The sequence below is a fragment of the Plodia interpunctella genome, chromosome 10, assembly GCF_027563975.2.
Source record: "Plodia interpunctella isolate USDA-ARS_2022_Savannah chromosome 10, ilPloInte3.2, whole genome shotgun sequence".
In the NCBI taxonomy this organism is placed as follows: domain Eukaryota; kingdom Metazoa; phylum Arthropoda; class Insecta; order Lepidoptera; family Pyralidae; genus Plodia; species Plodia interpunctella.
This window is the reverse complement of record NC_071303.1, coordinates 2431974-2908788: the sequence shown is the minus strand read 5'-3', so window position 1 is coordinate 2908788 and position 476815 is coordinate 2431974. Positions and strand designations below refer to the sequence as shown.

The window sequence follows — 476815 nt, the reverse complement described above, 5'->3', positions numbered from 1 at the left end:
TGAGACGGTGCCTGTGAAGCTCGTATATGACATAATATTATGCAAAGCTCAGCGCAGATGGCGCTACTGGTAATACTAAGGTACACAAACATTGCTAATGGATGCAAAAAGCGCCTATTTTCAATATTGTTGCAGATTTACGACCAACCTATGCAAATTCTATGCAATTGTGGTGCGAGTTTAAAGTAAAAAGGAAGGATTTAGTGGATTATCCTGAAAATAATAACACTATTTTCGGTTATATTCTGCATTATTTGGTCAACTGTGGTCATAAACTTATATAAATTTGATTTTGACTGAAGATCTTACCTGTATGAAGTCCATATTTTAATAAGTCTTCACGTGTGAAGTGTTCCGAGCTTTTTTTCGACCGTTTACTGGCTCGAAAATTTTGCAGCGTGAGGCGTATCCCATAGTTTTCGAAGTTTTTTATCTTATGAAAAACCCATGATTTTTCCCAATATTTCGGCACCCGAATATGCTACATTGTTGTATATTTTCACAAACGAATGCTTGCTACATAATGAAAGGATTAATAGTGCTCAACATAAACGTTTTAATCGACATAGCAAAAGGCGGCAAAGCTTTTGTGTACCTACCTAACATACAGTGCTGTACTCTGGCGGGATAAATGTGCAGTAACACTCCCTGTTTCTACGGCGACTATTGCTATATTTTATTTTTAAGCGGTAAATATTATAGATTTAAATGGGCTCCGCGAAATACCCATAAACACGCGAACTTTTTTATCTAGTAGCGTCAGTCACGCTGCGTGCCTTTTTGGCAAACCTGAGACGCTCGTTGTTATCCAGCGCTTCCCTAACGGTTCCTTAATGCTTCTATGTCCACTCACTCTCTCCTGACGTCCAGGGGTCCGAACTGGGGTTGAACTTTTTCTTTTCTACTAGTATTCGGCGTCTTTAGTAGTCAGACCATTGGCACGCATATCCTTGACAAAATCAAGCCATAAAGGAAAAATAACAAAATAGATATGAAATCTAAGACAGGAAATATAACTACTTTGAATTTTAAATAAAAACTAGTAACTTGAGTTAAACATCATATATTTGAACTGTTATTTCTTTGGTACACTAGGAAATGTAAGCATGTTTTAAAACTAAATCTAGTACTTTTATACATTGGCATTTCAAGAAATGTATATAAATAATTTTTAACAATTTTGGGGTGGGTTTCAAACATTCTTTGGCAAAATAAAGATACAAATAAAAATAAGGATTCGTAAATCCATCTTTGCGGGCGCTGCACTGTTTTTTTTAAGGCTTTTTCACTACAAGTTTAGTTCTTTTTTAAATATCAAAATAAATTTGTATGGAACTTGTATGCTGGAATTACTATTTCAGAGTCAAAATCAATCTTAATATAATTCAATGAGAACTTAAAATAGTAAAATCAAGTAATATAACTGATCAATTAAAGTGATATAAAATTATGGTGTGAAATGGCCTATTATAAATAAAATGTACTTTGGGATGCAGACTGTAAATTATACATTAACATCAGTGCACGCAAATTTGAACTAAAATCTATACTTAAAATAAATCAACAACTTAATTACTGTATTTTTAAACATGTGAAAGGAGATTTTATAAAGGGTCGTTTAATTTTTTAAAATATAATATAAATGAAGCACCATTCACATAAAGAAAATTGAAATAAAAATATTATTCAGTGTACATTGAGATTAACTCGTGACATTTACATAGAATACAACAAACCACATGTGGTTATTATTATTGCTAACATTTAATTTCACCCTAAACATCAAGACTACCCAATTTCACCTTTATGACACAGGTATTAGGGCCGATAATGCATTGATGTGCTATTATAAATACCTAACCTAGTTACTAGACTATATAATAAATAATAATTATGTTACTTATCAAATAATTCCCGAACCAGTCACACAATAATAAAAATACAACTTTGACCACATATTCGAAACTCAACAAATGGCACACAACATACAAATTTTATTTTACAAAAGAAGAATCTGTCCAAAATATGGGCAAATAATCATGTTTATCTAGATAAAATGGACACAAAGTGTTTGGATTAAATTAAAATTTAAGTGTTTCTAAAATTCTTGCGAAACTTATTAAAAATTCAACCTATGATAAAGTCACTGGTTGTAATAATATAATCAATCGTAACAAATTCAAAACAATAGCTTAATACATACATAACAAAACAATCAAATGGCATGGCACAATCATTCTGAAATTAATTATTCGGAATGCAACCTTATTTTACGCTTAATCTAAAATGTATAAATATGTGTCAAAATGCAAAAATATATGAATCGCAATCTTTGGACTAATCACTTCTGTAATGGCAAGCTTTTGGTTATACATTACCAAATTCACAATCACTATTTATTTCACAAACATTCAGACTGACTCAATAATGAAGTACCTACGACTGAAGCATTCTAGTAATAAGATACACAAGCCTAGAATATTTGACATCTATTAAAATGAAATGTATATGAAAAGACAAAGTTATACGCAATCACATTAGCGTGGTTGTTATAGACCGTATTCCGACATCAGCGAGCTAACTTCCACATCTTTCGACTATGAAGCATTTAGTTTGCATTAAACTTGAGAAATCTTGAAAGCTGAAGAATAGTTGATCAAAATCAACTTTCTATGTTGAGGGGAAATGATAATGACCTAGGACAATTATCCCTGTCGTTTATATCAAAATATAGTGTTATGTGAATAATACATATAGTTAGTTATATGACGAAGCATAGATAACTATCAGGCCATTGTCCATTTTCCCATCTGAATTAGAAACAGAGTATATCCTAATTAATGGTAGTTTGTGATGAATTCGTGTATTATCATATGAGGTTAAACATTTCCAAAATGTACATACATAAATAGCGACTATCCACATCAAATTAATTGTAATTACTAGCATTAAGTTAATTGTATATTATGACTGTGAGACCGCATTATAAACTACAGAGCACACGCCACAAAGACAATTTTGGTTTATATTTAATTATACAGATCATATGCAATAATATGTATGACACAGCTACTTTCTTTTTGTAGCTCTCAAATGGTATAAAACATAATATTATGATGTCATTTGTATGAATATTATTAACAAATCTAAATTATTTTGTTTTGTAAGACCAGCGATTTTTAAATGACTTTAGGTAGGCTATGCTAAAAGACAATGTGATAAAAGATTAGGAAAATAAATATAATTTGTTAAATTAAATAGCAAATTCTTGTGACGTGTGCTTTTTTATTCTGCTGATATTAATTATTACACTCTACTCCAAGATATGTCTCATACGAAAATATTAATTGTGAAAATTCACACGATATTGATATAAGCTAAACATTTATAAAAAACTTTGAATTTGTTTTAGTAAATATATTTTGTTTCGTCAAATATTGTAAAGTGAGATTGGGACAAAATATTGTAACCAAAATATGTTTGAACTTTTTTGTGAATAAGAGGGTAAAGTATATTTTATATAATTTAAAATAAATAGGCGTACTGCAAGTAACGTTCGTAGACTCGTTGAAGAAATATATTTTCTTTGTTCTCCGCACAAAGTACCTCGTAATTTTTTGGCTTTGTAGAACTTTCTGGAAAAAGATAAATAAACATTAAAAATGCCAGCTAAAGATAATTTTCGATTGCTTAATTAAAATCACAAAGAATAGTTTAAATTGGATTTTTTAAAATATATTATAAGGATGTAAAAAAATGAATGATTTTTTTATTGCATTGCACTAGTAAGTATTTATATAAAAATCAATACATATTAGTATATTAGTAATATTATGGTATGTTATGTTAGACATTTCGGACACGCAACAGATAATAAACGTTTGCCAAATTAGATTAAGTACCTACCTATATTTCTGAATAAATGATTTGATTTTGATTTTATAAAAAAATATTAAAAAGAAAATAACAGAGGCGTGGACCAGTATGACCACTCCGTATCCTCGCATGGATGTCGTACGAGGCGACTAAGGGACGCATACCCTTGGCAGCTGAAGGCTACAATAGCAATCCCAAGGAGGATTCACAACCAGTAAAATCACAATCGAATATTGAACAATGTTTTTTTTACGCTGACTGATAAATCAGAAAGTTTGTGTGTATTTGTGTATGTATGTTTGTTACTCTTTCACGCAAAATCTACTGGACTGATTGTTATGAAATTTGGTACACGGGTAGAATATTACCTGGAATAACACATAGGGTACTTTTAATTCCCAAATCCCCACGGGGCGCGGCTAGTGTATTATATAGCACACAAACAATACCTATATTTACTTAAATAGGTATTGATAGAGTATCGACGGATCCACAGTCGACCTCGGCGCTCGCGATGTCGGCGACACAAGGAAACCGACGTCGATTTACATAAAAGGACGACTGATGAAGCATATCATTATTATGTAATGCTCAGTTAGTTAACTCATCACATTTAAGTTTCTTTATTTTATTCGCGGTAATTTTTTATCCACTGCACATTTCACAATTATTTACTCAGTCCATGGAATTTAACAACTTCTAAAATAAATGAACAGCAAAAGAACAAAAAATGACAACTTTCCATACTAAATCATGTCCTGACCTGTGGTCCGACCAAAAAAAATGTCATTTTTTGACATCGACTTCTTTGAATAGGTACGGACTCAGTTTCATCGTGTGGCGTGTTGTTCCGCCCTAGAATAGGACCACTCAATGTCCCTCAGTCTATGTCGTACGAGGCGACTAAGGCACAAAGCCTGGGCAGCTGATAGGCAACAATATGGGGGTTGGCGTCAGGCAGGCGGCCGGTTGTAAAATCTTCGCGGCTTCACAGCCTCGAACGCAACCGGGAACATGCAGAGATGAAAGACTGACTCAGTTTCATCATCATCCGTGACTTCTCAAAAAATCTGTGCCTGTGTTATGGACACAAACACAGAAAAGGGCACAACACACTTAGAACCGCAGACATATCTTAAGTACAAATTGCCCGAGCTAGAACCCAGGACCACCAAACCCAGGTTTGGTGCTACGCCGCCATCATCAAGCGGATAGGTAGTTAATAAAAAGTTATTCTTCACCTGTATTAGCAAAAGTTAATAGTATTTCTTCAATAGCTTCTTATCATCAGTTAGCAACTCCAATAATTCTTCTGTACTCTTGTTTTCACTGCGGAATTTCTCCATCTGTTCCTTGGGCACGGTCCCGTTGAGGAGCATGTCAATGTTGACCTTCAGTCGCTTCAGAGGCGCCAGGGATTTGTCCTTACAGGGTTCCTGACCCATGGCCTCCAGGGAGTCACTTAGAAGTTCGTCTATCAGACGCTTGTTGAAACCTGCCGTGACAAATGTTAATTAAAAAACATACAAGCAATTAGTTTTTAATTTGTGCATATTTATTTACATAGGAAGGAATGTATTTGAGATTTAACCAAATGCCAGATTTAAAAACTTACAATATATTTATCTGCCATGGGAAACATGCGTAATTATACATGTATGTGTTTATATATTTATGCAACAAATTACTAACGTATCTTAAAATGTCAAAGTTGATTACTGAAATAAGATTAAGTCTTGCATGCGTATTGTACTGCATAACAAGAATAAGTTTTATCTTTCAAAATTAAAATTATTATAAGCGAAAAGTCTTTTCACATTTTGAATGCGTTTTTATATTTAAAAGGTCTACTGACCGCACAAAACCTATATGAATTATCGACACGCAATCTGGCATTCGGTTTGTGTATTTTTGTACATCTATTTACATAATGCAAAAACAAAATACTTTTTTTTTTACATTCGCCCTTTTAAAGCCCCTCTTCCACGAACGACTTGCGATACATAAAACTAAAATTAGCCAGCACCTTGACACCTTTTTCATACCAATGTAGACCTTATCGCCCTTAACCTAGGAACCTTTCTCCTTTATCCCCCACCGCCCGACACCGTAGATTAACAACAAAATGGGACATGAACTCACTCAAACATTACCCTCGATTTCGCCGCACTTCGCCGCTGACCTGACATATGTTTGCTAGAAATAAAATCAATGTTGAAGCATGTACTCCTCCTCCGAAGCACAGATTATAGTCGAAGTTATTGTCCTATGTGGGCCAGAAAGTTCACCAAGCGAAACACACAACAGCTATTAAGATTTATTATTCTTTAACCCGTCGATCGCGGAGAACCGAGACACAATAGATAAACAATTGTTTGATCGGCGCATTTGCACCGGTTTGTAAGGTAAACGTCTGTGAAAAATGTACTGTAAAGGAATATAACCTATGAATTGGTTCTATACCTCTTCCCGTTGATGTCGTATGAGGTAACTAAGGGTCATATTGCCTTGAAGGCGGCGTATAATAAAATCAAAGCCGAATCTCAAAATTTTTTTGGTTTATTTTCACGGTGACGCTTTTCAGCATCTCAGCTCAGAATTTAAAATGTGAGGATGAGACAGACAAAACAGCGAGCGCTGTTCGTCTTGTGGTTGACGTTTGACCTGTGAACTGAATGGTCTCGGGTTGGATTCCTATTCGTGTCACATGAGTTTGTATACCAATCAGACACGTGTAATATAGTTTTCGTTGACCAACACTCGCGTCCGTGAATGAAAACATCTTGAGAAAACCTGCAATGTATTGATGATTTATGAATGTGTGAAAACCACACCAATATTATCCAGGAAAACATTGTGTTCCAACATGCCATGAGGAATCCGGCACGAGTAGGTATACTGTTTGTATTATCATTTCAATGGCAGATACTATAAATTTTTTGGGAAAAAACTAGATAATGTACATATTAAATATGTTCATGTAATTTCGTTTTCTGTACCTAAATCCATAAAAATGTGGTAGTCCAATTCCAGATTCTGGAATGTAAGTACTCGTATAAGACGTAAAAAAAATAAGCATCATGAATACAACTCTTTCCCAAAATTCCCACATTAAATGCCGAGAACGGGGCGAATAACGTAGGTATGATATATGTTACGAATCGCGTACATGAGTTATCACAACTTATTATGACACCTAAAACTTTATAAGAAGTCCACTAGTCCTATTACTAAAGTATTAAAAGCTAACCACACTAATGACGCAAAAACATCAAACAAAAAGCCAATTGCAAAATCGAACACCACACGTCCTCTACATGTAATTGTAACTTATGTTTGCATAATAAGTATGTGGGGCATATTGTTCACACTCATTAAATGACAGTGCATAATTGGTTATATACCTATCACTCCACCTTGTGAAAATGAATGACACTCATGTACAATGAGTGTTGAATAGGACCCGTTGATGTCTTATGTAGGTGAAAAATGCTATTAATAAAAACATTAAAAAATGGCGTTTTTTCATCTTTACTCAATGTCATTTTAACCATGACGTGTTTGTCTGATAATGGCCCGCTGTTATAGCGCACACACATAAGCGATGTACTTCACACAATCGAAAACAGTGCAGATATGTTTCTGTGTCTTATTTAAGAGAAAAATTACGCACCTAAGTATTTGAGCTTGTCTTCCGAAGCTATCATGGTCAGTAGGAGGGCCAGGAGGTACCTCATGCGAGAGAGGGTCATGCTGGAGTCCACCCCTTCCAATTCCTCCGAAGAATCTTTCTCCTCGACACTGAGCTGCCCCAATTCACTGACGCAACCCTTTTCATGGCTCTCCAACTGGACCTTCAACTTAAAAAACTGTCCACACTTTGAACATTTGTATGCATTTGCTTTACCGTGAATATTACGCATGTGAGCTTTCATGTGGGGCAACTGGGAAAAGTACGTAGGACACATGGCACAAGGGAACGGCTTCTCCCCTGTGTGCCTCCTGATATGTAGCATCAGAGCATTCGAGTGTGAGAAGCGACGGTTGCAGATCCTACACGGATATGGTCTGTCACCTGTGTGAGCTCTACGGTGAACATTGAGCTGAGTGGACTGTGTGAAGCGTTGCCCGCACTCCGGACACTCATGCGGACGTCTCTTCTCATGAACCCGCATATGTTCAGACAAGTGGCCTTTCAGTTTTTTATTACAAATAGGGCACTGCACTCGGCGACCACCATGACTCACTTGGACATGCCTACGCATCGAACTGAGCTCCTTATATTCTTTACCACAATATTGGCAGATAAAACCTTTGAGCTTCAAATGCTCTTTGATATGCTGTGCAAGCTGCAGCTGAGTTTTAAAGTGTTCATCGCAGATGTGACAATCTAAAGGAGTTGAACTTAGATGCTTAGTCTTCTTGTGGAATACCAACTGTTCTTGGTCGCTAAAGCTCTCCGTGCAATACAAACATTTGAAACTGCCATATTTATGTATGTGAACATCGAGATGGGAACTCAAGCTTTCTTTCAATCGGAATACCTTGTCACAGATCTGACATACATAACTCTTTGGTATGTACAACTCGGGGTGACGTCTCCTAATATGCAGTTGGTGATTGACTTTGTGACTGAACTGTCTCAAACATTTAACACATTCATAACGTTTGATTTTCATGTGGACGTATATATGGCGTCTCATTGATGTCTTGGTGGTAAATGTTTTGCCACAGTAGTGGCATTCGAAGACTGGCAATGTTAATAGCGACCCAGTGCTTAGTATTATTTGTTTAGTATCATCCGCAGGCTTGTTTTTCGGTACAGAGTTAATTTGTTTCTCTTTCTTTTTTTTTGAATTTTTCTTATTAGAATTTATTACTGCAGTTTGTATTGCACTTGTTTCAGTTTCATTTTGGTTAGATATACCAATTTCGTTGTTGTTGACAGTAGGAGGGGCTTCATTTTTCTTCTGTTTGCTGTCTTGGATCATCAGCTCGCTTTTTAATATGTTGTCAAAAAGTTTGAGGTGATCTTTACTTTTCCTTTTAATCCTGCCGCTTTTTGTCAACAAACTGTCTTTACTTATGCTGAAATGGTCATTTCTGCCACTCTTTCTAGTTTTACCAGTAGACTCATCTAGGTCAACATTTACTACCTGTGGCACTTTATCAACAGTGGATTGCCTGTGTTTAGATTTTTTCACGTCTTTGGCATCGTCACCTGTTGATTTATCTACATTTTTACCACAACCTTTCTTAGTAGATGCACTTTTTGGTGCCTTTGGTCTACTTTTTACATTAGCCATGTTACAGTGAATACTAAAAGCTTAGTTACCTCACCGCATTTCAAAGCGATAGACCCACCACCAATGAGAAGAAATGTTAGTCGCTACGGTTGAAGTTGGACTGCGTACTTACATGCAGCGTGTCGTTAGCATTCCTATAATCACCTCACTATCGTAGATAACAACTTATTCAAACAATGATGCTCCGCCACTAATGTGTGAAGGACTACCTTTTGTCTCAGAACATCTTCGTTTACCTTGAACGATATTTCACACACAATACAACTGTTACTTCTATTACACGATTTTACACTTAATTATTATTGATATTACGAGTTAACAAAGCTCGTTTATTGAAACTATTGGAAAATATTGTGGAAATCAACAAGACTTCGCTCGCAGCGTAAAAATGATACAATCAATGAATGAATGAAATGCACTGAGCTCATAACATGAAGGAGCGAGAAGGAGCATCCAGTTGGAAACTGTCATAAAAAAGGAAATGTGCATACTAACGACATCTAGTGACGAGTAATGTGTAGCTTGTATTTTTCTGTTATTTATTTCCGCAAAATATTAGTTTTAATTAAAATAAATTATCAAGCGATAATGAATACAATGCAAATAAGTTACTATATCCACAATAACCAAGGATTTATATGTTTAAATTGTAGTAAAAGTATAGATGTTAGCGCCATCTGTTATTATTTTTATTAAAATGGGACATAAGGCCGAGTGCATACACCATCATAGATATACAACATAAACAGGTAACGGGCCTGCGTAGAAGCGACCCTCCGTGGGAGGTCTACGAGGATCACGCTGATCAATACAATCATTAGTGCGCTACGAGTCATGCGTTTAATTATTTACAGTACGCAATACAAGGCTAGGTCGAGGAAGATCAATACTAGCTTTAAAATTCTTGAGATATTAGTACCTAGTTTAGACATTTTACTTCTTAACAAGAAAACCTGATAGATATTTTTATAAGTAATATTTATTTATTGTTATTTAAATAGTTACATACATAAATTATTTATTTCTTAGGCTTTTATTCACAAAAATACGAGGATTTAACGCCAAGTGAAGTAGGTATGGTATGGTAGGTGTGCCATATATCATTCTTCGAGATAAATAGCTTATCGTCAGATTAACGCGTGTCACAACACATTCACAAATTCAATCACACTATTGTAGAATTTTAGAAACAAGTGAAATCATTTAACATTGCAAATAGGTATATATATTTCCATTTAGCTTTTACATAGGTAATTACATATACCTATGAGTCATTTATTTACATAAAGTGATTATTTATACGCAAAATAAAATACATAACACAAAGGACATAGTGAGACGTAAGTATAACGTAATTTCCAAATACTTTTGCCCGCGAGTACGCCGCGTGTAATATCCAAGGGAACAGTACTATATTCCCGGATACAATGTAACCATAGAATGTCCTTTTCCGTACTTCTAACCTGGTGGTTGAATATAAAGCGTGAAAAGGTAACAACTCACTTTCGGATTTATACCAATTTAAATACTATTAGTTGGGACATTGGATATTAGGTTGCTCGCACTTATGATACCTACCGAAGATAAAGCTTAGGTAAGACCTGAGCTGGATGGATCCCTCTTACCTACGTATCGTAAGTTTTACGTAAGTACTCTGTAAGAAAATTAAGTTTTACGCGGAAAAATATCCATGAGTAAAATACCTAGGTACCTAATGCCAGCACCACACTGTCGCCGAACTCAGGCACATGTCGTCGCGAATGCGTGGACATTGCGTAGATAGTATGAGCGCTTTTATTTACCGCAATGAGAAATTAATATTAAATTAAAAACGAATATGCCAAAATTTGGCAAACTGGCGACGACAGTGTGGAGCCGGCATAACTAATATGGACAAATTGTAAATTTCGGTAACATTGAAATGTGACCAAGTACTTCTGGACCATAGAACTTTATCGTGAAAAATAGACAATATAGGCCTAGGTATATTATTATGCATTTTTTAACTTACATGTTAAGTAACATTTAAAAAAATCGAAGCAAATCAAACAAAGACCAGCGTTGATGTCTTTTCTTTTATAATCTTAGAGTATTATGAGACTGTTTAAAAGACATCAACGTCTTATGATTTTTCGTATTGATTTTTAATATTCTGTCAGAAAGCAATGGAGTATTTTAAATGTACAAATGCTCTAGTTTAATTAGGCTCATTTTGTAAAGTTTGAATGGTAGGTACCTCACTTCGATTCTTAATCTACGCACAGAGGTAGGTTAAGTACCTAACCTGGACTCTGTACGAAAATTTAGGAACATTTAAAAGATTTTTTGATTTAGAAATCAAATTATTAAAATGGTTACTTGGATAGATCTATAGGTATATGGCGTAGATACTTATAGATATGTAGAATTACGCGCTATTGGACAATGTAATATAATTGGACTGCAAGCGTGCGTGACACATGTTGGGAATAATAGAAAAACACATTGAAGTTTTCCTGTATCTATTGTTGGGCCAGGAAGCCTGTCTTTTGTCTCATAAATATGAGTAGGCCGCATGCTGAACTTACATTTATGTTTCACGACGTTACAATACTGTATATTTATGTATTTGCGTAGATGTAGCCGATAGAGCATTAAATATATATGTACTTTTCCGTCAGATATAAAAATAACGTTCTACAAAACCCGTGACTTGAACGGTAATGTCAATTAGCTTTTGCAGTCTGCTTCACTCAGATTAAATAGTTAACTGTGTACATAATAAGTACTTGTCTTTTTAATGTAATGTCATGACTCGCAATCTTCGAGTCCTTTATAAAGTACATAATGTATGTAACGATTTTCACATAAATTAAGGGCGAAATTATGTCATCTGTTTATCAACGTTCGAAAATTCTTATCACACTGATTTCATAAATGTAACTAAGTATACTTATTTATCTCCTAGGTTAGTGGCCCCAATGGCACCCTCGCCTATATAGCGCCTGGACGCGACTTTCCCCATTGTTCAGTCACAATGGTGGCCGGCTTGCAGCACAGACCGCCGACAATTGCACAATGTACAATGATGACATTGTTATGACCGCCGCACTGAGATTATCTTCAGGATGCTGTGGGGTTGATGATTCGTCTTGTTTTACCGATTTTAGTACCACTGGATCAATCTATGGGGCACCAACTTAAATCGGGGAAAACGGGACGAAGCATGAACTGTTTCGGTATAAACAATGTCGAAACTTGCCTAGTGCGTCAGTTATAATTATATAAAACAAAAAATTCGTATTTTTTAAGGCGTACCGCGTTACACCTATTTGTTGCGTATGGGCATCCATACGCAGCAAATACAAACATATTTTTGCCATTTCTTTCGTAGGAACACCCGACTGCTCACAATCTACTACCTTTTCATACTGGTGGATTTAAATAGCCTACTGTCATTAACTAAAGGTGATTTATTGTTTTCCCCTAGTGAAGTAAAGGAAATGGAAACCATAACAAGCCTCTTAATGGCACAGCCCCTCTTCGATTTATACCTAAATACCTATGGGGTTAATGGGGTGACGGTGTTATACATCTAGTCTACCTACACAAAAAGGGTAGGTAGGTACCTAATTCACGCATGTACAAATATGGTTACCACTGAGATATAAGGACTGAATCAGCTTATTAAAATTTTATTAGAGATCTTATCTTATTATACGAAGATTTCAGTTATCAATGAGTTTCAAATAATGCAATCAAAATAGTAATTTAATTATGGTTTCAGAAGTAATTTATGTTTTTTTTTATTGCGCAAATATATCCAAGTCTACATGCCAGTTTCTCACAAGTAAAGCTTCGTGAGACTTGATTTTTATCAAATATTTTTTTTACATGTGAGCACTCATTTACATAAACGAATTAATGGATACGCTTGCGTCAAATGTTCTATTTCACGGAAATTTCATAAGAAAAATGTAATTTGAAACAATGGCGCGGCCCTGATTGCACACACTTTTTTTGGGACATTTCGGGGACAATAGGCGGAACGAATGTGTTGTCTACTGAATTCTCAAAACACAACAGTATCACCTTTCGAGCCCCTTCCAAGGATTCCTACTGGGCCTATGCATCGCGGTCAGTCGTGGCATGGCTCATATTGAGGCAATCGTGACCGGAGTCTTACTTAGGTATATCTACTCTTAGCTTTGTCTACCTCGTAAGGTAGACAAAGAGAGGTAAATAAAGACGTGGTAATGTATTGTAATAAATAGGTATGCCACCGGACAATGTTCAGTATAGGTATTTATGTGTATAAGAACCGAAATATAAGATTACCTACGAACGTAGTAAGTAAAACTTATTTTCATAAAATAAGTTTTTTACATAAATGACATATTTTTTTGCAGAGAGATCTTATTGCATTCAATGTGTGATAAATCATGTCCGTGCAGTAAACCATTGAGATGTTCTCACGTCTGGGGCCGTTCTTGGGTGCACCATCAGGTCATGCTATTATTAGTATAATAAATAAATATATTAGGACAAATCACACAGATTGAGCTAGCCCCAAAGTAAGTAAATAATGCATTGTCATTGTCATCGAAACTAAACATGTATAAGTAAGTATACAAAATATCAGCTCAAATGGTTGAAGATGCCTATCTGCTTTAAAATTGAGTATCTAGTAAGATTCCTCCCAGACATACGGACATAGGTATATAGTTACATTGAATGTTAAGTAAAAAAATTAAGCATACTCAACTTAGGATTAAACCATATACAATTTGCCAAGGCCTAGGATACCTGAATAGGCTACCTAGAGCCTAGAAGGCGTACCAAGCGCCATGCAAAGGGTTCATTCAACCCATGGATCTGTACCGGAAAATAATTTGAGTGTCAACCTAATTTCTATTTATAATTGCGTCACAGTCTACTTAAATGCGGAGGCATGCCTGATGTCGTTCTAAGATAAAATGGTAGCTTGATGACATTGCAACAACAATTAATGTGTCCATGGATCTTCTGGCTGCATAGGATAGAATTATAATATGGTTTCTGGACCTACAACCCCAAAATTAAAGTTTAAAAGAAATTATAAATAGTAGGTACATTTGTGTGTTGTCTCTCAAAACAAACAGTATGAGGAAGTACCTATAATGGGGCATTTAAACACATAATTTGCCCTAAAGGGCAACCTTGTTTGAATGTATTGTGTTTATTATTATCTACTTTTATTACCAACATAATTATATAAAGAAGCGATCATAGAAGCTCTATGGTGTTCGTTTCTGCCCTACTTCATCTTTGTCACCTAACAGAACATCTACTTTACTCATTTCTGTTGAATTAGTTCTAATCAAAGTGTTATTTATGACGGAGACATCTTCATTTGCGCTCTAATAAATCGTCCTCTCGCCAATGCACAAGTACTTCGCTCCATCTGCAGTGCACCTGCCATAAATCCGTCTAGAAGCATATCTACAATAAAGATCGTCTTATTGGGACAAGCGGGGGTTATTTTCCAAAGACTGCACTTGCTACAATCTTAGAACATTCATTTTATTTCGCGTTTCGTTCCCGCGGTGATCGGAAGTCGTCGCGTTTCGCGCCAACTTTTGACAGTTATCTTTTTCTTTTGCGACAAGAGGTTCGTCTTACCAGCCAGCGCTGACGTTTTCATGTTCAGGTTTTGTGGTGAAAATGGTGAAATTCTGGTGGATGTTCGTATTATTCGCTAAAACAGCTTGTGCTAGCGACAACGCTTTACCAGGAACTGAGGAAGGAAAAGGTGATTAATTTAAAATAACAGTGGTCTTTTTTAAATTTAACTACCGTTTAGGTACATTGGATTCGAAAAGTTTAGTAGGTATAAAGTGAAATAACAAAACAGGAAACTTTAACTAAAGGAACGTTTAACTTTTTAATGGAAAGGAGAAATGAACAGGAGAATAAAATTAGATATTAGGTACTTAGGTGCCAACCTAATATAAGGTCAAAATAATTTTTAAGTGAGCATTAAAATGATGATGATGATATAAATGCAGTAAGTTAAGATAAAAGGCGATAGATCACAAAAAAATATTGACGGAATAAACAACAATGGAACACAGAAAGGAAAACTATAACATTATGAATTCAAAATTACACGGTTCACTTTGAAAATACTCGGTCAGATTTAATTTGGCTCCCACGCTTTCCCTGTTATTATGTTGAGGTTGAGAGTATTTACAACACTGTGAAAATAAGTTAGGTACGTTGTATTATTTGTATAAGTACTTTATTCTAGTAACTAACATTAGAAAGATGTTAAATAAAGGGATATTTTTTATTAAATTAAATGACTACTTGTAGTCTTCAATACCTACTTACCTACATACGTAGTTTTGTTGTTAAAAATTTAATTGCAGGTAAGGGTTTGTCATTTAGCCATAATTAAAGTCATAAAACGTAAAATCTTGAATAGGACTGCAGCAACTATTTCACGGTACTGAACATGAGACAATAGAGAGAAAACAAACCCAGGATAGACGTAGAATATAATCGTACGTTCTATAACTTTCAATTGTATCTTGATATAAGTACCTAGTGCTAAATACGTTCTTTTGTGTTTTGCATACGGTTAATTGTTGAATGATTAAAATTATCCGGTTTGAAGGACCATCGCTCTCGGTTCCATACATTACTATATACGACCTATAGGTAGTTTTACAGTAAAAGTCATGTAAACAAAGATGTTTTATTTAATTTAGTACCTATTCAACTATCATTTTTCACGACTCGATAAATTCATGTTAATATTTAGTTAGAATCAAACAAATCAAATCAACTTCTGCCGTAGGATTGAAAGGAATCCATCATTTTTCCAGAGTCCCGTTTGCTGCCACTGTTCGAGGGTAAAAGGTACGACCGCCCTAGCGGGCCAGGGGTTGGGCCCGTGGGGCTCCCGCCTCTGACCAGTGTACCCATTGCTGGTGAGAGGTGCTCCGCCCGCCTGGAATCCGCCTTAGACCAGTTGAAGAGACGGAAACGGAACCAGCCGAAGAACCTTGACCCACCTTTGGTAAGAATCCTTTTGCTATGCTTCTACACTACCTAATTAAACGCGTGGTTCCGCCCTAAAATAGGACCACTCCATATTTTAAGCACAAATTCATTAGGCAAAGTTATGCAGAACTGTGTCCTGTATTTTTAAGTTTATATAGTCCCCGACGTAAACAGAGAGAGGGTGAAAAACATCAATTTTATTAACTCTCTTTACGCCTGTGTATTGAATGTGACAATACGGCTCACAATTGTATAAAACAATTCTTATAAGGTACCTAGTTTTTTTTCTTTTTGTTGCTTTTTGTTAGCCAATGCCAGACATGATTCAATGTCGATTTTAAATATTAATTTACATTTTTTGTTACAGAGTCAGAGCATAGATCTCAATGGCTACAGTTTATACCAACAAATGAGATCAGCCCCAGTGGACATGTATGTAACCAGAATGCGCGTACGACTGCCACAAAACAGCAACTGGGTGCGAGTTGAGAAGTGCTATTTCGACCCGAGAAACATCTCTTTGGATACAATGTTGCTATTCCACGACTTGACAATCAGTGGAAATGTAGATCTTTACGACGCTAATGAACTAGACAGAGGTATACCACCAAGCAGAAGGTTGCGACGGAACTATGCAGACACGCGCCCTTACGACGCACCACCATACCCCGATGACTCATACACTCGAGGCAGAGGTGGCTGTAACATGATCCTAAGACTCCGCAAAGCTGGCATCGGCTTCCACACGAGACCCCTCAACCAACAACCAGGAAAGTTCAACGTGAAAACCGACTCAGAGTTCGTCGAGCCTGGATTCATCAGCGTCTACGCGTACGGATGCGAGAAATATATAAACAGGAATTCTATTAGGAATAAGGATAATTTGCCCTTACGACGCCGAAGAAGATCTGACGAATTTTCCTTTGAGCCTCATCTTGATATTCCTTATAAGAATTTCGACAGTCGATCAGCTGATAATAATTGGGATATTGTGTATGAACCGCGGAGTAGAGTCAACTACGAGAGGAGCAAGTTGTTCCGGCCTGAGGATGATTTGGACGAAGTCGAAGATATATCGCGCGAGATGGAAGACATATTCACGAAGGGCATTCGTACACTACTCACTACTTATATGAAGAAAGAGCTCCAACCAGCTATAAAAGACACACTTATGAGAAATATGGGTTATGTGATATCATATGGATAGAGTTAGTCATAAAAATAGTACTTACCTATAATATGTATAGTAATCTAGTTAAATATATTGTATGTATATTTATTTATGGTTTAGGTTGGGGTGTATGCAATTGGTAAAGTCAAAATTATACAAACATGATTTTTATAATTTTCTATTAATAAATGTATGTTGGTAAGGATTATAATTTTATTAATAAATAACTAATTCTATGAAATAAATATATTAATTACAATCTACTGCTAGTATCACAGGGATATGGATAAGATTCTAATTTCAAATTACTGATTGCTACTTAAACAACAACTTATGAAAAATAATAACAACATGATAGAATTAAAAAGACAACTCAACAGATAAGCTACCTATATAAGATAAGTACCTAAGTACTACATTTTATTTATACACTATAAAACCACACTTTTTTACAAACAGTAGCTGTATGCAAAAACCATTCAGATTGTAATGTATATTGGCAAAAAAATCACAAACATTTTCAAATACTTGTGATAACTCAAACTAAGCTAACCCCACTTTTTATATTATTTTTTTGCCAGATAAAGCAATGACCATTATATACTAATAAAAATAAGTAAGTTATAATATAAACAGAAACATAAAAAAATTAAGGTTGTTAATATGCTATGATTTCAGATTTCTTTTCTGTCTCAGAAGAAAAGATAAACTTATTGGTAATAGGAACAAATCAAACAAAACAAACTGAAAAACTAATTCATATACCAAATAAACTATTCATAAATAAGATAAAATAAATTAGGTAAATAAACTAGCTACCACCCTTGTATCCTTAACAGAAGGCTCTTTATTTCATCATAAGCCGCAAAATGGAGTGCGGATGTCAAAACAGCCTTCAACATACTCGGCCAATAACCTTTGTACAATGCCAGCATTCCTTCTTCTGTCACAGTCAGCCGCACACAATGAAAAACCCCTCTGCAATACATTTGCCGTCCAAAGCCACTCCTATGTTTTTGAAAACCTTGAATTTGCAATCTTTTCTTCACTAAATCAAATGGATATATAACAGTTTTAGCCACGGAGCCAGCTATGGAACCTGCCAAAAGATTCCCCAATAGGGATGTCTCAATTGTTGAAAAAACATTAATTTCTTTCCGTTGGAAGTACTGGACCTTGTTCAATATACTATTAGTAAAGAATTTATAGACAGCGAATTGTATGCCAGCATTGGGTGCTATCTGTCCTAGTGTTGGAATGATGCCTTTGAATAGAGATCTGAAGCCCTCATGTCTAATCATCATTGCAGATGCATCAACAAATCCTTTATAAGCCTTGTTTTTTTTCTGCTCGGCTATTAACCTCGTGCGGACCGTGTCAAACGGATACGATGCTACCGTAGCGACCGCCGCGGCAACCGCCCCATTCACAAAGTTGATCCAATGCTTATGAACAGTGTAATACTGTGGATCAGTTCTCTGGAAAAGGTGTGTCAATTTCTCAAAAGTCGAAAACTGTAGAATGCCAAATGTAATGGAGAGGTACTGTGCTGGTATGTGACCACTCCATAAAGCGAAAATTCCTTCTTCTTTGACGATGGATGTAGTAGCTTGTAATATTGAACTGTATTTTGATCCTTTTTGTATAGGTTCAAGTTGTAACTGAAACCTTATTTTTAGGACATCAAGAGGTTGAGCTACGGCCCTCGTAACAGCTCCAGCAGCGCCGCCGGCTATTGCTGTATGGTATATAGTTAAGTTGGATTTTATATCTTTTATTAAGTGTACCATTTTGAAAATGTTGTTTGAAAGATAAAGTTAAAAATATACTAGTAGAAACATCCTTTCAATATTCATCATATTTGTTCATTCATTTTAAACAGTTTTCACTTTCACAAAAACAAAAATAAACATAACCTCAAATTCAAAAGACAAAACTCAAAAACTCTGTGACTTTACTTGACGTTAGTGCCCTTGACTTGACAAATGTGATATGTCAATAAGGCATATTACGCAAAGCTCAGCGCAGATGGCGCCAACATTGCCAATGGAGGCAAAAAGCGTCAGTTTTCAATATTGTTGCAGATTTACGACCAAAAATACCTTCTACGCAATCGTGGTTCGAGTTTAAAGGAAAAAGGAAGGATTTAGTGGATTATCCTGAAAATAATAACATTATTTTAGGTTCTGGGTTATTTGGTCAACTGTGATCATAAACTGATATAAACTTTATTTTGACTGAAGATCTTACCTGCATGAAGTCCATATTTTAATAAGTATTCACGTGTGAAGTGTTCCGAGCTTTTTTCGACCGTTTACTGTCTCGAAAACTAATAAAGTACTCTAAAATAGACGTTTTAATCGACATAGCAAAAGTCGGCAAAGCTTTTGTGTCCCAACCTACCTAACATACAGTGCTGTACTCTGGCGGGATAAATGTGCAGTAATACTTCCTATTCACAGAAAAACATTACAAAACACAAATACTTTATAACACAAAATATTGTACTGTCATTGTCAAAACTATCACTGTCTGTAAAAACTGTAAAAACCAAAAACAAGGTTGAGATGTCAGTCAGTGAAGTGACAACTGTCCTTAGAGAATAGAACGGTCAGAAAGACACGGAGCACAGCCAAACTGCCAAAGCAAGGCAAAAACCAAAAACAAGGGTTTGATAATTTCTAGTGAATTTCTAAACCTTATAAAATAATAATTGCTACAGTTATTAAAGAAATAATATTACTGTTCTCTTAAATAATAGAGAAAAATGTCTTCGCCATTGGAAAATCTCGAGACGCAACTTGAAATGTTTATTGAAAATGTCAGGCAAATTCGCATCATCGTTAGTGATTTTCAACCACAGGGTCAAAGCGTTTTGAACCAAAAAATGTAAGTACATTACACTGAGTATCTTCTTACTCAGTATTTGTACTATGGTCAGGGTTATTAAAGCCTAAATAGATAAATTAGCTAAACATATTGAAAAGAAAGTACAATAAGTACTACATCGTGACTTTTACCTACAACATAGTGGTTTATGGCTTTACATACTCGTAATATGTCGTACGTAATTATTTCTTACAGACAGTCTCTCGTAACTGGTCTTCAGGAGGTGGACAAGCTGAAGTCTCAAGTACATGACATTCATGTTCCGACAGAGGTCTTTGAGTAAGTCTACTATCTTTCATACATATTTACATATTAATAAATTGTATTTTGCATGTACTGTGGGCTCAAATTATTCTTTGCACTATTTTTTTTCTTTATTTTTCTATTTCCTATTTAACTAACTAAATTGAGTGTGATCAATAGGTTAAACTGGGCTGGTGCATAAAGTCTTCCTTTCACAACTGTCTATACCATACATACATGATTCAAGTGAATTATACCAGTGAATTTGTTATTGTTGTTTCATGAGTAAATTTTTTTACCCTTTTGTGACAGTATACTTTATTTGTATTATTTTATGCAATTTTTTGAAATAACTCTTGCATGTGGTAAAAATATAATTGTAATTCAAGCTGTTTTTTTTCTTTCAGTTATATAGATCAGGGCCGTAATCCCCAACTCTACACAAAAGACTGTATCGACAAGGCTTTAGCTAAGAACGAGGAAGTAAAAGGCAAAATTGATTCCTACAAGAGGTTCAAGAGCCATCTCCTGTCCGAGTTGTCAAAGACCTTCCCCAATGAGATCAATAAATATAAGGCTATTAGGGGTGGTGAATAAGATGATACTGACTTTTGTATAAACTATTTTTAGGTATAATGAAAACTTAGGATTAGGGGATTATTATTGCTTAGCATTAAGAATATCTAAGTTATTAAAGTCTGAAATTGCTGTATTGTGATTTTTTTTACTTCATTTTTTAATAGCCATCCCTAGTTTACAATATGCCAGATTTTATTTTTTTCATGATGTATTAAGTCCTAGGGATGTCCCATGTCAAAATCACTGTATTTACTTACTAGTTGTTCATTAAATTTCTTATTTAGGATTATTTTCTTATTTATTTACCTATTTAAGATTGTAAGATTGGATTTTGTAGAATTTTTCCTTTACCATTGTAGATTGAGTATAGTATTTTTAGTTGTAATTAATACATTAAATATAACAACATATTTAAAAATATGTTGAATTTGTAACAAATACAATTTTTGGAGCACACAAACAATTTTTGGATTTAAATTAATTTAATCAAGTAACAAACAAATTTATTCTTACATTGTTGCATTATTAAATAATAAAATAGAAAAAGAAATTATACAAAGCTGACCATAAAAATAAAGGTTTTAAAATAGTAAATAAGAAATCTAAAAGAAAGTTCATAATTGAAAATAGAATTACATTCAAAAAGGAATAAAACACGAAGAAACACTTTTCTTCAAAAAAAGTGATTCAATTTATAAAAAATAAATTACATTGGATTGGAGAGATTGTAGTAAATTAGAAAAACAAAATAAGCACAGGCAAAGGCCAGCCTCGCCCTGCAACACGTTGTTACATTTTGTTAAAATTATTTCATGGTCTGATAAAAATTACATTATTTCCATGGTAAAAGGAGTCTATGAATAAAATTAATAATTTATAAATACATTTTGACGCAATATTTACATGTTTGAATTATAAAACATTTGTGAATCTGAAAACTGAGGGGTTTTTAATTGAGTCGAATACCGCTTAGCCTGAAGTTATGGGTTAAAAACCTTGTGAACAATGTTTTTTGAAACTTTGTATATAGGCGTCCTATTTTAAAAGCGTGCAGCCCCTTACACAGAAAGTTATAAAATTAGACTAAACACAGTTCAGGCGTAGTCTGTGATTCTCTTAGAATGATTACATCATTGTTGTCTTCATCATCCTTAAATCCGTCCGGAGCGTCACTAGTTCCAGAGTCGCTAGTAATGGAATAGGCGTCGAGATTTGCCATATCGCTTGTGAAGTCGTTCCACATCTGGTAGAAGCTCTGTCTGACAGGTTCCACCAGTTGTCTCTTGCTGGTGATGTAGACGTAGTTCCAGTGGTCTGAAGAACGGTCGTTGCCCCAATTCAGTGTGCCTGTCATCAGGATCTCATCATCTACCAAGCAAAACTTGTGCTGCATCCTGTGTACGCGTTCGTTCGCTTTGCATTTGATTTCAGCGCCTGAAATTTACGTTGGTGCATTGCTTTTAAATTTATATATAGTACGTCGATTTTACTAATGACAAGTCAAAATAGTTGTATATTGTACAATGTGTTTGTCAGTATAACACATGAAATAGAAGTTATTGTTATTTTCTGGTTGGAAACGCTAGCGCAACCAGTGAAACCGGAGAACCAGACGGGTGATCGGTGCTCCCATTTATTCATGGGACATTTCATTATGTTCCCTGCGTGTAACTTATATACTATTTAAAAACTATTGAGATACAATTTTGACTTAACATTAGTAGAATCGACGCCAATTAAACAAAACTAGCTTATTTTGAACTGGTTTAATAAAATGCCTAGAGGAAAGTACCTGCATCTAAGAGTTCTTTTAGGAAGAAATCAGTAGACTCGTTATATGCAGTTCGATCTATGATTATACGGACGGCAATTTTCTTGGTCTTCAATACTTCAAGCAGCCTGCCCTGTATGGCTTGATTGTGAATGCCGGGCATGCATACATTGATGCTCCGCTTAGCTGCTTCAATGTAACTTATTAATTTATCGAAACAATTGTACGCATTGAACTGTAATTTGCAAAATACCATCACTTCATTGATCTCTTTGCTTCGACTCTTAAAATAGTAGGCAGCTGCAGACACAACACAAGTTATTGCAATAGCCGCTGCCGAGGACAATATGCGTGGATGTAATCGCATTTTAAGTGATTTCGAACATAAAGAGCACTATTTGGCTCGCACTTAGACCGGTCTTATAATTTTATACTTTAGATAAAATTAAGAGGTCAATTTGTGGAACAACCACATTGCTTTAAAAAAATGGAACTACGTACAAAAACAAAACTACCCGCAATCGTATTTGTGACGGTTCAATGCCATGGCGTTTGTACTTGGTTAAATGTTATTAGTAGTTTCGACAACTATTGGAATATTCTTCGTAATAAATAGGTAGGTACTTTGAAAATTCTTTGACCATATTGTAGGAAAAAAAATATTAAACTGACATTGACAAAAGAAGCAAGTTGACAGATTTTTTGACAGATGACAGAAAAAAATGGCGAGCGCGGCGAGCGGGAGCGGAGCGGGAAAAATGACATCTTTGTCGTGTTGTGCTGTTCAATTCAATCAATGTTTATTTAGTTTTTATCACAATGAAGACCCTATTTACTCACCAATAATGCATTTTTGGATGCAAAACTATGTTTCAATCCTATGTTAAGTTTAGCTTACAGTAATTGAGATTAAATATAAACGTTTCAATCATGGGTATTACTGGGTTGATCCCTTTTTTAGAAAAAGCCTCAAAGAAGGCTAATATTGGTGAATTTAGTGGTTGTACTGTCGCAATAGATTCTTACTGTTGGCTGCATAAAGGGGCATTCGCTTGTGCGGATAAGTTAGTCCGAGGAGAAGATACTGACATGTAAGTAGCACAAATATCTACTCAAACTTCGTTCAGTGAACTATCCACATAATGTAATTTGTTTCTCACGTATTTATTGCTCAAATATGAACCATATTGGTACGTACTGGTAGCTGTAGCTGGTACGTATTGTAGCTGGTACAAATTTAGGTTCTTTTTCAATTATAACCTGGATTATTGATATACTTAGGTACTTATTCAGTTATCCAAGATCTATTAAACTCACATTTAATATTTCGAAATCACTATTTACCATTAAATTATATAAAATAAAACTAAAAACTACCTATCTTAAAAATAACTTGTATCACATTGTTATAAATTTTAACTAACTGCTTTTCTTTCCAGACACATAAGATACTGTTTAAAATATGTGACAATGCTCTTGTCCAAGAATGTTAAGCCCATTCTTGTGTTTGATGGACGGCATCTCCCTGCAAAGGCTATGACTGAATCTAAGAGAAGAGAGTGAGTATCACAGATAACATAGTACTATAAAGCTGAGGAGTATTGATTAAAACTTTAAATCTTCGGTAATAATATTTATTATTTGGTTTTTTCAGGTCTAGGGCAACATCAAAGAAGAGGGCAGCTGAATTATTAAGTTTAGGAAAGGTAACATAGAGTATCCATACTAATTAATATTATAAATGTGAAATCTATCTTATTTGTTTCACTGCAAAATTTCTGAACCGATTTTGATGAAATTTGGTATGGCAGATAGTTAAGGACCCATATTCAAACTAATGCTACTTTATTTTCCAATATTAAACCCTCAAATGACTGTAATGGGGGGTGAAAATTTGGATGAAAATAATCTGTTCCCCTTCTGCAGAGTAATTCATGCAAGCGAAGCCGCGGGCAAAGTACAGAATACATTTAACCCTTTTAGAAAGGACAGAAACTAGACAAAATTGTACTGGACACAACTGACCTTTCATGTGGATAACTACTTCCACATTAAAGCCACAAATACACTAGAACATTTGACATGTAACATATCACTATCTAACAAATTACCACTGACTAGAGTGAAATAGCTCATAGTCAATCTTACTCATACAAATTGTAAGGGAAAGGAACGAACGATGCGCGTAATATGCGTGTCAAATGTTCCCTAGTGCAACTGGCTTAAAGATCAGTATGAATGTTAATTGATAAAGGTATTTATTACAATTTTGAACTTTTATCAACAGATAGAAGAAGCTAGATCATACATGCGGCGCAGCGTTGACATCACACACGCGATGGCTCTAAAACTCATCAAGGAGTGTAGGAAGAGAAATGTAGACTGTATCGTGGCTCCTTACGAAGCCGATGCCCAATTGGCATATTTGAACATCAAGAATATAGCACATTTGGTCATCACTGAAGATTCAGATTTGATTTTGTTTGGGTGCACTAAGGTAATAAATTCATGCTAATATACTCCTGTGAATACCACTGTCCAAATATTATTACGATTTTTTCAAAACTCAACCTTCAAAATAATATAATGGGGGGAGAAAGTTTGTATGAAAATCATTTCAAAAAAACCCCGATTGGCACACAAATACAAAAATAATTGTTCTAGAAATTAGTAATCAGGCAATCGGGTAAACACATTACTCACAAAAATATAATTATACTGTCAGAAGTAACTAATAAGCATGATCAAAAAGTTGCATAGACGACTTTGAAGCCCTGTGTAACTGTGTCGTGTGTGTGTCCAAAAGATATTAACACTGTCCCATTTCTTTTTACTTTTATGAATATTGCGTATAAAATTACTAGCTTTTGCCCGTGGCTTCGCCTGTGTGAATTTCCCACGGGAACAGTTATTTTTCCAGAATGAAAGGTATCCTATATCAAACTATATGTATGCAAAATTTGAAGAAGAAAGAAAGGTTAAGTATATAAAGCGTGAAGAGGTAACAAGAAGAGGCTTTCTCTGTCCACGGTGATCAGGTTCTGTTCAAAATGGACCTGGCGGGCGCGGGCACGCTGGTGGAGGCGACGCAGCTGGCGCGCGCGGTGTGGCGCGGGGCGGGCGCGGGGGCTGGGGCGGGGGCGGGGGCGCGGGAGGGGGCGCTGTGCGCGCTGCGGCGAGCGTGCGTGCTGGCGGGCTGCGACTACCTGCCCTCGCTGCCCGGCATCGGGCTAGCGAAGGCCCGCCAGTTCGTCACCGCCACTCGGGACCCCAATTTCGCAAATGTGAGTAGTGTAGTTGGCTCTAAGAAACATCTCCGAGCGTTTTAAACGATGCGCTCGCGCTGTCATTACAATTATTCGAATAAAACAAACAAACAAAGAAAACAATTAGTTTTATTGTCTAACTTTGAAATAATTTATTCTTTGCTTTAACAATGTCAATTTTATAAATGACTAGATGTTGCCTGGGGCTTTGCTCCCATGTGAATTTTGAGATAAAATATAGCTTATATATATACGAATGGTGAAAATTTTTGAAATTGGTTCAGTAGTTTCGGAGATTATCCGCCTCAAACATACAAACTCACAAACACTTCGCAACTCAACTCACAAAATTTCGAAAATTGACGGATCGTAATGACAGCGCGGCCGAACCACCTATTTGCTGTATTTGTTGTAGGTGTTTATCGTATATTCGTTATGCTAGCTCCACATATGTCGCGGAATTCGGACACATGCCGACGCGAATGCGTGAACATTGCGTAGGTTGTATGAATGCTTTAATTTACCACAATGAAAAACCAGCAATGTATACCGAACTCGTTGAAGTTTAGCAAACTGTGTGGAGCCGGAATTACATTTTAGTTGCGTTTATAAAACACTAGCTGCGCCTCGGGGCTCGCTGCGCTTCGTGACAAAAAGTACCCTATGTGTTATTCCATGTTATATTCTACCCGTGCGCCAAATTTCATAATAATCAATCCAGTAGATTTTGTGTGAAAGTAACAAACATCTCAAACTTTCGCATTTATAGTATTAGTAAGAATTCTTGTTGCATTTCTTGTTGGTAGCCTATATTTCATTAATTAATGACATTACGGAATAAATATATATATTTCGAATTTCATCAAAATCGACCCTTAGCGATGTAGGTGTGACAGACAGACAGCATTTCCAATAATAATATCGATTGATATTGCTTTGAAAATGTACCATAAACCCAGCCTTTAGAGTATTAAATATATTTTTATCTCCACAACTTGTAAACGTAACAAATTAAACCTGATTTATCTTTCAGGCTCTGAAAAAGTTGCCGAGTTTCTTCAACAAGTCGTCGCTGATAGTGACAGATGAATATAGAGAGAGCTTCCTGAAGGCGGAGGCGACATTCAAACATCAGTACGTGTACGACCCTCTGCGCAGGCGCATGCTGCGCTTGACCGAGCCTGAGGATGAAGGTACATAGATATAGAGAGTTTAGATATACTTAGTTTAAGTAAATTACGACTATTACATAAAATGTATTTATGTATTACATAATAAAGACTATTTTATGTAATACATAAATACATTTTAAGTAAAAAAAGAACTTAGTAAGTCATTATTTAGTATTAAGTAAATTGAGAAGTGATTCTCACGCAATCGTAGTTTCACTTCGTCAATTTTCTCAATTTTTTTTGAAAGATTTTTCGTGAAAGAATAACAAACATACACAAATACACACATACATCTTAAAAAACTTTTCGCATTTCTAATACTAGTTGTTCGCCACGAACTTAGACCTCGCGAAAACAATAAATTTTGATGAGTTTTTACAAAATTGTGAATATTTCAAAAACGGTTTAACCGATTTTGTTGCCCCACGAACTTAAAAATTCTATTGCCAGATCCTTTAAAATTTCATCACATACAAAAAATTAAATTTTGCCCCAAGTAGAATTGTAGACCTCCCTCGCTTCGCTCGCTCGGTCAATTAATAGGTTTTTCCCAATTTCTATAGTGACAAAGTCTCAAATACAATAAATATTTCATCTATCTCATGTAATTCCCAGAAATAGAGCAAGCATTATGTGTGAATGCTGGTGAGCTGTTGGACCCCGACATTGCCTTCCAACTGGCCCTGGGGAATTTGGACCCATTCACTTTGAAGAAAATGGATGACTGGCACCCCGACCACCATTATTCTGTGAGCATGCATAGATAATTATTTTGGAAATTCAATCTGGACGTGGAATCATTTATTTTTAAAATTTATCGCAATAGAGAAGCTGTGGTAAGGTAATGGTTAAGATGAGATGCTATGATCGATAGATAGGTTTCGTATCCTATTCGTGCCACATGAGTTTGTATACCAATCTGACTCATGTATAGTTTTCATTGACCACCACTTGCTTGAAGGAAAACATCGTGAAAAACCCTGCACACTTTGCAGAGAGATAGAGAGAGAATCATAGCACTGTTACGGCGAAAATTGAACTAAGCTTAGAATTGAACTTAGCATTTCATTGTTAAGCCCAGTGACGCAGTCATTTTCTATTTAGCTAGAAAAAAAAAGTACATCATAACACAAAAGGAAATATATTATAAAAAAAAATTCTTCCAAAGTTTAAATCAGTACATCCATACATTATAAATGCGAAAGTATATCTTCCTGTCTGTCTGTGACGCTTTCGTGGCTAAACTGCTTGGCTGATTTTGATTAAATATGTAGATATAGCTATACATGTTTCTGAGGGCTGAGCTGCAGGTAACAGCTCGTAGTTTTTATTACTATACATATTATAAAAAGAAAAGTCCTCAGCCGCGTTTGTCCGTCTGTCTGTTCGCGAGCAACTCAAAAACTACTGCACGGATTTTCATGCGGTTTTCACCAATAGATAGTGTGATTCCTAAGGAAAGTTTAGTTGTATAATTTATTACGTTTTTACGAGCTTAGTAGCGTAGCTACTATATAAAATTACTTTACAGAATGGACAAGTTAAAACGGACAGTTGGAAAGAGAAAGGTGTCGCGAATCATCCCAGCATATGGGGCGGGAGTTTCGAACAATATCTACAAGAGACGACTCCCTGGGCGAAGAAGGTGAAGAAACTGGAACCCATTATCGCAGCACCGCACACGCGGCCGCTGAAGAAGATTGTGAATCTTGTTGCCAGACACGTTCCCGAGACGCAGGACGAGAGGTAATTTATCTATAATAATATTATAAAGAGGAAAGATTTGTATTTTTGTTTGTACAACTCAAAAACTGGCCCAGTAGTTTTTGAATTTCGATGAAATTTGGCACAGAGATAGGCGAAACCTTCAGGAGTTACATAGGCTACTTTTTATTATGGTTTTACCCGAGCGAAGACGAGGCGATACCCTGTTACACATAAAACAAAGTTGAGTGTTATGTGTATCACTTGTGATCGAGAGGTCCCAGGTTCTAACTTTACTTTTTATTAATCTGACTGACTGACTCATGTATAATATTTTTTTAAATGATAGTCTGATAACTGAAGGTTTCACGGATTCATCGTCAGCCGTTGAGCGTTGGAAGGTCGGGGTCAGCTTTCCTACTTTTTCGTCTTCACTTTGAACGGTCGTCGATATCCCTAATTGTCAGAGCATTGTTTATTTTTTATGGAATATATATTTGTAAAACTAACACAAATAATTATAATGCTCATAAGAATATAAAGTTTCTACATACTCTTACATACAAAATCTTTTCATTATTTGTAAATAAAATATGCTTAATGTTTGTTTCAGCATAACAATAGAATCTCTAAGCAACATGTACTGTTCTGAACCATTGGCCAAAAAACGGAAATTTGATATTAAAAATGACAGTGAAACTTTCACACAATACGACACTCAAGGAAGCCACAACATAGCACTATGCGATGATGAAATTGTGTCCCATTTGACCACGGATAAAGAAAAATCCCCGATACTAGAAAACAAGGAACGATCATTTAAAAAATGCTTAAGAAAAAACGGTGACAACATTTTAAAAAGACTGAGTAAATTCCCTCGAACTACTTTAGACGATAACATTGTAGAAAGTAAATTCTTTAGTTCAGTACAATGTCATTCCGAACTTAATGTATCAATTACGTCTAACCAATCAACATCCGAGCTGAACATATCAAAAGAAAGTATAGTTATAGAAGAATCTCCAGAAAAAATCAGTCGGAATCCGTTTAAAGTGAAAACTGTGGGCTCTATTAATAAAGAAATAGAGTTGAACATCGAAACAGAATTGCAGACGAGTAGTTCACAGAAGGAAAATTCGCCTCAGAATAGTCCAAGGAAGTGTATTAGTCCAATATTGGAGACTCCATGCAATAGAATGATAAAAGAGGATCCAGTATTTGATCTATGTACGGAAGATTCTGTGATAGAAAATACTTATCCGTATGAGACTTTGATCACTCCTGTGGATTCACAGGTTCGTATACCGTTTATTATTACTTGGAATATGTTTAATAACGGAAAAAAACTATATTTTGTGGAACCAGCAGCTATTTTCGTTGTTCATTCGAGTACAGCTAAAGATATGGTCTATGGTCTATGGATCTATGGTCAGGGGTAGATAACATAGACAAGTTTTTTTTTATTTCAGTCGTCGTTCGGCTCACCGCCGACGCTGAAGCAAACCTGGAGCGGGAGCCAGTCGCAGTCAGTGCTGAGTCAGTCCAACAAAGGGCGAAACAAAGTAAAACAAACTGCCCTGAAACGAACCACATCGCTGCCTGGCAACCAGCCCACCTTATTGAGTAAATTCGGATTCCAGAAAAAGTACGTGCTTATTAACGAGGTTTTGACCATACGTGTGGTCAAGTAGTTAAATTAGAAAAATATTTTGTTACTAACCACATATGAGACAATATATAAATAAAATAATGTTTTGCAAATAAGAGAAGATCTTTACATAAAGAAATATTAGAAATCCACGCCGCAAATTAATGTTTAGTAATTAATATGACGACCTCGGTGGCGCAGTGGTAAAGTTCTTGCCACTAAACCGAGAGGTCCTGGGTTCGATCCCCGGTCGGGTCATGATGGAAAATGATCTTTTTCTGATTGATCCGGGTCTTGGATGTTTATCTATATATGTATTTGTTATAAAATATAGTATCGTTGAGTTAGTATCCCATAACACAAGTCTCGAACTTACTTTGGGGCTAGCTCAATCCGTGTGATTTGTCCTAATATATTTATTTAAATATTTTCGTATTTATAAATAAGAGTCACAGATATCTTCACTTATTTTCCAATTTTTCTCATGGCAATAGTTCTACTGCCTCTCCCATGTCTGTTGCTTTCCTAAAAATCTTGAAATTTCGATTACCCACGGCTGCGGTTTTAGACGAGGTGAAAGACTCATACTCATACATCTCAAGTTTTTAATCCTGAAGAAATAAAATGTTTCGAATCTTGTGCTTAAATATTTTTTTCTTACAGGCCAGTACTGAGGAGGTGAACTCTGACCAGCCAGTTTGTTATGCATTTAAAATTACATTTTCTTTGTTACTTTACATCACTTAGTTTAATATATCGTGTTAATTTTAATTATAATTTGCGAAATGTGATAATATGTTTTTGTTAAGTACAATTATGATAATACCACAGAAATGTGGGCAAAATAAATCATTGAATATAATTTACGTTATTTCATTTACAAATAAATTAAATTAATATTTTTGTTATTAGTAATGACATGTTTCTATGGTGCTGTAAATATTAGCGGCCCGTCCCACCTTCGCTCGGGTAAAAACATAAATTTTACATGTAAACCTTTCTCAGCAACAACACTATCTATTGGTGAAAACCGCATGAGAATCCATGCAGTAGTTTTCGAGTTCTCCTGACTTATGTTCCGGTAATTTTCTGCAAGATTACATGTAAGTCATATCATGGAACTAAACACGTAATTCGCTGCTACACAAAATACTGGACCTGTATAACAATCTCACATCTACAAACTAATTCATGCAAATAATCCTACGCGTGATCGCACACAGTAAAGGTGGTCGGCTAATCAGATAAAAATGTTATAATACCCTTAAACGAGGGTCGTTCATTTTTATACTAACTTTGCTGCCGTGTTCGGTTGTTCGTAAATATGTTTTTGATAGGAAAAAATGTTGTATTTCTACGTGTGAAAGTTTCGATTCAAATTAATTAGGTACATAAGTTCAAAACCATGCCAAACTAAATAGTACTAATATTCTTAAATCTGTTTAGTTGGATAGGATAGGTACCTATATAAAGTTCCTGCATCCGTTGCAATCGTTTTGATCACAAAAATATTTGTATTGGTTACATGTATAGGTAGGTACCTATACATCCTTTTTTAATAATTCTGATATGTACTTACTTAAATAGAAAAAGAAGTAAAATTAATGTAACAAACTTAGACTCGACGTGAAAAAATATAATCGAGAAAAGGATGGTACAGCCGTGCCGCTTTTTTTGCTCGAATTGGCGTGCGAGGGCACTGCCGTGTCCCCAGATTTGACAGAGTATTTCATATTTTCAACTTGATATCTTAAGTATTCTTAAGAAAAATGTTCTTTACAGACAGAAATACTTGAAAATCATGAACAAATCCAGAACAAAACGCTACTGGTTATAATAAAAATGGCGGCGTATGTCCCTTACTCAAAAAAACGATCGTGCGATAACGACACCTAATTATGATTCCTTCGTAACAAGGTACCTCCGAGACTCGGCTACCGCAGACTTACGCCTCATGTGGACTTTTATCTCTGAGCATTTTTTGAGACAATTAGGCCCATGTGTATACAGATAATAATTAGTCGTTTATCTATGTTATGGTTCTGTATGAAATTTAAATTATTCAAGACAAATCTATAAACAAAATCAGCGGACATAAGAGTTACTTACCTGCTTGTTATATTTATAGACCCTATGATTCCAAATTTTATTCCACCCTGAAACATGTTCAAGATTGGACGGTAACGAAGCCGGTGTCCCAGCAGCGGGGACATTAAACATGGCCACGATGAATTCCGCCCATTTCGCTTGATAACATTTTTAATTACTGGGTCATGGGCAAGAGAATATAACATCCACGCATACGCTCAAAAACATATTGTATTAAAACACAATAAAGTATTTTAGTACCTACGTATGTAGGCATATTTATCTGTGCGGATTAAACCATACGACCCGAACGCCCGAAATTAAATTGGTTTCGAATTGATGTTGCTATTGTTTAGTCCAGAGTACTTCATTTGAATATTTTCCACTTAGCGTATAATTAAAATTTCTCCCGCCATAACGAATTTCGATGGAAGCCGATATTGGTGTCGGAATTAGAAAAGGGCTCCATTGAGCATGAGATTGATTACTTTTAATTTTAAAACAAGACATTTAATTGTTATTACGGATAAGTATATTTAAATTACCTATCTAGTACATAAGTATGTAACGTACAGGCAGAGTCATGTACGTCACATGAGAAATAATACTAGGTTTTGGTTTTATAAATTAACAATCGTATGTAGGTACATACCTACCATGGGCATACATGTCAAAATCATTCCCTATTTTTCTATGCGGGTTAATTTTTGTCCAACAGTACAGCTATTTGAATATGTAAATGCTAAAATAACATCGACTTTACTTTAAAATTAGTATTTTTAATATAGTTAGACAAATTATTGTATTCTGACTTAGGTACTTACTTTACTAAGTAAGGTACCTATAATAAATTTCTTGATTTAGTACCTAAATTTGCTGACCAATTAAAAATTCAATACCTAATTACTTAATTCAATATGCTAGGTAGGTATAGGTATTTATAAACCTAAAAAATAAATGTGACAAACAAAGCGCCCCAGATGTTTTTTTAAAGGATTTTTGTCTTGTTGTGATGGAGAAATGTGCCATAAACAATATTGCGCCTGAAAAAACATGTCCGTGTTTTTAAAGGGTGCTTTGAGTTAAAAAATAAGCCTCAGCATTAATATGAAGGGTGTTGTGTGCGATAACGCCTGCGACTCACCTCTATCTGGAATTTAGATAATCCTTATCCTTTACATAGTATATACAACAAAGCTCTCTGCCACGTCTGTCTGTCTGTCTGTCTGTTGCGATAAACTCTTCTTCACGGAATTTTTAATCAATAAGATTTTTCGGTAGAAAACGAAAATGTTTGCAGTTTTCGAAGGGAATTAAAGTTTCTACGGCCTAATTCTTAACGAGTAGGTACATTATATTCTTTCCTTTCAAAACTCAGAAAATCCTGCAACATGTCAAAAAAACGCGGCAATATTTCACCAACAGGCGCCAATCAAAAGAAAAAGTTGCCAGGATATAATAAATCACAATCAGTTGAAGTTGGCAAGTGACTTATTTCTTAATTTTGCCGATACTGCCTACGGCGTAATAATTGATAAATGGCAGTTAAAATAAGTTGTTTCTGGGGTGATAAAGGGATTTTTTATTAGAATATAGGGTAGCTTTTAAAACAGACAATTTTCCACAATATATTAGGTACATGCAACAAAACAACTGCTAAAGAAAGATGAAACGTTAAAAGTACACTTAATGAAAATGACTTTCAAAATTCAAATTTGTGAAAATACATAGCACGGAATAAAACTAATAAATGGTTAGGATTTAACTATTAAACTACAGTCATCATGAAAATTCTAAAAAAAACAATGGCATACTTCCTTCTAAAATGTCGCCTTATGAAATGAGTAAGAATTTAAAACGGACCACTTACACAATACAAGAATTTTTGTCTTATTTTTAACAGAATAGAAGCCGACGGTAATATTCATTACTTTAGCAAAATTAAGTCTTATTTCGCGTGACATCGTTTGCCTTTCTCATTTTAGAATTAGGCGGAATGCCCTCTATAATTTGACCTGACAAATTGCATATTTTTTTCTTTTTTTTTGTTATGCTAATAGAAGCAAGTTTTCGTTCATTTCAGTTCATTTTCAGGTCCCATAATGTGTGTATTTTTTTTTCATACTTGGTAAGTAGTAGTTATGCATGTCTTTAAGCATGTACTATTTCTAACCGACTTCCAAAAAAGGAGATTATGTGTTGTAGTGTATATTTTTACTTTCTTCAAAACAATGAGTTACCTACTTCTTTTAAAAAATTAAGTTAAATTATATTAAACATACTTAGCCTATTTTATGCGTTCAGTCATCAACTCTGAACACAAGATGTATCTAACTCTATGTAATATAAATTAAAAAATCGCAAAAACCTGTTTATAATATTCTATTGTACCCCGTACCAATTTCAACAAAAACTGTAAGTAGGTGTCTGTAGAATTTTTGAAGAGTAACAAACATCGAAAACAAGTAAAAGCGAAAGTTTGTGAGAATGTATTTACATTCTCACAAACTTTCGCTTTTACAATATATAAATAGATAGAACATTATACAGGGTTTTAAAAAACATAAAATAATAAAATTCCGTGGGAATTTTGAGATAAAAGCAATCTTGGATAATGTAACTTTTATGGTGAAAGAATTTTTGAAATCGGTTCGGTAGTTTCGGAGATTACCCGCCTCAAACATCACAAACGCTTACCTCTTTATAATAATGTTATAGTGATAAAAGTCTTGTCAAGACAATAGAAAATAAAGAATTGGTAGTTAACAACTAGCTTAACACTTACAGTCTGTCAAGAATTAATATGAAGAAAACGGATTTTTGACCAATTATTTTTTGCCATAGCTATACCAAATAGAGTGGTTATGATTGGTTGATAAACATCAAGTGTTGCCAGCCAACAGGAGACAGCGCCCTCGTTTAATTTCTTCACTTTCTTGAGAGACTGTACATACATATGTAATATTATTATATATTTATCTATAGGTCTAGTTTAAGCCGGTGTAGATAGTTACAATCAAGATAGCGGTTTGGCAGAATTCCAAATTAGGCACAACATGTGTCAAGACAAGCCAAATTAATGAATTACACTATACTACTTAAGCTCTTAAACTCTGTTATTTTGGAATTTATGAGTAGCCTAATGCCTGCGGATTCCCTCGTGTGTGTTTCGTTTTCCGAGCTTAAAACTGGAGTTTTAGATTTTGAAGTTGTGTTTACCCGCACACTAGCGCCGCCATTTCTATAAATGTATTTATTTTATCAGCGGAAACTAAATAAATATCAGTAGATTTACGTACTGGTTGAGTTGATCACAGTTAGAAGTCACATCCTACCGCTCCAACTGAAATCGAACGATAAGGTCACTCAAATAACAACCTTATTGCCGCTACATACGATCCGATTATACAAATAGAAGCATAAGATTTTAAATCTAAAACAATATGATTCTCGTGCTTTCTCACGCTGTGATTGGACGAAATACCTATGTATATGATTGGCTGAAATAAAATCGAACGATGCCATTTTTTTGCATATCGGTTCAGTTGTATTGTAATATACTTAGTTCGACTTAGTTCGTATAATAAGGTATATAGGTCATGTATAATAAATAGGAAAAGGAAGGGTCCTTGCCCTAGATGTAAAGTTACAACGCGTGTCCTTCGTAGTTGCGTGCCACTATCTATTATAGATTTACGATTTATCATATACGTGAAATCCATAACTATGCACGATAACGTGCGTATCATAGACAAAAGTTTCATCTAAACATGGAAGAACTAAACACAAAATAGCATTTTTATTCTTATCGAGTTTATAGGTAAAGTACTTTTAGGTAGGTAATAATTCAGGGTGGTAGGTATAATGTCTGATGTTTAACTTGACAGTAGTTTGTAGCTTGTGAGAAATAACTATAAATATAAAGATTGACGAGAAAAAGTGCCTGTGAAGGTCTAATTTCGGAATAAATGATTTGAATTTGAATTTTGAATTTTTGAATTTGAATTAACATCGCTAAAATGTGTAGTTAATGCCAGCTCCACACTGTCGCCGAACTCAGAAGCAAATACGTGAAGTTAGTATGAGTGCTTTTATTTACCACAATAAAAAACCACTTATACTGAATCCGTCAAAGTTTGGCAAACTGTTCGACGACCGTATGGACCCGGAATAACATTGCGACAAATAGGGGGTTGCACCAGTTCAACTTCGACATTAACTTAAACCTGAGCAGAAATACGCAAAGTACGTAATTCAAAGTTAAAGTTAACGTCAAAGTTGACTGGTGGAACTAACCCTATGATTACAAATCATTTGGTGTAGCTAACTTTATTGGCAAACCATTCACGTATCGAAATTCAAAATTAACTCGACAACAACCAATACAAAGGTAACATTCTCCGAACATTACATGAGATAACATCACCTGCCACAACAGGCTCAAAGTAGCTCATTGTGAGTTAAATTAATTTCGATCTATACGTCTGTATTGAGAGCCCTTTTGCCTTAGGGTTGCCAGATTGTCGAAGCAGATAAAGCGCAAAAAAAAATTGATTTCCCACGCCGTAAATGTATTTATAGTTAGGTATTATGAAAGTTGGAAGAATCTTTTTAACTTATGTAGTTAACAATATAAATAAAATATATTATGAATAACGCAGCGCTTCGAAAAGATAAAGATTCGTCCTATTTTTGTTTAGTTGCTTTATGTATTTTAGTTTTTAACGAAGAAACTCAAATACTATTGAACTGAAGATGTGATGTTAGGTATATCTACTTCTTGATTAAATAATAATTTGGTTAAGTAAATTAAAAAAAAGAAAAAGTGATAATAAATTAGCCATTAACATGCACAAATAAAATAAAATAAAATTTCAATTTTCTTCAGTGAATAAAACATCGCCATCACTACAAACAACTCTCTATTTTAAAATGATTTAATAATAACTTTGTCTAAAAAACTAAGATAATTAATGAACATTGAAAACAACAAGTACACAAAATTACGTTGTGTACCCAAGTACTTGTTATTTTAAATTTTGATGAATTTAGAATATCTGTCGGCAACCCTGTGGAATAGAAAGGAATATTTCAACTCGTTTGAAACACTCGCCAACCTCGCGTGCATATCGCCAAATAGAGTGGAATCCGATTCTTTTTGTCATATCATTATCTTACTAACTGCGCCTCTGGGTTCCGCATTTATATCCGGAAATTTACAGGGTTGCCGCATTGCTTCCTAATTCTAATAACTAATATTATAAATGCGAAAGTAAGTTTGTTTGTTACCTCTTCAAGCTCTATTTACACAATCATTACTCTTGAAATTTTGCATACATGTAGTTTGAAGTATGGAGAAGTACAGGGTTTCATCCCGGAAAATAAACGCGGGCGAAGCTCGGGCAAAAGCTAAACTTCTGTACTATATACTTCCATATAGTATATACTTTATATGTCTATACTTCCGTAAATCTGTGTAACCTAAATATGTCTATCATAGTTAGTTTTATGATTTTTTCAGTTTCAGGAATTTAATTCCCGATAATAGTGCCAGACGAACGAACCTTTTTAAAAAATGAACACCACAACACGGAACAAGTATTTACCATTCAAAAGGGGAATTTAAACACAGTTACGGAACTCCTTTCAACCGTTCTTTTAACCCACCGAGTGGCAGTCAGTTATTTATGGCGGGATTATATCGCGGCGGTCGGCGCGGCCCAATATGGCATCCTTTCCTGACTAAGCCGATGATTTAAACATAAAGCCCATCGATTTAGTTACAGTAATTAATCATATTTAACCGCTTTTTAGCGAATACTGTTTACGGGGCACGAGATAAGTGTAATAATTTCGGATTTAGTTAAATTAGTGCGCTTTAAAATCGGTTCATCCAGTAATATCTTTGTACTTAGTTTATTATTTGTAAATTATATATTTACACTTTTATATTGTGTACAGAAATCTATACTATTATTATAAAGAGGTAAGCGTTTGTGAGTTTGCGTGTTTGAGGTGGGTAATCTCTGAAACTACCAAACCGATTTCAATAATTCTTTCACCATTAGAAAGGTACATTATCCAAGTTTGCTATAGGCTACATTTTATCTCAAAATTTCCACGGGATCGAAGTCCCAGGCAACATCTAGTAAATAAATAAACAAAATTGCTTGTATCCCGAAACAACTTTTATTTTCGTGCACAGTCAACCATTAATATATATTTATCTCTAATTCTCTACCTCAGTGCTTCTCAAATTTATTTGAACTACGACTCATCTAATACAAGTTTGTAAACTTGGGACCCACCTCTAGTCTGTCTTAGACAAGAGGCATAAAATTCTCAAATCTCAGATAATCTGCGACGTGTTTCGAGACTATTAAAAAACAAAAAGCAAAAATAAATTGAAATTAAACCGTTATCAATGTGAATAAAGGATTTACCTGAGTACTTTACTAAGTTTTGTTCGTGGCCCACTGAATATTCGCTCGCGGCCCACCAGTGGGTCGCGACTCATAGTTTGGGAAACTCTGTTCTACCTTAAATAACCTTGCGCTATTAGCCGACAAACAAGAAACCGAGTTAATACAAAAACGCGGTAAACCTTTTATGAAGCCGGTTAAAAATTACGGTCGTTTAGTGAAAGCCTCGCCTTTGTAAACGCCGGTGATATTATGAAATAGCTGTTGCCCGCGGCATCACTTGCGGTGAAAAGTATATAACTTAGTACCGTATTTTCGTATGTGTGATATAATGCTTAATAGCTGAGGCTTAACAGCGTCACAGCGCCGAATGCAATCGGGAATACGCGAAGATGAGTGAGGGAAAGAGAGAGTTAATTCAATCGATTTTAAATTTTACTAACGGAACCTATCTATCGTGAACGACTTACAATCTACCTTACTTTGCTTAATATACTTAATCTATTCGTATGGTGTGGTGTAGGAGTGGCGTCTACTCAAATTGTTTTGACTACCTACGTGTTGAACGTTGGTTGGAAATCACGTGGCACTATCTCGACATAATTTTTCTCAAAATCTATTTTTGTAATTTCACGTGCAGGAAATACAAGTGTTTACAAAACAAGAATGTTATGAAGGAAGACAATGGGCAATTGCCCAAGGTGATGAAAATTTATATTATAATCATATAAACCATGTTTAATTTGGAACAGAAATAGCTTTTTGTTTATCACTGAGTACAAGGGTCGTCTGCATGGGTACTTCACTCTCTTCTATTTCTGCCACAGTATTGCTTGCGTTGTTGTGTTTTGCTTGAAGAGTGAGAGAGACAGTGTAATTATAGGACTTTGATATGTTTTTCAACTCATTTGCTTGAAAAATTACGGAATCAGTATTTTAATCGACGTTCAACGATCAATCATACTCATCATAATCTGCTTTATTATCGCGCTCCGCTTCGCATCGCATTTAAACGCCTCGTATGCATACATGCCCTCTCGCAACTTATAACGCAGTTCACATAGTTATTTTGAAAGAGTATTAATTTTCTTCACTTTCTTGAACTGTAAATAAAATCAATCTCGTACCATGGATCAACTTTGAAAATATCTGTCACTTTTATTCAAATGCCGGTTGAAGGAAGTTCTCACAAACAAAACTAACGCCTTGACTTGTTAGTGTTGAAGTTCTGTTCAGGACAGTTATCTTGTTTGATGGGTACAATTACAAGTTGTCAATAACGGTAAAAACAAAATACAGTTGAAACTGTTTCCAACTGTGTACAAGTTGATACAATGGGCGCTACTCTGTTATTAGCAGCCGATTTTGATGTAATCTGGCACAGAGACAGAAACCTTCAGGAGTAACTAAGGCTAATTTTTAAATTATGGTTTCATCCGTGCGAATCCGGGACAGGCCGCTAGATCTTAATAAAGTAAGTACCTACTTTTTTAAAATTAGAAATAAAAATTATTCTAGATTACCTAGTCAGCCGTCAGGGTTATTTGCTCAAAATTTGGTGAAAGTTAATGATGAGGAGAGAAGATGAATATTTACTTAAGGCATTGATTATGAAAGTGGATGAGGGAGACAGGGAGGCCTAGAAAGAGATGGATGGATTATGTCCGGGAAGATATGAGGATATTGATGGCGGATTTAAATACAATTAGAAATAGGGAATTGAAAGAACACACACAAATAATGGGCTAAAGGTAAACTATAAATCCACAGTAACAAGTAATTACGACTATATCTTCGTTAGCCATTGTGGGTTTAACTCCAGTCTGCCCTGAATCCGGCCTTTGAAGACAGGTATGTATAACGTTCAGATTGCATAAGTCGCTCGATTCCGAATATGAATCGTCATTCAGTTGGTGTTACGCTTGCATACCAATGGCGCATTGTAATTTAATGGAAGCTGGATCTCGACTGCGGAATACATATCCATATAGATCCACGCTTAATTTGTTTTAATTCAGTGTTTATTTATTAGTTGGAAATGAAAGGGCTACACTGCCAGCGAGCGAGCGAACTAAGCTATGGGCTAAGCGAAGCATAGGTAGAAACTAGGGCCGCATTCAGAATCAAGATCTGCAGCTAAAGTCAATCGTGACCAATTGTGTGAGACCCTTGTGTGTGAATTTGTTGTTTGTTCGTGAGGTTCGTGCGTACGTGGATGTCGTACGAGACAATCAAGGGATGGTCTTGACAGTTAGGCAGCAATAGCATTACCAAAGAGAGTTGACGTCAGGCCGGTCGTAACAGTTAAAAAAAAAAAGGTTTATTTTTGACACATACACTGGGCTTTAAGGTTACTTTACTGTGGGCTTATACTAATTTCAAGTTATACTTACTTGAACAGTAATATAGAAAGTATCTTTATTGCTTGCCATAATGTGTAGCTGTCATCAAACCTCGCAGCTCAGACCAGAATGGACGAGGGAGGACAGGATATATTATAATTAAGGACGCTGTATTTATTCATTGAGGCTATTTACTTGGCACGAAGCATAGTACGTGTGCCCTTTGCTATAATAGAAATGACTACTAATTACTTTTCAGTAACAATGTCGGTATTTTTATTTATTTGTATAAGAGAAATGTTCATGATCGAGATCTATTGAAACAAATAAATTAGGGGCAAAAATAATTTTCAATAAAAAAAAAACTTTAGTACATAATTTAGGTATTTAAACCAGAGCAATAAGAAATATTGCAAATATATAGACCCGTCTGTAGCGGTAAAACCATAATAAAAAGAAATGCCTATTTTACTCCTGAAGGTTTCGTCTATGTTGACCTAGAACTTTTATTATAGTTTATTCTTTACAAACAAAATAAATATCTTTTCTCTTTATAATATTAGTATTGCTATACTAAACTAAATAATATTAAGCTATTGCTTAACCGTAAGTATTCATTATTCTGCTAGTTCTATCGTCGCAGTAGTGGGTTCTAGGATCTACGATTCTAGCGTAGGCCTTGCTATGAGTTTCTACGAATTTTAATCACACCGTGAAAAGTTAGCATGAGTAATTTATTTACAACATACACTTACAAAAATAAACGTCCCCTTGGATTAGAAAGTGCATGAATCATATCTGTGCCCATTTGTAAGGTTTTATAAGAAGACAAAATGGATTCTCGAATTAAAAACAACATTATGGTCTCACATAAATTTATTTCTTCATATACATATGTATAATTCTGCGAATCCGCTGTGTCCCGAGACGCGGCGCGGGTATTTTACAAAATAATGTCTACAAACCTCTAAGAATACATTCACCCCTTTCCTTTGCTTCCGCCATTTTCAATTGCACTAAAATAATTGTTTACAATTTAAAGCTAGGACGTCTTTCATGTGCAGTCACGTCCATCTTAGCAAGGGAAATGCTATGCGCGGAATGGCGAGAGGATACAATACGGAATTGGTTCACTGGACAGAATAACTGTGTTTAGGCTAGATAGCTTTATAGATTGATTGTTTAGCTGCGGTTCTGTATTTATTATATAGTAAAGATATCACATTGGGTATATTCCATTTACTAGCAACATTGAAAAAAATATTCGTTATTGTGCTCAAAAAAAATGTTTGAATTTACACGAGGTTAATTTAATTTAATGAAAAACAATCAAATATAAACTATCTAACCTGAACAAAAGTTATACAAATACATAATTAAAATTAATTGTATAGAAACTCCCATAATAATAAGTAATACGTAAGTACTTACAATAACATAAAATAATAATTAATCACAAAACATTTTTCACAAACGAAACGAAAATTACACAAATTCAGTCTTTAAGAACGCAATATTAATTAATTTGTTCACATGTACAGTCGGAATCATTAAAAACACATTAACAATAGATCTTAAAAATGGATTATTGTGCTACACAAAAATGCACTGGCAAAAACGATGTTTGTACTAAAATGAAACAGCACCGTGATATGGCATAACAAGTAGCTTCTAATGCAATTATGGCTATTATAAAAAATATACAAGGACAGAATTAAAAACACAACGCTATGTTACAAAAATGCTTATGTGCGTAATCGGTTATGGATACATAACGTGTGTGGATAATGGAAGATATTATAATAACCTAAAAACATGGAATGAATTATAATAAAGCTGTTTAGCTGACAAAAGAGAAAATGAAAAGCCTATATTCAAAGTTTTTACGTATTCCTCGGATTACATCAAAGTAATGTTCGATTTATACGATATAAGTTTTATATTTTCTTTACTTGGTGGTTCACAGAGCGTTTCGACCGCTGCGGCCGTGGCCCGCGCTGTCATTACGATCCGTCAATTTACTTAGACGGATGGAATCATTTCCGAAATCAATCATTCATAAAAATGACATTACCTAAGAAGAATAATAAGAAAAAAAAGTGAACCAAAATAATGTAAAATACAAAAAAGTTCATTGACCGTTGATTATACACGTACGCTGCATTATTAACAGGAATTTACACAAAATTATTATTTATCACATCCGCATAGAATAAAGTGATAAAAATTCATTTACCTGCACAAAAACTGATGCTGTTAAACAATTTACGTTATGTTATGCATATGAGTTGACGCTCTGTTAATTTTCCAATCTGCTAGATCTGAATAGTCATTAGGCCTATAACTCGGAATATGGAAAGTACAGAAGTCATTTACAATACAACAAACTCAGAATGCCTACCATATTATTACCATTAATAAAATTCTTTGTCAGGATAAATCAACATACATTTTCAAAAACTGAAATCAATCAACTGGTGTCCTTTTACCTACAGTACAGGTTAATTATTTTAAAGTCAGCAGCAGGCCTACCATCAACTTTTAGGAAAACTAATCTATATTATAATTTGAAAAATTGTAATGACAGCGCAGCGATCGTACCGCTTTGAGAATCAAACTCTATTCTTTTGTGGTTTTTAGTTTGTAGTTGACTTTAATGAAAATAAATACTTATTAGCTGCCATAAAAAATCTAGCTCTCCATTCCTCAAGCGCGTACGTCTCGTATCCCGCCAACATGATTCAACGAGTATTAAATTTCACTAGGCATAACCTCAATTTAACAATTACCTCATTAATTCTACGTACTCGTATATTATTGTTTAATTTACTTTAATTATAACTAAGTGAAACGATTGGCAGTTCTAACGATCGGTCACAAAAAGCGACCAAATCGAGACGTAATATTAGTAATGGTTTATCATTCAATAGAAAGGAGTTATTTTTGAATTGTTCAAAATGTAACTACGCGCAGTTGACTTTATCCCCTAAATTACATACAAGCTCAAATTTAACTTATAGGTAGATAAATCGATACAAGTAGGTATATTGTATAAAACGAGTGAAAAACCTAAAAATCTTATACTAGGCAAGGGGATTACTGTAAAAGATTAAACAACGTACTATACTTAAAGATAGCTTAAAATAGTGAAGTCGCGAGTTACGATCATACGGGGTCCTTACTTACGCGTTTTGAAAAAAACAGTAACAAAATAGCGAATGAAAATGCATGGAACTGTTCGTTTTTAATTCTAAAATGTATGCGCTTTACGAATCCAATAAGTTTCTTTAATCCACATTTTTAGCTTAAGATCGACCGTCCTTCATACCAGGTCCAAACAATAACACACTGACAATAACATTTTCTACCTACATACAGATATGTCATTATTAATCACGATCATTACTAAAAGCAAGCTGCGATTTTATTAAAAGCATAATTCTAAAAAAACAATCGAGAATCATCGATTCGTTATCAGTTATCTAAAGTTGGCTGATAGGCAAGAATAAAATAAAATTACACAGTCGAAAATATAGCTATTTACATAAATATCTACGCACAGGACATACATATAACTCCACATGACACAGCCGATTCGTCTAAAAAGAGTTCAATAATTGTATTGCAAGAATCGAGTTACCACAATATACACTACTTAACATATTTTAACACCCGATATGAAAAATAAACTTCTAATTACAGCTGCAATAACTATTTATACATTATACAATATGTTTGCATATATGTGACGATCAGAATTGGATATATGTAAAAGTTATTTAATTCTCTAAGCGCACTGTTTCAATCACTAACTTACCTTTTAGCAAATTATAATTTCCAACGCGTTACACCGATCGTTAAATAGTTTTGCGAACTCTGTAGTTATATTCTTAATACATCTTTTAAATACATCTAAGTATACTTTAACTGTTCATATGGACTTCATTCTGTTCCATACAGTTAAAAATAGCGAGAACAGGCATATCATAAGTAGTAGGATAATTAATAATATATTTATTACCCTTTAGACTCACAATCAAGTTTTAAGTGGTCACTTTCGTAAATTTACATCATAAGTTGCGTTCCTAGGCACTCATACATGTTAGCCTCATAAGTATATAAGTGAAAATGATGTTAACTAACGGTCAGTCTGTGGAGACAACTACTTAACAGCAAGCGTCGCAAGTCATCCAAGAAAAACAATAAAATACTTCTAGCTAAGTTATAATATGTCGTACAATATTGTTGTTTTTCGTGGATGACGTTTTAGGGAAGCCTTTCGAGAAATGTGTTCAAGATATTTCGGACTCCAACTCACAAATACAAATGCTCTTGTCCATTTTACGAATTCACAAGTAACAGTATATTTCTTGTTAAGGAATCGAAAATATTTAAGTACTTAGTATACGTTTAATCGTGGGTAAAAACAATGTTTTTAAGTCCGCACTTCAATAGTTTAATAGTGGAATTGGTAGTGGTTGTTACAGAAGTTACCTAATTCATTTCATTAATTTACAGTCAAAGCTGTCAATGTAGCCAATAGAGCGGTTACTGACCATTTTATTAGTCGGAATGAAAACAATAAACAAGATCAAGGGAGCCCTGATTTTGATCACATTTTTCGTAAAACCAGCGAACCTACACGGGCGATTAAGTACGTAAGCGACAAGTCCGTTAGACGAGCATGTCTCAGCGTCAGTTAGCGTAGTGGTCGAAGGAGCCCAGGTACTCCAGCGCAGCACGGTAGCAGAAGTCGTACTGGTCCTGATATGAATAAAGAAGTATTTTAATCAAAATTATTAAAGAGAAATACGTCACTCACGTGTGATAGTCGACGGAAAAGTTGGACTATAGTTTCAGTACTTTCAGTACAGTAGTCGACTTTTTTCAAGACGAGTGCAAATGGGGCCGCGTGCACTTTAGTTTTAATCAAATAAAGAGTTGAAATAGCAGACAAATTATATTATTTTAGACCAGTAAGTTGTTACAACAATTGCCGTATAATTGGCCTCATTAAGGTCTTTTATGGAGCTATATTTAAATACATTTACAGTCTCTCTCATCTGAACGTATTCTCCACGGTATTCTCCATCTCCCTACACCAGCCCGGAGTCTGCTTAGAAACCTCCAGACAGTGGAAGCCTCTCAGCTAGTAAATGAGGTAGTAAATGAACATTATGTGATTGTGTAATAATTAAATACTGATGCATTTTTTATTATAATATTGATTATATCTAAAGATGTTACCTCGGTCTGCACCATGGCGGGGCGCTGCGTGCGCAGCGTGCGGACCGTCTGGAACACGTCCACTACGCCCTCGTATTGCATGCGCTCAAGTACCGTTGAGAGGGTAATGAACACCCCCGTGCGACCCACCCCCGCGCTGGAAGGAAAATTATGTTGAAATCGCTGAAGAGGGCAAATCTACAAAATGTTGTCAGAAAGATTTGCGGACCCACTATTTCTCAACAATTGGTTACCAGCTGGTTGGTGGTACTCATATTGAGGATATGTTGGGTCTTAAACCTGATTGTTGGGTTAGAAAAGAATGTTGCAGAAAACTAGTTCATTTACTGTTTTCAAAAATAAAGCTTTATTCTAGGTTACTATAAAATAGCCTGCCATTGAAATGAATCAATACGTTGTTCAATATCTTTAAGTACACTTACCTGCAATGCACAGTGATAGGTCCGTCTTGTCCGAACTGTTCTTTGGTCTTGTGAACCTGTCCAAGGAAGTCGATGAAGCCTTCGCCACTCTTCGGAACTCCCTGTTCGGGCCAGTCCGTGAACTGGAACTGGCGGACCGTCCTCGAAGCCCCATCGCGTGCGTCTGTCACCTATGAAAACATCATAAATAATTCGTGATAGAAGTTCAAAGATTCGCTTTATAATTTGACTCAAAAGTTGTAAAAGATGTGTGTTACCTTGAATTCCCTCAAGATATACTGAGGCATATTGTATTCAGCGATGGGGTCTACTACGAAGCATTGATAGCGTACGGATCGGTCTGAAGGCCAGTATTGATGGCATTTTTCCTAAAAAACAATTTTTTATTTAATCTGACGTCAAAATACACAAAAATAATAAAAAGCTTCATTAGCAGTGTTACTTACCCTGCCCATTTCTTTTAGCTTGGTGAGCATAACAATGATTGTAGAATTGTGCTCCCATAGCATCCGCCAGAAATCGTCTGTTGTGTCAGGAAGTGGTCCCTGAGTTGCGATGTATGCTGATCGGTATCTGTATCCGTCCACAAACGAAGCATTGATGTAATCAGAGCCATCGCGAGGAGTCAAGCAAACGCGACTCGACTCGTACGGCAAGATGTGTACCAGTCTGTTCTTGTGCTTGTTGCAGGGCAAGCTAGCAGAAACGAAACGGCTCGAGTCAGCTTTCATATTAGCCAGTTTCTTAAATTCCAATTCCATACCAGTGATATTTTCAATAGAATCGACACGCATTAGCTTCTGAATATGAGCGTGCAAGTTACGAGCGGGGACTTCAGTATCACCACACACAACAGCCTCGAGTAGCGCGTCATGAATGAAGATGTATTGGTCCTCAGTTTGCACCATGTAGTTTCGCTGAGCTCTCAGACAAGTAACATGGCCATATATATCGACAGTGCGTTCATGTCTAGCCCTTTCGAGCATGGAGTCGATTACGATGAAGCATCCAGTCCTGCCAACGCCAGCCGAACAATGAACAACGAGAGGGCCAGCATCAGGAGGATTCAATGCTCGTACGCGACGCAAGAATTGCAGGAAGGGAGCAGGATGGTCTGGAACACCATGATCGGGCCAGGCGGTGAACTGAAGCTGTTTAATCTCCCTACGCTCAGCTCCACCATTCCTCGTAACTTGGAAAGTACGGATGCAATAGGTCGCTAGTTCTTGAACTTCGGCGATGGTCACCGTCATCATGCCATACGTCTCGCTACCCCGGCTGGGCCAGTACTGGTCACACTTAATCCTCGTTCGCTCCTCCAGCTTAGTCATCATGACTATTGTAGATGTTCGGAGTTCCCAGCACATTCGCCAGAAATCAGTAAAGGTTTCTTGAAGAGGACCCTGGGTAGCAACGTAAGCATTATGTTTACGGTAGCCATCACAATAGTTAGCATTAATATAGTCACTTCCAAGTATTCCATCGATGGGCTGGAGAATGACGCGACTGTGGTCGTATGCAATCACATTAGCGTAACGGTTTTTAGGCTTATTTACTTCCATATTTGAATGATCCCATGTGAATTGTTGACCAGGTTCAATGCTTTCATATTCTTGAGAAAACTTGAGATTGTCATTAGTTTTCAATCTCTCGATATGGTCAGCAAGTTCAGATATAGGGATTGGTGGATGAGAGATCATAGCAGGGGTTTGGAAATTTAGGCGTCTCATTTCTACTGGATCTGATGGAGCCCCAAATCCAACATCAGCTGACATCAATGGCCGAGTTACTGCTGCCTGATCTGGTGTTTTACAAGGTTGTCTTCGTCTCTTCAATATGAATAACAGAACAAAACAAAGCGACAGCATTAGGGCAGCTATAATCGGACCAATGACCCAAACCATGCCAGCCTCTTTCTTGTTTTCTTCAATTCGAATTTCTGGATCTCCATTGATATCTTTAGGATCAGGTCTGCTCGGTTCCTCACCAGGTGGCGCTTCACGCATATCTAGAGATAAATATTCAGAAAACGGACTGGACGTGTAAAGATGTTTCTGAGGCGTATCTACTACAGCACGCACGAATACCCGATATTTTTTACTTGGATTCAATTTTCTGTTTAGGAAACCTTCATACATTTCGTCATTTCCGAGGTGGAAAGTATATAAAATATTTCGTTGTAAGAATTTGGCAGCTATATAAGGAGCATTTTCATCGTCAGTTCTGACATTATTCTTAATTAAATCGTCGGTTAGGAACTGATCCGGATTCTTATGATTATGTGCTTTATCATCAGGTACTACAACTAGATAATAATGAGAAATGGGCCCGTACTCTTCGGAAGCTTGAGGTAGAATAACAAGAATTTCATTTTCAATGACGCCATAGAAATCTGGTTTTACCATAGGTTTCGGTGCCGCCATTTGAGTGGTAACAGTGATCTTGGTTGGTGGTCTATATGAGTCATCGTTAGGTATCGCACTTACGTTAACGTTGTACGTGGTAAATGGTGACAAATCATTGATGGAATACGACGTTCTATCATGCTTAACTATAATCTCTCTTTTCGGTATCTCTTGAGTTTGAGTCATACCTAGCGAATCGACGAACTCTTTGATAGCGTTGTAAGAAATCTTATAGCTAACGGGATTTAATCGTAATGGAGATGTCCAAGATAACGTCATGGAATGCGTGGACACATCTTGAGCCCTCAAGTTTAAAGGCACTTCTTCTGGTTTAACTTTAACAGTAACCTTTTCTGATAATCTACCCAGACCATCTGCTGTTCTGGCAGCCACTGCGACGGCATATTCCGCAAATTTTTCTAAGTTTTCCAGGTCTGCTGAATGCGTTACATGAACACTTTTCTGTTTCCACTCATCTAGATCTTCTACTGGCGTCATGGTATAAAATATAACATAGCCAATAATTTTCTTTCTCGATCGAAACGTTTCCCACCAGACTTCAACACTGGATTCTGAAGTTGCGACAGCTTTTAATGACATAGGCGCTCTACCAATATCTCTTTCTGTGTGGGCAGTTATTTCTTTGCTGTAAGGCCCAACTCCTTGTATAGTGTAAGCTCTAACCTTAAAAACATAGTGAGCGTCTTCTTCTAAACCAGTAAAAACTGCTTTATTTCCTTCAGTTTTCTTTTCAATCGCCGAAGCCTGGTCACCTTTCTTATAGAATTGGACATCATATTTCTTAATTTGGCCACTTCGGTCTGCCCTGATTGGAGGTTCCCATGTTATGCTTATAATATCTGGTGTTTGGAAATGGTAGCTGACATTAGTGGGTGGGCCCTTTGGTGCACCTTCAGGTGTTAGCCAATATTTAATTGTTTCCTGTCCAATACCGATATGATTTTTACCGGCTACCCTAAACTCGTATTGTACTCCTCTTTCTAAATCATTAATTTTATGTGACGTGACCTTCGTTCCGAAATTCTCTTCATCAAGTAGTTGGTCTTTGATGCCATATCTCAATCGGTATCCTAACAAATCTCCATAAGTCTGGGTCGGTCTAGCCCATTCTATTTCAATCGAGACAATCGGCTCTCGCTCTAAGACCCTGGAAAAGGATTATAATATTAGAAATAATATCTTCTGTGGTTATTATATTCTAGAAAGTTGGTTATCTACATACTTGAGGTTAACGGTAGGCCTGTTTGGCACACCGCCGGGGGTCTTAATAGACACCGGCGCACTGCGGTCTCCGTCGCCCTTCCTCGTCAGAGCAGCCACCTGGACGCTGTACTTGGTATCCGGCTGTAGGCCAGAGACGTTCAGCTCCAATGTGGTCTCGTCCATCACGTTGAATCTCATAGGGTCGTTTAGAAGACTCTTGCCCTATGGAGTTAAAGATCATAGTAAGAAATCATATCATACTAATATTATAAATGCGAAAGTTTGCGACGATAGATGTATGTTTGTAATTAAGTACTATTTAAAAAAAGATTACTGGTTGGATTTTAATAAAATTTGGTGCACGGTTTGAATAAAACCAGAATAGCACATTGGAATAATACAACCAATATTCATACGGGAGCCGCAGCACAATAGACATTTATTTTAAATTAAAGGTTATCTTTTGTAAACAGTTGAATGTCATGTAAATTAGAATAAACTTTTGCTTCATTATAATTCTATTTACCTCTTCTCTGATTTCTTGCACATGAACATGGTAGCCTCGGATGATGCCATTCTTCTCTTTTTCATGTGGTTGCTTCCACGTGACATGGATGGATGTGGAGTTGATTGCGTTCACCTTCACGTCTTGAGGTTCCCCGGGCACTGTGACACACAAACCGAATGTGAGATATCTTTCTCAGACCTGTTTGAAATCTGACCTAAATGCCCTATCAGCATCTACGGGAGCGTGCTAGAGAAAAACTACCTAAAGCGACTCAAGGGTCTAAATCTGGTTTTTAAGCGTCATAGGCTTCATATTACTGCAAATTTAATACATTGATGGTTGAAGTGCGGTCGGTAAACGCCGTCGCGTTGCTGATAGAGCATCCAGGTCCGGCGAATGTCTAACAATCGCCGCTCAGCATCTCGATCGGGCATTTGAATACCAACACACACTGAGATTATCATTACGCCCTTTCACATCACCATAACCAATTAAAATCCATTACCTTCCAATCCACATCGTTTAGTACAACTAAAATTGTCAAGCGTTTACATAGAGAGAACATTTAGTAAGTATTATCTATTAGTAGTCCAAAGCAGCATAAAACTATAACTATAATCTTATTACACACACTGCAAGGGATCATGCTTCGGGAAATCAGACTTGGGGACGATCACTGCAGTAAAAGTCACGCCAAATCTTTCAAACACCAGAAGTCATGCTCAATAGGTAACCGCTTGCAGTTTGTTATAAATCGTCAGATCAAGTTGCTAGGAAGAATTAACTACATTAAAGCTTAGGCACAAGCACAAACGCACATAAAAACAAGCACTATAGTAATTTGTACTCACTCCTGATGGCTGTACGGGTTACCAGCGGCCCATACAAAGTCAGTGACGAGAGAAAAAAGAGAAAAACGCATTCAAATACATTTAAGACAAATTGTGCGAACATTGCAGGGCGAACGGAACTACTAAGTGAGAGATTACGAGTAGAACGCTTGTAGAATTGGGGGTACTCTTATTTTACTTCCTCGTGTATTTTGAGCTCTTTAGGAGCACATTCGGGGTAAGCCACTTGGGACCCCAGCGGAGTTATATGTTCGCCTGCATTGCCTTTTTCTTTTCCTAAAGCGTACATTAAAACATCATCAAACAATTTCGGAAAATTAAAGACCTCGCCTATTCAAGAACTGTCTTTGAAAAAGAGTTAGTCGTAATAATCTAGGATGTAATGGGGAAAAGAAATTGGCAAGCATATCGTAGTTTCTTGTCCCTCAGCTCAGAGAAGACACTCACACGCACATGTATTGATTACGCGACGGCGCCAGTCTTTATGTGTGTGCTTCATGTGTAGGTCAGGTCTTGTCTATGTGCGCCGATCTTCTGTGTGTGTGAGCTTCGTACCTTGTGTTTGTAGTCTTCAGTGATGTTTGTGACAGTGTCGTAGTGTCTTTGTTCTTGACTGTGGTCTTCGAAACTGTTCAGTATAATATCAGGAGTTACCAGGAATATCTCGTAGCGTTCTTTTTGAGTCCCGTCCGTTCTTTGTTAACGGCAATAGCGAACGTTAGGCATAAATAGTATTTGTATGTCACAATATCTAGTGTGCATGCACGACGAAAAGTTGATAGAGTATACAGAAGAGAGAAGAAAGGCAAGAGAGAAATCGCTACTGGCAAGAAGTTGTAGCTTAGAGCAAGTTAGATAGACAGAGATAGAGTAAAGATAGAGGTAGCGCGTAGTCTAGAACCGAGCAGACGGAGTAAATACAGGCGAAGAGCGTCGCTCATGTAATCCGTTGGATCCTAAGGCCAATTGCTGGAAATGAAATTTTGACGGATCCTCGGGACTTCGACAGCCTTCCCGCTAATAGAAAGTAGTAAGATAGTACAGTGAGTGGAGAAGTAGTTGTGAGTATAGAGTATAGTATAGCATGCGCGCGTGTCGTGTGGGGACGGTATTGGTATTCAAATGCGGCGCTCGTGCCTGGTGAGTGTCGAGCGCGAAACCGACTGATCTAGCTTCCCGCTTCTCCAAATAGAAGTAGCCCCTATTATGTTAGAAATACAGTTCTAAATAGAGAAGCAGGTATTGGCAGATCAGCGGTTATCGCCTGTGAGTGTCACGCACTCGCTCTCTCACCTCGTGTCGTCGCTAAGTAGTGCTGAGTGCTTCCTAAAAGTGCAGTCTGCCTCACGCAACCAAACAGATAACTAGCAAGGTTGTGTGTGTCAGACGTGGACCTATATAAGGGTCTTATTTCTAAGTTACGTGCCCCGTCGTATGAAGATATGAGTCCGTGTTACAATGACAACCGAAATCAGGCACAATGAAAAGACGACGCAAGGCTCAATTTAGCTTGAAATCGTAAATGGAAATATCTTACATAAGATACCGGCCGTAACTTACAAATAAGGCACCAGGTGCCTAGTGAAATTAACTGAACGAAAAATGGTGCTGTGTCGTAAAGAAAACATGCAAAATTGTGTCCATCTCTAAATACTTAACAACTGTGCGCCAAAATTATAATACAGGTGCCGTCGACACTATGTCAGGTGCAATATAAAGTTTGCATTTCAGTGAGTGCCATCATCAGCCCAAACGGCTGGCCACCAAAAGAAAATCATTACATGTGACAGTGAGTGGGAACCACACCGCCGACAGCGGCGATGCAATGATAAATTAGTGACATGATATAACATAGTACATGTTCATCAGCAAGCATAGTAAAATTTCGTTACAAGAATTAACCTCCTCGATTAGAATCCTGCTATATGCTCATAAAAAGGGAACAAAAGAAAAAAATGACATTAGTAATTTTGATAGTAACAGCGCTTACGGTTCGAGGTTGCGATGATTATAATAATATTTGTAGACGAATATAATATAATCAAAAATCAGACCCACCACCAATGTGTTAGCAAATATTTGACAGTCATTAGATTGGAATACAGACAAAATTGAAACTATTTGTTTAATTGTAGATACATTATAAATCGTGTAAACTCATTAATGGTACAATGTGTTTCAATTTTGACTGGCATCCAATGCAAAGGTAAAATCGTTCATGAATTATGCTGAACGAAGTAGTGAAGGTTATTTTAATGACATGACATTGAATGAAGTCATGAAGGATTTTCCTTATTACCCAAACATATGTATTAATCCAGAAACCTTAGCACCAGTACATAAAGATTATTAAAAGTTAATGTTGTTATTCTTGATATGCTTTATGTAAATGTAATATTAGAGGGTGTTGCTTCTTAGTACTCTCAAGATGCCCTCGGGGGGTTCCAGGAAGAGAGGGCTAAATGTTATATTACTTTAGAGGCCTCTGATATTACATCGCCAAAGAACTTCGTTAATTTAATTTGAGATAATTGAAATATTGATTGGTTAGATTTAATTCCTTTGGCTGTGTAGTCTCCATTTTATGATAAAATTGTTAAAATGTATGTAAACGTTTATAATTTAAATAACCATCTAATAAATACCATAGGCTGCGATGAACACTTCCGGGGGACCGATTGTTTGTTCGCTTGCTCAATAGTATTACAAAAAATACGACGAATACACTTTTATATAATCTTTAGAAGATGCAAGCATTTTCATAAATTGGAGACTACAGACTAAAAAGGTGTTATTAAAGTTGCCAATGAGTTGTCATGACACGTACCGTCTTCATGAGTGCGGACGGTGACGGGGTACGAGGCGGGGCCGTCCCCCACGCTAGTCCCGGCGAGGACCCAGATTCGGTACTGGGTCCAGCGCCGCAGCTCGTCCAGGATAAACGACGTTTGGTTCAGTTTCACCACCGTCGCCTCAGAGTCGCCACGCTCCGACTCCACACACAGCAGCTTGTAATAAGCGATCCGCCCGTTCGCTCGCTCAGCGGGCGGCGGTTGCCAAGACACCCGAATCGAAGTGGGAGAAATCGCCGCGGCAGTTACATTCATCGGGGGCGCTCCAGGAACTAAACAAGCTCAATAATAAGGAAAACAATCCTCGGATCTGCAACTGAAACTGGGCGCTCGGCGCTCGCGAGCCGCGCGCCCCGTTAGACCCACAACCGACCTAACCGATGCAATCACTGAATGCGATTGGAAAACAAAAAGATAAATGTGCCCAAAACAAAAAGAAATGACGGCTCAGCCGTCAAAATAAAGTCGAGCATGCACATGTGTGTGTGTGTGTGTGAGTGTATGATCCGCTCGCCCATACATCTCTTGTCTCATCCGTCACACTTTCTCCTGTTGGAAGAAAATTGTGATGATTATGTCCGAGCTGGCGACTGACGAAATTTATATACTAGCAAACTCGTAAACATGATGGATCAATTAATTGCTTCGTCAGACGCGTCGCTCTCTGTATTAAAAAATAAAATAAAAACAGGTCACTCGAGGCGTTAACCTCAGATTAAAACTGACCTACGAACAACATAAAGCTACTACTAAAGCCCTTGATCCATTAGTTAATAAGACCGCCGAGTTGCGAGCCCGCTTATGGAGCAATAACATAACTTCAGTTTTAAAAATGGCGACTCAGCTCGCGGGGTGAGCGGGTGAGATCGAGCTTCTTAAAACTGCAATTATGTAGCTGATCCGAGGCGAGGCGACGTTAGCCTTACGGCCGCGGCTTCACCAGCCGATGGATCCAGGGCTCCAGGTACTGTGTACGCATTTGATTGGAAAGCGGCGTATTTTCTTGCGTACACTTTACCCGTCGACAATGTACGATTACGAACACATATCGTGATATATAAAACTTGTGCTAGTGCTGTATTACTGGCGGCGTGCCGGGCAGGTGCTTTTATGTGAATACTTATTACGGGAGGAGTTACCTGGACCACCATAGAATCACACTTTCACACATTTTCACAAAACGCTGGCTGGAAAGGCACTCGTTATTCATAAAGTTTAAATGCAAATCCATCTTTGCCGTGAAAAGAAGACATAAACTAGAAAACATAAAAAAATTCGCTGTTTCTTCTTTGCCAATTACGCTGGATTAATAAAGCGTTGGAACAAATATCAAAATATTTATTTTTTCACGGAGATAACAGTAGAAGCGGGCTTACAACGGAGGTTTATTACAACGCCATGAAAAATATGAAAACTCCGAGACAGGAAAACCGAGAAAAATAAAATTTTACGTTAAAATGATAATTAGTATTCTTTCTAGACTGTTTCTGAAAGGTTATGTTCATTTTGTGGTAATAATTAGTAGATGAAAGAAGCCATAGTTTAAAAGGCTATTTATTTTTAAACGAAGATTTCTTTGGCGGCCAGTTTTATTTTTAGTGTTAAAATTAAGATTTTTCGAATGAATATTCTCGTGTTAAACACACAGATTCATATTTCTTTTTTTTTAATATATAGTGCCAGTCGTCAAGTGCCTTCCCAGCCAGTCTACCACTCTCACGTCACTCCAACAGGCCCTGGTGTGGACATACCATATTGTTTTGTTCGGACCGCGATGGGGGGTGTCGTGGCCCCCTCCCCCTGTTGTGACCTCGCTGCCAGCCAGATGTAGTACAACGTGTTGGGGTACAACCCGTTCAGAGTGTATGTCTCCGCTATGGGGATCCGCCTAGATTTGGAAAATAGAGGTTATTGATATGTCAACACTTATTGATAACATTGGAAACATGCTACACCCACAATATAATGTACATTTAGAACCAAATATATTTCATACAATAATTACACCATTTATGTAAATTAAATTATACAAATATATCGTTTAGAGAATTTACGAATTTAAATAAATGAATGGGCATTGGGATGAATGATTTTTTTATCTGTAAAATCTGTATTTGTACAAATCAATGTATGTGTGTGATATAAAATTGGAAAGTTATGTTACATTATGTTGTAAAGGAGTTACTAGATCACCAAAGAAAAAAAGGTGCCAGAACACATTCTTAAATTAAACCACTAGACTTACTTCCGGTGGTGCTCCTTGGCGTAGGTGTCATTCCAGTACAGCTCGTAGGAGACAATGTTGTCACCAGCGTGTGCGGGGCGTCGCCACGATAACGTCACGGACGTCTCGCCTGCCTCCACTGCGACTAGGTTCGAAGGCTGAGATGGCACGCCTGATACAATAAATGATGTATAAAATAATGTTACTTGTATGTTGGGATATCTTTGCTCAAAAAAAAAAAACTATGTGGTGACGTGAAATGTGTCTAATAAAAAAAAAGAATCTATTTATTGAACGTCATCATGGTTTCATTTTTAATTATTCAAACCAGCCAGCTAAAAATATGAACGGAATTATTTTTAGAAAACAGTTGAATTTTGCTGGTTTTTTAAATATTCTAGGTTCTCTCGTTCCTAGAAAGTTACATTATTGTTGTGATTCTTACCTTGCTGTGTCTTGACTTGTACCGGAGCCGATATAGGTCCAGGTCCAACCGAGGTGAAGGCTTGGACTCGTATCGTGTACACTGTGTGAGGAGTCAGTTCGCTGATCGTCGTCAGGTGGGAGTTGTCCATCTGACAAAGCCAAGGCAATGACAGATTAAACATTTAAATTAAAAATCCTTATTGCATTTCATTCATTCAGAGCACGTTAATAATATGAAATAGGAAGTCTGTCTATTTGTTTGATACGTTTTCATAGCTATTTTACTGAATCCATTTTGATGAAATTTAGGGTCAACAAACATCTTATACTAAAGTCCAGTGGTACTATTTATTATTCTGCGCTCCAACTTCAACTTACCATCTGAGAGTGCCAAGATTGTAGTTGTTGCGATGGGTCTGTTGTGTAGTAAATCTTGTAACCCTGCAAACAAAAGACAATAATTATGAATGGTGAAATGCTATGGTGATATGCTCCTGAGGTAGGAGGTTGTCGTCAAGGGTATTATGCGTGCATGTGGTTTGACAACTAGGGATGGAGACGACCATGCGAACTGGAACGAAAATGTAGGAAAGCGGATCCTGGGCTCGACGTTCAATTGCTGAGAAAACTGCCGGGTAAACGCTGAGAATATTGCAATTGCTATTATTTCCTACAAAATAGTTTTTGTTTATTAAGTTTACTTCCCCTCCAATTTGCAACAGAACAAACTGGCCAACAGTATAGCTAATTGATTCACTTCTTGACACGGCGCGACCGCGCCGCAAATTTGTCTAAACAAAGATTCAACCGCATCATTCTGTAAATTGAAATGTCTTGTGAGTTCTATGAGAACTTACTGTGACTTGTCCGTTTGGTGTCTCTGGCTCGTCCCACTGTATGACCATGGTGCTGGAGCTTAGTGGACGCACTTGGACATTCCTCGGGGCGGATCCAGGCTCTGAAATAATACACTATATTATACATTGTTCTAAAATTATCCTACTTCTTATTTATTTCAATGATGAAATTAATAAAATTATTCTCATAGACGTAACTATGTCAATTTATTATGCCGTAAGAAAGTATTTGAATAATAGACAGTAAGTGTTGTGTGTACTGTTTAATATTTATTATTTTTATTTAAATCTGTGTTTGCACAGTCATTACTGTGATTATGATTTTGCAAGAAAGATTATTTAGTGATAATGTGAATTAATTAAGTTTTTAAAATAGATGTGTATCTCTCTTTCTCAGCCGCAAAGCGTCGGAGCCCAGAGCTATCAGAGCTGTGATTAATTTTCATTTATGGTAAAATATAGATATATACTTATATAGTAAGATCAAGAAGGAAATAGAACACATACATTCTATTTTACAAAATACTAAAATCTAACGTAAATTACTACGGCTACACACATACATCATTAACAAAACATTGAAAACAATACAATGGAGAAGACGAACATTACTTCTATTATTTTAACATAAGCAAATTATTTACCACTACTGCGTTATTCTATATTCGTTAAACAATGGTTATAATATACATAAAATAAAGCTTAAAATTGTATAACAGATTTCTCAATCATAATTACTGGCGTTTAGCTTAGGTTTTGCCATCTACACGCAAAAGAGCCACTACATAACCAATTTCAAGGCGCATTTTGAATTAAAACGAGAATCCCCATTGAATGATAGTTAAAATGTAAAATATCAACCGTCTTACTTCTAACAGATTAAACAATACCTAAAGTTAAACTTGCTAAATATATTATCCGTCCAGAATGAAAAGATACTGACATGGAAAGTGACATCTAAAAATGGAAGGTTAATGAGTTTAGAAGTGTTTTAACTTTAGATATAATTTATAATCTTCTTGTAATAAGATGGTGTATACTATCATCCCACTAACTCGCACCGTCTACCCTAAGCATAAGCCATGCTCGAACATCCAAACTCCATTACTCGAAAAAAAACCACAAAGTTTAAAAGAAATAAATTTCAAAACAACGCTTGTATCCGAAGGTTAAAGGCATTTTCCATAAAACCGTAATAATTCAAATCCTATTACCATAAAAGTAATAATAAGAGAACAACGCAATATCAAATTAAGGAGCGACTCGACTCATCTCAATTATGTTCAAAATGGAAATAAAAATGTGACAATAAGCGCCCAGGGCACAATAGAGACTTAATAGGATTTGTAATCGTAGCCTCCGACACAAAAAGGGGCGTGACTCAATGAAAAATCTCTTTTCTGTTTATAATTCTCGGAAAGGACGAAACAATAAAAGTTTTTCGGGGTTGAGCAATATTAAAACGCCATAATCCCATTTGGAAGCGGAGGCGACGGAGCAAACTTTCTGTTATTAGAAACGTAAAGAAGATAAAAAGATCTGGCAACAATTTTGATACAGAAGCGTTTCATTACCAACTCATCTGAGTTGTATTTTTGTCTGTGCCGTGACACGGGACATTTCAACCGAGTTTCACAAGTCAAATTTAATATTCATGGTGAATTAGACGAGAAAGCTTGTCGTGTTACAAAAGAAATGTATTAAATTGTTAAAAGATATCCTTGTTGAACAAAATAACAAATAGTTGCAGACAAACACAGCGCGATTTATTACTGCGGAAATTAATATAGTTATCATCACTGCACCAACTAAAAATGTAGTAAAAATCATGCTTTTTAGACACCGCTGAAATCCCAAGTTAGGAATTTTGATACTTACTGGTACCTCCATACAAGGAATCCACTGGAAGCCGCAAGACAAACACATCATTAGTTATCAGGGCATTTAATTACAATCAAAGAACACACAAACTGTGCACAAAGGGAAAAAGAGGTGATAAAATTTTATTTTTTTTCACATATCTCATTTATTAATCGAGTTTAACGGAATGGTGCATGAAAAACTGTATAAAAAATAATACGCACTACGGCTAAAATCTATAGAAACGAAAATAATTGTGCAAATCAAACTGAAGATAAAGAATTTAATCACGGTACAAGAGATTACGTTCGCAGGCACATAAGTCATTATATACCTGATGAAGATGATATTCTAGTTTTAATTAACATTTTCGTAACTTTTTGACATTTTTTTGGTGAATTTTAGTATTATTAAGTAAACATTTTGAAAAAGACAATTTAAAATTTAACGTTAATTAAACTTTAACAGTAACAATAATAAAACAACACAATGACATCTTCACATAATCATAAATAGGGCCGAATCGGCCACGCCTCTAGTCACTGTACCATGATTTCAATAAAAAAAGTTAAAAGCGTAAACTTACATGAAGCGACGGCGTTGAATGTCGCAAACGCGTAGGCATGGAAAGACGTTGAAACAAATCTTAAAACTCATAACAGCGCACAAAATCAAAACTATTTACTTAATAATGAAACAAATGAACGTAATGATGTCAAGTAGAAAGCGAGATGAAAACTAAATTTGAATAAGCAAATGGGCAAATGCGTTGTAAGACGTTTTTAGGATAAGATTAGAAATAACAATTGTAACAAGTTGAAAACTGCAGATGTTTTTTGGAGTTCAAAGTTCTTTAATTCTATATATTTATACGAATTTCGAAGTTAGAGTAAGTGACTACATAGTTTTATAGGAGATTATAATAGGTAATAAATTAGACATTATGATATAAGAGCATATTTTTAATTAGTTGTTGTTGATGATGACTCTGTAGTTGACGTAGAAATAGTAATTTCTGTCCATAAGGACATTACTATGCGGTTCTTGGTAGTGAAAAACACTTTTTAATTTTAGCAAAAGTTTCTTAAGAATTCGTGAATTGCATTGTTTATGGTATGTAATTTGCTGATACAGAATGGTAATTGATATCATTTTTCAAATAGGTAATTATGTCACTGATGTTACATATTTTATTGATCACAGATTGAGAGTCAAAATCTACATGTCTCCTGAAAAATCTTATGTATTTTTCGGAAGACGTGTCATTTTTGACTTATAAAGAAAGATAAAAAAAACGCTGAGATATAATAAGAACAAGGTGATCTAAGCTGCAATTTTTTGTACACGTTTGGTTTGGGTGACAATGCATTATTATAATAAGCACGACGAGGTTTGCGTGTACCCATGATCAGCTTCCAACGAGATTCTTCAAGGATTTTCTGCGCTGGCACAAAGATCAACAAATAGAAATACACTGGCATTTTTATCACACGTAAAATGCAATAAGGCGACGATAAAATTACATGTGCGTAAAATATTTTTATGTCTGATCTTGAAACTTGTATAGAACAGATAATAGTGTGGAACAACAGACCTTTTAAACGTACGTGCTTTTACAAATTATCTTTTGTGTATCTCCTACCTGTCTCGCCAGTCGTGATGACAGCCGGAGCAGAAGGTGGGCCTCGGCCGATGTTATTGACAGCAATGACGTACATCTCATACTCAGTGTACGGAGACAGGTTCGTCACAGAGTAGTACTGGGTTATAACACCGGAGATCTCGCTGAAGGCCTGTTGGGAGATTGTGATACGTGAGGGATTTTAAATAAAATTCTATTTCAGACATAAATCCACATACAGTTTATCTCAACTTTATTTATGTAGAGGTCAGTATGTCTTCTATACACCTCCTATATCTATCTTCTATATGAGCTTCAGGACTCTGATGGAGCTCTCTTTCATCGTCGTCACGTCGAACATTACTTTAGGATATGGCTTAATAATATTGGGGACAAACAATTTTCCTTAAAGTTTAATATCATGAAGTACCTGGTTGGCATATTTGGGCTTGTACTGGATGACATAGTATTGAGGCTCCTCTGGGCCGGAGTATGTCCATGCAAGTCGTACGGTTGTGGCCGTAATTTCTGACGCTCGTACTTCAGTCGGTGGGCCAGGCAATGCTGAGGACAAAGTAATCGTTAAGGCTGAAATGTTACACGCGGAAAGGTTGAAAAGGCTGATTCACCGTGAATTCCGTGATTCGGAAGGAAAGTTTATATCCAAGATCCTGGTCGTCACAAATTCGACAAAAACCACACCTAGGACCGGTTCTATTTGGCCGCATTAAGAATCGAAACCAGAACCTCCAGATAGCGGACGGGCGTGGTGACCGTTATGCCATGGGGGTTTATAACGTACCCGATAAAAAGAAGCAGATGGTTAGAAAAGAAATTCAGCCAATTGTGTAATGAAAAATACATTTTTGTTTCTAGAGACATGGGACCATCCTATCGGTCAAATAGGATTTCAGGGCTTACCGAGGACATTCGCCTAAATTTAATGAACACTTTTGAGATAGGTCTTTCATCCTAGCGAGCATTTGTCTCTTTTATCCGGATTATTCTGTCTGTTAATTATTTTATTTCTTGATTTTGGTTATAACGTACCTACAAATGAAATTGTACTAGAAGAGTCACTTTATTCAATTACTGAAAGGCTTATTGGATTTGAGAAAGATTTTACCAAGAACTTGGGCTCAATGGAAAGGACCGGCCGTGGACATTGGCATGGTCAGTCATTATAAGATGCTACACAATATGGGACTGGATACTGGATATTTCGAACAACAATAGAAATTATACATACTTACCATGATAATTTCTGAAATCAGGGAAGTATAAATGAATCTTAATCCTTCTATCCTATTTTTGTTAACAAATTCAAGTCTGAACTGTCTCGCAAAGTCGAGTGACTGAATCAAATTACACTCATAATTTCTTCTGATAAATGTTGCAAATTTATGCTAACAGCTCCTCGAGGTGGGAAGGATTTGTGAAAATCAATTTGATAAATTTGGCAAGTCCGGACATCCATTATGAATTAGTACTATAATTCATAATTGAAAGGGTTTGAAAGTTGCTGCCCAGGAGACAAACGAATGTCGCCTTCATCAATGATTAATTATTGTTACTTCGCGTCCCGTTTTCTCATTCTAACAGGATTAAGTTCCTAGTTCTATTCAATATTGATAGGGCCATTTGTAATTTTGAACATTAATAAAGATTAGCTGGTAAATTGGAGATAGGAAGCGAAACAATCAGTAAGGCGCACTTAGTCATTAGAATTGGTGACTGACCCAAATATTGTAAGATGGTTTTAGCTTTATACCTTGACATGGAAATTGACGTGACTAAAAGTAATAAGTCATTATTGAAGGGCAGAAGGATGGGAATGGACCCATAAATAGCTCTCTCTGTGCAGATGGAAACTCATTATAACATAAGGACAAACCCCAGTTATTTTTTTATGTTAAATGTGTGAAATTATAATATCGTTCTACTTTAATCTGGGAAATAAATTAAAAAAGAATCCTCGAGGTGTCAGTAAGTGTGAGCATGACAGGAAACAGATACTTAAAAAAAGACAAGGCATGTTGTGAAAACCTTATAATTATTATACGATATGATGGAATATGAGGATCATCATTGATCATCATCAATGATGATTCCATCATCATAATCAATATCATCATATTATCACGTTCATCCATTTTCACTACGGCGGCGATCTCGTATTAACAATTGAACGAAATATTAACAGATCTACTGATATGAATAAGTATATATCTTACTCTGTACTTTGACTTCAGAAACAAATTCGATGACACCCAGAACGCTGGCAGCTTCACAAGTGTAGTTGGCAGATTCCCTGATGTCTTCCAGTTTGAGGGTGTTAAGGCCTAGTGGGGGGTTGTCTTCCGGTGTAAGCCATTTTGTTAATCCTGGGAAATAGATTACTTCTCAATGAACGCTGCACTAATAAAAAAAAATCAAGGTAAATGTTCTCATGGTCTGTTTAATTCCGTGTATTGGTAGATTGAATATTTATTTATTGGCTTTGGAAAGTGTGTTAATCCTTGTGATTCATGGTTTATCGTTTCATAAAGCTCAGTGGTCGAATCCTATAGAGGACACTCATGTTGCATGTGAATTTACTCCAAATGAATAGTCAAATTCCGCTTTTCATAGTCCTAATCCTCGTGGCTCCACAACACCCTGGCTAATATTAATGGATGGTTCGTTCTTGCCTTTTCTATTTCAGAATCTAGCTGATAAATCATCAACTGGAATGCAATGTTACGATGATTTCTTTCACCGGAAGCAAGTGATATTCATTAAAACTACTGACATATATGTCAGATTGGTATACGAAATCATGTGACACGAGTAGGATTCCACATAATGATATAAGGTCAAGACGCTCGTTGCGCCTTTATCTTGCAATTATACTTATATAATTGCAAGATAACGGCGATATTCGAGCTTCAAAATTGCACTTTTACTTACCCTTTCTCCACTTGACGGTGGGCATCGGCGAGCCGAACGCGACGCACTTGAGGGTGAGGTTCCCGCCCAGCATCACCTCTGTGCGCGGCGGCGGCGGGATCGAGAACTGCGGCGACACTCGTCTCACTATTAACAACATAGATATATGAATTATTTATTGCATCATTCACATAATAGTTCAGAACATAATTCACTTTGGGCGCAATCAAATAATTTCTAAATACTAAATAGTTTTTAATATCTCACTAGTCTTTAAAAAATATAAAGTACTAACAAACAAATGGGCCTTTTGTTACATTATTTATATATATGTTACGGCCAAAACCAGAAGTGCCAGTTTAAATGTTTGGCCGAAGATAACTACGATACACCTATGTGTAAACAACGAAGACCGAAGACCTCCCGATCAGAAAGTCTAAGTAGCAAAGAGAAACAGCAACAAAGTGAAACATCTAATGAGCAATCTGCTTAGCTACCTAATCGTCCATGTAGCACAACGTCTAACTACCTATCAAACGTCTATTTAGGAAATCGACAGGTTTTTAAGGTCGCCGATCTCATGCATTCTATGCACCTTTATCCTTGACTTATGATCGTTATAACTCATACAAGACCACAAAGTCGGGTTAGTTAGTTTGGGGAACCAATGTACATCGGGGCTAATCAGGTCGGATTGCACACCAGTGCAGCGTCGAACAGGGCAGGTCGCCTGTGGTTCAAGATTACTCAATTGGGATTTGTTGACCAACTAGAGTGCAGACCTGTCTAAAAGATTCTTTATGGGATTACTGGCATGTTGTGTTTACCATTAAGTGGATGTGGTTAGAACAAATTAATTTTTAATCTGTGGTTTTAGGGATGAGCCCGCACGGGAGGATGTGAAGGACGTCGTTTCTTCAAAAAGTTTTAAATAAATTCAACTTTGAATTCGATTAGGACATTTAGAGTACATATTTTTAGTGTTCTCGTCTTCTATTTAGGAAACGATAGTTTAAAAGTGAAACAATAGTTTTCAAAAGTATTTTTAATGCAGAGCATTATAACAATTTTATTTATTTATTCAAATTGTGTTTACCAAGATGGCACGAAGGGGTAAAAAAAACTGTTTATAACTTAAAATTTCCGCAGAAATCCTCAAAACCTTCACAGACAGACATGCAAAATGCATTAAAATCCCTGGTGTTTTAACATTTCACGTTAAGATTGCCTCGTTGATAGTTTAAGTAATAACAAGAACAAGTAAGGGGTGTGACATGATACAGGAGAGCGACCGACAAAAACATCGACTTTTTGGAACGAGTTTCGGTGCAATAACTTTTATTAAGACGCCTTCTACTATACTTGTTACAATACAAGTGGCTTCTACACAATGTTGGTAAACAGACACATGTCGAATGAACGGACTATCGTAGTTATGTTAGTTAGCTTGAAATGTAGGTTGTTATCATGGCAAATTGACGAAGTAACTGTAAATGCCGGCTCCACACTGTCGTCGAACAGTAGTTTGCCAAACTTTGGCGGCTTCGGTATACATTGCTTGTTTTTTATGCGGTAAACAAAAGCGCCTTGTATTAACAACACAACGTTCACGCATTCGTGTCGGCATGTGTCCGAGTTCCGCAACAGTGTGCAACTGGCATAAGACATAAAAATGCGGTTGACATAAAGTAAAGATGTTTGGTGTCAAAGTTCAGAAATAAGACCTTCACAGGCACATTTTCACATCACATAATTCTCATAGATAGTGATTTATACAAGGCTGAAACTGGTCCACTTGAAAACAGTCTAGACTTTAATAGCTATTGCCTGGGTGTGACAGCCAATCTCGTTAAGGTGGCATACAGACCGGCCACTTTGTTTACTACAAAGGGTGATAAAAGTTCAAAGAATAGGCAGCTGTCATTAGACTTTGAATGAATATGTGAATGTGGTAAAAATGTTAAATTTGTCCAAGTCGATAAACGAGCCTTAATATTGCAATTTTAGTACATAAGCACGTAATTTTTTTTAGTATTATGCAATTGTGACATGCCGTTGTTATTACATTGTGAGAAGACCAATGGGGTGTCACCACTGTGGGGCCAACACTTGGTTGATATTGGTACATAATATTGATAATAATATTAATGATAATATTTATTAATTTATTTAATATTTATTAATTTATTTAATATTTATTTTAATATGGGTACATGATGCCATAGAGCCCCTGTGGAATAATAGAATAATATGTCTTTATTTGTGAAGTGACATCGTATATAGCAATCTGTGGCGTTACCTTGGAATACGAACGTGATTGCGCTGAGTTGACAAAATATTAATACGATTATAATTTCTATTTCCTTATACCGTATCACGTTCGGTTAATAGGGCTGTCCCAAAAGGGTCGTCACAAAATCATGTTTTTAATGTAAAGTATTTATTTCATTACCAAAAATAATACAAACAAATCCACATGCTTCATAAATTTTAATTTTTTTTGTTGTCTTTAATTTCATTCTTCATGGTCTGGGAGGCGACTGAAGAGGGAACCAATTCGAACATCATTCTGGTATCAATTATTTTAGACGTAAAAATGAGGACGTGATAGGAGGTAGGTAACTTACAGGGTTACTAGTATCAAATGCAGTAGTCTTTAGGAGGTTTTCCTCCTAAAGACTACTTGGGTACATCAAAACAAGCAACTTTTGTCTAAACGTAATAAATATAAAAAAAAATATTTATTTAGTTTTAATGACGTTTCTACAAAACGTTAAACGTTAACGTTATGTTCGATTTCGCTACATAACGCTATTGTTGTGTAACGCTTGTGTTGCTTGGCTATTACATAGAGTTAAGATGTGTAGAATCGCAAATTAGATAGTATTTTTATATGAAAAAAAAAACTACGTATTACGAAACGTCATATAATAAAAGTTGCTTGTTTTGATGTACTCAAGTCATCTTTAGGAGGTTTTGCGTTTGATACCAGTAACGCGGTATATGAAAAATACTCGGTTATAAATTAAATTTCTTTAACGAAGCGTAAAATTATTTTAGGGTTTGCCCCGAAACAACATTTCCACCGTATTTTTTTAACTGAAAATTAATTTATTGCGATCATTCAAGGGACCCTTTTCATTAAGGTGGCGTGAGGAGAAATGCCATCTGGAATTTAAACGTTTTGCTAAGACGTTTGTCTTAACTCCAAAAAATACATAAATAGGTATAATATATAAATAGGTAGGCAGTCAAACAAAATTTCCGCGGTGTGTGATAAATATTTATTTTTATCTCACTTGAAAACTATCCCAGGGATAAGTTGTATATTTAAAATTGTATTAATATGCAACTCGGACCATGACGGGACGAGTACATACTTACTTAATATAGACGTGGCTTATATGGGACCAAATCAAAGTTATATTTTTTAAACTTTGACTCGTATATACTATTTAAAAAAAGTTATACGGATGTTTTGTCACTATTGCACTTTATAATATTTCAAATTGACAGAAAGAGACATAAGATACTATAGCAAAACTATGGTGTACATTTTTCACGAATAAGAGTGCAGACTATTTGTGGTACTAAAAGTTAAAATTGTTTTATAAACTTAGAATTTGAAGTGAAAAGTGGAGGTAAATTTTTTGAACAAATGCTTTGACTTTGCATTAAGACTAGACGTGTCGCGGGCTACAATGTCCGAGCGGTAATTAAAGAGCTGGAAAGAATTCCCGCCTTTTTAATCAACATCCTTTAACGAAAAGATTATAAAAAGCTACCCACTTAATTTGTAACGCTTACTTTGTTAATTTATTGCATTTTATTACTAGGTAATTTGTAGGTGGAGTGGAATTAAAAGCAGTCTTGAAGAAAAGTATATTCTAAAGTACACAGTTTTTTTAACATTACTATTAGACTATAAATGTGAAAGACTAAAGCACTGGTATATTAGCCATGTTATAGAAGAATATCTTTGTATTATTTTGTAGTATATTATTACGATTCAGTGGACTCTGGGCTCCGACGCTCAATTGCGGAGGAAGTGACCAGGAAAACATTCAGTAATTTTGCTCCAATACGTTCAGAAATATTGTCAATATAAATTGAATTTTTCTCTGGAGAATCCACACTAACAATTACTTAATTTATAATATCACATAAGTGATATTATAAATGCGAAAGTGTTCGTTTGTCTTTTTTTAATGTCAAAAATTATGACGAGATTTTTTTGTGTGCAGATCGATAGATGGAGAGTAACATACACTACTTTTTGCCGCGGGCAAAGTCGCAGGCGGCTAACAGTATAATCAAATCAATCAATATAGCTATCTGCCGCACCACCAGTAGTATTATTAACCTTTCCAACTACAAAGTGACCCCCTAGCTCCCGAACTAACATACAAAGCTTATCGCTGAAATTGTATGTCTTCGATAAAACAAACGACGTCTCGTCAATGATTGATGTTTCCACAGTAATGACTGAAACTATTGTAATTAGCATAGTTACATCGTTTGAACAATTATGTCAGACGAAAATAAAAAAAAACAGAATTGACAGTTTGTGCAGTGTTGCTATGTAAAATAACGCGTAAAAATTAAATTTCATGCCAGTTCTGACCAACAAAAAAAAAATAATTTCTTGACAAATTTGTAACTTTAATTAAAAAGTCTTCATGCCAGACACATGAAGACGCGAATGCGTGAACATTGCGAAGTTAGTATCAATGCTTTTTTTTACCGCAATGAGAAACCAACAATGTATACCGAATCCACCAATGTTTGGCAAACTGTTTGAATACGGTGGGGAGCCGGCATTACATGCGATTTGTCCCCGGTTCAATGAAGACTTCGTAAAGTAAGATAAAACAGAAGTAGGGAAGGGACATTATTGAATTAATGTTTGAATGGTTGAAATTAATGTTTTAATATTTAATGCGTAAATTTTTACAGAGCCCGTTGATTAGGCAGTTTGGGGTAAGCAGTGACGTTTTGATGGTCACAGAAAATTAATGATCTTTATAACTGGCAGGCGACACGCACCGCTCGGGGAAAATTAAAAATAGTTCTATGGAATCGTTTGATAGGTATTATAATAATAAAAATGGAAGGTTGTTTTAAAATCGGTTGGGAAAATTCGTAAATGGAATTCTTGATTCACTCCTCGTTTTCTAAGAAATGATCGGAATAATTTAGTTTGTAGCTCTGGGGCGTGTGGCTCCGCCCTAGAATAACACCCTATCCTAACGTGGATGTCGTATGTGGCGACTAAGGGATACATAGCCCTCACAGTTGATAGGCAACAATAGCATTCCCAAGACGGGTTCACATCAGACAGGCGGCCGGTCCTAAAGTCACAGTCGAATATTTAAATATTTAAGGTTATTTTTTACGCTGAAACCGGGCTTCGCGGCATCACAGTCCCGAACAAAACCATGAATTAATTAGTGATTTAGTTTGTAGCTCTACGGTACGATTCGTAGCATTCGCTATTTCGTAGCAAGCGCGGTCCGAGCTACGAAAAACATTTTAACCAAGTAATAAATTTAGTTTAATTATTCAAAGAAATCCTTTATATATTTTACACACAATATTGATTCACAACATCGGTAATAAATACAAAGCACATACATAGAAAATATCGTATTTAGAGTTCAAAATGTTGTGAGTTAATAAAACATACACAAATAAAACTTCGTAAATGTGAAATTCGACGATTTGAAGAGAAAATCGGCAGTCCCTTCGTAACTTGGAAACTAATTCAATAAAGATCTGTTGCCATCACAAGTTTTCTTATTTCGTCTTTTTCTACTCAAGAAACACAAACAAGCGACATTTTGTTTACCCTTTCTCTTTTTATGCCTTCGGTAATAAAAAAGACAGATGTTCTTGATTGTACTTATGTTTTTATATAAATTTCCAAGATTCATCATTGATTAAATTGGGTTTTATATAAAAAAATATTTTTTTCATAATGTCATAAAGCCAGTCGACCACGGATGCGCTGGAGTGACGAACTGAATATGTTCAACAAAGGATGGCACGATATAGCAAAGGACCGAGCGTCGAGGAAGAAAGAGAGAGACATTTTGCCTACACTAGAACATAAACGGCTATTACATAATTTAATACATATTTTTTTCATAATATAAAGAAACTATATTAAACAGCATACAGTCGCATACTAATAAATTCCTGAGGTAATATCAACAAAATCATTCACACTATATCTGGCGAAAGTAATGGCGGCGTTGGACACTATCTGTGGAAATATATTGTGAATATTACACGTTACCATAGATTCATATCATGCTAGATACTGCACGCCGTGCCCTCGAGTGTGGCCTATTTGTACACCTAACGCGTTGATTTTTACTGATATTTTAACGCAATAATAGTGTCGAAGAAATTTAAAAAGGGAAAAACATAGTGTTATTGGAAATTCATGTGAAAATCGTATTCGAGTCTTTGCAATTTAACACAAGATTTAAATACAAGAAGGGCATTATTATTTCATCCCGGCTATGAATAATAAGAAACAAACAAATTTTTACAAAAATATTGTGATTGGCTGTTTAAATATTTACATGTAAGTACAAAGTTTGTACATTTTATTTATTTATTAGTCTTTTCTTTAGAATTTTCGTGTTTATTTATTCATTCATTTATTCATTCATAAGCTTAAATCTATCTTTACAGTTATCATTAAAGCGATGTCAAGAATCCCATTTCAATTATTATTATAACGTATTATAAAGCCATTCTTATGAATTCGCTCAGAGAACATGAAAACAGACCTATTCTTTAGGCAATTTGGCCTATGTTGTATCTAGCCTGATATAAATCTATGTACGGAACCTAGTTTCCACCGCTCATATAATGTGGTTGAGTTACTTGAGGCTATTTCATAATGACGACAGGGAATTTGTTTAGTAGAGCAAATATGTAAATTTTGTTTATAGACATTATAAATCATCTTATTTTCATGCAGAAGTCCGTCTTTCTTTATGTCATTATATAAAAAAAACTACAATTTCCCAACCGCTTTCTTTTATCTTCGAACGAACCTAGTCGCATTCGGTGCCGTGACGTCGCGAAGCCTGGTCAGTGGAACCTTAATAAATTTTAAAGATTCGCCTGTAATTTTGCCAACGGCCTCTTGAAGTCAACGGTCCTTGGGATTGCTATATCAGGCCAGTGAAGGCCAGTGCTTCAGTAGTGTGGAGTTAAAATGTCTGATGAACTTTATTTGATGGTCTGGGAATGAAAGAAAAAATAACGTGCCAGCTGCTTATTTTACCGCGTACATCGTAAAAGTCAATCAAGGGAAAAGGCTATAAGATTAGTTATTGCATACGAAGCAATCTCGATTTCGGTCGTGACTCCAGAAATGTCCAGGAAATGATAAGCGTGGTACTGGCCACCAACTGCATATAATAAAAAAAAAAACTTACAAGTTCTCTTGAAACGTTCCATTTAAGCAGATTTTTTTTCATCAGTCGGACCTAAATGTTCTCGGCAACTAATTAAAAGTAGCTGGGCGTTTTTTACATTTCTCGCGTTATTTTTACATTCTTTTTTCAAAGTTCGCTAGGAGATCCTTATTAAATTAAAGAATCAGGAATAGTTTGAAACTCAATAGAATTTTACCTATTGCATGAATATGAAGTATGTTTTAAAGCATACTTGACTAACTTAAAAAAAACATAATTGAGGTTTAAGATTAAATAGGATTATAACAATTTTATGCCTGATATCCATACTTCTATACCCACTTACTTGATATGATATTATAATTGTGAAAGTCTGTTTGTCTGTCGCTTTTCCATGGCAAATTTTTTATAAACATAATTTTTAATGTTATTTGTTTGATATGTTACATATCAGGCTAATTCTATCAGATGTATATCAGTAAGCAATGTAAAAGGCTTTTAGAGACGCAATAATTTAAAAAAAATAATAGTTTATACATACCTTTTACATACAAGGACGTAGGTTTTGAGAAATCAGTTCCTATTGAGTTTTCAGCCACGCACTCGTACTTTCCCTGATCGTCCTCTTCACTCTTCACTATTTGCAGTGTACCTGGAAAGAGACAAAACATTTCAGTCATCAGATTATTATAGGAAAAATGGGCACTTTCCAAACGTATACCTTATTTGTTTACTTACGCATTAAAATTAAAACAATTTCAATATTTTATTATTATTATTTTATTATTTTATTTACAGTTACACTTAAAATACATAACTTTGCGTATTAAAAGAAATATTTTGTAAATTCTAAAATACATATTTAAATTGTAATGTGTTTGGAGTTAAATAAATAAAAAGATATGTCAAGATTGTGTTGCCTACTTTTAGGCGTTTCATCCCTTAGTCGCCTCGCACGACATCGACGAAGGGGTGAAGTGTAGGCCTATTTAAGGTCGGGGATTATAAGTAGTACCTCATTCTTGTCATATATACATAACTAGCTTTCGCCCGCGCGAGTAATTCTGCGAAAGCGGAACACAAACTTTCAACCTTATAGTCAATAGGGGTATGATTTTTGAAAAAAAAGTACCCTATTTATGAAGCCTTTAACTATATACATACCAAATTTCATCAAAATCGGTCCAGTGGTTTAGCCGTAAAATCGGAACCGACAGACAGATAAATGCGAAAGTAAGTTTGTTTTTAACCTTTTCACGCTAGAGCGTGAAGTTTGGTAGTGAAGAAAATTTGGTGCTCGACCAATCTTCTTGAAATTTTGCGTACATACAGTTTGAAGTATGGTGAAGGACATAGGGCATCCTATACCTATCATCTCGGATAAATAACGGCAAAAGCTAGTTTCAAAATAGATGATTTGACTTTTCGGTGACAACTTAATGATTCTAACGATAGTACACATGCCGAGGCTTTATGTTTACGAGGATTATAACTCGGATAAATATAAGATACAACAGTAAATCCTAGTTTGCATTATAAACAGTACAGTCTATATTCAAGACGCTGTGCTATCCTGTTCAGCGACTTAATATATAAAGATTTATTGGCTAATAAAGGCGCAGTTAGTGGGCACCATTAGCCTGCGCCGCGCCTCGGTCAATAAAGTGAGGTTAGAATTGGCCAGATCCAAAAATGTATTCTAATATTAAATAAATAAATTTAATTGAAGGGCTCTGGGCTCTGACGGTCAATGTGGGGGAAGCAAAAGGGAGCACTATGAGAGATTTAAAAAAGACATATGAATTTATATGTCTTGGTAATATTTACGGCTGTGATGCCTCGAAGCCTAGGGCATGCGTAAAAATATATTAATTTAATTTTATAGATTCATCTGTGATCGGATGATAACCCTCTATGGGTGTGTAGTTGTTGACTGTTAGCTGCCGAGGGTGTTCCTATCCCATAGTCACTTCATATGACATTCATGGGAGGATATGGAGTGGTCCTATTCTAGGACGGAAACCTGACGCCACAAGTGTATGTATGAAAAAATATAATATACCTATATATAATACATAAGTAATACTAGATCAAAGTTCATCACATAATGTGAAACTTATTCGCAAAGCACTGAAAAATCTTCATCCATCATTTAGTTCTACAAAATCTTAGGGATATTTTTTACATGACCCAGGGCTTAGCGGCGTCACAGAATGATGATGCCGGGACACGTAATGAAGCCGGGACATGTAGAAATAAGAGAGAGAGAGAGAGAGAGATAATGTACCTAATTCTACACGTGAGCATTCTGCAACTTCCTTAGTTTCAGGCTAGTGGCTTAGTGTTCATACGTTACAGCCTTGAATCTCGGCCACCTGCGCGGTTGTTAAAACTGAAAGTGGCCCATTTTGTGGTAAACTGCTAAAGAAAAAGCTGTTACGAACACTGTTTCCATTAATGTGGAGCGTTTAAGAAAATCAATGTGAAAAAAAGTATAGCAATGATTGTACTACGCGTTATATTATATTGCTTTAATAAGTGTACTGAGTTAAATTTTGAAATTTTTGACATTCGTGTGTTCCTGGTTGCATTGAGAGCTGTGACTCCCAAAAGCGTTAGCGTAAAATTTGCCATTAAATTTGGAAGATTTGACTAAGATTTTACAACCAGCCGTTCGCCTAAAGTTAACCCTCCTTGGGAATGCCATCGTTGTCTATCAGTTCTTAGGATTTTGTGTCGCTTAGTGGCCGCGTACATAAACTCTGTTACTCATATAAAAATATAGAGTTGAAAATTACGAAGCAAATATGGCGGTCGGCAGGTCACAAAGGAAATGCAATTACGTCATAATGCGGCGGCCGCCGAGAATAATAGTTTATAATGAAAAAATACAATAAAACAACGCGGAATACACTTATCTTTAAATACCAAAATGCAATTGAAGTTTTAACGGCCGGGAGGCCATTTTTTTCATTGGAACGTGTGAAATTTGAATTGTATTCTAATTTTGAAATAAACAACGAACGAGTCTTACATTAGAACATCTGACGATCATTGCTAAGCGTTACGGGCTTCTTTACTACATTTCGTTTAATTTATTTTATTTTTTGTTGATTTATGTTTTTGTTTAGATTTTTTTTGTATGAATATTTCAGACAGAGATCAACAAAATAATGATATTTATAAGTTTTCAGCACGATTAATTACATTTATTTTTGTTAAAATATATAGTAAGGGCCAGAATTCACATGGCAGTAGGTTGAGCACTTGCATGCCAGTTACTTGTCCGTTTTACTTGCGTGTGTATCTACGCTATAATTTAATACGGGGCGATTCACAATCGACTCATACAATTCATAAATACTAATGCGAATCATTTCAAAATTTACTTTAACTGATTGTCAAATCAATCTGCATGGAAAAAGAACATACATAATTCCATCGTTACGTACATACTAATGGTGAGTTGCACCAGTCAACTTTGACGTTGACTTTAACCTGCGCGGCAACGATGTTCCGACAAAAAATAATTTAAAAAATGACATAATTTGCTATAGATATCTGTGTTTGTCACCTGATCTTCCTGAGAAAAGGTCAGTATTAAAAAGCACGTATAATTTTAAGATTGTATATAAATCGACAATAAGTACTTCTCCTGTTGCGATGAGTTACATCAAGATAAGCTAGTTACACTAGTCTATTTGAAATGACGAGACAATCTGCAGATTACACATGTTTATTCACAACGGTAAATAACTTGCTTGTGTGCGAGACGTAATATCTGAATTATACTGCGAGTGAGAGGGACGACATGTGCGAGCGTATCGCGTATTTGCTAACAAGGATTAAAGCAAACTAATCTACAACATTTAACCAAGCAGTGTATTACGGATTTATACTGGTATCTGTTATCTTGAGGTATCTCGATTTATAGTGTGTGAATACTAACGTGAGAGTGTCATATTACGTGCAAACATCTCTCTCTCTCTTTCTCTCTCATGGTCGCGTATTCCAGGTTTCATTCTCCCGATGCCCAATGTTCGCCTATTTTTTTTAACTGGAACTTTATGATAAAAAGCCAGCCCGGGCGGCAGCAACTTTATTTGAGAACGAACATGTAAATGCATTTCGATTGGGTTATTTGGCATTAAATTTATTGACATTTTGTCATTAAAAATGTTTTATTGTGGAAAATTAAAAGCCAATGCACGAAACACACAATTTCGTGGCAAATTTAATGTCAGTATAAATACGAAACGTCACAAAGGCAAAGTAGAAGTAAGTAACTTTCATACGATTACAGATTTTCGTTGCATTTGCAAAATAAATCCGAATGTAAAAAACGAAGGCTTAATTCCACGAACACAATAAATACAAGGGTAAACTCGTCAGAATATGACAAGAACAACTTTTAATACAGAAAGCGGCGAAGACGAACAAAGAGCGGATCTTATCGCGAAAAATGAAAATCATAATCGGCCGCTTGTCAGTCCCACGTTGGGCGCCAAATCGCGATTGTCTCTAGAGCCCGGTGGGCCCTGTTGTAATCAAATGAAACTAGCGGGCCCTACGTGGCTGGGTCTGTAGGGCCCCGTGACAGCCCACGATAGCCACGCTGACGAAGGTAGCTGAATATGACCAATGTCCTTTGTGCGCAGGTATTTTGTGCGAGTGAAAAATGTCTCTTCCGCTGTGCTCTGCATACTTGAAAACAAAAATGGTTGTGAATACCATATATTTATACAGTTACAGTATAACGTTTTTATACTTTAAGGGCTAGATAGCGCCAAGGGTTGCGAAACTCGAAGGCCATGTTTAGTTATTGGTGGAATTCTGAATCTGAGATAGTAGCTCGAACCGTGGCCTATGAGAAGAAATTCTTCCCTACCTACTTACCTAACTAATTCTTATAGGTATTCCTTAGATTCTTGTAACATGATAAAATAAAAACACTTATACTAAAACAAGACATTTACAAGTTCTTTTGTTAAACACATAAAAGATTTTTTGAATGAGCTAATCTCTGATCAATTTTTCTAATAATATTTCTGTGTAAGATACAGTTTCATTGAAAAGGAAAGCTATTTGGTCAGAATTTCAATATATCGACGGAAGCGAAGCTGCGGATACAGGTAGTAATATGTTTCGTGTATTTCAGAGAGAAAAACATATTTCACTTCTTAAGCTGGTGAACAATATAGAACTTAAAGTATATATCAATAGGGTTGGCATAATTTCTAGTTAGCAATACGGGACAATTGTTTAAAGGCTCGAGTCTTTTCAATTATTTTTTTAGGTCACAGTCATACATAAACAAGACCAGATAACCGGGCCGAGTCGGTTGATTTTTGCGAATGAGCTATTTTTTAGGTCGCGATCCTATTGTCGGAATACGGGACAAATTGGGACGCGTTGTAATACGGGACGGGATGATCTAATTCGGTGACAGTCTACTATTATTCGATATAAATATACGATTATCATAGGTTTGCGTATTCCGTATACATGCGACTTATAGCAATCCTTTATTTATAACGACTACGATACTAGTGTCCAAGTGAAAATATGGAAACGTGATTTTAGCCCAAATCGTACTTTAAGCTCCGGCCTTGAATAGTCATATTTTCGTGTATCCAATACATAATCAACGTACGGCAACCCTATATGATATAACGAGTAATAGTATGATCATTTCCCGGAGAGCGATACTGTTTATGAGATAGAAATCAAATCCGGCCGAGTGTTGAATCAAAAGCAATGGAATAAAAAAGATCGCGCGTTCGCCCGCCTTGATCCCTAGGCTTTCCGCTTTATAACTTGGACTGTGGACTAGTCCATACGCTGAGGCGAGCAATGGTTTCTTAAAGTCAGTGTTTTCTTACGAGTCCTAATACGTAAACAATCTTCACAGTTCATTTTGTTGAATTAACCAAGGAAACGTGATGTTAGTAAACTGAACATTATATTCATTTTTTTTTACAAAGGAAACACCATTTTATCATATTGTCACCTTGCAGACCTATTTAGTGATGCACATAAAAAAAACTAGTTTTGGCTGGGTTATTTGCGAGAATAAATTCGATTATTCGAACTGTATAAAAAAGAAAGATAGAAAACTAAAACTAAGTCACGAATAAAATTAAAAAGTTTAGAACTTGGGGCACCAATCAGGCTGTCTTGCGGGCTCAAAGGAATTCGCAACGAACGCTGAAAATTTGGCGCTTCCCCCTCCACTCTTTGATATCCTAGTAACCGGTTTAAACTGGGTTCTCATGTTTCAATTTGCATGTGGGTAAAACGACCTCCACGCGATTCCATATTTGAATTGGACCTTTAAAAATATTTTTCTTTGTTTTCCCTCATTTTATGAGAAAAAAAAAAGAAAATGAGAAGGATTTATACTGGCACACTGTATGCTTTATATAAAATATACTTGTATTATTTCATTTGTAAGTGTACTTCCTTTGTTAAAGCTATTTTATTCAAGTAGCCTAAAGATATCTGATATGAGTATAATTATAAGTACTGTGTATTATACATTTGACATCGATTGTGATATGGTTTAGGTTCCTTGAACGTAAATTTTACATATTACTAGCGATAAATTTCCTCTGACATACGCCTCTTGTGATGAAAAAGCAAAATTAATTAATTTAATATGTATATAGATTTAGGAAAGTAATATCCCACAAAAAATATATCTTCTTTCTCTCACTGATGGTTTTCCCGGTTCCTTCCGCAGTCGTTGAGCGTTGGAGTCCAGGGTTCACTTTTCTACCTTTTCATCTCCACTTTGGACGGTTGTCGGCATCCTTAGTTGTCAGACCATTGGCATTAAATGTTTGTTACTCACAAAAAATATACTAGACAGGTTTCAATAAAATTAGGTTGAATGGGATATAATCTGAAATAGCACATAGCCTTTTAACCCGAAATTGCTACGGGAACGAAGTCTATTAATAACTATTTATGTACCAGTCCTAGTTGCATTCAGAGCTGTGATACCGTGAAGCCCGAATTCAGAAAAAAATATAGAACGTGATTTATTTATTTATTTCACCAAACTTAACCTACCATCACAGAAAACATATTCTAATACGGCAGGTTAACCTTTCACATTATTTATGTATAACATATGATATTTAAAGACGTTATTGTGAATTCATTCAGAGAACAGGAGAAACAATAGCCGATTTAACAACCGATGTTCATTCTCCTTGAAAATTTTAATTCCAGCGGTTGTTGTCTATCAGTTGCCTAGGCTATGTGTCCCTTAGTCGCCTCGTACGACATCCATGGGAGGATATAGCGTAGTCCTATTCTAAGGCGGAACCATACGCCACAGTAATAACAATTTATATATACCTACATTATAAACTAGTACCATGATTTCTTGTCATCCAAATAGGAAGGATATGGCGTCGTATGTTAATAATCGATTTAATATATTATTACAATATAATAGGATATGTGTTAATCGTATTCTCGACACATGTGCCGTTAATTCAAGGACATAATTTGATTAGCGAATTCGCTATTCCATACAGCCAGTTGCGTAATTAAAAAAATAACATTGGCTTTTGTATTTTACACCAGTGGTCTAAAATACTTACGTATTTTTGACAAATTAAAAAACAATGTAATAACTATAATTTATAATGTAATAACTGTGTTATAGTCACTAATACATTTCTCGTATTATTAAATGCAAAATATAATGTGATTTAGTGAAGACATTGAGCAAACTTTGTAAATCAATATCGCAAAATCTACTATTGACGGATATCGATAAAACTCGGGTTGAATATGAATATAACCTGTGTTAAGAAATGTGAACTCTTACCGGAGAGTCAAAAAATTAAGTGCCAGTATTTATATGTTCTTATAACAAGGGTTTTTGACACACACTTAATGAATGTAAATGAATAAAGAGTAAAATATTAATTTCTGAATTATTGCGCTACTGAGCTCCACCTCCACAAAAGATAAATATTACAAGTATATTTTGTATCCAATATTAAGTCTGGTGTTACAACAATATCAAGCCTTTTGGAATTAGCCAGCGTTTGCAATTAAAACGTATAATAAATTGTCTAATATATAAGTGGGATTTGGGCCCACTTGGAATTCTATAGAGCACGCGCTAACGACCCGTTTCACCCTTTTCATAGATTTGATATAGCGTCTAGACGCAAACTTTATGGTAGGTACATGACTTGGTTACCTGATAGCTTTGTGTACTTGTTAAATAATGAAATTAATGAACAATGCTCAACGGACTATGGCGTGTAGCTGTTTGAGGGTCCAATGGACACACAAAATATTTGCAAGTTCTAATGCCTGTGATGGGAGTCAAATCCAGGCCTTCACAGAGATTCAAATTTGGAATTTTTAAGATGCAGGTCTCACACAGTGGTTCAAAATACTATATTATCTACTAAGCCAATCGTTTACTAAGTCAAAGCGGAGATAAATACTCTGCCTGTGCATCATTTCATCAAAATCTGTTCAGTCGATTTTGCGTGATTGAATAAAAAAAAAACCTCACTCACTCACTACTAGGTAATTCTGGAAGAAGTATGATTCGTTATTACCTTTTTATAACCAAAAAAAGTGTGACAAAGACGAAATTAGAACATACGAGTAATATTTCTATAGAATATATAGAACGAATAGCATATCTTGCGTCACTCAGAAAACATAAGTTCTCACAAAAGCTTAAAATATTATTTTTACAAGCAATATTTTCTATTTTAGGCCCACGAATTGTATTATACATAAAACCTGTAAAAACATAATAATTCTATGTTTCGTCGGTTCAATATAACAGATGCAAACAGACAAGCGTAGGTACATAACATTATGTATTGAATACAAGAACAATATTTGCTCTGCCTACGGAACATGTTGCGATCAAACATTCGAATTGTTCATGGAAATACGTTGAAGCTAGAACATTATTCTTCAAATGTATACATTACGTTCAGCTGTACAATTATTGTGAACTAGCTGCACCCCGGAGCTTCTCACCCGTGGGAATTTTGGGATAAAAAGTACCCTATGTGTTATTCCAGGTTATATTCTAGCCGTGTACCAAATATCTTAACAATCCGTCCATTAGATTTTTCATGAAAGAATAACAAATATGCATACAAACATACATCCTCACAAACATCCTTACATATTATAAAACAAGTCCTCTACCGCGTCTCTCTATCTGTTCGCGATAAATTAAAAAACTACAGCACGGATTTTCATGCGGTTTTCACCAATAGAGATGTGGTTCCTGAGGAAGGTTTTGGTGTATAATTTATTAGGTTTTTACCCGAGCGATTAGTTAGTTTTCAATTAGGTATATAATATAGGTATATAATATTAGTATATTATATACCTAATTGAGAACGCAATAAGTATTACTATCACACGTTGCGAAATAGATGTTATAAATTATCATCAGCATCCTCATAAGCAGCCCTCCGTGACCCACTGCTGGGAATAGGCCTCATTCCGTCTCCGCCAACCATCTCCGTCCTGGGCCATCCCTATCCATGTTACCAGCAATTTCCTTTACATCGTCGACCCATCTAGCTGCCGGATGTCCTACGCTCCATTTTCCATTTCTGGAGTACCACTCAGCTACATTTTTACTCCACCTTCCATAGTTGTTTCTAGTCATATGCCCCGCCCAATATTGTTATTAATACCTAAAAGCTATATCTATATCCCTAACATTTTGTGATTTCTGTTTTCTGTTCTCATAAGATGACCGCAGCAACACAAATGTCGTATAATACTTAATAATTAAACGATATTGCACGCTATAAATCTCCGCCCACAATAATTCTTTATAAGACAGTCATTACGCACTAGACGTCGTATAAGCGTCGTGTAAGATCACCTTATACCACTTTATCAAACTCAGATGGACGTAAAGTAAACCAACCTCTTGGCATAAAATAAAACGAGTAGAGATTTGACTTTGAACACCATCAAAGAATGTATTACTGGAGTTAACACACTACCGTAGTGTCAAACTCCTTTCCTAAACTGGTGTATCGCACGAAAGTGATGTCGAACTTTAATGGTAGATATTAATTAATTAAACAAATAAATCGTTTATAACTAAACTTAAGAAAGTTTATAACTAAACTTAGGGTCTCGTTCCATTAAATGGAGAATATAATAGTTATAGTTTGCCAAATATAGTTTGATCTCTGTGACAGCAGGATGCAGCGATAATTTCGAAATGAGAGCGATAAAGACAGACGTAATATTTTTATTTGACATCTGTCACTGGTATCTAGCTATATTTTACAAACTATAACAACTTATCACGAGAACAGTCGCCTAGTCTATACTCTAAATATTTTGAGCTACTATCCTCGCCGTAAGAGCTAGATTAAACGGGGCTCGGTGATAAAGCTCCTGACACCAGAATACCTTGAGCCGTTGACAACTGCAGGTCTTTACCGTCAGGTCAGTCTTAATAAAGACAGGGGGCGGAAGGGGAGGTCAAGCACGCTGGCACCAATATAATGCCACAACGACCCCGCTATCCCGCTGGACGTTTATGAATAGCGCTTATTTTTCTTTTAATTACGCCCCCGGCCGCCTGTTGACGCGTTTTGTTCTTAAACATAGAAATTCGCTGTTTACTTTGATACTGGCTGGAAACTAGGCTAGGCAAAGATGTAGGTAATAAAAAATAAACGAAAATATGCTGTTTCAAATTTCAAACACGGCACGCCACTTTGGTGTATGTAACGTTCCGAATTTGAATTCATGAATTTCGAAGGCAATATATTCCCTTATTCTGACACACTCATATGGCTTTCCTAACAGCGTATATTTTCAACGAATAATGAAAATCATACTTCTATGAAAACATAAAACTCAAAAGGCAACACCGTTTGATTCTGAAGCCTAAAAAAAGATGATTAAAATGTGAAATTTTAGATGTAGGCATTATAAATAGGGTTGGTAAATAAACTACATTCAACCACTATCAATAACTAGCCATGGTTGGGCTTTCTTTTCGAGTGTATAAAATATAAATAAAACTGGTATGTCAGATTTTAAGTTGCTTGATGGTAACTGTAATGACTTTAGGTCTACCTACCGCCATCTAGTTATTTTTAATAAAAGCCTATTTGCAGTTGGTCGACCCTTACTGCTTAACCGGAGGAAATATGGCGATAGTCGCAAGGACCGTACAGCCGAAATAGTAACAGCGCAAAGGGCTCCCAGGTGGGAACGAACCTCAGCTTACGGTATATTGCCTGTGCCGCCATCTAGCGGTAAGTGCAACTGTTATTTTGAATCTAAATTCCAGAACAAACTTCTAATATTATGATAAAACATACGCTTTATTGTAAAACAATTCATGACGGCTGTCCGGGGAAACTTCACACAATAAACTAGATTTGAACAGTGCATCGGACGCGGGCAAAGTTTGAGGAAAAACTATCGCAGAAGTTCCACAGCAGTTTTATATTGTGGGTACGTAAACGGATTATTCACTATATGACCACAAGAGGGTGACTATATGTGGTCAAATAATTGAATGCACATTGCAGACCGCACATTGCGTTCACTGTTTGGCCACACAATTGGTTATTAACACATTAACCGACTAATATAAATTTGAAGTTTCATGAAAAATATTTTTAAATGATATATGAAATATTATGTACGTGACTTTACTTTTTAAACAATAATTCTTTTTAAACAATTACGTTATAAACAATGTGGCTTAATGGTGATTGCCTACAACAATTTTTCGTGTTTCACCATTTGACCACACGCGTTCAGCTTCGTGCGGTCCCGTAGTGAATAACCCCGTAACGTATGAACATTACTGTCAGGGGTTGAAATATAGGAGTCGGCGAGTGCATTAAAATTTGAAGACCGAAATTTGAGTGCCACCAGTACACACGGGGAAATATTGGTAAATACAGTTTTAATATTTGAATGTCAGTGGCCAGTATTGCATTATATTTTTTAAAATTATTAATGGATAAGTGGTTTGAATTGAGAATACAAATACACTGGAAGAGATATATAAAAATAAGTTAGGTGTAGTTATGTGTAGGTAGGTGTAGTTATGTGGTAAATACAGTTTTAATATTTGAATGTCAGTGGCCAGTATTGCAGTATATTTTTTAAAGTTATTAATGGATAAGTGGTTTGAATTGAGAATACAAATACACTGGAAGAGATATATAAAAATAAGTTAGGATATTATGTCCTTAAACTCTTACCTGAGTAGATGATAAGAGTTTATACGTATCACTTTTTTTTTGTTTAGCTTCAATTTATAAATGAAATACGGAACAGAATCAAATATAACTTGCAATATAACTGTTAAGTTTAATATTCAAAACCTGTTTCATATGATATGTAAGTAAAAATCCATTTCAAAAACACTAAAGTTTCATAAACTGTTGTAAATGTAGGTTTGTTTGTTATCTCGTCACCGCAAACTTTGCGCCAACGTGAACAAGCACTTATTGTTGATCGAATTAAGCCCTCTTTTTGCTAGAACAACAGGCGACGTCCATTCAAACTTGTGGGTCCGCATTTGTATGTAAATGAATCGTAATCTGCCGGCTGTGGGTCACAATCACTGCGCGTATCAAGGTTCGTAGGGTAATGATTGCGGGAGCTGTGTACCTGGCCACATCGTTTGTTCTGTTTTCGAAAAGTTTGTGTTTGATATAGGAACAGTTTTATTTCTTTTTTTCGAGGCCCTGTCCGCCACACATCAAAACACAGCACGACTTCCTCAAGTACACATTGTATCAAAACAGGGCACAACCCGTAAAATATAACTACACCAATTTTCAATGACCTTAAATATAGTGTTTATTAAACTTTCGCGCTTTGAACACATAAGTACATATATAATTACGGAATTTAGTATGAATCTGTTCAAGCCTATTTTCAATTTATTTTTCTCGAGAAAGTTCGTGCTAAGTTGCTAAGTATATATATGTATTTATAAGCAAGGTTTATATAAAGAATATCCTAATATTTGAAGACAGATGGGTGTGTTGATCACTACACCACGATGTCAAATCACTATGTAATTTTATCGATTAACTAACTAGTCATGGACGTGGTTATTCATATTTTATGACTCGAGTTTGAAATTAATAGGCTTAGGCATATTTGAATGTGTATAGTTACAACATGAGAACCAATATTTAAACCACAGTACATATATTATTTAACAGTTAACATGGGATTGGTGGCTCTGAGATTAGTAAAATATATATTATTTTCCAGCAAAAGTAAAATGAAGGAAAATAAAGTATATATATAACATCATTAATCATCATTAAAATAACATTATTTTATTTCTTATACACCACAGCGGCCCATTCCGGTTTGGCTTCGGTAAAATTATATTATTTTAATTTTTTAGGAAGGTTTATACCTTCCTCAGGAATCACTCTGTCTAATGGTGAAAACCGCATGAAAATTCATGCAGTAGTTTTAAGTTTATCGCGATCAGACAGACATACAGACATAAATAAATCTAAGGACACCAACAGATATAAACTGCAGATGGAAAAGTTTCACAACTAACACTTAACTAAGCTCATTTAAAGTTAGCATTAAAATGTACAGCACATTTGTTACAAATGCGATTATCGGATAATGACATTGACGCTTCTAAATGATTAATGATAATGTTTTTAGCATTAGTGGTATTAGTGTGTTACGGTATACAATAAGGATTACGATCTGCTATACCATGTTTTACAATAAATTACTATTTATATTATTGCCTGTTGTAAAACAAAGAAAGACTTTTAAAGAATGTAAACATGTGAGTAACATTTAAAAACTTCTTCACTAATATTATTAAATGAGAAAGTATTTTTGTTTGTTACCTCTTCACGCTCTATCTACTCAACCAACCTTCATGAAATTTTGCATACATGTAGTTTGAAGCATAGAGGACATGGGATACTTATCATCCCGAAAAATTAACACGGGCGAAGCCGCCGGCAAAAGCTAGCATTCAAGTAAAACTGGTACTAAATGAATGAAAACAGTACAAATTCTAATCCTAATTAATATATAAATGCGATACTAATTTTGTTTATTAAATATCTTCTTAAAATTTTACATAATGTATAAAGTATAGATCACAGACGGTACATTCAATCCCAGAAAAATAACTATCCCCGTGGAAAATTAATGCGGGCGGAACCGCAAGCTAAAGCTAGTATCAATTAAAGTAAAGGTGAGAGTGAAAGAGAGATGGAAAACTCGCACGGGGTCAATCTCTACTAATAAGAATACGATTTAAAAAAGTAGATCTAAAAATATTTAGACAGGGACAGTTTACAAGAGAGAAAACTTGTAGCCGTAACCGAAGACCTTATATTATGACGTGTTAAATACAGCGCAATGTAAAATTTATTCACACAACATAGAGCTATAAAATATAGGACGCGACGAAGAAGAAATAATCTACTGGAATAAATTAAAATTAATGAGATTAAAAGAGCCCACGGCAAGTCGCCCACGGTGTTGCCCTAACTGAATATAAATTACTTTCGCACCTCTTCTCAAGTGCATAATGGTATTAAAATTGAAATTATTAACATTTGGTGAGTCTAGGGGTTTATTCCAATTCATTTATATATATCGTTTAAAATGTAATAATTAACCGCTGTTCAGTTTACGTTTTAGCGGGAGAGAAAGAGAAACAACAAACATTCCATGTTAATTAATTTTCTAAATATTAATTAACATGGAATGTCACATATTGATATTCCGTACATTTTATCTGGTGAAATTCGTAGATGAAAATATTTGAGTTGTAATGATTGTGTTTAGTTTGTTTTAATTAGTTACTTATGTTTGGTACAAAATATGCTTTTCAAGCCGTTAATATGAGTTAGTTAAATTTGTCGCTTATCGCAAGTTTTAATAGCTACGTAAGTACTAGTGCAATGTAGTAAAAATAGGTCATCAAATAGCAAATTAACTTTCAATAAACTTATAAATACGTCGCAAATTTACATAGACCTTAAAACAACGACGACTTGCCGACACAAGAGCGAAGAACAAGCCATAAACAATGAAGAAAGAAGAGGTGCATCATAATTACACTGCGTCACTGTAGCATCTACTTATTTACCTCGCGAAATTAAGAGCGAGTTCTTAGACAAGTTCGTTTTTGGTGTTCAGTAAAATGTTGACATAATTAACATCTTGTTGCTTCACATTGTTCTTTTTTTAATACTAAGAGTGAGACGAGTAGGGACGTTAAATATACAAAACCTGGTGTCAGTTTCAAAACAGTTTTATATAGGCTGTACAATGTACATACATGTACAGTCAACTGAATTTCAACTCTACACGGCCCTCTATGATTTGTAATGCGAATTTGTAATGAGTTTGGATAAGCTAATGTGTGTGCTAATCATATAACATTGTAGGTATTTTTTATAATACAATCTTATCCATATCTTTTTTTATCAAACCTTAACATAAATATTTTCGACATTTCGATGGTGATATTACGGCCAGGCAGGCGGTTGCCTATCAAATGTCAAGGCGTACGACATCCGCGAGAGGATATGTAGTGCTTCGGTAACCAAAACGCCAATAAAACACTATAGTAGTTGCTATAATCAAGTGGGCCATGTAGTCGTTGCACTACAGTGTAGCATTATGATTGAATAGCTGCGTCTCACTTGATAGCAAGATGCGTGTTGCAAACCCACACTTCGACCTCAGCACTCGCCATTTGAGTTTAGACTCGTCTTTTACACTAGTCCAATATGAAAGTTGTAATCTTGCCGCCAAGTTGGCCGCCTCTAAGTTTTATTAAGACGCGTAAATTAAGACTCCAAGATGTTTTTTAATTTCCTCATCTCTCAAATTAAATTTGTGGCATGAGGGGTCATATTTTTATGTGAAATAAATTTGACTAATGAATTGGTGGATAAATTGGTTTAATAGGCAAAAATTATGAAGTAAAATGAAGATATTTTTATACTTTTTCCAAATGCCCACAACCACATAGCACAACTCCTTCCAAGCCAGTATGCACTTCTAAGTAGTATGTTTGTTTATTAACCTGTTTATACATATAGTATAGTTATATAAAGCTACGATTTAACACATTGTAGTGTAGTAATGTAATGTTCTAAGTTTCGGGTGGAGCAAAAACTTGTCAACGTAGAGATAAGACTGCTAGAAACGATCTAGATATAGTTCTGGATTTGTGATTAGGATAATCAAAATTAATTAGGTTGGTGATAAAAAAACTACTGATTTAATTAAACAGCAGAGTAATCCATACTAATATTGTAAATGCTAATTTGTCTATCTGTCGCTTTCACTGCGAAACGGCTTCACCGATTTTGATGACATTTTTGATGTATACGTGTAGTTAAAGACCAAACATAGGCTACTTTTTTCAAAAATCAACCCCCAAATTACTATAATCGTGGGTGAAAATACATGCGGGCAAAGCCGCGGGAAAAAGCTAGTAAATAAAGATGGCCTAGAATTTTACAAAAAAAACTGTTCAAAAAGACTATGCCATGACTATGCCAAAAATTCCATTCTTTTTTTGACCACAGCACAGACGAAATCACTGACAGACACGGAATCAAATAGGTTAGCAGTTTGTGTGGAATTCCAAAAATAACAGAGGCATGGAGCAATTGTCGATAGTCGGATTTATCGGCGTTTTGCAATGTCAGATATTCTGTGGTATTGATATTCTGTCTATGTATGTGGTTGGTTTTCCGCGTACCTATTCTGAATTTAATTGCAAAAAATCGAAGGTGGGGTTGAATCAGAATTTCGAAATTCGCATGTGACGCTCTATGGTTGAGATAGGTAAATGATATAATAAAAATACAGCATTACTTTTTTATCCTTCACGGGGTAGACAGAGAAAGTCAAGAGTTGGTAAATTATATATCAGTTTATCAAACCTATAGACTATCTCCGTTATTCATAAAAAAGTTAAAGCATACTTTAAGCTAAAGTATGTTTGTTACTATTGCACTTTACAAAACTTGTCATTGATAGAACGAGACAAAACATATTTCAGCTGAAAATGTGCTTTAACACTTTATTATTAATATTTGATTCTTATTTCAAATGTAATGATAATCAGACACCAGTGTTAGACACCATCTAAGCTTGTTGCTTAGATTAGCCACACTCTTAATAGCAGGACTACTTGCCCCTACCAATAACTTTAGATCTTCGTGCGGACTTAACCCGAGTTGTTAGTAGGATCAGTTGTATCGATAGCTAAGCTCGCTAAGATCGTAATTACGGGGTGCAATCGACCGAGGAGATTTTTATCAGGTGTACAAATGTTATCCCTCGTGTACAATCACATAATTAGTTGGGGTGTTGATGTAATAGAAATGTTATTTATCTGAATGTAATCATGCGAATTATTTCTTAACAATACGATTTTTTACCTTTGGCAGACACTAGACAAAAAGAAGTTTTAGGGTGAGTTCTCCCTAAAACTTCTTTTTGTATAATAATTGTTAAGAAATAAATGCACTAGTTTTTAACTTTGACGTTGACTTTAACACACTTTATTTTTTTTTGTTAAAATAAACTTTTCCCCGTTCTAAATATATTTATCTATAACTAAGAGTTTCAGATTGAACCTACGTCAATCCAATATAAACGGGATACGTAGAAACGTAGACTATTAAAGTATTAAGTGGTCATTATTTAGCCGACGGTTATTGCTTTGACAGTTATATGGCTCGCGGGACTTTAATGAGGTTGAACTAATCCTTCACACTGCATTATGTCGTCCAATAGAACGTACTTTTCAATATATAGAGATATAAATGTTTTTATATTTTAGTTACAGTTATTTATTGTTATAAATAGTATTGGCGGAAAAATAAAGAAATATATGACAAAAAATTACTATATATCAAATTTGACGTAAAAAATTGCCTGTGAAGATTTAAATTCTGATTAAATGAATTGATATGAAACTGGCCCCTCACAAAACGAAAATGAAAAAATACATACGATATGTTCAAGAACAATATTAGTGACATAAAAAAACTAACCACTCACAAAAATGAAAAATATATATTTTTTAAAACTATAAGTACCTAATTTAATTATTAATTAAAATTGATGCTTAATGATAATCAGCTTGAAATATTATTTGAGATAATATTTTTATCTAACGTTTTTTCACTCAACTTACCATGCATCTTGTCATTGAGCAGCGCGTATCTGGGATTGGAGGCGACATCTAGTGGCAGAGAGTTGAACAACCACTTGACTTTCGGCGTGGGGTTGCCAGTGGCCTGGCACGGAAGGGTCGCAGTGTGGCCAACTTCTACCACCATCGTAGTAGGGGGTGGCGCGATGTTGGGGAATCCTGGAGGAACCTTGTCCGCTGCAAAGGAAAGGAAAGGTTAGTAAAGATAAAGCAGATGATTATTATTCTTTATAATATAAATGCGAAAGTAAGTTTATTTATTTTTTACTCCTTCAGGCATTATGTACTCAAACATTTTTTAAAATTTAGGATATACTTATGTCTATTTCCTACACATAGGGTACATATTTTCGCGGAAAAATAACTGTTCCCGTGGGAAACCCGCAGGAGGAGATTTGGGCCAAATTAATTTTTAAATTGTTTGTTGCTCCTCCTCCTCCTCCTGAAAGGGACAAATATTACTGAAATAACAAACTTGTTTGCATCAAAACTTACTATGGATAAATCTGTAAAAAAGGTAAAAAATATAATCGTTTTAACATTGGAGCTATTTTCATTCGACAATTCACTTTACTACGTTTTATGTTTTCATATACCTAGGTACTGCTAAACAATGACTGGCTTTGCCACAGGTAAATAATACGTCATAATCCCCAAGGCATTGCTCAACCCGCGCCCAGGTTGGGATATCCAAATTAATGATCTTCCAAGGACTAATTCCAAGTCAAATCCCTACGAAGTGTCCCGTTGGAAATCTTAAAACGCCCGTAAAATTTCAAATAGTGAAACGTTAATTTGCTAAATGAAATTCTCCCCCGCTAGTCGGCGAAACTGAACAAAATTTGATTAAGTTAAATCGGACATTATTTCATGCAGATTCGTATTCTTGGGAGTTTGGCGGGGACCTTATTGTAGGGTTACCTGTATATGTTTATCTATACATGTATTTGTTATAAAATATAGTATCGTTAGTATCCCATAACACAAGTCGCGAACTTACTTTGGGGCTAGCTCAATCTGTGTGATTTGTCCTAATAATATATTTATACTAATCTTAGCCGTGTAATCCATTAATGGGTTCAAAGAGCTCTCATTTAACATGAAAAAATTCGCAAACATCACTAAATTAATTAAACAAATGCTTGTAATATCTACATTTCGATAAAAGCCTTGGCAATAGGATTAGATTATTGCATTATTAGCTCTTTATTTAATTATTTTAAAACTGTACAGATTTCCACTATACATTTCACATACCTTTTACATACTTTCTATGTGGCGTCTGCCCCTTAACAAGTAGGTAAAGATGGGAAGATTGCTTTGAGAAGTTTTGGATGTTTCGAAATTCATTGCGTTGTAAAAGTCCTTGTTAATTGAATAAACGGGTTGGTCTGCTTGAAAATTAGCCAATTACGCGATTTCCCGTTTTATTACTTACTGCATTCGCAATAAAGTCTGAATTCCTATGGCAAAATATGAGTTTTTGAGTGATTAAGAGTAATTAAATTAATATATAATGGAATAATAGAGTAAGTATTTGAATAAATTTGCAATTTTCAAGGACGATTTCAAGATTTAATTAGCGCAAAGTTGGAGTATAAATATGGTTTTATTTATATGATTGCTGTGCAGTTTGTGATGCGGTGGTGATGTAATGGTTACCCTCGCCTGTGGATCGAAAGGTCCCAGGTTCGAATCCTACTCGTGCCGAATTAATTTGTATACCAATCTGAATCATGTGTTGTTAGAATCCATCGACCACCATTTGTTTTCGGTGAAGGAAAACACCGTGAGGAAAGCTGCACACTGGTTGATTATTAACTTATGTGTGAAATGGAGAAGGCAATGGCAAACCACTCCATTAATAGTGCCAAGAAAATTGTTGTGTTTCATTTCACGTAATGACCACGACCCTCAGTCGTGGGGAATATGACTATGAAGCGAGTGCAATTTTGGTCTAAAGTCAGAGACTTTTGTTATAAAAGTTTAATGCCGAAAACATTTCGGGCTATCATAATAAAAAATCTAAACGAGAATGCTCAAAACAAGGGGTAAATTATTACAAAATATAGGCGCGTGTGCATGGTTTGAGGTCCCACCTTTTGAATTTATCTGAACACAAGATTAGGATTTATTGAACACTGCTTCCCTCAGCTTCGCTTGCGGCAAAACGTATCGGGTGCTTTTGGGAAAAGACGTTTGAAAAACCTATATAGTTTAGCCTATATTTGAATTCGGCTCTTTAACTCTTCTAGTCTTCATCAAAAACGGTTCAGCGGAGCGGAAAGCGTGACAGAAAGACTATCGCATTTGTAATATTCGTACAGATTACAAAACATTTGCGATGATAGGAATTAAACTTTGCCAGCTATGTTTTTTAAGTTCTTAACAGTTCATATCAGTTCTAATATAGAGACTTATTAAAGTCATTTAAGAAAATATTTTCCTTAGTACAAAAGTAAACAATTTTAACAATTAGTTAATTTTTTCTATTTGTAGACATAATTTCTAACAATTTCTGGTTCCAAATGTGCGTTCAAATATATTTTCCGTGTCGTATATTGATGTTACGAAATATTTAGGCGGAAGTAATGGCCGCTAACAAGGTAATTGGGTAACAGCACAACTCAAGGGCTTGTTACACATATTTTAAGATTCCCTTTGGGCTCGACATTAAAAATAATTACATCGGCCTACATTGACCCGGCCGTGTCTAATACTATTTGTATATATGTGAACGAGGAAAGCGCGATAATATAGAATACATGTATATTTTAAAATTCTACATTCTTCTAAGTGCGTTATTTGCAGCTAGACTTAGTGGGTTGCACCAATCAACTTTGACGTTAACTTTAACCTGCGCGCAGTTGACGTTCAAATCAAGAAATCAATCAATAAGTAATAAGAAAAAACAAACGAATACTTTAATAATATATTTTAGCTTAATATGTAAATGTGTTTAGTCGACTAAAGATTTCCTTTCTTTTTTTCTAATAAATAAAAATTAATGTGAGAAGAAAATAATTAAGTAAGAAAAATATAACCTTTCTTTGCAAAGTGGTAAGATTTCTTGATGGATTTCAATACTGAATCTCCATAGCAACCGATCCGCCAATGCACATAACCAATTTTATCGTACACAATCCGATTATCGTAGATTGTTTCTGGTACAGGATGTCGTAGGTCCTCCAGTTATAGGCTACATTGGGCCCAAGTTGTGGGCGACATGCGATATATATATATTTTATTGAATTTCTATGTTCAAGCGATACTTTAGAGAAATTTTTTAGTTTCACAAAACTGATATGTCAGTAATACTAAAAAGCGCGTTTACCAGATTTTTACATTTTACGATCTTGCCATTCTACTACTCTGACCTTTTGCGATCCTAAAATTTCCATACTTTAACATTAAACCATTAAACGCGCGGTACGTACACAAAATTATACATTTATAAGTTAAAATTAACGTTAAATTTGTCAATTAAACCCATCCTTAACGTAAAAAATATTCAGATCGTTTAACGGTATTTGACATTATTTTTACTCCCGCCATCTATAGTTGTAGTAGACACTCTAGTAAACTTGACTATTTGTCATTTCAAATTGTGTCTGATTTTCAATATCGATTTCCTTGTAAAGTAGTGTAAATTACTAACTCATATTGTAAAGGCGAGCACAGTAACTCCATGGGAATTAAAAAATAATTCTTTATGTTTTAGAAAAAATACTTATCGCGTTTGGCGCAAAGCCCGGAACAAAATGGCCGTTAATGCCCAAACATGAAAATATAGTTATATGAAAAAAAAAATCTCTATTCGTTTATGACATGTTCCACAAGTGGTATAACTCGATTACACCACAAGTTTCGAGTCTATGTCGCGTTGATGTGATATGACGGGTCGTTCATTCTGACATTACTGATATTCGCTGCACAATTGGAAACACGGAGAAATATTCAGAACGCATCAGAAAAAGATATAATGTAAATGATATGTTGTGATACTGTGCCAAATAACACAAACTCCTCAAAACATAGTAAAATGTTTTTATTTTTTACTGTGCGTATAAAAAATATTTGGTCCTGACGTGTAACAAAAATAGCTATCTAGCTAACTAGTATCCGACTCAAAGACCAACATTCTTTATTCAATTTAGGATGATATACATCATGATGATGATATAAATTCAAAATTCTTTATTCAATTTAGGATGATATACGAGTACATCACTTATTGACGTCAAAAATTACTTAAATTAAGTCTACTGCCGGCTTCCAAAGCGCAGGTGAAGAAGAAGCGGCGCAACAAACTTCACCGCAGCCTTTTCTCCAAGGACGTCAATTAACAAATATAGGTCTTATACATATATTAAAAATTAGGAGGACGAATTTACATCATTATTAAAAATGTCAAAATTTCAATAAATAAATAAAATATATGTATTTCCAATAAAATTATTGAAAATTGTCACACATAATATATATAAAAATAAAAAGCTAAATGTACAAAACGTACGTAATAATGTCATAAATCAGTTACATATGTTATGAGGATACTGCACCATGCTTGGGCTTTACATGCCATGCTTTGGCAATACAGGCTTAATATTAATCAATAAATGTAATGCAATGAAAATAAAAGGCATAAATTTATATATTGTAATTGTAGAAAATTACAGGATACTAAACTTGTAAATATCCACATATTAGAAGAATTTCCACTTTTTAATATACAATATTCACATGAAAAATTATAATTGTGAAAAAGATTATAATTTTTAATTAACTCTTAAATTTAAATAAAATTAATAGAAAAGAAAGATAAATGGAAAATACTTCCGGCGGCCTTATCGCAAAATGTTTTAATCAATTTTCTAGGATGCAGTCTGTTTAGTTCAGAAAATATAACAAAATTATATTCACTATTGCCACCTCGAAACCTCAAAGTCTACAGCAAAATTCTTTCACTTTTGCATTTGAAACTTTTAAAAGCATTCCCTGATGATTTTAAAATTATATCTTACGAGGTAAGGAATACGGTTTAATATGGTTTGAAAGTTGCGCCGCAGTGGGGGCGTACCTTCATAAATTTATAGCAAACTTGATATTAATTACGAGCGGGCCGAGTGCCGCAAAATTGTAATATATTGTAATATTCTTTATGCTTCCCGCCATTGCCATCCGATGCGGCTCCTTGCCTGCTGGGATTTTGGCTAGAATACTATGTTATCGCTACACTTGTGAAATGCATCCTCGAGGAAGAAATGCAGGGTTTTTGACATAAGCCAATTTTTTGTAGAATATTAGAATGGCGGCATATCTATAGTAAAAAAGACAAAATTTTTTGACTCTTCCATACAATTGGCAGATTAGCTGATCGGACTTTGTATGAACACAAGAAATTTCTGTGCGTACAGTCGACGCTGTATGCTGCTGGGTGTGTACCGGTCAATGTCATGGTGCTCATTGGACTCGCGATACAAGCTGTGTGATCATTTATTAATTTTGGGCTTTTACTCACAACACCGATTTTAACCAACTATTAGACCTAATAGTTGTCTAGCTACAATACCATCGTCTAAAAGTACAAACAAACCGAAATAAAGTTATCTCCCGATACGAGGTCCATTTGAACAAATCGTATTGTAACTTTTTACGTCCCTCGCGTAATTGCGTTACGAATCCTGGAATTATATTACCCAACGATATTGATTTATTGGACGTCGTCTCATGTACCGTGGACAGCACATCAACCTGCTTAAGTTTATTGCAAATACTCCGCTTTTACGTGTAGCACAGAGCGTAGGGTATGTTGTCTTGCATGCAGTTGACTTCACGTTAGAGCCTAAACATAAATATTAATATTGCATTTCCTGCATTAATCGTCAATCAAAACAAATACCATTAGAGCCATATTGTAAACAATTAAGGCACAAATTGACATAGGTAATTACATCCAGCATGTGCGATGCAACACGCGATGATATACGAGTACAATATTTGGTTATTTACAATGCTGGGTTAACTGGGTTACTTTTTACATTTATAGGAGGATTTGGGTGTATTATTTTTAGGCACAAAAGTGTATGTGCGTGTGGTCTGAGGGCCAATTTCGAACGAAGATTGTGTAATATAGGACAGTGTTTTACGATAATATGTTGTTTTCACAAATTTTGTTATGCGATCAATGTTAGCATGTATAGTTTTTGGGATACCGGTGGGCCCTCAGATCACACTATGAGGACTGAGGGTCTTTCGTAAAACATCGTAACTCGCTTATTCGGCTTTCACAAAATCCAATTCCAACTTTCACAATTCTTTTGGAATGTTCACTAAATCCCAAGCATAATTTCTTAGAATTTCAAGGGCCCTCAGACCACACGCACATCAAAAGTGTATGTACTCTTTTTTTATCTCGAAAAACAAAACGCAATTCTAGCTCGAACGTGTTGTTTTCCAAAATGCTTGTGTTGTTCTGTCCCGATTTTTGTCTGTCATTTCACTTACTTCTACATGTTATACAGAGTGGAAATTTTCCAGGTCTCTTCCATCATCTATGACAGTGCACTATTATGATAAGCATGACCTGATGGTGCATCCAGGATCGACTCGTCGGGACGAAAAACCCCCTCGACGTTTTAAGGCGTGGCATTTTTATCGACAATATAAAAGCTTGTGGCAAGAATTACTATATTGTTACTTGATTTCAATAAGTTATATGGGTTTAAGTATATCTTTTTGCGTTTCAACATTTAGGTGTTCACATTAACTTAACACCTCTGACGACCTCGGTGGCGCAGTGGTAAGGTTCTTGCCACTGAACCGAGAGGTCCCGGGTTCGATCCCCGGTCGGGTCATGATGGAAAATGATCATTTTCTGATTGGCCCGGGTCTTGGATGTTTATCTATATATGTATTTGTTATAAAATACAGTATTGTTGAGTTAGTATCCCATAACACAAGTCTCGAATTTACTTTTACGTCCTAATATATTTATTTATTTAACAATTATATTTCTAAATGACCTGCATTTAAAACTAGTTTCAGTATCATCAAGTTAACTAAATCCACAAGAGAGAGAAATAATTTTAAATAATTTATTTCGTGAATACGGGTACAACCTAAGCTAGAAGTAGTTTACCTATATAGTAACAATTAATGCTTCTATGGTACAAGAGTAGATGATACTATTCTTATAAAGAGGTAAGCGTTTGTGAGTTTGTGACACTTTGAGTTTGTATATTTGAAGCGGGTAATCTCCGAAACTACTGAACCGATTTCGAAAAATCTTTCACCATTAGAAAGGTAAATTATCTAGGATTGCTATAGGCTATATTTTAACTCACAATTCCCACGGGAGCGAAGGCGAAGCTCCGGGAAACATCTAGTATGTAATAAACATCCAGATTTCCCTACGCCTTGCTTGCCTATTTAATAATGCAAGCAACCGTACAAAAATAAGAAATCCCTTCCTACATCGGATCAAAGGGTTCCTTCATATCAGTCGTAATTGCTTTCCATGTAAAAGCGGGGTTATATCATTAATTAATATTTCTAAAGTATTTTCAGAAAAGGTCATAGGCATATATATATATATATATATATTATACAGTCAACACTACGTATACTTTTTATTGAAAATTAACAACTGGCAACATAATATTCGTTTTTTAAAAATATAAATAATATTTAATGAAATCTATCAACTAGGATCTATTGTCATCTATTGTCAATATGAAACGATTAAGCACTAACAAGTTATGCATTATTATATTTTACACACTAACATAGTTTGTGCAGAAGCAAGTGTGGTGTGAGTGAGATAAGGCGCCATTTCATTCTGCGCAATAACCGCAGTGCGTGTTCTCAAACGCACTGAGGAAACGAGCATTCTTGAAATTGAATTCTTGCCAAGCAGCAACTGTAAGGTGAATGTTAGGGGGGGACAGGGAGTGGCCGTATTACAGTACTCTTTATTATACTGTGTTGTCTTTATTTTATTGGGGATGCCACTTATATTGTTTACTGCATGGACATGGTTGAGTGCAAAAAGATTTTATGGGCTTGTGGCAAAAAAATTGTTGTAAAATGTTACAAAACTAATTTTAACTATATCGATGCCGACGCGAATGCACGTAAATTAGCGTTATATGCAGGTATGAGCGCTTTTATTTACCACAATGAAAGATCGCCAATTAAAGACATAATACGCCAAAGTTCGGCGAACTCTTGGCCGAAAGTGTGGAGCTGGATTATATTTCTTACAATTAAAACCTTAATCTAATTAAACATCTGACGTTGTGAAAGGCCTTTTAGCCCTTTCGTTGAACCTTAAACTGTTAACAATACCTCAATTATTTATGTACAAACACGCCTCCAATTTATCGACTGAAATTAACTGTTAATGGGGCATAGTTGTTTTTGTTTGACTGTTAACTCTTATTACAGAATGTCCAGTTTTTGTTTACATTTAGTATTGAGGTAATAAAAATGCCTAACACTGTATGGTGGCTTCGTAAACTTAGAGTACACGTGAAAATTACACTAGAAATTTTTCGTTGAAATAATTTTTACATTTGATATAAAATGATTGACACAAAAAGCTCTAGCTGTCGATTTCTTGACCTGACAATATCGGCAAACAATTCGCCGATCTTGGCGGTTTTGACGAACATGTCTTTCTTTGGGGCAATGAAACGCTCACATAAAACTACGTAATTTATTTACTTCCATTCGCATCGGCAGTTTAGTTTGGAGACGTGTAGGTGCCATTATAATTTCATTACAGTAAGATATAATATTTCAATCAAAACTTTATCCTTCAATAGTCAACTGACCCCCAAGGATCACCATGTTGCGTAATAATCATTTATAAGAAGTGCAATTGAAAACTCTAAAACAAACGACATTCTTCAAAGACGAAATTTATCACGAAAAATATTTCATCAACACCTCTCAACTCGGTCGGGTTACGTCAATAAGCATACTTCTCAAATATCCCGGGTAACACGAGCGGCAATCCCTTACGAAGAATTACCGGGTTGCCTTGATCAAGTAAGCCGACGCCTTTTGATATCCGAAGCGAGTAATACCTAAGTTTTAGTACATGCTTGAATGTTTGATTGCTTCTTGAGTGATCAATCATGATATCAGTTCAAGTACCCACGTACGTAGGTACTTGAACATCCTGAGAACAGCACGCCAAATTGTAAAAACTCATTGCAAATTCGTCGTTATTACCGACGCGTAAAGGTTCATTGTGTTACGTCATCTGGTGAGAACGAACGTCGAGATAAGATAATTCTTGAGTATTTTTTTAAAATAAGTATCATTGATATCTTATCTATTAAAGGATGTATAGTAGACTCATACATAAACTAACAAGCTGATAAATTTATCAATTAGCGCCTATATCTTACTAATCCTAACTTACTAATATTATAAATGATAAAGTTTGTGAGAATGTATGTATGTTTGTTACTCTTTCACGCAAAATTTACTGGAAGAATTGTTATTTTTATCCCGAAATTCGAAAGCGCAGCTAGTACTTCATAAATTGGAAATTGAACGATTGAACAATTATAACGGAGTGAATAAGTGGAAAACATACGCATAATATGTATGTAAACACAAATGTAATGATAGTTATTATTATACAGAACTTGACTTGAATAAATAAGCATAAATACGCAGATGATTTACAAAAAACAGTGTCCAATCTTCAGAACTACCAACCGATGTCCAAAATTCTCGAAGCTACATTATTTCTGAGTGACCTAGGGTGCTTTTATCCCCATATCCCCGCAAGCAGGCAGTAAATTATAATTGTAGTGTAATAACACTGGCAACCAACGTTATAAATATTCGCAGAGAAAAAAGTAAAAAACACAATATAAACACGTGTGTGAAACTACAATACATCTCTCGCAGTGGACAACTTAACATGTGGACAAAAAGACGCTTGAAATGTAGGAGAGGACGTTAAAAAGTGTCCGCACGTGGAACGAAATCCTCTATTCTGTATTCTCACCTGCCGAGGAGCGTTTGCACTCACTTTACTGTTTAGATTCACTTGATACATAAAAAAGATTTCTGTAATCTAAAAAAGGTTTACATAAAAAGATTTTCTTTTTTTTCTCCCTTAACATAGCATATTTTATTGACACGTAAGAAATTACATAAACGAAAACTAGACTTAAACTAATTAAAAATCAATATTTATTTGATATTTTTAGTAACGGCCTGTTCCGGCTTTGCTCAGGTAATACCATAAAAAAGTAGCCTATGTTACTCCTGAACGTTTCGCCTATTTCTGTGCCAAATTTCATCAAATCGGTTTTTGACTTTATTCGTTACAAATATAAATACAAAATATTACATATTTTCTCATAATAATATTAGTATACATATAATCTTTAATATTTCAAACTTGGGACGGACCAAATCGCAAATTTATTCTAACGTTTTTCCAAAAAAATAACGTTTGAGGATATTCGACGATTCGCAAAATAAGTTGTATTATTATAATGTTATTATAAATGTTAGATTAACTAAGAAGATACATTTGATGATACTGTAGTTTATTACTTTAAGTCTCCAATGATTACTCAATGTTATCTGTAATATTGTTTTACGTTTTGGTATAATAAGATGGCTATGTACGTTACTGATCAGTTACTTGCCGAATGTAAACGCTCCTCGGGGTCAACAGTCACAATAGGCGGGGTAAATCTCAACAATAAAGGACCAAGAGCAATTTTTGGGCTCTTGTCAACTTAAGATTACACGGTGAAGGATGTGTGAGCTCAGTGAAGACGACATTTCAGAGAAAACGTGTTTTACATTGTACCTCATTTCACATAATGTAGCTTGGATTAAGTTTCCGCCGAGATATATTTGTGAGGCATGTCACTGTAAGACTTCTTGCAGTCATTTTATGTGTAAAATTCCTTATAAAAACGAATGTTCAAAATTGACTGAAACTAATGTGTAAAATTATGTAGTAAATTAAATTGTTGCGTACTAACTACATTTTAATTTACTACATAATTTTTACACATAAAAAATATGTTCAGTAGGAACGCAACATTTTAACTTTAAAGCTGTCCTACATTATGTACTTTGACATATTATTAGAAAACAAAAAAATATAAGGAACAATAATGTTAAGCCCTTCTGGCATGATAGGGACCAACACTGTTCAAATGAGTTTCTTTCGGCATTTCTTCCCAGCAGTGGTTGTTCCGAATGCCAGTAGTTTGTAGCTTGTGAGAAAATTGACGTGAAAAAGTGCCTGTGAAGGTCTAATTTTTGAATGAATTTGAATCAGATGTCTTTACCCGATTGATCTGAAATATTGAATACACGTTTAGTTTAGATGATAATACATTATTAAGATAAGAATTACTGATGATGCACGTAGGATCGGCTCCCGACGACGAGAGAATGCCATGCCGTCAACTATACAGTACGGTGATTTGATTAAAAAGGTTAGCTGTCAAAAAGGCGGCAAAATTCCAAATTCTTTATTTAATTTGGATGATATACATCACTTATTGACGTGCGGAGCGAGTCTACTACTAGACTAAAACCGTATTTCTCAAGTGAAAACATCTTTAGCGGCGTTGTGCACTTTTTGTGATGTGATGTGATGTGACTTGATCGATTGAAAATTCGTAAGACGACATTGATGATCAACTAATATTCAAGTTTTCACTTCTGCCGACACTCCCGGAGTGCAACACGTTTTTTTTCCATTACATACATAGTACGGTCATGAAATTCACCTGGCTTAGTTCCAATTACAATGTATTATGAGTATTATAATGAGCAACACCTGATAAAGGTTACTAAAAACTCAATCCTTTATTGAAAATTATGTTTGCCATCAATTAGAGTTGATTAAAATATAAAATATAAATATATTAGGACAAATCACACAGATTGAGCTAGCCCCAAAGTAAGTTCGAGACTTGTGTTATGGGATACTAACTCAACGATACTATATTTTATAACAAATAGATAAACATCCAAGACCCGGGCCAATCAGATCATTTTCCATCATGACCCGACCGGGGTCGGACCCGGGACCTCTCGGTTCAGAGGCAAGCACTTTACCACTGGGCCACCGAGGTCGTCAAAAATTTAAAATACAACTTTTGTATACATAAATACAATTTGTAAGCCATCCCTTGATAGATACACGTGAGAGGTGAAGTGGGCGCGTGAAATCACATAAAATGTTTATGAGATGTTAAGACTCGGCACTCCCAACTTAAGGACCCTCACTGTCGCTATAAAAAGCGCAGAACAAACGTCTTACGTAAATATCCATTACATTTATACACAGAGTGCCACAAACTGTGTTTGAAACAGAATGTTCACTTTTTGCACAGAGGTATAATTGCCCGAAATATCGAATAAAAAAAAAAAGAATTAAATCAAAATTAGGGCCCTAAGACTTGACGTTGCATTTCGACCCCATATACATCTAAAGAATCTCCACAGAGTAATTTTAGGTACTTCCCTTACAACCGTTTTTTATCGACCACTATTTTCTGCCAAAAATTTGCATACTAATTGCCTATTGAGTTTCATATAATACGCTCCCCCTAGATGGCAATGCGCAATACCTGTAAAAGCTGACTAAGTTATAAGCACTAATTGTAATTACTTTAAGATCACTGTAACACTTGGTTGGCGAATAAATAATATGAATATGGCAGTAGTCGCTAAATAATATTAGGCGTTAGGTAACTTGTAAAAAGGGCTTAATTGTGTATGGTTACAGATCGGCAATGATATTTGAGGGTGAAGTATGGGATTGAAACCACAACTCACTGTCGAGTCGATTTGTAGTCGATTCACTAACTACATCACCGTGTGGTTGAGATCGCGTCACAATGGCACACTGTGATTGGTTAGCTGCGTCATACTGCGAATCAACACTTCGTCCTCTGACCCGGTGAATTAGATGCTTCTGTCGACGAGAATGATAAGAAAAAAACCATTTCAAAAATGACTTAAAAAGTTAGTAATTTGATATTTTTGTTGTCAACTCAAATTGGACCGAAAAACAAAAATCTAACTACAAAAAACGTTTAATACCGATTCTGAAAGACTTTCAACGTTCGTCTCGCATTGTTCGAAGCGGGCTTACTGTCTGATACTTTGTGCTAATCCTATGAATTATTTATTGTAACACAGATAAGTATCATTGGTCGGGACGTGATAAGGAGTTTTGAAGTAATTCGCTTAATGTTATTGCGTTTTGTGTCTCTTCATATTTGAAAATATTGTTTATTTATTCTTTATTTAGGCGACATTAAAACATAACGTGGAAAATTAAAAAATATATACGCAATACAACACAATTTATAATTTTGTCTCGTCTCTCTGTATAGTTATTTGTAAATAAACATTTTGATGAATTCTTGGAATAAATCTATTTTCAATCAGATGTGTGGCACACGCACACGGCAAAAAAATGTATTCGATCTCATATAAAAATATATGAAATTGCATGTTCTAAAATTACGTCAAATATTCTTGACGACTCAGTTAATTAATTCGAAATAGGTCTTGTCACATAGTCCTAGCTTAATATTTAATAATTGATTTGTAAGTATTTTCATTATATATTATATAGGTTGGGTATCAGATAGTCTCGACCGCTGCGGCCGCGCTGTCATTACGATCCATTAATTTTCTTGAGGAAGGAATCATTTCCAAAAACAATAATTCATAAAATTGACATTACCACAGTAAAGATAAAACTAGATCTTGTCTTTGTTAAAATTTGAAAAATTGTAATGACACCGCGGCCGCAGTGGTTAATCGAAACGCTCAGAGAAACACCCATATAACAAATATTATTTTACAAATTCCCTCTAACAAGTAAACAAAGCAAAGAGACTTTTAATTAAAAATATCCACCGAATTACTTTGTACACATTCATAACTTCGGCAATCTCCGCCGCCGGAGACAGAACCAGGCTTATTTCCACACGCAAAATGCATAATTAACTTTATATTAACATAGAACGTATGAGCCTTCCAGTGGCGTAGTTAGACAACTGCAGACCATGATACAAAATGATCTGGGGCCCCCACTTTAACAAGCTTAAGCACCTTAGCATAAGAAATGATGGGTGATAACAATACAATGCAAAATCTTAAAAAAACAAAAGCTTATATAATTCTAATTAAGTGTATAAAAATATGTTTTTTAACACTGTGAGCAATTTCTTCCTTCCAAATATATGGAAAATTACCAGAAAAGCATAAGTGTTATATACTAACTATATGTATTGGTGCCTTTACTAGCAAAGTCACAAAATAACATTTGGGATGTGCTTTAAAATCTCATCTCAAGATATTTGTATTTGCCTATTGTTTTGTACCTTTCGTATTTATAATTCATTGGATCAAGTCCACGCGAACGACGTCGCGGACATCAGCTAGTCGAAAATAATACTGAACTAAGTATCGGAAATACTTGAATATGCAGTGCAGAATCCGAGATGCCCCTGAAATTGAGGGCCCAGTGCACCTCACCGTCTAGTCTTTCGATAGCTACGCCACTGCCCTTCGCACACAAGACAAGATGCGACGAGATTAAATGGGTTCAAGCAATGGTTTTTGGTGACATTACCTCTTTATGCGAAGCGTAAACATAATGCGTCCCAGTCTTACCTTAGATTTTGTATGAGATTACCGAAGCAAGCCTCAGTTATGACGTGTACAGTAGGTATGTGGTTTATTTTTCATATTATTATTAAACCCGTGGGAAGTGTAGAGATTTCTATGTTCCGGTTTTATTGAAAATCCTACTGATGCTACTAATATCATAAAATCCGAAAGTTTGTGAGGATTTATGTGCGTATGTTTTTCACTTTCACGCAAAACCTACTGGACGAATTGTTATGGGATTTGGTACACGTGTAGAATATTACCTGGAAAAACACATAGGATACTTTTTATAACGAAATTTCCACGAAAGCGAAGCTCCAGGGCATATCTAGTGTAAAATATATTTTATTTTGAATTTGGAAAACATACAAATGTAGTTGCCAGTGACATAAATTATTTTTTTTTAATCATAAAGGAGACGTTACTTAATTTATTTGGCCAGATACAAATTTGTCCCTATATTTTTATTTGACATTCGCTCTGGTTGGTTCCTACTTCAAAGGATATTTATCTATGGCTGTTCAGAGGAAAGTCAGAACCTTTCAACCGGGTATTGTCAAGGACTATTTGACTAAATTGAGATTATTATTTTATTAAATTCCCTGTCACAAAACAAGACTTGTAATATCTTGTTATAAAAATGAAGAAAATTATGTACTTATATGAACATAAATACTTTGAAATAATTATTTAGAGTGGTTCGTGGAAGTAAAACAGAGAGAAATAGTATTTTTCTTTTATAAATCTGTGTTATATATTTTTATTTGCCACTAAAAACGTACAATGAATTTCTTTTTTATCACAGTTAAAATTGTTTTAATTTTTTTAAATTATTTGGTATGTTTCTATTGCATTTCAAGATTAGTAATAAATTTAATTTATTTATTTTGTAGCGAAAACATGTTCACCGGGGCAACAAGGATTTGATCCGGTGATCAAAATTGAAAATTTTCAAATCAAAATTTCTTTATTTTCGTGACAAATAATCGAAAACTTAATCGACAGCAGCGATATCCTAATCAATCTTTATATGACAGTAACGCACAAGCAAACATAAAAATTCGGTAATAATATCAGAAGGATAAATGTGAAATAGAGCAACGGTACATTACATACTGTCATAGCACAAGATTGAATTACCACAGGCTCATATAACATCTGTTACAGCGACCCTCAGTATCCGCAATCCTAACAGCATTTGGAGATAGCCGAAAAAAATATACTCACAGTGGTATAACGTATAAAAGAGTACTATTTACGTCATGTTTTCGTAAGGGACATGGCTCATAACTCAATTCGGTGTGTAGGCATCAATAAACCAACTCATTGCTTTTGTATCTGGCAGAATAAATTGGATAATGTAACGTCTCTCTTATATGATAAAAAAAAACTATGTTACTGGCAACCGAATATTCTGTTTCTGTTTTCGGAATTCGAAAAAAGCTTAATTTCGTAATATTTCGAATTGCAACTTGTGAGAATATTATCTTTTTTTAAATCTGTATTGTACTGTATTTCCGATATTTAGATTATTTCATTTAGTATTATTTTCAACTAGCTAAAGTCCGTCATCAGACTGAATGACTTTTGTTAAGGCGTCATTTCTATATGCTATTTCCATTGTGTAACTGGTCTGTTTGTATTCCACATCAGATGTTCCAGATCTAAAATTTTTATACCGCAATAGAAAATGCTTATCAGTCTGAACCACTTTTGCTAAGGCGTCTTTTCGATATCTTTTATAGGTTAGTTTTCCGTTCGAGTATAAGCTATTCCAGTTTTCAAAATAGTATACCCATACGTTTCACCTTTTTCGCTATACAACAAAAAAGTTTCATTCATATCAGTACAGTAGTTCCAAAGTAGTTGCGTGTACAAACAGACAGACATATATTTTTAATTCTTACTCTATTATTGTTTGTAATTATACTTCTATTTCGACGAATAAGAATTGTAATTATGAAGTCATGGGAATCGAGTGTGTCATGCTCACTCAAATGGTCAATCTGGTGGTGGCGTCGTGGGCCGGGTCGTGAGGTTCCCTCTATTATGGTTGAGCTACGCGATGGCTGTCCCATGCGTCAACTCGTGAACGGGTGCTGCCAGAGGGAACTGGTCATCTCGTTTCTCATATATTTTCATGTAAGTTAATTGTGTTTCACATCGATATATATATATATTATATCAGCACTCGGATCACAATCATAACCTGTTTTGATATACCTTTTGACTATGTACATTATGTACTTTTATATATTATTAGAAAGAAAAAAAAACATTGTAAGAAACAATAATGGTAAGCCGATCTGGCATGATAGGGACCAACACTGTTCAAATGAGTTTCTTTCGGCATTTCTTCTCAGCAGTGGTCGTTCCGAAATGCCAGTAGTTTCTAGCTTGTGAGAAATAACTATAAATTTAAAGATTGACGAGAAAAAGTGCCTGTGAAGGTCTAATTTCTGAATAAATGATTTGATTTGATTTGTTTCTTTTACTAGCGGCTCGCGCCGGCTTCGCTCGGGTAAAACCATAATAAAAAGTAGCCTACGTCACTACTGAAGGTTTGTGCCTATCTCTGTGCCAAATTTCATGAAATCGACCCAGTAGTTTTTGAGTTTATTCATTACAAACAAGAAAACAAAAACACAATCCCCTTTATAATATTAATTGATGTAAGTACAAACTTTTTTTTTACTATTTTATTACATGTATTGTTGATATCAACATTTGTAAAATAAAATGTAATTTTATCATTTAAACATGTAATGAGAAAAGCGGTCACCAAATGCATACGCCTTAAAAAAATGTGATCAAAATAAACCTATTTTAGTTTTTTCATCTGTTTACTGGTTTTGACGTAGGAAAATGCCAGTGGCACTGTTTTTATATGATTACGAGATAAGAAAGGATTTGAAGGCATCGCAGAGTGGCTCCAACCGCTCCTGAAAGCGGAGGTGTGTACGTAAACAGGCTTAGCATTACGTACATTTGCGAGGAAAAATGTTTGGAAATTACTTTACAAATCAAATATACTTCTTTTAATGTAGGGGAGAGTATGCGTGACGTGCAATTTTTGTTCAATATTATGATGTATTTTTTTATGTGAATGTTAAGAAAATTTACATTCTATATAGATTATATATTATAAAATCTGTCAAATAACATGCAATAGACTTGGATGACTATTGTTTTAGGAAATTTAAATGAAACCGTTTTGTTCATAATAATCTTTAGGCACTAGATTTGTAGACTAGGCGATAATCGAATTCTGTGATAATTTTCAAGAATTTTTTTGTGTGTAAAATTACGATGAAGAAACACGCGTACACGACAACTTATCTGTCTTAATTCATATTTAATACATATTAAATACGACTTTGTATTAACACTGATTGAAAAATAATTTACTAAAATTGTTCTAAGGTTATGTAAAAATAGAAATAGGATTTTTTATTTTAATTTTGAAAACGCGCACGTACACTGCTAAGATTTCCCAACCGTATATTTTTCTTAAAAAACTAAAGACGGAAGGTAACACAAGCTTTTCTCTTGCAAGAGGACACTTCTTTTCATTACCCCCGAGACACTTTGGCACTGCACTAGATAGGTACAGTCGCGCACACAAGTCTTGAATCAAAAGTTCGTTTGCTTCCTTTTTACTTGAATACGTTCACTCTACGGTCTTCAGGGAAATAATGCTGCATATTTTTTATAACTTCCTGTTCTAAGTTTTACTTTGAAATTTTGCCCCGCTTTGAAATAGTTTAGATATAATTATGACATGTTTCAACTTCGAAGTTGGATTTTTGCCAAAGTACTGTAATTTTCATTTAAATCGTTCTGGAATTGTAGTGCTCTTATAAAGTTAAATATGCATAATTAAATAACATTATCATACTGTTAAATCTTTCATATTCTAATTTAACGAAAATAATAAAAATAATGATAATGTATTTAAAATGAAATGTATTGAAAATGTAAAGAAATGATTGCCAAAAATGTCATGACTGATTTCTATTTTTATTACTAAACAATCATCAAATTTTCCGTATTTCATTAGTAAAAGTAAAAGCCACTGGCCACGACTGTACCGAGCCGTCTGCATTGTGAGATAGTGTTAACTAACGCGCCGTCTGAAGACAACAAAAACTCGATTGCTCGCTGCTCGCGGCTGTACTCGCTACAGATAAAAGCAAATTTATTTTAAATGTTTTATTGAATTTACTTTTAGTTAGTCAGGCTTTAGCTACTAATAGGTTATGTCATTAAAACGCCACTCATTCGCTCCATTTGTTTTTCAACATGAATTTATAATTACTGAAGTTTATAGATATAGAATATATATAGCGGTGGTAAACTTATTACAGTAATTATTTATTTATTTTAATCGTCAATAATGTGCCGACCACGAGCTCAGTGGGTTCCATGATAATTAATTTTCACTAGTACCAGAAAAAGTTCTGAGCATTATTTTTTAATGATATATTAACACATATATAACTATACCAAAAGCCAAGAAAAAGCATCTAGAGACTTTCAAATTTACATCTAAAAGAAAATGAAATGTTTTCCACGCAGCATCTTCATACAGATTTTTTAAAAAGAAATAAAAGAAAAGACGTCTTCTAAAAAAGAAAGCGACAAAAAGTGCGAAGATTGCACTTGACTGTACCGCTGTGGAGATGGACGCGAATTAATTTAAAATGTTTTTCGTTTTCAATCTTTGTTCTCTAATTTCAAAATGACTGATGTTTTTTCTGTTTTAAAAAATATTTTTTTACGCCAAAAAATACGAAGAAGTTACATTAAACATGATTTTTCCGATTAAAAAAATAATATTGTTTTTGACTTTGAAAACGTCATCTAGAAATTGGAAGAAAAACGTTATGTAATTTCTTTTATTAGGTTAAATTTATGTTTTTTACGACGACGCTACAATGACGGGAAAAAGGTGAGTGAAAGGCAAACTTGGAAGCATTTTTGTATCAATAATAACAAATTATTTTCGAAACTTCGTGATGAGGGTAAATGTATTCCCAAGTTCCCCCTAATTATGTCCATTGACGAAAGGAAATCGTTTTCGAGGGCCCATTGAATTCTAGTGGACACTCGATATGAAATTACATTTATTTATTTATTACGAAAGAAACATTCAAATTTTTAACCAATTTGAAAAAATATAAGGTCCTTTTTTATGTTTATTGACTGACAATCATTAACTGAAAACATTTTTTTATTCATATTATTTCTTCGCCAACTAAGACATTTTTTTTAACTATAGTGGAGGGCAAAAAGTTGGAAAGCAAGACTCTAGGCTCCGATATTCTATGGCGGCGAAAGAAACCTGTCAAATCAGATAGATAGAAGAAGTATATACACACAAAATTAGAAAAAAAAATAAAGCATAAAATACAATTAATTTCCATTGCGCGCGACATAATTACATGCAAAAAAATGGGGCCGAAAAAGAAATCGAGATTCAGTAAATCCCCATTTAACTTCCGAGCAAACTGAATCGGATCTCATAAACAAACTTATTTCAGACAATTTCTACGGAGAAATATAAAAATGGCGCGAACTAATTAAGAGTCAAAGTTTGAAAGTCATAATTATAAGTGTCGCTACAGTCGCTGTGTGTCCTAGTGTTTTTAACTTCTTGCAGACGAGAGCCGAGGACCCTTCAGAGGGCAAACGAGGTGGGCTCGAGTTAAGGGCGCTCTAAGTCAGATCAATCCTTGATTCTTTAATGAATCCGCGGGAAATTTATTCAGCGATGCGTTCTAGCTTTTGAGTTTTGACTCGCTCTAATTATGTTGTGGGAAATAGGCTGTTTTGTTTACAATGTTATGATTACACTAGTTCAATTACAAAGAGATGTATATTTTTAGTTTCACTATACTTATAGTGAAATAGAAACTTGAGGTTTATTTATACTATTTTAAAGAACTGTCGTGCCAGAGTCATGTCGAGTCGCAGTCAGTCTTCTTGTCGAATCGGAATTGCTATTATACATATAATGTTTAAGTAATATGTGTTTAGGTCGTTAACTAAATAGATAAACTTAAAAAAATAATATAAAAAGAATAAAAAATAACATAGAATCTTACAATATTGTAAGTAAATAACATAGAATCTTACAATATTGTAAGTAAATAACATAGAATCTTACAATATTGTAAGTAAATAACATAGAACCTTACAATATTGTAAGTAAATAACATAGAATCTTACAATATTGTAAGTAAATAACATAGAATCTTACAATATTGTAAGTAAATAACATAGAACCTTACAATATTGTAAGTAAATAACATAGAATCTTACAATATTGTAAGTAAATAATATAGAATCTTAAAAGTATATAATAATTCTAGTAGACGATTGCTATTTAAGTTAAAAAAGAGATCGACTTGCTTTATTTACAGTTGTAGGAACCGCTCATAACCAAGCTCAAAAATAAAAGTAAGTTGAGAACTATTGCGCAGAAGGTTTGCTTGTTTTTGATAAAGTTTTAAGCCTTGGTTTGCTGCTTTTCAGTTATTGAGCGTGTTCCGTGGCCTAGAAAATTTAATTGTTATTTATTTTATTTTATCACTAGATGTTGCCTGGGGCTTCGATCCCGTGGGAATTTTGAGATAAAATATAGCCTATAGCAATCTTGGATAATGTACCTTTCTAATGATGAAAGAATTTTTGAAATCGAATCAGTAGTTTCGGAGTTTACTCGCCTCAAACATTCAAATTCACAAAGTCACAAACTCACAAATGCTTACCTCTTTATAATAATAGTATAGATTAAGTGAATTTACATATATATTTCATTGTGTTGCTTTTTGTGCCGCACGAAAATTGGCTGCTTGACTAGGTAAATATCCAGATAACCAAACACAATAATCAAATGTCACTTTTATTTATTGTTTTTTTTAATTAAAATTAGTAATTTACTATTAGTGCACCACTTCTCATTTATGATAGCAAATTACTATTTTATAAAGGAAATTTAATAATCACCAAAGATATCGGGAATTGTGAGTTCATTTTAAAATAGGGCGCGCTTCGAAAGATAATAATTAAGTTAATCCCTTAAAAGTCTTGTGGGCTCGGCTTTCATGGAACTGACTAGATATTTATCTAGGTTTCTAGTATAATGAAAATTTTACATTACAATATTGCATTACTTAGTTCTTATTTTAAACAAAACAACGAATCAAACAAATGAAAACTCAAAGCGCTTCGACTTTTATTTTTCGTTTGAAAATCGAACGCATTCCGTTTCGAAATAAAAGCCAGTGAGCTAATACACCGAAGAAAATTACCGTACACCGCATGAAATTCCATGACGGAATTTTTGAAATATCAATCCACATCAGCTTGGAATGGAACGCAAATAAAATGGCGATGCGAGGCTCTCGTCGATAGAATTTTCAAATATTGCAAATCAGATTGTTGAGTCAAGTGGAACTTGACAATGGTTTGTTTACGAACTATTTTCTCGACTATTCTGTGAGGAGTGACTGCCAAAGGCTGCTTTATACGCGTCGACTGAATGGCATTAGTGAAATTTTACTTGAACTAAAGGCGGAACCTCGTAATTTTATCAATGAAATATAAGAAAAACAGAAACTTTGAACAAATTTCCATAAGGCATCATAAAAAAAATGTCTACTGAGCTTCAATGTAGGCTTTAATCCACTAGCGGCTATTAATCGCCATAGTGGTTATTTTGCAGCTGTCAGAATACATAGCTGTCAAAGCTGTCAAAAATAAGAATTCCTGATTCCCAAAGAGTTGCTAATCGGTGTACTATTTTCTGTCTCACTTTTACTTACAACGGCGGTAAGACTAAGTCGTAAAACTGGTGGCATATATTGTGAATGACATTATTATATGCATTTGCATCATTCAAATTTAAATAGGATAACAAAAGCTATGGATGACGCCATTAGTCAGGGTCGTATTCAGTTGCAAGTGTCAAGTGTGACGTTGACGCATGCGTCCTCTGAGACACGTGCGAGGGACGAGACGCGAGGGACACGCTCTGAGACCAAATGAATTAATAGCTCTCAGATTGATTACCACTCAATGATGTTGACAGATTTAGATGGCTATGCGATGCGTAAATCACGTGCCTATGCGAGTGTGTAAAATATGTGTCGGAAATTATAGTTAAAGACAAAATTTTAAGAAAGTAGATTTAAATTTTATTCCAAATTCTAAACGCGCGATTTTGCTCGCTATGCAGAAACTCAAGAAGTATTATTTTCAACTTTACATATTGAGATTTTATAGAACGCTGCGATTTCTTTTATTTCTTGCGGTTTTTGACATCAGAAAAAACTATTATGCGATTTGAGTATTTACTCAAATCGCATAATACTTTTATCTGAAAAAACATGCATATTATCATATACTGTCAAAGAGCAAACGTCATTTTGACGTTTGCTCTTTGACAGTAGTAAGACTTACATTAAAATCATTTGTCAAGACATCACTATCTAGACAAATGATTTCGGAGTTCAAAGTTCAAACAGATCGGCACAAAGATAGCACCGACAGTTAAGTCGGCACTGATAGCGGCAAAATTACACCAAGTGTCGAGTCAAACGGTAATCACAAACAATTTCAACGCGAAGAAGATTGTTGCCTTTCGCAATATTGTAAAGATTGCGGTCTAGAAGATGAGCGGAGCGATACGCTACTGCTTGTGAAATAACCCAACGAGTGCAGCACGCCAATAATTACTAATAAGTAGAATAAGATACAGACTTCAGGTTAAGTTTTTAGATAACTTGAATAAAACTTGACATCGGTGTTAGAATTGCCATTCAGTTTATTTTTTCTTTATGGCAATAGCACACTTGATATAAACAAAGATGTAAAAAGCATTTTTTGACAAGATATTCAAAGTATGAACAAGTACATGTTAATAATATTTTGACAAAGGGGTGGTCGAAAATGTTAAATTTATTACATATAGAAACTTTTCTATCATCTAACGATTTTCCAGTTATTTCCACAGCCATTGAGAGTCGTAGCCCAAGCTCTGCTGTCCTATTATTTCGTCCTCACTTCGCAAGGTCGTCGGCATCTCTAGTTGCCAAGCATTTTAATTATACTTCATACTTTTTTGACGACCTCGGTGGCGCAGTGGTAAGATTCTTGCCACTGAACCGAGAGGTTCCGGGTTCGATCCCCGGTCGGGTCATGATGGAAAATGATCTTTTTCTGATTGGCCCGGGTCTTGGATATTTATCTATATATGTATTTATTATAAAATATAGTATCGTTGAGTTAGTATCCCATAACACAAGTCTCGAACTTACTTTGGGGCTAGCTCAATCTGTGTGATTTGTCCTAATATATTTATTTTATATTTATTTATTTATTTATACTGATTCTATTAATATTATAAATGCGAAAGTTTGTGAGGATGTACGTGTGTCTGTTACTTTTTCACGCAAAATCTACTAGACTGATTGTTATGAAATTTGGTACACGGGTAGAATATAACCTGGAACAACTCATAGGGTACTTCTTATCCCGAAATTCCCACGGGAGCAAAGTCCCGGATCGCAGCTAGTACATATATTAATACACCTACATATATAATGGTTTGTGCTGTCTTCGTCGAGCTTCGAGCAATATTACCTATCAATGTAAATTGTAACTATATATTGACGGTATTGAATCACGACCAAAACTACGGATACATACACGTCCAGTCTCGGCAGTACAGTCACATCAACCTACCCAAATTCATTTCGAACTCGTCACTATTACCGCGCCATACAGGTACGTGCAGGTTAACTTGATGTGCTGTTGACTGTACATCCCGACATTTCACTGTAATGTATTACGGGTAACCCCCATCAATCTACTTAATTAACTTATCGCTCTGTCCTTTCAGTTTGGGAGATCAGTAACTCTTTATTATGAGAGTCGCTTATTTAATGTACCTAACAAACAAGTAAAAACAACATTCTGATCAATATTTATATTAGGTCCTTACATATGAAATTGGCGTTTTGTTGTACTGGTCACTTTAATCACAAATTTCTCCTCTTTGGTTAGTAATTCCAAATTCAAATTTATATAGCTATTTATACAGTTATTTACACATGTATTTGTTTCGTTAATTTATTAGGTTTTTTTTATTGTTTATTATTAGGGATCAATGAACTATCTATGAGATGGCAAAAGTGCAAAGATAATAATGGTTCTTACTTTGATTAAATAAATATATTATATTAAAAAATATTCGACATTTTGTTCCTTCTATACCAAACGCCAATTTCATATGTAAGGACCTAATAGCATTAATTTATAAAAAACAACAGCGTACACATTTCAGGAACAAAGACATTCTTATATTTTGTATCTACTAAGTATTTGGTAAAATAAAATAATTCATATCGCTTATCATTGCTCACATTGCATTCCTTTACTCTCTTATTTGTTTTTAATATATAAAAAGATATCAACCGTCGCCAAACTAGCTAGCCATGGCATAACGTCATCTTTATTTGATTAAAAAAAATTGGTCTTTAAATACCACAAAACTCGTATGACAAGAGCACAAGGTCCTTCGTACATTAATTTAGCGGCAAACGACGTACCTCGGCTTATACTACTACAAAGTCAAACATGGACTCTGTACACACCGCTTTATGCGAACAGCGACGGTTTTGTGCGGTAATTATGTACGTTTTGCAAACGAGACTACACACACGACGAAACGCTGTTGCGACGACAGAGCGCGACCCCATTACTCAGTCGTGCTGCGACGACAACGCAAAAATTGTGTGGAGATTCGACGTAGGTAAACGCACGATATCAAAACTTATAGAAAACAACGGAGCACAACGCAGCTGCAAGTCGCTACGGCGGTGCAACCAACCAATACGGCAATCAAAAGCACGGCTGAAAAACAGCTAACTCTACCTCTGAAGACAAGGAAGGGATTCCGCTCGATTCCAGATTTTTTTCATTTTTTATCTCATTAGTTTTACGTGTCGTACCTAAGTCTGACCGTAACAACCAAACGGCTGAATAGAGCTTTGATCTAGTTTTTTTTAACTTGAAAGGAAATTTAATCGAGATCGAGATTTAAGCTATATTTGCACAATGTGTATTCAGCTGTTTGCAAACTGTCAGCTCTTTTCTAGCAGCCGAGAAGATACCGGCAACTTCGGAGTCTGGAGTTTCTATAATTTTTATTTGGACTTATTATTTGGAGTGATGGATAAGGTGAACACACTGAAAATGAACTTGTAAAAATCTTTGTCAAAGCAGAATCTGTGAAATGTTGATGATTTTTTACGCTTCCCTCGGGCTTTGCAGCCCCGAATGCAACCCGGAAAACGTTATTTAATTATTACCATAAAAAGTTATTTTAATATCGGTGTAAAATATCACAAGTGGAATTTAATCATTGTCTACACAGAAACACATTCAAGGAAGCCGTATTATTTCAGAATGTACACTGTTACATTATACACAGATTTTTTCAAAATTCCTACTTCATTCAGTATTACTTACATTGTACTCGGTAAATTATACCTGTCTGGTATAATTTACCGAGTACAACCATAGTACCAAGTTGTATGCCCCCAAAGATACATGGGAAGCTAAAAAGGCTCCAATGCAAGAGAATCTAGATCTAGATACAACCTGTACTGCAGAAAAACCTGTTTTAAACTAGCAGGTAAACAGACCCTAGGGACTGGTAAAACACACGCTATCGGAAAATACTTGGAAACTTCTGGTCTTCGTCGAATGCGGAGAAGCTTGTTGAACACTGAACAACTTTGCTAACAAAATTGTGTTTTTGAAATAATTAAAAAATTCCGCAGTTTGAGTTTTGTTTCTTTTTATCTCACTTTTTAAAGATATATTAGGAGATTTATTTGAAATTATATTTGCAAATATTTTTTCAATATATAATCTACATCAGTCTTAGTATGGAGATGTACATATACATTTCCATATTCTATATAATTATTATAAAGAGAAAAGACGTGTATTTTAGTTTTTTACGGAATAAACTCAAAAATTACTGGACCCTATTTGATGAAATTTCATGACAGACGGAACCTTCATAGGCTACTTTGTAGTATTAGTATTTAAATAAACAAGGAAAAAGTCATAAATTCTCTAACAGATCCTGAAGAATAGCTATTAAATACTTTGTATCCCGAAATTCCTACAGGAGCAACTAGTACCTATACCATTCCTATAGGAGGAGCTAGTAATACCACACCTAAAAAGAGTACCCTCAATGCATAAATGCTAATTACGATATGAAATCCTATCCCAACCATAAATCCGATAGTTCCATAGAGTCACGTGCGTGTAATAGACCCGACCACCTGGACTTAGTCTGAATATAAATTATCCATAATTAAAGAGGACTCGGACATTGGCAGCATAAATGTGACCGCTTGAAATAAACTCTAGGGGCGCATGTCACGAAAATAGAGCGGTTTTGTCTTATTATATTTTTACTGTGTTTCGATTCTGTAGGAGACGTCAAAAAACTCACGTCGGATTCCGCGCGGATATGGCTAATTTGCATTATGTAAAACTCACTAAACGAACACTAGCGCTACACTAGTGCGTCGGCGACTTGAACTAAACTCACTCCGGAATTTTGACAAATATGTATGAGATGACGTGCAAATTTGCATTCTTTAAGAGAAACGTCAAAAAACTCTTTTTTTGAGTTTTTTGAAAGATGCACTAGCGCTAGCCAAGTGATTGCGGGGCGAGGTGGAACTCCCTTGACAATGTCTAAACTACTTTAAGACAGTAGTCTTAAAGTAGTTTCGACATTGTCAAGTAAGTGAAGGAAAACATCGTGAGGAAACTTGCACACTGGTTGATTTTGGTATGGTCTTGAATAAAATCTGACACCAGTGATAGCAATGAATACACTCGAAACGAAGAATAGTGAATATATTGTTTTCACTTTTCTTTACTAGAACCAAATCGTATAGGGATTCGAGGCAAATCTATTTCAGAAATATTGTTGTAATCTTATCCTAATTCTTAAAATAGTTAAAGCTTGCTTTAGGCTAAAGTAAATTTTGTCTCGTTTTGTAAATGTCAAATATTGTAAAAATTGCGATAATGTCAAAACATACTTTAGCTTGAAGTAAGATTTAACTTCTTCATGAATTAAGAGGGATAAATTACAATATTATTGTGCAATGCTAATCTCTCATAACTTCTCCCAACTATCACAATCGCTGTATCCCGTGACTCACGCCACTGCTACCCACCAAGCCCATGTAAACGTTCAAACGACACCATATTTTTTCTGAAATCCTTTGCGGTTCCGTACTAAATTTGGTGTTACGTGTCGCATTAGACCAGTTTTGCGAATAATTTCAAAGGTTCTATCTAAATGCAATGTGAGACACACAAACATCTATTACTAGCTGCGCCCCAGGGCTTTGCTTTCGTGGGAATTTCGGGATAAAAACCCTACATGTTATTCCAGGTTATATTCTATCCGTGTACCAAATTTCACAACAATCTTACCTGTAACTTTTGCGTGAAAGAGTAACAAACTTACCCACATACACACAAGTACATCCTCACATTATAATATTAGTAGTATTTGTAGCCTAATAGCAGATACTGAGGGGCTATACCGTGACATTAATGTAAATGAAGGATTTTAAGTAGACTTAAATGAATGCTTTCTTATTTATTTATCATCAACGACTTCCAAGCAGGTCTGGGAGCGAAATACAAATAAAGGTAACTGTACCTTCCGCGCAGATTCTAAAAGTCAATCAAAGGAAAGGACTTTATGTGGAGTATCTTCTTATATAAATTAGAATCAGAATTAAGTTCGCCATCTGTTTATAGGTAAGTTTTTACTTGGAACATTAAAGTTTAATAAATAAATAACTTTACATTTCAATCAGATTGGTGTTAGATTTCAAACCGCACTGCGCAGATTACTGAATAATGTAGTAATGGGCCCGAAATTAACCAAGATATCTCTTGGCATCCCGGAAATTCCAGATATTAATAGATCTGAGGCAATGTTACACTCCAGTGTCGAGACGACAACAAGACGCCGGCCGAGTCAAACCTTATGACTTGAATTTGTTTAATACACTCCATATTTATATTATAGATGAGATATTTTTGGTTTCTGACTTTGCAACCGATAATCTGAGGTTAAACCTTCTTGGAAATGTTATTGTTGCCTGTCAGCTGCCAAGATTACCTTGACACGTTAGTTTCCTTTAGTCGCCTTATACAATACCCAACGAAGGATATGGAATGATCCTAAACTAAAGCGGAAACGATATAAATTTTTCTTTTAATAATAATCAATTTGACATAAAAGACATCAAAATTTCGCGAGTGTAAAATCGGCATAACATACTTTCTACTAAAGACAAACTGCAGAATCGATTATCGTTATCTCAATTTATTGGCAATCAACTTTACATATCCCATAAACTAATGTTGAGCCGCGGTGTCGCCTGCTCTCTGCGATTTCGGTTAAGCGTGATTTACAATATTAGGCCCGCTTTAATCTCATAGTTAAATCATTGATAGAGCAGAAATTAAACTGATATAATAATGAAATTCAAGTCATACGATTGGATAATTTTACGGACCTATCAAAATTAAAAAATAATTTGTTATTGATTTGATGATTACTTTTATATCCAAAGGCGAAAGAGAGAAAAAATTTAGATCTTTTTTGTGTGACAACGAAGACGACGTATTTTTTTTTCTAAACGATGTATTTCGGACCAAAATTGAATTTGCAACTTTGCAAGAAAAAAATCTAATTGTGTACATAGATATTTAAATTGATGTTAAATAGGCAAACAAAATAAAAAGTTGATTTCGTATTTTATTGTGTCTTCTTTCAACATAATTCTTTATTTGAAAAATTTTGTTGTTAGTTCTGAACATATCCTGAACCAAAAATGGAATGTATGAAATTTTTATAAAGCTAACTTTATCTCTGTAACATTTTGTGTTACGTTGAAATACTATTTATTGCTATAAACCTTATCAGTTCGGCACAAGCAATATTAACGAGTCACGAGTAAGAGATATTTTGAGATGCAGTATTGAATTAATATTTTTGCGAATAGTCCGTGTTTTTAGGAATAATTTTAGTATTACAATGACTGAATCTTGGAGATATTCCATTTAGAGCACCATTAGGCATCGCGTCAATTCAAGTTTTTTTGGTATAGTCGATTCCAAATCGAAATACCAGGGCGGATGACAGTTTAGGTACACCTACTACTTGCTTAATTTAATTGTAAAAGTCATGTCAGATGCCTTTAGGCGACTTGATTAGTATCTGATACCGATGAGAGAAGACGAGACGACGATAAAAGAAGAACAGGAATAAGTAGGTTTTTTTTTAATTTAATTTTTTTGACACTCAACCACTGTCCAATGCTAAGTTAACCACTGTCTATGTGAAAATGCCTTAAATTTGAATTCTCCGCGCCTTTATTACCCTTCTAACAATTTTAAATACCTCATTACCATTTTTACAGCGGCTCACGAAAAAACTTAAGATAGCAGCAACAAGTGTCCCCCGTTAACCGAATCTAAACGTTTTTATTCTTATTTAGATATCAACTTTATTCAAAGGTAATAGAGTTGTGTTTACAATGATGGTAACAACTGCCAATCATAAGATATCTATTGAAATGATACAATTACTAAAGAACAATCGAAATTAAAATTGTGGACAATGAGACTTGATTGTTAAAATTACAATAAAGTACTATTAAAAAGAAAATCACAAAAATCTTTGGTGTTTATCTAAATGTTTATTTGTTAGTATCCCATAAAACAAGTCTAGAACATACTTTGGGGCTGACTCAATCAGTGTGATTTATCTATATTTTATTTATTTATCTTTCCTTCTGCAATATATCTAAAAGGTCTGTTGTATCTGTATCATATGAAACTAAAAAAAAAACAGCTAAAATTACGCCCAAGTTATGAAGCGGCATCTAACCTGATACTCTGATAACTTCAGAGCACATATACGGAATCCGTGTTGCTGAGATCAGTTCGCAACTACACTTATTTGTGTAGCTGTTCGTAATAAGAGTGGGTGTTGCCAGTATTAATTTCTTTTGCTGGGAAGTTGTTTGGGATTCTTGAAACTTAATGTGTTAAAACATGAAAAAGTTAAAGTAGATATTTAAAGGGAACTTAAAAGTGAAAGTTTTAATTTATATATATATATATATATTTTTCATTAGTACAATGATTCAGTATAACTATACTAGGATGCAAAATATATTTGAAGACTGAAAATAGAAATGTAGAAATAATATAAAATCACCTCAAGTCTAAAGACTGGTGATTTTATATTATTTCTTGACTTGAGGTGATTTTTTTAAGTTAACTGATAAATGTAATTATACCTTATGATTTCTTTAATGATAGACTAAGATAGTTCTTTATTTTTTTTATTATTTATTTATTTATATACGCAACATAACAATGTAAATGTAAAACTAGAAATAGGAAACTAATTACAAAGGCAATACTTATTTCTATAAAAATTTCTTCCAGTACACCCGCGAAAGAAAAATTGGAATTTATGTTAGTGTTTGTTATTTTGAGGTGGTAGATAGCATGCTACTTATTTATTTATTTTTATTTGCTTACCCACATTTGGTAAAACATGTAGGTTTAACTTCACCCCAATTTGTATTTACTCATGTTTTTAAAAAAATAATGATTTCATGATTACTCTACTTCTATGAAATGAAATTATTTATTTCGCATTGAATGAGTAGATTCGTTGTTAAAACATAATATATCCTTTACATTCAGCCCAGATCGGTATTGATCGATATTGATACTGTAATATCCAGTCAAGTGTAAAGCAATAGGTACATACTCGTAATTTACTAAAACGTCATTATTATTACTATTGAGTCATTAATTATTATGTCATGATTAAAAAATGTTATTCTAAAATTCCTGAATACTATAGAAACATTTGTCTAAAATCATTTCCTTTACTTTCTATGCCTAAAGATAAGAAGAATACAGTATTCCATTCACGTCAGAAGGTGCAATACAAGTTCTGATAGGGCGTGATCTCGTCAGTCTCTAATCCGATTATCGACTAAGTTATAATGACAATCGCCAGGGTATGCTAATCGAGTGAAACTTGGCACGCAAGCCGCTATATAGCGTAAGTCGAGATATAACCTATCTTCGGATACAGGTCAATGACTCCATTGCTGTTATAATTAGGAACAATGTTTCAAAATTTGCTTCTTGTCAAAACGTTCATTCAAATATAGACTATCAAAGCACTTTTTGGCTTATTTTTTTTATAATAATGTAATTTATATTTTTCTGTTCCGACGTTTGTCCGTCTGTAATCAAATCTTGCAAGCTAAATTTTATACTTTGTCCAAATTTACCACATTGTTTCAGTATTATGATAAGCATGACCTGATGTTGCGCCCAGGATCGGCTCCCAATGAGGGAACTCCTCAACGGTTAACAGCACTGACATGGCTTTTTGGTCAGGCGTGTGCTACAAGATCTCTGACGTCAATAAAAGCTTGTGGCAACAATGTCATTTTTGTAAACTTGTTTAATTTGAATTTATAAATTTTACTGTTAACTACCTCTATCCGGCTGTAATAAGGTAGAATTTGCAATGATTTTCAGAAGGTTGAATGTACAATAAACAAATCATTTGAGTAAAACTGAAAAAGGTATCGTTTCCGAGCTCGTCGAAATTAATGAATGAATGAAATGAATGGAAAAACCTTCGATACCATCCGATGAGTAATGAGACATGTTGAATGAAAACCATTTCGATACATAAAGGGTATCGTTTGTGTACAGCTTTTGTGTTTTTCAGGGAAATATTTGATGATTGTGAGCGATATTGGAAACCAAATATCATATATCAGTGGTTCTTAAACTTTATTAAATGCTAGTATGTGTGTAGCTGCTTCGACCGCTTTGAGAGACGCTGCCATATTCTAACCTTTCGTGTAATATTTTGTACCAGCTTTTGTCCGTGGCTTCGCCCGTATATATGTCGTAAGATGCGATTAAGGGCAGCGTCAGGCAGACAGCCGGTTGTAAAAGGATAGTCATCTTAATGGTTGATTTTTTTCTAACTTTCGAAAATAATGTACGTATGTAATATACTATGTATCTGCTGTGGCTATTCAAATAAAGCCTTTGTGTACACAAAAGCCATCACTGTTTCACTTAAACACTCCCCTAATTAAATATTTAGCTGATAATTACACGGTGGTAATTAGTCGTTTGATTTTCAATTTAATTTAATCATTTTCGTAAGGGAAAATCTGTCATGAGCTGGGTAAATCTACTATTAATATTCTTTAAAAAAACATTAATTGTTTCTGTGGGGTCGTCACAGTATGTTAACTCCTTCCATTTAACTCTGTCACTTGTCAGTGTTCTCGTCTTATTCATTCATACATTCTTTGCATCAAAGAACGTATGATGTAAGAAATTCATCCGCCTCTTCTCGGGTGTTCCTCTAATCCTAATACCTTCAACTTCTACATCCCACTAATATTATAAATGCAAAAGTTTTTGTGTATGTATGTTCGTTACTATTTCACGCAAAATCTTCTGGACGGATTGTTATGAAATTTGATACACGGAATATAATCTGGAATAACACATAGGATACGTTTCATGCCGAAATTACCATAGGAGCGAAGCCCCGGGGCGCGGTTAGTATCAAATAATTTTAAACACTCTTCGTCTGACATGACATACCAGAAGGGCTTAGCATTATTGTCGTACAGTGTTGAAAATGAGTTTTTTTAATTATTTCTTCCAGCGGTGGTCGTTTCGAAATGCCAGTACTTAGTCTAATTTAAATTTTACATGAAAAATTGCTTGTGAGGGTCTAATTTCTGAATAAATTTGTCTTAGCTTTGTAAAATCTTTGACTCAGTACTCTTCTCACCTATTTTTATAACACAAACACATAGTAGTGTGTACTCTCACTATTTTGTTGTCCCTACGGTACACACTAGCGGAGGTTTAATCCAACACCGTGTTTACACAACAACTTTGCCGCCTACTTTCTGTTTGTTCGTGCGTTTGTTTGTATGTACTTATTAAAAACGTTATTTCCCTTTATTTAACTGAAGTGGATTAGTTTGTTGAATTTTCAACTTAAAGTAATTTTGTAACTATATTTGTTGTACTAAAATTACAGGCAGGTCTAATGTTCGTGTATTTTAATGAAACTAAAGGCCAAATAAATAGGCAGTTACACAATAATTTATGGAGATATATTCAGCGATTGATTGCCAGATAAACAGACAAACCATATTTACATAATAGAATACATAGTAATTGCTCTCAGGTATCAGATAGGAGCATCAATATAATTAATACTCGGTAATTTGTTTGATTTGCTTTGAGTATGGAATAATCTGCGCATGTCATTTGACATTAATACGTGTAGTACGGCTGGAACACGACTAAATGCTGCGCTTTGCTAACCGACGTTAAATTTTCGACGATATTCTACTGGTTGCCGACTTCCAAAGCACAGGTGAAGAAGCGACAGCGTAACAAAATTCATACATGACCTTTATATTTTTCAGAAAAGTAAATTAAAAACTATGTGTGATGTACCTAAGCTATTTCACGTATAGAAATATCTTCTTTACATTTTAAATTACTTGTTACTTTTGGGTTACATTTCATAACAAAAATTAATTAATTATACCTTCGTACAAAACAGAACTTCCTAAAATCACTTTCTTGTTAGCAAATATTAAGAACACGGGCATGTCGCAAAGGAGTATCGGAAAACTTAGCATATTTAATTAGCGTTCAATTTTACAGCGAAAATTCAAGAGTAATAACCTAAAATTAATGTTGAATTTAACGGGTATGTAATAAAAATCTTTTGGCTCGGCGCCCGCGGCTCTTGTAATGGTTCTTTGGAAAATTCTGGAAACTTCAAAATGGCTGTGTGATAGAATAATTTAATACACATTTTGAGGTACATAATAGCACAGCTGTATTGTTAACTAATTTATTTGTCGATAATAATATTTAGACAACAATCTCTCTCTCTCATCCTCTCGTGTGTGGTGACATTCGTAGCTGTGACGCCTCGAAGCCTTGTGGACTTATTGAAGTGAAAACTTCTTTAGCGGCGTTCTGAACTTTTTGTGATGGATCGAAAATTCGTAAGACGTCAAAAATGCACAACGTTAATATTCAAGTTTTCACTTCTGCCGGCACTCCCGTTTTTTTATTAGTGCAATTGGGATTCATAGTGCGAAAAAATGACAATTTGTTGTGAGAAGTTTTTATGAGTTATGAGAAGAATTATCAAGTTTCCGTTTAATGATTTTTACAATTTGCGCTATAAGATTAGTATGTTATAGCGCAAATTGTAAAATCATTTTCTTTACTTCCAGATCGGCAAGGAAGCATTTTAGTCCAAGTTATTTTACTAAAATCCCGAATCTGTATTTTATTATTTTTTATATCAGTATTTCCCAGAATCTTCCGAAAAGGAGCAGGTAGAAATAATTAGGTGATATTGCTATGAAAAATTAATTACTCGAAATTCGAATTCAATTGTATGCAAAAGTAACAAGAAATATCCAGGGCTGTATTCAGTTGCTGAAACCTAACAAGACACGGTCTAATTACTCGATATACACGCAAGGAGCTAAATGGGTATCAGAACTATGAGACAGCAGAAATATGACGTAATTATCGCGATTTAGTTGTCAATTACTGCGCAAGTAATTTCTGAACTTCGGGACACGATAGCTAGCTGTATAGTTAAGTAAAATTATCTAGTTAATACTCAGGCTGGAAACACAATGAAGGATTATTAAAGAAGTTATGAACTATTTAATATTATATTTTTATACTGGCTTTTGTCCGCGGCTTCGCCCGCGTACATTTTCCAGGGGAACAGTTATTTTTCCGGGATGAAAAGTAACCTATACGTCCTTCTCCATACTTTTAGCCAGCAAAATTCAGCATAATTTCAAGAAGATTGGTTAAATAAATACAGCGTGAAGAGCTAACAAACAAACTTAACTTTCGCATTTATAACATTACTTAGGATTATTTGGATATACATATTATATAACACAATTTATGTTATATAAACTATATAGAGAAGCAAAATAAACTTGAAAATCGTAACTATATTATATAGTTTTAGATCATCAAACGAAAACAGCGCATCATGCGCTGAGGAGTAATCGGCACACGATTGCTAAATAAAAAAAAAACTTGTGCCAATTTAAATAAATATAAAAACAAAATTAACCGAAGACCGAAACTACGTTAAAGTAACCAAAGAAAATATAATAAGAACCACGGACCTTCTATAAACTAGGTCCGGTGACAGAATGATCCTGGCTGGAAATAACTTGGGAAGTCGCTCTTTCAATAAATAAGAATTAAACCACAGACGCCGATAACGGCGTTCTAAATTGCTCGTGCGAACCGCGACAATTTCTGGAGCCCAATGACTCCGTCCCTGTCTTTTTCCTAATAAACACCTATGTGAGAAAGAGACCAACTTATTTTTCAGGTTTAGTAAAAATCTGTAGTTACTCTTTAAAAGATTTAACAATGGACGACTCTCTTTATTCGCTAATGAAAGAGGTTAGGGAGAGAACTATTGTGAAATATAATGATGAAGTTTTAATCGTTGTCAAATGTTTAATGATCGTTAACAGTTATTACTGATTACGGCAAATAAATAAATTAAAATCGGGATCCGCCTGAAAAGAAATCAGATTTCAAGATTTTATCTCCCTCAGTCCGACCTTGTACGACGTGAGCTACATAAACAAATCAGAAGAAAAGCTATCTATTTGAATTTGAACAATTAATGAATCTACTAGGAACAATGAATAATCAGACAATAATTTACATAACTTTGATGTTACATAATCGTTCACGAAATTATTTAATTGCAGTATTTACATTTCTATACGTTCTAATTAGACACGAGGTTTACCTAAAAGTTATAACACCATTGCTTTGTCTCCACTCAATTTACGACAATTTCCTCCAGTCCGGCACGGTGGTTATCACTGAAATCTATGGCGTGCCAGAAATCCCTTGACTTTACGGCACCCCAACTGTCGGGTTAAGGGGTCACCGTTAATTATCCCTCTGCCCCATGAATTGGACGTTTTATATAACCTATCTGAATAATTACTGGCTGCCGCTTGAGGTTGCAATTATAGGAAAAACTATTATCTTTCATATCTATCATATTATAACAGGATCAGTTGAGGAACCACTTTGTGTTTTGGCAAAACAAACTTGACATTATAGTCACGCTCCGTCATTTTCACGTCCGTCGACAGACTTTTTACGCAGAACAACGAAGAAATTATATGAAGTTTCGATGTACAGTCAACAGCACATCAAGTTACTCCGCATGAACCTCTATGGCGCGGTAATAGCGGCGAGTTTGCAATGAATTAGGGTAGTAGCTGTTGACTGTACATTGAAACTTCATATGTAAAATGTCTGTCGATGGACAGAACTTTATCTCGATTAACTTCTGTGGTCAAAAGCGATAGAAAACAATGCAGCATAATGTAGCTACAACGCGGGTCGACGCAACGCAGCACGACCGAGCAATGGGGCGTGGCACTTACATAATAAAATACTAAAACTATTAAACGAAATATAATACGTCCTGTTAGACGAATAGAGTATTTTGCAAGGCTGTCTCATAGATGTCGCCCGAGTTCTTGCTAGCTGTAATTGCTTCTTAGCGTTCTCGGGACATAATTGAGTTTCCTACTACGACTGCACTGAAGTGCAGTGCGAATTGTGAAATTTTCATTAATAACGACCGAGTAATTACTCTTGTAAGCGTTGTTAATAATATTCTATTCCTTTGAAGAAGACAATTCATAGTTTTCACGACTGCAATTTATAGAAATTTTAGTGTAAATAAATGCATAAAATATATAGAAAAAATCTCTGCTTCTAGTGCTGTTTAAGGAGTAGAAAATTATATCGGTGGTTACCATATAGGTATAAAAAACGTTAAGATAATCAAGAAGGTATGGAAATAAGTATAATTATGGTAAACTCCAGTAGATGCTACAGACAGTCACTGACAAAACAACGAGTTAGTTTTATATATTGCCGATCATAGTTTAATTTATTTTTTGGTTGATTAATTAGTTTTATATATTTCCGATACAATCTAGAACGTTTGCTAGAGTATTTGGATTTGTTGTTTCATTTATGGTTTACTAGATATTGTTACGTAAAAATTCACTTACTTTCAAAGACAGTGAGCGTAGCCACAGCAGTCACGGCGTCCCCTACTCCGTTCTCGGCCACACATTCGTACGTAGCATCGTCGCGCAACGCTCGCACTGGTTCGATACGAAGTACCGCGCCGTTCGCCGCCGGGCCCGCAGCTGCGTCCATGCCGGACACTTGATAGCGGGACTGCATATCTGTGAAAGAAAATAAGTGCTTTTACAAAAATATTATTTTTGTGAAATATCATTTTTATTGACGACCTCCGTGGCGCAGTGGTAAAGTTCTAGCCAGTGAACCGAGAGGGTACCTGGGTTCGATTCCCTGTCGGGTCATGATGGAAAATGGTTTTTTTCTGATTGATCCGGGTCTTGGATGTTTATCTATATATGTATTTGTTATAAAATATAGTATCGTTGAGTTAGTATCCCATAACACAAGTTTCGAACTTACTTTGGGGCTACGAGTAGCTCAATCTGTGTGATTTGTCCTAATATATTTATCATTTTTATTGAAGCTAAATCAGTGGTAGACGTATAACATGGCTGAGAAACTTAAAGGAGTGGACAGGAATCAACAGACGAATAGCTCTTTCGCTTGGTAATGGACAGAGAATGTACGAAGTACTTATTAAATCCATGAGCCAACCTCTAGTAATGAATGATCACGCACTTCAAGGAAACAATGTCTGTCATGCCAATAAATGCTGGTATCAAAAAATATTTTTTAACAACAGCATTTATTGTCAAGGCTGTCGGGTAGAAAAGTACAATTTGAAATTCATAAATCCCTAACTGCCACTGTATTCGTTTATATAAGAACCAGCTATCGCTCGCGGCTTCGCTCGCGTGAATTTCCCACGGGAACAGTTCTTTTTCCGGGGGATACTTAATGTATTGTTGCTTCAAAATCAGGAGCATTTCAATGAAACCGACAATATTTATAACAGTAATTGTATCGTTTACAACAAAAACAATTTCATAGAACAACATTTAACAGGTTTTTACGGACGAAATCGCTAAGCATTACAAATGTACAGCATTTATACCTCGTCCGTTGAGAGGATCCGGATATTATTTCACAGTAAAAAAAAAAAAACTTAAAACTACAATATTAATGCCTGTTCTTTTGTTAAGCATCCTTGCACTTTGCATTTTTCCCGCCCAAGATTGTCGTGGCGGCGAAACTTGCTGCGTTTACTAACTGGGTAACTCTTGTCTTGTGGGAGTTAAGTTTAAATTGCCTCGCATCAGCGGCGGTTACGAGTTGTGAAAGTTGGTGGAATGTGGGGCGACAGAGCTAAATCGCTACTCGTGGTAAGTGCCAAGAAAATGTATTTCACAACAAGGGAGAAAAATCGTTGTCTTGCTGTTCTGCTTTGAAGGAGGTAATGGCTGGTTGGATCGCGGTAATGATAACGTCGTCGTGGACAACAAGGTATGCCATTTGTAATAGCCACAAATGTAATGTCAGAAAAAAAAGTACTTATAGAAAAATTTTCGAGATAGGTATTAAAAAATCTTAAGTCAAGAAACCAGTTTTCATTGTTTATCATGTTCTATCTGCAATCATTTGATGACATATGAGGACTAATTGCATGACAATGATTTACTACTCTTACTGTACGTAAAAAAAGTAATACATAATAATATTTGAATAACGTTTACCACCAGCGTATATAATAACAATATATTATAACAAAAATATTAAATATAAACTAGCGGCTTGTCCCGATTTCGCTCTAAGCCTTCCTCTTACTAGTAACTCCTACTCAGCGTTCTAGCTCAGCTACAAATACGATAAGGCAGCACAACGTGGCGCGACAACATCAAACGCTTAAGGCGCACCCTATATCGTCGCTTGAGATCGTCTTAAACTTTTATATACGCATAAAAATCGCACAGGTTTTCATTCAGTGAGGACACCGGGCCATAAACCTATCTTATCTAAGCAAAAGCGGAAACACGAATCGATAAAACGTAAAAAAAAACAGACAAAATATTGACGAGATTCCATAAAATCAAAAGAGTGTTTTTGACAAATCGCGGTATCCATTTCAACTCGATTTTTATTCACATTTATTTTCAACTCGGACATAATTTATCACACATACAGCAAAAACAATAAAGGTATTAAGATAGCTACACGGGGATTATACATCGCCCTTAAATTTCAGCGGATTAGATTCCCAGCTTAAAATAAATAATTTATTACCATCAGATTTCAAATGGCCATTGTTACGTGGTCGATTGGACCGAGAAAGGATTTTGGATACTTTAATATTCATACTTGAAAATATTATTTTGTACTATGTATAACCTGTTTCTAAGGTTAAAAGCAATTTATGTTATATAAATTATATTACTCTGTGGATATAATATGGATTTTTAATTACTCGCTCAATATTTTTTTCTTGGAGGAATGATAAAAATTCATAGGACACAAATATTGCATTATTTACATATTTAATTAATGTTATTAAGTAGTGATAGTAGTTAAACAACATACTGAGTAGCTAAAGGCCACATATTACCTAAAGGCAGAAGAAAATTAAATAGGTCATGAGATTCATATTTTATTGACAGGGACTAAATTTTCACTGAAATAACGAGAAGGAAAAAATGATCTCAATAACGAAAGCCATTTTTTTCGCTTGTGTGAGAAACATGGGAGAAATTTATAAATTGGTAAGTATATCTAGTTTTAGCAAGCAAAATAAAAGGCGCCATTTCCCACCAATCGCACAATAAAAGCGACAAGTCGCGTCGTCGCTGATTGACAGTCGCTTCGCCGCCATGATGGATGATGCTGACTCTGTGTTACATAATCTGTGACTCCGCGAGATCTTACACGTGTCCTACGTCAGCGAGAAATGCGGTAAGGCAGTCGACGTATTCATTACTCAAAAAATTAGGAGAGCCGATCCTACCTAATGTAGAAAAAGGACAAAGATAAAAAAGTGTTTACTTATCTAGTGTCTACCTATGATACAACATAGGTTATAAGCAAACACTTTTTTTACAATAACTCATGGCTGCAGCGTTACTACGTTCACCTAGGACCGGGTTACGTAATGCGTTGCCGTATTGGGAAAATATTGTCTTGAAAATGTAAGTTCTAAGTGTGAACTTTTGTTACTTATTTTTTGACGACAAAAAAGGTTTATTTTTATCACCATATTGCAAATAATGTTTATGTCTTTGAGCTATGTTTTCTAAAGATCCGTTAATCATTAGGCGTCTTGTTAGCATTATCTGTGCCTCTGTCGTTTATCGATTACCGGGAAAGTCACAAGAAAGTCACACTCATCAACATTTAAAATAAACTTTTGTGAAACAAAAACATTGTCTCTCGCGATTGCCAGTGAATTTACTTCAGGATGCGTGAACTGTGATGCCGTGTGTGAGATACGTGACGTCACTACCAAGCTGGAATCCGATTCTCATGCAATCGAAATTCTATACATTCATTTTCTCCATTTTTTATAAGTTCTAAGCAAACTCACAAATGAATCGACGCGTTCGATCGAACTTTTTCGATGGTGGAATGGAAAATCCATTAGATTATTTTTTTATGTGAATGTGAAATGTGTAAATGTGAACCTTCGGAAAAAATGCTATAGGTAATTAGGTTAAAGTTTTACGATTAGATCTCATTAAGATTAGGTAGACAAATAGACTAGATCGGAGTCTCACAGACTCAAATCTCATAAAATTTGCGTAATTAAAAATATATATTATAAGTGTTCATACTAAAACAATGTTATAAGTATAGGAATATATAGAATATTACATACGAGAATATAAATAAATAAACAAGTTAGTATAATGTCTGTGTACTTATAGATTGTGGAGAAAAGTAAAGAATGTTTGAATTGAACTTTGAAAACAATTCACGAGATGAACTTCGATTGTGTGAGAATCAGCCCCTTGGTCTGTAAATATCGAGTGTGTTTGTAAACTGAAGCACTCAGCGGGTACATTACGCATTCCGAAGATGCAAAGCGGAAACACACATTTCCCAAACTTAACCGCTCACCCCGCGTGTTTCATTTTCAATCACGGCTATGACACCCTGAAGCCAGTTTAGTTCCGATTACGGTACTGTGATTTCACGACAGTCTGCTACAAGTGTTTAGGAATGCTGTTTTTGCCACTCAACTGTCAAGGCTTTTTGTCTTACTGTCTGTCTGTCGCATCGTACGATATCCCCGAAAGGAAATGGGATGATCTTAATCTGACCACATGCCGAATTTAGATTTTCAAAGTCAACGTAATTATTAATATTGTGATGAATATGGTAATTGGATAAAGTTGGGAAAAATATGTAAAAAACAATGGTAAGTCGGGCTTTTCTTCTCAGCAGTGGTCGTTCCGATATATCAGTATTTTGAAATATTTTGAAAAAATATTTATAATATAAAATTTGTCGTAAAAAAGTTCATGTGAAGGTCTAAATTCTGAAAAAAATATTTAAAATTTGAATTTGGAAGGACGTATAATAAAACCGAGTTACTTTGACCGCCCGTTGATAACTTCAAAGAAAAGACTGGAGTTTTTTATAACTTCAAAGACAAGATAGCCGTGCAAACCTTAGGTTGAAAAACTTTTTTTTTCAATATTGGCATCACATTTTCTGTCGATTCAATAGTCTCCTGAAGGCAGTTTCGCGTGCGTGGCCGATACATTTTTTCGGTCCATTGCCCCGGGGTTATAGTCGTCGTTACCGGCCCCGATATTTATGGGGCAAGAACCCGGGTTTTACATTTCAATCGCGAATAAAAATAGTGGAAGTAATGCCGCAGTTACTCATAGTTCGGCGCTCTTTTAAATCACGTATTTTTTTCACTTTTATTAGGTCACTAGATGTTGCCCGGGGCTACGCTCCCGTGGGAATTTTGAGATAAAATATTGCCTATAGCAATCTTGGATAATGTACCTCTCTAATGGTTAAATAATTTTTGAAATCGGTACAGTAGTTTCTGAGATTACCCGCCTAAAACATAAAAACTCACAAATTCACAAACTCACAAACGCTTACTTCTTTATAATAATATATATAATATAATATATAATAGTATAAATTACGGTTATAAATCTATTGTTATACTTGCTCCTGTTCTGGGTCTCATGCTTTTGAGAATTTTTGGGAAAATAGGTAACTGTGTGTTTACCATAATCTATTTTATCCATATTCCACATTTCATCGAAATTCACACAGCCCTTTTGGCGTGTTTTAATACAAAAAAAAACTTTCATATTTTCAGGGTCCATTGAAATTTCGGGATAAAAAGTATACATCTAAACCTTCCTCAGGAATCATACTAATAATATCTGTAGGTGCAACCAAATGTAAATTCGTACTAGTGGTTTTTGAGTTTATCGCAAACAGACAGACAGACGCGGCAGAGGACCTTGTTTTATAATATTTCAGGATAAGGATTAATATTAAGTAAAAGAAAAAACTCTTCACATATGAAATAGAACAAATTGGACATTTTCAGGAGCAGCTCCTAAATACGTCGGACGATAAAGTGAATGAGTCTTTATATAAAAAAATACAGGGACATGTCGCGTTTACTCCACAAATCCCAAGAAAACCGCACAATATTTATCCCACAAGTCCACCAACTCGTAGCTGATAAACTCCTCCAAAAGTGAACTTTCTCGCAAAACATTTTTCCGACATTCTGAATTATTGTTATTGGATTGTCACTGTTTTGCCGATAGTTTGACACACGGTGCGTGACTCCCGATCATACAGCTCACGGCGATTTATGGCTTTTGTTATTTCGGCTATGTTACACTATTAGAGCTATGGATCTCTTAAGGCGCGTACTAATGCCTCTTTAAACCTCGACTACAGAAGGAGAGAATAAGTTTAATGTGTCTGTGTCTCTCCGTGGCATCGTAACAGCTCATCGGCCCAACCATTTTTGAATATTTTTTTTTTATTCACTTGAAAGAGTTGGTGAAAACCACAACTGAATCCGTGCAGTAGCTTTTGAGTTTATCGCGAACGGACAGACAGACGCGGCAGCGAACTTTGTTTTATAATACGTAAGGAAGGACAATGAAAATGTTCAAACTTCAATGTTTACATTGTGATGAATTTTGAATTAGTTTCGTTGTGATAACAATTTTATGTTAATGAATCTAAAACGCTTATTGTGTCCCTCAGACAATACAACACAATGATGAATTCACGTTTAGCACAATTATCGATAAATTCTACAGAATATTATTTCCAGTACGTTTATCGACGGCTATCTGCGCCCCGGGGCTTCGCTCCCGTGAAATTTTGGGATTAAAATTACTCTGTGTGTACTGTGTGTGTTGTCTCATATTTGCGTGTTTTCAGTTTTCATCGGCTAAACCGATTTTGATCAAACATATCTAAGAACCACCGCAAAAAATCCGCATCCAAATCGGTTCACCTGTTGATGAGCTACAGTGTTACGAACAGACAGACACACCTAGAGGTCAAACTTATAACACCCCTCTTTATGACTAAACTATTTTAAGATTCGGCTGTAATAACCGATCGCCTGCTTGACGTCAATCGTCAATCAACTCTGAGATTGCTATTGTTTCCAAGACTATGCAGTCCTTAACCGCCTCGTTCAACATCCACCGGAGGTTAGTTAGCGGTCTTATTTTAGGGCGGAACCCCACGCCATTAAATCTAGCCTTCGTAACTATACTGAAATGCACATATAACAAGAAACATGTCGGCAATACGTCGCGCTACAAAAAGATTTACTTAGCAAAAAGCCATTGTTCTTTCCATCGCGCGCTTTTTCCGCCGGTGATGGATGACGCCGACAGACGGACAGATAACAGAGACTTACATATAAATTGTAAAGTTGCTCTGTCTTGTAGAAATGCTATGTTGACATACGAAGTCTGTCTCTCTCTCTCTCTCTTTCTCATCTGAGCTTTCAGTTAGAGGCAAGGTTCCATTTTCTCACTTTGTAAGGTCTTCGGTATCTTTAGCTGTTTAATCGTCGTGATATCCTTGACGACATAAAGCCAGCACGTGTTTTTCATTAATCCCAGCAATATTATAAAGGGGAATGTTTATGAGTTGACGTTACTTCTTCACGCTCAAACGGTGGGCCTATTTTTATGAAATGTGGTACTCAGGTTTATCACGAAAGTACGCGATTTCCATAGGTTTTGGTCTCATAGTGAATGGCACTTATAAAGTACATGGCGCTACTGTGCATAAAATTAAAGTATTATCTGAAAATATTAACAATGTTTATATCATTACGACGAATGATGAACCGCGGTTAACAGAGATTGCAAATAGTCTATTTTTGACGTTAGTATTAATCAAATTAAGTAAGTTTGTTTGTTACCTTCACGCTCTGTCTACTCGACCAATCTTCTTGAAATTTTGCATATACATATAGTTTGAAGTATGGAGTAGAACATACGATACGTTTCATCCCGGAAAATAACTGCTCGCGTGGAAAATTGACGCGGACGGAACCGTGGGCCAAAGCTAGTCCCAACTAACATTATAAATGCGAAAGTAAGTTTGTTTGTTACCTCTTCACGCTCTATCTACGTAACCAATCTTCTTGAAATTTTGCATAAAAATTCAAATTCAAATTCAAATCATTTATTCAGAAATTAGACCTTCACAGGCACTTTTTCTCGTCAATCTTTAAATTTATAGTTATTTCTCACAAGCTAGAAACTACTGGCATTTCGGAACGACCACTGCTGAGAAGAAATGCCGAAAGAAACTCATTTGAACAGTGTTGGTCCCTATCATGCCAGATCGGCTTACCATTATTGTTTCTTACAAAAAATTTTTTTTTTTTCTTTTCTTTCTAATAATATATAAAAGTACATAATGTACATAGTCAAAAGGTATATCAAAACAGGTTATGATCGTGATCCGAGTGCTGATATATATATATATATATATATATATATATACATATATCGATGTGAAACACAATTAACTTACATGAAAATATATGAGAAACGAGATGATCAGTTCCCTCTGGCAGCACCCGTTCACGAGTTGACGCATGGGACAGCCATCGCGTAGCTCAACCATAATAGAGGGAACCTCACGACCCGGCCCACGACGCCACCACCAGATTGACCATTTGAGTGAGCATGACACACTCGATTCCCATGACTTCATAATTACAATTCTTATTCGTCGAAATAGAAGTATAATTCAGACACTTGAAGATCACAAATCACGTACATGTTTTACAAATAAAATTTAAATGCCATACGAATTATTATAACAAAATTCAAAATTGTGAATAAAATAATAAAAAACAGTAAAATAAAAATTAGGAGATCATGTGTGGAGTGGCAAAGTTGTCGGGAGGATCCAAGCGTTTTTATCAGTCAAATAGGCGTTAATTGTGTAATACGCTTTATCCATTAAATTTTTCTTAACATAAATTTTAAAATTTTTCATTGGCAGATTAATAGCCTCTGCAGGGAGTTTATTGAATAATTTTACACTTTGACCCACGAAAGACCGCCGAACCTTTTTAAGCCTGAATCTATTCATACAAAGTTTGTGCTTATTTCTAGTGTTTACACTATTTACTTCGTTTAATTTTTTATATAAATGTAAATTTGATTTGACAAAAATAAGCACATCAAAGATATACTGACATACAACAGTGAGGATGTTAATTGATTTGAAGAGTTCTTGAAGAGAATCTCGAGGTTTTAACCCATAAATAAAACGGATAGCTCTTTTCTGTAATACAAAAATTTTTCCTATGTCAGCTGCATTACCCCAAACTAATAGTCCGTAGGACATAATGCTATGAAAGTAGCTGAAATACACAAGTCTAGCTGTATCTATGTTCGTACACTGTCTGATCCTTCTCACTGCAAAAGCTGCCGTACTAAGTTTTTTGGCCGTGATTTCAATATGTTTATCCCACTTTAATTTGTCTACATATAGTTTGCATACATATAGTTTGAAGTATAGGAGTAGGACATTGGGTAACCTTTCATCCCGGAAAAATAACTGTTGCATGTAATAAAGTTAAATTAGACTTACTAGCAGTGGTGGTGTAATGGTTAAGTCAAGCCTGTGGATCGAAAGATCCCAGGTTCGAATCCTACTCGTGCCACATGAGTTTGTATACCAATCTGACTCATGTATTGTAGTTTTCATCGACGACCACTTGCTTCCGGTGAAGGAAAACATCGTGAGGCAAACACATGGCACACTGGTTGATTATATTAACTTGTGTGTGAAATGGAGAAGGCAATGGCAAACCACTCCATTAATAGTGCCAAGAAAGTTGTTGTGTGTGTTTAATTCCACGTAATGACCACGACCCTCAGCCATGAGGAACACGACTATGATGATGAGACTTACTAGACACACGTTTCCCGTTCTTCCGCCACTGTATGTTGGGTATGGGGTCTCCTCGCGCGGCGCAGTAGAATGCGGCGATGCCGTTGGCGCGCACTTGAAGGTTGCGAGGCCGGATCGTTATCTCAGGCGGATCTGGACACACAGAGAAAAATAACAATTAGTATTGAAATAAAATGTGCATAGCATAAAGTAAAAAAAAACCGGGTTGCACTCCGGGAGCGCCGCCGGCAGAAGTGAAAACTCGAATATTAATCAGGGTCTAATTATCTAAAGAATTATTGATCAGGGTCACGTGTCCTGGCGCGAGTTTAACATTTTTTACCCATCACAAAAACTGCACAACCCCGCTAAAGAAGTTTTCACTTTTAAAAAAATTAAAGTAAATAAAACAATGGATAAACAATGGACTAATAATTCGGTATATTATTTGAGTTGATTGAAAAAGGTATAATAATATAGTTCATAAACTTGTTCCTAAAAATGTTGGAAACATTGGATGTAAATCCAATCCAAAATGTTTAAACTTTATTTTTATATAAGTAGAATAGTGGGCAAACGAATGCAGGACGCTTGATGGACACCGGCAATACGGGTGTACCGGTACCGGTAATACCCAATACGGGTCACCGGTGCGTTGCCGACTTTTGAGAAAGCGATCGACTCTGTTTTTGAAAGCCCCAATGTAAAAACTATTAGGGAACACCGCTGAATAATATTTTATTTAAATTTTATTTATTATATTATTACACGGCTTCAAACTTAATGCCATAAGCAATTATATGGCTGTCAAACCGTCGAATCTTATATATAATGGCAAAAGGGAGAAATATATAAAAATTACTTTAAAAAAAAGAAAAAAATTACCTACCATATATCATGATAAAATAAGCAAAAAAAATATTACATTTTTATAAAATCCAATATTTCATTGCCCGAAAATCATTCTCAAACTTTTCGTATCTTGTCACTTCCATCTGATAATACACCACAATACCATCGCAAATTAATCCAAAAATGACAAAGTTAAGCAATAACCATAACATAGTGGGGGTAAATTCCATCCAGTCATACATATTCATACAGTAAGTTCGTCCGACGATTATTTACAACATGCTAAGGGACACATTTGCATTTCGCACTGACGATGTAAAGTTTTTTATTAGATTAACATGAGTTTTAAGTGGACCTTATTATTCATAGTCTTTAGTGGTAACTATTCAAAATTGGTTGATTCGAACAGTGATATTTTTACATCTACTGTAACTTTGAATAAATTACTTATGCAAAAATATATATTTCGTCGTTCCAATATATATTTAATACTCCTATACTAATTTTTACTAATTTATTTTTCATTCGTGAACGTGAAACGTATCAAAATGGTATAAGATATAACTGACGTCATTCATTCAACATCATTTTCTGCAATGCCTCAATGTTCGGTAATTACCATTATTCACAAGAAATTCACCGAACATCGGAAACAAACTCTGAAGAACCCACAACATACATAAATCCAGAAGTTGTAATTACAGACACACATATAGTTTACAGCACAATAAACCAGAATTTCACTCCAAACGACTCAGCCAAGTTCCGACATGAATGCGGGAATTCCTACGAATTACTACGTACATTTTCATTACACGAATGAGATTAACGACGTCATCTCGGCGAAAAATACGCCCTCAGCCGGCGTCCTGGGTTGGCGACGCAACGCTATACGACACTGTGCGGTAAGTGATCACGGCGATAACTTGGGACATGTACGTCCTTTTAATTGATGTTAACCCATCGCTGCGTCGTCTTAACGCATTCGTCGCTCACCTAGGGCAGTGAGCCAGACTGGAAGTGAACATCAGAAACTTCTTAAACGTCCTTATCAATAGTAATGCTTTTATCTCGTGTGTATCTTATATACGAAGATCTCAAGGGACATATACTTTACCTCTTTGTTTAAGCCAAGTACCCACTTAAAACATTTTCATATATAAATAACTGATATAATCGGTCCTTCGAGCCGGATAAAACTTAGATTTCAAAAACATACTATAATGTTTTTAAAATCTAATACAAAATATATTTTGCATTTTGTTATTTTTAATCTATAGAAGGCTGACTGAATTAGAAAAAAATAAAATAAACACTTGTTTGCTTCATTTTAAATACAGTATAATTGGATAATTACAGTTTTCGATGACGACAGCAATAATTATTCAGCAAAGTGTGAAATTGAAAACTTAATAGCAAATCAAGTAATTAAATGTTGCTTTTGCTGTTTGTTTTACCATTTTATTTTGTCATGTCATTCAGTTTTATATTGTTAGGTAATTTTTAACTCATAGAAAATTAACATAGTTTTTAATTGGGGTTGAAACGTCAACTGTGACGTTAACTTAAACGTGCGCAGAAAAAACATAAAGTACGCCATTTTGTATAAATGTCAGCGATACCGGTTAAAATCAACGTCAAACTTGACGGTTCAACTCTAAGTATACTTAATTGTTACTAAAAAAATAGACCTTCTGTGATCTCAAGTAAAATGTTAATATTGTTTTTTTACCACTGGTATTTGGAGTGAAAAACTTTTTATTTATCTCCACTGTATAATCTTATGTAAGGTGTGTTTTGTCTTTGAGATGTGCAATATAACAATGGTTTGTATTGTCCGTGTGCATATAAATCTGCATCTAGCTCCGTTTAACTCGTTATTACGTAATAATTATGTATATAAAAGTCGACACGCACGCATCACATCCTAATCATTTAAGAAAACATACATTACACAATGGTAACATTTTATCTGATTACTGGCAACACAGTAAAAATGACATTTCGTAATAATATTTGTGCATCGATATAGTAAATCTTTACGGATATGTATTCTTCTAATGTTCTCTTCTATGTTTGGCCAATTTTCTTATCTGTTTTTTATAATTAGCTACAAAAAAGGAAATTTCCTTCAACGAAGTTCAATGTTTCATATTGTGTCTAACGTGATACAGTCATAACACACATGTCATAACACACATCAGTCCAGAAAACAACTGGCATTTTATTAAACATAAATTTATCACCATCAATTTCACACATACATTTTGATTTATTACCTACGTTTTATGTTTTCGTTAACTCCGTAACAGTTACGTCATCGGGAGCCATCGCAGCTAAACGGTCCGTATCGAAATATCTGAAGGGTTCGTCGCAAAAAGAACATTGGGAAACGCCAGAGGGAGCGTTTGATTTCTGAACTAGAAAATGAAATCCCATTTAGTTCTCTATATGTCGAACGAGGCAGCTCCCTGGGGTATGAAGAATCGACTATGTGACATTAATAAAGGAATACGAAGCCATACTGTGATCCGAGTTAAAATATTCATGAAATGGACACCGCAACGGTCAGATTAAAGATTTGGAAAAAAATCCGCTTTGGTTTCAGGGTGGCGTGAGCGATGGTTCGGGTATTATTGGGTAGTTAAATACGGTTGGGAAGTTAAATACGATAGCGGTTATATTTTACTATATCTATTAGCTAATATGTATTCTTGGAATTTATTTATTTCATAAATAAGTAAATACAGAACTAGATGTATCTGACCGGCTATAAAGAAAAGATCAAATTTGCAATACATCTTTGCCACCATCAAGTGAACAATAACTATTTTGCTCGGCATTTTTGCTGAGCGTAACACTGGTCCGTCAGCTATGTGATGCGCACACACAGTACCTTAAATTTTCTATATTTATGTGTATGTTTATGCCAATAATAAGGACTATATACATAATAATAGAGTTTTCTATTCTAAGCGAGTCTTAATTAGTACAAGATTTTAAAAAGTTTTCATTGCACAAAAATCACTGGAGTAAGTAGAAAAATAACAAGAATCTTGTGTGTCACGTCCTAAAACGCCTGCGCAACCAATTTTCATATCGCAACGAATGTAAATAGTTAGATCTCAAAAAAAATATCTCGTTGTTCTGTGGAAATGGAGAACGGTCGCAGGGCAACAGATTTCGAAATAGCATAGACAGCGGCAAAGGTCGGTATTGCATTTCTATTTTAGCGTTTTGAAAGTTTTTATACGAAAACAATGACAGTGAAGGAGCTCAAAAAGTTATATTTTTTTACATTGTTTTGTGGCGACTCCACAAATCTCGTCACAATGTTTCTGTTGCCGTATTGTTTGCTACAATTGAGGTAAAGTACATATATCTTTGCAATGGACAAAATATAGACTTGCTTGCTTTTATTTATCGCGATAATAGCTATAGTATTACCATCATATTTAGAGTATAAATTTATTGCTATTATGTTACAATTTGTAATTTTCTCTACTTTACTGATAACTTTGCTTTAAATATTCGACATGAATTGAGAGAGGTGTGCAAAAAACAAAAAATGCTATGAAAAAGTGATACCAGTATTCGAATGTGCGGTTTAATTGGACCATTCAGATTTGAAATAACCGTGCGCTTTATAACCACAAATAAAACGCCATATAAATTCAGCGCTTTCAGCCCGAGACCAATGACAGCGGCAATGGATACTAGCGCTAACTATTTGAATTGTTGAGAATCCAATATTTGCTTTGAAGTGCGTCAAGCGAAGAGGGGGGCCTAGAAACCCAGTGATGGATACGTTTATCCCTCAACGGACAACGTGAATGGTCACGTTTTATGCAAGATCGGTAAGGGCATTACTTTTTTTTTAGAACACGCCGCATGCATTCAAATAAAAGCAGCCATTTTGTTTGCGCCATTCGCGCTAACCAGCCAGGATTAAATTACGAGGCGCCTAGACGCCCGTTCTAAAATTAAACCTCCAAATTGGAAGACTTGCTTTAACTTTTTACTTTTTTATAACTAGCTTCGCTTGCTCTGGAAGGTACTAAGTCAGAACTGTGAATAACATAATGAATGGAAAAAATGGATTTAGGCCTTTGCCCAGCAGTGTGAGACTACATGGCTCGGTATTTAAAAAAAGTGAATACCAAATAAAAATAAAAATCCAAAATTAAGGTAGCAAATAAACATATTTGTTAACTCTTCATACTTACTGAACCAATATTCTTGAATTTCTCATACATTCAGTTAAGAGTAGGAGAAGGACATAGGCTGGTTTTCATTCTGGGAAAAGTTATATTTCTCGTGGGAAAAAAAATCACGCAGAAGAAGACGCGAGTAAAATAAAAAAATACTCTTATGTTTTACATAATAAGATCTCGCTGTATCGACTTCAGTGTCTTTCAAATCGATAAAAAAATTCATCATTGAGAGTTATACATACATATTTATTTTTATTAAAATGAGTCAAAAATTTTGTAAAATCAAAATATGAAATTTGATTTAAAAATATGAACATAGCGTAGTTCATCTAGCTAAAACTTTAATTCAACATTGCATATATTTATTACTCAGTATTTTAACGCGCATCTCTTATGATTAAATTCATAGTCGCTGTCAAGGCATAGATTTCCCTGGAGCATCACTTGCAACTGAATTTGGCCGGGTTCGGGAAGCATATACAAGTGAACGTGGACATTCCAACTTATTTACATAGTCATTCAAGGAGTACAGAAACGGGTGTGTAATTCGTAGAATTCTAGTGTGTAATCACACTTCGAATGTGGAATGATTATTTTTAAAGATTTTTAAACTATCTATAAAGTTTGGAAAAAAATACTGGCCGAAAATATGCGACTATAAATAACACTACAGAAATATTTTATGAAATTTTCTTCAATATAGTATCCAAAGAAATATGGTAAATCAGAGGAACGAAAGACTCTCTACGACTTTCTTGGCAAAGTGAATAAATATTTTGCCATAATATTAGGAAAAATACTACACTGTGCACTGCACATACATATAATAACGTCAGTTTTCCAAGGGGATTAAGCAAAAAATTAGGGATCTACAGTTCTCACGATTGTGACAAATCGCTCTTAATATATAACACTAGCATATATGTCATTGGATTTCCTTACCTGTTCTTATTAATTACACTGCATTTGCGACGAACCATACATCTACTCTACAGTAAAAGGATTTTCCGGGAAATTTCAACGATGCATACAACATGTAAAGTTGCATCTTATGTGGCGGTAATAGCAGCGTATTTGCAATGAATTTTCAGTAAGGTGAATTGTAGTTGCCTGTGCCGCACATTCGCAGATACCATTAGGACTTATGGAGGCAGATTTAGCCAGATTTCATATCTTCACCTCGAGCTGGGGGCGTAGCTGGAGGGGTACGCAGCGTCGTCCAACGGGGCTCCAAATTTAGGGGGCCCTTGCATTCTTGGTGCGCCCTTTTTTATTGTATATAATTTCAAATAATATATATGGCTTAGCTAGATATTTTTAGGACGGAAAAAATTGTTACTAATTCATAATTTCATATACCAAAACTAAAACATAATTGGGGTGGGTCTCTGTGGAGTGAGTACTCAACGAGGGTTCCCAAAGAGGGTTTTTTTTTTAAGAGCGTTTCCCTCGAACAGGCGGTCGGTCGTAAAATCGCAGTGAATTTTATAATTTAATTCGTAACTAAGGTGGGACTAGCTGCTCCCGTGTTTACTGCGTTTTTGTACATCGCCACTTGTTCTCATTTTATGACCCATGTAACATCTTCAAACTTATGAGGAACAATACCAACAATACCAAAATTTATGCAATTAAAGAAATTTGGATCTGAAATCTGAATAAACCGAATATTGAAAATTATAACAATTTTCAATATTCGGTTTATTCAGATTGCAGATGCCTGTATGTTACCGGGATCACGTGAGGATAACAGAGAGTTGTGGGGGCCCAGGGCAGAGGTTACTAGTTACAGTCTACCTCAAGCTGCCCGTAACACTACCCCTCATCCTGACGTTATAGCTACGTGGATTTTGAAGCTACGTGGGTGGAAATACCATTTTATTTTTATCTGGAGCTAGATAAATTGATGGCTTATTTCAAAAAGGACATTATTATTACACGTATTCTCGTCTCTGCCTATGTGCATATATGTATTTGCCAATGGAGAGAAATTAACCATATGAATTTTATATTAGTGAGATCAAAAACTAAAAATATTTATGTCATTATTTTTTTTAAGTTACAATTTTTTATAAAGCAAAAATCCTTATCTAATTAGTATATGCACGATAAAATAAATAATTCTTTCATTGCACCAAATCATTCCGAGAAAAAACCGGTAAAGTATGAGTTGGACTTCCGTAAAGTTGTGGTCAACGGGAATCAGAACCTATGTAAGATATTAATGCCCTTTTAAAATCGCGAAATATTCGAAGCGAATCGTATGTTTTGATCGGATTGGTTTATTTTTTTTTTACCGTACATTACCGTATTTGACACTTTCTATTTAATATACTAAGCGTTCCTGGGAAAAAGGGCCTTTTTGATAGTACAAGTGATCTCATAAGGGTTCCTTTATTACCTATTGTGATGCGGAACCTTAAATTTATATATTTATTGACGGAGCGAGCGAAGCGAGCGAGCTCTACAATTCGACTTGGGGCAAAAATACATTTTTTGGATGTATGTTTGTTCGTTTGTAACGCGATAACTTTCGAACCGTTGCGTTGGTCTGATTTTGATTAAATTTAAAAAGTATGTAGAATCTGTCAATATAATTTTTAAGTTCGTGGGGCATCAAAATCTGTTTTTGAAATATTCACAAAAACTCATCAAAAATTTAATATGTTTGCGAGGTCTAAGTCCGCGGCGAACAACTAGTATATAAGAACGGGAATATCAGAGACTCACGCGTTTTCTTATTTGATAATGGCAAAGAACCGAATAATTAATTAAGACAAAAGAAGATGGAGTGGCCTGTTGGGGGTCTTTGTTCGTTTGTGCTCTTTGTGATCTGTAGCGAACTAGTTTCTTACAATCAATAACTGCCTATTGAATTCCTCTATTGAATATTATGTTTAGAAGATTTTAAATGAAATGTATTTATTTTTATTCCTAGCGGTCTATATACATCATAGTCTATACATATAATAAAACTGTGACTGGGCTATGTGTGTACATAAGAGATATTTAAGTAAAACAATAATTATGGAGGATCTTTATGGTAATAACAGAAACCAAAACATATTTTTGTCTGTCTTGATCCTTGGACCTTGTGAAATGGCAGAGCAAAACAAGAGTTTTCGATGAGTATGAGTACTTACTCATGTATATTTGATGACGGATTGCCGATATTTTTTGAAACAATAGCACGTATTTTACAATAAAATTTGAATAATTAGTTTTTAAAAAAATCAACAAAATAAAGTATTTTTTTGGTGATTCGAAACGTTACTGTCGAACAGAAACGGGGGCTGACAGATGCCGAACGCGGCGCGATGGTGAAACGGAACGAATATTGCTATCAATAATTATTGAGTACCCATTATTCAGCAATGGGAAATGGTAGTTATCTATAGTCATAATTAACGATAATCGATATTTCACAGACTGCATTATATGATAGTGTTTTTGATAGATTTCGTTATGAATGTACGATTTAAGTTACAATGCTACAGTTATTTTCTAAGTAGGTATGAGTATATTATCTATCTAAGCACTTTTTGCCTTTTAATATATTTTTATTACGACAACAAATATAAAACTGGATATATATTGTTGTTGTTGAGATATTTTTGTTTCTCATTCAATTTTATCAGAAATATGCTATACATTTTAACCTATCGATCGCACAGACTTGAGACACAATAGATAATTGTTTGTCCGACGCATTTGCACCGGTTCGAAAGGTACACGTGAAAACAAAAATCACTTTTTTTCCAACAATGTTTTACCAAAATTGACAAATTTTATTTTAAAAAATCGTTAATTAACAATGCTGTCAAAATATTTACTTCAGCAAGTTTATTTTGGGATAAAAAAAAAACAAAATATAAATACGAATCAAACGGCTCGGAAATGGCTACAAAGGTGGAAATTTGCCAGTTAACAGTTTTTATCCTTTATTGAATAAATCCCGGCGAAAACACTGAGTATTAAAAATTTTCGAGCGGAATTTTCATTGTACGAATAAAATAAACTAATTTTGCTGATACGGCGAATACCAATTTTTTGATATCGACGAATTTCATTATGTCAAAATAGACTTAATTGAAAATGGGCACACGCCGATGGTTATATCCGAACGGATATGACAATAATCTGGTTATTACCGGTGAGAACCGGTTTGAGAGCTATGTATTGCAATGCTGCAATATGATCTATTCACGTATGTATTGGCGAGCTAATACTACGTTTAGAGGACTAGGCTATTTCCATTCCAATGATGTGGAAGGTTAATTTTGGAAATGAATTGATCCTACTGGTAGATGACAATACAACTCACTATGCTCAATAGACCACTATTGGTAATCTCTTTAATGACATACCGAATTATTTTCCATGTTACTGTTACCGTATTGGGATTTTGTGTAAAAAAGACGGATGTCAGCAGAAAATAAATAAATAGTATAATAGAATTTGTAATATACAGAGCGCGACCGTCTTTTTACACAACGACTTTAAACATAAATTAAAAAATTGCATTGTTCCAAATTTGAAATCGTCACCGCCAGCGCCACCTGCAACGGAACAAGAAATGAGCAACACACGGTACTTACGTGTTAAATAACGTATATAAATATTTCCAGAATCGTTGACAGGCGGTATGGCGGGAGGTGGCGCCACTGTTTCCACTTCCACAGTCGTCGGCACGGTTTCTTCTGTTTCGTCGTCTAAAATAATTTGTTTAGACTGAGCGGGTGTCGTGTTTTTGTGATTTTATTACAGTGGCAACATTTCATTTTGTTTTAATATAATTTTATTCATGTTTCACAGCACTTTAAATTTTCGATTACTGACAATTCTGGCTAATGTATTTTTGATATTTGGCATTAATTTTGCATTAATTATAATGTCTAAACTGTCAGTATCTCGTTATAATTTATTTTAACTACATATATACAGTTTGTCCAGAAAGTGAAGGAAACGAATTTTTGACGAACCACATATTTTTGCAATTGCAATACCAAATAGAATGATTAAGATTGGTTGATACACACTCAGCGTTGCCAGCCAACAGGAGACAGTGCCCTCATATAATTTCTTCACTTTCTGGACAGACTGTATAATACGTACATGTAAATAAATTCACAATAGTAATTATCATTTATTAACGCAACAAAATAGGTACATCACATTATACCGTAATTATTGTATTTAAATTTCGATCTAACTAATCGAATTTATTACAAAATGTTTTAATTCAACATTTTTCTACATTTAAATTTAACTTAACAAAATTCGTTACAAAGGCATATTCAAATTCGTGAATTTTTCTACAACTATGCAAATAATACAAACAATATGAACGGTTGTTGAGTTTAAATTACTTTGTTGTGTAGCCGCCATACAACAATCAAGTCAAAACTGGCCGACACGAACTTCTAGCTATACGTTTGACCTATTTTAAACAGAAAAGTGAGTTCACCCGGATTTACATCATATGAACCAGTAGAATGTGCACAGTTGTAGAGAGCCAGCAAGTGAGATAAATTTCAACCAGAAATGTCAGGATTAAAGCAATCAACGACAATATCGAAAACAATTGAGATAAGTCACATTTATTTTTGAGACATTTATCTATTTTTAAGACAAACCTAATTGGCTATTTCGAACAAAATATTCTTGCGATAAACATTATTTTCAGAGGTGTATTTTAACTTTAAGTTGTTAAATAATGAATTTTGGATGCGTAACAATTTCAAGAAAAGAGCTGTTATTACACTTACAGTAAAACAAACTATATTGTATTAATTAGTTATTGTATGACCCACGCCCTGTACATATGATAGTTATTCTGATGCCGAGCCCTACTCACACCTTCAAAGTGCTTGAAACGACTGCTATTTGCAAGCAAACACGCGATCTTAGGAAATATTGTCGGCCATTTTGTATTTTAAAATGTGTTTGACGTTTCATACTTTTTTACGGTTATTGTTATAGCTGTCGGGCTACAAGGTTCCAATTTCAAAATTCAATTTTGCTTTTAGAATTAGGATATTCCATATTTGATTTTAAATGCTCATGTCACACGACGTTAAGTTTATTCTTTTTTGTAAATATTTATTAAACTGTATAACAAAAGTTAACCGTGTTTCTTATATTATTTACGGATAACATATTACGAAAAATAAAATCTCAGGTGGAGGGCCGAAGGTTTCTCAATATTTTCTCAGGGCAGCGTTTAATAGAATATTTACCGAAACCGTAACGGTCCATCGTTCGATACTTCCGGCGCCAAATATAAATCACCCATTGTTATTATTGAGAAAAAACTCGAGATCTCGATATTCGAGTATCGATGCAATAAATAAACATCGGAGGAACATCGATTATTGAAAGATTTATATCTTAGTTCTGCCCGGTGTATACAGTTGGGTCGTTATTCATATCAGAGTTCCATTGTGTAAAAGTTCCGATAGAGTGGATAATGTGTGGCAATCCTATATATTTCCATACGCCACGAGGGACTTCAATTTATTATATACCTCTCAGGTTACGATAGTATCTAATCTTTTTGTTTTCTTGTCGCTAGAAAGATTTAGAGAGATATTGGATTATATACATTGGGTTTTAACGACGTTTTCCTTATGCCTGTATACAGTCTATTATAATAATAGATTGCCGAGAATAAAACCTCATGAGGAGTCTAAAAAGAAAATTAAAAAGTATAATTCGTCCAGACTATTTTGAATCACCACAGCTATTATTAATCTACGAAGGAAATAACACCCACAAACCTAAAAATCCATACTAATAATATAAATGTGAAAGTCTGTGTGTCTGGCTGACAAAAAAAACTATACTGTCGGTAGTAACCAATAGTAGTTTACCTTAATACCAGATAACAATCTGCGTATTTACTCAACGCTCAACCAAAGTGTGAATTATTAATGAGATCCATACCAAAGGCTTACTTCACAAGCGATAAATAAACATTTAAAGCTATCATTACAGGAAATTGACTGTGCATCGTCCCTGCTTAATGCCCCCGGAGGAGGCTCTATTAGTTTTATAGCATGAGATTTATGGCTCAATCTCTCATATTCTCGTCTCGTGTATGAAACATGGATTTTTATAGTCTATAGAAAGCTACTTTGTACTCACTTTATTCTGTCGTCATATGGATTAAAATATTATTTTGAAAAGCGGTGGTATTATAAATTAAAGACTGACAGAAATTATCCAAAGCAAACTTTTAATTTTAAATGTATATTTCTGAATAGCGCCAGATATCTTTATTTATATACTACCAAAGACAAACAGACATATGGATGTTAATTGTCACCGCAGACTATAGATACCTGCAACACCAGGGGCGTCACACGTGCGTTGTAATTTTGTAATTACTCTGCCTCTCTTTAAGCTTTTGATGCAACTTATGGTAAAAAGTAATTTTTCAAGAAACGTAACCCTAAAATAAGCGGGAGTAGTCCACATAATCGAGAATGGGTAAACAACAGACCATAATGGCGAAACGTTCATATTAATGTGAGCTATTAGACTCTGAACGCGCGATAAATTCCCAAGGGCGATAGAAAAGCGATTTGTTGTTATACATACATACATATACATATGTTGTCGGTGAAATATCGCTCGCGCGTGCGAAGGCTGTGTGATAGCGCCTTTATTTACTGAATAAGTATACATACCTCTGTTTTCTTATATGTACATGTTAGATTAAGATCTAATAAATAAAAATATTTTTATTTCTAATCCATACGTACATTTAATTTCATGGGCACTTTAATGTCGCTTCAAATCTACTATATAATATAATTCATAAAGATACAAACCAATGCTAATATACACTTTCGATATAAGATCAAATCCATTCAAATTATGATTCTGAAAAACTCGAGTGAGTTGCACCAGTCAACTTTGACGTAAATTTTAGCCTGCGCAGAAAAACGCCAAGTTCGTCAAACGTGGCGCGTAGGTTGAAGCTAGCGTCAAAGTTAACTGGTGTATATATGTGTGGTCAACCAAAACATAACGTCACACCAAAATGAATCACTTCACCTCACACCAAAAGAAGTCTATTTCATATTGTTGCTTTTCCGGGGTTCTTCTATGTTTTCGCGCCAACTCCTTTGAGGCGAGCTCTTTGTTTTGTTGCATTGTTCTTAGTTTGTTTGTTTTTAACCTTTTCTTTTTTGTCTTACAACCATTCATTAGTGACAATCTGGTGGTCGCAGCTCTAGTGCGTAAATAACAGGGTAGGGGCAATTTTTTTAAAGTAATATTTCGGGATAGTATTCTTGAAAATTTTGAGAAATAAGAAAATGTCGCGAATCCTGACCTTTTGTTTTACTGGTCGTAGTTTCTCGTGGTGTATGATGGGTTTAATTTTCGAATTGATACAATTCTTCCGTTAATTTTTTTGAACTACTTGATTGATATATTATTCCAGGTTATATTCTACCCGTGTATCAAATTTCATAACAATCCGTCCAGTAGATTTCGCGTGAAAGAGTAAGAAATTTGTACAGACACATCCTCACAAACTTAAACTATCAAGTTTAACTTTTTGTTGATTCCGTATATGTATAAAAACCCAATTTAAAAAGATGCCTTTTTTCTATATTATAATATCGTGAGTATGGCGTACAAAAATATATTAAGGTAGAAATACACATACCAGTAACTTGCATGCCATTGCCGCCGTGCCAGCTACTAGCCCTTTTTACTTGCGTGTACTTCTCCGCCATTGAAATATAATTTACTACTTTACACCTTGAGCTGAGAATGACAAATGAAGAAGCGGTGGTGGTAATAATGGTAAATACACCATGTGATCCGAAAGGTCCCAGGTTCAAATCGTATTGGGTTGAAGCCTTTCAGAAAGAAGTTGAAGCATATTTTTTATAATATTTGACATTAACTGAACGAGACAAAACATAATTTAGCTTAAAGCAAAGCTTTTTTATGAACAATCGTCCTTGTCCTTTTCAGGTTTCCTATCCGATGACTAGAATGCATCACAACATGTAACAAATTTTATCTTACCTTGCGGTCTACTTCATGCCCATAAACTCTCAGTTTTACAGCTTATATCCACAGTTGTAAAACTTGTAAAGAACAGGTTGCATAAAAATATCACTGAAAAGATTTTGTAACTAAATTTATGAAAAATAGATCAAAACATTAATCGAATCCTGGACCTCTAGTAGTCCAGCATGACGACTATTACGCTACAGAGGTCGACAATTCTAGCTGATGCTGTCTAACCAGGTTGGTTAAATACGTTAACTTTTTAGGAAAAATTGCGTACGATGGATTTTTTGCGCATGTTAAAGTCATCGTCAAATATGAATGGTGCAACACACCCAAATAAAAAACATACTAGCCTGGATGGATCTTTAAATGGCTTATATTGTTCAGTTTTAACGATGGTAACAATATGGGTGTCATAACACATCAAACTTAAGTACCTCACTTTACATATTGAGGGGTAAGTGTATCTGCGGTGCATTAAGGAGAGTGCACTTTGCGTTGCATCTTAAAATATTTTATACCGCAACCGTGGTTTGAAAATTATGGACCACACCGCTTATTTTCCTAGAGACTTGTATATTGTATGAGATCAAACATCAATGCTTGCTTGTTGTGTTCCGGTTGGAAGGGTGAGAGAGGCAGGGTAATTACAGGGTAATGTGCCAAAAGATTCTAGGTCAGAAAGTAAGCAACGCGTTTGTGACATATAACACTTGCTATATCAGAGTTGGAGCCCACTCTGTGGCGTGTGGTTTCGCTAAAATCACTATGTTCCCGTGGATGACGCAACTATAAGATAAGAAAAGCTCGGGACTGTTGTTGGCAAATAACAGCAATCCCAAAGAGGATTTACGTTAGGCCACCAGGGTCGCTGGTGATCACAACTAAATCTTCAAAATTTAGTTGTTGTAGTGTATTTATTAATCGGCTTTGTAGCGTTACAGCCAACAATGAAACCAGAAACACGCGAAGATAATTGGAATTGAGAATTGGAAAGAGATAGCTGGAGTTTTACTGAAACACACACAAATCTGCCGCTCTCTGAGTTAAAACAGGGTGTCAAAACATGTTGGTATGGCCCATAAAGTTAAATTCTGATTCTGAAACAAGATATATTGAACACTGAATATGCCTTTCACAACAATCAACATATACAATACTTATATCTTATCCATAAACTATTAAATACATCGTACACAGATATTTAAAAGTCTATGCAAATCCTAAATAATTACATTAAAATTACTTATATCTAATGATACTAAAACATTTTCTTTATTATCTTAACATAAAAACTTAAACGAACTGACGAAATAACGAGAATAGTGGAATTTACGCCGTAAAAAAATGACGAAGTCGTGCCAAGAAAAGTTGTAAAAACTTCGTGGCATGAGGTTTTGCGAGTATCTGACGATGCCACTATAAGCCAGCCCTAGCTGGGCGAAAAAAACGGCAAGCCAGCGCGATATGACTAGATGCGTATTTATAAGATAAATTAAAATCAACGGCCCACACTAAGCATATAACATGTACACAAGCACAATACGCCCAGAAGCTCAGATAAATATTTGTGATCACAGGTACAAATATTTGCCCGCGCTGGGTATTGAACCCAGGACCTCTAGATAGCGTGCGGGCGTGGTGACAACTATGCCATGGAGGTCGCCTCGAACTAAACACACGTTTCGTCAACAACTACGTACATGACGAGATTAAAAAATTTATCAAACGTATACAGGTCTACCACTTTTATAAGTTACACCGATGTACCTGCGCAGAAGTCTAATTTTTGTGCGGCGCGAAAATATTTTACCTAATTAGAGCGCGCCATGTTTACGCGCGAACAGAGCTGTCCGCTATTGGCTGACGCGTACGCGCCACGCCTGGAGTCCGCGCCGTCGCGTCGTACGCACGAATCATTGATTTTTTTTGGATTTTAAGACTTATGTCCTAGTAATATGGTCGTTATTTTATTGAGTTTGTATATGATTTGATTCGGCGGTTGGACGCGCTATTCTGATATACTGTACGTATCTATTTCATTATGGCATGTTGTCTATATACACTACTAAGCGACATTGCAGCTTTCTATCGCTTATCTAGGACGCTGGGTAACGTGAGTTACAGTATAGCTACAATAAAAATATTATGTGGTGACGACCACGCACAAGATATTTGGAGCTATGCTGTGTGGACATACGGACGTGCAAAATGTGTAGCAATAAGAATTTAAAAATAAAATTTAAAAAAAGTAATAACCACACCGAAAACGCGTATCTAATTAATGATTATTACTAAGATTTTTCTTGAGTAAAATTTTCTATAACACATCATGTTGCTGAAAACATTGATGAAATTTATATACTAGCTACACCCCAGACTTCGTTTCGTTCTCGTGAGAACTTCGGCATAAAAAGTATTCCAGGTTATATTCAACTTGTAGGTATTTCGAGAGAGTATTTTGTGACAATTTCGAGATAAAATAGGGTACTTCTATGTGTTATTCCAGGTTATATTCTATCTGTGTATCAAGTTTTATAACAATCAGTCCAGTAATTTTGCGTGAAAGAGTAACCAAGGTAAAGGTTTTGAAGGGTACTAGATAAAAGAAGAAGATTTAAACATTTAAGAATTGTGTTTTAAACTTTATAGACACTTTGTTTTAGACATAGCTTTGTGAAAACACACGCGAGATAAAACGCTAATATATAAAATGGAGCGTATTTTGGAAATTACCCATCCTTCCTACCAGTGTGTAGTCAGAAGCTCATAACCCACTCGGTACTATGTAGATGAGCGTTGTACACCCGTGACAAGATTTTCTGCTTACCATAAACAATATTACTCCGAAACATCTCTATTCGTGCACTGCTTTGTTGAAACTCTGTGTTTTAGAGTTAAACTCAACAGTTAAAATTGAAATGTTTTTGACATTTTCATTGCATTATAGAAAACTAGCTTTTGCCCGTCGGAAATTCAAGCGTGGGAAATTCAAAATTTCCCACGGGAACAGTTATTTTTCCGGGATCAAAGCTACCCTATGTCTTCATTCTCCATACTTCAAACTACATGTATGCAAAATTTCAAGAAGACTGGTTTAGTGGATAGAGCGTGAAGAGGTAACAAACAAAGTTACTTTCACATTTATAATATTAATTAGGAGAAAGAAAGAAGTTGGTACATTTTTTGTCGAAATAAGAGTTACACATACAATATATTCTATTGAAAGCAAGAAATGACTCTCATGTTTTGTCATAACGTTAGTAGACACGAGACGAACAGTAGATGATTTTGTTCATAAATAAAAATGTAATAATGGTCACAGTAAAAATAATTTATTTTATTTAGTTCTTAGCTTTTGATATTAACTTTATATCACTGATCAAATATATTTTTGAAATACGTGTATTCATGTAATCCAAATATCATAATAAGCAGAGAATCGGCTTCTTCAACTCCGTGTTTAAAAGCGTAGATACTTCAACTTAATATAACACAACCAATTTCAGAAGAGCCGTTCGCAAGCGTTCTTCCCTGAGTTTGAAGTTCAACACTTTTCGGGTGGGTTTGTTATTTTTTCTGCGAGTTATCACGGAAAGGGGGAACGGGGGTTGATTTTCACCAATTACTGGGGTGTGAGAAGGGATGAGCCGAGAGACGAGGGGGGGGGGGCATTACCATGCATATTGCATGAGAAGCAATAAGGTGTCAAAGTTGGTGGCACAGGAAAATACGGAGTGGATGTATCAGTTGCTTCAAGGGAATAAATGATTTTTATTTCAGAAGGATTTTACGTGTGTGTCAAAACTTACGTTGTAACTCGCTATACGTTTTCCATTATAAATGTATATCCGCCCACGTGTTCGATACTGAACCAAACAATAACAGACAAACGGATATAAGACAGTTTATAGATTTACTAGCTGCGGTAAAATCGTAATGAATTGTTTATTTAAATCTTACTCTTGAATCACTCTATCTATTAAAAATACGCATCAAAATTCTTCGCTTAGTTTTAAAGATCTAACCACACCACAAACAGACAGCGGGAAGCGACTTTGTTTTATACTACGTAGTGAGAATTACTTTCTATAATAATTACTTTCTATGCGTAGTGATTATATAACAATTTAGCCACCTATTATATTATATTCATCACTTTAAAAATCAAAATTAGAATTATGCCACGTAAGGACAGAGGAGCAAACTTATCAGGTGAGTGAGGGCGTCGCTGCTGATGAATAAATTAAACAGGAAAATTACCATCGATTTTTTTAAATTTGGATCACTTTACCGAGTATCCCTGTTACTCTGTACCTGTGCACGTTGATTCGTTGTCACAATTTAGCCAACCAAAAGAAAAGGAGTGGTTTACTAACATAAAAATTTCACGAGCCAACCGTATTTAAATATTTACAAAGCCATATTCTATTAGCCTGGGGGTATTTCCCGACCCTTTGTAAGTACAGTAACCCATTTATTTTATTTAAGACTCGACTGAAAGGTGGACTTTTTGTGGACATTTGTACCTATTTTCATCTTTCAATAGTTATGGTTGAAATAGCTTTACCAGCTCAAATAGAGATAATACTGGTTATTTGGGACTAGTTAAAGCCAATTAATAGTGTAATTTTAATGAATGAATGAATATTATACATATCCCTCTAATATATGAACATTACCGGTTGCTGCCTCAGCTGCATAAATCGTCGCGCAGGAACTCGAGTTACGCTTTCCATTTGTGATTTACAAGATGACTAGGGAGGGTTACAAGATAAATAGGTGTTTATTGAAAAACATTAAATTTTGTAGTTAACAAGCACCGGGGTTTGCACAGAGGAGGAAGAGAATGTTTTAATAGTTGCCATATACAAAAATATGTTTCAAATTTTACTTAAAACAACTTTTGTTGTCTATGGCGAATTTTAATTGAACAATAGGGTTGGAATCGTTGGAATTTTGGTTTGCGATTTCCTGATTTGATTCAAAACATATGCTGCTTAAGTTTTACAGATATATAATATTTATTTGATATAACTTTATTGCATACAAAATCACAAAGAACCAAGAAAATTACATAAATGTTGATAGCAACGGCGGACTTATCCCATGGAAGGATCTCTTTAAGTCAATCGACAGGAAAAGAATTAGTTACAGAGGAGTAAAGAAGGATAAATACTACAAAAAGAAAGGTATGTATGTATTATAAATTAGTAAGAAACCAACACTTCACATTTTTACAAACCGGTTAAGAACGTGAGTTATAACCGTATAAGATCGAGTTGCGTCGTTACCGCCATACAAAGTGTTCCACACTCATCTCTTTAGTTCATTACTTGGAGCCACCTGATGCCTGTTTGCCGAGCAATCTAATTATGGCGGGAAAAATGTGAAATGTGCGACCATAAATCATCCTTCATCATCTTGATCTTGGATGTGGATGGCGGGAATTAGCGATCGGATAATTTTGAGGTTATGTTTGTTCATGGTATACTATGGTATAGTATATTATATATATCATCTAACAGACAATTAAATAAGCTTGGAAATACATACCACGGAAAAAGCAAAAAAAAAACAATTTAAAAAACTAAACGAAAACACGGGCACCAGACAACGAAACGAAATATAAAATTTAAATCTAGAACTCAAAAACTGAACCCGTTTATCAGAAACCACGTTTAAAATTCACCATGGCGTCCAACAGGGAAATTAATTAAAAACACTGGCAGCAGACAATTCACCTGAAAAACTTATTTAAATATGGAACTCGAAAAGGAGCATTTTCAGATTGAATAAATAGGACGTTTCATGTTCGCCATGGTAGTAGACTCGGCGTTATAACGCCAAAATAACAATGCAATGTGATGCTTCATTAACAAATGTATTGATTAATTTATTGCATATATATCACAGCGTCGCATTGCGTCGTGCAGCATGCGACCGCTTACCTAGGACGACCGTTATGACTCGATGTTTATATTAGCTTGGCAATCTAGCGCCTCTTTGTTGTGGTGATTTCATTAGCACGCTGGACTCTGCATAGTAATTGAACGCAAGCAGTGGCCGACGCTTAGTATGCTCTGGTTTGCTGTTTTTGAAACGCATAATTCAGTGAAAACTGGAGAATTAGTAGTTTGGCCGGCTCAGTAGTATGTTAAGTATAAAAAAAATCATTTCACGTATTCGGTAATACAAAAATAATATTAAAAAAAAATATTTTGACCCATCTACACACTTAGTTGTCACAGTTTCCTAGAAACATTAAATTTTTCAGAAATCAAAATAAAACTTGCAGATATTCCATAACAATTGCTCCATGGAAGGAAATTTTAGAGTATATATATCAAGTTCATAAAATAAATATACAATCATGTTCAAAAAGTTATTTATCTTCTACCGTATTTATAAGTATATTATTTCGTCTATCTGTGTGTCAAACTTCATCAATCGTTACAAACTAAAAAACTATTTTTTTTTTCTCTTCAATATTATATTACTTATTTGAGTTTATCATGATCTAAGCATTGGCGGGAAAAATTAAAAACCGAACAACCAATCGAACCGAGTGCCAAACGACAATGCCGTCTTCAATCAACGATAAAAATAAAGTATCGCCGTAAAAAAAATCGGATTCGAATCACGCGCACTTTTAATTCGAGTAAGTAAATTAAAATGCGGCCGGCCGACCGGCCTTTTGAATACAAATGGTTTATTGAAACGGTTTCAATTTCTGAACGAGCAGGGACGCACTCATTACAGTCTATGGGCCTCTTCTAAGTTATTAATGGCAGTTTTATTTTAGGGTCCCAATTGTCAAAATGTGACACGAATTAAACCTCAAAAGGGAAAGAATAACGTGATTTTCATCCTTTTTATAACAAAAACCTTTCAAAAAATTTACACGATGTTTTTTCAATTAAAAACTATCATCATCGATGACAATCTCATTGATTCCGGCGAAAATAATAATAACTACCTATATTATAAAGTTGGCGCGAAAGCGTCAACCATTTTTCATTTCTGTTCTTTTTAAAAAAAAATGTAGCCACGTAAAGGGGTGTCATTGTATTTGATTGTATGCGTGAACAGTCAGTGATATTAAATTACGCGATAATATAAATCACACTGTTTTGACATTTCAAGCATTTTGCACACGTCATAACGATTGAACACTTACGGACAATGAATTCTAATGTGGACCTTCTGTTACATAGATATAAAGACTACACAATTAATTTTCATTTCCATATGTCCAACGTTACATTCTGTATTTTAAGCTACAAACATTACAAAACAACAAAAAAACGTGTATAATATCAATTGTAATAATATTATTTTAAAGTGAATAAATAATCTCTATTGAAAGACTCGTTTTGCTATTTATTACAAAAGATTTCAAAATTGCAAACCTTTGTATATTGAAAAGTGTTTCACTTTTCAGAATATTCAGGTATTCTGTTCAGAATACAGACATCAGCGTCAGATACGAACTGCTTAGTCTAGATTTCTCAACAACAATCCTGACTGAAATTATAATATTAAAAGAAAATCAAGGTTTATATTTTAAAAGGTCCAAAAATAAAACGACTCCATGTCCTATATATATATATATATATATATATATATATATATATATATATATATATATATATATATATATATATATATATATAATTACAAACGCTTATATATATATATATATATATATATAAGCGTTTGTGAGTTTGTTGTGACGTAAGGATTATGTATTTTTATTACTGTATATCACAAAAATTATTTCATATTTATTTCAATCAAATTTGGCACACAGCCGGTATAAAAAACTACGGTATATAGGATAGTACGGTGCAGCTAATACATAAATTAAAATCGTTTTAATAAACTTTAATAACCTTCTATACAATACTGAAATTTTAATTTCAGTTTAGGAACCGAAAATATTAGGATATTAATCAAATTTAATCAATAAAATAAGTATACTGAACAATAAATATGTATACTTAAAAAAAGATTTAAGTATATTTAAAACCTGTCCATTAAACTGAGGTCTCCCTGTTTCTCTCACCTTATACGATATCCATGGTAGGATGCACAGTGGTCCTATTCTAGGGCGGAACCAAACACCACAAATAAACGGTGCCTTAATGAAACAACATGCCAAATCACTTGGACTCTAATATTAAACATTGCAATGAAATCTTATGGATTTCATTTGGCCGAGAGAAAACACTACAGTATATCAAACTGGCGACTCGGATATAAGACCGTCGGCCATTCAGAAAAAATACTGTTTCATAGACTATGGATTAGTTGCTCCAAACACTTTGACGTTAACTTTAACCTACGCACAAAAATGTACGCCCTTTTGTCCAAACGTCGGCGGAGGCTTAATTCAACGTTAAAGTTGATTGGTGCAAGTCACCCTAAAGTTACATGTGAAAGGACCCTAAAGTTACGTGCGAAATATAAATGTTTGTGAAAAATAAGTTTTTAGACATAACATCTTTTGTTTCACTTTACCTAAGTGTACCACAAACAAAAAAACAAAAATACAAATCTTTTCTCTTTATAATATCAGTATGGATTAAACAAAACGTTCACTCTGTTCTCCAAAGTAAACGCTAATATTATTCCCAAACAACTAGACGATACAATAATGGCGAATAGGACAATAGTAGATTGTAGAACTTTATTATAACCGGCATCGCAGCTTTGTTTAGTTTTGGTGAGGAGATGCTTTTAACTAGATGGCAAATATTGGCCATGCAGTGTTTGAACCATTGGCCGTTTTGTGCCATACATTGGCCAAATATAGTGATTAGTCGGACAAGTTCACGTACAAAATAGGGTAGTTGTCTGTGAATAAATTATAATGTAATAATATATAAATGAATGATTATAATGTAATATAAATAATTTAGTATTTTTATACACATCAGAGTGTAATTAAAACACTTTACGACTCCAATTTTTGTGACTGTAAGTCATTAATATTTATATTGGTTACTTGGCTTTGTCTACCCTGTAAAAGTTGGAGACGTGAAACTGTAAGTATATTATAGATATGCAAGTACCAAGTATTTTTCACTTTCGGGGTAGACAAAACCAAGAATTACGAAATTCGAAGGCTTCATTTTGCTGTACGGCGCTCGGAAGTCTGAGAAAAATCTCCAGTTTGTCGTCCTTTCCTTTGATCGACTTTAAAGCGTAGTACATGGAGTTGGAAACAAAAATTACATGCTTTATAAAGGTGCATTTTACCTGGTAACTTTGACGTTTAACTTTGCGCAGGTTAAGCGCAGAAAAACGCAAAGTACGCCATTTTGTCTAAACGTCAGCGGCGCGCGCATTAAAGTCGACGTCAAAGTTGACTGGTGCAACTCACTCTTATTATGTACTCGTAGAACTCCATATAAATATGATATAAACACGGAAAAGGGCTGCCACGAGTAATGAAGTACGTAGAATGTTCACTTGAACGAGTTTCTTTAGACGCTCTCGTATGTTTCTTGTATTCAGACGGTCTCAAAAGGAAATATTTGCAGCTGGTAAATAAATATCCGATTTGGCAAGTCACTTTCAGGAGGTTTAAAATGATATCTCTTATGGGTGTTCAAGTGGGCGTTTTAAATGTGTCGGATAATAATATTGAAAGTATTTCTATTTCTTGTTGTGAATCTTTGTGAAGAAGTAATCCTATACGGGAATAGTCCTTTTTTCCGGGATGGGAGTGGGAATGGTACCCTGTGCTTCTCCAAACTCTTAACTACATGTAGGGAATTTTAAGATTAGTTGAGTAGATAAAAGAGATTACAAACATTTAAATAACAAAACAAACTTATGTTCGCATTTATAATATTACTTAGAATAGTTTCATTTTCCATGTTGACAGCGGTCGTCAATCAAATAAAAATGGTAAAATTTCAGCCACGCTTAATTTCTTAAAACCAACCGACTCAAAACAAAAGAGCGAAGCACAACCAATGTTCCCCACATAAATCAATACAAATAACGCAACTTCGTCGTCCTATTTGCATCCGAACTCCAACTCCCAATTACTCGTAAATTCGTAACTTGCAAGTACACTGCTCGCCAAAAATAAAATACACACGGCTAGAACTTTATTCAATACATTTGTCTGCCAGTGTACGCGTACGCGAACAACGTTGAAAATGGAAATCGACGATGCGATAAAATTGGTTTGTTTCTTTTTTTTTTTTTAATAAACTGGATGTATTCTAAAGTGGTATTTAGAAAACTGATTTGCTTTTAAAAATATTGCCAGCAATAATAATTTACTGTCCTTCCTTCCTACTAAATTATAAATGCGAAAGTTCCGAAATATCAACTAATAGTTTGTAGTTTTTTTGAGAAATTACTATGTATATAATATAAAATTTTACGTGAAAAAATGCTGTGAAGCTTAAGTTTCATAAATCAGTTTCAGTATTCAGAAATTACGTTCCTTAACTTTCAATTAAGGAAGGTAATTTCAGAACAAATTATTTTAATTAGAATTTAAATGTAAATATATTATTACTTTGAATCGCACATTCATTCTTAAAAATAAACTTAAAATGTTCTAATATCGTTCTAAAAGTTAAAATCTATTTAATCTATAATAACTTTCCTACTCTTTAAGCCGTGAAATGAACTCTTGTTCCTTTAGAATCCCGTTTGTTTTATGGCCTAATTATAATTGGTTTATCACCAACACGACCGTTACGGATCCCCAAACGGCCCACGGAACCCCTAACTGCGGCTCTATTAAATGTTTTTAACTGTTAATAAAGACATCGCAATGAGCTCGCATTTAATTTGATGTGTCTTTCTTAAAGATAAATGCTGGTTGAAATTATACGAAGTGAATTTATAAGAGAAATTTTAAGGGGAAATTAAGGAGAGTCGAAGTAAGAGACCATAGCTTAAAAAATATGTATATACTAAATAAATATATTAGGACACAAGATTGAGCTAGCCCCAAAGTAAGGTCGAGACTTGTGTTATGGGATGCTAACTCAACGATAGTATATTTTATAACAAATACATACATAGATAAACATCCAAGACCCAAAAGATCATTTTCCATAATGACCCGACCGGGGATCGAACCCAGGATCTCTGGGTTCAGAGACAAGAACTTTACCACTGCGCCACCGAGGTCGTCAATACTAAGATATATTACATACATATTTTTAATTAAAGCTAACATTGAAATCTATATTATATACATATTATAAAACTGTAAATGGGCTGTGTTTATTCGCGCGAAAGGTAAAAACTGCTGGAAGGAATTTGATGCGGTCTTATATAGGTTTCCTCGCGACATATTACTTAGAACCCGAGACTTATGAGCGGACGCACGAATTAAACGCGGACGAAGACACGGACAAATCTAGTAGACAATAAAATGCTTGAAAACTGTTCCCTTTTTCAGGTTCGATTTTCAAATGTGACGAAAAACATCGCTGTTACAGATTGTCACAATATTGACGAAAGTCCGCGTCGTATGCAGAATATTGAGTTTTCATAAATAATCATATTATAACACGTCCATTATCCGACATGGCTTTTGAAATATTTTATTCAGGTTACGAAGCTGCAAGCACTATATATATATATATACTTTATACATAATCGGCACTGTTTGGTCTATTATATGGTTCACTGTTTTTGTAATACTATTTGTATCTATGACTATTTGTGCCATAATATATATGAAAAAAAAAATCCATCGCTTTGTATTTGTTAAATCGTAAAGGGATTTTTATTAATTTGAAAGACAATTTTTTTTGATCAACAATTTTTTGATCAACTGCTAATTATTTATTAATAATAATCACAATTTACTTTACTCCATTTATAAATTTAACCCACGTATTGTTTTAGTGTACAGTCGGTTGCAAAAGTCCATTCATACTTTTGAACCACGATCCTAGGGAATAAGATTCAAAAATATGACTGCGCATTTGCAGTCGACCGAATAATTAATGATAGTCTCAATGGTTTTCCATTCACATCTACACAAAATAACAAACAAGAACTTTGTAAATAAAATAAATCTACTACCGAAACTCTATCGAGACACGATAACGATTTAACGTTAACATAATAGACTCCCAAATAAAACTTAACAACGGTAACCATTTTATAAGAATTTGTCTGTTCTATTGTCAGTGTTGCGGTGCCGACAATCAAACTCCGCGATTAGAAGTTCAAGATTAAACGGGAGAAATTAATTAGAGGCTGCCAAGTCGGGAAAAAGTTGCTTGTTACTTGCGAACTTGACAAGCAAATGTTGACAACCGGTTGTCGGCGAGAAAACTGTCGTTTTACGGGACACACTGCTTGGAAGATCGAAGAGCACGAATATAGTTTTATTATTATATATTTGTAAAATATACATGAATGTGAATGTGCAATTTTATCGCCGAGTAATGAAGAGAATGTAATGTAAAATGGCTAGAAATTTAACATTGATATGGCGGCTTATACATTTATCATTTGGATTACGCTTCTTTTAAAATGAATCACTAATATATGTTTTTATAGCTATAACATGTCCCACTGCTAGGCAAAAGCAAATATATGTATTTATTACCTCAAATAAAAGTTATTTATTTATTAATTTAAATATGCATTTCATTTTCGTACATTAAAACGAGTTTGACTGATAGATAAATATTTTTACATTTAGTCCGTTTAGTTAAATAAAATAAGTAAATAAAAAATATTTTACTTGACGAACTATTGATCCGTGTGTCATGCATCTAGACTAATAAATGGTAATGAGCTGTCGCCGGTAATGAATAAACGCTTGATTGAAAAGTTGCCATTCAGCACGGACCAAGCTTTGTGAGCTTTTCATGGCGGTTATTAGCCAAATTAAAACGAAAGTAAAAGCCCAATACAATATACTTAAATTTAAGGATTTCTCCTACGCTTGATTAAATCTACGAATCGTTTTAATTTTATTTGAGACTAGCTTTTGCCTGCGGCTTCGCCCGCGTGTTTTTTTTTCCGCGATATAAAGTACAGTAGTCTGTGTCCTTCTCTGTATTCTTTATTATATGTATACGAAATTTCTAGACGATTGGTTGAGTAGATAAAGCATGAAGAGGTTATACCTTTGCTTTTATAATAGCTCACTAACAGTTTTATTATATCTATAGAATATGATTGAATGAACTGTAAACGCTATTTTTCTTAAACTATACTAGACCATAAAATGTAATAAGTAGGTATTATGCGTAATGGTCCATTTAAGATTTCCACAGACGCTGAATTGATAAAATCTGAACAATTTTCAATCACTCTAGTATCTAGGTATGTTTATGTTACTCATGAAGGTTTCGTTCATCTCTGTACCAAATTTCATTTAAATCAGCCCAGCAGTTTTTGAGATTATTCATTACAAACAAAAAACAAAAATACAAATCTTTTATCTTTATAACATTAGCATAGAAGTATGGATGAATAACGTAGTCTGTGTGTACAAAACAATTCGTGAACATTTCATGAAACATCGAATACATCCGATAAAAGTATCGATAAATTAAAAAAAAAACATTTCCCTGAACCCCTGACAAAAGTAGCAAAAAGGAGCGAGGGAAGCTTTTATGCACATTAAAAGTTCCCGGGCAACTTGGCCGAGGGTCTTTTATAGAGAGAATAAAGAAAAAACTTGGATAAATACGCAAACTAACCTATAATGGCGGGAAGAACGTATGGGTGTTTATAAGAATGTCAGTATAGGATTATTGTCGATATACAAAAAATGTTTTTGGAAATAAATTTATACTAATTTTAGCTAATAAAAAGGCGTGTTATAAGTTTAACTTGTCTGTTTGTATATCTGTCTGTGGCATCGTAGCTCCCAAACGGATGAACCGATTTTCGTTTAGTTTTTTTGTGTCATAGATAATTTTATCTCGGGTGTTCTTAGCTATGTTTCATAAATCGATTCAGTCGTTCAAAAGTTATAGCGAAATGAATATTGAAAGTAGTTTTTTTTTTTACCTTGTGTGTGAAATGGAGAAGGCAATGGCAAACCACTCCATTAATTAGCGACAAGAAACTTGTTGTGTGTGTTTCAATCAACGTAATGACCACGACCCGCAGCCCTGAGGAATGCGACTATGAAGAAGGGAAAATCGCGTTAAATCTTCACAAGAGAAATTTCAATCGAAATACGGAAATAACGACCCTTATTTAGCTAAGAGTATCAATTTTCGGAGCCTTACCCAAAATTGATACGTTTGGGGTAGGAATTAGAATTCGTGAAAATTCCCAGCTAATGCGATAAACAAAGGGTGGTGCAACTATTTGATTTAATTAAACTCTGAGTGCGGCCCTGTCGCGGATTTGGAGTTCGCTCCATTCGTGTAGGGTTACCACAATTTAGGATTTTTCCAGAATTTCCGGAGTTTGGATTATTCTCTGGATTGCGGTCAGAATTTGAAAATCACAGATTTTCGAATAATTATTTAGATACATTAACTTGTAATAATCTCTACAATCTTCACAGTTTTGGTAATATTTGCACATATTTCCCATTACAATAAAAAATCTCACAATAAACCAGAGAATCTCAATTTATAAAATCGGTCAAATGCAAATTGACTCTCGCTCCGAGGATAATTACACTATATATTGGTGTAAACCGTAGAAATATCCATCCGTGTTTGAGTTTATCGTGTTCATGCAGACAGACACGATAGGGGTCGACGTCGGTCGGACAATCTTTTTATAATAATGGATAAATAAATCTCCGGACTTCTTCATTATTATGGTAACCCTACATTGGGGCCCCGCGCCCCGACGCCTTTGGAAGAAATTAACCAAGTTTCAATTTACGGGTTTAATTACAAAATATTGAATTTTATGTGTGTATTTGTTTGAATGTGAATACAACGTATCATTTTCTCGAGTAATGGTCAAAATGGAATCTAAATATTTTTCCTTGTTACAAATCAAATCTGCTATCACTATTTTCATATATTCCTACTAACTGCGCCCCGGGGCTTCGCTCTATGTGTTACTCTACCCATGTGTCAAATTTGTTTACAATCGGTCCAGTAGATTTTGCTTGATAGAGTAACAAAAATACACACATTCTCACAAACTTTCGCATTTATAATATTAGTAGGATTAGGTAATTCATATGGAGATTACTATTACGAACAAATATACACTCGAACGTACAACCTCCTCCTTTTTCTCGAAATCGGTTGAAAAAATGAAAGATTTTAAATTGATGTGTCAAATGGATCTTTGTGCCACATTACTTTCGGCATTGACTGTACACGGTATGAAATCGGGTCAAACGGGCGACATGAAAAAAGAAGCCGGTCAAACGGATACTTTTTAAAAGACTGGGTCAAAACAAGTGCATCAAACGGGATCCACAAAATCACTTGGAAGAAAAAAAACTGGAAAAATAAAATTCGGTACTTTTATGAGGATTTAGACGAGAGGGACTTCCCTCTGGTACTTACCAGCACAAAGAGTAAAAAAAAATAGTGTCAAAACTTCAATGAAATAAACGTACAAACGCACATCAGTCTACTATCACTGAAAATTAGTCGTTATTACCGAGGCATTAGCCATGCAAGGTAAGTTGACTTGTTGGTCGACTGTACACAAATTACACACGTTAAAAATCCATGGCAGATGTACCGTGAGACTGATAGCTTGCACAGAAATATAACATGATGTTTCCCGCCCACTGAGCAACCGGAAAATGTCATAACACGGGATACGACTGACGTCACAAAATATGGAGGACACAGAAGGAATTATATACTAAACAACAGGTATTAAACGCGCACATACCTTTTTTATTCCCCAGACGTTTCGGACCTTATTACAATGGTATGTGTATTTTATTTTTGAATTTAAATTTTCGTTTTCTTTTTTTCTTTTTTTTTTGGATTTTATGCACACGCCAGTCTGCCTTCATGTACCACATCTCACACGGGTCCACTGGAAGATATTTAATTTAAAATAAGTAGCACCCTTGTACAAATTTTTATAATGTAATTAATATTTTAAGTTTTTTGTGAATATATAACATAAATTGATAAATAAATAATGTCACTGGCCGACTGATTACTGATAATAATCTTCTTCTCATAATAATTGGCGTTAGAAGATTCCACAGCACAGACGTCGGGTCGCCGTTGCTTGCTGAGTCAGTCGCCTGGTGACCTTATAAAAGGCTACGGCGATAGTTATCAAATAAAAATATTTGACGTTAAAAGGTGATATAGTTTACCACTTTTAAACTATGAGCTTGAAGGCATTTATTTTGTATACATATCGTATAAATGGCATTGAGTAAAAAAATCCACAAGAAATTGTTTCACAAACAAGCAGTAGAATTTCTACTTACTAATGGTGTAAAAATGCAAGTACATCAAATATAAAAAATAATATTACTAAGAATTTGTATTATTTTCACATTTGTGCCTTTTATAATTCATGTCAAAAGTCTCATAAACCGCATTAAAATGCGCCAATGCGTAAGCTATTCTATTAGGCTATTCTATTTTCTATTTGGGTTCACTTTTTCAGACACGCACTGCAATTATGGTCTAACAAATAAACTTGTATTACGAACATGTAGATAAATCTCTTTTCTGAGTGTTAGATGCCCAGGAAGCGTGGCGCCCAGAGTCCGCTACGAATAAGTAATATAATAATCTAATAACAGATCGTCTAATATAATCTATTTTATAAATTCATTATTTAATTTAAATATCGAATAAATTGAAATCGGACAGATAATGAAAAATAATATAAAGTTACATGTAACGAGCAAACTACGGTCGTTGGCACGATTCCACAGAATTCGTCTCCATCTGCCACAAAAGCGGACACGTTAAAACTAATTTAACCGAAGATTTAACCGACTTAAAAAGCAATCCGGGCAATGAGTCGAGCACGAATAAAAAAAAAAGAATTTCTGACAAAAATCCATGAAAGAATAATGAGGGTGGTCGCATCACATCAGTCAAGAGTGAACTCCACAGATTCCGAAAGTCTGGTATATTTATGGTTGCGCTTAAAATTTGCCGCTCCGCTCTGTGGCGAAATAGAATAAATTCCTTTGATTACAAGCCCGTTTTTGTTGACATAATCATTGCTTATTGCGCTTTGGCGCGAATTTTCAAGGTTTGCGAGGTTGTCTTTGAAAATTTTGTAATAAACATGATGTTAAAATTGTATTATAGGAACGCTACGCGGGCCGCAACCTAACATCTTGTAAACTTCAGATCGCGTGGGTTTGTAATGAAAAATTATTTGATACAATTTAAAAATCAAATTCTTTGCTGACTTTTATACCTTCTTCTACTTGTAGTCGTATTCCTCATAGCTGAGGATTATACTTTCTTTAATGGTTTGCCATTGCCTTCTCGGTTTCACACAGTGAGTGATAAATCATCAACTAGTGTGCAGGTTATACTATCGTAATAGCAAGTGGTAGTCGATGAAATCTACGAGTCGGATTGATATACAAACTCATTTGACATGAGTAGGATTCAAACCTTCGGCCCTTTCTGTTCGCTCCATTGGATCTGCAGCGCTTCCGCTTTCTTTATGGCTTTACGCCTCTCTGTTATTTATAATGGCCACTTCAAAAGCCCTATTCACACTCCCATTTCAAGATTAGTTTACCTTTAATTCAGGAAAGTGCCTACACAACGACGTATGAAAGCAAAAATAATCTACAGCATTCCGAAACTCGGCGGAAGATTTTAATTGAATGAAACCAATGTGGATTCTATACAGATATCATTTCAAAGATATTGTGGGTATATTTTTAGCAAACTTATTGTATTTTTGTTTGCGACCTTAATAATCTTAGCCAAAATCTCAAATATACTTATGTATGATCGATTTATATCAGAAAGTGACAAAGTTATCAATAGTAATTAGGGTTGTTGCACCGTAAATTTTGACGTTAAATACGCAAAGTACGCCATTTCGTCTAAAGGTCAGCGGCACGCCGCTTAAAATCAACGTAAAATTTGACGGTGCATCTCACCCTTAGAAACAGATAACCGTGCGCGTTGCCCTTTCTACAGGCTTAGAAAAAAATTTAGCTGCAGAACAATTTTTTTAGATAGACACCCGCCACTAACGTCTGCTAACACTGCAAAATGAGAATGTTGGTGGATCGAATGGTTTCGAGTAATAAAAATATGTATTCGTGTGAATTCAAGAGCAAATTGTGAATAAACTAAAATAAAAGAAATTCACAGTCAAATCACCTTAAATATTTTAGAATCGTACACAATTTCAGATGAAAGAAATAAACATTTATTTCTTAACCATAATTGTGATTTATGTAGGTGCTTTCCCTTCAGTACTCGGACCAAGCCAAAAATAAACATTTTAAGAATGCACCCGAATGGGCCGGCGTGGTGTGAATGGACCCGCAACTAAATAATAAATATGGCCAGGCAGGGATTTGGAAATAGCAAAATTTTCTTTATTCATGTCCTCAACGGATTTTGCGGTATTTTTTCTTTTAAATGTAGCAATTTGAAAAGGAAATATACTACAATCCGATATTATCAATTATTTTATTGCTATTCGAGATATTTAACTGTCTCTCATTTACAGTTTTAACTACTATCTATATCTATGGATAATATACATGTAAGGAATACCAAAATGACTGATGATATTCTTGAATACATTCTTCAATATATTCTTTAATTTTCTTTCAAGAATGTACTCAAACTTATATATCAAAACTTTTCTGACATGTTATTTTGAAAATGTTTATGTCTGCACCAGCCAACTTCGACGTTGACTTTAACATAAAGACGCAAAGTAAGTACGCCATTTTGTTGAAACGAAGACGAAGGCGCGCAGAGTAAAGTCAACGTCAAAGTTGGTGAAACTCACCCTAAGGCCACACGAGTATTTCCTCAGATCAATTACTATTCCAATGATGGCAACCCGTCAATCACAATTTCTCTGGCACACGTCATTACGTCAGATTGACAGCTGGCAGATTTTTTCACGTCGAACGAAACAAATGACAAAAGCCGGACTATAAATGGCTGCGCACATGAGTGATGCTCCGAGCACGTGTGTTGTTTAGATCCGCGTAGTTTGTTTGCGTTGCGCAGTTGTGACTTTAATGCTATGAATAAAAGTGCAATAACCTGACAACTAAGGATGTCAGGGACGGTGCGTGGTATAAGTGAAAAAGTAGGAAAGCGGACACTGGGCTCTGACGTTAAGTGTAACGGATGAAGAAGAACCAAAAAGCGCTCGGATAAAAAAGAGATATTAATAACAGTGCAAATAAAATAAGAGAAAAAAATAGGATAGGAAAGAAGAATACTATTTATTGTTTTGATAGAGATAACAAGAAGTCGGTTAAGGAGTTCTGAGAGAAGAAAAAAGCCTATTATTTTATAAAATGTTAAAGACTTCACTGCGGCTTGGAAAGTGCCCGCATATTTCATAACTTTTGTAATATTGCTGCAACTGTCTTACTACTCTTTACTTTAAACTTCATTGCACTTTTATAAATCGACCAGAAAAAAAGAGTTGAATGACACAGAAGACGTGTTTTATATCTATATTATGTTTTTGATGTATTGTATAAAATATTTTACAACCTTTATGTACTTTATGTATTTTGTTATACTGCTAGAAACAATGTTTATATGAGTTCGGTGGTGCAGTGGTAAGGTTCTTGCCACTGAACCGAGAGGTCCCGTGTTCGATCCCCGGTCGGGTCATGATGGAAAATGATCTTTTTCTGATTGGCCCGGGTCTTGGATGTTTATCTATATATGTATTTGTTATAAAATATAGTATCGTTGAGCTAGTATCCCATAACACAAGTCTCGAACTTACTTTGGGGCTAGCTCAATCTGTGTGATTTGTCCTAATATATTTATTTATTTATTTATATTTAGTTACTTTCGGCATTTCTTCTCAGCAGTAGTCGTTTTGACAATCTTGAAGTTTATAGCTCACTAGCTGTTGGCCACAACTTCGTAGGTCCTAGGAACCTACACACCAAACATCAGCTTTCTAGGTCTAAAAACATTTATACTTATACACCGGACCTATCGCGAACAGACAGACAAACGCGGCAGAAGACTTAGCTTACATATCTTATTAAGAAGCTTTTGCCCTCGGCAAACAGTTAGGTATTTTTCCGGAATGTAAGGTACCCTATGTTCTTCTCCGTACTTCAAACTACATGTATCCAAAATATCAAGAAGATTAGTTAAGTAGATAAAGCGTGAAGAGGTAACAAATAAACTTACTTTCGCATGTATAATATTTGTTGAGGTTACCATATAATTTAAATTTTTCGTGAAAGGTGTCTATAAATTTTAAATTTCTGAATAAAATGCGTGCAAAATTACAAAACATTGTCCAAATTGCAAGCCCCATTAAAGTTTTACTTATCTAATCTGGTGAACAGTTTAACATGCGAGAGTAAACTTCGATGCGCGATCCATTACTGTCTTGTAACATGATAAGTTTGCCGTTATCATTCCAACTATGCCATGAACGTTTGCATATGCAAATTAAACGTAAACATTCAATTCGCGTGTTCAAATCGAATATATTACGCGAACGATCATTCAATATGGACGCACGGAAAGTTTATTGTTGAGTAAATCCTTACAGAGACGCCTTAGGATTACATGGGGTTTTTCCCAGAATCATTAAACATTCCAGATTTTTCTTCAAAATGGCAGTAATGTAATCTGTGTAATGGCAGCAATGAAGCAGTGGTGGTGTAATGGTTAAGACCCCCGCCTGTGGATCGAAAGGTCCCAGGTTCGAATCCTACTCGTGCCACATGAGTCTGTATACCAATCTGATTCATGTATAGTAGTTTTCATCGTCCACCACTTGCTTCCGGTGAAGGAAAACATCGTGAGGAAACCTGCACACTGGTTGCTTATTATTAACTTGTATGAAATGGAGAAGGCAATGGCAAACCACTCGATTAATAATGTCAAGAAAGTTGTTGTGTGTGTTTCATTCCACGTAATAACCACGAACCTCAGCCATGTGGAATACGACTATGAAGAATAATCTGTACCTATAAGGCGATTTTATAAATTCGTTTGTTTTCTAATTATTTTTCCACTTTCTTTCATTCATTTCGTCAAAAAACATTTTACCTCATCACCTTGGTTTTGGTCGAAAAAAATTTTAGGCCACTTTTGAAGTGTTCGTAAACAAGTTTAAAAGAATCGAGTTTTTATTATTTTTATTAAGAAATTAAAAAGTCGTGTATAAACTCAACCATTATAACATATTTTTTGAAACAACATAAAAAATAAATTATTTGGGACAAAAATTAGATTTATATTTTTTTAGTTAGACGAGCCTGGAACTTGGGAAAGACCCTGAGAATATTTATATATTTGACCTGAAATAATAACAAAAAGGTTGATTGCTTTTTACAAAAAAAATATTTCAGGAAAGACTAGTATATACCTAAGTATTAACAAATATAAAATCAATTTTTTTACTGTAATCTCGGACTTCGCAGCATCACAGCCACGTAACCTTCAATAAAATTATATGTAATCTATTTACTGCTTCTGTATGAATGTTCTAAGAATAAGACCATCTGAAAAAAAAAGTGTTTCCAAAAAGGTGTAAACACTAAGAATTGTGAGAAAAAATTACATTTTTTTTCTTCGAAATTCTCTTAGTAACAGACATCATTAATATTCGGCAACGGATCGTGAAGTTGATATGAAAAAAAAAAGTGATGAACAGGCCAGCTACTTCTCTCTCGTCTGAGCATTTATTCAGTGTCTTCCTTAACCGTTGAGCGTCGGAGCCCAGGGTTCGTTAGATATCATTTAGTTTTATTTTCAACCAATAAGCCCGACGAATTGTTAATTTGTCTTTCGAGTTGGGCAACTCCAGTTTTTGACAAGTCCGTAAGGCATTTGACGTGATACTGCATAATCAGGCGTGTGCTCCTGCCCTGACATAGGGCCACTTCGTACTCTACCGTGGATATCGTACGAGGCTAATAAGGTTTTTTTTATTAGATAGATTCAAGAGGCAGATTTAATTATATAATTTCTTATGGTTTTACCAGAGTGATGTCTGGGCGCTATTTACTTTCTGCAATGTTGAGAAAGGGATGGTGATTTTGTTGTTGTGATTCGTTTAACCTATCAGAAACTGTGAAGCGGTGGTCGGTGGTGGTGAATCGAAAGGTCCCAGGTTCGAATTCTACTCACGCCACATGAGTTCGTATACCAATTTGATTCATGTATAGTAGTTTGCATCGACCACCACTTGCTTCCGGTGAAGGAAAACGTCGTGAGGAAACCTACACATTGGTTGAATATTAACTTGTGTGTGAAATGGAGAAGGCAATGGCAAACCATTACTAATGCCAAGAAAGTTGTTGTGTGTGTTTAATTCCACGTAATGACCACGACCCTCAGCCGTGAGGAATACGACTATGAATCAAAAACTAACTTTGCTTTAAATTTAAAAAAGCCACAAACACGAACAGAGATATAGAACAGGCGGTTCCTGGCTGCATGTGGGTGAATAATTAAGTAATAAATATTGCTAAGCACAATCGCACGCCCAATTAGCAAATGCTTGTGTTGTAGTGATAAACAAGAATTATTTTATATTTAATGCTACAAGCATACACATTAGGGGGTTTGTCTTGAGCGCACCAGTTTCAGAATCTCAGGCGCCAATTCTTATTATTTTCGAGTTGAACTAAAGAATAAATTAATAATAATTAAATAAATACATTCTTTATTTCAATAACTAAAATGATAAAACTTTACAATAAACTTTAAAAAATATATTAAAAGTAGGTAAATGATCCGTGAGCTATCCTCTGTTTTAAAAAGCTAGCTAAAAACTTAACAAAATAACTAATTTAGAAATTAAGACGTAGGTAATCTATTTGTTAACTAATTTCAACATAAACTATTTCAGAACCGTAAGCAATTCCTCTGTTTTTTATATATATTTAATTACATTAGTTTAGATCAGTAAACAGCCACATGAAGTTAAAGTTATCAGGGTTAGAGAGAACTCCAAGAAGAGGATGGATTGCGTCAAAGAAAATATGTATAAGAAAGGAGTGTTGAGTGAAATGGCAAGTGATGGAGTTAAATGGAAGAAGTTCATGCTGTACTGACCCTGTATGAGTGAGAAAAGGGCCAAGAAGAAGCAATCAGCAGCAATGTAGTCAAGCTTTGAGATTGGCCTCATTAAAGTCTTCTTTGGAGCAGAAGAGACAGTTCGGGCAAGTTAAGAAGATCATCAGAACATGGACTCGCGACTCTTGGCCCTATCTGCCCCGTCTGGTGAAGACTATTACTGTATATATAATAATGTTTCACAAAAAAAGATTTGGACACAATATGACGTACCTCACTGTAATAATTTACCCGTTACTGGAAGCCAGGCTTTACCTTTCAGCCTTTTCTTTTGCACGCCATTAGCAAACCCTTTATCTTCATTAAGGTGCATAGTTATAAAAAACCTTTTACCTGTTGGATGCAAGGTAAAATACCCGACTTATGGGCTATTAGGGGCTTTGGCATTGTTACAGTAACATGGGCAGTATGTGAATGTGATACACATACACATTTGCATATACAACTTGACTATGTTTTGTAGATTTTGTACGAGGCGACTAAGGTTGAATTGCCTCAGTCAACTATGACATCGGATTTAACCGGCGCACCGTGGGCGTTAAGACAAAATGGCGTACTTTGCGAAGAAGCCTAGACAGTTTACCAGTTGATGTCTGCCAGGGTTGACGTTAGGAAGGTCGCTTGTAAAATCGCAGCCGAACCTTCAAAATTTTAATGCTTATTTTTTATTTTGAAACTTGGCGTTGCAGCTACACAGTCGCGAATGAAGCAAGGAAAACGCGAGGAAAAGAGAAAGTGAATAATAAATCAGTAGTCCGGTATGTTTACTGATATGTATGTAAAGCTATCCTTTATTTATTTAATCTATGAAAGCTACCGTTCTATACTGAAAGGGCAACTGAGTTAAACGTATTAGCAGGATTTAGTGTGACTTGTAAATACCTTTGTAAAAGGGTCGTCCTATTTATCATTCAACATGTAAGCTTTTTGACGAATGTAGAATTAGATAGTAATTAAAGTTGAAATTTATCTGTATATATTTTACATAAATTTTCTTGTCAAATTCATTCAATAGATGTGACGCCATCAACGCGCCATTAATTTTTTTTTTAATATAACTGGCACTCAATACAGTTTATTATTTTTTGTTGTTTTGAGTTGAAATAGAATTCGATGAAATCAATTAAAAAATATATAAAACAGAAATGATCAGACTTGTACTTGGATTTAAAAAAAATATTGCTAATTAAATTTGAACTTGGAACAATGGAGATCGTTTTCTTACATCATTTTACAGGCATTGGGCCAAAATATCTGATAGTACAAATTTTAGGTTGACAAGTAATCGGAAATTCCCGGTCAATCTCTAGGGATGGCCCTCCGAAGGTAGATTTAACGAGAAGGGATTCCGCCCTGTAATTAAACTAATGGTTGTAATTGAAGTCTCCAGATACTCAAATGTAAGGGACCTACTTTGGCTTAGTTGCCGTTTTTAAGATTTAGGTTAAATGTATTATCTTGTACTGAAAACCTTGATTTTTCGTTCAGAAGGTGATTGTTTCATCACTATGAGGGAAACATATATATTTGTATATATTATATCATATATTTTTTATTAATCGCAAAATACAACCTGAAAAAGAGGTACACAAGACCTAATGTTAGGTTATACTATTATCGACCATTATCAACCTAGGATTTCATAATTTAAATTATTGAAAACATTCCCATCTACCTAATTATATTTATAAAATATTTCACACAATTCTGATTGGCCCGGGTCTTGGATGTTTATCTATATTATGTATATGTTATAAAATATAGTATCGTTGAGTTAGTATCCCATAACACAAGTCTCGAACTTACTTTGGGGCTAGCTCAATCTGTGTGATTTGTCCTAATATATTTATATATTTTATATTATTTTAAGCAACTATGTGTTTCGAGATTATACATTTTCTACACGTCTAGGAGTCTTCTTTATCAATATTTAAGTTAACAAGAAACAATACAAGTAAAAACTAATTTACTCCTGAATCGCCGGTACATATTTGATAGCCAATGGAATTCTCATGCGATAATCACCGTAAACTATTAAATTTAATTCGAAGAGGGATATTAATTAGTCGGCCAGCCGATTACACAGAATTAATTGGGTAATCCAATATGAATATACTGGGCCTGGCTCAGAGGGTTATTCTGTAAAGTATAAACAAATATCCATTTCTGGACAGATAGAATTACAATTAAGGCGATTACTCTTCAAATTCAAAATTATTTATTCAATTTAAGATGATATACATCACTTATTGACGCCAATTAATATTTAAACTAAGTCTACTGCCGATCTCCAAAGCGCAGGTGAAGAAGAAGCGGCGCAACAAACTTCACCGCAGCCTTTTCTTCAAAAACGTCAATTAACAAATGTGTTCTCGCACTCTAGTGCCACCTAGTCACATTTTAATTAATTTCTTTTATTTCTTAGCGAAAATAAATAAGACATTTTAAAAGATTATGCCACACGTGCAACACTACAAATATTTACTATAATTAATTGAAAAATGAACTAATTGTTACTTTAATAAACAAAAAAAAAACAATAACATTGCTTGCTGTGCGAGCTGTATGACGCCATATTTGTTTTGGCGACCACTAGAGCCGCAGTGGAAAAAGTGTGAACTAAATTTAAATTACCTGATTTTACCTCAGCCGTATTTAAGGGGCTAGCTTACGATAAGCTAACTAGTTGAACGTTGATTCATGCTAGTACAATGAATTATCGGCCTAGGCGTTCAATTGAATGCATTGATTTAACCAAATGGCTGCGACAGTTACATGACAGAATATGATGTAATTATAGAATAACTCTGTCGGATTCATGGGACCGGTTGCTATTTGCCCACGTTAATTTATTGACAAAAACCGACGATTCTTCTGTCCGTTGGTAATTGAATGTTGGCAACATAAAATCGTTTTTATTCAATCCATTTGCCGTACAGTCAACCGCACGTGAACCTAATGACTTTAATCCGACTTTCATATTCTAGACTTTTGTCATCATTAATGATCAAAAAAGTCTAATAGGCCCAAATAAGACTATAAATAAAAATATAAAATGAATTAACACTAATGATGCAACTTTCTATACGTTCACTGCTTTTCTACTCCTTACATCGTGACTAAATGTCAAAATTATCAACGATCCCTAAATACGATCCATAAACCCTAAAATAGAAGAAGATAATCAAATAAATATAATATAATATAAATTAATTTATCTGTTGAAAAAATAAATTTAACAGTTTAATTTACTGGTACACAAAAATTTGGTCACCACTTCAAAACTTATCAAACAAACAAAGTTTTAAAACATGCTCGAGATTTGCATAACAAACTAACCCATTAGCATTTCACACTATTACTCGTACAACGTCCACGAAATATAACCCTTACGTCCAAGTAAATATAGCCTTAATGCTCGATAAGTGGAAAGTTACTTAGTCACCTGATCTCAGCTATTTCCGTATGCTCTTTAGTCTAAAACAATGTAGTGCCGACTTTGTGTCAGTGCTAACTCCTTAGAGAACGTACTCAATATTCAGGAGAGCAACAAAGAAGTTTGCTGCACAAACGGAAATAAACCTTAAGATACCATGTTACGATATTATTTAGAATGCACAACAAGTGTTACGTACTGAATACTTAAAGTACGTGAGTGCAATGAAATTGGTGAGTATAATCTCTATGGAAATGATATCGACGACTCGGCGCTGGCAGCTAACGAAACGAAATAAAAAATAAAACTGTCAAAGTAGTCTCGCTTATTTGTTTTTTCGGAAATTCAGAGTATTTTCAGCCAGTGCTCTTTCGTTTTTTCATGGAACATATTCAGTGTAATAAAATTAACTTGACTGAAAGGTTGTCCTGTTGAAAACATGAAAACTGGAAATGTAACCCTATAAAGATTTTTTTTTAAAATAATTGTCATTTTAAGCACGGCTTTGTTTCCATGATATATTAAACATATTAATAAACGTCTGTTGTCGGTCATATTACACAGTCCTAATACAAATATATGATATGTTCCGCTATCTTACACAAGGAACCGAGAAATGGTAAAATCGAAAGACAATAGGAATCAATGCATCGAGCCTTATCAACTCGATATCTTTGCATACGTCTAGTCTGTCGATTCTTTTGTTTGAATATCCGATGCACTATCCGAACGCGCGATTGTTCAAATATATAATTTGGGTAGAATAGAAGACAGAAATCGAGTATTGATGATGTATATTTATGTTATCGATTATATATGTATATTTATGATATCGGCTTGAATACACATTTCGGAATAAAAAACGGAGTGGAAAAATCGGAATCCAAAATCTACCATGGATCATCGAGTATTTAACTTACAAATTTTTGAAATTTACTTTTTTTCATTACTGGGTAATAATAGTCATAAATGTAGCTAGAATCAACTAACAATAACAAAAAAAAAAAGATGGTTACTAATCCAACTCGGTGCTTTTTTAAACCAATGTAAATACAGAGATAAATCCATGTATTTGGGGAGCGCAAACAAAAGACTAATTGGTGGTATTTGAAGGAGGCGACACGGCGACGACCGGCGACTGGTTCAATTGATATATATGGCGCGTATGAAACTGTGAGCCCACGCATTTGTTTCGAGTGGAGTCGGAGAATAATTCTGATTTAAGAGTTGTCTATGTGTACGTGTTGTTCCCGCCTTACAATAGCACAACTCTATACCCTACCATAATTTCGTACGACGCGACTAAGGGATAAGAAGCCTGTTGAGAGGAAACAACAGTATATTCTCGAACAGAGATTTTCAAATTTATACCAGCGGTTGCCGCAGCTCCGTCTACGGTAACCTACAGTCTCAGAGCAGTTCTAAATGTCATCAAAGTCGGAGACGGCGAGTCCAAGGCACGACAACTTCGCTGGCTCGGCCACGTTGGCTACCAGTAGGTCTAGGACCGGTGGGTCGGCCCAGATATCGCTGGAGAGACACGGTGGAGATGGACCTGCGAGAGCTGTTAACGAGAGAACGACCAGTCTAAATACAGATCTATAACCACCAAAGCATCCAGAAAGTATCCAATTACCAATGCTGACAAATACTCCCAAATTATCAGAAAATTTTACCAATTTCACGGTAAGTATTAAGCAAATATTTGGGGCACCCGGTTTGCTTTTTGGTTTGGCATCAATAGCTTTGTGTAAATCATCCCTCTGTTGTTATAAGGTGAATATGAAATTATATGTTTTAGGCAATTTATTTTTTATGTTTCACTAAAAGTTTTCGTAAGAAAACACGAAAAATCCCATAGCCCTATGGGACATAGAAATAACTGAAGATAGAATACAAAAAATTAACATCCCTAAAACACGTCCACATGATAGACAAAAGTACAGTAAGTATAGTAGCACGTATTGCCTTATTTGAGGTGCATGTACTGACACTTCAATATTTTAATAAAAAGACGTAAAAGTCTATAAACAGTGTTGCTTATATATTTTTTTATCGACACTCCACCGTTCTGTGCGATCTCGTGCGACCAGCTATGGTTTTATTCACAACCACAGTTATGAAGGAACGCGAGTAGTATCCTTGGAGATAAATTAAATATAGTACAGATATAAAGTGGCATAGAAGACATGACTAGTAAGAAGTAAGTTCTAACAGTATTTAAAGTAGTTAGTGGAGCAGATACTTGGATAGTATCTGACATCTGGTTACCGCCTTCTTTGCATGTCGATGGCAAATACGAAACCACTGGCTAATAAATGTTTTAAAGTCAGAACTGAGCTACTTCAATGACTCCATCAGAAGCTATCATTACGTACGCCCATCATTAGGTTATTTAGCGACACGAGAGTAGGTGAGTCAAAACGATCTATATACTCAGGGCTTATCAACGGCACATCAAGTGTGGCCAACACGCGAGGTGTACGCTACCCTCCACGGATGTCGGGTATACGCACGCCTCGCGTGTTTTTGCGCAGGACTTCAATGGGTCAAGTCAATCAAGTTATACGAAGTCATTGTAAAATCTATTGGTATTCTCGCCGGATACAGTTCTATGTATGTCGTGTTCCAAGGGAACACGTTGAGATACAACGTGATACTTATGTACATATGTCTAGAGCTCAATTTCTGTACCGTAGATGTTTTGTACCGGAGTTATTTATTCAGCGGGCTATAAATCAAATCGGCACGTGTTCGGCGACGGCAAGCAAGATGGGGCATCAGAAAAACAAAGGTTTATAAAAACAAACTTTCTTTTTAGGGATTCCTTCTCGAATGTTCCGAAGAAAATATTTATCGGCTAAAAGTACCTCTGCTTTAGATTTCGTCGATATTGTTAAATCAATTAATTTAGGTTGTACATTTTTTTTTTTGTGTGTCTTGGCTAGAACGATATTGATTTTAATTTTACATTTAAATATTCAAGACCTTATAAATTGTATCATACTAATATTTATAAATGCGAAAGTCTGTCTGTCACGCTTTCACGGTTTAAACCTCTGGGCCGATTTTGATGAAATTTGGAATAAGTATAGTTTACGGCTCGTTGTCAGACATAGACGTACCTATATAATTAAAAAAGATAAAATAAGAAAGTTAAAAGAATCGTCAAAATATAAGTCAATCTCGCTCTTGGCCGGTTTTTACGCATACATATTACTTTCCCCGCGAAATAGGCCGGAAATATGACGGCCGCATATCGCATAAACTATATGTGATGTATCGCCGTGAGTAAAGACAGTTTTCCGGTATATTTATTAGGATGTAGTCTGTATTGGTTACAGTTTGACTTACAGTCTCAGGAGGCTACGAATAAACTTGGGAGGTAAATTGTGTATAGGTAATGTTTGTGTTGAAATGAAAGGCATTTTCCTCGAAGTTAACGATACCCGTTGAAAACTTGTTTCAATCTTAAGAGAAAAAGAAACACACATTCAATTTACTTACGATACACGAAGAGTCAAAAGCGGTAGTCAAGTTTCTGTATTAGTTTGAACAATCTTAAGTTTAATATGGATAATTTAATAACATAAAAATATAAAGAGCTATAGAATTAATACATTAACTCGACCGATTTCAGAGGCCACATCTCTTGGACTACGGCATAAGGCGACCGTCTCCCAGAGCGCCCTGTATCAATAACAGAAAGGACGGTCAGAAACTTTGTGCCTCGCAGTTTGTCAATAAAACTCCAGTAATTCCATCTAGGGACCATCTTTAGGAGTTTTATTCCTTTCACAGATAAAACAGCAACAATTTGACATTAAAAGTCAATGGGGGACGTGGCATATATTTAGCGATGGATCATCAGTTTGGACTCACGATTATAAAATTTAGATTTTTTAAATATTAAAATACGACAGAAATAAAGGTCGTAAACAATCTTTTTTTTTTGTAAAAGTGGCAGTTCGGTTGAAATACAGATCGACTAGGAATCGATTACAGAATTGACTTTTGAAATCAATAAATTGTACAATCAAATTACACAGACTATAGTGATAATCAAGTAAATTATATTTCAGAATCTAGGCCTCCACACCATTTCTCAACATATTAAATAAACGAAAACCAAACTCAACTCAAACAGTTTTTAAAAATCGAATCGCAAAAGAAGAAAAATCTAGAATATCTGAAAAATATGGTGGCCAGTAATCCAGAAGTGTACAAAGTAAATGGGAAATTTAGCGGCGGTGCGGATTAGCTGGAAGTTTGCGGCCCCGGCGAAGTTTTCATCTCTTGTTGATGTTGAAAAATAAATAAAAAAGCCAGGCCAAATAGAATATATATTGCGAGGTTCCGCATTAAATTTACTTATTTGCAATACATATAGACGTGGATTTGAAACTGCGTTTTTTTGCAGTAAAATAGGTTTTATGTGTTTTTTTATGAATCACTCGCTAGTGAGGGTAAAAACGGGTAAAACATAACTAAACATTTCTCAGAAATCATACTATCTATTGGTGAAAACCGGCTGACAATCCTAGCAAAAGTTTTGGAGCAAATAACGATTGAGTATATATATGGAAATAGACAGACAGACGCGGCAGAGGTCTTTGTATTATGTATAATATGTAAGAATAACCAAAATGAGAATATAAAATCGTAAATGATGTGGAAACTTTCATTTCGTTATTAATAAAAACTAACAAAATATGTACCTATAGCAATTTTCTTTAGCCAACAAGACGTTGATTTATGATATGGAACGATTTAATATTGGAGTGCTAATTAATGGTTTTGCTTTGCGTTTTTATCGAACTTTCAAGATCAAAAGGTCAATATCATAATGTGACGGGACAATGTTTGAATTATCAAGGTCAAACGTGCAGTTAGTAAATATTCACTAACGTCAAGCTGAAGATTTTTCTATCCATACAAAGAGAAAAGATTCATTATAAAGAGAAAAGATTTGTATTTTTGTTTGTAAATGATGAACTCAATAACTACTAGGCTGATTTTGATGAAATTTGGCACAGAGATAGGCGAAACCTTACTTTTTAACTTTTTATTATGGTTGTACCAGAGCGAAGCCGGGGCAAACCGCTAGTTTATACATAAACAAGAATCATCAGTCGGATTTGAAAACAAAATGTCTGGTGAGTAAAAAGAAATCGTTCGTTTACTAGTTTGTGGCTAGTTGTAGTTTCTACCATGATTTATCCGAAATCGATGATAGCTAAAACTATTTTGAATTAAAAAGAAAATGCAGTTCTACTTCAACTTTTATATTGTAATTTTTGTATATTAATAAATATCCATATATCATTAATTGATCCAACGGAGCAATGTCGTGGGAACCCTAAAAAATACGAAAAACACGGAACTAGCGGATAGGTGGGGATTACCAGGAGCTGCGAGAATAATCGAGGTCGTGACGATTAAAACTAATGCGAACTCCAGATACCGATGTGTCTAACTTTTCGAATCTAAGATTCTTATTATAGTGGAAAGTTATCTTCGAGAACCGGAGGATATTTCAGTAATGATTTATATTGTTTTCATAGTTGTTACGCAGTTACGTCTCTATCACTGGACAGATTTTGATAAAATATAGTAAACCAGCCGTCCTGGCTTCGTTCGGGTAAACCCATAATAAATTGTACACCTAATCCCTTCCATAGAAATCACACTATCTAATGGCGAAAAGCGCCCAAAAATTCGTACGGTAATTTTTGAGATTATCGCACTCATATAGACAGACACGATGTGTAAGGTCGTAAGGAAGAGATTTTCAGAAGCATGCAATTACAATCAGTGTTTTACCACTAATTATTGGTTTTAAGATCATATGGGCCAATATATAAGTTTTGGGTGTAAACTTTATGGTTATAAAAAGTATTTAAATAATAAAGTATTTTTTCCCGCGAGAAAAGCGCCCGGGACGCAGCTAGTAGTATCGTGCAAAATATAGCCGGAACCTGATATCCATCGCACTAGAACCAACAATATTTATTTAAACTGATTCGCACATTCACACCACTACAACACCACTCCAACCTGTGTGCAAACCGCGTGCCACTTTTGAAATAGGCTAGAGTGGATTTTTACGTATTTAAATAACAATTTAGTGTGTCCACTATGCACACTTTGCGAAATATTTGATGGTCAGATGCGTTTTTTTTTAATCTACGCGAATTTAGTTATACTGGTTTGTTAATTTTCAGGGTTTCGTAACAGAATTGCAAATACAGAACACTAATCGATTCATCATACTGGACTGTCGGTTCATCATCCGCATATCAAAACCATTTAATTCCGAAACTGTGGGTGAGTTGCACCAGTCAACTTTGACGTTGCCTTTGTTCATACAAAATGGCGTATTTTGCATTTAAGTTAACATCAAAATTGACTGATCGAACCCACTCTGTCGAAACTTGGCAAGTAGATTTATTCTGCGAACCGCTTAAATTATTTGTATTTTCTATTTCATACATTATGTCATACATCGAATTGTAATTGAAATTTTAAAGGTGTAAGACTGGCGAGGCGCGTATGTATAAAACAGATATACTATAGAAAGGAAACCGATCTATAGATTCTACATTCATGTTCGCATAGACCACCAGAAAATAACACCAATCAGGTTGAGGAAGGCCAAAAACATCCGACAATTACGCTTTCCTGGGCAAACCTCAGTCATAAATAAATAAATGGGCAACACTTATTTTCTTTTAATAAATTAACATATATTTTTAGAAACTGGTCCTGGTTATTTAGAAAAAAATATTAATAATGATTATGTAGTATTTCATGAAAAAATGGTTACGCATGAACTGTTTAAAACGAGAATTGTCACACGTCGTCACATTAAAGCGCGACTTGCTATGATAACAATAGACTCTTCTGCCACTTAGATATTTTGCACCACGGCGAAGAAAATTTGATTTATTCTTGGCAGTATGTCAAGAGGATATTCAGTTGGCGGATGCGAAATATTGAGAAGTTGATAAAGCTTTATTTGGAGTATATTGAGCGAGCTTTCGGGTGTCACTGTAATAATGTTGTTAAGTAACTTTTTTAACTTTTGCCGGCTAAAAGTTGGCAATATTGACCGCAATTACTGTTGTTTGCGAGTTAATACTTCGACGTGATTTTATTCACGGAAGAATTTCTGGATAGCGCAAATTATGTACATAATGGTTGTACAACACGATATGGACTTATGTTAAATAATCTAAATTGGTTGTCAGTTCTGTAAAATTTAATTTTACGGAAGTTAATTTAAGTTAACGGACCATTCGTTGTTTAAAGTTTGTTTATTAAACAAGTATTGAAAATAATCTTTAATGACGATTTGCTGGAATATAATACCATAAGTTTTTAAAATTACAAATATTTACACAATATTTCATGTCAAATGAAACGTTCAGTAATAAAAGTAACAAAAGAACTCGTAGATAATCATGTAAAACACAGACAATTAAAAATGCTTCGCAGTAAAACGACTGAATATACAGCAAAAATCGACTAATTCAAATGTTTCATTTTCTACGCAGTTTCAGACCGGTATACCGCGACAGTTAATTAAAGGTATGGAGTATTCGCCAAGGACATTTTTACGAGGCTAAGCCTTTAGAAATGTATTTAAATATGTATTTGCATTTCTAAATTCTGAACGACGCTTAAGAGTCAAAGTAGCCGATCTTTTAGTACCTTAATGAAAATTTTCGTTAATCTTGGATGGTTTTATGGAGAAAAATACATTTTAACACCTCCTTAATCCTACTTCTAATCATACTAATATTATATATGTGAATGTGTTGTTTATTTGTTCTTCTTTTAAAACATTAGATAGTGATAAAGGCTAATTTATGCCGCGAGTTATATAGTAGTTTCTTCTCTTTCGTGTCGACTTAATGAGAAAGTAAAACCAACTTATGTCCTTAGCCTTATTATTGATGGCTTACCAACCTATTTTTTTATACTACTAAGTAGACAAACAGGCATGCGGCCTGATGGAAAGCGGTCACCGCAGCCTATGGACGCCTGTAACACCAAGGGCATCACGTGCACTTTGCCGACCCTGAAGAAATCTTTTATAGTAAAGTTATATTACTTTATCTAAACGAAAAATAAAAGATTAACTTTTAACATTGGTAAATTTAGAATAATGTACTAAAGTCACAGTAAGACTAGCTGAGTTAGAGGAAGAAAGTAGCATCTGAGAAACGAGTTATGAATCCTCGAGCGAGATGAAAAATAGCGGGGATCGCGGGACGTATCCGTTTGAATCTGCAGCGATGTGAACAGGCCGATAGAACCCGGTGATATTGAAACTTATGGACATATATAGTGCGCCAAGTTGCAAGATTGATGTGTTTTCAAATGGAAACGCTTTGGAATCGTAAGAAAGCATTTCAATTCCCTTTGTTGGGATGTGCCTAAAAACTTTGGATGAAGAACTAGTAAATATCTTGTAGATGTCTGCCCAATTCCAAGCTTATATAAATGTATGAAGTGTCCTTGAGTTTCTTACATTTTCGCATGCAAAATAGGCAGTGGCGTTTAGAATTGCAATTGTAAACTTAATGAAATAATTATTTCATTCAGTCACAACTAACACATTATCTTGTCTCTCATCTTATGACATGATATGGCATGTGTCTCATATATAATCCACCTGATACATCGTCGAGTCATCTCGCGTATCTCCTAAAAACCAAACAGTCAAGTGATATTAACCGACAGACTTCAGAGATACCCAGCTTTTTACATCCGAAGCTTATGCAAAATACCTATAAAGGTTGAGAATATCGCTGGAAAGAGCAAACGTCCTGGCTAAACGGCATCCTAATGTATTCCAAAAGTTATTTTATGATGGCTATATAAAAATATAATGGGCGGCTCGTAAATGTTAAAATTTGGCCCCCTATCGATGTAATGCCGTATAAAGACCTACTCAGAATGTGAAACGCGCCATTTAGCTTCAGCTTAATACAGTGACCTCCCATTTTTTGAACCATTACGCAACCTTAACGCGACGCTGTTTGAGTTTAAATTGTTTAATTTCGTTTAAAGGTCAATTACAACTGTTTTGGATCTAGAATTACAGAATAAGAAGTAAATTTTTATGAAAATGTACTCGTATGTGTAGATTTCACGTTTTAATGGAATTTCAATTAATCGCAATTTGTTTTACGTATTGTAAAAAAAATTGTATGTTTTGATAAATTTAATCGTTGTTAAAGGATAAACAGATATATAGTAGTAATTTGACAAGTAAGTGATTTTAACTTCAAATAAAACAACAGTAAACTTTTGCGCCGTAGTTACTAAGTCATTTTAATTTAAGTGTACCTACAAATATTATTATAATCATATTCTTATTTAACATATATTTCCATTATTAAGTTCTTTATTTTTGGCTTTATATTCTAGGACCTAAATACGACACGAGACTGTCTTCTCTGTCAGTTGACTCGAAACTCTTCCTTGGTCTCATCATAAAATTCTCATAAAATTATCCTGTATAAATAAGTCCGTTTCACTTTTCAAGAATTTTCTCCATTTTACGCAAACAGATATCGAGTTATTGGTATAAATCATGTCCGTTTTATGAAACAATAGGAACAGGCATTTGAAAGTTACGACTGTTTGCTGAGTAACGAATTGGTTCGTACAGTCAACTGCACATCAATTCATTGCAAAACCGCCGCTATTGCCGTCACATAGGGGTCAGTGGGTCAACTCGAAATGCTGTATACTGTAGCGAAGAGGTTCGGATCGCGGGGAACATAAAATCTCGACTAGAATGGCCTTCCAATAAAATTTCTATTTTTATTTCTTTAGCGTTCTCAAAGATTTCACTATAGGAGTAAGTATAGTATGTTGGTTAATGAGTGTTTCTCAGAGCGTTTCGACCGCTGCGTGTACAATTTTTCAAATTTTAACAAAGATAATAAAAAGTTTGAATATATAAGATAATAATTTCTATATGACTTTAAAATAATTAATCTGTACTGTGGTAATGTCAATTTTACGAATGATTGATATTGCAAATGATTCCTTTATCAAGAAAATTGACGGCTCGAGCGTCAAAACGCTCTGCGAAACACCTAATTCAGAGAATTCCCACAGTGGTTTGAGCAGTGTGTTGCTTTACACACACAATTGCAATGTGACTGAATAAATGTATATTTCAAGTTACTTCAGCAACAAAAAAAATCGAAGTTTAAAAAAAAAATGTTTTGCAAACAAGTAAAATATATTTCTTGACAGACTATATTTTATTGTGTATTTTACTCGTGTTTTTTGCTTTTGATTTTAAATGCGTTCTATTAGTACATTATTAAAGTCCTTTAAAAAAAAATCGAACACAATTTTGTCAGAGACGAGTGACATTACAAAGGGTACAATTTTACGATTATACATTCTACCTCTATTATCCTTTTTTTCGTTGTACAAGAAATTCAACACGAGGCAATATATTTTTAATAATGACTCACGGGACACCATATAATTACAGATTTTTTCTTATTATTAAATAATTTTATGATAATACGCATTGTTCGATAATATTACTGTATAAATAAAAATATATATTTAGAAGCGATCATCTAAAAATCTATCAATATCAGGAAAAAATAATGAAAGGGGACATTCTAAAGAGCTTAAGCGTTCCATCCAAAAAGCATTTTCAAACCGAATTATCGTTAAATGAGCTCACATAACGTCAATTCATGTCACTTTGGGCTTTATAAAACAAAGATGCGAATTAATGGCTCTCATTCGGAAAGGTCTATTGTGAAAGCCGTTCCCTGGGGTGTACCCTTCCATTTTGGGGGAATTGGACGTATACCAGGGCCGGAATAACTTGACCTCTCCCTCCCCCTGTAAATCATATCGATAAATACCTCATAGAGGAAAGTTGGAAGTTTAGCAGAGGTCGATTTTATCTGGATGTGGTGCAAACGGAATGGATACCGAGACCGTTTATTAGATTCGCCGCTTTCTTTCTTTACCTTTGACGGAGAGGTTAGTATTGTCTTTTGAGAAGGCACTCTGGTTTGACGCCTACTTACTGTTTCGCAGAAGCGAATCCGATAATCGAAAATCTTATTTTTTTGCGCGCGAAGCGTGTTCTTGTTTGTTTTATGGAGGGCGGGAAGCTCGTTTTTGTATAAGGAAATTCAATGCAATTTTGTTTTCGATAATGAATAACCGTAGCAATATTATCAATGCGAAAGTTTGGCTTTTTGTATTTACATCACGCAAAATCTACTTCATTACACTTATCTACAACATTTATATAAAATTTGGTACGTTATATATAGCCTATAGCCTTGTTCTCTTGAGATTAATTTTATATAACGGGTCATACTCCGTATTTGCAATCACAACATACACATAAATCTAAATATACAGTTGACATAGCATATAAAATAATGTATATTAGTCTACTTTTCATTCTAATGCAGTGGAAGTCGTAACATAAAGTCTGGAGCGATAACAAAACGTACGGGAATCGAGTAGAACCGGTGACACAAACACTCGCACACTCCTTATGCGTATTCCAAGGGTGTTTTTACGATACGTCATAAAATATTACTGCCAATCGTAAAACGTTAAAATTTGACCGAAAAACGTGATGCTAGTTCGACGAATTGGGGTCTTCGTTTTTTTTTTTCATTTCGACATTTTGTTAAATCTCTTTTTTACCTCCTCATAACCTACTGCAAACCGCGTAACCTTCGTAGAAACACAGAAAAAAGGCAGGAAGCAATATTGACAGCTAAATATCGTGTCAATGCACAATATTAGCGCTCGACAAAGCAAACCGCACGCGGACGCTTTTCATTAGTGTGATTGCCAGTCAGCATACATTACTGACGTGTACAAAAATTATAGGTACGTTTGGGTGACAATATTTTCGTGGCGCCATTTTGTTCTTTATTTTTTTTTAATTTCAAAAAGAGAAAATAACTGTTCCTTTTGAACGTGAATCTCTATAGGGTGGTTGCCATCGAGTCTAATCAGATATTTTTTCCATGTGTCAAAAACTAAAAAACGTACGGCTTGTATGATAGTGGGCAAGTGATGTCACAAATGTTGGAGTAAAAAAGTGTCCTTATTTAATATTATTATATATTCCTTATTATATATTAATGAAAACATAAAAATACTTAATATATGTCCCCTGATAGTTTCGACATTGAGGCCTTCGAGAAAAGAGTCTATAGCTTTCTTAAAAAGTCGGCAACGCACCGGTGACCCGTATCGGGTTGCCGTTGTCAATTGGCTGCGGTGTTTGCTTACCATCAGGCATCCTCGTTTTCTCACTATACTATAAGAAAAAAACAAAATTATTTTATTTAACCGTCAATTTAACCCTAGCGTGAAGTTTTGAGAGTCGTTGAATACCGTGATCCACATTCACTATGAAATGAGCCGAGGCACGCGAGCTGATGGAATTAACTTTATTGAAAACAAAATACGTATATCTTTAATTGGGTAAAAAAATAAAATGGACGTAGGTATTTAAGTAACCAAACATCCTTACAAATTATTAAAAGAAGTCCCCGCGTAGAGTCTGTACGAACGCGATAAACTTAAAAACTACCAGACGGATTTTTATACGGTTTTCACTAATATACAGAGTGATTACTGAGAAAGGTGGATTTACTATGGTTTTACCCGAGCAAAGCCGGGGCGACACTAATATACAGAGTGATTACAGAAAGAAGTGGATTTATTATGGTTTTACCCGAGCAAAGCCGGGGCGAGCCGCTAGTAACAGTTAAATGTTACTTTGATTTATGTTTGTTCTCATCTCAAAATATTATTAACATATTTTATTAAGAATGTTTTTGACTCCGAAAACGTGAGGTCATAGCTCATTACCGTCACACAAGCTCCAATTATCGCGTCGCTACGAACGTCTACGATGTCGTAGCCACTGCTACGCGCGTAGAGCTGCTACGATTCGTTCATAGGTGTCACAATAAATGTGTTTTCGTGGCACAAATTTAATAACGACTACTTCTTAATAAACTTTAAAAAAAATTGACTTTAGAAAAGAGCATCTTATTGGTCAGAAAGTAGCCAATCTAGGGCGGAACCACATGTCGTAATTCCAGATTGATTTCTTCACGACATACGAGTATGTGATACATACGATACGATCTCCCGTCTCACAGCATCCGATAGCCATCAAATGATATCGGTTTCAATATTCCAGTTCAGGTTTTTTTTTTCAATTCAAAAAAATCAAGTCAATATTCGAGGCATAAAGTGTCTTGTACATTTTTATGGTAGTTTTACAAGAGATACTTTTTGCTAATATCTGTCTCCCACGAGCTCTAGGAGACAGATTTTAGAAAATAAAACCGATTGTGGTATTTTGTTATATTTATAATATCATATTATAAATGCGATAGTCTGTTTTTTATGCTTTTATGGCTAAAACCCTGGGCGATTTTGGAATAAATATAGAATTTTGTTTTTTAAGTTACATTTTTGATACAAGCTTTCTTGTTGTCAGAGATTTTATTGCTCCAAAAACATCAGTAAATCATTGAAGAGATCCCTAGTCGAGAGCCGTTCCTGGGTACACCAGCAGGTCATGCTTATCATAATAATGCATTGTCAACCATTCAACGAGTAACAAAAACATCAGCAAATTATTGAAAGGATCCCTCATCGAGAGCCGTTCTTGGGTGCACTATCATATCATGCTTATAATAATAATGCATTGTCAACCAAACTAAACGTGTTTTATACACACGTTTAGTTTCAGCTTAATCGGTTGAAAAGTCTGCTTCAAAATTGAGTTACAAGATTGCATCCGAGCATACATACATTGCATATAAATGATTAAAATGGCCCGGGGACGAATATGAGCCACCCCCTACCATATAAATCTAATTTAGCTATGAAAATGTAACGTTAGAGAGATACGTTATCCCAACTAATTTTATAAATGCGAAAGTAAATTTGTTTGTTTGTTCACGAATTATCTACTGGACTGATCGTTGTGAAATTTGGTACACGGGTAGAAAATATAACCTGATATAACACATTGAGCACTTTTTAACCCGAAATTCCCACGGGAGCGAAGCCCCGGGGTGCAGCTAGTTTATAATATTAAGATATTACACCTACGCTGCCGTATGGAAATAAAAACACGTTAGAAATAACCGATTGCGACCTTTTAGACCTTTTATCAGTAATGGATGATCTATCAAAAACAAAGAGAATATTTCGGGATAAACTTGATAGGTATCGATGTAAAGTGGGTAATGGATTTTTGTGGGGGGAAGGAGGGGGAAAGCCCTTGGGCGCATCTTTCTATTGAAATTGATTGGGCTGTGTAGTGGCCCGGACCGTCAATTTTTTATTATATTTCTCCAATATTTAAGCAGTAGAAATATCAGGTAATATTAGCTAGTGTAGTATATCAATCATCACCTATTATGGCCTCTGGACTTTGAGATTTAAGTCTCTCGTGCACACTGAACGCGTATCAACCACGCGCAGTGCCAAATTGTATAGGATTGTAGCGCACGTGTATAATATAATATTCACGCAGCAAAAGTGCTGTGCAGGAATTAGGTGTGCACGGAACTTTAATCCAAAAACAAAAAATACCATTTGCACCTTCATCCTCTCACTCTTTCGAGCGTTTTTTCGATGTTTTCTCAGCCATAGAACGTCAAAGCGCAGGGTCCGGACAACTTAAAAATCGGACAGATTTTCGACGATAAGGGCGATTGGGCATATAGGTGTACTATAAGATCGATATAGGTAGAAGAATTACGTATTTATTTACTAAAGGAACTTATTTACGCCATGGTGTATTTGCATTTTATTAAGTGCGCCATTTTGTCTCAACAGAGCGTAGCGTCAATCTTGGCTGGTGCAACTCACCCCTAATATTCAAATACGCTACCTACTTGCCCTTAAATAAATCCCAAATCGAATATCGGCCAATATTTCCCTCAAAATCCCAATAAAAAGCTTGGAAAATAAATAAGTAATCCGGAAAGTTTGTCACCGATTTTTATGCAAATTCAGGGCCCGCAGGCTCGTCACGTAGTTCGTTCGCTCATCGGGGTCGGTAAGTAGTCCTCGTTATCTAGCTTATAATGGTACCGTTGTTTCTTTCACATTTTACGACCCCTATTTTTGGGCTCCGGCCGAATTTATCGCCTGGAGCGCGAGACACGTTGTTCTAGAATTTATGGTGGAATCGTAAAGTTGCATGGTGCTACAGATTGTTTGAAAAAATGGTAAGTACGGCAGAAATAATTAATTCTTATTCTGTATTGTGTATGCAATAAAATTATCCCAAATGAAAACGAACAAACAAAAATTTTGCCATAACAAAATGTGCATTCAATTGTGCTATGAATTCTCTTGTTTTTCTTTGACGGAACCAAACAATAGCGGAGAAAATATAGGCAGTGTAATTTGTGACGGTAATTAAATTTGGTATTTTTATTATTTTTTCCTTGTCATATTTGTCTTTACTTCATTGATTCATTTCAAGCTCATTGATAGAAATAAAAATAAGTCAATTCTTTTGTCGTGCTAAATTAAAAGTATCCTTAACGTGACGGCTCAATTAGCAATTGACCTCGTTTCTTATGGCGCTCGTATAACACTTAAATTAGTCGAGTAGTATCTTTGAAGTATGTTTTACGACTTCAAGTAATGTTACGATATTGCGAAGAAGAAAAAGTGGGAAAAATGACCCTGGACTTTGACAGTCTATGGTCGAAGAAGAAACCAAAATTATAGTACAACCGATAGTTCAAATAAAGCTTTAACCATGTATATAACTAGTATAGAAAAATAGATAGGTTCTTGGTTATGGTAGACTAAAATATGTGTTGAAGTAAACTATCCTACTAATATTATAAATACGAATGTTGACGCAAAATCTACTGGCCCGATTGTTATGAAATTTTATACACGGGTAGAATATAACATGGAATAACACATATGGTCCTTCTTAACCTGAAATTGTCACTGGATCGAAGCCCTGGGGCGTAACTAGTATTTCTATATAACAAAAGTGTTTACATTAAATTTGTAGTATCCGAGGCGCAAAGGGGGTGATTATCGACATTTAAAATTGATATCATACGAAATTCTTGAAGGGAAAGCGTTTTCATGGGTCATTATTTATCAGACTGACAATAATTATAATGTATGTAGTTTAGTATTGCTTTACATTTATGAATAGTTTATCCTTGAACTGCACATTAATTCGTAATTACTTTAACACTTACTCAATATGTCTTCATAGTCGTATTTCTCATTGCTGAGGGTCGTGGTCATTACGTGGAACGAAACACACACAACAACTTTCTTGGCATTATTAATGGAGTGGTTTGCCATTGCCTTCCCCATTTCACACACAAGTTAATAAGAATCAACCAGTGTGCAGGTTTGCTCACGACGATTTCCTTCACCGGAAGCAAGTGGTGGTCGATGAAAACTAATATACATGAGTCAGATTGGTATACAAACTCATGTGGCACGAGGATTCGAACCTGGGACCTTTCGATCCACAGGCGGGCGTTTTAACCATTACACCACCACCGCTCTCAATAAATAATATAATGTCAAAAGACATAGTAGCATAAGCTAATAATATAAAGAGTAAATAAGTAGTATTTGAACAGCCAGATTGGTATTTTATCCAACTTCAACTGTTTTCTATAATATCAGATAGTTGGCAAGTTTAGTTTAAAAGACGGGCAAGGAATTCTCGACTCTTTCTTTTATAAATTATTCATGAAATATATTTGTGGATCTCTTGACTGAATATTTAAACTGTCGGGTCAATTGTTTGATAGGAGGGTTTCTATAACTTGAGATTACGGTCCTCTTGGTGAAGATGAGGAATATTTTTGGAGGGTATGATGTTATTGTTATAGTTAGCAATTCGGTTTCAACTACAGTCGATAAGGAATAAGAGGGATGGATGTGTAGTGATATCTCTTTCTCATCTTCAGCATAAAGGGCTATGACAGCGCGAAGATTAGATTCAGCGTAAAAATTAACCACAAAACTTAAAGTTTGACGACACGTCGGACATATGGCAATATGTATATATATATAGTCAAAAACACAATGTTTAGGGAATAAGCAGTAATAACACAAAAATTACATCGTCATATTTGGAGCATCAAAATGTTTACATTTCCCTCCGACCTTGTAGAAATCAGAAAGTTTTTTTTTTTTTGTTAAAAACCCATGGAGAAAAAATATAGTCACTCCCATAATTCCCATAAAGTTATTTCCAACAAGTTGACTAAACATTCAAACTTAATTACTTAGAGACAAGACCATCACTATGATTAATATAGTCACACCAATGAAATGTGGAAAACAATAGTTTTACTCGGAAAGCATAAAATATTCAACTTCAATTCAGTGATAACATTTTCAAGGTTTTTGGTAGTCATTTATGTAAAATGTCAATCGATATTGTAAATGTTAATAAAATATTATTTTTACCACGGTTAAAAATATATTTACATACTTTTTATGTTTTATAACAATGCGACCTACTCTTACCATTTTAGATAAGTTAGAACAAGATAAAACAAAACCAATTCAACCAATTTTAAAATAAAATAACAGTTCATTCACATGTTCTTCCACATGTCCCACGTACATATACTATAATAAATACACAAAATATCGATTAGATCAAACCTTCATTTTGTAACTCTGGCATTAATAATGAAACGTATAATATTGCAAAACAACAAAGAACATACCCTAACAAAAACCGTCACGCAATATCACATTTAGAGAATCAATTTTATGCCCCAGTTATATATTCAGTTAAAAGCAGTGAAATTACTATGGAATGTTCCCGAAATGAACGCTTTAGTTTCCCGCTTAAAATGGCTACATGTAACTGCTACTTTGAAGTGGAAATGAGCAGGTCACATATATCATAACCTGGGATCCTGGGACCTTATTGGAGTGATGACATCAATGAAATACAAAAATCCACTATTGCACATAATTATGGACCACCGATCGTCAACAGCCATTTAAACGTCCCCACTGCTGGGGCACTGGCCTTCCTTACGGATGGATAAGGAGTTTGGGCCATGACACACCACGTGGGCCCATTGCGGATTGGCGGGTTTAACGACTGCAAATACAACAGGCACCAACGGCTTTACGTGTCTTCCGAAACACGGAGATCATTGGATCGATCGTGAGAGTGACTTAACCGTCACTATCACAGGCCGAGCGCGCTAACCACTCGGCCATGATATATGTATACAAAAATGCATATATTGAGATATGCATACAAAACGTATAATTTTTACTAAACCACAATTAAATGACGATGTCATTTTCCTTTACTATTTAAGCTGAAAATATCATACAATTATCAATATCTCCCATTCAATTAAAAGGTATGACGCCTTTCCTAGGCGCCTGGAAGCCGGTGTCATAGCTTAATTACAATGCGACAAAGCAGCGCAACGCAGCGCGATGCGATAATGTCAAACGTAATGTATACGATTCGGCGTATTCTTTCAGGTTTTACTGTATGTTCACGTCGCTCCTTTTGTACGGATACTACAATAAAACTTTGGTTTATTTAGATATAACCGGTAATAATTTATTTTATTTAAATGATAATTATCTTAATATAATAATACGCTAAACGGCTGAGAAAGAAGCCGGGAACACACTCAGATGAGAGAGAGAGAATTATAATAAAAATATTTTTTTTGTATGTTGATATTTCTACACTAAAAACTAAAACTTATCTAAAAAAAAAAACTCCTAATTAACAGCTAACTTAGATGGATCATTTATTGTCTGATAAATATTGTTATTCATTCATGCATTATCGTCACACAGCGTCGTGTAGTGTTTCGCAGCTCAACTAGGATGCTGTAAGCCGTTAATCCCGTATCAATGGAGAAACTTACCTGCGTACAGACAAGGTAAATGTAATTTTGGATCAAACACAATTCTTCCTGGTATTAAATAGTCTCATTAACGATGATAATACGGGTTTCCTCGTATTTTGATAACAGGGATTATTCCGTTACAGTTCATTAATTTTCATAAGGTATCGAAGTCTTGTCTTATTGTCACGTGTTTGCGTTTTCATTCGCGTTGGAAAGCCGGGATTCAACGTAAAAAAATAACGCTTAACAATTTGAAGATCGTCTGTGACTTTACGACCGGCCTACCTGACTAACGTTAACCCTATTTGTGAGCGCTGTAATCGCCTCGTAAGACATCTACAGGAGGATATATTATATTATATTTATATTCTAGGATGGAAGTTTGAAAACTTATAAAATTCTATACAATCGTATTACAAAAATTTTGCGTACGCATTCGGTGTGTGTGTACCTGTGAGTCAATTATATGTTTATCAAAGAATACATATTATAAATTGTTTAGAAAAATATGATTCTAAATACCATTTTATTTTTATACCACCATCAAATTTTATTTTTATACCACAATCAAAAAATTGTAGTCAGTCAATATTTATTTGCTATTCAGTTTAGTACGAAAACCATCATTTTGTTCATTCCAAACGTTGCAGTGTTGTTATTAACTCTTCACGTCCAACTTACAGAGACTTTAGCTAATGAAATGACTTATTTACTGAAAACTCGGCCTTTAATATTCACCTATAAACATCAAGTTAATGGTACAAATACGATCATTGAAATATTAATCTAACCTTAACTATAAACGTAGTAGCCCGGAACATTACCCATCGAAGTCTGTAAGGTAACACGGCTATTTCTGACCCTATTCCTTTTATGGCCACTCCTAATAGTCTCTACGAAGAGAAAAAACCGCTATCCGAAGAGGAATGAATCGTAACAGAGTACAACATTACATTAAAATAGTCTGGAGCTAAGACCTTTTCTATTTCGCTGGAAAAATCATTTACTATTAGTGAGATGTGTTCAATTGATACCAGAGGGAATATATTTAAAATCAATATTGTTAAAAGAAAAAAATGTTTCATTTTGTTCTAAATTTGAAACATTACCTAATCGTTATTAAAATTTAAATAAATTAATTTAATGTTAATGAAATCTGTTGTCAATTGATACAAGAGGGAACATATTTGAAATCAATATTTTTAAAAGAAAAAAAAATAGTTTACTTTTGTTCTAAATTTGAAACATCAATCGTTATTAAATTTAAATAATAAGATGAAATAATTCAGGATTATTTATTTTACATCTAGTATAAAAATTGTATATTATATGCATAAGTATACCAATATTATTCGAATTTATTTTATTTTACTACATTTAACTACTACATAATGTATCATATATTATGACATATTTATCTTATGTATTTACATAAGTAACTTTATTGAAGCTGATTAAGTCACTAGCGGCATGTGCGTTGGAGTAATTTGAAAAATATACATAAAAAAGCTTTATTAACTTCAGCCATATATATGATCGGAACAGCAGAATGGCTTCTCAGCGGAATCATTTTGTGAAGATGACTGTAATGAGGGCATTACAGCCGCAATAAAACTGAATGGACGTCCGCACGGGGCGGCTACCCATTCTGTTATAACAAAATGTACAGAAGAAGAACACCTACTTCATTTTTCACTTGATGTATCAGATTTTTCATGACACTTTCCTGCAATAGATTGCTAGAAAGCGAGATGCGAGTAGAAAATAGGCCAAAATTCGACGACTTCTGACGGCGTTTGTGAGTTTGTATGTTTGAGGCGGGTAATCCCCGAAACTACCGAACCGATTTCAAAAATTCTTACGCCATTAGAAAGGTATATTATACAAGATTGCTATAGGCTATGTTTGATCTCAAAATTCCCATGGGAGCGAAGCCCCGGGCAACATCTAGTGGTCAATAAACTGCTACACTAGAGGTCTCGGGTCCAATTCCCGATCAGGAAAAGGTGGAAAAAAAGATCTTCAGTTTGAACTGGGACCAGGTTTGTAGTAGAATATTAAGTCGTTGAATTAGTATCCTAACATGTCTCGAGCTTACTTTGAAGCTAACTCAATCTGTGAGATTTTGTGTATATTATATCGCCCATATGGGCGAGATATTAATATATATTACAAACATACATCATATTAAAGGTTGCAAGTTAATGTACAGAGATTTTTGGACTAAAGAAGATAAAACATAAGGTGCATTCATTCTACACAATCCATATTTTTTCAAACCGAATATTGAGCTTTTTATCCAATTTTCACTAGCGATTTTCGTAATTTTGATTCAATCGCGCACAATTGATTTCATGCATATGTTTTGTGGAACTAGCTCCTTGTTAATGGCTTACTTAATATGTCCAGTGACCATCGAGTCTAGTTATCCCACATTAACCTCTATGCTAAGTTATTAAGGGTGTATTTACAATGAATTTTTGGTAAGTTGATGTGTGACTTTACGTACAGCCGTTTATACGATGGCGTCATAGCAATTACTTGAAATGAGTTTTTGGAAAGCAACTTTGGTACATTGTACTAGAACGACCGATCGATACGTTGTGTGACACTAAACATATAACTAACAATGTATCAACTTAAAGTTTCAGTTGATGTGTGTTCGTTACTTGCATGTTACTTACGTCACACGGCGATCATTAAAGACCTAAAACTAAAATTAAGTCTTTAATGACCGCCGTGTGAGACATTTTTGTAATTTACCTAGTTTATAACAATATTTTATATTTAAAAGCATAAAGCCAATTTTATTACTATACTTACTAAAGACTTTAAAATACGTTTTGTTTATCAAAAAGCAAGGGGCAAAGGCTATTTTGATTGATGCTTCTCCCGCGTGATTTTCCCACAGGAACAGTTGTTTTTTGGGATAAAAGGTACCCATATCCTATTCCGTTATTTAACCATGAATGCAAAATTTCAAGAAGATTGGCTGAGTAGATAGAGCGTGAAGAGGTAACAAACAAAAAAAAACAAAGTTAGGATAAGGATTTCACGAGTTCACATCAGTCATTAACTCCATGACGACATTTTAATGTTGGATGAGAAATATTTGACAAATAAAACTATTCTGAAGTCAAAATAATCGCAATGAAAATTACGCTTTACGCTACAACTGTCAATGCTGAAGAAATGTTTTATCTGTTAAATTTAAAAAAATCTAGTCTTAAAGTCGCAAAATCAGAAACTCACAAAATAAAACTGAACGAGCGATAAAATCTATAGCGAGCCTGTAAATACACGAGTCAGAACAACTTCCGCTCACAATCACAGCTATTTACCTCCATCCAAAATTCTATAGGTCAATCAAATTAACATATGGCCGGCTAACACCGCATTTCTAACTAGCTGACATGGGCAAAAGGTGGGCTACAAAACTGACTCTTTGAAACAAGGACAAAAAGAACAAAAGTCGACGACTGTACCCAAATGCGATAGAAGACTTGACGATAGCTTATTCAAAACTGCAAAATGGGCCGTGTAATGAACTGGGCACATGGTGAGGGACAAATATATTAGAACTCTGTCCCGTTTCGTCTCATTTGAAAAGAGAAATGCGTATTAGAAAATACGCATTTCTCTTTCTTGTATGAGCGAAACGAAAGATATGACAAAGTCTATCGTTTCGCATTGAGCCGTCGATTAATCACTTTAAATTTAGAAGACCGTTCATCTCTTTCGTACGGTGTATGACTGAGATGGACTGAATACGCGCCGTGATCACGCGCAAAGCAGCGAGCGCCTAAACACTTCTTGTTATTTTTTTTATTTCACAGCTATGTAGTTGATGTGTTACTTCATTTCACAAACTACCTGATAAAATATTCAACACGACTAGAGTTTACAATCTTCACTTCTTCACTATGTACACCATCTTCCTCTGCTGGATATATATAATAATATATCCCTGACATTTTTCGGCTATAGTGACTGGCACATTAATCTTCGCTCATTTAAAGCACGCCAGCCATTTAGTTTTTTTTATTTGTATCCTCCAAATCGGATCGCGATGATCACTCCAGTCAGTTGGTCGTTTTGAAAAAGTCCAAATTTAACCGTACAGTTGCCTATTTCTAACCTCGATTTTTTCGCGAACTTTCCTTTTACGATGGCTATAAAAGTGTAGTGCCGGCCAATAGTCCATCTAGTACGAGCGTCAGCTCCGATTCAGCTGGGAAATCGGAGTTTTTCTTTTTTTGTTTCAATCGGGCGAGGTATGCACAAAACCGGCACTAACTGGTAGTAACCGCCTTTCCCATTACTGACGTTTCTTCCAAAAAGATCGATATGAATTTAACTCTAATTGGACACGCGAATATATATTATTTCATATCATACATGAGTATGGTGATTCATTCATTCATCAAAAATCTGTTCCCAGTTCTCCATATATAGGGCAATCGGTTTAACCTCCTAATAAGATTTGCCTTCTCTTACTCTATCTATTTAATATTCAATATGCTTACGAGTTTAATGTCACAAATTGTCAAAAATAAATAAGAAATCATAAAAAAGTTAAAACATACTTTAACATACAATATGTTTTGTCTCTTTATGTCAATGTCAAATATTGTTATTTGCTATAGTGACAGAATATATATTTTAAGCTTAAAGTATTTTTTATCTTTTTTATGAATAACGAGGTAGGTATTATCAAATATTAATATTATTTCAAATGACATTGACAAAAGAGCACTTATAATTATTTCGTTAAGTACTTATCTAGGTCAGTCTACCACAAAATGAATGCTCAACACAAAACGCTAAATAAGTAGGCACAATTCCATCCAACATTCGAACATTATATTGAGTTAAACAAAAGCGAAGTTGATGAAAGATAACAAAGTGGCTATTTAAACTAACGGTAAAAACGTAGTAAAATCAAGCCTCATTTATGAAACGATATCGGGCGAATTACCGACATTCAAACAATATTAACTTAACCGAAATCTCGAATGTGAAAACATGGGCGGTCATATAATGGGTCTTTTACATTTTGTTGATTAAAATAATTTGCCGTTTTTATATTTGTATAGCGGATGGTCTAACTGAAAATCTGGTATAGGTTTCATCGCGATACCTTGCTTAGTACCCGAGATATTGATAATAATAATTTTTCAGCGGATGCCCGAAAAAAATAAAACTAGTATACAATATACAGTTACAACAATGCAATTTAAATTACCTACCAAAATGATGGAAATTTTGGTAGGCGAAAGTTACCCGAAAGTCGATACATAACAAAAGCCCAAACATTACACATACACGTCTCATTCGTACCATCCTACACTTTGGGTTACAAGAACTCTTACAATTATACCCTCATTTGTACGCGGGATGAATAAAGCCCTCGGATAATTTGGGAAGAGAAGGAAGATCACACAAAATAAACGTATGAGTTGCAGATATGGGACGCGGGGTAATTGCTGGAATTTCAATCTATCTATACAGTTCTATAACTGATAGTGTTTCTACACTGTCAATCTACAATATAGTGTAGCGTATCTACACTATCTACAATATAGGTCTCTTTAGTGACCTCGGCATCCACGGAAGGATTTTGTGTGGTGGACTAATATAATCGTTTAGAAAATACACACTAAACTGTAAGCGTAACAGAATAATAATTCTGCATCCTCGCTATTTTGTGACGACGGATCGGACACGATACTGAAGTTGATTCAAACAAATCAAGGGTACGAGAGACCGAACTGATAGCTTTCGCATTCATAAGCTCTTGATAAAGAAATATGAAAAGCTCTCCAATTGGTTACGGTATCCGCACGATAGGATTTTACATTTTATTTTTGAGATATGTATAGGTAATGATAATGGTTCTGTATAAAACGATTTTTATGTGCGGATTCAATGGTTCTTGTATTGTATAGTTTTTGGGAAATGATTTTGAATTTAGTCCAGACTTTATCCCGAAAATTGAAAAAATATTCGCATTAATAAGTTTTTGCCCAGTGGTCAGCGGCCCAGTGGAGCGGCCCATACTTACATCCTAAGTAATATCATAAAAGCGAAAGTATGTTTGTTTGTTTATTACCTCTTCACGCTCTATTTACTCAACCAATCTTCTTGATATTTTGCATACTTCTTCTCGAAAGTTTGAAGTGTGGAGAAGGACATAGGGTATCTTAATACCGAAAAAATAACTGCTTGCCATCTCTTACTGGAATGCATAGCCTCTCAGCTTTTACAGACTATTTCCTTAACCATTCATAACAGTATTACAATGTTTTTAGGATATATTTGGCACTTAATAAATATTTAAGGAAGCCATTTTCGATGTCATAACAGAAATCCAAATGCTTCATTCGGTTGGTCTGAACGAATTACTTTTACAGGAGACTCTCTGAAAAGTACTTCGCAAAATTATATTTATCTAGCCGGGTACTCGGAACATCGACTGGATATCGATTTGGAAGGGTATAGTAATATTATGGAATAAATTAATATATAATAGCGTGATCTTCTTCTATTCTTTTTGAGAAATAAATAAATCTTTAACCGTGATCTTATTTTTCATTTTACAGTTTGTGTTAGGTGGTTTTGTTGGTGTTTCATATTAGGTTTATGCATCACATAAATAGACAGATATATATACATAAATGTATAATGCATCTATATTTGTCTATAATTTTATATTTGTCACTACAATTTTATACATAGTTACAGGATATAACAAGAACGTGGTAGGAGAGTTGTAATTCAATCGCGCAAAATCTATTAGGCGAATTTCGATGAAATTTGCTACACGGGTAGAACATATCCCGGAACAGCACTAAGGTTACTTTTTATCCTGAAATTCCCACGTAAGCGAAGTACTGGAGCGCAGTTAGTAAAGGTATATGCCGGCTATTTGTAAAATAGAAGTCTAATAACCGCAAAACAGATTTGTATTTAGCGTAAGCCGCTTAACCAAGGGAAGATGGAGGATAAAAGAAAAACAGTTACGGAGACATGACTTACATTTTAATGTTTAAGTAGCCGCGAAAGAGCTTCCTCGGTAGTGTTAGAAGTAAATTAATCCCTGCGTAATATAAATATAACGTAAACGTTTTGGAAAATAAATAAAATAGGTATTTTTTTCTATTTTATTGCTAAAGGATTTAAGTATTGCACTATTTTTAACCCCCGACGCTAAAAGATAGGTCTGTCTGTGTATATGTGAAATCGTGTGTAGCTCCCAAACGGATGATCCGATTTTCGTTTAGTTTTTTTTTGTGTGTCATAGATAAATTTATCACGAGTGTTCTTAGCCATGTTTCATTAAAATCGGTTCAGCCGTTCAAAAGTTGTAGATAAATGAATATTGAAAGTCGGGATTTTTTTTTAATTGTCCAACAAATACTTGTTTGTCTAACAAGAACTTGTCTAACAAGACCTTGTCTAACAAGAACTTGTTTATACATAAATTTAGGTGCTTTAAATGGCATAAGTCAAAATGAGAGCTGAATGTAAATGGAAAGAACTCCACCGATTTAACTCGTTATAATGCTGGCTATTAACGCGGCACAGTACATTGGGCTTTGACGGATTTGGCATACATTACTGGGTTGTAATTGCACTAAATAAAAGTTCTCATACAATCTACGCAATGTTCATGCATTCGTGTCCCTCACCTGTTTGAGTTCGGCGATATAGCTGCCATATGATGTAGCTGACATTAGGTGATTGAAGTGACATAACTGTGGTGCTTCAAGATTTCAGCTTAATCGGTATCAGGCTAGATTTTCACATGTACATATCAATAATCAATACATTCAGACGATGTAAGTATGTATTATATGAATGTGTTACGGAACTAAGCCCGGCAACATCACACTACGTCTAAGGCTGATATCCCTCAATGTATGCTACAATAATAGGCTTTAGTACACATTATACATATTTGAAATGTGCCGGGAACGAAGATCGTATAGCGTCAGCCATGATCCTCTTTGCACGGGAATATTAATTAAAGTTTCTGTTTTATCTAAGCAATTGCTCGGTGTTTTCCTCAGCCGGCGTCAGAGCCCACTGTCCGCATTCCTAATATGTATTATCTTGGCAAGGTCTTCGGCATTGTTAATTGTTAGACCATTGGCACGAAAAAAACACATGAGATACATAATTCTGAATTCTAATAGCATTTTCAACGACAACCCACAAAAGACTTGTGATTTCGAAAAACATACACACAATTTTCCTGCTGTTTTAGTATTTAATAAACATTGGTGGTTTTAATTATGTGTCTTGTGAAAACAGATGGATCGTCTCCCGGGACGTTTCCTTATTCTGAATGTACCATAGATTTATGTTTAGCTAGATACCGCGCCTTTACAAAATATACTTTTCTTAATTCTCACGGTGAATAATACATGCTCGGCTCATAAGCCTTATAAATAGGTACCAATTTATTTATTGCATTGTCAGGCATTTTATATTTTTCTTTTACATTGCTACGTGGCAGTAGGTATTCGATATAGGTCTTTGAGACACACATTAAACAAATGAGAGACCGCACGTAGTGCCAGGTCTCTCTCTTTCATTTGAGTGATTTTCCTGGTTGGAAGTAACCATCGGACCGTTAAACGTCGGAGTTCAGGTTCCGCTTTCCAACTGTTTCTTCACTTCGCATGACCTTCGGCATTCTTAATCCTTCTTGGCAACATCAAGACAGCACAGTGGTTTTAACACCTCCAGACACTCACCAGTTGACCGAAGCGCACGCACGGTATTGGCACGCAAATCATATTTGACGACATCAAGTATATTTCGGGTTTGCCCGCATTCTGCCTGGCCCGGAGAAAATGACATGTAATTTTCTGTCATCCGGATGCGGTATCTACGCTGTTTATAAATCTGTGGAATTAATTAAGAAAACAATTATCTCCGCTTGTTACATCCGTATTGTCTTTGCCAGATTCTTATTCCATTTGTCTCTTGTTCCTTAGAAATATGAATGAGGCGAGTATATACTCGCCTCATTCATATTTAATAAATATTTATTTAACATTCCAATTATCTCATTACCGTCCGAATCAGTATTTTGTGATATAAATAACAAGAAAAAATAATTTCGTATAAATGTATCAAAATGATAATCTTGTCTGTTTCAACATTAATAACTGCATAGAATTGTCTATGGCAAATTCGAGATAAAAAGTGACTTATTTTTTTATTAAAAATAGAAAAATCAAAATATTTATTTTCGGACAACATGAATCCGTTTTGTTAGTAATCTTAAAAACGAATTATGTTAGTACTTATATGTCACAACCACATTAACTAGTAACATCTTTTGAACGATGTTAAGAGACTTGATTTCTCAGAGAGGTTGTTCACATGCACACACGGTATACAGTTTTCACGATAGTCTGAACTAAACGTGAATGTTTACAAAGGCGACACGAAGGTGAATTAAATGACTCGTTCTCACTTATATTCTAACAGAAATCTTATATTGACTCCATACAATAATCACCAATACTTGTAATTTATTTATATTTTTTTATAATTAATTACACAAGTTACTACTAAAGTTCATTTTATTTACTTTTCATAATAACATCTGGTAGGAGAGTCTTTTTCTTAATACCGTTGCTTCGTTTTAAATAAAATAAAGCGGGATTCTCAGTTTCTCAGTAATATTTAGCATCGTAAATCCTAGCAATGTTTCTCTGATCGGATGCCCCGATAGTGCGCTAAACTACGCTCAATTTGCATGGCGAAGTGAAAGCCGAGACGTATGGACACTTCGATATCACTTTGCAGTGTTTAAAAAAGAAAAGGTACTGACATTAATATTACATACTAGCTTTCTACTACTAGTTTTGTACACGCGAAAATTAGTTACGATATTTGCGGTTCTCGTGGGAATTTTGGGAATCTCTTTTAGAGCCTACACTCGCGGATTCTATATATTCACCAAATCAAAGCTTATTGATAGGTCTATGCCCGTAGGCGCGTAATTAGAGGTCGTTATTTGTCGATTTTAAACAAATAAAGATTTTTATAACCCTTCAATTTTCTATAATTGTCAGCATACAAGAATACTATTGATGTTATTTGACAACACAGTGGACAGTGACCCTTAGGATCCCCGTTGGAAACAAATCAATTAATTCGAGCCTAATGGATGCTAAAAGCAATGGTTGCCGCCCGTCAAGCAGAGTAGATTTACTAAGCTCTCGGAATAATTAAATATATCTCCGGACGCCGCCATTATGTTTTTACAGATAATTATAATTAGAATATATTACATGCCTTTACAGCGGTTCCCAATAAACTATAAACATACAGTAAGGGATAGCCAACGAATATTAAATTTTAAAAAAATCTGATTATAATTTTCTCGATCATAATTATTGTTAAAATATTTATATTCATAAAGCCATACACATATGAAACTTATACATTGTACTTTTTATCACGAATTACCTTATTGATCTTCAATTTTGCAAACGCATGGCAATCGACTTCAAATGACAAATAGTAGAAATTTTCATTTCGCACCAACGAATGTCCGTGAAAAAGGGTGGTTTTCCTCATTTTCTAATATATTATCCTTGGCTTGTACATTTGAATATAAATCGAAGTACTTTATTTCGATTTTTTCTTCCACGCGGTAAATTTCACTTTCTTGTGTGTTACTCTCTTAACTTCGCATTATCGATGGAAAACTTTTTACTTTTATTTTACTTATTGTTATTCGCTTCGTTCTCTTTATTTTATGAAACTGATTTTAAAAGTATATGAATATTTCTTCTTATAGGAACTTACTCAATATTTGAATGATTAGAGAAACTATTAGTATTTGTTATTTTTCAATTTTCAAAGAAAAAAAATAATTCAAATGTATAATATGTATGAATTTTGTTTCTCAGCGTGTTCCTAGTTTTATTCTCGACTGTAACATCTCGAAGCCCGGGGTCAGATTAAAAAATAAACGTTAAAATTTTAATTATTGAGCTGTGCCTTTACGGCCGGACTGACGTCAATCCTCTTAGGATATTCTGTTGTTGCCTCTCAGTTGTCAAAAATATTTGAAGTAATTTGTTTACACAGATATCTGCAACTGGAGAAATCTGAGCTTGGGAAATAAACGTTGGGATTTCAACATAGACTTCTAAAACGACTAGATAGATATGCGCAGCTCTATTAGTATCACATTGATCTATGACCTAAATCTTGGACGAATCACATTATCTATTGAAAAAACCCCAATCAAAATCTGTTGGGTAATTTAAACATCCAAGCATACACAGGGACAGCCAGCGGGAAGCGACTTTTTTTACACTATGTATTGATAGTGTTAGATAAACATCCAAGATCCAGGTCCATCTGTTATCGAATTTTGATAATAACTAGAAAGAAATGACGTAACATATAGCATCGGTGGAAGAATTAACAATAACGTGTAACAGTGACGTGCAAAAGCGCTTCCAATAATTCCGTTGAATTTGCCCTAGCCATTCGCTGTCCATCTCCACGAGGTCTATGCCCAGAGGATAGATCCCATCAATCATTAGCCCTCAGCTGATGGATGTAGGCCCGGCGAGATTGGACTATCCTCCTCGACGTATCAATTTATAAGACAAAGAATGAACTGTCAATCTTACTCAGGATTAGTAGCGTTTACTCGTCAGATAAGTGAGGTTAGGAATTACATGATTAAAGATGTAACAGACAATATTTTCTTATATGTAGAGTGAAATATAGTGCGAAGTGGAGGAGAAAATGTAGGAACGCGGACCCTAGGCTCCGGCGCTCAATGGCGGCGGAAATCGATAATTAAATCTACAGATCAATGAAAAGAAAAAAATAAAAACTAAAACAAATCATAAAAAGTAGGAAGAGAAATTAATTACTTATATTCACATTAACATTTTAGTTATTATTTCCATTGCGATTTGTTTAAACTACGTGTTATTTAAATTAGAAATTTAATCAGAAGACGATAAACTTAGTGAAGTATGTAAAAGACTTTCATCACGTGTAGATTTTTTAAATTAAGTCATATGGTCAATGACAAATTAACAAATAGTAGAGACGCAATCCTAAAGAAATATGTAAAAAAATATGAAAGAATCAAATTTTATTTTCATATATTCGTCACATGTTTTTCCTTCAAAAAGTTTTCACCAAATATTTTAGCAACATAAATCATCTCAGAGCCGTGATAGATGCTCGAAAGCGGACTATCAGATATTAAATCGATCTGTCTCGGTATCGAGGTTTGAATCTATTAGACCTGCTGATCTGTCGCCATGACGGATAGCCCTCGTGTGTCCACAATCATAAGGGTTTGTTTCGATATTTATGACGTATGATGACGGATACCGGTTCTTGGGGTTTTGAATGTAACATGAGAATTCCAAAATAAATATTATAATAATTAATTTGCGTTCATTTATCGAGGATTAAAGGTATCGAATATAGGTATAGATTTATTTTCCTTCAGCCCAAACTCACTTTAAAGCATGGCCTATGTTTTTAAACCTTGGAAATTGAGAGATCTAACGCTCACAACAGAGTAAACAATGTAGACAAACATTTTAATAGACAAAACAATGTTATTTTTTTAAGATCCGATAATAAATATTGCCATTCAACGTGACAATATTATCAGCCTTCAGGACACGCTACCTCAAGATAACGAACTGCAGGGACTGGCATTTTTTATAAATATATGTAAATAATTCTTATACTTTTATAATACCTATTTTGTTATTTTTTATATTTTTTTTATGGAAATAAAACATTAAAATTATTTTAAAAAAAATAATATTGAAATCAATGCCATAACTTGCCAAGGTGGCTCTGAAGTGCATTTCGACCTAATTCCAATATCACAATAAATATCATTTCCCATTGTTATTAGACCAATCTTCAACGCTTTCACGGAACATATGAGAGGCATTTAGCTGAAACTTCTCCAACAAATTAAATCTTAATATGAAACGTCATGATGTTATGTATTGCCAAAGTTATTCAGAACGCAAACCTTAAGAGACTATGTTAAGTTGGAAAGAAAATTAATTAGTAACGCGTCTAGTTTCAACTTTAATAAATTAGTCTGTGCGAACTAATTTATTAACGGGAACATTTTTACTGTTGGTCGAGGTTAAGATTAAATATTTGATTTCAATTCTAATTGTAATTAATTTTCATGTAAATGATGAATTTGATTTCAATAGAAGCTTACTTTAGAACTTTCTGGCTCATTGATTGTTTCATTACCAATCAGTCGAATCCTTAAAGCTATTTAAAAACATTTGGTATTCTTATTTATTCATTTTCAGTAATAAACAATTCATTTTACCTTTAAAATACTTATTGAACAGTAAAAAACATTTCAAATAAAATTATCTTTTCAAAAATAGGTGGATAACATGTCTTATTCAATATTCAATATTTACCGTGCCTGTGAGATAAATGCTAAGATTTACGAAGTAAATAGTGGTAAAATTCCAAATCGAATGGTGAACACAAAACTGTGTGAACAGTTAATAAATCTTAGCTTTTACTGGTAAATCTTAGGTTTTACTTGTAAATCTTAGGATTTACCGTAGTTCGGGCTTGTACAGTAACATATATGGATGGCGGCCCGGGCTTATTGCTAAGCAATTTCTTTCCCCATATCACCTATCTTAATACTTACATACAATAATCTCAAAACTCATAAATTGTATAGTCCCGAAATGTTTAAATAATCGAACAGGAGAGTATTGGAATGGATGAAACATCGAATAACAAAGCTGATCGGCCGAGAACAATTGAACAATAAACGATTGGCAAATTTATTAAGATAAAGGGAGTATCGTGGTGGAGGTTATTTCAGGCGGAGCGGGGAATTGCTACGGAATGAAATGCAAATGAGTTGAAATTTATTATTATCTCGTGGTCAAGAAAAAAGGAAAACCGGAATACAGGTCGTGATTAATAAGAGCCTGTAACGGTCCCTAAGGCCTTGTACACAGTGATGGAGGCTTAGCGGAGAGAATTAATAACAGGATTCTCGCTGATCGTGTACATTTTTTGATTTTTTTTTGAAGCGAAAATTTCTTTAGCCGCGTTTTGCACTTTTTGTGATGGGTAAAAAACTCGCGTCAGAACACGTGACCCGATCGAAAATTCAGAAGACGTCAAAAATGCACAACGTTAATATTCAAATTTTCCCTTTTGCCGGTAGTCCCGGAGTGCATCGCGTGTTTTTCAGAGATTCGATATTGATTCATAATTAAAACGTTCAAAATATACATAAAATATTCGTGTCTTACCTATACATAAATGGAGGTTTAGCTGAGATAATAATTTAAAACTTTCGCTGACTTTTGAATTTTTTTTTCACAGATTCGTTATTAAACAATAACGAAACTTCTTCAATTTAAATATTTAACATAAAATATTTTGTATACTGTATATTTTGAAGTATCAACACATCGAGTGACGTCGTACTTATTAATGTAGGAAGTGCATGCACATGTATATGATGAGACACATAGATACAGACTGTCGCCGACTCACACTTAGATACTCTGTATTTGGAGTGCTCTCTTACTTTTGACAGCTTTTAGCTTTGACAGTTTCATACATTCGGACAGCTCACCGCAATATTGAGTTGCTTAGAAACAAGTATTTATTTCATTTTGTACGGAAAACATACAGTTAAAATAAACTAGTTGTTCGCCGCGAACGTAGACCTCACGAATACAATGAATTTTGATGAGATTTTACAAAATTGTGACTTGTGTTTGTGACAAAACTTAACGAAATGTTAAGTCTTAAAACTATCGACTACTTAAAAATATCGAACTTAAAAATTCTATTAACAGATCCTACAAACAAACATACATACATACATACAAAAAATGTATTTTTGCCCCAAGTAAAATGTTAGACCTCGCTCGCTTCGCTCGCTCGGTCAGTTACAGAGCTATATATATTCTAAGGACCAATAATATTTTCTCGCATAAAGGCAATAATAACTTATAAATTTATTGAAACGGCTACTTTTGCCAATTATGATTGTTGAAATGTTTGCCAAAATATATAGCAAGATTTCGCTTTTACTATACGAAAGATAAACAAAAATATAGTAGGTATAAACGTCTTTATGGTGCAGAGGCGAGAGTCGTGAAATCGATGGTCTTTTAGATGTATAAATTAAAAAAGAAAAAATAGACTTTTCACGAAACTCCAAAAATCCAAAAGGGTTAAAAAAAATATCCCGACGTAAAATCGTTCATTGAATTTATTATTTTATCTCCAAGTTGGTAATTAAGTCAAATGCCGAGTACCGGACTACAAATCATTGAAATGAGGAAATTGTAATATGTTAATCATTGTTTCTTTGCAATTTTTTAAAAATTATTTATGCCAGTTTCAGCCATTCAGCTGGAAAATTAAGGTTGAATTTGGAAAACATGTTTTACTGAAATATTATACCCATTAGCCCATCACTACTGTAGATTTGGCTGAATAGGAATTATTTCAGTAATCTACATAATCTAGTTTAATGTAATTTTTGAATAAATCTATTTTGTAGATTGCCAATATTCAATTACGCTCGTCACCATCTCTGACTCAGCAAAAAAGTGATGCGGATAAAAACGCAAATCTCAAATTACAAAAACCTCGCAAGTCGTTTTGTATTTTTTTGTATTAGCTACAAATTTATATTTCACTGTAAGTGAAAATAAACATGAAATAGACTTGTTCACGTCTAAATAATCATTAATTAATTGGATAGAAGTCCCAAGCCCTAAGGCAATGACATAGTACAACGGAATAAGCGTCACAGGTTAAAAAGACAAAGTACTCTTGATTAAAATCTTTTTTTAATTCGCCATTTGTTTGCGTTTGTATTTGAGACAATAAAGTTTTTTTAAAGAAATAAATAAAAATCCCTGTTCCAACAGAAAACGTTTTAATACTTTCAATTTTGACTTTACCGGCGCAGAAAAAAGCAAAATATGCTATTTTGTCTAAACGAAGGTGGCTGCAGGTTAAAGTTAACATCAAAACTGATGAAAATTTACTGGTGCAACCCATTCTGAGTATTTACTAAACAAATAAGAGTGGACACGTTGACAGTTATGAAAACAAAAAAATATAACCTCCAATTTTCGAAGTCGGAGCGCAACATCGAACATGTCTCGCCACAATGTTAGTATTTTTTCTCCAAGGGCGGGAACATATCGATCGACGATTACTTTAATAAGGCGTGATAAGCCAGCTGTCGGCTGTTGTTTTGGCCCTTATAAATAGTGTTGTACATGTCTACTGCCCTAAGGCAGGGATTATTTAACTTATGTCGACATGTACCATGGATTAAGGTCCGAAAATTACGTTTGCACCTTCTATTTACACGCTTGTCCTTACATATTATAAAACGAACTCCTCTGCCACGTCTTTATGTCTTGTCTGTTCGTCATAAATTCAGAAACTACTGCTACTTCATGGATTTTCATGCGGGTTTCACCAATAGATAGTGTGATTCCGGAGGAAGGTTTAGATGTAATTTGTAAGGTTTTTATCCGAGCGAAGTCGGGTCGCGCTGCTAGTAGCCACCTATTAAAGTAACTTTTTGCTTTTTTTTGTAATACATATGTCAAAAAAACTATCTAAGAAACAAAAATACTTGAAACATAAAACTCGTCTTGTGGAATTAAGGAGATGGTGGCGAAGAACTTTATAATACACACGTTCTTGGCAATATTAATGGAGAGCTAATTATAGAGAAGGCAACAGTTTGCCATTACCTTCTCCATTTAAAACAATAACTGATAAACCATCGATTAGAGTGAAAGATTCCTCACGATGTTTCCCTTCACATAATATTAACATCATGCAGGTGACCGCGTCTAAATATATTTTCCGATGATACGATTACTTTAAAGGGGTAGAAAAGGGGGAGAGGGGGTTGTCGGCAACCTATCGGTAACCTAATAACATGGAGCTTACCGTGTAGACGTCTTACCGATCGAGAGATTTTTGTACAAAGTTATTATGAGCGAATATGAAGAAATTGCAACTAGTTAGTTGTGTGTTTAATGTGTGTAAAATGGAGCGTGATGTTTACGACATTGTAGGATTACTTTCGGACAACTTTATCGCTAAACCTGGGCTTATGACATTGGATATTGGATGATGTGTTAACAAAATAACAAAATGCGCGCACGCATATGCGTGCGCGCATTTTGTTATTGTACATACGCCTTAAAAAGAGAGAAATACGCAAAAAATATGTTCATACCGCGAAGTTGTTGTTACAAAATATTCTTACGTTTATTTCCGCATAGAGATAGCTGAAGAATTGAAAAAAAGAATGAATAGACAATTTTTATCTTACACCCATGGAGCTGAAATAATGTATGAAAATTCATATAAAAATCGTTAACAAAAAATATCTTGACTTAATGCAAAATAGGGATACAACTTTCAACAACTTGTGACATCGTAAGTTGTTTAAGCACTCGCTCAAACATGAATGGCGTCCAATTTAACATGTCATATAATCGTCGAGGGATCAAAATTTAAAAAAGCCATCAACAAAAACCATTTTTTTACTGTTTATGATCGGCCAACTTTTTTCTCTCAGGGGTTCAAAGTGCGATATAAATGTGAAATGACGACAATAAATTCTATGTAGCTCGAGATAACTTGTTAAAAAAGTACAGTTACAGTACAGTCGGCAAGTTTTCATAGGGATTTTATTTATTTAAAAGAGCTCTATGTAATTTGAGAGCCATAGGGACTTCGCGAGTACGAACAATTTTTATAAATAATTGGATTTGGGAAATCTGCTGAGGAGCTTTTTGCTTCGCCGTGCCGTAATCGAGTAAATACAAAAATATGTGTGACAATCGAACTGAACAATTTCCCCCGTTGCTCACATGTCAGTTTAGTAAATTGATGTTCTTAAAAACAAAATACTTAGGCAATGAACACTTCAATAAAAGGAACACGCGTATATTTTTGTGTATTTTCGTTTAGTTTTCCCTGTCTATTAACGCTCAATAAAGTTGTTACTTAGGCGGAAAACTGAGTTAAATACATTTTTATTAATATATTTACTGTCAAAATCGGTTCTCGTAACTCACTTTTCTTAATCTACAGAGACGAGTCTCTGGACGTAGTTTGGATTCAAAAAAGGGCGTGAAAAGGTTTATTCAAGGTTGGCAACGCGCGTATGACGTTCATAGGCTGCGGTGACCGCTTACCATCAGATAGGCTGGTGGAAAGATGGTGCGTTTGCTTGCTCAGTATACTTTACATGAAATAGATTCGTACAGTCAACAGCACATCAACCTACCCAAATTTATTGCAAAGTCGCCGCTATTACCGCGTCATAAAGGTTCATGCAGGGTAACTTGATGTGCTGTCGACTGTACATATAGACACAGTTTTATATCATTTCGTCAACGCGTAATGTCCTTTACGTCTAATTGCGACAAGACAAGGGCAAACAAACAAATTGGACAATTTGCTTTGTGCTGGCAACATCGACACGTGTGGCGGCCATGTTGCGGGATTATCGGGACCGCAGTGTGTTTACTCGTATGCATACCTATACGACTGATGTCAATGGCTATAGTCTACATTATAGTAGACATAGTGTCGGAGATATTATTGAAGTTTTCGTTTTGAAAGTTTCTAGATAATATTATTTACTAAATGACCAATTGATAAACTTGATCCAACATTTTTAAATTCAAAAGAGTTCCAAACATAAAATAAACAAAATAATTCGAAAAAAAAAAAACAAAAGAAAATTGCCGATTTAAACGAAAAAGAACCACTAACTTGTTACTGGCCATAAATAATACACAGAAGAATAACCTCAAAGCATTGCTAGTGATTCGCACATAATAGGCGCTGACTGAATGTATGAGTAGATTTATTTTCGAGCGTTTTATTAAAGCACCGCCATTTTGTTTCTTTGTAGGTATAGTATGACTTTTGTACTTTGGTTTGCCGTTTTGATCGAAAATGTTTAACTATTTATGAGTACGAAAATTTTTGAATGCATTCAAATGTTCAAATTTACGTGTAAGTTTATAATCGAATCTTATCAAGATTTTTCTTGAGATAAAGGCATAAAATTCCAACGGGTACACTACATGGTATGTCCTTCTCCGTTCTCTTCTTCATACACAAACATACATTTACAACAAGTTAAGTGATTTTATACTTTTCCGTCTATAAAAGTGAGTGCCAAAAACAATATTTAAAAAATATCTACTACTGATGAAGTAACATAAAAATTCATTACATGAAGATGACTTCTCTTAATCCATAATCACGCAATTATACAGGGGCAATTCCCACAACGTAAATCTCTTCCAGTTCACTAAACCCCCTTTATCACCCCCTCCAGTCCATTCGTCTTATCATTGACTTTCCCCTATTTCGACACCTATCATATTTAACCATATCTGTGATATTACTTTCATCCCTCTACTTGACTCGTCGATATATCATTGGAGCCGGGGCATTATGCCATTTTTCCTACTATGTACTTACATTTACTCAATTTGACTTCGGTTTTGGTTTTTTGGAGCAAGTTTTTTTTAATGTAAATTCAAATAGAGTTTTAAAAATTCATTACTCGAGGGGAAACGTCATCTTCATCAACTTGTTATATTTGTTTCATTTTTTGGGGATTAGAGGTTTTCACGACCGACCGGTCTGACTAATGTAAACCCTCTTTGGAAATGCTTTTATTGTTGGCAAAGCTGTTATTATCCCTCAGCCTCCAAGTACGATATCCACGCGAGGATAGTGATAAAAACCACTTCACCATCAGGAACAATTTTAGTAGTAATAGAATATGACAGAACGAAAATGTTATTCAGTCGTATAGATAATACATTGTTATTGAAACAACAAACATGTATGAGTAAGACGAAATATCCATTTTGTATTCCACTTCAACCCCTAGGGATGTGGTCGGTTAATTCACGAAGATAAGAAGGAGAACGCCAATTTATCACTCGACTATATTCCTTTCACCTGTTGTGAAATTTTACGATTACGGGCATCATCATACTTTATGGCAAGCTCGTAACCTGCATGCACGTTCTATTAAGAAATGTATACACTGTGGGAATAGACTATCTGCATTTCTTAATTCTAGCGCACTGGCAATATTTATGAAATTTTATTACACTGTGGGATTTCTAATTTCGAAAATTAAAAAAAATATACTAGAATGTTCATTACTGGCAGTGGACTGGCGGGATTAAAACTGACTAATTCGATTTTAAATTCGGAACGTACCTATTCTTTTTTTAAAAAAATAAATAAGAAGGATTTATTTTCTTAATATTTATGAAAGCAAAGCCATAAACTGTCGTATTATATATCATAATCATAATGTGGTGCGCTGTTTTATGCGTGCCACAGTAACTTCTGAGATAAAGTGCCGTAATTTGCTTCATACGCCTTGGAAAAACGTATAACTAAATATTTATAAGTAGATTTAGGGCCAAAAGGAGCACTTATGAATTTTTTATACAATGCACTGTGAGAAAAATTTAAATTTCATAGTTTTTTGAGGCAACGTATGGAAATTACCATGAAAATGTCGTTTTCAGAGCTAACTTGATTCTTGAATTATGAAAATAGATAAACCGTATGAAGTGGAAAATATAGCCGGCTGTTCAATTCATATTGTTTGTTTAAAATTGTATAATATTTTATTTGTACAAAATGGCGCCACCAGTCCGCGGCAGTCCGCCCACACATTGTTTACTACTCAGTAATTACGTGTTTCTTTGTCCCGTTAATTTTGTTACACTGCTAATTTGAAATACCCGTACGGGGATGATCGCAAAACAAATTAATTTTACGGTATACCGTAATAAGTATTACACAAGATTCTTATAGAATATTAATACCAAAATTTGTTACAATTTTGGAAGGTTTATTTCTTCGACTTGATTATTTACAAGTTAGACAAAACGTGAATGACGCGAATTGACGTCTATCTTACGAATCGGTGCGAATGCGCCGGTCTATTAATTGTTCATGTATTGTATCTCAATTCACCGCGATCGACGTGTTTTTTTGTTTTGAGTTTAATTGTTTATTTTTTCCTCTTATTTTCCACCAGTTTTAAACTCAAACCGCTTTATTAATAAACATTTAATTCTCTGATTAGGCTTGGAGTAGTTTTTTTTTGTTTTGTCCCTCTCTTTCTTTTCAGTATTTGACATTGAAAGAACGAGACCAATACAAAGAGTAACTATTTCGAGGCTAATCAGAACGTTTTTATTAATAAGGGTGTAAGAATCAGAAGCAAGCAAATCAGATAGAAATAAAATCGGAAATTACACTAAACAAACTTTTAGTCCTAAATAAAATTTGAAATCTAAAAATCTTTCAAAATAACAATTACAAATCTAGATGTTTTACGAACCTTTCGTAAAATTAAATAAGTACAGAAATATTATTTTATTATATTTTATTATCAAAACAATATTTCGTGGTAAATTCGAGGGTCAAAAACAGGAAATAAATAAAAAAATCCCCTAACATATAAAATAAAAAGTTAATTAAACTGGGAAGGGCGATATAACACGGGTTAGTTTACTGCGGGCCCCGAAAACAGAAATAAAACCATAGGAACACAGACTTCATATTTTTTAGACACGGCACATACTTGCCAAGAGCTCCTCTTATTTACTCGTATTTGATTTTGTGTGTTTTTTCTACCTTTTATAATGAAAAAAAATAAATAAAAAAATAAAACATTTAATTTAAAAAAAAACATTTAATTTTTAATATACTGAAAGGAAAGCTATTGAAAAATTTTGGAAAAATTACTGAATCGTTTAAAAACATCTTACAAAAATTCTACTAATATTATACTCGTAAATGCGAAAGTTTGTGAGGTTTGTTACTCACACGGCAATGTTACTCTTTCACGCAAAATCTACTGGACCGATTGTTATGAAATTTGGTGCACATAAGGTACTATTTATCCTGAAATCCCCACAGGAGCGAAGCCCCGGGTCACAGCTAGTATGAAATATATTTACTAACTAAAAACATTGTCGAACATTGAAAATCGAATTGGACGCATTAAACGAAATGAAAATGTTTCACCATAACACAAGATCTTATTCCATTTTCAAATATTTGTCGCGGAAATCGAGTCTAAACCGAGTCAATTTCCTAGAATAGTATTTTGCATTTTTATGCGTAAAGTGAGAATTGGAAATGCAAACGCTAGAGCATTTCATACGCCAACTTACTAGTCGTCCTAGAACGACTAGTAAGTTTACTCGATGCGATTCTGTACGCCAATGAGTGAATTACAACGGCAATGTAGGCCAACAATAAATAATCATCGCACTGCATCACCTAGTCTTTCCGCATTTGCCGGTTACTTACAACGTCGGATTTAATAAAAAAAATTAAAACGCTAGAACATTTCACACGCCAACTTAAGGACGTCATGTCTACATTTTGCGGACACCTGACAGTTAATGTAGCTGGTTAATTTAAATTTTATTTTTCAGACCCATTATCTCGAGTGCAAACTCTCTCTCTCGACATATCACTAAAAGATCTGTAGTAATATTAAAAAATGCAAATGCTTTAACTCCATTACAAAAAAATATACTCAACGGAAAAGTCGATGGAATAGGGTAAATTTAGCTAAACGATAACATATTATATAGTAAATATAAACAAATAAATATCCAACGTAATACTAATCAAGTTTTACATATCAAAATAACACAACAGTAACAGTATTTCAAACAGTAAGCGAATTGCCTCAGGATATATGTTTAGCTTACGATTATCAGAATATCTGATATCCGACGTCCTAGTTTCACTGTAGCTACACCACGCTATGCGTTTTCAAAGATTACGGTGATGTACACAGACGGCACGTCAAATAGGCATAATATTTGATATTGGAGAATCGCGCTGCGTCGCGCTGCGTCGTGTCGCGTTTGTGCCTCAGCTAGGACGTCGGGTTAGTTTGCAACGCTACACGAACAGAGCCGCGACATAAATAATTACACGGTAGGGTAGTTTGCCTCTCTGGGAGTAGTTACACCGAAACCTGCGGCCGGCGAAAGCTGTAGTCTGATTTACGGAGCAATACTGTATTTTTTATTTATTTAAATTAATACGAAGGGATTTTTAGTTCATCTTCTTCGGTAATTTTATTATTAGCTCTCGAGCTAATAATAAAATTATAATCGATCGATTTAGAATATCAACCACAAAAATCCACCTTCGATTCTAGCCACATGCGAGTAACTCAATTTCTATTCATAAACATACCTACTGGGAGAAGAATATCCTGTTATTGTACTGTTGCCATAGGAGTTAATCCTAAAGTACCTTTATATTCTTTTCTAGGTTTTAGTCTAGCGACACTAGTGTCGCTCGGGTATACTAAGATTATACTAGCTCTTGCCCGCGGCTTCGTCCGCATGAATTACTCTGACATCACCCCTCATTATAGTCATAATTCAGCACCCTAAAAAGAAGAACAGTATCATTCACATTCATTCTATCACCGGTTACAATTATAGAAAAGTTTCTTAAGATCGCCAACTATGTAACCATTCCCAAAATCAATGCAACACAAACTTTGTTGCACAGATGAGTTACACAGTATACATAAGTATAAAATGTATGATGTATAGGGATAAAAATATTGCACAAAAGGCAGCCTTATCGCTGTTAGCGTATAGCAATTTTTTCCAGGCAATCTTTAGGCAAAATCGCTGAAATTCGGACCTATGCCTAATTGGCCTGTGGATTTTATGTCCAACTGGGCATGTGTACTTACAGTTTTGATACCAGACATGGTCATTAAGAAGTAAGGACGTAAAGTTATATATTTAAGCCCTATAGGAAGTTTTAGACTTAAAATGACACATTTAAGCGAGTGATCTTTGTATGATAATATCTGCATGGTAAATAGGTGGGTTTATATAAAAGCTTGGACCATATTTTTTTATTTGTTTAAATATTTTAATACAAACTGTTAATAGGAACTTTTTTATAAAAATACTTTAAATATATTTTTTTTCTATTTTAATAGAAACTTTTTTTATATAATCAACATTGCGAACACATAAAAAGAAAACAATTTCATAAAACACTTTTTATAATTTTTTTTAAATAACAAAAACAGTATTTTCGTCTCCACATTAAAATTAACGGTTTTAAGTACAACAGAGGCAATTCAAATGAGAATATCAAGAGCAATAATTTGAAGTATTTCTGGTGAGCCAGGACTATCAGGCTGTAAAAACTTTCGTCACGACACGGCCGGCACGCGATTGTAAAAAAAAAGACGCCGGTCGATAACCTTGCCTAATTTTCGTGTAAACCTTGTGGATTAAGGTGGAAATCTGTTGTTATGATTTTATTTTGCCTGTTATGTGTAAATAAATAAGCTGTCAAAGAGACTCTCAGAATATCTTTACAGATCTCGTCGATTATCAGAATAATCATTTATGAAGAAAGTTTGTGAGGATAAGCTAAAATGTTTTTGAAAGAAGAAAAATCTATTGTGTACTGAATTGTTAGTACACATATATTTAATTACTGTGCGAATTATAAAAAAAAATGCAAGACAAACGACAGCATTTATTTAACAGACTAACAGGCAAAAACAGAAAATATGTATTGTTGTTACGTTTCAGGAAATGAAGAATTGTTTTAAATAATAAATAAATTAGAAGGCTGTGGCTGCAATACAAACAGTTACAAAAAATTAACGCGTCGCAGCTACAGTCGCAAAAGATTTATACCTTAACTGTTTCTTTTCAGTATTATAAGTCCAAGCTCATTCATGTTTAGAGAAAGGTGATTTATTATATACGTTACGGACTGCGTGTACTACATTTTTTGTGTTTATTTGAGCATAGATTTGTGATTAGAAATAGTCTTCACGAAAGAAAACATTCATTAAACAAAAACTTAATTAAGTAAAAGCCCTGTGGTCGATGTAACTCATAAAGTCAACTTTCCAGCGGACCCCGGGCTCAGACACTCAACGGCTGGGAAAGAAACCGGGAAAACGGCGTCTGATATACTTTATTTTTTATTAAAACTCTATTATCGATATTTATTATAATAATATATGAGATGAGAGATATCTCTTTTACGACTATCTAATGACATATAGTGGCAAACAGTACACACTGTGAACTTAAACTGTCAATCAGGTTTCCTCGCGATGTATTCCTTCACCGGAAGCAAGAAATGATCAAAGTGAACTACTATAAATGGTATATGAACTAATTTGACACGAATAGGATTCGAACCTTTCAATCTCAGGTGTACGCTCTTAACCACTTGACCACTACCGCTTTCTAACTGGCTCATAATGAAACATTGAAAGATTGACCAGGTATATACTATAGCTGTAGAATATACAAACTAATGCAATACAAATATCAACTTAAAAGAAAGGAAACTTGATACAACAACAGACGGCCGCTGAACCCAAGTATATATAATAACATCTTCAAAGGGAATGAAATATCAAAGTGACCGATAGGACAAAACTTCCCGATAATCCTTAAGGAAGGACCGCAATATATTTTAGTAGGAGAGAAAAGGCTTGGGCCCGACGGCTCCCTTGATAAATTAATTAAAAAAATAAATAGTACCGACATAAATCATGCAGAAAAACTAGATTCAAGATTCAAAATTAAGATTAAAGATTCAAAACTAGGCTCATTCAGATGTGCGCATTGTCACATTTATATCACCGTTACAGACGGAGGTTGAAAAGGAAATAGATAACGGGCTCAAAAAGATTGATATTTAAAAAAAATATTTTATATAATAGATACTTTTAAACAAATAGCTGTCATTAGAACAAAAAAGTCGAATGTCCATATAGTATTTTTTAAACCTGAAACAGGTTAACTAAACGAATTATTCGAAATATCACGAAAATAAACTGTAGATATTTCCCAAAATGGTGATATATAGATTGTTAAACATTCCGAAACTAGAAGTCAGAGATAACAGAAATAAATGCAACTAGAGATTTATCTTCTACGTGTGCAACATTTTTACAAGGCTGCCCAAAAACGTGCATTTTTTTTTAGGTTCATTCAAGTGCGTGGAAGTTTTTCATCAAAATCCCGTTTAAATTCCGTTCGAACGTGCTATATCCCGATGTTCAAATATCATCTAAGTATACAAAAATTTTGGTGTGAAATAATGGAACGAAATTCGAGGCGGAAAGCGGTTCGATTTAACCCTAAAAGTGAGTGAAGGAAGCGACATAGCCGGACCGCCGTTACTGCGGTCGAAACGGTGCGGGACTTAATAAAATATACGGGAATTGAAACATTGCGGACGCTGATCGTAATGCGGCTATTCGTAAAGATTGGGGTCATTCGCTTGCTTTATGTTTTGCCGTTTTCAGATACGTCTACAATTCGATTGTATAGTTTACCGGGTTATACTATGCAGGGTTAGACGTACGAGCAATCTCACAGGACTTGATAGCTAACATCGTACACAACAACGTTTGATCTTGATGATTCAATAGAAGCGAAGTTGAAGATAATTTATTTATTTTTCCAAGCAAAAACATACTTTACATATTTTTTGATGACCTCGGTGGCGCAGTGGTAAAGTGCTTGCCTCGGAACCGAGAGGTCCCGGGTTCGATCCCCGGTCGGGTCATGCTGGAAAATGATCTTTTTCTGATTGGCCCGGGTCTTGGATGTTTATCTATATATGTATTTGTTATAAAATATAGTATCGTTGAGTCAGTATCCCATAACACAAGTCTCGAACTTACTTTGGGGCCAGCTCAATCTGTGTGATTTGTCCTAATATATTTATTTATTTATATTTATTTATTTACTTATAAACAAATGGCAAACAATTAGGACAAACAGAAAAAAAAATGTGCGGCACAAAAAAATAAGGTTTTGTAACTTAAAATTTATTTTGAATCTTTAAATTTGCGTATTATCATAAAAGTAAATTTAGAGCATAGTATGGAACATCAATCGGAAATTACTACCAAATTAGGTCGAAACAGCTCCTATTGCGAGCACAGGTTTCGTCCAGGTAATCTGATAATATACATCCTAGGAAGGCTTCCGGATATTATATCGGGTAGTGCTTCTAATATTTGATATTCTAAATGATGATAATGTAATGGATACTATGATTTAAACAACGTTAGAAATAGACGTTATATCAAATTTACGTGAACTTTGGTCAAAAATAACCAGAGTGATAAATAAAGACACATTTCTATCTAAAACGAACCCTGATGAGGTCGAACGTTGAAATCAAAACATTAGTGACATATTATTTCGAACAAGTGTGTTGAAAAAAGTTTTTCTTGGTTATAAAATTATGTTGTATTTTCTGCGATAAAAAGCAGGGATTCTTAAAGTCCAATTCTAATAACATTTGTGAGTACTGAGTATATTTATATTTCCAAGTCGTCGCCGGACGTTGTCTGTGAAAAGATAAATGGCGCTGAGGCTGAGGGTAAACTGTGAACACTGAACCCGTAAATATATTGTGAGATAACATATCTGGTTTTTTCAAGACACAGAATATGCGTATTGTGCTATGGTGAGGATTAATGTGATAGTTAAAAATAAAATTTAAATTGTTCACGGATTAAACTTCTGCTGGGAATTAAAGGAAATTCAATTTGACGACTGAAAAGTAGATGTTTATTTTATGGCAATTTGAGTATATTCTTCATACTCTTTATAATATTCATGAAACATTTTGTATAATAAGTGTACTTTTGAGTTCACCGTAATAAAATTCTTATGCCTAGCAATGGGATAATTAAATTCGGTAATAAAAAAAATAACCAAAAAAAATTCACGATCAATATCAACACAAAAAGTCTAAAACAGCAGTGCGCTACGGTAGTATTGAAGTAAAAAATACATTTAAATGCAAACACACAGAGTTGGAAACACAGGCCACACTGGCAGTTGAATGTTCGAATACATCGCGTTTTGCGCGCCATCAGATTGTGAATCCATTTTGCGCTGATGCAGGCAATTCAGGCTGCATTGTTTTTGAAGTACTAGAGTAATGCTTTGATTTGGATTGTAATCAAAATAAATATAAACGTGAAACAACCGTTTGTTTATTATAAACAATTTCGCAAATAATTATGTTCACAACACTAAAATGCGTCAGCATTCTTTCATAATATGACGACCTCGGTGGCGCACTGAACCGAGAGGTCCCGGGTTCGATCCCCGGTCGGGTCATGATGGAAAATAATCTTTTTCTGATAGGCCCGGGTCTTGGATGTTTATATATATATATAAATGTATACGTATGTATGTATGTTATAAAATATAGTATCGTTGAGTTAGTATCCCATAACACAAGTGTAGAACTTACTTTGGGGCTAGCTCAATCTGTGTGATTTGTCCTAATATATTTATTTTTTATTTATTGATATACCTATATGTTGTAAGTGCTTACTCATCTCATCAAAATCTTATTTTGTATGAAAGACTAACAACATGCCCCGCAAATCTATAAAATATCGAATCCAGAATAAATTTATATACAAATAAAGTACCTATCTATACTTAATTGTTCTAATATACTGCATTCTCGGCATGACATCACGTTTTTCGTATTCTAGTGGACACAAAAGCCAAAAAGAATTTGTTAAAATGTTTTAAGTTAATATTCATTATGATCATTAACATAAAATTTAGTCATTTGGCCATGTAATTAAAAATCGAAGAAAAATTTAATATCATAACCATTATCAGTCTTTTTGAAATCTGATATAAGTATGATTTAAAATTCCGCCGTCTTCAAAGTAATATTTGAATGGATTCGTCTTCCAATTTGTTCCAAGAATACACTTTGATAAACATAATTCCAATGAGATTTTCGTAGAAATTTGACGTAGGTTCTTAAAGATTTCACGAGTCGTCGAGTTCGGCAGGATCATCCAGGTATGTTCGTACGTCTGATAAATCAAATATTCGGATTTTAAATTACCATGGTGCTTCGTTCCACATGGATTTCATTTGTTTTTCTTTTTCGTGTTTGTTAGTGGCCAATAAAAAAACGCTGAACACAGTCAGTGGAAGCAAAATTAAAATGTTAAATCAGAAACCAAAATCCAGTGAAAAATAATTTATAAAAAAATATTTACATATTTATGAATTGAATACACATAAAAATGATAACTATTTCCTCAATTTATCTTAAACAAATAAAAAGGATGCCTTGAAACAAAAGCGCTCTTCATCAAAGCGCCATCTTGTAACGTTCATAATTTCAAACTAACGCTACAAAAATTGGCGGTGCAGAGGGTCTTTTACCGAGAGCACAAGCAAACAACGCCGGAGATAAGCTGCATTCAAGGCGAAATTGTAAAAGCGTCGGGAGAACCTTACAAAGAACCTTATTAACCTGCCAGTAACTAATAGACGATAGGGTTACAGAATGACCGGTCGAGGGTCACCTTTGTAATGTAAATACGTAATTTTAACACAACGTTCCAATTAAATAGTTTTTTTTTTAAATTTCGAATCATAAAGATATCAGGAAGCAAAGATTTTTGATTTTTATTTTCTTTTTATCATGTAGTTTAGTTAGTCACTAGCGCACATTTGAAATATACGGCGTACGTGTCAAATAAAATTGGTGTTCGAATTCGAATTTCGAAAGCTAGAATCAGCCAGCACCATAGATAGGTTTACGCCCAGTATTTGTGGTTTGCGATTTGGGAAATAATCTGGGCATATACTGGGCGATAACCTATCTCTAGGCAGCACGGATTAACCCAATGAAAGCGACAAGCGAAACGTCAAATTTAGAATGACAGCAGATGTACTTGCGAAAAAAATGACATCAATCAATCGCGAAATTACTTTCTTCGCAAAAAAAAAAAACAAAAAAAACTACTAAAACAAAGTATAGCAGAATACAGTACACTCTACCACAGACTCAAAACTAATAAAAAACATCAATCGAACAACGACCTTATTAATTTTTTTTAATCATAAACAACATCACTCGTGCTATCTCGCTCGTAACAGAAAACGAATATAAAAAAATGTTATACGAATAACTACTACTACTTCATTCTTTCATTCATTACAATGTATGTATCTTCTTCGTTTAACGCACCCTCGTATAAGGTAGTTCAAACTTAGCGTGTGTCCCAATTGAATCGAAGTTTTGAATTTCGAATCTCTAAAGATGATATCTGGCAGCATAGAGCTCTTTGAAGCTTTTTTTCTTTTATGTGACAGAATGTTAAGTAGTGTGAAGCGTGGCTAGCTGGCTGAAAAGAGATGCAAACAGCGATATGCATAGTTTACACGGCCTTCTTTGCCGAAGTTAATGAGTCTTGTAAAAGGGGACGTAGGTTTTATGTGGTTGGATTATGGAGTCTGTAGTGTCTCATGTTTTGTATGAAAGTATTTTGTATGTTAATATATTGTAAATGACTGACAACGGTCAATAGACAATGTTCATACGATATATACAGAATAATATGTAAATATCATCAATAAACGGATAGACATTTAGTAAAAGACGAGAGTTAGGTCGAATTATTAGGTAGATGAGAAAATTCCTAATAGCAAATAAAATCATAAGGGCTAACCCTAAATGAAATATGTAGGATGAGGCATTAGACAATCATAAAAAAAACGCATTGTAAAATAACTAGCTTTTGCTTGCGATGAAAGGTACCCTATGTCCTTCTCCGTACTTCAAACTACATGTATGCAAAATTTCAAGACAATTGGTTGAGTAGACAGAGCGTGAAGAGGTAACAAACAAACTTTCTTTCGCATTTATAACATTAGTTAGGACAAATAAAAGTAATGGTTAATATAGATGTACATTTTTAATACATTATAGATATTTATGCTATTTAGTCTACATTGAATTTATATTCCAGTTTACAGTAACATACTTTTATTTTAAACATCGTTTATCCGAAACAAAAACGTGTGAACTATAAAACAGTCACAATTAACAAATCGTTTAGCGTTAACAAAAACAAACTTTTACGTGCAGCAGCGATTTTTGTTTTAGAAAATAATTACTACCAAGTTTCAACGTAAACAACTACTTGAGAACACGAATGTGGAAGGCTTGAATTTTTTTAAAGGATTTTCGAAAAACAATTGAAATTCTCAGTTTAGTTTTGGGACATTATGTAAAAGGCCTAGTTACAAGAAATTAGAAAAAAAATCTTAAGTACGGTCAACAGCACATCAAGTTATCCTGCATGAACCTCTATGGCGCGGTAATAGCGGCGAGTTTGCAACGAATTGGGATAGGTTGATGACCTGTTAACGTACGTTTACCTACTGGTATAATAATTTTACGTGGTAATGGTAATTTATCGATGGTGTCAACTAATTTGAATCCCTTCAAGAAATCTCATCACTATGTAGTGCAAAACAATGTCGCTTTCCGCCGTCTGTCTGTCGCTATGTACTTACCTTTATTATTTTTAACATTTATTTATTAACTTTTTATTTTATATTTTCAATCAGTGTGAAAATCTTATATACTTATCTATATATACCTAAGCTTGCATATCCTTTTGATTTTATTGCAACACCCAATCCGGGTACATTCGTTACAAAAACATTTTATACAAACTAATGTAAAACTGTACATGTAAGCATTGATTAAAAGAATTATAGTGAGAATCGGCAACAAAGCTTTTACTTCAAGCTACAATGGCGGATGCTAGACGTTACTGAACTTAAATAAGACTGCTCGGCCATGCAGAAACTAGTATCGAGATCAAAAACCTTTAACCGCGGCCAAACGTGAGCACAGCAATCGGCGACATTCATTTTTCGCAAGTCTTCTTGACGATTGTGTTCCGTTCCATCTTGGAAAATTTATTACACAAAATATATTATTTAAACCAAAAAAGGGCTCAGAGCATACATTACAGTCCACCATTGAGTCATACAGAGAAGATTATGTAACTGCAGCTTCTAAATGCATTAAACTTAATAACATTGTTTTACAGCTTGATGATGATGAAGAATAGGATATATTGGGTAGACACCAAGCAATATGACATGGTATGGAATATGACCATTTTGATGAGAGTAATCAAGTCAACACAGTTGTTAATATATATAGCAGCTAAAATAAAATATTATTTTGTACTCCTCCTCAAATTAAAGCAATTAACAAACTTGTCGCTTAAAACTTATCTCCAATTCGAACTTTATATACGATGCATATTTTATGAGAGCTAACCTATAATCAGTAAATCAAATTTAAGACTAAGTTTTGAGTAAATTTTACAGTTTGTAAAATATCATCCAGAAATTTTAATTAGAAATCATTACATATATATAATAATTGTGATACCAGCATTAAATGCATAATCACGTTTTTAAATCGTACTTAGATTTTCATGGACTATTCTGAAGATATGATCTTGCGCTACGTTACTCTCACCATAAAACAAAATTACCTCGCCTGCCATCTTGCCAGTTAACTAACCGCCCATCCCTGGCCAATAAAAAGAACTGTTACAAAGGCGAAATTCCCATCGCCGTGGGCGCCTCAAAGGATATTAATCCGCATCCAATAATCGCTTTTGATAAGAGATTTTCGACCATATAGACCTAAAATATTCATCAAGACTTTTAGCAATCTTTTGTTTTTATGCAATCCTAATTATGTGCTTTGTTACTGGAACATCATAATATTATTTATATTGTCGTCTATTAGTTTTATCCCGTCCTTTGCATTTTCTTTTAACTTATTGTCGGTATACATTATTGAAGACCACATAGCATTAACGATTCTTATAAACAGACTTACCATTAAATTCTCGGGAAAACAAACGACAGTGGCGCCACAGTCGGCACGTGTTACAGACATAATCTAAATGCTAATATATCCAAGTCACTCCACGATACCAACGGATTGACGCGCGCGCGGTATCGAACATTCTTTAAAAGGGTTTCTAGTTCGCTTCGAGATTACGTACGAAGTGTGATAATGGATATTTCATTTAAAAAGTATTCAGCATTTGAAGTTGACGTCAACCAATATTTTTCAAAATAATAGGTTGTACAACTAAGGGATTTTTATTGATTCTTTGCGAAAACATCTCTTATAGCTGAAATATTGAAAAAGATAAAGAAACTACTTGATTTTAGTGACCTATCAGTTCTAAACTAACTGCTAATTTTCATTGCCCCCTAGAATATTTTGATCACAACTCAATCTGTTCAAGTAAATCGATTCAACCACATTATGCCCCTGTCTCTCGTATGTAAATCGATTGTTTTCCATAGATTTCATGTCTTTTTATATCCGATCACTTCCCCACAATATGACAGGCTCGTTTCGCGCTATCCCCTGTGCATATTAAAATGCAAATCAAACCAGTGGCTGGCGTCGTAATTTTTTCGACGAATCGAGTCGACAGTCGTAATCGAGATAGTCACGTCTGTAATATATTTTCCGAACGCCGTAAAGACATCTAATAGGAAATCTTTTTATTCCAATATGTGCCGAATTTTTTTCTTTTTTTTTACGAGAGCAATAAAATTCTTAATCGAAAGTTAATGTTGTGGCCAGATTGCGCTTGAAAAGGGTTGGGAAAAATTGTAATTTGGTGGTGTCTGTGTATCATTTTATACATTAATTGCGTTCATGAGTTTGGGTGGGTTTATAGTCGACGCAGCCGTCTGCCCGCTTATGCAAACGAGCACCGAGTGTCCGTAATGTAGGTATTATAACAATTTAAGAAGTAAAACAACAATAAGTGCGCCTAATAACGTTATTTTTACAAGGCTTGGTGTATGTAGAATGAAATATTAAGGTCCAAAGAAAAAGATTTCCAAGTTTTGGACGTGGATATTGTGCAGTTTTCCATCTGAGTTTAGTGAGATCAATGAAACTTTTTATCTATATTAAGGAATCATAAAATTAAACAGACATCAGATTTTAACAATCATGTCAAACGTTTGCCTCAAAAATTTGGTCAAGTCGGCGAAGAAATTACTAAGTGTAAGTCTTTGTAAAACGGCGCCATTTTGTAATTTGGAAAATATTCCAATAATGTCGCAACGAGCTTATTGGAGCTATTTTTTGCAAGTGTCGTATACAGTCCACTTTATAAAAGTCAATAATTTACATCCTCAAATGAACCAGCAAATAATGTATGTAAATAAATGTGCGGAAAATTCACATAGCAGGAAAAAGACGCAATAGAATTACAAGTAGACATTAAAAGCGTTTACGCTAGTCTCTATTCGACTTATAAAAGCACGTAGAAAACAACAGTTTCATGAACATTTTATATCAACCTATAAACCCATTTTTACCTCTCATTTTCATAAAGCTGTGTACATAATTATGCGGGGTAGAGAGCGTGGGACGCGATTTTTGGTCGAGTTTTATGTTAATGTGGACCCTGCGTTCCTCTATGCTAATGACTGAATATGAGAGTATTCATACGGAACCACTATTTTACCCCTTCGTCTGTTAGGGGTAACATAAGCAGAAATTGAGTAGCGGGAAGTATGTTAATTTGGCTTTTGTGAATTCAAGAGAAATGCGATTAATGTGGAGCATGTGGTTGTGTTTCGGTGCGTCAAAGAGCCCTCGATGGTTTTTAGTTTTGGTGTATGGTTACCAATGACATCAAAGCTGTTTGAGGTCAAGTCTGGCATTTTGTTTTCATATTTCAATTGTTAAAACTGTAATCCTTTCTAGAGGAAATGTTATAAAAGAAAACTGTTTTCATCAACTGTAATGTTAAATAATTGTTACAGTAAATAGTGATTTTTAACATTATTAGCTAAGTCCCGTGGAATATCGAGATAAAATATATCCTATGTTACTTATAAATTGTGTAGCTTGTTACTGATAAGTATTTTGATAATCGATTGAGTACTTCTGAAGATTACATCCTACACAGAAGCTTCAATATACAAGTATTTCCTCTTTACAATATTAGCAACTCAGCACTAGTTCTGATAGTCCTCACATTTTGTAATATGAAAAGTGACATCAAAACAATGTTGATCAAACGCCGGTCTAGTTTATGTGACACTTTGTCCCAAACTTGTGTATTTACCGACCAAAACAGCACGCAAGGAGGTGAGGAAGGTCAAAATAATGGTATTCGAGAAGTTTCTGAAACCATTGCTGCTCGTTGAAGGGATAGAAAGTTAGAAGTACTTAGAAGGACGGCAAACACATCGCTCGCGAATGTATGGGTCGTTAAATGTTGCGATCTGATAAAATTGTGTGTATGTATATATAAAATTATACATGACGTCTAGTTCGCGGATGGACTGCTACGGATAGTGAGTGACTGAAATACGGAATTGTATCCACTGTACTTACTGTTTTGGTAAAAAAAAAAAGAGTTAAAATTAGTTTTATCTATGACCAGCTGACCATCAGTGGGACACAAAATAGGCTTTAAACATATATTTATTTGTGTTTGGTGCATATTAATACGGTTGCTCCTCGAGGAGTAGGTAGAACCTATGGCTTTCTATGTGGAATCCATACGGATCTTTCTCGTTTGCTGTAGATTGTTTGTTTATAGGTAGTGTCTTTTGTGGACTGTAGTATAGTATAGTAGGTATATGTCTTTCAAGGTTTATGATGATATGTCAATTGGGGACGTAAAATATAAGCACCTATTTCTGAACTAATCAGGGTATGACATCTATCTAGAAAATCTTGCATACATTTAACATACTTATTTATTTACCACTTGTATCAAAAATTCCTTGAAATATGAATCCATAATAAATTTCTGTGAATTTCGATATTTCACAATAATTAGCGATGAACCCAAAGTTCTGCCTATAGATTTCATTAATGACAGAGACCAAAAACCAATAATTTCGTAATAAGGATAATTACTCCAAGCGTTGTCAAATTATTGGAAAGAAGCATTATAATTAAAAGAGTGGGGGGAGAACGTCAACACAGGAAAGAAAATTATCTTTTTAATATTTGCAAAGATTTTCGAGTCGACCCTGATTTTTGTTTTATCATTATTATTATAACTTTGACGGAATATTTTAAACATTTTTCAAACAAACTTATATATACTAATATTTGAATATTAAATGTGAATGTCTTTTTTGTACTATGGAATATACTAATGATTTTATTTAATGACCTATACTTTCACATCACTCCGCTCTTTGCGAGCATACATGGTAGGTGAATACCACTATAGAAACAAGAAACACACACGAGTTTTTTAGCTTTTTCTTAACTCAAAGGAATCACATGCTTTTTTCTGTTTCCTGGAATAATATTAATACTCTCAAGAATATAACTAATACACGTTCATCCTATATCGTTATTTCGTCAGTCAGTTTTTACAAATGAAATTGCCTTATGATTAATTCTTATAATAACTGAAACGTCTTAACTACCATGCTTGCTAAACCGTCACTTGTTCTGTAATAATTATAATGTAATAATAAACAAAGATTTCCATTTTCGGTTGCAAGTTAGTACTTCGACCATACTTTTTTTTAAATAACGTTCAGAACATTATGTATTGAGCATGAAAAATAATTTAAAAAAACAAGTGAAGATTTAATCGTGACAAAAAAGTAAGAGAACTCACCACTAGCGTCAACTTGAGGGTAGATGAAGAGGAGGCAGGCAAACAACAGAGCGGCGGTGCGGTGGAGCGCGCGTCGCCGCTCTCGCATCTTACCGGCGCTGGGCTGCGCCTGCGCCGAAAATCACGTGACAACGCAACCTTGACAACATCACCGCGCAAACGCGCGAGATCACACCCCACCCTTATAGTTCTTAACCTTACTTACGACTCTTACAAACTATACACATCACAACCGAGTTTTGCCACTTATTCATAAATTATGCTATAATTATTAATTTATCACAAAAATACGACAACCGCTTCGATGATTAAAAAATTTCAAAATTGTAAAACACGTAGAAGTTTAAACTATATTTACAAGATTCTAATTTAAATTTATTTTATTTTATTAATTTTAAACGTTCGGTCTTTTGCATTTAGTTTTTACTGCGCGGCATACGGAAGCACAGTTCGGTTCGGTTCAACCATATTCCATTTTTTCGTCACTGTTATTATTCTCAACTTTGCGAATCACTGTAGTCACACGTTCCTCTGACGCCACAGAGCGCACACTGCTTCTCAATCAGACACATTTTTTGTTGTTTGTAGCCAGAACCGGCGAGTCGCTCTCGACCCGAGCCTGTAATCAATCAATCATCGACAAACGTTATGGATCAGCACGAATTTGTTCCGATCATGCTGATGAATAACGTTTGATTTTTTTCTGTACGGAATTGGAATGCGCTTTCCGATAAATACCTAATTTGATTTTTTTATGGTTTTAAAAACATTCATATCTCAAATGACAATCATTTCAATTTTATCTAACGATAGCCATCGCCGACATCAAGATTGCAATATGACAGTACAAGGTGCAAGTGCAGTAGGGCACAGTCAGAAAAAATCGGGAAAGAGTTCGGCAGAGAATTCATTCGGAAAATTTATGAAATAAATATATAGTGAAAAATATAATAACAATTTCTTAATATAATATTTTCCCTGGACTGTTTCATAAACAATCAATGGTAAGGCATAAAGGACGGAGGATGATATTAAATGCTATTGAATGCCACATTTTTCTGAACAGTACAAAGTTTCTCTTTACAGAAAGTTTTTCAATTTAGCCTCAATCTGAAATTCTGTCAAAAGTAGACTTGACTTAAGAGGATTGTGTACAAGCTCCGATTCAAATTACATAATGCTCTACAACTGTCTCAATACTCAGTCTGCTCTTCTTATTCCTCGATAAATGTGTTTTATTATTATTTGTTCTGTTTCTAAAGCTACGATGTTTTGATTATTATTTGTGCTGTTTTTTTTCTTTTGTAAAATCTGTATACAAAATATTAAGAGTTCACTCACTCTAACACTGAGGACAGCTTATGGCAGAAAACTACAAATATATAATTATATATTAATATTAACGATAATAATAATACCGAATGAATACGTACAAGAAGATCATTGACGACAACAACATTACTGATGACTAAAGGATCTACCCACGTTCACAAACTACAAAGTTTTAGTTTATATTTAGAACACAGGTTGATTAAGCACAAATAATTCCACGTCACTGAAAATCCTAACAATAGGTATAACTATAATTGTCTGGATGGTGAAGATGAATCAATCTATTGTAACTTAGCCTAAACATAAACAGTTATTAACAAAACCAATGGTAATGGAATAGCTATACGCAATATTCAAATAAAATTGTATTATATTTAGATCTTGATTAGTATTGTCTTGATCTTTGTATTAATTTAATCTGTGTATTATCTTGATCTTTCAATATTTAATAATTTCTTTTGGGTCTTTTGTGATGCAATTAAATGATTTTATTTATCTATCTATATTTTCAGCCTAGTCGACTAATTTATTGACATTGTCTCAACTTAAGGATTGCGTTTATTTAATTGTGAATAAAATAATCATGTGAAATTAAACGCATCAAACAAAAATGTACACATTTACAGCATGATATAACATCTAGAACGCAGTTTGAAACTTGCTCGTCGCGCGCAATAATCATCTATCATTCTGAAACTGGGAACGTTTAATCAACACTCAATCTTAATTAACTCACTAACGATCTTATTTGCAAACTCCGTGACATCATCTAGTTGCTATTTTTAACTGGTATTTATTACATCTCATTAAACGTTCCGTTACACATTGGAATTTTATATCAGTAAGAATCTAGTATTTATATTTTGGGATCTTTTGATAACAATTTGTAAAATAAGTTCTTTAAATAAAAAATAAAAGTAGTTTCAGGCCAGGTACCGATGATATGTCAGTAACAAAATAAACTTAACTTTTTAGTACATCGATATTCAAATTTACAAAGGTGAAAAGGTGATTTTTGAAGGCGTTGTGTCTTTGACTAGATGAACGGGAGTCCAGTGCTGCATGATAGCACGGTCCACGTCCAATCTAGACGCAACCGTTTCCACCAGAATTATAATAACTATAGTTTCGCAAATCAAAGCTATAAACATAAACCCTAAACTTAATGTGTTTATGTTAAAATAATTTATTGTTCACCTTGGAGTAGACTACAATAATTAGTGAGAGTAGCCCTCTTTTACGAATGAAATAAACTTCTCCTTAAAAGAAACTCCGAAACAAAATAAACTCTTCTATAAATAAATAGCGTGTCATCTGAATCTTTATTATAAATATGTATTCTGAAAAATAGTGTAAACATGGCAGAATATTTATTCAGATGGCATGACGTTTTTTACGCTATTTGTTCAAAGAACATTATATTTTGTTATATGTGATAAATATCAGTATATTTATCACAAAACATAACTAGAGTGATAGCCCTATCAGTGTCCGCAGATGGCCAGTTCATAACGACGATCTCGTATGCAAATATCTCAATTCCGTGCCGTCACACCTGGTCCGTATTGGAGTTATAAGTTGTGCAAACTGCTGCCTCTATCATTGAATATTTAGTTTGTATTGCTGTCCCTTTTTCGCTTCTATGTTATTGAATTCAGCTCTATTCAAATGTCCTATCGACTATTTTTTCTGTAGGATTCCGACAGTAATTTATCTATAATGTAAAATATGAATGTTTTGTTACTACATCGTAACTTTATAATTTAACTTCCTAACCTATTATTATGTCCACAGTATAATTAAGCCTAAAAATAAATCAGTACAACGATCAATAGACACAGTAATCTATTTTAGGCTGTACTTAATTGTTCCTAAACAAAAATATTTCCGACATTTCGGTAAGCGTTGACAAATAGGCGAAATTTATTTCTGTCACCGGTATCGGATTATGAAGCAGGATTCTCCTCAAAAATCCTGTATGTACGGTGCAAATGGTGGGTTGTCAGCTCGCCGGCTAATCCTTGGCTTGCTGACATTACATGTTGCGTGCGCCGCGAATCTCTGCTTATATTCGCACGAAAATGTAAACGAGTATTCGCATTAAAACAATGTACTCTTTCGCTCTCCTCTCTCTCTAACGTAAGTAGAAATACGAATATAGAAAAGGACAGAGATGATATTGATAAATACTATGTCGTTATATTCGATAAAATGACGTAGTTACGTATGCAATTTTAGGGCGTTATTCTGCAATGAATGAACATTAACGGTGGCTGTGGTTTTGTGATAGTATCAAATAGATATGGCACAATTTAAATAAAACCGTGCGGGAATCGATTTAAGTCCATTAAATGATATTTGAGTATATTAAAGCGATCCAATTCAGTGAAATTGCATCCAAACAAATGAGGTTATTTAAGTGAATTGCGATATTAAATTATTATTTCATATCGCATTTGGATACAAATGGCTGTTGTGTATTATGTATGTATGTATGTGCTTCCCACAAAATGGCCATTAACTCTTGTTTTAACTTAAGCAAACATGTTCACAAGTTTCGAGCTGTCTAGACAGTTCCAACCACGTGGTAAGGATTCTAAGTGTTAGTTTATAATATGTAAAGCTTAGAGTTATTATTCATAGAACAGATAACACGTTTCGATAAACGCATAGACGATATCAACCACAGGCAATAAAAAAATGACCTATCGAAATGATAAAAAATATATTAAATTAGACAAATTTTCTTTTACGTTTTATAAAATTAACTGAAACATTTATTTTACACACATAATGATTCGTCAAACAGAACTGGACACGATCCGTCAACTAGCAGCAAATCAGCCAGTGTTTCCCAACGCGCGCCGTCATCAAACCAGCGCTTCCCAGTGGCTTACTGATTTACCGCCGCAACGTTCAATGTTTCCCGCCGTTGAATTCCAAAATTGCCGTTTCGCAATTTTTTTGTAAATATATATATTTTTTATGCATATTACGTACAATGGAATTATGCTATGCGCTATGCACAATAAATAAAGACTGTAAAACTAACGAATAAGCAAAACCAGCATAACAAACATTGATGCATAAATTATCTTTTATTCAGACGTCGATGATTTTGATGGAATGTAAAGGAAAAATAACTACAATCCGTAGGGAGAGAGAACTTTCAAGAAAGATACACAGGTACAGAGCGCTAATATGTTATTGTCCCTCATAGTATAATTGAAGATCAAACGAACTTCTAAGTGAAGTTCGATCATAATTATGTGAACAGCTTCATTCGAAGCGATTTTATAGGCATTATGAATAATGCCTACCTAGTTTTGTTTGAGATTGAGATATGTAAATGTTTTATCTCATTTAGCTACGCTAGCTCTTTGTCAGTTTCCTTTGTCTTTGCTATAATCAATTATTCTGAACCCCTGACGACAGAAGTTTTTAGTTTAACGTGTACGTACTCGTATATCTTCATGTCTGTCTGTATGTACTATCCGTAGCGTTCTAGCACCCAATCGGCGGAACCGATTTTGATTTAGTATTTAATCGAGAGTGTTCTAAGCTATGTTTGGAAAGTGTGCGTACAGCCGTTTGGAAACCGTCAGCTCTCTTCTAGCAGATGAGACGATGCCAGCAACTTCGGAGTTGGGAGTTTCTTGAATTATAACATAATTTTTATCTATAAATATAAATAGAGTGATAATATAATGTATATTGTAAGAACTATATAATCGGTACACATTATATAGGGCAGACTGGTAACAACAGTTCTAAGCATGGAAAATTTCGCTTCTATCAGTCAGCGTGCCTAGTCAGCGTTTCGCTCAACTTATACGAGTACAATGCGGGCATAGACAACAGAGCTTGGATGTTTGCACGGGGTGAAATGATCAAAGCATAATTTGTGGCGGGGTTTTTAACAGAGTTTACTTTGTATCCTGCAGTAGTTATGTTACACGTTAGTCTATGGTATAGTTATAAAGAACTTGTTATTTTATGTCTGCCAGAATTCATAAGGAGGAAACGAATAAAAGATTATACTATAATTAATAAACGACTGTAGCAGACAATTTAATGCTATAAAAAATCTATTATGGTAAAAAAAATCATTTAATAGTTCGGAAATTAACAAAGGGTATTTGGCACGAAGTTGAATTCTTAGTGAAAACATAACGCAGACCTAATAACGTCAGACGCGTCTGGAAACAGGAGAAAAATAACAAAACAATACTATGCTAAGTACGGCGTGTAATGTTTTGCTATTATCACAAAACAGATATAGTCTAAAGGATAAGTAAAAAATACATTAAGAACATCTTTGCAGCACTTTGGTATCATAAATTTAATAATTTGGTAAAGTTACAAAAAACAAGAATTCAAAATTTTATACGCCGAAACAGACAATTAAAAAATGTCTTCGTGTTAAAATGCTAAAATATTATTTTGTTATCTTATTATATTAACTTACTCCGACGAAGCTCCAACAACCAAGCTGCTAGCGTTCAAATGTTGAGAGGACTCGGCTGCAGCACGAACTCACAGGCAGTTCAGGAGTAAGTTTTTTACCTTCCTTATGTCTTCTGCTGTTGTACTTCAGTACGTATAGTAGAAGAAGGAATCCTACCATCTGTAGCGTGTGGTCTCTAGGACAGGGCCCAATTCACGACGCCTCACAGCCTTATATGTAAATGGGAACATGTAAGAATGAGAGGCACAGCTAATAGTAGGAACCGCAAGGCAATACTTGATCCAATGTGACGTGCGGTGAATATTTGTTAACTTACTCCTATTAGTCCCAAAATTCATCGAAAGACACTAAAATATTAATAAATTGTTACGAGTTTGTAGATTTTATTATTTTTTCCTATAGTACATGCCATTGTAAATTGCTATTTGATTTGTTTTTATACCATTGTACCGAGCAGGCAAACAGGCATGCGGCCCACCTGATGGTAAGTGGTCACCAAAGCCTATCAACGACCGATACACCAGAGGATTCACACGCGCGTCACCGGTACCCTTTGCACTACACTTTGGTACACTGTAATTACACTGCCTTTGCCTTGCAAACACTATTGTTTGGCGGCTGATACTGATGAGATTAAGGTACTCATGCAGAAGTTTAGGTTTATTTATAAATTTAGGGAATTTTAGCAACTTTACGTGCCATTGATAGAACACACTTAAAATGCTTTATTTACTTACTCTCGGTGTTTTGTGCTATTCTATTGCACGGTACCGACCCATTACCCCGCTAGGATTAAAAGTAGATGTGTGCAATAAAATTTTACAACTGTGTATAAAACTTTAGTATTCCCAGATAACCGATATTCATTTGGATACTCAACGAAAACGTATGCGGATTAATATTTATGTATAAGTTTAGTAAGTAAGGGTTGAAGGTGGTATAATCTCGTCTAACCTAATATATAAGATGGTCAATGGACTTTGTGATGACAATAAATTGAATAGTAATTTGATTATAGATATTTCTAGTCATCAATTAAGTCCCATATTTGTGCAAAACTAATCTCAACATACACGTTCGTAGTTGTCAAATCATTGGCTCCAGGTTTCTTACTTGTTTTTTGTCATAAAATCTTTCCGAATTCGGGTGTTGTGAATGGAAAAATTCCACGAGGGCAAAAAGCTACTGAATAATTTTCTCCCAACTCGTTACAAGAAATTGAATCGTTTGTTGCATTAATTTCCTGTCAACATTGTGCCGTTTAAATGTGCTATAAATAAAAACGACGTTGCCATACTACCGTTGTCATACGAAAAAAGGACGTATCTGACATTTTTTTCAAAATTCAGTAAAATGCATATTTAGAATCGCCTTTTTATACTGATTCCGAATATGTATACAACTCATTTCGGGAAAAAAATCAGATGAGTCTTTATTCAGTATGACGCGAAAATAACAAACGAACGTTATGAAAACTCAATATCCGCTCAAGGGACCGGGGCGAATGCAGAAATACAAATCATTCAATTGAGATTTATTTGCAAACAAATTATTACGGTTCAACGCGGTTTCATAAAATACTTGACCGAAAGCAAAAACAAAACGCAATACTGACAGCAGCGCCATCTGCGGTTTGGATGTTAGGTACTTCATCGCGCAAAATAGGTATACAGTACCGATGTTCATGTAATCTACACGGTTACATTGTAAAGTAACTAGAAATATAAATAACCACTTTCATTTTGTTTAGTTAGGTTATAACTTGATTTGATTTGTTAGTTATTGAGAGCGTCGCTACTGTTGAATTCTTACAAAAAAATTACTCTCCTAATTTGGTTTTGAACGTTTCCAATTTTGATCAGCGAATAAAGTATTTGCACCACGCAGATTAATTATCCCGTAAATCTTGAATGCGCCCCACAAAAGCATAAGTATCGTTTGACATTCACATTAGCCAAAAACATGCAAGCTTATATTATTTTTTAACCCAAAGATACGAGTAACGAGTCTCACAATTAAGTATCATAACGGCTGTTAAATTATAAACAATACGGCGACAGGCAAGTTTACACAAGTCCCACTTTGTTAGAGAGATTCGTGCTCCTTTTCATATAAAACGAGGTACAGACCATGCACATGTGTCTTAAACAACTTATAATTATCACTGCTGATTATAGCATAAAATTCACATGTGCATACATGTGAATTATGCAGTCTATATACAATGTAGCTATATTTTGGAAATATTGGACACATATTTTTTATTATATAGTTATGATAATTTATTAAAACGAAGTCTATTTAAATAAATAAATAACTGGTTGAATTAAAAATACTGAGGAATGTAACATCAGAACACATACATCGATCGATTCGCTTATCAGGCTGGGCTTCTATATGATTGTAACAATCATTTTGGAAAAAATACTTAACTATTTTATAAAACAAAAATTAAGCATGTTTAAACGTTATTTCTTTATAATTATTTCAATGATATTTTTAAGCAAAATATTCTATACTAGATGTGGCCCGGGACTTCGCTCCCATGGGAATTTTTGAGATGAAATATAGGCAATAGCAATCTTGGATAATGTACCTTTCTAACGGTGAAAGAGTTTTTGAAATAGGTTCGGTAGTTTCGGAGATCCATCTTAAACATACAAACTCACGCATTCTTTATAATAAGTATTAGATTAACACAGCGAATGGTTGCCATCAACGCGCCGGTCTGTCCCTGCCTTAAAGCGTTAGCATATGAATACGCCGCCGCGACTCATTATAATGACAAAGATCTCAGTCCACGGACTTAATTAATCATTGTGTTTACTGATTAACATCCGCCATTCAGAACTTACCTAGTTAGCGAATTTACATCGCGATAGAATAGTTAAATTATTCCGGATTAAGTTGCCTAGCTTGCTTTAAGTCTTGAGTGACCTTTTGAACCTTGAAGGATTGTTTGTTTGAATTGCAATTTAGTTATTGACCCAACTCTATATATTTAAATAAACGTACTGGCATTATAAGTCTACTCTATTGTTGACAAGTTCTTAAAAAAAGAAACAAAATTAGTTCACTTATTAATTACATTCTGCAGGACCGTAGAAAATATTAATTATTAAATATCGATAAATTTGAAGCAAATTGATTAAATTGATTTCTTCAATAAGTTTCAGTAGTTTCGATCTTGTTAAAAATAAAATAAAATGCTATCAACCTATATAATGCTATAATAAAACGTCATCAAATATTATAACAAAATACTACAACCTCAAATTATCGCTGGTTGACTGGAAGAGATCCATTCATGGGATACGGCTGCCTTTCATCTTACCGTTAAGTACGTAATTTTAACATGTGTTCTTTGTACAATATGATATTTCAAACAAACAAATATACAACGACATATTAGGCAAATAGAGGATCATACACAATATCCGCATACAGTTCATGTATGTAGTCATTCAATTGCATAGTGTATGAGCTGTATACAGAGTATGCACGGGTGCTCGTAGTTAGCGTACTCTGTAAGATATTCCATGTTAGCTTATAATTGAACCTCGCTCCGTAGAGGAAGTGAAATTAAAATGCTGATCCCCAGTATGAAAGAGGGAAATTGACGGGATTATGTGTATGCTGCCTTATTTTTCAGCGTCGACGGAAAATATAGGCGTTGTTGAATGAATGAGTGAATGAAATGTTTACAGTTTGTGTCTGTCTAAGTCATCGCTACTGATACGGTTGATTTGTTGAACTAATTGTCTCGACTTTCGTCATAAATATTCTTTTAAAATAATTGGATAAGAAAAATTAAACGATGATCGAAAATTACAAATATCAAGGATCGTTTTCAACAAACAAAATTATGCAATATCGATATGAGTGTATGTTTATGAAAATTGACTACACGAAAGCAATGGAACAGTGTTTCAGTTACATTTTCCAGTGAAATATTAAAGGAGTTCAACGGAGGACTTGTTATTTATGTAAAAATGAACAAGTTTTACGGTCTTGTAAAATTTTTATTCGAGAAATTACGTTTGAGCTAATTTTCAATATATGCACAAATATAAATCCGACACATTTTCCGTTAATAAAAAGAAAGGAAAATATCCGTAAAAATATAATACATTAAAAAAATTAACTTAATATTGCAATTACAGTATTAAATTAGATTTTATTTTGCAAGTCCAACTAACAACCATCGAACGTAAACAATAAGTTAAAATGCAAACAACCATGTGCAAATGTTCTATTTAATTCACATGTTCATTCAATTGAACGAAACCTAGTTTCAATTTAACATATGGAACGGGAAATATTGTGTAAAAGTTATAACAGTAATTATTCAGATTTCTAAATTATATTATTTTGCATGTAGGTAATACAAGTCATTTAATTTACTTTCATAGATGTTCTAAACAAATATATACCACAAATACATAAAAATATATATAAACAAATATATAAGAGGCCCACACCAAATGCACAGAATGGAGGGAGAGGACTTTGCCCAGCAGTGAGATACTAAATACTAAATTTTCTAATGTTCTAAAAGTAATCTAAAAAAGCAATTTCAGAATTCATTCAGTAACAATGTTGCCGAACAACATGCAAATTTTAAATGAAAGCTTTTCTATTATATTTTTTTAAATTTTATGTATGTTGAGGAAGTTATATTTATACTTGTCGAGTTTGTGTGTGAGAGAAACCTACGGAATTTATTTCTCGCTTTTGGGAAATTTTTTGAAATTACTTTTTTATGAAAAGCATAACAACAAAAATAGCCTCAGACAACCTTTATTCAGGTGTTTGCGAGCACAGATAATGAAAATTCTATCTCGACAATGCTTAAATTAATGGGGCGTAGTAAAAATGTTTTACGTTTAAGGCCGCGAAACAATCTTAGCGGTTTGCGGCAGGTGCTAGTGAATAACCAATGATCTACGGCTTCCGAGTGTGCGGAAGCTTATTCTATGATAGTTCCTGTATGAAGTACATTCAGAATAATAGTAGTTAGATGCCTTTGATGAAGATGAAGGCGACTTGAAAAAGTATGATACAGGTGTTAACTAACCCACACGAAAAAAGTACTATGTTACGTGGGAATAATGCACTCGATGACGAGACTTGACCTTCTGCAGCAACCGTAAGCTAAACCACTGACAGAACGTGAGCGGAGCTTTGAAGTTTTCATTTTGAAGTATAAATCAAAATACTAGTCATAAAAGTCATATTAGATGCCTTTCAGCGACTTAAACATAATCTCAGATTTTGTACACAAACAAAAATACACATACACAAAATTTATCCCCGCTATTATCCATTAGGAATCACTTATTCTTTCTGTCCATAACATATTTATTAAATTACAATACAACAAAGTATCAAGATTTTCTATAACTACAATAAATTCACAATAATTTGAATTGATTCCAAAGCCTTCAATTAGTTTTGATGGATTGGTTTATAACAGGCTTTATACAAGACAATAAAATGAAGTGTTCACTTTGAAATATCGATTTGACAACGGCCATCACTACTTACATCTTTATTCAGAGGGACTCGGGACGGATTCCTAACATGGATTTATTAAATATTTTTTATATATATGTATAAATGCGAAAGTTTGTGAGGATGTGTGTGTATTTTTGTTACTCGTTCACGCAAAATCTACTCGACGGATTGTTGTGAAATTTGATACGCGGGTAGAATATAACCTGGAATAATACATAGGGTACTTTTTATCCTTTTACGGGAGCGAAGCCCTGGGGTGCAGTTAGTTCCTATTCCTAATCAAGCAATCTTCCTAAAATGTTGCTTACATGTATTTGAGAGTACGGGGAACAAGATAAGGTCATATTTATCCCGGCAAAAAATAATTTAAGTGGGCGAAGCCGCGGACAGAAGCTGGCATTCAAATAAAGACCTTTGCAATATTTATTTCGATGAAGAAATAAAAGGATAAAATAAAGCATTCTTCTTGGCATTTCCGTAACAGTGATACATATTTTATACCCCATAACCTCAAAAGAAAAGTGCGAGATCCATATAAACGGTATGTCATCTAACAAAGGGTAAAGTTTCTTCAGGTTTTCCTGTACATTCTAGACATGAATAAAACATTGTTATAAGCAAGTAATGTTTGTAAGCATCTTACGAGGGATTTTTATGGGTGTGGTTAGTAATTAGTGTATGTAAGCACAGATTTTTTTGCACTCTTATAACATTTTCTATATGACCCAATGGTTGACTGTTAAACAATGTTTTTAGCATTAAGTCTACCTATTTTACTTTAAGAAATCGTACGTTGTGCAATAAAGTTTCAATAAATAAGCATAAGTCGTTCCAGTAAGCTTTTATAAAATGGTGTCAACTGTATTCAAACGAAATAACAAAGTACCTACATAATAAACGCGCTCGATAACTTCTCCCTCCATATGATATCTCTTGCCCGAGGGATCCGCGAACTTTGTCGATTAATAGCTAAAACAGCACGGCTTGACTGGAAATTAGTTTTGCCGATTGCTAATTTAGTGACTGTACAGTACTGTGCTGAATATGAGCCTAACTACGGCTAACAAACATTAGAATATTAGTAAACTGCCGTGATTTTAACTGTAGACGTGAGTAGGGCATATGACTCCGTCTTGTATGATTTCAAAAATGCTATACCATCGTATGAAAATTTGGAATAAAAACTAAATAATACGCTGTTTTAGGTCATATTCTACCAGTGTACTAATTCTCATCGAAATCATAATCCAAAACAATCGCATACGAAGCATAATTCTATGCTTCGGCATAGTTCGTCTAATAAACATGATCCCACATACGTGTACCAAATTTCATAACAATCCGTCCATTAGATTTCGCGTGAAAGAGTAACAAACATACATACACATATAAATCCTCATAAACTTTCGCATTTATAATATTGCTAGGATACATGTTTCTTAATAATTAAATTGTAGCGATACTACGTACCAAGCTTGATATCGAAACATGTTTACATTAAATGGCAAATTCAGCGAAAGGTACATTATTAAGACGCAAAGTTAAGAAGCTTCTTCCAACCGTAACTTGGAACTAAAATGAGCTCATTCTGATTTGATCAGGTTAGCAGCATTAATACAAAGTTGGGATCAGGAACGGTGCCACGTATGTAAGTAAATCAGCCAGAAGCCGGCACGTATTCGCAATCTGCAGTTTTTGATTTATGGACGAGAGGTTACGCTGTGCCACTTCAGTAATGGTTCGTATTTTACGTCTAGTTTAAGTTAATGCGTGATACGTTTAAGCTTTGTGGAATTCTGCTGCTATATTCGTTTTAGCCATTGGTTTGTCCGCCATTTTGAAAAGAGTATAAAACATTTGAAAGACTCGCTCCTCGTAGTCAACAAAAGATAGATATGAAATTATTAAACTATTATGTTCGTATTTCTAATGTCCTGCTGTGATATAGGAGAGACCAATTCGCTATATCATCTTGTATCTAGCAGAGTTTTAAAAACACTGGCCTAAACATCTAAGATTCTAAAGTTTTTTCTAGGAAAAAAGTTTTATTGGAAATTGTGAACGTAAATCAGATTGCATCACATGCTTATGACAACAATATTGGCAACTACAGAGCTGTTCTTTTTGCGTTAGTAAATGTTGGTTAACTTCGCCGATAACAAGTCAGCAACTCAGATGGAAGATTAACACGATTCGGCCTTCTGTCTGCGAAGATGATCCGTTCAGAAACTTGCAAAACAATTAAAATCCCGATGGACCCGACCCTTTAATGGACGAAAATTGTTATAGCTATTGATTTACACCAGCTTACTCAATCAAAACACGACAGGGAAATTTAATGAAAGGTTAAGTTAACACACTAGCAAATTTGACAGAGGTTGGAAAATTTGTGCCCAGTCAGGGGGCGTTACTTCGAAGTTTACACCATACATACCGACAAGGGGGTCATTTTCGTATAAAATATAAACCTAAATTAACGTAAATATACTCGAGCCACGCAATAAGTTTCGATTTCGTGTGACTTAATTCGTATCTTATTTTTACAGTCAGTCATTAGTTTAATTCTCGAAGCTCCTGTAGATTATTCGGTGATTTAGCGCCCAGTGCTCCCACAAACAACGCAACTGGAGTTTTTGCCCGAGAAGACTCAGGACACGTAAATTCATTATGCAATGAAACCAAGTGTATTCAGAGTGTACTTGTAGCGATTCTATTGCGGTCCGTGTAGTACAGACAACAACAAATGACACTAGAACTGCATTTTGCTGCTCCGGGTACTCACCCACTTTTGGTTAATTTTGACATGATTCTACTACGAGGCAAGATGAGATAAATTTTGGAACATCATCTTCGCTCGTCTTCTTGAAAAATATCTATTTTTTAACATGTTTTGTCTAGATTAGTAGATGTTTTAAATCCAAAATAAGCGCATCATATCTTGTTTTTTACATGTCCGTTGCAAATGATTTTAGCAAGCGTAAAACAATTAATACACATGTCTTTTCATTTTGGTACACAATTTTTGGCTTTCACGTCTAAGATGCAAGAAACAACCAATGTTAGAAGACCCTTTATAGAACTTTTATATCCGATGCTATCGACAAAAGCAATTAGTATACGAGTCCCTTATTCAGCAAAAACTGATAGAAACGATACCTATTAGTGAACAACTACAAACTATAATTGAATACAGGTGGAACTTTTTGTAGTTTAACCTTTTGTAGGAAACTTTTGTCTGAAATTCATTATCGTCTATAAATTGCTTCATTTAGCTTCAGATTTAGTAGCGTAATTGTAAAAATAGGAAATACCACCTCGGTTTACCTTTTGTTCAAATGATTTAGAGCGAAAACCAACAATACCTTTAGAAAGTAAACTGTGAGTGTTAATTATTAGACGAAAACAATATCTTAATACAAAAAGAGAACATAAGAACAATGAGTCAAATTGAGATACACTACGAATCATCAGCATTAATTACATTTTAGAAAACAAATACCATTTGGAATTTATCTTGTTAGAACGAACTTGTTGAAATCATATCTAATATCACTGAAATAACTCAATGCAGTTAGTTATAAATGAAATTTGGAGCGCATCCGATGTCCAGGTGCTCATTATTCCCGAATATAAGGCAATAACATTGGGAATATCTCTGGAAGCTTGCCAAATTTTAACAGCTCCCTCGCTAACACTTCTCTATTATTTGCTGGGAGTCGGTCTGTTTACTTTTTATATAGACATCGATAGTGTATTTACTTGAACAACTTCCAACTATGAATTTACCTTTCTCCTATTAATAGAAATACTGAATTTCACAACTGTTTTGCAACTTGAATCGTTATTCAAAACTTATACACTACATATACTTACAAAATTATACGTTTATAATTCTGATCCAGTTTTTACATTTGATATTACTATTCATCAATGTGAATTTAACACATCGAACTTACTGTTTGATCCTCTTATTTATCTCGGGTACACAAACACAGAAATTAGCACAATACGTTACAATGCAGATGGTTAGTAAATGTTATCAAAGGCTGAAATGAACCGAAAGTAAAGCCTTTTGTAGAACTAGTGCATGATAACTGAGGCCTTAACAGAAACAGTGTGGAGGCAAAGGAAACTGTATTAAAACTTCCCCCAAATACTTGCAGCGCTATTTCCTAGTGAATACTGAAATGTTAAATGCTTTGGCTTATTTAGACGAACCTTTGGCTGCAGCTAATGCTATGCTAAAGAGAACGAATAAGCGGGCGTGTATGATGATGAAACTTTAAGGAAATCTATCCTGATCAAAGTCTCATGATGTTGGATGGGATTTGAGGGAGTCATATGTCCAACAGACAGTGAAAATCTGAGCATCATTTCAGCTATAAGAAGTGGACTGCTGGAGATAGGACTTCCGAACTTACCACCGCTCAATAATGGTTTACATTTGAATTTTCTTGGGGACACTTCACAGGTTTAGAACGTCTATTTATAAAAAGGCCACGGGGCAACGGCTATTATAACTGTTATAATAACAATAGTGGTTGAGATGTGATGATCGAAATAAATAGTTAATACTTTCGAAAGATGCCCCGATCTTTCACAATTATTCGTGGATTTTGGCGACTTTAATAAAATCTGACACCAGTGTTAGTAACAACGCATTTCGAAAAGAAGTAGTTGATTTCCTGAGCGATTCGCTACAACTTATCACTTCGAGCAAAATAAATAGAGCTGGTTAAGTTGAAAATTCTCTACTCGGGCTAATGAGCTAAAGTTCGCAACATTGTTCCCGTGTGTAAGTACAATATGTTCTGCGGTACCTGTACATTCGCTGGATCAGCAGTCAGCATTTAGTTTAAACTGATAAATAGAGTAAAAAATAATAATTGGAAAACAAATTCTAACTATACTGGAAAGCCTGCCACCAATCAAAAATTATCTTAAGTAAACCATATGCATTTTTATTGAAATGCATTACATCGTTTGCTTTAAAATATTAAAATAAATAAATAAATGCGTAATATAAAATAAAATAGTTCTTGTGAAATTATATCAAATAACTTTAGATTATATGATAATCAAATACATGATTTTATTATATCTATTACAGACCCGTTCATATCAATAGTCCCATCAAGGTTGATAATAAGAATGAAAAGCAACAGTTAACACATGTTGTAGTTCTCCAAAACTTTCAGTGAAAAAGGTATACCCAGCTTTAGGCTATAAATCCCGAGCTACCCAAACTCTACAGTACGGGCAATACAACTTTGTCGTACTCGATCAATATTCTATTGGAAAAAAATTGGCTCCAGCGAAAACAGACCGAACTTGGATCTAAATTTGTGTTTTTCATATTTCACTCACTGGACTTTTATATAGTTCATTTGTAGGTCATAGTTATTTGTGTTATTTAACAGTCACATTTTCAACGAAAATAATAGATAAAATTTATAGTCCTTCGAGCCGGATATGGACAACCTAGAATTATATTAAACAGTGGCTTATATATTTTAATTTAAAAATATCTCTTTCTTTACATGTATTAATTAAAATTGATCTGGCTCGAAGGACCATAACGAACTAGTAAATAGTGTTTAAGTATAGCTGATGGCTAACTAATGAATCCGATTTAATCACAGAACCCACATTAACCACAGATCGGTTGAGAACCGAAAGCATCCTTCAGATGGATTTCCCTGCATTATATAGATGTGTGTTTTTGATTGCAGCGGATCTATTTTTACGGCCGTACGAATGTTGGCGTTAAATGTAATCACCTATCGTATAAAATCAAGTCGCTTCTTGCTGTCTGTCAGTTCCTATATAAGCTTAGATCTGTAAAACTACGCAACAGATTTTTAATAGATAGAATGATTGAGGAAGAATTAGGTGAGATTTTAATAGTTTTATTCCAGCGAAGTCCAGAACCGGCTACTAGTAGAATATGAAGTAAACGTTGTTTTTATCTCACTGAAAACATTAGGATAATAACAATAATTTGGTTGTCAAAAGATATAAACCAATTCAGAATCATCAGCAACACCAACACAATCAAACTTTTGTAATTATACCTTTATTATAATATCCACAGGTTTAAAAATAGACACGTATTTATTTTCTTCGCAATTTTCACAATTTTCTATCGCATTAAACACTAGCGTTTGTGCCAAAGCCTCGGATCTAGCTTCTGATCAAACCAATATAGGTTATTTCAAATGGTAACCAGGCGACAACTATTCCGAAAGAAATATTATAAATGATCACAGCTGATTAAGATTAAAATTTTGATTTCCCGTCTTTGCGACTACGCCAAAATCCCCGTCCTACACTTCGAGATAGCTGATACACTCTCTAATTAAATTCACTCAGAGTTAAACCGGTGACAAGACTGCTCTAAGCTGAAATCGCAACTTCTTTTTAAACTTAATAACTTATGTTTTAATTTAATTATGAAGTTATAATTCTCGCCGCCAGTTACTCGCTTGGAAATTGGTAAAGTTTAATATTTATCGTCGCGATCTGTTGCGGGTTGCGTTGACAAAAACGTTATGGCTATTAAAGTTTGTGAATAAACATTAATATAATTAATTTCAAAATTTTCGGTCATCTCTCGACACATAAGATAATCTGGTTGTTCTGAAGTGTCTATTACATTTTGTTTTCATTATTTATCGATTGTATAACAGTCGCTTCATTTGGTAGTTGAAAAAGGGGTAACTGATTTTTGTTGCAGATAAAAAGCTAAAATCAAATTAATGAATTATCTTTTTACCAAGTTGCAGTATCAGATCTAGATATTAAATTAAAAATATTCTGGAAAACTTTATTGAGGGAATTTAAAGCAATCATATTAAAACAAGCAATTATGCTATGTCAGTACATAAAAAATATGATTAAGAAAAATAATTATAGGGGTTCTTTATGGGAAAGAAGTCAAAACAATTATTATAAGAATTTTTCATTCTGTCTGTATGTTTGTTTGCGCATCACGCAAAAACTACTGTATGGAATTTGATGCGGTTTTCACAGTTATATAGCGGTTGGTCTAACTGAAAATCTGTCATAGGTTTCGTCACGATACGTTGCTTAGAACCCGAGATATTGACAATAATAAATTATGAGCGGACGCACGAAATAAACGCGGACGAAGACGCGGTCAAAAATCGTCATAAATAACAGTAATACAAAATATATAAAGAGTAGAACTATAGCTTTACAAAAAAAACATTACTAAGCCCACGGACTACAGTGATCTTTGTACTGTTGAGAGGATTTTATTTAATATCAATGGAAATACTTTTTTATTTTTAGCTAACACTAGTTATATATACTAAAGACAATAAATTTTTTTTATAAACCTATTTTTCACGCTCAATATTGTATATATTTTTATATAAATAGACTTCAAACCGAAGTACTGCTATAGAAGTTGTGTTACTTCTATATTCTCCGTATTTTACGAGTCGAAAACAAAATGAATTTACTCCGAATTATAATTCCGTATGTTTCTCTAATCATTCGCTAAACACAGGAACCAAAGAAGAAACTCGCAAGGCCATGGAAGGATTTGATTAATCCAATTTCAGAGTTCGTTATAATAGGTTTAATTATTCACGATTGAGAAAGCTTTTAAAGTTATGGAAAGTTTGCATGGGCCGGTAATGAAAACGTTGGGTAAAGCTGGGTACTGACCTGATGCGTTCCTATTTTTCGTGCTAGGATAATCAAAAGGTGTCGCAGTCGGTGAATAAAATGAATGAAAAGTGAATGAGTTTACTCATTCATTCTGTGGAGCAAGAGTATTTTATAATGAAAGTTTAATTTCCGTAAACTTATAAGCTAGGTCAATATAATTATCATTTTGGCGTGAATTATAAAAATGTTATAATAATAATATAAAGTTCTTATTAAATAAATAAAACTTGAGTAATTTCGAGCTTAAAATGAAATAATATTTATAATAATATAGAAAATTATCACCTACACCTTATGTCACTCTCCTCCACTTCTCCCTATGTCACTGGTTACAATTAATCCTTAACGCTTGATAAATATATTATTACAATAAATGCTCCATGTGACTACGCGCCTTAAGACCCCAGGGTCCAGTCCTTTAACCGGATCTCTGAGTTATTCATGTTGGAGCTCGTTATATAAATTGGGGTCGACCAAAGTATCCCTAATGATGTTACTCGATACAAGAATTGTTTGATTTTTAGTTAATTAAAATATCTCATACGTAAATTAACATAATACGAAACTTAAGAAAAGTTGCAAGCGCTTTTTCTGTTTCTGTGTCTTTGTGTTTTATTATGCAATAAAGTTATTTCAAACAAACGAAACTTTAAGAGAAGTATTTTTAGCGGTTCAATGTTCAAAAGAAAAATATATGATGAAATCAATTTTGAAGATCATTTCTTGCACTCTTTCTTTCTCTCTGTTACTTTTGTAATCAAAAGTAACAGAAAAAAAACACAGTAGGTACTTAAAAAATCGGATTGCTTAGAGCTAGATAGGGAGTGGGTGATATACGTCACAATGATACATTCACAGTCATTATCATTATTTTCCAGTGTGTTATTGCTAACACTGGTGTCAGATTTTATTCACGTGGCCTAAAGGCATTTCACATATTGGAAATCAATAGCATAACCTCAAACAAGCATAGGGTATTCCCCGGGAGCATGTCCCAGTTATTATGTTGTTGACACAAGGGATCATAGTTTAAAGTGCAAGTTGTCACGTATTGGCTCAATTTGCTAATGTACAGGTCGCGTCGTGTGCGCTGGTTTACGATCGCAAACACGTAACATTGCAGATGGGAGGCGCGTAGATGTTCAACCGCTAGATTTGGCAGTGTAACTTCTATCTGTATTTACCAATGTTACAAATGATAAATAAATAAAAGTGTTAAATATATTTTATACTACTGCTAGACTCGATCCTTGTGTCAAACGAAATAATATTATGTATGTTATTTTTATCCACAAAAGTACAAAATTAACATTAAATTAAGAGAGTTGTAACATAGATGTATTGTGGAGAACTGATGCCCGTGCTAGGTTCCGAAGATCCTGTGTCACGGGTCGCCAGGTCTCTCTCGCTCTGATTTGTTATTCAGTAAATAAATGGCATCCTCAAGTTGGCTACCGAAAGAGAAAAGACCAAATAAGAGTGATGACTATAAAGAAGTATAAGAAGAACTTGTAAGAGATGACTGAATAGAGAGATTTGGAAGACGATCAGAGAGACCGTTGTACAGTTTATGGTTGGAACATATAGGTTAATAATAAAAAAAAACACTACTAAAGAAGAACTACTCGTAACACCAGGCATGTCACGCGCGAGCTTTCCTCTGTAAAGAGCACAGTCTTTTGCTAAAAGTGGCCTGTAATTTCACTGCCTCGATTTAAACTGCAATACAAGCACTGTCGATTGATAATAGTTATAGCTAAATAATGTATTCAAAGTAAGAAATGGAGAACAAAGCTTTTAGGAATCTTCGACTCAAGAATGACACAAAAGATCTAACAAAGAAAGCCTTAAACAAATAGCAACTTGATTGAACCGTAGTTTGAATAGACGCTTGTTACTTTCCAAAGCTAAACTATATATAGGATATATTTCAATGAAAAACAATGGTAAAGAGTACTTGGGGTAATAAAATTGGCTGGACACATCCAGTGGCCTATAGATCTATGTTACCAAACACATGTCCAGAAGCACAATTGGATTACGCTGGAATAACACAACCTATAAATTAGAAAGAGATAGCTTTCGGAGCCAGAAAGTTGGAATGTTGGAACAACACCTGTGTTTTGTTTGATCTGTGTTCGTTCAAAATTTTATTGGGAGCCTCGAAAGAGTCTATTATGTTTAAACTTATGTTAAACTCACGATTTTTAAATTTCATTATAACGATCCTTTGCAGAAACGGTTAGTCGAAATCGAATGAAATCGCAACCATCACTACTAAAAATAATCACCGCAATGTATATAAATTTAATCTAAATCTATAGATAAATAATAAAGTAAAACAATTATAACCAGTTTTAGTAATAATCAAAACATTTAGTAAGAACAGTTGGATCCAGAAGACGGCACTTTTGGACACGGCTCGCATTGTGAGGAGATTCCACTAGCTGGAGCCTGGCCATCGGTAGCCTAGTTCTTGGGCCCGCCAACGGCGGATCGGATTTTTTCATATTTTTTAATGTATTTTTTTTTATAATTTTATATTTTTAAAAGTCTTAGAAAGACTTAGTCTTTAAAAGACTTCTTTATTTTTCATCTCTTATTTTATATTATAATGAAAAATGAACAAAATACCAGAAGTCTCCGCCTATACTGTCATTGAAACCAGTTAAATTTCGCATTAATAAAATATAACGTTTCAACGTGGATTTAAAGTGCTGGCTTTAACGCTTTATTAAAATGTTTATGAAGAGCTAATTTCCTTTCATTTCTTTCCAGTACTCCTTTACTAAAGATTTCATGGAACTCTTAGTCAAAGAGCGAAAGTGCCCCTTGGGTCGCTTCCGGGATTACAAGTTCGATTCTGTCGACTTTGTCAGAGTCTTAAACGATTTTTTAAACTGTTTTAGTAAGCTTAACAGGCGAGATTAGAATACCAGATACGGCATTAAAATGGGTAGGGATTTCCACGGTAAAAAGTTATTTTTATTTAAAAGTTTTTTCAGATTATTACGTTTTACATTTCCTCCCATAACAGGTACAAAATAAGCTCTAGCTGAATGCCAAATATCATCCGAAATTTCTAGAATATGTTATGTGCTTCAGGAGCTTCAAAAATCTAAAAACCCATGGCAAGAAATTAAAAACAATGTTTATTCCCCAGAGGACGCGATCCGAAAATACACGACACTTTTTATCCCTCATTAAAGATGGGAGACAAGGACATTTATCAGAAGCGTGATGCAAACTCAGGACTAGGTGGAATGTCTGACGTCGCGCCGTAATTAATGACCGACTCGCCTTTCAAAGCGAGTGCTGTTTCATAAAATGGGTTAGGATTCAATTTTCACAAGATATGCGTACTTCTTGTAAATTGTTATTTCAAGTAAAAACTTGGAAAGTGTTATTTTAGTAGAGGTTTAGTAGTATAATTACATATAAGGCATTACATATAAGGAAACAGATTTCTTAAACAACATTGTACTCATAGGATCAAACACTCAACGGCTTAGGAAGAAATCGGTATAACCATCAGATGAAAGAAAGAGAGAGAGAGAGAATAAGCGTATCAAATCGTTAAAATGTCAATGTATGCTTAGATACAGTTAGATATGATATATTTGAAAGCACTATAATAATATACATACTAACAATGGTAAAACAGAGTTGTTTTTCTATTTTAGAGTTCATAATAACTCAAAGATTGCTGATTGATTGAGTTCCAGGAATAGAGGAAGACCTAAGAAGAAATGGATGGAGTGTGTCAAGGACAGTATGAACAGGAAAGGAGTATCAATGGATATGGCAAATGACAGAACAAAATGGAAGGAACTTACATACTGTGCCGACCCCACATGAGTGGGATAAGGTCAAGAAGAAGAAGAATAACTCAAAGATTGCCAGAGTAGATTATTATTTGAATAATACTGGCACAAAGAAGATAGCTATTACTGACAAAAAAATATAAATAATGAAATATATAGCTTAATACAATTCAATAGAACAACATTCAGTCGCTCGAGTAAAATGCGGAGTTGGCAAGCCCTGCGTTCCAATAATTGATATTTGCCATTTGAATTCAAGCTGTGTTCGGTCGCGGCGGGCGCAGTCGTTAGGACAGCTCACAAAGACCAATTGTATCGACTCACTATGTATCTTATGGTTCTGATGTGTGGGTAAACTGTACAATGGTTGGTAAATGCTGAACTTTATAAAGAATCTGATTTGAGAATAATTTGAGGCAAGGTTAGGAGTATTAATATCATAGAGACTAACATGTGAAATTTTTGGGTGAATGTTTGTGACTATTTTATATGAAACTAACGACCCGTCCCTTCTTGGCTAGGAGAAACATAATAGATTATACACTTAAAGTTTCCTCAGGAACCATACTATCTATTGGTGAAAATCCGTGCAGTAGTTTTGAATTTATCGAAACAGACAGACGCGGCAGAGAACTTTTATAATATGTAAGGATATGATAAACTGATTTCGATAAATAACCTAATCTGAAATAATACACATATATACATTTTATCCCAAATTTCCCGCGGGAGGGAAGCCTCAGGGCGCAGCTAGTACTAACAATTACTACATAAAATATATAAAAGGCATTTAGGAAGAAATTTATTTCCTATTCCGTAAAATTAACCTTCTGAGTATAGTGATCGATATTTGCCACTTAAATATCAGTAATTGAGCTAAGGACGCAGTTGTCAGGACAAGAGCTCATAAAGAACGATTCAATACGAGTACACTCTGTGTGTCTTACGGTTGCGACGAATGGGTAAACTATTGCGTGCCGATTATTGTCTATATCTGTTCTAGGAGTTACGATCATTATCTACAGCCCTCCGTGACCCACTGCTAGGCATAGGCCTCCTATAGATTCTAGGAATATTCGGTGGTAATTTTTCATTATTATTTTTTACATCCTTACTAATATTTCTTCAACTCGTCCCTTGCTATTGCAAATTCTTACTATTTCGGTAGGAATTCTAAATGGGAATACAAAACCAACCACACTTTTCTGGCCAAAGAAACTTTCACTCTTTCTCATGTGAGCGTTTTCTTGGTTACATCCTCTTGCCAGCCAGCTGCTTAGCCGTTGAGCGTCGGCGCCCAAGGTTCCCTTTACTACTTCCTCTCCACTTCACACAGTCGTCGGAATCTCTTTGAGTCTCATTGGCACGCAAATGATCCTTGTCGACATCAAGACAATAATTCTTGGTTCCTTCTGCTAGGGCCGGATCGGAGCGGCTTCTATCGCCAGACATCTGTTTCCTACGTATTTTTTTAAATAATAAACAAACTAATCAAAATAAATGAACGTTACTTCTAATTAATTCACTCGGTTAATTTCAGTAAAATATAATATAATTCCTCGAAATTTATTTAGCTAACAGTTTGATACAAACTAAACACTCGAAAGCGTAAAGATAACTTAAATTCAGTTGGAAATACAAAAACAACGCGGAGCCCGTAAGTTATTAACGCAAAAAGCTGATGGTTGTACAAAATTCAGACCGACCCCAATAGTGCTCGGAATAATAACGGCCTTATTGACCTGGCAGATATTGTGTTTTTTTTTATACATACAATGATTTTAATGGGAAAGCCAGTTGAGTGTTTTCTTTTTCAGATGTGATCTGATATTGTTGTGTATAGTCACATAGATGGGTTTACGCCCAGTATTTGCCCCAAACAAACCCATCATTGTTGCCCCCGGATTTTTGTCTATGTATACAGGGTACTTCTCCGAGTTAATTTACACATTGGTTCTTAATCCAATGTGACAGTAATACGCACGTATCCACATCGTTTAATTATTTTTTACAAAGTTACATAATTTTAAAAATAATATATTATCAAATTAAAATAAAAGTAAAGTTAAAAAATATTTGACGGCTAAATAGTTGACGACAAGGTGCAAAGGAAGCATGATATTTTTAAAGAAAGGTCGACACGATCGAGTCATCGTGAGTTATCACATATTTGGTTTTTCACAATTTAATTACTCGAAGGCACGTAATTTATTAAGCTGAATAAACGTATGCACAATTTACTTTAGAGATATAATATTATATTATTTTTAAGAGTTCCGTACCACAAAGGGTAAAAACGTAACGTTTATAGGATCATTTCTCTGTCTGTTTTTTATTTCGCGTAAATGTATTCAAGTTCAATCTTTGGATCATTGTTGACTAAAAACTTAAAACATATAGATAAAAAAGATATTTTATTTGCAAAACACGTGTAAATTGATATCAAAAAAATTTTTGACGGACAGACATACAAACATGTGACTCTATAAGGGTTTTCGTATTTCACGGAATCCTAAAAGCGCTAGTTTTCTAATTTACATAACTCTCAGCAATCCATCACTCGAAACCGAAACCAAGAAAACATCGGAAGTCGACATGAAAGTGGAAACATTCGTATCGGAAACCAAAACAAAGCGGCACATTCGTAACAATTAACCAACTAACGCGGTGCGGTTAAGATACTTGCAATTAGCATATTTACTTAACTCTTTCAAAGGAAGCACGGATTATGTAATATTCATAAAGCGGCCATTGGAATGCGACCGTCGATCTGTTCTTTGCGTATTTGCTTTGATGTCTTTACGTAACAAAACAATGCTTAAGAACCTTTTTGGTGGTTGAAGTTACATAAAAACAAATGAAAATCATTTACTTCAGACTTCCGTCCACCGATTTTTCTTAATAACATTAAAAGTATGGAGCAGGTAAAATTTATTTTTGTTGCAGTCGTAATAGCTATAAGTATTAGTGATTCACCACGAACTGAGACATCGTGATTATTTTCCCAAAACTATATTGTTTTACTCGGATTAGTATTTTTATGTCAAACAAACAAATGCTATAGAAATATACTCCATAGTAGTTTTTGGCGTTATTCAAAATTATGCAAACGAAAAAAATATTTACGTTAACTTTTGTTGTAAAAACAGGACGTTAAAAAAATACGAAACACGATTCTAACCTTAGCCGCAATCCATAAATTGGTCGAACGAATGTTTTGTCAATCAGAACCTATGCTTAATCCATGTTGAATAATATCGGTGTACATCACTCGTCAGAGCCGGGCGTTATCACGACAGCCGTGCCGCGAAATTTACTGCCAGTGCCAACCAACGCAACGGTTCAAAATCACATTATTTTGAATTTGGAACACGAACATTTCTATTTTTTACCGGCCAGTTATGATTTATATTATTGAAACCAACAATTCAAAATCACATTACTCTGAATTTGGAACATGGAGTCGCCTATTTTAACAGGCCAGTCATAAATTCATATATTGTCCATGGTTATTGGAAAAAAATAATTCTGTTCTAAATTCGTAACAAAATTTTGATTTATTTTTATTGTTATGGGTCAGTTTAAATTTGACCTGCGAAACAATTTAATAAACATGCATCTCACTCCTGTACTCCGTGTAGCAATGTATATAACATTTAGTTTTTGTTGTTATGTTTACATGTCTGATTTTTCGAACGGTTTTAATCAAATGTTAAAAATTGCCAGTCAAGTGCGAGTTGGGTTCGCGTACATAAATGATTTTATAAGGGTTTCATTTTTTGAAGTACAGAACCCAAAAATATATAAACATCTAAACTAATATACAGACTACTGAAAAATAACAGCAATAAACCAGCGGAGCTACAACCTAACCTAAACACTATTTCATGCGAAATGTTTTTCGGAATTCCCAGCTCCGGAACTAATTTGCAATACAATGCGGCATTACTCCGCAGTAGCACTGGAGCGCTCGCTTAATACGCGTCGATGTACAACGTTTAATTTAACTTTGCGCTCTTAGACAGGACAACTTGGTCGGGGAACGTCTTGCATTAATTTATTACTGGCCCACTGTTACGGCGGATAAACATGATTTTGTGACGAAACTTCCCTATTGTTACGCTAGAGTGCGGTACTGGGAACAAAGATTTATAGATTATTAGCTGCGCCATGCAGATCCCGTGGGAATTTCCCTTTGTGATATTAAAGGTATAGGTATTATCCATATTAGTTTAATAGGTTTCGCTAAAATAAATTGCTAAGTATAGATTATTATTAAGGATATTATTATAGATACTGGCAATTAAAAAAAGGCTCCTCTTCATGGATGTCCGTTATCAACAATGGCCGAAAGAGAGCTCGAACTTATGTAAGAACCTAAGATCGACTCAAAATCGAAGCACAAGACAAATAATGAAGAGGAAAACTGACCCCAAATAAAATCTTATAAAGCGAGGCAAGGAGAGAGAGGTATGTCTAGGATTTCACGTAATTATTGTAAATAGTACATAACAAATTACCTAATCAGTACTATCTATCCAGATAGCTTCCTGAGGTTCGTTTCGATAGACGTGTACAGTTTTTCCCACTTCAATCCCAAAAAGTCCCAAAGAGTGAGTTTCTGACAAGCTTTTTGGTACGAAAATGCTAAAAAGTCAGTCTTCAGTCTAAAGAGTTGTTTTTCGACGGAAAACTGGGGGCTACCATGAAACATACACACGTAGCACGTCATTGCGTTCACACTTTCTCTCTTTTTTTTACACGATATGAGAAAAAGAGACAGCATGCGGACGTTTATAGCGTGCTGTATTGTATATTTCGTCGTAGGTTTTCTGGTCAATTCTCAATTCTCAGAAACGAAATTCACATCACAGTGAAAATGTTATCCGTTTTCAGTCGACGGTTAATACGATTATCACGTTCACACAAACACAGACGTGTCTGCCGGCTTCCTCACATATTGACTTTGAAAATAAATACACTAATGCTATTTTCACCACCGTGAACGTTCTCAGGTTTTGTTATTATCTAGCCTTCATATTCATAAAAAAAAATTAAAGCACATTTAAAACTAAAGTATGTTTGTCACTGTCGCACTTTACAACATTCAACTTTGACTGAATGAGACAAAAGTAATTTTAGCTTAAAGCGTTCGACGGTGCAATGGTTAGCGTATTGATGCTGTAAAATAATTAGTGCAGCTCAATATTTTTCATCTTCAATGATGAGTTGTTAATTTTAAAACATCTTGCTTTCAAACTAATTAATTAGTTACAAACTTCAGGTCGGTTTTAACGATGATCTAAGCAATATCCAAGTTTTGAGGGTTGCCAACTTTGTTATAATTCAATGGTAATACCTAGCATTAGACGTTCGTTTCTATAGGAAGTTTTGCTTGTAAATTAATTACTTGAGTAGGGTCTGTATCTATCACAAACTAATATAGATTTTCCTTTTTATTTTTACCAAAAAAGAAATCTTCACTGTTTCGATTAATTTTACCGTCTTATTTATAAAAGCTTTTTTTTTTTGTTTTTATAACAATTTACAATGACATATCACACTTTACAGAATGAGATAAAACATACATGTTGAAAACTCTTATGTCGAAGAGATATTTAGTTTCTTAAAAATAAGTATATTGTCTTTTTATTTGTTCTTCCGATGAAGCTGGTCTTTTCTTTCTACAAGATTTTTCTTTAACATATTTTACTACAAACTTGTTTTATGAATAGGAGGATAATTCTTTTCATTGTTTTTTTTTTTCATTCACATAATAACGACACGTGACCTGAGCTAATATTCTTCATGAACAGTAAATAACTTAGTTTGGGCAAATTTCATCTCAAGTCAAAAATATCATATCATAATGCTCTGGTTACATCCTTTGTTCTCGAGCCCCGATCCCTTCAGGCCTCGTTACGTATGCGCAAACACTGTGTTTATTCATATTATTACCTATACAACAAGTCTCATCATCTTTGAATGTAAAATAGAAAAGGAACAGAAAATTTCATGATTTTTATGCAATTGGGGGTTCATTTCTTCCAATTTTTAGGTTTTAAGCAAATTCACAATCCAAAAAGCTCTATCGATCGATACGTTATCCGTGAATGCAGAATGTTGATCACTTATAAATATAAATATGGGATTTAAATTACGATAAAATTTATGAGCTGCATTTATGTAATTGAAGGTCTGCTCACACAACATGTGTAACAATGACAAAATAAGAAGAACTATACAAAAATTTTATTATTTTACTTAAGTCAAAACAATATTTTTCCCATTATGCTAAAGATCGCGCTACTGTAACTGAATTGTTACAAATTTTATTTTAACAAAAATCGGCATAATTTTTGTAGACACTTCTTACAACGTCTCTTGCAGTAGGTACTATATATTTGTTTGGCGTTTTCTTAAACACGTTCTATTCTTCTATACCGGCTATGGTTTGTCAGACATACGGCCTTAATCAGAATTTCCCGGCTCCTTCAAACTTTTTAAATTCTCATGAATTACTAACAGGCGACACGCAGGAGCCCGCTCAACTTGTTGTGTTCTAAACTTTTTTATTTTTTCTCCATTAAAATGGACGATTTAGCGACGCCCAATGAATAATTACGTAGTATTTCTTGCCTGTCACGCTGTTAATGAACTGAGGAGGGGAAAAGGAAAAATTGGATAAGTTAGACTTTACTAGTAAGAATATAAAAAAAAATATAGCAACATATTATGCAAGTATGACTTCAAAAAAACAATACATGATGTCGTGTATCATCTTTAAATAAAAACCGTGATATGATAACAGCATTTTGATACGTAACTCTTTATTATAAAAATGTATTTGTACTTGCCTCACAGTATGAGTTGGGTAACTATCAGTACCTACTGTGTGTAATGTTTCTATAGGTATAAAAAACCATCTCGAATATCTAAGGGGCTCTTTAAAAAAATTGTAATAGTAGGAATATCCAGTACACAAAAGGTTGTCCAAGGACTTCTTTTGAATCTACCAAACTGAAATAAGTTTCCGATTGATTTAATTACGACATAGATACTATACATAGGTACATATAATATATTACTATATTACATACTATATTCTTCGTCAGACTTCGTTTAAACCCGAAACAACTGACAAGACAAAACAAATAACAAAGGGTATTAGTTCTCTTCACTTACGGAACCTTAAAAAAATCTGCGGTTACTCCTGAGAAGGAATTTCGTTAATTGCTCGCGTTGCGGAGATAAATAAGTCACTAAGGCCGGGTTGCACCACCCTTAGTGACTTATTTATTAGGTTGTTTGACGTTAAAGTTAACGTCAAAGTTGACTTGTGCAACCCACCCTTAGTGATATATCTCCGTGCGCAGAAAAACGCAAATTACGCCATTCTGTTTAAACGTCAGCAGCGCGAAGGATAAAGCCAACGTCAAAGTTGACTGGTGCAACTCACCCTTAGCGAAAATTTGTCCTTCTGTTGTTTTTGTAGAAGCTGCTTTAGTTTTAGGCCCATTTTTCTGTGGTCTGAGTAATGTGAGTCGTTTTGGTGCGTGAATACGGGGTTCAAATGACCTGCTTTGTTGGTTTTAGCGTTAAATAAATAGGTACAAGAATTACATTGCGAGCTTTTTTTGACTACAGTAATGTATTTCTTGTCACATGTTGTTAGCCCCTGTTACGATACGATACAGTTGTACTGTTGGCCACCTAAACGAATTTCAGTGGTTACAGTTTCCGATTCCGTCAACTCTCTGCTTTGGATAATACAGAGATATTGCTGTGGTTGCAGAAATATACAGTTTGTTATCTTCATAAATCTTTATCCTACCATATAACATCAAAGCGGTTAGCAGACACTATTATCCACATCTACTTATCTACATAATATATTATATGTAAGTACATATGTCTTGTTGGTTTAATCCCTTCAGCCATTGACGTTAATTACAACTTACTGGTTCCGAGTCAATCGACCGTTACGATTCGTGTTCGCGTTTCGTCGGGGGTGAAAAGGGAACAAACATCAAATTTCAAAATTTAATCATTGAACATGAACGTGTCAATTTATGTAACTAGCAAGCAGAAACATTAAATGTTGGTCCAGAACGAATGCGTATGCAGCACGTATTCGTCAGGTTAGTAACACATCCGTGCACGCGTACGCGTCATAGACAGTCACAGAGCCATAGGATGAACCGCTCAAAATAAAGTTTTGATTACTTGATTACAATTTAAATAAAGTATAGGAGAGAGTAAAAGGAAAAGCAATGAATAAATTCCATCAGTACTTTTGTAAAGTACATACTACAAAAATGTCGAAATCTTTCGAAATTCTCGAATAACATCATTTAGGACTCACATTAGAGCTTACCCGGTCAGTGAACTGGTCTCAATGCACCTGCAATTGCAGTTCTGTGCAGTTGCGACGAAATGCGGGATTCAGGGAATATTCGAAAAATCCCGAACCGCCGGAACATCGTTTGGGATTGGCTCAGCTCACTCTAAACCCTTTCCTGCACTCAGAAATTGTCTAAGGACCGCACTATTGATGGCTAGATGCGGCTTCTAGTAATTCAATATATTTTTTTTTAATTTCTGTAGGAATTGTCTGCAAATGGTGACGCTGATCGTATCCAAAAAAATCTGGCTTTAATTTGTAGTGGATTGATACATCACTAGATACTAAATACTTTCGAGCCAGAATCACCGGACACAAGTTTTTGTTAGACAAATTTAAAAACTGTTTATTTGTTATTGAATAAAAAAAACCGCATCCAAATCGGTTCACCCATTGATGAGCTGCGGTGCCACGTACACAGACAGAAAGACACTAAATGGTATACTCGTATAAATAGACGCGGGGCTTTCACAGATTTGCCATCGAGAAGCAAAGATAAAGTGCTGGCTTGATGTCGTCAAGGATATGCGTGGTTATAGTATAATTAATGACGTCAAAGACCGCGCGGAATCGAAAGAAAACATAGGGAAACGGAGCGTGGACTTCAGCTGAGACAGGAACTGGGAAGACACTCAGATGAGAGACAGGTGACCCTGATCGGTTAATCTCACGACACGGCGACGTCGTATGGAGTATGTAGTAGTATTTTAGGGCGGTCACCACGGCACTTCTAGTTGAACATATCTGTGGTTATTCCACCCAGTCTCCGACATTAATGTAAAGAGCTCGTGTACGGTCTGTGGTCGTTCGTAACTAGTTACCAAATACTTACTCAGCGAAATTTTGCACATGCACGATTTTATGGAAAAACTGCATATGAAATTTTGACTACTAATATTATTAAAACTCCTCATTTATTTTCAATATAGCTTAAATTTTAGCAATGGTTAAAATATTTTATATTTATTTCGATATTCTTATATAATATTTATAAAACAATAAATCAAATAATATAACATCACATATTACATAATTTATTCAACAAATTATTAAAAAAAGAATACTTTTACATTACATTTTCACATATAAATTGCGTATACGCTGCGTAATCTACGCGAGCCGCATCACATTCCCGAACGCACTGATAACGAATTATGACGCTTCGGCCCTGAGGCCGAACCCAGACCAGTATGGGACCCTAAAAGCTCTGTCACTTCCAGACATTGTTAGTGTCATGTCACTATAAGAGCCAGTTCTGAATATTAGAAGCCACGTCATTATTTCTAACTAGAAACTTGTTCTGTGTCCCATTAGAATAATACAATCTTCAGTCAAGAGGATAAAAGACCAAGTTAAAAAGGGACACTGCATAATAAAGTTCTTGATAGCGTCATTTTTTGCCGTCTAGTGAATAAATGTGAAAATATTATAAAGACCGATGTTTTTGAAGCTTGAAACGCTTTTTTGCGAAATTACGCGTAAAGGTTGGCCGAATTAATTTGATGGAAATGATTTTTGAGAAATGTTTAATTAAACTAGCGGCCAGTACCGGCTTCGCTCGCATTGCTCGCTATTCTCAGACCTGCTGAATATACATGTGAAATTTCATCATACTCGCTCAAACCGTTTCGGAGAAATGTGGTAACCTAAAAGTGATACTAGAATTTTAATGTTAAATTTTACGTTAAGGTTATGCTAAGATCAGTCGACAGGAAAGTAAAAAAAATATTACTTTGACATGATTTCGGTTTTATTTAATACCTACTAGAATAGACCAAATAGTTCACTCCCTTTTTATATTTCGGGATTAAAAGTACCCACGAATATATCTTGTTGCAGAAATTGCAAAAACGAATAATTCTTTAATGGATGCAAATGTTCTGACACTACCTTATGAGTCCGATAGGTTTATAATTATAGGCGAGAATAAAATATATTTATTATTTCTTGCGCAATAATATGCTACTTATAACAAATTCGAGCTATTTTCATGTTTCATTTATTTGTTCACATTGTACCAAATAAACAATTTTTCATTCTTTAGATAAACCAGTAAAGTCATTTTTGTCTCAGACAATTCTTTACTCGGTACAATATTAGTTTAGGTTTACAAGTATATCCAATTGTGTACGTACTACTGAGATATTACTCCAGGTTCCAGTGTAATTTTATATCTCACAGAAGCAATCTTCAATTGCGGGGGAATTTGATTTCATAAATTGTGGGCAAGTTTCATAAACCAACTTCTCGGAACGGATAAATTTCATACCGTATCGTATTTTTTTATGTCTCGAAAAAATAGGCATCGGTTGGGACATTTTTATTAAAAGTAATATAGTAATATTACTAGTAATATGCTGTATATAACCACACCCTTTTCAACTAAGCATCGCCCTTTTTGACTCATTCCCAAAATGAGGTAGTGTTTCGAGCTAATGCCGATAGTGGAAAATATCCTATTAACTCAGTATTCATCCACTAAATCCGAGCCAAAAACTCTTTGAGCACATTGCCACCCCTGTCATTACAACATCAATTACTCGAACACTAATAAGACACGAATCCGAACGGATTACGCTTTGTATCGATTCGCAACAAATCTCCTGATAAATAAACGATACGTATCCGAACGTTCGCAAAGGCATCGATGTATCGAGACGTGAAATCTCTTGCGCGGGACGGCACGTTCTTCGCCATAAATACGTCTGAACTGCTAGAGCACTCATTCCAATTCTGAATTTGAAATTTAAAAATACAATTTTCGAATGTTCTAGACGCCATTGTTGGGTTTCGGGTGTGGAAGTATAGTGTAACCGTTCATTAGTGCGCCCAGCCTTTCTGGCCCAGTCCATTTGAAAGCACCGTTCTTGAAGCGGATCTAATTTGTTTCTTTTCAAGCACGGCCCCGTTTCGCTCGTAGCTGATTGAGCCGGGTTTATTTTTCGCTCATCTGACTGTATTGCCGCTGTCTGCAATTTGTTTAGCCAGCATTTCGTGGGTTTGACGGGTTTTAGAATACGTTCAGTTTTAGCGAGTCGCCTTAATGAGGGCTAATCCGGGAATTCTGGGGGATAAAATATAGAAAATAGAAAAAAAAAATTAAAACAATTTTTTTTTTCAAATAAACTAGGCATTTTTTTCCATATATGTTGTTGATGTTGAGATTTTAACAAGGAATAGAGAACAAAGTCCAATGACAGAGATGCGTGGAAGAAATTAGGGGAGGCTTTTAGACCAGCAGTGGGTCATACGTATAAAGATAAAAGGTGTCTTATTTTTTAAATACCTCAACACACAATGTGAAGCGTAATTAAGCGTTATTTAAAATTAACAAAGACACTACTCGCAATTAAGTTACATCATTTTATTAATGGACTTGCAAAGTATTCTACACCACGTCAAAACCTCATCAGAAGGCAAGTCTTTGTTACTTATTCCGTGTGCATCTCACAGCCGCGAAAATGCAGCATTTGTGGGAAATATTACTAACGAAGACTCTTTATCCTGTATACAAATAAATTTAAGAGATTCCCGTAGAGGGTTGACGTCAGACAGGAGGCCGGATGTGAAATCACGGTAAAAATAAATTTTTAACTTTCAAAAATGTATTTTTACGCGGACCCTAAGCCGCGAATGAATGGGAGATAGAGAAACAAATCTAAGACATCTCACTTAAGCGAAAAAATAATGGTGAGTTGCACCATCAACAACGTTCAGACAAAATGGCGTACTTTGCGTTTCTGCGCACGTTAAAGTTAAAGTCGAAGTTGACGGTGCAACCCACCGTAAGTATCAAAAGACCCTCAGTGAGTGAAATATTATGGAAATACAGTAAAGTGGCTATAAGAATACGTTATGACCTCTGGCAATCATAAGGGTGGTAGTTAAGTTCAATTTTATGTTAGTAATGCGACAATCAATACATAAAAGTGTCCATCTGTCTTTTTGTAATGGTTGGAGTAAGATGAAAAGTTGTATATTGTATATTCAGCGTATTTTAAGAGATAGATGTAGAATGCCATAGATATATTGCTCGTATAGTATTGTAAAAGGTTATGCTATAAATTGTTATTTAAAGATTCAAATATCGATTTGTAAAATGCCATATCAATATTAAAAACTAATATCTGAAATACTTAGTTGTTGAAATTACAGTTCTATAGTATTTTTTGTATTTTTTTCCGGGACGAAATACTAGCCGACTTTATGTTCCTCTCTAACTATACATGTATGACGGGATAACAAACGTACTTTCGCAATCATAATATTAGTCGGGATTCTGACGAAAAAAATTTAGATTTTCAAGTGTAAATTAAAAACTGAATTTTTTCACATGAAAATAATAAAAAATTTGGTCTTCCCAGAAGCATTTGGGCTATTTTATTAGTTACGACATGAGATGTCGTTATTACAAACAGACACGCGAGCAGCTAATGTTCATAAATCATACGATAAAAGTGCTCCCCGAAATGTCACACAACACATTTGATGTGTAGTCTAAATGATGATATAAATAGCTACGTAATTAAGTAACCTTTTATCGAAATTGTGACAAAACTGCATCAATTATATTGTATTTAGGACATAGAAAAGTATAGACGTCGTCATGTGTTTCGTTTCGCTCTTGCGAGAAAGGGAAGCGTGTTGAAAATACTCGAGAAGAAACAGGAGAGAGCGCTAATATTTTTTGTATATTGATACCTTCCTTTATCATGTGCCCGGTGTAACATCGTCTATATCCTACCTATATCTCTATACCTTTTGCCACATTAGTATATCTTCGTCGCCCTTAAAAAATGTGCCCTTTTCTTCATAGAATCGACCTTTGTACATTTTAATGTTTAATTTAAAACCAATCGAATCGTTTTGGAAGTCTATCGCATTATTTGTGTCCTTCATTCTTTATAAGTACTTTTTATTTTTTGTTGATCTTTGCCTTCATCAGATCTCAAGGTGCACGAATCTGGCAAGATAAATAAATATAAATATATAAATAAATATATATTAGGACAAATCACACAGGTTGAGCCAGCCCCAAAGTAAGTTCGAGACTTGTGTTATGGGATACTAACTCAACGATACTATATTTTATAACTAATACATATATAGATAAACATCCAAGACCCGGGCCAATCAGAAAAAGATCATTTTCCATCATGACCCGACCGGGGATCGAACCCGAGACCTCTCGGTCCAGTGGCAAGAACTTTACCACTGCGCCACAGAGGTCGTCAAGATCAACACAATGTACCCCAAATCCCCATAGTCATAATTTGGACGTAACTTGAGGATAGGTAATTAAACTAGCACAACTGTTGCCGTCCAGAACAGAACTAAACATACATTAGACTGCCAAATATGCTCGAGATAGCACTAATGCACTTAAAGTCTGTGATTAGCATGACTATACTGCGAAGCTGTAAAGGTGCGTATACACTCCGACATTCGTGGCGGTATGTTATACCTTCAATTTTAATCATACAAGTGAGTGGAACGCGTATTAAGTAGGTAGAAACGGGACAAAGCGCTATTAAAAATAAAACTTGTAAAACTACGATTTTATCCAAAAACATCGGTCAACATTATACAGTCAGCGACGCGCCGGTTAAAATCAACGTCAAATTTGACTGTGCAACTAACCTATATAAAACTTGTTTATGGCGGACTAACAACTAATTACAGGGATTCGGGATTTCTTGCAAGTTCCTTCAGGGACAGCCAGAGGGCGGGATGATTAATGTTTTACTCTTTAACCGCGACTTCGTTCGCGACTGACTAGCGTTCTTTCAAAGTTGTTCTGACCTTCAATGGAGATTTTGTCGATCGATTCCAATAACGCGAAAGCTTGTTACATTTAATGTAAAATGATAATGATTTCTTGGAATTACGGCTCTTGTATTTTTATTATGGTGGGCGCAAAGTCTAAAAGATTAGAAGAAATTATTATATTCTAGTAAATATTGTCAGAATTTCATTTTATAATATGGGTCACTGGCATTTGTATTAGGTTTTTTATACTGTATTTATGTTATTAACTGAAATAAAATGATTTATTATTATTATATCAGAAACGAATTCTAAAGAATTGTGTATTCATTAGAACTAATTCAATAACACATACATTATACACACTGAATACCACACATATTTACTAACCATCTCAAGGTTTTTCTTTTGGATAAATGCTATTACAGTATCGCAGAGTTCTTTGAAGATCAAATCGATCAGTGATACCTTCGACTCCCCTTCATTTTATTAATTTTAATCATTTTTAATAATTTTAATCATTTAATGCATGACAATTAACAATGTTAAATATTTAAGTAAATGGCATCTAGCTGCCCCAATGTTTGCTGTGCCCTTGCAGGGCGTCACCTGTACTTACTTATTATCTATGTAACACCTAACATTTCCACTTGTGACATTGCAATAAATGAATCTGAATCTGAATCTGAATCAAAATCGGACGGGTGGACGGATAACGAAGTCATTCTTTACAGCCGATTTTCTTTTTGAGGATAGAAAAGAAAATATATGTCCTGTCCGTCCGCACAGTAAACAATTGAGAAATTCCTTCGTTGGGAGCCGACCCTGAGTGCACCATCTGTTCATGCTTAAATAATAAGGCTTTTCGTGGAAAATTTAAATAAGACAAGCGGTAGTAGACACACAAACATAGGGACAAGTGAAACTAAAAAGCTTGTAAAAATACTCGCAGCTGGGAATATTTTATATTAAAATATAATATATATTTTATTTGAAAAATACCATAAACAAAACATTACACTATCAAATTACACAGATAGCCCGGCAAACCGCAAAAGCATTAAGTATAATGTTCCTCTTCTAGAGTCACAAATTCCATTACGAAAATGAGTAAACACCGGCATCCAACTTTTTAAACCCCTCCCATTCATTTTAAAGGAGCGAAACGGGAAAAGTCACTTACTCCGCCATCTTAGGGCTTTATATTTTTCCGCGAAGGAAATTTTAATTATAATTACTTAATTTAGTACATAATTTTTGTAGGTAAAGGTTAAGCCAAAAAAGTTTTGCCGAGTAACACAGAACTTATTTTAGCGTTACGTATTTTTTAAACCGAAACTTAACGTTTTGGGAACGAGATAAATAATGTTTATTATTTACATACATATATTCGTATTTATTATTATTACGGTATTTATGTATATATAAAGCGATTAGATGTATGATTGCTGGGTAAAAACCTACCGTAAAATTATTTACAATGCTGTTTTTAATAGAATACAATATTTTGCGATGTTACAGAATAACGCTAAAAAGTTCAAAGTCCCTTCGAAAATCACTTTTTGGAACCCGATACGTAAAGAAATAAAAATGACAACACCATTAAGACATTTTTACGGTTTTTTCTAGACATTAGCTGCGCAAACATTGGAGGGGGTGCTAATTTTGTGTTAATTATTCGGGGTCAAATCGGGACATTATCAAATTCAGGGTGGATTCCATTAGCTTTTGTATACAGGCAAAGATGTATATGTTTGCACGGTCGCTTATATGTGTGCGGAACTTTTAACGCTATCGATAACGGAGATTTTGAATGAATTAGCTGTCGATTTTATACTCCATTTACTTTTTTTTTGCAAAGCCAAAAGCAAAAAGAACGAAGCGAGATTAATTACGTAATTGATTTATTACCCACTAACCTTCAGCGGGTGTTGTAAGTTTGATGTGTATCTGTATATCGACCAATGTAACCATTTTTGATCTAGTTTTTCTAAGCCATGTTTCCATGTCGGGGATCTTTTATATTTATTTAATAGACTATACAATCTACGCTTTATTTTTTATACTACTGAGCAACTATTTTTAAAACAATCGTATGTCCTATCAGCCAGTACCACGTTCTGTCAAACCATTTGACATAAGACGCCAAATCCTTACATTCGATATTTGAATCGTAACGAATTACCAAGAGCAATTGGGGTGAACACGAGTCCAATTGGTCGGAAGACCGAAGACGGGGCATCCGAAACACGAGGCAATTTGTTTATTCAGACCACAACTGGATAGAGAGGAAGCTGTTAATACAGATAAGAATGAAAAGGATTGATTCAACAACCGATATTTTAAAAATAATGTTCTTGTAAACATTGCCAACTAGTAAATATCAGCTTTGGGGTTATCAACCTTATGTGAAACAATAATTTATCAATATGAAATTCTCTTTAGATTGTAACTTGTTTAGCATATAATTTGGGCTGTGCTATTTCTGTTCTTTACAACAAGATTATGGGTATTTTTGTTTTTTTTTTTTAATATCGTACTAGAAACACTAAATAGGAAGAGATGGAAAACCCGCCGAAAAAAAACTTTTTTTTTAATTTAACGAAAGGCATCTAACATGACTTTTATGACTATTGCGATCTAGCGGCAATAGTCTAGGCTTTGGACTACCAAAAATGCCCGTTATTGTAAAGAAATACAACTTGCGAACCATTAAATAGTTGGGGATATCCCCAATATCTCTGTCAATCAAACGCTCGTAGAGACCGTGATCCCGTTTAGCCCTGACAAACGGGGCCTGAGCTGAGTTTGTACCCGGGGCACGCGCGATCGTCCGTACCCAACAAAGGATGGGACAAAAGCTAACCCCAAATAGGATGTCCCAATTCGAGAACGACGACGGAATCATCCTTCACTCGCAAGAGAAAACTGTCAACGGATTTTTTGATTTGTTAAAATTAAAACCGCGTTAATTACATAAAATGCTTTATTATTATCCCATCAAGCTTTATAAGTACATTTTACTTTGAAAAAATATGTAAATAACTATTTATATCTGATATACAAATAAACTATGTACTTTATCTAACCATAGTTGTGGAGCAGAGATGTGGAGACGACCAATAATTGCTTACAATCAAAAAACGAAGAATCGAACATTCCTTCGACTTTCTTGACCATCCTAATAAGTCAGTCTTTTATCTTTGCAACTACTGAATTAATTGTAATGTCAATTAAGTTAAGGAATCATAACACGTTATTTCAGTTTTTGTCAGTAAAATAAAGTTCCCGATAAAGAGAACGGTCGACTTCTAAATCGCTTATGCCCTTGACTTTAGCCCCACACCACAGAACAAAAGCGGAACGGTAAGCCGGTATTTTTCACCGGCACGTTGACCAGGCTTTGTCTCAGTAGCATTACCGTAATTGTCGCATCCTGCGGATTGACAAACATTCAGATCAGGTTTGTAGCTAATCGGCGTTACGATGTGTCACTTTTATTTATTAGTTTTTGTTTTATGAGAAGATTGGAGAGCATGGTGCTCTTTCATCGAAGAATTACTTTAGAAATTTTAATTCTTAGGGAAAATAAAGGACCATTTATGAAGAATTCTTTGTAGTAATCCCAAAATTAATAATAGTCGCATTGTATTTGAATTGCGTCTGCTCTCTAGGGTTTTTGTTACTGACGCAAATTGGTCAAAATTCTGAATTTCAACGGATTGACTGGTAGCAAAGATTGTGTTTGATTTCCATCGTGTATTTGCCCGGAGTCGCATTAGACCTGAAAGCCGATATGAGAGTGCTCCTATTCAAGCTTTTATGTACGTTAATCTAATCGATCGACGGAGGGAATACGGTTTTTAAAATGTGTATCTTCTCTGCAATATTTTTCTCGATGGATTTGTATTCGCGCCCTGATATCAATATAAATTCACCAATGGAATTAATTAATTTTTCTACATATCACATTTTAATCCCTTACGGAGTCAAAAGTATGACAGAGACAAAGGTATGCTTGATATATTTATGTAGGAATCAATTGTAGTAACTGTAACTTAGCTGTATGACGGGTTTACTGCAGGAATTCAGATTTTGAAAAAGTGACACGGTTAGCTCATCGTCTATGAGTAGAATACCCAGTTCATAGAAGCCTTTCCCTTGATTGGCTTTTACAATTAGCGTGAAGTAGATAAGCTGGCTTATACATTTCTTGCGCTCATACACTGCCACGTAAGTTAACGTAGCACATCACGCAATTTTTTTCTACGCCTAGGTAACGAAGAGTTATCGAATTTTCTAAACTAAAAAAATAATCTAATGCTCGTGCTCATGAGATATTCCTGTGTCCATTTTGTAGAGGTATTTTTGAGTGCCTACGAGTACCTAAGCAATAAGTACTTGTAGTGTTCGTAAGATCGAGTGGTTAGAGTCGAAGCCTTTAGGATTGGAAACAGAATCTCTATAAAATGTAGACACAAGTATATTTCACGAGCAACGCTATAATATGCTGGCACACGAGCTGTGTACAGAATAGCAGGTGCACCAGAGCCCAAGCCAAATCGTTAGCCGACCTCGCAATAAGTAGCTTGCGGAAAACGTCGCCGGCAATTCTGTTGAAAGGCCGAATGAAGATAAATGGTGCATTCGATATAACGATCCAGAGTCGACTGTTTTCAATTTGCTTCGAGTTCGATTTAGTGTGAATTCTAAGAAATTTATTTTCGAAGTTTACATGACGACTGCGTATCGAGAATTTTCTATTGTTGTATTGCATATTTGTTGAGCAGGATTCTAGGGCGGAACCACAGGCCACTTGCTTGTCTTACTTTGTAATAACATGTTTACAAATAAATTTAATCGTCTCCAAGACGCAAAGAAACGAATAGCTACAAACTTCGGAACTTTCCTCCACTGAAATTTATTAAGTCTACCATTTCCTAGTACTTTTTCTTCTTAGAATATTCTGGAAGCTAATGAAAGACCGTGATTTTAAAATCTATAAATAAGATATGAATTGAACTAATTTTAAGTTTGATAATATATAAATTTTTGCTCTAGACTTGTTGGGATTCGTCGGAAGTTTAATGTCTTTTTAACTTAAGTTGTAAGAATACAATGTTAATTATGAAGGTTTAAAACCAAAGTTGCAGTTTAATGTCTAAAGTTGGAAATAAAACTTATTTCATGTTAGATTTTAATATAGATATCTGCTCGAAAAGGACCAGACAGCTCAGAAACATGGATAAAGAGATTCGAACTTCAGTTTTCATGGGGATTGCCCCATGAAAACTGAAGTGATACCCATGACGCAAATGTACGAGAAAACCAGACCACAAAATTGAGATCTTGATATACAAGGAAGGTTAAATTAGTAAAACCGTATTGTGTCTTATTTGTAACGATTTAGAATTTGATATAGATCATTCGAGAATTGACTCGAACTCTGATACTAGTCCTATGAAACTAGAATATAAATTTTGAGCTCGGAAAACGTAAATAAATACAACTTTAACAAACAATTTTGACTAAGTCTCCTGTGGTTTGCGAAAGTGACACCGAGCCAACACGGCGCGCGACGTTTTGAGATATCGACTTTGTGCGCAAAAGACAGTATTCGAACGCGACCAAATTTTTCACTGTGACATTTTGCGAAAGTGACCTACCGCGTCAAGACCATCTCGAATTCCCAACACTCAATAGTGTACTCAACATTCATTGTCGCAAGATACTACTGGATACTATTAGCCTGTGTTTGCAGAGGCCGTCCTAAGCAAACGTAGTTCGCCAAGATATATTTACAGGCACTAAAGAGTTTAATGTAAAAACTATCTGTAACACTGTTAATGCTGTCGCGAAGAGGGTTGTAAAGAGTAGAACATACATATGCTAGTAGTTTGTAGCTATGGAAATTATAATTCAAAATTAGCACGAATCTATTTAATAATAGATTCGTGCTAAACGAATCTGTTTTTTTATGTAACGTTTTAACGAATAAAAATACATATATATGAAATATATACTGTAAAAACAAAAAAAAAACATAATTAGTATAAGAATACGTAGTTAACAGTAACAACACTTAGGGTGGGTTGCAACGTCAACTTTGACGTTAACTTTAACGCGCGCATAAAAACGCAAAGTACGCTATTTTATCTAAACGCACCGGTTTTCAACGTCAAATTTGACGGTGCAACCCACCCTTAATGTATTTTTACATTCGCTAGAGAGTCGTGAGGTGCCGTGACGACTTGTCATTTATAACTAGTTTTATCTGGTTCACTCCAACTTTCGGTTATGCTACATTTCCATTCCTCTCATGTCGGCATTAACGAGTATTCAAATGAAGGCAATCAAATGAAGATTAAGTGTACGTGAAATACGTCCTTTACTGAATTGCGTTATGACTGTCAGCGATATTTACTTCTCCTATTTCAATTATGTCTTTGAAAATGCTTCAGACTTTACCTTACTTTTTTTTCATTCATTCGTTCATTCATTCACTATTTAAGAACGTGTTCATCAGAGTTTTTAAGCATCGGTGGTACACTGGTAGAATGCACACCTGCCTTTCTCATTGGTTTTATTAGTAATAGTTTTATAATATTATACGTCTATGTCTAATTATGAACATCCAAATAAAAACAACAGTTGTTAATTACCTACGGATTATAACACATATACGATAAAAAAAACTTGTTACCCAAGCCGTTATTATATATATATGTAAAAGTTTGGATATTTGAGTGAATGTGTGAGGTTTGTTTGTTGCTCAATCACACAAAAGGACGGATCACAGGCAAATTATAACCTGGAATAACACATATTGTTATTTTATCCAGAAATAACATCGGTTGCGAAATTCCAGAACGCAGTTCAGTAAATATATGTAAAAAGTCAACGTACGCTTACATTTTGCGCGCGACGACATGAGTGCGATGTACTATGCTATATACTATTGCTATTCACATCTCATTATCTAGTCGATTCGCAGTGAGACACAGCTAACAAATCACATTGCGTCATTGTGACGCAACGACAGCTACACTGCAATACCACTTCGCCCTCTGTTTATCTATTTATTACATTAGCAAATCTCAATATTATTGTATATATATCTTATATATACAATACAAGCCAATAAAGGGAAAGGCTTCTGTAAACTGGGTATTCTACAATAATATTGAGATTGCTAATAATAGGATAACAGCTAGTCATTACTGTCTCTGTAAAAACCAGTAACGTTTAAAATCAGTCATCTTAGAATTTCCATTTTCGAATATATCATCGCGAAACCATTCTCATAATAATTTGAATTTATGCAAAGTAACCGAGGCCCGGCGGCATTCGTTATTTATTGAAGATCCCGAAATTTTGAGAATAACGGCCCCAATCTGGCCGCTTAATGAGCTGTGAAAGATCCCGCGAATTGAGTAATTTCTGTAGACTCAATCTCTTCGACGATTCCCCTTTGTACTCTCTAACACTAGCACGGTTCATTGCTAAGCGAACTAAATTAACAAAATTATAAAATACTAGATGTTGCCCGGGGCTTCGCTCCCGTGGGAATTTCGAGATAAAATATAGCCTATAGCAATCTTGGATAATGTACCTTTCTTATGGTGAAAGAGTTTTTGAAATCGGTTCAGTTGTTTCGAAGATTACCCGCCTCAAACATCTCACCTCTTTATAATAATAGATTATAGGAATATTGCACATGCACTGGTCTGACTACAGTTACTAGTGAAGAAAAAGTAGGAAAGCGGACCTCGAACTCGGACGCTTTGCGGCTGACGAAGAAACTGGCAAATCGCTCAGAGAGAGAGAGAGAGAGAGAAGAGTAGATTTCGATCTCCTGCATAGTGTAATCAAGTGGAAAAGAAAAAATATTTTTAGGTACTTTAAATGGTTCAAAGAAGAAAGAAGTCGGAGGAGAACGCTATCACAAAATAGAATTACCGAATGGAAAATTATAACAATAATTTACGTTTGTGTCCTAAGGCGCGGGGTATAGGGAGTATAATATACTATCATATAACTAAGGCCTTCGAATTAGTATTTATTCTATATACATAGTCACCGGTATGTATATAGAATAAATACTAATTCGAAGGCGCATAAGGTACATAGAGACTAACATTTCTTGTTCAACGACTTTTGTCTAAACGTAATAAATATATATTTTTTTCGTTTTTTAATGTCGTTTCTATAAAACATTGGCTACTGGCTACGCTACTACTGTGTTGCTTGGCTATTACATAGAGTTAAATCTGTAGAATCGCAAATTAGATTGTATTTTTTTATATGCAAAACTACGAATCACGAAAAGTCGTAGAATAAAAGTTTCATGTTTTGATATACCCAAGTAGTCTTTAGGAAGTTTTGCGTTTGATACTAGTAACCCTGTATACCAGACTAATATACTGGATTTTTCCTGCTACTTGTATATCAGGATAAACGAATTTTGTACCAAATCTTTTTGATCCCTATCTTGTTTTTAAAGTGTCAGTTAAATTAATAATTGGCCAGGAATATAATTGGGTGTTATTTACCAATTAACTTTTAAGGTTATTTTGGTGAAGAAAATAATAATTAAGTTTCGGTTACGGGAAAATGAAACCTGTTTATTTCGTAATACGATATAATTTCGAATTAAGTGACGGCCATTGAACGGTATATTAGGCCAATTATAATTGTTTAAATGGCACTGTATTAAATATTATGAAATTAGTCAATTAAAATTATTATTATTATTTTGAACAGCTATCAAATACTAAAATACTAGAAAGAAAATAAGTTTCTTGCAAAAGCGATGAGAGCCGATACGAAATAGGTATTTAGGATAGGATTTAATATAACATTTACATCAATTTTAATAACAACTTTTATTTCTCACGTTCTTCTTCTAATACAACAATTTTCCAGCTCTATTATATGTTATGAATGCTTATTCACTCCGCAGTGGCACGTAAACACATTTTCAATGATATTGTGGGAATAATGGAATACACAATGCGCATTAAATGTAAGTCTATATTCGACTGTGAAAATATGACGGTTGCGAGCACAGACACAAGTCTGTGCAGAAATAAATTAGTAATTCATTTATTTAATATTTTATTTGTTTGGAAAGATTATCGACTTAGCAAAAAGGCATTAAATACCCGAGTATTGGCAAAAATAGGTTATAAGCGGACGCAAGTAATAAACGCAAGCGAAGCCGCGGCCAGAAGCTAGTGCTACAATAACAACACTCTATTACACTAAACACAAGACAAGAATACAATTTGAACAAGATTATAAACATAGTATAGGCGGCTATCGCTTATATCAATATCCAAAAACAACGATACAAAATACACTGGTTTATCCCGAATTCTGTCTAGAAATTTCACTGATGAATATTTATAACCGAAACTACAAATTAATATTGGTTACAGTTTGAACAGTACTGATGTTTATACGGCGAAACCTCCGAAACTTGGAGCCTGTTAGACTAATATAATTATCAAGTTCAGTTTCTGTGGAACGGAACGCAACAGGTCAGGGGGCCGGTGACCTCATAAAATGCATGTCATTTATAGTTTTATTTATTTCCAAGCTTTCATTGTTAACTAAGAAAAGAGTCTCGCTTTCTCAAACAGTCGGCAATGCACCTGTGACTCGTATCGGTCCACTGGCGGTGGCGGTGGTTGCTTACCATCAGGTAACCCGTATGCTCGTTTACCCACTATCCTATTAATATTATATGCGAAAGCTTGTGAGGATGTATGTGTTTAAGGTTTTTATGTTTGTTACTCTTTTGGACCGATTGTTAAGAAATTTGTTACACGGGTAGAATATATTCTGGAATAACACATAGAGTACTTTTTATCCCGAAATTCCCACGGGAGCGAAGGCCCGAGGCGCAGCTAGTATTTCTATAATTTAATGTATGTAAAAATTGTTCGGGTTCCCAATCCAATAAACAACATTGACAAAGTAATTCGTGTTATCGTCGCCATAGGCAAGGGCTCAACAATAACGCACGCAGTGCACAGAGTAGCCAAAAATATAGAGGCAAAGCATCACTGATACTGTATCGACCTGTTGCCTGTGCTATAACATGCTAATGATTCATAGATTTCAAAGAACTTCAATTCCATGTAGTGATGGCGAAGTTGATTAAGTAAAAAATTAGTTAAACTGTGTTATAATGTATTCTCTGGAGAATGCACGAAATAATGAAATTATTATTTTCATTAGTATTGCTGTCAGAGTAAGCATAAGAAAAAAATAACTCGATTACTGAAACTAAAAGTAATTCGATTGCATTCGATATTTACCTTAATTAGCTGTTCAATTTTAAAATTGTCTACGTAATCCGTTTGTAACGCTGACACGGACATATAAATATGTTTTTACATAGAAATATTTTTTTTTTTGCAAAAAAAATTAATTTTTCGTATTTCCTAAAATTAAATTGAATAAAGCTTGGACACTGCACTGTGTCTAATATCATGTCGACACGCAATATTGCATTCCATTCCAGCTCAGTACGGGGTCACCCAGTTTTTTAGATCTTCTGGTTAATATCATCTCACAACGCGTATTATTAAGATATATAAAAGAACGGATACCGGAGAAATACATATATAGATAAACATCCAAGACCCGGGCCAATCAGAAAAAGATCATTTTCCATCATGACCCGACCGGGGATCGAACCCAGGACCTCTCGGTTCAGAGGCAAGCACTTTACCACTGCGCCACCGAGGTCGTCAATATTAAAGCAACCGCCAGACTGAACCGAATTTAATCTAGTTTTTTTTTTATTTTATTTGAAATAGAATTTAATCGAGAGTGTTGTTTGCTATGTTTGGAAAATGTGCGTTTCGGCTAAACGCACATTTTCCAAGGGACCCCTTAGCTCTTTTCTAACAGACGGAGGATGACAACAAATTCGGAGTCGGGTCTTTCATAAATTTGTAAGGTACAAATTTACCTATTTTTATCTTACCACTTCGTATGTATATAGGCATTTTGTTACATTAGTTTTTATACAAAATGTAACGTCCTGTACCCGTCTTTACTGTTAGTATATCCAGTCCATCATTTCGACATGATTGCTAAACAAACATCCAAGTTAACATATATATTAAATTAGCGGCCCATCCCGGCATCGCTCGGGTTAAAAACCTAATAAATTGGGATAATTTACTCTATCGGTGCGAACCGCATGAAATTCCGTGCGGTAGTTTTTGTTTTATAATCAGTCAACACTGGCAATTATGGCAATTAAATACCCTCAGTTGCGAAGAACCTCTTAAATAATTAATAAGTGCCTTCTCTAATTAGAGGCACAGTGGAAGCCCACCGCAAACCCGTTTTGGTTTGACTACGCCTAATTCACGGATGAAAGGAAAATGGACATTTGACCTTTGTATAACGTTATTTTAATTGTAATGATACTCGTGTTTCTTGAAACGAACTGCTTTGAAGAACAAAAAAGTACGTATCTTAAAAATCTATACCTTAGCTGAAAGTTGCGAATGTGAAATATTGATATTTTTTTATCAAGTATCAATAAGTGTCAATAACTTTTACAAACAAAAGTAATGTTTTAAGATATATTTCTTGGAAATTTAAAAATAAATTTTTTGAAAGTGTTAAGGAAGTTGTTAGATCTACTCCATAAAATGTAATGGATGTACAATCACAACATCTATCTTTTTCTAACACCCAACACCAGATAAGAACAGAATGTGTTTCAAGGAATAAGGCTCTCGCTCGATAAACGTAACACGCGAGGCAATACTAACTGTAACTCCTAAGAAACGGCCCGTTTTTTATATTCCACTGAAATTGTAATGTAATTTTTTGATTAAAATGAAACACTGTTGTTTCAACGGTGTAATGTGTTAATAGCCTTTTTGGCGTGTAATGTGACAGGACCTACAAACCTAAGCACGAGTCTATTTATTCCATTCCAAAGCAAACATTTTCGAATTCTATATTTGATTTTTTTTTTACTTTTTTCATTTGCTTGAGCGCGTGTTACCAGCCATGATTCGACAAATAAAATAACTTTTAGCGACGAAAGTTTATTTATTATTCCGAAATGACTACGTAATTTTACATACATTTATACAGATATATAAAAGCCTGGATATTTGTTAAACAGTTTAAGAGATATAGGTAGGATATTTCACACAATATTTTTTACGGAATAGGATGGCAAACGAACAGTCTGTCAACAGATGGAAAGTGGTCACCGTTGGTCAGTAACAACTGCAATTCCAGAGCCATCAATGGAGTAATACCGATTTTATCTGGATTTTTGGATGGAGTCTTTTCCAAAGAAATTTTCTACTAAAAAAAACAGAGACCGACCCGAAATAATATATACTAGAATATTATTTTTAAGTTATCAAAAGAGCACATAAGAAATTATTTGTCTACCTCCTTTACAATGTTGAACTCACAAACATACTGCAACGAATATAAATAAGTAACGATATTTCGGCATTACCATCTACGAGTAGTTGTAATCACTGATAATGACAGTCCTTGTACACTCCATATTTGTATTACATAACTGTTACATTGTACACAAACCACGAGTAACAGAGTTTAGCGTGGAGGCATTGTTTGCGCCGGGGGTTCTGACGGGTCGATGCGGCCCATTGAGCGTCTGACATGAACTATAGTCAGATAGTAAGTCAATAGTTAACTAACATTATTAATTAAATGAGACTCGACACTGAAAATGTGTTGTAATCCACCATACTCGTATATCAATCAATCAATCAATCAATCAATCAATCAATCAATCAATCAATCAATCAATCAATCAATCAATAAAATAATTACATTAGCGATAAGTCCGCCTTTGCACTCATTCGTTTGTGAATAGTGCAATAAAGAGTTTATCTATATTTCTATCTATCAATGCATAGTATAAAACAAAATCGCTACCGACCTCTGTATTTCTAAGCTTTCTTCTATTAAACCACGCAATGGATCTTGATGCAGTTTTCACCGATACTTAGACAATTTATCCCCTAATGTTAATAACCTGTGTGAAGTCTGGCCGGTCGATAGTTAATATTGTAAACGTAACAGTGTATTTGATTAAACGAATATTGCTATGAAATAAGAATTAAATTATGATCGACTTGACGACCTCGGTGGCGAACTGCTAAAATGCTTGGCTCTGAACCGAGAGGTCCCGGGTTCGAGCCCCGGGTCTTGGATGTTTATCTATATATGTATATGTTATAAAATATAGTATCTTTGAGTTAGTATCCCATAACACAAGTCTAGAACTTACTTTGGGGCTAGCTCAATCTGTGTGATTTGTCCTAATATATATTATATTTATGATGTATTCCACTATACTAATATTATAAATGTGAAATGTGTGTTTGTCTTTCTTTCGCGTCAAAACATAACATTGGATTGAGGTGGTTTTTGGTGAAAAATTGGTTAACTACATAGGATACTTTTCGTAACAGCTACTTAATTATAAAGAATTAATTAGGTATATATCACGAATAATCCAAATTTAGTAATAAAATATCAAAATCACGGCTACGATAAATCTATGTAAAGTAGTATAAAGCATGTGTCGAGCATTTTCAAAGAAGCAGGACAATCCAATGATTGTACTGGTATAATGTTCAAGTCTAGTGTCAATACACTAGATTTGAAAATATTACAATAAAAAATATTGTAATACATATAATTTTCTAACAATAACATTTTCATTTTAGGAAAATACTACGTCAAAGAGAGCATAATCTCAAGGGATCAAAACGAGAATGTATTTTCGCAGTAATCTTATCATATTGAATAATCGTATTTCAACTTCAGTATCATTTCTAAGAGTACCTATAACATTGAATAAATTCGTCGTCTAAACAAATATAGGTTCTACCAATATCTGTCAATGGTGTGAGTATAAACCATCATTCCAAAAAATGACATTTATATAAAATAAATGTATATTTATTAATCGATGTGTTAGACCTAACCTATTCACTTGAAATAATACCATGGTTGTCATTTGATATTTTGTTAATCGAATTTGTGAATAACAATGAATTAGCTAATGATATTATTTTACATTTCGAAGTGATATTGCCGCTAGAAAACACCCCGTGGGGCAATTTGTAAGCAAATACTGTCATGCAATATCACATTTTATATAATAATTTTATAATCTAATTTAAATCCTTTGAGTTGAGCAGGGGAAATCTTCCCACAAAAGCGCATTCCAACTCCGTAGCACATAACACAAGCACAAGACATTACATGAACACGATCACTGCACTTTATCGGCTACGAGACGGGCGTAGCGGTGCTACGCGGGCGGTCTACGCGACGGGCGTCGTAGCACTGGCGCGAGTGGCGCGACGTACGGACAAATACTAGTTGGACGCGCGATTTTCGCCGTTTCAATTAACTGCTTTGTTGCTTCTGTTGTATTTAAGATTTTGTATTGAAATTAGGCATTTTCTAAAGCCAAGTTTCAAACTCTCTCAACTCTTAAATTACAATTCGAATACGATGTAAATAATATCGTTTCATTATTGAAATAAAATTAAATAAAGAAATAAATAAAATTATTATTTTACTGTATATAAAATTAATTTGAAGTACGTTTTGATCGAAATATTTATATTTTTGCATCAATTAAAACTTGCAACATGTTTTTTTTCTTCAATTACATAGTATGCCAATTTTTTATAAAACATTTACTAAATATATACTTTTTTTTAATAATAAAATATTTTATTTCTCCCTTGCTTTACACATTATCTCCTTGTGCGTCTGACATGAACTATAGTCAGATAGTAAGTCAATAGTTAACTAACATTATTATCAGCCAGATAATATCAAAAGACGAACAAATATATACCTTGATATCAAACCTCTTTAGCCAAGTATGTGACCAAGCTAAATAAAAAGGTAGTTATAAAATCGCTTCATAAATTTTCAGTAAAGTGACGTTTAGTAAATACTAAACTTGCAACATGTCCGGTTTAATTTCATCCCGATTCTGATAATAGGAAAGCGTAGAAATTAATAGACATTAATTTAAATCGGGTTTTATCGTATCACCCACGAGAGACAATTTAAAATTAATGGATCACGAGATTAACCAGGAATTAGTTTGAACTGCGCTGAATTAACTATTATGATATAATAGGTGCTAATATAATACCTACTATACACAATCGCGAAACAGTTCTGCTTGACTTTGCGGAATCGACAGACATTACTGGTTTTTAAATGCGATAAATAAAAGCTTTCATACAAACCAATACGAATTCGGTGACAGTGTGTATACGGCATTGTAATTGACTTCAATCGACGAGTTCAAACAATGATATTCTGAGATTTTGATTTGTTTTTTTTTATATAACTAGAGTATTTTTTTATTTATTTACATGTGGCCTGTGTTGTCGCCGTTATCTGTTACACACGCGGCGTGTCGTGTAGCGTTCCGCAGCGCAGTTAGGCCGCCGGGGCACGCTCAATCTGTACCGAATGAGACATCTCCACACTGACGTGTTAAGATATGTGAAGGCAAGAACGCGTTTCTTAAAGCAATAAATTAAAAAGCCAATTTTATCCCAGACTTTCGTTATTCAAATTAAATAATATGCATTTATAATAGGGCTATAAATAACTGAAAATGTGAAAGTTATGGTTCGCAGTCTGTGCGCTGAACTCGGTTTTTAAACTTGAAAATTGTTCGACCTTGTCTGGTTTTAAATGACGAATTATTATGACGAAGTACGACTTATATTTTACTAGCGGCTCGTCTTGGATTCGCTTGTATAAAATTCACGCGAGCGAATCCGCAGTCAAAAGCTAGTAAAAAATAATATTTTGTGTAATTCTCAGTCGTTTCTACATAAAATATCAAATGTTCAATTGATCTAAAATATGGTACACATTTTCCACGCCATGCAATTAATGCCATGATCCTTGTCTTTAAAACAATTTTATTTACAAATCACGCGAACAAGATAGCTAATCCCGCTGGCAACGTTTACAAATCAGCTTTGAAGTGGTCGCTGTTACGGAATAGTGATGGGATAGAAGTAAAGCTTCGCTCAAAGTGCGTTTGCAAAGAAGACACTAACGAAATGATAAACACTTCATTCCCAATATGACTTAAATACATGAAATAGGAAGCTTAACATTGTGCTTGGGACTTAACTGACCAATATCTCGAATTCTTAACACAAATAATTATTATTTTTACTAATGCGATTACAGCTTAAATCGAACTGTGCTGCATTTGAATCTTTCTGTAAAAGTTGATGCCGGTGAGGATGAACACGACCTTAATTTTAGGTTAAAAATTCAATAAATTAGGTATAATTATTTTTGTTATAATTTGTATTATTTTGTGTTGGTTGCACCACGTAACTTTAATCTGCGCAGAAAAACTAAAAGGACGCCAATTTGTGTAAATGTCGGTGGTTAAAGTCAGCGTCAAAGTGACTGGTGAAGCCCACCTTTAATTGTTAATGTATTGTTATAAATAATAAATTATTAATTTAAACTGGATATCTATTTCAATATACAACAAACATTTTCTAATTTATACTAAGTGCTTTTGCCATTTATTTTCTCAACACTTTTTAATTTAAACATATTATAAAAATTGGTGGACAAATCTCGCTTGCTCTCATTATGCCCGATGCTCTGTACCGCCGTCAATCAGAAGACGTACACCTGCACCGCATTAATTACAGTCCAGCTCATTGTAAATGACGCGATATATTATATGCTTTACTTCGCTAATTTCCCACTGAGGGACCGTTTGAATGCGATTTAGTAATTAATTGTTGCTTACTTGCTGTGTATCTGATTGTGCAAATAATGATGAGATAAAACAATTCAGAACTCGAGCACTTGTCTTCTCATTGTTTTATTAAAATCGTGCTATTGTTTATAAAAAAAATGCCTTAGGTATTACTCGACCTATTGTCGGTTTACTAGAATTTAGCGATGTATATTTTTTGTAGATGTATGTTTGACGACCTCGGTGGCCACTTCTTCCTCGGTGGTCACACAGTTTTTGCCACTGAACCAAGAGGTCCCGGGTTCGATCCCCGGTAGGGTCATGATGGAAAATGATCTTTTTCTGATGGGCTTTTTCTAGGATGATTATCTATATGTGTATGTATTTGTTAAAAATATAGTATCTTGAGTTAGTATCGTGTATATATATATATATTGAGCTAGACCCAAAGTAAGTTCGAGACTTGTGTTATGGGATACTAACTCAACGATACTATATTTCTAGCTGATCCTTACATATTAAATTAATAGAATAAATTGCTATTTTTGTATTGTATTCCTTTTTTTTCCTTATATGTTTATTTGTGTTGTTTTCACTTTGTATTTTGATGTGAGCAAAATTTAACATGTTATGTACACATATTAATTTAAGTACTGAGGATGCCTGCGAATACTAAATGATACAATTTTCAGACACTCAAATTCACTTCCGAAGATTACACTAAAGCTAAAAGAAAAATGTTTACAAATCATAATTGTGGATATAGTTTAGTGAGATTCATTAAGATTGAAAGCTACTAATAACTTGCATATTTGTTTTGTTACTAACGACTGTCGCGGTCAAGTATGTTTCTCGTCTAAACGGGGCACCAACCGTGTCACATTGTATTTGTTACGCAAATATACGATTATGATTAAATTGTCAAATTACAGGAGGCCTGAATTTGGACTAAAGCTCCGTTTGTCAAATATCAATTTAAATTTTTGGGTCGATACATGATGTTACTCCATACACATTTCATGTATAATAAGATAACTACGACATAAATCAATTTTAAAGGATCTTTTTAATTGAAAATAATTTTGCGAAAAACATTACTAGCAACGTGACATTTTCATTAAAAAGTAATTTTAAATATTCATGTATATTTTCAAATCTCTTGGTTCAGTAAGACTGTAATGATTCCTGCTTTTAAGTAATTCAAAACGTAGAATTCCACATTGATTACCAATTAAAATTAAAGGCTTTTCAACACAGATGGATCGACTAGATTCATCGGCAATAATTGATCAGCAAATCGAAGCAAACAGCCACCTGGCCGACACTCATAATTGCCTTCAATAATGCATTGTTCATAGCACGAAACTTATTACGCGGGCGAGTCGCGAATGCGCCTAGTTGCACCACGCCGAGTGCAAGGTACCGGCATCCAATTTAGCCGGTTGTTCCGCGTCCATAATAACCGTGCGTCGAACGAAGCAAACAAGACCCGACGGCAGCCATTAAGATATTCAAAGCCGATATGGATCGACTTCAAATGTACTTTTTTTATTGGATTTTCCACTAGGTCTTGCATGTGACTGAGCCGAGTGGGAATTATGGGAAACGACTTTGATATAAACGAAAAAGACAAAACTATATACCATTTCAAAACTATATACCAAACTATATACAAAACTATATACCAAGCAAGTGAATATTTTCGTGTTCTTTTTCAAGTGTTTTTTTTTCAAATAACATACTTTTGTAGTGACAGCCATTAGGTTATAAGCGAAGTCCTGGGGGTAGCGTACACGCGTTCGCTCTTTTTTTTGCACGATGCGTACACGATTTAGAAAAAAGATATAACATCCACAACACGCGCCTCCGTGTCACGTTAGTACGTAGCACGTTACTTCTACTCTTTGTTTGTATGTTTTGTTGTAGACCTCACTCGCAAGTAGCGAAAAACGATAACTCTCATTAAGCAAGGTAAAGAAGAGTGTCTACTACTAATATAATTTTGTTGGTTCGTTCAAATAACTACAGGGGATCTCTCTAAGCCATTTATTTTGTATAATATAGAAAGTAATCAACGATAATAGCCCTTTAATAAAAGCGAATGGACTGATTACAATCTTGCTCGAGTTTATTCTAAGAAAGTTGAAATGTACAAATGGTAGCACGTTTCTGCGAAATTTGCTTAAATTTAAACGAATCATATTATATTGTTAATAATAACTGAAATTATTTCGTTATATATTTACACTTTTATGGAGAAAAATATCAATTAAAATATGGAATATTAACTGGTGTACGCGATAGTTTATGTTTAATCCCGGGTTATTAACTATATCAATTCCAAATTTCATCATAATCTGCCCAGCGGTTTAGCCGTGAATTAAATGATGAGTGACAAACAGAAAGACAGACTGACTTTGGCATTTATAATATTAGTATGGATAATAAGTCTAGGTGCATCTTGTGGCTCCGCTCATATGAGGATTAAACAAAATCTACGTATTATTCCAGGTTTTCAGGTAATCACTTCATTGGGAATACCGTGATAATATGTACTCTATATACAATTCTAGGCTATATTCTATCTGTGTGGCAAATTTCATCTAAAATCATAGAATTAACATGAAAGAGTACAGTGAGATATCGATGAAATTTGACACACGGATAGAATATAACCTATTCTAGGTTCATATCATATGGGGTCCATTTTATACCAAAATTACCAAGGAAACGAGATCCCGGTGCGTTTGATTTGGCGTTTCTAATATTTTAGACTAAGAATTTTAATGTTTTAGACATCACTCGTGAGTAATGGATATAAAAGGCGACAGACGGTATTATTTTTACGTGCCCATAAAAGATTAAGCACTTTTATAATGAACTTCAATGGTTTAGTGCTTCCACTAAAGCAATTAAAGTTATAGTTAATACAATAGGAACTCTAGTGCAGGTTTACGATTCTCTTATTGCTTCGATTACTTGTTTAATCTGAGTATTAAAGCTGGTGAAAATATAACTTTTCATATATTTTATACGACCCTCGGAGGTTAGTTTTCAATATCATTTTAAAAGCCCACAATTTCTAAAACTAAAGTTGGAAAAATAATATTACAAAGATTTCTTTTTTATCTTATTATAATTTTAAAAGACACTGTAATGGGCGCTTTTTTGCTTAAGTACGATTCGGGGCGGTCTTTTTGACTAAATTATAGATTTATAATGATCATAATGTAACTTAAGATACTCAAGTAATATTAAATTACCAATTTATTACTAAAAATAAAAGGCGAGAGAATAATATTAGTAAAATAAACATTTAATTAAAAAAAAAAACCAATTCTAAAAAATATAACCTGGGAATATCACTCCTTCTTTAGAAAATTACAGAATAAAACGTATCTGAAAGGCTGCCTGCCTTATCGTTTCGGAATGCAAGGTATCCAATTAAGATATAGACCCCATTCATACGCCGATGGTAATCTCAGCCAGGAGTCTCCATTGTCCACCGGAGCTCTAACAAAACACAGTGATAAATGAGTTTATCTACTGATTAAAATAATACGTGCCACGGTTTTGGAAAAATATTATTACGGCAAAGATTTATTTTTTAATCTTTTAAAAGACAGTGTAATGGGCACTTTTGCTTAAGTATTTTATTTATTTCAAGGAGATAAGTTATTATTTTTTTATTGAAATTTTGACATTTTTAATAATGATGTAAATTATTTATCAAATTTTTCATATATGAATAAGACCTACATTTGCTAATTGACGGAAATTACTAAATAAACAATTCGCAAGTGGATTTAGTTTAGTGAGATTCATGAAGTTCGAAAGCTACCAATGACTTGCATATTTGTTATGTTACTAACAACTGTCGCGGTCAAGTCTGTTTCTCGTCTAAACGGGGCACCAACCGTGTCACATTCTTTTTGTTACGCAAATCGATTATGCACAAATATATTTAAATTTTTACATTTTTAATAATCATGTAAATTCGTCCTCTTAATTCTTAATATATATATAAGATCTACATTTGTTAATTGACATCCTTAGAGAAAAGGCTGCGGTGAAGTTTGTTGCGCCGCTTCTTCTTCACCTGCGCTTTGGAAGCCGGCAGTAGACTTAGTTTAGGTAATTTTTTTGACGTCAATAAGTGATGTTTTATCATCCTAATTTTGAATAAAGAATTTTGAATTTGACTCGAAGTGGAATTAAATGGTGAACAAAATCATGATCATTAGTAATTTAAACGTCCGCCCTGTTGGAACACAGGCCTTCCTTAGCTAAAGTTTTTATATCAATTCATTCATACGTTGTGAAATATATATTTACATAAGATGGTATTGTCAATACCATCTTAATCCATATTAATAATCATCAATTAATTCAAGAACTTTGTTCTTGTCGGTGGAGCGTTTTCCATCTAATTCTGTCCTCAGCCATCGATTTCACCTCCCTACACGACACGAGCTCTGCCTTCTCTTTTATTTCATATTGGCCTTCAATCAGATATTTCATAAAGTTGTTGATAGTTCATATTAATAATACCATCTTATTAACAGATTTTGGTATCGTACATACCGGGCTTATATCTTAGATACTTCACCCGGTAAATGGTCAGGTTCCCGTAGGATAATAAAAAAAAAACAAACTACTGAATCGATGTTGATGAAGTTGGGTACAAATTAACACTATCCCAGAAATCTGTAAAAGTTCCAAAGCAAATAAATAAAAAAAATTACACCCTTGGAGGAAATACAAAATATAAAACAGTTTTAAATTATTTAATGTTATAAAAGCGGTGAAGGCGGTAACAGTTTATGTATCCCGAAATTCCCACAAGAGCGAAGCCCCGGGGCGCAGCCAGTTTTAACTATTTTATATAACGCAAAATAATTTTCAAGCAGTTCTATGACACATATAGAACTCTAATTAACTTTATGAATGCGTGGGTTAAGAATGAATTTTATTCCCTGTCGGCTTATAAAGTGAAAGTAGCTAATTTTTTACCGTCCACGTTAATCAACTGTAATGATTCATGCGATAATAAAATGAATTTTGCCAATTATTTTATAGGGTTTTTCACAATGAAACCGCATTGTGTAAACATGACTTTTCTATTACTTTTAATATTTTATGAATGATGCAATTTATTTAAGTTACTTACCACAGTAATATACAATAATTAATACAAAATATATATTAATGAGAAACCAGCTCGGAAAGAACCATATCCCGTGTTCAAACCTAGATGTGAAAGTACGTGACTGAAGTCGAACAAAAAGGCGGGCGGGAAAATTTGAAGCACTATGTATCACTCGGAAGAAAGTACGATACACAACTCGTGAGTTCGCTTAATATTTAAAGGTGCAGAAAGTTAGCCGTGGAACTAGATGAACTAAGGGTTCAGATAATTTATCTAGGAACGACTAGGTAAACCAGGGGTAAACAAAGTTAACTGTAAAACACCTAGGTAAATCGTGGGACACCTAGATAAACCACTTGGTGTTACACGGTTCAGAAAGGTAACATACACCTTCGTTAGCATCTGTTACTTTCCTTTCACGCTGTACAAAGCACTATTTTTTAGTTTAATGATTCGACCACATCCTTAGTCAACTACGTGAATAACCCTCTATGGCCATGGTCACCAAAACAAAGCCACGCCTATACTGGAATTCTCAAAATTCAGCTCGCGTAGGCAGACACCAGGCACATTCATGATAATATATATTATATATGCATATGTGTTGAAGAATTAGTTAGCTATTTATAGCTCTATTAAAAAAAATATATATTATACTTATCTTAGTGAATTACATTTGTATATGAAGCGACTTTTTGGGCTAACAAAGTACTTATTAATCATATCAACAATCAAGTCAGAACCGTGTCTTAAAAAGTAATGTTTTATTTTTTACGCTGAATCCGGGCTTTAAAGTCAAAACATTTTTTCAGTAATTAATTCCTTTACATAAATTTTGTCATGTCATCTTCTATATTAAATGTCTATCAAAGCTACAAAACATTTCGGAACGACAACTTCAGAGTAGAAAGGGCGAAAGGAACTCATTCAAACAATTTAAATATCGCGGCGTAAATAGAAATAAAAATCAATTACCCAAAATATAGAGCAGTAACTGGTGCCCGCAGCTTCCCCCGCGGTAGCTTATGTTTAACCCCGAGTTATTATTATTAACCGTATAAATTCCAAATTTCATCAAAAATGAAATTATTTATTCGGAATTTAGAGCTGCACAGGCATTTTTTCATGTCAAATTCTAAATTAAATAATATCTACCTAAGCTACAACTATTAATAAAATATATTAGAATACAACAGAGAACACAAATGATTAGAGTGTCTTCAATTTACGTCTAGTAGCAGTAGTCTAAAGCGAATCAAAGTCGCGCAATTATTACCTGTAATGAGGCATTATTGAGCGATTCAAGCAGTAAAACATGCGCGGATTGTTTTACTACCATATTGCTACTTAAACTCCAGTTTATAGTACTTAATACGATTCCTCGAATGCACCTTGTTACTATTAAATGTGCACGGTATGGAAATAAATGTTACGTTACTAGTACGGTATACTACTCGTAAAACTACAGTTAATGTAGTTCCTTCTGCTACCGGGTATAAAAAACTATAGATTTCACAAGATTTTATTTAATTTCACCTGTCCCGATGTTTTCTTGTCTGTAATCAAATCTTGCGGGGTTAGTTTTCTCCTACTTCCACTTAGTTGAAATTTCCCACGTCGCTTCAGTTTCCACGACAATGCATTATCATGATAAGCATGACCTGATGGTGCACCCAGTATCGGCTACCAACGAGGGAACTCCTCATAGGTTTACAGCTCGGACATGGGTCCATGCTTCTCGGTCTTGTGCCTTACGAAACCAATTTCGACCCGCAACGTTTCTTATGTCGTCGTCGTCAAAACTTAGACCTTCACAGGCACTTTTTCATGTCTTATGCTAAGTTAAAACATATTTATTAAAGTTACAAACTACTAATTAATACCATATTAACTCCACATAACATTATAACCTGTATTTTTTTGGGAAGGTACTATGTCTCGAGTACTAAGTGTACACATTACAATATTAGTTATAAACATTTAAATACATAACAGGAAAGAATTCGCTTATAACTAAACTTAATTAAAAAAATATATTAAAAGTATATTTGTGCCTACTTAAACTAATTATAAGAAATAAATAATAAATATTGATTAAATTAGGACCAAGATAAGTCCGAGACTTGTGTTACGGGAATTAAAAAAATATGCTGGCAAACAATTCCCGACACGGTGCACGTCTCATATCCGTCAAGCAGATTACTAGTTTCCCATCCCAATTTCCCCCATATATCTACGTTTTGAGCCCTCGTTTACAATGTATTAACCTCATTTGGATACGTTTGATGTCTATGTGGAAGATAAATTAGCAGTTCTGCTCACTTCAGATATAATAGTTCCGACAAAAAATTGTATGAAACGTAACTTACCCCGCATTTGAGAAATTCTCAGCAACATTCATTCCGAAATGCCAGTAGTTTGTAGCTCTATGAGAAATACTATATAATTTAATGTTTTACGTTAAAAGTGCCTGTAAAGGTCTACAATTTTTTAGTTTGAGGTAAAGTTCGACACGACGCCATACGATGAGGTCGCGTTGTAAATTATTAAACCGACTATACAGGACACGTCCGTGTCCTGTTTAGTTGTCGATGTGGTTGTTGATCAACAGCAATAATGATAAAAAAGGGAACGTAGATTTATATATCATATTTATATAGCATATAAATCTGTATATTGTTCTTTTTGTTCATATTTTGTTTTTCTTGAGGTAATGATAATACTTTGTCCTCCAATCCTTTCCTTTCCTCGTTTTTACTCCATATATTGTTTTTATATGTAATAAATAAAAAAAAAATAGTCCATACTGTACATCCACACATTTGGTATTTTCGTGTAGCGTTATTTTATCGCAATGAGAACAACCTAACCTGTGTTTCGATTCTGTAAGAGACGTCAAAAAACTCACGTCGGATTTCGCGCGGATATGGCAAATTTGCATTCTGTAAAACTTTCCCACGGAACCCGACGTGAGTTTTTTGAAAGATCCACTAGCGCTAGCCAAGTGATTGCGGGGCGAGGTGGAACTCCCTTGACAATGTCGAAATTCAGCTAATTTCACCCTAACTTGTCACTAGCAATGAAAATAGCTCGCCATTGAAATTGTACGTCACGCCGCACTATGCAAACAGATGCTACACTATACTGCTAGTGGCCCAAGTAACCAAACTAATTTCACTTAGCTAAGCTAATAACGACTTGCTTCTGAAGACTTGACCATCAAGTAAAGCTTATTCGCCCAGTTGCCAATTTTATTAACGTCATCGACGCAAAAAACACTTTATTCGCTCATTCGTTTTCGTTCGTTCCATCAACTGTTTTTTTTTTTTATAAAATCAAACAATTAATAAAGGAAAGAGCGATCCAACAGTCATTTGTTTTCGACAAAGGCCCGTTCTTCTATCAATTACCGAGTCGGCGCGTGATGAATCACAGTTTCATTTGCCGACAAAACTTCTTTCGCCCCGTCGAGTAAGTTAATAGGTGTGTTTTAATTGAGTGTACTTCGTGTACATTCTTTTCATAAGTGTATAATATAATATCATCTTGTACAACTACTCCTTCCCACCCTTTTCCCGGTTGAATTTACAGCAAAGACATGCCGAGATGTCTGACGAGAGGAAATGGTAACCTGTAGTCCGCTTAAAAAAGTCTGAAACTGATGTGGTTTAACGACTAGCTTGAGGTGTCTTTGGAAATGATACTGTTGCCTCTTAGCTTTTTATTCTTATATCATCTTGTACGAAATCCACGGTAGGGTATAGAATGATCGTGTGTTTTCACATTAAACTACATTTTATTTTACAGTAGACTAAAAAATAGACGTAAATTAGCTAAACATAAGTGGGAGCAGACGAGATGAATGCATTTGGATAGACAGACGAAAATAACCATGACATCGGGAGACAAACTTGAATTTGTCAAAATCCATTTTTGTTTGTTTCGTTAAAGTTGTAGAACTGCGTTAAACCATACTCTCTTCACATAGCCCGAACTTCAGAAAGGACCCATTCCGTGGTTATTTTACTACAAAACGTACAATTAGGCTAACTATAAGGATGTCACCATACGGGCTCAAAAATAATATTAAATTGACAGTTTCATGTTCATCACCAAAGTTTCATTAGCTAAATTTGATAATAACACACTGTTTATTCAAGTTTTATAATAAAACGCGAAGTTTTGAAACTTCCAGATTTATAACTGCCTTTATTAACCAGTCTTGCGTCAACCCTAATCTAGTCCAAACTGGTCGAAGCCGGGGCAAACCGGACGAAACCGGATGGACGTTTGAATAGCGCGAGTCGACGTTTAATTGAAGATTCAATTCGGAAGGCAAACTTCTCGACTCTGCCAGAGCCAACTAAACTGTGGTACCGTCAAGTTTGTACAGTATACCTATGCATAGCTATGTTAAATGCAAATTATCGATCGTTTTTAAAATGAAACGTAAATAAGTATAAGTATTTACAAAAATGCAATTTTTTACATTAGCTGTTAATGTTGTCAGAGAGATCTTACTGCATTCAATAATGCCTGAAAAAAAAAACATATCCGTGCAGTAATCCCTTGAGCAGTTCTCTCGTCGGTAGCTGTTCCTGGGTGCGCCAGCAGGACATGCTTATCTCAAGAATACTTTGTCATCCAAACTAAAATAGCTTCAAAACTGAGTTACAAGATTCCACTCGAACATACATGCAAGTTAGATAAAAACTTGTAATGATACGGTACATTTCCTTACACTTCAATATCGATATCTAAACGTGTTTCTAGGATAGAGACGTATGCCACTTTGTAATACAACCTGAGGTAATACATAAACGATACCTATCAATATTTTTTTAATATAAAATATTAACATGAGAAAATGTTGATTACTACACAGCAGTTACACTCATTGCGCATGCTAAAATCGTTGCGAAAGATTGAAATAAAACCGACAAAAAACATGTTGAAAACAATTTTCACGGTGAAAAAAATCACACAGAAATCTGTGTCGGTGAATTAAAAAGTAGCGCTTTACGCTCTTGTGACTATAACGTGAAAGAGATAGCACCATTAAGCCGAGAGGCTGAGTGATGCCCAGTGCCACTAGTACCAGATTGTGGGTGATTAGTTGTCTGCAAACACGGCGACATATCTCTATCAAATACTAACTGCACCCAGTGGTGTTACCCACGAAATTATAAAAAAAAAAAAAATTTTACGCAAAGTAGCGCCATCTACCACCAGATTGTGGGTATTAGTAGTCTGCAAACACGGCGACATATCTCTATCAAATACTAACTGCACCACGTGGTGTTACCCGCGTAATTATAAAAAATACATACATTTTTACGCACAGTAACGCCATCTACTTCACAAAACATCATTACCAGACAAAATCCTATGGGTGTCGCGCACATACAAAAGTACATCTTGTGTTTTTTGTCAATGTTTTTTTTTCGTTAATTAAACAACAAAAATTAACATAGATGTTTTGTATTGAGTAACATGCGAGAGAATTCAAATGTTGTTTTTTTTTTTTATTTTATTTTGGCACAAACAGTCATTATAAGAAACATTTTAGTTTACATAGGTACTATTTAGTTGTATATAAAACAAGAACAGATATTATACATATAAGAAGAAGTAACAGATTCACGCAATTACAATACATTACGTAAATAGTTTAATACATAAAATACACACAAACTTGTTTATTTATTTTTCATAATTTTTATTAATTTTAATTTTTTTTGTTGTTACAAGTATTTAATAAATTCCTTTTTTTAAATTCAATTGATATAGGACGAATAAATATATTTAACATTTTAAATTCGCGTACATCACTATAAAATTCCAGTATGATATCAAAATATTCACGTACGCAAATATTAAAATATCATGTTTACCCGCACATTTAGAAAACTTACATAGCCGAAATAAAAGATACGAATACTATCAAATATCATTTCTGTATGAACTATAAATGTAAGAAAATGTTGTCTATACGTGAAATATTGAAACGTGTAACACTATCACCCGCACTAAATAACTAAGGTTATACATACATATTGCGTTACTTATTGACAGCATAAAGCGTGTTTAGAATATCGTTTTGTCTTTTTTTCGCATAGTTTCTAGTTTCAAATGACACGCGCTCTCACTGCCATCAAAATTTGCTGTAGCAAGTAAAAAAAAAACCCTCTTGATAGTTTCCAACGATTCTAATATACTTCAGATACAAAAGGGAAACATTATTTTTGTACTATTTGTCTGGATCGTAGCAAGTGGACCTAATTTCTGTCTAGTTTCTGCCCTTCGAGCCCGGAAATAATAAAGACAATTGAACAACAATAGATTCGCAGTCCGATCGGGCCTGCGAGAACGAGTGAGGGGTAATGCAAATAAATTTTCATTCATTCATTGATTCATTCATTCATTCTTTCATTCATTCATTTACCTCTCTCAGTCTACAAACGAGATAATACGTGTATACAGACGTGATGATTTTTCCCTTTTCGTTTTTTTTTCGTCTATTGGGCCATCAAGAGATAATCGTAAATAGCGATTATAATCTATGGATGGCGCGTTACTCGATGAAATTGAGGTCGAGCGATGAAACCTTCGAGGCTGGATATTACTTCACCGTGACTGGCGTAATTTCCACAGATTGTTTAAGGAGCTGGAAACAGATAATGCAAGGGTTCACATCTTTTGGAAATTCCAATATAAGTATATATAAAGCAAATAACACTATGAACGTATGTCTGTGTGAACACATTATATTTAGAAATTGTGTGCGTAGAGATTTATAATGCTTGAAAATATTGGTTAAAATAAATGCAAAAAACACCTGTGTATTTTTTAAAGATGAAATCACTATCATTCACAAAATGATAGTGTGTATTAAAAATAACAAGTTAAATAAAAGCTTTTAAAAAATAAAAGCAAACCGCGCGCTTCTTAGCTAGTTTAAAAGTTGGCAGTTACATTTTTAAATTTGAAATTGGAATGTTTTAATTTCATTAGCTTAGGAAATGAAAGATCCAGATTTCAAAATTAGAACGAACGAATAGGCGCCGACGGCGGCGACGACGCCGTAAGCTTCGTAACTAGGAGCAGACGTCCATTAATAAGTAATGTCAGGTAATGGAACCGAGCTATGTCGAGCTCAATTTTCAAATAACGAACGCCTGATGATTTACTTTTGAAAGTCGGCGATAGACATCTCAAAGTATTTTTTACGTCAATAAGTAATTAATCTTAATAATAAAAAGTCAACAAAACAACGCGCATAATCGTTCGATTTAATCAAATGATAGACATCAACAAATATCAGATTTCACTAAAAAAAACTGAATGAATTGGTGCCCGGGAAGCCGGAAGCCTATAATTGAGTTAGTTCCAGCACTCCCGGCTCTTCTCGCGGTGGGGCCACGAAATGAGAGTGAGAACTTCCAGTGTTTTTTACTGAACTATCTAGGCCATAACCTTGAATATAAGCGTAAAATGGTAGCATAATGAAGAATAAAAAATAAAAAACAATTATTTTAAAAGTAGTTTTTGGTCAACTTCAGAAGAGATATTATCAGAAGAAAGTATTAATAATTAGTAATAGTATAATTAATAAATAGTATAATAATTCTTTCACTATTAGAAAGATACATTATGCAAGATTGCTGTAGGCTATATTTTATCTCAAAATTCCCACGGGAGTAACATCAGTAATATCTAAAGAAGAACGCCGATCTCGTGGACATCAGTATTAAAAGCCGCAGTAGATTCGAACTCAATGCTATGAATAGACTAGAACGAGTTGCGGCGATCGGTGGAGAAGTTTGTAACAGACCAACAGACATTTCTATTAGACAGAGGAAAAAAGGAAAGGATACGACATTTTTATATCATCTAGCTACTTATGTCTCCGGGCTTCGCTTCCGCACAAAATTCGGGATAAAAAATATTTTATTAGTTATTCTACTACTATTCTACTTGTCTACGAAATTTCATTGAAATTCGTCCAAATAGAAAGTAGAAATCACGCAAATCCAAACACAAATAAAATTATTTAGCACTTTTTTGCGTCATCAAAACATGAAAAAGAATTGAAATAAATTGATCTTATAACGTTTTATATAAAGCTGCGGTGTTTGCTTACCATCAGGCAACCGAATGCTCATTTGCCTACAAAAAAAAAAACACTAAAACTGATCTTTACAAATCGAGAAATAGTAGCAAAGTTTATGTCTATTCAGTCTATAGTTGGATGCAAGTCGATATTTAATTGGTGCGGAACTAAGATCCAAGTTGAGGCAGTTCGTATATATTAGATGTTCCTTGTCATAATGAGTCTATTCAAGTTGGAACGCTGACATTGAACTTGTCTTTGAAAAAGCTAATAATATAATAGTGTATTTATGCAATTAGTAGTAAGATTACGATATTTGAAAGCGACTATGCGACTTCAAAAAATCTAAAAGATAAAAAAGGCGCAAAATATCTCCGGACTATATAGTCCGGTATCGTCTAATAAAAATAGTAAGCCATTCTGCCATGATAGGGAAACACTGTTTAAATCAGTTTTTTCAGCATTTTTTCTCCACAGTGGTCGTTTTGAAATGACAAACAGAAATCCTACTAATGATATAAATTTGAAAGTTTGTGAGAATGTATGAGTGTATGTTTGTGACTCTTTCACGCGAAATCTACCCACTGGACGAATACTACTGACAGAATTTAATCTCAAATAAGACATAGGGTTTAACAAAATAAAAAAAAAGTTGAGTAAAAAGGCCCGTGGAAGTAAACCATTTTTGAAAAAATGCTATGACTTTGAAAATTGGATGTGAATCTCAGTTGTCAATATATATATATATATATCTTGACAATATTTGTATCGCTTTTACCGTCTCAGCCAGTTCCATACAGGTTAACTGCACTGTAGATATACATTATTAATTTTACACTATAATACCTAACTAATACATAGACACCAAACATTTAAGTACCAACGAAATACTAATGTCATAAAGATGGCATATTAAAGCTATTTACCAACCACATTAATACCTAATGCGGTGTAATAGGCGAATAAGGGCTTGCGGCTGCTTGTGGGACTCGTCACTGTCTATTAATTTTATGAGATACATCATGCGTCTCACTCTAATAACTCCAGTGTGAGTGATATGGAGGGCTATACAACCTAGGTAATTTGACTTAATATTATCCGTGCACATTATAACAACAACAAACAAGCCCCCAGACGCGTCTGTCTCGTTCTCCCTGTCTGTCTCTCAGTTGTTAAACTCAAAAACTACTTGAACGAATTTTTATGCGGTTTTTACCAATAGATAGTGTGATTGATGAGGAAGGTTTTGGTGTATAATTTATTATGTTTGTTACCCGAGCGAAGCCGGGACAGGCCGCTAGTTGTATTTCAAAAAAGTTTCAAGATTTACAAATTGTCGTAAAGTAAAATACTGAAACAAAGGGGCAAGGCGGTGTGGTCGTGGCCTGGAATAGGACCAGTCGACATCTTCCCGGGGACATCATTAGGCGACTAAAGGACACAGTCTTAGCAACTGATCAGCAATGCTGGCATTCCCAAAGAGGGTTCACAACAAACAGGCGGCAAAGAAACACAAGTAGCAAAAATGAGAGAACGTGTGGACGCAATGACGTTTTTTTTGTTTTCCGTGCAGCACTTTATGAGTTTATCGCGAACATACAGACAGACGAGGCAACCGAGGCTTTTATAATAATATGTAGGCATGGTATGGTAGCCCCCTGAGCTTGGTTTATTTTTTCGCTGACCCAGTCGCAGCAACTGTGAATAGACAAAGTTGAGAGTGAAAGGCACTTACGTATAAATACGTCATGAAATCTATACACGCATTCCTCTTTTGCGCAATTGTGTAAAAACAGAAGCAATGCAAAAATATATCGATGGCGTCACTTATGCATACGGGTTTGATACGTGATCTCCAAGAATGTTGTGACTCCTGGTTTTGCTATAAGAGTCACGTTCCCTAACAAACACCCCACAAGTTGAACGAGATAGTTCATGAACTAGAACTCGATAATGCTGATATTCGACTCTGCAAATAAGAGTCGATTTAACGTGTTACAACTGGCCGGGACACACTGCTTGAAAGTATTGGCAGTTGCATCAACTAATAAAAACTTAATTAAAGATTTAATTAACCTCTGACTTCGAAGTTTCTTCATTTGCTAGAAATGAGATGATGGTATTCAAATGGCTTAACACACATTCTCTAGGTATAGCTAAGAACACTAAGCTCTTGATTACTTACATGTGTACTTACATGTTATATTACTGATAAAAAATTATACATAAATTTATATTTAAAAAATGGTAAGCCCTTCTGGCATAATACGGACCAACACTGTTTGAATGAGTTTCTTTCGGCATTTCTTCTCAGCAGAGGTCGTTCCGAAATGCTAGTAGTTTGTAGCTTTGGTAAACATCATTTAATTTAGAATATGACGTGAAAAAGTGCCTGTGAAGGCCTAATTTCTGAATAAATGATTTGATTTTGATTGATTAAATTCTCTTTCAAACAAAAAATACAGATCTAAATCGGTTCAAACGTCTGGCTACTACGATGCCACGGACAGACAGATACACAGACAGGTTAAACTTATAACTCCCCTTCTTTACGTGCCGTCCGTTATTATCCATTTTATATTACAATTTATTATACCCAGAAAGAATAATTAAATTTCGAGACGATCCATTGAGAGATGAAAACATAAAAAAAAAACAAATTGAAATCTTCTTTAAGCTTAGTTTCTTAACAGACATATAAAGCCAAAAGCTTATGACGTCAAAATGAAAATCAACTAGAACAATAAAGAGCCCCAGACACTATATGAAGGGCGTAATTAAGCGGATTAGTGAACAATCTCCGTCTTGGCACTTGTGAGGTCAAGCTGGACCGTGTACACCCGGCCGAGGTCAAGACTGTCCCGTGTAATCCCGCGGTTTTTGATTAATGCCCGGCTCCTTGGACCCTGTCGTTCAAACTGTTGTGGACTAGGCTTTATTTGGGACGGAGATTATGAATATAAAAATAGATCTGAAAGTAGTACAGAATCATGGCAATAACATTTTTTCTCAAACGTAGTAAAGTATAAATAAATTATGTTCATCTTAGAACTTGTTGCGTCGTAAACTTAATTGACCTGTGTGTATTATGTCTTATATCACCAAGGTGAAATGAACACACTTTTAGTAAACCTACTAAAAGTGTGTTTCAAACTCGAACACCTGTACTGCTGTTCACAAAACGTTGCGTAACATGATGCACAAACCCGCCCCAAGAAATAAGGGAAATATTTTAGTTTATAAAAAAAAATCTTCCCAATATTGTACTTACAAGTAATTGTTGTAATAGTTACAAGTATTGACATATTTTTAAAAAGTGCCATAAAAATTAAAAGCAAAATAAAGTTTGTACAAGACAAAAGTTTATGCGGAACATACCCCAAAGCAAAAATTCTAGAAATATCGAACAAAATAACGTTATAAACGTGTGACGCAGTGTGACTCAGTTAAAACGTTCGGGCAACGGGCAAAGTTCGCGTGAAAATATACGGAATTCGAGTCAAGAATGGCGAAAGGCATAACAATCAGTTTCACAATGTTTTTCAACTTATAACTCTGAATAGTAAAACAGCATGAAGTTTTTAATATCATCATTTCACGAGGGAGTCCACTGCTGGATATAAGCCTCCGAGGATTTACAAAATAACCGAAGCAGGAGGAGCCAAGTCACATTTATCAGAAGTCCTAATTTAGACAAAATGTATACCAGTAAACCGTACAGTATTGGAGCGGTGGTGGTGTAATGGTTAAGCCGCCTGTGGATCGAAAGGTCCTAGGTTCGAATCCTACTCGTGCCACATACCAATCAGACTCATGTACCTATAGTAGATTTCATATACCACCACTTGCTTCCGGTGAAGGAAAACATCGCAAGGAAACCTGCACACTGGTTTATTATTAACTTGTGTATGAAATGGAGAATACAACAGCAAACCACTCCATAAATAGTGCTAATAAAATTGTTGTGCGTGTTTAATTCCAAGTAATTACCACGACCCTCAGCCATGAGGAATACGACTATGAAGATACCAGTAAACCAATAACAAAACAATTGAAAATGGGGATGGACGAAAACAATCAAATCGTATAAGCACAATTGGTACAGGATGTGGGTGTGATGGGGTACTAGCACCACTATTATAATCAGTAGTTAAAGGTACGAAGCAGAAGAAAATACCTACGGGGAGGCGCATCACACTCCAAGCAAAACTTGCACATCGAAAACTACTGTAGACCTTCAAGAGGCTTTGATTTACATACATATGAGGTGCCTAGAAGACTGTAAGACCAGCTATATTGCTGCATATCACATGCTAACTCAACATGCAGACTTATTTAAAACTTTCAAAGACGTTACAAAATAAATGTCCGGGCAAACTCCCTCGCACTTTTATCCATAAATTCACAGTTTCTCGTAACTATAAAGGGTTGAGACGTTGACATTAAAATATAGAACCCACGTAGCTTTAAATTATTTATTGGAGGAAAATTTCATAAGTTAACTGTAGATGAAAGAAGAATAGTAGACGCAGTGCAGTTATATTTTATACCATACATGGATTTCGCAAGATCCTGGATGAATAAAAGGTACAAGCGGCAAATAACGAATCCCCATTAATCTATAGCTAATGTTCTCACTCGCTGAGAGTATTTTATGGTCAATGATGCTTTGACATCAATGGTTCGGCCATAGAAAGAGATAAAAAGAAGAAGGATAATATTGATAAAGTAAAAAGAGGAATCTCAAATGATCACAACATCCTCCACTCTTAAAAGAATTAATGAATCTAAAAATATCTCGCCAAAAAAATCTATGATCATCAATTATCCGCTGTATTTAAACAAATTCCCATTCTATGAGCTGGCAATGGGAGTTGTTTAGACTGCCATAATCTTCGATCGAGGCTCTCTATCATTGGCCGTGTCTACCCGCGACATTAAGAAGATGAGCAGGTGCTTAACTTGTCATTTCGCGCGTCCGCCCGCCTTCCGTGTAATCCACCTAATGCTCCCATACTACTATGGATAGTCACTCGAAACTCGAAACACATGTAGACACATCAACCAGCTCCACACTGTCGCCGAACTCGGACACATACCTACCGACGCGAATCCGTGAACATTGCGTAGTTATTCGCACTGCAATTATACCGAATCCGCCAAAATCTGGCGAACTGTTCAACGGCAGTGTTACATTTGTTGAATGTATTTAAAACAATAGTGAATATTGCATGGAGCACACTGTACGTACAACTGGCATTCATATGGATGCTGCATGCCCTCTTTCATATGTCGTTATTCTTGTACAATACCTAAAATATCTATCGCTTTTAGTTATTAAATTTCTGTTTCTTCTACAAAATATTAAGTAATATTTTTGAGTATCACCTTGTGTATAGTTAATGTATAATAACTGTGAATGAGTCCAAACTCCGTAACAAATAGGGAGACAGATAAAACTTTTTATTCGATCTGTCAACCTCAAAGGTACAAATCGGGATCGGTATAAAAGTGATAAAAAGCGTACTGTTAAAACAGAAATAGATCAGAATAAAACTGTGTTAAGTAAAGTTGAAGATGACAAACATTCTAGATTATTCTGGAAGCACATTCGAGAATCCCTAGTACCGTTGTACTTAGTTCAGCATAGTAAGGCCGCGCGCAGACGAACGCTGGAAATTGCTCCGTGTACTTAATGTCGGAGTGCTGCGGAGTGGATTTTAAACATTGTGTTTTATGATGCTGCACAACCTACGTGTTTATTAACATCATACCAAACGCTCATTTCGTCGTATATTACGCGGTTGTTTATTTGGCCCGCTTTCCTGTTATATTTTCATATATGGGAATTTTAAATTATTGTTAGACATTATTTATTCAAACTTTAAATGCAGAAAAGAGAAATTTGAGCCGTGAATGATATGATCTAAGAATATGATCTCCCCATATCCTCAAGTGATGTCGTAAGAGGCGACTAAAGCATCCGATAGCACACCGAATACAAATGGGAGCTCGTGAGGATGAGAAATATATTTTTTTAAATTCTAACAGAGAAATTAGTCAGGATTCGTCCACTCTTTTTCGCCAACACAGCGTCATCCGATGCACATAGGCACGTTATGTTCTATTTTTCCAACCCCAATACAAGATAATAGTGTGCAGTGCGATCACAAAATTGAACGTCAATCCAATAGGTAGCCGCGCGACTGCAGCCGGCCTCACCGCCTCGGGCTGTAAAATAATTATGGTACAGAAATAGCCGCGTTTTATTTCTTTTTTTTTTTCTTAGTCGGTCACTCTAAACAGTGACAAGGTGCTAGTGCCGATGGTGCTGGCATGTTATATTCTGTGCTGCCCTAGATACTATTTCAATGTTTTATTTAGTTTCACCTGTTCAAATGTTTGCAATCGGATCTTACAAGTTAATTTTCACCTAGTTATACTCGTACTTACCAACTTTTAGATCACAACTTTGCAACAGTGCGGCAGTTCGTTTCTATCGTATATTACATTACATAGCTCGTTTCTATCGTATATTCACAAAAGTCCACTTCTGTTCTGTCATTGTTTTGTGAATGGAGCCAGTTAGAAGCGGATAAAAGCGGTATTTGCTGCGCCGCAATTATTGTCTTGGCGCAGGTATGTGGAAATTCGGTGTTTACTTATCGGACATTTCCAATCTGTCAAGAATATAGTAGACATATAGCTCTTACAAAACAAATAATATTTATGTTAATAACAGTTTGTTTCAAATCTAAATTAGAATTCCCCATTGAAAAATTCAAACGGGTAGCAGAATTTTAAAAAAAGACAAAGATCATAACAAAGCTTATAAATATATTAATACAGCCGCAATTAAAAAGTAAACTTCTATAAAATTGCACGCGAAAATTACACTAGCGATAAAAGATGGCGGACGCGACCTAGCATGAAATACTGGCAGTTTTAAAACAATAACTGTTCTAACTGAAACTAGTAACAGTCGCCGGCGGCAATACGAAAGATTTATTCATGTTCGCGATTGCCCGCCGGTAACTATTGTTAAATTGTGACTAGAAAAAGAAACAAACAGGACATGTCCAATTAATGGGAGATATTATTATTTTAATCAATACAGCTTGGGGCTAGCTGACTTATTTTTCGTTCGTCGTATAAATATAAACTCTAACGTTATGAAGCAAATTTACCTTTGCATATTTCGACGAAATGAATACAGTTGTGATTGAAAAGCCGCCGGTATCATGTGACATACGTTTTCGAATATACCAGTATGCCATCTATAAATGAAATGGTGGCATATTTATCTCTATCAATCAGCGCTGCAATCCACTGGAAGCAATTAGTACTGGAATAGCCGGTATCGACCTAGGCCATTTCTGAGAGCTGAAGTTTAAATTTACTTTTGAATCTGCAATTTGTATGAGGGGCATTTTAGTGCTATTTGCCGAGTAGAAGTGGTTACTTTTAGGGATTCGAAATACCTACCCTTTGGAGCTAGAAATTTAATATCATTTATAAATCTTATCTTGGTCAAATCATCGGCTGTTTTTGAATCAGCAATTGAAAATCAAAATCAATATGGCAATAGAGCTGTTCAGATCAACCTAAAAATCGTTTTCTATATTGATGTATAAAAGTCGAAAATCTGAGAAATCTGATGTGGAACTCCAAGTGACCAGTTGTATGTGTATTTATACTATGCAAGAGACACAGTGTCCACGCGAACGACTTCTAAACTAGTTATAAAAATAAATTTGTATGTATCAAATGTGGCAATTAATATTGTCATCGCTGGTGATGCGTTTTCAGCCACAAAACCACTTCGTTGTCAGAGTATTAACGGCCATTGTTTCGATGCAGCAAATAACCGTTAAACAGTTTTTCAGATTAAAATCTGTTCATGTGTACCAGTCACAGAGTGAGTGCACTCATATTTTGCACTTTGTAATTTTCATATCGAAAAACAATCTGGCCAATATTCAGAAATTTCCTGTAATCAGAAATCTATACTGTTTGCACGGATTTTGTAAAAGCGAATTTAATTATTTAGGTTCTCTATAAATGTACAGTCAACAGCACATCAACCTACCCGAATTGAATGCAAACTAGCTGCTATTACCGCGCCATAGAGGTTCTTGCAGGGCAACTTGATGTGCTGTTGACTGTACTTATAATTTAATATATCTGTGGATACAAAATTGTGTGTTAAAATGAAATAACGCAGACGTTACTGAAGATAACAGCAAGTATTACACGGAAAGATTTTCTGTGGCGGAAATTTGAAAATTCTAGTCTAAAATAAATAAATAATAAATAAATATATTAAGACAAATCACACAGATTGAGCTAGCCCCAAAGTAAGTTCGAGACTTGTGTTATGGGATACTAACTCAACGGTATTATATTTTATAACAAATACATAAACATCCAAGGTCCCGGGCCAATCAGAAAAAGATCATTTTCCATCATGACCCGACCGGGAAACACTTTACCACTGCGCCACATGAAAACAATTATTTGCAAAGTTTCTAACCCACGTACAGGTAGATTCAATAACACATCGACTTTATCAACCAAAGATTTACGCCGGGTAACTTAACATGCCGTCGACTGTACATACCGCAATTTTTATTATATCCCACTTCTCACTAATAATAAAAAGGTGCAAGTTTGTGAGTATGTTTACTACTTATTCACGTTCAAACGGTTTGTCCAATTTTTATGTAATCGGGTTTTGAGTTAGCTGATACCTTGGATACAAAAGACCCTATGTGTTACATAGGGTCTTTTGTATCCTGGAAGTTTGGGATTCCCGTGGGATTTGGTCAAAAAGTCTCGATACACAATGGCGCTTTATAAAGTAGATGGCGCTACTGTGTATAGAATTAAAAACATAAGTATTACAAAAATATACATAGAAACCGCGGGGTGTAGCTAGACAATATATAAATACAAACATTAACAGGAACAATGAACAGAATTTTGAATGGTAACCACGGGCGCCGAATAAATATTAAATACTATCCAAACCCGAATATAAAGTTGAAAATCGGATCCATGTAACGGCGAGTCAAATCGATCGCGCTTGCCCGCCAGTTATTTTCAGCTATCCGGAATCCAGCGCAGTACCCATTGCAGACAAAATCAATGTCAGCCTTAATTGGGATACAGGTTGGAGACATTTTTGCCCCGGATCAATACAGCCGTCTAAATGCGGGCCTGGCTCCCCAAAACCAGGGCCGTACTCAGTGTATTTCGAGAAATGACGCGCCACACCGAAATGAATTCGTAATAACTGCATGCGGTATAAAAGTTGTGAAGTGCGCATCGACAGAATAAGTCACTCAGGAGTGCTTGGCGACTTTTATGGAATAATAAACGTGTTTGAGCCGAGACGTAAACCTATTACACGCCGTGTCCTACGACTGTCAAATCGTGTTTCAGAATGTCCCACATTTCTGTGTGTATACGTCCAGAGAAAGCCTACATTTGAATGTCATTTTTAATCAAATAAAACACTAGTATGTTCAGTATCTTTGGAGATCATATGCATTATTTTGCACGATGCTATCTCTTTACTTACGAAAAATATTGCAGAAATCTGGAACTTAATGGGTTAACGCTCTTTTCAATGTTCCAGATTTTAAGAGAGAATGTGTGTGTTCTTATCTTATTAAAATCTGATGACCATTAATTATGTAATTTCATATTTGTTGTAAAACTATTTGCATGCTATGGCAAAAACTTGTTCAGCACAAGTGATCTACATTTTGTTAACAATCTACCTACTATTATATGTGTACCCTCTTCAAAAGCAAATAAATATTCATTCAATCATTCACACAATGTCACCAGCCGTTGAAAATTAAATCATAATCTAGCTACAGATCTAATTGTTGTACATAATTTTTTTGTCTATAGTTCACTGATATAGGTAGTCTTACTAACAGAATTAATTATTTCAAATAGAACAAGCATAAGAGCTCGTCCAATATCGCCGTTCCGGTATCACTAAAAGAACGCAATGGACTCAACAAGAACCATTGCGAGAAAAAAAATGAACTCCGCGTAAAATGGTGTCGTAAAACGTAACGATACGGGAGAACAGGATATCTCAAACGACCGATTGAAATTTGCATATCTCCGATGCAATTGGGGACATACGACGTCTTGTGAAATAGAACTGTTTGCAGGAGTTTCGAGGTAAAAAAAAGTACATAATTATATGTACTTTTTACTGATTCAACTGTACAGTTCTGATAATCACACTAACTTAACCATAGATGATGAAAGGCATAATTTTTTTTAAAAGTATATTTTATATAAAATTGGATGAGCAGCAGCAAATTTAGAAAATAGCTTACAAAAAATAACATTTTCGAAATCTATGGGAGAATTTAAAAACATTGCTATTTTAATTTCTTTTACGAAGACATTGATATAATCAGTATTGATAGCTATAATTTTAAAATAATAAATAGAACCTCAGATAACCTCAGAGGAAATAAAATGGAAACACCAAAATCCTTTTTAAAACACGGCTCATTTTTTACCTGAAACGTAATGTTAAGTTGCAGTGACGGATGCGTGGAAGCATGCCGGTAATCCACATTCGGTGGATGGTATTTAACGGGAATGCTCGTGCGAAATGCAGAATTACGGCCGCCATGTAGCGGCGTCTAGGTAATGGATCATGTGACACAAAACACCACTTGAATTTTGTAATAGGACCCAGGTGACACCGTAAAATACAGTTTTTTTTGTATCTGTGTCATATTAAGAGCCTGTTCCGCCACTTTCTGGTAAACAAAAACATATTGTAATCTAACAGATAAACCAATTGATATCTGAAGTTGGTTCAAGTTTGCTCTATCCAATGATTGTGTAACAATTTTTAATAATATGTACGTTATTTATTTATTATCAGATACTTTATCAGCAAGCTGTGAATCTTATCCTTTAATTCTTACATAAATTAATCGAGACACTACTTGGATTCGAAGATCGGCCTATCGAACATAGGCGTCTTAACCACTACGACCACAGTTTCACTGCACAGCTACCGCGACTAAAACTTTCTTAAAACTAAAGACGTGGTACACTCAAAGAAAAAGGTTCAATGTAAAAGCATGTTCCATAACTAACAAAAAATGTGATATAATGACGCTGTTTAACAAACGTGTGGGAAAGTGGAAACAATTTGGGTCCCATCTTGGGTTATTGACTAAACGGCCCGCAAATTAGGTCCGAGAGCTCGCATTAGTGTACTCGGGTCTACCGCGGACTTGCAGCATCTTGAAGTGGTCGGTAAATAAGATGGAAAATTCCAGTCTCATTATTTTTTACACTATAATATAGCACAATAGCATTTTGGCTATACTTGCATCGAAGGTCGCAGAAACGGGCACAACACAACCAGAACCGCATACAAAACTTGTGATCACAGGTACAAATGTTTGCCCGCGTTGAGAATCGATACCAGGACCTCCAATAACGAACAACCGTAGCGACCACTACGCCCGTGCGCTATCTGAAAGTGGTGAACCAGGTGTATTGGCTGTGACCTACAGTCGTTGATCACTGCACTCACAGCCAACACCTAACTTACCACATCCAGTGAACCCAACACAGCCGGCAGAACTTAGCGATTTTTCAGTAGCAAGGCCCGGCGTTGGCACCTAATTTATGGAGGCTTGGGCCAAAGGAAGGAAGTCGATTAGCATACGACGGCGGCCGCTAAGAAACGGTGAAACTACCCGCTTCCTCCGATACCAATGACGCATGGTGTCGCACGCATTCCTTGTATATCCCAAGTGCTTTACTATTTGTATGGACAGTTTAAAATTATATGAGAATGAAAATATTTCTCAACATCGGCACCTGATCTGTGTATCGCCACATATAAAATACTTCATCCATGGCGTCAAAATGGTCGACATGCTAAAAAGAGGGAGAACATAATATGCTAGGGAGCCGTATTCGACCATGAGCACAGATAAATGGATTTACATTATCGAATATGAGAAAAAATACATGAACAAATACGGCACATGACGCCTGCCTTTTGTAGTAATAGCATAACTCTTTCCGAGAACGGCATACTTATATATACCTATAAGCGGCATTCTGTTTTTCTCGCATACAAATGCAATAAGCGCATTCCGACGGCCAGTGCAATATCTACTAGATAAATGTTCTAAGTAAGCGACAAAAGCGGCAAGGCTCCAAGGCGTAATGCTTCAGAAATATGAGTACTGGGGGCCAATGTTGGTGTTAATAGTCACACATTTACTCATAGCACCGTATTGCGTTTTGCAGCGTTTTGTTGCTCACCTAGGATAAGGTCCATCATTCATTGACCTCATATATCTAAGTAAATGTATATCATGTACGATTTTTATAAAGGACAAATATAAACTTCTATGCCCCGTGGTGTACATGTAAGTTAAAGAATTCTTGCACTAGTTCGGTTAACCCCAATCGAATTACTGTTAGAGGAATAAAGCATAGGTTTGATATACAACATCAATAAAAAAACAGATGAAAGCCGATGGTGTCTAAAAAACACAGGGTCGTATCTAGCTATTACTTTTTAATTACAAAATGTAACATCATGAAAATAGGCATATATCGAATAAAAAAATGGATGAAAATCGCTGGCGTCTAAAAACCTATCCAGTAACTTTTAAATAATAACAAAATAGGGATTTCTGAATTAAATATAAATAAATAAATATATTAGGACAAATCACACAGATTGAGATAGCCCCAAAGTAAGTTCGAGACTTGTGCTATGGGATACTAACTCAACGATACTATATTTTATAACAAATACATACATAGCTAAACATCCAAGACCCGAGCCAATCAGAAAAATATTATTTTCCATCATGACCCGACCGGGGATCGAACCCGTGACCTCTCAGTGGCGAGAACTTTACCAGTGCGCCACCGAGGTCGTCAAATTGAATTGAATTGAACAGAAAAAATAGCATAGCAAAAAAATTATGATCGATAAATACTTATTTTAATATTTGCTCATAAATTCGGGATGATACATCGCCGACACGGCCAGTCTATTTCGCGCTGAACCTCAAAACCAAGACTACGTGCAGAATACGTAAACGATTCGCACTTTGGCGTGCTGAATTTATATAAGTTTCTTTTCTGAGTACGTGTAAATCTACCTTTTATGTCTATAAGCCTATATACATAGCTAGATTACTAATTTGATGAAGGGATTTCTTAGTAACGAACAAATGTTTGCACAAAAAAAAATTAAAATTTTAAATTGCATTATGTGTCAAAATAAATCATTTTATTTCATGTAATAACATAAATACAGTGTAAAAACCTAATATAAATGCCAGTGACCAACATTATACTTAGAGACTAACATAGGTACAGTCAACAGCCCATCAGGATACCCCGCATGGGCCTCTACTGCGCGGTAATAGCGGCGAGTTTGCAATGAATCTGGGTAGGCTGATGTGCTGTTGACTGTACATATAAAATAAATAAAAAAAAGTACAGTAAATTAATCTTTTTTAGGTGAACAAAAATAATGGTAAGACGCTATAACATTGTTTAGTTTCTTTCGGCATATCTTCTCAGCAGTGATCGTTCTGAAATGCTAGTAGTTGTAACGTTATTGAGAAACTATATAATTTAAAATTAGATGTGAAAAAGTGCTTGTGAAGGTCTAATTTATAACTGAATTGACTTTGACGGCATAGGAACTATATTTTTGAGTCAAAAATACAGTCAATTAATACTTGAAAAAATTTTAACACCAATTTACACAGTCATATTTTCTTACCAAATTCGTCTGTCGGTCTATCATGACAAACTGGAAACTGAGCAAAGAAGAATGAATGGCTGTTTAATTTCACCTTTATAACTTCACGAGTAAGGTTCAAAATGGGGCCGGAAAAAATAAGAACTTATTTGAATACCGCGTGAAACGGAACGGATGAGCGAAACTTTTAACTGAAATAATATTGTCGTTTGTTCTAGAGGTCGCTCACACCCCACGGACCCTACTTTCGCTTTATTGAATAAAATTTTGCATCGATATCGGCACAGGATGTCTACGAATGTATTTCGAATAGATATAGCCGCACAATCGAATCGAGTTATGAAGTAATTGGATTAAATTTTTAGTTTCGAAAATGAGCGGAAAATTTGTCTTGTAAATTTGTCAATGGACCTGGATCTAAATAAACTTCTCCTTTTACTCTACTGCTTGAGCTATTTATCAAGATCATCTTGATCTTTAGAAGATTCGAGAACGTTAAACGAATAACAGTTTTGAAAAAAATTGCGAACAAATAAAAGCAATAAAATATATAAATCTACTGAGCAAAATAAAGACTTTCATAACCCATGTTACATTTACGTTACTGCAAAAAATATTTACATCAGTAGATTAAATAAAAAAAAGAATATTACTGAAAATAAATTTAATCACTTTGTAAATTTTCAACTGAACATGCCTCTCTCTAATTTTGAATAAATAAAAGTATATTTTAAACTGTTTCCACAATAAATTACCATCATGTTTCACTCATGTTCACATTCACACTACAATTTGGAAATTAATTAATATTGTTCACATTAATTTAAATCACGAGTAATTACGGCTTCAAATTACTTTTATTAATGGCAGAGAATAAAAAAACATATATTCGGACTAGATAAAGTTTCATTACCACCGTGGTTTAACACAACAAATTACACGAATGGTCATTTATTGGAAATAAATTTAACGCTGGTTTTAAAATATAAATTATTTAATTACATAAAAATATTTTATAAATGTTACGCTGACAATACTACTCTAGTCCCTTGACGATGTGTCACTTTTTTTTGAGTGTGTTCACAAGTGACACATGCGAATACAGGATTTTCAAATTCGAATTCCACATTTCACGTAACTAACAGAGGACAAGCATTACAAATTGTTTAATTTTATCAGGATTATTCACATAAAACAAATTTAAGCCCATCAATAAACTCATAACGTAAAAAGACTGAAAGGACACACTTAAATACAGAAAACCAGTGCATTGTTCGGCTACAAAAGGGGCCGTACTTAAGTCGGTAGTAAGCTGCGGGATAATGTTTGCTCACGGGCAATAATGGACTGTGTCACTCCCACCATTTGACTAGGCAAACTGAATTCCCGGCAAGATCCAGTTCTCAATGACCCTGAGTTCAGGTGGAATAGTTATTACTTGCGCCTGAATGCGGCCCTGTTGGTTTTAGAACGCAGAATTTTTTGAATTTTTCTTTTTTTTTTTGTTGTCGCTTACGGCCATTATCCTTTCAATATAATCGTTTTTCATTTGCTCACAAAACATATCCATACTAATATCTGAAAGAGTGTTTGCGTATTTGCTTGTCCGTCTTTCACGTTAAAACATACCAACGGATTGACGTGATTTTTGGTGTAGAGATAGTGATCGTTGAAACGTTAGCAACATTAAATAAAAAAGGTTCGCACTAAACCCCGTTCATATATTGAAAAAAATGACTCGAACAACCATATAAATTACACACCTAAACCTTCCTCAGGAATCACACTATAGATAAAAACACCCGTATCAAAATCGGTTGCTTAGTTTTTAACATAGCCATATATAGGGACAGATATACAGCGGGGAGCGACCTTGCTTTATACCAGCTACATATATAATAGTACATATGTATATAAAACTATTCAATATCACTACATAGTAATGTAGTGACATTATATATGTAACTATATTCCCAGATGTCATTAATATAAGCAAAATGACTTATTCAAGACAGCCAACTTCAAAAGTAACCTCCTAACTCCTGCATAATGAAACAGATCATATAGCCGCCGGCGACACAGGCTATCCCATTTGTGGTCGAACAGAAATGAGAATCTGTCCACGAATTTAAAACGCCCAGTTAGGGCCTGATGACAAACCCAAGTATCAAAACATGTTGATTCTTCTACGGTTAACAAATTCTTTATTAAACTTGACTTGTCTATATATATATAAAACTCTTTCGTTACTGAGTGACTAACAGACAACGCACAGCCGAAACTACGGGGCGTAGAAAGCTGAAATTTGGTGTGCAGATTACTAGGACAGTGTAGGGGAGCACTAAGAAAACACTAGGGATTTCCTGAAGTTCCGACGGGAAACGGATTTTTATTCACATACGGAGTTGTGGGCAAAATCTAGTATCCTTATAAACTTATTAAAACTAAATCTACTGCCGACTTCTAAGGCGCAGACGAAGAAGCCGCGCAACGAAATTCACCGCAGCCTTTTCTCTAAATAAATAAATTAACAAATGTGGGTTTTATGCCTGTTGCACATACCAGCATATATTGCAGCTCATGTAAAAGACGGTACATAAATGCTGTTTTAAATTTTGTTGATTTTTGGAGAAGAAGCGGTAATATTTTTATCTATGTATGGGTCTACTAGAAGAAGCTTCTATATAAATATGTAGTATTGTTGTACTAGTCGACTTTCTATACTAAGTCCCTTCAGTTGATTGTTCAATTTGTATGGAAGGACAAAAAAAAAATTGTCATATTTTGACATGAATTTCTTTGGACCGACTCAGTTTCATCGTCCGTGTCAGCTCACAATATTTGTGCTGTGTAAAAAATTACAAGATATCTTAATTGCCCATAAAAACAACAGTAATGTTCAGATGGCGGGCTTATTGCTATACTTATTCCTTTCAGACAACCCTTGGATACTGAGAGAGGATGACACAAGGAGTAATGAGACTCACAAGACGGAAATTTTGAATCAGTCCAATTTCAGTCGGCCTACAACCCAAATAGATATCGAATGAAGATTCAATTGGGCCACAATAAATTAGTTTGGGGTTCGTCCCTTCATTTGCACAGTCACACGGAACCCTCATTGTGTACGGAGCCTTGATTTCTTCCCTTTAGTTCTCATGGAAATAATTAGCAATGTATTTTTCAAATAAAGAATTAACAATATACTTAGTCTTAATGCTTAATTAGAGACTACGTCCGTTTTAAGTCTAATTTTTGAAGGGTTTTTATGCAAAGAGATGGCTTTTGCCCAGCAGTGGGACATGTGGCTGTTAAAAATAAATTTGCAACGACCCTTATGGCACAGCCCTATTAACCGAACGTGATTGTTATAAGGAAATATAAATTATAATAATCAATAATATTTTGCCTACTCAGCGCAATCTCGGTCGTGCCGTTCCAAGATAATGCTACAGATTGTATTGTTACGAGCTTTTGCCGGCGGCTTCACCCGCGGGATATAAAGTAGCTTATGTCCTTCTCCGTACTCCTAACATGTGAATGCAAAAATTCATGACGATTGAGGTGATTGAGTATAAAGAGTGAAGAGATAACAAGCAAACTTACTTCCGCTTATATAATATTAGTAAGGATATAAAATGTCAATTCACAAAATTAATATACTTATTCTTCTTCAGGCTCTGTGGTATAATTTACCAATGACAACAAAGTTGTTTTTCCCACAGTTTTTTTATTTATATACTAGCTTTTGCCCATAGCTTCGTATGTGAGTAAAAATCCGTTTCACGTGGGAATTTCAGAAAATCCCTTCTTAGTGCTTTCAGGAAATCCCTTGTTACTGTTTAGTTGTGTAGGTTCCTAGGACAGTGTAGAGAACCAGTGTAGGGGAACCTACACACCAAATTTCAGCTTTTTACGGCCAGAAGTTTTGACTGTGCATTGTCTGTCAGTCAGTCAGTCACTCAGTAACGCAAGAGTTTTATATATATATAGATTACCGGAAAAGACCGAATTCAAATCAGTTCAATGTCTTGGTGACAAAGGGTACAAACTTTAAACTTTAGACAAACGGACAACACCAGCTCCTTTGTAACGTAGGAATTTACTCTGAGCAATTGTGTGGTATTACTTCGGTATTCGAATGTTATTCCGATGATTCGTATCGAATAAACAATCGGATACATACTATGACTCCTTTGTGAATGAGGCAATAAAGAGTTCATCTACCTACCTATACTCCGCCACAGCTTATACCCTAAATATACATATTTTTAACCTTCAACACATATAGTTATGGTGAATCTTTTTAAGCTTATATATATATATATATATATATATATATATATATATATATATATATATATATATATATATATATATATATATATATATATATATATATATATATATATATATATATATATATATATATATATATATATATATATGTATATATATATATATGTATGGACAAATCACGCAAACAGAGATTGCCCCAAAGTAAGAACTTGTGTTATGGGATACTAAACAACGATATTTTATTTTATAAGATATACATATTATATAGATTAACGTCCAAGACCCAGGTCAATCTGAAAGGTGTATCAAGACTTCAAAAGTCAAATTTAGCTGTATATATTGACAACACTCTATCGTAGCACTATGTCGAAGCACTACATGCGATGCTACGAATGTCTACGACAGTACTACGAGGTAGCTACACTATGGCTACGAATCAACGATAACAAATATCGGCCAGATTTTGTCTTAAAGCAGTCGCAAAATTGTAAATCATTAAATTGATTATTTAAATTTTAAAACTATTCTAAATTTCCCAGGGCTACATTCAGAATTGAAACGTTTTTAATCATAGTTAGATTAAGGAAATTTATTTTTCATTATTAAATAAAAAGTACAAAAATAATTGTAGATTACGTTTCTAGGTACGGACACTCGTACAGTAACCTTTTTATTTCACTGTTATTCGGACTTTCATAATAAAAATAATAGTTTTCTGTATGCGTCCGTGGGGAGACGTTAGGGCGCGGCACACTGGGTATGATTTAGACTCAAACAGCAACTTTTAATTAAAATTTAAAGGATTTTTAACGAACTATTACATTTTAAATTTTGAACGGGAAAACGCTTGAAACAGACGTACGTAGATGAAAATAGTTTTGATTAAAAAAACACGGCAAAAGCTTTTAGCAATATTTGTTACTACCATTTTGATTGCTTCTATATAACAGAAAACACATTTTGTTTTTACTTTATGGTGTTAGCTGAATAGATAATATTTTTAACCTTCAACACATATAGTAAGGGTGTTATAAGATGATGTGACGATGATGAATCTGTATTTTTTAAAATGTGATTTCGTCGAATATCCTTAAGAGGTTTTTTAATTCTTATTCTTTGCGTGTCGATGGCAAATCTACAACGCTCCCTTAGGTGCTAAATATTCCTGTCAGAATTTTTTTATTGTATTATCTACATATAAATTGTTTACAAACATAACTCAGTGTGATCCTTCCATATTTGTTAATCCACTCGATTGGACGGAATAGCATCAATCAGGGTCCAAGTCAAGGGTCACCGTGGTCCACCCGGGCAACGATAAATGTGATCCGAAATAGACAAATAAAATAAACCCAAATTAGGTGAAAAAAACTACATAAACTATAGCTACATAAACGGCATTATTTGATAAAGGTATTCACATCGTGATGCGAAACGGTGGTGGTGTAATGGTTAAGACGCCCGTCTGTGGATCGAAAGGTCGCAGGTTCGAATCCTACTCGTGCCACATGAGTTTGTATACCAATCTGCACACTGGTTTATTCTTATTAACTTGTGTGTGAAATAGAGAAGGCCAAAAAAGTTGTTGTGTGTGTTTCATTCCACGTAATAACCACGACCCTCAGCCATGAGGAATACGACTATGAAGAAGATTAACATCGTATAAATGTCAACCTCAGGCTAGCCCCGCCTATATTTATTTGTCAAAAGACCTTTTCATCCAAGGAATAAACAAGATTTGGGTAATGTGACACATTTTCGTAAATCAAAGAAACCTTGTCCTCAGCTCCTTTGTTCAGCTAACGGAAAATATCGGTGATATTATTAGAAAAATACGAATGTCCGCATTAACTACGACTTTGTGATGGTTTCGGTCGCTGTTTGCGATAAAATATATAAATATATTATTAAATATAAAAATAGAAAAAGAAAGAAAACAAGATGATGATAACAAAAAACGCATGAGACTCGGACACGGCCTATTAAGGGCACAACGAGTGACCAAGACACGGTTGTTTCATTCCACATTAAAGAACAAGGTTCTTGTCAGTCTTCTTTCTATCTTCAGCCATCGTTTTGACCTCAATCACACTTTATTTGGACCACATAATACCTCCTTGGCTTTCCTTTTCACCTTTTCGCTTCTATTTGGCCATATATTAGTTTTCTTGATCAGATCGTGTCGTACAAAGAGGCGAAACTAGCCACGCCTAGACTTTATAACTTTTAACAGCGATCTTTCATTAAGAAGTTCTAGTATAAAGGGTATGCCTTTAAGGGTATGTAAGGGTATGCAATCTGAACAAAATATTATATTATGTAACGTCCTAAATATTGCTCTGGCCCAAGCACGTTCCGTGCGGTCACGTGACGATAAACAATCCCTCTCTAGTAATATTATATTTATCACTTGTCTATCAGAAAAAAAATGATAAAAAATCTGGTTCGACATCAAAATAAACAGTGTCACAAACAGCCTGAAGGTAGATCCGGATATTTTGTCGTATCTTTGTTTTGTCGTTTACAAAGACAATCAATATCTTACTGAGTTTTAGAATTACCTAATTTTATGTAATGTATGGTATAGCAATGGTGTATATAGACTCCGTTATAGTACGATATTTTCTGATTTTACTCTAACAGAATAATAGTATATAAAAATCTAGCAGTTACGGTTAAAGTCTCTTTAGGTAACAAACATCAAAAATAACCATAATATATAATATGTCACCTCTGGTTTTGAAGGCGTCCATAGGCTGCGGTGACCACTTCCCATCAGGTGGACCGCATGCCTCTTTGCTGAGGAGAGTTGATTCTGAGGAATCAGTAGTAAGGATTCCTCCACAATGTTAAAATACTAAAGTAAATTTGGGCCAATTTGTTATCTCTTCACGCTTTATCTGCACAACTAAACTTCTTGAAATTTTGCACACATTTCTTTAGAAGTAATGAAAAGGACATAGGGTTCCTATCATTTCGGAAAAAAACACTGTTCCCGTGGGAAATTCACACTAGTAAAAAGTATACCAATATGAAATATAGTATGAAATATATTAGCTTATAAAAGCTGTGTATTGATAAAGAGCAAGCAATTGTCCATACGAAGAAAAACGCAAAGCAACAAGCAATAAAATATTTTCGCACGACGATTCCGTAATACCCATATTATTGCTCGCTTTGTCTATGCGCTGTTTTTATTAGAAATACTTAGCCGTCTAGTCTGGAATTCCTTTTTGAATATGACAAATGGCGGCCTTATCTCCTCTCGGTTTTATTACACCATCATTTTGAACGCGTATCTGAAGAATATCTGTAAAGTTTATCTGTGTGTCAATGTAATATTATTTTGCTCAGTCTGTGTGTGGTATCACCAGTGTCTACCAAAAATATAATACTTTTTCACAGCGTCAAAATAAAATGTTGCAGAAGCATTATGATATGCGAATATCTGATTTATATAGAAAAAAATATAAAACCTAACTTTAAAATATTTATTTTACAAATAAATATATTTTTGACTCCCCACTGTATTGTTTGAGAAGTTAGATAGAAAAAGCGTTTCCTTATTAATCTATCTCAAGTTTTGCTCCAAGTTAGCTAACAGTTTATGCAACGGATTTTAAACTATCATTAGTGGATCGTGTTAGCAGCTATTTTTGAGCTAAACAGAAAAGAAAATGGCCGCTTATGAACAGGAAGCGTGCTAATAAGTCTGACCGAGATATAACACAGATGGATGTGACTGAAGCCCACCAATTCTTTCCCGAGTTAATCGAGATTTTATTTCAAGAATAAACATTTTAAGAATACTAAGACATGAAGACACAGCGACTTCGCTTGCTCGGCAACGTTGTAAGGATGGAGGTAGATCGAGCATAGAAGAGAGATATCTACTATAGGGTCGATGAGTCGGTCTAGGATTGGTTGGTCTTCCCAGACACCTCTGGAGCGACATGGTGGAGATTGACCCGCGAGCTGCAAGCTGGTGACGACCAGCGAGAGCTGGTGCTGGACCGGGGACGATGGCGAGCGACTCGTGTCACTGAACCCAGTAAGTTGAAATTTAAATGTTAATCGTCTAAACATATTCCCATTAGTAAGGTGTAACCGGGAAATTTAAAAAGGGAATTCTGAAGTGACAAAGCGTTAAAATGTTGTTTTATCTCGGTCATCAGTCATCTGAAAGCATTTGTACACTTAACAAAATATAAATAAAGTTACAAAAAATATATAAATTAAAGTCAAATCGGGGGTCAAGTATTCATCTACATCTAAAATTCCATGTTCCGTTGGCTTCGTTTCTCAGGCAAGTGTCGGAAATGATTCTGTGATCAAATAGCCTCTTCGAAAAAGCACAGTCTTGCCACATCTTACAATCATATGAAATCAAAAGGTGTCTCATATTATGAAAAGTCGGTGCTCAAAAAGCACGAGCGTTTTGAACGCCGCCGCAGGCTCTCATTAGTGTTATTAAATTGCACCATACACAGTAATCAATTTGAGTGTCCTATTTTATAAATAAGTAAAGTACTGGTACAATGTTAATTTTATAAATGTTTAATTCAAAAAAAATGATTCTTTATTACAATCCGTTTGATTGTAATAAAGAATCGTGAAATTCACCCTAAAATTTAACGTGGAAGCAAGATCAATAATTAATATATCCGTAGCTATCAGTTAATGCATCGGCTAATTACAATGGCGCACAAAGTCATAGCCACATCCATTACGGAGTGCTTTCTGCATCCATGGCGACCGGTATCGACCGCTGCAATAGTGCATCACAGATTAGAGACAACTACAGAGACGAATCATTAATCCGTCATAAACGGCTGGACGAATTTTGATGGAGTAGAAATAGCTAATTAATTTTTTTAATGTAATAATTTAGATGAAGAAAACAATGTAGTATGAAAACATACGTAAATATATAAATGAATTTAGAAAATAAAAGTTGACAAACAAAGAAAATATGAACAGAATGTTAGAACGATAATTTAATTTCAGAAGAAAGATAGAAATACATTTTTTCTACAAATTGATGAAATTACTTATTGATTGTGTAGTTTCTAAAAAAATTGCTTCACTATTAGCTTGGACTCTTGGACATTTTTATTTTACTTTAAACAGATTTAACGGATAAATTCTAGGTCAAAACGTAATCATTTTGAGCATTAAAAAGTCTTTATTTGCATAATTAAATACCACATTTAGCTCGTCTTAGCAACGGTGTAATTTATGACCGATCTTAAACGTAAAACTAACTTTAATTAGCACAAAGGAAATTAGTTTTATAGCTCAGATAGAAAAACTTTTTCTCTTTTCTCATCTGTGCATGTTTTCGGTTGTGTTCGGGGTTATGAAGCCGCGAAGCCCGGGGTCAGCGTTAAAATAAAACCATAAAATGTTGAAGATTCGGTGTACAGCTGTTTGGAGACTGTCAGCTCTGTTCTAGCAGATGAGATGATGCCAGCAACTTCGGTTTCATGATTTTTTAAGTAAGTTTTTATTGTACCCTTTATTCTCCGCACTATGAACTACAACACAGTATAGAGAAGGACGCTGAGAGGTTGAGTAAACAGTGAGTGAAGAGGTAACAATTAAAATTTCGCATTTATAATATAAAGATTAGGATCGATAGTCCAAGAATATCACATGATAATATAATAACAGAAATAGGACCAACAGGTGTGCCTGAAGTAACAATGTAACAAGACATTAACAAAAGATACAGAACATAGTATGTTTGGCACAAATCATAATTAGATAACATATAAAAGAAAATCTCAAAGAAGAAAATACAATAGCTAAAGAGCTAAGGGCTGTATAGACATGTCCGTGTTTCAAATAAAAATAGTCTAGAAATTATAAATTCATTGTTTATTACACAATTTTAAAATTTCATTTGATTTAGTATTTTTGAAATGTTAATTTCCTTTCTCGTGTTCTTCTTGACGTGTACAGGGGGTTTACCATCATCTCTTATTACGATACAGTTCAGGACCTAAACTGATAAGCTGATCAAGTTAATTTTTTGAATGAATACGATTCATTTTAGGTTCCCAAATTGAACTGAGTTGCATTTAAATCGTTCCGTAAGAGTTGATGGTAGGCCTGCAGACGTGAACAAATCACAAAAAAATTAAGGTTTATTTTTACGTTGATCTCTGGCTTCGCGGCGTCACAGCACCGAATGAAAATAGGAACAAGCGAAGACAAGATAGTTCCTAGATATTCTCTTTATCAAACAAGTTAAATACCGGTACACAATATTGTAATAATACAAGAATGTGGCAATATCTGTCACGTAATACTAAATGCAATATAGATAAGTAACATAAACATGAAGTTATAGTTCATAAAAGTTTTGTTACTCAATCGAAGCTAATGTCATAATCGCTGGTTGATTGCTATACCTGTGTGTTAGGACCTTACCGTTGAGTGCGCTAAGGAACGAATTACCGTAATGTGTTCGGGAGAATTGAGTAAAAATTAACGTGAGCATCCATCCTTGTCACACCGCGTAGGTGTGAGAAGACAAGGAGCATGGCCCATCTGTTCGAAAGGTGTGCTTCTAATTGTAATATGTGAGCAGGTGCTACTGAAGATATACTGTTTATTACATAATTTAATTTGAAACATATGTCTCACGTTAGATCCGCAACGTCTACGAAACAAATTTATAAGAGTACGAAAGAGCTCGAATTGGGAATTTAATTAACCAACATTTTAATGGCAATTTATACGACAACTACTAATTGCATCTCCAATTTTACTGAATAAAGAATATTATGTTTCATTTCATCGTTTGCCGATAAAGTATCTGTTAGTCGTATATTGAACACTTGGGAAAACTAACACTATCAGTTTTCGCAAGTGTTGGATAGGTCACATCAGATGACCTACAGGTTACCTTATTAGATTACAGTACGATAATGTATCAGAAAGTAGATAAACAGGTTCTTAAAATCTATAATTCATAATTTAATCTAGTAATATTTCTATAGTCAGTATGTAATAGGGGTCTAAAGAGAATAGACCGAGAGCGGGCGGCATATCGATATTATTTGCGGGTCTCTACGGCACTGCAAACTTGGAGTAATCGATTGCGATGTTTATGAGTGCTTTAAATTTAGAACGAACTTGCTCGGCTCGGACGTTTATTTGATATAGCGTCTTGAGCGGAGCGGTATTGAAAATATCGAATGATACGATGTGACATCACTACTTTTGAAACTGGCTGAAAAATTGATAAATATCGATCGCATAGGCGTAGAAGAGTAAATATCGACAAGGATATCTGGCCGGATATCTGTCCCAACGTGAGAGTCGCTACTGTCGAATATTTTTGAAAAGAAAATGACATTCTAAAATGGCTTTTGAAATTGTACACTTTTGGACACTGGCTGAAATATCTTTGGTATTCTTTAGATTATTCATGGATGATTCGAGAAAAATACATGCCGTTACGTTTATGTCCGTTCCGTGGTTCAATCTGACTTGACTGTACTGTTTTTTGATTTGATTTTAGTCCAAATGATACACAATATCTTCAAATTTTATATAATAATTAGATAATGACTACAAATACATGAAATAATACGAAGTACCTAATACTTTATGAGATAGATACATTTAACGCAAAAAAAAATCCTATAAATTATATTGAGATTCGTGCCGCGTTGGGCATTCAGACGGATTCCCGGAAAGCCGTTGAGAATAAAAGTGATCGATAAACCCTATGAGGTCTCAGAAGCAATCGCTAATGTATGTTTAAGGAGATATAAAACATATATATATATAACATAAAAGGCTAGAAGACGTTTGCCGTGCGTGTCAAATACCATTTCAGATATTGAAAGCAAAAAATATTACATTATGATTCCTCCTCTTTCAGTCGTATTCCTCATGGCTGAGGGTCGTGGTCATTAAATGGAATGAAGCACACATAACGACTTTCTTGGCAATATTAATGGGTGATTTGCCATTGCCTTCTTCATTTCACACACTAGATGATAAATTATCGCCGTTTCATGATGTTTTCCTTCACCGAAAGCAGGTGGGTGGTCTAAGAAAACCACTATACATTAGTCAGATTGGTATACAAACTCACGTGGCATGAGTAGGATCTGGGACTTTTCGGTTCACAGGTCTTAACCACTACACCATCACCGCTTACACTGTGATTAAGGCTATATAAAATTAAAAATGCTCTCCGATTTTGGGTGCTCCTGTACATCATTACAAGCCCATAACCAGAGAGCATGGAAGACCATGGAAGACCATGCTCTCTGGTTATAGGCTTCTAATGTTGAACAGGAGCACCCATAACCGGAGAACATTAGAAATTTAATTTTATATAGCCTTAATCACAGTGTAATGAATACTCATTACATTCTGACAAATCTTTTCGTCTCCTCTATACAGAGGAGACGAAAAGATTTGTCAGAACCACAAAATCCAATGACAAAGACAAAGATTATTTATTTGCAAATCCATACTTCCATACTAATATCATAAAGAGGAAAGATTAAATTCAAAAACTACTGGGCCAATTTTGGTGAAATTTATCACAGAGATAGGCGAAACCTTCTGGACATAGGCTACTTTTTATTATGATTTTACCCTAGCGAAGCTGGGGCGAGCCGCTCGAAAATATATTAGGATGACGTCATTATAGACAAGTTGAATAGGCAATTAAATAGAAAAAGTTACTTATACAAAACAACTCTCCGTGTGCATTAGCGCATAACAAAATAAATACTTCCGGTACCTTTAGATACTAAAAACACAAAAACACATGCTCCACTAACCAGGTCTTTGTCCCAAAACGGCTGCCCTTTTTCGACTTTGTCCAGACGATACCGTTTATTAAAGGAAAAGAATGGACCACTTAATGAGGGGATCATGTTACATAACAAAACAAAGTAACGAAGTATTGAATTAAAGCAATCATTGTAGAAAGGATCATATATCTTCCTTGAAAACGAGATAGACGGAGTTCAATTTGCAGAAAATATTTTTTTCTGTTAAATTTGTGCTAAGCATTATAATATACCTGAATAAAAAAAAATATTTAGGTATATTGTCAAAACTTCTGTCGGAGACAAAAATTCTATTTTCAAATTCAAAACAAGAAAATAACCAGCGGGATACAATTTTAAATCTGCTATTCTTTTTTAAGCACATTTTTTTTTATTCATTGTTTTTCTATAAAAATATAATTATTATAATAGACCGTCATTACCGTGCTAAACGCATAGGGGTCGATGTCCACAACATTTGACCGGGTATCCAACACATGCTGTCACCAACCAGGTGAACGTTATGGCCAGTGCCCGCTGGAATATTCAATGAGGTAATAACCGATCAATTTGGATTAACAATTATTTTATCTATGGAAACTATGTAATCATTACACATATTAAATGTTTTAATGATTATTTATTTTATACTACATTACTACTACGATTATTTATATTACAGTATTGTGTACTGACACTGACTTATTTAGGAATGATACAGGTCTGTTAGACGTTTTTTTTTTCACTTTTTGAGCAAATTCCATTTACATTTTCATATTATGTAGCAACATCACATAGATAAATCAAAGGTAACTATTATAACTACCAATCAGAATCTATCTATCATAGTGTGGTTTAATAATTAATACACTTCGAAATTAAAACTATTCAATTGAAGATGATGAGAAACGAGCAAATATGTAATAGAATTAATATGTAATACAAATCGTAACGTACGTAGTTATGTAGTTCAAAATTATCTAAGCCTGAGAATCGAACATTCGCCACATAACTAACCCAAAACAGAATTCCTCCCTTTTAGACGGGACAACATTAACCGAACGTTAAAGTCCCCCATAAACAGGGTGGGGACATCGGAGATCGTATCGGATCTCAATACAACGAGGTGTTTTATTAGGGCAATCCCACGGAAAACGGAATACAAGACCAATAGAATTGTCAAGGAATTGTCTTCAGAAGATAATAGTGTCAAAGAGAGTCAAATAATGTCAAAAGAGTGTCAGACTTTGTATAAGAAATAGTGTCTAAGACTCACACGCTCGAATCATATTTGAATTCGCGTTATAATCAGGATTGGCAAAAATCATGATCCAAAGTAATGTTTTATTTTATAATACAGTTACGACTTTTTTTTTGCTTAAAGTGTAATGATGTAAAGAGTTAATTAACCACGGCTATTTATTTTAAGAAGGCGGCATGTCTCCTAACCTCTTTTTATTTACCATTTATATTTTGTCAATTCCAATAGGAATTAATGACATACAGTATGTGAATATCCGTGCTTGCCCCACAATGGGCACTTCTAATTTAATTTCTCTAGGTTCTGTGGACGATCCGAACCGAGGACAACACTTAATTTATTGTTAATTTATTAACGGAAGTGCGGCTTTGTTTATTTAATTAACATTTAAATAGAGTGACGATAATGTCAATTGATTGTTTAAATGCTTTGGCGAAAGTTACGGTGGAAATGTTTTTGTTTTAGGCGATCTTAGTAGTTAAAATACTTAATAATTCATATTTATATTTATTAATTCACTTGGTAATTCTACTAAAGTCTAGCATTTTCTCTACTACTATTAAAATGCACAAGTTTTGATGTGTTTTTTGACGTCAAAAGTGCCTGTGTTTAATGTCTGATTAAATGTTTAAATTCGACTTTGACAATCTCAACGTCTAACGACTTCGGTCGTTATTATATCAAGACTGCAGCGTCTGGAATGCACTCTTTCAAACTATGCAACTAATAACGAACAGAGCGCCATCTAATTGCAACTTTATTGTGATTTGTGGCCGCGTCCTGGAGTTCGCAACTTGTGAACCCGGGTATATGATGTAGCGTTTCATAGAAAAAGATTTATTGGTCTAAAACTTTCTGTTGTGTGCAGACAATGTGCTATATACATTGATGTTATTAAAACAATCACGGGTTTTTTATATGAAATTTCAACTAAACTTGATCATCTCATGATTATCATTTGTCCATGAGAACATATTTCAAACAGTAACAAACAAATATATATGTATATACACACATACACGGATGTACATATATGTGTATGTCACAAATCGCATTTCTAATATTAGTAGAACATACCTGTGATATAATATACTATACGCGGAATATCTTTTTTATACAAATAATATATTTTTTCTATACGTACAATTGTATTTCTACAGTATTGTCTGTAGGAAGGTTACAATTAGTATCCTTAAAATGGACAAATTCGAGTACTCATTACAAGCCAGTCTTGGGTGCTATTTCCTCGTCTGAACGAGCTCTAAGGGCCCTCGACTACAACGGAAAACATTAACACTTAGTCCTAAGAGCGAACAAATTTACTTCGCTCGCTTACACACGTAGTGTTTGAGTATTGGTGTTAGGAAGAAAGTTGACAATTTTAATGGAGATAATGTCAAAATCATCACCATCGCAGACACAAAAAGTCTTACAAGCTGCTTTCAATCGGTCTTTGTGGAAAGAAAGCAGCTTGCCTTTGAAGCCACCTGATTGATGGATGTCCAGCGCTGCGTTTGCTGTACGCGGCAAACGCAGCGCTGGACTGCAAACGTGTTTCTGCCCCAACGGCCGTCTATCATATTACTTGACATGGTCTGTGACTAAAGACAAAGAACACTAGAGACAGCCAAATGTGACAGAACATTTTTCATCATCTCTAATACATACCGTCTATGGGGCGTTGTAAAACCAGACACACGATTAGGGACTTTCTGTCCCTCCTGTTCTTCTCGTATATTTCTAATACACGTTTCTTTGTCTTGAAAGAACGTAACAACAGATTATAACATATAGGTCTATTTGGCTCTATGGCTGAATAACAACGCTCATATGAGATGATGAGATGACATCATCTAAAATGGTGTGTGTGTACGTCATGTGTATTCGGAATAATTATTTTCTTTTATCAAAAATACCGTATATAAAGTAGAAAGTAATAATAAATATAGAGATGGAATATATGCGCACAGCACGCCATTAATGTGATTATAGCATAATAGAAATATGATGTAATTTATGTGATCATAAACAGTGCTAATAAAATGCACTATACTAACGAAGTTAAAGGTCGTTCCTACGACAGTTTCGAACGTCATTACAATTTTTCATAGAATAAAGACAAGAATCAATTTTATTACCATACTTTATGAAATTATTGACCTATACTTGGGTAGCTAATGTCAATTTTGTTAAAATTTAATTTTAGAAATCCCTTCCTTAAGAAAATAGGCGGATTGTAAAGATTTGTAAAGCGCGGCCGCGGTGGTTGAAACGCTCGTAGAGGAATGACCCTAAAGATGTATCATGTGGTTATATGTATGAATTAATAATATTATACATATAATATTATACATATATTTAGATATTTATAAATTAAGATTAAGAAAAAGTATCGATACTTTTTCTTATTGTCAAAATAAAAAATATAAGTAAAGAAATTGTATGACAGTGATGTCGAAGTGACGTCACTATTCTAAAGTAAAAAAGCATTCCTAATATACTTTAGTTTGTAAGAATTAAAAAATAATTAATACAGCCTGTCTATGAAGAGTAGAAAATAAAAAAGGACACCTCTTGGCTGGCAACACTAGGGGTTTTTAACCAATTCTATTTGGAATTGCGATAGCAAAAATGTAGTTTGTCGTTGGAAATCATATTTCTTTGTATAGACAGGCTGTAATTTATAAATTAGTTACATCAAACTTTTTCGTTCCGTTATTTTTACACACAATTTTATTATGGTTTGAAAAACCCTATTATTAAACCCTATATACCCTAAAAAAAAATACCTATTACCGTTTCAATATGTGTGTCTCCGCGTTAAATCCAACAGCTTCGACGAGAGGTTTGTAAACACGCGCCAAATTAACAAATACCACGTGACGCGTGACATCACACGACAATCTTACAGAATTCAGAATTGCCGCCAAAATAATGACCCGGGCATTAAATTATTGTATTTTCATGTTAAAAAAATAAATCATTTATTCGATAAACTAAATTAATAAATGTAAACCTGAATGATAATAGATACCGTAAAACATTTTTTTTTCTTTTGTTGGAATCTATGCCGTAACGGGTTGTCCACATAGAGACGAAGAGACGCGATGCGACGTGACGCGATATCAAATGTATAAAAATAAACTAAATTATTCGCTGAATTACTAACAAATATTCAAAGCGGCACAGTTAAGTCCACACTTAAGATACGAGGCGAACAAAGGCCGTTAATGTTCAAGAAACAAAACGTTTATTCTGAGGTACGCGATAACAGTATTAATTTAAGTAGGTACAGTAAATCTCATACTAGGATATTGTTACAGAGTTGATAAGAGGTGCTCTTGTAGTTGTGGAGCGCTAGGTCTATGAGATTCCTGTATGATACAAGTTTCTTCCTTATTTAGAGGTATTTGTTTTTATACAAGTAGTTATTTTCGGAGAGAATGGACTTTGCCCAACCGCGGGACTGAATAGATTAAAAAATGTCTCGATCAAACATGGCTGTTTCACATTTCAGGACATTGACATTGACAAATAAACATTTAATTTCTGTATAATATGAAAAAACTAAACGTAGTCGATAAAATCACGCAAAATTAAATTGAAATTATTATTTTGCTAGCAATAATCTAATTCCAGGAGAAATTTTCTCATATTTTTATTACGTTAGAGAATATCGAACTAAAAATTATGTGAGAAATTTGAAAGGCGGGAGACATTCGCGTTCAGTAGTTTTAATACTTAAAGTAATTTCCATAAAATGCCACGAAACTACACACCGAAGTACGCGAAACAATTTGGTTAAATTTAAATAGCTACCTAAGCACAAAACTTTTATGCACAAGTAACCCCAAAACTTCAAACATAAACGAAAGTGTTGCCATGTGTAAATAGTAAGTGCTCCACAAAGGTATAAAGTGTTACAAAACTTTGCGGAAAAGGTTGAGAAAGGAAAAAAAAACATTTGTTTTCAAGAATTTCGCAATTTAAGAAAACATTTTTATAAAGAGAATCTCTAGTGAGTTACGGAGTCATAATTTTGCCAGAAGTTATTAAAATCTTTAAAGGTTACTTAAAATTAAATGAATAATTAAATTACATTTCAATTAATTACTTTCGACGTCTTGCTGCCTAATTTTGAATTTTAATTCAATATTACTTTATTCTATGAATATAATCTTATTGTAATGTTGTTAGTTGTATCATAACTTACGTATGATATTATTATATATACACTAGATTTTGAAATAAATGGACTCCACATATTAATGACTAGCTTCGCCCCGAGGCTTCGCTTCCATGGTATTTTCGGGATAAAAAGTGTAAATATACACACATACATAGTCACAAATTAGATTTAGATGAACAAACAAGATTTAGATGTGACCGACATAGTGAAGGAGCGCTAGTCATTATCATAGCCTATTTCTGTAGTTATTGTTTATAGGATCATTGGTTTGACTGATGCGGATGCTGAGAACTGAGTGAAGTGTGAAAAATATGTAGGAAAGCGACCCACGCTTTGAACAATTCAACAGCCTTTTCAAAGCTGTTGAATTGTTATAAAAAATCATCCGGGAAAATTCTCACATGAGAAAGAGGCCTATAAAACGAATTACGGTAGAACTTTTTATACAATTATGTTCTTCTATAAGGACCGCAGAAAATGCATTACATGATCAAATTCACAAATAAATAAAATAAATAAATATATAAATAAATATATTAGGACAAATCACACAGATTGAGCTAGCCCCAAAGTAAGTTTTAGACTTGTGTTATGGGATACTAACTCAACGATACTATATTTTATAACAAATACATATATATAGATAAACATCCAAGACCCGGGCCAATCAGAAAAAGATCATTTTCCATCATGACCCGACCGGGGATCGAACCCGGGACCTCTCGGTTCAGTGGCTAGAACCTTACCACTGCGCCACCGAGGTCGTCAAACTTGTGTCAAATAAATAGACCAATGAAAACAAACTGCGATATATCCCGAAAATCCAACCGTCACGTCGAAACGACATTCTGTGTCAGTCTGGTGAACTGATTCTGGACCCTACACGTGCCCGTTGCAGAATTAACCAACGTCTAAAAAGCATTCCTAACAAAATATCAACTCTATCCCAAATACATAAAGTCTCATTTCAAAATAGAAACAAATTCGCGAGAAGGCACTACAAAATTCTTCATTCGAATGCGTACGCGAATGGAGATCTTATAGCTGTGTAATAAAGGTGAGGCTGAAGGCAAAATATAAAGTGGTTTACGCAACTAATGTTGTCAAGAAGCATGAAAGACCAACGTTCGTGTCTAGCCCAGTCTCCGGACCACAATTTATCTCATAGATTTATGTTTTCCATTATTGCGTTGTAGTGAGATCAACAAGATATCACACAAAAACAATATTAGAGCCTAATGCTGTTTTTGCGGTTACTAAGAAAGCTATATTAAGATATAATTTTTAATCGCATACTAGGTGAATTAATTATGTCAAAATCGTCGTTTGAAATTTAAAAATTAAAATAATTTGTTTAAATTCGGTGAATAAATACAACACAAATAAAATAAAAATCGGTATTTTCTCGTAAAGATACGTATTCAAAGATATTTAGTTTAAAAAAATATATATTATATTACGCTATATTGATTGACCCTATCACTTCCAATCAAGCAAGCATGGGCATCCATACTTGTTGGTTAGATAAGTGGTATTTACACCATAAATCCCTGCATTACGGGGAAAGGTGGAAACCCTCAACGCAATATAGTGACAGACGTGTCTCTGTACACTGTCCGCTGATAAATAGTCTTAGGACGTGTTTTATTGCGAATCACGGTGATATCCCGTAAATGTGAACAAGTGGAATCGTGAGAAGACCATGAAAAAAGATTTTATTATTACAAAAGTCAGCTTTTTGATAAATAATGTCGATAAATAATGACCGTTTAGTTATCAATTGCGACGCCCAGCCAAAAAAAGTAATTTTAATTCTCATTTATCACTCTTCACACCTCAACAATCCTAATAGTGAATTTATTTGCAAACTCGTTCACTTTTGTGTATAGTACAGCAGTATCCAGTAGGACAATGGCGGCTTAAGCCCGCTTTTGACGTCGTCGCACTCGTAAGCCGCTAACTTTACGGCTATTGTTCAAATTAAGACCAGCCCTCAGAGCTTGTATCGTCCAAATTGAATTTTGAGACACCTTTGTCATACGAAACTGTGCCGTTTGGATGCCGCTTAGATTTATTTATGAAAAAGTTTTTGAAATATTTTCATGCGCCGCTTTTGGTTAATTGAATTAGTTTGCTCAAGAAAGGTTCGAAACCTCTCAAAATATGATATTTTCTATTGACATTGAACTGACACACAAAAAGGATCAAGGATCTAATAGATCTTTATTATACATAATTGTAAATAGATTCGTGTTGTCAATAAGGTTAAGCCAAGGACAAAACAGATATTACAGGATACCCTACAAATGAATATCCAATTGGAAAAAAGTCTGTGTCCAATAGAGATCGGGCTAAAATGGGAATAATATAATGTATTGAATTGGTAGTATTTTTTACATAAGCCTTGGATGTGATAGATGTCATATTATAATCTTTTGTAACTCTGACAGTACAAAACTTAATGATATTGATCGCAAATACTGTGATCAAAAATATTTCTCATTCTGCGGTTGTCGGTGAAAAATCCATCGGATACGTGCGTAGTGTGGGCCGTTGTGTCGTTGTCTATTTATTTATTATATTAATACAATTGAAGATACAAATGTTTAATATAAACATCAAACCGCTTAAACAAAGTCAAATTTTACGGCCATTCAAAATGACGGCCTTTAAAAGTTTCTATGATCACGCACGAATCCTAATTGTGGAGGCTCTAAAGCTGCTCCAAGCTTGGTAATTTTATGTGTAGTGACGGGACGTGCGGACGACACCTTGGGCGGGGTGTGTGAGCAATTAGGAGGCCCCAGGTGGCGACTGGAGGCAACTAGCTCGAATCATCTGCTCAAGGGCGGAGCACAAAGATCTCTTTATGTACTTGATGCGGTATTACGTCATTGAAGGGCTTTCCATCTTTTGCAGTGTAATTTGTATTTGGAAGTACATAATCGTACAAAATCGTGCAGAATGATTTTAGGTGACTTGAATAAAATCTGACACCAGTGTTATTAACACACTCGAAAAGATAGAAAGAAAAATTTCTATGTTATGACATTTGTATGATATTTTAGTGGAGTTAAACCTTTTTTTTTTATTGAAAGTCACGTTTGTTTCTGTTGCGGGTCACAGTATAATTTGCTGAATAGACATTTCATTGTTTGATCATGACTACAGTATCCATAAGACTATATATACGTCACACGGTTGGTTTTAGGGATAATTTTTTTATCAATGCAATATCACCAAAGTTGATTGTATAACTATCTTCATGTAGATTTTAGTTTTTTAGTTTTGTAACGATATTATCTGAAAACTTTGCTTGATCTCAAGATAACTAGTACCTTCTAGTACCCTTAAATCCCTATTACGTATAGTAAGTGCCCTAGTGGGCCGCTGTAAACAGCCGGGTAAAGTTTAAACGTCAGACTTCAGGGCAAGTTATTAGGGTCACCGAGTGACGTATGCCTTTTGTGAAGCGTACACATGTTTAAGGAAGAAAACAAAACAAGGTAAACATTAGGGCTGATTAAGTAAGGCTTCTTTTTGAAATTTTTGTCAGTAAAATAGGTACTCACGTTGCTAGCACGCAGGTGCGTGCTAGCAACTAGAAGTTTTTAAGTTACAGATCTTCTTCAGATCACAATAATGTTGCATTATGATTTGGAAGTAAGTTTGTAATTAACTTCTTTTGTTTGAAAACAGAATAGACGACAAGATAGGTAAATGAAAAAGACTAAAGAAGAGGTACTCCACAATCAATTGAATTCTTGAATAGTCGTATTTCATCTTGGCTGAGGGGTCGTGGTCATTACGTGGAATGAAACATACATAACAACTCTCTTGGCACTATTAATGGAGTGGTTTTCCACGTGGAAAACAATACATGAGTCAGATCAATTAATAACACTATCATTAAATAAATAAATATTAATATATTTACCCAAATTACACAGATTGAGCTAGCCCCAAAGTAAGTTCTAGACTTGTGTTATGGGATACTAACTCAACGATACTATATTTTATAACATATACATATATAGATAAACATCCAATACCCGAGCCAAGAAAAATATCATTTTCCATCATGACCTGACCGAGGATCGAACCTCTCGGTTCAGAGGCAAGCACTTTACCACTGCGCCACGGAGGTCGTCGATTTCTTATCTCTCTCATTCTCGCATATTCCCGGTTGAATGTCAGTGTAAAAAACATTAAAATTTTGAATGTACTGTTGTGGTTTAACGACAGGCCGCCAACCTGATACCAGACGCGACCTGAATGCTACTGTTGCCTAAAGTTGCCAAGGTTATATGTCTAAAAGGCAACTTACAAACAGATAGAAGAGAATGGTATTATATTTTCGAACCACACGCCAAGTCACGATATAGTAGACCCTTTAATACATCAAGAGTCTAAATAATAGGATATATAGTAACATTTCCATAATTTCCACGTAAGTAGACACGATAATAGTATGAATATCTCGAATGTATAATTGTAGAATTGTTAGCATTTGTGTCATGCCTCCATTGACCAGTGGTTGGCACCTGATCGCCATTTCTATGCAAATAGATAGAATTCTGGATGAAACGGAATACGGTAATATTGGCCAGATATTCACGTGTTTGTTCTAATAATAGCAAGGTTACGGGTCTGTTTCACTGATTGCTGATAAAGTATCTGACAGTCTATATGTAACATATCGAACAGATACCACTGAAAATTGTGCTTCACAAGTGATAGCTCTACCTATCATAGGGCTAACTGACTACCTGTCAGATTTAAATACCCATAAAATTAAAAGAACGGCGAAAAAATAATCTACTTTGGAATCTAAAAGCTAATAAATCTCAAACTTTGCACACGGCAAAAGAAAACTTGTTGATTTTTATTCGAACGCTTAAAATACCACACGTTGGGAGCGAGAGATAAAAATTGAATATTCCATATATGGGAGTGATGACGCATTACCGGGCGGGATGATCCGGGACGGGCCGGATTTGGGAACGGCCCGGAAAATTGCACGCGGATGATCGATGGGGCGCCACCAGATGTCGCTCGTGATTAGGCACCCTTAGGAGAAAACATTGAAAGTTTAGATATAAGACCTTTCCAGAAGAAGTGTGAATCAATAGCTATGCAATGATGATTTGAAGAGGGCCAGATTAGGCACCCTTAAAAGAAAATACTGAATGTTTAAAGATAAAGACATTACCCGAAGAAATGTGAATTAATAGCAACGCAATAATAAGTGCACAGCCGTCAGATGTTGCTCATGATTAGGCACCGTTAGGAGAAAACACTGAACGCTTGAATACAGACTTGACGTGAAGATGTGTGAATCAATAGCAATGTGATAATAGTAGTCGAAGACGTGATTCGCCATCCATATAACAAAACAGTGAACGATTTTAATCGAATAAAGATCTCAACCAAACTAGTATATGAACTAGCCGTATCTAAGTCTAACTATCGCTAAGAGAACGCAGTAGTATTTTAGAGATTTCAGTGTGGCCAATATGTGGTTGCCAACTTCTACTCCATAACCTAAAGATCTTATATCCTATAACTAATAATCCCTGACAAAGCTACGTTGAATATTTTTAGCATCTTACCTTTGTAGAGACAGTGCTTTGTGTTTTAATGTACGTGTTGCCAGGTCTGAAGGAACGCAGTAATTACGGGTTAATAAGGGTGTGCGAAAGAAATGGGTGTGTGTGTTTTTGGACAATTCACGGCAATAGCTTCCCTTTGTAATAGTCACGTGTTCAGAGCGGGAGTACTTAGTATTAATTCTGGTTTCGTTGTATAAAATGTATATCCTTTACATACACATAAAGGAAAGTACGGAACATAGAAGGAAAAATTGAAATTTAAGTAGTAATAGACACTGAGAAATCCTTTTATAATAGTATGAAATGAACAAAACATATGGCTGTGTTTAGTAACTGTATCTTGATTACTGCTTTACACATTGCAAGGTGCAGACCCCGAAACAAAGCCAAGAGAAAATTAATCTGCTCGAAGCAATGGGCAAAAACTAATGTGATAGAAATCCACAGAGCAACGCAACAGTAGAACTAATGCGAGAAATAAAAGGCTAATAACCAACGAAATATGAACTAAAGCAGGCAACTGGTTTGACTTGAATAAACAACCAATTTCAGACGCATTTAAATCCCTTGAACAGAAACGAGACATTCTAAATTTAAGACCCGTTTCGGCCCTACAAACAAAACGATCACTCAGAAACACAGACTTATATACTAAACTCTCAGAAACATAATGATAGAAGGTGAAATGAGATTGCAAAATTGAATGATCACGCCAAATATTACCTCTGTGACATTTGTGCAACATAAAAAGTGGGAGTTGCTCACAATTGTGTTAAAAATAGAACAGATTCATTCAATATTAGTAACAAAGTATAAAACAAAAGTGCAGGGCAGATATCATGCAGGAAGACATTTTTTTAAATATTATACGCGGGCCTGATCCCAGGCGACAGAATATTTTTATTAAAATATTAGGTTCGATTTTTTCAGTCGAGTCCAAGGCAACTAAATCGATAAAGTATCATGTGTGTTGTTCAGCCAGTTGCCAATTCAAAGAAAAAAATAATTTAGTAAAAAAGGCATGGCGAATCTATAACATTAGTTTCTTGCTTACAACAGATCTCTAAAAATAAATGTCGACAAACACAGACAACACAGAGTGTCGTGCAATGAGAACATAATTCAATTGTATAGTTCTTGTAGAGGGTTTGTAAGAAAAAGTATCTTCAGTACTCCGGGTCGAAAAAGATTTTTTTTTATTTCATCCGTTGATGAATTGAAAACGTTCGCCTTTTAACAATGTTAAGAAATTTAATACCAAATGAAGTTATTCCTTTGATAACTGTAAACTATTTGCTTGTAGCAATGTTTGTGTTTATTGAATCTGCTTTGTGCTACTCTCGGAAACTTTAAAGCAGTATTCGATTTGAATGTTTTCTTTGTCTGTAATTGATATGAGAGTAAGAGATGAAGGGTGTGTTGCATTAGTCAACTTTGACGTTAATTTTAACCTGCGTGCAAAGTACGCTATTTTATCTAATCGGCGGCGTGCAGGTTAAAGTTAACGTCAAACTTGAGTGGTGCCACTGAGTCTACATCACAGCATTATTATTATTTTCATATAAGATATAATCATATAAGATCATCATACACTGATTATAGATTAAATTCAGTTCAGAAGTTACCTTTTCAAGTTTTAAATATACTATTACAGATAAAATTTTCCATCTAGACAGTAAGACTTAATTAATACAAGATATCTCCTTAGTAGTCTGTGGCCGAGACCTCTGAATTGGCCAAAGCACAACGTCACATTGAGCAAAGTTTGCGAAGCCTTTGTATTCAATTACCGTCCGGCAATTCTAACTTAGTGTGACTGTGTTTCAACAATTTCTAACTCATTCATTTACATCTAAGTACTGGCCAAAAAGAAGTTCTATTTTTTAAAAAGAATAAAAGAAATTGTTATTACTACCCTATGCTATAGCACTTTTAATTCTCAGTGGCCAGTATCTTGCGCCAGTATCGCTGTGCACTGATGCAAGTGCGAAAATGTTGGTCACGATGGGAAGAAATTAGAAGCACCACTTTCTGTCATCCTTTTCTCTCCGCAAGTCAAGGTTGACTGTACTGTAGTCAATAATTTAGAAATATTTTTTGTTTCGTAATATACCCAACACAAATTCTACATTTTATTAAGAAGCAACTACTTAATAAAAAACCGAAAACAGCTACCGAAAATTTCAAAGTGCACCAATCTAGCGCAAACCGAGTGGGTTGGCTATTTACTTACCCGCACACTTCCGACTAAGCGCAGCTGGATCGTATCCATTCATAATTTATTCGCAAACTCATCATGTAGCTTCACAATGGACCGAAATTAACAGGCGGCTCACAGCGATAGGCTAAACGCTGAAATTAGGCTGCCCGTACACATACTACTGTGCATTTTAAACGACATACTGCGACAACAAGCAAAATTACCTTTTACTGTTTGGCAATGATAATGATGCATGCTCATCAAACAACTATTATATGATAACCTTGTATGAAAGAGACAATTTGAGCCCTAGGCGCTACAAAATAACTTATTGGACAAAACGTTTTCTTTTTCAAAGTTGGCATTTTGTCCCATGGAGCATGTTCAACTCTGTAAAAAGCCTTCCTGCTCGAAAATTTATACGGTTTTTCGTAAACTATGAAATAACTTCTGCTCAGAAGACGTGGCAAAGTTGGCACAAATTTGCTCAACGCACACTCCAATTTTATTTACGTTAAGTTTGTGTTAGTGAAATGTTTGTTGAGTTTGTGTATGTAATAAAGCCATAATAAATATAATAAAGCTTTTATGTATTACTTAATTATATATTTAGTAATACTTAAAAGTAAAACAAGATAGGGTTGGAATTGATATTTGTTGTTTTCCATCTTCATCTCGACAACTCTACCCAATGAACACACGTCGTGATAACAGTGAGCCTATTTTTTATTAATGGGTCCCATTGAAATGTATGGTCTTGAAAAATAAATAATGTATACTAAATAATGATACTGAGTAATTAAAAAATTACATATCTTGCCATTTGTACTTAGTCATACTTTCTGTCTCTTAATTTATACGATGTACTGTACAGTAGGCAGCTAAAATCCAGTCACATTTTTGAAGCTTATTCCCTAGAAAAGTATGACTCCACTTTTGCAGTCAATCGAACAATAGTTCATTCATTTATTCAAAGTAAAGCGAAGATAGTTATATAAAAAATCTTTTTAAAATAATCGCTTTATCATAGACGTCCTTTCGGTCGAATGACTTGTTATGTTTGCTCAGCTCTCATTGGGTTACAGTGAATAAATCGCGCACTCGGATAAAGGCGAGTCGTTTGAACAAATGAATTTAGCATACCGTTCCTCCGGCCATTATGCGAACTTCCCAAATTGGTGAATTCTCGGTAAATTTCCGTATTACTCTGTGTTCACATTATACTGTGGGACGCCGGTGTAACGTTGCTCTGTGCACGATAGATTGTAATGACCTTGTGATTTTTTATGTTGAGAGCCTGAGATTAGTCTATTGGTTCTCATATATCAACTGTCTTCTCGAATCTAGCAATATTAGGATAAAAATCACCGTTTGCTTGCAATCTTTCTCATTCTTCTGCGTAAGGATGCCAAGCATAAAAAAGTTTTGCCATTATTATCGCCTAATCGGTGGCTGGACAACGCACACGCATCGCGTCGTGCAGTTTTCCATCGCTAACCAAGGACGCCAGATAGAGTAGTTAGTACCAGAGTTTTACTAATATTTATAGAGACTTTCATATCATTCAAATTAATGAATTAGCTGATATCAATATACCAGCATTTTTGTAGTTAGCTGCAAAACTAAAACTTCAGAGCAATATGTTTCATTTGGATTGGTTTTTACACACGGAGTTTAAAATTTCTTCATACTTTTAGTACCATACTTGTACTCGGGCATTACTAATTAACGATACATAAAAATAATATTAGTTGAATGTGTTGTTCAATTAAATAATTAAAAGATGGATAACAATGCTAAGAAAAACTCAAGTTTATTCTTCCACTGGCGCGTCTGTCTGTCCGCGATAAACTCTAATAAAACTGAGGCATGAAAATCCCATACGATGTTCACCAATAGATAATGTGGTTCCAGAGGAAGGGTGTATAATTTAATATGTTATTACACGTGCGAAGCAGGGACGGGCCGCTGGTATTGTATATATTGTTTTTATTGTTGTGAATAAATATATAATATATATAAACATGAAGCTTAACAACATCCTCACATTGAAAGGTTTAAGTAAACCAACAATAAATTAAATGCAAACTAAAAGATACAAAATCCTAGCTGGCTTTAAAACTATAAAGTAGGATTCACACCACGCGTTTAGACCGCTGCTTAAAATAAATACGTTAAATAGTATGTGCATTTGCAATAACGAAAATTATACTGAATTCTTCGTTGCAACAAACCCTATTATTGCATAAGCGAAACAAAAAAATAAGAACTCTGCAACCCGAAAAACTATTATGAGCAACGATAACTTTATTTCTTTCTTTTCGAGTATGTGTTAATTGCTAAAACTGGTGGAAAATTTTATTCAAGTCGCCTAAAGGCATCTAACATGGCTTATTACGTCTACCTACCGCGTTTAGTGGCAAGTAATCGCATATACACAAGTGAACTAAAACTGCCAATCAGTGTGCTTTCATAACGATAAATATGACATAATATAAAATAAAATTAAAATAAATTTTTGTTGCATGTATTTGAATTTTAAGACAAAAGTAATTAAAAATCTATTGCAAGTATATAAGTGTATTTTATAAAGAGCAGCGGTAAGTGCTGGTTTTCAGCGTCAAAACGCTCAGTGTGGACGAACCCTAAGGTGTAAATAGCGATAGTTACCGGTGTCTCGGTATTTGCCGCAAATTTACCGGTAATTTCCTAGACCGATAAAACACCAAGATCGTACCTGGGTGGCTCGATTGGCGATGAATCTCCGAGTCAATTTGAATGTAGTGATTCGTATTGCGAGTCGTTAAGAGTGTACCTATTAATAAATAAACATTTTTATTTATTCATAAACAAATAAAGATTTTTATTTATTCATAAACAGGCACTTATTGTTTCTAGTTCGATGCCTTTAATCCGACGTCTTCTTTCATTCGACAGAAGCCGTCCGTCATATTTTATTATACTCAATGTCGCAATTATTACATTTATTTATCTCTTTAATTGAAATATTATATTTATTTATCGCAATATACCACTTAAATTGTAGTATTTTGCTAATTACTAATTAATACGTCTACAGTTCTCGCTTTAAACATGGCGTTCGTGTTGGTGTTCGAGACACGAACCACGTGGTACAAGCTTTATCGACCAACTTACATGTTACTTTTTATTTATTTATGGAACACAATTTGGTCACTGTAATTAAGTGTGTTGCGGCTTTATTCTTCCATTAGTAGACGTAATTATTATTAAGTAAACAGTGTTGGAAGCAATTTCACATTTGAGAAAAGGTTTCGTAAAAATATTTCGCTCAAAACTTTAGATTCGACGAATATAATAATTACAAACTGTTAGAACAAAAAGTAGCGTAATAAAAATAACAAAATATGGCGTTCTATATAATAACAATTACAGTATGAAGCTTGTTATAGACTCGATGACATTGTTTTATAAGAAATTAATCAACAATGAATGGGTTCATTAAGTAGGGTCGTTCACATAATAGATTAAGTTTTCTCGAGTTGATTAGACTTACGTAATTTATTTTGTCCAAAAGGTACATTTATCATCTTGGTCTTATAGAAAAAAAATCATTTTAATTTACGCGGAGAACAGGCGTCCAAGATATATTTGTAGCGGCAAGAATTAATGGAAAAAGAAATTGGATTTGGGCGTAAAATAGCTAATTCGCAAGTTGCACGTGCGTTATCTATTTTTTGCGGAGCGTTGTATCATTGGCTATACTTTTCATAAATCAGCAATATTGAAAAGTAACGATATCTGAGAACTGTAACTTGAACTATATTAGCCACCAATGGACGGGTAATAGTAGTCTTTCTAATAGAGTTTAAAATTATTTATTTACTCAGAAAAAAAGAGAATAGAAAAACTTAAAATTATTCAAAAATGAAACCTCGCATAGTGACCGTTTCAAAAGTGTTCAAGTGTTCATTACGCTCACCGCGTTCCCTCTCTGAACGGCAAAGGATATCCTTTGGACCAGGAACCAATGGGAGTGGTTGTCGAAACCACACTTCCGCAAACGACGTCAATCTTACCAATAAAATCGTTGGCTTCTGAACTCCATTGGCCTGCTGTTTCAATGGCAATTTGGACAAATAAATAATTATTTACCAATAGTGAGTATATCTATCTAATATGCTGCAGATAGCGTAGTAAATACCTACCATCAAATTTATTTTACAACTGAACGAGAACTGAACCGTCAATCAGTGTCCAGGTTTCTCATCACGATATTTTGCATAAAAAAACAGACAGTGGTCGATGGAAATGATCGTACATATAAGTCACCTATCAACACTGGAAATTAAATGAAAGGTAGATGTCGAGCCGAGTTAGAAATTACAGATCTGGAGTCTCCATATTTTGTTGAAATACGTTGTTGATTTAACCTCTGTTTGCGGAAAATTATGCTGATGGAAATTGTGTGGCCATTTTAAAGCGCTTTATCGCTGCCGTGAAATTGAGCAATGTAGTCCATTGTGGAAGCGTGCTTTGACATTTCTTGTCGTTTAAGTACGTGCTAGATAATTGTAGCTTGTCGCTAAAATTCTGATGTGCTTAGTTATCATCATCATGGGGCGCCATCTTCGAATTGAAGTTTGGAGGTCAGCATACGGAAACCCTCGCCGCTTTGGGCCGCTATTTTCAGTTATATGTTATATAAGTTAACAGTATTGCTTAGTTATATATTTTATTATCTATTAGCTTTCGGTCGCGGCTTCGCCCGCGTGAATTTCTCTGCGAAAGCGGAACAAACACGACTTTCATAAAAAAAATTTCACCCCCTATTATAAGTTATTTTGGGGTTGATTTTTGAAAATATCTATTTGTTCGGCTCGCATAATATCTTACATCCTTTTTCACACATCGAAAGTGGAATGTCCCGTGGCCTACATTATTACGGCAATAAAGGGCATGACCTAAAATAAAACATAGCCGATAAACAAGAGCCATTCATCTTTAGGCCACCGATCGCGACGATGTCATAAGCGAGGAAGCTCGGCCTGAATCGATAACTTACGAGGGATTACTTATTTGAAACTAAAGAGATTAATAGTCAAAATCTTACGATCTTGTCGAATCAGAATGGTTATTCAAACGGCTGGATCAGTATGTGGCTACGGTGATCGCTCTGTCGCTGGCCTCGTTTAAGTAAATTATAGTAAATAGAAATGAATATATTTTTTATTATTTAAAATGTAATATTGTAGAAATTTAAGTATAAAGGTTTCCTTTTTAAGTATTCAATATTATAGTTTTTCAAGAAACGAGCTGGAAATTGAGCATTCTTCAAACAAAGTGATTGAATTTTTCACTTCATTCGAATTTAGAATATAAAAAAAAGATGGAAAGAATGATTGATCGGCTTGTCTAAAGCATCTGTTGATTTGATTGGAGGATTTCAATTGCCTTTTTTTATCAATTCACGATTAATTTGAACTATCTAAAAATAATTTTCATTTTACATTATTTGAACTATCTAAAAATAACTTTCATTTTTATATTATTAAGGCAAATATTAGAGCAATTTTGCCTTTGTAATGAAAAAATAGGGGGGGGGGGAATATATATTGGGTGGGTACATTTAAAAATAACATATGAAAAGCGTTGGTGTATAAGTCTTTCTCATGAAATTTCCTATGCAACAGTGAAAACTGTATCAAAATCTATAGTTACTTAGTATTGGTAAAATGACATTTGTGAAAAGCGATTTCAATTTATATAAATATTTTACTTATGTAAATATTTGAAGATCAATCCAAACTCTGATACCGAAAGTGGACGTTTTGTTCTGGATTAACAGAAATTTCAAAAACAAATAGAAACTGGTTATCAATTGGTTACAATGTTGATCTTCAGGAGTTTGCACATAAAGAAAATATTGGTGATCCTCCAATGAATATAAATAATACGTATAACCATTTGGAAATCTTTTCGTCTGTTCTGAAATGTAACTTGATATATAGATATATTTATTGTACATATCTCTAAAACACACTATTTTTGTACATATCTCTAAAATCATATGAATTTGAGTAGAAATATTTAAGAGTTGTATATAATGTATAGGTAAAGCGTAGGTATAACACCAGGCTTTGCCTGGCTATGTAATGTATAGACATTACATAAAAGTCTTAATTTTTCTACTATTATTTTATTACATACTAACTTATGTCCGCGGCTTCGCCTGCGTAATATCGTGCGTCCTCTTGTAACGTAGTATTGTCAATATCTCGGGTTCTAAGCAACGTATCGCGATGAAACCTATACTTACCAGATTTAGCACAAACAGACATAGGCCACTTATAGTTTTATTATATGTATAGATGAATATATATTTACATATTATTATATAAGTTACTTGTCTTAAGGCACTGTATACAATACAAGCTGGAGAGGCTGGCATTCTGTCATACAGGTTTGCCTAGTACCCGTCATTCACACATTCACATAGATCATTATTTTTGTAACCGAATGGTTCAACTAACTTCTTGTCTACAACATGTGTAATTTATATCTAAGAGAAGAAATGAAGATTATTATTATTCAAAACATAAATTCACGAAAAAAAAATACTATAAATAATTCCCGATAACACAGAATTTGGGTGAGCCAATTCGATCAGCGTAATCGCAAGTCAAAGACAGTTTCGCATTCGATATTTTCCGACTCGATTAAATCCAAAGGAATATATTGCGATTATGGATACCGCTGAAATAACAGCGGGCGGAGACGGCTATAAATTATAAATTTAAATCAGCCACTTACGAAGTCTGCTCCAACGTGTATGCATGCCGCATGAGTTTTCAAACATGATCTGAATTTAGCTGAAATCGGAATCGTAGACTAATTTGACAGAGGATATAGGGAATATATAATAGGATGAATTAAAAGTGCAACAAATAAATGTTCGTCGACGAAAGATAGATATATAAATTATTTATTTGTTCTACTGTAACACACAATTTACATAATAATAATATTAAAAAAACTAACTACACTAACCATATAATAAAACTAACATGCATTTGTGTGGCACAGTGCACAAATAGGCTACAGCTCAGCTAAACGCTACTCACTGCGATTAGCAGCTGATTAATCTAAAAAAATGATAGTCCCAGTTATTTTAATTAAGATTTGAAATGTTATAATTTTGAAAAATTAAAATTATAATTTTACATCGATAAATTTTAGGGTGCGTTGCACAGAGTTCAGAAAGAGCGCTCGTATTACATTTATTCTGTACAACGCGATGCGAGCACTTTTTTGACCATTTTGAGAAACGCAAAGCCAGCCGCCATTTTGTATAAATGACGGCGGCATCATCGACGACCACATCAGCGATCATGACATAAATGTCTTGTCGTTTAGGTGACTGTAAACTATAGTATGGTATCACGGTGAATGCAAGAAAAATTTCAACCAACTAAACACACGCGTGGTCATGTCCTTGTGGTCAAACAGTGAATAACCTTTAGTGGTTACGCCAATTTGGTACTTTGAATTTGGCGCCATACGTCTCGGTCTTATTTGAATTGTAAGTTGCTGATTGGCTGTTCCCACATTTCCTGTTCCTATTAGTTGTCTCCTTCGAAGCGAGAAGACAATACCAAGCAATTCGGAAATCATCGCCGCTAGTCGTACGCTTCAAAAATGTGTGTGCAAAAAATTCGTTATGTCGCGCGCGCGGTCCGCGAAAATTGGTGAAATTACACTTGTACCACCCCGTGAATGTGCATAAACTCTTCCATACAACCACCGTGGACTTTGTGCGTTGTAGTTTACTTCCAGCATCGGCCTGGAGAGCAAATTGGATCTTCTTCAGCGGACCAAGCCCGATAGCACGCTGCCGGCCGACCTATTTGTGAAGGCATCTCAGCAAAGGTTGGTGGTTCCTTATCCACGAGCTGCCTGCTCCTTTTGTCCATATAGCCTCCAGGCAGTTCGTCCTTTATTTTTCTAATTAGCAATTTGCAAAGCATACAGTCCTACATATATCGCCATTGAACCGGCGCAACCATTTAGAATTAACCTTTGCAGAAGATGCCAAGTCATGCGTTATTGAAAAATGATTGTGGATTTTTAAAAACCAACTTAAAAATCTGCGTTTAATTTTAAACATATTTCTATAAATATAAAAAAAAATAATATACAAAGTGTCACAAATTGTGGTGTTACGCAATATTAGTTTTGTTTTAACTATTTTAAAAGTGACAAGAAGTAAGAAAGTCCTCCGCTAATTGCGATGGCTGATACGAGTAGTAACCCACCATTTGGGTTATCACCAGGTAACATTACAACTCGATTTGCCACCAATCACACTAATTGACAGTAATGGAAACAGGGAAATAACTTACATAAAAATATCACACATTTTTATGGGGAAACTAAGGAGCAAGCATTTTAATAAAAACAACCTGTGCTTCCACGGTACCAAATCGTAAATATTATATCTATTTTGTAGCTGCTAAAAGACAACACGCAGCCTTAACTACTGGCCATAAAAAGCTGATTGGTTTATAGGTTCTTTGGTGTTGGAATTAATAAATTCAAATAACAAAAATAGCTCTTGACTAGATATACGTACCTATTGACTAGATTCGAATCGAATCACTAGTTGTCTTCATTCTCCCATGCACTTCATCTCGCTCACCGCATCCATTGGCAATTCGTACCTCGTCTCGATTTTTATAAAAATCGGTGCCGATGTAAAGATATTTCAATACAAACTTTCAACCCCTAATCACCCCTTTAGGGTTAAAATTTACAAAATCCCTTTTTAGTGGGCGTTCACATTATGAAAATAAACATCTGTCCAAATTTCACGTTTCTACCATCAGCAGTTACCGCTGTGCGTGCGACTATACCTAAGTCAATGGGTACTTTACCAGATTAGAGAATATACTCGCTCTATCTTCTATATATAACTCTTGCGTTACTGAGTGACTGACTGACAGACAACGCACAGCCGAAACTACTGGGCTAAGAAAGCTGAAATTTGGTGTATACCTAGGTTCCTAGGACAGTGTAGGGGAACACTAAGATGGGATATCCTGAAGTTCCTACGGGAAACGGATTTTTACTCACATACGGAGTTGTGGGCAAAAACTAGTACATTATAGATCTCTCTCTATTTTTGAAAATACAAACCTTTTATGCTTTATTTTGCTAGTTACTCATTATAAGAATTTATGTTTTATTATCATTTTGCACAAAAATTACTAAATTTAGCTTACAAAGTCTTTCTATCTGTCGTCTGTTATAATGTTCTTCAGAGTCGTATTCCTCACGGCTGAGGGTCGTGGTCATTACGTGGAATTAAACACACACAACAACTTTCTTGGCCTTAGTAATGGAGTGGTTTGCCATTGCCTTCTCCATTTCACACACAAGTTAATAATCAACCAGTGTGCAGGTTTCCACACGACGTTTTCCTTCACAGGAAGCAAGTGGTGGGCGATGAAAACTACTATACATGAGTCAGATTGGTATACAAACTCAAGTGGCACGAGTACGATTCGAACCTGGGACCTTTCGATCCACAGGCGGGCATCTTAACCATTACACCACCACCGCTTCAATGTCGCTGTTATAATGAAGCATGTAATTATTGACATTTATATAACAAGACTACTATTTTGGTCGAAAAACTGTACAATAACCATCACGTACGAGTGCAATAATAATCTACAATGGGTTCTATTTTTAGAATCGATTACTTATTAGAATCGATAACTTGATGTATTTCACATCAAGCAAATTTATTCGATTTTGTTTTGTGGGATGATAGCCTGCTCTCCATTTAAATTTGCATACCTGTGGACGGTGAAACATGTAGGATTAAGTTTTTCTTTTAACAACACATTGTAAAAAAATGTAAACTCATGTTTTTGCAAATTAATAATCTTTGTCTTTGTCGTATATACGTGTCTACTTTAGGTAGCTTTTTGTTTACAAACACATAAATATAGCACAAGTTTCTGTCATAATAAATTACAATTACTCGCATTACGATTGGTAAGTAATAAAACTAAGTAACTATTGTTTGTCAATTTGTAAAGAGCTTAAGCCTTACTGTCGTTAAGCAATTAATGTTCAATTTCGAATGTTTCTGTCAAAGCGTCTTTCTGATAACTAAATACAAATATATTAAGTATATGTCTAATTTAACATATTACCGCGACATTGTCATACGCACTGCAACATTTGTAACGATTGCTGATTTAGTTACAACTTACTAGCTTTTGCCCGCGGCTTCGCCCGCGTTAATTTTCCGGGATGAAAAGTACCCTATGTTCTTTCCCAAACTACAAGTATGCAAAATTTCAAGAAGATTGGTTGAGTAGGAAGAGGTAACCAACAAACTTATTTTCGCATTTATAATAGTAGTTACGATAGCATAAAACCTAGTGTATATTAGTTAAGGCCCATTTAACTACTATCTTGTGTACTTATACATTGTATACACCGATAAATTCATAAGATCTCATATATTATATGGATATGCTATGTTCAGCATATATTGCTGGTTTTTTATTGCGAGAAATAAGAGTTTTCGTACAAACTACACAATGGTCATTAATTCGATTTCGGCGAGTGTGTAACTTTTTGAGACATTCTAGAAACCATTTTTAATACTATTAATTACAGACAGACGGCGAACCGCGAAATTTGAAGACACGAAACATAATTAGCGAAACTCGAAAGTTGACTAGCTCAACAATAAGTTTAAGCCGTAAAGCAACGAGAATTCATTACAATAAGAATGCTGCAAACTTTTACTTGAAAGAGATTCTGAGCCCGTCATGAAGACTATGAAATATTTGAATTCGTAATTTCAAGTTGGAAATTTAAATATAACACGTAGGTACAAAAATATTAAAAAAAAAACACCCAAACTACGCATTAAAACCACGGGTCTGTTGGACACGAAACGGGTAAAACACACACAGAGCCGCAGACAAATATCCGAGACCACATGTATAAATTTTTGTCCGCGGTGAGGATCGAACCCAGGACCTCCAGATAGCGGACGGGCGTGCACTACTCCACGGAGATCGTCATCAATATGGGTGCCAACACTGTCACACTGGTGTGACACGGGAATAGATCGTATAACATACTAAACTACATAGTTTAACCAAATAGTCTAGTTTTAACGGTCTAATAAAATTGAACGCCGCATTTCAATAATATGTCAAACATATGTATTTTATTTAATATTCATTAGAATACAAAACACATAATTTGGATATAAGTACATCACAATGTATGTTAATGTCGTCGTGTATTCTAATTAATATTAAATAAAATATCATTGCAAAAATTAAAGAAAAAATAATATATTATTAAAGTAGAAAACATTTTGAGAATTACTTTCGTGATGATACTTTGATGTTGTGCCTTCATGTTTGCTCAGTCAGATGTTTACTTTCAATTATACCAAAAGAAACAAAGGACGGACGAAAAATCGTTAATTCCACTTAAGAAAGTATTCTAGCTGGTTGAGAGAATGTCAAATTGAATTTGTTCAAGCACGAGTTGCGCTTAACAATGATAACTTACATATATAGATACTACAACAGTACATCATCGTCGTCAGCCATTTTTGTATCCCGGTACAAACCCGGTAATCCGGGTAATGGGCCTCCTTATGGATGGATAAGCAAGTCATGATCTAACAATGATGACCTCGGTGGCGCCGTGGTAAAGTTCTTGCCACTGAACCCAGAGGTCCCGGGTTCGGTCCCCGGTTGGGTCATGATGGAAAATGATCTTTTTCTGATTGGCCCGGGTATATATGTATTTGTTATTAAATATAGTACCGTTGAGTTAGTATCCAAGTCTCGAACTTACTTTGGGGCTAGCTCAATCTGTGTGATTTGTTCTAATATATTTATTTATTTTATGACATCCAACACAGTCGGGGCCGACGGCCTAACGTGCCTTCCGAAGCAAGGAGGAGCTCAAGATAATAACCCATCTAATGAAGAACCACTAGCTTCCTATACGATCCCCTGGGGCTCGATTCTTATGCAGTCCATTTCACCAATTTTTTTAGAAGGTTTAACACAGTTTCTTGACTTACGAAAAATCACAATTGAAAGAGTTTAATTGAATGCATCAGTCGATCGATTTTTCCCATTGTAAATTTGCTTAAAACTTTCGAAAAAAATTGATGATATGAACTTCGATTGCGTGAGAATCCGGCCCCTGGCAGATACTAAGATAATGTTATTTCACCTTATTATAAATCATAAATTACGTAATTCATGTATAAACATTGATTTTAAAAGTGGATATTTTAATAAAATTATATCAACATTGTCCACCTTTTTAAAATAAATTACTAAAACAAGGTATAGTTTAGTTACATACATAAATTGTTTAATGCAGTCTCTAAAGACAGTGTCGTCATTACATTTCAATAAACGCGAAGTCTTTAATAAGATGAAAGAAAACTTGCAATTCCTTGTCAGCTTTAAGAGGGCTCAAAACAAATAAGAGGCCAGTCCGAAAAGCGTCTGAAAGCATACGTTTTCTTCCCTAAAGATTACATTTTATAAGCAGCTGACAATTTTCCTTTCATAAAAGTTTTGAGCTGTGACGACCGATGTCTTGGTCTCTGAATATTTTTAATTAGTTTTAATTTACTTACGTACCAAGTTTATTCGCTTTAATTATTGTGGTTACACAATATCTCTTTACTCTTTAAATTTCTTCCGATTTGATTAAATGTTTTTTTATCACAGAATATATCTTAATAAGAATTTGTCTGTCCATATGAACTTTTAGATATTTTGTTATCTGTGTATATTATTTTATAGAAAAAAATTGTGTGGTCTCATAATGAATGCAAACCATTAGACCGCACGCGTTGTGTGTTTTCATAGTGAATTTTATATTCGTCATATTAAATATCCCTTATTTTATCTTTTTGAGTACAATCATAATACTTTGTTGTCTTGTTGATTACATTTAGTATGCAAATGAAATTTATATTGACTAACTTCAAACGTAAGACACATTTGGTTTTGAAATGCTATTCAGAAATTGAAGACTAGCTTTTGTCAGTGTATTTCCTTCCATTTCAGAACCAAATAGAACAGCATAACATAACCAGACTACGTAAAAAAATTGCAGCGTTAAAAATCCGCACGCCCTTTTGCGAACAAACAAACTGGCATTTTAGAAAATCACATTAAAAAAATATGTTTTCGCTTACGCGCCAACATTATCCCTTGCACATCAAAACCTTTGTTTAACCGGATCAAACTGGACACCTGTCCAATTAATCTCGACATTACGCCACGGGGCGCGTTTTGCAAAACGTATGGGCCGAACTCGACTAGTGCTCTGCTATGCTGTGTTGTGTTAAACAAAGCTAAATTTCGGACATCCAATACAATTTTGTTTGTCATATATAAAGATCATTGTGATAATCAATATCTAACAATGGAGCTGGATCATTATACGAAGGTTTAAAGTTGGTTGGAAAATCCATTTTCAAAAATTATAAAATTATAAAAATAAACCTAACCATCATAAAAGAACTAAAACTTTTATTACGAAGTCATCACCATAAACGCAATATTAAGGTAGCTGCCGAACAAACATAGTTTTTCCCAACGATATTACTCCAACGTGACGTCACGTTTAATGTCATTTAGTATGGAGCGTTTGGACTAATGCAAAAAATATGTAATTTTTATGTAATATTCTAATAAGTATCTTTGAAAGCATTGTCTTTACAAAGTAATTTTTTCACTGGTATTTCTAATAAAATAAGGACCTTCGTTAACTCACCAAAATAAAAATTTATCAACTACCGGGCGGGCCGAGAATTTTATTTACAATTTAAGTCACGAAGACCAATGGATTATTACTCGACAAATATTTAATATATCTCATTAAAAAAATACTCAAACAGATTAGTTTTATGACTTGATATTTTCAAAGAAAATGCACGGACAAAACCTAGTACTCCGTAGAAATCCGTAAGACCTCACATTATAATATATGGATAGATGAAAAAAATCATGGTATTTGTATAAAACATTAACGTAACTTAAACATTATTTAGGATTGTGGATCTATTATTTTTTTAATTTCTTATCTTTTGACAAACGATGCTATCGCTTGTTCGAAACCTAGATTCAGTTAGTACAGCATATCACAGCTTCTGTCGAGTTCGGCTCTAAGAATTTATGTGAGTAGCGCGACATCCATCTCGTGCCCTGTGTAAATCACAATATACTGAACATATGCATATTGTATGCCAGCGCGACGTAGGAGGTGCACGGGAGAATATATAATGGAGCTGGATGTACAGACACGTTGATATTTGATATATGATAGCGATGGATTGTGTTTTTACAGTTCACTCTCGTTGACAGTCATTTTCGCTGATTATAATTTTATAAATTAGAAATTACAGAATTCATTTGTAAGCTGCTAATATATTGTATTTAAAGAATATACTTCAATAAAAAGACAGGTGCACTAAATGACAATGTGCACTAAATTGTATGTATTCTTATTTTATTGTATTTTATTGTCTTCTCATACACCTCTACTTGTCTTTGACTTGAAAAATATTATTTTATCAAAAATAGCTTTCAGATGTTTGAAATGTAGCGCTTTTGACAATCGTAATGCACCAAATTGTAACATAGTATATTGTATATTCGATTTTCATAAAATAATCCTTAAGAATTGGACCCTTATGGGCTCCAAATTCAATACGAAAAATATTTTTGTAAAGAATTTTCAATGCACTGCAAACAATACACAACATTGTTTGATGGTCGAAGTGCACTTTAAAAATGAAGGTAAGTGAAGTGATCGCAAACATGTTTGTTGTACTTTTTTTAACTGTTTACTTTTTCAGTAGATTGCACAGCGAAAAAATCGCGACTAAATTAGTTTTTTTTTTTCACACAATACACTAAAATTCCGCCGAAAAATACGTGACATGCTGTTGACTTGCTGCATGCTTGACAAGTTATTTATTATAAGACAAACAAGGCTTTTCTTTAAATCTGAATTAAAAAAAGGAAAAGTTCGAAATTTAAATTTCATAATATAACATTACATCCAGCCAGTGTCAAATCAATACGCACGCGACGCGCGGCATTCCAAATTCGAAAGACCAACAGGTCTACGTCATACATCTCTATGCTAGGGTGACATAAATCCAGGAGGTGACAGGACGGAACTCGGAAATTGGGAATATCCGGCTACCTCCGCAACTGTTTGTCACCGCAGCCACGTAGCCCGACGCTTGCTGCTCTAGTCACGAATTGTGATATTAACTTACGACTATAGCCGAATATTCGACGTAAGAATTAAATTTAATAATGATTTTGACGTGTAGTTTATTTATTTATATTAATTGCACAACTTAAAATGTTAACAATATTAACTTAAGATGTGTTACTACAACCTGCATTTAAAAATGCCAATAATATTATAAATTAAAAAATGCAAGCATTCATATTTAAAATATGTTTCAATGAAAATTGTTATTATTATTAAGTTTTTTTTATATATTAAAATAACAAATTTACAATAACTTGATTTAGAGTATTCTTTTGTTGTTGAAATACTTTTTACATATACACATGCACATAAAGGTTTAACCCTCAACTACGTTTGTAGCGCTTTTTTCAGCCCAAAAACAATGCGTACACGAAATAAAGAAACCATAAAAGATAAAGAAACTTACGATACTATATTCTATATCCGGGCCAATCAGAAAAAGATCATTTTCCATCATGACCCCACCGGGATCGAACCCGGGACCTCTCGGTTCAGTGGCAAGAACTTTACCACTGCGCCATCGAGGTCGTCAAATATGTAGTTTCACTTCCGTACACTTCATATTTAGTTGTGGCGTTGCGCCCAGCTGATTCATAAATCACCGAATGATAAATGAAGAGGAGGCGTAATCATACCACGGGGCCGAGGAAACGCTGGTGATGTGTAAATCCTGCTTTTATTTATATATATACAAATAAATAATAAAATAAATTAAATTGAAGACTGCGTGCCCTACTAACGATGCGGAAGAAAACGCACGCCATTTTTAACCCCGACGCAAAAAGAGAGGTGTTTGATCGGTAAGTGTGTCTGTCTGTGTACGTGGCACCGTAGCTCATCAACGGGTGTACCGATTTGATTCAGGTTTTTTTTATTCAATAGCTAATTTTTATGCGGTGGTTTCTAGATATGTTTAATCAAATAAATAAATATATTAGGACAAATCACACAGATTGAGCTAGCCCCAAAGTAAGTTCGAGACTTGTGTTATGGGATACTAACTCAACGATACTATATTTTATAACAAATATATATAAATAAACATCCAAGACCCGGGCCAATCAGAAAAAGATCATTTTCCATCATGACCCGACCGGGGATCGAACCCGGGACCTCTCGGTTCAGAGGCAAGCACTTTACCACTGCGCCATCGAGGTCGTCAAATCGATTATGCCGTTCAAAAGTTGTAGTGAAATTAATCTAACAAACTTATGTATAAACGTCAGCGACGCGCCGCCCTTTAACCGGCGGTTAGATTAATTTCGCTACAACTTTTGAACGGCTAAATCGATTTTGATTGAACATATCTTTTGACGACCTCGGTGGCGCAGTGGTAAAGTTCTTGCCACTGAACCGAGAGGTCCCGGGTTCGATCCCCGGTCGGGTCATGATGGAAAATTATATTTTTCTGATTGGCCCGGGTCTTGGATGTTTATTTATATATGTATCTATTTATAAAATATAGTATCGTTGAGTTAGTATCCCATAACACAAGTCTCGAACTTACTTTGGGGCTAGCTCAATCTGTGTGATTTGTCCTAATATATTTATTTATTTATTTATTTATTATATATCTAAAAACCACCGCATAAAAATTAGCTATTGAATAAAAAAAAACCAACGTCAAATCTGACGGTGCAAACTCACGCTAAGATTTTTTATTTATGGCAGAATTTCACTCGCCAACAGCTTGCACACTTTCATGCCAACTACATGCGCATGTCTCTGTTGACACAAGCAAGTAGCTAGCATGTCAATGTCAAAGAACGTTGCACATGCCATGCACTTGCCCTTGTTACTTGCGTCTGTATCTCCGCCCTTACACTTCGAAAACACTAATAAAACTGTGATTATATTAATTACTTTTGTAAAGATCTTCTTCTATTGGTATCGAGTGTCCAATTTGACGGGACGGTTCGTTAAATTTAATGATTGTTAGTCATTAAAAACTAATTTTAAATTGGTCGAGTTTAATGGCAAAGTGAATGACAGCTATATGTACATTGTTATTTTTTAATTCCTGAAATATATATGGCATAATTTTCCCGAATTAAACTGTGGGCAAAACTAATACAAGAAACCATTTGCTGGACATACGAATATTTTATTTTATAAGAAGATGACTTCTGGGATACGTTGACTCTTCGCGTGTTTTAGGATGCATTTGGGGCTGTGACGCAACAAAATCCGGAGTTAGCGTAAAACATAAATCTATATACTTTGATGATTCGGCTGTGATGTTATAACCGACCGCCTAATGAAGTCTGTATTCCCTTTGGATTTAGAACATGATCCGACTTAAAAAATGATGTCGCCAGTGACTCGCTTCTCTACTCGCCTCTTAGCTCACCTAATGTGAATATTGATGAGATAATCATAATTAATCTTTAAGATATCTCGCTTAGCGTTACATTTGTGACCTCTCTCATTTATCGTTTCACTTTGAATGATTTTATCATTGCTTTAAAGGCATTTTTTTAATTATTTTTTATATGCCACATATTAAAAACCTATCCTCTCCTAGGTATATCCTGTATTTGCTTATAGGTAAGGATAAAGTCTTTTGACGACATTTGTAGCTTAATGATCAAACAGATTCGATCCCCGGTGGTAAATTACCGATCGTGCGAAATGGAAATGAAAAAGTAGGAAAACGAACCCTGGGCTTCGACGCTCAGCTCACTGGCTAAGGAAGAAACCGGGAATATGCTTAGATAAGAGAGATAAAGTACAGATCGAAGTTTGGCCAGCAAACGTAACAAGAAAATGTCTACAAGTCTCAGTACTAGGGGCAAATGGACGACAAAAAGTTTATTAGGAAAGGGCGGGCGCATGTCACGGCAAGTGGTCGCCGCAAAACACCACAATCGTACACTAGGCTTTATAGTCAGCGACACTGGCTGCGAAATATTAATTAGACTCTGACATTATTGTTCTCCATTTTTAACCCCCTGCATAAGAAGTGGGTTGAACTTTGGAAGTTATTTTTTAATTTAGGTACGTACCTATTTGGTCTGAAAGCTAAGGTACTTACATAGGTAAGAAAGAAGTCTTTCAACGTTGTTAAGATTAATTCCACAATTTGTTTTAAAAAAATCTATCTGGCAACTAACTGGCAAAAATCTTTTTAATTCTTACATTTTCTTTGCATATAACGTGCGTATGCGCTTTTTGTTTAAGGCACGCTGCGCAGACGCACCCATTACAATTCCATACAAAAAGTACACACGGCTTTACTGTTCAACCAACGTGTCTGTTTTCTATTCCTAACTTTAAACCGTTTAGCAGGTGTTTAGCCGAAAACAGTTTCGCTAAAAAACAACAGTAGACGACACTTCAGAGGGAGCACGTAGTCTAACAAAACTTTGTAGGAAAAGTCGTCTTTCTTTGCACCTACAAGTTCATCTAACACTATTGTCTCCTTGCTTTTTAAAAGACACAGTACTCTATTCAACGTGGTAATGCACATACACACATCCTCACTAATTCACAGCTGATGTATGTACGAGTATATTGCCGATATAACAACGAATACTAAATGAGATTAAAATAAATATTTAAACTCTTATACAACAAACGTAATTTTTTTAAATGGATACGGAACACTTAGTGCGCAACTCCGATTCTCACTTGGCCAGTTTTACTTCTAAACATGTCACTGGATATTAATTTTTCTATTTTTTTATTAAACTGAGCACTGCCGGACCTAGAGACCGACTATTTTATATAAGCGACGTGATGTGAAAGCTTATAGCATATATTTCATGTACGGAAAACTTAAAAATGCACTATTTTAGTTAATAAAAACTTTTAATTGTTTTAATAATACTATGATTCTATAAATTCGTTTACTCACAAGGGAGCGTTGCACCAGTCAACTTTGACATTAACTTTAACATTCGCGCCGCAGCCGCTGCGCGCCTATTAGACGAAATTTTTACAAAATGTTAAAATTTACGTCCTAGAAGTTTACGTTAACTCAACCGTAACTATAGAAAATAGTTCTCATTACTGACGTTAAAATTAATAATTCAAATTCTCCACTTAAAAGTCCCGGCCCACCTGTCATTACATACGTACAAAAAGTGTGTACACACTCCAGCCCTGACGGCCATACAAATTGATCAAACAAATTACAGGGCCGGGCTTAAACATTGGATTCGTGTCAAAAATTAATTAAGTCCAACCGACGCTAAGTGGCTTGCACCGTCGTAGCCTGAATACTTGTCTTGCAAATTAAAAAGAAATATTCTGATCCAGTGGGTAACGTGAATGAACCCGTAGGCAAATGCTAGTTTAAAATGTTCAAACAATTAAGTCAGCATGTTTATATCCAATTTTATTAAGGTCCAGTCACACTGGACACGGCGTACGTTGAACCACAGGTAATCTATATCCGAGTTATGACTCGAATTAAGTCAAGTGCCATTCGTTCATTTACTTAATGGAATCACAAATTTAATGGACTGTAGTGTTTATTATGTAGATTAGAACAATAGACCCATTTCATTTTTATTGATGCTTTCACAAGCTTTCATTACTCACTTGTTATTAAATCGGTCGGTTACATTCAGGGCTGTGACGCCCTGAAGCCCAGGGTTCGTGTAAAAAAATAAAATTTGAAGATTCAATTAGCTATGATTTTACAACTGACCGGCTCTTTGACGTCAACTCTCTTTAGGAATTTTGTCTTTTAGCTGTTAATGCTGTGTCTTACTCGCCTCCTACGATATCCATGGAAGGAAATGGAGAGGTATTTGCCTATTCTAGGGCAAACCGACGTTTCGTAGCAGTCTTCAGGGCGAGTTAGTTAACTTTATACAATTGAAATGTTATATGTTAAATGTTATATGGCTATTTAAATGTTAATTTATATTTTGAAAGACATTAGACAAAATTAAATTATATTTCATTTCTAAAGGCTACGGCCTACTGGTATTTCGGAACGACCACTAATTTAACAATCTAATTTAAACGTATTCGTTCATATCATATCAGAAGGGCTTACTATTAACACTTGCATTATATAATATTTTCGCAATTCCCTATCTGTTTCTTACATTCAAACTTGAATTAAATATTTTAACTTGGATTCAACTGCTTTCTCCTACAAATCAATTTGCGGCAAAAATACATTTTTTTATGTATGTATTTGTAACGCGATATCTTTCGAACCGTTGGTCCGATTTTGATGAAATTGAAAAGGTATTTAGGATGTGCCAATAGAATTTTTAAGTTCGTGGGGCAACAAAATCGGTTAAGCTGTTTTTGAAATATTCATAATTAAAAAAAATATATATATTGTTTTCGTGAAGTCTAAGTTCGCGGCGAACAACTAGTTAACAATAAAAGCGATTTAATTCCGAAATTCTCATATCTGAGACTCGCCGAAATCCGAGGGCATCCCAGCGAATCGGGTCTATATTTTAGTGTTGCCATTTACATAATTAAACAAGTTCTCGAACCACGGAGACATATACGAGTCGCGCGGGTTGACACATAACGTATGTAACGGTCGTTTCCTACTTGGACTTGTATATTTGTTAACTTTGTTGTGATAAATACCTGTTACCTCCATTTGTTAATCGATAAGAACACTATATATGTCCAGAAAAGTTTTTTGGCTATGGGAAATATATTTGTCTGGAAAAGATTTTGGCTTTGAAACTCGAGGAATTTTAAGAATTCGAATAAATAATGGCTTATTCTTCTTAGTTTTCGACTTGGCTATATTCGAATAATTTTTGGAATAAAAATACATAATCTCAGATACCTCGACTGTTTAGCAAGCAGGTAGCAGGTAAAACAACCCGCACACCTTGGCGACTAGCGGTAATTATTATCACAATCACCAAACAAATTGAAGAGTTTCTTAAATGTAAATTTACATCAAAGCCATTTTCCAATCTCGCCATCTACAACTTGAGACAAGGTCAACAGCAGCCGTTAGAATCAATTTTGAAATATTTTGAGGTTATATCATTCATCGCTCTCTCTCTCTCTTTCTTTCGCTCTCGCTCCTAACGCCGGTCCGAATAAAAAAGAAATTTTGAAGATATGTCTGTGATTTTATCACCGGCCGCCTGCCTTACGTCAACCTATTTTGCAAACGTTGGTTTTGCCTATCATAAGCAGTCAAGACTTGTGATGCCGTAGTCGCCTTAAACATCTACTGGAGAATATGAAATGGTCCTATACTAAGGCGGGAACCACACATCATAATTCAACGCTGATCGCGCGTAAAGTCTAATCTCCCGAAGTGTAGATGTACACTACAAATACACTATAAATCCAACTACTTTTAGCAAGCAATTTCCTCTGCTTACGAGGAAAGATTCATGGTTCCTTCGCTCACTAAGAAATAGAGAACAATTTCGAGGCAGTAAAATATAGCGCTTTTAAAGTGCAACGGAGTTATAGATTGTTCATGAAGTCTGATGTTAGGATGCTTCTTAATTTAATCAGAGTGTTGAGTGGAAACATTGTTTTAGAAGACGCCTCTTCACTTTGCTAAATTGGAAATGATGCACCTCTATATTATCTTTTAGTTTCTCGAAATGGCAATGCCCTCTCGATAAACAATGCATATCTGACAACTGCAACACTTTTCATATTGTAAGAAAATAGATGGCGACTTCTGCTTCGTCAAAATTCATGTCTAAACATCCCATATCTCATGCACAAATAAATAAATAAGAACAGCTTTTTATAATATATTAAAGATATAATGAAGCAATCCTAAAAAAGTCGACGGCAGGCAGGCGGCCGGTCATAAAGTCACAGCCACTACTGCACCCGGCAAGAGAGATGAAACATGTGTGTTTAATAGCGACAAGTACTATTTTATGAGTAAAATTGGATTTAGAATTGCTTACCTACATACTCGCTCATAAAAATTGTATATTTTTAAGCCATAAGCTGCAGTGCATAAAGGATTACTTCTCACATTAGAAGGCACATCAAAACAGCTACAAATGATTAATGCAAGGGCACCCATCCGTGCGGTGCTTATTCATATTCCCGTTGCTGGAGAAGTCTTCGAGAAATAGAGAGTGCAGAACAACTGTTTATAATAAGGTAAATCAAAAATAATAAAGCTGGTACAAGAATATAGCATAGAAGAAGAAAATATAAAGAATCGAACAGATACTAATTGGAGGTATTTTGACTTGAACGGAGATAAATAACGTACTAAATTGAAGGCATCCCCGGCAGAAGGATAATATACACAGGCCTATTAGTTTAAGCGAAGCGAATGAATAGCGATGCAAAATTGTTTTACAGAAATGAATTGATAAATGAATTCTTGAAGGGAGAAATCTCTCTGATTAAAAGCATGTGTGTTTAAATTGTAAAGATTATAACAATGTCTACCTTTAATTCAAATGAGACTTGGTTTGTAATCACTTTCGACTTTAGAAATCCGGTGACCGTTGGACCTTTTAACAAAGTGACAGACCCGTATTCTCCCTATTGTGTACCTTCGAACGCACTCTCTTTAATGGCGGAATCCAGGGCCTACCAGACAATTTAAAATACCTACCCACTCTCAAATTTTCGGGGCTTTGGATTGGATGTCTGAAGAGTCGAAAAGTAAAATGTTAACCGCAAAGCATTACTAACATGTTAGAGCAGTGATTTTAATTTGTCCCTCAACTCGTTTGTATAAATTTCTTAATAAATGAATCTTTGTCGAGGTATATCTTCGATCTTCCATTTGTAAGTTTCAACATTTTTTTGTAATTTTCAACAAATTCAAAAGTACAAAATGAAATGACCATTCAAGTTATTCTAAGGACAATTTTCATCGGTATTCGTGTGTATGTCAACGGCTGGACATGAAAACTTGGGGTCGGCAGAAAAACATCATGAACTTCTTGTATTCTAATGAATTCGAATTTTAGTACATACAAATTAGCTTCATCTCGAAAATTCAATTGAAATTGACGAAACATTTTAAAGTAAAATAAAAAGAAACAGTTCCTCACAGTCACAGTCCACTCACCACGATTTTAATTAAGAGTTATCCAACTTTACTCTTCGATTGGTGAAATTTAATTAAAACGGAGATTATAAGGGGTCAATGTGGTGTCCGTCGCCAAAACTTCGCAATCTCTGTCTTTAATCTACAATGTTTGTCACAGATTATATAAAAATTATGCAAATAATATGAAACGTGGTTTGTTTGTGTGGTAATTTAAACCAAGTCACGAATTCATTGTATGATTGTACCAGGTGTTATTTTAAAACGCCAGCTTTTCCGCGGCAGATTTATATGACAAAATAGAGCAATATGTACAAAGACATCCATATGATACAGTATCGCGTCTTATCCCTTACGGGGTAGACAGAGTTAAGGGTTACGAAATTCGATAGTCACGTTTACCTGTACTGCGGGATTTGTGATAGAATTGATATTCAATAGTGATAGTTTACTAGACTATGAGAAGAAACTTCAGTTTATAGCATATAGGAAGATATGTTGGCACATTCTATGTTTCTCTTTTACTCCCTGACCAGTATAGAAAAAATCCATGACAGCCAAAAAGGGACAAAAGTATTTTGTTCTTCCATATTAAAGGATCTACTAGCTGTCAAAGAAGTCTTAGTACAAAATTGTCCAGCCTTAAGCTGGCTTAAGGCATCCCTGGGGATGATAATTCGTCTTTACATCATTATCATGTGTGCTTACATAACGACCGTCATGTGACGTGGTTTGACATTAAATGTCAGTCGGGCGCGATAAGCTTGTTTACGGTGGGTGGTAATCCAGCGGTGGGTGGTCAACCCACTAGTGGGTGGGTCAATCCACCTTGTAATAAAGCCAGCAATAATCTTGAATGGTCTCTAATATTCATTGCCGTTGTCTGTTTTAGGCACAGACCTCTGATAGCTGTAAATTACTAGAAGAGTTATGTAGTTCGATTAGACTTTGAGCTAGGCCCAATTGCGACGACGCAACACGTTGCGGGTCCGTTATTTTCTGGTTTACATTGACAGGCGTCGTAGGAAGTTGACAATTTACATAGACGCAGACGAAACCGCAGGCAAAAGCTAGTTTTCGATAAAGTAACAATTTGCTTTTCTATAAGATGTTTTCAGTCCAGTGCTCTAGTTATAGAGATCAGTGTCATTGCATTGTGTGATTGTACGTCTTGTAGTAATGGACCTTTCGGGAGTCACAAATCACTACAGTGCGCATTGTTTTGTACGTCGTAATCGTCACTATCGTTCATGGTGAGACAGAGCCTCGACATGCTGAACTAAGATGAATCATGTACTAAAATGTAAGTAAATTCCTCCACTACTTTTTAAAATGTAACAAATTTTCTCACGAATTTTCACGTTCGATTATACGTTATATTATAGTTGTAGAAAATAGTGTATTTTTTGCTACAAACCGCCAACATTTCCACGTTTATTAAAAGTAATACGAAAAAGTATCCTCGATGCTACAAACTACTAGCATTTCCGAAAAAATATAGAGACTTGTTAGTATCTACTAGTGTTCACAATTAAGCCACTCAAGTGGATAACGCATATCCGGTCTGTATCGGCTGTGAACTAGAACGAAACGGAAGCCCGTAACCGCCGCCATTAGAGCTTTACGAACTTTCGTCAGCGGAGGAAATTGAAAAACAAAGTTATTTAAAAAGTTGATACCTGTAGTCAGCAATAGGTCGTTATAATTAATTTAATTTTTTTATTATTATTAATTAATTAATTTTTGGTACTTTTTTCATTAAATAATAATACCCAAGCCTTTGAAATCCATACTTCCATAATATTATTCCATTTGAAAATAAAAATTATACACCAAAATTAAATAAATAAATATATTAGGACAAATCACACAGATTGAGTTAGCCCCAAAGTTAGTTCGAGACTTGTGTTATGGGATACTAACTCAACGACTACTAATTATCAATATGAGTGTGCGGATTTCATAATTAATAAGATGTTATGTTACTGTGGATTTGTACTTTCACTTATTTGTGCGCAAATAACCCGGCACGGTGATAGCGGGCGACGACTGACGCGCAGTCATTCTACCTGCATTCCATTTTTATTTGTAATGTTGCAAACGTAAATACTTTACTATTGCTAATCCGAATGGGTCGTTCCGCACAAATTGTTTTAATTTAGTAGATGTTTCATCATCTATGGTTATATTAAGTGTTATTTTTTGTACATTAATGCGAATGTGCAGCGCCTAGACAAACCATTACATGGTTTTAGGTGCTATAATGTTTATAACTGTATTTTGTTTTGAATAAATAAATAAGAATACCAAAAACGGTGCAAAGTGGAGACAAAAAAGTAGGAAAGTGTCTATTGTCGGCGTCGCTCTATGGCCGGAGAAGATCTGCGACATCGCTTAGATGAGAATCGATTAATAATGCACCAAAATTGTTACACCTATTCTGAAGCCGGTTTGACATGTACACAAGACTAGCGGCGAACCCCGGCTTCGCTCGGGTAATACCATAATAAAAAAAAGTACTAGGAAGGAAGGTATCGTCTATCTCCGTGCCAAATTTCATTCTTCTCAGAGATTCGTCATTACAAACAAAAATACAAATCTCTTTATAATATTAGTATGGATTACATGCCGGTTTGACACGTAAACACGAGCACTTGGACCTTGATAGATAACAGTATGGCTTTGATGAGCAGTCACCAAAGTTGTTGCGCCAACAACCAAAGTGCTCTTTGATGTGATTGTTAAATCTGAGTTTACTTAGACTATAATCTACAAACTACTTCAAAGCAGATATTGAGGGTGTCACCAAGAATTCCCGTATCCATAGCCATACTTATAAATACGAAAGTCTCTCTTGTCTGTCTGCTCCGCGTTCACGGCTAAACCGCTTGACCGATTTTGACGAAATTTGGTATATATGTAGTTAAAAATCGCGTTAAAACATAGGCTACAAAATGCTGCTATTTTACAAAAATCATGCCCCCAAATGACAATAATGGGGCATGAAAATTACAAGTGGTTTGAGCTACATGAAGTCGTCTTTATTTTAGTTTTGTCTTTTTTTTTTGACAATATCTTTTCCTGCATTACATTATTCGATGAGCCTGGTCACCAAGAACGGAATAATTAACGAAAGTTGCGTGTCGCCGGCAATTATGAGACATTATTTAGATTGTCCGCCAAAAGCGAATTAACTTGTGTTCTGACAAGCCAAATTGTTATAAATATATATAGGGTTACTATAGGGTATATATATAGGGTATACAAATAACACAGATTGATTTAGCCCCATAGTAAGTTCGAAACTTGTGTTATGCGATACTAAACCAACGATACTATATTCTATAACATATACATAGATATACATATATATAGATAAACATCCAAGACCCAGGTCAATCTGAAAAAGATCATTTTCCATGTTGACCTGACCGGGGATCGAACCCGGGACCTCCAGTGTAGCAGTCCGGCGTGATGACCATTAGGCCACGGAGTTCGTTATATGTTTGGTGATCAAATAGGATCAACGTTGATTTCTTTAATTCTTATCGAGTGTGTTATTGCTAGGATTAGTGTCAGATCAGATTTTATTCAAGTCGCCTAGGGATATGACTTTTCCGAATACCTACGACCATTTATCTAGTGATAAATAACAACATCTATTGAACTAAATTGTCAACAAGTGTGCATGTTTCCTGGGATGTTTTTATTCATCAGAAACAAGTTGTGCTATGAGTCAGATTGGTATATAAACTCATGTGGCACAAGTAGTATTCAACCGTAGGACCTTTTGGCATCCTCTGGATTAACACCGCTTCAAAACTAAAGTTAAGTTAAAATCCCTTCTGCTAAATAAATGGTGTGTGTGTGTGTGGACTGACGTATAAAACAAGTCATGGTTAGGTAACCACCAAGATATGATTAAGAATATTGTAAGGTTACAATATTATTTTTGGTACATACTTATCACCTTCGACATATCTAAAAAAATAATATTAGTAATATTATTTAATTTGCTGTTGAATAATAAACGCGATCAGAAAAAGAAATATTTAGTGTGACTAAAGGTAATTACGATGAATAATAAACAACTACATAGGCTGCTATTTATGTATCCGGAATAACAAAATTAAACAAACATATATTATTACATATGGTTTTATTGTTTCTCGAAGTATTCTCCGCGATGATCTATGCACTTCTGCATACGATGAAACCAATTTTCAAAGCACTTTTTCCATTCTGATTGAGGTATGTCCAAAACGTGTGTTTTGAACGCATCAACGGCCTCTTCGCGGCTCGAAAAACGTTGACCACGTAATTTATTTTTAATGTTTGGAAATAAATAAAAATCATTGGGTGCCAGGTCGGGGCTGTACGGCAGATGACCCGTCAATTCAATCTTTTGACCCTCCAAAAAATTATTTGTTTCAGCCGACTTGTGGCAGCTAGCATTGTCGTGATGAAGTATGATTCTGCGTTGTGGGTTGTTCTTTCGTATTTTTTCAAAGACTTCTGGCAAACAAATGGTGGTGTACCATTCAGAATTAACCGTCCTACTATTCTCTAGTGGCACTGTAGCTACATGTCCGTTGATACCAAAAAAACAAGCGACCATTTGCTTTAAAGTGCTTCTCGCACGAACAACTTTTGTTGGATTCGGTTCATCTTGAAAGACCCACACCGTTGACTGCTGTTTAGTTTCAGGGTCATAAGCATAGATCCAGGTTTCGTCACCTGTGTAGATATTATAAACAGCTTTTGACGTGCCACGGTTGTATTTTTTTATCATTTTCTTACACCAGTCGACACGAGCCTGTTTTTGATCTACGCTCAAGTTGTGCGGAATCCAACGCGAACAAATTTTTTTAACAATTAAATGTTCGTGTAATATCGCGTGTATACTCGTCATACTAATGCCCAGAGACGCCTCTATCTCGCGGTATGTAACATGACGATCTTGCATTACTAATTGTCGCACAGCATCAATATTTTATTGTACCACTACCGATTTAGGACGACCCTCCTTAATTTCATCCGTGAGCATAGACCGTCCACGTTGAAATTCCTTAAACCAATAATACACAGTGGTTTTCGATGGTGCTTCATCTCCAAAAGTTAAAATCAGTTGTTCGATGCACTGTTTTTGAGTTAATCCACGCCGAAAATCATAATAAATCATCGCGCGAAAATGTTCACGAGTTAAATCCATGGCAATGAAGACAAGCTATTTTCAAAATTGGCGCCAATTGAAAAAAACAAATGACAGGGACATGAAAAATATTTATTCTCTAGCCGAAGAGTTCTATTTTCAAATGTTGTAATTACTTTTTAAATATTCTAGAATTATTGGCCAGTTCCGGATACATAAATAGCAGCCCTCGTACAATTAAAGATAATTGCAGGAAAATTAAGTTGATTAAAACAAAATTTGGTACAAAAAGAATGACTTTACAAAACATTACATGTATAAAGGAATTCCTGCGCTACCATATACAAAAGTTAATTATAATTTACAAGTTAGAAGTGCCAGTGCAATGGCGCTAATATGTTGTTAGTATGCAAAGTAACAGACACAGAAATATTAAAATACTTTTACATTTGAATAAAAAAATATATGCAAAATTATTTATATCGCAAACAGAACAGGGAGATAATTGGATACAAAATTTAAGCTGATAAAAAGAGGTAAACCCAAAAAGTGCTGGCTTCTTAAACGATATGCGTGCAAATGGTCTGACAACTAGGGATGCCGACGACCGTGCGAAGGAAGATGATAAAGTTAAGCGGACCCTGGGATCCGACGCCCAACGGCTACGGAAGGAACCGGGAAAACGAGAGAGAGAGAGAGAGAGAGATATGTCCAGCCAGTACGGGAGCCAAAGCAAAATCAAGTTATCTACAAATGAGGGTAGAGCGTGTCACCTATGACTGTGACCGCACGAGTGGGTGTCACGATCACGCCGCTCGCTAATGATGGAGCTGATCAAGGGTAAGGGCGCTGCTTTGGTTATAAGCTGAAGCGATACTGTGGTCTAATATATGTAGTAGCAAAGCAGTCTCTTCTACATATCGAGTGTGTTAACTCTGGTATGAGAATCCTTTGAACGCCGTGACACTTTTAGGTGTCATATATCTTAAATGGCAGAATACGTTAGGAAAGCTTACAACTTAAGAAGTCGTTGGCGTTTCATGATTATTTCCGACGGGTAAAGGCGTCTATGATGTTTAAAGGGTTAAGTGAAATACGAACATGACTTACACGAGTACAAGTCGGTTATTGTACGGTGTTAAAATGTTTTCTATCATCGGAAAAAAATTTTTTGGTCAATGAAAACTGACATACATGAGAGAGCTAATTGTGACGGAGTCCAAACCGTGCTTTTCTTGGGATCTCCAGTACTTGCAGCTGAACAATATTAAATGTATAAGGCGTAGGAAAATGAAATGACATACATACATGACGTCATTATTCACATGTCTAACAGGTTCCGCTTGCTACGATCCTTCGAGATCTCTCAACTGTAAAGTTATTCAAAATAGTTCAGGTTATCTTAACCCAATCGATTAGCCATTGGAATCGCTTCACTTGTGAAAGCGGTCGTACCCTTAATTTCCCGCCTCAAGAGTCATGTGTGACCGGCCTTTGCGAGTGACCGAGCAGAGCTCAGCACACCAGAAACAATGTATTATAATTATACCACGTTCTAATTACGGAATCGCGAATTATTTATAAATAACTAGTTGAAGCCAGCGTCCCCGCCCACGACAAAATCTATGACACTCTCCAGCTCACAACTAATGGTGATTTTTCACAACACCACGCTTCACTTTGACGTGAAAGAAGAATAAAAAATCTTTCACATTTATAACTAGTATGGTCGATCAAGATTATAACACTCGAATTTACTAAAGCACCTGACCTACCTGCCTTTATGTTTTAGAAGGTGAAGCTAGGCTAAAGGTTATTTAGGGCGTCTGAACTTAAACATTTTTAGAATGGTTAATTATATACTATATGTAGACATTTAGAGTCCATCGCACTCTAATTTTTAGATTTAGAAAGGGGCAAATCTATTTGACTATTCCTGAAATAGAAGAATGTGTGAAGTTCGACGATTTGATCTTTTTACTTCCTTTTTTTTTCGTTTTTATAAAACAATAATATGTACAGCATCATATTAAGAAATTTGAAGGATGTCAAGCATCGCTCCTTGAAATGTCCAGAGACAAAAATAATACGTTTTTCTTTATTTTTAGATCTAAGTTCGTCTCGCGTTATGTAAATGGCGGTAAATAAACAGAGAACACTTAGCCGCATGCATCACGTGACCAAAGCTTGCTGGATTTACAATAAACCGAGCTATAAAACGTGCATATATCATGAACTATATTCGTTGAATATCGTGTTTTAAATCAACACTGCGATTAAAAATGGTATTGCATTTTAACATTTAGGCTTCCATTTTATTTAATGTCGGTTATGAAATTGGGAAACGGTATATAGAATAGAAGCGAAATTTTGTGTTAAACATAAAATTTATACCCTGTAAAAATGGAGCTATTTTGATTATAAATGTATTTAGTTTTATTACTTTAAATGTACTTCAAATGACCTATTAATTTTACAGAATAGGATAAAATTAACTAGTCCGGAGAGGGCGTCGCTGCTGTTGAATGAATTTGACAAAAGAACTTCCAAAGACAAAGGCTTTTCACAGTTTCCAATTTTCGTCACTATCAAGTATGAGATTTGTATTTTAATTTACTTGACTATTTTCCTGCAATTGTAGCTAACTTTGGTGTTGCTATATTCCTACATAACTTCCTCCCAGCGTTCACAAGCCGCCGGTAATAAGGTTACTTATTTCCCGTAAAGAAATCGTGTCTAACAACAAATCGAACAAGAATAACAGTGTTACGCACTTTCTGAGTGTTGGCTACTTTCTTTTCATTACAGCTAGCAGCTTTGGCACAGGCAACAGGAAAATTAAGGGCCAACTGATTGAGTATTGATTTCACGTCTATTGTAAGATAATAAGTAGGAATTATCTATCTGAAAATACAAGAATCTAATATTGTATTATATAATAATATTGTATTTATATTTTTACATTATTATTTGTACAAAATGAATATTATTTCTAACTAGATTATTAACTACAAAAGTTCGTGTTAAGTCAATTACGCGTACAAAACATGGCAACACAAAGCGAGGGGTGAAGTGGTACTGCCAACATAAGAATACATACAGCGCATTTTTATGTAGTAACGAGAATACCAACCGTCTCATCAGGATAATGGACACTTGTATGTCAACATTGCAGGCAGTTTCACATCGTGTCCCTGCGTCAGCGTTAACGCATACTGGCTGTATGCAAAAAATAGGTTCTAAATTTGAAAGATATTCTTTAATTTATTGAATAATTTTTAAATTGTTATTTATTCGTTTGAGTTTGTTTGTTCCATGCATACCAATGTAAGATAAACATTGTTAGGAAAATACAAAAAAAAATCCTAAAAATGAATGACTTCATTCCGAAAAGGGAATGAAACAAACCGCCGGTAATTCCGTCGGTCTTGGAGTGGAAAATAAAAGCAAGTGAGTAGCTAGAAAAGGAAAACCGAGAACAGGATGAAAGGTATAATGACGAGTACCTGGGGAACTACGGGCTGTTTGTGGACTTCAAGAATAGCCTCCTAATTTATGAGGTTATGAATTGTTATTACCAGCACTATGGCCTTCAATTATTTTATACTAAACTAATGACCCGGTCCGGCTTCTAAAAACATAATATATAATATACCTACACTTTTCTCAAGAATCAAACTATCTGTTGGTAAAAATCGTTGAGGTTATCGAGAACAGACATACAGATGCGGCAGAGACGTTTGTTTTATAATGTGTAGGAATAGTTACCAGTCTTGAAAAGTTAAGCTGTTTACTCAAATCGACACAAATTTTTAACATTGGAGATACATAGAAAGTAGTACGTACGTCCCGCTTTTAGTTCACACACTCGTACGTGTCCGTCGTGTTATTCCCTGTGTCTGTTAGGATTTTACTGCTGAAATGACTATACGAATTTCAATGCGGTTTTCACAGTATGATAGTTTAAAAAGCGATATACCAATCTACTTTTATACGTAAATATTAGTAACACGCCGGATATTCAAAATAATGACTGAGTGGGACGACTGTATCTCAATCTATATGGAAGTGGACAAAAAGCAGAAAGCGCAATTAACACGAGTACCTGCTACATGAAAGGAAAACTTCCAATTAATTAAACGAAACCGGCCGGGAGTAGTTTTGCACGCGAGGGACTATATACTCTGAGGTCGGGTCTAGTCTGTCCTTAGAGTCACAATTCAGTGTACGTCTTTGCTATTTACATCTCACCGTCGAGTGGATTTACAGTGAGACGCACGACAGCTAACCAATCACAGTGCGCCATTAATGGAGTTAGGTAGCTTCTGTATGTGCGCGAATGTCCTGGAGACCTACAGACCTTTCCTAGCTTAAGCCCAGTCCAGCCTCCGAAAATCTTCTTGAATATTTTTTTTGTTGCCATAAATTGGCTTTACCACAGGCTTGTAACATAGTGCGGTGCCATCTGTATAAACTCATTGTAATGATTTTTGTCCAATATATCGAATATCAAAAGGTCTATTGTCATGCATAATAATATCTGTTTTTATAGTGGAAATAAACTATTTTAAATATTAAAACATTAAATCCGCTGTTCAACCCTGGAGGCACGGTGTGGGCAGGCACTAATAAGGAGATCTTGAGAGTATTATTAGTAGCTTAGGAACGAGTTCAGACCTAAAGTTTTATTTTATGTGTGTGAGTTAAACTGGTTGCTTATTGAATAAAAATATAAATAAACCAGATCAATGAGAGTGCTATGAGACTGCCAAATTTAAATTTGTGCAAGCAAAAATGAAAACGTACCGCTCAAATAAACGTATGCCGATATAAACGTTTTACGCGCAGGGAGTAGTTTAAATGGGACGTGGTACACGAAATATTACAAAAATCACGCACGTAGCCGTGCCTTGTATTGTAGACCTGCCATATTTCGGCGAAAATTGTGCGTGGGCAAAAAAAAATTAAATACATGCAAGCATTAGTTAGCTGGCATCATAATTTTTTAGGAGATATTTTCGTTAAGTTTAGAAACAAATTGTTGAATTTTATATTTCACTACAAAAGTTCAAAAGAGAATATTTCATTTTACACTTAAAATTTAATTAACGAAATAGGACTAGTTGATTTCGGTTTCCAGTAACAAGCGTGTGGGTCCAGTTGGAAAAACTTTAATTGCAAGTAACAGTGGCATTTCCGCCGTCAGCCCCTGAACTACAACAATTAAGTTAATATTTCAATTAAAACTTCTGCGTGTTCACTACCGCAAGTGAAGGGTAAACTTAAAGAAAACAAATATCCATAGTAGATCAAACATTTATACAGACAGAAAGTTTAATGATATTATTACGACAATTAACCATCTATTCTGGGAGCGATCGAAAACTATAGAATGTGCCAGCTGCATCTCTTCCCGCGCAGATTGTTAAGTCATTAAAGGGACAGGGCTTTAAAGTGGAGATCCTTCTAATAAGCAATAGGATACCTATCAATCTCATTCAATCTTAATTGCCTCAAAATCCCGGCGAACAGCTAAATGTGGCCTTCCGTTCGTCTTGACTTTGTCTATCACGTGTAACCCGTAAGAAACAAAGACATGATACTGTATGTATGTAATGTGACAATATCTGGCCATACATACAGTCACTGTGTAGATAGGAATTTACTGTAATATACATACCTACGCAGACATTAACGCCAAATTTCCTCAGTTTATTCCCAAAAAGCCCGGCGCCAAACCAACATAGAGATGGGTTTGCAGTCGCATATTGCGTCCCGCCGCTAGCAATTTATACAACAATGTCGTTCTAATTGCTTTACAGTAATAATTGATGCATTATGGATTGGGATCTTGAATAGACGTTACATTCAAAAACTACAGCTGCCTTATTTATATTAAAAAAAAAAACTTGTATAAAATGTCTTGTTCAGGCTGTTGGTATTTTAGCTTTTTCTTGTTCTATCTTTGGAATACAGAAGGGGAAGGCTTTGCCCAGCAGTGGGACACAAAATACAGGCTATAAAAATGTCTTCTGTAAACCTACAAACTCTTTATCTTTTGTTTCCCCTTCCTATATAAGTACCATTTAAGGATGGGCGTTCCTCTTAACAAACGAGACTCTTATTAACTTTCTACCTATTTCTATTTATATACCAAATCAACTTAAATCAAGAGCAAATACGCTCACTGCAAGTAAACCTGTTGGAAAACAGCAAATTATACGAAACTTCCCCGAATATACAAGTACAGAAAAAACGGAAATATAAATAATAAACAAATAAGTTTAAAAGATGAGTTAAATTACCCAACATAATTATTCAAGCAACGATTTACACTATGCAAGAAAAAGAGCGCAACGTGCGAATTTGCATAAATATTTTTTGCACCACAGTGTAAAAACGCCGGAGTTCCTAGTGTGTCCTACCGAGCAGACAGCTGCAAACGACAAAAGGCGCAATTAACACCAAACAAGTACAACAACAGCGTAACAACAGAAGGGAATTACAATTGCACCATGGAGTCATTCATAAAGGGCGTGAAAACATTTTGCCAACAGACACTTCACACGTGGTGTTAAAGGAGTCAGTCAGGTTCAGGAGAGTTTAGGGACGTACACCTGTTTTTCCTAGTTTTAGAGTCGGTTGCACCTAGGGTTGCCAAAAAGAACCAACACGTGAGGATTTTGACAAATCAGAGGCAGGTCGGTGGAGTTACGAAAACAAATATATTTTTTAATTTATTGCTTTCAAGCAGCATCTAATTTGAGCGGTTTTTAATAAAAAATTCTAAAAAGGTTTCACATGAAAATCGAAGTTTGTTAACATTTGTAACGATACGAGAATAGCGAACGACGCCAGAGGGAGAGAGAGGAGTGGAGTTCAAGGCGCAGAGCGAAGGCGGAAAATTTGATTTTGTTAATTTATAGTAAGTTTCGTTTTAGAAAAAAAGTAGAGATATTATTAGCGTCCCGGGAGCTCAGAAGGTTAACCATTATTACCGGAGTCTCTCGGGCATTCCGAGAGGATTGGGAAGCCTAGTTGCACCAGTCTACGTAACAGTAGATGGTGTAACCCACCTTTATTCTTATTTGTGTGTCGACGGTACAACGAGAACAGGTCAAATGAAATCACGTCTTTCCAAAAATGTGTCATTTCAACAGCTTCATTCGGTGATCAGGTGTTAGTGAGAGAACAGTACTTCTTTCAATAGAGCTAGTAAGATTTAATAGACGATTTAGTAGCCAGAGTATTCACCACATAATCTGTTCTCGGCTATTTTAGATCTTAAAAGATACTTGAATTCTCGCTTAGTTGACTGATAATTCCAAGAACACCGAAAAAATATTATGTAAAACCCTTTCTCAGCCTTCCTGGATTTGTTATTACAAATAATAATATTTCTAGCGAATAATTCTGTTCTTATATTTCAAGAAATTGATGATTTTAGAATTATGATAAGATATTAAGAATATTTCTAAATAAGGCATCTTGTCATAACTTTTCTACAGTGGTATTAAAAAGGTCGCTTTAATATTACATCGGTAGAAACATATTTATTAGACTAAACATTTCTAGATAAAGACGTGTACATACATACTATTCAAACTCTTAAACTTGCTGAAATATTACCGAATACATGGCAGAGCGCTACATGAATATGATACGGAAATGTCGTGCATTTGGGAACAAAAGGCGCAATGAATACCAAATAGCTTAGTTTTAGCAGCGACAAGGCTACGATTCTCGAAGTCCCTTGCCTGTTAAATAAAACTAAGATGTTGAAGAATGGAATTTATATATGTTAAATATTAAAGTTTATATGTTTTTAATTTTAAATTTTATTTTTCCGAGAACTTAAAAAGCCAGATTTTAATTAAAGAGCCACTAATAAAAAAAGTCCTTGACAAAAGGCTTTTCCGTTTTCCACCATTAAGCTATAAGTCATTACCGTTATATTTACTCGAAGTCCCACCACAGCATTCATTATCTAGTTGCATTTGTGGAATCCTAACAAAACCCAGGGAGATTTTGGTCAAACAAATTAAGAAAAAAGTTTGAAAGAAAAAAATACTGCATTTCATTATTCAATTAACATTGTATCAAAATCAATTGTGAATTATTATTGTTATTAATTGCCTGTAGGATCACTCTTTAAACTTCATCATCATCAATAGCCATTACTATACTTATCGATGGATAAGGAGTATGGGCCATGACCCACCACGCTGGCACATTTTCGGGTTTTTAACGATTGCAAATACAACATCTACATAATATACATAAATATTTCTACATAATATACAGTGCATCCTTTGTAAACTAGAAATATCGACTCAACGAGCACTTCCTGAAAGTTAATACTCCTAAATTTTCAAATGTCATATTTTATGTGGAGACGAGAGTTATATCTCAATAAGGCCAAAGTGGGGCCACTTCGGTTGGGCGTTCGACAAAATTTATCTATCGAGTGGCGGCAACCGACATAATTCTTTTTGCGGATGTGTCAATTTACCCCGCGTAGTATTGCCATGGTCAATATTTGCGAATTCATATCTGAATAGTTAAAAATACAATATTTAGGGCTTGTTTCACAGTTTGCTGTGGTTGTATCTGTTAGTCTATATGTAACATTTCGATTGTGTTTCAGAACTGTTGTATTGGGCTAACTGGCCAATCACGTCAGGTAGATTAATCTAGCTATTAATTTTATCTGCCAGATTACATTATAACATTTAAGTATCAGAAAGTAGCGAAACAGGTCGTATGATAGCAAATAGTATGACATGCTGTACAAGATATCGATGGACAATCTGCAAAATATTTTTACTTCTATTGGAATTACTTAAATTCAAGTAAACCATATCGATTAAGTCTATTAATTAGTATGTTTATAGTATAAATTGTTATTTATTGTTTGTAATAATTTTATTGTACGAAAATAAGTATATTCATAAAATAAAATTTATTCAAGAAAGATACATGTACAAGCGCGGACTTATCCTATGTAGGGGTCTCTAGAAATTTTATTATTCTATGGGATCTATTTTATATATTACTAGCTGTGCCCCGGGGCTTCACTGCCGTGGGAATTTTGGGATAAAAAGTACCCTATGTATTATTTCAGATTATATTCTACCCGTGTACCAAATTCCATAACAATTAGATTTTATAAGAACAATTAGAAATCAAACATACACATATTATATCCTCACAAACTTTCGCATTTATAATAATAACAGGATTCGTATATATTTCTTAATCTAGCTACGGCAATTCACATCATGTATAAGTCCTCATGTTAATTCTAGGAAATCTTAACTTATTATATGTAACTATTACTAAATCACTTCCACGTAACACATCGTTAATAGGCACGTCATAGGGTATTCATACAACAATGTAGTTTAATTATCTCCCTATAATATGGTAAATTAATTAGTTTCTGAATACTAATATTAAGATCAAATAGGTAGTCACCAAACTTTGCTGTATTAACGTCGTTATGGTTAAGTACAGTTGAGTTGAGAGATACCCAGTGTTTAAGAGCGTACTTAAATCATTACGATGTCGTACGAGAAAAATGGATATGGACTGTTTAAGGTTAGAATAAATAATTCGTTCATTTAAAAATATCTATATTTCTACTATTCCTATCCCAACTAGTATAAACAAAGTCGCTTCCCGCTGTCTGCCTGTCACTATGTGTGCTTTTTAAAACTACCCAACTGATTTTGAATCGGGTTTTTTAAATAGATGGAGTGATTCAAGAAGAAAGGTTAGATGTTAAAATATTCTGATGTCCCATATTACGTATTTTATTATCCAAAGTGTCACATTCATAACAGTTATATAATATTAAAAACAAATCCGGACCCAGAAGAATGAAAAATGTGTGAAATACTTTTAGTGATTTCTCCGTAAAATATACCAAAAAACGCGGTAAATTTTCATGGCTTATTCTCAACTATTATATAATCTGTGATATCGTGCGTGACTATCATCACCGCATTCCGAATAAACCATATTACGGCATTACCACGCATTATTCGTTCACTAAATCAAACAGATAGTCATAAAAATATGATTTTCAGCGATATAACTCAGTGTTTCATGACGATTTATCGTGTTTCACGACTGGATTTTTATGTCTCTCTCTCATAATACTCTTTATTTGTTATTGCCGTTACGTTTATTTTTGATGACATTAAACAAAAGGCAGCGCGAAATATTAAACTATTATATTTCTTATAGTCGTATTTATCATAGCTGATTACCGTGGCCATTATTTGGAAATAGACCTTGTTTCCCCTGGTCCGATCGCCGAATCCTACTATTTGTTTTACCTGTGGTTCTATCATACCATGGGCAGATCCAATTGCCCGTGGTCCTATCAGAGTTCGACTGGTCGAACACACACAACTACTTTCTTGACAATAAATATGAATGTTCGTTCGTTTGCCATAGCCTTTTCTTACACACAGTAAAGTGGTGTTAGTTATTCCCTCTATAATTTACATCACCGGGGACATACATGGTAGACAAAAATTAACATGTGAGTCAAATACTCATATATAATTTTACATGAGAATCCTTTTTTTAAGACTCGCGATCGACATTAAATTTTAAAATACGGAAAAATACGTATTTTCCATCTAGTCACATTGTATTTACATTGATGTAACTAGTTCGACAATTTTATTATAAATAGTACTAGTAGTATAATTACAGTATTTAGAAATCCTCAACTTTAAAGCAAAAAAAAAACGCTGCCCACGCTGACCCCAAATCCCAATCAAACGGGGTCTCAATGTGACTAAAATTACACGCCCTTGAAACGTTCCGCTTTATTTGATATTTTATTTTAAAACTGGCAACACAATTGTGATTTTAGCTGGGGATGCAATTGGACAAGCAGGTTGACGTGGGTCCGACCACTGGACCTACGGAAATAAAACATAGATCAATATCGCTCACACCGATATTCCATTACGATGTACGCCAGTTGAATATGAAATGAGTTGATCCTAACCCGACAGAGATAATTGTATGATACGTATTATAACCATTTAGTTGGGAGCAAATGACTTCCTAGAAGTACATTTTGAACTTCAATGGGGTCTTACAAGCGTTCATTGTTTACTTAGGAACCCTAAAACGGACTGCTACGCAGGAAACTACTATACATTATGACTTACTTCTTATTTTAATTCAAAGATGGTTTCATAGATAATTTCAGTTATTTTTAAAATTGAAATTTCAGTATATTGTTGTATTGTTGTTACAGAACAACTAATTGCCATCTATTTTGTACCAATATATATATGTATATATATTCCTTTCGTTTTCCCCTGTGGTGTTGCCAGGTGGGTTAGGTGTAAAACTACTATTTTCCTAAATATGATGACAAAAAATATGCCGTGATGTTGCCGTCAGTGCATTTTTTTTATTATCTGGACCTGGCGTGGCGTGGCCTAGATTTTGTAACAGAATTTTCCATCTTATTTATTTATTATACTCGAAGTTTTTAAATAATGTTTTCTCTGCATTAGTAACTTGGTAACTTTCCCCTATTTTTGAACCCGGGTCATTGACTTGGCCAAATTTCATCAAAATCTGTCCAACAGTTTAGCCGTGAAAGCGTGACAATCAGACAGCAGTTCTTAGGCAGACTTTAGTATTTATATCTATGGAAGTATGGATATTAATATAGAAAACCAAATTAAAAGGAAAATAGAAACCAGTTTAAGGGGAAATAGTAGAAATATAGACCAAATAAAGAAAAGAGTTATGTCAAAATGACCGAAGATATTCAGATATATCAACCTCTCCACCGACAAGAACGACATTATTTTCAAATTAATTCACTGCTTATAAATAATCTGTTTCGGAAGTAATAATAACTATTGCGTGGGTGGTAAAAGATGCTAATCTATCTTCTGTCCTCAAATTAATATCTCCATCTCATTCCTCTAGATTTATACCGGTAACAGCTCATGATGTATTCATGTCCTAAGTGCAGATACTATCCAGGCAGAATCGCGTCAATAGTCAAACGCTGAATATTCAATACGGCCCAACATTCAATTATCTCTGTCCACCCCCAAAATGGGATAGTAAGTGATATATTACCTGGTCAGCCTAATTGGTACGTACTGACAATTTTCAAACGGTTCTGTTTATCGTGTTTTTGGCGCTCGAAACGGAAATTTAACCATAATTTACATAGATCTTTATTTTGTACCGATAAACTTAAATAACGAGACCGTAAAATACAAAGTTGTTCCGGTCGATTGTCAAGAAGGTGAAAAATTTTGTTCAAGGCGTTTGTTCAAACATGATACAACTGCCCTTAGTAAACGCATCTTTTCTATGCCAAGGGTGGCATGATAGATTTTGTCTTGTAACAAAAACGAACAAAGTGGTTAGTAAAGTACACAATCATTCCAAAATCCGTTACACAACTTGCCGGCCCTAACACAAATGAATAGCAAAATAAACATTACTGCTATTTTTTGTTAAAGCCCATTCAAAACCACAGTCCCTCAGCGTGCGTCGTCGATCAAAGGGGACACGGTTGATTTCACCTTCCCGTCCTTTTCTAACAAAATACTATTGTGTATTTCCAGCTCTTTCTATCGATGTCACCGCATCTTAGCGATTCGATTTGGTCGAAGTCGCCGCAGATTGTCGGTACTTACCGGGTCGAGCGGTAAAAGGGTTGCCAGTCGTTTCAAATATGATGACGGATTATTGGTACAAAGAAAACAAATGGTACAAAAAAGAGAAAAAAAAAATTAAATACTTCAGATAACGTGTCTCTTAAGTGTTTTTAACACTCTATGCTTAGCTTTTTTTACCAAACTGCTCACATTTTTCCAATGAAGTAAAATTGATTTTAAATAATTTTCTTGTTACCTTAATTAATACAACTTCTCATCTAGCTGCCTTCAAAATTAATTTAAATTTTCCAATTAAACAAGAACCGGTTCTAATTCTTACATTAATAACTAGCGCTTTATCTATAGTCGGCATCCGGTCAAGCTAATCCCGGATCAAGGCGCAGGTGGCGCTCCCGGACGCCACCGATCATTTTACCCACACTTTATAGACCGGATCGGCCGGCCCGGCGATTTGGCCCAGAAGCGACGAAGGGTTGATAGCTTCAAGAACTCCGTGCTATTTATTCTCTATTTGTTTACTATAACTGTTTAAATGAAAATTTAGAATAATCTTTTCTTGTCCCAGTTATTTATCATAATCACACGCGAAACATATGTACATAAAAAGAAAAACTGCATAACGTAACACTATTTTAAATTTAGAACACATTTAAGCATGTTTTGTTTATTCTTCAAAAAGTTTGCCAGTCACAAAGCTGATTAGAAGTATTCCAATTTTGAAATCCAAGATCTAGCGCCACGTGCGGGTAGTTGTAGGTGGATTGATAAATGCGCGGAAGCACTCGCCGACTAATGAATGGGGTGTGGCACGCACGCCGCATGCCATTGCATTGCAGTATCTACAATCCTCGCTAACCGCTGCCATAACGTGGAGATATTTACGATCTTCGCGTTGTTCCAACCACAAACCGTTCAGTCCGAAGTTACTGCCAACCATTCCAATGTTCTCTTGTAACAAAAACTAGATTACTGTTTTTATTTTCTTTATTTAATAAAAGTAATGTTGAAGTAATTCTTAGAAAACTAAGAATTTATAAAGAATATTATATAAGGGTCTTCTAAGTTCTTTGGGAAAGCTTTTCAGGATTTAGGAGTCCAAAGGTTCAGTTATAGGCCCTGAAAATGAAAATTTCAAATGAGATCATAGGAATAAAATTTAGGAAGGAGTGTACTTACTTAACTTATCTAAGAGCATAATATGGATTAGTAATATCAACCGCATCTAAAGTTACCCTAATTCACCTATTACAGCATTAATGCTAACAACTAATGCTGTAATGGGTGTGCAATTAATCTGTTGGTTTGATGGGCTGTTGACCGTTAACAATCAAAACGTGCCTTTGTCCCCGTTTTTAAAAACGTGCTGCCATAAAGCACGATAGGAGAAAAATGTTGAAGTTTTTGTTTGATATACGTGACCTAAAATAATAAAGGTTAAACAATCAAGCGGCCGCCGCATCCCCTGATACCTCGGGCATTAAAACGGAAAGCAATTTCGCGCGGAGAACACTTGTACTGCGCTCTCATTCCGCCGAGCGGACAGCCAGCCGATTCATTTCCCTGATGGCCAACCATTACACCGGTCAAGATGAATGGATAACAAACCGGCAATTACACTATAAACACAAAGACAATCGAATGTATCCACTAATTGAAAAAGCCACAAAGATCGATCCGTCTGAGAGCACTATATGAAATGAAAGCGCGTGGCGTGACGCGGCGGTTGATATATGAAGTCCATTGACTTTACGAGCGGTGGCGACATTTATTAATCTAGCGGGTCACCTCCAAACCTACGCTTCCCTTTGAATTAATGCGCGTTTGCGACACAGATGACTATGAAAAAGAATCTCCCGGATATAAGGCGATGCGAGTTTTTGTGAGGAACGCGAAGACAGTGATAAAGAGGTTTATAAAACGCTCCCGAGTGAGCGGAACTAAAACGATAATGAAGGAATTAGCGCGTCCGCGTCACTTGGCAAAGAATCCTAATCATAATAACTCAAGATCGTATCGCCGGGGTAGGCGATGAACAAAAGGCGGCGGAGCAACAATGGCGCCCAACGCGGCCCGAGCCGCGCTAACAAATTACCAACCCGCAGATAACTAAGCAATATTAAATCATAGTAATTTGTGGTTGCAAGGCGCAGCCCCTTTTCCAGTTATCTCGGCTCGTGGATGGCTAAGATATTTACTCTTTTTTGATAGGCGCAGATTAAATAAAGTGCGATACAAGAATTTGAATTGTAAATACGAGGGATGATTAACAGTCGGTCCACTGACAGTGGGGAGCGGTATTTAAATCAGTCTAAAGCATAACATGCAGGAGTTGGCAACTGGCAACTCGGCGTGAAACTGCAATTTCGCCGCTCATAAAACAGGAAAGCCGGCAGGGTGGGCGTGCTCAGTGCAATCGCATCTTTTCACTCGGCTCCTTCGGAGGCACATTAGCAATTCTAACCATCGCAATAGTTGCTCGGAAATTGTAATATTTAGTCTTAATAAAGCCATTCGTAACATGGAATATCCGGAGCAGAGAGACTTGCCCGCCACGAGTGCGCTTGAATTTACTGCGCCGCTTTATTCGAACACGTTATGGGCTTTTTCATAGACTGCACCCACGGGTGTAGCAAACTCTTCCCTAACTATCTAAGTGAATACCGGAGCCTTTATAGAACTTCATAAAATATTCCGCTCAGATTTTATAACAAATCAGTTTTTTTTTTAACTTTAACAGGCGATTTGTGAATAATTCTAAGAGGCAAAAAGGAGACTCAATCATTAACAAACATAAATCACTTCGTTCAACGGTCGATCCCATCCACTTCTTTCCCTGTAAGCCTCGTCTCAATCCTCGGAGCCTCATCTACATCAGAAGCCCAAACTCGGTCCGTCTGGCGTTTCCCCCTGTTATTATCTACTGCATCTTTAGTTTTAGTTATCTCCAACAAAGGAAACTTGTTAATTGAAACGGTTTCTGCGGTCCCGAAACGAATATTCAAAATTCTAACCGCTATAAATTTAACACTCGAACAATTCTGGAACGTTCCGAGGCCATTGTTTCTGCGGCCGGGCGGATATAGTATATTAATGAACCAATATCGAGCAATATGAGGGCAGTAACGATTTATATAAATTTACCGAATATACCCCGCGGACAATGGACACTGCCAGTTGGGCGCCATATGCAATCTTTTAAAATATTTTTAAAAGTGCTAGCCTGTGCCAAAATGTTTTAATACGGCACTTATGTAACGGCCGAATGTGGAGGCTTGTGAAAATGTACGAAAAATATACACGCCAAAGTCCATGTAGAGCATTAAATTAAAGCCTGAATGCATGACACCTTTTACGTGAGTTGGAATTTTTATTCAACACCCCGGAGCTCTTATGCCAATTAACGTCCCTAAGTAAAATACTGCAGTAAACTGTTACAGTAATACTAAGAACTGTGTTGAAACTAATTACATTTTTACATAGAGGACCGGCTCTATTTGATTTATTTAAATTTTAGAACTTATAAGTATTTAGCATACAACGAGCGACGTCTATGGTAGGGTTCAGTAAAAATTTAAACGGCGAACCAGATGCAGACACCAAATATGGCAGGGTTGCTGTGGAAATCAGTTACTGCAGTTCGGATGCGCCATCTATTCGAACGTTTCGAAAACATAACAAAAGCTACATCAGCGCCATCTACTAAACGTTTCTAGAATTATTACGAAGCCTCTCCCGTCGAGACGCTCAATCCAGGCACCTTTCTGGTGCACAAACATATAATTTAATGCATAAACATTCCGCTAGATGGCGGCAGCTACATTTTGTAACCTGGTTGTGATGTGTTTCTAGTCAACATTATAATATTAATTTAAAAAATACATTGTTAAGAAAAGTTAGATGAACTATTAAATGTGAATGCTTATACTAAGTACTTACGGGTGTGGTAACGGAGTTCATCCTGAAGAAACTCCGTGCTGGATCTAAATGTCTGAAAAAGAAAATATTGTATACATTAAAATTCATCATTGAATGATGAAAAATATCATGCAAAATTATTGAATGCCTCTATAGGTGGACTTAAATTGCGGCTCACTGAACTCCACAATCCGCATCGCGAAGTTTCCCAAGCAGAAATCTCTGATAGAGGAAACTATAAAATAAAATAACCTGCAAATGCATCGCGTTAATACATTCAATACAGGCAAAGCCGCGGCGTATTTATATAGCAGATATATACGAGTCAATGACCTTCCTTGATCAAAGCTAACGCGTCCAGATTTGTCTAGACTATCATCCAAACTTGAACTTAGAGGATCGCGTTAATTTCAAATTTCGAACTGAGATGGAACATTGTCGACGTTACTGGTAATAAATAAAAAGCGACGAGAAGAAACGAAAAAGAAAAATTGGCGAAAGAATTTCGTGCGAAACGTGAGGGCGGAAGTATCTATTTTATACTTTAGACAAGGGAACGGTCTTCGAAGAAATTCATTATTAAAATGGAAGTTGACTCAACAGACTCCATCCATATTCAGAGCATCATATTTTTATCTCATTGTGTTGGCTATGATTCATAGGTATAAATAAATTTATGTTTATAAACTTACCAAATTAGGCAAGCCGATAGAAATATAAAATTAGTTGTTTGACCGAGAAAATATAATTATGGAACGAATAGTAGCTCTGTACGAGGAACTACTACTCAAACCGCTTGATGTAACCTATGCCAGGTCTATTAAAATATTCCCATTTTTGTAATGACTATACAGACGGACAGCAGAGTCTTTGTGATAGGGTCCCGTTTTACCCTTAGGGTACGAAACCCTAAAACGTGATATCTAGAAATCGATTAAGCATTCGCAATTACTAATCTGGATAGCATCTGGAAGTCTGTTCATTTTCAAGGCCCGTCCCCGAAATCCAGATCAAGTAAATAACACGACTGTTATCTTACCAAATGAATCTTAAATGGGAGTCAGAACGTCGAATAATTCCAAATTCGTCTCTGATATTTATTCTTCTATTTGCGAGTCGCGGTTAGGTAGTTAAATCGGTGGTGGTGTAATGGTGAAGACACCCGTCTAAGAATTATTTAATATATTTTTAATTAATTGTTAATTTATAATGGTTTTACCCGAGCCTAGCCGGGACGGGCCGCTAGTAAATTATATATATTTTTGGAAGAGGGATTTCGATAAAATTTTGTTTTGACCCAAAAAAAAAAGAAAATCAGCGCTAAAGTGGAACATCACTCAGTCGACCTGGATCAACATATACAATACTTTCATTCCAAAATTCCCATGAGAGCTTATTGGTTGCTAAAGCTAGTCATCATACAAACTCAACATTGAATCGGAACTATTAACACAGGATCAATACGTTTAAAGCTAGACAGTTCAATGCATAGCAAACACGAACCGAGTCCCGACTGCCTCAATAATGGAAGTTATGCCCTGATTTAGCACGTAGATTTTTAACGTTTCCACAGCGCCATTATTTTCAGTGAACTGGGCACGGAGAGCGATGTGAGTGGAAACTACTTCAAAATAACATTTCGGTGCCTATATTTAAATCATAGTGCAACAAATACTTAAGGAAATAATAAGGAGACAATCCTTTGAATAAAATCTGCAAAAGGAAATAGATTTATATTGTAAAAGATGGTTATTTGATCAGGAATATGTCGAAAGCACAGATCAAGACACTCAAGAAACTGGTGCTTCCAGTTGACCGAATACCACGAACTTTGGCATGAAGCTATCTATTAAATTATAATTAAAATACTTATATAAAACAAACTACTTATTTTACACCAATTACAAAAAAAAATATCAAAATACAAAAATTCATTTAAATACTACTATTTTCATTCGGTTTGGTTGCGGTTTACCAATAGATAATGATTCCTGAGGAAGGTTTAGATCTATAATTTATTACGTTTAAACCCGAGCGAAGCCGCGGCCCGTCCGCTAATTTTTCCGCGAGTTAATAATTAATGTATTGTAAGTTTTATGGAATTAATATACCACTAGTTGTTCGCCAAGAACTTAGACCTCCTGAAAAGTTGCGAATATTTCAAAAACGACTTAACCGATTTTGATGCCCCACGTACTTAAAAATTCCATCGACAGATCCTACATACGTTTTAAATTTCGTCAAAATCAGACCAACGGTTCGAAACTACGACTATTAAACATCAATTCATATCGAATTGATGTAAATAAGACAGAAATCCGTAGCTAACATGAAATAGAGGGGCAAAGCGCTGTTTTCGTGTAAAGGTCGACGAGGTCCTCGCAAGATAAATTCCGAGTCTGCGTGTGACACGAGTATCATCCTTTTGTCTGTACGGGCCCGTCACCGAGTACACTTTGCGAATACAGACGACTTGATGTCTTGTGGTCTTTCAGTAAATATTTATTTATTCAAACTTTATTTACCAATCCCACTAATATTATAAAGGTGAAAGTGTGTATGTTTGTTACTTCTTCACGCCCAAACGGCTGGGCCAGTTATTATGAAATTTGGTAAATGGCTGATCGTCTCTTCATATCAGAATTTAATATCATACTTTTCGTCCCGAAAGTACGCAATTTTCGTAGGATTTGGTCAAAAAGTCAAGATAATCAACGGCGCTTTATAGATGGCGCTTCTGTACATAAAAACGAAAGTATTTTTTTTTAAATAATTACGCGAATAACATGGCGGTGTGCAGCTCAAGTCAACTTTCGGGAAAAAATTAAGTTAGCGACAGATGATTCATTTTTAAGGTTTTATATATCGTTATGCGTTCGTCTGTCAAAGAACCGTTTTCTCAAAAAAGCTTATGTTATAACTGCTATAGCAGTCCTGTGTCCGACAAAGTGACTGTAGTGTGTGTAAATCGCGAAATTGAACTGCAACATAGAACCAGATGTTTGCATAAATGAAAATACATTAAATTTGAGTTTGCAAATGATCCCGATCATTATACTACTACATAACTATATTGGAATTAACTGAAATCTAAGCTTATTTCGGATGGGCTGTACAGCCTGGTGCAGAATAAACAAATTCGCACATGAGACGGGTTCATCTGCCCTCAACTGTACATAGAAAACAAACACATATTCCACTAAATAATATTCTACTAATATTATAAATGCGAAAGTTTGTGAGGAACATGTGTATGTTTGTTTCTCGTTCATGCGAATTGTACTGGACGGATTGTCATAAAAATGGGTACACTGGTAGAATATAACCCGTAATAACATATGGTACTTTTTATCCCGAAATTCCCACGGAAGCGAAGCCTCAAGGCGCAGCTAGTCACTTATAAATTAAGGCTGTCATTGTAACCAGGCGTAATTAATTCAACCACAAAAGGGGTGACACGGAAAACATGTATTGTGGTGGGGCGTTCTAGAATTCTGATAATGGCTCGTCGCCCGACTCGATTAATCTCGTACCCGAAAACGCGCCATTCTGTTGCACCTATTACTATAAAATAACGAACGTTTAGAAAACTAACTACGCCCCGGGGTTTCACTCTCGTGGGATTTTTTGGATAACAAGTACCCTATGTGTTATTTCAGGTTATATTTTACCCGTGTACCAAATTTCATAACAATTCGTCCAGTAAATTTTGCGTGAAAAAGTAACAAAATATAAATACATAAACACATCCTCAACTTTCGCATTTATAATATTAGTACGATGTACCCGATAATTCAATTAAAATAAGGTTAAAATATTTCCGTGTGCGATAACTCTTTAATTACCTATACTTGCGCACTTTTTCAGTGACTCAGAATGAGTCTTGGCCTCCAACACTTGAGCACGCCAGTGTCCTCGGTTTCGCGCCAGTTCCGGCCAGTCGCAAGCACTTAGTTTATTTATTTCTAACTAGCTACCCACCCCGCTTTCGCACGGGTCCAATATTATGTATTGTACACATATAAAAATTCCTCTCGAATCACTCTTAAAAAATCAATCGCATCAAAATACCTTTCATAGTTTTAAAGATATAAATAGGGACAAACAGCGGGCAGCTACTTGTTTTAAGTATATTAAGTATGTAGTGTTGATGGTTATTTATTTAATTTATATTCTATTTGATTTCTTCTAATTTAAACCGTACTTATGTAACAAACTACGTAATGTAAACTATGTACGTGTTCAAACGAAACATTTTTCTACACGCAAAATAATTTGCTAAACGTTTACAGGATATATTTTCACTACATCGTGTAACTGTAACCTACATAGATTACAGTCACACGATGTGTCCCCTCTGTACTCTCGCTAACGCACTCCTCGACTACACAATATAGTGATATTGTGTAGAGAGTGCAACACAATGCATTTTAACCCAATTATCTCGAGAGCTTATTAAACCAGTTGCCGTTTATGTTTGTAACACTGCCGTGATGGGACTTCGGGATCTCGTCTAACTCCGGCTTCCTAGGTGAACGACGAAACTCTGCACCAAACGACGCCACGCTGTGCACGAGTAACAATAACGACTAACATAAGCCACATGTTAGAAATTATTGGTTGTAATGTCGCACTGATATTACGTGTTTGTCGCTCACCTAGGACCCCTACGCAATACAACTGCAAAGTTAATGTTTCAGATATTATTGGAGGCGTATTGCACATGTTCTAAATGTAGACATTTCAAGTGTTCCCATATGGTTTTATCTTAAATACTTGCAGTTCAAACGTAATTCTGTAACTATTTAATTTACATAAATAATCCAATATTTAGATTAAATTTTGTGAGAATGCTCAGATGGACACTACGGACACACTTGGACGGATTTCACATCCAAGTTCTAAAGGGCAGAGTGGAGCCTACAAAATGACACATTTAACCCGAATGTGCAACGCGACGAAATCCCTAGAACATTATAGCCAGTAAATTAGAAGCGAGCAAAACTAAGTACAGCAAAGACTATTTAAAACTATTCAACATAAAAATTTATGGTCGAATCAATTAATATTATACAAATAATTAAATAACTACGATCTTCAATATTACCTATATCGTTGTCGTTGACGCCACCACTGCATGCATACTAACATTTGCCATAATTAACATTTTTAATTAATATTTTTATGGAGACTGTCATTATCAATGTCAAAATACGGTATTTACGTTTTATTCTAGGACCTCGATAAAAAAATAAAAAGACTAATTGTAAAGCTGGCAATAGACATAGTAAAAACAAGACAGACATAGAATAAATAGATAGCAATCATTACTATTTTTAATCAGATACGTATAGTCATTTTAACAGCCTTTTCAGGCCCGGGTTTGACCTGGCTAGGATGAATAGAACGTTGGAGAGATAAATCTATGACCTAAATAACCTAAAAGCTCACGGGCTTGATACACGACATTTCTCTCCCGGGACGCGTTTTGAATATATCTAGCTGACAGCCGAAACTTCTCGAAATTAATTGCGTATATGATGAGATCTACATCGTAATATGATTATGGCGTGTGGTTCCGCCCTAGAATAGGACCAGTCCGTATATTCACGTGAATTTGGTACAAGGCGAGAAAGAAATAGCTGATAGACAACAATAGAATTCCTAAGGTCGTCACGTCGCATTGACGTCAGGTAGAATCAAAAGATGTTGATACATCTTTACGGTGTTTTACGCCCGGGCTTCGCGGCATCACAGCCCCGAATACAAAAATATGCAGAGATGCGACAGAGAAGATGTTAATGAAATTCATTAACTTGTCCTTCAATATTATGTTTTGTTATGTAAATTCCTTTTATTGTGAAATAGTTACCCTACCCTATTTACCGTATACTACGTCTATAATGCGAATACAACGGTCACAGTCTCTGATAAGAACAATGAGAACGGTAACTACTTGATCGAATCATCTCAAACCTCACCATTAAATTGTCCACGATATCTGCGAAACTTCGTCTTCCAGTGGAGCGGAGCAAGTTCACAATTCGGTACAGTTCTGGCTGAACAGTTAGGACAGATTTCAAACTTCGCACACTATAATATTTTGCTCTATAATCATTTATTTTTTACTGGCTTTGCCAGGTTTCATTGTGTTAAGAATTCCAAGGAAATAATAAAACAACAATTGTTTGGGTGTCTTTGAAAGTACTGGGCATCCAGCCATTAGGAACTCATTCCAATACACAACCAGCCAGGTCACGCTCATATCGAAAAAATATAATTATTTTTATAGGACATATTGTGAGTGCGGCGTGGTCGAGGACGTGTGTGTAATGATCGGACCCCACAAAAACAAATTATCTGCATTCGCTTAAAAAAAGTAGGCAACGCACGCCCTAATGTAGCATGTAGGGTTAACCATCTGGTGGGCCGCATTTCAGTTTGCCTGATCGGTAACAAATTAACTTATCAGGTATCATCCCTATCGTTTTGGTTTGACAAGTCTGTTTGTATGTCATGTTGGCTCGCACTGTAAGCTGCACAAGTTTGTTTACCTGGCCGGCTATTACTGCATTAACATAACCGTTGGGACATTGGCTTGCTATTGGATATCGGCGGAGAGTACCGTTGCATTTAGATTCGATGACAATCCAATTTTGTACTGAATTTGCAAATTAGTTAATGTTGATATGCAAATAGAATGAAAAGTTCACAATAGTTTTGGAATAAATAACGAAGAACCATTATGGAATAATACATTATGATTATTATATTCGCACCTTCGAGAAAAAACCAAATAAATTAATCCACAACTCTTTTCTCACAATAAATTCAAACCAATAAAATGGAGGCTATTAAAATGACACGAATGCTTGAAATGGAAAACAGGCTGTCCTTAATACAAAGTATTTGCCTATGAAAGGAAAAAATCCTGGCTGGAGAGAAAGCATTCCAATATTGTGAGAAGTGGGCTAGACAATACTAAAACATAGATTGGAAAATGGCCAATAAAAAAAAAGAAAAGGCGGCATTCCCTGTTTGATTTCCCCTATTGATGGTATATTTTGTTTTATTGCTTTCTATCGATAAATCGAATAGTGATTTTGTATCTCGATGCTTAGAAGAGGCTGAAAAGGGATAAAATGACGTTGATCTTGGTCAAAAAATTACAATTATGTGCGACACATTGCGACTTTATTTAAAAGTCCTGTTTTGCCTTAAATACTGAGCGGTGTAAACATTTTTACTAAAAATCTTGTTTACTAAAGGGGTTTGCCAAAATCTTATTTACTAAAGGGGTTTTCCATCAGGCAATCCGCATGCTCCTATGTCCACTATACTATTAAAAATAATCAAGTAACATAGGTACATAAAGAAAAAACATAACAAAAAAGAAAAACGAATTGAGAACCTCCTCCTTTTTGCGAAGTCGGTTAAAAAAGTCTAAATTATGATTACTCAGGCTTATTTAAGTCAAAATGCGATCGAATGAGCATAATCTGCGCTGTAATACGTTTAGCCTCTGTTAGCCGCTTCCATGCAAGCGGTGATTGTTACAATGACGATTATTACCTAATTTGGACCAAATTTGATTGAAGCTTGTTAGAGCAGAGTTTATTACATACGGCTACGAACATGAGTATTATGAGAGTTATTTTTGGTTTACGATAACGCTCATTTTATAGCAGTTTTAAGTGCTACTTGACATAAATATAAACATTATTATAACCATAATTATCTTCTCATTACGACGTTGAATCGATTCGAATGTTTCTGGTAAAAGTCGACTTCAGCTAGAAATATTCGGATCGATTCGGACGGATCAGTTATAGGGGCCCGATTCTCACGCAATCGCAGTTAATTTTACCGATTTTAATCTTTTTTTGAAAGATTTAAGTTATCCCTGCGTGGTATAACTCCGGTGTTTATATTACTGTTTCTTAGAGGTACTTCTATAGATGAGTTCTATGAATAAAATTTGTATATCAATAAACTAATTCACAATCGAAAAAGTTCGACCAATAAATGCGTTCGATGAAACTTTACTGTGAAAGCGGAAATAACTGTTAAACCTTTAAAACAATTAGAAAAAAAAATGAACGTCGATTATGCCAGATCCCAACCAAATGGTTGGGTCAAATCAATTTGAATTTATAGTTTTAACATGAAAATTCATGTTAAAACTATAAATTCAAATTGATTTAAAAGACGGCAACAATTGTAAATGGTCATACATCCCAATCTCAATCTAATAATAGTTAGCAAATGCTGCAGCGGTTATGCTAAACAAGTATAATAGCTTGCAACTTGGTACACAGTATTAGGGTTGCTTCACACATAAAATTGAGAAAACAAACCTCCCAACACACTTTTCGTCCTTTAGCTAATAATATTCGTAAAGTGTATAACTTACATAAAACCAAAATCACCACCCAATCTGATTAATTCGAGAATATAAGAGGGAATGACATAAAGCAGGTGCTGAAATAACATATTTCATATCCCGAATCAGTCACGAAAGCGAAGCCTCGGGGCGCAGCTAGTACACATATTAAGTTAGGTAAAAGTTTATTCCTGAGTTTCGGTTTAAAGGATGAGAGAGGCAGTGTAATTAAATTGCTGTCGTAAAAGACCCTTGGCTACAAAATCACATGTGACATCTCTGGTGTTGCGGGCGTCCAAAGTCTGCGGTGACCACTTCCCATAAGATGGACCGCATGCTTGTTTTACCTGTTTGTTAGTATAAAAAAAATATGAAGCCTGATAAGAACATCATAATTGTATATGAAGCGACTTTAATAGAAGACTGTTTAAATACAAAAAACCACGATGTACAAACCAACCTCACACCTGGAACGTCCCTTTCGAAACATGTAATGTATCCGTGTAAATAATATAGTGACATAGTTACCCCATAACGAGAAGTTTGAAATCTGTAACTATCCTGTTAAGATTGAATGACGTCGTGTTGTGAACTTGTGTTAGAAGCAGCAGTTTCGCAAATATCTTGTAAAATTCAATGATTAAGAGTGGGTTGTATAGGTCGTCTTTGAAATTAACTTGCGTGCGCAGAAAAACGCAATTATCTACGCTAAACGCAAAGTACTCTAAATTCGAGATGTTTTACTAAGGTATCATGCCGTTTTAGTTTAGTAAGTTTATTTAGAATGTGAAACGATTATAAGACCATGTGATTGGCTTGTAATGTTCTTTTACAAAATTGATCACCGTATCCAACGCAGCTATAATGTCAAACCGCCCCAGACAAACTATGCGAAGCTCACAACCGCATACAGCCTACTATTTTAATATTCTAATCAGGTTTAACTTAGGACAAAGGTCCCAAGTCGCATAACTTTAGGTCTTTCCCAAGTTGCGCCACTATTGCACGTGACCCATTTCGGAGGTACTTGGAAAGCGTTGCTACAAAAAGAAATATATTGATTTATTCCATCACATTTGAATGCCGAGTTTATCAGCACCTTTACGTATTAGTAAACGTCCCGGCGAATTGCCGTCTATCACGAAATCCACCGATATCTCACCTCGGAGCGGAGAGACGTCATTTACTAACAATTGGCCGAGCTCAAATACACGAATACAATACAGTCATGTCAATGTAAGGGATCATTTTATTATGTGAGACGTGTTTGTGGAGAGCGATATTTGTGAGACGCAACACAATATTTGGAGCTATCAGATCACAATTGAATTACATTTATTGATGGATAAATTGAGATTACGAGATTATTTAATATTGTGTGTCGAACACAGTCCATTATACCTCGATCAAAAAAGGTACTTATTGTAATAATAAATGAGCATACAACTACAAATTCTGAGGCCTTTGCCCAGCTGTGGGGCACCAGATGGCTCTATCTGATAACACAGTCATTTAAGTATTAAAAAAGTATTATTAAACAAGTCGCCCTTTTGTCTGTCTTTTTCTAAGCTTTCTTCTTTTCAAACACGCAACGGATTTCGATGCAATTTTCACTGCTAATTACACAATTTATTCCCGAAGTTTTTTAGAGCGAAGCCCCGGAGCGCAGCTAGTCGATTATAAATCATAATAAAATAGTTTTATTTTTATGGTTTCTTCAAAGTAATTTCCATTTAACCAGTGACAGACATCATCATTGTTCTCGTGACTACAGTCTTCGAGATAAATCCCTTTATTCGGTGTATTACCAGAGGACTTATCGAACAATACGGTACGTGTTAGCTCCTTGCTGTAAAAGAAACCCTTATTATTCAAGGTACTTTGACTAAAGAGATTTTGTTTTACTCATTCATAATACCTTCAGGCTGGGTCTACAACGTTACACAAATTCGCGAATCTTTAAAAGATTTCATGTTTTCTTTAATTAAAATAATATGTTGTACATGTTCTTTTAACCTTAAACCGAGACGAAATCTTAGTGTATTTGCTAAGTTCTTTTTACAATTTTACGTTACGTTCGTAATCAGCTTATACACACAGATAGACACACAGTAAATAAAATCCCATCCAACATATAGTCTACAAAAATAGAAACTTAACTACAAATTGCTTGAATAGATCATAGGACCTAGTTGTTATTTAATTTTAAATTCAATTAAGGAGTATATTTATTTATTTCTCAATCTCTTGCATGAGTATGAAGAAAGCATGAATTTCATTCAATTCTTATATTGCCTCAAACACATTATATAGTTAGCTGTGAGAGCGAGGGAGGTAAAGATTGCGTGCATGCAGCAGGGGTGATGATAAGGACTGATAAGATACCTTATCAGGATATCAGCTACTGACTGGAAAATATCATCACCATAAAAGGGACTCATCATTAGAGACTACAATACAGAAATATAGATAGGTTTTTAGATTTTAATTCGCCAGTTTGCTATAGTGGAACGTTAGGTCCAAACCAGCCCAACTGGAAGATCGTACAACACTGTCATTTGCATAATTGACAACTGAGTCTGTGTCAATTACACAGCGTCAATCCCCATTATTTACAAGTGAAGCTAAGACATTAATCTATACTATTATTATAAAGAGGAAAGCGTTTGTGAATGTTTGAGGCGGATAATCTCCGAAACTACCGATCATTACAAAGCTGTCCAAGATTGCTATAGGCTATATTTTATCTCAAAAATTCCACGGAAGCGAAGCCCCGGGCAAAATCTAGTTTCAAACAAAGTTGTAGATCAAAATGTCTCCTACACACTGTCATCGAACTCTGACAGATTTCGATAGGAATGGACGTACATTACATAGTTTGTACGTAAGCTTTTTATTATCGCAAGAAAAAACCAGCAATGTAAATCGAAACTGTTTTCGACAGTCTATTGCGCGCTTAAATCAATCAATGACACAATTATGAAAATCGAATTGACAGCTGCTAATTTTGGCTTTAATTAGGAAGTCTTGTTTATCGCGATAAAATATTGGTTTTCAGCACCGATCAGATTTAATAGTAAGTGCCTGATGTCATTGTAAAGGATAAAACGACTAAAAATGTAAAAAAAGCCCTGACTCCGAAAATACTCTTTCAATTATTAGAATATTCTATTAAAAAAAACTTTCAATTAATAGATCAAAATCGGTTCGGCCTTTTGGCTGCTACGATGCCACGGACAGACATACATACAGATACACAGACACGTTAAACTTATAACTGACTACATAAGGGGTCCTGTAGTCGGCATTTAAAAACAATACACATGAGGATATAAAGTTAACCAATAACCTAATTAATTAAACCATCGTAGATTAATGAAACCATTAAAATCAGGTTAATTCAAAAGTCTTTATTACCTTCATTAAATACTTATCTTTACTATCAGGACTTTTACGATCTGTTAACGACTATATGATTGTAGGTATTGTACTTTAGAATGTAAATTAAGTTGTAGTGAAGCGTGATTGAAAATTTCCAGGAGAACTTAATGGTAAGTTTAGTAAAAAAATCAAATCGTTTTAAACATAATTCGATCACCTTTATTTCTACTGTGAAGGACATCGGTTGTAAAAGCTGTGTTATTTAAAAATCTACACAGGCTAGAAAGCTATCCTATTGTGCCCTCTTGAGACACAACTAATAGTAATTGCAATGTCCATAGCCAGCAGAATTAATCGGACCCTGTGATCAACCCGTATCGATATTACGATTCGCTAAACGATGTTGCCATCACAAATTAAAGATAATAAAGAAAGACCAATATCGATATATTTTTTATTTCTTTCTTTAAAGTTGATGGCACAAAATACAATTTAGTAAAAGTATGAGAGGTTATATGTATTTCATGCTAAAAGTTTTATCTAAAAGTCAACCAATGGGGTAATAAGTATATCTGTTTCTTTTAGTAAGTAATCAGAATCCTTAGATCGGCTGACGAAGGTTTTCGCTACCTCAACGGAATACAAAATAACCGGTCAAGTATGAGTTTGACTTCGAATAGATGTAGTTTATAGTATGGAAAAAGACATAGGGTACTTTTCATCCCGGAAAAAAGCTGTTTCCGTGGAAATTTACGCGGGTGAAGCCGCGAACAACAGCTAGTACTTTATAATTACAATTCTTAGATATTTTATACAATTCAGTTGGCACCTCTAATTTATCGCATCTATAATAAGCTAATTATCACCATGAACACGGTGACACCTATTTGTTCTCTATTTAATTTACAAGGTTACTGTATGTTACGCACGTCTCCATCGATAGAGATAGGATAATATGTGACCGGGTCATCGGCCGGAGTTTGATAACATGCCAAACGCAATGTAATCTAACCGTAACTCCTGGTTAACAACACTAAGCGTGCACAGACAAACCAAAAATAAATGCAGGTGTGCAGGTTACCCGTGGGAATTTCTGCAAAAAAAATGTTCTGAGAAAACGTGTCGAGTTAATAATACGTATTTCCATCTCAATGGATTTAACCATTAAACCGAGTGTGAGCTTTAGGAATTTACTTCTTGTACCATCAAGGAGCAATAAAAGTCGTCACAAATAACCATGATGACTCGAAAATATGAAAAACTTTAAGACAACTACCATATCCTACCAGAATGGTAGAACCAGAATGGAATATAATAATAAACACACGTGTGATTTGTCCTAATTTATTTATACATGTGACATTCCAAGAGAAAAGGTACCTTATGTATTACTTGTTCATTTTTATTATAACGAGATAAACCAAATATTTCAAAAAAAAAATTCAAAATTATTTATTCAATAAGTACAATTTGTTTACATAGAAACGTTGTTGGAGTCTACTTTTAAGTAAAGGAATGCTTGTGCCAGTAGACCCCGCTCTTCCATATCACTAAAATATAAGTACCTACATAAATAATAGTTAAAACTGCATCAATATCCGATGCGTGGTTTATAGAATAATGCTTAGGAACAAACAGCTGTTATTTTATAGTTACTGGTATCAAAAAAAAATGTATGTGTATTGATGATGATGTACATGCATAATACGTCGCGCGTCGTAGGTATCGTAAACGACTGCGGCTCCATCTATATCCTTTTCTGGTGGAATGCCAGTATGGTTGGAGTGGCAAGAGGATTTTTTCTTGACAATTACCTAACACTTATAGTAGACAGATTTAAGCCTAATTTTGAAAATAAAAATGACATAAGTAAAAACTCAAGTCAAAGTTAAGTAAAAAAGCATGTGTCACATGTGTACATTAACAATCTATTTTAAAAGATTTTAGCCTAGAAAACAACTTAAATCTTTTTAATTACTTATGAGAAACAACAGATGGGAGAACATTTTTCGATGGGAAATGTTAGTCTAAAAATCACACTTACTGACATCAAAATATATCGTAATATGCAGAGTACAAGGACAAACCTCGCCATTAGAATAAGCGAGAATGTGATTGTATGATTCATACCGTAAATCAACTCTTAATACATATTGAGGCCACAGTTGAGAGGAAGTGTTTAATATTGTGAAGAAAAGCACCTATCATTAAATTAATGATGTCTTGTGTCTGTCTGAATGTATGTAAATGTTAATATTTTACTAATTTAGAAGTCTTGTTGGGACAGAATATTTTTTTGCATTAGGACAGAAAAAATGCATATTACACATATACGTCAAATACACTATACAAAAAAAAGTGATGTTTTTTTTGTTTTAGTGTAGCAAATATTTCTTGTAAGTTCTAATCTATGCAATGCATTAAATGTTGCATTCAAATCGATCTGAAAAACTTTATATTCTACCAATGAGTTTTTTTTTCATGTGGTTGTAGACTATTAAATAGCTCATTTCCCGAGGATGGTTTAGGTGTCTAATTTACGTAATTTTTACCCGAATGAAGTCAGGACGGACTGCTAGTTTTACCTAAATTCATTATAGTTTGAAAGCACAGAGCTGTGTCAAATACTAGCACAAACACTAGTAACCCCTTTTGCAAATGATTTGTAGTTAATATCAAATAAATATCTAGGTACACGGTGACTAAACAATATGACCTCAGATGTCATGAGACCTCGGATGACCTGGGTTTGTGATAACCAACTGTCACAATACAGCTTCCTATTTATTGGGGACACTGGTGCCAGTACCAATCAATCAGTCCTTCAGTACTGACTGTATAGTCAGTATTGGAGGACAATCAGTCCTCCAATACTGACTGTATAGTCAGTAAGAAAAAGTATAGTCAGTGGAAAGTACTGACCGTATAGTCAGTATTGGAGGACTGATTGTCCGGTACTGGCTCTATTCACCAATTTTTTCGGAGGAACTTCCTTTGTTAACATCTGTTATTGCAAAAATAGTATTTGTAAGTACATATGTTTGCGCTCACAAAACCAACTGATTGAAATTCGATTCTATATATATAACTAGATGTTTTACCCGGGGCTTTACTCCTGTGGGAATCTTTAGATAAAATATAGCCAATAGCAATCTTGGATAATGTACCTTTCTAATGGTGAAAGAATTTTTTAATTGGTTAATAGTTTTGAAGATTACCCACCTCAAACATATAAACTCACAAAGGCTTATCTCTTTATATAGTAATAGTATAGATAATTAAAAAGATTATTATGATATGAGCTTGACAACCTTTACAGATAAACTATCATCAATCAATACATAGTTTGTTAGTAAATATTCAATTGAATTAAATTGTATTATTACTAAAAATTGTGGTTGGCAACAGACGGCTCAAGATGGAAATCTGTGGAAGACTTTACCCAGTAGTGTGACACTTAAACTTACACTAAATTACTGAAATAGTTCTAAATATTGTCTATTTATGAGACAATCTATTCTCATGTTGGTAATTATATCAATAAATTGGAAAAAAATATGATCTTGATTTTAAACCAAATCATTAAAAAATTATTGAAATATTTAATTATTTGGATGAAGACATAAATCCATAAATTTAAAAAGGGATCCATTTATAATGAAACTCAAAACTTTAAGTTATCATAAATCATGATCACACATGGCATGTGAATCATCATAATAAACATACACATGTGTGTTTCATAAACACTGGCTATTCCCAAGCATACTGGCAGCATATTGAAAAAATAAAACTGTTTATTATTTTAGTTCAAAATTGTTTCTACAGGATATCTCTAATGTTTTGATATTAAAATTATTACTTCTGAACTACTTACTGAAGTATGATGAGATTGTATAAAATAGTGCTTCTGAAAGTCTTTACATTTTCTTCTATGCAAACTAATAAAATTAAATATTATCTTTTTGTATACTATCATTAAGTAGAGGTAGTTTTCAAAATATTTCGCGTTATATAGGTAGGTACTATAATCTCAGTATGTTAACATTTGGTCACAAAATATCAGCTGTTTTACACAGGAGTCAATTAAAATACATAGTATCAGTTAATTCGATAAGTCGATTCACTTTGATTACTCTGTTCACAACACAATACTTAACAGTGAAAGCTAAGAAATATTATAGTGTTCTTGTAAAAGTTATCATTTGGTGATATTGATAACCTAAGATGCCTTGCCTCTGTTCACATCACCACTTGTCATTTTTAAGCCTCAAAGATGTTTTCTTTACTTTATATTCAGTAAATAATATATTTAACCGGTCTAGTTTGTAAATGGTTTACATAGAACAGCAAGAAAACTAAATTAAGGGACGAAACATTTTAATAACTACATACCCTTATATGTATACCGTAGATATGAAATGATCCAAGCGTTCAGCACCCAAAAACATTATCACGAAAAAAACACACAATTCACAGTTTTCACTAGCACATAACCATTTATAAATTAATAAATCCACACCCGCGCAAATGTTAAAATCAGTTTCTTATTGACATAAACACAAACTGAGCGTCCGCCATATGCAGGTACGTTCGGAACATACGAACCTGTCAAATTTTAATACCGACTGACTAAGATTCGTTCAAAGTTACCTGAGCAGTTTTTACACATTTTTTGTGTTTTCTAACAAAATAATTGTATGAAACTTAAAAATACAATATCATTTACTGTTATGCTTTATGTATTTATAATTTAATTGTAATTAAATAGGAAATAAATTAATAATTAAAAGTAAAATAATTCATAAATAAAAAATTCTGTGTTAGCACGTTTCGAACGATCTGTATTTCATACCTCACTTCAGCCGGATGCAGATAACGTACAAACTTCACTTCACTCCAATCCCGACGAGCTTTGATTTCGATTTACGGAAGAGTGTAGATGCAGGAGTGAAAGAGAACGGCGATATAGTATTTTTTAAGTCAACGGCCTCTGTGAGCGTACTGAAGAACGAGATATTTTACTAAGCTGTGGTTTTCTCGTAGAGTTTCGTAGCGATCTTGTAACTCATGCTACGAATTAAATTTTCCAAACGAATATATTTTCTTCCGACCGAGAAAAAAGAATATGTATGAATATAAATTTTTGAATAATTAAATGTTGTTCTTAATGATATAGGTATATATAAAACATTAAGTTCAAATCATTTATTCAAAAATTAGATCTTCACAGGCACTTTCAAGCTTATTATTTATTATTACGGGGTAGAATGTCTCTCTCTCTTCTTTGCGTGTTCCGGGTAACATTTGGGGCTGTAATGCCGCGAAGCCCTTCTAGTCAGCGAAAAAATATACCTTATACTTTTTAAAATTCAGCTGTAATTTTCAAACTGGCCGCCAGTAGTCCAACCTTGGGAATACTGTTGTTGACTGTCAACTGCCAGGCTATGTGTCAGTCGTCACGTATAACATCCCCGACAGGATATGGAGTGAATGCAACCTCACGTCACACAAAAGCAGACTGTATTGCTATTTATTTATATGTCGAGTGTGTTATTGCTAACACTGGTGTCAGATTTTATTCAAGTCGCCTAAAGGCATCTGACATGTATTTTACGACTACCTACCACCATCTAGTGGCAAGTAGTCGCATACACACTATAGTGAACTAAACTGTCCACCAATATGCAGGTATCCTCACGATGTTTTCCTTCACCGGAAGCAAGTTGTGGTCTCTGAACTGAAACTGACATTCAAACTCATGTGACACGAGTAGGTTTCGAAACTGGGACCTTTCCGTCCACAGGCGAACGGTTTTATGTTATGATAATTAATTACCTGGTTACTAATATTATTCATATAAGTAAATAATAAATAGGCACGTCATGAATACTGAAAGAAATAAAAATCAAAATAAATTACTCATGTATTGTATAACTCGAGAATCATGTAAAGATAATTATTATAAGACGATAGATAAAACAGAATAATGGGTATTGTGAATTAACTATAATCACAATAAGTACCTACTTGACTCTAATACTGACGTGTAGTTCCCGCCCTGGAATAGGTACTACAGTACCTATTCCAGGGCGGGACCTATTCCTATTACTTATCTGTCAGTATCATGGATATGTTTACGCTCAGTATTTGCCCGGTTTCTTCCCAAATTCTATTAGGGTCTCATCTATTAGGGTTTGCGACGTTTTGTTTAGGAAGACACTATAATCTTTTAAATGCGTGACAAATCTTTGAAATAATACCTACATAGCTCTAATTTTATGGCAACCATGGCGTAACCGAGGGTTTAACCCAGGTTATTTCAAGGTGACCCATGACATCACTCAAGGTTGATTTATTAACAGAGAGCGAAATAATAGCATTCGTTTAATTAACCACTTAAAAATCTATTTAAGAAAATTTATGGCAGTTTCGAAGACGATAAAAATTATATGATTTATTGAACAGATTTTGATTTGAGCGGGTCTCATGCAAGAAATACCAAGTAATACCTAATACATGTAGAGAATACAGGCACCAATTACGTTTATAGAATTTGTTTTTAAACAACTTGTTTTACTTTCTCTCTTATCTCTGCATGTTCCCGCTTGCGTTCGGGGTTGTGAAGCCTCGAAGCCCGGGATCAGCGTTAAAAACCTTAATATATTGAAGATTCCACTGTGATTTCACAACCTGCGAGGGTCTGAACATATCACCATTCTATGTCCTCCATATGGAGTGGTCCTATTCCAGGGCGGGAACTCACGTCAGTATTAGAATCAAGTAGGTGATTGTGATTATAGCTAAATGACAACACCCATTATTCTGATTTGTCTATCGTCCCATAATAATTCTCTTTACATGATTCTCGTGTTTCACATAACATGAATGTATTTTGATTTTTATTTCTTTCAGTAAATGACGTGCCTATTTATTACTAAATAATAATAGTAACCAGGTACATAATAAACTTAAAGATGGCACAGGTACAAATTAGTGCGCGACAAACTTTTTTTTTCTCGCTGTATACTGACCAACCAAACATGCAAATTTTAAACACGTACCTCTATATGTACTATGCGTTTCCGTCATCATAATGTAATTCGAACCCCCTGTCTCTGCACAGACAGTAGGACCCTCCAAAATACTTCGAATGCACCCTAATACAGTCCATTCGCTTAGGTATGGTAGCTTTTCGTATACGGAACCCCCGATGAAGACAGGTTTACAGGTCAGAATTCGAGGATTTTTTATTGGAATCAAATTTTTGCACAATAGTTTTTTAGGTTCATTATAAAATCATTCAATTTTACATGTATGCAGAAGATGTTATAGGTGCTAAAATTAGTTTCGAATTATACATATAATTCTGTGTATAAAAAATAAGTGACTCTGAAAAAAAACGGGTTGCACTCCGAAAGTGCCGGCAAAAGTGAAAACTTGAATATTAACGTTGTGCAATTTTGACGTCTTACGAATTTACGATCAGGGTCACGTGTCCTGGCGCGAATTAACATGTTTTTACTCATCGCAAAAAGTGCACAATGCCTCTAAAGAAGTTTTCACTTCAAAAAAAAAAATCGGCGAAAATATTGCAAAAATTACAGAACTGATAATTTTTCAGAACAGTTTACGCCGACTGCAGGTTCCAGGATCCATGCAGGTTAATTTGAAGTGCATCTGACTGTACTAATAAGGCTACAAACATATTGGCATGTATCTTTACAAAGAAACTGGATGTTGTCCGGGGCTTCGCTCCCGCAGGAAATTTGAAGTAAAATATAGCCTATAGCATATCTTGTATAATATACCTTTCTAATGGTGAAAGAATTTTAGAAATCGGAGATTACCCGCCTATTAAATAGTATAGATAAAAAATATGTGTGAGTGTTCCAACCGTAACTTAGTGAACAAACTGTAACCACCTTGCATTCCGTAAAACCCCATGTTACCTATTGTGTTTATAGTGCCCATGGGAAATACCGGCCGTGTTAGTTGTGTGATGCGGAGTCTAGATGAGGGATTTCATTCGGAGAAAAAATATATTTTATTTCTGTTCGAGAAAGAGGAAGTAGCAAAAGCGTGGCTTTTCATTGAACAGTTTTCATTGAATTCATGAGCTTGTACAACTACTGAGCTTCCATGCGCATTTATTTGTATGAAACTCTATATATATTTTAATCATAAATCAAAAAAGAGAATAACACACACATCACGACAACATGGAAAATGATATTTTTCAAATTGACCTGGGTCTTGGACAATATAATATCGTTGAGTTAGTATCCCATAACACAAGTTTCGAACTTACTTTGGGGCTAACTTAATCTGTGTGATTTGTTATAATATATTTATATTTCGCCTATTATAACCTTTCGTAAAAAGAGCGTGAATATCTGAAAAGCCTAGAAGTAGATGCCCAAACATGACCCTTCCCTCGGGATAGTTTCCAAACAAGTGAATCAAAACTTCGCGAACCTATGTTTGAAATACCTTACCTTTTTAGTTAATTTGAACAATGTACACGGGACGTACACGTAGCGGTGGTGTTGTAATGGTTAAAACGAATATTAAGAATATAAATATTAGACCTTGCGTGTAACTCCTTAGACCTCATCTCTGCTTTCCATCGGGCTATATTAAAGGCCAAAAGCACTCAAATTTCTAGATAAAAACATTACGCTCTCGTGTACTTTATTGCCATTTTACCCAATAGCTGTAAAACAGCCGGGATATAAAATAAATAGCGCGTTTAATGCGAAACAAATCGCTATCCACACATCACGCTCTACTTGGTCGCCCGCCGCAAGCCGCTGCGCATTCGGAAAATGCGTTTAATATCTGCTTAAACTTTTTTTAAATATTGTACTTAGTACTAGCCAGTATTTTTCCTGCTAAATAATGTTGACAATTGGTCAGGGAATTGTAGAACATATGTATAATCTAGGTAAAATATACTAACTACATCCTGACATCAATTTGAATAATCGACATCCATTTGCGGCTTTCGTCACAGTCGAGTAGAAATTAGTAAGGACTTACTGAAGTAAGTAGGCGCCCAAGCACACAATGGCGTCGCCAGTCGATGGACCAGGGTGGGCAAATTTATATAAATACCTATAATGTGAAAAATAACAAAAATAAGTAGTCAAGTACCTTATAAACCTATAAAGTCTAATCACACAGATTGAGTTGGAATTATCCAAAGTATGTTAGAGACTGTTTTGTTATGATATTAACTTAACCTAAATATTTTCGTTACTTTATTTTTACCTAATACTACATTTTATAATATACAATGAAAACAAGCAATAGTACATGAGTTAAATTATTCGGAATACTAGAAATTGAATTGGTGAATTCTTTATAATTTTGACCTACTCGGGAACGATCCATAGGAATGAATTTTAGGAATAATTTAAAGCATAAACGTGCAATGTGAATAAAAATAAAAGTACACGATATATCGATAAAGAATGCAAAAATTACGGAAATATTTTTTAGAATGTTACGGAATGCCCCTCCCTATTAAACCTGGCAACGCTATCAAATGAGTATATATAGCGTATATAAGTATCCTTACATCACATGACAGACAGGAACCGAGCTATTGTCGTGGTAAGCGGATTTACCCGACTTCCTGCCTCAAATATTACTCGAAGCCTTTGATAAGTCCGTGTTATTTTCACATATCGTGTAAAATGGAAAATGGGTAAACATCCAGTGGAACTACGGAGAAGGAGAGATTGTGCTAAGCATTTAAAAGTAAAATGATCTTTACTATAACAGATAAGTTGATAGCAAAAAAAAAAAACATTTTCTATTAAATTGTTGAATTTTTAACTATACATAATTTACTACACTTATACAAAAAGATCAAGTGGTCAGAAATCAATTTTTTTAAAGTCAGATTGGGATCTGATATGATTAATTTTTTTAAAGAATTTAACGACCAAGTCAATATGTATACGTAAAATCTATGTAATTAGTATAAAAACTGTAATTAAACTCAACCATCCATTACCTCCTTAATCATAAGTATTATAACAACGAGGTCATAATAATAAACTACTATTTGGTAAACTGTGTGAAAAACTCTTCAAGAAATCACTGTGCCTCTCTTATCAAGAATTGATTAACAAAATGGCGTCCGTCGGAAGAAGTCTCCAATATATTGCATCATGGCTGATAGACTTGAGTGCAGGCAATATTGTGAGGCGCTCAATGCAATTATGAAGTGTGTCGCCCGGGAGCGCACTCGATAACTTTCATATGAACTAATACACGTATGCTCCATTACGGGGTTGTCACGTCGCCAAACCTATTAACCGGACAGATAGCCGGTGTGTTCCGACTTTTGGATAAAAAGCCCGGACTTATTTACTAGCTACTCGGCCCGACGTCTAATAAGCTGTTTTGTATGTTTAAACCTTCGTTAATAAATTGTCTAAATAACAGTGAAAACTGCATCCAAATCCTTTGCGTGGTATAAAACAAAAAGTTAGAAGAAAGCTTATAAACAGACAGACGCAGTGGGCAATTAATAAATAATTACTATGTTTTGTAAAATGTATGTAATTTGTTTGTATATTGTACAATGTGTTGTTTACTTAGGTTGATGATTTATTAGGATTTTAATGTCAAAAATGTGCAACGTGTTTTTTTTTATTGACATAAAACAAATAAACAACCCGCCGCATCACACACGATCTCATAAATGGTTAAGCGAGAGCTAAAGTCTAATAAAAGCTGGACATCGTTTAATTTGATGAAACCAACCATCGCTTATGACGTGTCATAATCGCGAAACAGTTGCGACCCGAAACATTGCTGGTTTTTCATTTACGGTACGTAAAAGCCTCCATACAAACCACGTAATCGAGTATTCGCGTCGGTGTCTGTCTTAGTTCGGCGATAGTATGTAGCCGGTATCACGCTTTTTACAGGTAAATTTGGGTTCATAGGCAGACAGATCTTAACTTTTGGGCTGTCACCATGACACCATATATCTAAACCTTCCTCAGGAATCAGTATCTATCTATTTGTGAACCGCAACTAAAAGGCATGAAAACCCGTCTACTTAAAACCTATCTAAGAGAGAGATATATATATATATATATATATGTATATATATATATAGTTTGACAATTTTCAATAATTTTATTGGAAATACAACTTTTATTTTTATTTATTTATTCAAATTTTGACATTTTTAATAATGATGTAAATCGTCCTCCTAATTTTTAATATATGTATAAGACTTATATTTGTTAATTGACGTCCTTGGAGAAAAAGCTGCGATGAAGTTTGTTGCGCCGCTTCTTTTTCACCTGAGCTTTGGAAGCCGGCAGTAGACTTAGTTTAAGTAATTTTTTTGACGTCAATAAGTGTATATCATCCTAAATTGAATAAAGAATTTTGAATTTCAATTTGGTTACACCATTCTATTATTAAGCCTATTAGATTAATTCACAAGTTTCAAATATCACTTCATCTTACTTCAAACTTACTAGACAAAACCAAGAAGACTTTACTAAGAAAAACTACTTAACTAATAACTAAACTTGTATGTTTCAGGCGTATCGCTTCGAGGAAAACTAGTAATTAGGAGTCTCGTCATAGAGATATTCCATTTAGCGCACATTTTGAAATAGCACCACAACGGTTCCATTTAGCGCATCAGTCAATATTTCCCTTATGTTTCTAGGAATAAAATATATTTCTAGAGGACCTCGAGTACTAGTGATGGATTTGTTTGTACTGAAATTTTTATACACAAACTACTTTTTTTTTCAAATAATTCTAATTTGAAAAATATTGACTGGTGCGTTAAACGGAACGTTGCATTCGAAAGCCAGACTCACAGCGTGTTTGCCGTGAATCTACATACGCTACCACAACTTCACACCGCAAATTATGCGCTCTGGCTGCGACCACCGCGGTTGCAAGGTCGTTAAAACGTCAGCAACATTAAATTAAAAAGCTCTATGCCAAGTCCCGTTATTAAACAAATGTAATAATATCAAAATGGTGCGCTAAACGGAATACCTTTCAGCTTCGCGCTTCGTCAAGACTTGATGAATAACTAAGAGTAAGTATCTAATTTGAGCCACCACCGTCACCCTCTATCGATGAGCTATCCTGATTGATTCTGATATCATTTTACAAAGTTACCAAGTATATTTAGATGCAAGCGATGAACTTTGTCAACTAATAACGAATAATCCTCTTTGGAAGTAGTTTTATTGCTATTTAATTAACTTGCAACGACGTCGTCGTCGGACGAAAATCCATGCTGGACAATTTGCTCAGCGTAACTTGCTAGAAGGTACAAGATACTAAGGTACCTACTCTAAGGTACAAATAAAATATTAATAATTGTGTCGAGGCAAACAAGTGCAGGGGAAAAAGGAAGGGGAGACCTTTGTCCAGCAGTTGGACACATATATAAATCTGTAGACACATGTATAAACAATAAAAATGAAACATTATAAATTACATCTAATTGATCTGAGGTGATTTGAGAAGCACAGTTCTTTTCAATTTTAATTGTAAGCTTGTTCTTTATAGAGAGGTTTCGAAGACGGGCAGCATTTATGCAGTGGAACACAAATTAACATAGATATAGATAAAAGCAAAAATGTGGAGATTCACACAACTGCTAATCACTACATAGTAAAAAATAAAGTCGCTTCCAGCTGCTGGTCATTATCAAATCCAAGTGTCTGTGTTATTACAAAATCTAAGGCACATAACTGTTTTTTCTTGGCAGAGTACACTTTAATTTCGCCACGAAAGCTAGCAATCAACTGAGTTAAGCAACGATCAAAACCTGCTAACTCAGTGCCGTATCCTCTAATCCGACGGTTCCGCCCGCCCGCTAATCCCAACCAATTAGTTGTTAAAAACCACTTACACAAATACGATTCGACAAATGTATCAGTAACAATAAGGCAATGGCTCCCAAACTTGAAGAAATTTGGGGAATTTCCCGAAGAAATTAGGCCAACGATAAGATTTTCCGGTAAGAGGGGCGAAAACAGGAATTCGATCACGTTATATACAGTTTTAGAGTGAAACTTTTCGCACGGAAGTCTTGTTCAATTAATGTGCAAATGCAAATCGGTTTTTTGTGATTTAGTTTTAAATAAGATAAGACTGAATTTGACCTTTTTTATTACTGCAACAAAGACACTTTCTATTTTATGGTTATATGTTTAGGTGCATAGTTTTTTATATATGTAATTTTCATAATTTATGTGTTTTTTTGTTTAATATTTCTCTCTGTTTTTGTATTTCGAAAGTGTTGTTATTTTTACAAATATATATTTTATTTGTGTTTATCAAAATGGTAACTGGCAGTTTATGATTTAGTTGATTTCTTGAAAAAAAAATAGCGAAGAGTGTACTGAGTTTTCCTTTCAACTTAAACTAGAAGTTCCTAACATCCATCCAACAAAGTGTTAACAAAATAACAAACTTAGACACTGTTACTATATAAGGTCACTGCTCCATAAAACTGGGGAAAATATTCATACTCGTACTATTTACGTTCTTATTAAGATCGATCTTTTAAACTATTACACAAAAACGTTTTACATCAATGAATATAAATTGGTCGCTATTTGAATTTATGATTGAAAAAACGAAAATTATCATGTTCGTAATTAAATAATATTGCCTAATAATAGCATATGAAGATTACATACGACCATCGTAAGCGTGAAATATTATGAAAAAATAGTAATTATTTTTAAATTCAAAATAAAAGAAAAGTATAAATTAAAAACTTTATAATAGAATATCAACTACTATCACGATACAATATATTTGTCGTACATAGCTTAGCATGTGCATAGTCATGGATAGATGCCTTAAAAACAGTGAATTTGCCGAGAGCTCGCTTTTTATAAGATAAATGAGTAGATTTCGATCTGGCCTTATCTTTAAAGGGCCGTCCAATACAGAGTTGTTCCGGCTCTTGGATAAATAGCACTACCAAGCAACGTCGTAATGGAAAATTTCCTTTTTATAAATAAGTAAAAGTAAATATAAAAATCTTGAAAGAATATTCTTTTCTTTTAAAACCAGATAAGATTTTATTCAAAACATATATATACATAGGTACTTATTAAAATCCATTTAACATGATTATATCATAGCTCTAAATTGCACGCCTATTTACTTATTGCGCTAAACTGAATTGTACAGCGGAAGCTATCAATAAATGAGCTTAATGACGTAAGTTCTTCTCGGCTAGGTGAACCTTTGGATCAAACAGGAAATACCTAGAAAAAATAAACGGAAAAATTGACGGTACTGTCATTTTTGTATAGCCATAGTAACTATTTTTATGCAAATAAAAATATTAACATACAAAATATAATGTGATATTATGGAATGGATATGTGTCTCTTAGTCGTGTGTCTCTTAATCGCCTCGCCTCAACGGCAAGATGAATTGGTCGTATTTTAGAGCGGGACTACACGCCACATCATTATTTCCATTCCGACATCCGTGATTATAGGTTTGTATGATAAACCCATAACAAAATATATTTTTTGTAAAGTAATAACAACCAACATGTCTCCTGTCTCTATGGTTTTTTCCAGAGACACAGATTTATTGAAACAACATTTTTTGGGACATGTAGCTATTAAAAAAACAACATACTTTACTTTCTCAATAGCATTTCGACGACCTCGGTGGCGCAGTGGTAAAGTTCTTGCCACTGAACCGAGAGGTCCCGGGTTCGAACCCCGGTCGGGTCATGATGGAAAATGATCTTTTTCTATATATATATATATTTAAACAGCATTTTTTGGACATCAAGTTATTAAAGAAACAACATACTTTACTTGCTCAATAGCATTATGTACTTGTACTTAAGTAAAGTGTACTTATAGGTCGAATACTTTCAAATTCAAAGAAAGTTGAGACAAAACCTCTTGCTCGAGTAGGCCGGATAATTTGTGAAGTTTTACCTACTTAATTTAAATTCAGTCGGTTCAAATAGGATTCACAAGCGCAGGAAAGTGAACTTGCAAATTCAACGAAACTTTCGATACCTTTGAATGAATGAATGATGTTCATTTATTGATCTTGAAAATCGGCCTAGTAGTTTTTGAGTTTATTCATTACAAACATTAAAACAAAGAAATATACAAATAATTTCTCTTTGTAATATGGAGTATGTATGTGAATGTGTTTGTTATCCTTCTTTCGTTTGAAAACTGAGCATAGGAGGGGGTTTTTAGTGTTAGATAGCTTTATTGCTGGAGAGTGACATAAATATAGAAAGCGAACTTTGATACGTTTGAATATGAACCAAGCCACAGGCAGAACAAAATGGCGGACTTTACCCGATTTTCACATTTCCCGCAAATAATACAAGTACAGAAGGCAAATTTCACAATTGCCAGTTATGGTAAAATGTGCAATGAAAGACGAAGCAAAAATAAATCGTATATGTATTGTATTATAAATTATAATTATATCTGTTCACTAGTTACGTTTTTGTACTACTTCCTGTAGATAGAATTACACCAGGTGGCAACAGCAAAAATCTATGCAAAATAATAGTTATTTTAAGACATGACTCAACTGACAGGAATATGAGTCGGAAGCGTTACGAATGCTAGGACGTAAATTCAGAGTATGCTTATAATTGGTATTAGATTATATTAAGACTATTGAAGTGACTTTCACGAATCGATAGACGCAAAAGTCCCGTCAGTTGCGAAGACTATCGCTGTAAAGCGGTCTTTCTAATTAGTTGTAGTCTTCGAATGTAGTAAACTAAACCTCTGTCTACCCGTGAGCGGCATTCCATACGATGTTCCTTTTCACCGAATTTTAATACATAAAAACAAATTGAATGAGTTCCACTTCTAGACCTTCTCTTTTTCTAACCCTGCGGCCAATTCCTCAACAATATTGAGTGTACGAGTATCTCGTGTTTGCTCTGTCTAAATCATATTTCTGTCGGGTCACTGCCCTATCCAAATGGGAATCTCGGACGTGAACTCGTATAATATACAAGTATATAAAGGCTATTATCCCGTAATAGTTCCCGTGACGTAGCGTTTTTTTACTAATGCACAATAAAGCCTTTGGCGAAATATTATACACTTATTTGGTAACTTGCGTACTTAATATTAACTTACAAGATGTAGTCTTAAATAGATTTCGTTTTATCTACAGAATCGTATATTAATCTCAAGGCTTTTATCATTTCATGGTACACGAAAATATTATAGTGGTGTACATATAGAATAATATTTAATGAACCCACAGCATACATTTTTATAAACTAAAATGTACAACAAAATACGAAAAGAATTAACGTGCCTTTTATCTGTTGTGTGTCTGTAGAATCATCAGTAGTTTCGTCATTAGAATTTGTTTGTTCGTTTGTAGGTTGTCTATACTCTTGGTAATTAACTAATTTTTACATATGCTTTTACCTTCTCGCTCTGTCATATCTTTTTTGTTCACAATTACAGTACAGATTCGTAGAAGAAAACTTCGATGATGCGACGTATTTCCATTCCAAGTTGCTACAATAAAAAATGGATAATATTAGAAAACATCACTCCATAATCAATAATCCAAATATCAATAAATGATGACATTCAGAGAGGCTACAAAATCCATGTAGTACAAATATTATGACATGACGCATGGAAAAAATACACTGTTCAAATAAAACACAAATTCAATTAACTTAGCGGAAATGGTCCACCTGCAGTCGTCGTATGATTGTCAGTGACTGTCGATCGCATATCCGGATATATGGAACAATGCAGATGCGTTTAGCGAGCGAGTGCACTGCGGGCTTTCAAAGATGCAGTTGATGCGCGTTAAAAGTTGCATTATGTAGCATCATAATGTAGTGTTCAAACCTCGATGCAAAAGCTATAAATGGATGAAGTAACTATTAGTTTATTGTTTGTTTTTTTATTGATTTATCAAGTATTTAAAATCAGCAAAAAAAAACCAGTACCTAAGTAAATTATAATTAGGTATAAACAATTTTTATTGTAATGTACCTATATTCGAGAAGCGGTGGTGGTGTAATGGTTAAGACGCCCGCCTGTGGATCAAAAGGTCCCAGGTTCGAATCCTACTCGTGCCGTATGAGTTTGTATTCAAATCTGACTCATATATAGTAGTTTTCATCGACCATCACTTACTTCCGGTGAAGGAAAACATCGTGAGAAAACCTGTACACTGATTATTATTAACTGGTGTGTGAAATGGAGAAGCAAACCACTCCATTAATAATGACAAGAAAGTTGTTGTGTGTGTTTCATTCCACGTAATGACCACGACCCTCAGCCATGAGGAATACAACTATGAAGAACGTAGAATGACATATTCGAATGTAGCCATTTTTTGTTTTAAGAACATTTAGTTATTTAGAGCCATCAGGTGTAGTACTACTGCTGGGCAAAGAACTCCTTCCATTCTTTCTATTTGGTCCGGTCATATTGTAGTTGTCCAGTTTTTGCGAAACCTGTCCAAGTCATCTCGCCAATCTGGTTCTTGTCCTGGCTTGCCCGGTCTCCGTCTGTTTGTTGGGATTTATGAGGATTGTGGCTATCTTTGCCCAAGAGTGGTTTGGCAATCGATGCACGTGGCTAACACAATTTTATGAAAAAATGGATTGGATTGAATTATTACTTCTGTGTGATGATTTGAAATTGAGCTTATGCTATTACGAACCACAATTTATTTGAGGCAATAATTACAGAAAATTTGTTCACAAGTTTTACAGAAATTGCTTGAATATTTTGAAATTAAGTTACGGCATATGATTGTAAATTGTATTCGAAGCAAACGATTTTAGTCTATTTAGCTGAATCTTAAATGACTTCCAGAATGACAGGGTCAGACGAGACTAAAGTGTTGATCTAACGAGAATTCAGCAGTACTATTTTCCTTAACTTGAATCTGTGGAAATTAAATCGAGTTCATTTCACAGCTCGCTGCTCCCAAGTGAACTCGACTAAGTATTTTCTTTCAAAACTGAAAAAGTAAGTAGATCCGGGGTAAGAAAACATTGTTCCTGTAAGGAAAAAAAATCTTAACTATTTGTAAATTTAAGAGGAACGTCTACCAGCCACTCGACCATACATATAATGAAAACGTTTTTCTATCCGTAAATATTATCTTAATGATATTTTATTATTATTAAATACTGGGTTTATAGATCTACTAGTACTAGTGGATTTGACGACCTCGGTGGCGCAGTGGTAAAATGCTTGCCTCTGAACCGAGAGGTCCCGGGTTTGATCCCCGGTCGGGTCATGATGGAAAATGATCTTTTTCTGATTGGCCCGGGTCTTGGATGTTTATCTATATATGTATATGTTATAAAATATATAGTATCGTTGAGTTAGTATCCCATGACACAAATCTCGAACTTACTTTGAGGCTAGCTCAATCTGTGTGATTTGTCCTAATATATTTATTTATTTATATAGATTGTATTTTCTTTAAAATATGCAACAGATTCATAACTGGCACCAGAAAATCATTATTTTTGTGATCTTCGGTGAAGTTTATATAAAATCAAACTTTAGAAAGAAGCGAAAACTTGCCATATAGTAATTTGAAACGATAAACACAAAAATCAAAATTTATTATGATTTAATTAGTGAAAAACGTTTTCTCCCAATACGCATCAATCGTACTTTTCGTCAATCAAAGACTATATAACATGTGTTTTTCTAAGCTTGCTAGACTGTAGTCTTAAGCTCTTGTCTTGCGACAGAGTGAATCAGGCGTATGATATGTCATGTCACGTCACAACTGTATGACAAACAGGATGTCACGCCCGGGGCCCTGTCAGCCGCATGTCACACGCCGTAGGCTTTTAAGGAGTGCCCTTGTGTTACCGCCAAGATAATACGCCACTATTACAAACCTTATCGCTACGAAATTGAGTTCAATATCAAACTGCTATTAGAGAGTATTTGTCAAGATTTAGAACCGAATATAATGAGAAACCGCGAGGAAATTTGGAAATTCCACCGCAAAAATACTCTCTTATCTTTAAAACATTCAAATTAAATATCCACTCTAACGACGTTCGCTTTCAATCTAACCGAAAGAAATGGGTGGGAGAACTCCTAATAACATTAAATCGACAGACAATAACACTCTTGAATCATTTTGAAGACGGCACGGAGTAAATTGCGTGTCAAATGGTTGGAAATCCAGAAATATCGTCGATTTGGAAGCGGGTTCCTGCGACCCCGATGACAGCGGTATCTAAATGTCATTATAAGTTTAATATTCTGCTGAAAACGCTAACCATTTGCTTAGTTCGTCAATTGTCAGTGCCGTATTCCTTGGCAGTCTTTATAGTTAATTAAGTAAGTTTTATGGGAGAACTGTTCGGGCTGTTCATTTTATATAAAGAATATGTTTCAGTATACCTTTTGAGCAAGTACTTTATTGTTTACTTACATTGTTATATTACTGATAAAAAAATATACATCAATTTATATTTAAAAAATGGTAAGCCCTTCTGGCATAATAGGGACCAACACTGTTTGAATGAGTTTCTTTCGGCATTTCTTCTCAGCAGTGGTCGTTCCGAAATGATAGTAGTTTGTAGCTTTGGTAAACATAATTTAATTTATAATATGACGTGAAAAAGTGCCTGCGAAGGCCTAATTTCTGAATAAATGATTTGATTTTGATTTTGAAGAAATTACGGTAAATTACTTACAAAGAGTGCAACTTGCGTAATAACTAACTTACTGGTGTAAAAACGTAAATGTAAAAAAATGATTTTGCAAAAAAATAATCTTTGTCTTTAAAACGGTCTTATGCCGGCTCCATACTTTATCCCGAATTCAGACAGACACAGATGCCGACGTGAATGCATGAGTTGCGTAGTTTGTATGAGAGCGTTTATTTACCGCAATGAAAAACCAGCAATATATGCCAATTTGCGAAAAGTTTGGTGATAGTGTATAGCCGGAATTCCCTTACATTTTCACATCGCGATTACTATTTATTTCATATTACAACACGACATTCATACCACCTTCACGATTTAAATACGAATAGTTACCACTTGTCTAAAAACCTGACGCGGTTTCATATCAGCCGCATCTCCCGCGTAATATATTCAAACAATGCTCATATGTTTAATGGTAGGAGACGGATGAAATTATCCGTTATATTAGAGCAAGACTCGCATTTATAATAGTGGAGAAATTCGCAATACCTGGTATTATTTTTTTACTGAATGAAAATGAAATATATGTAACATAGCATTATCTGTATGATCCAAATTGACTATTGGATAATGCTTTCAGCATTAAGTTCACTTATCGTACTTTTACAAATTGTATTTTATCCAATAAAGTGTAAATAAAGATCATACTAGGTACATGTTTTTGTAATTATTTGTATTGTTTTGAAGAATTATAAAAACGCGACAAACGGACGAAAACTAACTATAAGACAGGCCAATAGATTAAAATGACGATAAGCAGTACGACTATTTAAATTATTTCGTTCAATCATTCATTCAGTTTATGATTCATATGAGCTTAGTGTGTGCCTAGGCAAAGTAGCCAAAGAGGAGGAAAAATACATAGAAAAATGCATAATGTGGGGTGAGTTGCACCGTGCTAACTATAGAGTATAACGTGCGCAAAAAAACGCAAAATACGTCATTTTATCGAAACGTCAGCGGCGGCGCTCCGGTTAAAATCAACGTCAAATTTGACGGTGCAACTCACCCTGTGACCGAATAAAACCGACCGACGGTGCACTGGGGACGCCTTTATTCAAATTTATACAACCGCACGAATTCCTGTTCATTCTCATTGAGCTCGTAGCAATTCGCAAATGGAGCGCAGTTTCATATAATGATTTAGCATCCCTTTTCTTTGATATTACTAACCAAGACCTTTATAGTTCTGGTTACTGAACTAGACCATATCATAGTGAATGTCTTTACATTAAAGACTATTCGTTAAAATAAATATTATATAAATTGAAATTCAACCGAAAAGGTTTTTCAAGATTATTTAATACTTATAAATTTACTGCTGCAGAGTTTATTGTCAAAACTGTTAAACCCTTGAAATGAGAAAAGAGAGGTTAAAAACTCGGATTTTTTAGGCAAACCTTCCAAAAAAATCGGAAGACCTGCAACATTTGAACAAAAATACAAATATCTAGTAACTAAAAAATAACTAGAAAAACTTACTTCCTAAAACTTTTTTTTCGTAGTTTTTTGTAAAGTTTGCATCGGGGAAACTAAAAATAGAAGCAGTTTAGCATGTCTAGTAGTTGCAACAAACCTATGTTCTGCGTATACCTGAGCGGGGACACAGGAAATATTGTAGGCACGTCGAGTACCTTTGTTTAATAGCTCGTTATTTATAGCAGAGCCGTCGCTTGACATCTAATTGAAAACAAGTTCGGCGAGATAGTCAGGGGGAACTCTGTGTGAAATTTTAGTTCCATTTTGGGTGGTTCGCAGAGCGTTTCGAACGCTGCGGCCGCGCTTTCATTACAATCCGTCAAGTTTCTCGAGGAAGGAATCATTTCTAATCTATATCAATCATTCACGAATTCAAGATTAATTATTATAAAGCCAGACAGTAAAACTACCCCCTGTCTTTGTTAAAATTTGAAAGGTTGTAATGACAGCGCGGCCGCAGCGGTCAAAACGCTCTGAGAAACACCCTTTTAGGGGTTGTTCTCGTGTTGTGTAGGTAATATCGGCAGATTTAAATACAGTATGAAACGTAAGCATAACTCATGACATGGTATTATTACATATTTTTTGCTGAAAAAAAAATGTATTTAGGTGTAAGTAGGTACTATATGCGTTTTTCGAACCTATATAATATATAATTAATAACAAATTAAATATACGGAAAAGAAGATAATAGAATAGAATCTTAATGAACGGCAATAAGATTAGCGAACAATAGAATCATAATAATTTAAATACAAAGTTATAGTTAAAAAGTTTTATTTAAGATGATATACATTACTTAATGACGTCAAAATACTTTTGTTTATTAATTTTAAATCATCTATAATATCTATACATACATTAAACTACATCTAATTAATATATAACTGACTACATAAAAAGGGTAAGGATTATATACATAATTATTTACAAAAATGCCAGTCCCTGCAGTTCGCTGCCTTAAGGTACGTAACATAAAATTTACTTAAAACTAATTGTACTGGTGACTTCCAAAACGCAGATGAAGAAGAAGCGGCGCAACTTCACTGCAGCCCGTTCTTAGTACATGAAAACACTGAGCCACTAAGCAATGGGTAGAATTAATTACAGTCAAATCAAAACCTTTTATTTGAACGTCCTTGGGAGTACGATATACCTAATTAATTATTATCACCTCAATAAGTACAACAATGACGGCTGACCGTGCATATGTGATATCCTATAACTATATATAGGTCACGTTAGTTTCTAGTAAAGTTAAAATGTTTACCAAGTAACATTCCAATTAGTTAGGTTAAATGCTTACTAATATGTGTAAAATTCCAGCTAGCTTTAATTAATTTTAATAACAACATTGCTACGACCAAAGTAATTGCGCGCGACCATTGTGCACTTGTATACAGAAATGAATGGGGGAATTCTTTACAAAGAATTGTTACTTAACTGACGCAAGTTTTCCTACCATTTTCATTAGTTCAACGACTTTTATTTTCTTCCTAATAATTTTATTACAAACACTTAGATATCAAATATCTATTGGATCGCAACGTCTGAACTTTGTCTTTCTAATAAGTACTTACTTAGCTGGCGTCTGAAGTCCAAACTATTTGTAATTAATGAAAGTTTTGTCCGCTCATTGCATTTGACTCGGAACACTGTTTGAAACAGATTCGCCTACTTCAGATAGCCAACAATTGGCAGCAATGGATTTCTCAAAATATTATGAGATAAATTTGAGATTCGAGAATGATGTTTTAGCCTGGTTGCTTACTATGATTTCTTTCAGGACCTAAACTCATACCATCAAGGTATTTTTTAGCTTACAAAGCTATAAGCTAAATAATATGCTTGCCAAACATAATTTCTGTGCAGTAACTATGTTGATAACCGACTTAAAAAGCATGAGACCCGCATTTCTTGTGATGTTATGAGAGATTAGAAAAAATATTTTCGCTTTAGAATTTAAATACTTTAAATTGTAAATTTAGTAATACCTTTAATTTGGTATTCATCTAAAATATTTTCATTGTATTACTGAAACGGGTGGTAATTACGAACTTGTACATAAATGTTTTTGAAATGGAAATAAAAAAATAGAAGCCAGAATATTGAGAAAAGTTAATAACAAAAGAGCTCCAAGTTAATTAACTTCCATGATAATTATCTTCCATGTTGCAAATATTATCGAATCTGCGTAATATTTCATCAATAAGTCATCAATAAGTAACAAGTCGAACTAATTATTCCAATAACATCTCTAAGGAAAATTGCTAACTCCAAGTTTGTTACAATTCAAACATCAAATGTTTGACGATATCTGATTCAAATTAGGCTGAATCATTTTATTATGGTAAAGAAGGTAAACATTTAAATGAAGGTCTATTAGGAAGCTATAAATTAAACTGGGACTTTATCTTAAATATCTACATATAAACTTGGACAGATTGTACAAAATCAAATAATATCTAAAACAATAATAGCACGGAAATTTGTGTCTATATTTGATCGTAGTGTTACTGCTCGATTGTCACCTATCGATAGGACCGCTAGGCTGATCGATAGTCAAACTATTGATAGTTCGGCAACGCTACTTGATTGACAACTCAACTGACAGCCGCGCGCCATCGACCAACCACAGCGCGGCTCTAGTGTATGTTACCGCTCCCGATTCCACAGTAGAGATGGGGCATCTACTGTAGTGAATTCTTGCGATTATCTCGTCTTCAGTACTATGTATACAAACAACTGAATATACATCTACATATTTATTACGTTATATCGTCTTCTACGTTAATAAGTATTTGCCGAATACTTGGTACAAATTACTCGACAAATTGACAAAATTCGTCCTAAACGATTAACAAAATCATGAAAACAAATGAAACAACACAGTCCTCCAAATGAAATGACACAGTCCTGCGCAATCGTACATAGGCGGAGGATATCAGCATCAGCTTTATTGTGACTCGAATTATTTCGTCCCATTCCCTGTTCCCGCCATTTAGACGCGAATTAACGGATTCTCTGTGTCTAGGTGTTTTGTTCCTATTATGACATTTATTTCGATTCCATGTTTCTCTATCCACATTTGCAAAACTGAAAATAAATAAGTACCTTTTATATTTATATCGATAGCAATGAGTTACTGGTCCACATATCCACCAATCTTTCCGACCACCGACTTTCGCCGTACACTACACATCGGCTAAGGGATAATAGACCTTGATAACAGAGAGATAATAACACTAGGCGGCCGATGACACCGCAGCCGAATCTTCATAATATTGAAGTAAATTTTTTAAACAAAACTCGGCCTACGGAATTTAGCAACCCATGGACCACTCAGATCAGATATATGTCAAATACAAAGGACATTCGTAACCATTAATAACATTAAATAAGACAATATCGAAAAATCTTAAAAGCTTATTACAGAGGAAACCAGGCCAATTTTTAAAATCTCCAATGATCATGACTGAAAGAAATAGTGTGCAATCGAATAGACTCAAGAAGAACGTGTCGAATTAACCCACAATGGGTATACATTCCGGGCACGTTGTCGTTCATGACGCGGAGATTCCTCGCGACAGGACCGATTCCCGTGACGTCACGAGGACCCGGGACAAACACCCCAGATTATGGCAATGTTATTTTAGGAGACGTAAACGCGACTTGTAAATACAGATTAACATTTATCGCTTAATATTCGACGATTTTTTTACATCGCCGAGTTTGTGGATTTATTTACCACTAGCCCGTCCCGACTTTGCTCGGGTAAAAAATAATAAATTATACACATAAACCTTAACATTATTGGTGAAGCGAATGAAAATCCGTCCAATAATTTTTGAGTATATTGCAACTAGATAGACAGACGCGGCAACGGACTTTGTTTAATAATATGTAAGGATGGATCTAAATGTAACGAAGTAATAGATAGTAATTTTAAAATATCCAGCAGTTTAAGCGATTTCGCATAGAATTCTTTTACAATTTGTATATATAAAAAAAATATGTCTATTGACATAAAAGCTAACAAAACAATCACGGATAGTTTCCCCAGGTTGAGAACTCTTGGACAATCAGATTCACGCTTGACCAAATACTTAAATAAGAAGCTTTATTTTATTCAATTAAGGAATTAACAGACACGCACTATTTCGAAGTATATAAAAGTGTTCCCCACTCGGAAACTGGTACAAGTGAGAAGCGACTGTATATGTCGGACTACTCACTTCGTCATATAAGTTTTTTTTATTTAAATACTGTCAATTTAGTCAATAAATGAAACATTACTTGTTCAAGTAAGAATTTCATCCGCCATTTTGTAAAACTAATCGCACAAAATGGCGAACAACTACACGGATTATGAAATCGGGCCAATGGCTTTTCCTTTGAAAATGTAAGTGTGCCTATTCTTTATCTCTTTATTCTCAAATAAATCTTTGTTGTTTTATTAATTACCTATTTTACGCATGAAACAAAATTTCTGTTTTTTTTTTAATTTCCGTCCTTTTCCACTTCTTTCTACTTTGCCTTTAGAATAAATCCAATATTTAAAATCAACTACGCCCATAAATTCGTACTATACCGTGACAATAATATGGATTACATTGGATAATAAACTGGATTATAATGACGGAGAATGTATAAGATTGGCGGAGACTGAAGAAGGCCTATACCATTTATTCATGTACACAAGACAACATTTGTTAAAAACTAGTACAAACAAGGGTGCTATATACAAAGGCACTGGATGATCCAATTTTGTTTTAAACAAGATTTTTTGGTGACTTTTCTGAGCCGTGGCTCAGAACTCTCAAGTCCGTTCAAGTCTCAAAATCGTGAATCACCAAGGGTTAAACACCAACTTTTATTACAATGTTTAAAAATATTTATTATTTCGTTGAACCCAGGGTGTCAAAGGAGGTAGTAGACCACATGCTCGGCTGGAACATCCCAGAAGAACATCAGGACCTGGTGCACGACCACTGGCGCAACTTCCCCGCAGTCAGCAAGTACTGGCACTATATGTTGGCGCTCATCTACACCATGCTAATGCTGACCTCTCTCACAGGCAACGGCATCGTTATCTGGATATTCAGCACGTGAGTAAAACAATTTTTACATCTCTCGAAGACTCTTTCTTGTCGGCAGCTAGATACTCCTGATGGTGTACGTGCGACAAGCCTCGCTCACATCTACTAGGCATCGCTCACATCTATCATGCATGGATAACTATGCATGATTCTAGCTCTGCTTTCAATTACAATGGCTGTCTTCTATTTATCCATGGCTATGCAATACCTCATCATCATTATGTAATTTAAGAGCGAGGTCTTGTCGGTGGAGTTCCTTCGATTGTTCTCTCTCCAAAACCAACTCCTTTACTTCTTGATACGACACGTCACCCACTTTTTCTTTAATTTGTTTGGTGTAACTATATCTCTTGGTCTTCCTGGGCCCCTTCTTCCTTCCACCTTTCTATGCATAACAATACGGTGGAGAATTTCATGTGGGCACATGTGATATTTTGCATAAATTCAATGATAAAATATTGAAAGTATGTGAAAGTCCACCAAATTTTTTTCCATATTTTTTTTCTTTGATATCTACAAAAAGTATGCAAATTAATTTGGAGCAAATCATATCGCCAATGCCATTTGAAGATAGAAATAATATCTGTATGACCATACGCTTTCTCCCAGGCAAGACAAATCTTTCTTGAAAATTGCAAAATTTTACGAGCAGCGGTTTCGTCTGTGTTTTGTTTGCGGTCTGTCATTCAAAACTTGATTATACTTATTTCCAACTGAAACATAAAGAGAACAAAGGCTTTCATTAAAAACAGAAAATACTAAAACTTAAGTGGAAATCAGAAAAACTGAAACGACTTAAACCCGGGTTAATAATGCAGAAGAATTTGACGACACGATCGAGTGCTGTTGACTGCGACACTCCATGATTTAATTAAGTTTCTAAACGGACTAAGATGCGACGAGCACTTGAGTGCAAACATTGAGCCAAGAAAATATTTGACAGCTTCAAAGTAGGTATATTAAACTACTTACATTCTCTCTCTTTTTATTCATTTTCGTGATTGCTTCCGATACTATAGACTCGGAGCCCAGGGTCCGATTTTTCCCCATCACTTCGCACGGTATTCGGCATCCTTAGTCCTTGACGACATCAAACCAGCACTTTGGATTTGCTCCTTCTGCCAGGGCCAGGCGGAAGCGACCTAGCCACATAGAGAACAAATGATGATCTATGTACCTAATTTGCTGATTTACAGCGAAGTTTACTGCATACGTTGAGTAACTTTAATCGCAAATTGTTCTCCTCTCTCAAATAAATTATTATATATAAGAGGATTATATGAGACCAATATTTGTGTGTATAATTTTCTGTTATTCAAATGGGGTGGTAGGTGGAGATTTACCTATTTTGGACTGGATGAACCAATTTTGATTTATTTCTTTTTTTGTTTTAAAGTAGAATTCATCGGGGCTTTAGATGTCAATGGTTTAATTCATTATAAGCTTTAATTAAAGTTTTTTAATTACATTCTCTTATTTCGGACATCTTTGCCTCGTGAGCAAGGAGTTCTCTCCAAGGAGTCAGACAAAGTTGTAAACCGCTCCCCGCTCTGAGTTCGAAAACGTTTCCGATGTCCCACTGCGTTTTTATGATAAAAAAACCTAAATCTCCTTTATAAAACACGATTTAAAAACTATACTTTTTTATGAGCTTTTTTACAATGAGCTCCTGCTCATTGTGATGGAAATTTGATCGAAATCCAAAGATTTATTTTCAACTGATGAAATAGACTCTCTCAAAGTGACCCTGACCTCCGAATGCTCAGTGGCTGAGGAAACAAAAAAGTGTTGGGTGCGTTACAATGCCATATAATTTTACTATGCATATGCAAGATACATATCTAGGTGTGTACAACTGTTTACTACCAAGAGCTGAAGAAGAAAATACGCATACATATCGACGTACTATAATGACGTACCAATGGCACACAACACTTGATGTAGAATCAATGAACGCAACATAATATCCGCGACATGGTTCAGGCGAGATATCTCATAACTCGATATACCCATGAAGGCTCACAGCCATATCACGGGCAATAAAAATTTATGAACCGAGAAATAAAGATGTATGAATATATGTATCTCTCTTATCCGAGCTTTTTCCAGGTTTCTTCCTCAGCCGTTGAACGTCTGAGCCAAAGGTCCACTTTTCTGCTTCAGCACTTTCCAAGAAGGGTTTTGCCTCATATGCCAGTAATATAAGAATTAAATTAAAATAATATACGTCTTTATAATCCACGTAAGTCTCTTAAATATCAAATCAATAGTGTGACTATTTGCCGTAACAGAAGTCATTTAAAAATGTGTTAATCAGGGATAGCAATAGACAAAATAGGAAGAAAATCATATACAAATCCTATACAAATCTAAAAAAGATAGAACTGAAAAATAGACGGTAGGCAAGCATGGAAATCCATTACTAAATAGTAAGTACTTCGTGCAACGGAGTACTAATTCCATGGTAATACGATATATATAAAATATTTTTTACGAAAACTCACTGTTTTCTCAAACATATAACAATTCAGTAGGAGTTTACTTCTTTAACACCCAAACTCGTAAATACTTGTAGCGCTTTTGAGAAACACAGAACAGTATACAATGAAAACCCTCCTGATTCCCAACTATAAGCAATAGTAAGCAACAATCACTAATACCAGGTTAAGATATTTAGATGATATCTTCTAAATTGTGTTAGTTACAAAACTCCGCAAATCCGCTTCCCCAGTCACACATTACAAGAAGTCATAGTTGCGCATAATAAAGGCGCAACTTTGTGCAACTCCATCTCAGAACTGATTGTGCGACTTACTCGCGAACTGCCCGCTAGTAGTGCGAGTTAGAATAAATTTACATTTTATCCGCCAAGGAGATATTGTATCTGTTGCGATGATAATTTTGCATGGAGTTGATAAGTTTGTTTTTTTTTCATTTTCACAAATTATATTTTTTACATTAATTATCTTCCAAGGATGAAGGAGATATTGTGTCTGTTGCGGTGAAAAATTCTTTTGTAAGTACTTATGTAGAACTACGGAATACACAAGATGCAGTAACTTATGCGCCATCAACCTGGACGATGTCGAAAATGTTTGTAATTCAATTCAAGTAATCTAACAATTCAAGTAATCTAATCGCACAAAACGCAATATGGAACTAGATAATTAAAAAATCTTTCGGCTTCGTGTCTTCCCATGGATACCCTAGTACGATCAAGATTACCTTAGTCCCCCATGTTACCCCAACCAAGCAGCTACCCCCATGTTACAACCTGTAACTGAGTTTTAAAAATAATAAAGTGTAATAAAACAAATATATTTCAAATATTGAAATAATAAGCATTAAAAACTGGGTGAATTTCACGAGCGTTTGAACGCGGCGATTAACGTTTCATTAGTGTTGTAGCAAACACTTACGTTACAGTGTCCTAAATTATTTTTGAATAAAGAATCTTTTTTTTTTAACATTTATAAAATTAACATTGTACCAGTACTTTAATTATTTCTAAAATAGGATAATTAAATTGTTTACTGTGTATGTTTTGTACTATACACAGTAATCAATTCAATTATCATTAGTGTTTATTAAATTGTTTTAATTAATACTAATGAGAGCGGCGGAGTTCAAAACGATCGTGAAATTCACTATTTCCAAGTCACCTCTATACATAACACCTCGTAGACTTTATAGGCGCTGTAAATTTGCCCCAACGACTCTCCGGACTAGTTTCTGCTTACCGCAGCATTCGATCTAAACAAAAACTGTTAGAAATTCTAAACAAATTGCTCCTAAACTTTCATTACGTTTGGTTAAATCAAACGAAACTTTTTCATTCGTAAATAATATTTTTATGTAACATCGGTATTTAAGAGAACTGCAATACTAGGGGAAGGCTATCGCCCAGCTTTGGCACAAATTCTCTTTCTCTCTCTTATTCTCGCGAGTGAGATAGAGAAGAGCCCTTCTAGGGAATGCTATTGTTGCCTGCCAGCTGTCAAAGTTAGTCGCCGCGTATGACATCCACGGGAAAGATATGGAGAGTGTTTCTGTCTACCCTCTAAAGGATAAAAACGCGGTCCTGAGAACTTCGGCAGCTGGCACCTAATTACTAGACTGAGATCTTGAAATTTAAGTAAATGTACTAAAATTTCAAGTTCTCAATTTAGGTACTAGGTCTTGAGATGAATCCGTGCCCGCAATCTTATTACATATTACGTCATAACCGCAAGACGCCGTCCACTTGGTATGCAAGGGTCGCGCGGCCGAATTTATGGCAGTGGCTAGGGATGGGCCAACACCCGGGAAATCTGGTTTTCTGGTCTCGGGTAAATGAGTTTTAATGGAACTGAAACTCTTTTAATTTTAATTCATCGAATTGATTTTGACGCATTTTATTGCTTACCCGTAACTACACAAACAAAAAAAACATCAAATCTACCCTATATGCTAGGGTAGATTTGATGTTTTTTTTTTGTTTTGAACCACTCTATAACCTTGCGTGGATGTCGTACGAGGCACCACAAGCATTCTAAAGAGCGTTGACCTCAAACAGGCGGCTGGTTGTAAATCACAGTCGAATCGATATATTTTTTACGCTGACCACGTGCTTCGCGGCCTCACAATTTAATGCAACTGGGATCACGTGAGCACGAGAAAGAGTTTCAATAAAGCTTGCAAGATTTTTGTTCATTCCCAACCCTACGACGGCGGCGCGGCGGTGGGCGCTCAGTAAACTGGTAATGGCATTTCTCACTCCGATAATAACCTCCCAACCCAATTTCCAATGTAACTGCCCTTTTTATTAGCTTCTCGTGAAATATGCCCGTGATTTTCAATTTAATCACCGACAGTTTACCTGTTTAAAGTTAAATTACAGTTTTGCCGTGTGAATTAGATTGCTTTTTATATCGTCAAATTATTTTTATTTATTCTATCCACTAAAACCTGTTAGATCGTGTTGTTATATCTTTGGTTAGATCATATATTGAACATTGTAAGAAACAGTTTAAGAAAAAAATACAAGTGAATCCTCTTTCTAAAATACGTTTTCTGTGGTACCTGGAACGAATTACTAGTAAGCTTCTTCATAATATGCCTATTCATTAATGTTGGCTGTCATCTCCTTAAATTTTATCTTATTATATTAGAATATAACCTGAAATAATACATAGGGTCCTTTTTATTTGTTCCCAAATTCCCACGGAAGCGAAGCCCCGTGGCCCAGTTAGTATAAAATAAAATCTTTATCTCTTAATAATATTTACGCCACTCGTTCCACATCGGGAACCCATCGCAATATTTGCCGAGCACACAAATCGAAACATATTTAACAGAGGAATGCTTTTAACTTTTCTTGTTGTACCATCCCTCGTCCACAGGCCATTACCTCTAATAGCAATAGGTACCTAAATACGGTTGGATACGACTAATGCAACTTTTAAATAGCAGTTAGTAATTCGGTTGATTCCTTATTGGTTGCCAGTTAAGACTAGCATAGTCAACAAAAAAATAAAAGATCGCGTCGAAATCAGAATCTCCACCTCTTATTTGAAATCGGTTAAAAATCTTGTAAAAAATAACTGATTTACAATACAAATAGAAAACCCTTCATGCTCTATTTTAGATGTGTATATGCATAGAAAAATGTTCTTTACGTATATAACTTGAAACTCATTTATGTGAGCAAAAAATGCACAAAGGTGGCCTCATCGCTGTTCCAGACAACTTTCTTATATTTAAAAAATGTTGAAGACGAAAAATAATATTAACGGGTCGTATATTTCATAAATTTACATAAATATTATCAATTTTGTTCCAGTTCAAAATCCCTCCGCAGCGCGAGCAACATGTTCGTGATCAATCTGGCGGTGTTCGACCTGATGATGATGCTGGAGATGCCACTCCTCATCATCAACTCGTTCTACCAGCGGCTGGTGGGCTACCAGCTCGGCTGTGACGTCTATGCAGCATTAGGCTCATTGTCCGGTATCGGGGGAGCCATCACGAACGCTGTCATTGCTTTTGATAGATATAAGTAAGTTCTTGTTTTGAATCAGGTTTTTTTTTATTCCACTTCTTGACGTCATGCCAAGAAGCCAAGTCAGCTATCACAGATGTCTATCTGTGATAGCTGACTTGGCTTCTACTCAAGAGTGTCTGAGTGTCTACTCAAGCTGGGAAATCGTTTGTATAATGTCATTCCCTGGACCATGAATCGTCCGTGAACATCATGACAAAAGCAGTTTGAAAAAAATAATTTGTGGGCCATATAACCATGATCTGTGTCTACCCTTATCCCTCATAATTTGAAGCAAGCTTGTCATTTTCCTCCATGTTTTTGCCCCAAGTTCCCGCTTCCTCGTTCGATAAAGCAACGGCCTAAGACAGAAACCTATGGAAGACAAAGCAGTTGAACACAAAAGCATGTTATGAAAAAAACCTATTAATCCGCAGAACGATCTCGTGCCCCCTGGACGGCAGGATAAACAGAGTACAAGCGAGTCTACTGATAGCGTTTACGTGGTTGTGGGCGATGCCGTTCACCATCCTCCCGACGCTGAGGATCTGGGGCCGGTACGTTCCAGGTAACACTTTTATAATCTCTTAAAATGAATGTTCGCTAAATCCCAAGCATATTTTCATAGAATTTCATGAAGTGGACTTTAAACCACACGCGCATGAATAAGTCACACTAGTTAATTGAACCCAGTGTAAGTTCAAGACTTGTGTTATAGTATTCTACATTATGTATCGCTTATGTATATATATTAATCGTGGCACTACTAGTAGAATGTGCTTACGTACATTTCAACCCTCATTCTTCCCTACATCCTGCATATGTAATAAAACTTGAACTAGTTTGGTTAATAGAAATACTGCTTTTTAAAAACTGTATGTGATGTGGCAAAGGTCTAAAAGAAAAAAAACGTCAAAAAGAATCGTACTGATTATTTTTATACTCCATTATCATTCATCATCGTTCGCGGGTAATAACGTCATTAGATATCGAGTGAGTGAGCTAAATGAACGTTTCCTACTAATTACTAACAACGGAAGCATATAAGGAAGTCACCTTATTTCGCTAATATTATTGAACCATCCGGCACTCTGTAAACGGTAGCTAAAATTGCAAACAATTTAGTTAATTATTCAGTTATTTACGTAGTTACGGGACCCAACGAGGACAACGATAACTATTGGAGAACTTAGTTCGGTAACGGCTCAATTGATTTATTTTAATTATTTATAAGTTTACTTTGTAGCACCCAAAACAAGTTAATTGTATTTGTTGAATTCGAAACACAGTTTAAATTATGCTATCAAGTTTCTCCGCCTCATGAAAATATAAAAAAAACCTTCACCTCTTGTTGCTGGCCAGTCATAACAAAAGCAATGAGACACCAATCGAAACACGATCGTTGAAAGTACGTATAGCGCACCTTGTCTGTAAAGTTGGCTTATTCCGATTGTCACCTTACCATGTCCCCAAAGGAGAACGAAATGTAATTTTTTTTGTATAATTAGTTAATTTTTTTCAGTAATTTAAATAAACAGTATTTTAATTTTATAAATTTAGTAATGAATTCATGATTCTTGTAAGCAACATTTATATTAAAAAAAAAACTAAATGGTTTAGGTTAAATCTATCTGAAAACAAACGTTGCTTAATTTGGAATTATTTTAAGAATTAACATGAAGAAATAAACTGTTTTAAAAATTGACTGGACCTTTAAAACTGAAATTGAATAAAGTTATGAAAATCAGTGACATGGCTTTATATATAAAGTTAAATTACTATAAAACTTTCAAAACTTGATAAAGAAGATTTTTTAACAATTAAATATTACAATACAGGAAAAAACAACAAGAATAATAGTTACCCTTTGTCATTGATAAAGGACAACTCATACTTTATTTTCCGATCTGTCTCCCCAAGGGGACAAAACAAGGCAAAAAAAGATGGGAACAATAGGGAGAGCCACTTTAATGGTCATATGTTTACCAGGTGTGGATCGATGTTTAATATTAAATCTAGTGAGGGGAGACAAAGTGCAATTCCACCGTAGTCTACCCAGCCATATGTACAAACAAACATATAATATTAAAATATTATGTATACGCTTACTTTGGCAGAATTCCTGTTTGTAAAGTACCTCTTGTAATAGATATACTTATGCTTATATATCCTCAATAGGCCTAAGATTGAACTGATGAAGCTTTTTCCTATCAGTAGTTCGATGGAAAGTAATATAATATTATACTCTCATATGAGTATTATTTAGTTAATAGTATCATCATCATCATTTCAGAACGTCGATCTTGTCGGTGGAGTTCTTCCATCTCTTTCTATCCTCAGCCATTGTTTTGACCTCCCTGTGCGACATCAATCTTGCTATCTCCTTTATTTGGTCCATATAAGCCCTTCTTGGCTTTCCTTTTCCTCTTTAATTAATATTATAATAGGGCATAATTACTTTCAGTTATATTTCGTGTTGTTTTAGACATTAATTTGCAATAAGCCCTGCTATTGATCTATGTGTTAACATGTAAAATTTTTCGTATTTTTTTATTTAATGTATTTTTGTTATATTTTATGGGCAGTAAAGATTTTGTATTTTAAAACTGACAAAAATTCCTTTTTTTTTTTGATACGTTAAAGTCGTGGGCAAATAGACTGGGCAAATAGATAGCCTATACTGTACCACTGCGGTCCTCTCCTTCTATGTTACTGCTGTTGAAACGATGTGTCCTTGGGGTCCTGAAGCAAGGCTATTTTTAAGAGACGTCACGACGCGCCTCGTGGAAGCAACAGGAGACTCGAGGGCTGGCAGCTTTTTTGCTCAGCGTGTAAGTCTCGGGATACAACGGGGCAACGCTGCGCCAGTATACTGGGCACGTCGCCTCCCTGTGGCGTGTTGGAAGATTATTTTTATTTATAAAACGGCATTTTTGTATTTGTGTTTTTTAAAGTTTGAATAAAATTAACACATATACAAAGATCTCTAAATATATCATTTACAAACACTCCGTTTTTGTGTCCGTTTTAGTTTCCATTTACGCATTTTTTGGATATTATCGATAAAAAAAATTACAGCTCAATATCCAATCCTATAAACCTGATTGACTACTCACAGAACAGTAACGGTCTGTAGGACTAAAATAATTTTAACAACCCGTAACTGAACGGACCTATAAAAATAGTAAGAACCGGCAACTACTCTTCTATCATCAATATCTATAAAAGAGCCTTTAGTTTGCGGACACGAAGTTTGCGGTGAGAGGAAGGACGGGCGGAGTATAGGCAATGAATATAATAATAATAATATAATATAGTTTTCGAGCGTGCGTCGTGTATGGCGCCAACCCACTCACTCACCACGCCTGCAAGAACTGTGCACGCGTTTTCATACATTTTGTCGGGATTCGGGTGTAACTTGTGCCGAAAGCATTGAATTGGGCAGCAATGGAACGGCATGACTTCCCTTGCCAATTTACTAGAAAAGGGGACCCTAGGATCTGCCATTTCATCATTAAGCAACCGGGATCGCATTGATATGAGAGTACGAGAATAACCGCCCCGCTCCGACCCGCCATCGGTCGCTAACTTCATGCCCGCAACCAGAATCCACCCAATTTATGAGGGATCAATGGTTCAGCGAAATATAAAAAAGGATATAGAAAATTCCTCACTTCACGAATTGTCAATGAATCTAGGAAATTTAGACTTTAAATTCAGAACAGTAGTGATCAAATTGTGTTAACAAATGGGGTTGTTAATAAAATTGATTGATAATCGGCCATTACTCATGGAATTAGTAGGTGAAGACAATGAATCTAATCGGCTTTCAACGGTTACAGGGTTGCCAGTGGATAAAATTTTGAACAATGTCGATAAATTGATAATATCGTCAGTTTTTAGAAAATACTATTTTAGTTAGGTTCTTTGAGATAAAAAAAAAAACAAATAATAATACATACGTTCTATAATCATAACCCAACCCGCATATAAAAAGTATCGATGTTTACGAATAAAGCATTACGTACATTTACGGGAAAAACGTTATAAAAGAAAACTATTAATGCTAAGTCTTTTTAAATCATCGATCGAATATGCAAAAAGTTGCCTCGACATTATCGACTAATAATATCATCCCTAAACGGATGCTACCGATTTATAAAACAATCCAGTGAATTCAACAGATAATCATGCGTGTGACGATACGGTCATGTGCTGGTTAGTTCAGAGTTCATTTGATGCAAATCAATCGGATAATAATATTTTGCACATTTCTGTTATCTTAATTTAGCATGATTGTTTAGGTTAATTAACTAAGTAGCCGGGAAGTTAGCAGTCGGGAAGTTGGATGATGTACTTAATAGTTGTTATGCTCAAGATCGTGAAGCTTATATATCCTGCGCGAAATAAGCAGTAGATGAAGAAGAACTAGTTTGGGTGTAATATCAAATAAAATATTGTTACAACTACTTCTTTTTTCGTTTTTTTTTTTACATTACTGATTGCTTAACAATTGGCCAATACTTAAATTAATAACATTTTTTGTTGATAAAATATTTTTTTTGTATGTATGTTTGTTATATTTTGTATTTTGTTTGGTTTTGCTGAGGTATTAAATATATATTTGCGTAGTGAGTGAGACAAAAACAAATATCCAACGACTTTATAAAAAATAATTTCCAACATATACTTAATTTTTCATATATTATTGTCCCTATTTTGATAGACTTATATATCGGATTTATCAACTAGATTTTTCTTCACTACTGTCAATATAAATTCTTACAAGTCTTCATCATTTCAGAGGGCTTCCTTACCACTTGCTCGTTCGACTATTTCACCGACGACCAAGACACGAAGGTGTTTGTCGCCTGCATCTTCGTGTGGAGCTACTGCATCCCAATGTCGCTCATCTGCTACTTCTACTCTCAACTCTTTGGCGCTGTAAGTAAACATAGACTGACGATCAATAATAATTGCACCAGCCAACTTTTGACGACATCGGTGGCGCAGTGGTAAAGTGCTTGCCTCTGAACCGAGTGGGCCCGGGTCCCATTCCCGGTCAGGTCAGGATGGAAAATGGTCACTTACTTTGGGACTAGCTCATATTGTGTAATTTGTCCTAATATATTTATTTATTTATTTTAACTTTATGTTCATCCTAACCTGCTTGCCGTCACCGATTAGATAAAATGGCGAACTTGCATCAAATTAGTTGGTATTTTGAAATAAATATTGGATTATGTATAGTAGATAGATAGCACCGCGGGGCTTCGGTCCCGTGAGAATTTCAGGATAAAAAGTACCCTATGTGTTATTCCAGGTTACATTCTACTTGTGTACCAAACATAACAATCGGTCCAGTAGATTTTGCGTGAAAAAGTAACAAACATACATAGGTACATACATACACACATCCTCACAAACTTTCGCATTTTTAATATTAGTAGGATAGCAAACTTTTTTAGAAATGTTAATATGAACTCGAAATATACAATAAAGTATCTACCCAAGGTACCGTATCTTACCTCTTCTTGTCTATAGGTATTTTGTAACACCCTGTATTTCTATATTCCTAATTTTTATTATACATACTAGCGTGGTGTTACCAGTGTAATTATTTTAAAGAATACTCAGGTATGTTTTGATGCACAGTACCGCCATTTACTTTATAAAGCGCCATTGACTACCAAACTTTTTTACTAAATCCTACGGGGATCGCATATATTCGAGATAAAAGTATCACATGTGTCAATACATGATATCAGCTGCCTCAACACAAAATTTTATAAAAAATGGCCATACCGTTTGAGCGTGAAGAAGTAAAAAAAACTTACAAATTTTCGTCTTTAAATATTAATGGAATTTAAATACAAAAATAACTAATTACATTATATTTCCTTTTGAAGTTTAGTTTAATAAGCAATACCTCGGATAAAATTAAAAAGAAATTTCATAAAGAATCCTGAATTTACAAAAAAGGGCATTTTCCCGCTCAATATCGAATCGTCGAGACCGGAAGCGGAAGCGGATAAATAAACGTTCCGTTTTACTCTCGTTAAAATGATTCATATTTGAACGAACGCTATATTATATCTTCGTTACATTGTATTATAATATTTAATTGATAAACAAAATGAAAAAAAGTACACATTCTCTTAAAAATTAAAAATCTAAGTCAATCAGAAACACTTCTTGAGACTCATCTTTATAAGGTTTTGAAGATACTTAATTAGAGCGTATTTATATAGTATAATCACATCACGTCTAAAAATACTCCAGACAAAGTCACCTACAAAAGTACCTGAAAATTATGTCATTAGTAACTTGAAATTAGTCTAACATAAATGTCTTTGTACTTTCTATATATCAGAACTACAGACTCCACATTGTATTTTGTTATATTCGTAAATATTCGTTTAACAAACATTTTAACATTGGAAAATACGGGAAACAAAAGAAAGGCGACAAACTTTATCGTCGGACAAATTCCTGGCAATATGTGGCGTCTATGTCCCCATCGGAACCTATTCTAATTCGCCAGGAAATAGGGCTGAATGAGGCAGGAGACTTGAGACTCGAGACAAAATAAATTTAGACAAATTACACATATTAAATAAACCCTAAAGTTAGCTTGAGTCTTGTGTTGAACACTAAACGATACTATATTTTATGTCCAAAAACTCGATTTTATTATTTATTAATTAAAATATTTATTTATTTATCTTCACCGAACCGGGAATCGAACCCGCAAGAGGTAAGCCACAGAGGTCGCCAAAGATAACTCGTCAAATTAATTTGGAGAAAAGTTAAGTCATTTATTTTTAATTATATGCTATTGTCAATCTAATATTATTAGAATGTACTGACATAGTATTTCCGTGGATCTATCTTGACATAGACTCAGGTTTTACCTAAATAGGTACTTAAGCTCGGTTGCACCAGTAAATTTTGACGTTAACTCTAACTTGCGCACAACATCGTAAAGGGCGCCATTTTGTCTTATAATGGCTGTGGCGTGCAGTTAATTAATGTTAACGTGAAGTTGCCTGGTTCAATCCACTCTTAGTAAGGTGGAGAACCAAACTTGTTTAGATTTATCCTTATCGGCCCTTGCAAACGTCTCCAGACAAATAAAATACAAATATTCTTTATCGCCAAAAGAGAGAAATAAACAAAAAATAAATATAAAACCATGAAAGACACAGGGATGACTAATCGCTAAATATTTTTTTCTTTTCTTTTTCTTCTTTCCAGCCTTGCTCAAACAAATATTTAGTGTAAACCTCTTTCCCGCCACTTTTCACCGGTGCCCATTATGCTTTTGATATGTTCGATTTCTTTTCTGTTCGCTTTCTGCCCCATGTTCTCTACTCTAACGATCGATATTTTTTTTTCGATGAACGAATCGATATATATTTTTAAATTCTATGTCTTGTCTCTTAGAGTCGCAACACTACGGAAGGCTTTTCCATCCTATTAAATTCGGCCAGCGGCTGACCGTCGAACGGGACCCACGGTATTAGTTCAACGTTCCGTCTCATTTTCAATTAACCTTCGAAGCGCAAATACTCCTCATCCAAAATCGCTTTTTTACGATATCTAGAACTTGCTTATCGAGTGTGTTATTGCTAACACTGGGATCAGATTTTATCGAAATCGCCTAAAGGTATCTGACATAACTTTTTCCACTATCGACACCAGGAAGCATCTATATGCTTCAGCTTGCGTTAGCGTCGCGACCCCCTTAGTTTTTTATGCCACACATGCAGCCAAATGCGACAATCACAGACAGGGAGTGCTCTGTAATAATTTCACCAGGGCATTTGTAGTACAAACAGGCACTGAACTATATTTCATCCTAATGGATCGCTTTTATCATAATTTTGCCGGTAATAATGATAATTAAGTGTAAAAAAAGTAAGGATCGAGAAATTTTATCAAAAGGCCGTTTATTAATTGGGTATGAGATCTGTAAAGGAAAATAAGCTATTCTCAAAATATCACAATTTAATGTAACCTTTATTTCAAACTGTATATGTTGTCTTTTGATAGGAATAAAATGTCTTATCTATTGTATCTATCTACTGAAAATTTGTCAAAAGTTGGGTGGCATCTTAATGTACACTCTGTAATGTAGGTAGGTACCTACTCGTGTACTGCAGTAAGTTATCTTTTGATATAACCCACTATTCAATTGAAAATCAGCGGAAACCTCCCGTGATTGTGAGATTATTACTTTTTTTATCAACAAAAATATATTCCGAGTTTCAAAACACAATTCAATCGACAACATCATTCAGAAAATTCAGACGCAGTATGACGCGGTTCAACCAAATCATTAGACCCAGAAAACGGAGCATTCGTTTTAGTGTCACAGTACAAACACGTAAACAGAATATCCATTTCATATTTTATCTCGTTTCTATAACTTATTTATTACCAGACAAAAATATTAAGTCGTTACATCTTCATAGTCATATTTCCCATTATTTCCTCATGGCTGAGGGTTGTGGTCATTACTTGATGATGATGACGTGATGCCTTTGGTGTTGCAGGCGTCCATAGGTTCCGCAGCCTATGGTCGCTATAACCTCTTTCTATCAGGTAGGCCGCATGCCTGTTTGCCTACTTAATAGTATATTTAAAAAATGGAATGAAACACACACAACAACTTTCTTAGCACTATTAATGGACTGGTTTGCCATTGCCTTCTCCATTTTACACACAAGTTAATATTCAACCAGTGTGCTGATTTATCAGCTAGCGTGTGAAATTGAGAAGGCAATGGAAAACTACTCGATTAATGTTACCTAGTAAGTTGTTGTGTGTGTTACATTCCACATAACGAAATAATTGAAAGTGAGCTTTCTGTTTATTTATTACTTCCGCACGCAAAACAGATAATATAAATCGTTTCTCTCAAACATCGGGAATAAAAAGAAAGTTCAGAGTAAAATCGTCTTTAAACTTCGTCACCTCGGACTTGTTCCCTCAGCAGATAATGGAAGTGCGGAGTTGGCAATTTATTTATATTTTGAACACTTTTCTTAACAGCCCTGAATAAACATAAATGCATAGTATGAGACAAAGTTGATAACTATACAATGGATGCTGAAGCAATTTTAGATTTTTGCCGGACGCGGTTTCTTGGAGCGCAGCTACTATATAATCTCTCTATCATCTGAGCGTTTCCCGGTTTCTTCCTCAACTGCGACTCGCAACTCGAGCGTCGGAGCCCAGGGTCCGCTATTCGCAGCTACTATTTATTACATAAATATAATTATAATACTTTGACAGCTGATATGATACAACTGTATAACCAAAGAGGGTTGACGACAGGAAAACGGCCGAGCATAACACAATCTGAGCAGAATCTTCAAAATTGAAAGGTCTTAACGCGGTCCCAGGGAATCGGGCGTCACAGCCGGCAGTGACATCGGGTACACGCAAGGATGGGGAAGAAAGAATTATAATCAATAAAGCTACGTGTGAAAAGTGAGAAAATTGAAACACTGAAAATTTTCTTAGCCTAGATTTTATATTTTTCTGAACGAAACACTTGTTAAAAGTTTTTATATTTTTAACAGCGTTTCCGTCTAATTAATCCTCAAATTAACGGCTACAAGCGAGAAATCGGCCGATCTCGACTGCATTAGCACCATGGAGTCGAGAGTTTTGCTTTAAATACTAAAAGCTGAAGTTTGAACACGGAAATCTAAAGAACTTAACGGATTGGAAAAATCGTTTTTATATGAGGCCCCTGTAACATTGTCTAGAATTTCTCAAGTAAACGAGTCTCGAATTTTAGTTTTTTAGCCACAAATTAAACACAATTGTACGTAACTTATATAATTTCTTAATCCCAAATAGTCAATGGTTCAGTTTTAATTTTTCAATTGCAATAAAAAATTAAATAATTTATTATTTACTAACGCCCCGTCCCAGCTTCGCTCGGGTGCAATATTAGGCATATGAACCTTCCTCTTGAACCGCTGTATCTATTAAAAAAACCCGCATCAAAATTCGTTGCGTAATTTTAAAGATCTAATCATACATAGGCACAGCGGGAAGCGACTTTGTTTTATATTATGTAATGATAATAATTTATTGATACTAAATGCCCCCATCCCATGGGAATTTCGGAATATAAAACACAAGTACAAGTCATACAAATCACATATATCCAACTGTTGCATTAGTGGGATAATATACTAGTATTTGTCCGCGTTTATTCCACAGAACAATATTAATATTCTTCTCTGCACTTTAAACTACATGTATGCAAAATTTCAAGATTGGTTGGGTAGTTTAGCGTCAAGTAGTAAGGAATAAACTTTTTTTCGCACTTGTAAGAGTAAGATGTAGTTATGTTGTCTGGTAATTTCAGTAATATAAAGTAAAAGAAAATTAGTAAGTAGCCTATGAAAAAGATTTCCCCAAAAAACGCCTAAACCCACGGGAAAATTGTAATCAGTTTCGGTCCGGCGCGCGGGTCGTTTTGATAAATGCTGGGTTTCTAACTCTTTGATGTCGAAATAAATTAATTTGCAGACCTTCGCCGTTTAAACAAACGGATTTCAATACAATCCGTTGCTTTTGAGATTTTATTTTGCTTATAATTTCGATTTCAATCGTTCGTTTTGTAGGATTTTACTATATGTATTCTATATATATATAATTTACATCTTGCGATGTAAATTAGAAAAGTCCAATAGTCTTATAGAATATTCCTAAAAGCAGAGTGCTGTTAAGTACATAGAAGCGAGAAAGAATGTGTATTATTTTGTGAAGTGTGGTTCCGTCCTAAAATAGCACCACTCCATATCCTCCCGTGGAGGTCAGTACACGTAAGCGACGCGTTGGTTAAAATTAACGTCTAATTTGACAGTGCAACTCACCCTCAAGCGTTTAACAAATACTCAGTATTTTTTTTAGCCTCCAAATATCTCGTTGGAGCGAGAGCTGTGCAAACGTTTGTCGACGTCGGGTCGATCTGCGCTTTATTTCGTGTTATTGGACCGACAGGCCAACAGGCCAACTGCTAAAATCAAGTACTTATTTCAAACCCGTATTGTCCCACAGCTGGATATAGGTCGATAAAATATACAAAAGAGAGGACTAACGGCTTAACGTGCCTCTCGAAGCACGGAATATCACAAGATACATAGTAGGTCACCCATCCAATGACCGACCATTGTGGGAGTGACTTCACCGTGACTACTGCGCCATTAAGCTCCTCTTGCCTAAAGTGACTTTGAAGATTCACTATGTTTAGTTAAAACCCGATTTGCGAAATCCGATTTAGCTCGCGAAAGAAAAACTAGAACGAATTTCATTTGGAGCATTTCAGAATCTTTCCGCTTTGGATTTCCGATTTGGAATATTTATTATACTTGGACGTTAGTGCCTGATTCGTATATCAATGAAGATCAAAAAAAAATCACAAACTATCGTGTGGATAATATGAAAACTTTGTGTTACTGTATAAATTGTTTGTACAATCTATACCCAAAAAACCTGAAAAGCTCTATTGAATCAGATTGACATCGAAATAGCATGAATTTCTATACATTAATATATATTTGAGTTTCAGGCTATGTAATAGGCGACTTCATTATTAAGTCTTCTTCTTAAGGTTTTCTATTCTACGTACTTTTGTTGAAAGGAAGCCTTTGTGAGTGAAAAATCCACAGAATTATGAAGTATTTTAAAAAAATAAATACATAATTTTTTGTTACTTTCAAATTTAATATTCTTTTTTCAATTTAGGATGATATACATCACTTATTGACGTCAAAAAATTACTTAAACTAAGTCTACTGCCGGTCTGTACGGTCTACTGTCAATTAACAAATATAGGCCTTATACATATATTAAAAATTAGGAGGACGAATTTACATCATTATTAAAAATGACAATATTTGAATGAAAAAATAAAAGTTGTATTTCCAAATTTCTAAATTTTTTATCCGGCAAATCAAGAACCCATTTAGGCAATTTATTATAAAAACGGATACAGTTCCCAACAAAAGACGTTCTAACTTTGGCCAATCGATGCCCAGGGACAGACAATTTATCTTTATTACGTAAGGCTCTATCAGTGTAATCACCAACTTTTTTAAATAAGTTTAAATTTTTCCGGACATGCATAATGTTGTCAAATATGTATTGAAGGGGTAAAGTTAAGATATTAATATCTTTAAAAAATATCTAAGGGAATCCAATAATAAAAGAATATTACTTATATATATTATATAATATTACTTATTTTGTTATACAGGTTGCAGCTCAAGAGTACCTATAAAGTAACACCTGGTACTTGCATTAAAAAAATTGGCGCCTAAAATTATAGAACATAGAACTAAATTATTCCAGCCAGTGACAACATTTGAATAAAGAACTAATTTCCAGGTGCGCCTACACGAGCGAATGCTACAAGAACAAGCGAAGAAGATGAACGTAAAGTCACTGGCAGCTAACAAAGATGATGCTGGCAAAACTGTTGAGATCCGCATAGCTAAAGTGGCGTTCACAATATTCTTCCTATTTATATGTGCGTGGACGCCGTACGCTATAGTCGCCATGACTGGCGCCTTTGGAGACAGGTAATTAATATTTTTGTTCGCTTGAGAATTTATTGTTTTAATAAAATTTCGCGAATGCATTGCTCATAAAGAAATTGGTAAATTTTAAATTTAAACTGGTAAAATTGGTAAAATATCAAAAAAAACTACAGTTTTTTTGGATATTTAATGATATATCGACATGTCGTAGTCTAGTAGTATTGAAGATATTTTAACGCCACCATGGATCTCAATCCGCATACTCGTAGATAAACTCGTAGCATACATGCTTGCGACGGCGTAATCGTACTACGAGCGCTTACGATAATTCTACAAGAATGCTACGACTGGGCTACGAAATTGTCTACGAAATAGGTACGCAACGTTACAATATTTTTCTTTGTAGTCAACTCTTGCTCTCTTGCAAGATATGATATCTCCAAAGTAATTATTTATGAGAGGTAGTACCTAAATATTGTTAAAATGTTGTTACGACATTAGGTCTGTAAATCAAGAGGGGGGAGGGGGGGGGGAAATAATATTCTTTTATTATTATATATTTTTTAAATATTTTCAGGAGCCTGTTGACACCCGTGGCGACTATGATCCCCGCCGTGTGCTGCAAGGTGGTATCCTGTATAGACCCGTGGGTATATGCCATCAATCACCCCAGATACAGGTGTGGTATATTAATTCTTATAAAATTTTATTGAATATTTTTCTTTATATCACACTTGATATATTATACACAACTATTATAAATTCTATATATAATCCTGATCTTCTTCTTCTTTTCGAGACGAAATAGTAAACAAATTAAGTATACTAATTTAGACCAGTACGTAGCCATAGCAATTTCCTTGTCATTAGCCTCATACAGGACATATAATCCTGATGAAACCAAATGAGTAAGATAGCCCTGGACTCAACGGCACGGGTGGACTTTTTTTTATCCTGTTCACGACAAAATGAAAGACGAGTGCAGCTCAAGCAGCTATGCAACTATTTTTAACCAAAGAAACCTCCCTAGGGCGGAGCTGCAAAAACGCCTTCCCTGGATGGGAGTCCGCGAACAAGATCCGGACAGCGTGTCGACTTCCACCAGCGTTGTCACAGCGACCTCCCAGCCTCAACCCACCCCCGCCACCGAGGCCTGAACTGATGTTCAGCCTTATGATTAAGGCTTCTTCATCTATCCTAGGAAGCTCCACATCGAATAATACCAACATACCGGCAGTATGCTTAGCGATAACCAGCCTTCTTCCAAAAATGATCACATATCATTAAGAAACAGCTAAAAATGCAATTTGAAAGCTTGATTGAGTTTGGATTCGAAAAGAAACACTCAAAAATTTACACTTATAAAATTGCAACTATTAAAAAAACTTTCCGGAATTATGATCATAGTTATCTATATATCTGTTGAGGTTAAAATCAGGTCAAGTTAAGAAGCTTATGATGTTAACCTCAAAAGATATCGCTAGGTATGTTTAAGTAGGCAAAACGCTTAAAACTATTGGCCACTAAGTAAAACAATAACATTGCTATTATATTATGAGCAAGTAAATATAATTTAACCGAAAAGCTTTAACTGTTTTCCGTCCAAACGAAAATAACGATAAGATTATTTATTTGCAAAAACATGAGTTTACTTTTTTACAATGTGGTGTTAAAAGAAAAACTGTATGTCTGAATAAAATAAGTAGTAAAAATTCGAATTGCCTCAGCAACTTCCAACGTAAACTCAAATCGACGACTGTAGCTAGCGACTAACAAAGGACTTCGACAATGTTGAATATGTTTTTTACGAAGCAAAATAATAAAATATAAAAAAAAATTACGACTGACCCCGACGACAAAGGCATGTTAACTATAATATAAAGTTCTGCAAATTATTTGTATTTTTATTTCTTTGGTTGCTTAAAACTTTATTAGACTAGCTAGTAACAGCGAAAACAGCATAACAGAAAAAAGAAAACAGCGTAACATTAAAAGAAGAAAGCTTAGAAACAGACAGAGGTGGAGGGCGGCTTTGTTTTATATTATGTAGTGATAACATGAATGATCAAAAGCATAATTTCTAGAGAGGTTGACTTTGAAATATCTTTGAATAGAAAAACACGTCTTTCTGAGAATAATTAATTAACTAATGGGATGTACTTTTGTATTTCAGGTTTATGATAGGATGAAAATTAATTACTTAGACAAGAGTACCTATTTAACTGATTCTCTTCTCATTTTCCCGGTTGCTTCCGTCGAGCATCGGAGCCCAGAGTCCACTTTCCTACTTTTTGTATACGATTGTAAATGCGTAATTTAATCTGTCTGGTAAAGGGGTATGGTTATTACAAGTATTTTTTATTAAAATAGAAATTACAACTATTAGAAACTAATATAAGTAGGTATGTTACGGCTAAATCCAACGTAATCTTGAAAGTACTTAAGCGCAACTCTATTTAATATTATAAATGGGTTCTTTAGTACCTTAGTACCACAGAAAAAGTAAACATAATGAATGAGTAGGAAAGCCGCTTATTCTTGGAGTGTACTTATCGACATCGCCGGGGCACTAATGAACGGAAACTCGATGAATACATTTTATGACCGCATCCCGCTTCGATATTTTTTTATTTACTCTTTTCGGAGACATTTTGTTTAACTATTTTTTTCGTTTTATATAGATAATGTTTTATAAGAATCTTTACAAGGTCTGCTTCTTTTCTTAGCAATAGTTTAATATGATATTTATAATTACCCAAAATGACAAATCTTGACATTCAGTACGATCAAAATAGTAATCCCTTTATATATAAATTTCTTGTTTAAATTGGTTGGCTGTAGTTAGATAGTGTAAGTTAAAAAGTGTAATAATAGTTATAGATAAAGTGAAGTTGAAAATAGTAGAAATAAATGGGTCATTTCGGCGTATTGATATAAATCATTGTACATTCAAAATTAAATTTATCAGCATTTTAAACTAAGTTATCGCTATTTATTGTCCAATTCAGCTATTTAAACGTTGACTGCATCGCAATCTGAATATGGAGATGTTGACCCACTTCTAATCTCACTTTACATAAAGCGCTCCCAAGTTCCATTACTTTTTCTTTATTTCGCATTCGACTGACCTAAATTGCTTTGAGGATTCATGAAGTGACGATCCGTTAAATTTATCTATGTCTTTTTTCATATCACATGGGCTGACAATCTATGATTCTATGATAATAGACGTCTAAGCCATTGATGCAGTTTAGTCAAGTAGTGTACCAACGGAATTTAAAGTGAGTATAACGCATAAAACTTGCCGTCCAGTGGACTTTGTTACGCCGCTTTTTCTCCGCTTTCGCTTTGGAGGCGATATTAAACTTAGTTTTTACTAAACGACTGACGTGAACTAAATAAATGTATATAGGTACATACATAAAATTATACGGTAAAAGAATCTACATATTTAAATGCTGTAAAGTGATGATATATGCGTTTTTCTGTTCAAATAAAAGAATGAGGAAATTCAGTCGAGCGGTTAGCCGCGGTTCTATTCATCTCGTGAATTGTTTAATTTAAACTCTGTTTAAACTCTAGACCCGAAGAATAGGTACTTATGGGTGAATAAATCAGTGGGAATATTAGGAATACAGACTGTAGCTTCTACCCTTTTAATTTTTTACTATCTAGTATATGTTATTGCTAAATACAATAAATATATACTAATGCAGTTTTTCGCTCGCGTATCAGCTATTTTTATTTGAATTGAATGGCAGGCTATAGACAGTAATGTACAGGAGTTAAAATATAGATTATATTAATTACAATATTAAGACCAAATTAGTGCCCATAGTTGTAATATTTTAACAATATTTGATATAGTTTCAAACACTAGCACAGAAGATCAATTTCTTACTTCACATGGAAATTAAACTAATAAGCAGCATTCTAGCTTACACCAAACTTCATAACGCCACCACATCAGAATTCATATCGCTCACGGTCGTATGTCAAATAAAGTGGCCCAAGCAAGCCGCGGGGCTTTGCGGAGTTAGCGCGTCTAATGAGTTGCAGACTTGCTTAAGTCGCCGCTCGCCACAACAAGGGGATTCCCCTTGTTTTTAGACGCACACCGCACCGCTCCACAAATATAAGTTTTCTGCTCTACTTTATGTACAATGTAGTTTTCTGCTTTAGTTTTCTGCTCTACATTATTAACGGTATCAAAGTTTTTGACCACCTACCAATAGATATCGTCTATTTTTAATTGCCAAGAATTTAAACAGAAAATAAAAAAAAATGCATTTAGAACAAGTATTGTATGAGCATTTAGATGTAAAACTCTTTAGATAAAAAAAAAAACATTCATATATTTACGTAAATGTAATTTTATTATAAGTTGCACGTTGCACTATTTCGCGCTACGCTCCATCGGCGCGTAGTCGACGTACGTCAATGTGAAAACCAATATAAAATAACGGAGCGCATTAATAAAAAGCCCCCCCCCCCTTATGTTATGTAACATTAGTTTTCTCCCCATTTATAATTATATTGGCAAATTTAAACAAAATAATAATATCTACTTATAATTTTTGTTTACTTTATCCGTATGTATGTATAATATATTTATATACTTTTATATTTCAGGTTACACACTGATCCGTGTTTCATATATCATTATAACATATTATATTCCGTGTCAATCTTAACCTTGACGTTGGCAAAATCATCGTTTTGGCGAACGATGGAGCATGAAATTAAAAAATAAAAAGCCCGGGAATTAGACTATTAAGTGAAACAAAATTTCTCGTAAAAATGTTTTATTCAAATCCATAATCAGGCAGCGCTGCGTCACTTAATTTCTATTTATTTATTTTACAATAATTTCAAAAATCTAAGTACTGATAAATGTATGGAATGTAGGTAGTAATTTAATTGAAATTCATAAAAATAACTAGCCTGTTGTTTATTATTGTATCGTTAAAGTAAGCCTAGACTTAATTAATATTAATTTTAAAATCTTATTTATTTAGTGTATTAAAATAAATGTTATAATCGTTGATATAAAAAAAAACTACTTTGACACACGTTTATGTCACACGTATGAATTAAATGTCTCTTAAAGGAATGTAACAATTTATGAGATCATAGAGTTCATAATCTTAACTTCCAATTGTCTCTCACCAATTTAGAAGTAGGTTCATGTGTCAGTTAAGTACAATTAAGTATGTCGATATTGTTTTATACCACAGATGTCATAATTAACAGTTTAGCAAATATGCTTTGTGCTTTATGCTAAAATATGTGGTTTCTTGTTACCTAAAATAGGACCATCCCAGACCCATCCGTGGATGTCGTAAGAGCAACAACATGCCCACAAAGGGCACGTCGTAAAATCATATTCATTATTTCAATTTTATTTTTTAAACCTGGGCTTCGGGGCGTCATTGCTAAAAATGTAATTAATACGTGACCTAACACTATGATACAAACAGTATAAATAAAACAAAGTTGCTTCCCTCTTGTCTGTCTGTCCCTGTGTATGCTTAGATCTTTAAAACTACGCAACGGATTTTGATGCGGGTTTTTTAAATAGATAGGAATATTTTAAGAGGAAGGTTTAGGTACATAATTTATTATGGTTTTACCCGAACGATGCCGGGACGGGCCGCTAGTAAGGTTAGAGATTTTGCGTGCCTAGGTTAGGCTATTGTGGTAGACTGTACATACTATACATAAGCAGTGATAACATACAAACAATGTAACCACATTCAAACATAAAGAATTCATTTGAATCGAAAACTTGTAGGCCTATTAAAACGATACAATATATATTATCAGACCTAAGGCATCTATTCAATTCTTCAATCTAAAAGCCTAGTCATGATTAAAACGTAATGTCTAGCTGATTCTAATGGGAGATAAAAATGCACTTACCTCATAAATAAAAAATAAATCACACTAACTTATTTACAATACATATAGTGATCGCCTACGTCTCAAGAAAACTATCAAATTGTTTCCCAACTTTATGCTATTCTATTTATATTTTTTGTTTATTGCTTTCAACGCTTGCAGTTAGTTAAATAATTTATATCACAATATAGATAACATATGTTAGTTTCTTTTGAACACTAAACAATGTGTATAACAAACATCTTATTTATAATAGTGAAATTTATTATGTAAATCTATTCCTATACTTTTTAATTTTAAACAATACTGATTGCGTAATGTCCTACGAAATGCATTGATCGAGAAAATAAAAGTAGAATTACAGAGAATAGAAGACCATACATTTCGTGATCGATACAGTTAACGATTTTACTTCAAAAGAGAGCTAGAGACAATCCATTTTTGTTCACCCATCCCATGACCGACCATTCCGAAAGTTGCTTAACCGCCACTATCGCAGGCCAAGCGAGTCTACGCCAATCTCCTCACAACACAAGCGATACATATGAAAGGTAAATAAATATAACCATACATTTGATAAGGTCTTTGGCAATCGCTGCCTTCATATAAATTACATATCCTCAATCAATCTTCTTTTACAGTATTCTAATCAATCATTATTCTTTGGAAAGACCTATCACATCCCATAGAAAGTTCTAGAGGACTCCAAGGCAAGTGAAAGTTGGTCCGTCCTATGGAGGCTAATAAAAAAATATTAGAAAAGAGTAAAACACTCACAATATGACAACTAGCTTCATTTCATCTGGTATGGTAAAGTTCTCAATTGTTTTGCAACAGTAGTTGAATAGCGTCTCTCTTTAAAACCTAAAGTATCGCACACGAAATAGACGGTTAATAAAAAGTATATACCGTATCACGTCTTTCATCGTATTGTAGGCAGAGCCAAGAGTTGCGATACTCGAAGGCCAGGTTTTGTGGAATTGAGATAACATAGCGATAGGTTGTTAGCCTAACTGCTATAGAAATAATCTCTAACTCAGAATATGTAGTGGGATAGTGTTTTTTTTAACTTTCGCGCTATGAACACATAACTACATAAATTATATTAACGGGACTTAGCGAAGATGAACCTTTTTTATTTTATGTTGCTGACGTTACAACGACGCAGCCAGACTGGACTATTTACAATGTGCGTTAGCAACATTAAATAAAAAAGCTTCGTGCTAAGCCCCGTTAATATAATTCATATAGTTAAGAAGTGGGATATTATAATAAGTTTCAAAAGTTATTCATAATAAGAAGTAGGATGTTATAATTAAAGTTAGTAAGGTTGATCTCATAGGATCTAAATGCTGGGAATTCACATAATGAAGGGAAACTAATGTAGAAGATTTACCATATGTCAACATCAACTGGTTTTCAAACCGTCAACTCCTCATTGCAATGTGATTTTTAATCTAATTCAACACTTTTAAATATTCCATCTAGGTATTATAATATTATTGCATTATTTCATAATTTTAAATAGCAACATGTGTAAAATCTATTGAGTGACACAAGAGTAATGCAAAAATTTGAAAATATTTGTTATTGCTTTTACATATCACAACAACTGAATGATGTCATCAGAGGCCTTACAGAGCACTATCTTGTTAATGCTATGTCCCGGTCTCTAGTGAAAGTTTTTTTAAATCAATCAACAAAAACACATCACAAAACTTAGATGTTTCTTTACACACACTGTGTGCAACACTAGAGTTTATCTGGCAAACAAAATGACGGATGATATGACTCCTGTGTAGTGAAACAAAATTAGTTAAATGTTGTCATGTTTTTGTTGATTGTGTATGGCAACATACACTGTGGACCGGGCTTTAACTCAACGCAGATTTGCGACAAAGTGCATGTACTTGCATACAATAGCTCACACTACGGCCAGTGTATTCTACTTTGTATAACCCTTGCTCTTGAATACTATTTTATTAATTGACACAATGTCCATGTTTATAAACTCAAACTCTCAACATAGTTCAAACAAAATCGTAGCTCCGTCTTACCAACTGAATAATGGAGCCATGGAAGTCACAAACATACACCACATCAGTGCCGTATCTTGACAGTCGTCTGTAGATAAAAATTACATTGCAATGAGGTGTGGTCTCCCTTGGGAACTAAGACCGATGCTTGTTTCTGTTTATAGTCTGCATAAAGCGGCGCCCCCATAGCTCCTCGAGGTTGAACGGTCTAAAGTTTGCGAGCTGACGTGGAGCCATCACTTCTTGGTAGTATTTTGCGTCTTCACTGCCTCGTTCTATTTCTCTGGTCACCTGAAAAATAATATAGTAACTAAGTGTTAATAAACTTGTTTATTTTTTAATAATAGACAGGCTTCTACAACTGATGCATATATATTTAATCTTTATCAGGCAGCACTAAAAGGTTTTATTTGTTTAACCTATATTGTACTAACACAAAATAAACACATACAGTGTGGACTTACTTAAATTTTAATTAGATCTGATTTCTAATGACAGGTAAAGTCAGATAGGCAGCATATCATAAAAAATTGGTAATGTTTAGAATAGTAATGACCTTATTCCAGGATTCATAGATATAGTTGATGAGATCATCAAGTTGGCTGTTAGTGTTGTTGTTGTTCTGTGGAGGCGCAGGGGGGCTCTGCACGGGCGGACTCAGCCTCGCTCCGTTGTGTCCGTTACTGTTATGGCGTTTACTGCCCCCCATGTGTGGAAGGGATCGAGGTCCACTGTTTATGTAACTTGATCTGGAATTTTATATTGATACTTTTAATTTTTATTACAACACTAATTTGCCCGCGACGTCGCCCGCGTGAATTTCCCACAGGTACATTTATTTCTCCAGGAAAAAGCAGCAAGAAGGTTGTTCGTTGATTTTCTTGAAATTTTTTACACATTTAGTTTGAAGTATGGAGAAAGACTTAGGGTACATTTTAAAACAGTACATAGTACATTAGCAAGTGTGAAGATGTAACAAACTTACTTTTGCTTTTATAATATTAGTAAGGATAGGATATGGACATTTTTAAACACTATCTAAAACAAAGTCAGGTAATGTAATTGCCTATTTAAACTGGCAAATAGACAAATAATATCATAATTAGCTAATTGCAATAAGAAACCAGTGCTATTTACTAAAATAAACACTATATTAACCAAACCATTGTCACAAGTCCAGGGACTATGTACACACTATGAAGAGGCATGATGGGGCAAATATATAACTGAATATTTTCCTCAGGCTGGTTCATTACTTGACTGAAGCTCCACAAAAAATGATAAAAAATATTGGAATTATGCAAAGACTTCTATTATGACGGAATCTTGACAGTCAATAAATAGGTAATGTTGTTAAATATAACTATAGTCATTTATTCAGAAAATTAGATCTTCATTTCTTTTTCATGTCATATATTCTCTTCTTAAATATTACCCAAAACTACAAACTACAAGTGTTTCAGAAGGTCCACTACTAAACAGAAAATATGAACATATTTCTGCTCCAATGTTTTTATTTATATTCCCAGATTTATGATACAACAAATTGAATTTAAATTAGACTAAAAAAAAATAGAATTGGCCACACTTACCTGCTTGTCAACAAATATTATGTAGAAGACTAGTAGCTAATAGTACTGATTGTTTTGTTTATTTTCCGCAAGCGATAATTACTCAGGAACAATAACAATATTGGGTTATCACATACACATATCAATCAGTTGCAATATTGTTGGTAGATAATAAAAATATATAAACGTGAAATGATTGACAATGTTGACAAATTAAATCAATCACTCAAAGTATGCACTGTTTACAACGCGTGAACGCGCTGTTATAAAATTGCTGACGTGAAAGCGCGAAAGTACCTAATGGTATCGTAGATGAGCGAAAGGAAATCTAGTACAATACATACCTCATATTGTTTCTGTCCATGATACGAACTAGAAAGTATAGTAGATTTTCAAATAGTACTACTATTTTTTGATTAAAACTTATATAATCTAATCTTTAGCTTCAATACATCTCTACACAAAGGAATCAAGTAAAAATCAGTAAATAATAATATTCTAAAGATAAATAGACAGGACGCCACACAACACGACACAGATAAAACGTCAAATTTTAACAAACGTCAATAGTCAACAGCTGCCAGTGATGCACACGTGAGATTGGTTGATTTGAATAATGCTTGCAAAGTTAATCCAATCAAAACTGACAATTTCATTTGCTTTTGCGTCAAATGGTAAAATCGGGCGATGACCGATGAATTCTTCATCATCGAGAAATTATGATTACTTTCAATCGAGAAAGTAATCTAATTACCATAGATTTAAAAAGAGCTCCGTGCTGGATCGCATGTGAAAATAGTAATCTTCAAAATTAATCTCGTCTATTGTAGATTACATAAATCTTAATTTTTTTTTAAGATTATTCTGTGTAAGCTGTAATCCTTTCCAAATTACAAAATATAATCTCAATGGGCTAAACGAGGTAAATGGTATTCGATAGCGCATCATCGGATTTCATTACACATATTGTACTTTTAAATATTGTACTTTTTTCGGAATAATATGGAATATTACGCAAAGCTCAGCGCAGATGGCGCTACTTGTACAGCTAAAGTACATAAACATTGCCAATGGAGGCAAAAAGCACCAACTTTCAATATTGTTGCAGATTTACGACCAAAAATACCTTCTACACAATCGTGGTGCGAGTTTAAAGGAAAAAGGAAGGATTTAGTGGATTATCATGAAAATAATAACACTATTTTAGGTTAGTGCTGCATTATTTGGTCAACAGTGGTCACAAACTGATATAAACTTCAATCACTAAACACAAACTATCGGACGTGAATCTATTCATCCGGTCAATAGCCGGAAGTCTCATTGACCTAAAGAAGTCTGCTTTGCTACATTGGCTCTGCTATAGTCAATCATAGACAGACAAAATTTATCTTGTCTCTGTTTTGTTTGTCAAATAAATACTCAAATTTGTCAAGTCAAACTATTTGTTTTTGTATCGCTGGGGTCTAATTAAAAATCTTGTGCGTAACTTATTTGTATATTAGTATAAAGCTCAAATATGACTGAAAGAAATGGATTTGAGGAACTCCGAGCAAAATACAAGGTACTATTTAATTCTAACCAACAAATTTACTAACCGGGTCATTTACAGAGTAGGTATTTACAAAATTTTGTATTATGTTGCAGGACGTTTTATCTAAAGCATTTGCAACCAACAATATTGATTTGCTGGATTCCTTTTCAAAAAATACAAATGAGACTGACAGGAAAGCGGCAATGGACCAAGCTTTCAGAGACAAGCTTCTGGACTTGTTGATTGAGGAACCTGATACCCTTGAGTCTTACGTCTGTTTCTGCATAGAATCATGTAGACGACACATGGTAACTCCTACCATGCCAGTTGTACTTTTAGGCGATATATTTGATGCCCTTACATTAAACAAATGCGAAAAAATGTTCACATATGTAGAAAATGGTGTGAACATCTGGAAAGAGGATTTATTTTTTATTGCATGCAAAAACAATTTACTCCGGATGTGCAATGATCTTTTGCGGCGTTTATCGAGGTCTCAAAACACAGTATTTTGTGGCAGGATACTTTTGTTTCTTGCGAAATTCTTTCCATTCTCTGAACGGTCAGGTCTTAATATTGTATCAGAGTTTAACCTTGAGAACATAACAGAATTCGGTGGAGACAGTTCTAGTACACTAAAAGATTCGCTGGATGAAGATATGGTGGTGGAAGATGAGAAAAGCAAGCTGAGTATTGACTATAACCTGTACTGCAGATTTTGGAGCCTCCAAGATTTCTTTAGGAATCCAAATACATGTTATAACAAGATTCAGTGGAAGACATTTGTTGCAGTAAGTGTCCTTATTTTTATTACCTATTTTTTACATGTAATCAGAATTTTGTCATAGTTCAATGTTGATTCAATTACAAAATTTGGCTATTTTAACACATTGACAATGACACAAAAGTCTGTTCAGTCTATCGGTCAATGGGTGATGGGTTTATTAAAAGTTATTATCATCAATCGAGAGTGTTAAGTTTATTATTATGTGCCTTGCTCATCACTATTATTCACTTTTCAGCATTCCGGCAGTGTGCTATCAGCATTTTCCTCATACAAACTGGAAGCTGTTGAACTACAGACGTCTAAAATGAACAGACTTAAGCCAATGACTGATGTGGAGATGCAAGAAACCAAAGAGCAGCATTACTTTGCAAAGTTCCTCACCAATCAGAAGCTTCTAGAGCTTCAGCTCTCAGATTCAAACTTCCGGAGATGTGTATTGATACAGTTTTTGATTCTGTTTCAGTATTTGTCATCAACTGTTAAGTTTAAAATGTATGTTAGCCTATTACTTCGTTTTCACTTAGTACTTTTGGACTAAAATCCAACTGTAAAATTGCAAATGTACCCAAGTACAGTCACCAATATGATTGTTGTCTATTCAAGTGCATTCTAATTATTTTTAAAAATAATATGTCTACTGTCATTTTGTACCTGGAAATCTAATGTTTTTGTTGACTTAACTAATTTATTTGTATGAATTTGTTGACTATAGTCTACTTATCCCATCATGTAATAGGATAATTTTACGAAGAATTAAATGAGTGAATTTTGCCAACCATAATGATTTATGTTGCTATTCTAGTGCTTCAAATATCATTAAGTTTTCAACACCTTTTTTTAGGGAATCTCAGGAACTTAAACAAGACCAAGCAGAATGGGTGAAAGAGACAACTAGTCTTGTCTACAAACTGCTTGGTGAGACTCCACCGAATGGCAAGAAGTTTGCAGAGTGCGTCAAGCATATATTGAAGAGGGAGGAGCATTGGAATAACTGGAAGAATGATGGTTGTCCAGGTATCATACTTCCTACTTCCCTACTTATAAACCAGTGGCACGTCCAGACTTCACTAGGATAAAAACATAATAGAATATATACACAAATCTTCTGCATGAAGGAGCAAAGCTCTGTGGCTAAGCTAGTAATTTATAAAAGTTGTTTAGTTGTATGGCAGTCTATAGGATAATACCGCAAAAAATTAACCCCGTTATTTGTTAAAAGTTAAAACATACTATAAGCTAAAATATGTTTTGTCACTATCGAACTTTATAATATTTGCCATTGAAGAAAGAGACAAAATATACTTTAGCTTATAGTATGTTTTAATCTTTTTTATGACTTTGTCCACATTATTCAACTGTTGAGTTTGAAAAACCTATTGAAACTATTGACCGTCAAAACATGATCTGGTTGATCAGAATTCCAAAAGCCGAAGCCGCCAGTGCAGTCGGACTCGGACGACATCAGGCGCCCGAGCAAGCGGCGGCGGCCGGTCGGTGACATCATCAAGGAGTATGAGGGCCAAAACAAACACTACATGGGCAAGTAAGTGGTCTATGTTAATCTAAACATACAGTATATCTATACCGCTATTTTCCGTAAAAGGGCCGCTAACATTATTTTCAAATCCGAAATAAAAATACGCATATTTATTTAACATCTTACAACTATCATCACATTAAATAACTATTGCCATAATTGCATCTTAAATCCTGTAACATAAACTTATGTGCTTGCTCAGTGTGCAAGCAAACAGATCTCATTAGTTATGTAAATAACTTGGTTTTGTTGTTGGAAAGTTGGACGCTACTGTTGTTTTTATTTGATAGATAGATAAAAACTTTATTTGTTCTCTGTTTCACAAAATTACAGACAAAGAAAAATAATGATCACTAAAAATACATAAAACTAACAATTACATTGTGCCATAAAGTAACAAAAAGGCTACAAGTTCAGCTATATGTTACCCAGAAGAGTTACAGCTGATTTTCAGCTGACAACTTTGAGGTAGCTCGGACGAGAACTGAGGTAGAAATTAATGTAACAGATTCTTTACTTAGGCTAATAATAGATAGTTACATATACGCATTAAATGTTACAGAAAATGAATATCTAAATTATCCGATACACTTTAAACGAAAGTAATAAATTTAAAAGTGCAGTACTAAATTTGAGAATAATTTTATTGCAAAGTAAATGTTTTGCACATCCCACTTATTAACATAATTAACTACTTCCCATTGTAAACATCTGATTAGGATATTAATGTTTTGATGATTTTGTTTCAGTAACGAGCTAACAAAATTATGGAATTTGTGCCCAGACAACTTGACTGCATGTCGCACAAAGGAAAGAGATTTTATGCCATCATTAGGTAAGTGTACTTATTGATGCAGACATATCACCATTTTCAGAAACCTATTTAACTCCATGTATTTTCACCTATCTACTTTTGTTTTGTCTCAAAATCATTAATTACAACAACATTAAATTGTTGTCATAAAAATGTTGATTAATAGGCTTCTTCAGTACGCAGAACATTGGGACATAGTCTGGGGAGAGCAGGCAGCATCGCAGTGTTTTAATCCCAATCTCCATATTCTTCTTGCTTCCGCCAATTTTGACCGGACTCGATCGATTTTGCGTTACTCGATCTCACGTACGCTTTTCACCAAATCCCCGTTGCAGAGTCGTACATGGTGACGGGGGCGGAGCCCGGCGCGGGCGCGGGCTCGGGCAGGCGCACGGCGTGCGGGGGCTGGGGCTGGCGCGCGCTGCGGCTGCTGGCGCGACGCTCGCCGCACTTCTTCGTCCACACCAACAACCCTATTGGAAGGCTGCCGGATTATCTCGACGATATGGTAAATATTTGCTATAGGTACATGCTATTTGATTTCTTTGTTAAGATGATTCTTTACATAAAATCTTGAATGCTTGTGTGTAGAGCTCGATGGCGCTGTGGTTCACGCGCTGAGCCTCCTGAAAATCACTTTCGGAATTGTATCGACGATGGATGGGTGACCAAAAATATGTGATTATGCAACCGGCCTGACTTCGACCCTCCACGGGAATATTATTTTTTCCTATCAGCTGCCATAGCCTAGGCGGCTGATGTCCCTTAGTCGACTCTTACGACGTCTACGGGCGGATATGGAATAATTTCGGATATTCGCAAGAAACATGCTGAAAGTTTCACAGCAATGGTCTGGAAATTTATATTTAAAATGATCAGGTAATTTTTAAACATTAACCGTGGACACATTAAAACTGCTGATGATGTTGTCAGGTGGAACGCGTAGCCCGCGAGGTGGCGGCCAACGCAGCGGCGGCCAACACCAACGGCGACGCCGGCAACGATAAGGCTGATAAACAGGTAAATCCATACTGCCATACTAATATTATAAAGCGATTTGTATTTATGTCGTGACACTACATAAGATCGGGCCACGCCCCCTTTTTTTTGGTTATACCGCCCGCCGGCGAGCATCGAAGCGAAGGCTGTGCCAGTTTGCTTGGAAATAAAAACAATATCAAAACAATGCCGGAATGTGCTGCGAAATGGTGTGGAAAGTGTAGCTCAATGTCCAGTCTAACAAAAGATGGAATAACTTTTCACCAATAATTGTCATTATTTTTTTATTATAATTTAATTTGTTAATTATCCAAACCGTGTTGTTTTAGAAACCGTAATAAAGGAACAAAATATATCTAGCTCTTTCTAATATCTAGTCTTTAAGGTTAAATGGTCTGTGGTAATGAATAACTTATAAAAACTACTGAACAGATTTTGAAATTTGGCACAGACGATGAAACTGTCAGGAGCCGGGATACCGCGATAGTTATAAATTATTATAAAAGCCATACTTTACTAGATTTAGCCCGTGATCTGCCCAAACCTGCTGTCTAGTAGTATGAGACGTTGCAAGAGATTTAGAGAGAATACTAATAAATGCAGCTTTCACTATTAAAGTCGATAATTGATTGTTGCAACAGGAGGCAGCCGAAGAAGAAATCACAGAGGAGCAAATTGAAGCTGATTTGATAAAGGAGGGAGATACGGCTGATATTGAACAGGTATTATAATGTTTTCTCTCTCGATTGTCTATACTATGGATAGTGTAAAATGAGATAGTATTACTTCGTTTTGGGCTATCGATACTATCGATTTTCTAGATAGTTCTCGATTGATAATATCGATAGATAGATAGACGAATATCGATAGGTATTTGTAAAAGGAATTTAGAATAACTTTATTGATTTTTTGATACATTTTTGAATGGCAGGTCAAATATTGCGATTGCGATACATTGCAACTGAAGCGTCAGTATTTTTTACATTCTGAAAAAATCATCCATAAAGATATTGACGCGTTAAAAAAAAAACCAATCGGACGCCAAGATTCTGACTTCATAAATTTCCTAACCAGGTCCCAGATTCCACCCACGGAGGCGAAGAGGACTACGACAAATCCACCCGATCCCGAGTCACCATGATAACACCCACCCAACTCGAAGCGGTGTCCACCAAACTTGCGGACTGGAAGAAATTAGCTGTAAAACTTGGATACAAACCTGATGAAATACAGTACTTTGATAGTGAAAACGCAACAGATCCGGCAAGGGCGAAAAATATGCTGCAATTGTGGTTCGACGATGATGAAGACGCCTCTGTGGAGAACTTACTCTATATCATGGAAGGGTTAGAGTTCACCGAGGCATGCGAAGCATTAAAAAACGCTAAATGACAAATGTTGAAACGTAGTTGTAAGAAAAGAATCGTAATAAAAAGTTCGAATAAGTAATACGTTGTTTCTCTTTAGTGTTGGCACAGTTGACCTATATAGGGTCACTGGTATCAAACGCAAAACCTAAAGACTACTTGGGTACATCAAAACAAGCAACTTTTATTTTACGACTTTTTGTGGTTGTATTTTTTCTATATAAAAAAAACAATCTGATTTGCGATTCTACACATCTTAACTCTATGTAATAGCCAAGCAACACGAGACAGTATAGTTAGTAGCGGAATCGAAATAGAGCCTAACGTTTTATAGAAACGACATTAAAATTAAAAAAGTATTTATTTGTATTTATTACGTTTAGACAAAAGTCGTAGAACAAAAGATGTTAGTCTCTATGTACCTTATGCGCCTTTAGAAGGTTATATGCGTTAGCGTTAGATACAAGTAACCCTGTGATATTTGGTTTACACGGTCATCTTGTCATCTCTACTTGGGGAAATCGGATAGGAGAGGTGCGGGGGAGTCACTCGATTCGACGTTCAATCAAATCATTTTGAAATTCGTAAGGAGTGTCGGGAACTCACGAAGGTGATAGCGTATTTCCCGACATATCAAAGTCGATGGGCATATAGGAACTGTGATATTAGTCTGACATAAGGTTCCCATGGCTGTGTTCCGCCTTAGAATAGGACCACTCTATATACAGCCATATTTCTGTGGACCAGAGGAAGAGGTCGTCCAGTAGTGAGATAGGTGGACGATATCTGGAAGCACCTCAGTTATAACTGGATGTAGAAGGCCAGAGACCGGAGTTATGGAGGAGGCCTATGTCCGAAGACGGATGAAGAAAGGGCTGCAATGATGATGATATCCAGCCTTATTGTGAACATTTCATTTTTATGATACACAATGGTCTTTCGTCCTCAGTACATAATCTTAACTATTTGTATTACATTTTCAGTAATGACTGACCTTTTTCAGATCGACCGCGAATTTTATTCCATCTAACCATTTGTAAATACAAGTCATTGAGATAGTTAACGACTGTGTATAATTTTTAATGGTTCTTTCGTGGAGACAGTTGAGCTAGAAACAAATTACACCGAACTATAAAACCTTTGAAGTTTAGTGCGGCTGGATACTGAAAAGATTTATAAAATCATTCAACAATGTCGGCCGGGCCGAAATTATAACCTGCACGCATTTCCTCATCCCTGACTCAGCGCGCCCAAAACAGAACTTATTACTTACAAATAAATACATTTATTTAACTCGCAAAAATCAACCTTAATATGGTGGTGTTAGAGGATTTTGGAATGTAAAAATAAATTTGTAAGACGGTGTTTCGTCCAGTATAAATGGAGCTATCACGCCTCCCGCTATTTGAGTGTTTGTAGGCGGGATTGAAGAAGTTGCCGTGACCAGGGGTGTCAGATAAAAGTGGGCGTGTTGCCGTTGCGGTGTTTACAGAATCGCGGAATAGCGCTCGCTGCACTGAAATTAGTTTGAAATGAATGCGTCAATGGGCAGACGAAGCCGTGTTACATGCGCGCGCGCGTGAAATATTTATATTTTTATGATACGATCCGCTCGAGATTTTTATATTAAAAATATAACAGGGTTGGATTGGACGCATGTGCGGTGCGCGCGAGGGTAACTGAATGTGGATTTGTGTTTTGGATCTTTTTATGTAAGTATTGCTTTGTTTTTATTTTATAGTATTGCTATATATCTATAGTATCGCATTGCTTGTCGTGTTATCTTGTCTGCAACGTACAACTATGTATGTATACAGTTTATTTATTATTATTATTGTTAAAAATCTACTAGAATTATAGGTTAGTTAGCTTAGTAGATTTCTCCCGCGTTTATCGCGTATTCGCGATAGGTATATAAATTCCGAATCCGAACTTTCACGTTATTGTCACAAATCGTATAGGTATGTCATCAGTTTATGTATGAATGAATTAATTAATTATTTATTATTTTATCTAAACCGCTTCGAAACGTTGTGATTAATTTAATGACTTATTTACACCTAAGTAGCTTTCTTTTATTTTACTAGTTTGTACAAACGGTGGTCTTAGGTTCGAATCTTTGTCGTGCATGAGTTTATATACGAATTTGTCTAGTGTACTCATGTATCAAACTATACCTACAGTTTGACGAATAAACCACTACTTGCTTCCGATGAAGGGAAACCCTCATTCTAGTTTATGATTTATCAGTTAACCAGCGGCATCGCCACCTACATGTCCTCTGCAAAATTTCAAAAATATTGTTAAGTACATAAAGCGTGAAGAGGTAACAAAGAAACTTACTTTCACATTCATAATAGTAGGATGCTAGTTTTTAAAATGGAGACTGCAATGGCAAACCATTATTAATACGAAAACATCTACCAGCACAATCTGCCCTTACTTAGTTATATAGGTACTACTTGCACCATAGGTAAAAATAATTGTAACTATGACTTGTAGGTAGGTACTTTTGGGTCCATTCAGGGTATATATATCATTCAGAGCAACATTTATATGTAGGTATAAAGTATCAAAAGAATCCTCACATTCCAAGTAAAAACACTTGTATTTTAAAAATATCTAGTAAACCTGTCCTTATTTTTTTAAATTTGACCTTGATCATGTTCATCCCTATCTAAATGTATCATCTACATATGTTATAAATTTATCGAAATCAGTCTACTTTTTTGACAGACGAATCATCTGTCTCCACTGCTTATTCCATCCCACTTCCATGGTATACGTATCTACGTATCGCCATTTTAATGATTTGTGAATTCATATAATACAAGATTTATGAAGAAGTTAGAGGAATTTGAAGTAAGTTTTGGTTGGTTGGTTCGCAGTGGTTAATTCTGTGCGTTTCAGCACTTTTCTTAGGTATGCCAGACAGTAAAGTTTTACGACGATATGACCTCACATCTCAGTAAATCAGCGCGTATGAAACAGATACATAAGTAGGTAGGTATATAGGTTGTCTGTCTGATTTCGAGCGAAGCCACATTGCTCTGAACTGAAGCCTGTTGCGTTAAGACGGCGACGAAAGACTGATGGGATCGCGTGGCAGGCAGGTAGATCTTTTATGGATCAGGATATACAGGGCTACTAAGTACACGTATCTAGTAAAAAAACGCCAACCATAAATTATATGAATAATGTAATATAATATATAATGTAATAGTGAATAGCTACACTACATAGGACACGTAGCAACTTTAGAGTAAGACTTGAAAATACCAGTCATGGTATGAGTCACGACTCCACTAACCACAACGCCGGTGACTCATATCGTAAATCCTTGCATTCGACCATTTCGACCCATACCTACCTAATACCCATCTCTTTGGATATGTCTTTGTCTGGATTTACCGGGAAAAAATATACACAATCGTCATACATGAGGGAAGGATACATTCAAATTTATTCGAAAACTCATTGTAAATTCGAATCACTTTAATATCGCGGCATTGACAGATGTTAGGAACTAGAATATCAATGTCTGTCTCCGTACTCTTAACTACATCTAATTATGCAAGATCAGGAAGATTGGTTGAGTAGATGAAGAGGAAACGAATACTTAAACAAGCAACCATACTTTCGTATTTATGATATTAGATAGTATAATAAAACTAGTACTAGAAAGTACTAGTACTAGAAAAATCTGAACTAGGTTCAGATTTTTCTAGTACTTTCTACTTCAATACTTTGAACAAAACAAATCGAAAGTCGTAGAAATTTGAGAAAGCAATACAACAGGCAGATATCTTAAGATGTCTCGTGTCAAAAGATGAATAAAAAACGTCATGAAAATGTCGGGAAATCGTTAAACAGATTCGGGTCGAGTGGAAATCTAGGCAATAGTTGCAGATTTAGTGCTTGTTTCAGAGGCTAGCTTTGTTGTTGACACGTTTCGTAAACGCGCGAATGCTGCATCCTCGCATATACCTATAGACTGTATTGTATAATCAAGACGAAACTGACTGAAGACTGAACTAACTGAACCATATTATTTATTTAGAACGTTTTTTATGTCAAATTTTATTATATAGTAATTTCTTTAAAAGCTACAAACTACTGACATCACGGAACGACTACTGCTGAAAGTTGAAAGTTGTTGTGTGTTTCAGACTGCTGAGAAGTAAAACGGAAATAAACTCAATCTAGGTAGGTATATCTGCTGTTATTTATAACGTTTAATTTAGTTATCTGGGATTTTATGTAAATATCAGCGGAATCACCTAGTTTACTTCGTCATCTAACGACGACGAATTCCGGGATAAAGTGGTAAAATGACATCCAAAAATGGACAGTAGTTTGTAGCTTATGAGAAATAACTATAAATATAAAAATTTACTAGAGAAAGTGCCTGTGAAGGTCTAATTTCTGAATAAATGATTTGAATTTGAATGTGACATTCAAAAAGCCACGTGTTTTCAGTGAGAATATTTTTTTTGTACTTTTATCTATATCGTGTGTACCATAAAAGCTAAGATAATAGATATATTTTTTTCTGCTCACAGTGAATATACCTAGATAGTTGAATAGGTATAGGTCCTGTTCCTGTACAAAAAATGTGTGAAGTTATCGTGTATGGATCTCTATGCCGCCATAATATCTGGGTATATCTTGGTTTTGTTTTTATTACCTAGTATATAAATCGGTAACATTGTTAACCTAGCGCTAAGAAGAGCGGAGTCTCCTGGCACAAGCAATTTTTTTGCTTAAAAGGGGGCTCTAGCAACTGCCTTTTATGTAAAATATTGTTACCAAATAAAAATTATTTTATTTTTTATTTTTATTTTATTTATATCACAAATTTTACAAAGAAGTTGGTTAGGTGGATGTGCTATCGCCTGTTCACACTCACAACGCAACTTTAATTTAGTTATTTGACATCCTTACCGGATTATCACCAGCGGGAATATCGGGAAATCCGACTCCAAATTCCAGCACAGAGGGTGGTCCAAACGGTCCATGATTCCTGATTCCACGTGGCTTAGTGCCAAGCGAATTTCTGCAAGGGCGGCCTACCACAACGTTATTACTGTGGAGCGAAATATCTCGCTGCTTAAAATATGTCTTGCCTTCCGTCGACATTTCAAATGATATCAATATGAGTGACGTGCGAAATCTTTTTAATCGCTTATAAACAGCTCACATAACCATATTGATCTAACCTCTTAATTTTTGCAAGTTATAAAATATATATAATAAATCATATTTTTCAAGCCTACTAACCTGGTAATTTTAGTAAAATATGCATATAGGCAATCATGAAAAGTGAAATGTAATGGCGGGAAACTTTGAGAAACTCTGACAGGAACCGAAACTGCGTTAGAAAATTAAAAGTAGGTGCCGGACGTAATGACACAATGTTTGTGCTATATTTAATATCTTTGGAATATATGTAGGTAGGTAACTTGTGTGTGAAATGGAATAGGCAATGGCAAAACACAATAGTGCCAAGAAAATTGTTGTGTGTGTTTCGTCCCACGTAATGACTACGACCCTCAGCCATGAGGAATATGACTATGAAGAGAAAGGTAGGCCATTATCAACTGTAGGCTGCAAAGTAGGTAGGTACTTAAGTATAATTTAAAAACATGTCGTTAACGATTTGAAGAAAAACTAAATATGTAAAAGATGACGACAGATATACTAGGTTACGTAGCAAATATCCGCCAGCCAGACGCTTAAATTTCAAATAAACAAAACAAAAAAAAAACATTTCGCCACGTTCAAAAATAACAATGTTGCCAATAAAGTATTACAAACTAGGCCATACTGGCTGGTAATACATTATTTTCCTAATCTATATACAAATATCCGTCAGAAGCTTGCACACCGCGTTTCAGCAGTTCATTTTTCAGAACGTTTGTATTTTGGTAAAGTGGAAGCCGGTTGTAAACATTTTCGAACGGCTCTTGTGCATCTGTATTACGATTAAAGTTTGAGATTATTTGATCCCTTTCTTGTTTCAAAACAAATTCACCATATTATCAATTACCAGATGTTGCCCGAGGCTTCGCTCCCGTGGGAATTTTGAGGTAAAATATAGCCTATAGCAATATTAGGTAATTTTCTTTTTTTTTAGTGAAATAATTTAATAAATCGGTTCTATAGTTTTGGAGATTACCTGCCTCAAACATATAGACACACAAACGCTTTCCTCTATATAATAATAGTGTAAATTACCAGCAATAATTATCTTTTCTGCCCGAAAAACGGCCTACTCATTTATTTAAGCAGATATTTAATTTTGTTCGTTCCGTGTGTAATGTAAAACGTTAAATTTAAATATAGCCATACCATCTCAGCTTTTCCCAGGTGACACGCCTCTAGAGACTTAATTGACATGATATATTTATGCCCATCCCTATACGCAATTCTTCTTTTTATTTCCCAACAGAGCTAATGAAGCGAAAATAGATTTGGATAGAGAAGGGTCCATATGCATACATTGATTTTCCCCCAATTCTTACTGCCGCCTTTAACCATCTGCATCATATTCAAGCTCTTCCCTTATATCTAATACTAGAGGTCCATCCCGGCTTCGCTCGGGTAAGAACATAATCACAAGAATCATACATACTAAGTACCTACTTACCTATCGGTGAAAACTGCATGAAAATTCGTGCAAAAGTTTTTGAGTTGATTGTGAACAGACAGACGGCACAGGACTTTGTTTCATTCTAAAGAAGGATATGCCAGCTCTTTCCTTGCATCAGATTTTGATAAAACGCCTGTGAAGGTCTAATTTCTGAATAAATGATTTAAATTTGACAAATTTAAACGCCAGGGTCAACTCGCTAAGAAGATGTACCATAAATGCCATATGATTACAATCATTTTATTTGTTAGGTACTTACGTGCAGCGAGAGCGCAGATTAAGAAATATCTCTTTCAAGTTTGCGTGTCCCTGATTACATTCTCGGTTGGATGGTTCGCGTAATTCTGCTCTGATTTTATGACCGGCCGCCACCCTGACGTCAACTGCTGTTGTTGCCTATAAGCATAAAAGGATTCGATTCCACGATTACAGTGTTGTCATGATCTAGAGCGAGAAAACACACCTCTAGAGAGATTAAGAAATATGCTTATGGAGTACAAATTCCTCATTATTTCTCAAAATAGCTGTTCCACCGGTAAACTCGCGCGTTTAAATCCCGCCATTAACAAAATCGGTTAACAGTGCAGTTGCACTAATATAATTTTAACTTCCCAAAGTAAACAAGGAACGGTTCACTTCCTTGAGCTATTTGCATCCTTTTCAACTCCGTTTATTACGTGTCGGAAATGTGATGATGGCCTACACGTTTGGTTTTCTCCACCTTGTGTTTAGGTAGGTTCTATCGGTAAGCATACAACAAAAACAAAAGTTGACATATTAAATAAGCACAACACAATTAGGTTTTGGGCTCGCAAACTTATAATTCTGCTGTGGAAAAATTTATTGTCTAAAAAATCCATTTTACCACACCATCTGGTCTCCCTGAAAACCGGCGTCATGATGGTTTATATTTAAAAAATGGTAAGCCCTTCTGGCATAATAGGGACCAACACTGTTTGAATAAGTTTCTTTCGACATTTCTTCTCAGCAGTGGTCGTTCCGAAATGCTAGTAGTTTGTAGCTTTGGTAAACATCATTTAATTTAGATTATGACGTGAAAAAGTGCCTGTGAAGGCCTAATTTCTGAATAAATGATTTGATTTTGATTTTTTTGATTTTGGTATCATTATACAAGCTGAGAAGAATCTTTTTTTTATTGTAAAACATTGTGTAAATTGTCTTGGACTTACTATTTTTTAAAATCTATACTTCTATACTATTATTATAAAGAGGTAAGCGTTTGTGAGTTTGTATGTTTGAGGCGGGTAATCTCCGAAACTATACAGAACTGATCTAAAAAATTATTTTACCATTAGAAAGGTACATTATCCATGATATATGCTATAGGCTATATTCTTTGGGAGCGTAGCCCCGGACACCATCTAGTATATATAAATATACAAATAGTAAAAATATATATTATTATAAATATATAAATATGGTTGTCATTGTACAACCATTTTATGCTCCAAATAATTTATTATAATGAAAAAACAGACAAATTTTCTACATCGCTGGCACGTGTCTTCATTCTATTAAAAAGCAAATACAATAATAATAAGAAATACCAAATATTCGTCAACCCATTGAAATCACCGCAAGAACAAAGAGAACAAATGGCATTGGCAACACTGTCACAACTAATCCGCTCCCGTGGACGAGAATCATTCAACTGTCCGCAACTAACACGCGCTTTCCACACGTTATAGCTCATTAATGTCACACCAAGAATTAAGACAAAAAAATTAATAAGATAAAAACAATGATTTCATAATCTATGGAATCTCCGTTAATCTTTCTGAAAACGTATAAAATATAAGGAACCTAGGGTCTCGTCCGTGTTTATCGCGAACAGACAGACGCGGCAGAGGATTTTGTTTTATAATATGTAAAGATATTGTTACTACAAGAGTAGAAATATATATTCGATGTGAAGGAATTTAGGCTAATGTCCTATTCATTGGTTTGAAAAAACACCTATTTTAATAATAATAACTTTATTACTTAGTGATTCATATTAGAGTAAAAAATAAATAAAGAATGGTAAACTGAATTTGGTTTCAGTGTAAATATATTATTCAGCACGTTCTAAAAGTCAGCTTTATTACAACTACTTATAGTGCGTTTTAAATTAAAATGACAAATTGATTCATATGCAATTAAAATTTAAGTTTATCACACACATTAATGCCTACATTATCACATCTCCTAATGTATTCAATTTACTTTCAACCCCGGATCTAGGATAGCAAAGAAAATTAAAATAATATATAAATGAATACGGCTGCAATGTTCCCAGTTTAATAACATAACTGTATAACAAATAAGACAAAATTCACAATATTTTGACTCACTCAGCGTCCCATAAAGATGCACTAGTTATTTTAAATAATGATATAAAATCTCATTAGACGGACTGAACTCGCCATTAGGTAACATTCTATATATTCGGCCAACATTGCAGATTGCAGCCAAATAAAATAAACTCCCGCCTCAGAATATATATTTCCATGGAGGTCGTACGAGGCGGCTCAGGAATACAAAGCCTTGACAGCTGGTAGACAACAACAGCATTTCCAAAGACGGTTGACGCTTGGAACCGAATTTTCAAACGTTGAAGGATTATTTTTCCCAAACCCCGGGCTTTGGGAATCACAGTCTAGAATGAAAACGGGAACTTTAGAGGGTGAAAGAGATAGCGGCTAGTCAGCATCCATTGCATAGTGTGGTCAAAGTTTTATTTACATTGAGCTAAGCAATGTACGTTGTATTGGCAACGCTGGCTCAATGTGTATGTATACTGTGCCTATACACTGGCTTGACAATAAATCCTGTATCGTAGATTACTGCAAATGTGACTCGTGCGATATTATGAATGAACGCATGTGCACTCTCGAAATACTCTAACGAGTGTAGCATCACTGGTTTATTATTGTCAACGATTCATTCATCTTGTAGTTAGTTCACAGATCTCTCTTTATAATCTATTTTGGTTTCTCAAATTATATAATATAAAAGAGAAAATTAAGTACTTGGTTTGGTTTAAAGAGGCCCTAGGACTTCACCCTGCGGAACACCTGTAGCTTATTTTATTTAGTTTTCGTAAATCGTGAAAACTAAATAAAATAAGCTATAATCAGGATGTAAATCCTCCTCAAATCATCAGGACGTCCTCTTGCTCGATATTACGTGAATTTTATTAAGTCTGTCATATGAAACATTTGTTTGTTTCGTTTCAAAGTATCGAACGCGGAAGACGGCCAACATTGTAATCGACTTTTCATCGCCTTCGTGTTGAATCGAAACTATATCAAAATTTCAAAGCGTTTCACTTCGATAAATAATCAAGATATAAGCGGAAGGGAACATTGCGCTATTTGGGGCGAAGCTGTGCAGCAAGTATATAGGTTAATTTTGGATCAGGGGTAACGCCCTTCTTTTTTCTCACTTCTCGGAATATCTGATGGCCTTTCGGAAGAATAAAGTGCTTTTGTAAGGACTTGTTGATGTTGACATGGAGACAGACGACGGCAGCTTCCAGAAATATTTTTGGTTTGCTCACGTGCAGGTTTTTTATTTCATTGACAAAATTAGTTATTTAGACAATAAAATTTTTCACCTGTTTTACAGAGTCTCGCATCGCTTGTATAACATAAATAACATGATACTAAAGCGGAATAGTAAGTAGATAGAGACGTAATTATAGAGATTTGATCATAAAAGAATCGATAGATGATTGGAAATCTAACTCGTTATAAAGGGGACATTTTCCTACAATCCACCACGAACAATATCTTTCTCACAATACCTATGAGATTATAGAAAACCGACGCGACGCGCTAGAGAACCAACCAATCTAGTTTTTCCTTAATTTTTAAAGGATCCTGTTACTCCTCTTTCCATTATATATAATAATAAGTTTATAGCTTTACTGATCATCATACAATGTTGCATATATGGTCAAAGTATTGCGAAAGCAGTTTTTAATAAAATTTTATTTTCTCAAGACAAACATCCAAACGAAATATACCTCAATGTTTATAAATCCAAAAAATGCACATGATGATTATATTTTTATAACATGTACGTTTGTGCGTACTACAAATCGAAACAAAAATAATTTCCGATGGTCGTCTAGTTTTAGCAAATACTCAAGGGCAACGAGTGTGGTTCGTTATTTTTGGATCTGGCAGTGTAAATCTCTGACTGGTCATTTGTCACTAAGAAACTACCTGAAATCTGTGACAGAATTTAACGTTTCAGTCATAGATTTAGAGGGGCCGCGCGCGCGGCCCCGGTCTCAGTGTGTCATCAACTGTTACTTCATCTGTGGCACTGTATACTTTTCTCCATCGAGAATGATTCATTGCTAAGGACTTTGATATTATTTGGAGACTGGAAATGACCGCGTGGAATCTGTGGTTTCAACCCACGGTCTTTCTTTACTCCACAGAATCTATACAATGATTATGACTCATTAATTTTTTTAAAAGCATTAGGTTTATGTTAAAAATTGCCATAATAAAAGGATGAATATCGAGATGAAAATGAAAGAGTTAAATTTAAATACTATCTACAGATATCCGACGCGAATATGAATTAATATGGCGTTGTTTGTAGGAGAGCTTTTAATTACTGTAATGACAAACCAGCGAATGTTTATCGTGTCTGTCAAAGTTTGCCGGCTATAGCATAATATCCCTGGCCCAAAACTACCTACACTTAGCAATAGCAACTAAACTAATTAATAGCAATTAAACTAGATCTGTTTCAAATTCACTATCACGTCGTTAAAAAATCAGTTTCTTTAACCTGTGTTTTGTTATTCCCATCCCAATTCAGCTATTCGGCTTCACGCCAAAACCCATTACCGGATTTAATAATTACATCCGTTAACTGAAAGTTTTATACATTGGACTTGGTGAAAATGTTGCTCAAAAATGTGTAACATGTGGAGTGTCTGCGTTTATTGCTGTTATAGTATGTTCATTTAGTCCGTCGTCATCACCTTCCACTGAAAATATAGATAAAAGTATATATATATAAATTTAAACAAAAAAATAACGATGGTGGCGCCGCCATTGCGCCTTTTGTTTCATTAACGAGTAGAATGCCCGGGTGTGGCGACGTGACGAAGCGAATGTACTATACTTTCAGTCAGTTGGTGTGAATCCGTCAATACGTCCCGCGCGTTGTTTAAAAATTTCTTCGACTTCGAAGTCATTGAACGTCTGATCTCGTGTTGTAGGTGTGTATTGACGCAATATAGATAAAAATAATGCGTTATCCTTGAGCTACGGCATCAAATTAGTAAAGTCGTCAGAGAAATGCAATAAATAGACTTCAGAAGACATTTTTAACTCTGAAAAAAATAATTCGTACCTATTGAGTTTTTGCAGTTGTGGTGAATTCAGGAGCATTTCCTACTATTGATATCCTACCATTGTAGATACTAAATTTCATTAGAATCCAATCCAATTTTAGGAACAAACGTTATTCGTCATTTAGGAAAAATCTAGTACACCAATGGGAAGATTTTGTTAATTTCAAATCTGATTCAATCTTAATTCAAATATTTTCTTCAGACATGGATAAATAGCGCGATATCTCGGCGGTGGCGCCTGCGCAAGAAGCAAGAAATAGATGAAACATGGCGGTTCTATAATAAATAACTAGTTTCCGTCTCCATTTGGAAGAATCATTCTTGTGGACATTATCATCAATAAAAATTGAAATAGACCGACATACAATACAAATGATATTATATTTTAGTCTATTTTTTTCAAATTTTATTTTTATTGATAAAATCCAACAGCGTAATGGTAAGTCACATTCAAATATAACTAACTAATGCTAAACAAAATCAAACCTATATTGACTACCGTTTGATGATTGATTATAAATAAAAGTTTAATTTTGTTTTTTTTTATAATGCCAAAATTGTTTGTTCTAATGTAATAAATAAACATCATATGGACTAGGTCTGAAATAAATATCTTGAATTTAATGATTGCATGCATCAACCCAAATAGCAACCTCTACAGCGGATCGTATTCATCGCGTATAGTATTATCTCTAGCCGTTCAGCGTCAATTTTTAGCACAACTGTATCGTTACACGCTTAGTATTCATGAATCGAAACAAATCTGCTAATTACTCGTTTCCTCATATTCTGGCAGAGACGCCCCGGAAGCCGAATGACGCCAACTACTAGTTGCCCACCCATGTTTATTCTGAGGGGAACAACCACTAAAATGTTGGGCTATTTACAATAGGTACAAACTGTACATTTTGCCAAACTATGTCGGATTCGGAATATACGTATTGCTGGTTTATCATTGCAGTAAATAGCTCTCACACAAATTACGTCATATTCACTCATTCTCTTCTTAGTTGACTATAGTGTGTAGCCGGAATTACATCTAAATACAGGTAGCCTCAATTGTCCGTCACCAAAGATTTATATACGTCCGTCACTCAAGTCTAACGGGTCTATTGGTAGTAGATAGGTGGCTGGGGTTGAGGCCTAAGATTTGGGCACAGCATAGACTAACATTTTTAAATAGAATAAATAACTCGTTTGTTGTTTTAACATCAATATAACTAAATAACCAATGATGAAATGACACTCAGCAATAAGATTATAATGACACTGTATAAAACTTACAACGGTAAAAGCCTTATAGCAAGTGACATGTGCAAAAGACGATGAGAGGTTGTTTGTAACCTCTCTCTTTCTAAAATATTCCTAAGCCATCCGTCATGGGCAAAAGAACCGCTAATGTGCGAATATTCAAATTAAAACCCGAACCTTCGTTTTTACGTAGTATCAGATATTTGGTTGGAGATCAACCTTGGGATATTCACATCGATCAAGCTCGCGTAAAAATATATTTCAATTTCTAAATGTATGATTAGCCCAATCGGAGAACACCTGTAGGCATTCAACACTCTTTGGAGGGTTGCCAGACTGATAAGAACATAGGAGTTTATTGAAATAACATTGTAAGGAACGTAAAATTATATACCGGTTGGAATTGCCGCCATTCGTTGATATTTGTACGGCGGACGGTAATACTGAATTGTCAAAACAGATTACTGTTTGTCTGGCTACTAGATATAAATGTCAATTGATGAAAAGAGACTTGGTTTTAGTCTGATATGATAGGTTGCAGAGTTACCTAGGCAGAGGAAGCTAACTGGTCCCATAACCTAATCAAATTTTATTTTCTAGCAAGACTTCATTTCACAATATGTAATAGTTTGTAGTATTCTATTCACTCCAAATTCTAAATTGCCATTGGTTCCCCGCATCGTTTCTCATGAGCTTTCAGCGGAGTACATTTGCAAACGTCCGGACTTTCAGCGCAGACGCACCATCAATAACACCATCTGCCAAAACCGTAGGCAGAGGAAACTATAGACGTAGTGATATCTTTCGTTTCACTCTTAAAATAAAAAGAAATATGTATTAGAAATACATGAGAAGAAACGGGACAGAACGCTCTTTAGTATATAGAACACCTAATTATCCTCATAGAATCCCGTGCTAGAGTTGCTAAACTATTATGAATGGATACCTACACGTCACCAAAACACAATTTTCAACATACACATGTAAGCAGTAGCTATATTGAAGTTATAAAAACATTGTTACAAAACACAAAGAAAAAATATTCCGATGTTTTTTCATTTCGTTTCCATAAGATGTATGGCTACATTAATTGGAATAAATAGGTCGTGAAAGTCGGTGTTCGTCACTCTAATGTCTTCGGATTTCCGCTGAGTCCGACTTTTAAAAAAATAATTTTAGTGCCTCGATAAGCTGTCTTTTGCGTCGAACCGTGATATTAAAATCTTTCTCTGAATGTTTTAATGAAATGAAAATGATAAACATTATCATTTTGAAAAATTTATTAAACTTTACGATACACGGCTCGTGGTTACATATTGTTGATAAAAGTAAACGTCTATTCCAAAGTTTGTAAATTGTATACAAATAATACTAAGTACTTGATAGATACACTGTTACACTGGTACACTGAACTAAAGTTTAAAAAGTTGCTAGCGATAAGACTAACCATTTTGATTTCAGTGCTTCACAAAATGGCCGACTAGGCTAGAAAACAGATTAAACACTCAATCCCGTTTCCCGACCTTCGCATTCTACCACTGTTTATTTACTCAAACATACATTTTGTTTACATTTCCCGTGCAATGATATACAACGTACTTTAAATAGTCGCCAGGCATTGCCAAGAAGTGTTTTCTCCTCCTTAATGAAATTGAAACTTTAAATTGCTATCCACGTCATTTCATTTCAAGAAATAAATCAATTCGTATAAGTTCTATAATTTATTGGTGATAAACTAATGCATATAACATTGTATCGCAGTCTTTCGGTTTGAGTTAAAATGAATATCCGAATAATTTATTGTTATCCCATACTCTATCCCACTTCTGATCCCATTATGATTTACATTTGTAAACTGAAAATAGTTTATTATAATGATGATTACTGTTGAAATTATAAACATAATGAAATATGTTGAAAACGAAGAAGTCTTCCAGTAGTCGCAAATATTACACAAGATAAAACTGTACAATTTGTACTAAATAACATTCCGACACAGGTTGGTTAAATAATAGCACGCGTTTCTCTAGCTTCCATTTTCAATTTCGTCCCTTATTACGAAAGTAGTGCCACAGATGCGCTGCGGCCCCGTTGCGATAACAATTTTTCAAATTTTATCAAAGACAAGAATTAGTCTTACTATCGGACTTTAAAATAATTGTGGTAATGTCAATTTTATGATTGATTGATTTTGGAAATGGTTTGAATCGTAATGACAGCGCGACCGCAGCGATGGAAACGCTTCGAGAACCACTCAAATATATATGTAAAGACCTCTAATGGAGTTTTTCCTTTCAGAGTATCGAGACAAAAGGAACGTTTATACTAAACGAGCGAATTATCGGAAGAATCTCAAATGTATGAAGAAGCGAAGAAAAGTAAACATGGAAATACCGAAGGATCTGTATGACGTCACAGATAATTATTGAAAGAAGTCGTTGAATCAAATGAAAGAATTCAAATGCTCTATCGATCGGTGGCGTCTTATTGGTCTTCAATAATTTGATTCGTCGAGTCGACACGCTAAAAAGAAGATGCGAAGGAAGAAGCGGAAGTTCTCCATAAACTTGTCTTTTTCCGCTTTGCTGCTGATATTTGGTAGTTCAACAGCAAAGTGAAAAGGTCTCCTTTATGAGAACTTGCTCCGAGGTCACGTGGTGCTATCGAGACTGAAACTGCTAAGTCCCGGGTATGATTCCAGGTGTAATAGAAAATTGTTATTTATGTATTTGGTAGTTTTAAATGTTTAATTATTGTTACAGAACTTAATTCGTTGTAATTTTACTACACATATTTATTTCATTTGTCTTGCTTCTGGAGCAGTTTTCATTGATAAACACGTAGACAGCTAACTGTAAGTTTATTTATTGATATACTAGCTGTTTCCCGCGGCTTCACCCGCGGCAAAAAGTAGCCTCTAGCTCCCCAACTATCTCCACACCAAAAACTTAAATCCAAAGAAAGACGGATCTTGCGTTGAAAGAAGGATAAACAAACACTTTCACATTTATTAGTATGGATGGTTTACTTATGATAGCAAACCATAACTTTTGTTATTTTAGAGTTATAAAACCACAGTAAAATTTAAATAGATTTAACTAGGTTTCTAATCGCGTATTCCTTGATTTATTTGTGTTAAATTACGCCACGGAATTTTACGAGCCATGTATTGATGTTTCACAGATTTTATTTATACAACTATTTGTAGCAAGTAACAAAATTATTATTCTTGAATACTTCCATAAATTTTTCGTTGAACTAACACAGACTACAGACCTAAAATATTATGTGCTTCGGGCCTTATCTAGACGCACACTAGCGCCACTATCATAAATTTCGATATTTTCTGGTTGCGCTGGTGTGCGGTTGATAGGGCCTTAACTATTGTTTATGGTTATACATTTTGTGGTCATTACAAACATATGTATTATTTTCACGAAAATTTAGTCATATTATGAGAAAGAACAAAGAACACGTTTTCTACTCATAAATGAATGTTGATGTTTCTTTTCATGTTCATACACATACACATATAAAATATGTGTGAAAATGATTTAGTTTCATAAACAATAGCTTATAGCTGACGCCTAAATGTGTTTGATGTATTGAAGTTCAAACAAAA

At 34.9% G+C, this 476815-nt stretch overlaps 10 protein-coding genes across 16 annotated transcripts; 5 read left to right on the top strand and 5 right to left on the bottom strand.

Annotated features, from left to right (window-relative positions):
* Positions 1-2530: 2530 nt before the first annotated feature.
* LOC128672993 (zinc finger protein OZF-like) lies at positions 2531-9632 on the bottom strand. Of its 3 annotated transcripts, XM_064436199.1 has the most exons (4): positions 9295-9623; positions 7550-9097; positions 5118-5371; positions 2531-3635 (listed from the first exon to the last, which is right to left on the bottom strand). In XM_064436199.1, the coding sequence occupies exons 2-3, from the start codon at positions 8865-8867 to the stop codon at positions 5133-5135; spliced, it is 1557 nt and encodes a 518-aa protein (XP_064292269.1). In that variant the 5' UTR covers positions 8868-9097; positions 9295-9623; the 3' UTR covers positions 2531-3635; positions 5118-5132. The 3 variants fall into 3 exon arrangements, with proteins under 3 accessions (XP_064292269.1, XP_053606529.1, XP_053606530.1); XM_053750554.2 differs by having other exon boundaries at positions 7550-9624; XM_053750555.2 differs by lacking the exon at positions 2531-3635 and adding an exon at positions 6019-6072 and having other exon boundaries at positions 5232-5371; positions 7550-9632.
* Positions 9633-14817: 5185 nt separating this feature from the next.
* On the top strand, positions 14818-17584 carry LOC128673158 (uncharacterized protein). The gene is made up of 3 exons (XM_053750807.1): positions 14818-14952; positions 16031-16224; positions 16576-17584. The coding sequence occupies exons 1-3, from the start codon at positions 14865-14867 to the stop codon at positions 17413-17415; spliced, it is 1122 nt and encodes a 373-aa protein (XP_053606782.1). The 5' UTR covers positions 14818-14864; the 3' UTR covers positions 17416-17584.
* Positions 17544-19351, bottom strand: LOC128673159 (mitochondrial thiamine pyrophosphate carrier-like). Its single transcript, XM_053750808.2, has one exon. It carries the CDS (start codon positions 19167-19169, stop codon positions 18195-18197), a length of 975 nt encoding a protein of 324 aa, XP_053606783.1. The 5' UTR covers positions 19170-19351; the 3' UTR covers positions 17544-18194.
* Positions 19352-19976: 625 nt separating this feature from the next.
* On the top strand, positions 19977-21376 carry MED10 (Mediator complex subunit 10). Its single transcript, XM_053750821.2, has 3 exons — positions 19977-20268; positions 20464-20547; positions 20919-21376. The coding sequence occupies exons 1-3, from the start codon at positions 20147-20149 to the stop codon at positions 21106-21108; spliced, it is 396 nt and encodes a 131-aa protein (XP_053606796.1). The 5' UTR covers positions 19977-20146; the 3' UTR covers positions 21109-21376.
* A 648-nt stretch (positions 21377-22024) lies between these two features.
* On the bottom strand, positions 22025-23363 carry LOC128673166 (mitochondrial cardiolipin hydrolase-like). The gene is made up of 2 exons (XM_053750820.2): positions 22883-23363; positions 22025-22524 (listed from the first exon to the last, which is right to left on the bottom strand). The coding sequence occupies exons 1-2, from the start codon at positions 23226-23228 to the stop codon at positions 22169-22171; spliced, it is 702 nt and encodes a 233-aa protein (XP_053606795.1). The 5' UTR covers positions 23229-23363; the 3' UTR covers positions 22025-22168.
* A 234-nt stretch (positions 23364-23597) lies between these two features.
* Positions 23598-31513, top strand: tos (tosca). The gene is made up of 11 exons (XM_053750812.1): positions 23598-23952; positions 24301-24420; positions 24516-24567; positions 25149-25358; positions 25900-26145; positions 27161-27320; positions 27915-28048; positions 28831-29045; positions 29617-30298; positions 30473-30648; positions 31315-31513. The coding sequence occupies exons 1-11, from the start codon at positions 23792-23794 to the stop codon at positions 31331-31333; spliced, it is 2175 nt and encodes a 724-aa protein (XP_053606787.1). The 5' UTR covers positions 23598-23791; the 3' UTR covers positions 31334-31513.
* Positions 31514-42361: 10848 nt separating this feature from the next.
* On the bottom strand, positions 42362-403045 carry Lar (Leukocyte-antigen-related-like). 5 transcript variants are annotated; one of them, XM_053750781.1, is made up of 26 exons: positions 402841-403045; positions 386703-386754; positions 234368-234476; positions 147640-147753; positions 137997-138128; positions 128636-128815; positions 90597-90791; positions 72906-73016; positions 64950-65075; positions 64235-64384; positions 62431-62564; positions 62022-62172; positions 60398-60421; positions 58520-58620; positions 58041-58103; positions 57682-57811; positions 57258-57408; positions 56764-56900; positions 54988-55284; positions 51328-51467; positions 50821-51023; positions 47619-50745; positions 47430-47540; positions 47173-47342; positions 46751-46886; positions 42362-46267 (listed from the first exon to the last, which is right to left on the bottom strand). In XM_053750781.1, exons 2-26 carry the CDS (start codon positions 386721-386723, stop codon positions 46199-46201), a joined length of 6282 nt encoding a protein of 2093 aa, XP_053606756.1. In that variant the 5' UTR covers positions 386724-386754; positions 402841-403045; the 3' UTR covers positions 42362-46198. The 5 variants fall into 5 exon arrangements, with proteins under 5 accessions (XP_053606756.1, XP_053606759.1, XP_053606757.1 ...); XM_053750784.1 differs by lacking the exon at positions 54988-55284; XM_053750782.1 differs by lacking the exon at positions 60398-60421.
* A 20843-nt stretch (positions 403046-423888) lies between these two features.
* Positions 423889-445259, top strand: LOC128673152 (opsin-3). Its single transcript, XM_053750799.1, has 8 exons — positions 423889-424082; positions 424597-424788; positions 430601-430816; positions 431236-431366; positions 435603-435742; positions 443213-443406; positions 443942-444043; positions 444395-445259. Exons 1-8 carry the CDS (start codon positions 424027-424029, stop codon positions 444519-444521), a joined length of 1158 nt encoding a protein of 385 aa, XP_053606774.1. The 5' UTR covers positions 423889-424026; the 3' UTR covers positions 444522-445259.
* Positions 445260-448152: 2893 nt separating this feature from the next.
* Positions 448153-453450, bottom strand: LOC128673156 (uncharacterized protein). Its single transcript, XM_053750804.1, has 3 exons — positions 453217-453450; positions 451858-452050; positions 448153-451592 (listed from the first exon to the last, which is right to left on the bottom strand). The coding sequence occupies exons 1-3, from the start codon at positions 453234-453236 to the stop codon at positions 451437-451439; spliced, it is 369 nt and encodes a 122-aa protein (XP_053606779.1). The 5' UTR covers positions 453237-453450; the 3' UTR covers positions 448153-451436.
* An 806-nt stretch (positions 453451-454256) lies between these two features.
* Positions 454257-459989, top strand: Hpr1. The gene is made up of 10 exons (XM_053750791.2): positions 454257-454433; positions 454517-455194; positions 455426-455682; positions 456032-456204; positions 456607-456733; positions 457477-457562; positions 457877-458049; positions 458475-458561; positions 459182-459262; positions 459615-459989. The coding sequence occupies exons 1-10, from the start codon at positions 454389-454391 to the stop codon at positions 459930-459932; spliced, it is 2025 nt and encodes a 674-aa protein (XP_053606766.1). The 5' UTR covers positions 454257-454388; the 3' UTR covers positions 459933-459989.
* The last annotated feature ends 16826 nt before the right edge of the window (positions 459990-476815 follow it).

What these genes read in the sequence shown, in the direction of transcription:
- LOC128672993 (XM_053750554.2), bottom strand. Translation starts at nt 9,182, where the DNA reads ATGGCTAATGTAAAAAGTAGACCAAAGGCACCAAAAAGTGCATCTACT. An exon ending in AGACAAGCTCAAATACTTAG is followed by an intron (nt 5,372 to 7,549) that starts GTGCGTAATTTT and finishes TTGTCACGGCAG; the next exon opens with GTTTCAACAAGCGTCTGATA.
- LOC128673158 (XM_053750807.1), top strand. Translation starts at nt 14,865, where the DNA reads ATGGTGAAATTCTGGTGGATGTTCGTATTATTCGCTAAAACAGCTTGT. An exon ending in AGGAACTGAGGAAGGAAAAG is followed by an intron (nt 14,953 to 16,030) that starts GTGATTAATTTA and finishes TCATTTTTCCAG; the next exon opens with AGTCCCGTTTGCTGCCACTG. An exon ending in AGAACCTTGACCCACCTTTG is followed by an intron (nt 16,225 to 16,575) that starts GTAAGAATCCTT and finishes TTTTTGTTACAG; the next exon opens with AGTCAGAGCATAGATCTCAA.
- LOC128673159 (XM_053750808.2), bottom strand. Translation starts at nt 19,169, where the DNA reads ATGGTACACTTAATAAAAGATATAAAATCCAACTTAACTATATACCAT.
- MED10 (XM_053750821.2), top strand. Translation starts at nt 20,147, where the DNA reads ATGTCTTCGCCATTGGAAAATCTCGAGACGCAACTTGAAATGTTTATT. An exon ending in AGCGTTTTGAACCAAAAAAT is followed by an intron (nt 20,269 to 20,463) that starts GTAAGTACATTA and finishes TATTTCTTACAG; the next exon opens with ACAGTCTCTCGTAACTGGTC. An exon ending in GTTCCGACAGAGGTCTTTGA is followed by an intron (nt 20,548 to 20,918) that starts GTAAGTCTACTA and finishes TTTTTCTTTCAG; the next exon opens with TTATATAGATCAGGGCCGTA.
- LOC128673166 (XM_053750820.2), bottom strand. Translation starts at nt 23,228, where the DNA reads ATGCGATTACATCCACGCATATTGTCCTCGGCAGCGGCTATTGCAATA. An exon ending in AAAAGAACTCTTAGATGCAG is followed by an intron (nt 22,525 to 22,882) that starts GTACTTTCCTCT and finishes CGTAAATTTCAG; the next exon opens with GCGCTGAAATCAAATGCAAA.
- tos (XM_053750812.1), top strand. Translation starts at nt 23,792, where the DNA reads ATGGGTATTACTGGGTTGATCCCTTTTTTAGAAAAAGCCTCAAAGAAG. An exon ending in CGAGGAGAAGATACTGACAT is followed by an intron (nt 23,953 to 24,300) that starts GTAAGTAGCACA and finishes TTTTCTTTCCAG; the next exon opens with ACACATAAGATACTGTTTAA. An exon ending in TCACTCCTGTGGATTCACAG is followed by an intron (nt 30,299 to 30,472) that starts GTTCGTATACCG and finishes TTTTTATTTCAG; the next exon opens with TCGTCGTTCGGCTCACCGCC.
- Lar (XM_053750781.1), bottom strand. Translation starts at nt 386,723, where the DNA reads ATGAACTCCGTTACCACACCC. An exon ending in CACCGTCAAGTGGAGAAAGG is followed by an intron (nt 64,385 to 64,949) that starts GTAAGTAAAAGT and finishes TCTATTTCCCAG; the next exon opens with GATTAACAAAATGGCTTACA. An exon ending in AGGCCTACCGTTAACCTCAA is followed by an intron (nt 50,746 to 50,820) that starts GTATGTAGATAA and finishes ATCCTTTTCCAG; the next exon opens with GGTCTTAGAGCGAGAGCCGA.
- LOC128673152 (XM_053750799.1), top strand. Translation starts at nt 424,027, where the DNA reads ATGGCGAACAACTACACGGATTATGAAATCGGGCCAATGGCTTTTCCT. An exon ending in CTGGGGCCGGTACGTTCCAG is followed by an intron (nt 431,367 to 435,602) that starts GTAACACTTTTA and finishes TCATCATTTCAG; the next exon opens with AGGGCTTCCTTACCACTTGC. An exon ending in ACTCTCAACTCTTTGGCGCT is followed by an intron (nt 435,743 to 443,212) that starts GTAAGTAAACAT and finishes ACTAATTTCCAG; the next exon opens with GTGCGCCTACACGAGCGAAT.
- LOC128673156 (XM_053750804.1), bottom strand. Translation starts at nt 453,236, where the DNA reads ATGGACAGAAACAATATGAG. An exon ending in ATGGACAGAAACAATATGAG is followed by an intron (nt 452,051 to 453,216) that starts GTATGTATTGTA and finishes ATAAAATTCCAG; the next exon opens with ATCAAGTTACATAAACAGTG. An exon ending in TCTATGAATCCTGGAATAAG is followed by an intron (nt 451,593 to 451,857) that starts GTCATTACTATT and finishes ATTATTTTTCAG; the next exon opens with GTGACCAGAGAAATAGAACG.
- Hpr1 (XM_053750791.2), top strand. Translation starts at nt 454,389, where the DNA reads ATGACTGAAAGAAATGGATTTGAGGAACTCCGAGCAAAATACAAG. An exon ending in AGTGGAAGACATTTGTTGCA is followed by an intron (nt 455,195 to 455,425) that starts GTAAGTGTCCTT and finishes TTCACTTTTCAG; the next exon opens with CATTCCGGCAGTGTGCTATC. An exon ending in TCAACTGTTAAGTTTAAAAT is followed by an intron (nt 455,683 to 456,031) that starts GTATGTTAGCCT and finishes ACCTTTTTTTAG; the next exon opens with GGAATCTCAGGAACTTAAAC.